Source organism: Lynx canadensis, chromosome C1 (genome assembly GCF_007474595.2).
Source record: "Lynx canadensis isolate LIC74 chromosome C1, mLynCan4.pri.v2, whole genome shotgun sequence".
In the NCBI taxonomy this organism is placed as follows: Eukaryota; Metazoa; Chordata; class Mammalia; order Carnivora; family Felidae; genus Lynx; species Lynx canadensis.
In genome coordinates, this window is record NC_044310.1 from 45753125 (window position 1) to 46329840 (window position 576716).

A 576716-nucleotide genomic window follows, 5' to 3' on the forward strand; every position below is an offset into this window, starting at 1 on the left:
GCCAGTGTCACAACCTCCAAAGTTGTGACAACCATAAATGTCTCTGGACATTGCCAATGTCCTCTGAAGGGTAGAATCACCCCTAGTGGAGGCCACTTTTATAGGGGGGAGGGGAACACAGAAATCAGGGACTTCAGAGACTTTCTAGGATCCAGAATCAGTCTTTGCTTTTGTCAAATGTTAACTTAAGTCTCTGAAAAAAAAAAAAAAAATAGAGGCAGTAACAACTGGGCACCTTACTAATATCTCCACATTTAATTCAGATACATATTTCTTAAGCATACAATTTGTTCATTAAAACTTTTCATAACTGTATTTGAGATTAATAATAATTTGAGATTAATAATTCTCTCCTGCTAATGAGAGAATCTAAGTGTTCCCAAAGATATTAAGACAGCTGTACAGGGGCACCTGGGTGGCTCAGTCGGTTGAGCGTCCGACTTTAGCTCAGGTCACCATCTCGCAGTTGGTGAGTTTGAGCCCCACGGCGGGCTCTGTGCTGACAGCTCAGAGCCTGGAGCCTGCTTCGGATTCTGCGTCTCCCTCTCTCTCTGCCCACCCTCCCCCCCCCCCGCCCCCCGCCATTCATGCTCTGTCTCTGTCGGTCTCTCTCTCAAGAATAAATAAACATTAAAAAATAATAAAAAAAAGACAGCTGTACATCCTTGGCAAGTTACTTAACCTCTCTGAACCTCCATTTGAACTGCAAAATGAAATTAATCATTTCTACCTTGTTGACTTGTGAGGATTCAGTAAAATAAGACATATGAAATGCCTGCCACATGTTCAGTTATTTTCTGTCTCTCCATTTCTACTTTTTTAATTAATTTATGAATATGTCTGGAAGAGTAAGAGGATGTATATAGGTATGATATCAGTGCAGATGTGTGGCTGTTACTATAATTCTAGAGAATGCTTCTGGAGATGTCTATTGAAGACATCTGGTCCCCTCAAGACACAAATATGCCGGATCTTAATGATATCTAATGTCTAGATGAAAAGCGGAAGGTCCATTCAATTACCACAGCTCTCAGGCTCCAGATGTTTGGCAACACGTTGTAGAATCTTTATGTAACTATCAGCATCTCCTATGTTTTGGTGGCTGTTTACGAACAAGTTCATACAGCAGTATTATCCTTGTATAAGTCTTGCAAAACAAATTGATCTGACTTCAAAAGTTCCAAGAGCCACTCAAAAAGACCCATGAATTCTGCAACTGTATCTTGATTTGGCTTTGCCTCATTCCGAAAAGAAGACTTCCTTGCTAAACTGGTATTGGCCAAAAATCCTCCTTTCCTCAACCATATGGATATTACTTTTCAAAAGGTTTGAAAAACAGTGACCTTTGGTGTCCTGGATTTTAGGGTGTTTGGCTAATCAATACCCTAGTCACTAATTAACCACATCTCAATGAGAATTGAGTGAATTCTGTTAGTTCTGAACATTCGATGGCTCTTACAGGTCCCGGCGCAAAGACATCTTTCACTCCAACCCTCTGACTAGTTTTATTCCTTCTAAGTGATACAGGGTGGTTGAGATGCTTGCTGCTGCTGTTTTCATCCTGTCTTTGACGACTTGTCAGCCTGGGGCAACTATCCAGGAGAAGGTGAACCGGTGAGTTGGCCCTAAATCTGCAAAATTTGCACAGAGGGATCACCTGGTGGGGAGTGAAGGCACTTCCATGTTTGCCACAAGTTATTCTAGGATAGAATGTGACTTCTTTTCATGTTATCACGGATCCGGCGAAGGAGTGCAGGACAGTGAAAAGAACATGCCCTTGGAGTCAGATGGATCGGTCTACAGACCACCGATCTAATACTCAAGAGTTGGGTAATCTGGAGTGATCATTTAATCTCTTAGAACTTCAATTCCCCTATCTGGAAATGAGGGTAATACTGCCTTGTCTATAAGAGTCAATGAATATGAAATAAGGTCCTAGATATAAAATATACTCAGCTTGACAAATAATAATCCTCTTGAGTAATGTTGGACAATGAACCTCTACTTATCCATTTGTGAGTCTTACAAATTCCCTCTCATAGTGTTTCAGGAAGGATACAATCAGATAATGTTAATAACCTCATCCTGGGAAAGCCAAAACTGTAGAGATGCTGGGTCATTTCATTCTTACAATGAGTTTACCTTTTGCTGTAGGGAAATGGATGGAACTGATATTTTCATATGTACATTGCAATTTTGCCCATTTCATTTCCTTGAATCGTCCAACCCGGCTTCAGGTTATTATATCTTAACATCAAGTATTTTGTGGTGCTCAAAGGGCCCCTTATTTCAGCTTTGGGATAGCATGAAAGCAGTCTTTGTCTCCCAAACACTGAAGATTTTAAGTTGAGCTATTTTAGTCAAATTCTTATTGAGTGATTTAATTTTGAATCATTGCTTTTAAATGCTAGAGCAAGAGCGATTGCCTTTACATAACAGTTCAGAAGGGGGAAAGGCATTTTTATAAGCACTTAATTTGCAATTTGTATTTAAAGCAAAAACACCTTTGAAAAATCAGAAAATTTACCTCTAAGAATTAGGAGATAAAGGCAAGAGAACGGTAGTGAAGGAAATCTCTGCTGAGATACTCTTAATTATAAAAGCTTCTCATTGTAATCCTTTTTGAAAATGAACAAAGAGTCCTGATGTTTGATGAACTTATCAAACAAGACAGACCAGTGAAGAGGCAAATTTGAAGTCAAGGCAAAAGAGAACCAATTAAATACTTTACAAAGTGCTGAAGTAGGAAATCATGAGGTCTTTGTATCTAATGCCAGTATATCTGACCCTCGCTTTGAAAATGGAAAAACTACATGGTGAAATAATTCTGTTGGGTTCAAATTGATCTCAGGCAAGTTATGCAAGTGTTCTGAGTGGTAAAATGGGAGGAAATTAAGAGAAAAAAAATGGATGAAGGTACTTAGGACAACGCCTAGTCCTGAGGAGGCACTCAGTTCAATGCTGGCTATCGCGAGCAGTTTTGTGTGATTGTTATGGTCACATTTTTTTTTGTCCATTCTCTCTGTTGGTTGACGAAAGTCAGACAGAACAAAGGTATAATGTGCCAATTGGCATGGATCTTCAAGACTGGTCAGTGATTTCAAAACATTTAAAAAATTTAACAGTGGCATGCTTTTTGCCCCCAATAAAATCTTATGTGAACCCTCACAGCGAAAACAGATACTATACATTTGTATTTCAATGGCACACTTTAATTAATTTTTTCAGTAAAATTTATTTCATTTTTAAAATACATTTTATACTTTGAAATAAATTATACTTCTTAAATTTTATATTTTTAAATACAGTTTTATACTTTTATTTTTATAAGGTCTTCTTTACCATTTGCTTATTATAAACTCAAACAATTTTTTTAAAATGTTGATTTTTTGGGGGTGAGAGAGACAGAGTGTGAGCAGGGGAGGGGCAGAGAGAAACAGACAGAATCCAAAGCAATCTCTAGGCTCTGAGCCGTGAGTACAAGCCCAACACAGGGGCTCATGAACTCATGAGCCATGAGATGGTGACCTGAGCTGAAGTCAGATGCTCAACCAAGTGAGCCACCATAGTGCCCCTATTATTAACTCTTAATAGAAAAATTGAGATACCACCTCACACCAGTCAGAGTGGCTAAAATTAACAACTCAGGAAAGAACAGATGTTGGTGAGGATATGGAGAAAGGGGAACCCTCTTGTGTTAATGGTGGGAATGCAAACTGGTACAGCCACCCTGGAAAACAGGGTGGCTCAAAAAATTAAAGATTGAATTATCCTATGAGCTAGCAATAGTTAGGAATTTATCCAAAGGATACAGGAGTGCTGATTCAAAGGGACACATGCACCCCAACGTTGATTGCATTCAACAATAGCTAAATTATGGAAAGTGCCCAAATGTCCTTCAACTGATGAATGGATAAAGAAGATGTGGTATACACACACACACACACACACACACACACACACACACACTGGAATACTACTTGGCAATGAAAAAGAATGAAACCTTGCCATTTGCAATAACGTGGATGGAACTGGAGGGTATTACACTAAGTGAAATGAATCGGTCAGAGAAAGACAGATATCACATGTTTTCACTCATGTGGAAATTGAGAAACTTAACAGAACACCATGGGGGAAGGGAAAGAAAAAAAATACATAGTTACAAACAGACAGGAAGGCAAACTGTAAGAGACTTTTATATACAGAGAACAAACTAATGGTGGAAGGAAGTGGGGTAGGGAGGTGGGGAAAATGGGTGATAGGCATCGAGGAGGGCACTTGTTGGATGAGCACTGGGTGTTTCATGTAAGTGATGAATCATGGGAATCTACTCCTGAAGCCAAGAGCACGTCGTATGTATGTTAGCTAACTTGACAATAAATTATATATAAAAACAAACAAACAAATAAAAGAATAACAACAAAAAATGGGGTTGAGAAAAAACATTTTAAAACAATGGTGATGAAAATAAGTTGTAATATCCAACCTCAAATATTTTATATAAATAATACATTTAGCATGTGTGTTGCTTTAAAAAGTTTAAACAATTTTCAATCCTTCTAATTTATTGAGATTTGTTTTATGATAAAAAATAGGATTTCTTAGTGAATATATAATGTGTGCTCAAAAGTGTATATTTCTTTGTTGTCGGGTGTAGTGCTAAGTCATGAAATCAAGTTGGTTGTTAATGTTGCTCAACTTTTCATCTCCTTGTTCTATTAATTACTGAGGAAGTGATATTGCAATCTCCAGCTATATTTGTGGATTTGTCTACTTCTCCTTTCAGTTCCTTCAATTTTTGCTTCATGTATTTTCAAGCTCTGTTATCTACATCTATCTATCTATCTATCTATCTATATTTAGAATTAGTATGACTTCTTGGTGATTTTCCCCCTTATCATTATGAAAGACTTTCATTATCCGTAGCAATTGTTTCTGGTCTGCAGTCTATTATTAATATCATATTCTTACTTTCTTATGATTATTGTTTGTGTGGTGAGTTTTTCCCCAAATTTTATTTTAAATTATCTGACTCTTCATACTTTATTTATTTATTTTTAAAGTTTATTTATTTTGAGAGAGGGAGAGCAGGGGAGGGGCAGAGAGGGAGGGAGAGAGAGAGAATCCTAAGCAGGCTTTGAACTGTCAGCACAGAGCCTGACTCGGGCTCAAACCCAAGAACTGTGAAATCATGACCTGAGCCGAAATCAAGGGCTGACACTTAACTGACTGAACCACCCGATTGTAGTTAAGTTTTGAAATCGGAAAGTATGAATCCTCCAACTTTGTTCTTTATTTTTAACGGCTATTCTGGGTTGCAATTTCATATGAGTATCAGGATCAGTTTGCCAATTTTGCAACAACAAAAACCCCTGGGATTTTGAAATTGCATTGCATTGAATTTACAGATCAGATCAGTGTGGGGAGTGTTTTCACCTTAATACCAAGTCTTCCATTCCATGAATATTGGATTTCTTTTTACGTAATTAGGTCTTCTTTAATTTTTTTCTATGATATTTTATACTTTTCAGTGTATGTCCGATACTTCCTTTGTTAAATTTATTCCTAAATATTTTTGAGCCCATTGTAAATGAGATTGACTCCTGGATATCGTTGTCAGATTGTTTATTGCTAGTATATAGAAATACAATTGTTTCTGTACATTGCTTTTATATCCTGCAGCTTGCTGAAATAATTTATTAGTTATAATATTGTTTGTGGATTTCTTACAATTATCTATGTACAAGATTATGGCATCTGCAAATAGAGATACTTTTACTTCTCCCTTTCCAATCTGGATTACTTTTACTCCTTTTTCTTGCCTAATTGTCCTGGGCAGAACCTTCCGTTCTATGCTGATAGAAGTGGCAAGACTGGACATCTTTGTCTTACTCCTAATTTTTTTTTAAATTTTTTTTAACGTTTATTTATTTTTGAGACAGACAGAGACAGAGCATGAACGGGGGAGGGTCAGAGAGAGAGGGAGACACAGAATCAGAAGCAGGCTCCAGTCTCTGAGCCGTCAGCCCAGAGCCCGACGCGGGGCTCGAACTCACGGACCGCGAGATCGTGACCCGAGCCGAAGTCGGACGCTTAACCGACTGAGCCACCCAGGCGCCCTTTGTCTTACTCCTAATTTTAAGAGGAAAACTTTTGGCTTTGACTGTTAAGGATGATTTTAACTATAGTTATTTTGTAGATGCTCTTTGTTAGGTTGAAAAAGTTTCTTTCTATTTCTAATTTTTTAGTGTGTGTGTTTGTGTTTTATATAGTGCAATAATGATTTCAGGAGTAGAATCCAGCGATTCATCCCCTACATATAACACCCAGTGCTCATCCCAACAAGTGTCCTCCCTAATGCCCCTTGCCCATTTAGCCTTCCCCTGACCCACAGCCCCTCCAGCAACCCTCAGTTTGTTCTCTATATTTTAAAGTCTCTTCTGGTTTGTCTCCCTCCCTGTGTTTTTATATTGTTTTTGCTTCCCTTCCCTTATGTTCATCTGTTTTTTATCTTAAATTCCACATATGAGTGAAAACATGTGGTATTTGTCTTTCTCTGATTGACTTATTTTGCTTAGCATAATACCTTCCAGTTCCATCCACGTTGTTGCAAATGGCAAGATTTCATTCTTTTTGACTGTCGAGTAATACTCCATTGTATATATATACCCACATCTTCTTTATCCACTCATCTGTCGATGGACATTTGGGCTCTTTCCATACTTTGGCTATTGTCAATAGCGCTGCTATAAACATTGGGGTGCATGTGTCCCTTCAAAACACCTGTACCTTTTGGATAAATACCTAGTAGTGCAATTGCTGGGTGGTAGGGTAACAATCTATATTTTAATCATAGTGTTTACATATACCATTTGTATAAAATGTTATTACCGATATGTTTGGATTTATCATCTTTTTATTTGTTTTCTACTAGTCTCATTTGTTTTTTGTTTCTGCTTTTTTATCTTTTAGATTGAATGTTTTTTTTTCTAATTCCAAATAATTTAGTAGCTATTCTACTGTTTTTTTTGCTGTTGTTATAAGATTTATAACATACATCATTAATTTATCACAGCCTACCTTCAGGTAATATCATACCACTTCTGATATCATTTTTATTCTGCCTGAATAACTTCCTTTGACATTTCTTTCAGTGCAGAATGACTTTTGGTGATGAATTCTCCATTTTTAGTGATCTGGAAAAGTCTTTATTTTGCCTTTATTTTGAAGGATATCTTTGTTCAAAATTAAGTTCGAAGGGAGTAGTTTTCTTTTCCTGCTACATTGCTTTAAAGATGTTGTTCTATTATCTTTGGCTCGCATAGTCTCTGAGGAAAAATCTGCTTTCTTCCTCTTTGTATAATATGTCATTTAAAAAAATTGACTGCTTTTATGATTTTCTCTTTATTATTGATTTTCAGCAGTTTATGATGTACCTTGGTATGGTTCTGTGGGTTTATAGTTCTCACAAAATTTGGCAAAAAAAGTGTTGCCATTATTAATTCAGATATGTGCTCTGCCCCATAATCTTTCTCTTCACCTTCTGACAGTCCAATTTCAGATAGGTTGGACAGCTTGATATTATTCCACAGGTCACTGAGACTCTGTCCTTTATTTAATTGTTGTTGGCAGTCTTTTGTCTCTTTGTTCCATTTTGGATAGTTTCTATCACTGTATCTTCCACTTTGCCAATCTTTTCTTCTGCAGTATTTAATCTGTTGTTAAACCATTCAATGAATTTTCATTTCTGTTGTAATGATTTTCAGCTTTAAAAGTTTCATTTGGTATTCTTTTACATCTTCCACTTATCATCATGTTCATGATTCTCCTTACATATCTGGATATATTTGCAGTAACTCTTCTAAAGTTCTTGTTGGCTGCTTCCTTCATTTCTATATCGCAGGTCTTTAGAATTAGGACTGACTCAGACATCTGGTTTAATCCACTTGTGTTGCAGGTAATGAATCTGAGCCCCAGAAAGAGAAGGGGCATGTTACAGAACAACCAGACTTCTCAGCCAGGCATTTTAAGAATACTGACCGATTAATCCTCATTATGTCCCTTTAAGATTGTTATAATTATTATTCCCTGATTGAGAGCCAGAAAGGAAACAAAGCAGTTTGACATGCTCTACATGATTCAGCCACCCAGTGGAATTGTCAGGACTTCTAACGGCCAGATCAGTGTTATTACCACCATTGCTGCTACACCTGCCCCCCAGAAAAAAAAAAGTGGTTTTTTTTTTTCCAAAACTAAACACATATTTTGATAAGCAATGCAAATATAACATTTTCAACCAAAAATATCTATTGATGGAGAATGGAAAATTCCTTAGGGTGACTGATGAAACACGAGTGAGGATTCCAAACATGGAATGACCACAAGGGTTTGTTCCTTTCCTTGGTTAAATAGGTCATACAGGCAGTGGACCCTAAGAAGTTTAAATCACGATTCTCCTCTTTATTTTGCCTATTTCATGGGCATCTCAGTGTGTTTACCCGACTATCCTGGGCCAGGCCATGTGAATATTTTCAAAGGTTGTCCAGATAACTGGAAATCAGTATGTATTAGAGCTACGTGAATTTTTAACTCATATGAATAACTGGAGTAGTGGATTCGACTCAGAAGCGAGTCTTGTGAATGTGGACGCTTTTGTCCAGGGTAACTAACTATTAGCTATACTTCAAATGGCATTGGGTATGGGCTATGGAGTGAGATCAACCTGGGTTTAAGTCCTGGCTTCACCACCTAGTGGCTATAGAACCTGGACAATAAACTCTCTAAGGCTCAACTTAGTCATCTATGAAACAGAGATATGTATTTCATTGAGCACTTTACAGGAGGTAAGAGAGTTCATATAAAGTACTTAGCACAGAACTTGGCACATGGTAAGCTTTTAGAATATTGTTTTTATTACTCTCTTTCCCTTTTGTCAGAAACCCTTCATAGTATATCTTGGAATGCTAAAACAATGCATATGTTTTAGTGTTAAACAGCCTTCGTCGGAATCCTTGCTTTGCCATTTTACTGTCTATATAAACTTAAGCAGGTTTATTTCATCTCCCCATGAATCTGTTTTACTTGCCTATAAAATGGGTGTAATAGTTCCCACCCCACAGTGTTCTTATAAAACTTAAATGAGATAATACAAGATTAAATGAGATAATATACTTATACTCAACATTGGTACTGAGCTCCTACTAGATGCAACCTACTAGATGCAAAGTACTATACTGAGCACTAGGCTATAATGGTGAACAATGTAGTCATGATGCCTGCCTTGCAGAATGTGCCATGTAGGAATGGAGATAAAGTATGAGAAGCTCTATGTAGGTGGCAAGATGTTCACATAGGGCAGGCAGGTCAAGGAAAGCTAACTGGAAGAATAATAAGCCTTAGCTGAACTGGGAAGTTTTGGCCAGATGAATGAGGTGCGATTATTCTGTGTGGAGAAAACAGTATTATGCACATTCTGTAGGAAAGCCTGGAACATTCCTAGAGCTAGAAGTTCTGTGTGGAATTCTGTGTGTTGCCAGCACACAGGAAATACTTTCCTTCCTTCCTTCCTTCCTTCCTTCCTTCCTTCCTTCCTTCCTTCCTTCCTCTCCATACTCCAGGTATGCTAGGTACTAGGTGGTGAACTAAACAGATAAATGTTCCTGCCCTCACGGACTTGACAGTGTAGCGATAGAGTGAGTAGATTAACATGTAAACAAAACATTTCAGTAAAAAACAGTGATAAGTACTATGAAGGAAACAAATAGATCCTTTTGACAGAGGATATTAGAGCAATTGAAAGACAGCCTGGTGGGTGGGGTTTCTCTGGAGGTGGTATTTAACCTGAGAGATGTAGGATGGTCAGGAGAAGCCATGCAAAGAAAAGGGAGAATGGAGAGATCAGCATGTCCTCAGACCCTCCAGTGGGAAATGGCCCATCAAGCTCATGGCACTGAAGGATGGCAACAGCGTGAGAGCAGGGAATTGTGCCCTGACAGGATGTCAAAAAAGTGGGCAGACACCAGATCACAGAGGACTTTGACATCATGATGAGGATTTTGAACTTCAGTCTATGGGTACTAAAACCCAACCAACCAACCAACCAACCAACCAAAAAACACCGGAGGGTCTTAAAAAATGGGAGTGCAGGGGAGGAAAAATCATCCCGGTGGCTGTGCAGAGAAGGGATTGGAGGAAGCTCAGGTGGAATGTCTTGGCCCACAGGAGGCCACAGCAGTGATCTCATGATAGATAATGGTGCCTTAAATTAGGGTGCTGGTAGCAGAAGTACGCAGAAGGGAAGATATTTGAGACATATCTTGAAAGTAAAATGGACAGACATTTCCAAAGCACTGGATACGGGGGCGAGCGGAAGGAAGGAATTAAAGACCATTGCTAAGTATTTAGCTTGAGCAACTGCGTGTTATGATGGCTCTACTTTTGGATGTGGGTGAACCAGAGAAGCTGGTTAGTAGAAAAGGAAGAGTTGAGGTTTGGAGCCATTAAGTTTGCCATGCCCCAGGGGCACTGACCTAGTGGAGATCTAAAGTGGGGCAGCTGGATAAAGAAAAGAGGATTTCAGAGGAGTAGTCTAGGCTGAAGATTTACATTTGGGAGGTATTAGCATAGAGGCAAGGGAAGCCAAGGAAATGGATCTCACTGTCCTAAGAGTGAGGGAAACAGGAAGAGAAAAGAAATGCAACATTGGGGCCTGAAACATTCCAGTTTTTGGAGAAGTCAAAGAGAACGGGCCAACAGAGGGAGGGAGGAAACAGGGAAGTGTGATGCTGAAGAAATCCCGGAACGGATGATTTCAAGAAGGAAACAATGGCTAACAGAGGGGGGAAGTTAAGACCAAGCCAGACAACTTTCTACGGGATTTAGCAACATGGAGGTCGCTGGAGACTCAGCAAACTCTCAACGGCCATTTAAAGTACCTCAGTTTCATGATGTGATTTCCCTGTAAGAACTGAATGGATCTGCGTCAAGATTATACAATCAGTGACAATCAGCCTTAAATATAAGCTGAGCCAATTTATTAGGATGATCCTCTGGCAATAATCGGGGTTAGGCCTTCTAATTTTCTAGCCTAAAATGGGTAGCTGATTAATCATTTTTTGATTTCAGATGCTGGGGTGGCCACATTCTGGGGTTAGGCATTTGACTCGCAGATTCCACGTTTAACTCTAGGTTTCAGGCCCTGTGCCCAATGTGCCATTCTATTTAAAAAAGCAGATGGGTAGCATCTCACTAACCCACAGCCCTATGCAGAGTAGACATTCAATACCTTTTTGATGAAGGTGGACAGTTTTGATGAGCATGTACAGGGTTGAGAAGATTAGAGAGTAGAAACTGACATGTACATCAGGCTTGTGCTTGGGGCTTTGCATACATGATTTTACTCCATATTCAAAACATAGGTTATTATACGATTTTTCAGTTATAATAAAATGAAAGTTCAGTAAGGGGCAGAAACTGGGTTGCAGTGCATGTTTGGTAGACTCAAAATCACTTGGTGTTCTATCAGTGTTTCCTCAATTGTGTCACACAATCTTACAGACGTTACCTGAAAAAAAGAAATGATGTGTTCAAAAAATCGGGGAAATGCTGGATTGGGTAGATTAGAATGCAGGACTTCTCAGGGCCTTTAATATGTTGCAGTTTAAATTTCTGAGAGTAGCATGTTGTATGCAATTTATCTGAACGTATTTGACCATGTCATTTTTCTTCTCTTCCTTCTCAACCCTAGGTTGAGCACTCCACAGAGCACACTTGGAGAAATCCTGCAATAGTACTATATTGACCGGGGGTGATTCTATAGATTAAAAAATCTAAAAGCCAGAGAGTTAAAGAAACTTGCTCATAGTAGATAGAAAAGTAGATATAAACTAAAAACGAGAATCAAAGACTCCTGACTCCCAGTGCCCTGTATGAAATGTGTTATTGCTTGAGTAGATTCTCAGCAGCTAGGAGATGCTTCTTTTATTTTTTTGGAGACGGGTTAAAACTATTTGCCAAGATTTACTAGACCACAGATTTATTCATGGTTCCCTAAGTGATTGAAAAATGATACAATTATTTTGCAAAGCCATTTGGCCGTAAGTGTCATAAGCCTTAAAATCACCTGTATCCTTCAACCTAGCCATTCCACTCCACAGGATAGATCTTCAGGAAATAAGAGGATATGGAAACATTGGGTGCCCAATAATCTAATTGCTTGATGTTAGAGGAATGGAACCATGTGTAGTCATCATAAGTAGTTTACATTTCTGCTATGATATTAAGTGGAAAATCAGGATGTAAAATGTAATACTCAGTATGACCTCAATTATATTATGAAAATAAAGCGAAAGGAAATAGAACAAAATATTAATGGTGGCAGGGTTGGGGGCATTTTTTTCTTTTATAATCTCTTCTATGTTCTCTTTAAAGAGAATGTATTACTTTTGTAATAAGCAAAAAAATAAACTACATTTAAAGATTCGCTGGGCTGATAAGAGAAAATGCTGGACATATTGATATTGGCTAAAAGGTTGGAGCCTTGTAATGACTTAATGAATGGTTCTGTGTACCTTCTGTACTCTTGCTTCAGTGATAGCATTACTGTATGTGCTTCTGTCTAGACATCATGTCACAAAGCTTTTAAAACGACAGCAACACAGCATTGCTTTGTCTAGGCTTTTGCTCCCATCCATTAATACTGTTTCCTTCCATTTTGACATCATAATGCAGTCTCAGTGGGCTTGCACTGACATTACCTTGACAATTCCATAGTGAGAAGCAAACTATTGCTGGAGTCATTTTCTGTTCCCAAACCTTTACTCTGTACCTTCTCTCCCACCTTTTGATGATTAGAACCCTGTCTTTCTCCATGTTCCTATACCTCAAGCTTTTATTATTAGGAAATCTATCAGAAAAATGACAGATGGGCAGAACCTTGAGCCATTTGAACGTCTAGTTACCAGAATTATTTAGTTAGCTTCTAACTGGAAATCGAGTTCAAACAAGTCTCTACACAATGTCATTCTATTTCCCATAAATTGGTTTCCTTCTTTCCCTTCTTTTCTTTCCTTCCGTCTCCTCTCCCTTCCCTCTCCCCTTCCTTCTTCTCTTCCTTTTTTCTTCCTCATCGTCCCTGCTTTCCTCCCACCTTCTCTCCCTTCTTTCTTCCCCTCCCCCCTTTCCTAAATATTCACCGAATACTTTCCTTGTATCTGGCACCATAATAGGTGCTGGAACATCAGCAGCAAATATACAGGCAATATCTGCCTTCATAGAACTTATAATCTGGTGAAGACAGAAACTGTACAAATATTACAAGTGTGATAATTAAGTTTTGAGAAAATGGGCAGAGATTGACCACATCATATGAAGGCAGGTATATAACTTATCTGGGTATTGAAAAATATTGCCTTAGGAACTGATATTTATTATGAGATTGAGTTAACCAGGTAATGAGGTCGATAGTTCATTCAGGGTTGGGTTTTACAGGTGGGTGTGACCAAGGGAACAGTGGAGTCCAGGAATTTAGGGCACAGTTATGATTTCAAAATGACAGACCATGGAATCAAAACTCGTTATAAAGAGAAATGAAAATAGGAAAGGATCTTACTGAGAGAACGCTTAGGTGTCAAGAGACTAAAAGCGCCAAAGAGGTCCAAATAAAAGTGCACTGGGAATCCTCGAGCATAAAATATAGAGGGAGAAGAGGCTGTGGAGCCCCCAGATAACTATTCACAGATGACTGACGAATTAGTGATTTGGAGGAAGAGCTGTTTCAGAGAGTGAGAAGGACCAGGATGTGACCATAGAAGATAGCGGAGTGAGGAAAAGGTCACTGGAGATGAGGACAAGGAGTGACTGAGGGGCAGAGTGTTGGATAGCTCATTTATGGGGATGATGAGGTCTCCCACGGTGATGGAAGGAACTGCGGTAGAGGGAAAGATTGTGAGCTGAGCACTGAAATTTTCTTTGGAGGGATAGTAGCACTGGTTTTACACACTAGTGTCATTTGATAGACCAGAGTTTCTCAAAGTGTGGTCTATAGGCCCCAGGGAGTCCCCAGGATCTTTTCAGAGGGAGTCTGTGAGTTCAAAACAATATCACAATAATACCAAGTCAGTTGGCCTTTTCACCGCGCTCATACTTTCACTGATGGTGCAAAAGTTATGGTGCATAAAACTACTTTGGTCGTGGTACAAATCAAGGCAGTGGCAGCAAACTCACAGGAAAGAAATGAAGTTTTCCTTAAGAAAGTCCCCCCTGAAACAGTAAAAGTTATTAATTTTATTAAACCTCAATCTTTGAATACATGTTATTTAGCTGTTCTACGTGACAAAATGGGAAGAATGCATTAAGAACTACTACTGCACTGAAGTATGATGACTGTCTTGAGAAAAAGCAATTGCTGGAATAGTTCCATCAGAGTAGCCACTTGTTTCCTGGAACATTGTTTTTACCTGACAAGATAGCTGCGAGGCTGTGGTTATTCAGGCTTAGCTATTTGGTAGACATTGAACAGGGAGCCCATCACTTCATGGAAACCAAATAACCAAATAACAACATGTGAGCTTTCCAGCAAAAATTAAAAACTTGGAGGGACGCCTGGGTGGCTCAGTTGGTTAGGCGTCTGGCTTCAGCTCAGGTCATGATCTCGCAGTTCATGAGTTCAAGACCCACGTCAGGTTCTGTGCTGACAGCTCAGAGCCTGGAGCCGGCTTCATATTCTGTTTCTCCCTCTCCCTCTGCCCCTCTCCTACTCACACTCTGTCTCTCTCTTTCTCTCTCTCTCTCAAAAATAAATAAACATTAAAAAAAATAAAAAAAAAAACCTTGGAAACCATAGCCACTACTATGAGCTTGATGAGATCACTGGTGATATTAATAAATTTGACGTTTTTATACTGTAGAGTGAAATGTGTTACTATTTTTAAGATATGCATAGTGAACCATCAGTTTCCAAGTTTCCAATGCCTGATGTTAAAAATCATGTGTGAGTGGCAGGTCCATTCAAGGTACACACAGACCAGTGGACTTTAATGCAACGGGGTGCAAAAAAAAAAATTCATTGACATGCTTTCAGATTCCACATTGCAACTAACATTTAAGAAATTACCACTTGTCAGGGTATCTGGGTGGCTCAGTCAGTTAAGCATCTGACTTCAGCTCAGGTCATGATCTCGCGGTTCATGAGTTTGAGCCCCGCGTTGGGCTCTGTGCTGACAGCTCAGAGCCTGGAGCCTGCTTCAGATTCTGTGTTTCAGTCTCTCTCTGCTCCTTCCCTGCTCACACTCTGTCTCTCTCTCTCTCTCTCTCTCTCTCTCAAAAAATAAACATTAAAAAAACAAAATAGAAAAAGAAATTGTCAACTTGTCAAGTTGTAGTGTAGTATGAAAGAACACCCACAATTACCTAAAAAGGAGTATGAAAATTTCCTCACCCATCTAGAATTTTCAGCTCCATAAATATATAAATATATGAGGCTGATTTTTCTTCCTAAACCTCAACAAAAGCAACGTAAAGCGACAGAGTGAAGAAGCAGAAAGGAGAATCTAAGTGTCTCCTACTAACCTAGACATTAAAGACATTTGCAAACGTGTAAAACAATGACACGCGTTTCACCAATTATTTTTCTTGGAAGTGTGTTTTCAGATAAAATTATGGCATATATTGTAATACGTAATGGGTTTGTTATGATAAATTTAAATAAGGACATATTGTTATATTTTCTGTTTCGATTTTGAATTCTGAATCAGTAGATAGCCCACTTAAACAAAGGCTCTTCGGAGTCCTCAGTAATACGTTAGAGTGTAGAAGCGTCCTGGGATCTAAGTTTGGAAACCATTGTTAAAGATGAACATCACTTTCCTGACTATCCCCTGGATGCTTGTCTAGGGTTTCAGACTGGACGCCATCATTCATTCTGACTAGTAGCTCATGGAATGATTAGCGTCAGATTTGGAGCACCTTTTTTTTTTTTTTTTTTCTATACTAGGGTGATAATTGTGCCCTTTGTCACCGTAGAGGCTGCCTGACTCTCAGAAGTTATGATAATATTGGTGGTAACAGACAATCTTCCTACTTTGCTCAGTGGGCTGACCAGGCTGTGACACTGTGGTAGGAGCAATGACGCTTTGGGAAGAAGCTCAGGCTTGGAGCCAGGCATGCTTGTGGCTTGTCCACCTTACCCTGTGTGACCTGGGTAAGCTCTTTAACCTCTGAGGAGGCAGCAGAGGGTAACAGAAAGAACATGGCCTTGTAGATAGGCCAGTGTCTACCTTTTACCTCTGTTACTCCAGGCAAGGCTCTGACTGTCTCAGTTTTGTTGGCTGATTTATAAAATGAGGAAGCAGCCGCATTATGGGGAAATGAACATGGTCTTTGCCATCAAACTGGGTCAAATTCTGCCTTTGTCACCCTTGGGCTATGATTTCTGGGGCTACTTAGCTCTTAGAAATCTCAACTTTCTTCTATACAAGTAGGGCTAATAATATATACAGCCTAAGGTCGTTATAGATATTAAATGAGATAATCCATGGGACATCTTAGCATGTAATAACAAAAGCCAACCTTTAACAAATACTTCATAAGCATTTTAACATGTTTTCAATAACACCGTTGGGCAATGTTATTTTTAACCAAGTTTTACAGATGGGAAAACTGTAGCTCAGAGATGTTAAGTAACTTGCTCAAATTTTCAAAGTCAGCAGGTGGCAAGATTCAAAGTCAGTCCTCTTACTCTGAACCCCATGTTCTTAACCACTGGGCTTTCTGCTACTCTGACTCTTCAGAAAAAGTTAGTTCTCCTGGTTCTTTGAAAATATAAATAAAATTGGTAAACTTTTAGCGAAACTCATCAAGAAAAAAAGAGAGAGTAGTATTCCATTGTATATATAGACCACGTCTTCTTTATCCATTTGTCAGTTGATGGACATTTAGGCTCTTTCCATAATTTGGCTATTGTTGAAAGTGCTGCTATATACATTGGGGGTACATGTGCCCCTATGCATCAGCACTCCTGTATCCCTTGGGTAAATTCCTAGCAGTGCTATTGCTGGGTCATAGGGTAGTTCTATTTTTAATTTTTTGAGGAACCTCCACACATTTCCCAGAGCGGCTGCACCAGTTTGCATTCCCACCAGCAGTGCAAGAGGGTTCCCCTTCCTCCACATCCTTGTCAGCATCTATAGTCTCCTGATTTGTTCATTTTAGCCACTCTGACTGGCGTGAGGTGGTATCTCAGTGTGGTTTTGATTTGTATTTCCCTGATAAGGAGTGACACTGACTATGTTTTCATGTGTCTGTTGGCCATCTGGATGTCTTCTTTGGAAAAGTGTCTATTCATGTATTCTGTCCATGTCACTGGCTTATTTGTTTTTCAGGTGTGGAGTTTGGTGAGTTCTTTATAGATTTTAGATATTAGCCCTTTATATGACATGTCATATACAGCAACGATGATGGAACTAGAGGGTATTTTGCTAAGTTAAGTAAGTGAGGCAGAGAAAGACAGATACCATAGGTTTTCACTCATAAGTGGATCTTGAGAAACTTAACAGAAGACCATGGAGGAGGGGAAGGGAGGTGGAAGGTACAGAGAGGGAGGGAGGCAAACCATAAGAGACTCTTGAGGACAGAGAACAGACTGAGGATTGATGGGGGGGTGGGGGAGAGGGGAAAGTGGGTGATGGGCATGGAGGAGGGCACTTGTTGGGATGAGCACTGGGTGTTGTATGGAAACCAATTTGACAAATAATATTTAAAAAGAAAAGAAAAGAAAAAAAGAGTACCAAAATTGATAAAATCAGAAGTGAAAGAAGAGAAGTAACAACTGACACCACAGAAATACAAAGGGTTATAAAAGGCTACTACAAAAATAACATGCCAACACATTGAACAGCCTAACAGAAATGGAGAGATGCCTAGAAATCGGCACTCTTCCAAAACTGAATCAGGAAGAAATAGAAAATCTGAACAGACCAATAATTAGTAACAAAATTGAATCAGTAGTCAGAAAACTCCCAACAAGCAAAAGTCCAGGACCAGATGGATTCATAGGTGAATTCTATGAAACATTTAAAGAAGAGTTAATACTCATTTTCCCTAAACTATTTCAAAACTAGAAGAGGAAAGAAAGCTTCCAAATACATTCTACAAGGCCAGCATTACCCTCATACCCAAACCAGACAAAGACACTATCAAAGAAGAAAAGTACAAGCCACCTCTGCTGAACATGGATGCAAAAATCTTCAACAAAATATGAATAAAACCACATTCAACGACACAATAAAAGAATCATTCACCATGATCTACTGGGATTTATTCCAGGGATGTAAAAATTGTTCAATATCCATAAATCAATCAACATGATACACCACATTAACAAAATGAAAAATAAAAATCATATGATTATTTCAAAAGATGCAGAAAAAAGCATTTGACAAAATCCAACATCCATGCATGATAAAACCTCTCAACAAAGTGGGTTTAGAGGGAACGTATCTCAACATAATAAAGTTCATATATGACAAACCCACAGCTAACATCATACTCAACAGTAAAAACGGAGACCTTTTTCTCTAACATCAGGAATAAGACAAGGATGTCCACTCTTACCACTTTTACTCAACATGATCATAGAAGTCCTAATCACAGCAATCTGACACTAGAAAGAAATAAAACACATCCAAATTGGCAAGAAAGAAGTAAAACTGTCACTATTTGCAGATGACATGACACTATACATGGAAAACCCTAAGGACTCCACCAAAAAACTATTAAAAGTAATAAATAAATTCGGTAAGGTTGTAGGATGCAACATTAATGCACAAAATTGCAAGCTCTCCTCTGTACTTGTCTCTCTAAAATTAGAATAACTTGATCCACATAGGACTGATACAGATTTAAAAGAGTTAATTTATATAAACCCTCCGGCATCACACCTGCATACAGTAGGAACACAATAAATTTTCATTCTTCATTTCTCAGAACTGTGATTGGCTGGAAGGAAAACTTGTACAGCCTTTTCCTTTGCTTAAATTTTGCATCTCAAAATTAATGCAGGGAGATGAAAAGAGTTTTGGAGACGGACAGTGGTGATGGTTGCACAAAAATATGAACGTACTGAATGTCACTGAACTGCACATGTAAAAATGAGTAGGATACTCACACTTACATAATGTGTATTTTACTTCAATAAAAAAATAGAAAAACAGAGAAAGGGCACAAGGCCACATATCTTTCATTTTAAAACCAGGACACTTGTTGGGATGAGCACGGGGTGTTGTATTAGGGGATGAATCACCGGATTCTACTCCTGAAATTATGATTGCTCTATATGCTAACTAACTTGGATATAAATTAAAAAAATAGTACCTGCAATTCTTTTTTTTTTTTTTAATGTTTATTTATTTTTGAGACAGAGAGAGACAGCGCATGAACAGGGGAGGGTCAGAGAGAGAGGGAGACACAGAATCTGAAACAGGCTCCAGGCTCTGAGCCATCAGCACAGAGCCTGACGCGGGGCTTGAACTCACGAACCACGAGATCATGACCTGAGCCGAAGTCGGATGCTTAACCGACTGAGCCACCCAGGCGCCCCGGTACATGCAATTCTTAAGAAGGAAGATACGATCATGCAAATGTTGGAAGCGCCCTTACTGCCAAGCCTTCCAAGTAAGAATCCCTGTGTTTGTTGACACACCCTTCCTGCTCTATCCCCACTCCCACCAGGTAACCTGAGGGGTAAGGGAATATAGGGTGGCACTGTTGTACATTCTGCAGGTACCTAGATGCCCAAATCAATGGGCAAACATTACAAATTAAAGAATTCAGCATCTGATACAAACTGGTAAGGAAGAAGTAAAAGTCTCACTCTTTGCGGATGGCGTGATAGTTTGTATGGAAATTCTGAACAATTCCCCCCCAAAACTACTAGCACTGGTAAATGAATTTAGGAAAGTTGTAGGATACAAAATTAACATACAGAAATCTGTTGCACGTCTATACACTAATAATGAAGTGGCACAAAGAGAAATTAAGGAAACAGCCCCACTTACAATTGCACCAAAAATAATAAAGTACCTAGAAATAAACTCAACCAAGGAGGTAAAAGACCTGTACTCCAAAGACTGTAAAACATTGATGAAAGGAATTGAAGGTGACGCAAACAAATGGAAAGATATTCCGTGCTCGTGGACTAAGAGAATCAGTGTTGTTAAAATGTCCATTATCCAGAGCAGCCTACAGATTTAGTTCAATCCCTATTAAAATACCAACAGCATTTTTCACAGAACTAGAACAAATAATCCTAAAATTTGTATGGAACCATAAAAGACCCTGAATAGCTGAATCAAGCTTGAAAAAGAACAACAAAACTGGAGATATCATAATCCCAGATTTCAAGATATACTACAAAACTATCATAATGAAAACAGTATGGTACTGGCACAAAAATAGACACATAGATCAATGGAACAGGATAGAGAGCCCAGAAATAAACCCATGCTTTTATGATCAGTTAATCCATGACAAAGGAGGCAAGAATATGCAATGGAGGAAAGACAGTCTCTTCAACAAATGATGTTGGGAAAACTAGACAGCCACATGCAAAAGAATGAAACTGGACCATTTCCTTACACCATACACAAAAATAAACTTAAAATGGATTAAATATCTAAATGCCATACCTGAAACCATAAAATTGCTAGAAGAAAGCATAAGCTGTAATTTCTTTGACATCACCTGTAGACACATTTTTATAGATATATCTCTTTTGGCGAGAGAAACAAAAGCAAAATTAAGCTATTGGGACTACACCAAAATAAAAAGATTTTGTGCACCGAAGGAAATCATCAAGAAAACAAAACACAGTCTACTGAACGGGAGAAGATATTTGCCAATGATATACCTGATAAAGGGTTAATATCCAACACCAACTCAACATCAAAATACCAAATAATCCTATTAAAGGTGGGCAGAGGACATGAACACACATTTTCCCAAAGAAGACATATAGACTACATGAAAAGATGCTCCATATCACTAAAAGGAGGCAAATGCAAATCAAAACCGCAATGAGATACCACCTCACACCTTTCAGAATGGCTGAAATAAGAACCACCAGAACTAACAAGTGTTGCCAAGGATGTAGAGAAAAAAGGAACCCCAAGCACTGTTAGTGGGAACACATGCTGGTGCAGCCACTGTGGAGAACAGACTGGAGTTTCTTCAAAAAACTGAAAATAGAATTACCGTAGGATCCAGGAATCCCACCACTAGGTATTTACCAAAAGAAAAGGAAAACACTAATTCAGAAAGATATGTGCACTCCTATGTTTATTGCAACATTGTTTACAATAACCAAGATATGGAAGTAACTCAGGTGTCTGCTGATAGATGAATAGATAAATATGTGGCATATATATATATATATATATATATATATATATATATAACGGAATATTACTCAGCCATAAAAAAAGAATGAAATTTTGCCATTTGCACCAATGTGGATGGAACTAGACAGTACGATGCCAAGTGAAATAAGCCAGACAAAGACAAACACCATACGATTTCACTGACATACGAAATTTAATAAACAAAACAAATGAACAAAGGAAAAATGAGAAAAAGGGAAAAAACAGACTCTTAAATACAGAGAACAAACTGGTGGTTTCCAGAGGGGAGGTGGGTAGGGGGATGAGTAAAATAGGTAAAGAGGATTAAGATTACACTTATTCTGATGAGCACTGAGTAATGCATAGAATTGTTGAATTATTATACTTATACACCTGAAACTAATATAACACTGTATGTTAATTATACTTGAATTTTAAAATGATTAAAAAAAGATAAAAAAATTTAACATCTGTTTAGCCCTAAAGAAGATGGAAATCCTGTCATTTGCAACAACATGGAATGAACCTGGAGGACGTTATGCTAAGTGAAATAAGCCAGACAGAGAAAGATAATATTGCATGATTTCTCTTCTATGTGGAATCTACACAAGTGTAACTCAAAGAACTAGAGAGTACAATGGTGGTTACAAAGGACTGGGGACATGGGGAGGAGTTGGTCAAAGTGTACAAATTTATAAGATGAATAAGTTCAGGGGATCTAATGTACAACATGTTGACTACAGTTAATAGTACTGTATTGTGTACTTGACATTAGCTAAGAGAGTAGATCTTAAGTGTTCTCTCACACACACACACACACACACACACATAACTATGTGAGGGAATAGATGTATTAATTAGCTTGATTGTGGTGATCGCTTCACAATGTACATCAAACCATCACATTGTGCCTTTAAAATATATACAATTTTTTAAATTTATATCTCAGTACAGGTGAGGAAGAATTAATCTGTTTTCATATTATTAAGATATCTTCCTATGAAAAGACCTTTTTGAGTTTACAACAAAAATAAAAATTACCGTAATATAAATCTTAAAAATTGAAGTAAGGGTCTTTCCTCTTTACAGGAGAGTAAGTCGGGCTGTTCAGAGTTCCACCTTGACAGCACTTAACTGCCAGCTGAGCACCTGGTCAGAGTGGACAGAATGCTTTCCATGTCAGGACAAAAAGGTAAGACATTTTTAACCAGGTTGGGGGCATTCGATATTTGAATGGTGAACTAGGCATTTAAATGGAGATAAATAGGTCTATAAATCTGAGGTCTGGGTCGAAATCAGGTCTAGAAATAGGTATTTGGAAGCCATGGGCACATAGATGGTGGAACTTTTTCTGCTTTTGTTTGTAGGTCATTATGGGGTGAGGCTACATAAGATGCATATGTTAATGGCTGATGTGCAGAGAGGGGGCCATTCAGACAGAGGCACACTGATCCCCGTGCCTCTCTGGATCCTGGTCAACCTGTTGCTCTCCGATGAAGGTCATTTAGAGGGGCTAATAACCTGTGGGGAGCTGAGATAAACCAGAGAATGTTCCTGAAGATTCTACTTTCATGGCTTAAAAAGGCTGACACACCCAATCAACAGACAAGAGTCTATCTTGCCCACCTAAGTGGTTTTGAACGGTCCAAAATGGTCACTAAACCCAGTGTCATCTCAAAGAAAGGGGGACTTTGGGAGCACCTGCTCTGCTAGGGCGGAGTATTAAAATTCTGACCTTGTTCATAATTACTGGCTCATGGTAATAATAAAAGGCAGAATAACTTCTGTTTTATTACTATTTTAAAATCTCTACAGACAACACGTGCCTTTACTGGATGTACCCAGGGTAGGATGTCTCCAGGCTCCCACCTCTCCCAGTTGGAACACCATTGCCTGAACATTGTCTATTGGTACATTACTGTCAAGTCTAAGTGGTTAAGCTCTGATTCTACCACTCGGATTCTGACTCTGCATCTTCTTTGTTATGTTACTTTGGGCATATATTTTATCCTCTCCATGCCTCTGATTCCTTATCTATAAATGGAAGTAGGAATTGTACTTACAGCATAGGCTTATGAGTATTAAATGAGTAAGGTATGCACAGTGCTTTCCATGGCACCTAACATATAGTAAGTGTTCAGTAAATGTTAGCTGTTTGTATGATTACTACACATGCCTCCCTCTCCAACCAGCTGCCACTGCCTGAATCAAGACTTGTTCTTCTCTCCCCTGAGCTTCTGAAGAGTGGGCCTCCAGACCCAGTCTTCGGTGACACGCAGGGCTACCTTGCGAATGAGTTGTTCAAAATCACATGGAATTCAAAATCATTACGGATGGGAACACAATTGGGACCTCATTTATTCAGCTTCAAAGCCTGAAATTATTTATTTTGCCTCTCCTGTCTCTGAGATATGCCAAGGAATCCCAGACTGCCCCGTTCAAAGATATCTGGCTCCCAGAATCTCATTTTGCTTTGATATCCTGTGTCACTTTTCTGAGTCTGCTGTAACAAACTGGGTGGCTTAAAAACGACGGAAATGTATTCTCTCACAGTTCTGGAGGCCAGAAGTTTGACAGGGCCATGCTGCCTCTGGAGGCTCTAGGGGAGAATCTGTTCTTTGCCTCTTCTGGCTTCTGGTGGCCACTGGCAATCCTTGACTTGGGGCCAATCTCTGGGCTCCGCTCTCTACCCCTGTGGCCACATTACCTCTTCTTCTTCTGTGTGTCTCCTTTGTGTGTCTGTGTTAAATCTTCCTCTGCCTTCCCCTTATAAGAACACCAGGATGACCGTTAGGGCCTACCTGGATAATCCAGTGTAATCTCCTCATTTCAAAAACCTTAATAATATCTATAAAGACCCCTTTGCCAAATAAGGTAACATTTACAACTTTTTTTTTTTTTTAATTTTTTTTTTCAACGTTTATTTATTTTTGGGACAGAGAGAGACAGAGCATGAACGGGGGAGGGGCAGAGAGAGAGGGAGACACAGAATCGGAAACAGGCTCCAGGCTCTGAGCCATCAGCCCAGAGCCCGATGCGGGGCTCGAACTCACGGACCGCGAGATCGTGACCTGGCTGAAGTCGGACGCTTAACCGACTGCGCCACCCAGGCGCCCCCATTTACAACTTTTAAGAACGAGGACTTGCTTTCTTTGCCTGGCCAGTATTTAGCTTATTACATATCCCAAACTGCGTTGTCCCCTCATGTGTTGCTGTGTAGACAGCAGAGAGCACAGGTGAATGACTTGCTATTCAAATTAGAATTGAACTTCTCAAAGTAATGACTCAAAAAGACATATGTGTCTTTAAAGAAATCCTTAAAACAAATTCTGTTAATTATGTAAGGGAAAGACCATCCTAGTTTCTTCTTATTCATATGGTTTTTATTCCTCTCAAAATCACCCAAACAAAGATGTGCATTTCTGGAAAGAAATATTATCGACTAGCTAGAAAAGAAAATGATATCTTAATGATACCAACACAGGCACTACCATGGAGAAATCCCTAAGGGACTTTCTGCACCAACCTTTCGGCAACACAATGTCTTCATTATTTGATAACGACCTAGAAAATGGGGAGTCAGTGGGAATGAACCTCATGACTGCACCATCATTCCAATACAGGAACCAGGGGAAGGTGATAATGTCATTTACAGTTACCGTTTATTAAATCATTTCTATATACCAGGCACTGTGCCGATGCTTTAATAAATTCTTAGCTGACTTTCATAGCCAACCGTAAGTGACGGATAGATACCACGGTCTTTGGTTAGGTCACCCATAAAGAAAGAGGCACAGCCTAGATTTGACAGTTGGTCAGTCTGATTCCAAAATGCCCATGTGCCTGATCCCTTCACTCTCCTGCTTCCCCCTCCACTCTGTGGAGAGTCATAAGCGATATTAGTGGCCATCTAATCCAATTCCCATTCAGTCATAAATCCTTCTGGAGTAGCCCAACAGCAGGCTAACAAAATGATATTGATGTGGTAACTCTTATTACTGAGTATATTCAAGACAGCAGGCAAAGTGCTGACTTCTTTACATGTATTATTGCTAATGTTCACAAGACCCCCATATCTCTTATTCTATAGATGAGAAAACTGAGGGTCAGAGATGTTAAGTGATTTACCCAGTGACACATACACAGTAAGTAGCAGAACTGGAATTCTAACCCAGCTTAAAATGGGATTCAGAATAGTATTTGACCTCCTAAAGTTGTGGGGATTAAATGAGATAAAGAATATGAAGTGTCCAGCCAACAAACACTCAATAAATGGTAGTTACCATCATCATCGTTGTGTTGGTAACTGCAGGTCTTAAAACTCTGACGGACTTTTTAAAGAGTGAGAAGGAGATTTGGCTGTACGTTGGTACGCTAAGCACTTCTTTATGTACTGATTTGTGGGGCAAGAGGTTGGAAGAGAATGAAAATGTCCTCATATTTCCAAACCAATTGTTAATCACACTCTCTTCCCATTGAGTTTATAAATCCCTTATCACTGTTATTAACTGGGAGGTAGGAAAGGCAAATGGACAGATTTACTCTTCACCTTTTTTGCTACCTCTGTCTCTTTGCCAATGAGCAGTTGTGGAGGCAGAAGTAGACAAGAGGAGGGAGGGGAAGCTGCAGCTCCACATGTACCCACTGGAACCTTCTGGAAAAACTCTATTGATAATGATGTGGAACCACTTCTGTTTAATGGGCACCAATGATATGTCAGACACAGAGCCAGGTGATTTCCTCACACATTCTCTCAGTTCTCACAACACCCTTTCAAAGTGAGGGGTCATCATACTTTACATATTAGGAAATAGAAACTCAAAGGTAAATGAACACAGGTGAAAGAATCATTAGTAGCTATACTTAGTGAGGTCATCTAGGTCAACCACCTCATTTTACAGATTTGGAAACTGAGGCACAAAGTACCAGGCACTGATACTTTACATAGCAAGTAAGAAAGAGATTCAGGAATAAAAAACAAACACCAGAACCAGATCTATAAATATAGAGAACAAACTGATGGCTGCCAGAGGGGAGGTGGTGGAGGGATGGGCAAAATGGGCAAGGGGAGTGGGAGGTACAGGCTTCCAGTTATGGAATGAGTAGGTCATGGGGATGAAAGGTGCAGCACAGAGAATGTAGTCAGTGTTATTGTAATGGCATCGCATGGTGACAGATGGGAGCTACACCTGTAGTGAGAAGAGTGTAACATAGAGAAGTTGAATCACTCTGTTGTACAACTGAAACTAATGTAATATTGTGTATTAGCTATAGTAAGGAAGGAAGGAGAAAGAAAGGGAAGGAAAGAAAGGGAGGGAGGAAGGGAGAAAGAAAGAAAGAGGACGAAAGAAAGAAAGAAAAAAAGAAAGAGAGAGAGAGAACAAAAGAAAGAAAAAGGAAGAAAGAAAAGAAAGAAGGAAAAAGAAAGACAGAAAGAGAGAAGGAATGAAAGAAAGATGGAAAGAAAGAAAGAAAACAAGAAAGAACGAAAAAAGAAAAAGACGAAGGAAAGAAGGAAGGCAGGAAGGAAGGAATTAGGCCAGGAACTCACTTTTCTTGTTGCTGAAACCAGTGCTTTCCTACTTAGTTATGAACCTTCTTGAAGGAGGGGCCTGTGGGCTGAGCCAAGGCAAGAGGCAGCAGAAAATATGGCACTGCACATTCTCTTATTGGACACTTTGCATGGACCTCTCCATACAGCATGTTTTCTATTGTTATCTATTTTGTCTCCTCAACTAGACTCTAAGCTTCTTGAAGGTCGGAATGGAACCTCATATTTCTCTGAATATCCTAGTGTTCAGCTTCCTCTTTCTACACTAGTGCCCAAAGCTATGCACCATATAGAAAGCAGTATCATGAAATCATAAAGCTCCAAGATTGGTGTGAATTTTATTCCTTCAACAAGGATTTATTCATATGCAGTCAAAGCTGAACCCAGGGACTGAGATGATGTCTTCATTTCTTGGATGGTCTCTTTTAACATAAGTAGGCTAGATGACCACTTGATGCCCACAGTTCCCAGCAACTTGGGCAAAAAGAAATGGTCTTTTCTAATAGTTCTAAAAGAAAATCTTCAGAGAGACTAATGATTGCCCTAAGGTTGAGCCATGAACCAATCTCTAAACCAATCACTGTAATTTGGCATATGGTGCCCTGGTTGACCTGGCCTGGTTCATACCCACACACTCCTGTGACTTGGGGGGTGAGATCATCCCCACCTGAGCCATATGCGATATGTTCCAAGGAAAGAGAGGATGCCATGACTGGAAGAAATGGTACAGAGGGAAAGCAACAAACATCTCATAAAAGTGCCTCCTGTGTACCTGATCCTAGATCAAGTGCCAAGTGTATGAAGTCAAATAAGACGTGGTCCTTCCTTCACCACTCCTCCTCACCATGCAAAAGATTCTTAAACTAGTAAGAAAGGTAAATGAATAAGCAGACAAGGGATCACGACCTTATATGACAAATGGGAAGAGAGAAGGAGGTGCAGGGAACTATGGAATATGTTACTTAGGGAAGGCTTTCAGAGGAGGTACACTGTGAATCATGAAAGATGAATAGGTACTAAGTGGTTGAAGAAAAGGGAGGGGAGAAGGTCCTTCCTTTCAAGTAAAAAGACCCCAGAAATATTTTGTTTGAGTCTTTCATTGGATGCTTGAAGGCCCATCAATATCCCTGCTGATGGTTGAGGCACCTCTGGCTGAATACCACCAGTTATGAACATCCCCTCCAAAGACAGCTTTTTAGGCACCTCTCAATCACGAGACAGTTATTCCTTATGTTGAGCTGACACCCGCCTGCACAAATCTTGTTTGATTGATAGACAATGAATGTGTCTGGTTCAAAATCTGATTTAGTACCGATTCCGGAGCCTCCTGCAGCCAAACAAGTTTGGGGGAACCATCTGCAGTGGTGATGTCTGGGATCAAGCCAGCTGTCAGAGTCCCACAGCTTGTCTAGAGCAAGCGCAGTGTGGACAGGATTTCCAGTGTAAGGAGACAGGTGAGTAGCGTTCCAGTGAGATAACAGCTGCGCCCGTCAAACTTAATGTGCAAAAACAGTCACTCACGAGCTTGTGAAGATGCAGACTCCTGAGCCCTTCCCCTAGAAGTTGGCATTCTGTAGGTTTGGGATGGGGCTCAGGAATCTGCATTTTAAGCCGACGAGTAACCCAAGTAATTTTGATGTAAGTTTGTAGGAACATCTGTTGATTCATTTAGAAAAGGTACAATTCACTCATTCATCCATTCATTGGATAAATATTGACTGGGCATGTATGTCCCAGGCAGTGTTCTACCTGCTGGGGATACAGAGATGAAAAGATGATGTGCCTGACCTCGAGGTACTCCTAGTCTCTTTGGAACAGAGACCTATAAGGAGTGATGATAATATTGTATGATAGCCAGCGTAATGGGTGTTTGCTCATGGTCCAAGGGGACTCTCTGGCAGGGGATGCTCAAACCTGTGCTGGGAAGTCAGAGCAGGCTTCAAAAGGGCACTTGAGTTGGGACTTAGAAAGGAGCAATGGATTTGCTAAGAGAAAGAATATGCAAAAGCACAGGGATTTAAGGGCTGGCGACAGTGCAGAATGATTGCAGGTCAGGGCTTTGGGAAGAGAGGTAGAGGTTGGGCCAGGTAGGGAACTGGGGGCTAGACCGTGGCATTTGGAAGAATGGGAATATTTAGGAGCCACAGAAGGATACAGAGAAAGGTCACTGGAGCTGCATATGGAGGATGAATTCTAGAGGGGAGCCTGCTGCAGGGCCTGAACAGGGGGTGGGGGCTACGGGTGGGAGACAGCGAGCCTGCTAGGAGGGCAGAGGCAGTGAGGACAGAGACAGGATGGACATGATGAAGGCGGGGGAGGGGCTGTTTCAGAAGTAGGGGGGGCTTGGTGACTCTGGATGCGGGTCATGGGAAGAGGGAGGAGTCTGGGAGGCTCTGGAAGCATCCACAGCCTCTCCTCTCTCAGGTCGCTGCCTGAAACGCCACCTCGTGTGTAACGGAGACAAGGATTGCCTTGATGGCTCTGACGAGGATGACTGTGAAGATGTCAGGGTCATGGAAAGCGACTGCAGCCTGTATGACCCCATTCCAGGGTCAGAGAGTGCGGCCTTGGGGTGAGTCCTGCTTCCTGACTGCTTGGGCCCAGGGAATGGCTTCTCTTCAATCACGAGTATTAGTTTTAGCAACACAAGAGGGTCTTTTAGGAGAATTGCTCTGCCGAGTGTCCTGTGAGGCAACTCTCTCTGTCCCCCTAAGGTGGCATATTGGTCCACTCAGGCTGCAATGGCAAAAGAAACGTATAGCTTATACAAACAAAAATGTATTTCTCACAGCTCTGGAGGCTGGAAGTCCAAGGCCAGGTGATGGCAGAATTGGTTTCCTCTGAGGCCTCCCTCCTTGGCTTGTCGATGGCTGCCATTTCCCTGTGTCTTCACATTGCCCTTCCCTGTGTGTGTGTCGGGGTCCTAACCACCTCTTATAAGGACACCAGTCATACGAGATTAGGGCCCACCCTAATGGCCTCATTTTAACTTAATTACCTATGTAAAGACCCTCTCACCAAAATAGTCAATTTCTGAGGTACGGAGGTCCAGGACTTCAACACATAAATGTCAGGGGGACACAATTCAGCCCCTAATACTCATCAAAGGGGATTCTTATTGATTTTGATCATGACTGTGGGGATAAACAGAGTGGAAGCATGAAATAGTGAGGTGTTAACTTGAAAATGAATCCCTGCTTATTGGCAAAAGATCACAGACCATGACCTTGCTGTCGTGTGATTCAAAGGAGCATTGAAATACACTTCACGAGTGTGCTTTATCTACACAGAACACTGAAACCAGCAGAATGGCCCCCACGCCCACTCCCAACAGCTGGTTTTTTATTCTGTTCAAGATCTCAGAAGCCTATCCTGATACCTATTTTTTTTTAATTTAAGCATTTCCCAGTTTTTAAATTTTTAATTTATTGCTACAGAAAGAAAATATGTTTGAGGTAAAAAAAATGAAAGTCTTCCTTCACCCTCCCCGACCCCCATCCCACCCAATCACCCTCTCTCACTTCCTTCCCTGGAACTGACCCCTGTGTAACAGTTTGGTGTAGGACTTTCAGATCATGGAAAAAATGCACCGAAAATATACATTGTATGGAAGCTGTGCCTATACGTATTGTGCATGATAGACATAAGCATATTTTACATAAATGTGATCATATTATACATATTGTATGTAACTTGCCTTTTTAACTTAATATATTTGGAAGATTTCCCCCCATATTTTCTATTGTCTTTTTCTAAGCAACATAATGTTCCATAACAGGGGTCAGCAAACTATGGCCTGAAGGCCAAATTTGGCCTGTTGTCTGTTTTTGTAAATAAAGTTTTATTGGAACACAGCTTTCACCCTACAGTGATGGAGTTGAGCAGTTGCAACAAGACCTATGGGCCGTAAAGCCGAAAATAGTTCATGTCTGGCCTTCATAAAAAAAGGCTGCTGATTCTTCTCCCATAGTATCACTACATGAAAATTTATTTGACTATTGAAAGATGATTATATTGTTTCCCATTTTTTCCCTATTATAAACAATGCTGTAGTGGACATCCTTGTACATGTATCTTTGTGCATGTGTGTATTTCTGCATAGATTTCCAAAAAGTGGCATTTCTCTATATCTTTTTATTTTCATTGGGGTTTCTGCAACAGCTTGTCTAAATACAAGTAGTCTTAGTAACCTCTTATGCTTAGAGGTTATAGTACGTCTTAAAACTAATTATTCTTTTGACTTTCTGTTTGGCTCACCGGAGAGCCTATATTTATAAGCAAAGGCAGAAACATGTTCAATGGTCGAGAAGATAGAAAAGTAAGCAGAGAAGTAAAGGGAAGGAACGCAGATTTTAGCATCAAAAAATTTTATCTGTGACTATAGGCAAATTGCTTAATTTTTCTGCGCTTCAGTTTCTGCATTTGCAAAATTGTCAGGAGGTTGAAAGTTAACACATGCTACACGTCTGGTAGAATGTGTATTCAATTCACCATAGCTATTATTACATCACTTCCATAATATGAAGGAAGAGATGGAGAGAGGAAGGGAAGAAGGAAGTTAACATACCTTGAATTTCTACTATATGCTAGGTGCTCTATAATTACCCATTTATTTCTTCAAGACAGGTTTTATTCATAGTGAACCCCCTGCTCATCTTCTGCCTTTGTGTCTTTTCATGGAGGGAATGAAAAAATATGACACATGTTATGACAGAGGTAATCACTGACTGCCATGGGAACACAGAGGAAGGAATAGCTGTCTGTCCAGGATAATCAAAGAGGGTCAGATAGAGGGGGCACTGTTTGAGTTGGGTATAAAGGCTGAATAGGAGTTTGAGAGGCAGAGACAAGAAATCATTTTATTACTATATCATAAGAGGTTTCGATTGTTAGGTCCTGGATCTCTTAGCCAAAGTGAAATGTTTTTGTTCCATTAACTTTCTCTTTTTCTAGAAAATTAAAGCTGTATTTCATCTATGTAACGCTGTTTATGCCTATGTAAGGTTCCACCGTTTGTGGCTTAAAATGTAGTGCCCAGGCGATGGATGTGAAATGCCCCAGAGAGAAAAGCAAAGGAAAGTATTTCTGGGAGGGTACTGGGCTAGGGGAGAGGAAGTATCCCTTGTGAGTGCATAGTATGGACTCTCAACGGCCTTCCATTTTACTTTAATGCTCTCATTTAGACACCCCAAAAACCATGAGAAGTGGTTTTATTCTGTCGGTTCTTCAAATGAGGAAAATGAACTTCAGAAAGCCATCTATAATGTATCCAAATTCACAGAGCTGGTAGGTGATCAAACTGGAAATTCAACAGGAGTCTCCATGATTTTCAAATTGTACCCTCTGACATTCCAGGCCGCCCTGAAAACAATGGCCTTTCTGAGGGTCAGATTCTCAACTTAGCAACGTGAGTTACACCCAATATGTCAAGTCTATTTTTTTTTTTTCTACCAGCAAAGCCTTTTTCCCGAAACACTACAAACACAAACCCCACAATGGCAGCATTACTTGCTACTTAATATATGCCAAGTACTTTATGGCTCCTTGTATGTTGCAGCTCATATTTAACACTCTGAGGGCAGTAGTATTGACTGCTCTTTACAAATGATGGAACCGAGGCACAGAGAGGTTAAGTGATTTGTCCAAGATCACACAGCTAGGTGTGGCAGAGCTAGGAAGTGGGCTCAGGCTTCCAGCTCTGTGCCTGGATTTTTGATAACTGTGCATATTACTCTTTAACTCAAACACCCGATTTTTAGGAGTGCCTTCTCTGGGGGCGCCCTATTCTAGGTGTTGATGGAACCTTCAGCTGCTCTGGTGAAAGGGAAACCTGGGGGCCCGGCTCCGCCCACTCTGGTTCCCCGTGTCACGCAAAGTAGCCCTTAAGACACTTTGAGGAACCCTAGGGCTCCAGAGAACACAGTTTGTGAAACCATTGCTCAGACCAGCAACAACGTCTTCCAGGGGATATTTTATGCTCTCTTTGCCTTTTCAGTGTTCTCCTCCAGCAGCTGCCTGCCTTTTCACTCTAGGTACAATATCCTGACCCAGCAGGAAACTCAGAGCGTGTACGATGCCAGGTATTACGGGGGCCAGTGTGAGACAGTATACAACGGGGAGTGGCGAGCGCTTCGCTATGACCCTGCCTGTGAGCGTCTCTACTACGGAGAAAGATGAGAAGTACTTCCGGAAACCCTACAACTTCCTCAAGTACCACTTTGAAGTAAGTCTGAACAGGGTGCTCACAGGCCGCTGTGGGGTAGGGAGGGAGAGGCCTGTTGATGGGGATGGACGCCTTGCCTTAGGAAGACTCTATTTCCTGTAGAGCTCATTGGTGTCCGAAGGCCCCTTCACGTATGCCCCACCCATGTTCTGTGCTGAAGGGCACGGACAGGCAAGGGCAGGGCCAAAAAGAGGCACAACATGAGTGTGACCATCCACTTGCTAGATCTTGGCTCCATTCCCAAACCAATGAAACAGATTCGAGGTCCATTTCTCTGGGCTGCTAGTCAGAAGACTTATTACCAGGTTGTAATCTGTTAGAATGTAAGTATTTGAGACCTTGAACAGCTCACTGCCTCTCCCTGGGCCCAGTTTCCTGCCATGTAAATTGGAGGTCAGGACAGGAGGTGGCTGGGCAGTGTTCTGAGTCCAAGGCCCTGCTTCACCAGGGGCAGCTACTCACTGATCACCTTTTGCTTCCTTCTCCTTCCCTTCCTCTTTCCTCCTGCCTCCTCTTCTCCTCCCTCCCCTTTTTCTTTTCTTTTCTTTCCTTTTTTCCTTTCTCTTTCTTTCTTTTTTTCTTCTTTCCTTTCTTTCTTTTTTTTTCTTTTCTTTTCTTTCTTTTCCTTTTCCTTTCTTTTCTTCTTTTCTTCTTTTCTTTCTTCTTTTTTTTTTTTTTTCTTTTCTTCTTTCTTTTCTTTTCTTTTCTTTTCTTTCCATTCCATTCCATTCCATTCCATTCCAGTATAGTGAACCTACAGTGTTGCATTCATTGCAGGTGTACAATATAGTGATTCAACACTTCCATATATCACCCTGTGCTCACCATGATAAGTGTATTCTTAATCCCCTTCACCAATTTCCCCCCTACCCCCACCTCCCCTCTGGCAACCACCAATTTGTTCTCTGCATTTAAGAATCTTTTTTTTTTTTTGTCTCTTTTTTCCTGTGTTCATTTGTTTTGTTTCTCAAATCCCACATATAAGCTAAATCATATGGTATTTATCCTTTTTCTGATAGTTTTCCTGTCTTGATTTTCTGTAGGTGATTTTGTGTACAGAGAGGGTTCTGCTGTTGAAAAGTGCTTGCTTGCAAAATGCTGACGATCCCTAAATTCTCTCTACCTCCAAAACTGTGTGGTTCCCCAGTCCCTTGGAGCACCACATGGCTCATGACCAGCCCCAGCGCCTACTCCCAGGTCATTCATTTCTGTACCCTTCACCCTCTGGGTGAGATGTCTGCACCCACTGGATGCTTGCCATGCATCAGATCTTAGGCTTGCACACAATTTCTCTCACCTAAGCCTCACAACACCACAAAGGGGTAGATAGTATCATCGCCCATTAGATATGACAAAGACTCAAAGACTTAGAGGGATAAAGCGTCAGGCCCAAAGCTGTAGGTGGCAGAGACGAGTTTCAAACCCAGATCTATCTGAACTAAGCCCGGCTATTATGTCATTTAGAAGGCAAGACAGATCACACACATTCTATCTATATAGTCCTATGCATTCTGTCTTTACAGAGGGATGTAGGATCCAGGGATTCTGACCCATTATTGGTCACATCCTCCTCCCCCAACTTCCTCAAGAGAAAAGTATTGATGGCAGGATGAGGCCAGGCTTATGGCGTCCGCTCCCCCTACTTTCACCAATGCCACCAGGCCAATGGGAAGCCGAGCCGGAAGACACAGACAATGCCATTTTCCTAACCTCGAGGATGGTGTGGGGCTTATGTGTCCGGCCAGACAGACTAGGCTATGCTGTGGCAACCAAGGATTCTGAAATCTCTGGGCTTTCGAAAATAATGCCCCATGCCACCCGTCCACCCTAAGTCGTCTGTCACAGACACGCAGGACCCAAACTACAGCGACTCCATCGCGACACATACGTGCTCCTGTGACTGAGGAGTGAACACCCACGTGCTCTTAACCCTTGCTTTCTCGGCTCAGGCAAGGCGCGAGTCATGACTCTGGTCCAGTTGCCAGAGAAACGCCACTGTGCTGTGTGCCTGAAGTGAAGTAACCTGACATTTGTGGACGCAAACCTCTGCCTAGAACTCCTACCACCGGCTGGGCCCCCCTTGCCCCTTTCCTCCCAGATCCAGGCCCAGATGCGGCTTTTTGGTGTGTCCCTGTTGTAGGGAAAAGGCAGCCTCTTCTACAGGGAGGAAAAGTCAGGTGGAAAAAAAAAAATCCACACTCAGAACGATACAGCATGTTATGAGAATCATGAGTGTGGTGGCATACTTAAATAAATATTTTATTTTTATTTATTTATTATTTTGAGGGGTGGGTGGTGGGCAGGGGCAGAGAGAGAAGGAGAGAGAATCTGACAGTGCAGAGCCCCAGGCGGGGTTTGAACTCACAAACCAGGAGATCATGACCGAAGTAGACATCAAGAGTTAGACGCTTAACCAAATGTGCCATGCAGGTGCCCCTTAAAGAAATATTTAGCACAACCACTAAATAATAACTAAACTAACTGCTATGTTTTCCGAATTTTAGTGAGCGGAGGATCAATCTAATGCCTGGAGTAGCCTTTTAAAATAATGATAATAATCTGCAGGGGCACCGGGTGGCCAGTCAGTTAAGTGCCCGACTTTTGATTTGGCTCAGGTCATTGTCTCATGGTTCATGGGTTAAAGCCCCCACATCCTCTCTGCACTGACAGTGTGGGCCTGCTTGGGATTCTCTCTCTTCCTCTCTCTCTGCCCCTCCCCCCACTCTTGCGCGTGCCCGCACGCTCCATCTCTCAAAATAAACAAACTTAACAAAATTCTGCAACTTGAAATATTTCACGGAGCAAAGACTTCAATATTAAGTACAGATCGAGATACAACTCTGGCGCACGAAGCTAACATCTGTTTGTTTCTTTTCAGGCCCTGGCAGATACTAGACTCTCCTCAGAGTTATACAATGATGCAAATGAACTTCTTTCTAAAGTAAAGAATGACAGGTCTGTGTCGGCAGGAGTGGGTGGTGTGGGCCCCGCGGGCAGCCCTGAAACAACAGTGGATGTGGGTTTATCCGGGTCACGAGACTCTTCGTTCGTGAATAAGTTAAACAAGTATAATAACAAGGTATTAAAGCATAATGCCTGTGCCAACAGTATTCCATAATCTACACTGAACATGTATTACCTTAATTGCATTAAAAAAGTACAGTAGTAATTGAATCTTCATTTGCTTGTGTAATTGGAAATGTCTGATCAGTGGTAATCATGTTTGTTTTTCTTATTACACTTTTGCACGCAGATCACCACAAAGGGAATAAAATTGAATGATAAGACTCGAACTCTTCTCGCTTCACCCCATTCTTTTTCATGGTTACCTGGAGTAAATGGGAATACTTAGAATAGGAATGCCTTCAAGAGAAACAGCCAGGCCCTCTAAACTAGCTTGGGAAGAATTTGAAAGCCAGCCTTGCTTTTCTGAATAGATCAGAGGACTGGCACACGCAAGCATTCATTTATCCATCAAACATTCACCGCTAGCTTCCTTTGAACTTGAGCGGCCAGGCAATGCTTCCTGGAGCAAGGGACATCTACCTAAACGGGCTCTAAAGACTAGAACAGGTTGTCCCGACGAAGGGAGATGGAAGTGAACAAAGGGTGCTCCGGGCCTGGGAAACAGCATTGTGCAAAGGTCTGCAGACGGCAGATTGCCTCCCACAAATTTGGGATTGCCAGAACTTCAGCTGGCACAGGGTGGGAAGGGAAAAAGTAGGGTCTAAGGAGGAGAAACCATCAGGGGCCAGAGAACTCCTCTCTGGCCAAGTATTTGAGTTGGTTAAAAGTTTACCAGAAAGCCTCAATAACCCTGATACCAGAACTGGCGATTTAGTTGGGGCTCAAAAAATTATTCTGGATGATGAAAATACAGTTATAAAAATTCTTCAACAAATACAAGGTACATTCCAGAGCGTTGCCTTAAGTCAGCTATTGCTCTGAAGGGAAAGTGTTGCTCTGAGATCTGGCGATCACATGGTCATGTGGACTTTTCTCAAAGCAGGTGGCCTTTTCAAAATTTCACTATTGCTTCAGAGCAAGTGAAGTAATGCCCACACATGATCCTCTCCCTCTTAAACCAATCCAGTATGACCCCTGTTATCTCAGGAGCCTGCCTTACCTCATTACTTAACAGTACAAGATTACCGCTAGAATGTAAGCTTCATGATGGCAGGGGCTGGTCTCATCCAAGATTGTGTCCTCTGCTCCAAGCATAATGCCAGTGACTACAGACTCTTACAGATATGTGTTCAATAAGTTACATAAATAACTCATCTTAGAATTTCATGTCATCAAAACTACTCCCAAGCACAATTAAAAAACATTAAAAAATTTTTTTAATGTTTATTAATTTTGGGGAGAGAGAGAGAGAAACAGAGAGTGAGTGGGGCAGGAGCAGAGGGAGAGGGAGACACAGAATCTGAAGCAGGATCTAGGCTCTGAGCTGTCAGCACAGAGCCCAACGCGGGGCTTGAACTCACAGACAGTGAGATCATGACCTGAGCCGAAGTACGCTCAACCGACTGAGCCACCCAAGTGCACCCCCCCAAACATAATTTTTAATGGATACCTAATACTTGTGTAAGAGGCTTACATCATGCAGTGCTATAATTGGGGCAGGGAGATGGGCGAGGTGACAATGGAATGGGGGCAGAACACAGTCACCAGTACTAGGAAGCACATTGCAGTAACCAACCCAGTTGAGAGTTGAGGCAAATAGGACCTGAACAGGGTCAGTGGGAACAGAGATGCAGGCATGAGAGAGGCGGTCAGGCACACACGGGTGTTTTATATATGCCTGTAAAATAGAATAACACTCCATTGTGGGTATTGATGCTCACGTTTATAAATACACGTATCTCCCACAGCTACTAAATGCTGATGTTTCGCGTTATGTCATATGGTAAAATGTGTATTCTCTTTCTTCTCTCTTACTCGACGGCGGTGATTGTTGGCAGAAATATAACTTCATGAGAATTTCCACAAAGGTGCAGACTGCTCATTTTAAGATGAGAAGGGACAATATTGTGCTGGATGAAAGCATGCTGCAGTCATTAATGGAGCTTCCGGAGCAGTACAATTACGGCATGTATTCCAAGTTCATCAACGACTATGGCACTCATTACATAACGTCTGGATCAATGGGTGGCGTTTATGAATACATCCTGGTGCTTGACAAAGAAAAAATGGAATCGCTTGGTAAGTAGAACAGAAGCTTTATGCGCACAGTGGTCAATGCACACACGAGGATGGTCTTTGCGTTTTTCTGAGCACTGACTATGAGCCATGTACGATCTTGTTTGTGACAACCATAAGGTAACATACCTAATACTCAGGGAGGAGGCTGCATCATGCAGGGCTGTAATTAGAGCAGGGAGACGTGTGGAGGTGACAATGGACTGGGGGCAGAATAAGGTGAAGTGCATTGTAGTCACCAACCCATTTGAGAGTATTATTATTTACGGGGAACTGAGGTCCAGAAGGGTGAAATCACTTGCTGAGAAGCATCACAAACAGGATTTGAACTCGGACTTGTCTGGCTCCCCAAAACTATGTGTTTTCTATTACATTCCAGTTACTCTTTGATAATAAATAATACTTGGGATTTTGTTACTTAAATTTTTTAAATGTTTGTTTATTTTTGAGACAGGGACAGAGCATGAGCGGGGGGAGGGGCAGAGAGAGAGGGAGACACAGAATCTGAGGCAGTCTCCAGGCTCCGAGCCATCAGCACAGAGCCCAACACGGGGCTCAAACTCGTCAACCGTGACATCATGACCTGAGCCGAAGTCAGACGCTCAACCGACCGAGCCACCCAGGTGCCCCTGGGATTTTGTTATTTAAAATGTTAAAACTTATTACAAATATAGATTCTTGGTTAATGGAACTGCCGTATAATCAGTCAGTGATGCTAGAAACCTGGAGTCATCCCAGATTCTTCCTCCTCCTTTACCCCTGGAGATCTCAAAGAACTTTCAGTTCTGACTCCTGACCAGCCCTCATCCTGCCACTCTCCTCCATCTGCACTGCTACAGTGGTGGGCTGGGTTTCCATCTTGCACTTATCATTGCATTGGCTCCTAAAGGGTCTCTAGGGGAAGGCTCACCCCTCCAATCCATGCTCAACAATTGCTACCAGAATAATCCCTCTACTTTACAGAAACACTGATATACCTTCTTTGCCTAAAATCCTGAATAGCTAAACTCCCTAGCATGGGGTCAACAACCTTCATGGTCTCACTCCAAAAGCTGCTAGAACAGTGGGTTCTCCACGTGTGGATTCCAACTGGTATCATCAGCATCACCTGGAAACCTGTTAGAATTATAACTTCTCAGGCTTCCATGCCAAACCTACCAAATCAGAAACTGGTAAAGGAACCAGAAGTCTGTAGTTTGACAAGCCCTCCAGGTGATTCTGATGATCACTGCAGTTTGAGAACCACCAACCTACTCAATGAGTGAGCGAGTAGAGGGTTGAGAGATCTATCCATATTCCAAACTAAGTTCAAATTCACCCAGTTTTAAGACGTTTCCTGACTGCGCCAGCCCAGGCTGGCCATCTCTTCAGCACATTCATATAAATTCCACACTTATTTAGTCTTCAAAATATAATTTTCCAAATGCAAATATTTTCCTCCTAGATAGCATGATCTTTGAAAGCAGGTATCATGTCTGACATGTTATCTCTTTGGCACTCAAAACAACGCTCAGTATGTAGTGAGAGTGTAAAACGAGACAGAGTTTTAAAGAGGGCATTAATTTAGATTCCTGGTGAGGGCCATTCATTAATTCATCCATTTATCCATGTATCCATTCTTCTATAATTTCAAATATCTATTGAGTATTTTGTGTGTTTATGCTAGGGGTACAATGGTGAGTAAATAAATCTAAATATGGTCCCTACCCTCTTGCAGCAGAGGACTTCATAAACTACAAGTTGCAACCCCATAGTATGGATCACAAACAACATTTGAACAACAACAACAAAGGAGAGAATAGAAAATATCATAGAGGATTATAGGTAGTGAAAATAGGTTATTGCTTCGATAAATTTTTTTTCAGTTAAACAAAGATATGCATACACATATGGAGTCATGATACAAAACAAATAGTTTAAGATAGGTCAATACAAAAAGGAGTTTGAAAAGCTTATTCAAGCAGGTATTTTTAGATCATTCAATAATGTAAGGATAGGAACATAGTTAATATTTGTTGACAACCTACTGGGTTCGGGGTCCTGTTGTGTACAACATCATTTAATTTTCTTGCCAATTTGGAGGTTGGTATCATCCCAGTTTTAGCCCAGAACTGCTGAGGCTCCTCAGGAGGTTAATTACTTTGCCTAGGGCTACAGGAAGCTGGCGTCAGAGCCCTGGACCTATGGTCTTTCCACCATGTGGTCCTGGGTAAAGCCTTCATTTGGGCTCTGTCTTTGGTGTTGGATTACTAATTAATTGTCTGGGGTGTCTCATGGCCCCTCCTCTTTAAAATCTGTGAGGCAGAAATGGGCTTCCAATGTGGTTAATATTCAAAAGGAGCCCACCAACAAATTGTCCCAGGGATAATTACCTCAGCTCTGTTTATAGAAAACCATATGTCGATAATAGCACAATTTGCTATTTGTGAAGAGCTGATTTTCTATAAATCCGGAAAGTTAGTGTTGCTTTTCTATAAATATGGAAATGTTGCTAATCATCACCTCATCTGCTGGAGACCGCTAATAAATCAGAATTCCATTTACATATTAACCTACAAAGAACAAAATATCTACCTTCTTTCCCTTTGACAAATAGAATCATGCACACCCTTCTCTCCACGTTTGATGTTTGTCTAGTTTCTTCTTTGTCATCGTCTCCTCTCTCCCTTTCTCTTTGGATGCCTTTCTTTCTCTCTCTTTCCTCTTTGTTACTGTCTTTTTCTATGTATCTTTGATCCACTATAACTTTAATAATATTTATATTCTACAAAGTGCTTATTTCTAAGAAACATCCCGTGTTGTATATGTTCATATCCTCAAAGAGCTGACCTTGGTATGGAATGATTTAAATGAACGCACTGGCTGGTTTGCTCTGGAGGAATTTTTTGTCCTTGGGTTTGCCTCAGATCCTCTCTGGGTTCACCTCAGAGGATGCCCAAGGCTGTTTTCTTCTAACGTGTCCTTTAGATAAAATGCTTCTCCCTAAAAGACAGCATGAAACCATGCATTGACAATAAAAGGATGTCTTATAATTTTCAGTGTACAGACCTTACAAAAGTCTCTGAATTATAAAACACTGATGAAAGAAATTGAAGAAGATACAAATAAATGGAAAGATATTTTGTGCTCATGAATTGAAAGAATATTGTTAAAATGTCCATCCTACCTGAAACAATCTGTAGATACAATGCAATCTCTATCAAAATTCCAATGACATTTTTCAGAGAACTAGAACAAATAATTCTAAAAATTTTGCAGAATCACAAAAGGTCTCGAATAGTCCAAAACATTTTTAAGAAAGAAGAACACGGCTGGAGGCATCAGACTCCCTAGTTTCAAACTATACTACAAAGCTATTGTAATCAAAATAGTATGGTATTGGCATAAAAACAGGTACACTAATTGATGGAAAAGAATAGAGAGCCCAGAAATAAACCCACAAATGTATGGACAATTGATATATGACAAAGGAGGCAAGAATATCCAATGGGTAAAGGAAAGTCTCTTCAATAAACGATGTTGGGAAAACTGGACCATTAAATGCAAAAGAATGAAACTGGGTCACTATTTATACTATATACAAAAATCTATTCAAATGGATTAAAGACTTGAAAGTAAGACTTGAAACCATTAGGCTCCTAGAGGAAAGCATAGGCAGTAAGCAGTTTGTCTTGGCAATTTTTTTGGATTTAACTCCAAAGGCAAGGGAAATGAAATGAAAATAAACAATTTGGACTACACCAAACTAAAAACTTTCTGTTCAGTGAAAGAAACAATTAACCAAATGAAAGGCAACCTACTGAATGGGGAAGATATTTGCAAATGATACATTTGATAAGGGGTTAATACCCAAAGTATATGAAGAGCTCATATAATTTAAGAACAAGAAAATAAACAATCCAGTCAAAAAATGGGCAGAGAATCTGAAGACATTTTTCCATAGAAGACATACGGATGACCAATAAGCACATGAAAGATGTAAACATCACAAATTATTGGTGAAATGCAAATCAAAACCAAAATGATGTATCACCTAAGCCTGTCAGAATGGCTACTAGCAAAAGACAAGAGATTAGCAAATGTTGGCAATTGTAAATAATGCTGCAATAAACATAAGGGTGCATATATCTTTTTGAATTAGTATTTTCATTTTTTTTTGTATAGATACTCAGCTGTGGAATTGTTCTATATTTATTTTTTTGAGGAACCTACACCACTGTCTTTGCATATTTACCTTTTTTTTTTGTGAGAACATTTAAGTTCTATTCTCTCCGCAAATTTCAATTGTAATATAGTGTTATCAACTACAGTCACCATGTTGTACATTAGGTCATCAGAACTTATTCATCGTATACGTGAAAGTTTGTACCATTTCAACAACGTCTCCCTATTTCTTCCTCCCCCAGCCCCTGGTAACCATTTTTCTATTCTCGGTTCCTATGAAGTTGATTTTTATGGGGGAAGAGGTTCTGCCATGCAGTATTTGTCTATGTCTGGCTTGATTTACTTATCATAATGCCTTCCAGGTTCATCCATTTTGTCACAAATGACAGAATCTGCTTCTTTTTAAAGGTGAATAATATCCCATTGTATATCTATACCATACTTTGTTTATTCTGTCCATTTTTTGACTTACTTTGTTTCCATACTCTGGCTAATGTGAATAATGCTGCTATGAATATGGGAATACAGATATCTTTTCAAGAGAGTGATTTCATTTCCTTTGGATATATTCACAGAAGTCAGATTGCTGGATAATGTGGTAGTGCTATTTTTAATGTCTTGAGGAGCCTCCATTCTGTCTTCCAGAGTGGCTGTACGAGTTTACATTCCCGCCAACAGCACACAGGGTTCTCTTTATTCTATATCGTCACCACCATTTGTGATCACATTATCTTTTTGATAATAGACATCCCAACAGGGGTGAGGTGGTATCTCACTGTGGTTTTGATTTGCATTTCCCTGATGATTAGCGATGCTGAGCACCTTTACATGTCTGTTGGCCATTTGTGAAACTTATTACTTAATCTTCCAAAGATCTGTGCAAGAGGAATGTTTCCTTACTTCTACAGATGAAAGAACGGAGGCTGAAAAGCCCTATCACTAGTAAGTGAAAAATAGACAATACATTCTGAGTTACAGTCCAGGCTTCTTCCCCTTTTATCCCAGCTGCCTTTGTCAGGACTCACATCCTGGGAATAATTCTGACTTATTCTCCCTCTCCCCACACATCTCATTAGTCTGTACCTACAATCTGTGCTTTTCTGTCCATTCCCATGACTATTGCTCACCAGGCTGTGCCGTGTTCTCACTGATGGTTCCCTCCAGCCACACTGACATGTAAAATGAGAAAAGTATCAGAGGCTAGTGGATATTCCATAAATATCTTAGGACAAAGATGGTTCTGGCCTGTTCCGGATGCCTGGTTTTGGGCTAATGTAGACGAATCCTGACACATCTGTTTCAGCTTCTGGGCCCTCTGTCTCTTACAATGCAACATAAAATAGAGTTTCCTATCAGAATCTAAGAATCCAAGTAACTCTGACTGGATACCTTTATCAGGGATGCTGGAATGGAAACCATGCATGGAATAGAAAGTAAACAAATGGTCCTGAAGACCCCAAAGGTTCATGATTCTATGGGTTTTGGCCCTATTGAAAGAAGTCTGTGAAGACCTTACAGAAAATAATTGCTATTGATGTTTCGCTTGTGAAGGAAGCACTGTGTGGTCGCATAAAAACCAGCAGGCAGTGGGGGGGGGGGCGGTAAAAATATTTTTTTTCTGAGATATCTTTGCTCTTCGTGAAGATGCTTCCATCTAAAACTAGCACTTTATGTCTCTGAGTCTCAGTTTTCCCATCCCTAACATATGGATAATAAACTACTTCAAAGGCTGTTAGAAGAATTAACCAAGATATTTTTTTTAAAGTGCTGTGATAGGTAAAACACTGTCAAAACAGCAGTTACTATTATGGATTACAGTTTTAGGTGGGGTCAGTAGGTTGTAAATCATTGAAACAAGGACTATAGAATGAAGATATATGCTAGTGATGTGGTAAAAAGGAATCCAAACTTGGGAGTCAGACCCAAAAGGTACTCATCTTGGTTCTACCATCTAGTAGTTACAGGGCCTTGATCAGGGTACTAAATTTCTCTAATGCTCAGCTTCCTCAAGACCCAAGTAGGAACAATAACCGAGTTTTGTTTGGGAATAATTCACCCGCATCTTGTGTGGTAAATGTTTAGATATTTTTTCCCCTTGAATGCAAGCTATTAGTAATGTAGCACAGCCGTTGAAAACAAGGATTGTGTCACTTACTACCTGTGTGATAACGGGCAGGTTATTTAATCTTTTCAAGTCTCAATTTCCTAACCTGGTGAAGCTGGAAGTATTCACGGCGTTCATCACACAGAGTGGTTATAAGGAATAAGCGGACATATCCACAGAAAATATTTAGCACCCAACAAATATCACTTCCTGAGAAAGGTTCTGAATCAGATTGCCTGGATTCTAATCTCGTCTCCACCATTTATTAGCGAGTGACCTTCAGGCAAATTAGTCATCCTCTTCATGCCTCAGTTTTCTGTTCTTCTAAATGAGACAACGAGAGTCCATACTTCATAGGAGTCTTATGAACACGAAATGAAACTATTTATGTGAGCGTGTAGCCCAGTACCTGGCGTGTATTAAGAGTTAAAACATGTTACCTGCCGTTGCTGCACTATGCTTGTGTTATTATCACCACATGTCTTATTCTTAGCTTTTCTGTTATTAACTCTATAATGTTAACTGCCCTCTCATCTGTAAAGTGAGGATAACCAGACAACCTATTTCACAGGGCTCTGCAATTGGTCAGCTCTGAAACAATGTTCACATGGAAAGGAAATCATTACCATTGTGCCCGGCCTGCAGTGGCCAATGTTTTTGCTGTAGACTTGGAGCCTCAGCAATCATGCCTTCTCCCCCACCTGCCATTTTATTGATCAAGGTCATTCATTTCTGTCCCTGGAGCTTCATCCAGTTTTGGAGGGACTGCTTCTCCCATTTATCAAGGTCACTGTGAATTCTCATCACTATCTTTCAAAGTGTTAACAACTCTGCCCAAATCAGTGCCTGTGTTCCATCATTCCTCCCCCTGATGGATGCCAGATAAAAGTGACCCTGGGAAAGACCCTTCCAGCGAGAGCATGGTACGTTCTGCCTGTCATCGATCATCACCTTCCAGCTAGGGTCCTTGGACCAGCTAGGCTACCACCTAACACACAGGGTAGAAAAAGCCACAGGAACACAGTTAAAACCTCAGAGAAGTTGATGTCAAGTATAGTTTTACATTCTCTTCCTTCCCCTTTCTTCCCTTCCTTTACTCATTCATTCCTTCAGCTTTTCATTCAACAAATAGAAACACGGTCAGCACCGTCTAGGTAACAGTGTGGTTCCTCTCACTGAGGGGGAGTGGAAAGTAACAGGGGTTCTCTTTGCCATAATCATCTGGTAATAGTCAGGAATGATTTACTATGTGGAAAACCAAGTCTGTTACCACCTAAAATGAATTAATTTTTAAAATTCACTGTACTTAAAGATAACGGAAATACTTGGTTTTAATAAAATATATTTGCCTATAGTAACTCCTAATATTGCTCTGTACAATGCATTCACCTCTAATATTCCAGATAATCTTTGTAATACCTTATGAGGAGTTGTATTAGTATATCCCCAATTTTATATAGAGAAAACTAAGGTCCAAAGAGCCTAAGTAAATTGCTCAACACGATTCCATTAGTACTGAATCAATATCTTCTGTTGCGGAGTTTGTGTATTGTCCAAGTATTTATCCCCCCAACATTTCCCCACATTCCGTCATTCGTTCTGATATTATATATGCAGGCGTAGTCTAGCAGAGATGGCAAGACAAGCCAACATTACTGAGCATTTACTATGTGGCAGATACTGGGTTAAACATTTTAAATATACTATCTCCTTTAATCCCCCAGAAGACCTGTGAAGAGGGGCACTTGGGCGGCCCAGTCGGTTAAGAGTCTGACTTCGGCTCAGGTCATAACTCACGGTTCGTGGGTTAGAGCCCTGAGTCAGGCTCTGTGCTGACAGCTCCTGGAACCTGCTTCAGATCATGTGTCGCTCTCTCTCTCTCTCTCTCTACATCTTCCCACTTGTGCTCTGTCTCTCTCTCTCTCTCAAAAATAAACATTAAAAATTTAAAAAAAAAAGACCTGGGAAGAAGACACTATACTCCCCAATTTACAAATTAAGAACTGAAGCTCAGTGATGTTAAATAACTTACTCAAGATCACGCTGCTATTAACTGGTGGAGCCAGGGGTCAAACTCAAGAACACGTGATCTTGCCCCACGTGCTACAATGTCTTAGAGATGTGTTTCTTAGGATTTTCCAAACTACAGGGCATGGCCCATTAGTAGATTGTAAAGAAAGTTAGTGGGTCATGACCAGCATTTAACAAAATGAAATAGAATAAAACAAGATGGAAAATACCAGAGTGCATCAAACAGAGTATGATGAAGTATGGAAACTGATTTTATCTGGATGTGTGTGGGCTGCATCATGGAGTAAAGTTTATTGCTTAGCTTGGGGGGGTAGTAAAAAAGTATTAAAAATACCATCTAGTGTGTTCCACTGAATATAGATATGTATTTCATCACTTTAAATAAAGGAAAAATCATCAGCTGCCATAAGGAAAATATTTGCCATAAGGAGGTATATTAGTTGGTATTCTAACTAACTGGTTTCAGAGAACCAATAGGATATAGAGATTTATTATAAGGAATTGGCTCACACAATTATGGAGTCTGGCGAGTCCCGAGATCTGCAGTTGGCAAGCTGGAGCCCCAGGAGAGCCGATGGTTTAGTTCCAGTCCAAAGGTCGGCAGGCTTGAGACCCAGCAAGAGCTGATAGTTCAGTATGAGTCAAAGATAGGAAAAAAGCTCAAGTCCCAGCTTGGAGGCAGCCAGACAGCAAGAATCCTTTCTTACTCAGAAGAAGGTCAGCCTATTTGTTCTATTTGGGATGTCTACTGATTGGATGAGACCTACCCGCATTAGGGAGAACAATAGACTTTACTGAAGTCTACTGGTTTAAATGTTGAGCTCGTCCAGAAATACCTTCACAGAAACACCGAGAACAGTGTTTGATCAACTATCTGGACACGACTATGGCCCAGTCAAATCGCCACATAAAATTAACCATCACAGCAGGGCAGACAAGGTAGAAAGCTAGAGAGAAATGTAATTGATAACTGCCAAGACTGGCCTGGAAAGTCTCATCTAATGAAACTGTTTATCCAAATGGAAATGAAAGATGGAGTGTTCACTGCGTTCTACCTGAGCTCTGTGGCAGGCAGCTTGCTGAGTGCTTACGTGCGTATCACGGTACTCAGGCCTCTCAGCGCTGCCGTGAACCATCTATGGCTGTCCCGGTTTACAAACAAGGAAAACCAGGCACTGACAGGTAAATGGTGTGTCAAGGTGAAGGCATTGGCTAGAAGCAGGGTGAGGTTTGACACAAGGATTTCTAACTCCCAGCTCAGTGCTTCTTGGGGTATATCTGGATATATATATATTTTAAGTTTATTTATTTATTTTGAGAGAGCACTAGAGAGAGTGGGAGAGGGACAAAGAGGGAAAGAGAGAATTCCAAGCAGGCTCCACACTGTCAGCACAGAGCCCAATGCAGCGCTCGGACGCACAAACCAAGAGATCGTGACCAGAGCCAAAATCAAGAGTCTGACGCTTAACCGACTGAGCCACCCAGGCACCCCACATCTGGCTATTTTATTTCACTTATCTTTTATTTATTTTTATTTTTTAGAACTTATGATCTTAAAAAAAAAATTAAACCGCTGGTGATAGCTTTGAAGGTGGCTAAGTCAGGTTTCAAAAATAACTAAGCGAGAATTATACTCAATATTCTTTTCTAAATGAAGTCTGGGATCAGTTCAACCCACTGATTGGGCACTGTAATTGGGAGAATTGTTAATGGTCAAATTGCCCAGCTTGTGGTGTCTGTTCTGAAACTTAGGTGCAGTCACAGAGCCAGGAGCCAGCATGATGAGCTGGCACCCATGGCACTCAAAGAGGTGAACCTCAGAAGCTTGAAGGTCAGAAAAAGTGTCTAAGCCAGTGATGGCAAGTGGTTTCTATAGCAAATGCTACCCAGATTATGACACGAGACAGGGGCTCAGCCCGACAGTGCTGTGATCAATTAGTAATGTCTGTCAGAGGCAGCAGAATAGAGGAATGAGGGCCCCTGGGCTGTGCATTTTTTATTCCTTTACAAGAATGAGACAGAGGCAGCCCAGATGATTAAACTGTGCATGGAGAGTAATTGGGGTGGGATGAATGTGTAATTTAAGTCCCTCAAATTCTCATACTTTCCATCACATTTATATATTATTGCCGTTGGTTGCTTATAATTCCCTTTAGGAAGGTACTGAGTAGAAAACAACATTTTTCCTTGTTACCCAAAGTAGGAGGCAGGAAACACTTAATCTCTGAGGAAAACACTTCTCATAATCTAATCTGCATCCATTCATCCATCCACCCATCCATCCTTTCATCCTTCCAACCACTCATCCAGTCAATACTCACTGAGAACCCATGATTTCCAGGGACACAGAGATGAAACACACAAATCCATGCCCTGGAAAAACGTGCAGTCAGTTGGGGGCTGAGAATAGTACAACGTGAAAATGCTCAAATAGAAATAAATATAGTAGGAGCGCAAAGGAGGGAGCAGCCACCCTTTCTGACCCTCCCCTTTTCTAGACTCTGAACTTCTAAAAATCAGGCATAGGAGCTTGCCTGATGGAGAAGGGAGCTAGGGCTTTCTGGGTGGAGGGCCTCTTATGACAGTGGCTGAAGCAGCAAACGGGTGAGGGTGAGTGGTAGGAGATGAGTGTCTAGGTTCACCCAAAGGCCAGACTCTGATGTGGAGGGCTGGCCCCTGAGGCCAGTGCATTAATGAGAGCAATCCTGTGGCTGAGCTATGGCAGGAAGAGTGATAACAACGCTAACCTGGAAATGGAGTCAGTATTGGCCTCCAGGGAGCCACAGAGAGGATGACAAGTAGCAGAATGGCAAGCTGCTGGAGCCATGCAAAGGTGACCATTGAGAATGGGAGGGTTCCTGCCACTGGATAAGATGGCTGGCCTTCAAGGGAGCATGCTGTGTGGCCCTGCTCAGCCCATTACCACTGGGCTGTGCCGTACTATTTGCTGGTCTCTCGACTTAACCATACCCCCTTTCTCCTTGGGGCTTTACAAGAAGTAACGTGCTGTTTCCTCTACCTGGATTTCTGCTCCCCTCCCCATACCCTTTCTTCTTTGCCTGGCTCTTGCTTATCCATTCTTGGTCTCTGCTTAGATAGGACCCTTCCAGGCAGGCAGTCTTTCTGTCTCCACAGTTTTGGGTTGGGCATCTTCTTCTTCTTTTTTTTATTTTTTATTTTTTTTTTAACGTTTATTTATTTTTGAGACAGAGAGAGAGACAGAGCATGAACGGGGGAGGGTCAGAGAGAGAGGGAGACACAGAATCTGAAACAGGCTCCAGGCTCTGAGCTGTCAGCACAGAGCCCAACGCGGGGCTCGAACTCACGGACCGCGAGATCATGACCTGAGCCAAAGTCGGCCACTTAACCGACTGAGCCACCCAGGCGCCCCTGGGTTGGGCGTCTTGTTAGATGCTGAACCCCAGTGCACCTAGGATTTACTAGTTACATCACACCATTGCAGCTGCCTGTTTCCATTATGCATCTTGTTAGTGATGCGTTCCCGGAGTCTTGTCCATAGGCTGAAGCTGGTGCACAGTAGAGGCTCAGTGTCTTTCCAACAGGAGAGGTTCAGAATCCAAGCCCATATATGCTGGGCCTCCTCTGGAGCTTTCCTTTACTCTGGAGCGTTGGGGTAGATTCCTAAAGAGTCTGGGCTGGACTGGACAGTGCAGAGGGTGAGGTGGGCAGGAATCTGATGGTGAAGTGTCTTATATTTTATGGCTAAATAGTCTGGGCTGGTCCAGAGGGTCTTTTGCTGTGCCTGCTAACCAACCAGTCACCCTGAACAGACAGGCACGAGATTCTAACAGGCTCCAGGCTTTATCCCCAGTTACCATGACAACCAGACTGCACAGTGATGGATGGTATTGATTGACTGACAGACTCCTGGTGTCTTGGCTTTGTCCCCATCCCCCCAAGTCATTTGCATACACATGGACCTAAGAGACCCTCAGCACCATTCTCCTGATCTTGTCCTGATTTTGAATTTCTAGCTCTATCTTTGAAAGAGCCCCAGCTTTAAAGGGGAAAAAGGTGTGATGATGTCAAAATTACTCCCCAGTGCCACCCTTAGCTCTCTCTCCTCCCATAGGTGACATAATGTGGCATGGAGGACATGGGCTTTGGACATAGACTTTGGTTCAACCCCAGTTCTACTATTTACTTACTGTAGAATTTTGGGCAAGTGACTTAAACTATCTAAGCCTCTGTTTACTTATCTTAAAAATGGGAATAATTCCGACTTCAGCTCAGGTCACGATCTTGTGGTTCATGAGTTCAAGCCCCGTGTCGGGCTCTGGGCTGATGGCTCAGAGCCTGGAGCCTGTTTCCGATTCTGTGTCTCCCTCTCTCTCTGCCCCTCCCCCGTTCAGGCTCTGTCTCTCTCTGTCTCAAAAATAAATAAAACGTTAAAAAAAAATGGGAATAATTGTACCTGTCGTGGAGAGATGTGTGGTTATGAAATAAGATAACACATGGGAAAGCTTTACCTAGCACATAACAGGTACTTAGCAAATGTGGGCGTTCTCTCGGTCTTCACTCATTCAGAACAGTTTATACTGCAGAAAGCTTGATTAAGAAAATTTGTCTTGACAAACGCCTCGGCCTCCATCATTCTCTGATTTTCCAAGCTTAGCATCAGGGACCACGAGCCCAGTCTGGGTATGCTGTAGCATTTGTTGCAATACTAATCACAGGAACACTTGACCATGATGGCTGGTTCTGAGCCAGGCACAATCCCAAGAATTGTACTTGGTGCAGCTTTGCTCACTTAACCATCACAAACAACCCTATGAGGCAGACTCTACAAAAGCCCCCACCTTCCAGATGGGAAACCATGGCACACAGAGGTTCGACAATTTGCTCAGATAGTTGGTGTGCAGAGGTGAATTTTAGCTCAGGTGGTCTCCATTCCAGAGAGACGGAACATCTCTGCTATACTCACTCTCGTCATGGCCACCTCAGCCCCCTCCGCCATACTGCCTCTTGTGTATGGCCAAAATGATCTAGAAGGGCCAGAGTCCCTGAAGATAGCTGTTACCAGTCAGGAGAGAGACCTGAGGTTGTAGTCCCACAACACCCATGGGGAGCACAGATTGCCGCTTTGTAGAATGAGGTGTTCAGGGAATGAAGGGCTCGGTAAGGCCACTGCTACTCACACCACATGAGGAACATTTCTCTGCACAGTTAACACTAATGTGATGAAAGGAAACATCCAAATGCAACCGCATTTGGAGGTAACACACGTTACATCACACCCTGATTCCTGGGCCTGTTTATTTTGGAATTTGGGGCAAGTAACCTAATGATAGTAGCTAAGATCTGTTGAACACTTAATTGTGTCAGACACTGTTTTTAGGGACTCATGTGCGGAAACTATCACCCCCGTTTTTACAAACGGGGAGAATAAAGCCCAAAGAGGTTCAAGTAACATATCTGAACAGAGTTCACATTCTTCACCACAATTACTGCTTTTTCCAACCAGCGAGCCTGCAAAATGGATAAATGCTCCCAGCTCCCTAAGACTGTTGTGAGCCTCCAATGGGATAACACAGAGTGAAAGTGCTTTATAAAATATCATCTCTTAATCAGGTGTGAGATGTTACAAAGATGTCGTGTGTATCATCAACCAAAAGGAAGATCTGTGACTACCGAAACGTTTTAGAGGTATTGTCTAGATTGGCTGGAATCAGCCCATCCCTGAGCAATCCTGGGGGCTTGTCACATGCCAGGGTCTGTGCCAAGACCTGTAAAACCCAGAAGACAATTTTACAAGTTTGCGGTATAATTGGAAGAACAGACCAAGAAACTGACAATTGCTAGGATTCGCTAAATACTATGCTGGAGGGAAAAACTGGGCTGGCGTGAGGGACACACAAGGAGACAGTGGAGACACAGATTTGGATCCCTGGGAGAGAAGGAAGGCTTTCTAGAGTCGAGTGGGAGAGGGAACAGCATGTGAAAGGCACAGAGGGACTTACACTATTATTCTTAGGTGGTTGGGAGAAGCTTGAGTTTCAGTGGATAAACAGCACAGAGGGGGCAGGTAAGTTAGCCTATCCTTCCCAGCTAAACAATCATCTCTTCCAATATTATCACATGAACTGGACCCTATGAGGCTCCCCTTTCCTTCCGAGGCTGTCTTTGGGGATAACCGATGTAGCAAAGCAACACAGCAGACAGACGACCGCAACCTGAATGGCATTTGTTTGTTGCAAAGGGATAAATAATGTCTTACACCTGCTGTTTTCCACCTGATGGTTTCCATCTGAAGAGTGACAGACTTGCTGTGTTCTGCCACCTCAGAAGTCAAGCTGCCTGGTCCTGCCTTTGAGCCACAGTGCTACAGCCTCTCCGTGGAGGTGTGAGAGCAGCTCCCACGCCTGGGCCACAGTCAAGACCAGGCTGGGAAGACGCACTAGACGTGGCGGCCAGGGACATGTCCCCTGGGCTCCTGGCCTGCAGGAGGTCACCACAACAGCTCTTCTTGAGGCCAGATCAGAGCGGGAAGCAACCCAGGGGCTCCCAGTACTTCCTACACTGACCTTACCTCTCTCTCTTTTCTACTCTGGACTTTAGGTCAGGGTGGCTTTTCTGAGCGGAATCTTGCTACTGGGGATGCAAGGTCTGCACACGGTCTCCCTCTACTCTCAACGCGTCCCCACTTTGGCTAATCCCTACTCATCTTTTCGGACTGGCCTCCGATATCCTTCCTCTGACCTCCAAGCAAGACTTAGTCCTGACTCTGTTGCCTTCTTCTGCGGCCCTCATCCCACAGGGCAATAACTGTTTCCTTCCATTTCTTCACCCTTGCCTGTGAGCTCACTGAGAGTAGACACTCTTGAGTCCTCCTTATTTCCAGATGCCTGGCACACAGCAAGGAGTCATTAAGTACTTACCAAACTTGTTTCGGATGTTCCCTAGGTGTTCTGGTATGTTCCTAAAGTTTCAGAATCATGGCTTTGGAAGAGACCTTAAAAGACCACCGGTCAACTCTTCAAGCCCTTCCACAGTGCTCCTTACAGACAAATAGTCAGCCTGTGCTTGGTACCTTCTTGGTATGGGGTGCTCACTGCCTTAAGAAACAACTCCTATCTCCTTGATCTGTGATGATGATTTACCTGACGCTGAGCTTAAACCTGTCCTCCTGTAACTTCTGTTCTTTTGGCCCTCGTTCCAGCCACACAAATAAGCTTACTTCCTCTTCCTCAAGATAACCCTCCAGTGAGCTGAATCTTGTTCTACTTATCTTAGACCTTTCCTCTCTTGTTCAGGTAAACATCCCCAATCCCCTCAAACATTCCCAAAGGATGTTCCCTATTTCATTTTTCCTCCTTTTTCGTTTTATTATGGTAGGAACACTTAGCATGAGATCTACTCTTTTAACAAAGTAACACAATTTCAAGTGGACAATACAGTCTTCTTAACTATAGAGACAATTCTATCTCTAGAATTTACATAACTGAGACATTATGTCCATTAATTAGAAATGCCTTGGGGTGCCTGGGTGGCTCAGTCGGTTAAGCATCCGACTTCAGCTCAGGTCATGATCTCGAGAGTTCAAGCCCCGCAGCGGGCTCCGCGGCGGGCTCTGTGCTGACAGCTCAGAGCCTGGAGCCTGCTTCAGATTCTGTGTCTCCCTCTCTCTCTCTCTGCCTCCCCCCACTCACTCTCTGTCTCTTAAAAATAAATAAACATAAAAAAAAGAAAAAGAAATGCCTCATTTCCCCCTCCCAACTCCTGCCAACCACAATTCGACACTCTGGTTCTATCAGTTTGACTATCTTATATGCCTCATATAAGTGGAATCATGCATATCGGTCCTTCTGTGATTATTTAATTTAGCATAATGTCCTCAAGGTTAACCCATGTTCTTGCATATGGCAGGATTTCCTTTTTTTTTTTTTTTAAGGCTGAATTATCTTCAGTGAATGTCATATTTTCTTATTTCCTTTAAAATGTGGACCCCAGACTTTTGTGCCAGGTTCTGGGTTTCTCTAAGCTGCACAGAGAGAGATGCTCCCCTCCTTTACCTAATTGATTATAATTTTCACCTGGCATTTCACCTGGCTTCATCGTCCTCCTGAGCTGGAAGTTATCCAAAACTCTACAGCCTTTTTCTGCTTTCCTAAGCTGTTCCCATTCCCTGTTGTGCTCGTGCATGGTATTTTCTCCCCAGCTTTCTCAACTGAGTCTCATTTCACTACGCTTGGTCCATCTATCCTTCCAAACCTTCCGAGGGCTTTTTGAATCCTAATTCTTTATCTGAATGATCCTTGGCTTTTCATAGTTACTTCTTCTGGGTACATATGATGAGCCTGGCTGCCAAGTCCACATCCACGGCATTGACAAAGGCATTGACTGAGACAGGGCACAGGCCAGCGCTCTGTGACAGGCCACCAGAGTTCTCTGTAAAACCGTGTTCCCAGATGCACTGAATAGGAATCATCTGGGTTATTTTTTCAAAGACAGAATGCTAATTACTCAGAAATACAGAATTAGAATTGATACAGGTGGGACGCAGGAATCTGTATTTTATTTTTTATTTATTTATTTAAAAAAATTTTTTTTAACGTTTATTTATTTTTGAGACAGAGAGAGACAGAGCATGAACAGGGGAGGGGCAGAGAGAGAGGGAGACACAGAATCGGAAGCAGGCTCCAGGCTCTGAGCCATCAGCCCAGAACCCAACGCGGGGCTCGAACTCACAGACTGCGAGACCGTGACCTGAGCTGAAGTCGGACACTCAACCGACTGAGCCACCCAGGCGCCCCAGGAATCTGTATTTTAAATAAGCACTCCAAACCATGTCACTATGTAGTCCAGTTTGGGAAACATCAACTCCAGGGGTCCCTGAAGTTCAAAAACCGTAACAAATGCCAGTACGGTCCAAAGTGGGTATCTAGGGAGTCCAGCCTGATGGGATGGGGTGAAGCCATGGCACATCATTGTTTGGTTCCATAAATACTGTTGGCCATTGAACAACATGGATTTGAACTGTGTGGGTCCACTTCTAGGTGGATTTTTTTTCAGTAAATAGAGTCCAGGACTGTAAATGTATTTTCTCTTCCTTATGATTTTCTTCACGACAGTTTCTTTTTTCTAGCTTACTTTATTGTAAGAATGTACTCTATAATATGGACAACACACAAAATATGTGTTTATTGGCTATTTATGTTAACGCTAAGGCCTCCCGTCCACAGTAAGCTATCAGTAGTTAAGTTTTGGGGGAGTCAAAGTTACCCTTGGCTTTTCAACTGTGTGAGGGGTCAGCACCCCCAAGCCCCATGTTGTTCAAGAGCCAGCTGCGTCGTCAGGCCACCCGTGCCCACACCCATCTGGGCAAGTGCCGCACGATTCCAGGCCTTTTTCTGCTCTTTCTCCCCTCTCCCTCCTCTGTTCTTTGCTTGACGGAAGCAAGACACCTCTGGCCCTGTGTCTCAGTTCCCAATATGGCTTTCGAGTGGTTTCAAGTCCTGGATTTTGGCCCTGCATTTGACCTCCTCTGCCCCCCACCTCCCAGCTTACTGGGCGTGGTTTCCCATGGGTGTTCTGTAGATAGCTCTGATTGAGCAGCTCCTACAGTTGCCGATGAGGCACTCCATTCCCAGCCCTCGTGTTCTGGAACACGCAACTCTCAGGAGACACCTTCGCTTTTGTTTGGTATATTGTCCCAAACCTGCTAGCTTCTCAAGGACAAAGGCTTACTTATTCAGATTTGTATCATACTCCTATTACTTTAGCTCACAGTGCCTACACTGCCCAACACACGATGTGCCGGGGATGGTACGCAGTTGGTGTTTACTAAATTTTTCTCTCTAACAGCAGAATTCTTTAGTCTGATGTGATAATTGGAATTAGTGAAAATACCACCGGCTTCTAAGCGAGCCAGACTTGAGTTTGAATCTCAGCTCCACCATTTCTTTTTTTTTAATGTTTATTTATTTTTGAGACAGAGAGAGACAGAGCATGAACGGGGGAGGGTCAAAGAGAGATAGGGAGACACAGAATCCGAAACAGGCTCCAGGCTCTGAGCTGTCAGCACAGAGCCCGCCCGACGCGGGGCTCGAACTCACCGACCTCGAGATCACGACCTGAGCCGAAGTCGGACGCTCAACCGACTGAGCCACCCAGGCGCCCCTCAGCTCCACCATTTCTTAGCTGTATGACCTCAGGCAAGATAATTAACCTGTATGAACCAAGGGCGTCTCAACCAGAACAGAGAATGTGGCTAGGTGTCCAAGGATGCTTTCAGCTCTCACGTCGTATGATCCTTAAGTCACAGACCTTCCCTTGCTGGCTGGTACCCTACATCGGTGTCCCCGGAAGGCAAATCTTTGCAGTGAGGCGGTGCCGCTTAAATCGAACTGGATTTCTCTTTCCCCTGTTGCGCATGGCAGGCTGTGGCAGACCGTGCATGAGCAGAAGGGCCCTGCAGACAGCCTCCGGCCTCCCCCACTCCGCCCCATCAGCCTGCCCTGGCACTGTAAGCCCACGGCCCTCCACCATCCCCCACTTGTAATCACTCTGGCTTCTGCCTGTGAATTCCTTTCCCCCGCTTTTGTTGCTCACTGGGGAAGCATTTTTTAATCAAAACAATTAAATATGCTAAATCTTCCTCAATTAGTAATGCATCAACAATTAAAAGTGCTTGAATAGAAGTGGCCGAGGAAGCCCTGTGCTTGGTGCTGCGTGCTGGTGCTCACAGTGTCCAGCCTCCCAGGCACCAGGAGCTCAGCCGTGATTCAGAAACACGTGCCCACAGGCAGGGGGCTGCGGCTCAGGTGGGCCCGGAGATGGGCAAATCCAGCCGCTTTCTCTGCAAACGGGAAAGTGAGGCCCAGTGCCATCACCAGCCTTTTCTCAATGCACACAGGGTGCCTATGACTGGGATTGGTTTCATTTTACTTAAAAAAAAAAATGTACGTATTTAAGGCATACAACATGACGATTTGATATATGGAGTGAAATTATTACTACAGTGAAACTGATGTTTTTATTTATTTTTGAGACAGAGAGACACAGAGCATGAGCAGGGGAGGGGCAGAGAGAGAGACACATACAGAATCTGAAGCAGGCTGCAGGCTCTGAGCTGTCAGCACAGAGCCTGACGCGAGGCTCGAACTCACGGAGTGTGAGATCATGACCTGAGCTGAAGTCGGACGCTTAACTGAGCCACCCAGGCGCCCCATACACTGAAGCTAATTAACATATCTTCTCCTCACAGAGTTACCTTTTCCTGTGTGTATGGGATGAGAGCACCTGAAATCCACACTTTCCAATTTTTCAGTATTTCATATGTATAATTAACTATAGTCATCAGGCTGCAATTAGATCTCTATACTTACTCATCCTACAGGACTGCAACTTTGTTCTCTTTGACCAGCGTCCCCCCCCCCCCCACCCCCAACCCCACCTCTGCACCTCCAGCAACTACCTTTCTACCTCTGCTTCTGTATATATTTATTTGGTTGTTTTAGGGTCCACATATAAGCGACATCATGCAGTTTTTCTCCTTTTGTGCGTGGCCTACTTCATGTACCATAATGTTCTCCAGCCTCATCCATGTTGTTGCAAATGACGAGATCTCTTTTTTTTTTTTTAGGGCTGAATATCATATATATCACATATGATAATCAGATGTATGTAATAGTCATACACGCATATTTATACATACGCCATAATTTCCTTATCCACTCATCTAAGTGACTGAGATTTAAATTCAGGATTCCTGGGGCGCCTGGGTGGCGCAGTCGGTTAAGCGTCCGACTTCAGCCAGGTCACGATCTCGCGGTCCGTGAGTTCGAGCCCCGCGTCCGGCTCTGGGCTGACGGCTCAGAGCCTGGAGCCTGTTTCCGATTCTGTGTCTCCCTCTCTCTCTGCCCCTCCCCCGTTCATGCTCTCTCTCTCTCTCTGTCCCAAAAATAAATAAACGTTGAAAAAAAAAATAAATTCAGGATTCCTGACTTTTGAGATTCTTTCCGTCAGAAGCCCATACCAAAGGACTCATGGCATATATTTATTTATTTACTCACCTTTTTCACCTATCAACTACTTATTCTGAAAGTAGTTACTGAGCGCCTCGTCCACAACAGACACTGTGCCACTATGCCGACAAGAGAGTGGTGAATAAGGCACAAATCCTTGACCTCTAGCCACAGATAAAGCTGGACTCTGTAGCGAGGGCCGGTATCTTGCTCTAGTTGACCTTTCTAGCCTTACCTTGCCAGCCCGACCAAGGATTGGAAACTCAGCTCTATTCATTTACAGATCGAGGGCTTGGGACAAAATGACCTTCGTGCTTTGAGAATTATATGCCTCATCTAGAAGACTCAGATTCCTCCGTGGGTCCTCAGATGTAAACAAATATGGAGACAGCTAATGTGGGACTCACAGTTCTCGTGGGGTCAGAAGGCAGGCCCGACTTCCCGTGGAGATCTATCCATCTTCTAAAGGCAGTCTGGCCTCTCCAGGGTAGGAGGAAGACCTGGGCAAAAAGAATTGTGCAAATATGATCATTCCTGCCCAAACACACACACTGGTAGTTCTGAAGAAGGAGGGAAGTATTCTGATCCAAATATGCTTCATGGAGTACATGACATTTGAACTGGAGCTTGAGTAGACTTTGGAAAGATGGTGAAAGAGAGAGGAAGGAGCAACGAGTTTAAAATGGCAGCACGAAAATGGTGCCGATCACGGGCCAGGTACTGTGTGAGGCACAGGCATTTATGGAGATGGATGAGACAGAATCCCTGCCTTGAGGAGGCTCAGTGGAAAATGTGCAAAGGAAAGGGAACTAGCACTTTTGAGCAGCTAGTATGTGCAATACATATTCCTTCTCATTACCAGAATTATCTGGGTTTGAACCACACACAAGGGAACACTGAGATTGGGTTAGAGGATTGGGATTTCACCTTAGCTCTCTGAGGCTCCAAAACCAAAGCTAGCTTTTCCTGCTGTGAGCTGGTTGTTACGTATTCACAGTCTTTAAGCATCTCAGCATTTTGTATCTCTCTGTCTCCCTGTGACAGGCATTACCAGCACAGATATCAAGAAATGCTTCGGAGGCTTTGTGGGCATTGACTATGATTACACAGACAGCATAAAAACTGAAGGACGTTTATCAGCAGAACGTTGTGAAAAAACCGGAGGTGGCAATACTAGTAAGTATTTAGTAATGGGTCCCTAAAAGAGAAGCTAGACTTTTCCTTGGACACACACTCAGGGCACAGACACTCTTTTCCCCTTCAACTGGTTCCATTTCAGTCAATGGTCATGCTGTATAGCTGCTAAATACCCAAACCAATAACCGGTTGTGGCTCTATTTTGAATTAACCATGTACTGACATCACCTTAGAAATATGTGACTTCTAGATTTCGAGCACTAGACAAAGATCTAAGTAAGAACTGGGATGAAGGGAATGTACAGACAGAACCTGGACAGTTGACTGTTGAGATAAAAGCCCACTGGGTCATAGTCTGCCGAGAGAGGACAATATAGTTACCAAGCTCAAAGAACAATTATTAGAGAAACTTGTATACGGATATTTTTGGCATTTCCTGAATAAGGCAGTGAGTGTTCATTCATTCATTCATTCACTCATCAAATGTATTGGGGTTCAGGTTACTCCCACTGTGTTGGCTACTCATGCCTCGGGGCCTTAAGTCAAATACTTTCTTCTCCGCGATGCCCTTCCCTCCTCTCTCCATTTACCTGGTCATTCACTTTTCTAGACAACTCACCTTTTGTCCTGACAATCCTCCCTCCCCACTGTAGATCTAACTGCCTTTTTCTCTATGCCCCTTCTATGCCCCATAGAGACATTTGTCACAGCACCTATGATACTTAATTGAACCTACTTGGCAGGTAGCAGGCACTGAGTACACATGTGGCATATGAACGAATAAATGCGTGCACGAATGAATCCTCATCCGTTTCTCCATCCTGTCCCTCCGCCATGCGGGTCTGGTCTGGGCTGTCCTCCCAGTGTCTGCTCTAATTCAGAGGATGGGTCTAGTTCTAGGTCTTGGTCCTTCCCTTCCGGTTGTCCTGCTAGTTCACTGAGCAAGGTGGAAGAACGGGAGACAGCTGTAAGGGGAGCACATAAACTGTCCCGAATCTCATCAGTGGAGCTTGCCAACCAGTCCTTTGGCTTCTTGGAAACTGAACTAACGCACTTATCTTCTTGCTGGCAGACAAAGACAGGCTGGCCATGGCTGTGGAAGACATCATTTCTCGAGTGCGAGGTGGCAATTCTGGCTGGGGCGGTGGCTTGACTCAAAACGGGAGCACCATTACGTATCGTTCCTGGGGGAGGTCATTAAAGTATAATCCTGTTGTTATTGATTTTGAGGTAAGTCTTTTCGCACTTGAAGAAACTCTACGTCCATGAGGAATGAAAGTGAAGCAGACCAGATCATTTCATATTTCTTATTATGAGCCCATCAAAGAACAAGATTAAATGTAACGGCACACTGATCTGGTGGCCTTCCCGCCGCCTGACTACAGGGAGCCTGTGACTTTAAACCCAGGCCACACGACCTCCGGGAGCAGAAGCTTAACATCTGGGCAGAGCCTAGTTTTACACTCGTAGTCCCAGAATTTCTTCAGAATTAGGCCACATTAAAAATAAGAACTTTCATTTATACAGGAAAGACTTTAAAGTCACATTCGTTCAGTCGAGGGTTGGCAAATTTTTTCTGGGAAGGAGCTGATAGTAAATGTTTTAGGCTGTGTGGGCCACAGACAAACTCTCATACAAATTCTTCTCCTTCTTTTTTACAAACTTTTACATATGTAATAACCATTCTCAGCTCAAAGGCCATACAAGAACAAGCTGTGGTACCAAGATGTATTTGCTGCCCTTGCTCCAAGTGATCTCATCCCCTTATCACAATGAACCTCTGGTCCAGAAGTGAGTCTCACTATTTAAAAGATTAGGAAACTGAGGCTCCGAGGAACTAGTGATCCATTTATAGTCACAAAGCTCATATGTAGCAATACTTGATCTCAGACCTTTGGACTTCATGACCAGTTTCTCACATCCCTCTACCCTAGCACCTTCCTTAAAGCCATGGTTCTCAGCCATGGGGGGCGACTTTGCTCCCCAAGGGAAATTTGGCAGTGTCTGGAGACAGTTTCAGTGGTCACAGCTAGAAGGTGCCACTGGCATCTCGTGCGTAGGGACCATGGATGCTGCTAAACACCTCACTATGCACAGACAGCCCCCATAAGAAAGAAATATCTGACTTCAAACATCAACGGCGCTGAAGTTGAGAAACCCTGCCTTAAATCATTAACTTCGGAAAGGCAGTAAAATTGTATTCAAATTGCAAAGGAAATGGATTGGTCTACCAGTTGTCAAACTATTTCTATTCATACGCAAGGATAGTCCATTAAGAAAAGAGTTGTATTTTGGGTTTTTATGATTACTTTCTCACCCATTTTCTCTTGACTCTTGTCCATTTTCTACATATATTTAAAATCCCGGGTATGGATACATTTCTCTTCTTAAAATATATACCAACAGTTGAACCTAAAAGTCTATTATAACACCCTGCTCTCTATGAAGAAAGAGGTCAGATGGATTAACCCTGATCTCATTTCTTCTCCAATAAGTAAGGGACCATTTTCACGCACCTGTAATTCACATAGGGTCTGAAAATTGCTATCATCAAGCTATTAGTCATTTGGTCAAAAAGTGTAAAATTGATATCAGGAGCAATATATAAACTTTCACGGACAAGAGGTGAACTTTGTGTTTGCCTTGAACAAAGCTCCCAAGGGGAAGTCTGATGTTAATGATTTGGAGAAGACCGAATACCAACTTGGGGGAAAGAGAGCCTAGGTTTGGGATGAGAAAGATATAAGTTGGATCATGGCTCAGCCACCTTTTCAGTGTATAGCCTTAGACAAGTTACTTCATTTTCTGAGCCCTAGTTTCCTGGTCTATAACATGGAGGTAGTAACATATTACATCACAAGGTTAGGGAGAGAGTAGTGAGTATTTAGTGAATGACAGTTGAAGAAACAAGCTGATGGAAGCTAAGTAAGCTGGCCAAATCTCATAGCTGGTAAATGGCAGAGACCAACTTGAGCTCTGTCCCACAGACTCTAACATTCACAATCTCTTCACAACACATTTTGGCCCTGAGAAGTTTGGATTTGATGCATTAAGGAGCTGGTAGGTTGTGGAGCAGGGAGGTGACAGCGCTAAAGCTATATTTTATATATTTTACTTATATTTTTATTGTGTGTTTATTTTTGAAAGAAAGAGAGAGAGCATGAGTGGGGGAGCGGCAGAGAGAGAGGGAGACACAGAATCCAAAGCAGGCTCCAGGCTCTGAGCTGTTAGCACAGAGCCTGATGTGGGGCCTGATCTCAAGAACCACAAGATCATGGCTTGAGCGGAAGTTGGATGCTTAACTGACTAAGCCACCCCGGTGCCCTGAGCTGTATGTTAAAAAGAGGATGCTTACAGATACATGAAGGATGAACTGAAGGGCTGGGAAGAGAGAGAGACAGACTACAGATAAGGAGGTTAGCCAGGGGATTATTTGGAACCTGATGCTCAGAGAGAAGACAGTGTCTTATTTGCATGTCCCCATGGTAGCTTAGCGGTGATTATTTATGGCAGGTACTGAGATTGAGTGAATATGGGAATTATGTTATGTTATGATGCTATGTTACATATTATTATGTGTTATGTTACATCATGTTGCTAATATCACACCACTTGCCTTCTCGGAATCTGTTTTACCTTTAAAATGGGAAGAAGATCATGGCCAATATCTTTCCAAGCTCAAAGATTCTTTTTATCCACCCTTCTTCCCTTCTTTCAGTCCCCACCTGCCCTTCCCAAGGAGTCCCTTTCCTCTCCCTGAAGCGTCTGGGATTGAGAAGTGAGAGATGGGGGGCTGAGTGCTGAGTCCCGCTGGAAGGTCACAGGGAAGTGGCCCAATGGTCTTAACCTTCCCTGAAATTAAGAGTCATCTTTAACTAGGGCCACAGGGCGGCCCATTCTGCATGCACTTCCTAACAATGGGGCCAAACTTTCTGAACTTCCAGTAAGTGGTCGCCTGCCCTTGGCTGGCCGCCCAGCCAGTCCTGACATGACCAGCCTGGTGACCTCAGCTGCGGCCTGTGACAACAAGCCAAGGTCTGTTTGTCACTGATCTTTCTGTACACATTTCCAGGAACCCACTCGAGGCCACTGTGAGTGCCCTCCATTGACTTTTGATTCTGGAGGAGGGAGATTGCCCCAGTGTGGCTCAGTCCCTACCTCTGAATTTTCCCGCGACCTTGGCAAATCGCTCCTCTCTCAGGGCCTCAGGTTACTGTCCTATAAAATGAGAGATCTGTAAAGAAGCTCTCACTTTTTGATTGTGTGTTAAAATATATAGCCTTAAAAGCATGCTGACGACCACCATAGGTACATGCAATTTGAAAAATTTCAGCTTTTATCCCCCTACCATCCCATCTAACTAATAAAAACGGTGCTTTACTTTATATTGTTCTTCCCTTTCATGCTGGCATCTCTCATTCATTATTTCTTTAGATCTTCATAAGAATTCTAGGAAGAAGGTTATTATTCCCATTTCATAGATAATGGGGCTCAGGCTTAGAGATGGACAGAAAAGAGTTCTAGGCCGCATAACGAGGGTGTGAGCAGCATTTATTGAACTTGTACTCCGCGACAGGCTTCTCCAGTCTACCAGCTTTCATCGTCACAGTAAACCTGGAAGGCAAGAGTACTGTTCTCATTGTAGAGGCAAAGAAGGCAGGCTCCCCGTGTCACCTGACAGATCACATAGCCTGGAACCAGTGGAGCCAAGATCCGAAGACAGATTTTCTGTCTCCAGATTCAGGGCTCTCACCTCCATCCACTACTTCCCAGCCAGGGGTCGATTTTGCCCCCCAGGGGATATTTGGTGATGTCAGCAGACAGTTTTGATTTTCACAACCTAAAGTTATGACCGGCATCTAATAGGTAGAGGCCAGAGACACTTCGGAACATCCTACAACCCACAGGACAGCCCTCCTCTGCCAACAAAGAATTAGCCAGCTGGAAATGCAGTAGTGCTGAGGTTGAGAAACCCTGGCCTGTAGTCATTCCTGGAATAGGTGGCCCCAGAGACCAAGGACCCCTACCCCCCACTCCCCACATACAACCATCACACTCACACCAGTGTGAGAAGTATTCTGCACCGCCAACTACCTATCAAGGACTTTAATAATTCCTGCTTTGGAGGCGACGGATTAAAAACCAAAACCAAAACCAAAACCAAAACCAAAACCAAAACCAAACCAAACCAAACCAAACCAAACACACGCTAAACACACATAATACTTTACACTCTTCCTGCTTCCTTTAAAAGTGCCGGAGGGGGGCCGATGAGTTGGCGCAGATAGCTGCTGAGTTCTCTTCTTCTTCTGGGACTGGGGGGGGGAGGGTGGGGCACAGGTTTCAGAGTTAAGGAGGCCCATGTTCAGAATGGCTCTTGCACTTAATTGGGTGATCCTGAGCTAGTCCCTCGAACACTCAGGGTCTCTGGAGTTTAGTACCTGCTTTGCAGAGTGGCTGTGAGGGTCCAATGCAGTGAGATAGAGTTCTAGGTCTGTGCCTCGCATGGAGCAGGCCTGGGAAGGCCTGATGGCCAGTTTGTGGGCTCTGGGAAGCTGGAAGCCCAGGGAAGGGCTCTCTATTTTTTTTGAACCCATAGATGCAGCCCATCCACGAGGTGCTGCGGCATACAAACCTGGGGCCCCTGGAGGCCAAGCGCCAGAACCTGCGCCGGGCCTTGGACCAGTACCTGATGGAATTCAATGCCTGCCGCTGTGGACCCTGCTTCAACAATGGGGAGCCCATCCTCAAGGGCACCAGCTGTGAGTGCCAGTGCCCACTGGGTCGCCGGGGCCTTGCCTGTGAGCAAATGGAGCAGAAGGGTAAGACCCACGTACCCTCACTCAGATTCAAACCTGACCCAGCTCAGAGGCGCCAGTGCAGAAAGGACTGTTGGGGTTCCCAGCACCCCCCTTTGTGTGTCCTCTTGCCCACTACTCTGGCTACAGCACTCTGAGCTTTATGGGCGACTCGTCCTTCCCCCTTCAATGCTTCTTACGCTTTCTCCCAGCTATCAAGACCCTCTCTCAGATGAGAACTATTTTCGTTTGTTTATTTTGTTTTGTTTTGCCAAGGTGTACATGGACAGGACAATTCATTTCAGGAGGGATATATCAGTTTCATGGGGTTGCCACAACATATTACCACAAGCTGGGGGGCTTAAAGCAACAGAAACTTGTTGTCCCACACTTCTGGAAGTTAGAAGTCCAGAATTCAGGTGTATTGGCCAGGTTGGTTTCTTCTGGAGGCTCTGAAGGTGATCTGTTCTATGCCTTTCTCCTAGCCTCTGACGGTTGCTGGTAATCCCTGGCATTCCTTGGCTTGTGGATGTGTCATTCCAATCTCTGCGTGTCTTCACGTGGTGTTCTCTACTCTACATCCGTTTTCTTTTCTTCTAAGAAAACTAGTCATTGGATTAGGACCCACCCTAATCCATTGGGATCTCATTTTAACTTGACTTAATCTGCCAAGACCCTACTTGCAAATAAGTTAGTGCTTACAAGGTAATGGGTGTTTGGACTTGAGCACATCTTTGGGGGTCAACTACAAGAGTTTACTCACTGTCATTACAGTGCAAGGAGCTATGACTACAAACAAAAGGGTTGTGGCAGGTAAGATTTAAGTGTATAGTCGCACAGCATGAACTCACTGGTACCAGGGAAGAAGGCTCTGAGACAAGGATGAGAAATCCATATCCCTTAAAGATAAGAAGTCTGAGGACCTGGATATGAGCCCCAACTACTTCACTAACTTACTGTGAGACACTGGTTAGCCATTTCTTTTTTCTGGGGTTCATCTTTCTTGCTTGAGTTTCCTTTGAGCTTCAAGAATCTCTATACATGCTCAAATCCCCAAGCTTCCAATTTTCTGCACATACAAAACTACTTATATTACACATGGAATGATGTCCAAAACACATGGGCTACCAAATCAATGTATAAATCAACCTCAGTTGGCAACTGCAGTGAAGATGATGCGAAGAAAAGGAGAAAAAAAGAAAGTCTGGATGGGTACATCTACGGTAGCACTACTCTTAACCCAAACCGTTGATGCCCATGGTAGGTGGGGTAGGAGCCTGGTTGTGAAAATGAGCTGATGGTGGGTTATAATCACCTCATTGGTGGAGTAGTTCTCAAGGGGAAGCAGGACAGCAGAGCTCTGGTGGCAGAGAGGCCTTTGAAGGCCAATGTTGCCAATTTTCATGTGAGAATTCCCCATAAAACGAGGGATAAGAGCAGTACCTTCATCACAGGTTGTGTTGATGTTAAACTAGCTAACATGAGGCAGGCTCTATGATTATAAATAAGAGGAGGAGATCACTCCACTGGCAGAGGATCTATCTTGGTTTGGTGTCTTCTCTAAATCCCTCTTCTACTGCTGAAGGGAGCACAAATTAAATCTTGGCAAGCTTCTTTGTATCCTGCAGGAGGAATTGTGACAGGGGTGAGCCAATATGGTGAGTGAATTCCAGGGTCTTTATGAAGGAGGATGCAGGGAATAGAAAACAAGTAGACTGGTTACCAGGGCAAAGACAGGCACAGTTTCCTTCTGTAAACTGAAAAAAGGCACTGCCCGATAGGTGGGTAAATTGGGAGAAAGAGAGAAACTTCTTAGGGCTGATACGGACAAGCTTCAGGGCCCAAGGAATTCTTGACTTTTCAAGCAGAGTGTGGACTGGGTTTCAACCCTCATTTGCCCCATTGGCTAAGCAGCTTTTCCAGGGGGACCAAAGGTCAGTGAACAGGAAGAGTAACTAACCCTTATTCTTTGCCAGACACTATCTCAACACGTCATGGGCATGAATTCATCTCTTCCCCCCAAAGAATGTTAGAAGTACCATTATTAGCCCCAATTTACAGGTGAGGAATTGGGGTAGGAGGAAGGTAACATACTTTGCTCAAAGTCACCCAGCTGGGGAGTGTCAGAACCAGGATTTGGATCTAGGGGTTTGGACCCACCCTAGGACACAAGCTCTTAACTGTTACATTCTACTGATGTATATACTAAGAGTCAAGAAGTTTCAGAAATGAGGGCAGAGAGTCTGAGATGATTATATTGACTATTATCTTGGAGAGCGGGGAGGGAAGATGTGTTCATGGTTATCAGCCTGACCTGGCTTAAAGGGCCAAACGTGAGTCCTGCCTGGGTAATCACAATTACAGCATGGGCCCCCAAACGAATGACTCATTTGGATCCCTTGCATCCCTGTCCAATATTACAGAGGTAGAGAGACAGGGAGTGTGGATTACCTAGATGTGCCTCTTCAATGGTCCAATGCCAGGCTCAGTTGTGGCCATGCTGAGTCATATGTACAGACAATGGGCACCGGAGAAAGGGGGCGTGATGCCAATGATCTGGGGGGGGGGGGTGGCAGGACCCAGAGGATGGACCCTCCTCCCCAGAGCCCATTTAACCTACAATATTACATTCAGTCAATTGCAGGCAGTTCACAGGTACCCCACTGACCTTGTCACAAGCACAGTGTGGACATCAGGTAGCCTTGGGGACATCAGACTGAACGTTCAGCCTGACAAAGACTAATTTGGTAAGGAAATCTAAGAGTGGGAAGTCAGCCCCCATGGGAACCCACTGACGTTGGTCCCTAAGTATTTTCCCAGCAAACCTTTGCCTGTGGAGACCAAGTCACAGAGGTGGGAAAAATAGAGACAGAGAAGCCTGCTGTGGCTGTCCCACCGGGGAGTATAATTACAGAGCTGGAAGGGGCCTGAAGATAATCTAAGCCAATGATATTCACACTGGGATCTGAGGAAACTTGGAGTCTTAGGGGCTGCCCCGGGGGAGCAGGGCAAGCCCAGATAGACACCCCAGCTTCAAATAAAACAATTCTACTTTCATCTGGTGGCCATATTGGGGCTCACATAAGATTTCATTTAAGGGAAAAAAAAAAAAACCACAGGAATGAAAAAAATGATGGAAAAACTCCAGTGGATTAGTCCATCGTTTTCATTTACAGAGGTGAAAACTCAGGCTGAGAGAGGGTCTGCCCAAAGACCCGGAGCCAGTAGGAGGCAGCAGCCCCAGGCCAGGGGATTTTGCATGAGCTGGACTTCCAGAGGCAACCCTTGATCAGTGCCTGTGTTCTGATGCTCTGTGCAGACCCTGTCACCCACCGTGGCCCCAGCATCAGAGTCTGAGGGGCTCTGATTTGCAGACCCTCAGTCAGAAGCCCTCGAGCCCCTCCAGAGGGCTGTCAGGCTGGCCCTTGTCTGTGAATCCTTGGCTGGGCTGTGCTCCCTGCTCTTCACACCCTCCAGTGGCTCCGTGTCATTCTTCCGGAGGAACGTGTCTTCCTGCTTCACTCTGCTATCTATCTTCCATGCAACTGTGGATTCCAATTTCATGAGATGGGCTCTCAGAAGAGGCTCTCGCTCCATCCAGAGTTTCAAATTAAGTGCAAGGCGGTGAGCACAGAGGTCTTGGTTGGCTACGCCAGGCATTTCCCCAAGGAGAGATTGCAGACCACTCTTGGGCAACGGGATGGGCCTCCCTCCTTATAATCCGAGCTGCTTCTTGTATGCTAACCTCCTCCTCCCCTGGGAAATTATCTGTGCAGGAGCCAAGGCGGATGGTCGCTGGAGCTGCTGGAGCTCCTGGTCTGCTTGCAGAGCGGGCACCCAGGAAAGGAGGAGAGAGTGCAATAACCCTGCACCCCAGAATGGAGGCAACTCCTGTCCAGGGTGGAAAGTGCAGACCCAGGCTTGCTGAGGGCCTCTGGGCACAGATGCAGCGGATGGCACCCCCTGCATTGACCACTGGAAAAAGACTTCTTTCAGCTGAGGGGAAATGCAAATCAACGTGGACTTTTTCTTTGTCCCGCCAACTTCCAGGAGTAGGACCAGCCTGTGCCGTCTACAACTAACTGTCCTATTACCCACAAGATGCAATCATTCAACAACTGGGCACTGAATGTCAACTAGGGCCTCAGTCCTGCTCACAGCACTTCAGATCATCTGAGAGAGAGAGAGAGAGAGAGAGAGAGAGCGCGGAGGCGGGGGGGGGGGGAGGGACAGAGAGATTTCAATCCATGCCTTAGAGGGACTTACAGGATGTTAGAAGTAGGAGGCAAGCAGATCAATGGCCAATAAAACAAAGTATGATGAGAATGGTCTCAGTTCTTTGATCACAATATTTGTTCATTCACAGAACCATTACTAGTTGGTAGAAGCAGCAGATACACTGAAATAATGAGAAAAAAAAATGAAGACTGACTTGAGTTCTGTCAATTTTCCTTGATCTGGGTTCAACATTATTTTCTTTCATTCCCTCAATTAATCTCTTCTGTTCAGGTTCTTCCCACAAATAACACGTTTCCCCCAGTTATCTTCTCAGGGCACTCTATCCTTTTCCTTCATGGTGTTTTTCACAATTAATAACTGTATACTGGCTGCCATATCTCCTGTGACTATGATCTGTCTCCCCTGAGATGCTAATTGTGAGGGCAGGGATTAGGTTTGTTTGGATCAGCAATGTATCCCCAGAGGCCAATGCTGTTCCTTAAATTGGGGGAGACCTAACAAGGATGAGGGGAGGGACTGAACTCAAGAGTCAGTTCAAAAATGTGGTTCCTATGGGTGAGCTCCCCAGACTGGATAATGGAGCCAACAAATGCTGATCAGTACACCTTCCCTGACCACCTGCAGGAGAGCCAATCACACCAGCCTGCCTCAGTATCCCCATCATACTCTAGTCATGTCTCAAATACAGAATGTGTTGTGTTGCACGGACTTTTCTGTTTACCTCTAAGTTTCTCCTAGAGGTGGGTTTAGCTCTTTGGCAGTGGAATCTGCATTTCCAGTAGGGACAAAAAACATCTGTTGATTGATATATCCTAGTGCTCTCTATCTTTTCAGAATCCTCGATCTTTTTAGGGTAATAATAAGACATATATACATGAAACAATTAGAAGGGATTTTAGGGATACAGAGAATTAATTGTTGAGTTAATGTCAAAGGAAGGGCCAAAGGAGGCCAGGTGGGACAGAGGTTTATATTCCCTGGTGTGTATTTTACATATGGGATGGGGCTTGACCCAGACCTTGAAGGATTTCTGAACGAGGCAAAGAAGGAAGAGGCCTTTAAGATAGAAGCTCAGCATGTAATACAGTTCGAAGGTGAGAAAGAACCTTGGGGGTGTGTGCACATGAGTTGGGAATGGAGAATGGGGGAGAAAGTGAAGATAAATATGTCATATGAAACAGCACAGTGCCGGGGTGGCGCTGTCAGTTAAACGTCCAGCTTCGGCTCAGGTCACGATCTCATGGTTCGTGAGTTCAAGCCCCGCGTTGGGCTCCATGCTGACAGCTCGGAGCCTGGACCCTGTTTCAGATTCTGTATCTCCTTCCCTCTCTGCCCCTCCCCTGCTCATGCTCTCTCTCTCTCTCAAAAATAAATAAACATTAAAAAAATGTTAAAAACCCCAGCCCAGTGCCTGTCATATATGGAATTATTAGCAACGCCCTTATTATTACTACTGTTACCAGTGTTCATTAAAATTTATAGTTTAGCAGTTTCATTTCTAAAGTCATCAGATCTTCCATCTAAAAGAAGACAACTCCTTTACTGCTCCTCATCCTGTCATGAATTTGTTTTTTCTTTCAAAGTTGATTTACATTAGTAATTAGTTTCTATTCATTACTTACCGGGCAGCGGTGCTTACCCGCTAGCATCTGACGGAGGGCGAGGGGTCAATTTACAAGAGGACATTCAAAGTTGGTCTGAAAGCTGTAGTTTTCAGTTGGGGAGTTTCAAAAACCTTGCTGTCCAGAGGTTGCGCCCCCAGACCCATTAAATCCAAATGTCTGGAGGCATGAGCCAGACATCAGTAGTTTTTAAGCTGTTATCAAGTGCACTTCAATTAAAAAAAGAAAGAAGAAAGTAGTCAAGGCTGAGAATCCTTGAGCATCAAGGATTCATCACATGTTCATGGGAACAGGCATATAATAAAAGGACAGCCAATATACGGTTTATCTCTGTTATCTCATTCAGCCTTATCCAGGACCTCTTCAGATATGTTTTAGGAGTCCCATTTCACTGCTAAGGAAACTGAGTCTTGGCAAGGCTGAGCCTCATGGTCAGCCAAGGTTTGAATGTGCTACATCAAGCCCACGCCCCCCACCTTTGCTCTATGCTGTCTACCAGGGACTGCTAAGACAAGGCAAGGACTTGTAGGATGGTGCCGGGGGCATGGGGAGAGGCAAAGAAGCTCCTTAGGGAGCAAATGTAGGCATCTAGGCGGGAGATGACAACACAGGGATTGAGCACCTGCCTGGATCACATGTGAGCCCAAACCACCAGCTGAGCAATGCTGTCTTCGGTCACCAGAGCCAGAGAACCACGGCCAGCCTCTGCCTTGCTCCTCGGAGGATGCCGCATCCCCAGCAGTTTCAGAAATCACAATACAAAGGCAGGGGCGGTTTCAGAAGCAGCGACCCTCCCCCAGATCAGTGCCTTTCCCTCTTCAAGAATGCCTGACTCTTGCCAAGCAAAGGGCATAAAGCTTATCAAATGTATTCTACCTCAGGTCCTTTCAGGAGACCCATAATCTAAGGCTTTATAGGTAGTGGATGTAAAAACACGGCTTAAAGATATAATCTTCAGCCTGACAAGGTGTCTTTGGAAAGTAAATTAATGACAGAATGAAAAGCAATAAGGAGGGGCTTTTTTTCTTCTTTGAGATAGAGGAAGATCTAAAGAGTTGACTCAATGAATCTCTTCTGAACTGTATGCCTTTAGGGTGAAGATAATGGACAGAGAGAAAGGGTAGGCTTCAAAAACCACGCTGCAGAAATGAGAGATGGCAGAAGGAAGCTGTCGGGAGCCATGGTAAAAAGGGGACGTGATGTGCATTAGCGGAAGGATGCCTCTCTTCCATAAAGACATTCAGGGCTGCTACCCCTGCACTTGGGAAATGGGCAAAGCACCATGGTGAGCTCTTGTGCCAGGCCCTGAGCCAGGTGCTGGAGACACGGAAATGAGTCAGATGTGGTCCCAGCCCTGCAAGAATGCTGGCCGGGTGCAGGAGGCCGGCAATGGCAATAGGTCCGATGCCAGCAGGATATCCAGAGGGCTGTGGGGGCTAGCCCAGCTGGGGGGCTGCAGAGAGGACAGCCCAGAGGAGGAGAGGATGGCCAGCGGAACCTAGGAAGTGAGTGTGGATTAGACAAGGAAAGAAAGGTCAAGAAGGGGCAGAATAGCACAGAGGAAATAGCATGCAACAAAGCTACGGGGATGGGAACCCACGAGGTGGGTTGGTGGGGGTGGTGATTACTGCTCAGCTCCTTGGTTTGAGTGCTGGTCCTTCTTAGGCTGGGGATGGCTGAGATCAGACCTTGGGTTTGCTCACTGAGCCTTTCCTGAAGGCAGCTGGGGCTTGGTCCTGGGGAAATGTCTACAGATGGCCACTTTTCAGCTCATTTCCAGTGTTCTTGGTGGTTCAACACCCACAGCCATTGTTGTATAGCTCAAGCGTTTTAACTGGATTCACAAGGTTCTCTATTATCTGATGCCAACGTACCACTCCATCTTCGACTCCTTTTTCAGATTCTATGAGGCACTTGTACTAAAAATCTATTGCCCCAGGGCACCTGGGTGGCTCATTTGGTTAACTGGATTGAACTTGGGCTCAGGTCATGATCTAGCAGTTTGTGGGTTTGAGCCCTGCATCAGGCTCTGTGCCGACAGCTGGGAGCCTGGAGCCTGCTTCGGATTCTTTGTCTCCCTCTGTCTCTGCCCTTACCCTACTTGCTCTCCCTCTTTCTCTCTCTCAAAAATAAACATTCAATAAAATCTATTGCCCCTAACAGGATGTACAAAGCCCTATATGTCTAACTGTTGGCTCTCTGACTTCATTTCCTTCTAGTCACTCCTTCCCTCAATCACGTTGCTCTAGCCATGAAAGCCTGTATGTGGTTCCTCACACATGTCAAGCTCTCTCATGCCCCAGGATGAGCATGCCCAAAATGCTCATCCCCTAAATCAGCTCATCCAAGACTCATGCCCTTGTTTCACTGAAGTCTCTGCTGAAGTATTACCTCCCCAAGGGCCATTTGCCCTCATTTATTATTCTTATTTTATGGCACTTAGTACTACTACTAAATGGACTCATTTAGTCTTCTATTTTTCTTGGTATGCCTCCTTCCATTACGATGCAAACCTTTTTATGGCTAGACCCCCAGTGCCTAGAACAGTATTTGGCCTTAATAGGGGGTCAACAAATATTTGTTGAATGAATGATGCCCAGTTTAGTTCCTCAAACAGACCAGGCTCTTTGTCATCTCCAGGCCTTTGCACACGCTGCCCAGAAGCCCCCTGCCCACCAGCTCCCTCTTCTCCTGGCTCTTTGCCAGTACTCTCAGGGTGGAGGTTAGGTTCAACCCTGACCTCTTCCACTAGCCCACACTTCATTGGGTGCTACTCCTTCATATGGCTCTATATTCCAGCATTTTCTGCAGGCTATAACTGTAGCTTACTCGTCTGTCTCCCCACACTAGTGACTTGTTGCAGGGCAGGTGGAAACTCATGTTTACCTTGGGAGCCCTTGTACCTGGCTAGCTTAGTGCTGGACACATAGGAGCTTCCTAGTAAAAGCTTGTTGGATGCTGTTCTCTCTCTGGTCCCTCTGTGCTGTCGTGTCAGGAATTTGTGAGAGAGAACCCTGTAGAAGACATTTTCACAGGACTTCCGGATCCTGCAAGCTTCCTGGAGCATCAAGGGAGAGCCCACACCATCCCACGAGGCTGGGTAAACTTCAGAAAGAGAGACCACCTTTTCCACTTTAGTGAAGGAAAGCCCATCAAATGGAGTTAAAAATTCTGCATTAGTGGCCTTGGGGTTTCTCCCTCCCCTGGGAGAGATAAAGGAAAACATGTTTCCCTTCTATATTAGCAGCTTAAAGTGTGAGATAAATCCTCTCGCCTAACCAGTTTTTAACAAATGGACTTTGCTGTCCAGTGGCATGATACACGCCTGATGGATCTATTTATCCATTCTATTTCTTTAGAGATAGCAGCTAAGAAGTTTATCTATTATTTGTCTCCCTCCCCCATTCCCATTTTCCTAACCAAGCATAGAGAGCAAGCGGTTGATGGATGGATGGTGTTTGGGATAAAAGGGACCAGAATCAGATAGTTTTCAGGATACGAACACACCGGCTTATTAACAAGGAGGTCCATCAGGCAGGAGGTGGCGGGGGGAAGGGGGAGTGGGTACCAGACAATGGCCAGTGATGGATGAAGGAACACTTGGGGTTGCAAGGTGGAGACGTGAGATAACGGGTGGGTGCAGCCAGTGATAATGGCAGTGCCTGGGCTCTGGAGTGGGCTCCTGCCCGGAGGTGAATGTCAGACCAGCCACTCGACTCCCTCTGACAATCCTCCAAGAATTTCCCCCTGCAAACGCAATCCCTATTCCTTCTCCTTTTCCTTTCTGTAAAATGCGGTCGATATGCCCCCAAAGAGACAGAAGAGACAGATACTAGGCGGGGGGGGGGGGGGGGGGAGCGGCAGATGGAAGGCAGTGCTGGTTCATTCTGCACCCAAGATTGGAAAGGCAGTTGAGTAGCCAGCATGTGCCAGGCACTTGGGACAGCGGCAACCCCTCTGCATATGTCATGCCGTTCAATCCTCACACTGTGCCGTCAAGATGACTGGCCCAAGACTCTGATGAGGACACTGAGGCACAGAGAGGTAAGTGACTTGATCGGGGTCACTCAGCTGGGAAGTGATGGCATTGGGTCCTACATCTCTGTCTGCCTGCCTGCAAGCCCTTTGCTTTCTTTTGAAATTTGTTTTGCGTTTGTTTACTGTTTGAAAGAGAGACAGAGAGAGAAAGCAGGGGAGGGGCAGGGAGAGAGAGGGAGAGGGAGATTCTCAAGCAGGCTCCACACTGTCAGCGCAGACGACGTGGGGCTTGAAGTCATGAACTGTGAGATCGTGACCCGAGCCGAAAGCAAGAGTCAGAGGCTTCGCCGAGGGAGCCACCAAGGTGTCCCACCCAGAAGCCCTTTGGAAGGCAGGGCTGCTTCTCCACTGCAAGGATGCCAGACCATGGGCCTTTCTCTGCCTCTTCTATGCAAGCGGACAGGCAGGCAGGCACCTGCTATGTGATGCCACTGCCGTTGCTTCCGCTGCAGCGGGAGACGCGGACACAGCCCTGGGACTGGGGCGGTTTGGCCACTTTCGAGCTGTGTGGTCTTAGGCAAATTGCTCAGTCTCTCCGAGGCTCCTTCTCACCACCTGTCAGGCAGATAATACTCCTCCTCTTGCAGCCATTGAGAGGATTAAACTGGATTAGGTATGTGAAAGTTCTTTGTAGCTGGTAATGCCCTCTGCAAATATTAGTTATTATGCTGTTACATTTCCCCTTAATAACCCAGAGCTTGGGCTATAAAAGCCTTCCATGTCCTTTATGAAGACATCTCCTAGGAGCTAAGCTATTTTATGTCTTTCTTGTTCTCATGCTTATGGTAGGTTTAGCACTAAAATATTTTTTTTAAATTTTTTTTAACGTTTGATTTTTTTTTTTTTTGAAACGGAAAGTGACAGAGCATGAGCAGGAGAGGGGCAGAGAGGGAGGGAGACACAGAATCCGAAGCAGGCTCCAGGCTCCGAGCTGTCAGCACAGAGCCCGACGCGGGGCTCGAACCCACAAACCGCGAGATCGTGACCTGAGCCGAAGTTGGAGGCTTAACCGCCTGAGCCACCCAGGCGCCCCAGCACTAAAATATTTTTAAAACAGTCTTAAATTACTTTTAAAAATCAAACAAACCAACCACTGTTCTTGTTGATGTTTTGAGAATCCCCAGAAATAACAATGTCACCGATACAGCTAACTATGGAGTGCTGACTTTGTCCGGAGCGTTTCACATATGCTCCCCAAACTCCAGAAGGTTTGCTACTGTGACCATCCCCCATCTTACAGATGAGGAAATGAAGGCACTGCACAAAGCCTTGCACAAAGCCACACAGCTAATAAGCCACAGAGCCAGACAATGTCACAAATGCAGGCAGTGTGGCACCAAGAGTGCACACTTCTAACAGCTACACTACTCGGCTTCTCTTCATCTGTGTTTCCATCTCCGCCTACGAGGTTGGGACTTTCCCTGGGTATCTCAGTGAACCCTGAATTTTCAAACACCTCAATATGGAAAGAGGACTCAAAGAGGAAAACACCAGACAGAAAAATCTGACTTCACGACAGCATTCGCTAAACAGGGAATCTCAAAGACGTATGGTATGCTAGGCCAATGTGTTACTGTTTTTCTTTTAAGTTTATTATTCTTAAGAGAGAGAGAAAGAGAGAAAGGGAGAGAGAGAGAGAAGAGAGAGATAAAGAGAGAGAGAGAGAAAGAGAGAGAGAGAGAGAGAGAGAGGAGGGCAGAGAGAATGAGAGAGAATCCCAAGCAGGCTCTGTGCTTTCAGCACAGAGTACCGGACATGGGACTCAGTCCCACAAACCATGAGATCATGACCTGAGCCTAGATCAAGAGAAGACGCTTACCCTACTGAACCACCCGGGCGCCCCCAGTGTGTTGCTGGCTTTAGGTGGGCATTCTAGGTTTCAAACGAACCCAGGATGAAAAAAAAATGAGGTAGAGGCAGATGCTAGGCAGAATGTAGAAGATAATGTATTTTCTTTTAGTTACTCTTTGTTCATGTCTGCCTCTGCCACATACGGGGCGCGGGCCTTTAACCCTTTGGAGCCTTGGCTTGGACAGCCACCGGAAATGTGCTTCTCAGGTTTGCCCCCACCAAGGGTTACAGACTTTCCCACTCCCTTCCTCTGTAAAGGTTTCCCGGAGGTCTCTGGTGGTCGCGAGTGGGTGTCACCAATACCCCTACCTGAGTCCCAGCAGCCCCCATCTGACATTGACTATTTCTCTGCCTCTTTCATTTCCATCTTTTTTGCAGCGCTGCCCACAAAGCTGGCTGAACGCGCCTCCCCCAGCCACTCCCATGTGGGTTATCCCAGGGATGTACCAACTTTCATGAGGCTACCATTACGTGTCACTAATTCATGAAAGTTTCTCACTGGCCAAGGAAGGTTCTGGCCCACTCCCATTCCTTTTCGTTGGTTAATGAATTCATGCGATAATTATTTATTTTTGCCTGCTGTGCCAGGCACTGCACTGGGTTCTTGAGATATAAAAGAAAAGTAGGCACCATCCCTCCTTCATGGACATTATATTTGAGGAGGAACAGGAGACGGTAAATGAGTAAATTATAACACAATGTCCTTAAAGCCTAGACATGCTGGCAAGTAGACGTGGTGTCATTAAGGACATCTTCAGTCCTTTAAGCAAATCTTTCCCCCTCAAGATGCTAATCAGAAGTCCCCAGGAGTCCTGGCTGGTGTCCCAAGGGCTTTCTCCTGCAGGCTCACTCTTTCCTGAGAGCTTTTCTTTCGAATAAGTGCCTGGGAACAGCCAAAGTTCTCTTTTTAAAACAAAGATGGCATTTCTCCTCTGGATTCTGTGCCAGGAGAGCTCTTTCTCCCAGCCTCAGCCACCCACCTTGACTTCCACAGGAATCCCCATTCTTGGTAAGGATCCTGTTTCCCTCTGAAGCTTTCTCTACCTGTCACTGATGATTTATATTAATATCTACCCCATCAAACCCAGATAAGATTACCTGAGATAATGTAGGTTAAAAGACTTCATAAATGAGCAGCTCTCTATAATTGGCAGCTATTATTATTATCACTATGTTAAGATAATTAGCATATTATTATTCCCACAGAAGTATGTTATTAGCCCACAGGTCACACAGAGAGGAAGCAGAGCCCGAGAGCCACCCCTCCCCCGCCCCCACCAGCCCCAACATCTAGCGCTCGGCGAAGCTCCCAGCGTTTCAGAGATTCACGTTCTTGGATGCAAAACTCTCCCACACCCAGGTATACTGTGCTGTGTTCCAGCTTCCAGGACCACTGCCAAACTACCCTGCCCGGACTGGGCCCACGGATCTCGTGCCTCCTTCACAGGTATGTCCGTGTTGGCTATGGCAGCCAAGGTTTGCCAAAAGCACAGTTTGCATTTATTTTGTTTAATTCTTACATTATGTTTCAGCCTCCTCCGAAATGCATTTGTTTGCAAGAAGAGTCATGAGGGGAAGTTCAGCCCACGAATAAGAATATAATTATTACACAGTTTAGCGGTACCTAGGCGTCACCTGGGTATTCACCGGTGCTCCGAAATTCAATTGTTTCTCCTTCAAGACCATATTTAATAGGATAAACAATTTCTGCTAAATGCAATAAACGTGAACCTGGGCTGTCATCTCCATAATCAACTTAAATTTCCCATTAGAAGCGGTGGCTTGTGATTGAGATTCAGAATTTAATTTGGCGGTGCTGGCTTCAATGTGCTAGTGTGGGCTTCCTGGGAGTTTCCCATCAACCAAAGACAGAACCACTCTTTCCCGTCTCTGGGGAATCTTAAAAGAAGATAGATTATAACTCAAGAAAATTATACAGCTTGGGTATAATGAAAGAGATAAAACATTATTGGATTAGCCTGTTGAAATAACAGCAGCCGGTAAGGCAATAATATCAAGCCAAACAAGGGCCCAGAGCCGTCAGCTCAATTGCAGGGACACAGGGATGCGAGAGGGCAAGGCAGGATCACCACGCTTGCTACAACAACCCCCTTCCGAGAATCGGCTCCTTCCGGTGTTGTTCCATTGACTCAGTTCCAGATAGCTGGTCAGGCCCGACTGGTGCCTGGTGGACTGGTGTCCATGCTTTGGTGTCATGAATGTGTAAAGGTCTTAGGCCCCAACGCCTAGCCCAGAGGCAAACTCAAAGCAGATGACGTGGCCGGAAACAAACTGATTGAAAATGAGTCGGATTAACCAATTCACCTTCAAACCATTTCCGGCCCCTCCGCCCCCCCCCCCCCCCCCCCCCGCCCCAATGTGATCTCAAGGAATTCACAGGAAGTTCTGCAAAGACAGGGAGCATCAAGAGTAAACAAAATACAAAGGGATGTTTTAATGTGATGGAATGAATGAGAGCGATAGAGCCTAAATGATCACTTGACTCAATCTAAACAATACAAATATTCTGGTTTTTAGTAACCTAAAGACCAGTTGACTGCCCTCAGCACTTCCCCCCCACGCTCCAGATGGGATTTGCACAAAATCATGAGTGAGCAAAGTGAAACCATACAGAGGTCGGGGAAGGTTCACACTGCACACTGCCCCAGAGCCATTAACTTGAACTTCTTGATGTGTCTCCGTGTTCTCTCTCCTAGCCACTATAATATCTCTCCCCTTCCTCCCTTCCTCCCACCCTCCCTTCCTTCCTTCCCTCCCTCCCCCCCCCTCCCCCACCTCCTACCTGCATTCCTCTGTCTGTCTCTCATTCAGTTATCAATTTCCCTTGCTCTTTTCTCCAGCTCAGGGCCTTCTCTAGGCACCTGCTCATGTCACAGCAATTCAGCTCCGCCCCGGAACTCTGCTTCTGACATGCACAGCCTTGCCTCTCCTTTGCTCAGCATCAAAGGGAGCTGAGGAACCCGGATCCACTCTCCGCGGGATGCAGGGGGTAGAGACTCAATAACACAGGCACGCACATGTGCACACACACACACACACACATCCCACTTTCTCCTACATTTAATTTCGGAAAAAAAATTCATCGTCAAGAAATGCCCATGTACGGAGAGGAAGGGAGCATCACAGTTAAGAGTCTAAACCTCTGGAGCCCAAGTGCCCAGGTTCGTAGCCCAGCTTTGCACTTCCTAACTGTGCAACCCTGGACAAGCCACTTAACTGTTCTAAGCTTCAGTTCTGCAGCTGCTGAATAGGGCTAACACGGCATCCACCTCGTAGGGCTGTCATGAGGATGGAATGAATTAACACACTGAGCACCGAGGCTGGCACAGGTAATCATTCGATACATATTCACTGCTATTGTCACTGAATAAGACCATGCAGTCCTCAAGGGAGGAAAAACTGAATAGCTAGTCACTGATTCATCATTGGGTACCTACTATGTGCCCCTCACACAGTGGGACTTCAGTGTGAACAACTGCTAACACAGTTTCTGGCTGATAATACGCGTGAATGGGATAAAATTATACAGATGAGCAAAGGGAGGATTACCGAGATTCTTAAGCCCTTAAGCAACGTGTAGTTGACGTTGAGCTGTTTGTTCAAATCAACGTGCATTTGCAAATAACATCTTTATTTCAAACGCTCTGAGTGGCACGGCCCTCTACCCTTGGGATGGCCCCAGCTGGGAGCTGGTATGAGGTAACCTGGCCTGAGTTCCTAAGGGCTCAGAGCTCTCGCAGTGTGCAGCCCACAGTAGTAGGTGCTAGAAGCTTTTCCTTCCTTAACAGTTAAGTGTTTCTGAAGCAGGGCCCACGCAGGGGCTGCCTCCATTCTGAGGAGGTGGATGGTTACACTGCCTTTGTCTTGTTTCTGTCCTCCAGAACACGGAGACCAGTCTGACCAGCAATTCCATTCCCATCAATGGGGACATCTGTAAGGAAGAAGGTCATCAAACGTTAATCAACCCTTGTTACACCCTGGTGCCCTCTGGGGTTGGGGGTGGGGTGTATAAGCCAAAAGGCTTGGTGAGTCTGTGCAGATCTCCTCTCTCCAGTCAGCTGTCCTTTTTGCAAACCGTGGTACTCGCTATATTCCCTTCTACCACAGAGCTTTTGTAGATGCTGTTTCCCTCGCCCAGTATACTCTTCCCTCCTCTGTTTATCTGGTTAATCCTATTCCCCATCGGATCTCAGTTGAAGGATTATCTCTGTGGGGAAGCCTTTCCTGACCTCTAACTCCCCACCAATCCATCATATTTTAAGCTCTTGGAGCATTTATAGCAGTGACAATTACAGCTTTAAATATATTTCTGGGACAATTCAAATGACGTCGGTCTTTCTCTCTAAAGAGTAATCTCCACGATGACAGGATCTGTATATGATTTGCTCGCCACTGAACCCTAGCACCTAAGCTGGCACCCAGGGGGTCTTTAGTAAACATTCTTTGGATGAATGCACGAGTGCTTCCCAGCTGGGTCACCTCCCAGGTATAGGATGCTGGCTAGTTTACTTGTTGTCAAAGTACGAAGCAGGAACTCTGTTATATACCGTAAGCACTGCGTGTTCTATGAAAAATAACAAATAATGCACTCTCCCCTCCCTGACATTTGCCTTTCCCATGAGGATTCTGTGGTTGTTGATGAGACTGACAAGTAACCGATTCCATCCACCCTGATACATCAGGTGTCTGGCCGAGCCTCCGATGGGCAGTATAGTTCTGCATACATCACCTAGTATCTCTGGGCCTGCCCCACTGGTGAAACGAGAAGGCTACAGCAGGAGATGTCCAGTGTCTCCTCCAACCAGGAGAATCCTGTGGTTGTGCGATTACACACTCACTGGGCACAGGACCGTGTGAGCTTGTGCTGGTGGTGGGAGGTGAGCATTTCACTGGGGAGGAGAATGGATAGTGCAAGATCCACTGAGCCCGAACCTGGGCTCCTACACTTACTGTGTGACCTCTGGTCAAGTTAGTGACTCACTGACCTTAGTTTCTTCATCAAATAAAATGAGGATAATTGATGGTACCTACTCTGTCATGTTGTTGTGAGGATAAAAAGATTTAGTGTTATGTAAAATGCACTTTATTTTGCTCTAAAACAAACTAACCAACACTTATTTTGCTCTTACATGTGTTAGGCATTATTCCAAGCGCTTTGAGGTTTCATGAGAAACTCAAGACAGCTCTAGGAGGTAGTTAATACCACCAGCTCCATTTTACGGATGAGGAGACTGAGGCACAAAGAGGTCAAGTAAATTGCTCAAGGTCACAGTTACTGATGAAACTCAAGCATCAAGCTGATCCAAGCACTCATCAAGGTGCCTGATACGTAGTACAGTGTCTCGTTGTTTTTCTGTTTGTTTTTATTTTTATTCTTTGGGGTGGGGGAGGGAGGGGAGGGACAGAGAGAGAGAGAGGGAGACGCAGAAACTGAAGCAGGCTCCAGGCTCTGAGCTGTCAGCACAGAGCCTGACGTGGGGCCTCAAACCCACAAAACTGTGAGATCATGACCTGAGCCGAAGTCGGATTGCTAACCGACTGAGCCACCCCAGGTGCCCCATGCCATTTCCTTTTTTAATGATATCATCCAAAAGCCACAGAGAGGAAAGGAAAGGGAAGGAGGAGTGAGGGGTGGGGGCATATTCAGAGCTCTTAGGTAATAAACTGGCCAAAGAATTTGAGAGCTGGAAAGGATCCCAATGATAGTCTAGTCTTTCCTTTGTTAATTCAGGCCAGAGCACTGAGCACCAACTAGGCTGGGCCATGGGGACTCAGAAACAAATGGCACATGATCTCTGCTTACACACGTTGGGGGAGAAAGACACACACAACCCAAAACATAATGTGCTAAGAGCTATAATAGGTATATGTTCAAAGTGCTACAGGAACACATAGGAAGAGTTAACTAAATTTACTCAGGGTGGAGGCTTAGAACTTTTACAGAAGAAGGGGCATCCCTGCTGGATTTGAGGACTGAATAAAAGTTCAGTTAAAAAAAAAAAAAAAGAAAGAAGAAGGTAAGCATTCCAGAAGGATTCAAAGAAATGACTTGCAAATGCCGTGCATTAACAGTCCTGTAACATGAAGCATTCTCAGGTGTGAAAATAATGAAAGATAAAGTCAGGAGCCAGGATGGATCTCAAATTTCATAGCACCCCGGCCCCCAACCCAGCATCCCCCTGTGGTCTTGCCCTTTTCAATTATTCTCTAGAACTGCCCAGATTTCCCTTTCCAACCGACTCAAGATTCCTTACTTTTCTCATTGGTGACCTCGCAGGCTGGGCCCTGGAATCCAACAGGACAGATGCACTCACAGCGGGATTCTGAAAAGACAATGCAGACAGAGTGTGAAACACAATTCCTGGAGTTCAGCCCTCCACATCACTTTGCCATTAGGTTAAAATAGGGGAAACATTTAGTTGAAGGGTTTAAGATAAGAAGGTCCCATGCTAAGAATACCTACTCCTTCCCTGAGGGTCTTGTGCTCCTGAAGGGTGGATACTGCCTGTCACGGGGAACCATACGGAGTTGCTGAGGGGAATTACTCGTGAGCTCATGTTTGACCCACCGATGTGAGTTTCCAGTGTTGGAAGCTACATTAGTGGTCGCGGAAGCCAAGGGTCACTGGTGCTCAATTTCACCCCGAGCCATCTAATTTTCCAGCCTCTGCTCGAACACTCCAGTGATTGGGAACTCACTGTCGTCAGATGTCTCGTCCCACCTTTGGCCAATTCTGGCCCTTTGGAAGTTATTCCTTAAGTTGATCTGTAACATGTCCACCTTGGAGTGACATCTGGATCACACAGAGTCCCTTCACAGGATTATCCTTTAGAAGTCAGGCCCATGAAACAACCCTGTCTCTGGCTTCGCATTCTCTCTCACACTAGTGCACATCCTTAGGTGGGTTCCAGTTTCTAGGTCCAAATTTCACATGAAGGCAAGGGGAATTCAGCAACCCTGGATCACGACGTTGAGCTGATGGCTGATCCCATTTCTTGCTGACTTCCTCCCCCACTTCGATGTCTCTGTCCTGACAGCAGAACTTTCCAGCCTTAGGCTTTCACTTATGTCTCCGTTGCTTCCCATTCACCTTGGCCAAGAAGCTAGACACATACTCCCCAACCTCAGTTGGGAACAGGTCTTCTCCTGTCTCTGCCCGGTTGAGCTGGCTCTGTCCACAGAGGCTCTGCCCTAACTCCAGCTGGCTCCCTCCCTGGGTGCAGATCTGCTGGACCCAACTGCACCTGACACCCTCTTTTGGCTTCACGCTGGACTGGACTCTTCCTTGGCCATCATGACAGGAACACAAGATCCCAGGCCTCAGCCAACCCCAAATTTGCCCTGCTGATTGCAGTGGCCCCAGATATGGCCCTTGAAGTTAGGAATCAAGTTCAAGGGGCCCATCCTTGCTGCTGCTCCCCCATCCCCCCATCTTCTCACCATGCGTTGGTCAGGACGTGCACAGCCTAGGCCTGCTACTTCAGTTGCGTGATGTTGCCACCTGCCATGTCCATTGTGGCTGGAACCAAGGCATTCCGGCGGCCAGGGTAGATGACCTAGTTGCCTGCACTCTGACTTCTTGGGAAACAGGCTAACCCTTGTCCTACTGGTCAGTACACTTCAGCGGGAAAGTCCAGCTTTCCCACTGGTTTGTAAGCTGGTAGAATCATGGATCCTGTCTGCCAGCGGATTAAGCTGTAGATCAGCTTCGCAGCCCTGATGCCATAGTGCAAACATCTGTAGGCCTTTTTCAAAGGCCGATCCCCAGTGATTCACTTTAACGAGTTCGGGCTGAGACCCAGGGCTTTGTGTTTGTGCAAAGCACCCTGGGTGATTCTCACATGCAGCTCGGGCTGAGATCTGCCTTAGAGGAACATCGTGCTATTTGCCCATGAGCTGCACCTGAGTTCGGGCGGGGGGGGGGGGGGGGGGGGGGGTGGGGGGGCGGGGCGGGGGGGGCTCTGTCCAATCCCACCTCATTGTGCTCCAAGGAGGCGGAGACTTCAGCAGTTGTGAGCCACACCCTGGCTGCAGATTAGAACTACCTGGAGAGGGTTTACCCTTCCTGATGAGGAGCTTTCTCCAGATTCTCACACAAGGATCCAGGTGGGGGCCCGAGCATCAGTAGCTCTGGGTCTCTTGAATGCCTGTTCAACATGGAGAAGCTCAGTTTACGAGGCTCCAAATGGCCAGGGGGCTCTTTTTGTCCCCTGAGAAAGCAAAGAGGACTTCATGACAGACCCTGGGGCCTCAGGAAGAGGACCAGGGATTGATCTAGAACTCTTCTTGAGATACTCTGGAGGGCATATGGATTGATGATGTGTTCTGGCCACAGCACCAGCCCCTCCAGATAACGTCTTTCACAGGGACACCAGCTGCCTGGAAACGGTACCTTTCAGGACAGGAACTCCATTCCCTTGGCAAGGAGCACAGTGGCAAGAGCTGACTTCCTTCTGAAACTCCTCCAGGGCCCGCTTCATGTTTTGCCTTACTGTGCTGGAGTAGGCGAAGTCTGTGGCCGTCACCAGTTCATACAGAGGCCTCTGCCTGGGGAGAGGAAAGGATGTATTTCAACAGAAAATATTCACCAAATAGAAGGATAATGCAAGGGTCCGCAGGAATGAGCAAGGGGTCGGTGCCACGGAGACGGGTGGATTCATCTGGAACCGGATGGATGCCTCATCCTCTGTTTGAACCATCCTATCCAATATCCACAGATAAACTCATCTGAGATCAGGTCAACTCTTACTGAATACCTCCTAAGTGCCAGGCATGAGCATGAGTAATGAGTAACATAAAAGCCACACTCTCAAGAAACTCGGAGTCCAGAGATAGAGACACGGTAACAGATTCTTACAGCACAGCAGGTCCGGAAACGGTGGAAACGTGGAATGCGGGCAGAGGAGCAGCTGGTTAACCTGCCTGTGGTTGGGGAGAGGAGGTGACTTTCAAGCAGCTCTTTGAAACTGTTCTAGAAGTTTCGTCCCAACATGGCTCCCCCATCCCAACTTGGCAAGAACCATTCACGTCATGCAAGAACCACCATCATGAAGCCTTTCTCCCAGCTCCCAAGTTCACAGAATATCTTCCCACTATGAAGTGCTCAGAATACTGTCCAGTGCTCATCTGATACAAAGTCTCTTTACCCAATACAAATTCCATCTCTTTGCTCCTTTGTGGTCATTCATTATTATGATTATTATTTTATGTGTTGAAATCTCTTTTCCTTCTTGAATTAAGAAGGTAATTGCTGGAGATCAGGACTATATACTGCTCAGCTCTGGGGTCTAGGGTCTAATCTAGGGTCTAGCCCAAGCTTCGTGAGAACAGCTAATAAAAGTGGATGGTCAACGAAAGGGGGTGGGAGGCTTCATCAGGGCAAAGGCAGCTGGCTGGGAGGGAGAGGGGCGGAAAACAGAAACCTAGCCACAGAGAGCGAGCCGCTGGTCACCAGCGAACCTGGCAGTGTGCGACCAGAGGAAGCCACAGATGGCTGTGGGCTAGGAAAAGCCTGGGAAGAAGTGCAAAGAGGTAGTTAAAAATGTTTGGAGCCTCTGGTCCTACTTTCAGCTCCAGGGCCAGGTTCCTCTCCAGATTTGTCTCTGTTCCTGCCCTAATCCAGCTCTGGAGAGTTTAGGGTCTAAATGCAGGCAATCATACCTAATAGAAGCCTCCAGTGGGAAGAAAATTGCTTCCATTTCTTAATGCGTCTGATGCTGACCTTCGCTCCAGTGGGCAAAGCAAGGCCCCTCGGTGGTCCCATTGTCTCACCGTTTTGTGGTCAATGAATTGATCCAGAGGCGGTTTGCAGAAGCGTCCAGCCTGCTGGCCGCACGTGGGGGAGGGAAGGGGGGTTGGCGGTATACCAGTATGAGCTCCTCCAACAATCCGTATTCCCTGTCAGAGCACCTTGTAAGGCTGCCTTTAACCCCCCAGGCCTTCTCCTACCAGCGCGGAGATGCGCTCCAGGACAGAGAACAAGTCAGTGGCAGAACCCAAATAAACCTCCTCCATGTGTTGTGTTCTAGAAGCTTTGCTGACGGTTCACAAACGTGAGCCCACTCCGTCCTCACAAGGTAGCAATTATCAGCCCCGTTTTCAGATGAGGTTAAGTGACCTGAACAAAGTCAAAGAGCTCATTAAATAGTATTTCCAGGATTCTAACCCAAAGCTTTTGTTTTTCTTACGAGCTCGTGATAATTATTGATAAAATGGCTTCATTATTCCCATTTTCCAATTCCTATACCGGCGTTCCCAAATTTTGCAGACTGGGGTTTGCCTTGGAACTGAGCAGCAACTCCTAGGACTCTATAGCTCCCTTTAATTCTAAGTTATATGGCATGATTGTCCCTTCTTTCGTTCCCTGGCCGTTCTTCTTTCGTTCGTTTCTCTCTTTTCTCCTCTTCTTCCTTTCTCCCCCGTCTGTCTTCCTTATTTCTCCCCCCAAAACACAGTCCTAACTACTCATATTGACCACTGGGTCCTACGCACACTTGCCCTTGTGAACTTGCCCTTTTATTTATCATATTGCTGCAAAGAGATGGTCCTCGCTATTTATTAACCTCCATGCCCTTCCTTGTGACGGACCCTCGTGATCACCATTCTTAATGATAACGAATATTACTGGAATGGTAGCAGTAATCCGGTGCTGAACTAAATACATACATTATCTAATTTAATCTTTACAACAATCCTATTGAGACAGGCAGTCTTCTGTATCCCCATTTTACAGATAGATGAAAAAGCTGTGGCACAGAAAAGTTAAAAAGATGGACCAGAGTCACACAGTCAGTAAGTGGCAGAAAAGGAATCGAACGGTTAGCATTGTGGTTTGTGTCCTTTCAGTGAATATTTTTGGATAGTTAAGTGGACAGGTATTTACACCAAAGCAGTGGCATGAGAAAAGTGCAGTTTTATTTTCCACTTGCCTCACTTAATAGCATATTATAGGCATTTCCCCATGCTGTTCATATTCTTTGATACAAATTTTTTCCTAGGTATAGATGTTATATAAAGTGTTGTTTCAATTTATATTCTCATCTCATTTTATGAAAGTGCCCATCTCATTTCTCTCAATGATATCGAGTATTACAATTTTTTTTTTTTGAGAGAGAGAGAGAGAAAGAGAGAGAGAGAGGGAGAGAACCTCAAACAGACCTCCACTCTCAGCACAGAGCCCTACACATGGCTTGATCGCATGACCCGGGGATCATGACCTGAGTTTGGATGCTCAACCGACTGAGCCACCCAGGCGCCCTGTTGAATATTATAGATTTTAATCATTGTCAATTTGATAGGTAAAAAAATATCATGTTGTTACTTTTTCATTTCTTATTCCTAGGAAAGTTAAACATTTTGCATATTTATTCGTCATCTTAGTGCTAAGAGTTGTCTATTTCCTTTGAAATGTGTCTTTCTTAGAAATTGTATCATTCTTATACATTTAGGATTTTGTTTGTGGCAAAATTATCTTGTGGGGGTGTTACCCTGTCATTTAATTACATTCATGGTTTCCCTTATTTGACATCCAGAATTTATTTTGGGGGTGAGCTCCAATGGCTTGAGTCTGACATTATCTTACCAGGCAATGTTACCACAACATCTGTATTTTAACCCTTCTCTTGGTCAGAGTAATTTGCCATTAGAGAATCTTTGAGTACAGCGATTTAGAAAGGGTACGGTGGTCACACCTTCAGAAAGGTGTGATTATCACTGCTTACCAAGTGATCAGCTGCTTTTCTTTCTGGATACATAGCAGGGCTGCAATTCCCTGACGTTCTAAAGGGCAGGTTTTGCAACATGACTTGTTTGAGCAGTGGAAAGAGAGCAGAGGGGGCGTCCTTTCCAGGGTGAAGCCTTCAGGACAGAGTGAAGGGACATATCCCCTTGCCTTACCAATGCAGCGGTGATCTTCGGAGCATATGACCACATCAAGCCTCCGTGGCCCGGATCCCTGAGTGGCAATGTGAAAAGCCCCCTCCCCAATATACTTTGGGCATGTTGTGTGATTGAGAAATAAACTTGTGTTGTACTCAGTCCCTAAGATTTGGGAAGTTTTTTCACTGCAGCATAACCAATGCCTTCCTGACCTCTGTGGGAACACCATTCACAACTATATCTTTTCCTTCTACTCCGGGCAATGCCTGAGCTCTATACAGTAGCTTCTCCATCAGCTTGGACCTCAGACGACAACCTAGCCACCCTGGCTACTTATAGAAATGCTCACGAGTGGTTGAGTTTTGTGACTAGGTTTGCCAGTCCAATACAGAATCTCCCCAGTTACAGCTGAATTTCAGATAAACAACAAATAATTTGGTCATATCAGTATGTCCCATGCAATATTTGGGGTATGCTTGCTTATATTAGGAAATTATCCATTATTCGTCTGAAATCCAAATTTAACTAGACATGCTATATTTTCCATTTGCCAAACCTGGCAATTTTTATGTGACTCCTTTAATAATGCAAAGTGTCGTGGGATTTTTTAATCCATTAACGACCGTTTCTCTGGGCCCCGAGCTTCTCCTTCATGACATTGTCACTACACTGCCTTCAGGCACTTCATGTTGCAAAGAATTCTAAGACCAGAACCACCTTTATTTTTTTTAGAATAGGTTTGTTTCTAAAAGTTAAAAAAAAAAAATCACATCATAGGATGTGTTTCTGTATCGTTTTGCTCTCAGTACTTTTGCCCACTTTTCAACGAGTTCTGCATTTTGTGTCATCAGCTCAGGGACATTTCCCTTATTATGTCCATGATGAATGCCATCTTCAAATTTAATCTTGTCTCTTTCTCAGGAAGAAGTCCTTGAGTTTCAGATTTCTCCTTCTGTACTCTCTCCATCATATTCTTTTACGTCATTGTTTAAATCTCTTTGTCTTTCGCTGCTACATTATGAGAACGTTTTTATGGCGCCTTCCACATCACTGACTCAATTTTCTGCAGTGTCAATTCTGTTCTTTACAGTTTCCAACGTAGGCTTTCCTCTGCTATTGTGCCTTTGGTTCCGTGTAGTCAGCCACTTCCTTTTTCATCTGATGAGTGTCTAATATCTCAGCATCTCTTTTTTCTTTCCTGAATTCGTCATTTGCTTAAAGCTTACGATAAAAAGGCAAATGCATTCCAAAATTCACTTCTATTTTCCACTTTTAGATGTAGGCTTGTCTTCTGAATCTTGAGGTAATTTCAATCTTTCGCGTTTGGAGTTCTCTTCTGTGTCCACGCTATTTGTTAACTCTGGGCAAAGAGCCGTTCTCTGGGTCGAAAGTCTATCAGTGAACGGTGCGAGGGGGCTCTTCGGTGTTCTTCTTCCCCACCCACCTGGCTCCTACGCCAATCGTGTTTCAGGTCTTGATCCTCAAGAATGTTTTATGCATGCGACCCCTGGCCAACACTCTGTCCTAGGAATCACCTGTCTAGTGGCTTCTGCCGTCCTGGAAAACAATCGCCGCTCTAACTACCTGGCGGGCTGTCTCTGCAGAGAAGAATTATTGTGAGATAATGTGGAGGCATCTGCAGTTTTCTCTAGCTGGAAAGAGTGCATGGAAGAGTGGGATGTCCAGAACATACGTTTCCAACTCACGGCAGGGACTTACAAAGGAAGGGCTTAAAAGTCTTCAGTAACCTCACCTCCCCAACTGCCGAAAACATCTCTGCTTCCTTCACCTTTTCCCCTTTCAGCCCACACACCCGACAGTGTGATACTTTCTACTACATCACACACATGCTGGGCCTCTGTGCCTTTGGTAAAGTGCTGCATGCCTAAGACCGTGTTCAGGCCTGAGATGCTTAGCATGCTGGCCTGCCCTACCTGTCTTCCTCTCTTCCTTCCTCTCTCTGTCTTTTACACACACACACACACACACACACACACACACACACACACCAGATCACATCACATGCCTGACACTTGACATTCCCAATGCCCGGTCTGGCACATCCAACCCATTCAGGTAGGTGACCAGGGAAAACTCCATTAATTCTCGGTTTGGGGGAAAAAAAAAAAAAAAATTCAGGTAAGGTGTAAGTGACAAGTAAAGACCGGGGATCTATTTTCCCCTGAGCTCTGTTCACTCCCATGCCCATCCGTGATTCCAAGCAATGTCACCACACCATCAGCCAACCCCAGAGTTCTCTGGAGCTGCCTACAACCTACAGCTGACTTTATTCTCCTTGATGCGTGTCAGCAGCTGTACCCTAAGTGTCACTACTGAAAACGGCAGAGGACAGGATTTGAATGGCAGCCTTCTGTTCTGCAGAAACTATGCATTTGGCATACAAATTAAGACACTGGGCAACTGCCAGGATTGGGAGCTGCAGAGCATCACGTGAAGAGCTCCGGTCCCTCGTCACCCTCCTTGGCGGCAAGACGAAGTCCCGGGGTGGGGTGGAGTGGATGCCAAACAACCAGTGAGTGTACAGACAACAGCAAGGAGAGGATGGCCCGAGATGGAGCACGGACCCCGTGCAGAAGTCCCCACAGGCAAGGACCTACTACTGCTGATGTGTATGACAGTCCTGTTCTAGCAAACGTCCTCCTAGTTTAAGGTTGCAAAACTGCTCTTGTGTGGGTGACAGTTGGTTGGGATCATTAGTTTTTATTCACCAAACCCACAGGAAAGTCTGGAGGGGAGGGAAGAGGTCAAAGTCTCGGCCCAGACCTAACAGAGACTCTTGAGCAGCCACAGATGAATGCTCCCTCTGTGACCTCGATTTTCATCAGCCACAAAACGGAGGTAAGCACACGCAATTTGAGGATTAGATGCAATAACATGCCCAAAGACCCTGGCAGAGTGTCAAGAATATAGTAGGTGCTCAAAAACGTCACTGATCACCGTGAAGTATTACCCTGTCCTGTACGACGGTCATGGCTGCCCGGTCTTACCGGTTAGCACAGAGTGTATGTTTCACACTTGCATCTCTCTGCCTCTTCCTCCAGCGGCTTAGTTCCTCTCACTCTGCAGGAACTTAGCAACTATTTGTTGGTTGAATGAATGTTAAAATACGCAAATAATGCCTGGAGAGAGTCTCTGACCAAATGGAAACAGTATCAATTTAAGAAGGCTGGAACTAGAAGCTGATGGTTGATTTCCTTTAGCAACTTGGGGGCCTGAGTGGGAGGGAGTCAGGGGTCTCTAGCTGGTGCCCAACAGTTATTTTGTAATCGGTCCACTCCATATACATTATCTACTATAATGTGTGTGCCTTGAGATTAGGGTGTGGGTCTTCTTGAGCTCTGTATCCCCCAGCCTGGCTCCTAGTAGCCCCCATAAGCTGTTTAATGAATAGAGGAAAGGGTGGAGAGAGCAGCTCCCCAGATATACCTTAATTTGATGATGTCTGGGGTTGTACTGCCCGGCGTCTCCCCACTCCTGCATCAGGTCCGCGGTCGGCAGCTCCTTATAGCGCCAGGCGGTGATGTGCTCACTTGCCCTCCACGCACAAGGACCACCAAGTCATCCACCATGGTGTCCTCTCTTGTTCTGTCTGGAATCGACACAGAGACCTGGCATGTCAGGGATCCACTTCGGCACCCTGGAATTGTGCTTGCAACCCAACCTAGTTACCATGATATTCACTAAGCTCATCCTGGAGGTGCCAGTAGACAAGATGCGATCCCGCCAGCAAAGAAGTCACGACGCAAAGGGCAAAAGGCAACTCACCCAATCAAATAGGACACAAGTTGGGGCAGGATAAGGAGGGGACATCTATAAATGCCAGTCACTGAGTCTAATGGAAGATAGATACCTGATGGATACTCATATATATGGAGAGATTGATAGGTCATAGATACGTAAATAGGTTGATAGGGAGATAGGTTATGGATCATTAATGTGTCCAGCCAGTAATCTAAGTGTTTGTATTAACTCACTTAATCTTCACATGAAATAGGAACTCTATAATCCTCATTTGCAGATAAGAAATCTCAGGCACTAGGGTGAAAAGGTTGATCCAGGTAGCCTTGCTGAAGCTCTAAGCTACATCTCTTCTTTGTATGGGATAACAGAGGCAGGAAAATTTGGTAAAAAGCTGGCTTTGTGTGTGGATAGATACCCACTAAAGAGCGTCTACTATAATATGATTATTGTTTTGATCTATGTAGAGTTTCCCAGAAGGCCCTCAATCATATCAGTGAGTCCTTCCCATTCTAATTTGTCCATTCACCCCATGCCAAAAGAACTGTGTCAGGTGACCACTTAGCTTTGAGCCCGCAACCCTGTGCACCATAGAAAGGAGTCTTGTATACTGCTGGTAGGGGGACAGCGGTACAACCGTTTTAGAAACAGCTTTGCATTCACTAGTCCAGAAAAAGTACAACGGTCTACAACCCAACAATTCTACTCCCGGGTGCATTCCTTGCAAAATACTTGCATGCGTGTGCCAGACAAGCACAGAAGAATGCTCTAGCAGCAGCGACTGCACTTGCGTGAAACGGGAAATAACTCAAATTCCACAGTGGAATGGACAAGTATATATTCATACATTAAATACTAGGCAGCAATGGCAACTAGCTGTAGTTATACACACATGATAGTGAACGAAAACACCACCACCACCCAGAACTGAAAAGAGTATATTCCATCCACATAAAGTTCAAAAACAAGCAACGCTGAGCCGTATTGGTTAGTGATACACATGGTGGTAAAACTATTAAGAAAGAAAGGATGTGTTTAAACACAGAAGCAAGGATGGTGTTATCTCCAAAAGGGAGGGAGGAGTTGGCAAGTGATGAGGGTCCTGCCCAATATTCCATCTAGTGACCTGTGCAGGGATCACTTTACAAATCTTTTTATTTTTTAAGTTTATTTATTTTGTGTGTGTGTGAGAGAGAGAGAGCGAGAGTGAGAGAATGTGCACATGGGAGAGGAGCAGAGAGAGAGGGAGAGAGAGAGTCCCATGCAGGTTCTGTGCTGTCAATGCAGAGCCCAATGTGGGGCTTGATCCCACAAACCACGAGATCGTGACCTGAGTCCAAATCAAGAGTCGGACGTTAACCAACTGAGCCACAAGGTGCTCCCTATGAGTCTTCTTTAAAGAGTACCTAGGGGCACTGGGGTGGTTCAGTCGGTTAAGCGTCCGACTTCAGCTCAGGTCATGATATCACGGTTGGTGAGTTCGAGCCCCGCGTCAGGCTCTGTGCTGACAGCTCAAAGCCTGGAGCCATGCTTCAGATTCTGTGTCTGCCCCTCTCTCTGCCTCTCCCCTGCTCATGCTCTGTCTCTGTCTCTCAATAATAAACTTAAAAAAAAAATTACAGAGCACCTGTGTTCTGTGCATGTCTCCCTTATGGGACCTATCTTCCAACCCAGCCCCACCAAAATGAGCAAATAAACACATATCATCACACATCAGTCAGAGTGCAAGGGATGGTTCTAGACCACCAGTTCATTTTTGTCGTTGTTTTATTTGTTTCTGTCAGGTGTTGGAACTCTTTCTCCACGTACGATCCCCGTGCAAGCTTAGTAAAGTGGAGTCGGTGGGGACTGCTCTTTGAGGTACAGCAGAAGCCGGGGCCTGGGGCCCTGCTGATTGGTCCCTCTTTCCTACTCTACTTGCTGTGTTGATTCCAGCTCCCTGGAATGACCTCCAGGTTTCCTGCTCCCGGACACTTGGCTTTGATACCTGCCCCCTCCAGTCTGGTCTCCCCTGCCGTGCGGACTCCGCTACATGATTTATGGCTTGCCTGCTTCTCCAGACTCTACCCCACCCATTGTCTCGGAAGGACCAGCCTCCTCCCCTGCCTCCCCCGCCTTCTCCACCGGCCTCCAGCCAGGCCAGCTCCTGGCCCCCAGAGTAAATTTCCATTGCCATTTTTTTCCTGCCTTAAAAACAACCTTGCCGCTTTACTCCTGAGTGACATTCCAACGTGCCCTCCTTTAGGAAGCCGGTCCTGATTCTCCAAACTGGGTTTGGTGCCATTGCTTCTTTAATTGTTTGCCCACTTCCATGTGAGCACCACGAGGGTGGGAACACAATTTCATTCACTTTTGTATGCCCAGCACATAGTAGGAGCTAGGTAAGTTTTTATTGAGTGAATTATGATTTTAATTGAAATTCCTTAGGATATCCAGTCTTTAGCTTGAAGAAAGATTCGGTTTGGGGGGATGCTAAGAAGGGAAAGATAATGAGCACAGATTTCACATGCCCCTGCCACTTACCTTTTATTTCCCTCAGAATACCCTGGCATGTGCCCACGGACACACCCAGACTGACGTAGACCTCCTCGATGGCAGCACCGATTTTGAAATCATTCTTGGCACAGGCTTGGACATCCTTAAGGGAGTAATCTGAAGGAAGCAAGAAAAGAGCCCATGAACTAAAGGTCATTCACCCTGTCACCTTTTCCTGTCATCGATTCCAGAAGCCTTGCCCTTCCTGGATGTCATGTCGCGTGACTCAGGTTCAAATCAACGGGTGGCCAGCCTGATGACCAACAACGCAGGCAGCCATGACATCAGGGTGGAGGCCTCATGAGAGGGCGACAGAACCTTCCCCTTTCAGGGTCCTCAAAGGCTCTGAGGGTCTTTGCTGCCCTCCCGAGAGTGGAAGTGCTCAGAGTTGTTTTCTGAGCCTCTAGGGGTCGATCCAGTAAGTACAGTTTGCTGTAGTGTGTCCGCCTTCCCCTGACCCACTCTTCTTTAATCTTTGCTGGAGTAGAGAGGGCAAGTTCATTAATTAATTGAGGTGATATATTTAAAGTGTCTGGTCTAGGACCTGGCAGAGAGAAGGGGCCGATTTCTCTTATTTCTTCTTCACTTTTGCCTCATTCCCCACTTGTTTCTCCCTAATTCTCCCCAAGGCAAGCTCTCCTCCTGGGCTTGCTCAAACTTGGATGTGACTTGGTCAGCACCTTCCGCGGTACATTGAGGCCAGGCAAGGAGAGGAGAGCAGTCCTGACTACGGAGTTCTCCAGTGGTGTTAAGCGTATATCTGTTTTCCCTCCAAGCATGTTCCTGGAAATATGAATTTCATGATAACATCTCTTGTAATTTTTGCAATAGTAAGTATTATAAGAAAATGTGCTTCCGTGGTCAAGTAAGTGTGACCAGCGTTGTATCAGAGGAGGTGGACAGGTCATTTTATGGCAGTAGCCTCGTGGGATGCTAAAAGTGGGATCCGCTATATGTTTCCCCAGTTTGCTTGATAACAGAATCCTTTTGCAGGAAGCAGTTTGAGGAAATAAGAAAAGTGCTCTGGAAACCAGTGGTATGGAGGAAGGTATCCTTGGCCTTAGTGAGAATGAAGCCACACCGGCATAAATTTACATACGTTACAGACCGTGTGTCCTCTTGCAAGTGCAATGGCCTTATAACCAAGCCCTGGGTCCTCCACTGTGAACGGTGTGACCCAGGGCAGGTCACCTAACGTGGCAAGTGCCAGAACCCTGGACTGGGAAGCAGGAATCACACCTTAGGCCTGCAGATGGTTACAAGTGGTAAGTCCCGTAATTACATCCACAGGGAAGAGATTGCCAAGGGGCATCAGGAGCTGGATGTTGGTTAGGCGGCTGTGGTAACACTCTGCGATCCTGCTACTTAAAATGGGGTTCACGGATCAGCAGCGATGACGTCATGTCAAAGCTTGTGCAGAATCTTGGGTTTCGCCTCAAAGTTACTGAGGGGACTTGCTAATCAACGAGAAGGAAAAAAATACAGTCAAGGTTGACTCCTAGGTTCTTGGCTTGAGCCACCGGTTGGATGGTGAAACCATCCTGAGATGTGGATGACTGTGGAGGACACAAATTTGGCAAAGGAAAGCAAAAGCTGACTTTCGGGACACGGTAAGGTCGTGACGTTTGTTGGGCATCCAAACGGTGATATCAAGGGGACATTCTGATGAGAGCTCTTGGGTGCTGGGAAGAGATCCGGGGGGAAACATACACTGGGAGTTCTCCACAAACCGAAGACATTTAAAGCCATGAGACATGGATGCTGTTGTCTAGAGGAAATAGTTGAAGAAAAGAGGACTGCCCAGACAGTTGTAGAAAAGAGGACTGCCCAGACAGAGGGCTGGGCGGAGGAGGACCCACTAACAGGTTATAAAAAGGAGACATCTGCAAATGACACTACAGCCAGGGAGGGGAAGGGAACTAGGAGCAAAGCCCGTAACTCTCCTCCCACCACCTCACAGAGCTCGTGTGTGCCCCGGCAGGAGAGCCATAGTCCCCTGGGCAACGTACCTGCTCTCTCCATGGCCTCTTTGTTCATAATGAGTGTGTATTCGTAAATGCCCCCCAGCACGGCCTCTGTGATGTAGTGGGTCCCGAAATCACGGAAGAGATCTCTGTACTCCCCGTAACTGTACTCCAGGGGCAGCAGCTTGACTCTCTGAAGGAGTTCGTAATGGAGCATGAGGCTTCTGGGCTTCAGCTTGTAACGTGCTACTTCAAGGTCAGAGCGCGCGTGCAGAAATGTGCTTTTCTAAATGAAATACCAACATGGGAAAAGCAGACCTTTAAAGTTAGGAATCTGGAACGAGAGGATGAACTTTACAAATACCATCCGATGTTCCTGGCCTGGGGTCGTCACTCTTATGATTCCTTTAGGATACTTGGGGGAAGACGGTCTCTTTGACAAGCTTTCATTTCTCATAAATATTCCGACGTCCTTTCAGCTTGGGAGAGTTTGCTCTTAACTCACCTCCTTATGGCGGCAAAGAAGGAACGAGAAGGGTAGGTGGCCAGAAGCAGAGATGGCAGGGAGCAGCAGGAGCACTTTGGGGCCACTCTGGTGGGATACAGGGTCTGCCTGCCTGCAAAGGCAGCCTCTTTGTTTGGGCTTTTTAAGTTCCAAAGAAAGGCCGCTCAAGAAAGAGTGAAAGTGGTGCCTTAGGAAGGCTAGGCATTACAGCGCATGGCAAGAGTCAGCTAGCTACAAGCCTGCACGCCACAACAGGTGCCTGGTGTTATAAATAGAGCTTTTTTTAGGAGGCAGCCACGCCCTGTCGTTCGTGCGCTGTCCATAGCTGCTGTCACCCTACCACGGCAAAGGTGAGCACCTGTGACAGAGACCCTATGGTCCTACAAGGCCTAAAGTACTTACTATCTTGCCATTTACAGAAAAAGTTTGGTGACCCCTGGTGTGGGGGATAGGCTGAGAGATGGCGATGGGAGGTGATGTGCAAACATCCTGATGTGCAAGAATAATCTGAGGTGAGAGTTTCCTATCCTGGGGTGTATGTGGAGAAAAAGGTAAAAGGGTGGGAAGTGTTCATGAGGCATATTCTGTCCCCAATCTTAAAACTCAGAGCCAGTCTGACCTATGAGCCCTAGAATGTCATGCCAGCTCCCACTGTGCCAAACGTCTGGGCGCCTGATTGCTCCCTGCCTTACTCTCACCTCATTCTAGTTCTGCCCCAGAGACTCATGACTCTCCCTTCTTCCTTACCCTTCCAAGCTAAGCAGTGCTCTGTTCACGATTTTTCTAAATAGTGTAGGTTTCTTTTCCTGCTCGGGTTTGGATAAAAGCTTCCCGCTCATCTCCCTCCGTTCTCTGGCCTGCCGTCAATGTTCCAATCAGAGCTGACGTCTTAAAACCCTGATGGTATTACAGACATGCCTTGTTTTATGGCACTTCATGGACACCGTGATTTTTAGAAATTGAAGGTTTGTGGCAACCCTACGTTGAGCAAGTCGACTGGCACCGTTTTCCAATAGCATTGGCTCACTTTGTGTGCCTGTGCCCCATTCTGGTAATTCTTGCATACTTCAACTTTTGCATTGCTATTATATTTGTTATGGTGATCAGTGATTATACCCTGCCGAAATCTCACATGATGGTCAGCATTTTTAGTAACAAAGTATTTTTAATTAAGGTATGTACATTGTTATTTTAGACATAATGCTACTGCACGCTTAATAGACTATAGCGTAAATATAACTTTTGTATGCACAGGGAAACCAAAAATTCATAGGACTCACTTTATTGTGAATTCACTTTATCGTAGTGTTCTTGAGCTAAACCTGCGATAGCTCTGAGGGATGCCTCTATCATAATGCCCCTCTGGGCTTAAAACAAAACCGTGCATTGGCTCTCTATTGTCTCCTGAATAAAATCCATTCCCTTACGGTGAATATAAGAACTCACACCCTGTCCCCTGGTAGTGAAGCGTTCCTCCCCATACCTTACCACTTTCTGCCCCCCCACACCACACTTCAGCCCTAATCCAACTTCTCACTGTTTGCCAAATCTATTCTTTTCATAATACAATTCTGCACATGCTGTTCCTTTTGCCTGAAATGCTCTTCTCTCCCTTTTCGGCTCGACACGCGTCTACTAATATTTTCAATACTCCTTAGCTGTTGCTGCCTATGTGACACCATCCTGTATTTCCCAGACACACACACCATTTTCCAGGACTGCATTGCACTTTGCTCATATTTCCTTTATAGCACAAACCAGGCTGCATTACAACTGATATAAAAAATTAAGAATTAGTTGACTGCATACACGTTTGCCTCTCCCCCTAGACTGTGAGCTCGAAGGCAAGAATCAGGTTGTATTTGTCTCTGGACCCCAAGCCTACTATAGTGCCCAGAACACTGTAAGCACGCTATCACTGGATATTTGAGTCAGGGAGGCAGGGAGGGAGGGGCTAAGCAGGAGAAAGGGAAGGAGTAAACAGATGGCATTTTCTCTTTTCTTCATTTTCTCCCCAACAAAGTATGATCCTTTTCATTAATACCACCCTCCATCACTGTATTTCAGTCTTAACCACCTACTAGGTGCCATTCTAAGTCTAAAGATGGAAGAACAGCCTCTGCCTCCAAGTTGCTCAGAGCCTAGAAGGAAAAACAAAGACAGTAACAGACCCATTAGCATTTACTACTCATTTTCTCCTGGTTGGTATTTCAGCAGCAGAGCCCTTTCTGAGCCCCTCACCACTTTCTCCTCCTATGAATCATTAGAGACGACCTGGTCTCCAGGTTCCACTCAGATTAATTTTCTAACACATTTCACCCAAGTTGAAAACGCTTAGTGGCTAGAGAATAAAATGCACCTTCCTTGCTCGGGAACTCAAGGTTCCTCAAGGCTGCCTGTCACCTGCTTCTCCAACATCATATCCCAATACTTCCCAGTCCAATTACTCCTCTTCTACCAACTCACGGGCTTTGACCTTCATCTTACGGGCCAGGGGGAACAGGCGACATGATTAGATTAGTATCAGGGCAACGTCTTTCTGGCAGCACATAAATCTCAGGGGCAAGTTGGGAGACAGGAGACCCCTAAGGCGGGGGCCATGCAGGAGGTGCAAGGGTCCGGGCTACTTAAGATGTAATCAGAGTTAGATTAAGAAATATTGGAATGTGACACTGAAGGATCTGGTGGCCAAAAAATGTGGAGATGAGAAGAGAGCGAAACAGGATTCTGAAATGCTTAGGTTGGAAAACCAGAAGGAAACAAATGCTATTTAGCACAGAAAATGTAGGAGGAAGAGCCTGCTTGGAGTGTCAGCGAGGCATCCAGGTAATGATGCCCATAAGAGTGTGCTGTGCAGGACAAAGTGTAACAGAAAGGTCAGAAGCAATAATGAAGGTGTGTGGCTTGCCCTGGTGGTGGGGTAGGGTGGGGGGTGGTGGGGGGGTGGGGAGGGAGAATGAACAGAGGTCAACTGGGGTAGCTGGAGGGTAAGAAGAGAAGATGGCCACAAATTAAATAAAGAACAGGTGGGGAGATTAGACCCCAGAAAGGAAAGTGATGAGGAGCAGAAAGCAAGTGGGAGGAACAGGTGCATGATGGTGTGGCCGACTCCAGCGGAGGCCCCAAGCCATCCAACAAGAAGGGTCTTGGGTGACATCCTGGAGGGGGAACTTCAGCTGAATGTTTAGGACAGAAGTTAGATCGCTAGAGGCTGAAACGTCTCCAGAGTGGATATGGTCTGGGAAAGCTACCTGCTCAAGTTTAGTGAAAACCACAAGATAAAGCTCATTGGAAAATGAGAGAATATAAACATAAAAGAAGAAAATAATGATATGCCACACGGCCCGGCCTTTCTAAGAAGTCAGTTCAAGGAAGACCACCCTGTTTCCTGGTGAACAGATTTTCAGGACCACGGAAATACAGGCTGGTTGCTAGGCCTAGCAGTAGTGGGGAATACAGACACAGCAGGGCATGAAAATCGAAATGGATGCATGGGAACTGAAGGCCAGCAAAGGGTACTTACGGTGTGAGAGAATCGTTTGATTCTGCGAATAAAATGTTTGCCGTTAGCACTTGCGCTGCTAATGCCAATTTCAAATATTCCGGTTTTTAAACCAAAGCCGGAACTAGACATGCTTTTTCCTCTCTCCGTGATGCTACGTTCAAATCTGAGTACGACTCATATTCAGTCAGCACAAAATTCGTATTTGCCTTGGGTCTAAGGGAAGAAAAAAGAAAAGCTTTCTTACCTGCTTTGACTCACCTCCATTCCGTACAAATCAACAGGTAACCACTGAACTCTTAACATGTGCTGGGCTCTCAACTGGAACCTCTGCATACAGGAACCTCAGAGCCAACTGTGTGCCCAGCCCCAGGGCTCCTAATCCAGTAGGAGAGTCAGACTGTGGGTGATACTCAGAGGTGAGTGCGTGATTTGGGTTTCAACTGGCAGAAATGCAGGAGGGCATTCTGGACTGGGGACTCAGCTTAGGCAAGGGCACACGGGTGGAAAAGAACGGATGTACTCTACGAAGTAAAGGGATTCTAGGGTAGTTGACCACGAAGACGCAACAGTGAGGGGAAGGGACAGGGGTCCGCGAGGGAATGTGCTGTCATCAAACACTGAGGTTTCTGTATTACTTGGGCCGAAATTTGGACTCAATCCAAGATGAGCCAACACAGATGTAGCTGAGCCTCCAGAAGATCATTTTGGGACAGCACGGTGGTTGGACTGGAAGGGCTGAATCTGAGTCAGAGACACAGGCTGGTGAGAAGGCTGGTAAGGGAGAGCAGCTGACAGCTGATGAGGTGTGGTCAAAGGCGGCGCAGTGGGGACAAAGTGACAGGGGCAGGGAAGTGCCTCCCGGAGAACTCAGAAGAACTGTTTGCTCAAAAATCCGTTCTCGTTGTTCTGTGCCCAAGGTACTGCCTCGATGTCCTTGGAGGGACCAGTCCCAATGGTCTCTGCCCCCACATATTGGCTTCTGGTTGCCTGCAGTTCCCACAACACTAAGCTGCTGAGGAAGGGAGCTGAGGTGAGTCCAACTGTGGCCTTGGGGTAAGGTTGCCTGAGGTGGAACGCGTCCCTAGCCATTTCTAGTTGAGCAACCTTCGACAACAGGCTGAACCTCTGTATGCTCAATGTCTTTTTTTTATTTAAAAAAAATTTTTTTTTTAACATTTATTTAGTTTTGAGACAGAGAGCGACAGAGCATGAACGGGGGAGGGGCAGAGAGAGAGGGAGACACAGAATCGGAAACAGGCTCCAGGCTCTGAGCCATCAGCCCAGAGCCCGACGCGGGGCTCGAACTCATGGACCGCGAGATCGTGACCTGAGTCGAAGTTGGATGCTTAACCTACTGAGCCACCCTGGTGCCCCTCTTTTTTTTTTTTGTTTAAGTTCATTTTATTTATTTTGAGAGAGAGAGAGAGAGAAGCGAGCGAGCAGGGGAGGGGCAGGGAAAGAGGGAGACAAACAGAATCCCAAGCAGGCTCTGTGCCGTCAGCCCAGCACCCGATGCAGGGCTTGAACCCACGAACTGTGAAATTATGATCTGAGCTGAGATCAAGGGTCGACGCTTAATGGACTGAGCCGCCCAGGCCCCCTGCCTCAGTTTCTTCATGTGTCAATGGAGACGATGTTTGTCCCTCCCATTGGACTTGTTCTGAGGATTGAGTCTGTATGGATACACACCACACAGGCACTCCAAAAGCACGGGCTATGCAGGGAGACTTACGATGTATGTCCTGCCAGGTCAGGGGCTATTTTAACTGGGATGGTAACTCAGCTGCTCTGAGATCCTCCCTCGAAGGTAGAGGCCCCAGGGGTGCCAGTGGGCACCGCGGGGGAGGTTGTGTTTGTCCACGGCTCATTTATTTTTATTTTTCTTTTTTAGCCAATATGTACACGTGGAGAGAAGAAGGGGAGGAGGAGGAGGAGGAGGAGGAGGAGGAGGAGGAGGAGAAGGTCGTAACCTAGCCCTTGGAACTACATAATTAATGACAGAGCACAAACTATGGGTTGACACAGGGAGGTGGGTGGGGGGGATGGGCTAGATGGGTGATGGGTATTAAGGAGTGCATTTGTTGGGATGAGCACTGGGTGTCGCATGTAAGTGATGAATCAATGAATTCTACAATATTGCAGTGTATATTAACTAACTAAAATTTGGATTAAAAATAATAAAAAAATGTGGGGTGTCTGGGTGGCTCAGCCGGGTAAGCATCTGACTCCGGCTCAGGTCATGATCTCATGGTTCATGGGTTCGAGCCCCACATCGGGCTCTGTGCTGACAGCTCAGAGCCTGGAGCCTGCTTCGGATTCTGTGTCTCCTTCTCTCTCTGCCCCTCCCCTGCCTGCTCATGCTCTGTCTCTCTCTCTTAAAAATAAATAAACATTAAAAAAATTAAAAAAAAAAAAGAACTGAGGCTTGAAGAGAAAACAGCAATACATCCAAGCTGCTTCAGCGGCTCACAGGGTTGGGCCTCGACTCCGTGCTGGCTGGCTCCTTAGTGTGCGTTCCCCCCGTTGCCCTGCAGTGGCTTCCTGCCTGCCACATACCTGTGGGGTGTAGCTTTCCACATTGTATGGCTTCCTAAATCTCGTGTTCAGTATGTAATGGGGGGAGCATCCACCGGCGTAATACCTGTGATCGAGGACGGGGCCCTCGAAGCTGTTTGTGAACAGATTGATCCTGCAGGGAAGGCAGGGACAGGGGGAAGAGGTTAGGGTGATCAGTTTACGTAAGCCCAGCTGGCAGACCCTAAGGAGTGGAACCGAAGCTCCTGGGTACAGTGTCCAAGAACCTGAGTACCTGGTCCAAACCAGCTTTTCAGCTTCCTGTGTGGCCCTTCCGGACCACAATCATATACCTAGTCCCAGCCACTGGGAGATGCTTGTTCCTCTTCCAATCCACTCTGCTCCTTCTCTGTTGTGTCAGTGCTGTTCCCTGTGCCCAGAATGCCATTCCAGCCACTCACTGTTGTATCTCTTTTTTCCTTATCTTCTTTGTGGGAAGCCTTCACTAGCATTTGCCATGCTAAGCTAGAGGCCCTCCGAAGACCCCTTGCTTGCCCCTCAAGTAGCTATTGTTCTCTATTTTCACAGTTACCTTATGAGAATGGTTAGCAAAATAGATAAGAAAATAGACTCTGGAGTCAGATGCCTGGGGTCAAATCCCTGCTCTGCCATTTACTAGTAATGCGATCTCAGGCAAGCCAGCTCGCCTCTCTGTACCTTGGTCTCTGCATCTGTAAAATGGGGACAAGGAAATTTATTCTTAATTTCCGTATGATCTCCATCACGAGACACCAAATAATTGTCATTTGCTGAGACGGACTATGTCTAGACTATGTCTAGAAACAGAGCAGGGTGTGACTCCACATACGGATCACCTTCTACAGCATCCCCCCGCCCCCCAATCCCTGGGCAGTAGATATCACTGTGTGTAGTTAGAAGGGATGAAAATCAGTGTGTAGCCTTATTTCTCACTGCCTCCTAAGGCAGGCTTCCGTTCCTGACCGGCTCTGACGACTACTGAAAGCTCTTTTCTTGTTGAAAGGACCTCTGTGTTCTCTCAGCCTCTGTCACTGGCCTCGGTTCTGTTCCTAACAGAATTGTCATAGGCTCTCTGTCCTGTGACAGAGGTCCACGCATCATAAGAACGCCTAAGTGTTTATTTTCTTTAACCAACGCAATGTGGTGCTCACTTTTCGGAGGCGACTCTTCTTATCGATTTACACGTATTGGCTCATGTAATCCTTAAAAAGATTAATCCTTGAGATAGCTATCATGGTGATGATGTCCACTTTACGGAGCAGGGAAGCAAGGCACGGAGGGTAACTGACCTGCCCAAGGTCTCACTGCCAGCCTGCGTCCTTCCCCCACACAAGCTGCCGCCTACTGGCTTGTCCTCAATAATCATATTAGCTTATTTGATCCTCACAGAACTCGAGAGAAAGTTATTATTCACTGCCTGCTACAGATGACAAAACTGAAGCCCCACATAGATACGTGCCTCACCGGAGGTCCCACGACCAGTGAGCTGTCATTCTGTCCCCTCCTACAGGGTCCAGTCTGGCCCTACTGCTGGCTTGCAATGCCTACTCGGTCCACCCTCTTAGCCCTGTGACCCTTAGGAACTCTCTTAACTTTTGCAGACCTCAGTTTCCTTATTGAGGAGGCGGGGACTATAAATAACCAGCTTATAAAGTGGTGCTGAGAGCAAGTCTTCCTGGCGTGAGAAGTCTCTCTCCTTAATGACAACCTTTGGGGAGCGAGATTTGATTTTTTTTTTTGTTTTTTTTTTTTTAATTTTTTTTTTAACATTTATTTATTCTTGAGACAGAGAGAGACAGAGCATGAACAGGGGAGGGGCAGAGAGAGAGGGAGACACAGAATCTGAAACAGGCTCCAGGCTCCGAGCTGTCAGCACAGAGCCCGCCCGACGCGGGGCTCGAACTCACAGACCGTGAGATCATGACCTGGCTGAAGTCGGACGCATAACCGACCGAGCCACCCAGGCGCCCTCAGAAACCCACTTTTTCACTAACTACTTAGGAGCCTACCCTCTGGGCAGGCCCTATGCTGGGGCCTAGAGCTAGAGAAGAAGCTAAACCTCCCCCACAAGTTGTCAGTAGGATTCAGAGGTAATGCCGAGAAAGCACGGAGCACAGTCACACGGCAGGTGCTGAGTAAACATGCACCCCAGCCCTGGTGTCAGGCCCGTGTGGTCTCCGAGCACAGCTCCGTCTCTAGTGTTCCTGAGCCCCTCCGCACGGCCCGTGTCTAGCCACAGGACATGTCCCTGGAAGCTCCCCGGAGCTGTGTTCAGAGAGTAGCTACAAGCATCCATTACACTACGTCTTTTTTTTTTCGGAAAAGAAGAAAGGAGCCACTCTGTGAATATCAGCTCCCTTCCTCTCCTCCAGAAATTCACTGAATTCTGTGCCGTCCCATCTACACAACAGAAGGACAGTAACTCACCCACTGGCCAGACGGCCAATTGCCCAGTACTGGTCCATTTCATGCTGACATTTTTATAAATCCTCCTACAGTTGGCTTCATCTGAACTGGTCTCCACAGTCGTTGTCCCCGTTGCAGAGAAGCCTGCGGTTTACACACCTCCCTGGAAGGAGAAAGGCTGTTACCGTTAGTCACGTGCTGCCGAGAGGGAAACAATGGGGATGAGCACCTACTATGTGCAAGATATTTGGGCTGGGCCTTTAATCTGCGTAAACACTTTATTCCCCCAAAGAGGCCAGTGTTGTATTTCTGAACCCACTTTGAGGGGAGGTTAGTTAAGGGTGGGGAAAAGGAAAGTGTCTACAATGGCCGTGGTCGAAGTGGCCAGACCGGAGGCAAATCTAGACTTCTCTCCCTGGTGAGGCTGGCGAGGAGAGGTGGGTTTGGTGGGTCCTGTGAGTAGCACTAGCTGTGTGACCTTCCACGGGCTACCTAACCTGCCTCGATCTTCTTGTCTCGAAACAGGAAGTCATCTCCCCTTCCCTTCCAGGGCTGTTGGCACTTTTGCTTCCTATGAATGCTTTCCCCTCTGACTTGACTCCCTTTCTTGTTTGTATATTCTTAGGGGTTAAGCCTATAAGACAGGTGACCCTGTTTCCTTAGAGATGTCTGATCATTCTTAAACCAATATCAAAAGCAGAAGAATTCAATTTGGTCTTCAAATGTTTCTTACAAGGCACTTAAACTAAAGCCTGCCTGAATGGACCATTATGGCTCTGGTCGGAATCATGGAACACTGGCCATAATGAGTCCATGGACACACTATAAAAGTCTTTCAGATTTATTAGACAGAATTCTTGCATTTGCAATAAGCCCTGGAAATCGCTCTGAAATCTCTAACCCTTTCTTGAAAAATCCTGAAGCACACCCGGTCCATATGGGTACAGGGAACGTAGAGAGGCTGCAATTCCATCTAGATCATCTTGGGTCAAAATACTCTTACGTTTGCTGGGAAGTGGCAAAATAGAGAGACATGTGCTTGCTTGAATGAACTAGATGTGAGTTGAAAAGACAAGTGTTTACTTAGTTCTGCAGTAGATGAGTATTGTATGCTCCTCCCTTCATTCCTTTAATCAAAACTTTTACTGACTCTCATGCATTAGGGGTTCCGCTATACTTGGTTATGCAGAAATGCAAACGTCAAGAGCTACTTCTGCAAACATTTTTCAGAGGTAAGTGGTCTAAACACCCGATGGAACGGCTGTAGGCTTTCCATGTTGTCCTCAGCCCCAGGCCTCTGAGAGAGCCAGCAGGGCTCAGAGTCTGCAAAGAGCTTTCATTCCACTGTGTCACCTGATGCTTCTAGTATGCTTGTAAGGTATTAACGTCACTTCTGATTTTCTGTTAAGAGAACCGACATGCAGAAAGGCTAAGTGACTTCTCCTAGGTCACAAAGTCAAAATAAGACTTGGCTCCAGGTTTCTGATCCCAAGTTCTGATCCCTCTGATCTTGGGCAAGTAACGTCCCCAAGTCTTAATTTGTTAATTTGTAAAATGGGATAATATTGATGCCTATTTTATAGGGCTGTTTTTGTGAATAATACACGGGAAGAAGGACAAGGAGGGCTCCCGGCCTGACCCATGACCCTGACCTTGAGCAGCAGGCAATGGCCAGTGCCCCCATCACCCCATTTGCTAGATATCCCCTCCCACTCCTGCATCCCTTTATACCTGTCTGTGCACACACAAAGCCTTCACATTGCACTTGACTTCTGCATGGTCTGCTGGTAACACAGTCTTCAACTTCCTTGTCAGAGAAGTTACATGGTTCCCCATTGAACTGAGAGGGCCGGAGCAAGTAGGCATGTCTGTACTGTGGCAGAGAGGAGGAAGGTGAACCAAGGGTGGAGCCTCAGGGACCTCGGGAACTGAGGGATATTCACTGAAGGGTCCGTGTTGCAAGTGCCTGTTTGCTCGACTATTTCAACTAGACTCTGAGCTCTCTGAGGGCAGAGACCTGGCCTTTGATCTCTGCAACTGCAGTGATCAATAAAGATTTGCTGAATGTGGGAAAAGCTCGGGCTTCAGAGTCAAAAGGTATTAAGTAGACTGATGTGGCCAGTTCAGTAACACAACACCACAATCTCTCAGCTTGATTACTCCAATGGGTTGATTCAATTATTCTCATTTACTCACTATCTTATAAATCAAAAAGCAAGCACATTGGAGACACATCTGACTCTGATACTTTCTAGTTATGTGATGTTGGCAAGTTACTTAACCTCTGTGATCTCAATTTGGGTAACCAATGAAATAGGGGTAATGAATTAACCTAAATGTACGGTTATGGAGTTTCAACTATATAGAGGATCTAAATATGAAATCTCATGTTGTCCGGTACCTAGTAGGCACACAATTTCTTGTACTTATTTTTCTTTATTGTTATCACTTTTAAATTCCCATTGGTTGACATATAGTGGTATTTTTCTTTATTTTTAATCTTTACCAGGCAATATTCCTCTATCTCTAACTTCCTATTCGTTTATTCCAGAAATATTGGATTTCCAAAACACTGAGCCACCCGATGTTGAACAAGGTCGGTACTGATGCTTGCTTGGTTCTTTTTAATCGAAGTACAGGTGACACAGTGTTACATTAGTTTAGGGTGCACAACACGGGTGATTCCACAGCTCTGTACGTTATGCTGTGCTCACCGCAAGTGCACCATACTACAAGATGGACAATACCATTGACTATATTCCCAGGCTGTACCTCCATCCCCATGACTTATTCACTCCATAAGGGCTTGCTTGTGTGTTTCTAATCATAATCGTGCCCTCTGCCTGCCCTCAAGGAGGTCGCTGCAGATGGTGGGGGTGGTGATGGTGAGCGCCAGGCAGGGACAACGCAGTGTGATGGCCGCCATATTGAGGAAGGACACAGTGCTCTGTGAATTGATAGAGGCCTCCCTGATACAAACTTGGAGCCAGTAGTGACAAGCGAGCTGAGGTTCCAAGGTGAAACGAAATGTCAGGCAAACAGGAAGAGGCGGCGTGAGGAGGGCAGAGAAGAGTTATCTGTGGGGAGAAAGTTGCTCTACCAAACCTGAGAGACTAGCGAGAGCGTGCCTTGTTCCAGAAAACCAAAAGCCGTTCATCTTGGCCACAGAGAAGAATACAGGAGGGCGGTGGCCAGAGCTGGAGGGAGACATAGCCAGGGGCAAGTAAGGGAGGGCCCCCAGGTCTCAGGTTAGATTTAGTATTTTACTATGAGGCAATGAGAAACAATCATAGGGGGAAAAGTGATCCCGTCTGGGTGGCTTCCAAATACTAGTTGTAGGCAAGAGTTTGGTGCGACGAAATCATACAAGCCAGGGTAGCAGCCCCTTTGCAGAATGACATGTTAACCAACCATAGTTATTATTTGTATGGCATCTGGACACCCCTCCCCACCTCTCCCTGCCAAAAAAAAAAAAAAAAAAAAAAATACAGACAACCATTCACCCACGCTCCTTTGCATGGGACCCCAGAGGGTCTTTTGTCCTGGAAGGCAGAGACTGGCAGGACAGGGATGAGGTCTGCAAAGAAGATTGTTAGAAGACCAGCCCCAGGCACCAAAGACAAAATGGGGATTGAGGGGTGTGGAAATGATGGGAGAGAGGCATCTCAAAATTCCGGTGAAAGGTTTTGATAACCCTGCAGCCAGTGACCCTGCAGAGAGTGATGATGTCCACTGAGGGCCAGTGCGTAACTAACTCTGAGTGAAGAGTGCTGGCTGGCTGGCTGGCTCATGCTGAGTCTTCCTGGTGTATGCTGCAGATGAAACAATTGTACAGATATTGGATCAATGCTGATAATTTCAGCAATAAAGCTCACTTTGGGAACTGAATGATCCTGCTTGGCTCTCCACAAAGATCCAGTTAACTGTGTAAATGTCCTGGGTCCACTTTTACAGCCTCGTTAGGGTCTTAGCCCGTGGCTGCTTTGATATCCTGAGGAGCTGGGGAAATGGCAACCCTCTTCTTTTCTCTTTTCTCTCACATACCTGCTGTTCTCAGAGCTGGGATCCCGCGTCAGCCCTCGTATGACAGGGGAACCTGAAGCACAAGTATGGCAGGGACTATGGTGGTTTTTGTTTGTTTATTTGTTCGTTCGTTTGTTTGTTTGTGGGACAACACTAGACAAGAAGCCAGCGGCCCAAATTCAAGGCCTTTATCTGCTGCTAGGTGACCCTGACAAACTGCCCGCTCTGAGTCTCTGTTTACCTATTTGCCTAACAGAAAGTGCCACTGCTGTCTCCCTTCCTTATGGAGGTGCCAGAAATATCACACGATCAAACAATACCTATTTATGGCGCTCTTGTTATGTTCCAGAAGTTGGCCTACATTGTAGATACAGAACTGAATAAACCTTCAACAGCTTACCACTTAATGGAAAGGTAAGTAATTAAGGAAAAGTAAGTGACAGGAAGAACAGGGAGCTATTACAGGTGTTGGAAGGTTGGCTACCTAATAGCACATAGGGCTGAGAAGTCAACGAAGGGCTCCAAAGAGGTAGCCTGTAGGCAGAGTTTCAAATAATGAGTAGGTGTTCGCCAGCAATGCAAGTGGGAAAGGTCACTCCAGCCTCAGAAAGCGGCATGAATAAAGGCAGAGAGAGAGTGTGAAATGGTCAGAGAGAGACAGGTGTTCTGTGGGCCAGAGTGGGGGATGCTTTATGGAGATGTCGGCCAGGTCAACGTCATGGGGGCCTTGAAGACCGTGAGTCTGGATCTGATCTCAAGAGCCATGTGTAGACTTTGAACGGGTTTCAAGCTGGGAAAAGACAGGCCACGCTTGCATTTTCAATAGCTCCCCTGGTTGTACCATGAAGATGGACTGAAAGAGCAAGTTTGGAGGCAGGAAGTCTGATTAGGAAGCTATAACCTGAGCAAGGATAAGTATGCTAGGCAAGTAGCTGGAAGGTTGAAGAAAGGATCTACTACTTGGAGACACTGAGGAACAGACTTCATCAAGTGAGCCAACGTTCAATGAGATCCTACTATGAGCCAGGCACTGTCAGCAGTGCCTTCACCACTCTTGCTGAGAGTTAGGGCTTCTGGAAGCTTAGAGCTCCCCCAAGGCCAGAGTACTTACCCTTTTCTTCTGACAGGGATCACACGTGGTCCAGGAGGACCAGCTGGAAAGTTCACAATCAATAGGCATCAGTGAGACATCCACATTCCGTGTGTGTCTGCTCTTGGCGACGCTCTCATTGACTGCATTTGACTCAAGAGACTGTGGCCTTTCACCTCTAAATGGCCATCATGAGAGAACAGAATCAAGTGTCAAAAAAGAATTAAGTATGCATACAACCACCTACCCATCCGTTCAATATATATATATATATATATATATATATATATATATATTTGCTCATTTGCGTGAGGCTGTTAGTTTATCATTCAAGTATAGGTTAATTCATCCAGCAAACAGTTATCGAACACCCATAAGTGCCTTCCATTTTGGCCAGCTATCGTCGAAAGAGTACCGAACTCAAGAGCAGAAGACAGTCCATCGGCACCTGGGGGATCTGACTTGCCTTTTCGACCTGTGTGATTTCCACTTTTCTCATCCATGTAATGGGAGAATCATGCCTCCCTCCCAAGGCTATTCCTGGGATTCACTGAGAAAGTACACGTGTGAGTACTTGATAAATGCTAAACTGCTACAGATAAGCAGGGAATACAGCCACAGCTAGATGTACGACTTGAAGCAATTCCTTCCTCACTGGGGGCCTCTGTGTTATGCCCAGGGAAGGAGAGGTTTGGACTAGATGGTCTTTAAGGCACTCTCCCATGTTAAGAGTGCATGAAACATTTGCTGAGAACGAACAACATTGAGGGTACTGTGCTACAGGGGATACAGGGAAATAAAAAACATAGGTTCTGCCTTCTGGAGCTCACGTCTATCTTAGAACAGGAGAAGAGAAACATGTCTCATATCTTAGCTCTTTGGGACTCATCCAGTAGGCAAGGTTTGTAAGCACGCAGGCTCCAGGGCCAGAGTTTGCCTTAGGACGTCACTGTAGTGTGGAGGCTGGGCCAGGGTGAGGAGAGCCTGGAGGTGGGACAAGCAGGCAGGAGGCTCATGCAGTAGCATCAGTGAGTGATGTGAACTTGAACCATGGCAATGTCTAGGGGAGAGCACATGGCGGGGAGTGAGGGGGCAGGTATACAAGATGTTGCTCCAGTGGAACGGATAGAAAATGAGAGGAAGAGGTTAGACAGGAAGGGGTTCAGGTTGATGCTTAGTTCTAGTTTGCGTGTGTGCGTGAGTGAGGGACACAGGAGCAAAAGAGCTTGTTGGAGAGGATGTGGGCGGGCATGCTGAGTCCCAGACGCTCACGGAACACCTATGTAGAGTATTCAGCAACTAGTTCCTAAGTGGGTTTGGTACTCCGAAGAGAGATTTTCGCTAGAGATACGGAGCTGATCCTGAGAAGCTATGGGAGAGCATAAGACTGTTATTGAGAGGAGGAGCAGGCCAGAGAGAAGTCCTTGAGGGACAGCAACACCACCAGCAGTCCAAGAGACAATGGTGCCCTGCCAGTCCAGAGCAGACAGAGCATATAAGGGGATGTAGGTGAGGGCAGGGTGGGTGGGTGGAAGGGGCAGACAGTGTCGCATCCATAGAGCTGTCAAACAACGTGAACTATGTCTAGAAAGTAAGGTGACGCTTTTTGTGGAGTTCCTGGCATTCGGTGGGATATTCGGTAAAAGAGTGGATAAACAAATGTGGTATTGAATCTGTCTAGGCCTCCAGTTAACTCTGTGTGTAACATGATGGGTGAGGGGGGTGGGAGGGAGGGGAGAGTAGGTGATGGGTATTGAAGAGGGCCTCTTTTGGGATGAGCCCTGGGTGTTGTATGGAAACCATTTCGACAATAAATTTCATATATTAAAAAAAATAGTATATAAATTAAAAAAACAAAAAACAAAACAAAACAAAACAAACAAACAAACAAAAAAAACCATGACGGTGCATTTAGATTTTACCCTTCCTCCACAGGCAAGAACATAATCTTGCAACCTGTGTTCCTTTTCAAGGCAAAGGAGATGAGAAAGAAAAACAAAGATTTTCTGAGCACCCAGGACATGTCAAGCTCTGTGTGAGGTGTTTTACCTGGGCCATCTCCTTGAATCCTCACGACAATGCGAGAGGACATTGCCACTTGGGCAGATGAGGGAAATGACTGAAAGTCACGTAGCTGGTATGCAGTGGTCCTGGGGGTCTGAGCTGAGGTCTGTTGGACTCTAATGCCTCTTTATCCATTTCCCCCATGTGCCTGGAAGGGTGCCAGGAATGGCATCCACTCTACCAGTGCCCTCTGTCTCTATGCAAGGTCTCTTTCATCTCTGTGTCCAAGATTGAGTCATTAGGGAGAGCATCACACAGTTTCCACTGTCTCAAATACATAGTACATCACGCCAGACAAGGGCATTAGCAATACATTCTCACTTGGCAAAAGTCCTAAAAAGAGGATAATATTAACTACAGTGAAATCCATCTCCAAAACCGCCCCAGAGACCAGCAAAAATCAATTGCCTGGTAAAGTTGGATCTTTAAGGAAAGGTCAAAGACTCTCCTGGAAACCACAGGTGGATACTTTTAAAATGGTTACTTGAGGCACAGAATGTGTTCTTACATCTACTAATTTGCTGGGGTTTGACAAAACAATATTGTCTGTGATTCGGCTTCTCCTAAGTATATATTTGACAGCTCGGCAGGGTACCCTCTTCCTGTTTCAACTAAGAAACGGTTACATTGTGTTTTTAGCAACTATCAAGGCAATTCTGGGCACAGTTGAGACTGAGTGGATGGGTAATGTACACGCACTGTATTAAGAGTCACAATTATTTTCTTCTCTGAGATTTGAAAGCCTGTTAATAGGCGAGATGATCGTTTACAGAAGGAACTTGGTAAAAAGTAGTTAGAGCCACCAGGTCTCTCATTTTTGCACCCCATTTTCATTATGGAGGTGGCAGTATAATGAAGTAATCAGCTGAATAAATAGTATGTTTGTAAATTACATCAGTTAGGATGTGTGTGGTTTATTAGTACTACAAAATGCAAATTGGAAAGAAAGGCTGGCATTAAATTGCATCTTTAAATCCTGGCCTCTGTGTAGGGATACAGCACATTCATTTCATGCCCACGGATTTTTACGGAAACAGACCAGATGGACCTTTTGACCAACTGAAATGACTCTGTCATTCAAAATTCTCTCTATGTTTTAAACATGCCCGGAGAAGTACAGAAAGTAAAATAATAAACACTCATGTAGTCATAACCCATGATTGGCAATTATTAACATTTTGGTATATTTCCTTCAATTTTTTTTTTAATAGAAAATAACCCTATACATTACATATCTGCATTGGATACCAGCCCCAGATACATTTCCCTCTCCTCCTTCTCAGAGGGAACTATTGTTGGGGATTTACATGTATCCCTTGAGCCCTTTAAATATTTTTACATATTATATACGCACAACATACAACATTGTTTTTGTGTGCTTTACTCACACTATGCATATTATTGTGCAACTTGCTTTTGTCAATCAACTCTCTACTTCTGAGCCCTCTCCATGTTGATTCATAGAGAGATCTAGTTCATTTCTTTACCTCTGATGTCCCATCAGAGGACATAAGTTGCATTCAATGTATTCTTTTTCTTTTTGAAAGACATTTATATTTTCCCAATGTTTTGCAATTGCAAATAACGCTACAATAAATACCCTTCTACAAGTCCTTGTAACATATCCCTCTACATAAGGAATGGCAAGGATGTGCCTTTCCTTGAGGTGTACAGAATGCAACTGCCAACATCAGGATATATTTCACTGGGTCCCTGTCTCCTACTCTCTTTCTGACAGGAGTTTCTGATCAAAATAAAGATGGATCCATCGAGGAAGGCAGGATTAGGTCAGCAGTAAACTGCAAGCCATCAACTTACAGAGATGGGGTGTGTCAATATATTTTGGCTTTCTGTAGAAATGCCCTGACACAACAACTCTCTGTCACACACAATTTGTTAGGCAGCTAACATTCCCTTTGCAAATAGCATCCTTCCTCTTCGCTGGAAGAGGCAGCTTCTGGGTGGCAGAGTTTCAATTTCTCCTCTCTCTGTCATTTGCTGTTGTAGACATGAAATTTAAAGCAACATCTCAAGGCAACAAATGTGTGGCCCAGAGATAGAGAAATGACATGGGGGCCCAGCACGTCAGATACACAATGCAGCTGGAGAGGGGATAATGCATTTGAGAGGCAGGATAGTACAGGGATACAAAGGAGCTCTGGAACCAGAAAAAACAAAACAAAACAAAACAAAACAAAAAAAAACAATTGGATTGGAATCCATATTCTGTTACATATTAAGTGAGTAGCTTTGTGACATTTACCTTATCTACCAATCTTAGTTTCCCTCTCTGCAACACTGTAAGCAATAAAACTTACCTCCAATAGCTGTGAGGGCTTAGAGCTAATGCATCCAAGTGGCTGGCACAGAGCAGCGATAAATAAACAATAGGTCTTAGGACGATGTGATTATTTCATCTGACATGATTATAAGAACTAAACAAAAACCTTTCTTGGGAGCTAACATGAGGGAGGTCTCAGTTTCTCCTGTGCCAGAACTGAAGGCTGTTCATCCACTTCAAGTATGGAACTCAAATACCTGCTGTGTTTGGGACCGCCCCGTGGAACTCACGGGCAGAGGCCAGAACACCAAACCTGGTGGGGGTTTGAGACTGACAACGTGAGTGAACCTCTTCTCCTCTCTGAGGACCTTTTGCTTTTCTACATAGTGTGAATAAGAGAGAATATCCATCTCATGGCATGGCTGGAGGATTAAACAAGACACTCTACTTATCCACCACGCCTACCTCCACTTTCCATGTCAGAGTGAACTTCCGAATATATAAATATGATCGTGCAGCTCCTTGGCTTAGAACCCTGCAATGGCTCCCCATTGCTAGAGGGTAAGGTTCAAGGTCCTTAGCTCCCACCCTAGTGCTCCTCCACTCCACCCACTCTGATCATGCTGACTCCCACTTGATCTCGTCTTTGCTAGTGCCTCGCCTTGGCCCGTGCTCGAGGCCTCCTGAAATAGACTTGAAGCTTCAGGAACAAGCCAGGCTTCTCGTATTTCCATGCCTTTGTCTGTGATGCTTCCTTTGCCTTGAACACCCTCCACCCCCTGGGCCATTTGGCGAACATCTATTCTTATATAAAGATTCAGCTCAAATACCGTCCTTTTCTAGAAGACTTTCCAGAATTACTGAATGCCCAGTAGAGCTGGTCACTCCCTCTCTTGCTTCTCACCTGTCCCTGTATCATCTCTTGCAAATGTACCTAGAGTGTGTGCCCACATGGTGGCTTTTTCCATGAGAACACAAGCTCTCTGTGTCTTACTCATCTCTGTATCCTTAGAGCCTGACAAGGGGTCTTGCAAAGGGGTCACTCCTATTTGCAGGGGGTTGGGTTGCTATGAGCCCCTTCAACCTCCATTCCAGACACATATCCCTGGATCTTTAACCCTCCTCTGTGTATACATAATACACGCATATAAGGCAGGCCTTGGCAGCTTGGTTCTTCGTGGGGCCAAGTTGAGATTCTTGATAATCCATAATAGCTATTATTTGTTGAGTGCCCAATGGGTAGTGAACCTCTCTGTTCTGGTCTTAGGGGTGGTGCCCAGTGGCAGCTGAGTGCTGGGAAGAGGTGAGACCGGGGGGTGTGTCCAATGGGCACTGGTGCTCCTCACATGAAGTGGGAGGTTGTGCTCAGACAGCATTTATGGAATCAACAAAAGGAATGGCACGAACAGCCCTTCTTCCCACAGGGAAGGTCTGCTCACAAGGAGGCCTGGGATACCTGAGCATTTCAGCGTCATGGAAGGGCTTCTCATGTACCAGGAGGATCTCCTAATTGCCAAGTCACTGGCGCATCTTTCACCGGAGCCCACGTTTGAGCTTTCACTAAGATATTTTCTTTAGCCTGTCTTGTACCCTATTAACAATACCAAAAATAATGAAAAAAATCAGTTAGAACTTAACTGCTGGGAACATACAGGAGTGTGTGTGTGTGTGTGTGTGTGTGTGTGTGTGAGAGAGAGAGAGAGAGAGAGAACCTGAGAACCCACAGAATTTGGGTTGATGAGCAGGTAGAGTGGGTCCCACTCAGACATTAAAGTCACTGATGTGAATTGGCTCCTTTTTCCATACATGACAGGCCTTCTTTTGCGCAAAGAAGCTTTGTTCAGAACACAGAACAAATATCCTATTCTCAGCGTGACAAAATACATTTAAACATGTCAGTTTCTCAGGGGAAATTGTGTTGAAGTCAGACGCTTGGTTCCATAATAATCTGAAGACAGTTGTTGATATTATTTTATCAAATGTATGCAAATTGCTCGAGGAGATGCTCCTTATTCAATAGATGCACGACAAAGAGGCGGTCAGCATTTTGTGGCTTCGTACTCCCTGTCACATTATTGACTGGCGAATCACTTGTCACCATCACTTACCTGGAGCAGGGCAAACTGAGGCAGCCCAGGGCAGCAGAGAGAAGAATCAGTTCTGATGGTGTCCTCCGAGCCCACGGCACCGATATCTTCATTGTCTCTACGTGATGGAGCTTCAGCTGAGGCTCCGAGGTCCATGAAAAGTCTGCACAGGGAGTTTCTGTCCCCACAGAGCAAACAATTCAGCAAAGTAAACAGAAAGACAGTGGTGCCTGGAAACCCCTTAGACTTTGCACGGACAGTGCCTGTGACCTCAGACACCAATGAGAACGGGGGAAAACTGTGCAGCACACGACACAGACTATCCGGGGAAGCAGCCGAGAGGACAGGCTGTCAGTGGGGCCTGTGGGCTCTAGGTCCAGACTGCCTGGGTTCAAATCCTTTCTCTGCTTTGTCACCTTTGGCAAGTCACTTTACCTCTAGGCCTCGGTTTCCTCGCTTGCAAGGTGGTGAGGTTTACAGAAAGTAACCTAAGTAAGGCGACGAGGACAGGCCCATGGGAAACACTCGCACGTGGGAGCTATTACTACGAAGTGGAAGGCAGCGTGGGAAGTCAAACCAAGCTTTGCGTTTTGCCTCTTTCTAGCCGTGTGACTTTGAGCAAGTCAATGAGGAGCTGCTGAGCTCTAGAACCTGTCTACCCGAGTTAGAATTCTCTTGGTATGTTTCACTAGTTGTGTGACCCGTGGCAAATCATTAACCTCTGGGAGCCTCTTTCCTCATCTATAAAACGAGAATAATAGTGCCCAACTCACAAGGCTGATGTGAAGACCAAATCAACTGAAATATTTAAAACACTTTGAAGGGTGCCTGGCACGTTCTACGTGCCCTCTCTGTAAGTGACCTGCCATTTTTTTTTTACTTTCTCTGATTCTGTTCCCTCGTCCACGAAATTTGGAGAGTTAGTCTTACCCGTCACTCAGGGTTGGGAGAGTCACTGGGCTACTAACTGTGAAAGTGCTTCATAAAAAGGCATCATAAAAGCAGTAACTGTAGGGGCACCTGAGTGGCTCCGTTGGTTAAGCATCCCACTCTTGATTTCGGCTCAGGTCATGATCTCACAGTTTGTGGGACTGAGACCCACGTCGGGTTCCGTGCTGACAGTGAGGAGCCTGCTTGGGATTCTCTCTCTCCCTCTCTCTCTGCCCCTCTCCTGCCTGCGTGCTCTCTTTCTCTCTCAAAACAAGCAAATACACTTAAAAAAAAATAACTGTGAAAGAGTAATTATCCAAATCTGGGTTGTTTGTTATTATATAACTTACATGGAACTTCACCACGGTTTGGGGAAAAGCAGAGAGCTTTCCTGACCTTGCCGGAAAGCGTACTAGGTGATTGGTAGCGGTAGATTGAACATGTATCTCCCATATTTGCTAGTGACTCTACAACACCCCACGTGGTAGCAACCTGAAAAGAGTTCAGTCAACACCATTGCCTTCCACCTACCATGTCTCCCACATTGCAGGTCAGAGGGACTCTCTTTCCTCTGGGGGTGAACCCAGCAAAGGCAGGTGCCACTCATGTATGGTGAATAAACTTGAGCCTGGAAGAGGGATTTTCCTTCGACTTTTCATTATTCTGAGTAGCACGCCGATTGCCCTGCCATTTCGATGTGGCGTCCCCCTTAAACGGGATTAAAGGAAAATGTCACATGAGACTCTCTTACAGGGGTGTAATCCAAGCAAATGTTCACCTCAATATGTCTAGAAATGATTCCCAGAGGACCTGTGACTGGGTGTCGGATGGACGTGTTCACATTTTCAGTTCTGGCTGACACAGCATCAGCCCCACTTCTCAGCTGGAGACGGCACCTGCCGTCCCTGTGGTGGGGGGCACTGGCGTGGGGTTGGAGGAAGCATAGCACAGACTCAAAGGCAATGTGCAAGTGGCCAAGGATCCCAAACACACCTCTCTGCAAACCACCACTGGCTCCTCAGAATCAACAAATTAAAGTCCAAACTGCACTAACCTTGCATTTATGAAACCAACCTGCAGGGCATTAAGGGCTGTACAAACATGGCGGAAGACGGTCCTGTTGCTGTTGATGCTGCAGGTGTTGATGAGGGGACCCGGGGTGGGGGGAGGCAGCAGGCAGCTTGGCGACGCGCTGGGAGGAAGACTGCATAGCATTTCCTTAAACAAGCGACCTCATTTCTCTGTTTTCTATTCTGAAAAATGGAGATAACAACTCATCAAGGTTATTCTGGGGAGTGGATACAGAACACATTAAGCCCTTAACCTAGCTCCCCTCACAGGGTGGAGTACTCTTGAGTGCCAGCCGGCACCCCATCCTGCCACATGTGCCAGAGGGGCCGGGCTAGGGCTGGGAAGGCAGATAAGCAAGAGCGGCAAAGGGATGGATGGCAGGCCATGGAGGGAGGCCACCCCTTCGCGTTAATTGGGCCCAGAACACAGAACACAAACTCTGCTGTCAGACCATCCTGTGTGCATCCCAGTTATCATTACCCCAAGCACAAGGCACTATCTCGCTGTTGTCCCAAAGGATGCAGCGACCTGAACTTTGCCACAATTGATTGTGGTAGTTAATCATTTGTAAACAAGCAGAAAATTGCATTTCAAGAAAGATCCATGTTCTCTCGCGCGCCGGCGTGCGTTTAAGAGAAGCCACATCTTTGCAAGCCAAGGCTCCCCTTCCACCTCCTCTACCCGATGGACTCATGGAGGACCCTGCAATTTTTAGCGGCCAGTTACATGAATGACTCAGGTGCTCTCTCGCCAGATTTTTTGTGCATGCTGTTCTCTCTACCCAGAATATGTGCCACTTGGTTAAACAGAATTCGTTGTTTGTGTTTCATACTAACGTTACCTTCCCAAATGACTCTCCTGGGGTCCTTTGCCCCCTGGTGGCTTACAGTGCTGCTCACCTGAGGTTATGCCAGGAGGATGGCGGCCTCAGGCAGCAGTGATAAAACAGATTTTTCGTGGGGAGTTCTTAGCAATTTAACAGGCTTTCCCATATGTCATCTTGTTTGATCTTGATGATAAGCTAATAACTGTCATTTTCCATGCCTCTGACATGGGGTTCCATAACTGAGTCCACGAGGAAACCTATGATCAGGTATGGACTTTATGTTGTTATTTTTTTTGTTTTTTCCTGACTCCCAAAGTCTTCTGTTTGTAATTCCAAGGCTTTACGCTCCTTTTAGAAGTTCCAGGGTGGATTCAGGTATAGCACAATTATCACACCTCACCACTCTCTGGCCATAGCTCTCTTCTCTAAGAGTAGGTTTTAGAAAATGATCATATGTCTCCAGGCCTTTAAATTGTACAAAGAAACTCATAACTGTATGCTTATGGATCCACCAAGAGTTCATTGTTTCTTTCAGTCTTTGATAATTAATTTTCTATCCTCCATTTCCATAATTAATCCCACACATTTTAGGTTTTGTTATGGCAATACTCTCCCCCTGGTACCTATTTTTGTATCAGTTAGCTTTTGCTGCATAACAAAAATTCCTAAACTTAGTAGTCATTTACTAACTCAAAATTCTTTGGGTTATCAAATAGGTCTGGGCTAAGCTGGGTCATTCTGCTGGTCTTGCTGGGTTCACTCATGCAACCTCAACCAGCTGGTGGGTTGGGAGGGGGCTGGCTGATACAGTATTGCCTTGTCTACTTGAGGATTCATTCTGTCTGTCTATCAGTGCTGACTGTTGACTGAAGCGATGGGGTCAGTGGGCCACAGTTCTCCAAACAGACTCAGTCTTCTTCACGGTGATTTCATGGTTCCAAAGAACAGCAAGAAAGGACAGGCTCCAAGGCAGAAGTGCCTTTTAAGCCTCTGCTTGAATCATGTTTCTTAATGTCCCACTGGCCAAAGCAATGGCCAAACCCACACTCAAGAGACAGAGACACAAATCATACCTACTGATAGAAGGAACAGCAGAGTCACTTTGCAAACGGGTGTGCGTGCAAGGTTGCAAGGAATTTGTGGATATTTTGGAATTTACCACAGATATGCGCCACTTTCACAAAAGCAGTTAAAACTCAGTGTGCCTCCTTCATTTCTCTCTTCTCCTGTCCTTGTGATTTCATAGTGTGTGTTGAGATAACAGTGGCTTATGGTCGATAGAGCCTATGGCTCTGACTTGCTGGATGGAGCCTGCTGGGGCTCCTGGGTGGCTCAGTCTGTTAAGTGTCTGACTCTTGATTTTGGCTCACGTCATGATCTCATGGTTCATGAGACTGCATCCCATATTGGGCTCTGTGCTGACAGCATGGAGCCCGCTTGGGATTCTCTCTCTCCCTCTCTCTCTCTGCCCTTCCCCTGCTCATACTCTCTCTCTCTCTCTCTCTCTCTCTCTCTCTCTCTCTCAAAATAAATTTAAAAATTCTTTAAAAAAAAAGAGCCCCTGTGGACTCACAGAGAACTTTATATGACTAAGAATTAAACTTTTGTTATGTCATTGAGATTTTGTGGTTTATATGTTACTGCAGCAATAGCTACTCTATTCTGACTAATTATGTTCTAATGTTTCACACAAAATTTGTTGTGTATGTACATGTTTCTGGGGAAAAAGCCCATATTTCCCCTCAGATTAAAAAATATCTGCGATTCAAAAGAAGTAAAAACAAAAGGAAATGGAAAAAAATTCCCTCAGGAGATGTAACTTTTTCAGCTCACAGAATTCTGGGTTTTTCGCTTTGAAGGTGGTGTGGAGTAGTTGGAAGTGTCTGAGGCATCAGACAGACCTAGATTAGCATTTCATTTCTCCCATTTATTAGTTTATATCCTGGACAAATCCCTTAAGCCCTCCGAGCAGTTGTTTCCTGGGTTTAAAATGCAGGCTTGTTGAAATAATGCTTCAATAATCATTTATTGCAAGCCTACTACATGTCAGGCACAATGCTAGGTGCCGGGGTTTAAAGATGAATGTGTAATAAACCTTCCAAATAAGAGCGGACAATCTGGTGAGATAAACAGACACTATAATACATCATGGCAGTACAGTGTGGTGAGTGCAGTGATGGAGCCTTCAGAGCACAATCTGGGCACAGCCAAATGTGTGTGTGCATGTAAGTGTTCACATGTGTGCATGCACATGTCAGAGTGTGCACAAGTATGTGTGTGTACAGTGTGTGCACAAGTGTGTGTATGTGTGTGTGCACACGCGTGTGCACGCAAGCACAAGAGGGTGCACACTGTTGTGTTGCACACACGTGTGTGCACAAGTGTATGCGTGAGTGTGCATACACATGAGTATTGTGTGTGTGCGTGTAGGTGCACAGTTGTGTGCAGCTGCAAGTGTGCACACATGTGTGTGTGCATAGTGTGTGCACAAGTGTATGCATGAGTGTGCACGCACATGAGTATTGTGTGTGTGCGTGTAGGTGCACAGTTGTGTGCAGCTGCGAGTGTGCACACATGCATGTATGTGCATAGTGTGTGCACAAGTGTATGCGTGAGTGTGCACACACGACTATTGTGTGTGTGCGTGAATGTGCACAGTTGTGTGCAGCTGCGAGTGTGCACACATGCGTGTGTGTGCATAGTGTGTGCACAAGTGTGCATGTGAGTGCATTCGCACAAGCATGTGCATGCAAGCACAAGAGAGTGTGGGTGTGAGCATTCTGTGTTGCACATGCGTGAGTGTGCACAAGTGTGTATGTGTGAATGTGCATGCATATGAGTACTGCATGTGCGTGTGTGTGTGCACAAGTGTGTTCAAAGTGTGAGTTTGTGCACACGTGTGTGTATGTGCACATGCGTGTGAGTGTGCACACAGGTGTGTGTGTGCACGTGTGTGTGTGATCATTGGGAAAGGTTTCTCAGAAGTGATGCTCGAGCTGGCCCCTCAGGGGTGAGGAGGAGTCAAGAAACCAAAGGACCAAAGAGAGAGCACGTGCTATCACTGGGAGAGGGCAGCAAATTCAAGATACAAGGGTGGGACCCCGCACAGAAGTTGGGGAACTGAAAGCCATTGGGTGTTTCAGGGGCACAGAGTTCAGCATGAGTAGTAGGAAGAAATGGCACTGGAGGCAGGCAGGAGTCATATCATGAAGGGCCTGGTGGGCAGTGCTAATGATCGGGACTTGTGTCCTAAGTGCAAGGGGACCTACTGAAGGCTTTGGAGGGGAAGGGAGAGGACAGCTTTCTTTGTGGGAGAGATTACTCTCGCTGCAGTGTAGAGGATGGACCGGTGGGAGGGAAATTGGAGCAGAGAATCTGGCCGGGGGTGTGTTCCAACAGTCCACTGAGAGAGACGGACGCCCGAAGCAGGGCGGTGGTAACAGTCAGAGAGGAGGCATGGACACAGTGTGTGCGTTCTGTTGTGGAGAGAAGTAAATAGCACATTATTTACTTTTAAGTTTTAAGTTGATTTATTTTGAGAGAGAGAGAGAGAGCACAGGTGGGGGGGGGTAGGAACAGAGAGAGAGGGACAGAGAAAGAATCCCAAGCAGGCTCTGTGCTGTCATCGCAGAGCCCAATGCAGGGCTCGAACTCACGGACTGTGAGATCATGACCTGAGCTGAAATCAAGAGTCGGACACTTAGCCACATGAGCCACCCGGGCGCCCAATAACACACTATTTGTAAAGGGCTTTGTAAACCATGCTGCTGGGCACAAGGTGGGGTCATTATGACGGAGATTATGGTTCTGTGTGAAGGAAGGTATGTTAAGTCCCCTGGGCTGAGCTTGTCAGCTGCCCAGAGCGCCCTGGCTCCACTCGGCATCCATTTCCTTCTTTATCACTCATGGTCCTGTGGATTCAAGGGTGCACGCTTGGCTACCGTCAGGTGAGTTCCTTGTCTTCCAGGCTCACCTTCCCTGGACCCTGGGGATGGGGGAAGGAAGACTTTATCTTGTCCTACTGTCCCAGAGTCCTAATCAGTGTCCGATGTCCGGGGTTTTCCCTGAGGCCCTGGAGGCCTGATTTAAAAGACCCTTGGCAGACATCTGTGGGAACTGCACCCCTGGAGGAGGTTACGCTCCCTGGAGCTCCTTCCCCACGGCAGGGTAGGAGCCCCACCAAGGTTCAAAGGTGGACCAGAAAGAAGTGCAGCTGGGCTGAGTGGGCAGTGAGGTCTCTGGAGGACTGCCTGGGGACAAACCACCCGAAGGAGAAACGGAGATGGCTCTATTTCCAACTAGAAGAATAAGGAAGGGGAAAAAAGCAAGCTAGCAAAATGAAGAGTCTCATCGTTTTGTGGCAAAGAGACCAGCTGTTCACGGACCCCTGTGCCCTCCACGGAGCACCCAGCTACGCTGCACTTCCCAGCACCTTTGTGACCCTGCTTGGCTCTGTGACTAAAGGCACATGGAATACAGGCGTGCCATTACACCGTCCCATGTGCAACCTGACCCGCTCTCCTGCCCTGCATCTGCCCGCTGAATATGACATTGGAAGCCACTGTTGAAGAGGGCTGCACAGCGGGCAGCCTGGGCTCCCGTGTGGCCACATGGAGCAGAATCTTCCACACGCCCTGCTGATTACACTAAGCCTCAGTGAGAAGGAAACTTCTCTTGGGTTCCAGCTGCTGAGATTCCAGTGTCTTCCTGTTACTGTACATAGGAAGTATAACAAGAACATCTGGGCAACACTGATGATGAAGGCCAGTGCTACAAAGAGCAGGTAGGCAGATGTGGCCCACGGCGTGCTCCAAGGTGATGGTCGGCCAGTGTGCCGAGAGGAGAAGTGACTTTGCGGGTTTTGCCTCCATTATTTGGGACGCAATCGCCAAATACAACCAGGAGACCGGGGGGGAGAGCCCTTTAGGAACAACTTGATTTGGTTCTAGCGATTTAGGGCCGAGAGTGGGCATGTTGCTCGGCTCCTGGTCATTGACCAGAGTGCTAATCAGAGAGGACCCGGCAGTGTGTGTGAGAAGAGGCAAAGAAGAAACGCTAGAAGACGGGTGGGCTATGGCAGTGAGGAAAATTATGCCTTTAGGGGAGTCCCCAGTTTGGGAACACTTTCAGACAGGGACCATGAAGCAACAGCGTGTTGAGGACTCACATGTGGACAAGGAAGACGACTTCTAGGCCAGTCAGTGATTCCCAGGGTCTGTGCATAATTACCTGTTTAATAATGGAGCATAGTACATCATATTTTTTCTTTCTTTATTTTTACTTTTTTTTTTGAGGGGGCGGGGCAAGGGGGGAGAGAGAGAGAGAGAGAGAGAGAGAGAGAGAGAGAGAGAATGTTAACGCCATGCTCAGCGCAGAGCCTGAGGTGGAGCTCGATCCCACGACCCTGGCATCGTGACCCGAGTTCAAATCAAGAGTCGGATGTTTAACCAACTGAGCCACCCAGGTGCCCCCATTGTATTTTCTCTTAGACTCTTTTGAGTTCCCACAGTCTTAGGATATTTTACTGACCTCACGATGCTCATTATCATCACTGGCACAGGCAAGGAAACATCTGGAGTTCAACTCAGAGTGGCTCATTTTTATAAATGTTTTTACATTAAAGTACAGGCAATTCCTCAGAAATAAAAATGTTGAGTATTCCTTTTCTATGTCAGATATTTCCAGGAACACTAGAAATGCATGAGGAGGGGAAATGGGATTCCACCTGGCAATGTGCCAGGAAATGAATTACCTGGGGGACTTTTAACAACTTGATGGATTATGTAGTTCCATTGATATTGTGGATTAACTGTGGCAAACAGGAAATCTAAGCCACCCTGCTCATCTGTTCATTCACTCGCAGTGGATCACATGTAGACTCCTCACCCTGCTACATAAGTGATTTCTAAATCTGTCTGCTTCAGCTACTCTGAACTTCACAGCAATTCATTTATTCAAATATATATATATATATATATATTTTTTTTTTTTTTTTCAATGCCTAGTGTGCTAACGTGGGAGACACAGCAAGCAGTAAATACAACTCTTGGCTCCCTGTCCATGTGGAGCTTCCGGTTTCCCAGAGGAAATAAACACAAGGAATCAATTACACTTCTGTCTACCATGATGATTTGAGTACCTTTAAGTAGTAAAAGCATATACTATTCTGAGGTCATTGGGTGTTGGCTGGGGGCGGGGAAATTCCCCTGCGCTTGAAAGCCCCAAACCAGGGGCGCCTGGGTGGCTCAGCCAGTTAAGCATCTGACTCTTGATTTCGGCTCAGGTCATGATCTCACGGTTTGTGAGTTCGAGCCCCACAACGGGCTCTGGGGGTGGTGGACAGGGTGGAGCCTGCTTGGGATTCTTTCTCTCCCTCTCTTTCTGCTCCTTTCCTGCTTGTATGCATGTGCTCGCTCTCTCTCTCTCTCTCTCTCTCTCTCTCTCAAGGATAAATAAATAAAACTTAAAAAGAAGTAAAAAAAAAATAAATAAAAAGAAAAGAACGTCCCAAATCAAAGGGTGAAGCGACTAACTGTCAGACGTTTGAGTTGCTAATGCGATACCGATGCCATGCAGTATCACGCAGCATTTCTGCTATCTGGTGTTGCCACAAAGAACCACCCCAACACTAGTGGCTTAAAACATCAATTATGTTACCATTACTCACAAGAATTCGAAGGGACGCAATAAGAATGGCCGAGATGACCACTCAGATGTTCGTTGACTCAGCTGAAGAGCTGGACAACTCGGGGGGTGGCTGGGACCCTGTGACTGCCACCTTGGTGCTCCGCAGGGCCTCTTCCTTTCCAGGTGGTCACTCCACAAGGCCTCTCCACAGGGTGGCTGCACTTCTTACATGGCAGCTCAGGGCTCTCAAGAGCACAAAAGCAGAAGCTTCCAGAACTTCTTCAGGCTCTAGCCTGGAGCTGGTGGGAGTGTGCTGCTTCTACCACATTCTACCGGTTGAAGTGAGCCACAGGGCCAGCCCAGATTCAGTGTTGGGGGAGCTCTACGTGGGTATGAATATTGGGAGGTGTGTTTCATTGGGAACCATCTTTGGAGATCAGCTACGATATTCAGCAAGTGGTACTGTTTAATGAGATTTTTTTTGTAAACAAAAGTCTTATTCAGGAAGAACCTCTTTCCCCACAAAGGAGTCTGGAAGTACCTTTCTTTAACCACTGCTGCTAAAAAAAAATACAGCTAAAAAAAATACAGAGATAGGCAGAACTTTGATTAGAGATTTAAGTATATCACCGTAGTACTACCCACAGGGAAGCACCGTCTCCAGCCTCATTTGGGATCAAGCCTCAAGACTTACAATGGACTTCGAGAAGTGGCAGGTGCAAAGGCCAAGATATTCCTTCAAAGGGTTTAAAGACCCCGATACGTGGAAATGATGCAATTTTGAGACAGGGCATGAGAGAGAAGAACAGGGACATTCACAAGTGGATCCACAGATTGCAAACAAAACAAGGCAGGAGACCTGGTCCTACCTGGACAGAGACTATCCCCTTGGCCGAGGAAGATGTCAACTCTGACATCAGAACCCCAGCCTAGCATTCCCATAGTTTGCTCTACATATTTCGGCTTAACTGTGTGGTAGGCAAAAAAAATATGACACTAGGCTCAGCTTCTATACATGTTAAGAGAGCAGGCTCTACAGTCAGAATGTCTGATTATGATGTCTGTCCCTTCTACGTGCTAGAAAAGTGGACTTACTTTGTGTCAAGTTACTTAACTTTTCTGTTCAGGATTGCCAAGGTACTTAGCACAGCACTGCATATGCACGAGGATTTTGAAAACGTCAACTATTAATATCGTTAATGCTCTTGCTCGTATTGTTAATTTCATAATTTCCCATTTATACATCTTTCCAGCTCGATGTTTGGCTTGGGTACGGGCTACCGTATCTGCCTACTGATGTGAGCATTTTGGCAGCCAGAGGGGCAAAAAGAGAATAATAGCCCTCTTTCCAGGAGGGACCGTTAATATCTGTCAATGTGCATCCAGTATACAACCTTGTGGCCTTTGCTGGAGAGGAAAACCCTGGCCTCCTGAGCTTGGCTTGCTGCACAGGGTTGATAAACAGCAGCGTCGATGTCAAGGCTGAATCACCTGGGTATCTAAGTCATACTGACTGATCAACCCACGAAGAAACATCTTTTATGTTGTTTGATGTCCAAACTGGGTATTTTAGGAGTCCTACGTGAACGCAGATAGACAGTTTTGATTTTTATTCAAGATATTACTTTGCAAGTTTCTAGGTATCCTGAGTGCATTAGTCTCTGAGTTCTGGAGCCATGTTTGAATAAGTTTATCTGCTGAGGTGTGCAATTGCTCCAGGATCTCTTTATCCCGGTCAATGATGTCACAATCTCTGCATGTGAGCCAGGTCTGGGGGCATTTCTTGTCTCCTGCAAGGGACGTCAGTGGGGCAGGGGGATGGGAGACCCTGCAGTACCTCTGCCTGGCGCAAAAGGAAGGGGCAGGTCTCTGCCTGGTGCAAAAGGAAGGGGGGGGGGCCTAGTCTGTTCGGGCTGCTCTACGCTGATACTACAGCCTGAGGTCAAGTGGTAGCAGATTCAGGGGCTGATGAGGGCCCCCTTCCTGGATCCCAGACTGCCATATTCCAGCTTCACGGTCCCCGCGTGGTGGAAAGACAAGGAAACCCTCTGGGGTCTCTTTTACAAGGGCACTAATCTCATTCCTGAAGGCTCCACCCTCGTGACCTAACCCCCCTCTGCCCCCCCAGAGGCTCCAGCTCCAAATACCATCGCACTGAGGATTAGCTTTCGGCATACGACTTTTTGGGGGTGGGGGGCACAAACATTCTGCCTGTGGCAGTGGGCTCCTGAGCTTACAAGCTATGCCCCTCACCTTCAGTTTTCCTGTCTGGAATATGGGGCTAATTGCATTTACCTCATAGGGCTTTTATGAGGGTTAATGAGTTAAGATTGCAGAAAATATTTGGAACAATTCATGGCACATTTGGAACAATTCATCGACGCGGGGCTCGAACTCACGGACCGCGAGATCACGACCTGAGCCGAAGTCGGACGCTTAACCGACTGAGCTACCCAGGCGGCCCCCTTGCTTCTGTTTTGAGGATCTGTCCTTTTGAGAGGCAATGCCAAAGAGTGGGCAGAGGGTGGGCCTCGGAGGAACAGCGGTCTGAGCTTGAACCTCACTTCTATCCCTCACTAACTGTGGGCAGGCTTCTTTGCGTCTCTGACCCTCTCCATTATAGCTTTTAGAGACATTAGTCACTATTATCAATCAGTTTCTTTACCAAGTATGGGGGTTTATTCCAGGCCTCACACCTCCCCCTTTCTAGACCCTGACTCCGACTCCAAGGACTTCCCTGGAGAAGTGTGAAAGGGACAGAGTGGTGGCCTTTTTCAGGATGTAGAGTTCCACTTGATCCCTAGAGGCTGGCTGCAGTTTTGAGACTCTTCTATGAGGCAGAATGGAGTAGGAGGGAAAGTCCTGGGATTCCCACTAGAGGATGGGGCTCAGGACTCATTCCTGCTACATGCATGCCACTTGTGTGTGTCCTTTCTGAGTCTCAGGTCTTCACCTGCAGAATACGTACAACATGTCCCATGCACAGGGCACCTGGGCTTTTCAGATCCAGGCAGACTCGCTGAGGTGGGGCAAGCCGAGGTATCCAGGCATTCAAGTCAGAGTCCCCTGGATTCCCTTAGAAACCTGAAGGTAGGTGATGCCTGGAGCCCAGCTACTAGAAACAGGGCACAAACTCTTAAAGAGGCTGGCCCCAGTTGTCTTGGGTTCAGATGCTTGCAGAGTGAGTGGCTGGAGTATCTTATACCACAGCCTATGTTCTCAGAGGCTGGGAGGGCTGCCTTTGATGGGCTCTGAGGGACACTAACCCGCCCCCTGAGTCTTCCCTGTCCTTCCCACGCAGACCTTGCCGGTAGAGTTTCTTTCCAAGCCCACGAGAACCTTCCCAGGTCTCTCCAGCGTCCTCTGATCCTCTGCTCTTTTTGGTATCTGCTCCTGATACTTCCATGCTGTCCCTTTGATAGGAGGGTAGTTCTGCCCGATGTTTGAAGCCCCATCACAGCCCTTGCTTCTGTTTTGTTTTTTTTTTTTAATTTTTTTAAACGTTTATTTATTTTTGAGACAGAGAGAGACAGAGCATGAATGGAGGAGGGTCAGAGAGAGGGAGACACAGAATCTGAAACAGGCTCCAGGTTCTGAGCTGTCAGCACAGAGCCCGACGCGGGGCTCGAACTCACATACCGCGAGATCATGACCTGAGCCGAAAGTCGGACGCTTAACCGACTGAGCCACCCAGGCGGCCCCCTTGCTTCTGTTTTGAGGATCTGTCCTTTTGAGAGGCAATGCCAAAGAGTGGGCAGAGGGTGGGCCTCGGAGGAACAGCGGTCTGAGCTTGAACCTCACTTCTATCCCTCACTGACTGTGGGCAGGCTTCTTTGCGTCTCTGACCCTCTCCATTATAAAGCAGCGAGGACAAGTACAGCGGTTGCCAGGATTAGAGGCAATACGCGTCAACTTCCTGCACAGTGCTCTGCACGCAGCAGACATTTGGTGCCCTCGAACTATTACTGTTTCACCCTCCACAATGCCTGTAGCTTGTCCATGGCCGGGCCGTGGGAGGGCACCCACACAGATGTGGAATCATCAAACCATGCAAGTTAATCAATAGGTCATTCGATCTTAGGGTACCCTGGGGCCAGGCTTCAATCTGCCCTGAGTCAAATCTCAAACTTTTGTCCGGAAGCCTGACCAGAACACTCACCAGAACCGTGTCTTCTCCTGACATCTCGAGGCATCCCTTTCCAGCTGGGCAGGAAGAAGAAACCCTCTGAGGAGAACCCACTCACTGCTTTGAGTCTCCAGCCATGGCTCCCAATCCCACAGGTGTCCGGGAAGAGAGTCGGCATCCTATAAATGCTGAAGAAGAATGACAGTGATCGTGACCAACAAAGCGTAAGGATAATCACAGCAGGTTTCAAAAACTAGGCTTCGTGTTGACTACAAAAAGGTATAATCGCACGGGGTACCCACAGTGCTTCTGAGGCTATCATTGTTTTTCAAGCAGCTCTGACCCAGTTGCAGAAACATTGGTGCTGCAGAAACATTGGTGCTGCAGAACTTTGGCAGAAGGAAAAGCACCCCTCTCCCGAACCCCCTCTCTGCTCCCCCCAAGTCCCCTCACTGCTCCACCTTCTCGAATTCCAGTCTCCGGTTGCCAGGAGGGCGCTAGAGTGAGGGAGGCAGCGGCTGAGTCCCGGCCAAGGCTGCCTTGCCAGGTTTCTTGTCAATACCTGTTGACATTTCTCTGAGTAATCGGTCCAGGCGCCTCAGGTATATTTCTTCCTATCACTGGATGGATTACGGGGGCTCTATTGATTTTGTGGTTTCATGTGTGAAAGATCTAATCTTAATCCTCCGTTGTTCATTTTCCTTAACCTTTTAATAACATGATAGGGAGGCAACCCATCAGAATGGAAATTGTTTCTTAGGCATGTTGTCATAAATACATGCCAGGGACTGTTTTATTGTATAGGAGAAGCCATATTTTTTGGAAATAATAATAATGATAAAATTTGTATGGTGTATTGCAGTTTACAAAGCACTTTCCCATATCAACTCATTTAATTCCAACAGCAACCCTGATAGGCAGGAGTTATTTTATTTACTTTGATTTATTTATTCTGTGAGTCTTTCCACAACATGAATTTTTATTATTACCCACTGTGTCACAGATGAGGAACCTGTATCACTCAAGGTCACACAACTCTTAAAAATAAGGTGTGGAGTCGGGGTGAGCTGTACTTAAATCCTGAAGTGGTCAAGTTGCCGCTGTGTAACCTTGGCTGAGGGGTGTATGCACCCCACGGTCCTTTTCTTTACAAACAAAACAGATGATGCAACCTTCCTGAGATTTTGTAAGGATTAAAGATGAGGTGGGTAAAGCCCCTGAACTGTGCCTGGCACCAAGGAAAGGTTTAACAAATGTTAGCTATTATAATTAACAATAATCTTAGTTATATGATAAAGGGAAGATTTACGCCAAGGGCTTTGTGTCAAGCCTAGTTCTCCTCTGCTGGTGGGAAAATTAGAGTCTGCCTTTTCTTTCCCTCTCTCTCGTTTCTTTCTCTAAAGTTTAAAATCCCAGGGAATGACACATAAACCAAGGCTGTTCAGGTGAACACTGGGAAGTCTCTTTTAAGGCTGAGAGTAAAGAGTGGGAGCCTCATGATAGCAGCACTCTTGAGTCTTTCTAGAGCAGGATTCCACACCACTGGCACACGGTGGTACAGTTCCAGACCCTGGAGGCATCCTGCCCATACCTGTGTCCTGCTGATGAAAGGCCGATGGGTGGGCATGCAGAGATGTTCTCACTGTAGCTTGGAAAAGTTACCTGGGTACTTGCCTTGAGACCAGAAAGCGGAGGGACTGAGACTTTATTTCCAGCCATGCCACTCACTTGCTCTGAGGCCTTGAGAGAGTAATCTCCTTTACCCGGGCCTCAGCTTTCTCATTTTTAAAATGAGAGCATTCAGGGAAGTCCAGGTGGCTCAGATGGTTAAGCACTGGACTCGATTTCGGCTCAGGTCATGGTCTCACAGTTTGTGAGTTCGAGCCCCACATCAGGCTCTGTGCTAACAGTGCAGAGCCTGCTTGGGATTCTCTGTCTCTCCCTCTCTCTTTGCCCATCCCCCCCCCCTGCACTCTCTCTAAATACATACATACGTACATAAACAAACTTAAAATTTAACAGACATAAAATGAGAATATTCACCTATAATTTGTGTTTCCCAGCCCAAATTTAGCTAGAAACTAAAAAAAAAAAACAAAAAAACAAAAACAAAAACAAAGACAAAAAAAAAAAAACAATTTAAATTCCATACCCCGTTTCCAATCTCAGAAACGAGAGTGGGGAAGAAGAAAGCAGCAGGAGGACGCATAGAAGAAATGCTCATGTTAGGAAATCTTAGTTTGGATGATTCTAAAGTTTCTTCTGGAACTCCCATTCTATAGCTGTAGCACTCCAGAGCTGAAACCCACTGCCATGCTGTCTCACAGCTTTTTGTATCCGCTCTGAAGCTTACTCAACAACGGGGGTCAGAAACAGATGTATCCCCAGCCTCAAAGTACGTTTCCTTTCCCCTGCCCTCCTCCCATCTCCCCTTCTCTCCTCTCCCCTCCCTTCCTTTCCTTTCCTTTCTTTCTATGAGAAAGGCATTATCTTCTGGGTCAAATCCTGGGTCTCCGGTGATAAATCCTACGTTTCCTGACTTGTAGTACTGGGTACATGTCATTCCTGGACTTTCTGCTCAGTTCTTCATTCTCTGTCTGGAGAACTTACATTCATTTCTGCATGATCCACCTCAAATGTCACCTCCTTTGCAAAGCCTTCCCTGACTATCCCAAGAAAAGAAACCACTTCCTGTTCTGGACCCACAGCACTATCTCTACGGCAGAACTTGTGACACCGAATTATAATTCCTTGGCTACCTGTTCCCTCATCTTCCTCCACCTGTGCACACTTCCTTTTTTTTTTTTTTAATGTTTATTTTTGAGACAGAGAGAGACAGAGCACGAATGGGGGAGGGCCAGAGAGAGAGGGAGACACAGAATCTGAAGCAGGCTCCAGGCTCTGAGCCATCAGCCCAGAGCCTGACGCGGGGCTCGAACTCACGGACCGCGAGATCGTGACCTGGCTGAAGTCGGGTGCTTAACCGACTGTGCCACCCAGGCGCCCCAGTGTGCACCCTTTCAAGGGGAGGGCTGTGTTACTCATTCGATATCCTGAACACCTGTAGAGAAGTCCTATTTGGATACCGCCTTATTGGTAAGAATGGTAGTAATCCTGTTAAAACAGCCTTTATTAGTCACTGATTTACTTATTCATAGACTCGTATTATTTTATAGTATAGGAAAGACATTACGTTTATCATCCAGCCTCTTCACTTAAGTTAGAAACTGGAGCTCAGAGAGGTAAAGTAATGTACCCAAGGCTACCCAGCAATGCAGACCCACTCAACTCCAGGACTCCTACCTCGGTCCTGTGCTTTTCTCTCAGTCCTAGTTGTTCAGTAAGGCCTTGCTCCTCACCGACTATGTGCTGGGCACTGTGCTTTATGCAGGGAAATGGGATTAGCATGCCATGGTTCCCGCTCTACAGGGGTTTACAGTCTGAGTAGGAAAGCAAAGACATTTATCCATATCATCTAAACCACCCATGAGAACATAAGCCCCACCGATTCACTAGTTTACCGACCATCTCCTGAGAACGGGTCACAGATGGCCAACTAATGTTCCTTCAGGAACACTGCTCTGTTCTCACTTGCGTTGAGCTGCCTTATGCCCCTGATTCTGAAACCTACGCCTTGTACTCTGGCTTTGACAGCTGTTTCTGTCCACATTCTGCCCTCTGCTCACCCCTGTTTTGGAGTCTGTCTGACTCTTCCTCCTGGCACTTTGTGCCCAGGCTTTCTGCTTTTTTTTTCTTTTTTAATGTTTATTTATTTATTTGAGAGAGAGAGAGAGAGAGAGAGAGAGAGAGAGAGAGAGAGAGATGGAGACACAGAATCCCAGGAAGCCTCTGCACTGACGCAAGTTCAAACTCACGAACTGGGAGATCACGATGTGAGCTGAAATCCAGAGTTGGATGCTTAACTGCCCGAAACGCCAAGGCACCCCTGTCCTCAGGCTTTCCTGTGTGATCTTGAGGCTCTTCTCAATCTGTCTCTTGCTTTCTTGATAGAGACTCCCTACTCTAGTTTCCCAGCCCACAAATCCCCGCTGCCACACTCCTCACTATTCGTTGGGTTAGTGCTAGCATCCATAATGAAATTAACTTGAATCTGGCCCAATTACAGAGATATTTCTATTGGCCCCTTTCTTGGGGCCTCTGGCAATGCTAGCTTTCTTTTAGTGGAGAACAAATCTGCTAAAGCACATTTTTCTTGAGATGATGGTTTCCAGTGCAGCACTTGGTTTGCAAATTATTGCACCGTTTGCAAAATGCAATCCTTGCTCTACCGAAAATGTCATCAGTATAGAGCATGGATGGCTTTGTAGAATATTATTTTTGGGGTAAGCTTACGTGGAGCTTGATAAAAACCTGTTCCTCGTGATCCATAAGCCAGATGTTCCCATTGAGATAACATGGCATTGTTAGTGGTGAGTCTCACACACTAATGTAACAGATAATTATCTTTCCATCTTCTGTTCAAGTAAATAGGGAAAGAACCAGAGAAAGGTATCATAGCCAACTATGGCCTAGGAGCCTCCTGAAAGTCAGGTGGGTCCCAAGTGGAAAGTGGAGGACAGTCACCCCACTTTCACTTTCTCCAGGAAGCAGAGAGTGGAGAAAGAGCACGATTTGGAGTCTGTGGGTCAGTGTTCCAATTCTGGCTGCCCTATTTACCTGGAGAGTGTGTTTCCTGCCCCTGAATTTCAGTTTCTTCTTCATAAAATGCTAGTGAAAATACTTATCTCACAGGGCTGTGTGACAACAAAGCAAACATGCGGATAGGCTACCCCCCACCGCAAACACCAGCATCTATGAAAAGGACCTGGTCATAGGAGAAGTGGAGAAGGGGGGCCTGGGGAAAAGGGAGGAGCTCGAAGGACCTGGTGGCCAAGGTCAAATAACCATGTCTAGGGGGAGTGGGCAACTGGGTGTGCCCAGTAATGAGTAATGAGTAATGAGCTCAGTAATGAGTCAGAGGGAGATTTCTGGGAGACTGAGGAGAGACTTGAAGCAGGCCTCCATCCTGATAGGATGGAATCCAGAATCTCCGGGGGGAATCAGAGGCCTGGCTCAGGTAAGCATGTCAGAACCCCAAGCAGGCCTGCTGGCACTGTGGCAGGACCCCAGTCTCCTTGCAGCACTGGGATAGCCACCAAATACTGGAACTAAAACCCGAATACTGGGATTGGGTGCTCCCTGCCGGGATCTAACCAGAAAGGGGCTGAGGAGATCCATTCTGACTGGGACAGCAAAGCCAGCTCGGAACCCCGCTTGCGGGTGGGGACGTGACTGCTAATGAACTGCCTCTGTGGTCACACCTGGCTCAGGGCCGAACAGGGTGGTGCTGACTTTGAGGAGGCTTCTGGGACCTCTGGAGGAGACTCAGCAACCACTCAGGGTGTAGCTTCATGATGAAATTCTAGAAACCTTGCCACTCATTGTAAGTTTAAGCCTTCCTTGTCTGTTTGAAAGCCCCGGGGGGGAAATATTCGAGTCATCCAGACTTAATTCTACAGGTAACATGGAACCATGGAAGCTCTTAGAGGAATGGAGTAAGTGCAGAGTTGCGTTGGATATTTATCAGACATTGTTTAAAAGGAAAGTCAAGGTGACCGCTTAGAAGGCTTAACCTGCAGTAGCAGTGGAATGGAGAAGAAGGGACATATATGCTCAAGGTGGAACTGTCAAAATTGTCTTGTAAAGGCTGGGGAGGGGGGGTTGGACGATGGATCGTGTGGCACTTCTTCCCTTGCCCCTCGAGTCAGGTACTCGACGGCAGAAAGTACCTGCCTTACTCTTCCCTGCAATGGAGAAGCCCACTGGGGTTGAAAGAAAGGGTGAGACACTCTAGCCATATGGGGTGGCTCAGGCAGAGCCTTGGAAGGGAGGGAAGGAGAAGTCCCACCAGCTCATTCCAGAGCTGAATTTTAAGCCACTTGTCTGTCGGGTCTCTGCTTCCCATTGGAAGGGTGGGCTGGGTGACCACTCCTGCTTCCAAAAGAGGATTTTAATGGAGCATAAAGAGCACCAGCAGCCACGAAGTCCTGCCAGAGAAAATCTGCCTCGGCTCCTCGCTGGCCGTGGACCTCCAACACGTCATTAATACTTAACAGACACGAATGCAGAGTTTACATATGCTAGGCACTTTATGAATGCTGGCTCATTTATTCCTCATTACAAAGATATTCTCATCTGTGTTTTACAGGTGAGCCTATGGTAGCTCAGAGAAGTTAACTCACCCAATGTCATAGAGCCAGGAGGTGACAGAACTGAGCAGCTGGGATTTGAATTGCACACTGAAGACTTGTGCACTTTACTGTAGGGACACTGTGCCTCCGCTTTAGAGACACGCACGTACGTACACATTTATCTATATCGATCTATGTGTACATGAAGGGTGATATTCCAAATCCATGGTTCAGTGAAGACAAACAACTTACATGCCCAGCATACTATTTATGTATTAAAAAAGCAAACACCAAGAGATAAAACTATGTATTCTTGTAGTAAACCTTTGTGAGTGTCAATACCTAGAAGACTCTAGGAGAGTAGCCCGGATGCCTCATTGGTTTTCTCTAGGAAAGGAACAAGGACGGAAGGGCATGGTCAAGAGTTAGTTTTCTCTGTAATATTAAAGTTGTCATATTAACACTGTATTTATAATTGCTATGGTATTGCTATTTATAAGTGCTATGCTATAGCTTAGCTATACAAGCTGTGCTTATAAATAGCAAATATAAATATAGCAAATGTATTTATAATCGCCGTAGCATAGCAAGATGATCCAAAAACGAATGGCAAAACGGGGTAGCAGAGATATCAGAGTTAGAAGCAAGCTTAGGAAAGCTTTATATTTATATATTCTACCTTTTATATTTTATCCCCCCCCGTGTTTTTAATTTTTATATTTGCTAACATAAGAAGTATATGCTAAATAAAGAAAGTGTCGTTAGAAATTGTGAATCATGAATTATGGGTTTCATTGACTGACTTAGACGGTTTCCCTTGATCATGGCTTTTTCAGGCAAGGGGAGGCGGGTGGTGATGGTATTGCCGCAGCCGTGAGAAGAAAGGCAGATTGTGGCTGCTTGGGAACAGGAACCCGTGGGCCCTCTTTCCACTCCCCAGATGCTGCCATCTCTAAAACGTCTTTGGTGTTCCCCAGAGGAACCTCGTGCCCGCTGAGCCTGCACGCACTGGCTGTGCAAGATGCACCGTGGCCCAGGCCTCCCCACGCTGTTCCCACCTTTTCCAAGAATGCATGTGGGGCAGGGTGCCGGGTCTTTCCTAAGGCCTCTGTGAACCTATTTGGAGGATGATAGCGACTCATTCAAAACGGGTCCAAAGACTGGCTTCCTCTGAGAAGGGGATCAAGAGATCTCTAGCGACTGCTTCACCAGGGTCGTCTGAAGCATAGAGGGAAACACTACTTACGTGTTTGAGCCCGTTGTGTTCATCGCAAACCCTCTTCTCTCTCTCCGTCATCCAACATCACCAAATCACCTCTGGAAGGTTCAGTGGGCACTGTACTGATGCTCAATGCGGAGTCAACCTGGTGTAAGTAAGAACCCAGGTTCTGGAGTCAGACCGTGGTGTCAATCTCGGCCCTTCCAGCAGCTGCTTCTGTGACCTGGGTGCTTTCAAAACCCAGTGTCATAGTTTGCAAAATGGGAACAGTAACAGTTGGAGCCTCACAGAGCTGTAGTGAGGATGATGAATTGCAATGATTTAAGTAAAGCATTTCACACAGTATCTGGCCACAAATTAAAAACTCAACAAATATTATCTATTATGATGCTATCTGCATTGGACATATGTGTCTAATAGCTCCTTGTTTCCTAAAATAAAGTTTATTTCTTTATGCTTAAAAAGGTAATAGATATTAGGGCGCTTGGGTGGTTCAGTTGGTTAAGCATCCAACTTCGGCTTGGGTCATGACTCACACAGTTCGTGGGTTTGAGCCCTATGTTGGGTTCTGTGCTGACAGCTCAGAGCTTGGAGCCTGCTTTGGATTTTGTGACTCCCACTCTCTCTGCCCCTCCCCTGCTTGTGCTCTCTCTCTCTTTTTCAAAAATAAATAAATATGAAATAGCCAATAGATATTCATCATAGGGAAAATTTAAAACAAAATAACATTCAGCACAAAGAATAAAATGGAAGTCATATGTAATCCTATTCCCTGGGTTTTGGTAGGTTTTTTGTATGAATGTATGTGAATGCATATGTTTATATAACCAAATTAGAATCATAATGTATAGATGACTTTACATTCTGCTATATTGAATTGTTAATAAAAATGTGGCACGGAGATAGGGCGCCCGGGCAGCTCAGTCAGTTAAGCGTCCAACTCTTGATTTCTGCTCAGGTCATGATCTCACAGTTCACGAGTTTAAGCCCTGTGTAGGGCTCCATGCTGACAGTGAGGATCCTGCTTGGGATTCTCTCTGTCTCTCTCTCTCTTTCTCTCTCCCTTACCTGCTCATGCATGCTCTCTTTCTGTAAATAAATAAATAACTTGAAAAAAAAAAAGTGGCATAGGAAACCCTGGGATAAAATACAGGTTCTACAACATTATTTAAAAAAAATTTTCTTTTTAATGTTTATTTATTTTTGAGAGACAGAGAGAGACAGAGTGTGGGCAGGGGAGGGGCAGAGAGAGAGAAAGAAAGACACAGAATCTGAAGAGGCTCCAGGCTCTGAGCCGTCAGCACAGAGCCCGACGCGGGGCTCGAACTCATAAGCCGTGAGATCATGACCTGAGCCGAAGTCGGACGCTCAACCGACTGAGCCACCCAGGCACCCCTACAACATTATTTTAATGATTGCATAGTTCACATTCATAAATCTTACTTATTGCTGGTCAAGATAAATATGAGAAATATGGCCCTGTCTTCAAGGAGCTTATCATTGGGCATTTGGGAACAGCATCCCATTCTACAGATATAACATTTAGACATTCTCATAGCAGTGGTAATTTAGACTTCCAGTATTTCTGTATTATACATTATATAAGTGAAGGGCATATTAATATCTATTTGTTCACTACTATGGGAATTTTCATCTTATGAATTCCAGTTTTAGGCATGGAATTACCATGTTGAACATTATGCACCTTTTAAGAGATTTTGATTTAAAAATATCTTTGAATCAAATACTCCAAGTATTTGAGGGTGCCCGCATCCTCATATCCTTACCAGCCTGGGGATAAATACATTTTTGTCACTGCTAATTTGAGAGACAAAAATTATCTTGTTTTCATGTGAATTTATTACAAAAATGTATGCATTTAAAAAATAGGTTTGGCCACTAGCAATATTGCAAATATAAAGTGTGCAGCAACATTTCAAAAAGTGCAATTAGGTTTAGATGAGAAGTTTGTTTTCTCACCCCATTCCCTCCCCCTCCCCCTGCCCCGGGTTAGCATGTGCCTAACACCGATGGATGGGGACAAAGACTTTGCTTCCCCAGCATATAGAACAATGCCTGGCACATAGCAGGTACTCAGTATTTATTAAATGAATGGGAAGTTTCCTGAATTCCATAATAAACATTTTCTATGGATACATAAGCACCTAGATGCATACTTTTTATATTATTAATAGAAATGGGAACTTACTTGGGGTGCCTGGGTGGCTCAGTCGGTTGAGCATCTGACTTCAGCTCAGGTCATGATCTCGCCGGTCCCAATTTCAACTCCCACGTCGGGCTCTGTGCTGACAGCTCAGAGCCTGGGGCCTGTTTCAGATTCTGTGTCTTCCTCTCTCTTTTTCACTGCCCCTCCCCTGCGCACACTCTCTCTCTGTCTCTCTGTCTCTCTGTCTCTCAAAAGAGAGAGGTGCCCATTAAAGGGGCACCTGGGTGGCTCAGTCGGTTAACCAGTTGACTTCAGCTCAGGTCATGATCTTACGGTTTGTGAGTTTGAGCCCCACATCGGGCTCTGTGCTGACAGCTTGGAGCCTGGAGCCTATTTCAGATTCTGTGTCTCCCTCTCTCTCTGTTCCTTCCCCACTCGCACTCTGTCTCTCTCTCAAAAATAAATAAAGATGAAAAAAATTAAAAAAAAAACATTAAAAAAAACCCCAGGAACTTACCAAAACCAGTCTTTTTATGTACCTTTGATATTTTTTAATTTAAATTATTTAGACTTGTTCCATTTTTTTTTTTTAAATGCCACATAATACCATCATTTAGTTAACGGACTCCCTATTGATGAAATATTGTTACTTTCTGTATGGAGCTATTATTTATGGAGCACTTTGTATTTCTCTTTTAGGAATTGTTCATATTGTTTACTAATGTTTCTATAAACTTTGTCTATAAGCTTTTAGGAGCTCTCTGTATATTCAGGATAGTAAAGCTCTGTTTATAAGGTATGCTATACATATTTTCCTAATTTTCTAAGGCCTTTTAATGTTCTTTGTAGCATTTTTTATGTAAATATAGCTTTTCATGAAATTAAATCTATCCAAATTTTTAGAAATATGTATTTTCTGTGTATTTATGGGGGGGCTTTTTACACCTACATAAACATTCATTAATATTTTCCCCTTAAATACACTTTCATGTCTATTTGATATTTCATTTATGTGGAATTTAATTGACAATATGGTGTGAGGTAGGAATCTTTTTCTAGCAGTTTTTATTACCCCTGTTCATTTATTTGAAAAGTCTTTAGCTCCACTGATCCAAATACTTTCAATTACACATTAATTAATTATACTTTAATTTCTTGGGCTTCTGTGTCTTACATTCCATTTCATTGATCATTCTATTTTTTTGGCCCTTTAACAATAATTTAAAATTATTTTGTCTTTATATTTTGAGATCTTTTTGATAGTATGAGTTTCTTTCCATTAAATTAATTTTTTTTTGGAATATTCTCACTAGCTTTTCTCTTTCAGAGACACATTAGAATATGACTGAACATGAATATGTGATTGGAGATATAGAATTGAGATTATGTTTGGAATTGCAGTGTTGTAAATTACAGATCTTCCCTCATTTATACGTACCACTAAACCCATTTTTTAAAAAAGTATTTTTTTAAAAATGTTTATTTATTTTTGACAGAGAGAGAGAGACAGAGCATGAGCAGGGGAGGGGCAGAGAGAGAGGGAGACACAGAATCGGAAGCAGGCTCCAGGCTCTGAGCTGTCAGCACAGAGCCTGACGTGGGGCTCGAACTCACGGACCATAAGATCATGATCTGAGCTGAAGTTGGACGCTCAACCAACTGAGCCACCCAGGCGCCCCCCCCCAATAAACACATTTTAAGTTGAAAATATCATAAGTGAAAGATGCATGTAATACATATAATCTGCGGAACATCATAGCTTAGTCTAGCGTAACTTAAATGTGCTCAAACACTCACAGCAGCTGGCAACTGGAGAAATCATCTACCATAAAGCCTATTCTATAATAAAATGTTCAAAATCTCATGTAATTTATTACATAACATGCTGGACACAAAAAACAGGATGGTTGTACGTGTATTGGTTGTCGACCCTGGTGACTGTATGGCTGAGCTGCCCAACATCACGAGAGAGCATCTTACGACCTATCGCCAGCCCAGGAAAAGATCAAACCTCCAACTACAGTTTCTAACGAATGCATACTGCTTTCTTGCCATGGTAAGCTTGAACAACCATAGGTCGACCCATCAGAAATCAGGCACCATCTGCAATCAGGGAGAAGTGACATTTTTATAATGTTGAACCTTCTTTCCTCAGTTTGTTTAGTTACTTTGTGCCCGCTGACAACATTTTGTAGTTTTTAAAAACCCAGACCTTATATCTTCAGTATTAAACTTATTCTTGGGTAATGGAATCTATTCATACCATGAAGTGTTCTAAAAGGCCATTTCTAGCAATATAGAAAATATTGATTTTTATGTGCTTATTTTTAAACTAACCCTCTTAATTCTATTAGTTTCTTATCGTTTCTGATATTTCTCACTAGAAAGTATAATCTGCAAACACTGATAATTTCCTCATTTTTAATACTTGATTTCCTTTTCTTATATTAACGCATGCACTGATTGAGGTGATAGAAGCTGACAGTTTGACCTCCCTTTGATTTTAATGGGAATGACTATAGGTTTCGCCGTTACATTTCATGTTGGTTGTTGGTTTGATGTAGATGTTCTTTATCATGTGAAGGGAATTCTTTAATTCTAGTTCCCAATGGCAGAGGATAATGAATTTTATCAGATGCCTTTTTGGCATCCACTAAGATGAGACAGGCTCTTTTGACCTATTAATTGCATTCCAAGAATCAACTTTATTTAGTCATGGTTTACAGCTGGGTTTAACTTGCTAATATTTAATTTAGGAATTTCTGATTATTCATTAGTAAGATTAGGCTATAATTTACCCTACTTTTTGATGTTTTATTATTCGAGCTTTGAAATATGAATTGAGAAGCTGCTTTTTTCCCCGTGTTATTCAACAGCTTAAATAGTGAGTCATTTTCTCCCTCACTTGCAGCCACTCCAGGCACCCCATGCTCATTGGCCCTGCCAGTTCTTTTTGTTTGTTTGTTTGTTTATTCTGAAAGAGTGAGAGCAAGAGCGAGAGCAAGAGAGAGGGAGAGAGGGAGAGAGAATGTGAGAGGGGGATGGGCAGAGGGAGAAGAGATGGAGAGAATCCCAAGCAGGCTTCACCCTCTGAGCACAGAGCCCTATGGGGGGCTCAACCCCACGAACTGTAAGGTCATGACCTGAGCTGAAATCAAGAGTTGGATGCTTAACTGACTGACCCACCCAGGCGCCCAGCCCTGCCAGTTCTTCTAAAACTTTCCATCTGCTGCCAATGCCTCTTGATGGACTCCTACTCATTTCCTAGGACACAACACCGCCATCGACACTTTTATACAGACTTGCCCCACCACTCCCTTAATGTTACCGAGTGCCTTTATTCCAGCACTAACCCTACTATAATTTACTCATCTATTAACCTACTTTTCCCATCAGATTTTGAGCTTCTGGAAGCAGGGACAGCCATGTATGCATTTAAAAAAGAAATTTCTGAATCTCCAGGGCTTATCCCAGGACCTGGCACACAGCATGTGCTTAATAACTCCTTGTTACATGAATACACCCATGATACATTTTGCTTCAAATGTTGCCAGTGAAAAAATTTCAAAGAGGTATGTGTATGCTCCTTTGCTTTTCTCTGACAATAAAATAGAGATAATAATCACTCACTGCCATTCTGACACTTAGCAGAGCGCTGTGCTGGGAGAATGGATGTGAAAGAATAAAGGATAAAGTCAAAGAATTAAGTACAAAAATACACAAGAGCTTTCAGACCGTCTTTGATAATAAAAGGTAACGTACACTGAGCATTTACTATGTTCCAGGTACGGGATTATCAAATTTATTTCTCATAACAGCCCAATGAGGTAGATGTTATTGTCTCAATTTTACATGGGAGCGAACCGAATTTTAGAGCGCTTACATGATTTGTCTGAGGTCAAACAACGGGCACGCCTGCAGCCAGAACCTTAATTCAGACTTTCCGAATTCAGGGTCCACTCTGCGGAAGATGCTCTATCTGGACTCATCAGTAAAGACAACGTGCTCCACTTACGTGAGAAAGACAAATGATAAGCAAAGGGCGAAGATTTCGTCAAATTCTCTACTTCCTCAGCTTACCTTTGTTTAGTGCACAACAGAGAAAAACAAAAAAAAACAGATTATTGAGAGTATCTACCCGATTGCCTTTGCTATCATTTGCCTCTCTTCTGATGAAAGGGGGCTAGCCATCGAGTAAGGTTCCCTTTACTTTTCAGTTTATGCTACAATGCTGCTTTCTCCCCAAAGGACATCTGCTGGACCGTGGGATCATGGACCACCTTTCTTTTTCCCTCTATGAAGGGGACAAGGCAGGTAAGAGGAGACAACTTTCCTTAATTATTTAAATAATTAAGTTCCTGGATTCTTTTTTTTTTTTTTCAACGTTTATTTATTTTTGGGACAGAGAGAGACAGAGCATGAATGGGGGAGGGGCAGAGAGAGAGGGAGACACAGAATCGGAAACAGGCTCCAGGCTCCGAGCCATCAGCCCAGAGCCCGACGCGGGGCTCGAACTCACGGACCGCGAGATTGTGACCTGGCTGAAGTCGGACACTTAACCGACTGCACCACCCAGGCGCCCCAAGTTCCTGGATTCTTAAGCTCATGGCCTTGAGCTATGGGTGAGTGACTGTGATTTATAATCTGAAATGAGACAGATTTCAGGGTTCTCCCCACCCCCAAAGCGGAGGCACCACAGAAGGGCTAAAAGCAGAACAAGAAGCAGAGGACTTTAGCGCTTTACTGTGGACATCTCCAACCACGCCTGCTTGCTCCCCACTCCAGGCTGCGACCCCAGCGTGAGTGACAGGAGTGGGGAGAGGTGTTCAGAAGATTAAAGGCCCAAGTCACCAGAGGATGCCGTCTCGCAAGAATATTTAGACATTTTCCACTTGGCAGTCATTAATATTCTCCAGCAAACGATAAGCAGAAAACCTGTTCAAAAAGGCTCCCTCTTCAGATCTTGGTACCCTGGAAGATAAAGTGAATGCTAGGGTTTTGTTTTGAAATTAAATATTCATTGGCTTGGGTTACAGCCATTACAGTTCTTGAGAATAAAACTGAATTTTTCCTTTGTTTGAAAACAACGACAGTCATTTCACTTTTAAGAATCAATTTCCGTACTGCGTCAGTCAGGGTAACGCATGGTGTGATTCTTGTAATAGAACAGTCACTACTTAGAATTGAATACAGAATGGCTCCAAGGATTTCATCGCTGGTGCCTGGGCATTTCGACATCACAGAAATCCTGAAGCCAGAAGCAGCCATGGACTAGAGGAGAGACTTGGGAATTGGGTCCTGGGCACCCTTGCAGCCTCTGGGTGAGCTCTTGGCTCTATTAGTCCATAGCCACTCCATAACATTGAGGACTTTCAGTTTCCTAGACTGTAAAGTGGACCGCGTTCCTTCTTCATGCGGGTTGCATAAAGATTTAGAGATAGGAGTTGGAAAATGGGTGACACAGAGTAGGAACACAAGAATGGCAGCCATCATTCATATTTTAACATAAATACTGAGAACAAGTCACTAAATGGCTTAAAAGCCATTGAGATCTTTTTTTTTTTTTTTTAATCCGTCAGGCACTGTTGCTCGCATTTGCCTTGAATTGAAACACCTTTTAAAAGCTTTCAAGGCTTTGAAGGTTGATTTCAATGAAATCAGTTTTTATTCGAGGCGTTTCTCCTACTGTCATTCTCAGTAAAACAAAAAAACACTTACTGTCAAAACAACAAGGGCTTGCTCTCAAGCACAAAATGAAAGCAGATATATCTGCCTGATTTATTTTGGCATCCGCCTAGCAGTTAAATAGGACACCTTTTAATTTGCCACTTCTTTAAGATTCATTTAGATTGGAAAGGTAAAGCACCAGTGCTTGGGTTCAGGTAAACTTGAACTAGTTGGACTAAAAGGTGTATTCTTTACCTCTCAGATACGTACCCTTTTAAAAGGGCCAATTAGAGAAAAAACTATGTATTTAGCCACATACTTAAGATGATAACATCTAATGGGTTTTTCTTTTTACTTTAAACTGGAGGAACTTAGAAATCTACCTTATTACCAAAGATCAACTAGAGGTCTGGGAAAGAAAGTCAAAGCTGTCAATGAGTTTATGCAGAACTATTAAAAAAAGTGAATTTTTTTTTTTTTTTTAACAGTTAAAAACAACTATGAGTAAAGAGACTCAGAAGTCAAGTCTCAAATCTACCATTTGCTGGCTGGAAGTTATTCAATCTGTGTCTTTTTTAATCTATAAGTTGGGGAATATATCTACCCATTTGTTAAGGAAATTAACTGGGGCAATGGACAAAAAGCTTATAGCACCTGCTGGGCACATAATTGTGAGCCACAGCTATTATTCACAAGAGCCTGTATAATATTTTCTAGCAATTTGATACAGGAGTGAGCATTTCTTACTGTATGAAAGTTGTGTCTTCTATATGCCCCAAATTTATTTTGCTGGAATTTCAGCCCATTCCTTCATTGTCTCAGTGTGGCAATAACATCTGTTTAATACTTTCTGTATAATGAGGTCATACGAGGGGACGTGGGTCTGCAATTATTAACAGAACCATTCCTACACGGAGGTGTTACTTTTTGTCATGTCAATGATCTAACTGCAATCTGTGATCTGGCTGATCAACTAATTTAGTTGTAAAATGAAATGAGAATCTCACACATATATACACATACATACATACACATGCATAAACATCGATATGCACACATAAACATTTTCTGTTCTTTAATACACATACAAGTCAAGGCCCAGCTCCAAACCTGAGTTTTGTCTTATGTTGTCTCATGTTTGTTGATGTGGACTGTATGGGGGAATGTGAAGAAAGATAAATGCTTCCTCTTTGGATCTCTTAAAGCAGATGACCTTACACTGAACTACGCAAACTCTTTGAAGGTGTCGATGAACCTTGGTTTTCAAACCGAGAGTCTATCAGGCTTTTTTTTTTTTTTTTTTTTTTAAGGGGGAGACACAACTCACAGACCTAGTCGTGGGGTCTTTCCCAATTTTTTGACTACACACTCCTCTCTCTTCGCTGCGACTGCTTCTCCAAGCATACAAGTGCCTGAAGTAAATGATCTAACTCCTCAATGAAGCTTTCTTCCTCTTTCCACCAGGAAAACAGAGGCCTTTGCCTGGTCAGGTGGATGCTTAGATAGAAGCAGTTTTGTCTTCCAATCCTTTGTCTGAGTATCCAGTAGAAACTTGCAGAATAAAACCAGGCTAAGCTGTTGTTCTCAAACATGTTTATTTGTTAACAGTTATACATGGCGTGTTACAGAAATTAATGGAAAATTTCTAAAAATTTCACTGTTGCTGAATGTATGTACATAAAGTTAAAAATAATGTGTCCATATATGTTAACAAACTGTCATCTGAGGTAAAGTTAAAGTAGGTCTAGAAATGTACTGAAACAGTCACTTTCTCTTTCTCATCTTTATTAAAAAAATATGTGTCAGAACGCAGAAATTGAAATAAACCAAACCCACAGAGTAAACATTTTTTTTTTTTTAAAAGAAGGTGCCCGGTACATGACAGGATGGGGTTTCAGGAGACACTGGGATGAGGACGAATTATAAAAAAAGTCTTGCGGCATGGAAAGATTGTAGAGCTACGGGGCATGGGGACAGAAGGACAGGTGGCGTTTCCCTGGTTTCAAAATTTAAAGTGACAAATTTAGTGCTAGTGAAGGATGAGGAATTAACAGTTGTACACACGGATTTTCTATCGGTCTAACCGGAACTGGGCAGACTCTCCAGGGCCTTTTGGTTTTGGTCCTCGGCTCTTATTTGGAAATTCCACTGTACTCTTGGGATAGGATATGGTGGTTCTGAGCTCACCAACCAGTGCTTGTTAAAAGACAGAATTCTGCCAATGACAACGTGGATGGCAGTTTAAAATCTTGACCTTATTTCCCTCACTGCAATGCATCACATGGGCCTCTTTGTTAAGTTCAGAGCCAGTTACACTTTGGGTCATATTCAGTGAACGATGACAGGTCCACTGGGCTGTCACTCCCTGCTATGGAATGAACTCCAGAAGGTGTAACTGAAACAGCAACACTGGCCAGGCTAGCGTTCACTTTGAACGTGTCACAGGCAGCCCAAAGCATCAGTGTAATGGCGTCGTGCTTCAAGACAAAGTCAAGACAGCCATATTGAGGGAGAAGATATAGCACCACTTGTTAGAATCAGAATCATGGACAACGGAGCAATTTGAGCCATTTCCCCCATGGGAACTGCCTAGTGTATCAAATCCCCAGAAAACAGGATTGAACCGGTTTTAAGACGACTCTCATGGTTATCAGACCTTTCCCATTTTCCCCTTTGTGTGAAAGGATTATTTAATTATAAAATGGACGTGCATTCCTGGAGAAATCATGTGGACCGATAGGTGACAGCTATGGGGGGAGGGGGGTAAACGGCCCTTTTCGCTTTTCTGGTTCTTTGGACCTCCCACATTAGGATGGCGTTGACATATATTCTGCACGGACATTTGGTCAGTTTACCTAAGTGGGAAAAAATTACGTTCCAGCCATCTATCAGTGTAAAATTTGGGCCTTGAGCAGTGACAATTACCTTGATTTTCGATTTTCTCTTTGTGAGCCACGTATTACCTTCTTTCAAATCACTTTTGTTTCTGTTCATATGAAGAACCAAGATACACAGGTACTGAAGTCAATCATATCAATGCCAATTCTACTTTCCAAGGTTTAAAAGCAAGTAATGATAGTTAACCCCAAATCCAGTTAACCGCATGGTCCTCTAAAGTTTTCTCCTTAGTGTTAAACCACTAAATTCAACATACTGGAACTGCATAGGAACATCGGGAAAACACACTTGACCTGTAGCACAATTCTCTGTAGGGCAAAAATAGAGAGATTCTTTATGAAAATCATGTGCTAAATGTATGAACTGAACACTGTACTTTTTGTCTCATCAATGTAAAAAAAGGAAGCTTAAACTCTTCTGTTTCACATACAAACAGTTCAATGATCTCTATGGGGGTCGATGGGCGTGAAGAGATGGGAGGGAGTTTCAGAATCTAAAGGACAGGCTTTCAAAATGTGAGCATTTTCTTGTGTTCTCCACCGAGGGCGGGTGTTCTTGTGGAAGGGCTGGAGTAGACGGTGGGGTCACGTGCTCCCTTCTTGCTCACTAGCTATGGATTGGCCAACTGCTCTGCCAGCTGTCCCTGAACTCCAGCCTTCCCCCATCTGCTCCACATAACATCTGGAGAGGGAGCCCCATCCATCAAGTTTGTCACATCCTGCACTCAATCTGCTACCTTCTCTACAGTGTAATGGCATTATTAAAAAGCATTTTCATTAACATTTATATTTACAAAAAAAAAAAACTGGCATTTTTTTTTTTCATTAGAACTCCTTAAAGCCATTTCCCTTAAATATTTAAAGAGTTTAATGGTAAGGTTTTTTTTTTTTCAAGTTATAAAATAAAAATCCCATTTGAATTTTCTGATGTACAAAAAGAGATAGCGATGAACAGTTGTGATCCTGGAATCAGTTTGTTATTCCGAATATTCGTGTCACCATTGTTCCATTAGAAAGTCGGTTTTAAGATCCAAAACCGCATAACCAGGATTGTACCAGAATTATTTGGCAAATGACTTTTCTTTGAAAATGGCACGTGGAGAAGACACTTGTCTGCATAGCATCACAGCAGCAAGATATCGGAAAAATAAAAAATATCATTTTATTGTACTTAAGAGTTTAGAGCTTCTTAGAAAACCAGATGCATTTTTTCGTCTTTCTCATCAATGGGATTCCGATGTCCTTTCCTACTCGCAGAATGAAGATTCGAACCGAAAGCTGTCTGTCTTCACCAGAGTGCAGAAGAGCTAAAGGGGTGTTTTGGCAACATTCTTGATCATAATCAACCACTTATCTGTCTTGTGATTTTCAAGTGAATTCCTTTCATATGAGGCTTTTCTTTTCCAGTTAGATTTCCTCACCCATATCTAAAAAAAGTCAAAAGCGATACAAAAATCTTTACACCCATTAATTTTTAAACATGACAAAGGAAAGGGGACAGAATGGCAGACCAGGCCCTGTGGAGTGATGAAAATACATCATCATACGTTAAAAGGCAAAGGGATGACGATACTGTTGTCACGAGGACATCTTGCTCATGTCTAAAAGAAGTCAGTGCCAACGCTGCTGTCACTCTCTGAGGCCTGTAACTCCACATTTGATGTCTTTACAGTGGCCAACAGGTTGAGAAATAAAAAGAGAATTATGATTTTGCGTACTGGGTCATCTTAAACCCATGCTGAGAGAGCTCAGAATATTTGTCAGGTAAGCATTGGCTTGACTTGTGATTTAATGTTGGGTATGATTTTTTATACTTTTGTGTCTTTTTTTCTCTTGTGCTGCCATAGTTATCTGCCATTGTTGCCATGAATTCCTAGTTCCCTCTTCCAAATGAGTTCTGTTGGGCAGTCATGAATTTCTTCATGGGATGAGGTGAGGTGAAAGAATACAAGAGAGCCTGTCACGATGCCGATTTCCATGCCAGTCTTGAAGCACCTGCCATGAGCCCACATCGATGCTATTTCTTAGGTCTGTTGATCTGCGCATAGAGAGGCTCCAGCTCCTATGGACAGAAGGACAAAGTGAGACCTGCTCTTTTCCAGTTAGGATTTCCTGACACAGCTTGGGAAAGAGGGTTTGGGATGAGAACAGAAAGATGACAGTTTATGATGGATGACCTTAGGTACGTTTTGGATTATTCGATCATGACGCATGTCATTTTGGCAACTTTGTTTAATCACTAAGAATAACTACTCACCCAGGTCTGTCCTTGGTTTTCAAGCTGAGACTGGTTGCCCATTAGGGGAAAAGGATGGTATAGCGGAGAGAGCTGGACGACCTGTGTGAGGTGGGCAAGATACTTATCCTTGCTGAGCCTCACTTTTCCCAACCATTAAATAGGAATAATACTGTTTATCCTACAGGGTTCTTGAGAGAATTCGAGATAATCTATATGTAAAGCGTCCAAGCACAGTGCTTGGCAGTAAGAGGTCTTCAGAAAATAACAATCATCAAGAGTCGAGTCGAAAATTTTCCAACATAGTTTTATGAATGTCTACTTGAAACCACTGAAATTCTATTTCAAACTGTCTTTGGTTTCTGCAGGCAGTGAGGACTGAGTACACTTTTGAGCAGGAAAAACAGCGATTATGCCTTTAGCTCTTAGTGAAGAGCTTCTGGGACTCGTTTCCACTAAATCTCCTGCTTCAGGGTTGACCAGTCATCCGCCTGCACCCTGGAACTGGCTGTCCTGAGACGCACACAGGGACTTTGACCTGTATGTGACAAAGCAAACCTTCAGTCCAAAGGTATATGGGAAATGGTGTTTAGCCTTGTTGACACTAGAGACTTCATGTTGAGATGGCCCGGGGTGCACTGGCCAAGCAGATCAGATCAAGACACTGGTCTTAGGCATATACAGGCCCTTCCTTTACACTTGACCTTTTGCTGTCCACTCTTGGATATTTGCACCAGAGTTAAAAGGAAACGGTGACATCTTAATTCTGTCATATTTCTCTATTAGCCTGCCTGTTGCCATGTGGGTATAGATCCTTTCTATTTGCTTATTTTCTTCAACCATCAGATTGAACTGATATTCTGTGAGCCCTGGCTATGCGTCTGGCACCATGCTAGGTATCTTTAAGGACGGTGTCTTTTTAGCTTATCACAACAGACTTGTAAAGCAGATGTTTTATCTGTTTTGCAAATGGGAAATCACGTACAAAGCAGTGAAGCAATTTTCCTTGCTCCTACAGCTAGTGAAGTTTGGAACGTGAGACCTGAAAGTAGGGTCCAGTGCTTTTTCTAGGCTACTACAACAATTGCCATGAAAAAAAAAAAAGAGAGAGAGACAGAAAAGACCAGTCCTTCAATCTGTAGTGTTGTAGAGTGCTTCGGGGTTTACAAAGCACCCTCCTGTCTTATTTTATCTGCTTAACCATCCTGGGAGTGGCTTTTATTCTTTCCATCTCATTTTGCAGATAAAATCTGAAGGTCATAGAAGTGGCGTGATCTCAAGGTCATCGAGCTGCACCTCATGCATTTAATAGATCACAATTGCTTGCTTTTATTGTACGGTGGGAATGGACTAGGAGATAATTTTGTCCAGATCCATCATTTTATAGGTGAAGAATGTGAATCCTAGAGAAGGGAGCTTTTGTTTCCCCAGAATCACAAAGTTACTTAGAAACCACATCCTGAACAGAATCCAGGACTCCTGCTGTCAAATCTAAGATGTCTTCTTCTAGACCTCACTACGTCTGTATTCTTCCAGGAAAAAGCATCCGTCTATCCTTTGAGACCCCCTATTCTGTAACAGGAGAGAATACCAATTGGTCCCTCCATGCTTCCCACCCATGGGACTTCATACTGCCCTTAGAAACATACAGAGTAAGTGTAATCTTTCTCCCAAATGTCTCATGACAGAAAACAGGGAAGCCCATTATTCCGTATCCTACCTCTGGGTTACTGCTTGCTAAGTTCTTCTGCTATTTTACACGTGCGGACCCAGCACAGTAGGTGCTCAATGAATGAATTTGTTGGATTAATGAATGACTATGATACAGCTTCTACTCTCTCCTCTGTGCTGATCACTTTGTCCTAAATACAGTCCAGTTTGGCTTAATTCTCTCAAACTCTAACCCAGCAAAATCTATAGCAAGAGGATTTGTTACGCACCTCATCTCTTCCCTACCGATGCCTTGAAATGTTTCAAATACCTATTGCAAGGCTAACCATGCAACCTTACCGTGTTTGTGTTTTGGGGGTGGGCGGGGTGGAGCAAAGGGAGAAGTAGTGAAGTCAAGTACAAGTTCTGGGGAAAAAACATGTCCTGTCTATGCTGGGCTATAGGATGTATCTTCATCATTCCTGGGTAGAACTGCTCTGCCCACTCTTCTTTTTGGATATCCTAAGAACTCAGGCCGCCTTGATCTCACCCTACAATTTGCTCTATTCTAATTTTGGAAACTAATTTATTCAACAGAGAATGACACCTAAAAACAGAAGAAGACAGCAGGCCCAGACAGGGTAATTAATGCCACACTGCATTAACTTTCCGCAGCTGAGATAAATATTCACACATCTCCTGCTTGCCGGAATTTAGTTTCAAATACCCATCACAACAGTGGTAAGGACTGCAGTCAACTCTCAATTATCCCCACTAATGAAGGGGAGCAGTGGTGTGGAAAACCCCAAGCAGCAGATAATCCCAAAGTCTGACACTGTGATGCATTATACGTTTTGGCAATAGCTTTAACTTCCTTGTTACAGAATCTTAGACTGTCAGAGCTGGAGGGGAGTAAGAAATCATTTGATCCAGAAATTTCTGACCTGGCTTCTGGCAAGGTCATGGTGGGGTCTTCAGGCTATTTTCAATATTCCAAAAGCCTAAATGGAATCATACATTAACATAGCACACCATTGATATTTTTTGTTTTCTTTTGGCAGATCTGACCACATCTCTGCCCTCCTTCAAAGGCTCCCCAGTCACCCACAGGGTAGGGTCAAAGCTCCTTAGCTGGGCACACGAGACCCATTTGTCTCTTAGTCCATTAGAGCTAATAAATGCCCCTTTCAGACCGTGAATCAAAACCCAACCTTCAGGTCACGTAAATCATGGTTTTGTTTTTTTGTTTTTTTGTTTTTTAAATGTCTTTATGCCTCTGCCAGAATGATCTTTCTGCAATGGATTTGGTCATGCCATTCTCCTGCTCAAAACAATCCTCCTGACTCCTTATTACCCCAAAGAAAATGCAAACCCCTCAGGATGGCACCCTTCCAATATGGCTCCACCTTCTTATCCAGCCTCATCTATTTCCATGCTCTCTCTTATGCCCCACCTTCTGCTCTTCTGGTCACCCTGGTCACATGACAGGATTTTCCCATCTCTGAGACTCTGCTCGGGCAGTTTCTTCTGCCGTTGGGGCCTCTGTTTGTCCTACAATGGGAGTTTCTACTTTCAGACCCAGCTCCAGTAGAAAGACTTTCTGGACTCTGCAGGTGACATGGGCCACTCTGCTCCCACTCAGAATTTGGGCACAGTGGAGCTCACTGTGTAGAACATACTAGAAGATAACATGATGCAGTGCAGACAGAGGTCTATACAGGTCACGGCAGGGGACTAGGAATGGAGGACTCTGTGCGGGTTACTTTACCCCTCTGATTTCCAGTTTCTTCATTAGTAAAATGAGCCTAGAAGTCCTCTCTGTGAGAGGTGCGGTGAGGATCGAAGGAGGAAATATACGTTGATTACCTAGCAGAAAGCCTGACACGTAAGAGATACTCCAAAAAGGTTAGGTCCCTCTTGCCTGGGGATGTGGTTTTATCCCTCCTTTGTAGAAGGTAGTTTTAGGCCTCACAATCACCTGTAGGTGGCTTCTCCTTCAGAGCACATAGGAGCCACTGTAACGGGGCTCTGTTAGGAAATGTAATAATGGCACTGGACTAGTCCAAGGAAATTGTGTGGAAAGAATGTGGGGTTAAATCTATAGAATCTGGGTGCAGGGTCCCGTGGAGAAGACACTTCCACATGTTTGCAGACGATGCCCCATACGAATTATGTGTTCATGTACAGTAGCCATGGAGAATCACAGAATTAGGGCGGTAAGAGCTTATGTTTACAGAAACATATACAGTCTGCAAGGACTTCCTTAGCTCACAGACACCATCTCACTTGGGCTTCATAGTGAGGCTGTCCCCTGGATATTCCTATCTCTACTTATAGCGAAGAAGCAAGTTTCTCAGACCTTGGGAACCCACCCAAGGTCATTCAGGCAGCACAGGGCAGAGCTGGGATAGAACCAGGTTTATTTGCTTGCTTGTTTTTTAGCTTTTTTTTTTTTTTTAAATTGCAATTAAATATGCATAGCAAAGCATTTGCCATTGGAATCATTTTTAAGTGTGCAACTCAGTGGCATTAATCATGCCTGCAGCGTTGTACAACTCTGTCATCACCCCAAACAGACTGCACCTACTAAGCAGTCTCCCATAGCCCCAACCCCTGGTAACCTCTGATCTGCTCTCCATTTCTGTGAGTTCACCTATTCTCATCTTAAAATCAACTTCACTGAGGTGTAGTTTGTAGACAATGAAATGTTCCTATTTTAAGTGTACAGTCAGAGGAGTCCCGAAAAACATATCCACCCGTGTGGCCCTCGTCACCCCGATCAAGCTACAGAACTTCCACAACCTTCCCTGTGTCCTTCTCAGTCAACCCCTCTCTCCAGTGCCAGCCACCAGCACTGATCTGCTTTTGACCACTATCAGCAGATTTGTCTTTTTCTGGAGTTTCATGGAAACGGACTCAGGTATCCTTATGCCCACTGTCCTCTCCACTACCATGTGCTCCCTCTTGTGGAAGGTCAAAGTAAGAACGGCTTGAGGCCTGACACCTCTCGCCTACAGGGAGAAGCTGAGGCCTCAGGCTTGAGGGTTGTTTTTCCTGAAGTTTCGGAAACAGAGGAGAGCAGCCCAGGGTGTGGTCTCTCATTTCTGTGTCTGCTTCCTCGCTTCCCCCAGCTGGCCGCACCATTTTGGCTTGAAGTTTCCTATCCCGCCTTACGATGAGCCCCTTTCTGAAGCCACCTAAATTATGCTTAGTCCTTTGCACCCATTTAATTTTTATTAAGTTTATTTTCGGAAACCTTTTTTAGCTGCATCTACCAAAGGATACGTCCCTTGAAAAAATTATGGGTGGAGAGAAGACAGGGCATGCTGAGAAAGGTGATCTCAGAGGAGAGGTCAATGTGCACCATGCAATCAGCTTGCTGAGCAAGCCCGTCTATGTCTGGGGTCAACACTTAGCCAAGCCAGGGGTGAGACCGGAGCCAGACAGGAGCTAAAGCTTGAGCCCCTCAGCACCACCCTGCTGAAGCAATAACCAGCCCCAACACCGGGGCCCAGCTAAGTGGGGTTTTTACATTTCCTGGCTTTGCAAATGAAAAAGGTGGTGGTAGCCAGGGAGTGGAAATGAGGCTGAAATGAATCAAGTCCTATCTGAAGACATGAATAGAATCATTAAAAATGCATGGGTTTTAGAGCCAGAAAGACCCTAGCAATCCTAACTTCCTGTACGAACTCAGGCAAGCATTTTACCCGGGCCTCAGTTTCTTCATCTGTAAAATGGGGCTTGTAATATCTACCCCAAGGGATTGTAACAAGTAACAAATGAGCTCAGATAACATAAAATGTTTTAACAAATGCTGGGAGTCTTTGAACAAAAAGGAAAAAGAAAACCCCACAAAGTTTTCTGATCACTTTCAGGCTGCATGTTTGCCTTTCAGGGTAGAAAAGTCTTTAAAATACAGGATGGATTTAAGACAAATACCTCAGAGATGGACACTGCTGCCCAAATGCACTTAAAAACTTGCTCCCTGGGATCTTGGGATGTTGAAATACACTTGGTGAATCCAGAGATGCAAAATCTGAGTGGGGGGGGGGGGTTGTCCACAAACATTTTGATCAGTTCTACATTTCTCCAACAATGATGGACACAAATTAATCTGCTTTGCACATGTACATCATCTTTCTTGCTGTTGTCACAAAGTAGATGAAGTCGCTGAGGTTGTTGACACCAATTCTCTGCCATGAGCAGAGGGTCCTGTCCAGAGTAAAGTCCTGGTCATCAGGAGAGGGTACTGGATCTCACGCCAATAGTCTCTGGAACCCTAATAAAGTCAGCATATTTAAGGGGCTTCAGTCCTGTCCTTTGTTAGAATAAGGCAGCCTGGGGGAGGGGTGCTGATAAAGATCTTGTGTGAGGAGTGGGTCTTCCATACCCTGACTGGGTGAGCCGGACAAGTTAGAAGGTTCTAGAATGTCAGCTGGAAGGATATGGGAATTGTTTTACAGAAGAGAAGACCAAAGGTCAGAAATGAAGCCATCTAGCTCCAGTCACACAGCTGTTAAGTCAAAAAGAAGCTGCTAAAACCCATGTGGTCCTGGTGGGGTTGAGAGCTCTCGAGCTATATAATGTGGATGTAGGTTCAAATCCTAGCCCCATTATGTGTAAATCTTGTGATTTTAGCAAGCCATTAACCTGTCTACTTGTCTTACTTGTCGTATCTGTGAAATGGGAATAATAAAAATACTTAAGAGGGTGACCCTGAGGATTGAATTAGGTGATGTTTCTGGAAGGGTTATAAACATGCTAGTAATTTTGAAATATATTTTATTAGTAGTAATAAATGAAAGGCATGGTGATTACCTTCTGCAGAATGATTCTAGAGACAGTGAGTGGGATCTAAATCAGAGGTCGGCAAACCATAGCCTGTTGGCCAATTTTGGTGGCTGTCTGTTTTTAATAATTAATTTGATAAAGTATTTTAAATAAAGTATTATTGGCACTCAGCCACATTCATTCCTTTATGCATTATCTCTTGTTGTTTTCTTTCTCTAACAGTAGAGTGGACTTGTTGTGACAGAGACCTGGCCCACAAAGCATAAATGTTTAATTTTTTTTTTTTAATGTCTGTTTATTTCTGAGACAGAGACAGAGCATGAGTGGAGGAGGGGCAGAGAGAGACAGAGACACAGAATCCGAAGCAGGCTCCAGGCTCTGAGCTGTCAGCACAGAGCCCAAGGTGGGGCTCGAACTCACAAATCGTGAGATCATGACCTGAGCCGAAATAGGATGCCTAACCGACTGAGCCACCCAGGCGCCCCAAAGCATAAACATTTATAGAGTTTGCTGACCTCTGGTCTAAACGATCAACATATTCTACTTGTGCCCATCCCTTCAGTGGCTTGGACCCATTTCGAAATCTTGCTGTTTAGTCTGGTTTTCTCTTTTGATCTCCAGATTCTTGAATCCAGCAGCCTCCTGCATCTCTACTTGGCTGTCTCATGGGCATCTCAAGTTCAACTCAAGTTCCAAAGTAAACCCACCCTCTCTCTGCTCAAGCATGCTGTCCTGTCTAGTTCCCCAAATTAGGAATGCGGGGGTTGTCCTTGGTTATGTCCTTGTCCTCACCTCCCACTTCCCTTCACTCTTAACGGTCTCCTGATTTCGTCTTTTAAATATTTCTGGGCACCCAGCCCACCTCTCCACCGTGGCCGACATGGTCCTCAGAGGGGCCCTTCCCATCTCCTAACTGCATGACTCCAACGCCTTGGGGTTGGACTTGCCTCTGACTGTTATGTCCAAGAGACAGACAGATTATTTTCTGTTTTATATGGTTCTTTGGTTCAAGGCTCTGTTGTTTCATTGTATTTAAAAATAGAATAATAACAATAATTCCAAATACATGTATTTTACTTCCAAAGCTGACAAAGCTCTTTCATGGTCATGATTATTGATGCTGGGGCAGCCTGGGGAAGGAGCTGTTATAACTAATTACCCATATTTATCCACGTGAGGGACCAGGATACAAAGGGGTTACGTGCTTGCCTAAGGTCACCAGCTTTGAAACCATAATCCAGACCTAAGTCCCTGACTCTACGCACTTCTTTCTTTCTTCTTACAAAGATTGTGTTTTTATTTTTTTAATTTCTTTTTTAAAGATTCTTCCACCTAAAGCATCTGAAGTTCAGCTTTCTTTTCCCTTGAACACTAGAAATCCATCAGGTAATATTTTACATGTCTTGGATTCCCACTATGAAGATCGGTATTAAAAACATGACAACGACTTATTACTTATGGCAATATCTATTGTTACTAAGGGAGACAGACCAAACAATTCCCCATTGTTACAGATGCAACTTCGATTTGACAGCTGGGAAAGTCTGATAGGCAGTTTATTTACTTAGCCATTTAACCAAATAAATGTTTTCATTTTCCTTTCATCTCCTCAAAAGCTAACATCTCGCCCTTAAAACTGCTCCAGCAACACATCAGTGAAGTATAAATTACCTGCCATTCCCACACCAGCCATTACAATATTATTTTGGTTCTTTTTCTTTTTTCCCCCCCTGTTGACCCAGTCTTTCCAAGACACGGGATTGTCCCAGATGGGAGGGTAAGGGGAAAAATGAAACAACTGAAGATATTTCCCTTTACTGCTAAAACAGAACTGGTGTTTGAGATTGGTACTGAAGCTTCCACCTGCGAGGACTGAGTCCATTTGTTCTCTCTTACTATGTTGTGACAGTGTGATATGGCTTTCACTTATTAACAGATGTTACCCCACCTACTAAGAACCGTGTGGGTATTTCTAATCAGAAGCAGCTGGAGATAAAATGCAAGGGTGATAAGAAGGACAAGACTCCTCCTTTCCAACTGTACAAAAATAGAGGGTTAAATAGAGCCATGGATGTAACTTTCTCTTCACAGTGTCCCTTCTCCAAATGTCTGGAAAGGCCCTAAGCTGGTGCAGTTAAGTAGATTTCTAATTGCGCAGATGAGCGGATGTGACAGGGGCAGAAAGATCACATACAGCTTGTATTGCTGTTGATGGAGGGGCCCAGAAAGGCTCATGTGGACTTCAACTGTGGGTGTCTTAGGGGATATGTCTGCAAGGCTGGCATCAGCCTCTTGGCTTGGGATTCTCAACAGGCAATTGTGATCATGCCAAGTGAAGTGTTCAAAGGGAGAAAACTGTTTCATTGAAGATTACAGGCCAGCCCTTTTGGGGCTGGGAGCTATTTATTATAATTTATATGTGAATGTAAGCCTGCTTACTTTTTGGAAGTAAGAGGTGGCCTGTGAGCCCCCAGCTGGCATCATTCTGATTATGGGACTGGGGAAGCCAGAGAACTAAGAAATCACATTTTCCCATGGCATGGGGTTCTGGATGGAGCATCAAACACGGAACAGACTGAAGCCCCAAGACCCGGTTCAGCTTGTTGGACTGTCTCAAGCTGAGCGGGCTCATAAAGATGAGGGTTTGATACATTGATCTGCAAATGGTGTAAGTCATCTTTGTTTTCTAGAAGAACTTCAATTTTAGGATGATGTTAGCTGTTATACTGACGAATGGCTCTTGTCACCTCTGGTTCATGCATCAAATTTTTCAAAAAGGTTGAGCACGTGAAATAAAATATACACAAGGGGGTAGGAAACCTCTTGGGGAATCTTTCCAAGCCATCCACCCATAATCCTCAGCTCTCCTCTTTCCTGGAACATTGACTTTGCCTTAAATTCACCAGCTTCCCAAAGAGCTTTGCAAGGCTGAATTTTTAGACGGGTATTTTGCATGGCATATGTGTTATTATATGCTACTGTACTGGTACAAAATGTAGCAAAATATACAGCATGTTGAGCTCTTTCATCATAAAATCTATTAACAAAATGCACTTCCCAAACACTGTTTTGGCTTTCAATAACTGTCAAAATAACTTACATGCGAACTGAGGATTTTGAGCCTCAGCACCGAGTTATGAATGGTGAAAACTATTTACCATTTTAATGGTGCTGACCACGCGTTCAGGACTAAGGAAAGGAACTCTGTGGGTACAGCCTTGCAGCCCTACACATTTGTGGAAAACTAGGCAGGTATCTGAAAATCGAACACATTCGTCAAGGAGCGACCTGAGAAACCACGTCTGGGCAACGAGGTGTACTTCTGTCTCCTGAGAAGGTTTGCTTCATCAGCTCCTCTTTCTTGGGACCAAATCAGATGTATTGAGATTCAAGTGCCAGAAGCCACTTCTAGTGAATGTAAGGACACTTCTCTCAAAGTAGCTGCTGATGGAATCTGAAGTGGTTCAGTAGCAAACCACATGCTGTAGCACAGGTGCAAACAGCAGTGCCTCAAGCGAATGCTACGTGTCTCTGAGCTTCGCATTTTGCCTTTACGTTAGGAAGGGCGAGGGGGTCCCTTGTGGCAACACTAAATGGGCTGCTGTGAGCTTACGTCTATCAGTCTCATTCCAAGGCTTGTTCTTGCTTCTTCGCCTGGCTTCACCGGATGTTTGGTTGGTGACCTCTTTAGGTCTGTGGAGTGTAGGCAGATGCAGGGACACTTTGCTTCAAAGGTTAAAGCATTTGGATCCCACTAGAGTGAGAAATTATCAGGGTGGGCAGGATGCGTCCATCTCAGAATGCTGAGGCTTTCAGAAACTGAATCCGTGTTAATATTGACCATGCCTCATTCTATCACCGCCATCCACTCAGAACATATCATTACTAAAAGAATGGGACCGATCCCCACTCCTCACCCTAACCCCTACCTAGCAGTATACGTCAAAGGTCATGCATCCGTGAGGAAGAACAAGATGGCAAATAGACACGATGCAGGGAGAAAGGGTGCAAACATCAGGAATACGCTCAGGCAGGGAGAAAGGGTGCAAACATCAGGAATATGCTCAGGCAGGGAGAAAGGGTGCAAACATCAGAGACGTGACTTCAGCAATGGAGAACAAGCAAAACAGAAAGCAGACAGCTGAAGGGTGAAGGAGATAAAAAGAACAGATACCTACCCAGACCTGTGCTATCTAGCTACTGGCCTGTGGACTTATATTATCACCACTGGGCTCCCCACTGGGCTCCCCAAATGGATCACTGTTGGATGAGGCCTGTGATCCATCAGGCTAGAACACAAGAAGATAACACTTTTTTTTTTTTCTTTTCAACAACGGAAAGCATTAGACAGCTGGGCACATTTTCATGCACACATATAATCAGTTATGTTCAAGGAGGCAGCACCTGCGGTTAGCGGGTGCCACACCCACAAATGCAGGACTCGAGGGAAGGACTTCATGAAAGGAACATGGCTTTCAGCTGCTCATTTGAACGTGAAAGAAAGCCCCTCTCGCACCCCGCCTAGAACTTGAGAGTCTATGCAGGGCTCCTTGCCCACTGTCCATTTCAGATACAGAGGTCTTAATCTTAAGGAACAACAAAACCAGAAAGAACAAGGTGGTCACTTACAGCTTCTTGCTCTTCGCTTTTGCTGGGACTCTCAAAGCCCTCCTCGAAGATGTCGTCTGTGGTAGGATCGCTGGCGTGGGATGCAGATGATTTGGACGGAGAGCTCTGTCTAGGGGCTGGGGTTGGAGCTACACAGAGACCATGCACAGAGAGGGAACATCATTAAGTGTCTGGCTGCAACCATTTACATCCCACAGGGGCCTCAGGGATCGGCTTATATTCGAGTCAAATCCAGCACTCTGCTTTCTATCCTAAGTCAGGCCGGTTGAACAAGCGAACATCTCCTCTGGATGTATTTATCCTGGCCCTCTCACACACCTCATGATCAGGCAGGAGCAGGTGCATATGGGCGGGTCGGGCAGTGGTTCTCAAGGAATGGTCCCTGGCTCAGCAGCAGTAGCGTATCTGGGAACTTGCCAGAAATGCACATTCTTGGACCCCCACCCCAGACCTACTGGTTCAGAAACTCTGCATTTCTACACACTCCAGGTGATAAGCACCTACCAGATTTTTCTTTCTTCTCTCTTCCTTACCGTCATGCATTTATTTCAATAATAAATAGACCGGAGGATGGTGATGCGCATGTATCAAGTTTCCTCTATGTGTCAGATGCGGCCAGAAACTTCACAGACAGGATCTCCAACCCTCCCAAAGCCTCTTTGAGGTAGGAGTTATCCTGATTTTACGGATAAGGGAAGTGAGGGTGCTAAATTGCTCAAGGCCACACAGTTGGTGAATGGTAGAACCTCGCACGCGGCAGGTATTTGATAAACACGTGTTGCACAAAGATAGCCTCAGTGAGGTGGGGGGATGGATGGAGCTGCTGGCAGGTTGACAACTAGCACTTTACTTCTCACTGCGTAAGGCTCTGCGCTTTCTGTCCCGGCCTTCCCACGTTTTCCTCATCTCACTTGTTCCAGAGGTTCTAACAAATATGCCAGTTGAAGCTATTCTTCTTTCAGCGATTTCTAATTTGGCCTGGAAAACACCAGTCACTGGCTCAGCCCCAAATGAGGAAGTGGCTATGGCTTGATTTAGTAGCTAAATTCCAAATGACACGGATAAGGCCTCCCTACCATAACTGCCCAGAATTTACTAAATCTGGCTGTTTGTCACATAGTGAGTGATTCTCAAACTTGGTGAGTGCCTTTTGCCTTGATGGATATGTATTTAGAATAATGATGCTCTTTACTTTGTGCCAGCAAGCTGGGCACCGCATTCACGGCGTTCTCTAATGTGAATGCTGCAAAGTGCTGTTTAGCTATTGTTCTTTTCTGATGGCGACACTGAAGCTCAGAGAGGTGAAGTGACTTTCTCAGAGTTAAGAGCGCCACGAAACAGGAGTGCTGGAGACACGGGTCGGTCTCCACTGTGCGGCCAACTGTGTGCTCCATTTCCCTCTTTTTTAAATGTTTGTTCATTTTTGAGAGAGAGACAGAGCGTGAGTGGGGGGCAGGTCAAAGACAGTGGGACACACAGAATCTGAAGCAGGCTCCAGGCTCTGAGCTGTCAGCACAGAGCCCGACGCGAGGCTCGAACTCACAAACGGCTAGATTATAACCTGAGCTGAAGTCAGACCGTGCGCTCTATCTCAGGTTGCGGTTTACTTTTGGTCCGACTGATCCTCCACTCAAAACATTCTGAAGGTGATGCTTCTGCATCAGAGGATATAAAGACTGGCTTCACTCTTTTCTTTGAAATAAAACACTTTTTTTTTTTAATTTAAAAGGAAATCTGTTTTGTTTTGTGAGACGATTATGGAGCAAACTAGTTGTAGTGGGTTTAAGTGAGATGAGCGATCTGGAAACACCCTGATGTGTGATAGCTGTTTAATACATGTTAGTGTAACTGGATTCTGAATTGTGTTTGGAAGTGGCTCATTGCTGACTAAAGGCTGAGAACCCAGGCTGAGCTGCTGTCTGAGAGGTAGACTGCTCCCACTTACCAGATGAAATTGACTGGAAGCATAATCAGGCATTTATTGACATGTCTCAGGCTGCAGAAGGTTTTCTAGAATACCTCTATAATCTACAAGAGTGGTCCTAAATTTGGGGCAATTTAAATCCTGGGGAACGTCTGGCAATATCTCGGGTCATTTTTGACTGTCACGACTAGGGGCAGAGGATGGGTGCTTCTGGAATCTAATGGGTGGAGGGCAAGGGTGTTGCTAAATGTCCTATGAGCACAGCACAGATCCCACATCAAAGGATGATTTGGCCCAAAATACCAACAGAGTCAAGGTTGCAGAACCTTGCTCTAAAACACAACAGTAACTGAGAGGCCTTTGTTTCCTTCATTTCAATCTCTATGACCTTTCGCAAATGTCTCCCACGGGCGAGATGCTATGCTAGCATTATGAGAAGGGTACGAACGATTAGGACACATTTCCTGTCCTCAAAGAACTGAAACTTTCCTTTTATTTGTGGCTGGCACACAAGCCTGTTGAAAGAGAGCGCTTGTCATCAAGAGAAGCTTATTTATGCATGGCTCTCATTCTTTGACCATTTCATTTTTTATTCATTATTCTTCATTGAAACCCTACGAGTTAGAGTTAATAGTGAGGCCCCTGCTATGTAGATCATATGGCCTGAGTGGAAGCGTGTTGTTTATACACACTGAAGACATTCCTTTTTAGAACAGCCTCCCAAACCTGGCTGAAATGACACTATCTAATTGTGTTAGCATTAGATTTTTTCGACAATTCACGATATTGGCCAAGCAGTGATCCATATCATCTATGACAGTAATGAAAACGCCAAACTCATTGTTCCATGAGACTTTTCTTTTCCCTTATCAATTGTCAAGGCGCAGGCTGAATCACCAGACACGTTTGCGAACGGTGTCGACCAAGCATATCCACGCTCAAGTGTGTCTGGATTCTGATTGGCTACATGGGTATGGTTTTCCGGATGCTTGCAGTAGAAAAGTGAGCTGGGACAGAATCACTGAATTCATGAACTAGGAGGCACATGGCTCATCCAAGCCAACTCGCATATTTTACCCATGATACAGCTGAGGTGAAGAAGAAAAGTCATACGTTTACCCAAAGACACAGCTTGTGGTAGGAGAGCCAAGGTTTGGAACCCTGGTCGGGATTCTGCAGAAAAGCACTCACTATGCAACAATAATGGTGATAAAAAGACTTTAAACTCCGTGATGTATACAAGGCTTCAGTAACTGTACCACTGAATCCTTTTACTATCCCTTAGCCTAAGAGAGATGAGGAAATTGAGGCTCATGGAAATAAAATCACTCGCCCATAGGCACAAAACTACAAAGTGATCAACCTGTTCCTTGGTTCCTAGTCTAGAGGTTTCTGCGACGCTACCGATTTTTCTCTTTGCCTACCCAAAGCCTTAAGCCCAAATCTGGCTTCTACTATAATAGTTGGACGAGACTTACAGCTGCTCTTTCTCTCCCCTAAGTTTTCTCTTGATCTTAATTTTCTGTTCTAATTTTTTTGTCCTTGTCCCCCAAACGTCTGCGGTTCCCATTCACCCTGCATTTCCATTTCAGGAATCTGTGTGTCATAAGCAGGGATCATGAGCGAATGGATGTGAACAAATAAAAACTTGAGCAGCAGAGTGACATGGTAGAAAAGCGACAGGTTTGTATTCGATGCTCCCCTTCTGCCTACCCTCCTGTTTTTGAACTTCACTTTATTGGCCAAAAAGGTCTAACAAAACCTGTAATAAGCACTGTTATGAGTATAAAAGTAATCAAAGCCATTATACGAAGTAGGTATGTATATTATTGTTGGTACCTCGTACCGGGTAGCTATTATTATTGTTAGTAGTGATGTAAACAAGGAAGCCTGCTGCATGGGAACCGAAAGGAGTTCACTGACTCCAGAAGCAAGGCGTCGCTCTCACTGGATTTATGTTTCCAAAGACAGGCACTCACGTGAGTTGGTTGATGGCGTGGTAGAAGTCACGGGGGTCAAATTCAACTGGGAGATGTCAAAGTCGTCACAGTCATCTGTATCCTGTGCCACCCCGACTTTGTTGAAGTAACTGGAGAAGGCCTCTGAGGTACAGGTGAGGGAGGGTTGGTCGGGTTTGCGGGAGGGCACGGGTGGAGGCTGGGCCATCTGGAAATCCTTAAACATCTCTTTCCCCATTTTCTGCCTGGGCTTCTCGGTCTGTGGACTTGACCTGGTGGAGTCACCCGTGGTTGGGACGGTCGCAAGCGGGGTGAGGGGACCTTGGAACATGGCGGCTGGCAAAGGCATAACAGTTTGTGCGGGCATGAAGGCGGCTGGCGGAAACTGCCCGGCCACAGCTGGCCAGGGCTGCTGAGTGGCAGGGAAGAGACCCGGCTGGCCCCATGCGATGGGCTGAGCCCCCGGCATCACCTGAGCGACTGGTGGCTGAGCACCCATGGCGATCTGCTGTTGGACGAGGGGCTGCTGGCCCCAGAAGGATGGGAGGACAGCGCCCATTGCAACATAACCTGGAAGGGGGTAGAAGAATAGTTAGGCACCCCAGGAAAGAACAATCCACGGATTCAAGGGATAAGCAGAAAGATAACTGAACAACCATTAAGTGTCAGGCTGTGTGCAAGGAACTGGAGACACAAAGATGAGTAAGACAGAAGTCCCTACTCTCAGGGAGCGTTCTGTCTAGAGCAATGGTCAGGGGAAACTTCTCTGAGGAGGCGATTCATAAGAGGAAACCAGAATGCAGTGAGAGAGCAAGCCAGGCAGACATCTGGGGGATAATGACAATATTGCTAGAATTGCTAAAGATTTCTGACACCAGAGCCTCGAGAGCCGGTGTGCCCCACAGGAAAAGGCAGACGACTGGAAATCAGGCACATGTGGGTTTCAATCTTGCCTCCCCTTCTTCCTAGGCCTGGGACATTCTCAATCGCGCCAGTTCTCTAAGCTCAAAGTCAGGCTCCTTGTTGGAAAGCCAGGTAGGAAGATCTTCCTTCCAGGCATCGAAGCCGTGTGCCAAGACAAGAAGAACCAGAGTGTCAGTTTGCGAGGCACGGGTTAAAATTCAGACCGCCATTTCTTATCTCTGAAATTTAGGGAGCGCTCACAAGCTCTCTAGGGCTCTGCCTCCTTATCTGAAAAGGGGACGTTAAATACCTTCTGTCACACAGGTCTGGTTTACAGATAAATGGAGATGATGTATGTGAGGTGGAGTACTACACCAGACACAGAATGAGCATTTGGTAAATGTTAGCAGTTAGTAGTATTTGAATCAGATAAAGCCTTTGAAATACTTAATTCCTTGCCTGTATACAGCAGCCATGCAATAAATGGTAGCTACAGATATTATTACACATGATTTCTGTGTTATGATGACGATGTCAATTTTAGGTGACTGTCTACTCGGGGGCACCTCATACAGTGGCATATGTTGGGTACTGTGAAACTCCAGGGCGTCCACTCATGTAGGTTGCCATGAGAATTGTTGGCCGTACTAAGTCCTTTCAGGTGAGATATAACCATTTTAAAAGCAGCACAACTGATACGTTCACATGGACAAAAGTAACATGAATCATTTCCACTTATGAAATGACTATAACATTCTAGGTACAGCATTAGATAGATGCTTTACATCTTCACAAAATCCTCGCAGGGGAGGTGTTCTTATTATCTCTATTTTAGGGATAAGGAAATTGGTGCTCAGAGAGGGAAAGTACTGTGCTTGGGGTCACACAGTCAGCATCAAGTGGGATCAGGATCTGAACTGAGGTCGTCCGTCCCCGAAGCTAATGTTCTTCCCTCTGTACCACAGTGCCCCACGCAGACGGCCAAGACCAATTTCTGATCTTCGCACAGTCAGTACACCTGGTACAGTCACGCAGGGTTTCGGCAAAGTGTGGGCGGGCCCAGAGAAACTCCCACGTGCTTCCGGTGGTCCCTGCCCTTCTCAGGGGGCCCAGGGGCCATATGCATGTGCCGCTGAGCCTTGGAGACAGATGCCCCGGCCAGGCGGAGTAGAGGATGGAGACGCCGACTTGGCCTGACTTCTCAAAACCAGCCTTTTCATGGCTGTCAGAAGGAGTTTGCAGGTGTGCAGCAGTGAAGCCAGGAAAGGAGGAGTGGATGCAGGGTATCCTAGCAACTTCCAAAGGGAAGGCAGGCAGGCGCTGTGGTGCTGGTCGGGTCATGGGTGATGTCAATGACCCCGGGGAGCCCAGAGAGATCGCGTGCAGAGGGCGTCACTCACGCTCCAGCCTCAGATCCCTTCAATGATGGATAAGGAATGGGGGCGGCATTGAAAGTCTAGCCATTTCCTTGCAAGGTGACAGGAGGTGCCAGAGAGTCAGAGACAGGACACATGGGCTTCTTGCTGATTAATCCAGCAGTGTGCAATGCACTTATGGAGCATCAAGAAGCAACACAGACAATATCCTTATGAGATCCCCTGAGCCCTAGCGCACTGAACTAAGAGGGGCGAAGACGCAATGATGTTGACACTCCAAACCTGACAGTCGCTTACGTTGAGTTTCACCTCACCTATCACCTAATAAGGCTGTGACTTAAGCCCACCAACAGACTGAGAATTCTGCAAGTGTGTTTCTTACTTTCGGATTTATTTGGTGGGGCCCAGGGGTTCTCAGTTGGAGGGCTACCATCCCTTAGGAGGTGACCAGGATATCTGGGGGGTGTATTTGGTTGTCAGGGCAATTTGCTAGAGGGAGACACTACCCGCATTTAAGAGACGGCGAGCGTGGATATCCTACAATGTCTGAGACCAATGTGTGCAAGTTATACCACAGTGTATGTTACAACTGAGTATGGATTGGACTTTGAATTACATGGAAAGTCAAAGTTTCATTGCACAGTTTTCTAGGAAGGTCACAACTGTGTACTCTGAGGGCACACTGTATTCTGTTTTGTTTGAAACACTGTTAAGAGCTGCTCCCCATTTGGGAAAGCTGTGGTCCCGACAGAAACACTTCTCCTGGTGTTTGAGCCAACACCACGTTCATGCATCTGTCTGCACCTGCAGTGCCGCTCTTTATAGGTATGCACACCAGGCCGCTTAGTAGGACACCTAGTGTGCTCGGACCTGGGTGTTTTCCGTATTCAGATACGTATCTTTTTATTATAAGTTAGCTTTTGAGAAGTTCCTCCTTATAATGCAGGCATCATATTGACTTTTTAAAAAGCTGTGTAGGTAAGTTATATTATCGATGAATTTCAAGAATTTAAAGGTGACATTACAAATATTTGTCATAAAAAGGGGGCACTGGGTCTGACATGGGGGAGACATGGATCTTTCAACTACCCCAAACTTGCTGCCCATTTATTTTTAAATGTTTATTTATTTTTGAGAGGGAGAGAGAGAAGGTGGACAGAGGATCCCAAGTGGTCTCTGCACTAACAGCAGAGAGCCTAACGCGGGGCTCAAACCAACGAACCATGAGACCATGAGCTGAGCCAAAGTCGGACACTTAATGGACTGAGCCACCAGGGCGCCACTTGATGGCCATTTTGATGAAGGGATGGAAGGTTTCAGCCTCCAGCCAGGCTATTTTTCAGTTTGCTTCCGCTCCGCCCCCCTCGTTGCCCCTGGAGGACTGTTCTAAAATGCAAATACAGTGCTTCATTGTCTTGAGTATAAGGTTCAGATGCCTTAGCTTGGCTCAGGAGCCTTTAGGGGTCAGTCCCCTTTCCCACCTCTCCATCCCATTTTCACTGGTACCTTTCCCCACAGCAGCTGCAAACAAAACTCCACCTGCTCTCTCTCATCTCTGCTGGTGCTTCTGCCCGGAAAGCCACCCCCTCCTTCATGTGGTTACTCCTTACATGCTCTCTGAGAATCAGTTCAGCATCACCTGTGCTGGGTGCTTTCCCTGCTCTGGGGATTCAGCTGGTTCTCCTCCTCTGGGCTTCCGCAGTCCTCAGTGTTCATCTCCGTTATGGCACTTGTCACACTGTGTTGTTATCGCCCAGTTACTCTGTCCTCCCTCATTAGACAAGAAACCACCTGCTGGCAGGAACCCTTTATTTTCTCTCTCCACCTCCTCTGTGTCTACCACAGTTGTGGGCACACATCGATGGCCCCATAAATGCTGGAGACTGGAGAAAATCTCTTTATAAAGGTGAATGAGTTACAGTGGAATAAATGCCTCCACTGTATTTTTCTAAGTGTACAATTAAACTCCAAGATCTGTAAGTACTGTGATCTGTAAAGATTCTACTGTCGGTGGCAGGTTTTTCTTTCACTCTGTCTTTTTTTTTCCCCCACAAGGAACCAACAGATGGGCTGTGCACACTTTTCTGGAGAGAGCTATTAGCATGTCTCCCTGGCTTCATGCCATCTGCTTCAGACCAAAGTACAATATTCAAAAGAAAAAAAAAGCAGCACGGGGTAATTGGGTATCATGTTTGGGAACTTGCAGGTCTGACTAGCTTTTCCTGGAGGGGGGTGGTCTCTGCAGCCTGGGCTCTCCCCAAATCTGTGAGCTAAGGCTCTCAGGCCACATGGCATTGTGCATGCCCGACGGCACACCTCGGTAGCAGGACTGTGGTAGCAGTGGACCTGGGGAGCCACTTGGTGTGTGCCATGGCAGCCACTTAACTGCTTAGTAACATTTAGTCATTAATGTTCGACAGTGGAGGGAGGAGGGGCCACGGAGCATCTGTTTATGCCACGGAGTGCAGATCAATCATAAATCTCCTTACTGTGAAGTGAAAGGAAACACCTGCATTACTGCCTTCCAGTTAGATTTTTAAGAAGTGTTGAAAATTGCAATTTACAACCAGATGCTTGCACCTGGGGATACCTCATTATTTGGATTAAAAAAAAAAACACAGACTAAAATATGGGAAAAATACAGGAAACGAAGGTACGCCCTGAACATTTATGCAGAACTTGTATGGTGATGCTTATTTACATTAGCACAATCGTTCGTTCATTCATTCATTCGTTCATTCATTCATTCATTCATTCAAAAGTAGCCCTATTGGACGCTAAGCACTATTTCAGTCTCTGGAGATGCAGTGAAGAACAAAACAGTTAAAAAAACATCCCTGCCCTCATGGAGCTTACTGATCCTAGCAACAAGCCTCTGGCATAGTTGTTTTCAGTATCTCTTTACCCCGTACACGAGAAACTGCAGCTTGCTGAGGGGAGGGCTGGTGGCAGCTGTCACAGAGCAGGGAGTGGGGGCCAGGGCCAGGGCTCCTAATGGACAGGCTAGCAAACGTGCTGACTGCTTACTCATATCAATGCTGCCAGGCACTGTTTTCAACGTTCTAGTACATGTATTAACTTGTGCAATCGTCAGACCAGCTCTGTAAGGTGGAATTACTGTCCCCATTTTACAGACAGGTTCCCTGAGGCTCAGAAGACATTTAGCTGAGTATTACACAGCTGGCTAGTGGCAGGGTCTGTATTCAGACACGGTACATTCTCTGAGCCCCTAGGCCAGCTCTGCCACACACAGGAGGCCAAAGACCTAAACTTTATTGCAGGGATGTTTTTCTAAATGTTCCAAAAAGGTAAATGAAAAAATATAGGTAGGACAAGACATTTTCTTCTGCTTTAGAAATAAGAGTAATAATAATAATAATAATAATAATAATAGCAGCAAAAACAGCTGCATTTCCATGTGAAGCATTAGGATGCTAATAAGTTTCAAGGCGCTTAACTTTATTTTCTCACTTAATTCTCAAGATACTGTTGCAAGGCAAGTGTTATTTTCAATTCAGGTATATAGATGAAGAAACTCTGGCTCTGACACATTAAGTAATTCGCTTAGGAGTCTAACACATACATAAATAGATGAGCCAAGACTCAAACGCAGCCCATCGGACACAAATTCCTCCAGCAGCCCATCTATTGTCCTGCATACCATAGTTCATGTCCCCGGCTCCCTACCACTGGCTGGACAATGAGGGACAGGCAGATGGAGACCCAATGTGTGCAGAGATTTTTTCTTTTTGGGCGAGTTAAAGGAGGAAAAGGCTGACAGGTGACCATCAACTGAAGTCTATTTTTGTTCCTCAGCATATCTGAAGAAGAAGCAGGCACTTCAAGAAGCAAAAATGTGCTCACTGAAATTAATTTTGCACTTCCATTCTAAAAATTGAAAATTGGAACATAATCTATTAATTTTATATTATTTTATTTTATTTTAGCAGCTGTAGAAACTGAATCTGGATGTGATGTGGCTTGTCCATAGTTTGCAACACGGCTGGTCAATTTGCAAGTTGAAAACCCAGGTCTTCAAAGCCCCAATGTGACACAGGCTCAGGAGAAGGCCCAGAGCAGTCCTGTGCAAGACCTGGGCAGGTCCTTAGGTGCTTTTACTGAAACATTAGGGTTGGAAGACGTGTGATTGCATTTTGTCCCACTCTCACTTACACAGAGGGGAATGGAGACTCCTTGACTAGAATACTCTGCACCCTGACATCTTCTTGGCTTCCTCCCTCACCCCTTCTAGTCTGCTCACATCTCACCTTTGCATGAGCCCCACCTGACCATAACCAACCTCCATTTACCTGCTCTCCACATGCTCCAAAGCTCCCACACTTCACTCAACATTTTCTTCTGCCTGCACCACTTACCGTTTTTGAACATATTACATAAGTTACTTATTTTTATGTTGTTGCCTGTTTCCCCAGTAGAAAGGAAGCTCTCTGGAGGCAGGACCTGTGTCTGGTGCATTCACTGACACACCCCAGGCACCTAGAACAGGGCCCGGCTCATGTCGGCACTCAGTGAATGTTTGTGGAGTGAACATTTCTGCCAGTTTGTTAGTTTGGGGCCTAAAGTTCCCATTCCCTGTTCCAGCACATCTTCACGGATCAAACAATGAGGACAAAGCATGGGGATTCTCGACATAGGAAGGCGATACGTTTCTTACGGAAAACTGTTACTCTTATTTAAGATGACATATTCTATTACACTATTCCCAAGGAAATTTTAATATCTATTTGAGGTAAGGAAAACTAGTCACCACCACAGTCCCATTTTAGAGAGGAGGATAAGAGATTTGATTGGAAGCTGGTCAATTCAATATGTTTCCGGGTTACTTGCATATTCTACATTTTAAGTTAGTACCAATCTCTGTTGCTTCTGAAAATTTCATACAACGACCTCTGGGCTCATGGGGAATAACTGTAACTATTTCATAAGAGACTGTGAATTTTTACTTCACTTTGAGTAGCAGCAAGGTTCACATTCGGTGGCAAGAATTTGCTTCTAACACTATATAATTAAAATTATTTATAGAAAAAAATGCAAGAAGATTTGTATTTGAAAATATTCAGGCTGTATTTGCCATATCTAAGAATGAACTAGAAAGCTGAAGCCACCCAGATGTCAAATATGTAGCTAAAGAAAGAAAAAAAGTCTTTAAGGCTCTCATGTATGTAAAGAGCAGAATATCATCTCTGGCCACATTCAAGTATACTGCCCTGGCTACGTGGAGTACCTGTTGCCATGGAAACAAATTAAGGTGTCTGAGATCCCACCAGTTCATACCATACCTACAATACTGTTCCTATATATATATATCTTACCCTGTTGTAAAAGTAGTATATATATTTGAAAGAATGTTTGGAAAACAGAACAAATACTTTCAAAATCACTAAAAGCTCCATCACCGTCCCAATTCACTGTTGGCAGTTTTCTCTGTCCCCTCAGTGTCCTGTATACATGGAGAACCTCCTGGTTCTTGAGTCTCTACCAAATGAGGCAGACACCTATCAATCAGATCTCAAGAGGTCTGTGGAGAGCTAATATCCCTCACCTGCCACTTTCCTCTTTCTGGCTGAGATGGATAAGAGGAAATGAACTTGTACTGATTTGCACGGCTCTGTGTGCAGAGGGCTCCCTAGCGCTACATACGTGAATCACCTAGAAGCTTGACCTTTCCAGGTGAGTTCATCTACAGCAGACTGCGGATTTGTAAACACTCCCTCAGCCCCCACTGGCAGCCTCTCAATGTCACCTAGAGAGACCGGTGGTTCCACAGGTGTTCTGGCATGATGTGGCAGCTGTTCAAGTCAACCCTCTCTCTTTCTTGTTGAGTGGAGGCCGAAGGAAAGGAAGCAGGTGGAAGACAGCTTACCTGAGGGTACAGCAGCAGTGCCGAAAGGTACAGAACTAAACATGTCTGCACTCGCCGGGAGTGTCTGAGATGAAGACGGGATAAAGGCATCACCTGGAGTTGCAGGAGTCTGTCAGACAGAGAGAGGCAGAAGGTGCATGAGGCTCCCGGGAACCCTGGTGCAGCGGCCATCAAGGATGGGGAGCAGCAGGTGCAGGAAATGAGGGGCAGGGGATGCTGCAGAAGCAAGCCACGGTCCAAGCCACGCATATGGTATGCAGACCACGAGGTGGTTGTACGTAGCAACCACAGAACAGGAAAAATGATACCTACCTATAGAGCAACTGTGATAATTAAGTGGGACCATGCATTTAAGTCACTGAATGCTGAAGCAATAGCAGGTGCTCAGCAAAGAGTGGTCAGTACCATGACCCTTTAGTCATAATATCTGGCTTTCATCCTTTAGGGGTGGTCAATGTAAATTGACACGCGTCCACTCAGAACCTACTATGCGTCTCGTTCGGGGCTTGTCACTTAATACACGATAAATAAACAGCTTGTCTAAACGAACAATCAAGCTTAGCGACTAGAGCAGAGACCCTTGTGTGCTGGTGCCTTTTCAGAATTCTGCCTGAATCTCCACGTGTAAAGAGAAGTAAACATTTTCAAGAAGATGATAAAAAAAAAAAAAGAAACAAAAACAAAAAACCAACAAAAAACCCACGACAACAACAACGCCTAAGGAGGTGCAAATGCTCAAGTGCCCAGCCTATGCTGGCATCCGAGAGAGGTCTGGCGCATGAGCTGCTGGCTAAGGTGAGGTGTGCTGAAATAAATCAAATGAATCAAGTAAATCAAAGGGGTACTGAGGGGTACTGAAAGAAAAGCATCAGCCCTCAGGGTTTTAAAGGTCCATGCCCATTTACCGCAGCCTTTTGCCTACAAAGTATGCCTATTCCATGCCATGACATCCTTATTTTTCTTTTCCCCTTGGAATAGACTGGGGCAAGCAATTAATCCTGAAACCACAGCAATTAGACAAGGCCATTTTTAGAGCAGCAGCCTGGGGGAGGAATGGCATTGTTCTGAGGATTTTTAAATACCCATTTGTAACGCACTTGGGTTCGGGGCCAGAAACATAGCCATGAGCTGCTGCAGTAAGCACTTTTGAACACAATCAACGCCCTGCTGTTTCCCACACGTGACCCTGGGCGAGTCACATGTCCTTTCTGGGACTCAGTTTGCTCATCTGTAAAATGAAGGGAGGTTAGAAGATCTTTTCAGACCTTTCCGGCTCCACAGCTTGAGTCTCTAAGTGCCCAAGATGCAGCTGTTGCCTCTGGGATGGAGGAGAGGAGACTGCCTCCCTGGAGACAGGAGCTGCTGTCCCCACTGTCACGGCTGCTCTGGACATCAGGTATCGGGAGCAAGGCAGCTGTGTCTAGAGTCCCAGGTGGCAGATGTGGGCAGCAGAGTCTCGTGCCATCTGTCCTCAGTCATGAGGGTACATACAGCCTCTTCTCTGAGGCACATCTTGCCAATGAACCATAGCACCATCCCTCCGGCTGTATGACCGAGCAGCACCCAGAGGAGCTGCCCCCTCCCAGCGGCTGCTGCTGGTGCAGCTGCGGCCGACTGCCTTCTGCCCACCTCCCACTTCCGGGGAGCGGGCAGGGGAGGCTCTGGAGGGGCCATCTCAGCTCTATTCTTTGCTATGGCCACAGGGTTGCCTTTGAATGCAACCGGTTCTCAAAGCACTGGGATTCCATTTTGCTTAGGTTTTCATTTTCAAATTAGGGTTCCCAGCAGTCTCTGTCCTGTTGTAAGCAGTGACAAGCAATGGGAGACACACCCTGGCTGAAACTAGAGCTGGGACTCCAAAGCTTCATGAGAAGCTCAAGGAAGCTAGAAGGCAGGTGGGAAGTGGAGGGGCGGGGGATGAAAAGAAGAGGGAAAGCCGATAAAGGAAGAGACAGGAAAAGACAGAAAGGGCCAGGGCAGAAGGGGCTTCTTTTACTGGGCTGACCACCGGGCTGTGTGGGCTCTGGGTTGGCGCTGACGAATGCCTCACTGTGTGTGCAGTCCTGTGGCCTTTCTTGCCTGCATTCCCAACTAGAGCATGTGCCCCGTGCAGGCAGGGACTCATCCCGCTGACGCTGACGTCATTCTCCACTGCCCCGCAGGGCAGCAAGTACGCGCGGGGGGGGGGGGGGGGCCTGTAATCGCTGATGCATGGTTTCACTTATTTCTCAAAATAGACGCATGTATCATAATTCCTTTAAAAAGCAGCAGAGGAAATTGAGGTTCAGAAATGCTGGTTTTCCCAAACCACACAGCCAGAAAGAATCAGAGCTGGAACCCACCTGTGGCCCTCTTTTACCCAAAGCTCATATTCTCCTCACCATGCAGCTGAAGAAGGGAAGGGAAGGGACGTAGGGCTGAGCGGCTGTGCATACTTACAGGGGGAGAGGTTATATCAGGAGGGGTGGACATGTCCCCAAAAAGTTCTAGTTGGGTCACAGCCTGAAAAGATAAAAAGAGAATGATGTCACCACAAGGGAAGCCAATGCTGCCGGGCGCTGCTTTAAAATGGTATGACATTTTCCATCGCGGCTATATCAACAGTAAATCCAGCTGGTCATTACAGTACCTCATGACCCTAAAGACAATGTCTGGGACATAGCCAGAATCAATTCCTGCTTCAGGGTATCCGGCAGTTTATCTGGGGCTAGTTAAGGAGATTCAGGCTTAGCACCTCCCATTACCAGTAAATACCACCTCACGCTGACCTCCCATCAAGTGCAACTCTCTCTCTCTTCTCCAGGAGATAAAGGCAAGAAGGCAGTACCCTCTCTCTCTCTTCTCCAGGAGATAAAGACAAGAAGGCAGTACCCTCAGTGCTTGTCTTTTATGAGTGCACACATGTACAAAGTGCCTTCGATGTGCTAAGGATAGTGAGACATGACTCTGTGACCACTTCTCAGCAAATGTTCCCCCAAACGCTAACCTGAGAGGTACAAATCATCATCCCCATTTTTACTGATGACTCAGCTGAGTCTCACAGAGGTGACCCCGGGGTCAGCCAGGGCCAGGACTTGAATTTTCTGCAGACAGAGCATGCGGTCAAATGACGGTCCCTGAAAGAGTCAGCCTTTAGGATAAAAAATGTAGTTGGGAGAAAAGAAAACATATCATTTAATACCAGGAAGGGCATCGAAAACAGCCCAGTATATACACTATTAATCATTGCTACCAACTCCATCACTGTAGACACTGTATCATCTATATCCTCATCCATCATACAGGAGTGTCTGAGCAAGGCCAGCCACAGCGGCAGAAGAAACCCTTTAAGATATGCTTAGAAATTAATCTGCATACACTTTCAGCTTCAGAGACCGTAGGGAGTCTGTGGCCAGGAACCACACGGCCTGCCTTAAAGTATATAATCATATGCTTTGTGCAAAACCTGCCCACTGAGGAAAGAACTCTTTTGGCTTCTCTCTGGATTTTAAGTGATAGTGACTGAGGGACCTAAAAACATCACTCAACAGAAAGGACAGGAGGAGTCTGCCTGCCCGCACTTGAATTCTTCTGTAACCAGGCATGGCTAGATCTCTACACTTAGTACAAAAAAGGATAGTTCTCTCCTACTGACGAGTGAGTGAGCTCTGGGCATTGGGAAAGGCCCCACGTCTGGAGGTATATTCACTTCCAACCTCTGCAACTCCACAGAGCTGCAGTTCCCTCATCTGGATGGCAGAGATGATAATATCTCCTTTGCGGATTTATTGACAATACTATTGACAAGACTTTGTTTGAAGTCTGTCTAAGCCTGGTTAAAAAGGTACATCGGGGCACCTGGGTGGCTCAGTCGGTTAAGCGTCCGACTTCAGCTCAGGTCATGATCTTGTGACTCATGGGTTTGAGCCCCACGTCGGGCTCTGTGCTGACAGTTCAGAGCCTGGAGCCTGCTTCCGATTCTGTGTCTCCCTCTCTCTTTCTGTTCCTCCCCCACTCGCACTCTGTCTCTTCCTCTCTCTCTCAAAAATAAAGATTAAAAAAAAAAAAAAGGTACAAAAGGCTCTTTTTGCTGAAAGCAGCTTAGATCGGTTAATGTACTTCCAATTCTTCCCTTTAAGCTTTCAGACAGAATAATGGTGCTGGGCACATAGTAGGGCCCTACACACACACTCATCTCCTTCCCAACGACACAGTGCTTTGTCCATACATGCTAAACACCTGTTGGGCGCTGGGAGCTGTGAACAGAATGATGAGAAATGCCAAGTCCCAGACTGCAGGGAGTTTGCAGTCTGGTGGGATGTTCCAAGGAAGTAGATAATTTCAAGGTAATGTGTCAGGGACAGTGACAGGGGTCTCTGTGGGAGAGCAGAGAAAGGGAATCAGCTAGCTTTTGGCAAAGAAGCTTAAGGAGGGTTTTCTAAAGGGAACAGACCCCATCTGAATGAGAAAGGATAATCCAGGCAGGTGAAAGTATATGAGCAGAAAAGGAGAGGGGCCTGGGAGGTGTGAGCAGGTGGGCAGCAAAGCAATTCGTACGGAGTGTGAGAACGGAGAGCAGCAGGGAAGAGGCCAGTGAAGTGGACAGGACAGGGGTAACGTTGTGGTGGGACCAGACCCGGCCAGACCCTAGACACTTGCTTGTCTCTGGGAAAGAGGCTTTAGCATGTTTACGATATTTTCTGTTATTTGGCGAAACTATGCCAATCCTTATGTTCCCTCCCAGATTCATAAAAGAAATACTTGTGTTTAATCAATTCAAATGAAGCTTCTGGGCTTCCTCACAATTGGGGCTCAATGCTTTTAAAATGGCCTACAACTATTTTCAGTGGTAGGAAAATAATAAAATGAAGTTAATAATTAAGTCACACAATTTACATTTCAAATGCGTTTGAACTCGTGGCACACTTTTACTAACATCATAAATATAATTTATTGGCTAATTTTCTCCTTAAGCACAACTTTTAAAATAACCTTCAGTCTTGAGATATAGACTTTCCTCTTGCCAGATGATTTTCACTCAAGGATTAAACGAGAAAAACATGCAGGGGCATAAAACATAGATTGTTATTTCATTCCATTGGATTTGCTGTTTAAATAGAAACTTGAGTTAATTAAATTTTATAGAAAAGGGGGATTCTTATGGCCATAAAATTAAAAATAATTCTAATAACCATATGTGATTGAGATCTAGAATAATATCTATTTTCACCGCCCCCCCCGCCATGTTAGCCCCAGTCCTTTTCATTTGTAACCTAACAAACCATGTTCCATCTGATAATATTGTTGTAATTAATCATTTTAATGACCTCAAGAGAATTAAAACTAACCATTCACATTTGTAAAACATTTTATAGTTTATAATACATTTTCCAATACATGACCATCATGTTTGACGCTCAGTGAGCCCCGTGGTGTTGCACTTTGCACGTAAGCTGAGACCAGGAGGTGACAGGACTCGTCTGTGATGTGGGAGTTAAAAGAAGCTAGGCTTGACCCACAGGCCACGCGATGCCTCGTTTGTCTGTCACTTGACAAGCCCTAGTTAGGTGGCATCCTAGATAATGGGAGTGTGGCCACAATGTTCTCTAACCAGAAGCTGCGGTTCCTAAAAGGTCTGCCATGATGGACATCCGCCCGAAGGGCTCTCAACTGGAAGGCCAGCTCAATATGCCCATTCCCCTTTCCATTACCAGCACTTTAGACATCTTCAGGTAGAGATGTGGCTGTCGACGGCAGATTCTGTGGTCTTCAGGTCCCGGGTATTTTCCAGGGTAAGCAGATTGATACTGGAAGCTGCCAAGCCCAGTGAAGGGGACAGGGATAACTCGGTTGTTGAGGAGGAAGCCCCTCGATATCTCCCGTGGGCCAGCTACTCCACAGCCATTCTTTGATATGAACAAGCAATGGTTTCCGAATAGTATCTAGAGTGCTGTGCCACTGCTGTTTCAAGAGGAGTCCCCTGGTCCCTCGTTCAACTAGACGGCTGCAAGCAGACTCCTAGGCCCCTCCTGCAGACAGATTCTGAAAGCGCCATTGATGAAGGCGGAGATGTCCTTGGCTGACCCCCAAAACACATTCTCACAGACACACTCCTTATGTTTTGGCATCAGGAGCTCCTTCATGCAGGAAAAGTTTGGAGCCCCTACTGTTCATCAGCTGCTGTACTGAGAGCAGGGGATATGGGCCTGCTCCCATCCCTACTCTCAGGGGCTGGTGGTTGTATGGAAAGACAAACCTATGGACAAAATCAGGGGCGGTGTGATGGAGAGGACAGATACAGGGTCACAAAAGGAGGGGCCATCTCAGGCTCTTTGCACATGCTCTTCCTTTTACCGAGAACATTCAATTCCTTCCCCAATTGCCTTTCCCACCCATCCTTCCGGACACAAATTAGGGGATTCTTCTTTTTCTGGGCAGTGCTTCCTAACTCAGTTTGCACCCCGTCCCACCATCCAGAATGGCTTATGTGACACTCTTAGGTCAGGCAGGGATTCTCAACCTTGGATGTACTTGGGGGAAAATACTGATGCCTGGTTCCTACCTCTAGAGATTCTGAATTAGGTGAAGTACAGCCTTGTAACTGGGACTTTAAACTCTCTCCTGGTGATTCTAAGTGACAGCCACGGTTGAGGACCCCCTGTCCTACAGGCTTCCCAAACACCCTATTCTCAGGGGTGATAATATGCACTGGCCTATGTATCAACCGATCTGAACAAACATCGGCAGCAGACCAGTGCCCCTAGTCCAGGGTGTATCAACTGAACAGCAGCCTCGCCTGGTTTTTATTCAAGTGGGTGCACTTTGCACATCCTGTTTATGTGCCTGACCCCCTGCTATACTACATTGTACCACACTACACCAAGCTAACCTGCCCCGTCTTTCCTATGCTGTGTGGTGTGAGCTCCTTGAGGACAGAGTCTGTGCCCTCCTGCTCTACCGAACCTCTAGCATCTATCAGAGTTCCTGGGACATTCTGGGAGCTTGAAACATATTTGTTGGATGAAAACAAGAGCGTGTCAGTTCCTCTGCAACACAAGCTCAGCACGCACACACGTATCAACATACACATGCCATGTGACCTCATCACAGAGCTCACCTGTGAACATTGGACTAGACACCCCCGGAGCACAGCCGGCACCTGCCATTCACGCAGGCTGGATGAGAATATGGAAGGCATGAGAATGGCCAGAACGACCCTCATTTAACAGGAGCCCGGAGGCCTTACCTTTGTTGCCTCTAAAATCTCATCAAAGTCGGTCGGCAGGTTTCTGTTCTGTAACCACAAGGCATGACTTATGAGCATGAAATGAACAATGGGATGATGACGTGGAATGGTTAACCGGGCAGGGCCCTCTCCTTCTTACCGGGGTGGCCGCAGCAAACCGTTCTTCAAAATCCTCGAATGGATGGCCGTTCTGAAAGGGTAAGGGATGATGAATGAGGACGAAGAGCATGACACACAAATGGCGTGGATTTATGAGTGAGGATGATGGCATCTGCAGTTACACCAGGCAGGAGCTGTGGCCAGTGTACTAGGAAAGCCCTGGACGTGTTCCCAGCAGAAGCGGGTGATACAACACGGGCCTGATTAGGAAACACAGCAAGGGTAAGTGTGTAGGTTTCAAGCCTATCTTCCTGCGATTACAGACATTACCCAGCCAGCCTCCATGGTTGGGTGGCGGGGGGCAGCGGATAGGAGCACGGTGTTTACGCTCGACATTTTGGTTTTACAAATTAAAAACACTACCATGTGTTTTAGTCAAACTCTTTGGAGCAGCCTGTGACCAGCTGGTTTTGCAAGTGCCCTGCTGCATGTTGCCCCCTATGCTTGAAATGCTCTTCTTCTCACCTCTGCAAGCTCAAAGCCCAGCTGGAAGGCCACCTCTTCCATGAAGCTTTCCTTGATCCTCTGAGCTGAAAATCATCAGAGGGATGGGACATCCATTGCGCTTCCTAGAGCAGGGACCAAGCTGTATTTATTCCTGAATCCTGGCTGCTCACAGAGGAAGTGGCACATAGCCATGCTCAAGAATACAGGAATGAATGCACATTGTAGAAGTAGCTGGCAGGTGACCAAATCTAATCGTTTTGTTAATTTTCTCATTTTACTGTTTACGATTATTGAGAATTTGGCTAAACCACCTGATACTGCTGCAATGGCATTCATTTATGTGGCTCAGCTGCAGGGGCCTTGAAGGGACACGAGCCTCTCCCATGAGGCTATGAGGCAGGCTCTAGATAAACACCCTGCAGAGTCACAAGCAATTCTAAGCTCCTGGAATGCCTCCCCGAGTAGCCTTGTGGTTGGCAGTCTCTCTGGCTTCCCAGGGCCTTAAGGTCCCTGTAGAGCTTACCAAAACCTTGCTCTTTTTGGTGCAAATGGACCACTCTGGCCTCAGTCCAGGGAACCCAAAGCACTTCACTGTGGGTCCTAATAAAGGCACGTGTCTTCGGTCCTGCCCTGCTTTCTCTACCTGCCCACTGCCTTGACCTTTCCCAAGTGATCTCCCGAGGTGCGCTATGTACCTCCTCCAGGACCTATAGTAATAAACTTCTCTAGTACAATTTCCTTTCAGTCTTTTGTTGTTCTCTCACCATCTGATACCTTGGTGGTCTGCTAAACAAATATTAATTACCAAAGTCGCAGTGATAATATATATTATAGATAATATACATAACATCTATTATATATATGTTTTTAATCATCATATTTTGGTCACTATGTACAAGCTAATTACGTTTTGGATGATATCCAAGTAGTGCAGCATTAATATAAATCTGACAATATTAACACTGAAATGGAGTTATTATGCATGAACAGAAAGAACTGAATCATTTCCCACTTTGGAGGAGAGCTTCCTGTTGGCAATGAAGGAGTGGAGAAACCATCCCCCATAATCATCTCCACCCTGTCTGCAGAAAAGGTGACTGTTAGGTCAGTCAGCCCCATTTACAGAGAAGCAGGGCCAAAGACCCAACGTGGCCGTGCCTCCCACAGCCACCACCAGTTCTGTCCTCAACCACCTGCTTCCATCAGGCCCTGGCTTGCCAGAGGTCAACTGTGGCAAAGAGGAGAGGAAGGGCAACCACATCAGATAACCACATAAATTATTGTGATGATGATTCTATTTGGCCAGAGGTGGAGAGAGGTAGTGAGACAGTATTAGCCTAAGTGATCCTGTAATCTATGGTGTGGCCTAAAAGGTTAAGGTTATGTCGCTACATCCTTTATAAATTCACACACTTCTAGGGATTTATGGCACAGCCCCTACCATCTAGCTCTGGGTCATAACTTTTAATAAAAACATTTTTTAGTGTCCAAAATCTCATTACATCTGTCCAATATAAAAAAGCAAATGGCTTCAGAGCATGATGGATGAATTAAATAAATTTGAAAAACAGCCTGTTGTAGACTCTCATAAAACCCCCACCATATAATGAAAATGTGTGAGGATAACCAGCACTGGTGTGAGTCCGTCACTTTCCTGGTGACAGAAGAGGTGGCCTTTGGTGAGGTGTGGGGCTGCGGTGTGAGGAGGCCATTTCTATCCATTCAGACGAAGCTCGGTCTGGGCGTGTGAGGTGAGCAAAGGCATCTGTCAGGAGTCACGCAGATGTGGGCTGAACCCTGGCCATGCCACACGTGGGCTGTGTGATCCTGGACAAACTGGTCAGCCTCAGTTTTCTCGTCTTTAAAGTGCAGATGATAATGCTAACATTGCCTCAGGTTTATCGAGAGGATTACTTGAGATGTGTGTGTGAGGTCTCGTTTGGTGCTTGGCACATGGTAGATGTTCAATAAACAGTAGCCGTTCCTAGTATCGTCTCAGCCTGTGTCATTTGGCCCGCTTTTGGCATGCAGAGGCACACATTTTTTAATGTTAGGAAACGACTATTATATGACATTTGGAAAATGAAAGAGGAAGAAGAAGAAAAATCTTAAGGGAGGCCCCTCTTTAGAAAGTACCCCTGCCTGAGAGCCCAGACCAGATCCCATGTAGAAGGATGCCCCACACGTCCTGGCCCTCGTCCTGATCCCCTCAGTCCATTCTTGACCCTGCCTTCTTCCTTGAATCTCCTTTCTGGCCACAGTCTTGCCTGATCATCCTCCTGTCCTGTCACCACAAGCACCTTCCTGTTGTGATCCTGGCTCAGTCATTCCTTGGACCCCTTTCCTCCCGTCTGGGGCAAGCCTCAGGGATAGCCAGAGCATTGCATCCGGCCAGTGGGGAGATCGTGCCATCCATGCACTTCCTCCCCATTGAGTCTCACAGCCAGGACCTGGAGTCCATTCCCAAGTCCTCCCAACTCACAGCTTGCTTTACCCACAATTACTATTAGAGTTTTCATTCATTCATCTTCAAGTCTTTTCCCCACCTTATAGATAGATTTCTCACACTTATTATGGTGGCAGGCATGCAGCTTTGTATTCTACTTTTCAAGACACAATACCAGCTCACATTTACTCAAACCATCCACTTCCAGTGAGGATTTAACAGAAGAGGCTCTCTTGTGTTGTTTCAAGACAGTTCTAGCCTGAATCTTCATGAAGACATGGAAGTAAAGCCTCCACCAGGAGTCTATCTTCCCAGAGTCTCTGTTGGGAGCAGTGGGGACACTGTTGTCCCATAACTGAGTAAAGTAACTATTAAGACCAGACTCATGTTATTAATCTTACAGCCAACGTGACAGTGGATGAGATGGGACGTGAACACGTGAAAAAGGATGCAAATATATTTACGGCTGCCAAATCAGAACCTTGTGTGGCTCTCACCCCTGGCTGCACAAGGTAATCCTTTAGGGGAGCTTTCTCCAAACTACTGATGATGCCTGAGCCCCGCCATCAAAGATTTGGTTGTAATGGTCTGGGGTGGGACCCCGGCATCAGTCGGTTCTAAGAGATCCCCAGGTGACTCTAACGTGAAGCCAGACTTGGGAATCACTGTGCTGGGGAATGAACTCTCTGTAGGAATAATTAGTGAAAGTCCTACTGGGAAAACTGAACACATCTTGATTGATTATATAATTGATTAATTAATTTCTTTAACAAACACTCACCGGGTACTTTTCACATGCCAAACTCTGGCTAGGCACTGGAGATACAGAGACGAATAATACACGGTCCTTGTTCTTCTGAAGCTCCAAGCAGAGCAAGAATATATAATCATTCTAGTTTGGGAGTGGGGTAGGAGTGGGACTGGGAGGGTGCAAGGTATCTAGATCTAAACTCAGAACTCAGGCCAAAGCTACAAAAGAATGAATTCAATTACCCACTTAGAAAGCTCAAGAGAAATGGATTAACCTAAGTGAGTTGTAACTGCACCAAAGTGGCTACTATGAAGGAAGGGAGGGAGGGGGACCGAGGGAGGGAGCAGGGCGGAAGGAAGGAAGGAAGGAGGGAAGCAAGCAAGCAAGCAAGGGAGGATAGCCATGCGATATTTGTTTGGTAGGTGAGGGTAGACAGGTTCCAGGCCATGGCATAGGTTTGGTAATACTGATCCTGGGAAGGGGCAAAGTCACCTCGAGGAGCTGAAGGTGCGACATGGCCTTCCTAGAACAGACAAAGCCCCAGCGGGCTCCTCCTCCGGCACCTTTCCCCCAGTGTTAACACTGGGGAGGCTGGACCATTCCGGGGGTCAGCCCCATCATTCATCCCTCCTACCGCATGCCCTTCTCCTCTCTCCTTCTCCATCTCTATTTCAGGATTGAGTTGGCAACACTACAGTTTCAAGCCCAGATATTCTAAAACATAGCCATTATTTTCTTGAGAAAATGCATAAGGATGGGGCTGGTGGCATGAGTTGTAGGCTGAGGGTGGCTTTTACAATAAGATACTCAGAGCTAAGTAAGTTTGATCTCAGTAACAGTGATGATGGGTAGGAGACATGGATTGTGATTCCTACAAAATGGCGGGTGCAGTGTCTGGGGTGCAGTGGTGATGCCAGTGGTGTTTGTCATAGACTCTGATAGGAAGTCACTAAGTCACTCCACATCTATTTGTTGAGCAGCTAAGATAAGTCACAGTCCTTGACCTTATATCATCTGAGGGAGATGGAAAAGAAAACAGACAATTATCAAATGATTGGTGTTATGGGGTAACGTGCAACATGCAAAGCCTTCAGTATATAGCGCTTGGTTCACAGTAACGAACTGATTCGTGCCAGTAACCGCTACCACTGTTGTCTTTATTAGGAAACACATGGCATCCGACCCAATCTTCGGGGGTCGGGGAAACTGGAGGCAGCCGACATTTTGAGATGGAGGCAGTGGTGGTATTGGGGATTTGACAGTATTAGTGATCATAAAGAGAGAGATGATGGTACAGGAATGTGTCTGGTGATAGCCAAAATGGGGCCAGAGATGGGCATTAGGGAGAAATGCTGAAAACACCACCCTGGCCATTAAGTTTCTGTAAGAGCACTGCGATGACTTCATGAATTTACACTTGTGGAAGCTTCCTGGGCCTGACCCAGGACCTCATCCCAAAGCTCTAATAGTTGACAAGGAGAATTTTAGAATGTGGAGTCCCCTTTCTTGTTTTAGCTCCTTTGTTAGGCTGCAAGATGGCTAGTACTTGAGCGGCTGTCAGAGTGCAAACACAACTGCGTAGGTAGAGAGGTACAGAGAAAACCGAAAACCGAAGGGGAACAATTTCCCAAAGCTGGTAATTACTTGTTTTTAATGATCTCTTCCTTTATGGCATCTCCTTTTAAGAATCTATTATTCTAGGTCTACATTAGCAAAAACTCAAGGATTTTTCAAAACTCCTAACAAGATTTGGCATCAAAAAGGGAGTGAATTAGAATCACAGTCATGCGAAATTGGCTCCTGTCAGCAGGATGACAGGATCTCAACACGAGAGTGGGGAGGAGGGCAGGGGATCTTCTCCGAGAGTCAGTCATCTCTCTCTTTGCTGGTGTGTGTCTCTTGGAGAGGCTACTCCCAGGATCCAGATGGCACCCAAACCGTAACAAGAAATACTGGATGCAGTTGAAATCAAGCGAGAGTAGCGGAGGCTCAGGCTGAGTGCAGAGGAAATCACAAATGGAGAGATGTCACAGCAGAGGAAAAAATAGTCAGGAGGGCTTTGCCTGCTGCTCTGACAGCCGTTCCGTGCAACATGCTTTTCCTTTTCTTCTCTGGAAGAATGCAGATTTTACGTGCTTAGGCATTCATTTCCTTATTCACGTCTTCATCCCTGGATTCGATCCTCAAGGAATTCATTTAATAATTAATAAACTTCCTGACTGCTCACTATGAGCAAGGCCCAGTGCCAACATTGCAAGGACTGAGATGCTGTCCCTTCTCTGAGCTGTAACAGCCAAGCTACGGAAACTGGAGGCTTCCAATTCAGGCTGGAGCATGAGGAGTGTCACAACAGGGGTACCCCACAATGAACAATCTCACAGAGGGTGTACCATTTTCACTGCTGCGATGCCATTCACAGGACTGAAGACATGGCAAACAACCAAAACCCGACGTCTATTTTTGGGCGAATGGAATTGGACCTCTTTACTCATCTCTTGAGTTTTCTTCGTTGTAAGATTTGGGAAATATCCATCTCACAAGACTAGGGGAAGATTAGCCGGGGCAAGGTTTCAGGTAATAGCGTCATTAGCATGGCACCTGACCTCCAAATATGTGTAAGACCTCCAAATATGTGTCTGCTTCTTTGGGTCAAATAGGAAGTCAACAATTCGGTGGAGTATTCTTTAGGAATATGATGATTCGTAGCACCTTTTGGATGGCAGTTTGAATAGATTCAGGAGTTGAAGAACTGCAGAGTAGTTGAATTAGAAGACATTGAAGGGATCTCTGAGTCAACTTAACCCTGTATTTTTTTTTTCAGATGAAGAAACTGAGGCCTCCAACTTTTTCAAAATCATGACGTGAATGGCAGAGCTGAGATGAAACCCCAAGTTCTGACTCCTAACCTAGTTCCTTACTACCATAGCACAATTCCACTCCTAGGTGTGCACACTAAGAGAAAACAGTAAATCAGAGTGGAGAAACCTGGCGCACATTTTACAACAAGAAAACTAAGGCCTCAAGGAAAGCCCGGCTTGCTCATATGTAAAACAGCGAGGAAAATGGCTACTTCATAGATCTCCAAAGATCAGGTGAGGCAGTGTTCACCTATAGAATAGACATGGAAGGCAGCCCAAAGGTTTGGAGTCAGGAAATCTCGAAGAGCATTATCCTCGACTATCCGATTGATTGTCCAACATACAAACAGTTTGCAACTTTGTGTCATAATTTCACATGCCCTCCTAACAGGTCTCTCAGTATATTTCTCACCCTCAGCCTCTGGTACAAGCTACTCTCTGCGACTGGCTACCCTTCCCATCTTTGTTCATCAGGAGAACTGTAACACATCCCTAGAGACTTGGGTCTAGTTACCTCTTCCAAACCTTCCTCCAAAGTCCTAAGGATGGTGATTAGATGATCCTCCCCTGGGCATCATACGTGTCAAGCTTCACTGGTTCTCTCTTCGCCACTATAGACTAAGACTTTGTAGAAACTAAGTTCCTTTTATGGGAAACTGTATCTTATTCATTTTTGTATTCCTAAGATCTAGATAGCCCAGTGACTAGCACACAACAGGAAATTATACTGAATTGACAAACTACAAAAAAAACAGAATGAGGGAATGGATGAACTTGTTTATATAAGAGAATAGGAAACTGAACAGAAAGAAACTTGGTTATAGCATGACTTACTAAGCAGAGGGTATGGTAGTCCATATGGTGTTTCCAAATGCTCGGCATGTATGTGTGTGCACATGTATGCACACACACATACACACACTTGCTCGCTCACAAAGACTTGGCATTTACTATTATAAACTCTAGAAAGGATCTCATATTCACTCTGTCACTTGACCCAGTGAGGCTTTGCAGTCAGGGTAAATGGCCTTTGTTCTGATTTCAAAGAAATAGTAAGGAGATGTTCCAGAAAAAGTTATAAAAAAAGAGATAGGCTATCCTTCTAGCCCTTCTAGAATCTGGATGGCATTTTTATCTGAATTCTTCAAGTCCTCTCCATTAGTGAGATCCATTGGTTCTCACCACTAATCGACATTGACTAATAATGTCAATCTGTGACATTCCTCACTACTTGAAGTTGAGCCAATATCTGATCTTATCACCCTCCCCCTTAGTTGCTAGAAATTGTATCCCATACTATTTGGCCTCTCAAGCTTAATACGTCCAAAGAACTTTGGATCTTTTCCAACACATTCTTTCCTTGTCTTTCGATGTCTGTAAAGGCCACCAACTCATGCTTAGATGCTTAAGCCCTCAGATGTACAAGGTACACTTGACACCTCCTCTCCCACACCCGGACACCCAACCATTCACTAAGAAATGCTGTCTCCAGGCTCTGACTGCCTCTCTTCGTCTTTTCTGCTGCCTTCTCTTTTGCCTAGACTTCTGTTTTTACTCTTGCTCCTTAAGTTAATCTCTAATACATCAGTCACGATGGTATTAAAAAACCAGATCAGGCTTACTTCCCTGCCTAAAACGCTCCACTGTCTTCCATTATACTTGGAATAAAACCCAAACTTTGCACCACTGCCTGTAGGACTGTCCACACCTAGTTGCCACCTGTGTTTGAGCTCACCCTCCACTCTCCCCTTTCCCACTGTGCTCTGGCCAACACTGGTCTTCCCTCTGTTCTTCATGGACTGCTGGGACATGCCTTTGCCTGTGCTTTCTCCTGTTCCTGTTTCACTGGTTTCTTCTCATAATACAGATCTCCGCTCAGCTGTCACGTCACTAGGGAGACCTCCTCTGACCATTTCTCCCCAAGTAAAAGAGCAGCCCCACCTCTCACCACATTATCCTGTTTGGTTTTATGGCTCGCACTCATGCTCTACTAGTATTTTAACTTGTTTGTTGGCAGCCTTCCCCTGTGGGGTGTGAGCTGGGCAAGGGTTGGGACATGGTCTGACTTGTACAGCACCTGTGCCTAGCACAGCGCTCAACACGCGGTGACACGAGACAACTATCAGTGAAATGGGTGAGGAGTGGATGCCTGGACACAGCAATGCACAAGTGACCAGAGATTGGTTCTAGCAGGTGCCGTCCAGTATTGCAGAAACGATGCGCCGAAAGCATCAGGGACACTCTGTGCCTACTACTACAGCAAAAAAACCAAAATAACAACAAAAAAACTTCCTGTTTGTTTTCCGGTGCTGGACACCCTATCTCTGAAGACTAGGGAGCTAGGGTAAATGTGGCATATGTGAGGAGATCCTACAGTGACCTCACAGGCAGAGACCCTCTTTACCTGCATGTTGGCTACGTTCCAGGAAAGACCTTTTTAATTTAAACTAGTCAAGATACTCTGGATTAGGTCACAACTGGTTGAGATCATTCTTTCTGGTTTGGGTAGATCCATAAAGCCCCCAAATGTACAAGTGACTCTTGACTCCTCTCTCTCCCACACCCTGACATACAATCATTCATTAAGAAATGATAATTCTATCTCTGGAACGTATCCCAAGCAGTCCATTCTGGTCTGAAGAGGAAGGAAAGGTTTTAATATTAGTATTAAGACCTCATCCCTCCTTGGCCAGGCAGGGGTCATGCAGGACAATAATAACAACAGTTAATGTTCAGATGGAGCTTCTTCTGTATGTACAGACACTATTCTAAAGTGCTTTTACTTATTAACTCATTTAATTATTGCAACAGATACAGGTGCTATTGCTATCCTCATTTTCAGAGGAGGAAACTGAGGGACGGAAGGATTAATTAACTTACCCAAGGTCATCCAGCTAGTAAATGGTAGAGCTATAATGTTCACCAAAGTGGGCTAGCTTTGGAGTGTGTGCTCTCAACTACTCCACTATGGTGAGGAGAACAAAGGGTGTCAGACGATCTGTGTTTTAAGACTAGGGAAAGAGGTAAGGGCTCTGGAAGGAGCAACCACAGTTTAGGAGCCCGCCCCGCCACAGTGCACCCCAATCTTTTCTGGAGGACCCTGGTCAGATCACACTGCAGGTGTTATCCCTGTAATTCTGACTGGGGTCATAGGGGTAGAACCTTCTAGGTGACTATGGGACGAACAACAGAAAAATAGCCAGAAAGACAAGGCTAGGAGATTGGAAACTATAGGAAAGTGGGAACGAACCAAGAGTATTGGGCTGGCAGCATACAATGGTGGGAAAGAGGAGTAACAGAGACAAGGACAGCTGCCAACATCCTGGGGAGAAGCACGGTGAGGTGCTGACAGAGCCCCATGAGAGGTGGGAACGAGGGCTGGAGCAGGGAGAACGTGTACCAAGTGAGTCAATGTCATCTTAATAGGAGCCATTCTTCGCATACAAGTCAGAAGCAAGGGATGCTTCCTTCAGAGCCAGACTTTATTTCCCTCTCCCCGTAGCGTCTCCACCTCAGTCTTCTGGTCCATCAAGTGGGGCAAATCATAGATGCTTTGTTCATTAAACCAGATAAACTTAGTGGAGTTTATTTAAACTTAGTGGATTTATAAATCTCCCTTTACATACATACACATGCACACGTGAGCCATACAAAAGCAGATCTAGGGGGTGGGGCCGAGGAAGCTGCCTTTTTAAAAGCATCACAAATGACTGCTGGGCAATGCAATGTTGGGATTCACTGAACCACATACAGCTGGCCAAACAACGCGTGTACTCCCCAGCCCCCGGTAAGTGCTCAGCTAATGTTCATTTCTTGCCTCCTTTCTAAGTCATTGCAAAATCAGGTTTTGCCATGGCTGGGTACTGTCACCAACATATATTTTTGTATTCTCCATGATCATTCATCTCTTTCTTCTTTTTTGCAACCAGAGTTTGCTCATTATTCTTGTGTAACCACTAATAATGGCAGTTAGGGAGAAAGAAAGAGCCTCTGCATGATGATTTATCCAGAAAAGCTGAATTACTGTACCAAGAGAGAATGAGTGTCAGCATCAATGGATATTTATGGGGAAACTGTATATTATAGCTGTGCTCATTAGAGATGCTGTAGTTAAGGTTCTGTGAATGTTAATGGTCTGTATTAGAGGAATAATGATAGACTCACAGCAGCGGCAGTGAACAGATACCCTGGACTACAGTTTTTCACCACATAACAGATCTCCAAGTAATCTGATTTATTATGCCCGCTGAAGGAGCGAGCATGTACCAGGGCACCTCTGTCTCGTGGGCAGTACTGGGCTTGTTTCCACACGGGGACAAAACTGGTACGGAGTGCCAAGAACAAGATGGACAGATGCTTCCTGCCTTCTGTTTGAAATCTCCTGTGTTGTGGTCTTTGAGACAGGGTAGCCCAGTTGGGAAGGACATTCACTGGCTTTGGGTAAGGTGGCCCTACATCCTGGTCCGCTTAAGACAGCTCCTGTTCATGTCTATTGTCCTGATGTCATTGTTAATAGCACACCCCTTTTTTGCATTCAAAAGTGACCCACTTTGGATGATAAACTAGGTCACCCTCATTTTAAGTTCAGAGAGAACTAGCTTACATTCTTAGGGATGCCTCTTCTAGCTGTGCTAAGTGATTTAACTTCTCTGATCTTTAATAACCTTTACCGTAGAGAAGAGACCTACTTCTTATGGTTGCTTGGGAGAGTCCTGAAATAGTGCATTAAGTGCCTATCTCGTTAAGTGCCTTGCTTTCTTTGGTAGTTACAAATGTTGGTTATCCCTGCCCTATAGCCATGAAACTCTCTTGTAGGTTCAGCCCTACCCCAGACTCTCAGGTTACACTTGATCTTGTTGACATTGCTTAGCCATGGAGAATTAAAGGCACTCTAGCCCCTCACTCTAGATACTGAAGTCACTCCCACCCATAGACCACAAGCACCGTCGGGGCTAGGCCACATCTTATTCCTTCTCCTATCTCTTGAAGCACTTGGTATAGTCCTATGCCCATATAACAGCTCACGATAATAATTACGGCTAACATTTATTGAGCACTTACTATGTGCCAGGTGCTACTCATATAGAGTTATACATGTATCACCCACCTTATTTAGTCCTCAGGAGAATTCTATGAGGTAGGCACCACAGTCATTACTCACGTTTTATGAGTGAACACGCTATCCGAGGTCACGCAGCTGGTAATTGAGGGAAAAAAATTTAAGGCCTACGTAGTCAGGCTGAAAGGGTCACACTTCTGTTTTTTGTCTGTTTGTTTTTAAATTTTAGGATGAGAGAGAGCAAGGACGTGTGAGCAGGGGAGAGGGGGAGAGGGAGAAAGAATCCCAAGCAGGCTCCACGAGAACCCAACGTGGCGCTCAATCCCATGACTGTGAGATCACGTCCCGAGCCGAAATCAAGAGTCAGATGCTCAACCAACGGAGTCCCCCAGGTGTTCCAAAAGGCTCAGACTTCTAACTGTGATTCCATGTTGGTGCCAAGTAATCTTCCCCAGATGCTAACTGGTCATTCAGAAGAATCCAAAACATAAAGCACTTTGCCGAGTCATACAGCTAAGAAGTATAAAGCTCTGATTAACTTCAACTTTTTAAAAAATGTTTTTAAAATATATTTCTGAGAGACAGAGAGCAAATGGGATGGGCAGAGAGAGAGGGAGACACAGAATCTGAAGCAGGCTCTAGGCTCTGAGCTGTCAGCACAGAGCCCGACGTCAGGCTCAAACTCACGAACTGTGAGATCATGACCTGAGCCAAATTTGGATGCTTAATTGAATGAGCCACCCAGGTGCCCCAAACTTCAAATTTTGTGATGTTTCACTCCCTCCCAAAGAGCAGGCTCCCAGTCTGTGTTTGCAAATTCAATTATAGAAGAACAAAGCTTCTAATGGAAATAATGTGAAGAATCTCTTCATCTAAACACCCACTGCTCCAACCCATGGAATTAGCCAGTGGATTCTTTTGACAGTGGTTTTCACACTATCTTCTCTGGATCTCTTCCTTTCCAGAATCTTCTGTGCTTCAGAAAAGGATTCCAGGTGGGTAGGCCTTGAGGCTTCAACCCAGCTTCAACCACAACTCCTATTCCCATCTGTTTATATAAAAGGCTACTGGGCACAGTTCATTGCAATAATGGTGCCAGGATTTTATAAAAAGTTTGGAGACCATTCCTGCAGGAGACCGGTGGCAGGAATTTGAGCACAGCGATGGACTGATCATTGTTTTATCGAGATGTGATTTTTGCCAACACACAACTGAGCAAACAGGACACCAGGCAACTGCTTATGCAAGCACTTATCCCCTTCCACATTTGCATTTGTAGAAAACAAGTTTCGGGAATGATTTAACAGCGAGCTGTCTACAACTCTGCTTGATTCCTTCCATTCATGACAGAAACGGGGAAGAAAGAGCCAGATATCATTCAAAGTGATAATGTGACACTGCCCAAATGTGAGGCATGGACTGAGAACAGAGAGGAGGATGAAAGGGATTACTACTGTCTTTGGCAAGGACCTGAAGAGAGTGGATGGAAAGGCTGATCTACAAACACCCTTAGAACCTGGACACGTAAAACAGCACGTATGTAAATGGCAGAGCTATAGGAGAGGAGACAGAGCACTCAGTCCCTATTGCCTGCTTACCTGACCTGCCAAGGCTTGCCACTTCAGAAGGAGCTTAGACCTTGTGTTTCTCTTACCCCCTCCCCCCACATCAGCAAGATCTTTCTAGACCTACTACTTTCTAGACCTACTTTCTAGATCTGAATGTCATTCATTCAAATTTACACATTTCCCTCCCTCCGTTCCTCTCCCTGTCTGCAGGGTGTCACCCGCAGCCCAGACCCAAAGTAATCCTTACTTGCCTACCCTTTGACCACTTTGCCCCTCAGACCCATTCTTGCCCTCCCTCTGCTCTGTGTAGTAGGACAGGGGGGTGATCTTGTAAATTACATTGCCTGAGCTCCCTTGTCAACCCACTTTCACTTTGGTTTGGCCAACAAAAGGGGTAGTTGGATGCTGGATGGTGGAAAGAGGGGAGAAGCACTGAATTTCTCCCTGGCTCTCTTTATGCAGTATTCTGGCAGTAAACCTGGCCGTGAGTCTCCCTCATGGCTCTACTTTCCACCAGACAGCCAGCCCCTCTTGCCAAGGTCCCTGCGCCCTCTGCGGTCACAGTGCCCACTGGCAGCCCTGGTCCCTTTCTTTGTCCTTCCAGTCCTGGGGATGGTAGCAACTTCTGAATGTTACTAATTTGGGTTGCTCCACTGCCCTCTGTTTGGCTTGTCAGCTCTCCTAACACCTTTGTAACTAGTTCTCCACATTAAATTCCCTCTATGAAATTACCTCGTGTGGGCACTGTTTTCCTGACTTCATCCTGATAGATACACATGGATAATCCCATTAGCTTCTTAACGGTCTCTCCAATAGCCAAGCCACCTGTCGCAGGCCACCAAAGTGATGCTGAGAATCACAACTCTAATAGTGCCACTCAACACCCGACAGCACCAGTGGCTTCCCAGCCAATCTGAGTTTCTGAGCATCGCATTCCAGGTCCTTCACTCCGTGGGGATGGCTTCCCTTCATGCCCTGTCACCTGCTCACATGAAGGCATCCTGCAGTCCCACCACCCCAGACTCTTCATCAGCCCCCGGGATATGGTATGCTTTTCCATAGTTCAGTGCCTTTACACATTCAGTTCCCTCTTCCTGAATCCCGTTCCACTCTTTCTCTGTGCCAAGTTCCTATCATCTCTTAAGACCCTACTTCCTGGGTGAAGACCTCACTGAACTCCCTTGGGCAAGGTTTTCTGCCTCCCCACTATGCTCCCAGAGTATATTATAGACAGCTCTTATGGCCTAGAGGATTACACGGATTGCAACCATTTTTACACATCTACCTTCTTGTGATCATTAAAATTCTCAAGCAGCCATCCTTATTCATCTTTATATCCCTAGTGAGTAGGCCACTTTATGGCAGATAGGAGGTCCTTAGTAAATGTTTGTCAAATGGATGGATGGATGAATGAATGAATGAATGAATAGAAGCTGTAAGGGAACTTGAAAACAAGGAGGGCTCTCCGGCAAATGGAGCTGTGGGATCACAAAAGTCATGAAGGTCTGTCACTGCAGGCATGTGGGCCAAAGCCAGAGTCAGACACGTTCATCTGTGCTCATCACAAATGTTCCGGAGGGATCCCTGCGTTGGTGAGAAGGCTGACCCAGCAGCTTTTAATGTCCTCACAAATTCTGAGATTCCAGGGATTTAGGATTCTATCTGAGGACAGTTTTGTTAAGCACTGCAAACCGAAAGCCTGTCTAAGAAAAGCAAGACAGGGCAAGCTTCTATTTCCTTTGTGGAATATGCCGATGCAGATTCCTTTCCCTTAGTTCAGGAAGACCTCCTCTTGTGTGACATCTATGTTAACGGCATTCCGATAATTATAATTTCTCTACAATGTGGTGCTTAATGAGGAAGTGAAACTGACAAATGTTCAGACTAGATTTAATTCAATTATGAAACATCTTGATCCAGATTTCAGACTAAAGGAAAAACCAACTGCTGAATTGTGAATGAAAATTTATTTGCCATGAAAGATGGGGGCTGGTGGGGGTGGTTAGGAACAGTTGTCCAGAGAATTTCTGTAATTCTTCACTTTAATGGATTGACTCTTCCTACATTTGCAGCAGGGAAACTGAATTAAATCTAAGGCAAGGAAAATCAACTGAATACTGATTGTTGGGAGACAGGGGTCTTGCACAGAAACATAGATGTTTGGAGGGTGGGAGGCAGGGGAGGCCAAATGAGCAGCTCTCTGATTTTTGATTCCTTGAGATTTGTTCTTTGGGACTCACAGATATTTTTTTCAATGTCAGGATACAGAGTGCAGTGCATAGGCGGAGTGAGGGGTCAGGAACGAGTCAGACATGGGTGTGCCTCATGGGACTCCGACTGAAGGGGGAGAGAGGTGTTCATAGCCACCCCCAGGGGCTAGCCTCAGCGTTGTTAATAAGGACTCAGAAGCAACAAGTAATGGGAGACAGAAACTGGCGTGAGTACTGACTCCAACCATGGTGAGGAAGAGGAGATGGGGGCTTGGCATTTTCTTGAATCCTAAAGGCAGTGTGTTTTAGTGGAAACTGTGTGAGTCAGAACAGCTGAAGGTTCAATTTTGGGCTCTGTCACTTACCAGCTTTGTGACTGTACAGGACCTCTGGAATGCCTCAGCTTCCTCATATATAAATGACATCTACCTTCCAGGTGTGACTACTGAATGAGATAGGCTGAGACCACAGTCTAGGCTGTCCATGGCACACAGTATCTACTCAATAAAGTTTACCTGCTTTTTCCCCAGCTAAGTTAGCTCAGACTCTCAGTGTGCAGAGCTGGTGGCCTAGCACTATAAGGCAAAGAAAGGAAGTGAAGGGAGCCTTGGACTTCACATGTGATCACTGGGGTTTTTACCCGATTCTCCCAGTGTGGCTCTTTTCCAGGATGCACCAGAGAGACGCAGAGCACTGTCGTCCAGCTCTCCAGGAGGAAACTAAGGAGAGACCGATTTTCTAAGGACCTACTCTGTGCCCAGGGCTTGCTCAGTGTGGTGCCTTGATTACAGCGCATGGTAAACATGTTTCCATACAGAGCACCGACCTCACGGGGCAATGCCATAACTTATTGCTGCACGCTTCACCGTGGGCAACTCTAAAGCCAGGGAGAGGATGGTGGAGACAGTAACGGGGCCTCTGGGGTGCCTGGCTTCGCAGCTGAGACACCAGGAACAAGATGGTGAGGTCAACACTAGATGTTATAAACACGGGGGAAAGTGGATGAGAGAGTGGGTAGATGGCTCCAACGACCGCTAGTGTGGTCACCTTCTCCACATAAGAACCCCTGCAGAACCATTCACCTGCTGCTTGAATACTCCAGGAGCCAGAGACCTCACTACTCTTTGAGAGCTGTCCTTCCCTCTGAAAATCAGCTCAGATGGTTTCAGATTTCTTCCTGACAGTGAGCCCAGATGTGCCCTCTCTTGTCAGAAAACTTGAGCCTTTCTCGTAATCTTAAGAGAGTCTATAAAATAGCTGGAGGAATAAGTGCACACCATCCCTTGGTCTTTATGTCCCCAGAGACCATGAAAGCAACCCCTCGTCTTCACCGACAATGCTCTCACGTTGCTTCATGAGTCTCACAAAAGCCCTGAGATGTTGGCACAGGATGCTCATCATTTCCACTCGAAGAGGAGTCTCAGAAACTTGAAGAGATTGGCAAAGATCACACCCAAAGGGAGAAAAGAATCTCAGGGGAGTCTGATTATTCCTTTCAATATCTGAATCCATGTCTTGTCCCCCAGAACTGAATGTGGAGTCCAGCTGGTCAATTCCACAACCTGCGTCCTTTCTATTTGCCGCTAAGCCAAACCTTTAAGACTCTCTTTCAAAGGCTGAAGAAAGTTCTGCTAGAATCCACTGACGGGTTAGTACTGATAATTATGTCTAGTACATCCACATAAAAGGATTTAAAACCAGGCAGTTATCGGGTGAAGGGTAAAAGATCTTTTTCAGCCATAAGAATATATTTTTTTAATGTTTATTTATTTATTTTGAGAGAGAGCGAGTGTGACAGAGCTGTCAGCGCTGAGCCTGACCCGAGACTTGATCCCATGAACGGCGAGGTCATGACCTGAGCCAAAATCAAGAGTTGGACACTTAACCAACTGAGCCACCCAGGTGCCCCTCAGCCATAAGTCTATTACATCAGGTGGGAAGGAGGGGAGGGGAGAAGACAAGTGCTGGTATTTCTCATGTGACAATGACATAAGACATGCTGAGCTTTAGGTCTGTTGACCTATGAAGGTTAAGCCTCAACCAAGTTGAGCGTTGTGGGGCGTGACAGGGTCCAAAACAGGCACTTGAGCAAACTGTGAATGTGTGATTCCACTGGGTCCCCCTGTAGAACCAGAATCATGTTCAAAGGCTAACGGAGTGCAAAAAGCACTAAATAATGGATGCGGTAATGGGCTACTTAGCTGACGTTTTCCTCTCCACTCAGGGATGTGCCTTCCCGACAGCCCCAAAGAGGCCAGGATATTTGTCTAAAGAACACCAGAAGCATTATCATCTGGCAGAAAGAAAGGCTACCCGTTTCTGAGAAGGAAACTGATGATAAATTCATCAGTTCTGAGTACCACCTAGTAGAGGAAATAAACACTCAGGAGTCAGAAGGACCTTAATGATATGCCCAGAAGGGGCTGTGCCCGTCCAAGTCCTGCTCATCCTTCAAGGCTTTGCCCAAGTTATACGCTCTTTCCTCCCTGCCTCTCTAGTCAGCTAATATTCCCTATCAGCAAGCATCAATTCTATTGGAGTTTGGAGACCCTGGCATAAAAATAAAGCCTGTGTACAAATCTTCTAGCTGCCTTGACTAGGAAGAGAGGAAATGTATATTTCTCGGAGCGAATGGGATTAATCCTTATCTTGTCTCAGAGTCCTAGGTAAGAGTGGAGGGGAGTGTAGTATGACCCTAAGAACAAATCTGTTACAGGAAGGTAACATTATAGGTCCGGATTAGGACAAACAAAGCATCCTAACACATTATTTGTGCAAAAGGGAACAAGAAAGGGGCTGGTAGAGCTTGGCTCCCCAAGGTTATGGTGCCTGGTGGTGTAAACCAGGGCGTGGATGCATGATGTCAGAGAGGAGACTGAAGACAGAGAACCGGCTCTCTGTCTGGACCAACAGCCCAAGTGACGGAGACAAAACTGTGTCCCATCAGGTGATGCACTGGGGTGGGCAAGACCCAGAAGAAATGCCATGACTTCTCAAACTCTAGAACCCAATGCACCAAACGTGACACCTTGATGAGGACACCTCTGGCCATGTAGGGTGACAGTGAGCCACCCTAGTCCAGGGGACTGAGACTCCAGGACAGAGGTTTTAGAGCTACAATCAAGGATCCCACTGGCTTCAAGGCCTATAAAAATTTACTTGGGCACATGAGATTCCCGCCACCCACGGGGAAAGAGTATACCATCAAAAGCTCAAAGGGAGCAGAAATCCTCAGAGGAGTTACTGTAGAAAGAGTGATGATTAAAAGCGATTCCTGACCTCAAGGAGCTCACAGAGCTGAACAGTAACAGCTCACAGCTGTTGAATCCCTACTCTGCACCAAGCACTGTGTTGATTCATATTCTTCAGCTCACTTAGTCCTTAACACAAAAAACTCTAAGGCAGGTACCATTAACCCCGAAGCCAAGGCCTTTAAGAAACTCAAAGTCCAATGGCTCACATGGATTCATTAAGAAAAGGTAACAGTGCATTGTGATCATTGCACAGAGAAGCACAGAGGTCTCCCGGGGGAGCTGTTTACTCTGGGGTAAAAAAAAAAGGCTTCCTAGAGGAGGTGTGCAATCACCTAGCATACTTGCAATCCCTGCCTCAGTGTGAACTGTTGGCTGGTGGATTGCTCGTGCCGACAACCGACGGTAATGTTCTCGTTTAATCTAATCCATATCCCCTGTTAAGGTTTTACATAAATGTCTCCTTTAGTCCTCCAAACAAAGCTACAAGGCTGGCATCCCTTTCTCTTTGCAGGTTACGACACTGGGGTTTAGAGATGGAAAAAGATGCTCAAGGACCCTTAGTGGGTGGCCAGGATGAGAGCATACCCAAGTCTGATGCGGAAGATCAGGCCATTTCTTCTGGGGCTGATGTGTGATCTTCCCCAGTGACGGCCCCAAGCTGAGTCTCTTACTGGGCTCTGGGCAGACTGGGCTCTGGACCCGAAGAAGAAGAAACCGGTGGTTCCTAGAGTAACAGGCCACTGGGCAGTTTCCCTTCTTGTGGGAAACTTGTGGAAGCTGTCAAACTGGCTTGAAGCTGCTTAATATGCACTGACTTGGCTGTCTTTGGTTTATTTGTCTTTCTGGTTAAGGAGCAGGTGGTGAGGGAGCAAACAGCAAGATCACAGCAGAGATTTTCAGGGCACAGAGGTATCCCAGGGAATATGCACTCATCAGGGAGGCAGGTCTACAGGGGCCAGCCTGGAGAACAGGAAGGTCCCAGAACAGTGAGGGATGTGGGCTGTGGGATATTTAAAGTACCTCTGGGAAGTTTAGGCAAGTGGGATCAAGTTTCCAATACACATGCTGTTTTCTCCTCAAAATCATTCAGTAAGTTGGGTTTAGTAACTCCTTTGATAGATGAGAGCAGGGAGGTGTAGAGAAACAAGGGAACTTATCAGAAGTCCTACAGGTAGTAAGAACAGGAGTTGAGATACCAAACGCAAGCATCTGCCCCTCCACTAGAGTTGATACTTTTGACTGCTACCTCTCTCTGGCTTTTAGAAATGTTGAAATTGTTCACGGAAAAGCCCAGATGCTTCTAGGACTCTATGCGAACAGAGGGTTGGAAGCTACTGCTGGCCGTTCAGGCAGCCCAGATATTTCCCAAGCAAAACCTGAGCATGTTTACTTAATGCCTATTTCAGAGTCAGATAACCAGGAAACTCCCTTTAAAAGAAAGTGTAAGGATTTTCAATTCTTTCTACAGGCAGAGTCATGTGTATATTTATGAAACACCCCTTGAGCGGCTGTGTCATCCCTGCCTTTCACATGCCAGACCCCGGGCTTGCTTCTGGTAATCCAAGGACCTCAGGAAGTTCCTGGAAGTAAGGAGCCAGGAGAAGAGTTGGGATGCTATGTGCTAAGAGCTGTTAACAGAGGAATGATACGGAGCGGGCACAGAGGTAGGGGTGATCTGCTCACACTTAGCAGAAGACCACAAAGTCTCCCTGAGTCCCCATAGCCTGAAGCTAAGCTGGGCTATTAGGGGAGGATGTGGCTCCTTCAGAAGCTTGCAGAGTTCAGTAGAGCTGGACCAGGGGGAGGTAGACCAGAGATCCGGGCTGAGGCTGGCATCTGAGTGCCGTGTATGTCAGGCTAAGGAGCTTGGGCTTTTTTTGTTTGGTTGGGTTTTTTTTTTTCCCAGCTATTAAGCATGGAGATGGTGTGGCTAGACTGGTTAATAAACTCACGAAAACCAAGGCAGCAAATGGAGCATGTTTCCTCACGTATCTAAACCTGTTAGGGGCAAGCGAAGCAATTTAGGCACAAATTGAATTGTAGGGAGCTGTGTGATGGGAGCTGAACCAAACGGAAACACGAACGGACCAGTGTCTCCGTGACAAGAAGGCCTGACAAATGCAAAGGCCTCAAGGAGAAAAACGGCTTTTTCTCTGAGCGACACTCCACTTCACGTTCTCAACTACCTCGTAGACTCAAGTTTTTGAGGACCCCATTCAAATATGCTGTCTCATGAAACCTAACATGCGTTGGCTTTCGGGAGCAGGATTTAGGTGGGGTCTGGTGGATGCAGGATATTGGGAAGAGGAATGGACGCTGATAGGAAAAGGAAGAAATTTCACCAGGTGAAAAGACAACAGGGGCAGAGGAGGGTAAGAATGAGCCAGAAAGACTCTCAACTCAGGACAGAAGGTCAGGTTTGAAAGGGACAACAGGAGCTCCTCTTTCCCCTCTGCCCATTCCACATTTGAATCCTCCTATAGTTTTTCTGACAGGGGGCCTTTTAGGCTCTGCTTGCACCAGCTCCAGTGATGGGGAGCTCACTCCCCTAGGTGCCAGCTGTTCTAACTCTTAACAGCTCTGACCACTGCTCAGGAAGGTCACCATCACTTTGGGCTGGCCAATACAGAACACTGTAAGCCCTCTTCCAACCGGTAGCCCTGGGGACTCCCATCTCCACATTTATGGTTCCTTTTCTCCAGGCCAAGCATTTCTAGGTCCTTCAGTTGCTGCCCTGGGAATGGGGTTTCAAACTGCCCTATCAATCTGACCTTGAAAAATGCGGGGGTGTCTTTGTGTCTCTCACAGGGTGGGGTCCAGGACCAATAACGACAGCCCAGAGAGTCATCCAGCCTCACAACAGTCCTGTTAGGGTCAGGGCTGGAGATCCTGGGGGTCTGTTTTCAAAGCCTGTGCTCTTTGTACCCATCACTGAGCTGAATGAGATCAGCGGTGACTAAACATCCTAGTTCTGTTTACACAGGCCGCGATGAAGTCTGATGTCCCCTTGGGCAAGAGTTCCCCAGTGCTCCTGAATCACGTACAGAGGCTGCCTTCCGCACGCCGACTGGATGGGGGGCCGAAATCTGGGCCTGGCCTAGCACTGGCTTGTGGCAGTGTCACACAGCTTGATATTTTCCATTTCCAGGAGTCCCACTGGCCGATGGGGTCCAGATGTAATGGACCTGCCGGGTTCTTTGCAAGCCCACTACACGTGGCCTTTTTCTTGGTGGTCTTGTCCACTGGCTGGACCCTTATACACTCTGAAGTGTATAAAGAGCCCTGGCCGGCTCTTCTATGATCCCTCTGAGACCTGTCAACCACTTTTAAATCGGATGGGCAACTCTTCCCAGGATCGAGACACTGCCCCCTATTTGATCAGGTATAATTAAGTCTTTGGCCGGAGACTTTTGTCATGGAACAACTCAGACCTTGAGACCCCTGGACACAGTGGTTTGTGCAGTTCAACTCACTGCCACGCGGGGGGCCAGACCTCGGTCCAGGTTGGCAACCCTTCCTCAGCCTCACCACTTCTGCCTTATGCCCCCTTCCCTCTGACTCACTGAGGAGTCCGTGCCATGTAGGCCCTGGCAAAGCTCTCCAAGTTATAACGCCTATCCAGAAGAGGGGTTCCCTTCCTCAAGCTGTAGAACACAGCCTCGTAGGAGCGCAGGTCACGGGAGCCTGGCAGAAGAGAGAAGATTTACTTACACTTACAGGTTGACTTTTTGGCACATCATAAACACCTTCCTTCTTTTGGCTGGTGGGAACCTATGGAAAAATCAAATTCGACACAGTCAAAACACTTTGATACTCCACTTTCAGAGAACAAAGCCATCACGCTTCAACTTCAAGCTGGCTTAAGTGTGTGTGAGAATGGCCTCTGAGGACCGAGGGTCCCAAATCAAAGGGGCTTCCGCAAGTGTAGAAGCAGGAGGCCAGGCTCCTTCCCTGAGGAAAGCTGGATGAGGGAGGAGTGTGCGAGTCACTTAAATGAGTGCAGGGTGTCTCTGCCATCGGGCTCCTCACGGAATCACAGGACAGGAGGCTGCAGGGACCTCAGAGGTCATGTGGTGGAAAAAATAATCCTCATTTCGCCAAAGACAGAAATGAGCCTCAGAGAGGTGCTCTGACTTGTCCCAAGTGATTAAAATTAGTTTGCAGCTGAGTTTAAGCTGAGAGTCAGGTTATTTACAATATAGCAAACATCAAGGTCTCAGCATAAAGAACGGCTTCTGCTGGGATCATGGACAAGCCGTCTGATATTTACCCAAAGTGTCTTCCAAGAAAAGGGACCGTTAATGGCAGGGAAAGCGCAAGACAAGAGTCGAGAAAATTCCAATTGTTTTTTAATATGTATCTGTATTTTCTTTCCTCCCTCTCTCCTCGTACTCCTCCATCTGGTCTTATCGGGCCACTTGGTAACTGTCACACCCTGAACAGGCCACAGCCCCTTGGAGCGTCACGATCCTAAAATGGGTGTTACTGGCTCTGCTTCTGATTTGGGTTACTGTGGGAATCCAACGACAAAGTAGACAGTAAATACAGACGATTAGGAGCTGTGATACTGTGAAGTGTTAGAATGAGAGCTTCTTTTATTGCTGACACATCGTATAAATAAGGATCAGCATGTATTTTATAATATTAACAACAGTAGATAGGTTGAACACTTTTCTAATGGGCCAGTCAGGGTGTTACCCTGAAACATTCCGGATTGAGAGCAATCATGTGTGCTTCCCAGGAACTAGCACAGTGTAGCTCCTACCCCCATCTGAGGCATTAGCCTGCAGTAGTCTTCTGTCTGCTAATCTGTGCTTCTTTTCACCAGACTGGGAGCTCTTTAAGAGCAGGCACAGTGCCCAACGCTCAGTAGGCATCTGGTAGATGTCTGCTGCGTAAATGTTTCATAAGAAATGTGGGGAACAGTGAAGGAAAAGAAAAAGTGTCTTTTAGGCTTGGACCAGCTAACTATACCATTAACAAGAAGGAAGAATTTGGGCTCATTCCTCGAGACCCTGTGCTATTTCCACACTCATCAACTTAGATTAAAATCCTTCTAATAATCCTAAGAGCTCGGTATTAGAATCTTCACTTTTAGGTGGTGAAAAACTGAGGCTCAGAGATGTCAGGGAAACTTTTCCAAAGCTTTAAAGCTAGTTAAGCGGTGAGATTCAAACCCAGCTCTTTCTGGCTACCGGACAAAACATTTATTACTAACAGCCCGAACTGACATTGACAGGGCACTTCCTAGGTGCCAGCCACTGTTCTGAGTGTTTACATGTATTTGCATGCAGTCCTCAAGACAAGTCAGTCGGGCAAGGATGACAACTGTCACAATGTTGCAGAGGAGGAAAATGAAGCCCAGAGAGCATACTGCAGGTAAGCGGGGTGGCTAGAGCTGGAGTTCTGGCAGTTCGTGTTTTAACTACTACGCGGTATAGACAGTTGCACCCCACCCCTGGTCCCACCATTCCCTAGCTGTTTTTGATTGCACCCTTTTCTCTGACATCACATTCTACATTTGCAGAAGGTTGTGCACGTTCCTGCAGAAAACGGAAGGTCCATGGAGGAGCACGGACCATGCAGAAAGATGTGCTTCCTGAGCTGCTCTCGCAAACCCTAGTTTGCAGGTAGCCAATGACGAATGTAATTTCTTTGCTCCCGATAACTCAGCTCCCTCTAAAAGGAATCCTCTAAGAATGCCTACGGAGTCCTTGTTAACAAGGGCCAATAAATTACCAGCCCGCACTTGTATTTTTACTGGCTCACCCTTTCCTGAGCAACACGAACAGCATTTCTGTTCCTCGTAATTCACTGCTCACTATGGGCACTTAGCAAGTTGAACCGCAGCTGACTCTCAATTATCCCTGCAAATGGAGGAGAAGCGGCAGGATGGATAAACCCAAACTGTGCATAATTGAAAAAGCTTTGCTACTTGGTTCTCCCATGGGTGACATATCAATCTGCCTGTTTGTCCTTAAAGATTTATGTCGGGCAGGATACATTCTTGGGAGCCTTGCCTGGCTCTCTACCTGGTTGGAGCCTTCCTCTAGACTCTTGTAAGCTCTGGTACATTCTTCCACTAAAAAATAAAAGTGGCCAAGAACCTACTATGTATCAGGCTTTGTGGTTTGCCGGGGACAGTGATGGCAAACAAGCTGGATAAGGCCCTGAGTGAATGGAGCTCCTTGTTTTACTGGGAGGAGTTGAGAAAGTAATTGGGTTACTCACACGAGTGTCAAAAGTGCTTTATCTTATATAGGAGCTATCAACCCACACTGCAGCTGCCCATGAGCCTGTGCAGCGCAGGGCAGGCATTTTGCTAACCTGTTCCTCATCCCGTAAATACTGGTTACACAGGAAATGTTTAAGCACTGAACATTTACCATGTATGTGCTAAGGGCAGAAGTGTTTAAGGGACAAAGACCAGAACGTGCCTCGTGTGCTGGTTCTCACCCCTGCCTGGCTGGTCCACTCTGCCCGCAGACCATTTCAATAATAGGACGGTGTAGAGTGATGACAGTTCTCAACCAAAAGGAAGCGGGAGATCTGTTTAAATTTATTTTTTAACGTTTATTTATTTTTGAGACAGAGCATGAACAGGGGAGGAGCAGATAGAGAGGGAGACACAGAATCTGAAACAGGCTCCAGGCTCTGAGCTGTCAGCACAGAGCCCGACACGGGGCTCGAACTCACGGACCGTGAGATCATGACCTGAGCCGAAGTCGGACGCTTAACCGACCGAGCCACCCAAGCGCCCCAGGAAGCGGGAGATCTGGTTCCTAATCCTGGCTCCGCCACAGGCTGTGAGTCCTCAGAGGGCCCCTCTGTCCTCTGAGCCTCCGTTTTCTCATGTAGCTGTGGTGGGCAGGCCAGGGGGTGCCTAGACACGCGTTGAGGGTGGGGACCACGCTGTGGTCTATCACATCCCCGTGTGCCTGGCACACACTAGGTGCTCCATACACAATTGCTTCTTGAACAAAGGAGTTAATAGATGTCAAACTACTGTAAAAGCTATACATTAAGCACTATATGTACAGAAGACATTTTAGCTCAGTGACATACTAATAGTGTTAGAGAGGCAGTTTCAGGGTTGAGTGACATTGGAGCAGAGAGTTATCATTTTAAAATAACAATACTTGACACCTCACGGGCGATTAAAAATGATTTTCAAACCAAAGGACTCAGAGAATGTCTGTGTGGAAAGCCGCAATCTTGCCCGTGTGTTAACGTTAACGTACTAAAGAATTACCAGGTTTACAGCTGAGGCTCTGGCCTTGGGCGCAGCACTCAAACTGGAGGACTTGATTTTCTTCCATTTAAAACGATAGCCATCGTAGCTGTGCTTATCTTACTGAGTTACTGCAAGGGTCAAAATCAGGTGAGGTGTAAAAAACCCTTGTACTGCAAGGTTCTGTGTTGCTTTAGAAAGATGACTGATAACTTTTTCTGATGCGCGCAAAAAGAAAGACAATTACTATTATTAATCCGGTTTGGAAAATGAGACTACTGATCCTCAAAGAGAGGTTCCACTTACTCAAGAGTCTCTCCCTCCCTCATGCTGGAGTTATAAATAGCAAAGTCAAGTGAGGCTGCAACTTTCCGCTAGGCTCTCTGACAAGATGAGGCGACCAAGTCATGTTCTGCTTCACTTAAGATAACATCATAAGACCTCGTGAACAGCATCTGATACTGACAAAGTTCTCAGGAAGTAGAGGAACTAACATTTACACAGAACCTACTACGTACCAAGAGCTTTACACCTTCACATCACTTCTAGAGGCAGATAATGCAGCATTCCTAATTTTATAGCCTGGGAGATCGGGATACAGAAGTTATGCACTTGATCCAAGGCCACAAAACGGCTAAAGGATTAGGCCCCAGGTCTGTCTGCCTCATTCTTCATTCTGGAAAGCAGGGGATGGGATTAAAATCTGAGACTACCCTGGGCCAAGCCGAAGACTTGGAGATACTGTAGTCTCCTCAGGATGAATAGCTGTGGAATAATCAGAGGCCCTCAAAACACAAAGAAGAGTGCGGCTCCCTAATCACAGCTCCTTAAAAGCTCAGCTTTATCTTTGGGCCCAAGAGCTTATCTTGTGTTGAGCAAATTGAGGCCCAGCTGACTGGCAAAGCAAGAGAGGAGAAGAGAGGGTGATAAAATATTCATTTCCTTAAACGGTACCTTCCTGCTAATGATGGACAGCCGGAAAGATCCGGAGGTCACAACTGTTAAAACAAGTGTGATTTTTAGATAGTGACTTGGAGCCTACGCAGAATCTAATCGTGAAACTCTGCATCAGGATATTCCGGCTGAGAAGAGCCCGGGGATTCATGCATTTACCGGGGTCAGAGAGACTTGGCTGGGAGTGGGAGTTCTGCCTCTTGGAGCTCTGTGACCTTGGGCAAGACATCTTATCTGTGTGAGCCTCAGGGTTCCATCTGTAAGGTGGGAATGAGGGTTCAAGCCACACAATCTTGTTGTGAGAGATAAGATATTGCATGTAAACCCCATTCATGGAGCCCTCAATAAATGTTACCCCTCTCCCCTCCCCGCCCCCCCCCCACAATTTCTAAGAGTCTTGTTGCCCTGTAAAGCAAGCGAACATGTTTCTCTAAAGAATCGCTGTCCTCTGATAGGCACTAGCTGCAAAAGGCAGCAAAGGACCTCGCCTAAGAGACTCTTCAGTCTTAGTCGGTCAGTTTACAGGTGAGTAAACTGAGGCTCAGAGAAGGAAAAGAACTTGAGTTGGTACTTGGACTAGGATTCCGAATCCACACACTGTGTGACTCAGGATGAAGCCTCTTCTCTACATCCTTCACACGAACTTGCTTCATTCTCATGCCAACGTGTGAGTTACAGGGAAACTAGTCCCCTATCTTACCACTGGGGAAACTGAGGCTCATAGAGGGCAAGTGTCTTGCACACTACCACTCAGCCAAAGATAGTTGGTGACACAGCCAGAACTGGAACCCAGTTCTCTGCTCACCTCAACCAGTTCTTCCCACACACAGGATGTCCCACACCCCCAGCCGTCCCCCATGGGGGCCTGCAGGTGCCACTAACTACTGCTTGGCTGGGATTCAGAAACTTTGCACTGAAAAGCCCCATTTTGTCTTACAAGGTGCTTTTTCTTCAGGGGATGACTGGTTAATGGTTTCTTTTGGCCTCATATTCAGACACCACAAGGTTGTAATAATTTAAAATCTGAGGGGGGCCAGGGTGGCTCAGTTGGTTGGGCATCCAACTTCGGCTCAGGTCATGATCTCATGGTCCGTGAGTTCGAGCCCCGCGTTGGGCGCTGTGCTGACGGCTCAGAGCCTGGAGCCTGTTTCAGATTCTGTGTCTCCCTCTCTCTCTGCCCCTGCCTGCTCACACTCTCTCTGTCTCTCAAGAAGTGAATAAACATTAAAAATCAATCAATCAATCAAAATAAAATCTGAGAACAAAAATGTAAGTTTTCCATTTAAAGACAGAAACCGTGTGAGCGGACTTTAAACAAGACCTCAGAGCACAACCTTACACTTGCATCCAATCTAGACCGATCCAGGGGAGAGAAACACGATGATCACTCCATGGGCCTGGTTTACACTGAGCTACTGGTAGAGCTGATGTTATACTTTGGTCATTTACAATTCTGTGCATTTGACGGAAACTGAAAATCTGTTTTACTTTCATTACATAAGTAATGCGTGCCCAAGGCAGAATAGCAGACCACATAACTGAGTGAGTTAAGGAAATTAAAATCACTTATTAAATACATTAAATTTTTTCCCCTTCTTCCATGATGTTTATATTTCAAATTAAGGCTGAATTTCTAATTAGTGACAAATTGGATGCTGTCATATTTATCTGATGTGTGGCTATGGTGCAGTTTCTCTAACTCTGATGGGCAAGCAAGGGGGAGGTCCGGTGAGTTGTGCCTTCACTCACGTGGGGTCTGATCGCTGCTCTAAATGGCTGTACAGCCCCCGGGAAGTTACTCAGCTTCTCTGGGCCTCAGTTCCCCCTCATAAAAGTGGGATTAGATACCTACTTTATAGCATGTGCGCGAGAATGGAGTGAGTCAAAATGTGTGTGTGGGGTTTTTCACAGAAGCAGACACTGAAGAATATTAATTTACCTTCCCTTCAGGAGGGGTGAAACTTGGAGCTGTACTTTCTTTTATTCAGTTAATATTTCCAGTGCTGTGTTCCGAAGGTGTTTGCTTTGGAGTTTGTCCTTCATTTTCAGTAGTGCTTTTAAAAGAAATGTGATGAACACATTCTTTTGAGAAGCGAAGGACCCTTCTGTATCATGGACAACAACCCTCCAATGGGTTACTTTACTAAAATGGAATGTCTGATTCTTGAGTCAATTGAACATAGTTAAGATCCATTAACAATTAAAACAACGCACTCAACTGGCCATTAAACATTTCCACAGCAAGGTGTGAAAACTTCTGGTCAGTTGGTAAACGCCAACCACATAAAGTTGTCTTCCATGAGCCTGAATGACAGAAAGAGCTATGTGACCATGAGAAGGGAGCACCCTCGGTTCTGCAGACCCTTCAGAGCATTTACTGGTATCGGTGCAATGGTAAGAGAGAGAAGCGATTTTATACCTGATAAATGTTTTCTTCCGTTTCGGGATCACGGATTGGCTCGTGTCCAGCCTCAAACACAATGTACTATTACGGAGCGGCCAGAGAGGAAAGGTCAGAGGGGAAGGAGAGAGAGGAAAAAAAAGGCATTTGGAATTCAGGATACAAATCTCAGTGAGCATTAAAGAAACAGTCACAACAGAAAATACCCTCAAGAGACAAGTGGATTACAGAAACACTACGGGTGCCTTGCACACCTCTGCCTTTTCTTACAAAAACGGCAAGGGTCTGATGGTCAGTGGTACAGGAGTGATTGCACGGGCCCCTGCACATCTTTGGGGAGATGTAACTTCTTCATTCAATGGCATTTTATCTCAGTAAGGTCTGCAAGTGCTTCATTGCTGAGTGGGAATGACATCTCTTGGGAACATCTGGGATCCCAACTTCATAATCTGGGTGACATCTGCTGCCCCCCTTTGCTTCCCTAAAGCTCCTAACTCAGCTTTGAAGTGCTCAGAAACCCCAAACCTCCACATCCCATAAATAGCACCTTATTTTACATTCTTAAATACTGAAACTCAATTTCTTTTCCCCTGTGCACGTTTCAGACTTTAAAGGACTGAGCCATTTCAAATAGGGCAATATTCTTCATTCCCTGTGAGCCAGTTGGCCAGGGCAGAGCTCACATTCTAGACAAATCCTCGCCCTCAGCATTCTATAGCCAGGGCATGCCGTTAGGCGTATCTTTGGCTTTTTTTGCTCACATATGCTAGAAACCTCTACTTTGTGTTACTCATATTATATTACTCATTTTATCCATACGGTTTTATTTTTGTCATAGCTGTACCAGCTTTTTGTGTGGAAACAGATATGTGTGACACACACACATAACTCGTAAGTTTCAGGTTTTCTTTTATGTCCTGCAAGTTCATTTTCTCACTCTTTTCTCTCCTTGGGAGTAAGTATGAGTGGGCTGGGGTTGGTGGTGGGAGGCATCCTCTTCCCTTTTCTCTGCATCTGTTTGTACACAGCACACACTTGGATCCAAGAGAAGCCATCTCTCTAGCCACACCTGGGCTGCGAGCTTGAGAGTCCAGGGATAGTTACTACCTGGGACATCTCTAGGATCTCCCTTACTCTCCTCCCAACAGCCCCTATGGCACGATCCAGACAATCAGAGGGGCCAGAGAGATCTCTCCCCACAGGCTTCCCAAAGCTTACAGACTGCCCTTTGGGCTTGCACTCAAATGTCACCCAAACTCACTCCCCATCCCCGGATCCTAACTCAGAGAAGCCTCCACACGAACTTGGAATATACAAGAGACTCCTGAAAACATCCAGTTCTGAGAATCAAACTTTTACAGATAGTGGAGGGGGCTGGGGCAGGGGCAGGAAGGAGGAAACCTATCTCAAGATCCCATGTTATGGATGCCAGCCAAACTTCTGTTCATTTTTTTATGGAAATTCACTCCTGGAGAGGCTGGCAGCCTGCACCCTTGGAAATAATCTCTGTCCCTTCTCCAGGCTCTGCCGTCAGGGGATTCTTCAGGGCTCTGACAAAGTGTCTGTAGCACAGGCCTCGCCATTCCTGACCCTAAAACCCCGATGGGTTTCAAAAATTACCTGGTATACAGGATCTTCAACATCCTCTTCCAAAATTGTCTACAGCAGAGCGAGTGAAGGGAGGTTGAAAAGCAGAAGATATAAAGGAAGAGGTGTGAGATTGTGTTCAGAAATCACAGGACAGTACAGAAACCAGCTCTGGGTAGGACAGGCTGCTGGGTCATTTTAGGGAGAAAACACACAGGGAAAAAAAAAAAAAAAAGGAAAAGAAAACTCTTGCAGCCACCCCCACCCCCACACCCACTATCAACAACAGCAAAAACAATTGCATTTCTTCTGTTCTCCTGCCCAGAAATCTTCCTCGGGATTCAAGATTTCACTTTCTCTCACATGTTCAGGATTTCAGAGAATAAAAGATCATCTCTAATGGCTTGCGCTCGGTGCCTGAAATTTACACGGGAACCTTTCATCTTTGTTTATTTCTACTTGGCAGCGGGAGGACAGGACCTGACTGTCAGTTTTCACATCTGTTTATTTGAAGTCCTAGTCTTCCCTGGTACTCGGGTAAATTCACAGGTATACCTGATACACAGCTTGTTCACACTGCTTATCCTTTTGTGCCTTTTTTTCCAATTCTTCTCGTTGCTTCAATTCGTAAATCAGTTGAAAGAGATCTCTCAAGTCCAGAATAACAGGTTCAGCCTGGAGTAGAAGGTGGGATGAAGCGCATTAGTAAGGGAATGGTATAAAGGCAGAAGCAGCCGGGCCCACTTTTGCCTTTGCCTGGTACAACCCGCAGCCCTTCCTTTTCCTATTAAACTGAGAGCATTCCGTCTTTAATTAATTCTACCTTGTTTATATTGGTTTAGCAAATTGCATCTAGGCTAAAGTTCATTTCTTCGACTAATTATATTTGCAAATTCATAATAATCATAAGCATAAAAGGCACTGCTTTTATTTATTAGTAATTCTAAATACAATAAAATTAGGGTAGGCCTTATGCAAAACAGCTATTTGTTTTCTCTTATTTTCTTTTTAAATGAGGCTATGAACACAAGCAAACTTATTTGTGTAGTGTGCCTCCATCCAGCTTAATCAGAAAGGAAAATAATTAGTCATTACGAAATACCCATTAGGGAGAAACACGACCGGATGGGCTGGAGCAAGCTTCCTTGCTCCGAGGCTATCTGAGCATCAGCATCGCTCCGTCTTACATCAGAGGCGGCCTTCAAACACCAACAGCGTGACTGCACGCGCTGTCCCCTAAAGCTACCAGGAAAGGCGCCCTCCTTGGATGGGGATACTCACCGCCTGGGCTGTTTTTATGGCGACAAATCTGTGATTCCCTTCCTTCCCACAAACGTATCCAAAGGCCCGGTGGTCTGTGATGTCCTTTGCAATGTAGGAAATTTCATGAACAGCATGATGATGCTGAAGGGCCTATCAGAGACAAAAGGAAGAACATATTTCATGGGACTTTCCCTTCGAGCTGTTGATCAATAAGAGATGCGTTTCAGCTACGTGTGAACAGGCCCGAAGGGCTTTGGAAAAGCTGTTGGGTCCAGATGGAAGGAAAAAAGAGCTGCGCCTGCCCTTGAGGGGTGGAGGCTTTCCTCCATGGTCTTAGTGCTGTGACCAGGCACACAAACAGGACTGCTCATATGCTGAATGAGCGTCTGTGGCCGTGGCTTCCATTAAGCTTGCCAGGGCCAGTCAGTCTAGTTCAAGGTGCAGGCTTCTGCCACAGCTCTCTTTGTGACACAGCCCCGTTGAAGTTCCGGCTTGATATTTAATACATTTCCATCCCCAGGGCCTCTGCTTGCCGTGGTGGAAAAGTACAGGGAGTACCGTTCAGTGTCACAGAACTATGCACTTGTATGGTTACAACCCTTATTTGACCGATGGTGACAGAGTGTCTCGGGGAACAAACACCTTCTTCTATCTTGTCCAGAGTCACCATCTGGGCTAGAGGTAGATGCCCTTAGTTCTCAGGCTCTTCCTGGGCTGGTCCTTCTGTTTGCCATGCCCATTCTTCTACCCATTTGTCCAAAAGGACATTTGAGGGGCGCCTGGATGGCTCCGTTGGTTAAGTGTCCAACTCTTGGTTTTGGCTCAGGTCATGAGGTCACGGTTTTGTGGGTTCGAGCCCCTGGTTGGGATCTGTGCTCCCCGCTTGGGATTTCCTCTCTCTCTCTCTCTCTTGCTTTCGCTCACAATCTGCCCCTCCCCCACTCGCACTGTGTCTGTCTCTCTCAAAATAAATAAATAAATGCAAAAAAAAAAAAAAAAAGACATTTGAATAGCACCACTTCTGTCAAATCTTCCCTGAATGAGGCTTGCTTTTCCTCCTCTGCAGAAATAATTCCATAGAACTTCGGTCTCTACTGATACGGCAATTCCTAATGGAGTCCTCACACACAGCTCCCTGGGTTCTTGCTTTCCAGACCTTCCTACTCTGATATATTTACCTGGCTCCTTGTCTGTCTTCACAGGATCCATCTTCCTCAACTCTGTCTTCCTAGAACCTTGTGCTATGTTTGACCCATAGTTCCTGAACTCAAGTAAATCAGGATAGTTGATCAGTAATTTGGTAATCTTTTGAAGCTGATCTTCCCACCTTTATTATCTAAGCTTCAACAAAATAATGCTTGCCATCCTATTGGTGATGGCCATCTGTAGGACCATTTTCCTATATTAAACCTACTCAAAGCAACACTTAGTACTCTGTGTAAAGGCTTGCGCAGGTAGCTGGGCATTATATGATGTGCTTAAAGTCCTTATAAGGGGCCTTTTCATTAAATTACATATTAAGAGCCTTGTATTCTGGCCACTTTGTGAGCACAATGCACTCCCTGCACCTCTCTGGACCTTTGCTTCTTCTTCTATCCAATGAGAAGTTTGTACCAGATCAATGGCTCCTAACTCAAAGCCCTGGGTCTACTTGCTTCATTAAAGGTAATAAAAAGAAGTCCTAAGCAGTTTTCAACATTTCAAAAAGCTAAGCAGAAATTTGTAACTACTCTTAATTAAGACTACACATGTGCATGCAAATGAAAATGCCAAGTTCTTTTCAAAATGTATCAGGTTTATGTTGTACTCCTTAGAATCATCTCTGAGGAGATTCTCTTTGGCATTTACTTATGGGTTTGAATAATTCAAGTAGGAAAGTGAATGATTATAAATACCCTTTTTTTTTGGTTGGACAAAATCTTCCCTGTTACCGAGTCCACGGAAGGAGGGAGACATGTAACACAAAGGGAACTTAATCATGAACATGGTAGGAATCACTGGAGTAGATGTTCTGGAAGGTCTGGTCCTATCACCCAAGATCCTTTAGCCATTAGGACCTTGAACCACACAGCCAGTCTCTTAGGTCAGTGGACATCTAGTCTCATGATGGTCATCACCTTAGTTCCGGACTACTGGCCCTGGCCTTCCAAAACACCCGATTCCCACACTGCTGCGACCTTTCTAGGTTTCTGACCTCATGAATCATTTCTGCAGTAGAATTTGCTGTTGCACCTTGATCTTCTAGACTCTGATCACTCACTAACCTCTCTGACTGCTCTTGTGACTCTCCCTTCAGGTCGTGCCTTGCCCAGGTTGTCCACTGACCGCTGCACATCATGCTTGGTGGGTGGTGTCACTGTCTAGTCACCTAACTGGCCACAAGACAACTGTGTAACTCTACTGAATTCTGACCAAAATAAAGTTGGCGGGGAAGGAAATGTTTGTTAGTGGAAGACCGAGAATCCATTTATTCTTGTTTTATTAAGTGGACATGCTTAGCTAGTGGAGGAAAATTGCTCAAAGAGTGGTAGCTTTTTCATAGTGTTAATGATGTAAAATTGATGAGATTTATATTCACACCACATGGGTGTATTGATTTATAGGCTTTTGTGAACTAGAATGGTATGCAGCAGGGGAAAGTGGAAGACAAAGACATTCTCTTTCTCCCCCTTTCCTCAAAGTATTTCTCTCTCTGCATAACGTGGAGAATGTTATCCACGTTTCCTATTAAATCAAAGTTTGACGACAGTACCTTATTGATTGCCAAGTGGAATATTGCTCTAAAATTAAACTGTGATTAGAAGTCTTCCTGGTGGAATTAGATTTGGAGATGACTGTGCAAGGGTAAAATATCACCTACTATGCAAGACAGCAGATGGAGTTGCTTTAATTTATCTGGGAATCCTCATTAAGTGTTTTAAAATCAAAACATTTTTAACGCCTGATGATACCTAATATTGCCTTGCGAAATATAGCTCTGTGCGTGCCTGAAGTGCCTAAAGATGTCTGTAACATGATCTTTTCCTACAGTTAATTTTATGTTATGTTAAATAGGATCGCTGTGAAAGTGGCTCATTTATTTGGAAACCAAGCATCATTGAGGGGATATGTCTCCACTTTCTCCAACCTCAACTGTGCAGATATAGCACAGATAACTTGGGAGATACAAACACATCAGAATCCTGATAATCCCTCTGGTCATATTACTGCATTCATCGTGGCAACTGCAAGAATCTTGCAAATACTTGTTCACTGAGGCTCAAAACTGCTCCATGTCTTCTAGGAGATTTTATGAACACAGTCAAAGCCAAAGGAACCTTGAACATCCTATTGTTTGGCTGCATTTATGAAAGGACTCAGGGTCACAGAGAGTTCTGGAGGGACCAGTCCTGAATGCAGCCCTCATTCTCCCTATGAAGGATAATGGAGCATTGATAAGAGGAAGCAAGATCATGTAGAATCGAGGTCTCCACTCCTTAGACTCCTGCCTCCCCAGTCCAACAACAAAGCCATGATCCCTGAAAAGTCTGGATGAGGAAGGGGAGAGTTGGCCAAGGAGGGAAAGTTGGCCAAGGAGGCAGAGTTGAAGCTGTTCCAGATTCTTGCAGGTATCTGAGGTCAGAGAGGGTCATAAATCAGAAGGTTTGGAAGAGAGGCTGGTTTGCTATAAGGATCTCAAAGAAAAAGGTCAAGACAGCATGTTCTGGAAGCAAGCTTTCATGAGCTTGTGACTATCTGTGATGTTCACTGAGCAGTCAGGCTGGAAAGATGTGGTGAGACCCTTGGCCATGGGAAATAAAGATCATTTCATCCCAGGAGGGTTTCTGTGGGGAGGTCCTGGGCATCACAAGTTGTTCTGGAGGGCATAGGGAATACTGGGCCAGAGGACGAGGGAGCAGGGAGGAAAGGGAGAGTCTGGTCTTCCTTCTTCCACATTTCCTTAGGGAAACAGTTTGCCTTAGGAAAACTTAGTCTAGATATTGAGGTACTGCCCCAAATCTAAGCAGGTATTTGCTTTTAAAAGTAGTCTTCAACGACACCCTGTTTCTCTGCTACCACTTTATTCTTCTCCCATTCGGAACCCTCCCTGTTGTATTACGGATGAAAGTTGTTACTGAAGAATTCTAAAGATAGACCAGAGACTAGACTCCTCAGTCTGGTCTGATCTTCCTCCCATCACTGAACTTCAGGGGAGCCAGGCTACAGACAGTCTGAAGAGCCCATCCCTGCCGCCTTCGGTTCTGTACTTCTGGGCCTGTATGCCACTGTTCACATTTTCCCTGTCGATCACCCTCTTCATCCCCATCACCAATCCTTCAGTGACTCCATGTACCTAAATCATACATATGCTCCCAGGCTAGTTCCAACAGCGTGCTCGTCCAGGGAACCTTCCCTGACCCCTCCATTTCCCTCCATTTCCCAGTGATAATTCCTGTCCCTAGACCTCAGTGCCTTGTATTTGTTCTTCTATCTAGGATGCTTCATTTTGTTTCATGTTTACCCATTCATCCACTTCTTCATACCATGTGTATTTACCGAGTACCTGTTATGTTCCAGGTCTCATGCTTAGTCCTACATCCATCTAGATTCTTAAAACACAGTCCCTTCCCTGAGGACCTTGCAATCTCATAAAAACACGCAGGATAAGAAACCAACGACCACAATATAATAAGATGAGCTTATATTAAAGGTGTGCATAGGGTGTTACATTGGCTCAGAGCAGGGATGGGGAAGGGCGTCAGGAAGACTTGACAAAGCAGCTGGCCTTGAACTGAATCTCAAAGGCTAAGGGCAAGTCCCCAGAAAATCATGGGAAAGGGCAGTCTAGGCAGAAAGAACCGAACATTCACAGGAAAAAATACTCACCAGGACTCAGGGGAGTCAACAAAAAAAGCAAAACAAAACAAAACCTCTGTGCACCTGTTTTCTCTCTACTTTGGCGTTGTTAGCTTGTTGAGAGAAAGATCCATGTCTAATTCTTCTCAGTCTCCTCCCAGCTCCTAATACTGTTCCTTTTGAACAGTAAGTGCTAAATAACATTTGATGAACTACAGAAGGAAGGAAGGAAGAGCCACGCCATCTGAAGACACGCACTGCATGAGGTAGTTGCTCAATAAATGCTCGATGAATGACTGAATCAGTTTAATTCATGATATTTCACACAAGACTCGTTCTGTGAACAGAAGGTTTCTTATCTGATCATCATTAAATCTTTTTTTTTTTTTTCCTTAGCATTTCTATGAGCCATTTACCAATGTTTAAATGAAGTATCAAATTGTTTGGAGGGTTACCATCTGACAGAATAAATTACAGAGGAGACTTAATTTGTAGTACGGTTCAATACAACCAATTAAATACAGTATGGATTGGAAAGTCATCTACTCAGACTTTACCACTAGCTTTTTTTTTTAAAGAATAAATTTTACCCTATTTAGCCTTCATATTATTTGTGTGTATGTGTGTGTGTACAGGAGTGTGTGCTTTCTCGAGGCAATATCAGTCACAGGGAAAATACACACCAGGCTTCAAGTGAGTTAACAAAAACAAAACAGAAAAGCAGATACACAGATAGACACAGAATAAAAATAGATACATGAAAAATACACTGCTTCACACCACAGACAATTACAGTAGTTAAAACCTCACAAGACAAAGGCAGGCCCAGGCTCATTATAAAGGCCTTTCTCTTTTCTAACATATTTTTGGATGCGTGTGCTGCATCACAGTGCCAACGAGGCTGGGAAGCAACCTCTGTACCACCCCCAGGCGCCCCATCATGAAATGCTCAGCGGAGCTGGTCAGAGTAAAGTCTTCCTTGAGGTCCCACCCTGAAATCTTCTGGAAGGTGTAATTCAAGGACAAAACCCAATTTCCAAACATTTAGTCTCTCGCTGCAAGGGCACTGTGATAGCAGAGGGAAGAATATGGACTCTGGAGCCAAAGAGAACACAATTCAAATCTAAGCATTATCATTTACCAGACGGGTAGCTTCAGGCACCTCTTTCTAACTTTCTGAGCCTTATTTTGTCTTTTTGTATGACATGCAGAATGATAAAGAACCTGAAAGTTTGTTGGAAATATTAAACTAATTCATATAAAACAGACCAGATAAAAATGAAATGTCATTTTTCCCCCCCCAGAATGGAAAAAAAAAAAAAAAAGAAAGAAAGAAAAGAAAATACCTAGCGTTGACAGAAGTGTGGGGAAATATACTTTCTTTGGCTACTAGTTTCTATGTCTGGGGATAATAATAATAACTCTCTCATGGTCCTGTTAGGAGGATAGATGACTTACGGATAGGTAAAGGGCTTGGAACAGTGTGAAACACGTAGCAAGGGCTGTGTAGATTTTGGCCATTATGGTTACTTTTATTGTTTGTGGGAGTTTGATTTGGTGCAACTTTTCTGGAGGGTAGACTGGCTGTATATTTCAAAGCCTTAAAGACATGTATAAACTTTGACCCATGATTCTTCTTGCAGGGATTCAATTATCTGTAAATAATGTAAGATGTGTGTGGGCAAAGGCTCGGACACAAGCTATTCCCCACCGTGCTATAAGAAATAGTGACAAATTAGGAATGTTTGAAAGGTTGAGCACTAACTGGTTGTAGAAATTGCATTGTGATATACGATGAAAGAATACGCGGTATCTGGAAATCATCTAGAGAAATGTTAGGAATTTTCGGCACAGAAACATAGTCACGATATTCTGTTGAATTAGAGAAAACATCTTGCAAAATAGTATGTTCAATATGATTCTGTTTTTGGAAAAAGAGCATGCATACCCATATATATGTATAAAGCGTCTAGAAGTATGCCCAACAAAATCTTAATGAGAGCTCTCTCTTGAGTGGTGGAATTACCAGTGATTTTCAGAATCTGACTTTTTGCTTATTTATACTAAGTAAAAAATTACACTTCAGTTAATTACATAAATACTAAGGGTTAAATAAGTATTAGAATATTAATAAGTATACAAGGGCGCCTGGGTGGCTCAGTCGGTTGAGCATTTGACTCCTGATTTTGGGTCAGGTCATGATCTCACTGTTTGTGGGATTGAGCCCCATGTCAGGCTCTGCACTGTCAGCATGGAGCCTGCTCAGAATTTTCTCTCTCCTTCTCTCTCTGCTCCTCTCCCGCTCTCTCTCAAAATGAATACATAAGCTTAAAAAAATATTGATAAGTATTAAAGAAAGAACATAAGATGCTTCTTTCTTATTTGGATTCAGTGAATAATGTGTGCACTGCCATCTATAGGTTTCTACATTCGTCCTGGAGTCCACTCAGCCTCCATCACTCTCCGCCTCCACAACTACATCTTGTCAAGTGCACCCCCCAATGTCTTTCACTCTCTCCATTTCTCTCCATCTCCACTACCAGACCCAGGTCACAGCTACTATTTCCAGCCTGGATAAAAGCGGCAACCTCAGTCCCCACCCATCCACTTCTGAGAACCTCTGCTACGATCATCCCACCACAGATGAAGGGATTGAGAGAAAATCTTGGCAACTCTGATCAAGGCTATCTCATAGGTAAAATACATCAAAGACTGCCCAAAGGCTCTTCAGGTAAAGACCAAAATCTTTGCGAGGGCCTCTGTCTACCTCCCCGGGGTGTCTCGCCATGGCTCCCTTGCTTCCTACAACCCTGGCGGCCATTATTCAGACTCTCGGAAGTGCTGCCCTCCCATCTCAGGGTTTTGCACAAGCTACTCTGTCCACCTAGGACACTCAACTCCTCCTTCTTCAGATCTCAGCAGAGATGCCTGTTCCCCTCTCAAGTCTTCCCTGACTTTCCAGTAGGGACCTGGTTCCCATGCCACACGTCTTCTTAGCTTGCTGGACTTTTCCACGTGGGGCAGCTGTTGAGTTTGCCACTATGGATATGGACTCATACACATAATAGCTCCAGGATGGCACCAACGATACCATTTTTTCCTTATCTCATCCTGAGCATCAAATACAGTGCCTGACATAGAGCAAGCAAGCAGTACATATATATTTTTTGTTGTTAAAGTTTACCATTTTAACCATTTTTAAATGTACAGTTTTGTGGCATGAAGCGCATTCCCACTGGTCTGCAGCCATCACCAGCACCTATCTCTAGACTTTGCCATCTTCTCAAGTTGACAGTCTGTACCATTAAATACTAACCCACTCCTCTCTTCCCCCAGCCCCTGGCAACTACCTTCTCCTTCCCATCTCTATGAGTTTGTCAGTACATATTCTTAATGAATAACTTGAATGAATCTGTCAGCAGGACTCTGAATCCAAGTCTCTCCTTGAACCCCCCACTCTAACCCACTGCCTCTAGGGATGTCTTCCTCACTAAGACTTTACTTCCTTAGCTGTTAAAATGAGGAGGCTGTATGCAGTAAGTAGTCAGGTCCTGTTTTGCTCCAGACGCTTTTTAAAATTTTGTTATTTTTTAATGTTTATTCATCAAAAAAATTTTTTTTAACATTTTATTTACTTTTGAGAGAGACAGAGACAGAGTGAGAGCGGGTGAGGGGCAGAAAGAGAGGGAGACAAAGAATCCGAAGCAGGCTCCAGGCTCCCAGCTGCCAGCACCAGAGCCTAATGTGGGGCTCGAACCCACAAACCACAAGATCATGACCTGAGCCAAAGTCAGACGCTTAACCGATGGAGCCACCCAGGTGCCCCAATGTTTATTCATTTTTGAGAGAAAGAGAAAGCATGAGTGAAGGAGGGGCAGAAGAGAGGAAGACACAGAATCTGAAGCAGGCTTCAGGCTCTGAGCTTTCAGCACAGAGCCCGACGTGGGGCTCAAACTCGTGAACTTCAAGATCATGACCTGAGCTGAAGTTGGACGCTTAACAAACTGAGCCACCTAGGTGTCCCTGCTCCAGACACTTCTTCAATTCCTCTTTAAATTTTATAACAACACAGCATCTATAAAAGGCAGCTTCTTCTTAGGCCTCAAAACATGTTATAGACACACAGCTCTGCAGTATCTACAATAGGCAAATTATGGAAGCAGCCCAAGTGTCCACTGACTGACTGATGAGTGCATAAAGATGATGTGATATACGTATGTGTGTGTGTATATATGTGTGTGTGTGTGTATATATATATATATATATGGATATATTATATATATTATTTTTATTTTATTATTTTATATATTATATGATATTATATATCTATAATGGAATATTACTCAGCCATAAAAAAGATGAAATCTTGCCATTTGCACTGACATGAATGGAGCTAAAGAGTATTATGCTAAGCAAAATAAGTCAGAGAAAAACAAATTCTACATGATTTCACTCATATATGGAAGTTAAGAAGGAAAACAAATGAGGAAAGGGGGGAAAAGAGAGGGAGAGAGACAGGCATACCAAGAAAGAGACTCTTAACTATAGAGAACAAACTGATGGTTACCAGATGGGCGATGGGTGGGGGTGGGGATGGGTGAAATAGGTGATAGAGATTGAGGAGAGCACTTGCTGTGATGAGCACCGGGTTTTGTATGGAAGTGTTGAATCACTATATTATACACCTGACAATAATACAACATGGTATGCTAACTAACTGGGCTTTAAATAAAAATTAAAAAAAGAACACGCTACGCACAAAAGAATTAACACCCAGTAAATACACAGCTCTAGAAAGATGTGAATGAAGTCCTTGCCTAAAAATGGGGAGATGAACTAGTTAACTGAGAGCATTCTAGACCTATGATTTGGACCTAAATTTGTCTAAGAGGCAAAGTGGAGCCAGGTGTGCCTAATCAATTAGCAATCACAAAAGTGACAACGAAGCAGGTTTCTGTTCCAAAGACATGAAAACCACCTTAAACAGGAAACTGGCTTCCATGTGAAACACTAGTTTCCTAACACTGGGGTTCCATCAAAATTCCACATCCCGTAACTAAGGACAGTCAGGGTTGGCAGCGGATTAGACTACTGTCCTCTTTCAATTCACATCCGTCCCCCACAGCCCTTCGGTACCAGGCACTCTGGGATGACCAAGGGACACTCTGCGCTCTCAAAAGTCAACAATAAGTGCATGTGTGTGGAAGGGAGGGGCTCCTTTTCTGCTAAGCACTCAGAGTAGTTTGCGTATTGCGCTGTCCTATTCTCATTTCCAAAAGGCATGTAGTGTGGTGGAAGGATCTGAATCTCAGCTTTGTGGCCATGGGCAAGTCACCTTATGTCACCAAACCTCAGTTTTCTTCACCTGTAAAATGGGAATGATGGCTTCCTCATAGGGAGGAAATGAGGAAGATCACATCAAATGCCTAACAGTATATCTAGTAGATGATGGACTTTTAATTCTTCAGCTATTTTCCCCCGTCAACTGAGTTTAAGATTCTCAATCTACTGGACTACACAGTGTCCAATCACCAAGCATGCTTCCCTCAGGTAAGGACTTCCTTAGAGCTGACAGGATAATAGTCTTTGAGTATACAAAGGCTGGTGAGAACCAGAGTCTACTGGGAAATCAAGTTACCAGAAGAGCAAGAGAAGCTGAGAGTTAGGGAAGAGTCAGTCTCTCTCTCCCTCCCTCCCTCCCTCTCTCTCTCTCTTTCTCTCTCCCTCCCTCCATTCCCTCCTTCCTTCCTTTCCTTCATTCCTTCCCTCCCTCCTGCCTTGTTTCCTTCCTTCCTTCCTTCCTTCCTTCCTTCCTTCCTTCCTTCCTTCCTGTGAGTGGGGCATGGGGCAGTGCAAGAGGGAGAACCTTAGGCAGGCTCCATGCGCAGCGCAGAGGCTGATGCAGGCTTGATCCCACGACCCTGGGATCTTGACCTGAGCCGAAATCAAGAGTCGAACACTTAACCAAGTGAGCCACCCAGGCGCCCCAGGGAGAGTTTCAAACGTTATGTCGAAGAACCCAGATGGTGCCATCCTGGAAAATTTAACTCTGTAGTTTTCAGTTATATAAATCAGTGGATTCCTTTTGTGGTTCAAGACAGTTGGAGGTGGATTTTGTATTACTTGCAAGTAAGATTTCTGAACAATATAGTGATCATCATTTCCCTGTCTCAGGAGGAAGCAAGCTCAGAAAGAAGTGATGTGCCCAAGGAACGGCAGCTGACATGAGCTTTTATCAAGTCTCATTGACACTCAAGTCTATGCCTGGTTTATGGTTAGTAGTATTTAATCCTGGAACTGCAATTTTGAATTTGCTTTGGGTATATATTAGGATAAAACAAATACATAAGTATAGTGTTATTAGAAAGCAAGATTTTCAGTGCAAGAAAAACGAGATACAAATACGAAAGAAATAAACAGACAATTTTAAGTTTGAATTGGAAATATCACTATGAACTCATGACTTTAAAAGTAGACTCCTACCACCGCTCATGTAAAGGGCCCAGAAGCAATGAAACCCCAGCAGCAATGAACACGCCTAATGTGGCTACTTATTATCTTGCGATCTAGTTATCTATTGATCTCTAACCTAGCTAAAGAGAAAGAGTCAGAGAAAGCAAATATGGCAAAAGGGGGAATGTTCTGTTTGTTGGAACGCTTCCTAACATGCCAGAACCTCCCACTCTCCCTCCCTCTCAGAACAGGAGAAACCAAGGCCCTGGACATTTCAAGAGCTTAATTGAAAGTAGGCTGCAGACAAAAGGCCTTTACCAAGTCAACCTCAGGTGGGTCCAAAACATAAGGGGGCCATTTAGCTCTCTTAGAAGTGCTCACAGCCAGAGCTCCCAGTCCCTTTGTTCCTTGTTGCCTTCCTACGGGCCCGCATAAATGAACATCAGCCGGTACCTCTCTATTTTTAACAACATTTTCAAAAGTTCAGGTTGAATACATATGGGAACAACTTATACTTCTGAAACTCTGCGGAAAAAAATCCCAAACTTAGAAGATCCTCTAAATATGCATAGGAATTCAGATTTTATTTTCATTGTATTAAAAAGAAAAGGTACTACTGTGAGGGCCTCTTCTGTGCTCTGCACCTTGCCAGGCACTCGACACACGAAATCCGCACTGACTCCACTCAACAACTTTCCCTATTGTTTCTTCTCCTTTTACTGCTGAGGCAACTGAGACACAGAGAGGTTGGATAACTCGCCCCAGGTCACATGGCTAGGGTAGACTGACCCTGGGTTACGGCTTGTATGCCCCTGCAGCCTCTGTGCACTAAATACAACTTTGGATGTACTTTAACTGCTTATGTTCTCATTCTCCTAAAATTCTTATTTTTATTTCTGTTTCTTTCTGCATGAAGAGGCCTAATAACCATGGTAGGTGTTTAGTAATATAACCAATGATTTCGACATTTTAGCTTATGGTGTAAAATTATTGTAGCAAGTAGGTAAATGAGTGTGGATGAATGGAAATGAAACAGCATGTTTTGCTACAAGTCACTGCAGAAATGAGGTCATTATATTTAATGGAAAATTACTTTTTGTGTTGTAACCAGTCTGAAATTAACCTCTGCTTTGGTCACAATGAAATCTTGCACGCCAGACAGAAACTTACAAAAAAGGGCGCGTTGACTAAATAAAATGCAGCCAATGGAAAGAACACCAGATCAGGAGGCACTGAGATGGCTGTATTTCAGGTCCTGGTGTCTTCATTTATAAACCGAGATGGGTAACTGGTGGTGGTGGTGGGTAATATGGTTTCTAAGGTCTATTTTGCTAAGACACCTGGGTGCTAGGGCAACACATGACTTTGAAAAGCCACAGGTTGGCCTCTGAAATCTAGATCCATTATAGACTATTTGTGTCAACTTGGGCAAATCACCTCACTTCTCTGAACCTGGCACTCTCATCTATAACTCCATCAGATTGGGTGAGAGAACTAAAATAGATCATTCTGTTAAAATTCCTAGTATCCTGCCTGGTACCTAGTGATGCTTAAGAAATGGTACTTCCCCTCCAGCTCCAAGATTCTGTCATGTGACTTGTTTGTCATTGTCACATGTTGAATTGTGCCCTCCCAGAGTTCATGTTGAAGTCCTAAACTTTGGGGCTTCAGACTGTGAATTTATTTGGAAATAGTGTTGTTGGAAGTGTAATCACTTAAAATTAGGTCATATTAGAATAGGGTGTGCCTCCTATCAAACATGACTGGTGTTGTTATGAAAAGGGGAGATTTGAACACAGACACACATATGGGGGGGAAGACCATGAAAACATGAAGGCAGAGATGAGGGTGATGTGTCTAAAAGCTAGGGAGCACCAAAGATTGCTAGCAAACCACCAGAAACTGGAAGACGGGCTTGGGACAGACCCTCTGTCACAGTCCTCAGGAGGAAGCCTCCTTGCCAACATCTTGATCTAAGACTTGTAGCCTCTAGAACTATGGGACAATAGATTTCTGGTGCTTAAGCCTCTCAGCTGTAGTAGTTTGTTACGGGAGGGGCGGGGGAGTGGCTAGGAAAGTAATACAGCCATTCCTTTAATTTCATGACCACACCCACACTCCTTTGTTTGAGGAGTTCCCCCAAGAGGATACAGTGGTCACACAAAAGAACCTTAGGCATCCAGTCCTAACTGCTCCCTCAATAAGCCTTAATTTTCCCATCTGTAAAATGAGGGGGCAGGCCTGGCTCCTGCTAGCTTTGCTCTGCTTTTCAATCGTGGAGAGCCAACCCTTCAGTTTTCCTATTGCCGCCAGACCTTGCTGCTTAAATCAGAAGCTGAGAGGAGTGCAGTGCTGTGCAATTTACAGCTGCATCTGTCCAATTATTTCCCATTTAGCACTGTGCGGCATTTCCCCAAATACACCGCCAAACCACTGAGGTGGTGGGGCTGAGCTCTATGAGTACCAGGATCAATTGGTTCTCTCACACTAATTGGCCCCATGATTTGTTAGGCTATTGCCTTGGAAAATGAACTGTCAGTAGAAGAAATTAGTATGGAATTGTCCCCTTCGTTGGAAAGGCACCAAAGGCCACCCTGTAGCTATCTTCTTCAACTCACCTTAAAATTTTAGAGGGAATATTGACATGAACTAACAAATTTCTAACCCTCGGTTCTGTCATTTGCCTGTTGAGATGAGAAAAGCAAGGCTCAGAGGGATGAAAGAACTTGCCCAATCAATGTTCAATCAATGGTGAAGTTCAGAGCTGGTGCGAGAAGTCAGTGCGATGGCAACATTCATGCCCATTTTACTACATCAGGTTGTCTCCTTAAGAGCTGTGATCATCAGGTTCTGCCCAGCTCTCTGCTCACTTATCCCTCCCCCCACCCCCACCTTCCAGCATGTGTCTGTGTGCCAGACTTGGAGACAGCTGTATGCAAATGAAGACAGGTGTAGGGAGGACCAGCTCAGTCACTCAGTGCTTCCTGCATCAAAACCCACGAGCTGCTGGCCCCTCTCTGACTCATCCCCATGACTCGATTCCAGAACGGGCATTTTGTTTGACCCATAAATTCTGTGTCAGGTGCTGTGCTGGGTGCTGGGGACACAATGATAGACCTGGCAAGATCCTTGCCCTTGAGGGGCTCACAGTCTCTGGGGAGACGGGGAGTCAGGTGCTTCTGTTTAGTGTTTTCAAAGAAAACCATTCCCTTTCTTCCTAATGCATATTAGCACAGTCTGTCATAACCCTGTCACTTGCATGATCACCTGGTTAATGTGTATCTTCTCCATTAGGTTGTGAAGACAATGAAATTAGCTTCTGTATCAGTTCCTGGCTCACACGTGCATCCCCAGCACCCAGCGAAGTGTACGATCCATACTGGGGAATCAGTGATGATCTGCTGAACGAATAAGCCAACACTGTGTCCATACCATTATGAAGGCAAGAACAGGGTAGGAATTAGCCTGAGTTGACTGGTAGGAGCTGACGAGGTAAAAGCTAGTGACTGTGGGGGCAGTTGGGATTGAGATATTCCATCCTGATGGATAACAGAGAGACAGGAAGCTATAAAATATAAGCTATATAAGCTTTGAGTTGATAATCCCAAATGCAATCAGTTTGGGATTATTAGGCCATAAAGTGCTAGGGAAAGAGTGACAGCATGAGAAGGTAGGCAGGGGTCAGGGGATTAAGGACTTTGAAGGCCACTTTAAAAAAACCGGGGTGCCTAGAATTGTCAGCTCCTTTGTCCTCGACTCTGCTGTTGACGACAGTGACAGCTGGCTGACCCTTCCAGCTGGTTGTAGATGGAGTCCTCCTTCAGGCTAGAGAAGGACGATGAGATGAGCAGCCTTGCCTATCTGGCTGCCGTGGGACGGGGGCCACTTCCAGGGCCCTGGCCAGCCGGCAGCTGGGACTGTATGAGCAGAGCAGCAGACTTTCTGCACCGGTCACAGTCGAGCCAAATGTTTGTGAGCCACAGATGGAACCCACCCTCCTCCACCCCCAACCCCTGCTCCCTGGCCCCCAATCCATGACCCACGGAAGTTCACTCAAAATTCCCTGGCACCAGAGGACAGGGATTCTGTCTTCCGAAAAACCGAACGGCCGTGCTGGTGGTAGCAGTGGTGATGGCGATGTGCCTTTATTTACTTAGCTGAGCTGGGAGTTCGGGGGAACAACGGGATGTTTCCTATGTGGTGGCAAATGGCTTTATGTCACCTATGATGAAGTCTAGGAGTCAGCGCGGTGTGTGTGCCAGTGTCAGACGGGTCTGGATCGTTCCTTGGCTCTGCTTCTGTCTCCTCCTGTATGAATTAAGGAGGTCCTAGTCCTGCATCAGACCTTGGGGGCTCTGTTTGTGAGATGTTCGAGGTGGCCTCAAGACATTTTGAGGGGCTCTGGAGTTGGGTGTTCAGAGGGTGTGGGTGTGAGGTCATCTGTATCTCCCTTCTGTGCACATTTTCTACAGCAATTTCCCAGTGCGATGCAAACGAGAGATAGGCCAAGACCAAAATGCAGAGGCCTGTCATGGCCTTTTCAGGATTCAACTGAGATTGCAGGGATGTGCCACTGAGGACCCGGCCCCTGGGACTCCTGACAAGGTTTCCTTTCCCAGCTAGATTAGCTACCCATCCCCCTTCTGTCTCCTGAGCCTCTTGTTTGCTGTCCTGTGTGCAGAACACTTGCTATTTTAATTTGCAGTGATCCGTTATCTACACCCCTATCTCTAACTTGTCTGGGTGTCCCTTCGTGGGCCTGCATCAGAATGTCAGCGGCTTGCCCACCCAGCAGAGCTGGTGCAGGCATCACGGAGACCAGTGGTAGAACGTGAAATGCCCCACTGACACAGTCCACCTCACCAAACTCCAGCCAGCTTCCCCTGACAAAGCCTCTTCTGGACCAAGCTTCAACCTTAGCCTGTAAAGACTTGAACAAACACTAACATACAGGCGTATCTAGCGGACACTGGCGGGTTCGGTTCCAGACTACTGCCACAAGGCGATTATCACAATAAAGCAAGTCAGATGAATCTCCGATTTCCCAGCGCATAGAAAAGTTATGCTGACACTATCCTGCAGTCTATTAAAGGGTGCAATACCATCATGTCTAACAAGACAATGCACATATCTTAGTTTAAAAAACGCTTTACTGCTAGAAAAATGCTAACCATCATCGGAGCTTTCAGTGATTCGTGATCTTTTGGCTGGTGGAGGGTCCTCACTCGATGTCAGTGGCTGCCGACGGTGAGGGTGGTGGCTGTGGCGGCTTCTAAAAATAAGACAACAACCAAGACCGCTGCATCGATGGACTCTTGCTCTCATGAACAACTTCTCTTTAGCATGTGCGCTGTTTGATAGCTTTTTACCAGCGGTAGAGCTTTCGAAACTGGAGTCCGTCCTCTCCAACCCTGCCGCTGCTTTATCAATTAAGTTTATGTGATCATCTGAATCCTTTGTTGTCGTTTCAACAATCTGCACAGCGTCTCCACCAGGAGTAGATTCCACCTCAAGAAACCACCTTCTTTGTTCATCCGTAAGAAGCAATCCCTCTCGTGCTCAAATTTTATCATGGGATCGCCGCCACTGAGTCCCACCTTCAGGCTCCACTTGTAATTCTAGTTCTCTTGCTGCTTGCACCACATCTGTCATTATTTCCTCCACTGAAGTCTTGAATCCCTCAAAGTCATCCATGAGGGTTGGAATCAACTTCTTCTCAACTTCTATTAACGTTGCTATCTTGACCTCTTCCCGTGAATCACAAATGTTCTCAATGGCATCTAGAATGGTGAATCCTCTCTAGAAGGTTTTCAATTTACTTTTTCCCAGATCCATCAGAAAAATCACTATGGCAGTGATAGCCTTAGGAAATGTGTTTCTTAAATATAAGAAAGTTGAAATGGCTCCTTGGTCCACAGGCTGCAGAATGGATACTGTGTTAGTCAGCAGGCACGAAAACAACATTCATCTTGTACATCTCCATCAGAGCTCTTGGGTGACCAGGAGCAATGTCAATGAGCAGTGATATTTTGAAAGAAATCTTTTTTATTGAGCAGTAGGCCTCAACAACAGGCTTAACATATTCAGTAAACCATCTTGTAAATAAATGTGCTGTCATCCAGGCTTTGTCGTTCCATTTATAGAGCACAGAAAGTGTAGATTAGGCATCATTCCCAACGGCCCTAAGATTTTCAGGGGTGAAGGAGCACTGGCTTCGACTTAGAGTCACCAGCTGCATTAGCCCCTAACAAGAGTCAGCTTGTGCTTTGGAGCTTTGAAGCCAGGCACTGACTACTCCTCTCTAGCCAGGAAAGTCCTAGATGGCGTCTTCTTCCAATAGAAGGTCTTCCATCTGTACCGAAATCTGTCGCGTAGTACAGCCACCTTCATGAATTCTCTGAGCCAGATCTCCTGGAGAACCTGCGGCAGCTTCCACAGCAGCACCTGCTGCTTCCCCTTGTAATCTCGCGTCATGGAGACGGCTTCCTTCCTTAAACCTCGTGAATCCACCTCTACTAGCTTCAGACTTTCCTTCTGCAGCTTCTTCACCTCTCTCAGCCTTCCCAAGAAGTGAGGAGAGTTAGAGCCTTGCTCCGGATCAGGCTCTGGCTTAAGAGGATGCTGCGGCTCGTCTGACCTTCCATCCCGGCCACTCACACTTTCTCCGTATCAGCAATGCGGCCGTTTCCCTTTCTTATCCTTTGGGAGCTCACTGGAGTAGCACTTTCAATTTCCTTCAAGAACTTTCCCTTGCACTCAAAAGTTGGCCCAGCGTTCGGTGCAAGAGGCCTAGCTTTCGGCCTTCCTCACTAAGCTTCGTCCTTTCTGGCTCTTGACCGAAAGGGAGACACGTGCAGCTCTTCCTCTCACCTGAACGCCCAGGGGCCACAGCAGGGTTATTAAAATGGTGGCCTGATTCCAGTATTGCTGTTGTCTCAGGGAATAGGGAGGCCCGAGGAGGGGGGAAGAGAGAAGGGGAAGAGCTGGTTGTGGAGCAGTCGGAACGCACACAACATTTGCTAAGTTTACCGTCTTCTATGGGCACAGTTCGTGGTGCCCCAAGTAATTACAGTAACATCACAGGTCAGGGACCACAGATCGCCATGATAAATGTAATAGTAAAAAGTCTGAAATGTTGTGAGAATTACCAAAACGTGACACCGAGACACAGAGTCAGCAGATGCTGTTGGAAAAAAATGGTGCCGCTAGCCTTCCTTGATGCTGGGTTGCCAAAGACCTTCAATTTCTAAAAAACCAAAACCAAAACCAAAACCAAAAAACAAACCCAAGACATGGTACCTGCAAAGTGCAATAAAATGATTCACGATAAAATGAGATATGCCTGTAGCTTGTGACAGCTCAGGGCTGCATCCCAAGGATGACCCCGCTTAAAGTCCCTACCTCAGAAAACTCGAGGCTGCCAAAAGCATTTCCTGTTTGTTCCAGCCAGCACCTCAAGATCGGGCCCCTGTCTCCCACTAGGCACAAGAGCGTCAGAGCCCAAACTTGGGTAAAGCACCAGCCTGCAAACCTAGATTTGCTTTGCATGCACTAACTGCCCCTCTTTCCACGTTTTGCAATTTTCCCAAATTACTCTGAGCTGACTCTGGGAGACCCCGACTCGTCCCCCTCCCTCATTCTCCCTTTAAAATGCCCAGTCACTGCTGTGTCAGTTGGAATGGAGCTCCTGCTCTACTGTCCATGGTCACTGAATAAAATCTGTTTTCACTACCTGATTGTCCAGGGCTGTTTATCTTTGATACCATATAGGTGATCACAATCTCCACCTATAGTATGAAGCCCTAGGCCCTGGGCTGAGCGGATGATGCACACTATCTCATTTATTATGATGCTGGAATTGGAGGCAATCTGGGCAGAGATTGGGGAGCCCCTGTACAGCACAGTGGTTAGGAGCATAGACTCTGGAGTCAGTGGTCAAAGCCTGGCCTCTTCATGCACAACCTATGATGCCTGGGTTAGGCACTTAAAATTTTGTGACGTCGCTTTCTTGCCTGTATATGGGGAATGACTGTCTCCACCTCCCAGAGCTGTTAGAACTCCCTGAATTAACATACATGGCATGCTTAGCTTGGTGCCCAGAGCACAGCAAGTGCTTCATAAATGTGACACTGTTACTTCAAAGTCATTCAAAGGGTATCCCGTGAGCTGGTATCTTCTCTGTTTTTTGCAGAATGTATGCCCTTGCCTAGCACACATCCTGGTGCACAGACACCATTCATCAAGGTTTGTTGAGTAAACAACTGAATGCTGGGAATGTGTATCCTTGCCGTTACACACTCTCCTGCACGCTCTTCAGTCTGGTCCCAGAAATGCACGGGGGCTGCTGGTCTGTGTCTGCATGACAGCATTTGTGCTGCTCTTGAGCGCATGCACACACATAGATACCCGCACGGTCTATGCTACGGGGCAGACGAGCACGTGCGTGAGAACTCGTGATACACAGCGGACATGCCGGGCAGGTCCATGAGCCGACGGGGCCGGCAGACATCCTTGCTGCTCTGGACTCAACTGAGCAGAAGCAAAACTTGGCTGGAGACTCCTACATTTCATTCTCTCTTTGTGTATCAGAATGGAACAAAGTGATAGGAGTTGTCAAGTTTTGAAATGAATAATAAGATGTCTTTGGAGTGAGGCATATGAAAGAGACGAGCTAAAAATACAGCCGCTCCAAGAGCATCTGGGAAGCAGAAGGATTAGCAAGGCGTCTTTAATTGCAGAACAAAGGCCCCTGCTGAAGGGGATGTTTCCCTCCAGGGTTGCACCTGCAAGCAGGTAAGCAACAGGATGAAAATGCAGAGTGTTTATTATGAATTCCCTCTCCCTACTTTAGGAAATTAATTCCCTAAAGCAGGCATCTCGCAATTTTATATCATGTGGATACAATGGGAAACATCAAGGGACTCAGCCAGAGCAGGGAGGGGCGCTGACGCTTTGGATCGTCTCCTGCGAGCCTGATGCTTTTCCTACAGGATCGACTTTAATTCTCATTACAAGCCAATAAGGAAGGCTTTATTCTCATTTATTTGACAAAGGAGGACACTGAGGCACGGAGAGATAAAGTTGCAGGCCTCAGCTCAAAGAGCTAGAAAGAGGAAGTTCTGAGACTGGACCCCCTACTCCCACCCCAAATGTCTAATTCCCAAATCCAGGAGGGTGATAATATACTGCTTCTTATACATTTCTTTCGTGAGCGGTCTTTTATTTGAAGCATGTCTTCTAAAATACTGATTAACTCCCCTTCTTTCCTTCGTTCCTTCCATCCATGTATTCATCTATCCATCCCTTCCTTCCTGCTACCCTGTTTTGATAAAAATCTCCCAATGCTTTCACAGGCCCAAAGCCTATAAAGCAAGCACCTCATTTTATCACTCAAGGCTCTTTGGCATCTAACAGTTAATAGCCACTTCATACTTCGATGTGCAAAGAGCTTTATAGCTTTTAAAGCTCTGTCTAATTTATTATCTCATTCATTCTCTTGTTTTATTATCCTCATGATAAAATGAGGATGTTACATAACCCAGAGAGGCTAAGTCATCTGCCCAAAGTCACATCCAGTAAGCAGCAGACCTGAAATCGGCACTCTCAAGGACCTTCCAAACTCTAAATGCAGGCTCTTCCTGTATCATATTGATAGAAGGAGTTAACTGCGAGAGGTTAAGAATACGGACGCTGGAACCAGACTGCCCGGGTTCAAATCTTGGCTCTCCCGCTTACTAGCTATGTGACATTGGGTGAATATGTATCCTCTCTGTGCCTCAGTTTCTTCATCTGTAAAATGAGCACCACCATAGTGCCTACATCTCATGGGAGCTGTGATGATTAAGTAGATTATAATATTCAGGACCCCTAAAATAGTGTCTGGCACCTAGTCAACATTGTATAAGTATCGGGTTTTTGTTTATTTGGGTTTTGTTTCCTTTTGAACATATACCTTCTCTTACTGTCGAACGTCCTTCTGTGGTTGAGAGGACCTTGTAACTGGCCCAACACTACCTAGTTAGGAGGTGGAAGGGTTAGGATTTGAAGCCAGGCCTGACTCTTTCAGCTGTGTCAAGAAGGCTTCAATTTACATCCCTTTCCCTCTGTAACATGGGCTAGATGCAGAAAAGGACCCAGGCTGATTCTCTCTATCCTGGCCCGGAATAAGGAAGTGTGCCTGGGAGAACCACGTCGTTATGAGGACATACCCTCAGGGGGATAATGTTAGTATTGCCATTGTATACATGTATTCGTTCACGCCACAAAGTTACTCATTGAATGATTCCTGTATGTCAAGCGTTGTACTGCATCGTAGGAGCACAATGCTGACATAGACATGGCCCCCACTCCTCCTGAGCTCAAGGTGTAGTGGGGAGCCCTGCGTGGCAAACATCAGTGTGGTGTGCTAGGCGCCCTGAGAGGTAAAGTGCAGGCTGACAGGGGAACCCATGGGAGATGCCTCTGACGGGCACAGGAGTGGGGCTGCATCCTAGGCGCCTACATTCTGACAATGAAGAGAAGCAATTAGAAACGACACAATTTAGTTCCCCAGCTTTAAAAAAAAAAAAATAAAAATAAGTAACTAAATCCTTCCTGGGCCTTTCTTTCCCAGACACAGAACGGAGAAGTTCATTCCTTGTTCAGGAAGGGAGTGACTGGGACGGGGGGTGGAGGGACCTTTACTCATGTCATTCGCAGAAGGGAAGCGCAGGTGAAAGTCCTCACGAGCTGATGCAAAGAGCCAGGCAGACAAGGCAACCCTGCCAGGTCTTAGCTGTGGGCTTGCCAGGCCGGCCCAGAGTCGGGCCTGGGCTCCAGGTCCAGCTTGTTCCTTCTCTGGCGTGTTCCTGAAGCTGCTGGTAAACAGCACAGAAGGCACAAGTGAGCTAGAGGTTCAGGCTGAGGTGGGGGCTTGCCATGGACTCCCTCTTTGTGTCAGGGGTGAACCTGAGATCAAGAGCCCGGGCACCTTGTGCAGTGGAGGGTAATGTTCTCCCGGTCAACAGCCATGGTCCCTAACTGGCTCTGAGCCTTCTCAGCACCAGAAACAACATATATTACCCCACAAGGCAAAATTTCTAATACTCATGGGGTGCCTAGGTGGCTCAATGTGTTGAGCGTCCAACTCTTTATTTTGGCTCAGGTCATGATCCCAGGGTCGTGGGATCAAGCCCTGTGTCAGGCCCCTCGCTGAGCCTGGAGCCTGCTTCAGATTCTCTCTCTCTCTTCCTCTGCCCCTGCTTATGTGTGTGCTCTCTTTCTCTTTAATAATTAATAAATTAATAAAAAAAATCTAATGCCCAGAGAACCCAGTTCAGACTAATGCCTGGGATCCAAGTCCTGCCTTGAAATCATTTTGTGCCAGCACTGGAGCAATCTCTACTCACCTGACATGCAGCGTGAGACCGAGCCTTAGTTTCCTCATCTACAAGAGGGGGTTAATGTAACACTTTCCTTGCCGGGTGACTTTGAGGATATTGCATATAAAATGGATCTCGCATACAAAACACAATATCAGCCTCATAATAAGCTTCCAATAAATAGTGGTGGCGAGTGAATCCCAGTCTTCAAATAATCAGTATGGTCCTGGGCAGTGAGTGACTGCACTTTGAATTTCCTCAGTGTCCTGGTCTGTGAAATGTGGATAATAAATTGCACATCACAAAGTTGTGAGTCGAATATGATGATTTCTTTAGGTACCTAGAAGAGGGCCCAGAATGTCAGGTGGGCTCAAATGCCAAAAACCTTGAAGTTGATACCTTTACAAGTTTTATTTTTCCTTTTATTTCCCCTCTTTTTGAGTGTAGCTTCTCTCCTTCACCTGTTCCTGACCTTTTCCTCCCTTCAGCCGTACTTCCTGAGGCCCTGCTGTCACGCGGGCACACAGCAAGACAGCTCTGGCTGTGTCCGTTCTTCCACAGCTACTTTTAAGGGAAGGGACAGAGCCCAGCCTCGGCTTGTGAGCCTTTACAACATTTTCCCATCCACATGAGTCTGAGCAGTTCCAACAGCAGAATCCAAACTTCTTTGTTCTCGCACATGCACGCTGGAGATTTGGTTCTCAGATATACCTCCTGGTTGCCTAACATAACCATCAGAGGGCCTGAGGTCAGAGTGGTTACAGGCAGAAGTGGAGGAACTTGGAATTGGCCAGCCCCACCCCCAGGTCACCACTATAAATTCACTGCCGTACGGTAAGCAGGATTTTAGTTTGAGCACTTGCTTATGTCTCCTCAAATGTTTTTGAAGCTGGTCTCAGAGAGCATCTCCTGAAGGGCCTTTCCACTGCCTGTGCTCAGTGCAGGCTTTTGTCCCCAGACCATACCACGATCACTGGATGCTAATTCCCAGGAGGCCAGGCGGGTTGCAGGTCAGGAGATGGGGCTTTACGGATTTGATTTCTGGGAGAGTAGCTGCCCTGCTTCTGTGTCACGGAGAAGTCCCTGCCAACCACCCTGGAAGGCGTTGTTCACAGCCTTAGACCTCAATTGCTGGCCCTGAATGATCTGTGCTCTGTTTCCTCCCTCATCCTAGTTTTCTTCACTTGGGACCAATTGACAGTTTCCTATTAAAAGCCCTTCTTTGCGCAGATTTCCAAGACTGAACTATGAATTCCTCCATCTACTAAAATTCACACTCTCCTCAGGCTGGGTTGACTCACTTGGCTCTGAGAAAACCCTTGTGCCCATGGATTGAGTTTACCCTGCATGTTTTAGCAAGGCAAGGACACGGGGCAGGATACTGTTCGGAGCGGAGAAAATTCAACGGTAACCTCCAATAGCTCTTCAGAGTGGGTGCGACTCACGGAGACAAGATTCTTTGTCTCTTTAGAGTGCTTTGCTGATTTGTCCCTCTGCCCTTGGTTTATCTGTCCTTGGTTCTATCTACCTACTTATGACAACATGGACTGAAGCCCATGAGGCTGTGGATGCTTTACTGTGGATCAGAAAGACGCAGGGAGTTTTTCAGTCCAGTCCTGCAGGGTTGAGTGGGTTGGCATACTTAACACCCATCCTCCTCCTCTACTTTCTACTTGCCTGGATTTGGCAGGAAACTCACCTCCTCTAGTCTCAGCTGCTGTTTTAGAGGTGAGGATTAATGAGCTTGCATATGGAGGGTCCCACCCTAATGGCTGGCACAGGATAGAAGAACTACATATTTCACTACATTCAAGAAAGAGGACATTCTATGTTGTGTGGAAACCTGACTGAGTAAAAGCGTGGAGGTAATATGCGGAGAGAACTCTGGGGAGTGAGAGGGGAGAGCATGGCTAATAATAGTGGGAGGTGAGGCAGAACTACCTTGGTTAAAAACAAATGGAAAAGGGCCTCAATTGCCAGGAGGAGAATTTGGGACTTGGTATACCAGTGACCATGGTCTCATGTAATTTGTCAAATGAAAGCAAAGCTCTCATAAAAATCATTGCAAATACAGGGAGGAATAATGCCTCCTACAAAAATAAATACAGTGATGATGATGACAATAAAAACACAGATGAAGATGATAGTAATCGGACCAGTGACAGCTGATACTGTTGATTGAATGTTGACTCAGTGTTCCTTGTGCCACTCTCCCTGCTGAGAACTTTGATGTATGATGGCATTTCAGTCTCATAACCGGCCTATCAAATGGGTGCTATTATCATCTCCAGTTAATTCGTGAGGAAACTGAAGTGGAGAGAGGTTGTCCTTTGCCCAAGATCAGGAAGCTGAGAAAGTAGCGGAGCTGGGGTTCATACCCGGAACTTTCTAACCTCAGGTCCTGTGTGTTTCCCAAGTCCACAGAGTCGAACAATATCCTGTTTCAACTTCTTTGCTTCAAAAGCTTACTGTGCATTACTCCTCAGAGTATTGCTTTCTGAAACGCCTAAAATAAAAATACGGAAGTCCAATAATATATACCTCTACCACAAGGGATATATTTAAGCTCCCCATTTTAAGCAAAGGAACTTAAAGAATTAAATCTAGCAATAGAAAAATTGAGTGTCCCAGCAATACTGACATAAAATTAAACCTGTATGTCCCTATTCCACATCCCCATCCACTCTGAGAGCTTCATTTTTCCACCATGTCTCCTCAGGGCTTTAAACCCTCCAGTTTAAACCCTGGCACTTAAACCCATTTAAACCCTGACAAACTCAGTTTGTGGGTCACCTCCTCACAGAAGCCTTCCCCAACAAACCCAAGCTAAAGTTCCTCCTTTCTTTTTCTTTTTAAACAATGTTTAATGTTTATTCATTTTCGAGAGAGAGAGCGAGAGAGAGCAAGAGAGAGAGAGAGAGAGAGAGAGACCGAGCATGAGTGGGGGAGGGGCAGAGAGAGAGGGAGACACAGGACTCGAAGCAGGCTCCAGGCTCTGAGCTGTCAGCACAGAATTTTCCTGTCTGTTTCTCCAGCTAGATCCTGGCCCCATAAGGGTAGGGGTGTCAGGGCCTTTTAGTTTTATAACCTTAAACCCAGTCTAGTATCTGGCAATTAATAGGTGTTAAAAAATGTTTGTTGAATATATGGGCTGATGTGTGTATGGGTGGATAAATTAATATTAAGAAGAGTAAACGGACAATGATTTATTTTTTCAGCTGTGGAAATTAAAATTTATAAACACTGCCTGATATATTGTACCCTCTAAAACCTATGGCCTAATATATTAAAATGGGTTACATTAAACCTTGAAAGCTCAGTGGCTTATTACCACACGGGCTCATCTTTGATTCAAGCTGCATGTCCCACCTGGGCTGGCAGGGGCTCACTTCCACATCCCAACCCATAGCCTTATAGTTGTCAAGGCAGAAGAAAGAATGGAGGGCTGCATCTGGTGCTTGTGAGCTTGGCCTAGAAGTGACGTCACTTCAGTTCACAGCCAGATACGGTCACGTGGTTCCTCACTGCCGGGGCTGGACATATGGAGGAACCATGGCTACGAGGTGGGTAGCACATGTCTCTTCCATGCCTGGGGGTCACAGAACAACTAAAGGTCATGAGAACCACCAAGGCTTCCACGTGCTCCAGGTTTTAAGAAACGTCACCAAATGACTTTAAGTTCATCACTGTCTAATTTTTATTTATTTGTCCAAGACATGGTTAACTACCAACTGGAGCTTTTCGTGAATATGTTGTCGAATATGACTTCAAGGAGTTGATGTAACTCCAACCTATAAAAAAAAATTCCATTGGGTTATTCTTTACAACTTTTCTAAAGGTAAATATAGTTTCTTTCAGGCTTTGGGAAATAATGGCTCGCATCTAATTACAGTCTACTTCGTGCCAGTGTGGTTGGTCCTTTATATAATATCTAATCCTTACAGCAACCATGCAGGGTAATACTACAATTCCAGTTTTTAAAATGAAGAAACTGAGACTCAAGAGGATTAAAATTCTTGACCAAGGTCACATGAATCATAAGGATTCAACTGGAATTGGAACTCAGGTCTCTTGGAAAACAACTCACAGAACCCATTATCATCTAACTGGAGCCCAGTGTGTCTGGAGGACAAGGAAGTGATTTGCTGGGAAAGATTCCTTTACTGTCCCTTTGACCTCTAACATCCTATAAAAACATTTTATAAGCCATAGTGGAAAAAAAAATTCAAACGGCATCTTATAAAAAGACCTCTGATTTATCACGCATAAATTATGGCTTGTTCCTTGTTTAAAGATGTGGGAAGAAAAATGGAGGATTACAAATTAGGGACGGATGTTCTATCACACATTGAGCAATCATGGGGCCCATTCAGAAAACCAAAATAATAATCAACAACAATTGGGGCAATTCTTAGGCTTATATACTAAATATATCTAGTGTTGCCTGCCCTGAGGCTCATATTATTTGAGAAAGAAAGAAAAAAGGACACACTCTAACTCTACCTTATAGATAACTCACATGGTAAAATTAACTTTGGGCTAAACGTTCTTTAACAAGGACAGTAGGATAGATGTGGGTGTTTTCTCCCCTCTGCTATTTCTCAGATGCATGGAGTAGGACAATTATTTTATTTCTCATAGTCTAAGTATCCTCCTTTCTAAAATTAGGTTGAAATTCGGGGTAGCATAATGGTTACAACTGATAACTCTGGGGCCAGACTGCCATTTAAAAAAATGGAGTCATTGGTTCATCCATTTACTCAATTGATAAATATTCATTGAGGACCTTATAAGGGCCAGAAACTGTTGGGTGGATACAAAGATGAATAAAGACAAATGCAGTCCTTGTGCTCACGGTGTCTGTAAGACATATTATTTAATATCTCCAAGCCTTGGTTTTATCATCTGTAAATCGAAGATAATAGGACTGTTGTAGGGATGGAAAGAAATGATGCACAGGTCACTTCTTAGCATGATGTCTCAGTAAAACTGAGTGCTCAGTAAGTGTCAGCTGCTATTATTAGTAATAATAGCAGCAGTAGGGGTAATAGCAATTAGCTCAGTTCTCTAGAACACTATGAGTACCCAATAAATGTTTGCTGAATGATACGTGAATGTTAATATAATGGGTTGTGTACTACAGAGGTAGTTTTTCATAAGAAATCCATCTATCTTTAACTATCTACCTATCAACATCTATTTATTCGTCCTTACTAGTTCAGGGGTCTAGAGTAGGTAGAATTTTGGTGGACCCTAAAGATATTTAAGACTTGGCCCTCAAGGTGCCTGGGTGGCTCAGTCAGTTAAGCATCCAACTTCGGCTCAGGTCATGATCTCACGGTTCATGAGTTCGAGCCCCGTGTTGGGCTCTGTGCTGACAGTTCAGAGCCTGGAGCCTGCTTCCGATTCTGTGTCTCCCTCTCTTTCTGCCCCTCCCCCATGTATGCTCTGTTTGTCTGTCTGTCTCTCTCTCTCAAAAATAAACCTCAAAAAAAAAAAAAGACTTGCGCCCTCTTCCAAGCAGGTGGTAGCCTATGGTGAAAAGGGGTTAACACAGGCCAAGACAACATAAACTCTGACACAAGTGCATTAGACATGCATAAATTGGCCCATAAATGCTTTCAAAACCTGCTACAGACACTGAGTGAGAAGGAAAGGGGCTTTCCTATAGGGTGGAATGGGTTCCAAAGACATCATGGGGGTTTGGAATGGGATGGGCTTTGAATCCAGTTCTGTATTTCAATCGACAGTAAATCGAAGGCAGATGCAGTTCAAGGTAGAAGAATCATATGAGCAAAATACATAGACCTGGCACCTGTCTTGGATTACACAGATTGTTCCAGCCGATAGTGAATGACAGAGTGGGAAAGCCTTTGGGTGCTGGTGAGAGTTTTAAACCAGTCCTTCATAAGCCATAAGAGGTCACCAGTCAAGAGGCAGATTTAGGCTGTGGAGCCAGACCACCTGGGTTCAAATCCCAGCTCGGTCACCATTAGCTATAGGATCTTGGGCATGCTGCTTAACCTTTTTGAACCTAAGTTTCCTCATGAGTGAAATGAAGATGAAAACAGAAGCAACCTCATCAGAGTATCATGAAGGGGAAGTAATCTATGTACTTTGATGATGCCTGCTGCAAAGAAAGTGCTATATTATTGCTGTTATTGTTGTTATTTTTCAGATGTTAGCACATATCCAAAGACATCCTGCTACTCGACAAAATCAGACACCTAGCGACAATGTTCATTTCTTCTTCTATTTGTTTAGCAGCACTGACTGAGTGCTTTGTCTAGGCGCTGGGGAACACAAATATAATACACCATGGTCTCCATCCTTAGGTTACTGAGACACGCAGACAATGATACCAGCCATGGAACAAAGCATAATGGAGGTGCTGTACCGCATGGAATCAAGATGCTGCAGACTACAAGCCAGTCCTCACTGCAGAGGTGTTACAATGGGACAAAAAAACCACTATCTGAAAAATCACCGAAACATGATACATTCAAGGAATACAGTGGCACAGGGGGACGGGTGTGCAATTCTGTCTGGCAGAAGCAGGTGCTTCGTGGAAGAAGACCTGGTTAGATTGGGATCTGCAAGATGGCTAAGAGCTGCCAAGCTGGGCTGGGGAATAGGGTGGGTATGGAGGGTGCCCAGGTATCTGAGGCCCAGGGAAAGCACAAGTAGGCATGGGCTGAGACATAGCATCTATGGGGGCGAGTGTGAGGGTGTGAGGCTGGAGAGAAAAGCATAACAGAGATCATGAACTATAAAATAACATTCAGCCCCTATCACATGCCAGACACGGTTCAAACTTTAATCTTCCTAACAACTCCATGAGGGAGACACCATTAGCTGCACCGTTTCCAGAGGCGGGCACTGTTAACAGGTGCTCAGTGGCAGAGTCACAATTTGAAAACCCTACGCCACGTCTACCCAGGCCAGACTCCATCATCCTCACCCTGGCCAGAGCATAGGGTTTGACTTCACTCAGGGACCTGTGTGCTGCTACCTCATCAGACTCCACACAGTCTGTATCCGAGCAGGATTTGAAAACCAACAGTCAATCCTTTTTTGCATCTCTTTTATACACTGACTTGCTAGCAACTGTCCCCCCTCCTTTAGTGATGTAATTACTTTGGTATTTGAAAACCAGTAACAAATTAAGGGAGCTACATAATCAACTGTTACATTAATTAGTCACCCTTTGTTGAAAGGCAAACATCCTGTTAAATGTGTGAGTTAATAATGACTTCTGCATCAATTCTCAGTTTTGCACATTCGCAAAGCCTCAACTTTAGTCCCTGACGTGCAAACCTCTTTGTCTCGCCCGATAGCTATCTGAACCAAGTCCAATCATCTCCGGGCAGCCTCAAGTTCCAACAAAGAAGAGGCCTGGATTCTGGCAGAGCCATTGAAATACACAGAATGCTACAGATTCAGATAAGCAATGCATGCTGTGGATCACAGCCACGCTGTTTATTCACCCATCCAGCCACTCATTCTTCCACCTCTTGCACGTGGACTGGTCACCTACTCTACACCATCACCGAACAGGGTACTAGGGGTACAGACGTGAGAATGAGAGGGAACATTCAATGAGCATTTTCTATGTGCCAGACATCTTTCTACGGTTCCGCTTATTTAATTCCCGTAACAACTCTCAGAGACAGGCAAAGTGAGGCACAGAGAGCTTACTAACTGCTTATGCAAAGCCACCGAGCTAGTATGAGATTTGAACCCAGGCCGTCTGGCTCCAGAGCCAGTTCTTTTCATCGCTATGCCGCACCTGCCTACTATTGCAGAGATAAATAAAGAAGGGCCCCTGCTCTCAGTGAGCTCAGCATCCAGCGAGGCAACAGACATGTGATCGATCACATGCCAAAGCAGTGTGTTCTTTGCAGTGACAGAAGCATGCCTACAGAAAACCGTGGCCAGAGGATCTTCCCATCAGGGATGATTCTCTCTCTGTCTCTCTCTCTCTCTCTCTCTCTCTCTCGCCTCCCCCTCCCCCTTTTCTCTTTCCCACTCTCTGCCATTACAGTTGCTACACGCATGGCTAAGAGCAGAACCCAAGCCACATTATGTCAGTAACAAAGCTCAAAGTGTGTTAAGATGGCTTGAGCTAAGCTTCAACTCTTGAGAAGGGCTACAGACACCATCCTGTGCTGATGTTTTAAGAATATTACTCTGAAATAAGCTCCAGTACTGTCTTCATTATATTAATGCACTGTAATGATTCCATTCTGTAAATAGTGTTTGGAATTGACTGACATGATACCAAATTTGCACTTGCATGCATAATGCTAGTATTTTATTATTAAACTGAGCTCACGGATTGAGTGCCAGGATTTAAAACAAACAAAAATCTATAATTACAGCATATGAATTTTTCCAATTGCCACTGCCTGTTCCACTGTGTTCATCGAGAAGGCTTTTATTCTCCTCTTTTCAGAGCCTTCTTGTTTCCAGGGGATGCTGATGACACAAAGTACAGGATATCATGAAGTTGCAAAGTTCAGGGGATTCTTTCTCCTAAGTGTGTGTGGGGGGGAACAGGTTTCATCTCCTGACTAGTTCATTTATTCATGTAAATGGATTTTTAACTACATATTCACGTGTGCTTAAGAGGCTAGAGTATGCCGAGGGCCTGGTGGAAACTGGGTGTCAGCTCAGTACCTTTCTGTCTAGTGCTCAAGGAAGCTCCTAGGAAGCGGCAGAAAAGGACTACGGCCCGGATGGGTGCAAGGCAGCTTTCTCCTCAAAATGGCAGGACCCAAGCAGGGGAGGTGGGGGTCACCACGATTACGACTGGGTCTCAGAAGCCCACGGACCCAAGCCTTTGTGGAGAAAATGGACAAAATAGGGCTATTTTTAGTTCTTCAGGCTCTGCCTAATACTGAATCCCTGGGTGCTAACAGCTGGATGCTAACATTATCTAGTAAATGAGATGAGACGCTAAAAGGGAAGAAGGAGCGTCAGCTGGAGGGGGTGGCGGCCATAAGAAGCAAAAAGGAGGGAGGCACAGGAGGGAAGTCCTCACTGTGGTGAGGAGGCTATACGGAAAGACTGTGTGGTTCCCTAAATCTCCATGTGGAAAGACCTCTCGGGCCCCTGGACCGCACAGGCTGGGTGAGGACCTCACTAATTAGCTGCTCCTCCCATCCCAGGCAAGCTGTTTAACCTCTCTGAGCTCCAGCTTTCTCATTTTAAAAAAAGCGTTAATCACATCTTTGGGACTCGAGGATTCAAGGAGGTCACCCTTTGCAAATTTCCCAGAACAGAACCCCGGGGCAGAGTAGCTTTGTGTCCTGGGGTTGTGGAGAGAACAGCTGAATCCTGAGACAGAGCAGGGCCAAAGGCCCTGGGGGGGCTTTGTGGGGGGAGGCAGAGGGCTTATGGGCAACTGAAGGAAGGCCAGGCATGCTGGGGAGGACAGGGTGAGCAGAAGAGCAAGAGAAGCCACCAAAAGGCTTCAAGCAGAAGAGAAACTGGCTCTCTGTCTTTATATAGATATGAAAGAGGTTGCTGTGGCTTGATTTTGCAGAATGGATTGAAATGGGTCCAGAGAGGCCAGGTGGGAGGCACCTACACTAGTCCAGGCGAGATGGAGGGCTGAGATGACAGTGATGGATGGGGGGGGAGGGAAAGTGAGAGACCGACGGGGGCAGACCCGACCACAGGTGTCACCGGTAAATGTGGGGTCAAGCGGTGGTGCCAGAGGCACCGCCGTGAGGAGAAGTGAATAATGTCCTGAACACACGTTTTAGGGTCTGCAGGCTGGAAATGGTCTGGAAACTAGTACTGATCTGTGATAAGCACGAAAATGGTAGTTTAGAGGCTTCCATGGCAATGCTGATGCAACATCCAAAGTGTGTCCAGTGGACCTGTCTTACTGAGCAGGGCAGGGACGAGCTGAGTCCCTGCGGAGCTGACCTGGTGAGTCACGTGTGGCAAAGAGCAGGCACTGCATCGAAGAACCACATCTCGGTCCTCGAAGGACTGGAAAAGGAAATGGCTAATCCTTTACTACAAACAGTTAAAGAGGAACACCACTGTCCTCTATACCTGACAGTTTAAAATTTTTCAAAGAACTTTTTGCTAATTTTAACACTAAAGGGGGTCGACATTAAAACAAGTTGTGCTGGGAACTAGGGCAGGGAAGGCCGTTCTTTGAATGCACGCCCTACGGTTGAGGAAAGCTGCGTGTTTCAGGGGAAATGTATGTTTCAGGCATCAGATTTATGGGGAAAGATGGAGTAGGAACAGAGCTGATGAGTTGCCTGTAGCCAGTGCATCTGCAGGATGGGGTTGGTGACCACTGCACCCAGACACCCAGACTTCATGGCATTGGGTTGAGACACAAGTTAGGAAAGGGGAGGGGAAGAAGGTTGAGATTCTGAGGTCATGAGCATGTGTTACAGAAAAAGCTGGGAGAGGGCTAGGGGTGTGGGCTGTTGACGATGGTCCGAACTGTAGTGTGAGTCCTCCCCAGAGGGGTGAGCCAGGATTTGGGAGGCCAGGTCAAAGAGAAAGCTGGTGGTCCACACACCAGTCCTAGGTCACGTCACTGCCTGCCCTCACAAACATCTTTCCTTGATACCTGAGCCCATCTCCCGGGGCTGCCTCTAGGTCAAGAACCCTTGCAATAAGCTTCCCCATGGGCACACTTGAAAATGATCACAGCCACGCAGGAACTGATGGGAAACCTCAGGGGACAGCGAGATGTCCATTCAACTCACCAGTTTGGTTCAGGCTACCAACCGATTTGGGGTCTTTGTAGGCAAATCTGGATATTTTGCAAATTCTTTTCCTTTGGCCAGTATACAACCCCCTAATTGATACAAAATACCTTTACGGCTAGAACATCCTGGGAATGGGGGTGGGGTGGTATGGATTAATTGGACCCTGGAGCGAATGTGGAAAAAAAATGCAGTTTTCAAAAAGCAAACCTCAAAGAGCCTGGAAAAGAACAAAGCCCTTTCAAGTGCTTCTCGGTGTGTATTTTTTTTTTTCCATCCCCTTGTTGTGTGCTGCTCCAGGGAGAGGTGGGAGCGGCCGCCTTCCCCCTCAGTAGGTGCCTGTCACACTGTGTTATTACAATTCTATATTTCAATTAAAGCAATGTAGCCAATTTAAAACTTCTACCGAGCACCACTTACAATGCAGAGATCTGAGGATTCAACTCACACATTTTAATACCCCATTTTTTCCCCCTTCTTCTCGTTTTCATGTAAATCAGGTTGAACACTGTCTTTTTTCTTCTTCCTTTAATCTAACTCTCAAAATACAACCCCAATTAAACAGTCTGTGCAGGGACGGCCTCCCAAACCCAGCGTGATCTCACTGTGTCACTTTGATTTTCCTTAAAGTTCTCTTTTTCTTTCTTTCTTTCTTTCTTTCTTTCTTTCTTTCTTTCTTTCTTTCTTTCTTTCTTTCTTTCTTTCCTTTTCTTTCCCCTTTTCTATTTTCATATCCTAATTTTTAGCAGTGATCTGATTTCCTTCCAGGGCACTCGTGGGACTTGAAGCCCAGCAGGGCTCAGGTCCTACTCGTCATGCTCCTGTTTGACTGGCTTGGGGCAGAAGAGCCTGGGTGTGGAGCTGGGACCCTGAAGTGAATCCAGGCTGAGACGCTTCCTAACGTGGGTGAAACTCAGGCAGATCTCTTAACTGCTTTAGCCTCTGTGTCCCGCTCTGCCAAATCCAGGCTGGAAGCTGCGTGCTGGTCTGTCATGTCCTCCGCGGCCCCTAGTAGGCGCTCACTTCCCACTATAACTCCCCTCCCCTTCTCTCAGGCAACAGTCCTTGCATTTGGGTTAACCTTTTCTAAAAGAGAAACAAGATCTTAAATGACACCGAGAGCGACTGCTATTTTATTTGATGTTTGGAAATCTCTCTCCCCGTTCACTTATTTTCCCCCAGTATTCTCTCTTTGTAATGAACGTATGGGGGGAATTTTTAGTTCCTTTAATGTCGACAAGACACAGGCTCATTAAGTCCATCTCTACATGGGGGTTGGGAGGAGCGAGTGTTCTGTTTGCCCAATTTAAACGCTTCATCACAAATTTTAGGTCATTTCCCGCGTTCCACAGGGTGTACGGCTCTTTTATAAGCAACAAGCATAAACCACCTTTGATGTATGTGGGTCTGGATCAGTCCCAAAGCCATCCAGTTGGTGGGGTGGAGCTTCCTCTCTGTTGCTTGTCTAGGGAGGGCCACGAAGGATTAGAGATCACAAAAATTTGAATTTTCGCTTATACTGTAGGAGGCCTTCAAAGATATAAAACTGCTTGAGACATACAGAGAAGCTTCCTTTCGACTGGATGGTCAAAAAAGGGGGATACATTTAAAGGCGTAACGTTAATACAGGAATAAAGAAGTGTGTTCGCTCATCCTTCATTTGCTGAGGACCTTCTCTGTGTTAAACTCGGTGGAAACCAAGATGGGTAAGATGCTGTTCTCCTTCTCAAGATGCACAGGTGACAGAGGGACAGAACCAGGCAAATGTGGGCATTCATTATAAAGCAGTAAATAAAAACAGAAAGCAGGAGAGAGAACAGTCAGAATGATCAGTGCGATGAGAGTCTCAGGGGAGCAGGGTTCTACCTACATAGAGGTGGTCAGGCTGTCATGAGGCTGGAAAGGATGTTAGGCATCAACCTCTCTGCGGTCCCTGATTCACAGACAGGGTGATTTTATAGGAAGGGGAGTTGAAAAAATAAGGAAGAGAAGCAGTTTTGCAATGTGAAAATTCAATGTATACTGTAGCCACTGCTTTTCCTCACCATTGTGGTCACTGTCATACCTTAAGGAATACATATGTTTTATAAATGCTAGCTAATATTTTGAGGGATTAAAATGTGCTGGACACCCCCCACCCTCCCCCAAATATGCTGGGCACTGTGTCTGCTGCTCCGCATGTGCTGACTCACTCAACCCTCCTTGCAACGAGCCTAAGAGGAAGACACTTCTTTTTCACATACTCCTAACGGGGAGGGGCAAAAGGACCTGGCACACAGTAGGTGTTCCTCAGGATTTGTTGAATATGAATAAATACGAACAGGAATCCTAGCCCATTAAATGATTTCTAAATACAATCTGCTATGCTTCTGAAATCAATAGCCCCAGGTGTCATTTAAATGCTCACAAGCTTTCAAATCATGGATGGATCAATGGATATTACCTCCCAGGGAGGTGGAAATTTACTGCTTCCCTCATCAGACGGGCCACGTGGATAGGGCGAGGCCTGGGATTATAAAAGTTACTCTGTGACACATGGAGCATAATTCCAAATTCTGTGTTTAGGCTGACCCCACGGTTAGTTTGCACACGAACATTTTTACACTAATGAGCTCTCAGTAAGGTGGCCACAGGTGTCCATTCAGTTATCACCTGTTTATAGAGCATCTGTTCTGTCCAAGGGTCTGTGCTCTGCTAGGGATGACAAAAAAAAATGAGATCAGTTCCTGCCACCATTTCCAAATAAAAACTAGGCTAACCTCTTCAAGAGAAGCGAGTGTTCTAACGGGACAAACTCTTCTAAACTGGGGCTCATCTCGGAGAACTGGAGCTCTGTTACCCTCAGAGCTATCAATAACCTACTTCTCGTAGTGTATACGGCTGTTCTGAAAGGAACCAGATGCCATTCTCAGATCTATCACCAATGAGTTCTGTAACTCTGGGCTTAACTCTTTAGCCCCCGTCAGCCTCTGTTTCCTTTTGTTTTAACTAAGGGAGTTGAATGCATTCACTAACAGCTAAGGTTCCTTCCGGTTCTGAAGTTCTACACCACTGTAATGGTTATATCTCTAGAGAAAAAGATTTCATTCGTTCACTCCAAATGTGTTCCAGGAAGTGGGCAAGGCCATGAGATATGCGGCTTTATGACCTACAGTTCCTGCCCTCCCATCCGAGCCTAATAAAGCAGTGTGAACAACTGGCCGTGAAGCATGCAATAACAATGGTGACAACGATAATTTGTGTCTATTGAGTGCTTACTATGAACTAAGGACTTTATGGATACTATTTCCTTGTCACCTCTGAATAACCCTATGCTATAAGCACTGAAGCTACGCCCACTTAGGGGTGAGGAGGTCTAGGCAGATCGAGCATTCACCTCAAATCACACCTTAGAAAGCTGGGACCCCAGGCCTGCCCTGGTCTTGATTATGATGCCATCCACCCCCCGATCCCCAACTCCCTACGGTCTTGATGAAAGAGCGGAAATGTGGGCAACACAGAGAAGATGCGTGGAGTAAGAGAAAAGAAAGGGCCGATACAGGGCATGGGAGAAGGAAGCCTAATCGCTGGGGCTGCAACCCCGGCAGGTTTCAGAGACAAGAGCTGTCTGGCCCAAACCTGAGATGGGTGGGCTTTGGCTGGGGGAGATGGAAAGAAATGGAATTGCGACCAAGAGGGAGGAAAAGCTGACCAATCTGGACCCTGAGTCTCACTGGAGCTGATGACACAGTGTGTCACCTCTATCAGTTTCCACCCATTAGTGCAAGTAGCTGCCAACTCTCATCCATCCTCAAGGCTCTTCCCTCCCGTGTCCCGTGTTCCCTCCATGCCTTTTTCTACAGTTAAGTCTTGGCTGAAGTGTCCCCTCCTCAAAGACCTGTCCTGACCCCTCCTATCTAATTCTGCGATCCCTGCCAGTCATTCCCTATCACATTGTTCTGAATTAAAAAAAAAAAAAAATCACAGTACTTATCACTATCTGAAATTATTTATTTACTGACTTTATTGCCTGACTTTTCCAATAAAATAGAAGGTAATAAGGGTCATGGCCTCATCTGTCTGGTTCACTCAGGGCTGAATCCTCAGTGCTTGTTGTAGGGGATCGATAAATTGTTGTTGAATACAGATATGACAAAAATCATCTCCACCCTGAATTTAGGATGCATTTGTGGTGAGGCTGGGTTAGATGATCAGGGGTCAAAAAACTTAAATTCTGCTCCAGGCTCTGGAATGCTCCACATGTACAACCTCTACCTCTGAAACTTCAGTTTCAGTGTCTGCCAAGTAAGGGTAATAATACTCCTGTTAAACACTTAGGGATAAACTCAAACCTTCCAATACATAAAAGTCTGTGACGTCATTACAACATTCTTGCTGTCATGCTTTCTGTCGCCCTAGGGGCTCAAGTGGAAAGTAAAGTTATCTGTGTAAGTTCAGCATTCCTTCCCACCTGTCTGGAAGTCTGCTTCCAGTCTAGGAGACAAAGCAGACTAGCCTCAGGGAACTGTGTCAGACAGAGGGCCAGAGACATGCTTCTGAGTGAGGGCCATGGTCACCCCCACTGTGAATCTCCAGGCCAGACCTCCTGAGACAGTTCACATCCACAAAGCTGATTACCAAGGTCTCTGTCATGCTCCATGAAGGTCTTCTGTTAACATCTAGTGGGTGAATCATTGCCAAGATGGGGTGGTCCAATGGTGGGCTGAGCCAGGTACTAATGTCATCTGCTGCTTGAGAAATACTGTGGGGCTTTCAAAGGGCAATTATGGGGGCGCCTGGGTGGCTCAGTTGGTTGAGCGTTGGGTTTTGGCTCAGGTCATGATCTCAAGGTTCCTGAGTTCGAGCCCCATATCAGGCTCTCTAGCCCACTTCAGATCCTCAGTCTCCCCCTCTCTCTCTCTCTCTCTCTCTGTCCCTCCCCTGCTCACGCTCTCTCTCTTGCAAAAACAAATAAACATTAAAAAAAGGAAAGAGCAATTTTGAATGAAACTAGTTGAGGTAGAGGCAAGGCTGAAAACGTCTTTTTCAACAAGGTAGCTCATATTTTTTCTCCAATTTCTTATCAGCTCAAGGGCCAGTCAGGCATAGGCTCCTCCTGAATTCCTTTGCACATGGGAGCTCTCGTGCCAGCTGTATGCCAAATGTTTTACAATACACGCCACCCAAAGAAGCCACACGGGATTAGTGTATAAAAGCACACAAACGGTATCAAAAAATTCATTGTTTTGCTCACTCATTCATTCATTCATTCAATTAGCAGACATGAACTCAGCACCAACAAGGGTCCAGGTACCGTGCTAGACAACAGGGTTACAAGGATGAAGAAATACGGTTTCAAAGCTTAAGAAAACCACATTCCAGAAAGGACAACAAATACACAGTTGGTAAATTATAATACATTTGTAAATGAGTGCTTGAGACACAGGTGTGAAGCACTAGGGACGTTACAAGATAGAATGACAGCAGTGGCAGATATAGGCATGAAGACTGTGCCACTGCGGGAGCAGGGACGAGGAGGATGGGAATGGAAAGAGACTCATGGTCCGTCAGGCATGGAATTTGGATGACAGAGTAATTTAGACTGATGGGCTGTCGAGATGACCTGTTTCACAGCCCAGCTCTGTCACTTACTGCCTGGGTGGGGAAGGCAAGTCACTTCACCATTTTTTGGTCTCAGTTTCCACATGTGTCAATTAAGTGCTAAATAAAAATTGGCCATTATTGCCATGGAGAGCCTACCCCAATAATCCTTTCTAAAAACTCCTGTAAGGTAGGCATTATTATCTCCATTTTAAGGTCAGGCAATTGAGAATCAAAGAGTTCAAGTAAGTTGACCAAAATCACCTAATGGCACTTATTGTGTGTCTACTATGTGGGCAAATTGTGCTCCATGGTCTCCATGACTTACACCAAATCTGTCCAACCACCTTATTATGTGGCTACAATCACTGACCCTGCTTTTCAAAAATGGGGAAACTGAAGTACCAAGAAGTAACCTTACATTTTAGATCAGGGGTCTCGAATCTAGAATAGGGGTCGGAAAACTTTTCCTCTAGGGGGCCAGACAGTTCATATTTTCAGTTTTGTGGGCCACACTGTCTCTGCTCCAACTACGCAGGTCTGTCCTTGCAGTGTGAACACAGCCTGAGACCACAGGTAAACCAATCAATGGGGTTGCGTGGCAATGAACTTTTCTCTATGGAGAATGAAATGCAAATTTCATGTATATTTTTACACATCATGAAATGTTATTTCTTTTATTTTTCCACCATTAAAAAAGTGTAAAAGCTTTTCTTAGCTAGTATTATGCAAAAACAGGCAATGGGTGGGATTCAGCCCACAGGCCACCGTAGTTCGTGGACTCTGGCTCTAGATCTGGGATGTCAGTCTCTTTGGTTTGATTTTAGAGCCTCACCGGTAGGGATATAACACAGACTCAAATCCAAACGTCTTGCATTCCAAGGCACATGCTCGTTCTCATAAATGCTACCACTCGTGACGAGTGTTTGAGGAGGAAGGCCAAAGAATTCAGAATGCAAACTCTTGAGAGTGGATTTCAACTAGAGGCTGGAACACTTCCCTGCTGCTTTGGGTGATGCCTTGGAGTCACGGTAAGGAGTAGTTTCTATGGAAACTGACCGGGTCTCCCTGCCTTGGTGATCCTTGCTTAAATTCCCTTCCCTGACCAAAATACAGATGCAGAGCTGAGGGCCGCTCACTCTGTTCTCAGGTAGCCCCCCAGCCCTTCAGGATTTGGGATTTCAGACACACGGACTTTATAGACAGAATTTGTTAGCAGACCACTACAGATCTACAAGAAGATTGAATACTGTTTATGAAGGTACATCTCTTTTATTAGGCTCAGATTCTTAATGAATGAAAATGGAATGCAGATAATGCTATTTTCTCCTTTGCTGCATCTTCTAGTTCAGTTACTGTAATTAAATAGATTCTTAAGAGGGGGTTGGCAAAGAAACCTCTTTGGGAATGTATTGGAATCAACTGGAAAAGCTTTTGCTCTCTCCTGAAGAAAAGCTCCATTTGTGTTAAAAACAAACAAAAAAAAAAAAACCAAAAAAAAAAAAAAAAAGGAGGAGGAGGGGGAGGGGGAGGAGGAAGAGGAGGAAAAGAAAAAAAAAAGCAAACCGGGATTGCAGGTCTGTAATCAGTTTTCAAATTACAGAAGATGTTGTCCTTTGTTGTGAAATGGGGCTCTGACAAGAAGTCAATCAGGTGTATTTGCTGCATCGATTAGCACTTCAGTACTGGAGGGAGAGGGCGAGGCTTTACTCAGGGCCAACTCTCCCGGGACTAGATAAGCTCCTACACTCACAGGCATCCACTCCACTCAGATATTTTACTCTGTTTACTCTCCCAAAGCAATCAGAAGGTTCACTGAGGTCCTCCATGTTTGAGAAGAGGCTGAGAGCCCTTCTGTTGGGAGTGAGACTTAATCACAATGAGGTAAGCCAAAGCGGCAAGACTGGGTAGACACAACAGGGGTTCCTCAGTCCAGATCACCTGGGTTCCATTTCAGGCTCTGCCACTTAACTGACCACCATGTTGCTTAACTTTTTTTTTCCCATCTATAAAGTGGATATAATAAAAGAAGTATGTGGTAGGGTGATTAACATAATTACTTGCGATAAATGCACGGAAAGTACCTAACAAACGATGCACCTGAGTGGCTTGGTTGAGCGTTCAACCTCTCAACTCAGGTCATGATCTCATGGTTTGTGAGTTCAAGCCTCACATCGGGCTGTCTGCTGTTAGCGTGTCAGTGCAGCGCCCGCTTTGGATCTTCTATCCTTCTCTGTCTTCCCCTCCCCCACTTGCACTCTCCCCCAAATCAGTAAATATTAAAAATAATAATAATAATAAAAGAACGTACCTAACAGAGAAACATATGCAAAACGGACAGACAACATCGTCTTCAGCACACGCAGCGGCAGTTATCAGCCTGGCCCCATTCTGTAGCTCACCCCAACCTTGCCGGTTCACAGAGGATACTAAGCAGAAACTAACACAGGAGAGAACGCAACTATTGCAACATAGCAATTATCAACAGTAAGCAGAGAAAGGTGGTTGGAGAGTAGGTTGCAGAGCAGACAGATGCAGGGTCCAGTCCTAGCTTAGCTACTTACCAGCTATGCATCCTTGGGCAGTTTAACACCACTAAGCCTCAGGTTTCTCATGTGTTAAATCATGGGGGATTGGGGATCATAAAGTTCTTAGCATGGAGTTGGCACAGAGTAGGTACTCGGTATGAGGTGGGCATATTCATCCCAGCTCTGTCTGGCAGAACTTTCTACGATCAAGGAAATGTTCTAGATGTTCACTATCTAATATGGTCATATACAAGAAACCTCCTCCTGTAGGTCTCCTTTACTCCCACACTACAAGCCTCACACGCTTCCGACACCAGATGTGTTATTGCGTTACCCACACCAAATGATTCTCTGCGACACCAGCCAGGTGTCTTGGAACTGAACTCAATTCTGACGATATTTACCCGCAGATGGCTCAGTCCCATGAGACTGCCCCCTGACTTCAGATGCCAATAGCAAGTCTAGGTTGTTACCCATGCTTTTGACAACTGGCTAGAATCAGGGTCTCCGTGACACCCTCCTCAGGCTTGATTCATTTGCTAGAGTAGCATACAGAACTCAGGAAAACAGTTTCCTTACTATTTCACTGGTTTATTATAAAAAGTATGTAACTCAGACACACCCGGATGGAAGAGATGCCCAGGGTTAGGAGTGTGGGAAGGGGTGTAGATTCTCATGCCCTCTCTGAGCAAGCCACTCTCTCTAAACCTCCACATGCTCGCCAACCTGGAAGTTCTCCACACCCTGTACCTTTTATGGGGGCTTCCTCACATAGGCGTGAGTCATCATTAACTTCATCTCTAGCTCATCTCCCACTGGCAGGAGGGGAATGGGACTGAAAAGTTCCAAGCTCCTAATCATGGTGTGGCCTTTCCAGGGACCAGCCCCCATCCTGAAGCTATTCAGGAGCCCACCAAAAATTGCCTCAATAGCACAAAAGACTCCCCATCATCCAGGAAATGCCAAGGGATTTGGAGCTCTAAGTCAGGAACCAGAGTCAAAGTCAAATATTAGGACAAAAGATGCTCCTAGTGTTCTTAATGCTTAGGAAATTACAAGGGTTTGGGAAGTTTGGTGCCAGGATATGAATATATATATATATGGATATCCATATATATATATATATATATATATATCCATATGGATATATATATATACACATATATATCCCCCTCTTATTTCCCAGGTAGCCACTAGCCACATGTGATTTTTGAGCACCTGAAAGGTATCTGGTGTGACTGAAGAACTCACTTAAATTTTATTAATTTTATTAACAATTTTATTAAATTTTAACTGGTGCTAGAGGCTACGCTATTGGACAGCACAGTCCTAGAAGGAGGATCTGAAGCTTCTGGGTCTCCAGGAAGGAAAGATAGGACTTTCAGTCGGGCTGGGCATGAAAGGCCACATCAGCTAAGAGTCTTCTCTGAGTGGCCTCTTAAAAGTGAATGGAGTCTGACAGTTGAAAGCCTGGCCTTGCTTTGGGTGATAAGGGTGCGGGCATTTCCCAAAGGGTTAAGGCGTCTGTAAGGTAGGGATCTGAATTTGGGTTGGGTGGGAGCTTCTCCTTAAAGAGCTTGATGACCGAGTCAATGAGGGGTCCTCAATGGGCCATGGGTAGTGTTAGCAGGAAAAAGGGGACACAAAAACAGTAGTTCCTGCCTCTAGAGCTCAGCTGTTATATGGGGATTCTAGCCGTTCTCCCCCTCACTCGTCCATGATCTCATGTATCATGAACATGTCAAGGACATGGAAACTACTGTTTCTATCACTCAGCAGGCTATGTGCAAAACCTGTTTAGGGACATGTTCTCATCTTGGAGGGCTGGGCACTTGTACACAGACAGCTCAGATGACAGACCGGGACCCTCGCAGGGTCCTTCAGTCACACTGCATACATCAATGACATTATTCCAATAACTGCCCTCATTTTACAAGTGGCCGAATGGATGCCTGCAGAAGTAAAGGTGACATCCCAGTGTCTTGCTCATTCAACAAGGATAAAGAGAGCCCAAGGATGAAAACGGTTCCTGAGGCCAATATTCTCACTCATAGACTGAAGTGCTGGTTACAAAGGGGGTGGGGGGAGGGTAAAAAAAAAGGAGAGATTATGGCCCAGTGCCTTTAATACAAGACTTGCCTTGAATCTACTAAGATACCTGTAATCTTTGAAATATACAGCAAGAAGAAGTAATTAGGTAGCTTTTTACAGCTCTCTATAACTGCTATGAATTAAAAGGAACACCATGGAGAGAATTCTTTTTATGTCTTGGCATATATCTTTTGCTACAAAGCAGAACAAGCATTTATCCTGAATAGAGATCTTAGTTACTTCATCCCCAGAACTGTGCAAACATCGTCCAGCAGACAGCAAAATGAGAGGCAAAGACAGCCACGGTTCTTGTAATTCGTACCTATGAGGAAAAAGCCCACTGATTCTTGGCTTGGCTTCTGTTTCCTCTCTATTCTCTCTCTCCAATTAAGGAAAGGAACAGGGGGGATCTGTTTGGTTGAGAAAGCTGGAAATTGTGCAGTGAAAAGTAAGGGTTTCTCCATGGGAAAATGAACTCCAGTGTTACAAAGATGCTCTTTGGACTTGCAGGGACAAAGATGAGACCCCACTGGTTGGCCATCCTGTCATAACATCCTATGTCATAAACATGGTGGCTAACATCTGCAGAGTGCTTTAGAGTTCAACTTTTTTTAAGTTTGTTTATTTTGAGAGACAGAGACAGAGACAGTGCACATGAGTGGGGAAGGGGCAGAGAGAGAGGGAGGGAGAAATCTCAAGCAGGCTGCGAACTGCCAGTATGGCTCCAACTCAGGAACCATGAGATCATGACCTGAGCTGAAATCAAGAGCGAGAAGCTTAACCAACTGAGCCACCCAGGCTCTCCTAGAGTTCAATTTTGAAGCCAACACTTCTATTGACGTCATATTGGAACCTGAGAACCACTCTGTGAAACAGGTGTAGAGTCGTAAGATTATTTTGCCAATTTTACACATGGAAAACATGAGGCTCAGAAAGGGTCAGTGCCCAGGATCAGACAGCTGGTCAGTTGTAGAGCTGCACCGTGAATTTCTACCTCTGAATCCTAAATGCCGCTTTCTTTCCACCTGTGCAGCAATTAACATTTTTCCAGGGCATTCTGCAGTTTTCAAAGCATTCTGACATGCACAGTCTAATTAAGTCCTTTGTGCAGCACAGTATACATTAGTCCTTACAATTTAAGAACAGTGAGTTCCGGACCCTTTGTATAATCTGCCAAGGTAATACAGCTCACAAGTGGGCCGGGGATTGAACTTGTATTTCCTCCCACTGACTCTTTATTGGTCCTGAACACTAGTTCTGTTTCTACGTTGTTTTATTTGTGTCTTCACACTGAAAATGTGTCTAAAATGTTGTAGTCTGCTCCCTTTCTGGCACAAGTGATAAAAGCCTCATGAAGATGTCAGGATTTTCAAGATGGCTTAGGGGAAGAGGGATGACAGGCCAGTCCTGCCATGTTCTCGGTGCATCTCTCTGTGACCCGCGGCTCTGCTGGCTTGGTGGACCAGAAATCTCGGCTGAGGATGCAGCCTGGCACGACGGGGAAACTGCGGTCCAGTGACTTTCAAGGATACTCAGCCAGTCAGAGAAAGAGCTGGCATTCCTCTTGATACAAGGCATATAAGTAAAGGTGTAGAGGCACAGAGGTAAAGGACTATATCCTGGATCTGACTCCTTCTCTAGCACTTTTTCCAGCTAATGAGATCACCCTAATTGCAAAACAGCTGTAGAAGAAAGACAGATGGTTGTGGTTGAGGTAGGCGGTGGTTAGTCATCAAACAGAGTCTCTGTTAAGAGTGTGGAGCTGCTATAACAACACCAACAGATAGGCAAGAGTGAGAAGGGTAGAGCTCATACTTCAAAAAAGATTGGAAGTCCGAAGAGGCCACATTAATTCACATTTGGGCAAGACACAACATGTACTCAGGTACTAACAGCTCCCAGTTGAAGGTGAAAGATTTTACCCAGGAAGGTTGCTCCATTATCTCCCTCAGCTTTGGACAGGCTGCGAGACTAGTAAGGTTGTAGAAAAGACAAAGCTCCCTCCTTCCAGGCTCCAAGGACAGAACAAGGACCGATGTGTGATGTTAACATGGAGAACATGCAGTAGACAAGCAGCAAGTGTAGAATGAATTGACTTTGGAATTAAAAAGACCCGGGTCCAAATCTTCCATCAGTCACCTCGGGCAAGTTTCTTTCCTTTTTTCTTTTTTTTTTAATGTTTATTTATTTTTGAGGGAGAGAGAGGGAGTGTGTGCGTGAGTGGGTGAGAGGCAGAGAGAGAGAGAGACACAATCGGAAGCAGGTTCCTGGCTCTGAGATGTCAGCACAGATCACGATGCGGGGCTCAAACCCATGAACCCCGAGATCATGACCTGAGCTGAAGTTGGAGACTTAACCGAATGAGCCATCCAGGCGCCCCTTGGGCAAGTTTCTTAATCTCACTGTGCCTGGTTTCCTCGCCTGTGAGATGAAAATGCTAAGGTCAGCTCACGCTCTTGAGCACTTACTGTGTGCCCGGCATCGTTCTAGGTACCTTATGTGTATTACATCATGTAAATCCTCTCACAGGCCCCGTGATGTCTGTGAGGGTTGTGAATGTTGTTATAATTATTTCCATTTCCAAATGAATAATCTAGAACAACTTGTAGACAAGTTAAAGAGCACGGACTGGATAACACAGCTGGATGTACCTCCCATGTAGTATTGTTTTGAAGGGAGAAGTTAGCACACGTAGGCAGCTGGCGCAAATAGAAGCCCAGTGGCAGACAGCTTCAGCTACTACTGTCACTGATACTATCCTAATGGCCAGCTACAATGCATCTAACGAGGAGGAAGTACTGAGCTTCTCACCTCTTTGAATAAATACGCTGGACGGCTGCTGGTAGAGCATCTGTCATAACCGCATCGACATCTTTCCCAGCCTCTTAGTTTTCTAAAACTATTTACACACAGGGGCGGCCAGCCTCCTCCTAGACTTCTTCCAGCGCCAGCACGTGGGCCGACACGTGCTTAATCCAAACAATGCAAGATTTATGGCATTCCTTTATTTGAGTTGATTCCAATGTGTCAGCAGATATGAAATGCAACATAAAATAATTACACTTGAAAGTGAAATGCAGGCCTAAGGATTCTGGTTGGCTATTATTATTATTATTTTTTGAATGCCAGCAGTTTCTGAAAGACTGGATTTATTGAGTGCCATTCCCCGCTCCTCTTGAACACTTAAGAGACCTCGGCATCTAGGAATGCCATTCTGACTACCTTTATTATAGACTACTTTATCAATTACCCTGACAGTTATTCATACTATACATGAACGTACTTTATAGTTGTTACATGTGCTCCATAGACAAGGTAATAAAACGCACAATGCATCTTTCTTATCAGTAAATCCTAATGGGTGGTATAAGCCAGGGACTCCTGAAGGGGAGCCTCTCAGAAGTGTGACAGAACCGAAGTAGCTTGAATTTATATATAAACAAATTAATGGAGTCTTTAATGCAGCAGGAGAAGGGGGTTCCCATAAGGAAGATTAGCAATTAGGGCAGGAAGAGGCCCATTAAATCATCTTGTCCATCCCCAATCGTGTGGGCTGTTCCCTCTAGCAAAACCCCCTTCCAGGTTAAATTACCTAAGAGACTGGGATCCCAGTACAGGCCTTGGGAAACGACTGATTGCTCAATCAATCTCCCCACTCCAATTCTTTTGGTTATATGGCAAGAGACTGGAAAAAGTAAAAAGCAAATGAAAAGTGACTGTATGCCAGGGAAGTCTTCTATCAGCCTCTTTTTCTCCTCTTCCTTTTCTACTCTTTTCAGTCCTTCTAAAATCATTTTTGATCTAAGACCTGGCATTTCAGGTTCATTTATCTGCATCTACCCTCTCTGGCTCTATCAGCTGTCTGTAGACACTGGTGGCAAATAGAGGCTGGCATGAAGGAAGGAATGTTTTTGGACGGGGTTGGTGGCATCTCGGTCTCTGTCCTGACGTGGACATTGACTAGCTGTGTGGTCCTAGGAAGGTTACTGCTCCTCTCAGAGTTTTCTTATCTATGAAATCAGGGCGTTAGGGGCGCTTGGGTGGCTCAGTCAGTTGAGCATCTGGTTCTTGATTTTAGCTCAGGTTGTGGTCTCGCAGTTTGTCAGATAGAGCCCTACATCGGGCTCTGCGCCGGCATCAAAGAGCCTGCCTGGGATTCTCTCTATCTGCCTCTCCCTCTCCTTCTCTCTCAAAGTAAGTAAATAAACATTTTAAAACTAAATGAAATAAAATCAAATCAGGGTGTTATTAGTTAGATATGGTAAGCGTAGACAACTTCTACATTATTTATTCGTTCAACTTTTGTGTGTGTGTGTGTGAGTACCTACCATCTACTAGGCGTGTGCTTAGTCCTGAGAACACAATGATGAAAACCCATGGTCCCTGTTCTCAAGGGAGCATAAGGTATTGGAAAGTATACTGTAATGACACACCCACTTCTAACATATTTTTTTATTGGGCTAAAATATACAAAATTAACCATTTTTACGTCGACAGTTCAGTGGCATTAAGAGCATTTATACCATTGTAAAACCATCACCACCAACCATCTCCACAACTTTTCCATCGTACCCAGCTAGAAACTCTGTACTTACTGACATGTGCTCCCCATTCTCCCCTACCCTGGCCCCTGGCAACCACCATGTTACTTTCTGTCTCTATGAATTTGACTACTCTAGGAAGCTCATGTAAGATAATCACACAGTATTTGCCACCAGCGTATTTCATTTAGCTTAATATCATCAAGGTTCATCCATGTGGGAGCATGCGTCAGAATTTCCTACCCTTTTAAAGACTGAATAAACATTCCATTTTATGGATATATTTTCCATTTTTTGTTTATCCATTAACTCACTGAACACATCTTAATAATGATTATAATTTTCGGGCTAATGCCTGAAAGCGCAGACAAGAAATATCTAATCTAGGTTGGCAGGTTATGGAAGAATCCTTGAGGAAAAGGCACCTGAGCATAGTGGTCTACAGGATAAACTACAGTCAGCCAAATAAAGGAAGGGGCAAACGGTGAGTGGGCTGTGGGGAGGCAGAAGAAGAAAGTTCTAGGCAGAAAAATATAATAAACCCAAAACATGCTACACGCAAAGGCCGAGAAAGACAGGCACATTTGACCTGACGGTGGCTCCCTTTTGGTTGTGGGAGTTGGTGGGACACCAGGCTGAAAGGAGTTTACTCCCCTGCAATGGCCGCTTCTATAAGGCTGTTCTCTGCACAGTATCTCTGTATTGTATCTCTATTTCACCAACATCGCCAGTATGGATCGGTTAAATATCATCTGTTTGTTTAAGTAGAATGATTCTGTTTGCTTTCCTTTTCAGGGCATTAATACAGAAGCACACATGTATCAGCTTGAAGTGAGGCGACCATACCATGACCTTGCTTATCACGCTGTCATATAATGGGTTGTTTCCCGGCTGCTAAATCATGAGTCCTGTGGAGGAAGGGGGTTTCTCTGATTCATCTTGGTATCCCAGTACCTGGGACACAGTGTGTGTGTGTGGTAAATACTTGATATAAGAATTTAATTTTTACAGATGAGAGTATCGGGAAAAGGAAAACAAATGACTTCTCCAAGGTGCTGATGGAAACTCTGGTTTTTAAGAATGCAATTTTATACTCTATGGAATAGTTAACTTGAACTCTCCCAATGATATTCACATAGTTCCATAAAAAGAGATAAAATCAAAGACAGATTTGTGCAGAAAGTACTCCGAGGCTAGATAAATGGCCCCAAGAGGTATAAGGCACATTCACTTCTCTAGAAGACCTTATCTTAGTGGCAGGAATATAAGCACTGTGGGCAGAAAACCAAACTGATGAGCACCATGGGGGTACTAGAACCATCCTGAAGGAAGCCAAAAGAAAATCTCATTATTTCAGATCCCACTAATTCTGAGTTTGGACAGACCTAGGCTGCATTCCTTAGCTCCAGAAACCTGTTCTCCATAAATTATACAAAGTTATTGGAATGAAGAACATCAAAGGAGAAGTTCATTCACTCATAAACATTTGTTGAATGCCAACTTCATTCTTCCCTTGTAACAAAAATAACGCATATAATCAAGGAACACTCATCTGTAAAGAACTTTAACATGCATTCTCTTTCCCTGAATTATTGCAACAGGCCTCCGAAGAAGGCCAAAGTCATCCCATGTCCATCTCATAACTGAGGACACTTAGGCACAGAGTGGTGAAAGAACTTGTCCAAGGCTGTAGAGCTTCATGTGTAGGGGTGAATATATACATAGATTGTATTCTGCTTGAAAGTCAAAGATGAAAAATCATAAATTCTAATTATCAAGACTGTCAAGTTTTCTCTTCTTGGTGACATTTATGCATATATAGGGAATCAATAATATTGCCCTACTCATAGGCCAGAGAAAGTGGAGGACCAAGGGCATAAATGGAGTCCAGACAGTTAGGAGCTTGAGAATTGATAAGCTGAGTCCTATAGGAAATCCAGTTTGAGCCAACTCTCAAGGCCCTATGTTATCATTCAGATCTGTAGGTACAGCCAAAGGAACATTAGTCTCATTATCATAAAATATGGTCTCTATAATTATACTCTGGCCCTATTATGACTATTCTGAGTGGATAATAAACCTAAGACAGAAGTGTGATATCTACAGCTCAGTATCAAAAAGGTCGGGGCATCTGGGTGGCTCAGTCAGTTGAGCATCCGACTCTTGATTTTGGCTCAGATCATGATCCCAGTTCATGGGATCAAGCCCTGTATCAGGCTCTGTGCTGAATGTAGAGCCTGCTTAACATTCTCTTTCTCCTTCTGCCCCTCACTTGTCTGTGGTGTGCTCTCTCTCAAATAAAAAAAAATCTTATTTCCAAAAAAAGTATCAAAAAGATTAATATACATTGTTAAAATGTCTATACTACCCAAAGCAATCTACACATTTAATGCAGTTCCTATCAAAACACCACCAGCATTTTTCACAGAGCTAGAACAAATAATTGTAAAATTTGTATGGAACCACAAAATCACAATTCTGGATGTCAAGCTATATTATAAAGCTTTAGTCATCAAAACAATATGGTACTGACACAAAAACAGACACAGAGATCAGTGACACAGAATAGAAAATCTAGAAATGGGCCCACAACTATATGGTCAACTCATCTTCGACAAAGCAGTAAAGAATTTCCAATGGAAAAAAGACAGTCTTTCAACAAATGGTTTTGGGAAAACTGGACAGAAGAATGAAATAGGACCACTTTCTTATACCCTATACAAAAATAAATCCAAAATGGATGAAGGACCTAATTGTGAGATAGGAAACTATCAAAATCCTAGAGAAGAACATAGGCAGCAACCTCTCTGACCTTGGCTGTAGCAAGTTCTTACTAGACATGTTGCCAGAGGCAAGGGAAACAAAAGCAAACATGGACTATTGGAACCTCATCAAAATAAAAGCTTCTGCACAGCAAAGGAAAATATCAGCAAAATGAAAAGGCAGCCTATGGAATGGGAAAAGATATTTGCAAATGACATATCAGATAAAGGGTTAGTATCCAAAATCTATAAAGAACTTACCAAACTCAACATCCGAAAAACAAATAATCCAGTCAAGAAGTGGGCAGAAGACATGAATAGACACTTTTGCAAAGAAGACATCCGGATAAGTAACAGACACATGAGAAGATGCTCAACATCACTTATCAGCAGGGAAATACAAATCAAAACCACAATGAGATACTATACCATACCTGTCAGAATGGCTAAAATTAACAACTCAGGAAACAACAGATGTTGGCAACAATGCAGAGAGAGGGGAACTCTCTTGCACTGTTGGTGGGAAAGCAAACTGGCGTAGCCACTCTAGAGAACAGCATGGAGATTCCTGAAATAATTAAAAATAGAACTACTCTATGACCCAGCAACTGCACTGCTAGGTATTTACCCAAAGAAATATGAAATACAGATTCCAAGGGGAATATGCACCCTGATTATGTTTAGAGCACCACTATCAATAATAGCCAAGTTATGGAGAGAGACCAAATGTCCATTGATTGATGAATGAATAAAGAAGATATGTATGTATGTGTGTGTGTATGTGTATATATATATATATACACATATATATACATATATACATATATACATATACATATATATACATATACATACATATATATACATATACATATATATACACATATACACATATACATATATATACATATATACATACACACACACACATACATACACACACACAATGCAGTATTACTCAGCCATCAAAAAGAATGAAATCTTGCCATTTGCAATGACATGGGTGGAGCTAGAGTGTATTATGCTAAGTGAAATAAGTCAGTCAGAGAAAGACAAATATCATATGATTTCACTTGTATGTGGAATTTCAGAAACAAAACAGATGAACATGGGGGTAGGGGTAGAAAGAGGGAAACAAACCATGAGAAATTCTTAAAGACAGAGAAGAAAACTGAAGGTTGATGGAGGGAGGAGAGTGGGGGAGGGGCTAGATGGGTGATGAATATTAAGGAGGGCACTTGTTATCATGAGCACTTGGTGTTATATTTAAGTTGTGAATCACTGAACTCTGCCCCCGAAACTAATATTACAGTGTATGTTCACCAACTAAAATATAAATAAATAAAAATTTGGAAGAAAACAAACAAACAAACAAATAAATAAAATTTTAGGGGTGCTTGGTGGCTCAGTCAGTTAAGCGTCTGACTTCAGCTCAGGTCATGATCTCACAGCTCGTGAGTTCAAGCCCTGTGTCGGGCTCTGTGCTGATGCTCAGAGCCTGGAGCCTGCTTCTGATTCTGTGTCTTCCTCTCTCTCTGCATGCCCCACCCCCACCTGCCCCATTCGTACTCTGCCTCTTTCTCTCTCTCTCAAAAACAAGTAAGCATTAAAAAAAAAAATAAAAAATAAATAAAGTTTTAAAAAAGCTTAAAAAAAAATAAAAAATAAATAAAGTTTTAAAAAAGCTTAAAAATTTCTATTTTAAAATGAATAGCGGTGGGGCGCCTGGGTGGCGCAGTCGGTTAAGCGTCCGACTTCAGCCAGGTCACGATCTCGCGGTCCGGGAGTTCGAGCCCCGCGTCAGGCTCTGGGCTGATGGCTCAGAGCCTGGAGCCTGTTTCTGATTCTGTGTCTCCCTCTCTCTCTGCCCCTCCCCCATTCATGCTCTGTTTCTCTCTGTCTTAAAAATAAAATAAACGTTGGAAGAAAAAAAAAATTTAAAATGAATAGCGGAATGTCTGGGTGGCTCGGTTGGTTAAGTGTTTGATTCTTGGTTTCGGCTCAGGTCATGATCTCACAGTTTCATGAGTCTGAGTCCTGCATCACGCTCTGTGCTGAGAGCACAGAGCCTGTTTGGGATTCTCTCTCTCCCTCTCTCTGCCCCTCCCCCACTCATGCTGTCTTTGTCTCTCTCAAAATAAATAAACTTTAAAAAATAAAATAAATAGTACCATGCTGACAAACATAGAGTGAAACAGTATCTGTAGATCTTGCGGTACAACTTTCTAAAACATAACTTGACAAAAAAAAAATCAAACCTTTAAAAATATACATACCTGTTGAACCAGTAATTCTGGAATTTAACTAAAGGAAATACTCACAGATGTATATAAAGGACATGCCCCAAAAATGCAGGTACTAACAATATGTTGCTTATTAAATTATGTTACACACATATGCTAGAAAGCTTTACAGAGATTGAAGATGTTAGAAAAAATATTTAATGAAAGAAAAGATATAGATAAACACAATAGGAGGTTACAAAGCAACATGTACAAGGTGATTCTGGATGTGTAAAACGTTCTGTTTGCATCAAGAGGATTGGTAGCATAGACACCAAAACATTGAGTTTGTTTCTTTTATTTTTTAATTTTTTTAAATGTCTGTTTATTTTTGAGAGAGAGAGACACACACAGAATGTGAGCAGAGGAGGGGCAGAGACAGAGGGAGGCACAGAATCCGAAGCAGCCTCCAGGTTCTAAGATGTCAGCTGTCAGAGCCCGACGGGGCTCAAATCCACTAACTCTGAGATCGTGACCTGAGCCGAAATCAGACACTTAACCAACTGAGCCACCCAGGCGCCCCCTAACTGGGTTTGTTTCTAGATGGTGGCATTGCAGATAATTTTTATTTTCTACTTTATGGCTTTTCTATATTTTGGAAATTTTCTACAATAAATATATGCTGTTCTTGCAAATAGAAAAGGCATTAAATATAAATAAGGATCAGGCTCTTCAATGCTCACGGTGTGATTTTGTGCACCTGTGCAGGTGGGTGAATGTATCAGAGTGCACGGTCACGGGACAGTGCATCTGCGTACCTCAGAGTCTCAGACGCCCGCCTCAGACCCACTTACAGGGAAGATGAAGTATCTTCCCTCCCAGAGTGGAGGTTATGACTGTCTTGAGTTTAGACAATTGCTGGTACAATCTTTAGCTTCAAAATTGTGAAATCTATAGTTTCAAAATAGTCTGTGCATCTCTTAGACATCATGAAAAATTCAGATCTCAGTCTCCGGAGGTGCAGGCATTTTGTATTTGAATATTGAGGCCATGCTTCCCTGGTAATTTCTTGCAGATTTGAAAACTCCTGATTTTCTAAATAGTTGAGGAAGTCAAATCCATTCTGGCAGGCAAATCCCTGTGCTACGTGACTGAGGCAGCTGCAGGAGAGTGAGTGCTGGTGTGAGCCCAATAGAATACTGGGCGGAAGCCGTGGTATGGCTGCATGCGGTGTCTGATGTTGGGTCAGCAGACCGTGAGGCCCCGGGCTCAAGTCAGAACTGTGAAGTCACTGGCCTCTGTCCTCAGGGCACAGAGCACCTCTATCCTTCTCCGCCTCCAAGGTTCACGGCTCTATCCAGCAGAATAGCGTTAGAAACACCTACAGCTCACAGTGTGAATGTGAGGACTGAAGGAGGCCGTGTGTGTAATTCACTCAGCAAGGCACACACAGCACTCCCTCACCACCTCACAGCTCTGCTAACCTTCTCTCTCATCCTTTGGAGCAAAATGCACTTGTCCATGTGCCAAGACCCTGGGTGCCCTGCATCAAAATTCCCGTGTCTTTGAAGGGGCTCCCTCCCTTTGGGAAAACTCTGCTCTGGCAGAGCAGAGGATGGGTAGAAGAAGGCAACGGTTTCTGTCTCCCAGGAACTTGTAATATTAGTATAGGGGTAAACACACAATAGGTGTTCGATAAATGTTTGTTCCTTTCCTTCCCCCTAATTAGATCTTACCTTCCCCTCAATTTGTATATTTTACTTCTTTTATAGCAGGTTATACTTTATATCTTATATATAGTGGGGTACTTGATAATGTCCTTGGAAATGTCTGTGGCAGTAGAAAAAAGGTGACGTATTTTCATACATATGAGCACTGGAGAACAGGGATGAGCAAGATAAAGGTATATTAGGTGCAGGTAAAGATAAAGAAAAATGGGGGGAAACAAAGTACCTAGGCATTAAGGTCATTAATAACACTAGAAGGTGAGATTTAATACCTTGCATGCAACTTTTAACACATTTTATGTGACCTCCTATGCATCTAGAAGTTCAAGAAGCCACAAGAAGGACAGATGTGGCTTGAGTAAAATGGGTTATTTCACTGAAGCCCACCACCAGAGCAGATGGAGATCCCATTTTCAGTCTCGGCCAGATTAACTGCTGACAGAATTTAGATGCCACCCACAATGGCCAAAGGTCTGAGATGGACACAGATAGACAAGGAGGTGAATCAGAGGCTGTTGGACTTAACAATGAGGAATTCAGCGCAATTCTCCAACTATCTACTGGGAGCAACTATCTACTATGTGCTACAGGTGGGAGATATAAGAACAGCTAAATCACGAGCCCTGACTTCAAATTACTCACAGTCTTACGTTTTCGTTTGTTTCTTTATTTAATTACCCCCCACTTTTCATATTGGCAAGCAACCAGGGAATGCCAATGCCTAGCATGGTTGTTCCTAATATATAGAAAAGTGGGGAAAGGTACAAGAAAAGAATGACTATAAGATATAAAAATGTGAAGACATTAGATCCATCTTATTAATGCTACACACACACACACACACACACACACACACACACACACACAATCAGTAACTATAGCACAAATGATGAAAAATATACCAGAATATTATTGAATACTGAAGGGTTTTGTTCCAGGTAACAACTGACCATCAATGGAAGGCTGTACCACTCACACACCCGCCTTCTTATTTTGGGCAACAACCCCGGGGTGGTATTACATATTGTGCTGCACAGGGCACCCTTTACTGACTGAGACATCTTGGCAATTTACTGCACCTTTCCAAAACTCTGTGTCATCTTTTACAAACAAGACATAATACCTCTATTCTGCAGGCTTGTTATCCAGATTGGCTAGTTAATTACTACTTTCATACTCCAGAGGAGAACACTGAGCGGGGAAGAGATTCACCGATTTATCAAAGTATGAAAGGAGATGTATATAAAAGCACTTACAATGACATCCCAAACGACAGTGTTACCATTCTTAGTATCACTATTGTAGTTGCTGTTGTTGTTATCATTACAGTTCAACCTGCACTTCTGTAGCCGGGTGACAATTCTGATTCAGGCCTTCTCACAGCAAACCCAGAGTTCTTTCATGCTGCTGGTCATGTAGCCCACAGGATCTCCTGTGTATGTTTCCCCCCAGACAGAACTCTCTCCCCTGCAAGGGAGGTTGTGTGGGGCTCCCACCCTGACCTAGTCTCTCACTTCCTAGGACACACATTCCTTTACTGTTCCCAGAACTATGAATGCTGCCCTGCGTGACGCCACCACTGAGAAGTACTCCAGAGAAGCACAAAGAACCATCACATCAGTGCTGAGCCTAATTACAGTATCACCCTTTGAATACAAACGGCTCTGGTAAGGAGTGTCTTTGTAAAAACAGAAGTAACTATTAAATAACCATGGCATAGTCACGGAAATGTGTTTTAAATTAAAATTTAAAAGCAATGCTTGTGAGAGAAAAACAATAAACAGGAGACCCCACAGAAAGCAATCAGCCATCTAAATAAAAGTAGAAACACCGAAAAGGACAGCTCTGATTTTTCAAATGTAACGGCCTCTGGAATTTGCATGAGAATTTTCAGAAGTGTCTTTCTCCATTACTCAGCTGACCCTTAAAACTACAGGAAGCTCCCAGAGCACGTTAATATTGGTGATTTACAATGCATGTATGTCACAGGCCCCTTTGCGAGGACAAAGAAAGTGCAGTAGGGAAATGCCCTGACCTTGCTCTATTTTTTCCTTTTCCATAGCACCGACTGCCTTCCAACAGAATATATGATTCACATATATCTATTGCTTTCTCTCCATCTCCCCACATTAGAACATAAGTTCTACAAGGTAGGGACCTTCCTTTTATTCACCCATATATGCACATCCCTCAGAATACTGCTTGGCACACAGTAGGTACTCAATGAATATTTGTTGGATGAATAAATTGACAAAAACGTAAGAGTAGTCCTGGTTAAGTGACCTAACCTCCCTCAATTCCAGTCACTTCATCTGTAAAATGATAATAAAATAGAACAGATGGAATGTAAGAATTCAATGAGAAAAATATATGGAAGCACTTACCACAGTGTCTGGCAATTAGTGCTCAACAAATGGTAGCAATAAGTAATACGATTCCGCAGAGCTGAATATTTATCTTCAAAGTTTGTAACAAACACTTCTGCATCCCAACCCAAAAGTCAGCCATGACAGAGCAGTGAGGAAGAGCCAGAGACTATCTGCTGGGCTCAACCTGCTCTCCCACAGGGCTCATCATGGCGTCAGAGAGAGTTACAAGACTCCTTAGTAATCATCCGGAACACAGTCAGCAAAGTATGGCTCATGAACTAGAAACTTATTTTGACAAAGTTTTATTGGAACTCAGCCAACCTCATTTGTTTACATATTGTGTGAGGTGGCTTTCACAGTAGGATGGCAAAATTAAATCGTTGGGAGAGCCCATATGGCCCATATGTTACTATCTGGACCCTTAATTAAAAGTCTGTGGAATGACCATCGGGTAAGGAAAGGGAGTCCCAGAGAGCAAGGAGATGAGCCATACCCAAGGTCACAGTGCATATTTAGGCTCTGCAACTTTGAGACCAGGGGCTCAAATATCCCTTCAGGAGCCCAAATTAGGGCTGATGACCCTTCAGTCACAGGGCCGGTTTGCATGATGACAACCTTCAACACAGTCTGACTTCCCCCACTAGAGAGCAAAGAGAGATCACTTACTTACCAGAGGCCCTAACTACACCCGTGAAGGGGAGAAATACCAACACCAGGAACTGGAAAGAACATGGGCCTTACCACTGTGCCATGCTGGGGTCAGTTCCCAGCTCTGCAATTGGTTTGATATTTGGCCTTGTGCAAGTCCCTGAACTTCTCTGTGCCTCAGTTTTCTCATCCCGGTTAATGAGAACAACGATACTCTTTTAGGTGAGTTCTTAGGGGACTGAAAGAAAGGAGACCGATCATGCACATGCAGGTGGCACAGAAAATGTCACCTCTTCACCTCCTTAAAGACTAAAATTGATAAAAGGATCCATTAAGGGAAAGATATTACATTTCTGAGTTTACCAAATCTGCTCAAAAACATTGATGGTCTCACTTTCCAGGGTAACAGGGACATCCTTTCTTCCCTGTCATGAATTATGCCCTGTCGGAATTATCTTACAGAGACAGCTTCCTCACAGTACCAGTTTCTAAAAATATGTTGGTTTTGAACTATAAATTGATTCTTTATTGTGATAAAGTCCAATATTATCCAACAAGACACTAAACATACAGAGAGCCAATTTTTCCCCTTAGATGTTCAGTCTCTTTGATATTAAAATGGATCTGGGGCTGCTATCAGGCACGTGGGAGCCTGAACACTGAAGCGAAGGAGCAGAGAACATGGAGACGGTATACACGGGACAGACTGTGAGAGAAAAGAAAGGCAAAGTAAGGAGGCAGAGGGAAGAAAGAGGACATTTCCTACTTCCTGTTTTGTGAGTGTCAGAGAGTGACCCCGGTGAGCCCTGAGGGATGCTCGATCCCAGGTGCCCTGCCTACGATTTGCTGGAAGGTGCCAGGCATCACTTCTCTTTGCATTCTAGGTTTCTTCACTTGTAAATGAGTCAGTTAGTCAATGTACAAGGGACCTTCCACCCATGACATCCTAGGATTGGGTTAACTCTGAACCATGTACATTGGTCTTTCTGTACTCACTGTCTGCATGGTAAAAGGAGCATCTTTAGTATGTAGCATCTTTGTCTCCACAATCTGGCCCAGGTGATCAGCATTTCATTGTAAGTTCACTTATCAATTATCACCTTGTTCCTTCCTTCCCTTTTGTTCTACTCCTCCCTGATTGCCTTCCCTCCTTCCTTCAGTGTCCGACTAGCATTTCTGTCACATGCCAGGGCTTATTGGAGACCCTGCAGTTATAACAACGGATGAGACAAGGTACCTCGTGTCGTGGGTAGTCTGATGGGAGCATGATGGTGTGCTATGACAAGGGTGAGCAGCGGATGCTGTAGGAGCATTACAAAAGGATTTCTTAATTCTGCTAAGAGGATATAAGGAGGTCCGTACCAAAGAAGGGGCAATGCGGGTAATAATATAATATTATTTAATATCTAGAGCTTTGTATGGTACCAGGCACTGTCCTAAGTCTTAAGAGATTAAATTAAATCCTCATTTAATCTTGCACCAACCCTAAGATATAGGTACTTTTATCATTCCCATCTTACAGATGAGTGAAAGAGGCACAAGGTCATTAAGAAAAATTGCTTCACAATCACACAACTGGTCAGGAGTAAATCCAAGATAGTCTGGATCTTGAATCCATGTTCTTTCCACTCTGTCCACTCTCTCTGGTGCCTACACCACACTCGCAAGGAGAGTGGGCTGTGGATTCAGACAGACCCGCTATGAATCCTGCTCAGAGGATGAAATGCATAAAGCACTTAGTTTAAGGAAGGATTTGGCCCAGAGAAAGGTCTTGATCATTCTAGGTGTTGTGCTGTGCTGCTGTTCGTATCACTGTTGACATTATCGGACCCTGAAAAACTTACTATGTGAAGAAGGGCAAAGGACATTACGAGTGGAGGGGTTGCCTTGAGAAAGTCACGAAAGCTGGGCAGCACGTGGCGTGTGCGGGAAACGGCAAGACGGTACCCCCAGCATTCTGCTCATCCATGGATGACACTCCCAGATCTGCCACATACAGCTGGGCAGCTTCCGGGGGAACAAGGCACAGTACAGTCATCAAAAATGAATATACTTATTATAGCAACAGTTTCCCGGCAACTGGCAATGAGTCTTAAATAAAGCAGGCACCTTTTCCTGAATTACACAACGGCATGTTCAGAACTAAGGGTGGCCCGACAGTCACTGTACCTACTTCTCTGTATATCTAGAGCAGCTCCAGGGACACAGAGTACAATGAATAATAACTGAGGCTATAATGGGCATGATTCAACCAAAACCCTTTGGTCAGACCTTCCAGGCCTCCCAGTCTAGCCCTTGCTTACCTCGTCCATTTTCTCTCTCGTTGACAGCAATTACACATTCGCAGATCTAGAAAAACTGACATCTCACTCTTCCCCAGGCCTACCCTCTTTCATGACTTTCCTGACACCCAGGCTTAGGAACCACTGCCTATAATTCCCTCAGCCTGGACACTAGCCCTCTAATATCCCCAACTTCAAATCGTGTCCCATTTTTCAAGGGTCAGCTCTTTCTTTCTAAATCATTCCATATATATTTTTCAGAGGGAAGAAATCATTTTTTCCCTTTAAACTCTCATGGTAATTTTCATCTTTCTCTTATTATATTCATTACTCTTGCTTTGAGCTTTTAGTTATTTATATATGTCTTACCTCCAGGGCCAGAAGTTCCTCAAAGGAAAGGTTTCAGGCTGGTTCATCTCTATCCACCAAGAAAAATTCCCCTTTCACCCAATAAGCACTTGTGGAATGAATGAATGAATGAATGAGTATATGAACCAATGAAAATGGTGGCATGGTCTAGATAGGGGTTCTTAATCTTGTCTGACTAAACACCTTCTTTTTATAATAAATATTTTGTAATTCTTCCTTTATTACCTGCAAACGATTATATAATCTGTCTACACAAAGTTTAAGCACATCAAAATGTCCTAAATTATAACAAAAAATGAAAGATGATTTCTAAGAAAAAAAATGTGAATGTCTACATACAAACGCTCAGTTATAACTATAGTAGAAGATGGGGCGCCTGGGTGGCGCAGTCGGTTAAGCATCCGACTTCAGCCAGGTCACGATCTCGCGGTCCGGGAGTTCGAGCCCCGCGTCGGGCTCTGGGCTGATGGCTCAGAGCCTGGAGCCTGTTTCCGATTCTGTGTCTCCCTCTCTCTCTGGCCCTCCCCTGTTCATGCTCTGTCTCTCTCTGTCCCAAAAATAAATAAACGTTGGAAAAAAAATTAAAAAAAAAATAACTATAGTAGAAGAATATAATAACACTGCTGTATGTTTACATTTTCTTATAATGAATAAATGTGGGCTTAAGAAGTGTTCAATTCAGTATTGTTGACATTCTTTTTTTGAAATCTGACATTTTTAAGGAAGGGCCAAATAAGTTGAGCTGTAGTGAACATGACAGGTACACCTGAAACTGGGTTATCAGTGCCATGTCGGTAATTCAGACATGAAGAACATTAAATGGTATGGTTTTCCAAAACGATGAACAACTCTTGATGGGGTTCCAACGAAACAAAGTACATCTCTCTTGCTGTTTAGTTACATTTCTGGAAAATTCAGTATTTATGGATATGATACAAAAATGCTTTTGCTTTTTTGTAGAGTTAGGTTTTAGATTCATTTAATTATAAATAGGCTTGTTATCTACAGGAATGTATCGTAAGACATTTGCAAGTTGTATAGCATAGGAACACTTTTGTTGTGTGTGACTGGCCTGTCCTCTGTAGAATGTCTAATGTCCTTGGCTTCTAAAAAATTCCTGCATTACTACCTTCTCCCCCAAAAGTCGAAACCGCATAATGCCTACATAAAGTGCCAAAACACTCAGTACAGGGAAAGAACCAGTGAAGTGGAGAATCCCTGGAGTAAAAGAAAGAAAACAAGCTCAGGCATTACAAAATGTGAATTTGAATTCAGTTCTAGCTACACATAATGGCCTTGGGCAAGCCACTATCCTACCTGTACCTTAGTAGTCTTATCTGTAAAAGGGGGCAATAAAACCTTCTGGAACTTATGGGTGTCAAATGAGACAGGACACACAAAAGCATGCTGTAAGCCATACGGTCCTGCTTACAGGCTAGTTTGTAAGTAGTCTTGTGAGAATTCTGTGTACTGTTCCAGGGGCTCCCAGGGTGACAGGGATGCTCCCACAGACTCCCAGGTCACAGCATCCTATTCTACAGCCCCTTTATCTTCTTCCCGGTCTACCTCCCCAGGATGACTTTCCCCTCCTCTCCCTCAGGGGCTCCCCCCAAACCCTGGCAAAACATCCACTTCAAACTGAAGGAGGATTAGTCCTGATTTTGATGAGATACAAATAAAGTGGCATCTGGTTTTCACTGAAGAAAAAATTATTAAATCAGCCCTAAATTTTAAGTACAACCACTGCATTTAAAACGCCATTTCCCCTATATTATGAGGGACAATATTCAATCCTGGGTCAACTCCACCTCTCCCTTGCTATGCCCTAGTTATCCTTTGTAGATTTGCTGATTCTTAATCACTAAGTCACTTTATTTTTTGTGCATGTATTACTGAGTACTACTCAGTAATTACTCAGTATTACTGAGCCCCTACTATGTGGGAGTCATGCTAACTAGGTAGACCACAGTGATGAACAAAAAGATTGCCTTGTTCATCTGTGGGTTTATATAAGTGCTCAATACTTACTTTCTACAGGGAAGACTGAACACATGTGTCTTTCTCTTTAAGACCTTTGTGCATGTATAAATACTGTTTGGGTCTTTTCGGTCCTAACTTACTCCTCTGCTACCAAGCCAGTGTGTCCTTTCCTGTGAAAAATTCCTAAATATACTAGGCAAAGCTTGTTCTTAATCTCCCGAGTACCGACTAGTGCATTCCCTGATGCATCTTCGCAATTGTCAGCTCACTTTGTGAGCCTGGCCAAACCAGACTGTGAACACCTCAGGGGCAAGGACCACGTCTCTTTCATCTTTGAATCCCCAGGAAACACAGCATCACGTGCCACAGCATCCGCTCGTGCCTAACCACAGGCCGGTCACACTGCCAACATTCCATCCATAAGACTCTTCCAGCGGTAACTGCACTCCCTGGACCTTCCCTCAGGAAAGGTCATCAGAATGAAAATGAATAATGGTGACAATAAAGCAGAGAGAATACTGGATCGGCTCTAATGTATATAAAAGAATGTCATTTATAAAATTTGATATTGCTACAGTCTGAATGTTCGTGTCCCCTCCCCCAAACTCATGTGTTGAAATTCTAACCCTCAATGTGATGGTGTTAGGAGGTAGGACCTTTGGGAGGTGATTAGGCCATGGGAGTGGAGCCTTCATGAACGATATGAGTGTCCTGATAATAGAGGCTCTAGAAAGCATCCTGACCTCTTCCACCATGTAAGGACATGCAGCGAAAAGGCCCCATCTCTGAGGAAATGGGCTCTCCCCAGACGCTGAATTTGTTGGGGCCGTCATATTGGGCTCCCAGCCTCCAGAACCATGCAAAATAAATGTTTGCTATTTACAAGCCACCTCCTTTATGGTATTTTTGTTCTAGCAGCCCAGACAAAGGCAGGTATGCTATCATTCGTGCTATCTTACCGGCATCAAGGATTCTGGACCAGACCACCTGGGTTTGAATATCAGCTCTGCTACTTACTTATTGTGTGGCTGGATTTGGATCTCAGTTTTCTCAACTGGAAAATGGCGAAAATAAGGGCACCAACTTCACAGAATTACCGTAATGTACCTCAAATGGCACATGTAACAGTGCCGAGTGTTGGCTAAATCACATGAACAAGCAAAATTCGCACGTGGTTATGGCAACACGATGTTACATCATCTTGAAAAGCTGATGCAGATGACCACCCTCTCTTTTGAGAAACAGATGTATTGTCGGGGTCCTGCAATATTTATGATTTTTTTATGGCATAAAATTATAATAATTCTATGGAATAAAACTATGGGATCTCTATGGAATCAGGAGAGAGAGTCCATGAGTTTCTCTGGAAAGAAAGATCTGAGGTGGGAAGGTTTGTTCGGAGTCCACAGCCAAGTCAGAGACACTCCCCAAATCTGTTTCGTTATCTGTGAAATGGAGGTGACATCGCTCCTGCCTTCGTATTCACTGGTCTGATTTGAGAACCTAGTAATGCTGACATGAAACCACTTCTACTCCTGATTTGCTACCGTTTCTACTGTTACCAATAACAATGAGTTTATATACAGTGTTTCCTGCGTTCTCACTGATCCTCTGACACATTATCAATACCTAGAGATCTGAAAATATGAACAGCTTTTCAATATTGATTTATTCCCTGCAACGTGCTAATAATAAAACAGAACATACTCATATACGGATTGGGATCAAGAACCCTTTGAAATTCAAGACAAGGTGTAAATTGCTGAAAGGGTCTCTTTAATTGGGATCAAAACATTTTTGACAGCTTTTGGATTTTAAAATTCTAGCTATTGTCACGTTCTGCAAATGTTTCTTTTTTTGGTTTGAAAAAAAAATGCCGTCAGCTTGAGCAGGAATACTTTAGATATGATAAACAACGAAAATTTGTCATTCCAAATGACAAAAACCCAGTTTTCCATTTCGTTGATATGTAGGACAAAATACTTCATTTAAACTCTTATCCTGCACAATTCAGTTGGTCCCATGCTGGGCAGCAACAGAGGTTTAGTAAACTGTTCCTGCTCATATCTCCAATGGACTTTGAAAAACCTCCATTTATCTGAAGATAAATTACATCAACAGGGATGACTTTAAGGAAGAAACAGAATTTTTTTTCCTTTTTTCTTTTTTTTCTGAGAGAAGAGAAAGAACAAGTGCCAGCGGGGAGAGGAGCAGAGGGAGGGGGGAGGGGAGTGGGGGAGAGAATGAGAATGAGAATCTTTACTTTTTTTTTTAAATTTTTTTTTTAACGTTTATTTATTTTTGAGACAGAGAGAGACAGAGCATAAACGGGGGAAGGGCAGGGAAAGAGGGAGACACATTATCGGAAGCAGGCTCCAGGCTCTGAGCCATCAGCCCAGAGCCTGATGCAGGGCTCGAACTCACGGACCGTGAGATCGTGACCCGGGTGAAGTTGGACGCTTAACTGACTGAGCCACCCAGGTGCCCCGAGAATGAGAATCTTAATCAGGCTCCACACTGAACATGGGCTACGGGCCCAAGGGCTTGATCTCAGGACCCTGGGATCATGACCTGAGCTGAAATCAAGAGTCAGAAGCTCAACTGACTGAGCCACCCAGGTGCCCCAAGAAACAGAATTTTGAAACTAGTCTCAGGATTCAACTTAGATGTGACTCTGTTCAATGGTTCATCCTCTGCTTGACAATTTCTCCATCTTATGGTTGTTGCTTGAATACCCCCTAAGTGATGGTGAACTCACCATCTGGACCACCAGCACAGAAGGTGGTCCATCTAACTGACTGGTAGAAAACTCTTCTTTCTCAGAAATCAAAATTGCTTCATTGAAACTTCTATAGATCTTGGTTCTATTTATTGGGTCACACAAAACAAGTCAGCTCCTTCTTCTATTACACAGCTCTTTAGAGAGATGAGCACTATTAATACGGGGTGTCCTGATCCCTACTGTCTGTGCTTCAGGCTTTAACATGTTCAGTCCTTTCTACTCGTTTTCCCTAGACTTGTGTGGAGGTTTATTAACAAGTTTGCAGAAGCCAGAGGCTATAGGAGCCTAATGTGAATCAAACAGGACTGGAGTGAAGTAAGCCAGACAGAAAACATTTAGCTCTGCTTTCCCCCTGATTTTCCAATAGGGATCTGACATTTTTTCCACAAAGTCAAATGGCTTTGAGCTGAAATAATGATTTCACTGAACATACTCATAAAAGGATTGGGATCCAGCTGAAGAATCAAAAATAGCATTACAGAGTTTGGTGATCTCTTTCTTTGGGGCCAGTTTAGCCACCCTTGACTGAGGATTTAGATCTAGGTCAAGAATACAAACTACCTCTCCTCACTAGTTAAAATTTGGTGATTGGGATGTTAATGATCTGGGCACAGCTTATGTGATGGTGGGTGACATGATGGAACAGCAATGCCCTAAAATATGGCCCCTGGACGAGATGAATTATCTGATACTCTGCCTCACTCCTGCCCTTTTGGTTATACCAGCTGTCATGGTAGCAGGCAGATGGGATATTGGGAAAAGACTAGAGATGATGACGTACTATTAGGACATATAAATCTCTCGGTCACGCTTGACTCACATGACTTGTCTCCCTCCAATAAAGATGCTAAGGGATCAATGACATCTTACAAGTTTCTACAAGCCTGTAGCTCTCTGACTCTTGTGTGTCACCCGGGATCCCGTGAGGCTACACCTGTGTTGAGAAGTCTTCGCTCAACATATTTTCTAGTCCTCCAATTGTCTTAGCTGCCCTCTGTCCGGCTTACTTCACTCCACACTTGCCTGCACTCCTTGATTTGCCTATGTCCTTTTTCAAGTGTGAAGTTCAAACCTGAGCACAGGTCTCCAAACTATAGTCTACCCAGGAGAAGGAAAAGCTTCCCTGGTTACAGAAGTCATACTCTTATTAAGGCAGGAGAGGCTTTCATTAGGTTCTTAATCTTGCTGCATTCAAGCTCCTTTACTACCTGTGCTTGTGCCCTCATTCTAAACTCCCTTCTCCCAAGGCACCCCCCAGGTAAGCCCACCTTTCTCTTTAATACAGAGGTCAACTGCCCTGATATTGACTGGGGCCAACAGGAGGCTAAATCCCACTTCTGCCTCCTATAGGCTGGGTAACTTGGGAAAGTCACTTACTCTGAGAGATAACAGGTATAGAGGCTAAGTGAAAAGACTCGTGCACCAGACTAATTGAGGTCTATCTAATCTTGTCTCCTCCAACACTTACTGTCAATAAATTACTCAACACTTTTCTCTCCTCTATATATTCAAGTACGAAACAGAGAACAATGGGGACTTCACGAGGATTAAATGAGTTGTTACTTACCAAGGGCTTACAACAATGCCTGGCACATATTATGTGCTTGGTGAAGTAGCTATTATTATTTTCCCATAATACTGCTGTGAGGGCAAAACTGAATAATGTATGTCAAGTGACTCATATGAGCTTAGTATACAGTAGGCAACCCAAAGAGGGGACTTAGTATCACTAGTGATTTTTTATACTAAAGATTTGCCATGATAAGCACTTCTCGGGGTACAGTTCAGTGGCATAAAGTACATTCGCACTGTTGTGCGGCCACCCCAGCCATCCGTCACAAGCACCATTTTCTTCTTCCCAAACTGTAACTCTGTACTTGCCAAACACTGACTCTTCATCGCGTACCGCCCTCCTTGTAGGCCCTAACAACCACCAATCTCCTTTCTGTCTCTATGAATTTCATTTCTCTAGATATGTCGATATAAGTGGTATCCTTGAGAAAATGCCTACTTTCTGCCTCGATGTTTGGCTTAGAATTCAAGACCCCAAGATAAACGCAACATGACTCTGCTATTAATAAGGCTTACTTCCCTTTGTATTATGTCTTCAAATTTCATTCATATACTGGCAGGTGTGAGAACCTGCTTGCTTCTTCCCGCAGGATAGCATTCCATTGGATGCATGCACCACATTCTATGTCCGTTCATCCGCTCATGGACACTGGGGAGGCTTCTTCCTTTTGGCTGCTGTGAATGATGCTGCTATGAACATGGGTGTACAAATATCTGTCCTACTGCGAATTATTCAGAAGTAACTTGTCTTCAAAACCCATTTTTACTGTTGAATTATCCTCCTCCCACCCTATGGCATCCTAATAGGAGTCAGGACGAAGGGGAGGAAAGGATAACGCAAAATGACTCAGGCAAAGTAACGTGGCTGGTCGAGTTTGGTTTATACAACACTTGAAAATGAACGAGTGAAATGCAAAGGAGGTGATCTATGTAAAGGCGTTTCATAAGCTGTAGAGTGCTGAATGAATAAAAGGAAAAAACCACGTCACTTAGACTCTTGCCCTCTGGACAAAACAGATCCTAGAACATTTTTGTTTTTCTCTTACCGCCAATGAACAAGGACCACCAACGTCAGGGAAGCCCTGGGGATGAATGTGGGAGCTGACTGCTGCTGGGGGCTGACGGAAACACACACGGCCTCTTTGGTAGGTTCAACAGACCTATCAGCCCTTACATTTCCTGGTCACGCAGTGACAGATTTGTCTAAGACTGAGAACTCGTTCATTCTTTTTGATTACAGCAATTGCAGGGTGGCACAGGTTACACTAGGGAGAGTCTGGATGCTCACGGGTCTCCCTCTAGGATGCATGTCATTAACGTTGCCAACATACACAGAAATTTAACGTAAACTGTCACATTACCCACCACTCTTCAAAGCCCATCAATCTCCCATTAGATTACCAGGACTGTGTGACACTTTTATCGCAATCACACCGTAAGAAACATTGTGCAGTCACACTGAGGCCAAGTCAGGGAAGAGCCTCCCTTTGATGGACGATCACAGTTGATCAAGTTTGTCAGTCGCTTTATGTGTTTTTATGCTTGTTTGATATTCTTGCCCACCGAGTAGAGGCTTTTAAGGGCACATCTGTCAATGGATTCAATTTTGCAATGCCACGTGATTCTTTTACTTACCCCTGTCTTCTCATCAAAGATTTTGATACCTCCAAAGGAGATGGTTAAAAAGATTTTCTGTTTGTGTTCTCCTTTGGAACGTGCGCCAGCAACAACGCCCTGGTGAAAGGAAGGACATGGTTTTTACTTGAGTGTTTTCATTTGAAGATTCCCTCTGGTCCCAAAGGCATGTCAGATACCATCAACTGATGCCACCAATCATGCACGCTCCTCTCCCTTCGCCCCTTCCATGCTTCCCTGCCCAGTGTGCTTACCCTTTCTTGATGTTTTATGGTAATACTTACCCTAACATGATATCTAACATTGGACAAACACATACCTGAACACTGCTTCACTTCACTACCCACGATTTACAGGATGCCTGCTTTATGCCTGGATATTTGGCTCAGAATTCAAAACCCCAAGATAAACACAATATGATCCCGCTATTAATACTACTTTGCTGGGCTTCATGTTGGATATGGTTTTAATCTTTTAATTTATTTTTCTTAATGTTTATTTATTTATTTTTGAGAGAGACAGAACACAAGCTGGGGAGGGGCAGAGAGAGCAGGAGACACAGAATCCATAGCAGGCTTCAGGCTCTGAGCTATCAGCAGAGAGCCCGAAGCGGTGCTTGAATTCACCAACCTCGAGATCATGACCTGAGCTGAAGTCGGACGTTTAACCGACTGAGCCACCCAGGTGCCCCTGGTTTTAATCTTTTAAATAAAGATGAGTCACAGAATATATTCTTAAATGTGATTTTATTTTTTTTTACTTCTGGGAAAAGTTTTCATAGGAAACAATTTTAGAGATTAGAAAGAAAATACAAGAAAATAAAATCCATTGCCAGACTGCACGTCTCATTTTTGTTTAGAAAAATACGATCATCATAGTTATGTGCTTATGGTTTGCCATTTTAACAACACACATTTTCTTTTTCCTCTACCCTTTTTGGTAGGAAAGAACTGCCAAATGCATTCCATTTATCAATACACCTGTTTTCCCACTTTCCCAAACTTTTGTATGTATATGAGTCAACGAGAAGGTAAATACCACAAAAGGCAGGAGGTTACTCTGCTCACTGCACTATCCCTGATGCCCAGGATAGTCCCTGGAGGGAAAAGGCATGCCATAAATTACTGTGAGATGAATGTGCTATCCAGAGTTCTCCCAAAGTGGGTAAGACGCAAGTTAAGAGTGAAGACACTTGCTTTTTAAACTAGCTTCTGTGGTGGCCAGTGACAGGTAAGCGGGGGCTTCATATTAGGGTACAGCTCAGAGGGTAAGTACATTTCAAGGGATTTACACTTGGGGTGGGGGAGTTCCTAGCCCTGCATTAGGTGTTTTGAAGCTTCGAGCCCCTTCATCACTATTAGCTTGCACTGATTGTAAGTTTAAGGCCAACTATCAGCAGTTCTAGTTCTGGGTTTTTAGGAGTAGAAAAGTCTAAATAATAATGATTTCATGTTTCCAGGAGGTAAAAGTTGTTTGTGCTGCAGTCAGAACAGCACATCCGGAACCTCAGTGAGGGAACCTGTGGCGTTAGTAACAAGGGTGACCACGAGGCACGGCGACCAGGGGTCCCCTTGAGACTGCTCAGTTATCCTCAGTGTGGGCACCGGAAATATTCTGTGCCATCTGAATATCGGGGTTATGCTTCTGGCTTTCTGCGATCTTGGACAAAGTACTTAATTCTCACTTCTACTTCCTCAAGTGTAAACGTTATCCTCGCATGGTTGAGAGAATTGAAAATTCGTGACAAGTATGTAGCACGGTGCTTGGAATAATGCAGGGAGGTCATGGAAATTTACTTCTTTTTGTAAATGGATGACTGTCCCTCACACTCTGTGGTCCAGTTCCTGTTTGGGGACCTACTAGTAGGAAATTCACCCCCCCCCCCCCGCCCCGAGTCACCTACTTGTTCTCGAGCACCACGTACACACTTGCAGACGTATAGAATGTAAGAGCTGGAGAAAATCTTAATGTTTCCAGCTGAAAGATGAGGAAAATGATGGCTGGGAGGCAGGGATGGGCAGTGCTGGGGTGGTATAGTGGGCGGGCAGAGAGCTGGGACTACAACTCAGCTCTCCAGACTAGACTCCTGGTACAGGGAGCACTTGTTCCTCTATGTGGTGTCTTCTTTCTAGCAAGCCATAATCTCTCGCTGTAACCCACCCCAGCGTTGCTCCTTCAGCCCCTCCGGGCTGCAGCACATTGACCCAAGATCCCTCCGTCAATGCCTGCCCTTGAAATAGTTAAAGGGAGGGACTCACCCCCAAAGCCAAGTCCTCTGTCTCTAAAACTGCCCTGCCTAGTTAGAGGTTTCTAGAGTGCTCAGTGTGCAGCTTGCTTTCCTGTGAATTCACTGAGGGATGATTTTAAGGAACATGGGGGATTAGCCAAAGTACATTTTTTAAAAGTTTACTTATTTATTTTGAGACAGAAAGAGAGAGGGAGAGAGAATGAGCAGAGGAGGGGCAGGGAGAGAAGGAGGGAGAGAATCCCAAGCAAGCTCCATGCTGTCAGCACAGAGCCCGATGCAGGGATTGAATGCACAAACCGTGATGAGATCATGACCTGAGCTGACATCAGGACTCAGACACTTAACTGACTGATCCACCCAGGCACCCCCAAAGTATGTTTTTGTAGCCCCAGTGGTAATTCTTATTTCTAATGCCACCCTATCAGAGACACCGTCTCTGAGCTCTGCCCCCTTTGCCAAACTGCATCTAACTCTTTCTCCTTGCTTTGCTCTTCCTCATTGGCCCTTACCGCCATTGACATATTTTTTCATTTGTACCTTTGCCTGATGGAACAAAAGCTCATTTGTGCATGGAACTCTGTTTTATTCATCCTTTGTGCCTTGTATGGAGAATGGAGCCCGGCATCAAGCAGGCACTCAAAAGGAGAAGTGACCCTCACTCGGGAAGTGGGCGAGCCAAATTTGGAACCTAGGAAAACTTCACTTTGAATGCTGTGTTCGTGCCTGGCTTTGGAATAAACTAACTTACGCTGCCACCCCTCTGCAGCTGAACCTCCAACCTCAGATATCCGGACACACACAAAAGAAACGATAAATCGTAAATGGAAGGACTGGAAGGACACCATCAGAGGGGAGCGGAGAGCCCTTCCTTCTTGGTTAACTCCTCTTAGGTGAGAACATCACAGCCCATGGTGGAGAGAGGGTAGCACCTTTGATCAAGAGGAATAGCTTCAATGTTTCCATCTCCAAAATAGTCCTATTTAATAGTCCTTAGCTCTCAGAACTACTGTGACATCCGATAGCAATAATTCCTGGCACACAGTAGTGCTGACTATATCATGCCCCCCGCCCTTTGCTTCCTGGTTCCTCACAGCCATCAAAGAACTCCCTAGTAGAACAGAGCTGTAGACTAAAAAAAAAAAAAAAAAAAAAAAAAGGATGGAAAGAGCAAACACACATGTTCCAGAAGCATTTATGCTTGGGGCTGCTGGTGGTAGCTTTACATGACAAATGAAGGAGGGAAGGACTATCCAGGCAGTGCTGTCTATGGGGAAATAAAGCTACGATTTTATCAAGCATGTTTTTCCTGTGAGACAGGACCCTGAGTCAAGCTCTGAAAAACCGCACTAAGTCCAAGCAAGTTTGCCAGCAGAGAGCACGCCTCAGGGTCTCATCTCCCGACAAGATTATTCATTGATGGTATGCAGAACCAGCAGAGATCAGGGAGACAGCTCGGACTGGGGGGTCAGAAGATGTGGATGCAGGTGCCGTCTGGGGCACTGTGCCTCCCATTAGCCACCGGACTTAATAAGTTGCTGTTGGAAATCTGGAAAATATAGTCAAGCATTTTCTTGGGTACCTACCGTATGTGCTACAAGTTCTCTTACACATCCTCTCATTTAGCATATACCATAATCCTGGGAAGTAAAAATTACCTCTCTTATTTTACGTATAAGGAAACATAAGGCCAGGGGGGCTCAAGTGATTGCCTTAAACCTCAAGGAACTAGTAAGACAGAGAAAATTCAAACAGTGATCTGTCAGATTCCAGTGTTGGGGTTCCTTCTGTTAATAATCTTTCAAAGAGCTTTTTTGGAAAACACAGACACACACAAAAAGACTACACAACAAAGCACAGATAGGTCAAAAGTGTTCTGCAAGCAACCAGGTGCAGCCAACAGCTCCCAGACTCAATAGTGAAGGGGAACTTCACGTGAAAATAATCACATTTCTTAACTCATGAGGGTGTTAAGATATTGAAAAATAATTTTGCACATACAGCACTTAGCACGGTGTGCTGCATGTAGGGAGAGCTCAGTAAATAATTATTACTGGCACGACTCTTGCTATTATGAAGCAATAGCATGTGCTAAGGCACCGTGTGACGTGACGACACTGGCATCCCTAAGGGAGTCACGCACAGGTAGCATCTCCATGAAGGAATTCACACACAAAGCGTCAGGCATGCCAGGCAGGATTAACTGCCCTGTCCAGCTCCAGGGTTGCTGTGGGGATAAGATAAGGTGAAGCACAGGAAGGGGCTCTGAGAAACCTCACCCAGCGTGGCGCCTGCACGTAATGGGATGGCTGTGATCTCAACGCATCCTGGAAAGCAGGCAGGAAAATGCAACGGACCTCAGGCACGAATGGCTGAAAACCTGGGATGCTATTTCAGAAAATTCCGTGACTTAAAAAAGCTGGTCTCCAATCTCGGCCTTCCCGGTTATCAGTTATACAAGCCTTGGAAACAATCACCTTAAGTCTCATTTTTCCCAGTGAAGGGGGAGGGGGTGGCGGGTAGAATTTAAGTATCCTCCTCTGTTCTGCTCTGTGCCCAGAGCCTGGCTCCTATGGACTACATTCCCTGGTCCTCTGGGCTTCCTGAAACTCTGGCTTCCAGCTGGGTTCCACCAATGCAAGATGGGCAGGAGATCAGAGTCTGGATGGAGACAGATGCCAGGGTATTCCATCCCGCATCCTTTCCTTCCTTGTGCTACATCTCTGGCAGTGACTATACTTTTGCTTGGTGGAGGAAGGGATTTCCCCCTCCATCCGGCTCTCCCTGGGCTTCAGCAGATATATTTCTTCCTAGTATGGAAACAGCTTTGTGCGGTGGCAGGTTTCTGGGAGCTTCACCATCGCTTGTTACCTTACTTAACCTTACCTACCCTTTGTAAGTACCTCTTGCATTAAGTGTCCTCATCTGACCTAGCCAGGGTGGGCTCTGCTTCTTATTAGGACCCCAAGTGACATGTTTAGAGCTCTGTAATTAGCCCTGTAGACAGTGCTTCTGGGAGACTGCATTCCCTTCTGGAGTTTCAACCACCACCGTCTTGCCTGACGTCTCTGAAAGTTGACTACTTTGTAAACCAATGATGTGTGGGTAGTTACTTACTGGTACGGGCTTAAAGTCTCATTGGGGAACCAAGGTAAATTAACTGCAGATACAAAACAGAGTATAATTAAGCACTAAACGATGTCTTATAAAATACGGGGAATCCAGAGATCTAGGTTGAATTCTGGCCTTAACACAGATTAAATGAAGGTTCTGGGGCAAATCCCGTCATATCTATGAACCTCAGATTTCTTGTGTGTAAAACAAAGAGACTAATATCTACCTCACAAGATCAAAAGAGAGAATATACGGGGAAATGCTTTTGTTGACTCTAAATTAAAACAGGATGATGGTGGTGTTTTGCTGGAGAACCAGTGATGGCCTACTCAGAGTCGAAATTTGAATTCCCCCTAAAATCTTTATAAGAGAAAACTCCCTAAAGCAAGAAAACGGCACCAGCCTCAAACAGTCTAGCAAAGGAAAAAAGACTCCCCCATATTGCCTAATGAGAACAAGTGGGTCCTTTTGCAAGGCTCACAGGCATTTTGTACTTCTCTGCCTCTTTTTTCCTGGGCAGTTGGCCAAATGGAGAATCGATCATTTATGTTTCTGTTTCTTAAAGAAAAACCACTGGGAGCTGAAACGTCAGCATTCTTCGTGGCAACTTGCAAACAATGAAACACAATTGTCTAGGAACCAAGAACTCCTCAATAAGTTCAGCGCATCTGACAGGAGCCTGTTATGGCAGGACAAATTCTCAGGGCTTTGGGGACCTCGCAGTTATCAGGGGTGACAGATGGGGCGCTTCCATGCAGGAAACACATGCACATGCACCAGGTCAGCAGCCATCTCCAGGCCTGGTCCAGCTAGCTTGGCCCAACATTAATCCACACAGAGAACCTTCAGGGAGCACAGGCAGACTCCTGCTCAAAGCCACTTAGACCTCAGTGCTTCCATGAAGGTAGCTGGCCAGCGAGGCTCTCTGTGACCGATGCCCGGTGAACGGCTATCTACCAGGATGCTGGGAGAAGCAGCATCGGCTCCTCAGCAGACTTACTTGTGGCTCTGGGTGAGAACCAGGTCACTGGAGATTTTCGTCCTGTCCTTTAACTACCATTTGTCAGAAGCAGATCTCCATTTGTCAGTAAGGGGGGACTTAGCAAAAATGAAGATCCTGGCCTTCAGCCCTACCACTGACTAGGGTCTCCCTGGTAAGGGAGGGCTCTATCGGGCATGAGTCTGGAGAGAAGCTGAGGACTCCGGGCTCAGTCGTTTCTGTGCTCTCTCTGTAATCTGCCTGCCGGTAGAGGGGCAGCACTCTAGTGTGACTGCACGTATGAGTCTCAAGTCCTGCTCTAGTGCAGCATGGGGGTTGGTGGGAATAGGAAGGACTACAGTTATCCAAATGCTCCACAAACTAAGCAGAACAGTTCACCTCTTTCAAGGAAGTCCACTGTAGCCACGAATCCACGCCACATCTGCCATTCGAGGCATTTATCACTCATAAGGCTGCAATTTAGAATTCCTCCTGTCAGACTGCCTGTTTTTTTTTTTTTAATTTTTTTTTTAACTTTTTTTATTTATTTTTGAGACAGAGAGAGACAGAGCATGAACGGGGGAGGGGCAGAGAGAGAGGGAGACACAGAATCGGAAGCAGGCTCCAGGCTCTGAGCCATCACCCCAGAGCCTGACGCAGGGCTCGAACTCACGGACTGCGAGATCGTGACCTGAGCCAAAGTCGGACGCTCAACCGACTGCGCCACCCAGGCGCCCCTGTTTTTTTTTTTTTTTAATATTTATTTATTTAAAGGTGGGGTGGTGGTAGAGAGAGGGGTTGAGAAAGAATCCCAAGCAGGCTCCACACTGACAGCCTGGACCCGGATGTGGAGCTCCATCCCATGAACCCGGAGATCATGACCTGGGCAGCAAACAAGAGTCAGATGCTCAACCCACTGAGTCACCCAGGTGCTCCCTCCTGTCAGACTTCTTTGTCTACTTATCAACCAGATTTAAGCTAAGCAAAAGAAGAGAGCTCATTATTGGACTGCCCTAACAATCTCATAATGTTGCTTAATTATGAAGAAAAAAAGAAAGAAAAAAGAAAACATAAACATTAACCTTTCCCAAGGTGAGCATCTATGAAATCATGATTCGAGTATCTTTTTCTAGGATACCTTATAATAGATATGTAACTATTAAAATAAAGCTTGCTTATGTAACAGCTAGAGAAGAAACTGGTACATATTTTAGAAAATTAAGATTTTTAAAAAGGATGATTCCTACAGCCATACTACAGGGGCACTTAGCATCTGTTATACATCTTAAACTGCAGAGAGAAATTGTATAACATAAATAAAAATAATAGCTCTGATTTGTTAAGCAAATAGGAAAGAAAAGGCAATGGAGAGGGTGTTTTACAGATACTGCCCTAGTTTGTACTTTGAGGCACTTGGCCAATCTTGTATATTATTTTTCTTTTCTTCCTTCTTTCTTACACTTAAAAAAAAATGTATATATATATATGTGTGTGTGTGTGTGTGTGTGTGTGTGTATAAAGTTATGTCCTGAGGAACTATTTGAAGATATTTAAAAAATTATCATAATATAATATTAGATGAGAAAAAAAATGTAAGACTATATAAATAGTAATTCCAATTGTATTACGTGTTTATAATTCATATAACATACATGAAAGTACAAAGACAGATTGTAAGTTACACACTGATTTTCTTTGTGTGGTGGAATTATAGATGTTTTCAATTTTTCTCTTTATACTTGTCTGTATTTTCAAAATATTTTACAATAAACATTTGTGAATTCTACAATCAGGAAAATACTTAAATTACGTGTACAAGATGCATCAAGTATCTTGCAGACTTCCTGCTAAATCATTTGTTTTTCAAATATTGTAAATCACTTTTTAAAAGAATGAAACATAGACTGTATGAAGACCAGAACATGGGAACAAAAAATGCTTTTTCATATGTTTTAAAGGTCATTTAATCACATAATTTTCTTATTTTGTGTATTTTTCCCCAATTTCTTTCTTAGATTTCACAATAAAAAAGCCTTCTTTAAAGCATTTATAATCAGAAACCTCTCTATGATATCTCGAAATCTCCAAGTCTTATTACATATTACTTTAAAAAATATGTTTCTTTTATGGGGTGTTTGGCAACATTAACAGAAATTATAAGAATGAGTAAAATTAGTTTTTATCTTAACAGAACATCTTTTACCTATTTATCATACAGTAAAATATTTAAAATGTATTCAAAAATAACAAAGGGTTTAAGATTCATAAAAATCTGAGGGACTATAAAATTTGACAATTTAACTTTTATTTTTGCAGGCATTGCACGATGAAGATAAAATTGAATAAAAGGTGATATGCTCAGAAATTACAAAACTGGGCACAGCAAAGAATTGCCAGCAGTCGCTCCATAATGATTAAAATCTCTTCCCAATGAATACATGCAGTAATTCATCAGTGAAACAAGTAGTTTACTAATAAATGAATAAGTAAATCGTTTTACCATAATGATCATAATCACCCCTTCCCTCAGTCCTGTTAAACCCGTAATATTGGAAGTAAACTGTGTGGTACCTTGAGTTTCATCATGGAATCTTGACATAACTTGTCTCCCCGAGCTGCAGAAACCTCATCAATCCCGATCAGTTTGGCCTTGTACCGGACCCCTTCACCTTTAAACCTCTTTATCAAAGTGGCTTCACTGCGATCCTGACCTGAGAACAGAGAAAAGCATGATTCAGGCATGTAAGTATTCAGGTCCCACTGTCTTTAAATATCCACAGGGCCAAGATTCGGTCTCTGGTTTCACTTCTGTTCTGAGAAAGTCAAATCACTGGACCAAGTAGAAAAGAATGGTAGTTCTCCTGGATGCAAAGTCTGGCTCTATCATTTTAAATCCAGAGGCAAATTACTTCTCTCTGAGCCTCTGTTTTCTCAGGCAAGAGGGGAAAAAAAAAAAAAAAAAAGAGTTACAAATAACCAACCCCAGTGGGGCATTAAGATAATTAAATCAGACCACATGTGTAAAGCACCCAATACAGAGTTTGATACACGCTAGGTATTCAACAAGTAATAATCACCCACTGAGTTCATGTCTGACATTCTTGTTACAATAGTATTAGCACTGAGCCTCTTTGGCATTTCCAGCATTTAATATGACTTTGGCCAGGGTCCAAGACCCTCTTACACCCAATTCCATGGGCTGTTTTATAGTGAGACTCCAGAGTAATTGCTTTGTATCAAGTAATGACCCAGGGACAATTATCAAAAAAATGGTTTTACAATATCTCTTCTGCTAACTCATGTGTGTGTAGAAATTGGCTACTTGGTATGGTGCGCCCATATCCTGCAATAGCCCTTCTCAATAATTACTAACATAATATTTTGCTAAGACGTGTCAACCAGAAGTTCAAATACATCCATATAAAATAAGGACAGTAAAGTTACTGCTAACTGAGTGCTTCACGGGAGATGTTTTATAAACTTTATCCCCACTCTTCATAAAAACTCAACCATATCCATTTTGTAGACAATGAAGATGAAGGTCATAAAATTCAAGGAGCTTGTGCAAGTTCACATGGTCAGAAAAAGAGATGAATATACCGTAATTAAAATTTCTAATATCACCAAACTTTCATATAACTCATCAGAGTATGGGGCATTGCACATATGGTTCTTAAAACCTGGAGCACCCTAGTCTCCTGATATTCATCTCCTGGAACATCATTAACTTGAACTTCCAATACCTCCTCCAACAAGCCTTCCATCATTGGTCAGAAACTCAGAGCTGAGCACATTAGAGCTAACTCAGCCTACTTCTCTCTATCTATATGATGTGCAAACTAAGGCCTTTCCATAATGTGGGGCTGAGAATTATTTCAGCTGAAAATAGAGGGGGGAAGAAAACAACAGCAATGATTAACCACTGCATAATGCTTTCCTACTGAAAGAAACACAACTTGCATTTCATTCATCAATTCAATCATCCCTTACTGAGCATCTCCTCCGTGCCAGACGCTATAAGTCACTGCAACAAATGTATGAGACTAAGTCTGCGCCCCTATAAGCTCAAGAGTTTGGTGACCGAAAATAAAAAATGCGTAAATGTGCATTGCGCTGGTTGTGTAAGAAGGTACGGCTTTATTTGGCCATCCTCATTTCAAAGTATGGCTTTCTCACTTGAAAGCCAACTAACCTGTCCGCTGAGCTTCAGTTTCCTCATCTGACGGATGTTGGATAAAATATCCACCGTCAGATTCATTGCGAATAGTAACTTAGAGGAGACAGTATGTGCAAAGCATGGATTCACACGGTGAGTGCTCAGAAAATGGCAGCTGTCACCACTATTACCAGCCCAGTGAATGAAGAAGAGAAGACAGAATGCTGAAGGAAGGAAGGCACAAAGGAATGTCTGCAGAACCAGACCCCTAATTTCCAGCTGGTGCTTTTTCCCCCTGTACCCTTGCTGACTCCTCGTATAGTAAAGCCTTTGAATTATAGTCCACAAAGCAGATATAACATATGCATAATTAGTCATGATCTGTAATTGACATAAAAATTAAGGCCCAGGGTTCTGTGAGGGCAGATTGTCAGAGATTAAAGCTAAGAACAAAGAGGACATTTTCCAGGATAAACCCTGTGCAGACACCTACCCAAACAACAGGGCCATGTACGACAAGTTACCTCTCCTTGCATTATCATGGGGTGTCGGGTAGGAGTGGCCTATGGCTTACTCTGTTCCTTGGGAAGGTTTTCTTACTCTACCACGAATACCATCTCAGCCTTTTCAACCCATGATATTATTTCAGTCACTAATCAAATCCCTTTTACTATGAGGGACTTCTCCAAGCTTTACTTATAATAACCATTCCAGGTAGTATTTATCATGTTCTGTACAAAGCACGTTGTATACACCAACTTGTTTAACCTTAGAAGTAACCCTAGAGGTATGTGCTTTTTACCCAGGTTTAGTAAATGAGAATCTAAATGAAACATCTAAGAGGCCAAGTAACTTGTCCAAACTTACTCAGTGGGACCTGAATCCAGATATGTCTGATGCCAAAGCCCAGGCTCATGGTTTGCTTGTGTTCTGTGTTTTTGAAGCCTGTTCTCTTAACCACCATGATTAATTGCTTCTCACTCTACCTTACTTCCCCATCTTTATGTTATACACAAACTCACCTGGTCCAAATCTGTTGACACCCAATACACTGGCATCATTAAAATTCCACTGGAGACACAGCTTCAAAATGGAACAGGGGCGCCTGGGTGGCTCAGTCGGTTAAGCGTCCGACTTCAGCTCAGGTCACGATCTCGCGGTCCGTGAGATCGAGCCCCGCGTCGGGCTCTGAGCTGATGGCTTGGAGCCTGGAGCCTGCTTCTGATTCTGTGTCTCCCTCTCTCTCTGCCCCTCCCCCGTTCATGCTCTGTCTCTCTCTGTCTCAAAAATAAATACACGTTAAAAAAAAAAAAATGGAACAAATAGCTTCCGGCCTCTACATCATGTCCCGCAAATTGTCCATGAGTCAGATACAAAGACAGCCTTAAGAAACATTTATCAAAGCACAGAGCTCTACCAAGGAGGGCGCTTCATAAGGAGACAGAGCCAGATCAGGTGAACAAGGGCAGAGATTAATAAGAAAATATTAGGCCATTTAGAGGAAAGTAGGGAGCCCAATTTAGATTAGGACCCAGGGCCAAGCTAATTTGTATGAAGGGCACTTATGCAGTAGATAATCCAGTTTCTCATTAAATGCTCCACCATTAAAAGGGTAATTTTTCATGAGCACATCTTGAGCAAGGTCTCAGTTATATTAGTTAAGAAATAAATAACAGATATCAGAGCCATAAGGCTATTCCATCAGAGGCACATACGATTTGAGAGTGCTAGGGAAAGGGTCAGTCTTCACACATCACAAGTCATCGTGCATCCCCAGACTGTTTCGCTGAAAGCACCACTGACCATAGACGTCAGGATGGACAAAAGAAAGGACCTATGTTTAAGCGACATCATCATCGTCACTATCAATTATTGACCATTTACCACACCAGTCGCTGTGCCAAGATTTTACATGCAAACTCTCATTTAACCCTCACACCTGCTCTTTAACTTACAGTCTGTCACCTGCCCTATTTTACAGAAGATAACGTCAATGACCAACACCAACAGCAGAGCCTGAATTTTTTAAATAACAGCTTTATTGAGATATAATTCCCATACCATTCAATTCAATCTCTACAAGAAGGCAACCTTGGCAACCACTCAACTAGTTTCAGCCTATATGGACTTGCCTATTTTGGAAGCAAACTGCATTTCATATAGATGGTAGCATACAATGTGTGGCCCTTTGTAACTAGCTTCTTTCTCTCATCATCACATTTTTAAGGTTCTTCCACGTTACAGCATGTGCCTGTACTTCACGTCTTTTTTGGGGGAGGGGGGGCTGAATAATATTCCATTGCATCAAGATACCACATCAGCTGATGGACATTTAGGCTGTTTCCATTTGGGGGCTATTATGAACAACGCTGCTATGACACTGGTGTATCAGTTACTGTGTGGGCATAGTTTTCAATTCTTAGTATTATACCATTTCTCTCCTAGGTATAATACTGGGTCATACGGTAACTCTATGTTTAAAGTTTTAAGAAACTATCAAAGTGTTTTCCCAAAGTGGCTGTACCAGTTTACAATCCCACCTGCAAAGTACGAGGGTTTCAGTTTCTCTACCAGATAGTCTTGCCAATATTTGTGTCTTTTGTGCTTTAGCTGTCCTCGTGGGTGTTCAGTGATATCACAGTTTTCTTTTGCATTCTCCTCAGGACTAATGACATCGAGCATCTTTTCTTGTGCTCAGTGTCCTTTTGCAAATCTTATCTGGAGAAATGTCTATTCAAATCTGACACGGTCAAATCCGATAGCCTGAATTTCAACCTGGGTGTTATGAAAAATCTCATGCTTTTAACCATTAGGCAATTTGGCCTCAGTTGACCTTACACCATACTCTGTTTTAGCCCTTTGACTTTTTACTTTGTGTCACAGCTATTTGTGTAGATGCCTTATGGAGCCTACAGTAAATTGGCAGCTGTCTTACTAAGTACATCCTAAACACACACACCATGCCTGATCTTCTCAGACCTTATCCCTGTTAATCTAGGGCTACTGGAAATACGCATAGTCATCATTCTATAAGTGAAGAAACCAAGACCAGAGAGGTAACTAAAATTGCTGCAAGCTGAGCTGGGAATAGAATCTCATCCTGTCCCATTCCAAGACCTGAGATCTTCACTCGGAGGCAATAGGGTTTAATGGCCCAGAACCAGAGCTCTGTATTCAAAGGACTTGCATTCTGGTCCCCGCTCTCCCATCCACTCCCCTAATTGTGATGCGTTGGGCAAGTTCCCTTCCATGTCTGCCACAGTGTCTTTGTCTGTGTAGTGTAAATAATAACCATTGCTCCCATACTGGGTCATTGGGTAGGTCAAAGAAACGACACATAGACAGCAATGTAGGACAGTGACTGACAGAGCTCAATCAAAACTGACCACTGTTACCTGGGTGATCATACTTCCAGTTTGTCTGGGGCAGTCCTGTATACACCTTTTGTCCTGATGCTATTATTCCTATCGTCCTATTACTCTCAAAATTATCCCAGTTTGGATAACAAATTGTGTGGTCATCCTAATTGTATCATCTTCATTTGTATATGACACTGCCCCGGGGCATTCTTTGTGCTAGGCAATGTGCTACCTAGGTATGCAGAAAGAGTCTCCTCTCCCATTTGGGGGATGCCACATTTTAGAAAGGGACACATATGGCTTTACAAAATATGACTGTGAATGTCATAGGGAGCTGAGGGGAAGAGAGATCACTTGTTTGGCGGGGAGGGAATTAGGAACAGCGGCAGAGGTAAAATGTCATTTGAGGAAGGCTTGGTGAGAAAGCAGGGTTCATCAAGCAGGTAAGTGAGGGAGAAACTTCCAGAAGAGCAAAAAGCATGATGATATTTGGGGGAAAGTGAGTCACTGGGTTAGTCTAGTCTGAGTGTTTCTCAGCCCTGGCTATGTTTTAGAATCACCTTGGGAACTTTTTTCAGATTCTGGTTAGAATGGTTTTGGGCGAGCCTGGGCCCATTAATGTGCTCGAGAAGCACTGTACTAGAGCACAGGCCTCGTGTGATGCAGGCCAAGGCTGTGGGGGCCTATTCCTGGAAGGCCTGAAGCTTTGGACTCTGTTCTCTAGGCCACAGGAGCGCTTCATGACCCTGTCTGTTCTGAGGATTAGATGTAAATAACACTGGGGCAACATTGGGGGAAGTATAAGGTTCTCACTGATTGATCGATTGACCATGCATTCTTTAATTCACTCAGTCAATATATATTAACTACCTACTATGTGTTCTTTTTTTTTTTTAAGCTTTTTTATTTATTTTGAGAGAGTGGGGAGGGGCAAAGAGAGAGGGGGGACAGAGGCTCCAAAGCAGGCTCTGTGGTGACAGCAGAGAGCCCAATGAGGGGCTCAAACCCTCGAACCGTGAGACCATGACCTGGGCAAAAGTCAGACGCTCATCCGACTAAGCCATCCAGGCGCCACCCCCCTACCCCCACTATGTGTTCTAAGGTGCTAGAGACACAGCAGTGAACAAAACATAAATACCCCTGCACTCATGGACATACCGCAGACATTTTTAATTCTAATCTAATGGAGAATCACCTGTAAAATAACAACAACGACTCCCCCCCCCAATCCCACATCGTAGATTCCTAAATAGTATCTACCGAGACTCTGAGTCTAGTGGGAAGGACCCAGTAGTCTTTGAGGAAGACCTGTCTCCTTATCTGGATCAACTCTGTCTGCTGGATCCCTTCTTAGAAACAGAAATTCAGAGTGGTCATACTGCCTAAACTGATACATCTAGGTCAGAGCCAGAGCCAGGATTTAAGAAAAGGTCTGCCTCAGTTCACAGAACCAGGATTTCCAGGGTTACGATTTTTATTTTTAACCACATGTCTCTCTTAGTAAAATATTTTTGAGCCTATAAATAAATTAAAAAAAGAGGTGTATTTCTGTATAATTTACCTACATGTAGTATAAACATGTACCACTTATAAACTACATATTAATATTATTAGAGCTCATCAGTCTTAAAATGTTTTAGTTTAGAACCAAATATAAATAGATGTCTCATAATTTCCCACATCCCCAGCAGATTATCTTGCATACCCCGGGGGTGTCTGCATCTCATAATGTTTTCTTCCTTGCGTATTTCTCTGAGAAGTAACAATTTGAAAAGTCCTCAGGGAGTCACGGCAAGCCTACAATCATAATAAAACATTTGGGTTTCCAAGAATGGTCCATTTCTAATTTTACAATGGACAACTGGTAACCCTAGGGGGTGATATCCTTCATGGACAGTGGGGGTAGGCAGGGTGCACATCCATTACTCTTAAGCATCTGGAGGCACCCGGGAGACGCCGGAGAGATGCCTCCAGGGTCACCCTCTAATCCCTGCCCCATGCTGCCTCCAAAGAGATCCAGCCCCAATGCCACCTCATCACCACACTACCACCCTTGAAATGTCATTGCCTTCAACCTGCCCACAACAGGTGGCCTCCTCTCCTCCCATCTCATTTCTGCTTAATCTCCAGTCCTACGGGCCAGGCTTCGCCATGGCCCTTGCCCATGCTATTTCCTCTTCTCTGACTTGCCTTGTCTACTTGATAAATGTTGCAAGTATACCTTCCAATCAAATACATCGTCTGCTCTGAGGGCTGGCACTTTTTTTTTTTTTTTTGAAGAACTCCTCCTTTCCTAACCCCCATACCCCACTGACTAAAATGAACATCTTTAACGTATCTTATAAGGCACCTCTTGAACCCATCAACCTCACTTTGGACCCCTTTCTGCCATTTCTCTCACATTCTGGCCTTTATCCAGATCCTCCAACAGACTTGCTCTGTGCAACCTCATGCTATGCTCTGTGGTTTTGCACCTGCTGTTCTCTGGGCCTGGAAGGCATTTCCCAGCCCTGTCTTTCTTCACCCCCTGCCCCTCCTCTTCCACACCTGAGGTCTCAGCACAGCACCATGTGCCCAGGGGTCCTCTGATCCCAGGGGTCTATCTGCGAGATCCCCCCTGAGAGGCATCTGCAGTATTCTCCTGATAATCCCCTTGCATTCTTGCAACTAATGATTTCATTTGTAATAACCTGTTTAAATCCAGCCTTCTCCTTAGTCTGTAAACTCCAGAAAGTCAGAGACTGAACACAGTGTTCGACTTGTTGACCAAGGTACCAGAGCTCAGCATTTTCCTAACACATAGACACAAATTGTACAATATTCCCTCACAGCATCTGTCACGGCATCCATAGCACCTCATTGACTTTATCTTCATGCCTCCTTCTCTGCACTTGAACTCCACCAGAGCGGGGGCTGGGGCGGATTCATCTGTGGTTTCTGAACCTAGCATGGTACCTGACACAGAGTGGACCCACAGTGCCCAGATCTCCTGAATAATTGAATAAATGAATGAATTTATTTCTTTATCCAAAAGAGGCAAGTAGACTCCTGGAGCCAGAATCACTATGGGGAAGTGTAAGGGGTCACTAAACACCCCTTCCACACAGACCCTATTTCAAAGCTATTCTGTGAGTGTGATGCACTTAGTCTCCAAGGAATAAAATCCCTAATGGGATAACGTAAATGTCACACCCATAGTTATTTTAACTGTTGCCTTTGCTTTGAGCCATTAAGGAAGAGCGTTTCTCAACCTCATCACAACCTGATCCCCTCATAACCCAGGAAATTCCTCTCCTCAGAATTTAAATCGAGGCAGTCCCCAGGGCACTGAGTAAATTCTGCGGTTTGAACAGCCCTCCAGGATGCCGTCAGGAAGAACACTGAGACCCTGTCTTGGAACAGAAGGCACTGCCAACGTGGAGGTCCCACACTGGGAATGACCTGGCAGAAGCTTCAACTATGAGGCACCTTTGTCAGAAGTCAGGATCCAGAGGAAGCAGGCAATTAGCATTTTTTAGGACAATGAGCCCGACAGCCCACAGAATCCACTAGAGTAATAAACGGTCTGTGTCTCCTGCTCCAGGCTGTTCACTAAAGACTGCTAATGGTCAAATAAAAGATATTTCGCAGCCAAGATTATTTTCTCTTTACCTCCCTCCCACCCTCATCACAGATTATAATGAGCACAGCCACAGACACTCACACAAGAGCCAAGATCAGTGGGTTTTTTTTTTCCCTAATGTGGTCAGCCTGGTTGCGAATTCCTTTAGCTTTTGACGGTTACGGTATTTCCCCGTCTAGCAGAGGTCAACTTCAACAAATTTCTTATACTGAGCTGAGTGTTCACTTCTATGTTTAGATACTTATACATCTAAGGAAGTGTCTCAGTCAGCTCTGTAACAAAAATACCACAGATGGGGTGGCTTAAACAACAGTTCTGGGGACTGAAAGTCCAAGATCAAGGTGGTCAGAGTGAGTGTGCTATCTCTCTTCCTTTTCCAAGGGCACTAATTCCATTACAGGGGTGACCTTGTGACTTAATCTAAACCTAAGTACCTCCCCAAAGCCCCACCTCCAATACCACCACATGGGGCATTAGGGCTTCAATGTATGAATTTCCTTGGGTGGATGGCTAGGGGGGAGGGTAAGACACCAACATGCAGTCTATAATGAGGGGGCCAGAATTAAGACACCAACATGCAGTCTGTAATGAGGGGGCCAGAATTAAGACACCAACATGCAGTCTATAATGAGGGGGCCAGAATTTGGAAGGAGGAGTAAAAAGCTGGATGATGCCTGAAGACAAGCCTGTCCAATTTTCATAAACTGTCTTCGTGAATAATCGTAACACCTTGGAGACAAACACTGCAACCCACTGGATGGGAGGAGGCTGGGGCACAGGAAGCGAAGTCACTGGCATAACGCCACACTGCCCGTGAGGGGCATGATGTCTAACTCTTGGGAGTCCAGTGGTGTTTTAGTAGCTCTGTAACTTTGTGTATATCTAATACTGGGAAAGTTATTTAACTTTTCCGAGTGTTAGCTTCTCCATCTCTAAAACACTGTAGTTATCTGCACTCCTCTCTAGGACAGTTAGAAGGGTTATATGAAATAATACACATTTTCCTCTTTGCACACTCCCTGGCACATCAGTCATTCAGTAAACATTTATTGCCTTCCTCCTACCCAAAGAATATATTTCACATTAAGCACCAGTGGCCCAAAGCTAACCCTAGCAAAGTCTATGGCAGTAGGAGTGATGCTCCCAGCTGTTTGGGAAATTTTTTTGGTTGCCTGGGAATAAGTGTGCAGTCAGGAACAGGACGTTCCTTCCTGAAGGCAACCGCAAAGATCAACTTATGAATTATTAACAAAATACCCAAACTGAGACATCCTCCCTCCTTCTGCATATCTATCTGAATCACCAGGCCATCCATCTTGATGATAAGAAAATTTCAAAGAGGTTCCCCCTCCACCCCACCCCATCTAACATGATTCTATCCACTGCTGAAAGAGCTCTGTTGTCTGTTATGTTGTCCAATTTAAGAACAGATTGTGGGGGGAATTTCTGAGCCCAGCAGCAGAGATAACTTATTTTACTTAGAATTCTATCTTGCAATTATCCAGGTGTTGATTTGCAATGGATAAATAATTATGTATCCTGGCTGCGTAGGAGAGAATGCTGATTTTGTGTAATTAACTAGCTGGGTAGTGAGCAGAATAAGGAGAACAACACATTTAGGGGGCTGTTAAAATGTGCTTTTATGAACATGGTTGCTGTCATTATTGCTAAAAGGTAAACTAATTAAGGAGCTAAAATAATATCCAAGCTATTATTCATGCACACATTCCCTTAAAAAGATGTTCTTCATTGGTACTTCTGAAAAGAGCTCTCTATAAAGGGCATCTAGAATCCACCGGCATCTTTCTGTGTAAAGCCAAGTACTAAGATTCCAAAGATTCTAATTCGAAAGGCTGGGAATCTGCATTTTCAAAGACTGGCCCTCTGACTCTGAGGCTGTGTCAGATTAGAGACAACTGCAGTATAAAGCAGGGTCCGTCCGTGACTCCGTATAGATGACCTGATCCTTATGCTCTGATAGTGGGTTCTTCTTTCCTTTCATTTGAGGTCTACTAGTACTCATTTCTCTCTCTTTCTTCTTCCTTCCTTCCTTCCTTCCTTCCTTCCTTCCTTCCTTCCTTCCTTCCTTCCTTCCCATCCCTCCCTCCCTTCTTTCTCTTTCTTTTCTCTCTCTCCCTCCCTCTCTTTCCCTCCCTTCCTTCTTTCTTCTCTTTCTTTTTCTCTCTTCCTTTTCTTTCTTCCTTCCTTCCATCCCTCTCTCCCTGCCTTCCTTCCTTGCTTTCCTGTTGGAAAAAAGGGAGAAATTTCCTGTTTTTAAGATTGTAAAGATAATCTGTAATCTTCTGTGGTTGAGTCCTTTTGAACCCCTCCATGAAGACCAAGAAACTTTGTATATCCTGCTAATTTGGGCCTGTCTGGGACTAACCAGTCTGGCTTCTAATCTGCAGCTTTATTTTTACATGCCTGCTTACTGACAGCCTGAAGATGGCCCGTACCACTGGCCTTTCAGGTGACTTACGGCTAGGCTTCTGTCTTTTTCTTGGTGGCCAAGGGGCAAACTAGTGTGTGTTGCCACTAATATCAGACCAAAGCAGAGAACAGGCTTTAGAGGACTTGTTACGTCCTTCTTTATCACACCTTTATTCCTTACAGCGACTGAGAATGGTACAAGTTATTTGTCCCTTCTTACAGGGGACAATACTGAGGCTGCAAGAGGGTAAAGACGTGCCTAAGACAACAGGGCGAGGAAAAGGGAGAGCCAGGAGTGCCAAAAAATAAATCTAGTTAATCAGAAGAAGTTTTAAGGAAGAGATTCTGAAGATTTGGGCTGGCAAAAAGTAGGATCACAGAGGGCAGGGAAGGACACAAGTCTGAGTCCACAGCCACAGTTTTTATTTTTGTTTCTGTCACTTGCAACTGAAAGGGTCCTATCCTGGGTGTGGTGTGGCTTGGATGAAGGCAGAAGCTGAAGTAAAAAATACAACAGGCATGGGGGCAGGGCAGGGAAATGAAAGAGGGGAAGAACAGTGTCCAGGAGAGACCCGGGTTCTCAGCTGGCTTTGACTTTCAGAAGCCTCTCAGCTGACAGCAAGTTATTTCACCTCTCTGCAAATGAGGATGTTAACACTCATCTTGTAGGATTATTGTAAGAACTAAATGCCATCACATATTTGAAGCATCCAACATGGGTGGGTCGGGCAGCTCCTGGCCAGCATCACGTGATGACAACATTTTCACCCCTTTCCTGTGGACTGCAGTCTACAGGTAGTACGTCTCCCAGACCCAGTTTTAGGTGGTGACATACTGGCTCAGGAAGGCTCTTGGGTGAGTTGCTCTCAGGGACTTTCCTTCCGCCCAAGAGAGTCACCTCACCCACAGCTGTATCCCCCTCACCTCACTCCCTGGCGTGTTTTGCTTCGTAATGCTCACAAACTTCTGTGACTCTACAGAAGTACGACTTTTAAAAAGCCTGAAAGTTCTTTAGAAGCATTTAAATACAGATTTCAGTATTTCTTTGAGCACCTGAATGGCCTAAAGTTCTGATTTTTATTACTTGATGGTGTCAGAAACGATGCTTTCATTTCATCAGGGTGTTGGGGGAGGAAAAAAAAATAGTAATTTTCTCTACCTTTATAGGTTCTTGGCTGAGACCTTCCTGGAATAAAAGAGAGATTAGCAGCAGAAAAACAAACACAAGTTTAATAACACGTACACCTCGTGTAGTCGTGGGAGAGACCCAAAAAACTGAGTAACTCTCACCTCACTCCCCACTGCCCCTGTAGCTCACGTCCAGTCAAGGACAGAGTGATTAGATGGGTGGGGGTAAAAGTCCAAGGCCCAAGCCTTGACTTGCCGACTTGCCTCAAGGCCGAAGGACAAAGTAGAGCTGTATGCCCTTGGCTGCAGCTGTACCACAGCCTAGCCCCAGGCTCTGCTGAGTCCTGTACCTGCACTCCCCATCAGGGCTGATTCTGGGGGCATTCCCCAATAAGCTTTCTAGAGCAAATCTCGGTCTCTGCCATTGGTTTCCTCGGAACTTCATCAAAGCCCACACAAAATCAATGCATTTGAGAAAGAGCGTTCTGAAAGACGGGGGGTCGGGAGGGTCTTGGCGTGGAGAGGCAAACCGGCAAGTGCCTGCAATAGCCCGACAGAGAGAGTAGGAGGGCTCAGGAACAGCACCCAGGGCTCACGTTACTAGAAACAGATACTGATGTTCCATGAGACTCAGCCTAATCAAGAAGGTGAATCTAGGGCTAATATCCTCTCACCAGATGCTCTCAAAGGCCCTCGGCAAAAGCGTTGAGTGTTTGCCAGCCGCTGTTGCACCTGAGTCTGCAGAGGCGAGTGGAGTGGCCGGCCACCCAAGGGTATCCTCACCACCACCGGCACTGGGAGGTACTGAGGGGTTTGCTCTTCTGAAATCCACAACTTGCCCTCCGCCCTTTTGGCAAATGCACCTCATAGCACATACCAGGGAGGCATTTACAAAACAGGCGTTTACAAAACGCTGGAAGCTGATGACAAGTGAAGACGACTTTGTTGTCAAGTGAAAAATAACAGATGTATTTTTAAACCTTTTCTATTTTCATTCTTTAAAACAACTGTTTTTTTTTCCCTTTCTAATTACAAAGTGACACATGCTCAAACCTTAAAATCTGGAAAATGCAGGAGAGAAAATAAAGGGGAAAGTCACCCATGATGCATTCCAGGGATATCTACGGTTTCACTGGAGTACATACTCTTCAAAACTTTCCTAAGTGTACACGCACACACGAACACATACATTTCTCAAAAAAAAAAAAAAATGTATTCATGCTGTAAATCTGTAGCTTGCTTCTTTCATTTGGCAGTGCATTATATATTTTCTCCCATATTGATATTTTTTGTAACACGATTCTTAGTGGCTGCATATCTCATCATATGGATGCATCCGTGATTCATCGACTCAATCTCCTATCATCAGACGGTTATGTTTCCAGTTAAAAACAGTGCAAACAAATACGATATTGAGAATTCCTCATAAAGACAGTAGAAAGATGGATTTTCCCTGTGAGAATGCCTCCATGGAGTCTTTCTACACATATCAGACTGGATGCTTCTTTATGTCCCCCTCCCCTTGTTCCATTCCAGAGAAGTGTGGGCTCGCAATAGACAAATGTGTGGAAACACCTGCAAAATTGACCTCTCCCACTGTCTTTCTTTGGGAGCAACATAGGAGGGCGAAGGAAGGTTGTCTGTATGCTTTGGATTACAAAAGAATCCTTGTAAGCTCTGGACATGGTGCCCACGGAAAGCCGAGCCGCCGCGAGCAAAGAAGTGAGAAGCAGGAGAATCGGATTTATTCCGAGGTCACAGGGCAGCACGCAGCAGCCGGACCCCGGGGCTGGAGTTCTCACCCAATGTGCGTGAGCACTCGTAATGCGAAAGCCTGCTCTTGGACCTAGACAGAGGTTAATTAAACCACAGCTGGACAAGGGTTTCTATTTTCACATGCAGCCTGCAATTGGCCAGGAACTTCCTTCTGCAGCAGCTACAACTTTTGTGGGGTCATCTCCATTAGAAAAACACAAGAGGATTTAATTGGGTGCCTCTGCTGCCAACTTGTTTGCAGACTATTTTTTAAGGGAGATTATTTTGGTCCTGGTATATTCTGGTATGAGCAAGGCTCATGCTTTATCTTCCACCTGCCTTCTGAACAAGAGGGCTGTGTATACTATCGACTGATTAAATTATTTCTTTAGAGCACAAAGAAGTATTTGTGATGAAGACAACAGAGAGGGCAAATCAATTATTTACTGAGAAGGCTGCAGTATAAATTACATTTGATTAAACTCAGAGATAGATCTCGGTGATGGAGGTTTTAAGTGGAATGTGCAGGAACAGACAGTGACTAAGTGCCCCCCGACATCACTAGTAATGAATGCAAGGGCAGGGGCCCAGCCCTGACACCCTTGTGTTTCTAACAGAGTCAGCCTAATATTTGTCCATGCCACAAACACGTGTTGAATGCCTACGATGTAGGACTGGCCCCAGAGCCAGAGTACAGTCAGGAACAAGAGAGAGAAAACAAAGTCCCTGTTCTCCTAGAGCTTCTGATCGAAAAGGGGAAGGAAGATAATAAGCCAGTAAATAAATTATGAACAAGATGGGTGCAGATAGTGAAAAGTGTTATGAAGATGATAAAACAGTCTGATGAAATGAAGAGTGACGGGAAGGATTCGTGGGCTGGCCCAGGAAGGCATTTCTGTAAGAAATGACATTTGGAAGGAACCGTGAACAGCAAGAAAAGGGCAGTCATGCCAGGAGGGAATGTGTTTGGCCTGTTTACAAAACAGAGAGAAGCCAGTGTGATGGGAGCAGAGCAGTCTAGCGGGAGGAGGTGGGAAGTGGCTGCAAAGAAGAGGGAGTGAGGGCTCCTTCCTGTGCTGCCTTAGAAGGCAGGGCAAGCACTGGGGATCTGGTTCCAGTGCCATCAGAGGCAACTGGGGGCCATCAGGCAGGCTTGTGACTCACCTGTTGTAAAAATTTCTCTGAACGCCCTGCAGCAAAAGGGGGCAGAGTCGAAGCCAGAGTTTCTGTGTGGTCCAGGAGAGAGACGGGATGAGAATGATGGCAGTAGACAGGGAGGAAGGGTGCTGAATCAAGATACACCACGGAGGACTGGCGGATAGGGCTTACTCGTAGACTGTCCATGTAAGAAGCAGGAAAAGGGAGGAAGTAAGCGCAACAGCTGAGTTGTGGCATCAGGACCTGAGCGGGAGGCAGTCACCTCCTGATACCAAGTCCTCCTAATCAGTGATGGCCACAAAGCCAGTGGAACCTGGTAACTTAACGTTCAAGGCCTTTCAAATCCCAGCTGTGTGCAGGGCGTGTGGGATTTAGGAAATGCGACCTCCCAGTGCCTGCTCCACCACGAGGGCTCCGGTCCCAACTAAGTCACTGTAAATTCCTTATTTACAACACGAAATAGACAAGACCTACCCTGAAGTCTGCAAATGAAATAAGGAAGTGGGAAAGCGAGAGGGGCCCTCTCTGGTAAACAGGTGCCCTACCCAGAGAACTGGTGCTCTCGTAAGTTCCTTTCCCTCCAGTTTAAATTTGGCACCAGAGTTCAGACCGAACTGCTTGAAAAGCCATGGTTTCTTCTCAAGTATGATTTTTCTCATACAAAAGGGGCACTTTTTTTTTTTTTACTTTTTCATTGGTTCTGTATTGTTTCTATCTCACTGAGAGCCAAGACCTTGTCTGATTCATCAAGAGTACACCCCTTCTGAAATGTTTGTCCAGTCTCAGTGATTAAGCCCCAGCTGAATGCCCTTCCCCACATAGCATGTCCTCACAGTGGCTGCATTTACACATTATAACCCCACCCTCAAGGCCTCTTATGGTTAAACTGGATGGGACACTTGGTCCAAGCCAGGTTGGTCAGAGCCTCATTCTTGGGAACTGAAAACTGAAGCACGGGTAGGAGTCAGTTTGTCCTTCTGGCCAGAATCATATCATGGGACATCAGAATTCTGGGTAGCCATCTTTCCCTGCCTGAATAAGAAAAAGGCAATCTTATATATACATAAAAAAAAAAAAAAGAAGCAAAGGGAAAAGATATTCTGGAAGAAGTGACCACAGAGAGAAAGTACTCTTGGGGTCCTTACTGATTCCAAATCCCTGGGTCATCTTTCCAGAGACCCATCCTCTTCCTTAAATTCCATGAGACACCTCTGAGTCCTTATTGATATGTCCCTCTGTTATGTTTAAGTCCATTCAAGTTGACTTCTGTTACTTATAACTAGAAGACTTTCATTAATAATGGGTGTGAATTTCTGTCTATCTGGCTCTTTGCCCACTGCTGGTGGCAGGGACACAGTCACCAAATGGTTGCTGAGGAGAAAAGATGTGAATGGCTGCACCCAGCTTGCTGCCCCAGAAATTCTTGCTTTATGCTCAGTTTTCTCTCCCCAGCTTCCTATCTGCTAATAATGCCACAAAAAAAGAAAGAATTTGGGTTTAGATGATTTCCCTCCCACTTTTATCACTAAGATCTCAGACCTCAACAGTCCAATTTTTGTAGTTTGTCTACTTGAATGGCTTAGCTTTCAATGAATTTAACATATACGAGTGAATTATTTCCTAAACAACTTCTTTTGGTCCCTTTTCTGCCAAAAAAAACATAGGTCTTTTTTGCTCAGATAACAAAAGCATGAATACCTACACAGCCTTGCTGATTTCAACAAAGCACCTCCCTTCCAAAGATCTCAATGCAGTGGCAAGTGTGATCTTAATGCTTCTTAAGGCACTGTGGTAAATGTCCAGGAAAAATATGTGACAAATTTGGACATTCAGAAACAGTAGGATACAACAGATCAATGGAAAACAGAAATAAGTATTAAATCTGTTTCAGTTTAATTCAGTCAACATTTTATGAACATCTTTTATGTAACTGACATTGTGCCAGGACTCCGGGGCCACCATTTATTAAACACCTACTATGTTCAGGTGCAGTGATAGACATTTTCACATATATTACTTTTCATTGGGCCCATACACCAGCCCTGCATGGCATTTATGACCTCACTTTGTGCAGATGAAGTGAAGAAACCTGCCCAGAGTTCACACGGCCGATAAGAAGATGTGATTCATCCAGGACTCACTGCAGCTATGTTTGTTTCCACCTCTCTATGTGTCTTCTGCTTATGTGTCTTCTGCTCTACCTAAGTTGCTCCCCTGATGAGATGAGGAAGATGGAATTTTTCCTTTTAAGAGGTCCCCAGGCCAGTGGAAGAAACACAGTTTCATAAAAGGGAATTTCTCATAAACAAAGGTGTCATCAATGTCCAAAAGACACCTCCAGGAAAGAGTTGCACATTCTGATGGATGGGACAGGGGCTGGATGCATGGATGAGGTGGCATTTCGACGGGAGACTAAGTGATGTAAAGGATCCTAGAGCAAATTTTTTACAGGAATCCTGACAAAATGGAAATATCCATTACTGTACACCTATTCAGTAAGGGCAGAGAAAATGGTGAAAGGCATCATAATTAAGGACCAATTATGCAATGTGTATGCCATTAATGACCCTAAGAGGGAGCTATTATTATTTTTTCAGTTTTAGAGACAAGGAAAGTAATGTTCACAGTGGAAAGGTAACCTCTTCCATGTCACACAATCTTCATTTGCCTGTTGAATATTTCAAATCCAGGATGCTCAGTAATGCATTTTCCCTACTAAACCATGTCTTCTGAAGAAGTAAAAAACAAAAAGAAGAAAAGAAGAAAGAGCTACAAATTATGGGTGCAATAAATTATAAGGTCATTCTCTACCTGCAAAGAATTTACAATCAAGTCAGGGAAGTAATACATAAACCTCTGAAAACTGAAACAAGAAATCAAGGTAGAAAAACAAGTCAAGAACAATAGAAGTCATGGCCCAGGTCAGCTCAGGAATAACTGGCGTATATATTATACTGAGCAGTGTCCTAGGGGTTTGGAGGAGAGAAACAGGATTTTCAAGCAAGGTTCTTGGAAGGAGTTTTCAGGGAGAGGCGGAGCGGAAGCCTATGTCCATTCCCATGTACAATTAACATGAAGTGGGGGGCACAGAGGACCATCCTCAGCCAGAATTAAAGGCAAAATCAAGGTCATTAAAGTTGTTGGAAATGGGCCTTTACTGAATTTTGTATAGTAGTAACTGCTCCCCATTACTAGGCATCCCTCATGAGCAGGAGTGGTACTCGGCACGTTGTAGATGATGCCCGCGTACAGAAAAGAACCTGAGATTCAGAGAAGGGCACGAGTTGTCCAAGTCAGATGGCCGGCAAGGCTGGGGGTGGGGGGTCAGCAGACAGATGTGCCCGTCTGACTCCAAAGGTCACGTTCTTTCCACTCTACTCCACTATCTGTGTGTTCTGGGCTCAGATTTTGAAGGGTGCTGAAAGCAAACCTAGGTTTTCTCTCTGGGCGTTAAGGATGTCTCTGTTCAGGGACATTATTATAACATGATCAGAGCCAAGTTATAGAGAAGATGTGCAAGCCTGGTTGAAATAAGGGGATTGGGGTGGGGAACACCATTATTTTACTCCCTGTTTTCAGGAAAGAAATCAGTGAGGAGTGAAGAATGTCAAAGGCAGCCAGTACATGGACAGTCCCCAGATTGAATAATCTGGTTCCAAATTCACTAAAAAGGAGACAGCCACAGCAAAGGTCACTGAGGAGAGTTAATGACATGATATGCGTTCACGAAGGTGAAGTCGGTAAGAACTTACTGACTCCAATGGGCCTTCTTCCATGCCCCCTTTCCGTGGCCCCTCCATATAACCGCACATCTCAGTGCCGCCTCCTTCCCAAAGAAGCTCTCCCTCTTATGCTTCCGTGACTCTCTTGGTCTCCTTCTTTCCTGACATGGTAGGAAATCCTCAATGGGGGTATCCTCTAATGTTCTGTCTAAATCCTTTTCTAAATCCTCAATGGGGGTATCCTCTAATGTTCTGTCCATGGTATTGTTTTCCCCCTTGTCAATCTCACCCTCTCTCATATGACACTCTAATCAACATAGTTAGCTCTCACACCTCTCCCGAGCTCCATGCCCACATTCCCGTCTGCCTTCTATATGCTGGCACCTAAATTTCTTACAGTGATCAAACTTTAGCAAGTATGGAAAGGAGATGATCCATTTCTCCTTTACTCAAACTGCCCTTCTGTCTTCGTGCCGGTTCCACTGCCACCCCTGATGCCATCACGACCCCATGAAGTCTCACCAGGCCAAGCGAAAGTGTAGCAGCAATAGCCTACCCGTGCATTATAGCCACATCAGCAGCACCACCCAGCACACTGCACAGTTCTATGCAGGTCTGATGCACCAGGTGGGATTCTTGGCCATTGTCAAATCTTGTGTCTAGGAGAGTCCCCAGCACAATGCAGGTAACCTTTGTCAAACAGGTGCACGCCATGGGCCGTCTACCCTTCACCCAGGGGAGAAGCTTTGGAGAGAAGCTTTTGGTTTCTCCTCTTTTCGTTACCATGCCTTTTGCACAGATTCTAAGAATTGTAAATAATGTTTCTACAATGTCCTCACTGCCACCACATTTCTGATCCTCATACCTTATCTAGATAATTCCATGGTCTACCGATCTACCTGGTGACAATATCTCCCTACTCCAATTCATTTGTTAGACAATGACAAGATTTCTCTTCAGACAGTACGTTCTTATGGTGTCATTCCATTATTCAAAGTCTTTGGTGGTTCCACTTTCCTCCAAATCAAACCAAACAGTAATTTCTCATCTGTTTATTCAATATTTCATCAAATATATATGGCACACTGACTTGCTAGGCACTGGGGAGTTAGGGGTGAACCTGAAAGACAAATCCCCTGCCCTTGGGAAGATCACAGTCTTTTCAATTGGAAAGAACACCAATTTCTTCTTCCTCACTTCCATTTGCCCTGACACAAGCTCTCTGCATCAGCCAAATGAAACCCAGTGAAACCCAGGTCCCAGGATACATCCTACATGCCTGCACATGTGTGTCTTTTCCCACACTGTTTTCTCTGTTGGGAGTCAGAGCCTGTCTGACCTCATCTGCCAGGCCAACTCTGGACCTGTCACCTTTCTGTTCCCACTTTCTGCCTGCCAGTCCAAAATTTGGGGTCTCACCTCCCAGTTCTCTCTTAAGTGATTAACTTAGGTCCTTCCAAAATGATGTTTTCCCCTCCATCCCTCTCCCCTAGTCTATTAATTCCATTCCTGGACAGTACCGAACGTCTCTTTAGCTCACACTGAAACGTTTCTTAAGAAATAAAGATTTTAAAACGTGAAACAGGTACACACACCTTAAACCACGGATATCAACTCATTTACAAACCACAATTTTTTAACACAGCTGAAATCTAGTCACGGAGTCATGTGCCAACCTCACAGGTGTGTGTACCCTGTTAGAAGTTGCAGAGAAACTCTTCAACAAGTTCGTTTTATTATGTTTGCTAATATTTGTGGAGCCCTTAATTATGTGCCCGACTTCGTGTAAATATTTTGCAAGCATCGTCTCACTGATTTCTCACAAAAACCCTCTAACATAGACATGGTCATCCCCAGTTTATAGATGAGGAAACCAAAGCTTACAGAGGTAGAGGGGCTTGACCGAAGTTACACAGATAGCCGGACTTTATGTGAACTCAAGTAATGTGATTTTTAACCACTAGCAATATACTGCCCCCCTTAGGGAGCTTACATACATTAGTATGTAACTAGTGGATATAATATACTTAGCTAAGTGCTGGGCACAGAGTAATCATTCAATAAATGTGACAGATAAGAACTGGAGAGAGGGAAAACAGGCCGACAGATAAACGCACAAGTACAAGGCATATTCACATACACTACTGCACAAACTCCTGGCAAAAAAGAGCTATCGCAGGTACTTATTATTACCCTATTTTACAAATAAAGAAACTGAGATTCTGGCAGGTGCAGGGGCTTTGATACATTTTCGCACCTAGTAACTCGGCAGGTGCAGGATTGGAATGTACGTGTTTGAGTCCAGCTCCAGTGCCCTCTGATATGACTCCATTGTCTCCTTCCTCTCCCAAACTTACACACACCTCATCTTCTTTGTATTCTGGCAATGTCTAGGAAAACAAAAGGGATCACTCTATTCCTCAAAAGGCTGGTATAGATGTGAGTTTTAGAGAGGTCATGGGTTGGCTACTTTTGCTCTCAGCCTCTGCATGGAAATCACCCACAGGTGTGAGGCTTTTGATACTTCAAAAATCCCCTCTCTGCTGGAATTTTGCAGCCTGTGGGCGGCTCGCTCTGCGGGGTCCTGGCTCCCTCATTGCTATCTGGAACACTTGAAGGAGCTGAGATCCTAGGTTCTCAGATCAAGGCAAAGGGTTCAATATGGATCGGTAGAAATGAAAGGACGATGTTTTGCAATGTGGCTGGAAAACTCTCCTCTGAGTCACTGGACGCAGTGCAGCTGGTTTCCCAAGCCTGAATTTCTTTACACTAAAACCACTAAGAGTAGCGATACTGAAGCTATTGTCTGGCCAGGCAGAGATTTCTCCATAGGACATCGAACAGCAGCGCTGAACCCAATAAGGCCGATGTGAAGGAAATGCCAGTGAAGCGCTGAGACACAACCTTGATCGCGAACCTAGAAGGAGATCCATTTTGAATTTTAAAACGTTTCAATTTCTATGAGTGACTAAGTGAGGTGGTTTGTGCTCACTTAATACAATGCAAATCACTCAGGATGTTTCCCGGGAAGGCCTCCCTCTCTACCTCCTGGTGTCTCCGTGACACCTGCGTGTGTCTTTTCCGGCTACAGGAGAAACAGCAGGCCTAGAAGGAGAGAATCCCTCTCTTCCCAACTCTCTGAGATGCCTTAAAAGATGTTGTTTCAAAATGACAAGAGCGGCAACATGTTTATATCTGCGGTTCCTTTTCAGGTCGGCCTCATGAGGCAGTTCTGATTGTCAAATCTTCCGCAGTGGGATGCGTGTGCAGAAGATTACTGCAGGCACTACCCGGAGGATTGAAACCTACACACTGCGTATCACAGAGGATAAGTCTTGTATGTGCTCTCTGGGACATCAGAAATGGACGTGCTGCATACCTAGGCGTATGCCACCCCTCCCCCCAGAGGGCCCAGCACCACACTTATTTGGTTATATTTAAAGGAGGCCACGGGAGGAGGAAGGACAAGGGAGAAGAAAAGTAAAGTAGTAAAATGGACTGACAGGTGTGCATTGGTTTCCTGGGGCTGTTGGAACAAATACCACACACTGAGTGGCTTTAAATAACAGAAAATTAATAGTCTTTAAAAAAATTTTTTTTAATGTTTATTTATTTTTGAGAGACAGAGACAGAATGTGAGCAGGGGAGGGGTAGAGAGAGAGGAAGACACAGAATCCGAAGCAGGTTCCAGGCTCTGAGCTGTCTGCACAGAGCCCCACATGGGGCTTAAACTCATGAACCTCAAGATCATGAGCTGAGCCGAAGTCGGACGCTTAACTGACTGAGCCACCCAGGGGCCCCAGAAAATTGATAGTCTTAAGAGTTCTGGAAGTTCAAGATCAAGGTGACAGCAGTGTTGGCTCTTTCTGAGGGCTGTGAGAGGGAGTCTGTTCCAGGCCTTCCGCCTGGCTTTTGCTGGCAATCTGTAGTGTTCCTGGGCTTACAGATGTAACATGCAGATCTCTGCCGTCAGCCTCAAGTGGCATCCTCCCTGCATGTCTATCTCCGCACTAATTTCCCCTTTTTCTGAGTATCAGTCATGTGGGATCAGGGCCCACCCCAATGATCTCAACATAACTAATTACATCTGCAAGGGTGCTATTTGCGCAGAAGGTCACATTCTGAGGTACCAGGAATTAGGACTTCAATACATCCATTTTCTTCTAGGGGAAGGAGGTGGGAACACAACTGTATCCATAACACAGGTGCTTTATCCGTGTTGCCTCGTTTAGGCTTCACAACAATTCCATGGAGAAAAGCCACACATGATGCTTCTCTCTCCACTGATGGGGAAGTGGGGGCTCACTAAGGTAAAGTGATCTGGCCAACTTGCACAGTGAGGAGGGAGTTAACATTTGACCTTGAACCCGATGGCCCATTCTGTGCTCTCCGCACTATGTGACCTTCAACTGTGGTAAAACACTCAGTTACCAGAGCTGCCTGCAGATGCTGATGACCGGTCCCAAGTTTCAGTCCTTCATAATGAGACCCTTGTCAGACAGCACAAGGGCATGTCACAGGTACAGTGATCAGAGGCTCACGGCCCTTGCTATCAGCCACTTACCCTTGAAACAGTGTGAACAGGAAGCCATGGGGTTATTAAAGCCAGAACCGGCCCGGAAGTGGAGAGAGAGCCTAATTGCCAGAGACAGAAGCAGATGAGAGAGGACAGCACATTCTGTGGCTCACTCTACGCAGCTTTCTCAAATTAAAAACGGTCTTCCTCTCAACATTTCATAAAGGCCATTTCATTTCTTTGTTACTTGGCCTGGGGCCCCAACAACATTTTACTTTAGATGAGGTCTGGCAAAAGAATTTGATTCTTATTAACAGAGTTGCCAACAATGGGAACAGCATTTTTGTATTCACCAGAAAGGAAAAACTGCAGTAATTTCGGTCTATGCAGGAGACTGTGAGGCTCTTTGCATTTGCAAGTCTAGAATTTCATGGAATTAGACCTAAAAATGAGCACTGCCCTTAAGAAGTTCCTAGAATTGGGGGGATGGGTAAAGTAGGCAATGGGGATTAAGAAGTGCACCTGTTGTGATGAGCACTGGGCGATGCATGCAAGTGTTGAATCACTATATGGTACACCTGAAACTAATGTAAGATGGTTTGTTAACTATACTGGAATTTAAAATTAAAAAAAGAAAAGAAAAAGAAGTTCCCAGGAGGAAACTCATGTTTGGTTCCTTTTGCAAGCATCTTCTTGTTTGGTAGCAAATCTCTGCCTAAGAAGTTTGATAAATTGAAGGGGCGCCTGGGTGGCTCAGTAGGTTGGGCGGCTGACTACAGCTCAGGTCATGATCTCACGGTCAGTGAGTTCGAGCCCCGCATCGGACTCTGTGCTGACAGCTCAGAGCCTGGAGCCTGCTTCCGATTCTGTGTCTCCCTCTCTCTCTGTCTCTTCCCTGCTTGCTGTCTTTCTCTCTCTCAAAAATAATAAACATTAAAAAAAATTTAAAAAAAAGTTTGATAAATTGTTTCAGATGGCAGAATGGACTGCCCACCCGTGCTCCCCCCTCCCCCAAAATAAGAAGACTCCGGAGAACTGCCTGAGAAGATCCGTCTGACTTAGACTTTTGGCCCCACAATCCCCATCAGGATGCAGTCACTGGTCTATTAGACTTGGTGCCTTTCCATGCACCATCCCTTAGTATCTGTTCTTGGTATCCTGATCCAGACACAGGTGTCCTGCCCTCCCCTAAGAGGTAGCCCATCCCTGTCCGACTGCAGTGAATTAAAACACGTTTCCCAAGGCCTACTGGATGCCAAGAAATATACCGGAGACAAAACAGTGTGATTAGGACATGCTCTTTATCTCCAGGGCTCATATTCTAGTAAAAAAAACTAAAGATTTAAACCACTGACAACAATCCAATAAAAATGTATTGGTTGAACTGCTGGGAGTGAGAAAAGATAAAATATTTAAGAAACTATTAAGAAAAATTTAGGCTACAAATTTCTGAGGTCCTACTATGCAGTCGTCACTTTTTTTTTTTAAGCTAGTCACTTTATTTACATGTCTTACTTTATTCACATCTTCAGAACAACTCTGCAGGACCGTATAGGAGAGAATCTGTCAAGCTAGTCAATGTGCTGCCTTGACCCTTCTCACTATCTGATGCTGGCTGCATTCTGAACATTCATGCCAGGTAGGCTATTTGATTTTTTTCTGTTCCGTGCAGTTAAGTTAGAGGATCTCGCACATTTGTTCCCAAACCTGTTTATGAGAGTTGTACTTATGACTGAACTTCACAATTATTAAATGTTGCATATATCAGTGAAACAGGAGTACAAAAAGAAAGGGAGTCGCTATGTTTATGAAAATCAAGTTCGATATCTGGAAATAGTCAAAAGGTCAAGTTGTTAATAGAAAGTGCTACAAAACAAATGAAGTAAAAAAAGCACATGAACCCAGAAAGGATTCTACATTCTAGTGGCTTTACAACGGTTTTTAAATCCTCATGCCATTTTTACAGACACCAAGTCTGAAAATGACAAAAGACACATTTCACAGGTATGAATTTAGTTAGAAGAGTACACAGCATTTGAATGAGCAAAAGTGTACTCCAAGGCTAAGAAGAAGTCCCTATACTGAGATCAAAAGATCAACGGATGTACATTTACTATATATTTTCAGCTGAAATAAAAATTAAAAGAGGGCATGAATAATTTCTTTTTTTTTTTTAATGATTCCAGGTTTGAAATGATTACTTTTTTTTTTTTTTTAATTTTTTTTTCAACGTTTATTTATTTTTGGGACAGAGAGAGACAGAGCATGAACGGGGGAGGGGCAGAGAGAGAGGGAGACACAGAATAGGAAGCAGGCTCCAGGCTCTGAGCCATCAGCCCAGAGCCCGATGCGGGGCTCGAACTCACAGACCGCGAGATCGTGACCTGGCTGAAGTCGGACGCTTTAACCGACTGCGCCACCCAGGCGCCCCATGAAATGATTACTTTTGAATTACCTGACAAACTATAGGTTCCAATCTTCTCTGCTAAGTGCTGTTAGCGGAAGATGTCTCTACTGGGTTAACATACTATTAGCCAAGGAACTCTTGGGGAGTCTTCCTACAAAGTAGGTCAAGTCCTTGCTATATAATTCTGATTATGTCAAGGCACTTATTTATGAGTTTTCTAATTCAACCCACTTCAAATAGATTCATATTTATATCACCACAAAAAATTACATCCAATTTACAATGATAGCCTTTGCATTTAGCTTTTTGGTGAACACTAGAAAAATATTAACCATTTAGACAGCATATCTGCACTGAAATAACAGGTCCCCGGATACTGTAATGAGGGCCCAACCTGGAGAAATTCTAGAACTGCAGTCTTCTGTACAAATTCCAAGCAATGTGAATGCGTGCTCTTTGCTCTTAGAATTCTTTTAAAGTTTTTTTTTAAAAATATTTTTTAATGTTTATTTTTGAGAGACAGAGAGAAACAGAGTGCTAGTGGGGGAGGGGCAGAGAGAGAGGGAGACACAGAATCGGAAGCAGGCTCCAGGCCCCAAGCTGTCAGCACAGAGCCTGATGTGAGGCTCGAACTCACAAACTGCAAAATCATGACCTGGGCCGAAGTCAGATGCTTAACCGAATGAGCCACCCAGGCGCCCCAGAATTCTTTTAAATGCTAGTGCACAAGGGAGCATGCCGAATACTGGACACAGAGTTTAGAACCCAGAAGAATGACAAGGCCAGTAAAGCTTCATTTTCTGGAAAGCCAGATTCCGGGTTGGTATTATGCATTGGTTGGATTCTCCTGCTTGAATTTTTCTCTCTGACCGGAAGCATTACACCACGGCAGCTAACACCAACCAACCCAGGCAGACCTGGATTCAGATGCAGACGTTGTCACAGTCTAGCTGTATGATTTGGGGCAAGTTACTTAACCTTTCTAAAGCCAAGTTCCCCCATCTGTAATGTAGTTACGGTCGTAGGTACTTCATGAGATTGTTGTGAGAGTCAAACAAGAGGGTGTGTGTTACGCTCCTGCTGGAGGTCTGACACTTTAGTATCAGCATTAACCAACGTTGCAGAGTGTCCTGTGTTAAACAAAAATCCCTCCACAATAATCTGAATCTTGTTGTAGAATGTCATACCCTTTTCTGGCAGGTGATACGTAAAATATGTATTTATTGTGACTGTTTGTTCTACTTCATTAACATAGGGAGGGACTGAGTACAAAGAGATCTAGTCAAATCTGGATCCTTCTGGTTATGGGCAAAGATTTGCAAGAGAGCCCACCGTGCCAGGTAGAGACCTCTGACCTTGAAGATAAGAGACCTCCGGGGAAAACATGCACAAGTAACAAGGTTGTAAGGACAGGATGAAGAAAGTCGGTTTATCTTTCACACATGAACTTTGTCTATAATATTCATTTAGGACTGGGCAGTAGACATCCAGGCCCTGGAGTAATAATAAAAGCTCCCAAAACTCTGCACACCAAAGTAGACTTTGCTTTTCTGTGACCACTCAAGAACTCAAGCACAAAATTACGGCAAAGTGCACTGGTAACAATTTATGGAAACTGCTCAGTATCTGTTTCAGAATGAACATTCCACAAAAGGCAGTCGAGGTATTATCGTCATTATCTTTATTTTGTTGTAGTTGTGTTTTTTTACTGTTTACTTTCTTATCCCGACCAAACCAAGAATTTTTTCCCCCAAAGCTGTTCACCTCCAAAGCAATAAAATACAAGATATATCAGATGTTAGGGTGTCACCGATTATATGTAAACTCATAACGTAGTTATAAAATAATGTAGTTATCTGGCCTTCCCTGACCAGTTATAGACTCAGTCCTTTTTATACTTCCTTTGCGTTTTATGTATTTTATGCCTTTATTTTTTTAAATCGAGACTATAGCTTCCTCCTTTATAAAATAGGGCTCTATTTGCCTTAGGAAAGTATTATAGGAATAAACATGGTCATGGGTGAAAACATTGAAAGTCTGAACTACCACGTGTTGATAAAAGCATGGACCAATATGAACTCATCGTCATGGGGACTAGAAATGGAAACAATCACTTTGGGAAAATGTGGCAGTACAGAAGAAAGCTGAAAATAGACATACCCTATTTAAACCTAAACATACACACACTCCCTGACCCCATAGTCCCATCCCGCCTAAATGCACACTTACGTGTATCAGAATATGTGTTTTAAAAAAGCTGGTGATGGAAGCACTGTCCTAAGAGATCCAAACCCAGATGCCATAGAATGGATTGTAAAAACTATGGCATTCTTACTAACGAATACGATACTTCAGTCAAAATAAACCATCTAAAATTATTTTATTATATGCAACAATGTGGATCAATCATAGACTCATTCATTGTGCGCAAGGAGATAAGCACAACAGAATACACACTGCGTTAGCTCCCAGCCCCCTGCCCACCTCCCGGAGATAAGGGATAGCTGAGAACAAGGCATGAAGTAGAACATTTTAAAAGACTTTCTTTAACCAAAAGCAATGAACTCACTTAGGTTGCTTTTAATGGAGGAGAAATGATTTTTTTTTTTTTTAATTTGTGGAGGAGAGAGAGGATTTCTTTCAACCTCATTTAGAAATCCTGAAATTCCATATTCAGACACCACACAGCAAACAGGCACCTGGGGTTTGGGGGGATTAGAGGCAAGCCCTAGACACCCTGTTTAACGACGTCCGGCTGCTCTTCTGGGCTGTGGCACTCAAAGAGGCCCCGGCTGCTTTCGTTTAAAGGAGATTCTCGCAGAGCCAAGGTGGCTGGTGGATCAAGGCCTAAAGCAGCAATCTGCTAAACATCTCGGTGACTGTGGAAAGCCCAAAGGGCTACATCCCAGCCTTTGTACCTGCGGCCATTAATGACTTCTAGAGGAGCAGAACACAGGAAGGGACAAGAGTAGGTGAGAAGTCAATTTCATTTCCATTCCCTGCCTGCTGCATTCTTAACACGACCCTGGGAGAATTTATGTCAGATGCAAATTGTGTATTTCTCCCTGATTCAAATGGCAGATCTAGTCTCCATTTCAGATTCATTCTTGGGCCCTTAGCTGCGTTTAATGAAAAGTGGCTGTATTCACTATGAACCAATTTTCCCCTTGAGTTTTTATTACTGACATCATCAAAATAAATCACCTTGAATCCTCAATCCTATCTGCTTTAAAGGCTGGGGGGAGTGGGGGCTGAAAAACAATGAAATCTCTTTTTAAAAAAAAATGCATACTTGAAACATTTTTGTGTTCTTGAGACAATGATTAGCTATTACATTGAAATGTGTGTGTGTGTGTGTGTGTGTGTGTGTGTGTGTGTGTGTGTGTTTGGTGCGGGGCTGGGTGAGCAGTAGGAGGTTTTGGTTTCTTGTAAGTTTATAGTAATTTGCAGTGGCTTGTTTTTACATGTAGTGAGGAAAAGTACTATTTAAACAAGAAAAGCGTTGGGACAGATGGTGAACACTGACCCTTAGGATATTAATCTGTCAGCCAGAGGATTACAACAGCATGCCAGTCTTCACAAACCAGTTCTGGTGTTTTGGAATTAATCTTTCTTTTTCTGTGTTCATTTCATCCTCGTTGAGAGGGGAAGAAAGGAGAGAAAAAAGGAAACCGTGACCCTGCAAGAACCCCCTCTTGAGCACATGCTAGTCACACCCTGCCTCACGTGTGAATCCCTGTACCAACCTATCCGTCCTCCACTCCTGCTCTGCTACAGACTGGGAGAACAATTTTGTTTGCAAACTTGGCCTGGAAATGGTCAGGCCAGCCTCAGATGCCAGAGCACAGCCGAGGACACCAGGGGACCGGTGCCTCGTCCTCCTGCCCCTAGCTTCCGCCTTTCCCTTCTCCCAAACCAGCCCTTCTCACTCCCTTTTCAGGCCTAGTTTTAACCCAGACCTGACTTTGGCTAGTAACAATTCTCACACCATCCGCCTGCCAGTTCTGATCTCTCCCTAGGTACATACACCCTAAGGGTTAAAACAGCTGTGCTGCTAATGTTACTGGTTCATGTTTTAGTGTGTCAGCAATCCAGGACTTTTTTTGTTTTTCAGCTATAATAAGCAGAGGCTTAAAACCAAAGGGCAGGACTCCGAGATTTCAAGGTTTGTGGAAAGTGGGCAAAGAGTTTCTGAAGCAGTTTAGGGGAGGCCCTGAAATCATGCCACATATGACAAGGTATTTTATACTAATTTTGGTCCTGGGAACAATGACAAAGGATGTCGCCAAGGTCCCTACATACACTTACAGTGAAATGAGAGTCAGAGGGGCCTCTCTCCGCATCTTTGTCTCTCTCCCGAGAGCCTTTAACCTTCCAGGCATGATCAGGTGTATTCCCACAGAAGAAAAACAAGCTAATGGTGGTTGATCTTTCCATCTGAGGTTCAAAGGCCAGCTCTTGCTCACACCTTCTCTCCCCCACCCCCTCTTCTGCAGCAGAACTAGCCTTTATTTCACTCCTTTGTGAATACCGGGCTGCCCGTATTAGTCATGTGGAGGAGACCTTGGTTTTTAGAAGCATATCATTTTCTGGGCCATCTTTTAGGGACTCAGGCCCAGCAAACCTTGGGTCCTTGTTAAAAAGCTTCTTGGGTAATCCTGTGATGGAGACTAGTGTGGGGACCGCCCATACCACTTACCCCACGGGACCTCGTATTGTAGCCATCTGTACAAAAAAAGGAGGGGCAGTACAACACTGTGGTTCCACGAGCAAAGACTGAAGCTGGACAGCCTGGGTTCAGGTCCTAGCTCTCACACTTACTGGCTGTGTGATTTGGGCAAGTCATGTAATCTCTGTGTCTCTGCTTCCTCAACTATAAAATGGGCATCTCAGTACCTATAACGTGTGGGTTGTGATGAGGAGTAAATGAAATACTGAGGCTCTTCTTACCTGTGGCAAATGCTACCTATCTTAAAGGTCAGCTAATATCCTGTGTGTGGGCATCTCATTTCTCTCCTCTATTCAGAGGTCAAATGTCTAGCCCTATCTCAGGGACGGTTGTCATTTCAGAGCAGGAAACCCAGTGTCCTGCATAGAGTAGACCCTCAATAAATGTGGCCAGAAAGGGAGGGGACATTCACAAAACACAAAGATGCTGTAGGGAAAGGGACCTAACGGTGTCACTAAAAATGTCTGGGACCCATCTACATTTGGGCCTTCTTAAAAGCAAGGCTCACCGTACAGATGAGGAAAGTGAGGCCCGGATCAGATGGACCTATGAGCTGCCTTCAAAAACCAAACTTTGAGTTTTCCAAGGATCAGATGCCAGCAGCCTTTCTGCTTTACACAGACCTGATAATCAATGAGACTTCCGAGACTAGCTGATCAATGCACTTCACAACACTAGCATTGAACACTGCTCTTGAAAATGCCCATGACAATCTATTACACAACCTAATTGAGAGAATGGATTAAATGCTTCCTTATCTCTTTACCTAAAAACTGCAAACAGGGAATGGAAATACTGTACAAGGAACGCAAAGCGTGGCCTCCCAAATCAACTGGTTCAGGAAATTTCTGCTGGCTGCGTTACAATGATTTCTCTTAGCGATTTGCTTTAATTGAATATGTGCAATGCTACCTGGAATTAATACAAATACATGTGAGTGCAGCAGTGGGGAAGTCTAGCATGGGCTTTGCATCCAGGCAAATTGGGGTGGAATCGCAGCTAAGCCACTTCCTAGCTGTGGAGTATCAACTACCAACTGAATAGTAATAACAGCCTTATTAGGGTTATCGTACAAAGTTAGTGCTGCCTTGCTAATCAACACCCCGGTTAATGCTCAAGTACCAGAGGGATTGTAGTGGTAAAGGCTCAAACATCTGTAGCACATTTCATAATAGCTATTGATACCTGATGTGTATTATCAGTTCTCATAACCACTTGAACCATGAAGGAATTAAGATGCCACATCTACAGGTGAAAAAACCACGGCTCAGCTGGGTGGACTTGGCCAAAGCTGCAGAGCTGATGAGAAGCAGAGGTGGCGGCTGGAAAGCAGAACTCTCTATCCTTGCCTTCTGTATCCCAACGCCTCCGTGTGTAGGGCGGTCAGAAGGTACTGTGCTATGCTCTTGGGACACCAGGAGGAGAGATTTAGCCCTGCTCTGGAGGACCCTGCTGCCTAATAGGGAGAAGGGAAATAAAAATGCACAGGCAAGAGATGGTAAAATATAAAGGTAAAGTGTATCATGAGTCCCATGGTGGAGGTGAGTACCAGGCTGAAGCAGCACCAAATTCAGCCTCAAGGTCAGGAAAGGCTTTGGGGGTGGGGAGTAGCTGAGCTGATTCTACAGGACCAGGATCAGTAGAAGTTTTTGGTTTTTTTTTTTGTTTGTTTGTTTGTTTGTTTGTTTTCTGAAAAGAATGCAGGGATGAGCACTTAGGAAAGAGAGAAAAACCTGAGCCAAAGTCCAGAGATACAAGCAAGCACAGCATATTAGGAGTCTAGCACTATGCTGTGCAATATGGTAGATGCCAGTATGTAGGGACTTTTAATTAAAATTAAGTACACTTAAAAAAAAAAACGTGGGTCTTCAGTCAACCACACTTCAAGGGCTCAACAAGCGTATGTGGCTACTCGCTACCGTACTGAACAGCACAGATACAGAACATTTCCGTCACCCTGCAAAGTTCTGTGGGCTAGCACGGGTGGTATTTTATCTTGGATGATAAAATGCAAACCACTAGAGTAATGGGCTGTTAGAGTAACTAGCACTTACTCCCTGGAGACACAAGGGCCTGGTTCTGAGGAGTCCCAAAGCGACGGGGAGCTGGCCAGGGTTCCAGGTAGATGTGAACCGTCAAGGCTTCAGGAAGGCTGCAGGGTGGGCGTCACATGCCAAGGCAATGGAAGGTTTAGAAACTGTGACACATGCACAGTTAAACCAGGGCACAAACTTGTACGGGTGGAGAGGTGTGAAAAGTGAACACATAGGAGCTGGAGCAAGAGAACTTCTACTGTGCACGAGAGGCAAAATCAACTCCCAGGTTATGGGCGGAGAAAATGCTACCATCACCTGGGACTTGAAATGGAGAAAGGAGGAGGTCTAGGCCCCTTTACCTCTCGCCTGTGGCACATTCCAAAGGAGACGCCTGCCAGGCAACTGGATGCAGGAATCCCAAGACCATAACTAGTTTCCAAAAACTGAGCTACGGACCAGCTCTCCTGGAGCCATGAAACATTCTGTGCACCAATCACTCTATTGTGTAGGGAAAAAAAAAGAATAGAAAACTGAGTACCTGATCCCTCTCTTCAGAGATTCTTAATTTCCAGGGGAAAGAGGCGGTGCTCTCATAGCAATGTCAAGATTAGGAACACAGAAGTCAACAAGGGCTAAGGAATGTAGTGAGCATGAGGAAAGGAGAAATAGGGGAGGTTTCATGGAGGAGACATGGCTGGCGTGGTTCTAAAAGGACAGGGGCAGGGATTTATCTAAGGATGGAACAATTTTCCCTGCTTATCTCCACTTTTTCTCACCAGTATTTAAAAAATCAAGACAACTTTTCCAAAAGGAGCTAGGAGTCCACATAAACAGAAGTAAAGACAGTGCCAGTAACCCTGCTTCCCTACATCTAGGGCATCCCCTTTGGTTAACAGGGGTGCTTGGTGCTAGGGAAGACTGTCCCCTCCGATCCAAGACAGGAGAATGTGGGTGAGAGCCCTCTGCGAACCACAGGAAAAAATTATGCTTGTCTGATTCAGGCAGAAGCTTACAACATGTTTTGGAGAAAAGAGATTCCTTTAATCAGATGAGAAACTAGCTTAGGGGTTACAAGGTATCCATTGACCTCCTCTCATTCATTCTCCCCTCTGCAGCTAGACACATCATCCTGAAACACCCATCTGATCGTGCCACCCCCACCCCCACCCCCACCCCATCCCTGCTCTCTGCTTTAAGTCCATCTATGGTTTCCTAGAGGATAAAGCTGCAAATCCTTAGCCTAGCAAACCTTAGGAATTACGGGTTTCATAGTAAAAAATGCAAAGTTACCAAAAATAAGCTAGGCCAGGCTAGTTGATTCCACATGGGGAGGACAATTCCATTTTCCCTCATCGCCACCAGAAGTTCAGTCTTTTTGAAGTCCTCCTGCCCCATAGGACTGCACTTGGGTCCTGTGCTCTATTAGGCTGGTGCTCATCGATGCATATGGGTTTGTGATGTGCTCCCGGTGGCTGGCACCACACGCCAACACACAAACGCACCTGTGCACGTACACACACACACACACACACACACACACACACACACACCTGTGCTCGTTAAAATCCCAGCTTCATGGCCTGTTTGAAAACTACCCACTCAAGGACAGCTCCTCCCCATTTCATCTACTTACACTCTCCCCCACTAAGCCTTGAAAATGCGATAATCTACCAACATAGCTGAGCACAAGTAATGTACCAGGCACCAATGGCACAGAGATAGATAAGCAGGCATCAAAACATTTGCAAGCTTACTGGCTCTCCTTCAGAAACTGTCCCAGCATTTGGTCACTTCTGCGGATCCTGACATTGTGATCCTCTTGAGGCCACCAAGCTCTTGCCCACCCCTGGGTCTTTCTTTAATTATACTGTTTCGTTGCCCCAAACACTCTTCCCTCTCTCTATGCCAGGCTAACTCCAGTGAAACCTCTAGAACCTGGTTGAGATGGCATTTATTTGAGGAAGTCTTTAGAGATTCAAGGCCCCCATCCCCAGCGGAGCTAGGAACCACCTTTGTGGTTCTGGACATTCCCTCTCCTGGCATTATCATGCCATTCTGTAACTTCATCTTGGGGCTACAGCACTGGCTACAAAAGGAGAACGCGGAGAACAGAAAACCTAGAGTCCCAAAGGCCAGTTATGAATTGGCAATGTGCAAAGGACAACAGAGTGTGGAGACTATTAAGATTGACATGCCCCTGCACGGATACCTGGGCAGAGAGAAGGGAGCTAGTGCACTGCTTCTCAGCGAAAATCTTTGAGAGTTATATCAGAAGAGCACAGACAGGGGCACCTGGGTGGCTCAGTCGGTTAAGTGCCCAACGTCGGCTCAGGTTATGATCTCGTGGTTCATGGGTTCAAGCCCCGCATCGGGCTCTGTGCTGACAGCTCAGAGCCTGGAGCCTGCTTAGGATTCTGTGTCTCCCTCTCTCTCTGACCCTCCCCCCCCAAAAAACAAATAAACATTAAAAAAAAGAACACAGACAAAGATAAACAAAGGAATCCTAGAGGAGGCAAAGGATGAGAACGAAACAAACCTTTATAAACAACCTCTCACATGAAGGGCCTTTCGTAACATAATCTTGTTTAAATCTTCACAACAGCCTAAGGAAGTAAAAATTATCCTCCCCTTCTTAGCAATGAGTCTCCCTACACTCACCAATATTAACACAGCTAGAAAGTGGTATTCAAGCACTGAACTTAACGATGTTGTCGCCCACATAAGCAATTCCAAAGTCATGATAAAGCAAGGCTTCTGAGTTTTCTCCAGAGTGAGGTAGATTTCTCAGGGCCTCCCAGCTAGGAAATTATCAAGACACAAGCCTGTATTTCCAGAACCCCAAGGTGAGCCCTTTTACTTGTGCTGTAAATCCCTAAGCAGACTCCCCAAACAGTAGATTCCAGAAGAAGACACCATGGAGGCTGGAAGATTTTTATCCCGAGAGATCTAGTGTGGAGCTGGGAGCCACAGCTCACAGCCACTAAACAGAGTAACTGGCCCACGGAGGGCACAACTCAGTGACTCTCCATCTTGGCCGCCTGGCTGGCTCCACCAGGACCAGACCAGGTGAACCCAGGTCTCTGCAGGTGGCGTCCAAGCAATGGCACTTGGGTGTTCTGCCAAAGTTTAGGGAATCACTAGACTAAATCAAGCGGTAGGAATCACTCAACTAAAACCTCCTCCCTAAGCAATCACATTAGAATACAAACTCTCTCTCCTACATATAAGTGTTTCTCTAAAAAGAGCCCCAGCTCTCGGGTACAGGATTAATACGGGAGAATCAAACTCATGAAAACCCACCCAGTGTCCAGCTGGCCAGCACTCTTATGGAAGCAGCGCCCCGTCCTCCAGTGTGAAGTATGCTTATTTATTCTTATTTCTCTGACAGGTAAGTATTATAGGGATATAAAAGAGTGTATCGTAAAAAACATTATTTATTAGTAGGCCAATAGATTTCCATGTGAAGCAGATTTTACACATTCCATTTTCCACTGAAACAATGGAATGTTACATGGCTAATAATAAGGCACGGGCCTTGATTAAACACCCAATCCATAATTCAATAAAGAGGTTGTGCTGACATAATCAGCAAAGAGGGACCCTTATGAATATCCAAATAAGCCAAAACCTGAAATGCACGAGTCAGCACTCACCCCACAGAGGCAAATTATTTGTAAACTGTGCAAAACATTTTTCTTCCAGGATCCAACTTCAAGAATTTTATAATTAGCAAAGTTTCTTTAGTGGAGTAAAGACATACTGTAGTCCAAGCAAAGGCCAGAAGTCTTAGGATGATGTGGTGGGAAATTACTCTGTTTCAGTTACAGAAGGAATAATATATGCTCTTTAATGGAATAACAGACCGTCGACTGAAGGAGTCTTGAAAAGTTCCAGAAGCTTAGCTCAAGGCTGCTTGATTTTCATTTTGTACAGGAGTGCCAGATTTTGATAGCTACTGTCACCTCCCAAAAAGGTGTCATCTGAGAGATCCCAGGATGTAAATTTTTCATTTTTTAAGTTAGAGCAGCATAAAAAACTTCATCCTGTACATACAATTTTAAAACATGCACATTAAATGCAGCACATACTTTTCTGGGACTCCCCAGACCAATGTGTTTGTTTTCCAGAGACATTGCGAATCTTAAAATTGGTTGCTTCTCTTTTTCCTTTGACCACCAAGAAGCTCAGAATCGACTATCACACCAAACAAATGGGACCTTGTTGCATGATTTTATCTGTCATTTATTTCCTTGTTTTCATCTTAGTTATCTAAATAACATTCCTTGTAATGTAGACATCTCTATAAACCCCCTCACATCATCTTTGTAACAAGGCAGCATCTAAAAACATAGCATTTAACTTATAAAGCATCAGATTTTGTGCGGCAAGTTGCACATGATTCTGCAAAGTATGTGCACCAAAAACATAAATGTATTCATGGGCTCCTGGCACAATATACTGAAAACTGGGACCTTTTTAGGAAATCTGGGCCACATGGCCAGTGCTTAGAGAGTAAACTTCCCTAGGGGGCCACACTACCCTTGGTAATTTCTGATTAAAGTTTCAGTGGGGGGTTGGAGGATTGCTAGAAGTACAAAACCATTATTTGGAAAGGAAAAAAAAGTCCTCTTTGATTAACTCAGGTGCGTCAGTGGCTACTTCCAGAAACCAAAACCAAAACCAAAACCACTCACCACACTTACAAAATTGGCTATGTTTATCTCCAAAGAAAAGGAGTCTTCTGATCTCTAAGTCAGAGAGCACCTTGCCTCCTTAGGTTGAGCAAGCATTCCTATACCATGCGTGCATACATCAATTTGGTCCATGCAATCAATACAGAAGTGGTAAAGAATATTGGCAGGAAAATCAATGGTGATAAGTCTAGGAGCAAACCCTGAGAGAGAAATCAGAGAAATCAGAAGAGGGAGTATGGGGTCCAAAGACCACAGGCTGTGGAGTCATGCCAGCTTACATCCAGATGCCAATTCCTTGACCTACAGCTGTGATTCTGGAGACATGATGCCTCCTTGCTGAGCCCCACTCTGCCCGTTCAGCTGTATGAGCCCTGACCTACATACCGCCAGTGAGGTCACAGACATGACAAGGCTCTGGAAACAACAAGGTGGTCAGCAAATTTAAGGAACTGCTATGAGTAAAGTTTTGTAGAGAAGGAATCCTTCCATGGGCACTTCTTGAGATTGTAGAGGACTTAATAGCCATGTGTTAGAGGCAGGGTAAAACAATTTCTCAAGGATAAGCTATTCAACTCAACCAGATTTTACTGAGCACCTACTACATTCTGGACATTCAAAAAGAAGCCGGGGATACAGTGATATACAACATAGACATCCAACAGTGATAACAATATCAACAGTTTTAAGCGAATATGCAAAACCCCATGAAAGGGAAAGTCTTGGGTGTCATGGGAACACAGAGGTGACACATCCTACCCTAGCTTGGGAGGTCAGAAAAGACTTTGCAAATGTGTGTGTGTGTGTGTGAGAGAGAGAGAGACAGAGAGACAGAGAGAGAGAGAGAGAGAGATCGATCTCCAGGGAAATGATCAAAGCTCCAGGGCTTTTATATCACATCAACATTGCTTCTCCTTGCTACTTTCTGGTCTTCGGATTTTCTTCAATTTTGTTTCTCTCATTACCAAAAACTGTTCCATCAACTTGAAGAAGAATCCTGGGGCAGAGGCCTAGACTTTACTCTTTGCACACTCCCCCCCTCATTACTGCTACTTCAATAAAAATAATCAGAGCTAACATTTGTTGAGTCTTTCCTATGTACCATGTACTTTGCTAACCTAGAGCTTACAATTTTTTCTCAGTTAATCTTCATAGTGACGGCATAGATGTAGTTACTTATTTTCCTTTGGTTTAGGGATCGAGAAATGGGGAGTCTCACAAAAGTGAAGTAACTTGTTACTTGTTACACCTCCAAGGAGGGGGGAAGGATGGGAAAAACAGAAATTCCAATTGGGGCTGTAAGACTCCACTAGACCCCCATGTCCACTCCACCGCCCTCGCTCTCGCTCGTCTGGAAGGCCACAGTCATCTCCTACTCACCCCTCTTCCTATCTCCCTTCCTACCCTCTGCAACCTACTTTTCTCCCACAAGAAATTTGGAGCTGATGCCACAGGAGCTTCATCCTCCAAGTGGTTCAACCACAACACATAATAGTTGACATTTGGGAAATCATATAACTGCAGTCCTCTAACAACATTTATCAGAGGAAAACAAGAAGACGGTTTCCTTTCAATCAAAGTGATGAAACCTTGGGAGCACAGATCCTTCTCTTCCCCGGGGAATGTAGCAACCTAGTTATCTACTCAAATTATTCTGACCTTCCAAGGCCAAGTCCTGTTAGTCCTTCCTAATCCAAAAATAATTAGTGGATAACAGACCCTGGCTTGTTGAGACAGAGTTATTTGTAAGCAATCTTGTCTGGAGCAAATGATTTTGCAGGAATCACTAACCCTAAGAGATTCTCCCAAGCTGTTGCCACCTGCTTTCCTGAGCCCCCTGTCACCTCTGACAGTGAAAGGGCAGGCAGGTCACAGTGTCAGGCCTGGGGACACAAAGTCACCACCACATTGTCACTGGTGAGGAGAATTAGGCTCACCCACCAACCGTCTGGAGAGAAGACTGGATAGACGGGCAGAAGCATTCCAAGGAGGTAAACGGCAGAGCGATTAAAAAGACAAGGGCACTTATTCAAAACAGGGATACTTGGCTGGCTCTCAGAAGTGTTTCAACATTTGTTGGCAGAGAATAGCAAAGGGAAAAAAACAAAACAAAACAAATCACCAAAATGGCCTTTGATAGCCTCAAGGATCCTGGAGGATCCTCAGCATTCTACAGCAGCTGATGCTAGAACTGAACTGAATTTAGTGTCCGAAGAGGGAAAGGAGCCCAAAGCATAATTTTCAAATAAATGTCCATCCCTGTTCAATATCTGGAAGCAGGAGCAGACCCCAAAAGGGAGGCCACCTTAGAGCAGTGGTTCTCAAACTTGAGTGGACATGAACGGCACCTGGAAGGCTTGTTAAGAAACGGATCCAGCGAACTCCTTCCCCAGAGTTCCTGGTTCGGCAGATCTGGCGTAGCGGCCTGAGAATTTGAGTTTCTAACCAATATCCAGATGGGGCTGATCTTCTGGTCCAGGGGCTACATTCTGAGACCCATGACTTCACAGAAGAGAAGGAAAGGCAATGAGGGAAGAAGCCAGCATCGGCTATAACCAATATGTGCCAAGTGCGCATATTGCATAAGCATGCCCTCACTCATTTTTTTTTGAACAGTTAAGTAATACATTTTATGTTTTAACTGAAGTATAGTTGACCCCCAGTATTACATTACTTTCAGGTGTCCAACATGGTCATTCCACAACTGTATGCATTAGACTCTGCTCGTCCCAAGTGTAGCCATCATCTGCCACCACGCAATACTGTTACAAAAGCAGTGACCATACCCCTTATGCTGAACCTTTCATCCCCATGACTTACTCATTCCATAACTGGAAGCCTATATCCCCCATTCTCCTTTACCCATTTTTCTCATCTCCCCCTTGCCCGTCCCCTTTGGCAACCATCAGTTTGTTCTCTGTATCTGTAGGTCTGTTTCTGCCTTTGTTTATTTTGTTTTCTAAAGTCTGTATATAAGTGGAATCATATGGTATCTGTCTTTCTCTGATCGACTTATTTCACTCAGACTAATATCCTCTAGGTCCATCCATGTTGTTGCAAATGGCAAGATCTCCTTCTTTTTTGTGGTTGAGTAATATTTCATCACATATATTTTTTTTTCATGTTTTGGGGTATATACTCAGTAGAGGACTTACTGGATCATATGGTATTTCCGTTGGTTTTTTTGTTGTTTTGCTGTTTTGTTTTTTTTTTTTTTTTGAGAAACCTCCATACCATTTTTCACAGTGGATGCATCAGTGTACATTCCTATCAACAGTACAAAAAGGTCATTCAATTTTAATAAGTATAAAGCAAGTTTTATAAACCCCATAATAGAGATGAGGAAACTGATGGACACAGGGGCAAAGTGACCTGCTCAAGGTCACCCAGCTAGAAAGGAGCAAAATGCAGATCAGAATCTGGGTCTTCCAGGGGTACCCAGGTGACCCAGTCCATTACGCGTCTGACTTCAGCTCAGGTCATGATCTCGCAGTCTGTGAGTTCGAGCCCCGCATCGGACTCTGTGCTGACAGCTCAGAGCCTGTAGCCTGCTTCGGATTCTGTGTCTCCCTCTCCCTCTGCCCCTCCCCTACTCACACACATGCTCGTGTTCTCTCTCTCAAAAATAAATAAACATTAAAAAAAAAAAAAAAACTAAAAAAACCCAAAAATCTGGGTCTTCCAGACCTTAAAATGGCCCTGTTTGTTCTTAAAACAAAACAGTTCCAGCTCCAAGTGGATCTCAAGAAGACCCATAGTTCCTAAAACTACTGTGCCTTCTGTAAAATGCTACTCAGACCTTTCTCCCTACGGTCAACAATTCAACCCACCCCACAAGTCCTAATTGCCCTAATCCAAAAGACCTGAGATGAAATGCACCAAGAAATGGAGACCCACCACCCAGAGATCACCCCAAAAAGAGGACAGAGAAGCTGAAGCACACATTGAGGGTCTCCAGGGTGGTGTGCTATGTTGCCTACTGAGGGACTCTAATGACTTAATTGTCTATGTGCAGATATGGGAATCCTTCAGAACGGCAAGTTGTTCTGGTACAAAGGACTGTGCATCTGACCTAAGGTCTGCGGGCAAGTCCCAGAACTTCTCTGAATTTTGGAACTATTCATGTCACCTGAAACTGGAACTGAAAAAATGGAACTATTCGTGTCAGCTATAGGACCTCACCTGACTCACGAGAGCCTCAAGTGAAATAATGCAAGTACGTATATGTTTGGTGAGTTGTTAGCTGCCTTAACACAAAGTGACAGGAATCACAAGTGATGGGTAACTGTAGGCTAGTGCCAAAGGGGTTGAAGGTGGGTGTTCCTCCTTGACAACCTGACTCTGGCTTCTCCACTTTGGGATTTTACATTTTGTCAAGCGATTAGCTTCCTGGCCATAGTTTCCTCATGTGAGATATGGAGATGCCCACACCTGTGAGACTTCACAGTATGGTGCAGTGTTCTATCTTGTTCTACCTGTGGCACACTTTCAGATCTTAGAATTTGTAGGGAATGACTGAATGTATTTAATAATTCGAAATAGAAAAATCAGCAATAATTATGGCCCAATCACTGTATAGTCTATGTTGGGGTCTCATTTGCTAGCCCTTCCTTCACTACTGTCTCATTTCCCGAGGACCGTGCCCCCTTAGCTATTCTTGAACCACAGCTCTAAGGCCCATGTCCTCCCTCCTTGTCGATGCCTTGACCTCAGACCCCTTTCTTCCCCCTTGCTCATAGAAAGTAAAATGGTGTTTTACAATCACCATTCAATGGGCTCCACTCAAAGTTCTGTGCCACAGACACCTCCATAACAAGGGTTGAAAAATGAATTTTCCATTTTGATCAAAATGTTGGCACACGACTTTGAAAGGTTTAGAGTACACCATCGTGCCTGGACCACTGGTAGAGAATAGGTCGAACATGAAACCTGGTCCTCACGGGGTAGAGATGCTTAGGTCACTGAGCCCTGGTTTCCTAGTTGGTAATACATGGACGGTAATGCCGAACCCTGCTGATCTCCAGGGTTGTCGTGAGAATCAGAAGATGTGGAATCGAACAGAGGACCATACTGTGATAATGGCAAACCACTGCAAGACCTAAAACTGTAAATATAATAACTACTCTTGGAATCGCACAAGCAGCGGAGCACGGTAGCTAAGAGGGCATCGATTAAAATATGGGCACTGGACCCACACTCGTAAGTGGAAGATCTGGGATCTGAAGCCACTAGATGTGGGCCTTTGGGCAAGTGATTTAACCTCTTGGGCCTCAGGTGACTCATCTGTGAAGCAGGATATAGGTTGAGTTAAAACAGGGAAAGCATTGGCAACAGTGCCGGACACGGTGAGGGCAAGCTGCTATTGCCATTACCATCCACATCATCCTTACTTCTCTTCCTCACTATAGCACTGTCCTCCTGGGCTCCGTGTCCTCCCCCTGCGGTCTGGCAGTGCCCACACGGGGTGCCTTCCCATCCGTTCTCCTCGGAGGGACACAGCGACAGAGATGATGGGTGGGTGGGGTAGGGTAGACTTCCCTGGATAAAAACTTCACAGTCCCATGATCATGTGCATTTTTAAAAGCACTAACCAGCCAACCAGTCAACCTTTTCTATATGGACTTTAGGAAGATTTTGGAATTTCCTCTTTGAGTATTTATCAATTTTCACAAATAAAGTCATGTAAACAAAAAATACCACAGTGTAAAGTAAAATAATTGTACCTTGAGCCAGACCCAGGTTCAAATCCTGCATCCAACAGTTATTACTGATACGATAGGATATGGTCAAGTGACTTAAGCTCTCGGTGCCTCTGTTTCCTCATCTGCAAATGGGTACAATAGTCATTCTTAGTTCACAGGGCTGTTATGAGGGTCAAATTAGGGCTCATGTAAAGTGCTTAGACCAGCCCCTGGCGCACACAAGGATTGCTGGATATTTTACTCTGTAATGTTTTCCCTGATGCTTCAAAGACAGTGACAAAAGGAAAGGCTTTGATGAATGATGCAAGAAGCACGAGCAATCCCACTCTGTGATGGCCAGGACGTGCTGTGTCCCTTTAGAAAAAAACCCTTTCTCTCCTTGGGTCTTTGTTAAAAAAAAATCCACTACCAGTTTAGGTGTGCCCAATTCTTTCCTGACGGAGCCAGCCCCATGAGCACATCTCTAAGTCTCAGTGCCAGATTCAAATTTTCTTACCATCTGAAACCCAGTGGCCTGTGAGCCAGCGGTAGTTGTGAGCCTGCAGGGAACGCAATTCCACGGGCAATGTGGTGGATGCACATCTCCCAGCCAGTCATCAAGAAACCATGGAACACAGCCACCTCCACTGCCGGCCTTGTAATTGGCATTTAAGATGCGACCAACATAGCACCCTAAGCCTTTGACTGCAGACAGACGGCAGGACAAGAGGCTTGCTGTCATCCAGGTGTCCATTGGTACATAAATTAGTAACAGTGGGAAGTGTAATAACTTGTAGGGTCTTAGGTCTTAGTATAATGGGTATAATGGACAGAAAATGACTAATGAATAGACAATGCCTTCCCAAGTCGCACCTTCAATTGGATGTGGGGAGATAATTGACTGTCGCCTGATTTCGGCTTCCCTGTCTCTCTGAATCATGGTGGTGCTACTGTTGACAAACATGGTCATTCTTTAGTCCACTCAACACTGATTCACCAAACATTCACCGAATCTAGTAGAAGCCAGACTATAATCTGTTGGGTCAAAACAGCAACGTAAGGTTCACCATGACCGTCTATCCTCTTTTTCTTGCTCTTACCATTTAGAACACTCCTCAGCTTAGGGTGTCCACTGATACTAAGAGATTGTATGTTTACTCCCAACGGGACTTTTTCTGCTTTTGTTCCATGTCCACTATTGAACAGCAACACATTAACAATAATAAAGACATCTAGTGTTCATTGAGAATTTCCTGTGTGCAAGGCTGAGCCCTGAAATGCACCCTCTTGTTCATGTTTCCCAAGAGTGGGAATGGCTTTCTACCACCACATTCCCATTTTGCAGTGAGGAAACTAAGGTGGAAAGCAGTTAAGTAGCTTGTACAAAGTCTCACTGCTGGAGGCACTGCAGTCCGAGACTGAACGCGTTGCTCCCTAAAATCAGAGTCAGACTTTTCACCAGAGCCTGAGCTGCTTCAGCCACCAGCAAAGTGGAAGGAAGTAGACTTTAAGTCAGGATATCTCCTAAATGGGCATGTAGCCTCAGCTTCAGTTTAAATGCCCATGACATGGTAATAAAGGGGTGTTGTTAGGATTTAAAGAGACGTATATTTGGAATCCCCAAGAGCCACATGCACGTTTGAGGACTGGTGGTTGTTACCAGAAACAATCCAAGTACACAACTTTGTAGGCAGTCAGTGTGGCTTCAAATTTCTATTAATAGATAATTATGCCAAGTCAAACAAGCCAGACAAAAAAGAGTACGAGTTGTAAGAATTCATCGATAAGAAAAAATGAAAGGTAATCTATAGAGACAGAAGGCAGATAGGTTGTTATCTGAAGACAGGGAGGAAGGCACAGGAGGGAGGGATGACAAAGGAACAAGGAAACTTAGGGAAGTGATGGGTACTGACTTACCTTGGCTGTATTTCAAAATGGATCACACCATATGCTTCAAATATGTACAATTTATTGGATATCAATTGTATCTCCACAATGCTGTTCTTTAAAAGCGTTTCAGGCACATGAGTGTCAACTCTCTATTTAAAAAAGGGCCCATTTTATCTGCACTAGCTTAGTGCTCCTATTCTCACAGGGTACCAACCCTGAGCGGAGCTGAGGGTGCAGAGCTCCCATCTCAGCAAAGCTCTCTTTTGTCTCTCAGTCTGTCATGTGGAAGGAGGAGATGACCATGCGGTGACAATGGGAACAGGTGAGTACTTGGCAAGTCGGGGAGCTTAGCAAACATTTTTTGATCATTTGATGGAGTATCACGCAACATAATGAGGAGAAGCTTTTGTTAACTAAAGGGTTTTTAAGAATTCTCAGTCTAGCCCAACACTGATCTAGACAATTTTGTTTAATTAAGGTAGTTTTTGAACTGTGAGTCAATGGGCATTTTTCAAAGGGGTCAACCAAGCCAACTGGCAACGGAGACTCCAGAATATACACTTATCGCAACAAAGGCAATTGTTCAGGTAGATGGGGAATTGAAAATATTTCTGACTTGCAGACACATCATAGCAAGTGAGGAATCAAAAATATCTGATAAATTCCTTTTTGCTTGGGGAAAACACGGCCTTTATGTAGTCTGAAAACTCACTTTTATTTGGTGCTTGAAAGCAAGGAGAAAACATACATGACAATAATTGACATAAGTAATAAGTTACCATTTACTGAGGATTTATCATATGCCAGGCACTTCCTAAGCACTTCATGAATACTGGCTAATTTGATCCATACAACAAACCTATTATGTAGACTGCTATCATTATCCACATTTTAGAGATGAGGATACAGAGGCACAAAAAGCTCAGTAGCTTAATTGAAGCCACATGACAAAAAGTAGCATGTTTAAAAAATGCTTATTTATTAATTTTGAGAGAGGGAGAAAGAAAGAGGGTGAGCAGGGGAGGGACAGAGAGAGAAGGAGAGAGAGAGAACCCCAAGCAGGCTCCACACTGTCAGTATGGTGCCGAATGCAGGGCTCAAACCCACGAACCATGAGATCATGACCTGAGCTGAACAAGAGTCAGATGCTTAACCAAGTGAACCACCCAGACACCCCCAAAAGTAGCATTTTAGCTACTACTAATAACAGCTACTATTTCTTTAGCACTTACTATGTGTTAGACCTTTACCAAGCAGTGTATGTGATTTCTTTAAAAAAAAAAAAAAATGTTAAAACCACACCATGAATGAGGTACAGCTATCCCCATCTTATAAATGCAGAAACTGACGTTTTAAAATATTTATTCATCCAAGATCTTACCCAATTAGTTACTAATAGAGCCAGATTTATCTAATTTCAAATTCACAGACTACTCTTTAAAGCACATGGTTTTACATCCCCTTTGGATATCTTCCTCCTCTCAAGTTAGAAAGTTCCATTATTCAGTTATGGGAGAAAGACACACAGACTCCAAAAGGCTGAAGGGAACAAAACACCTGTTTAACTATACTTGTATATCTTAGAGTCAGTTATTTCTAAAACCCAGGGAAGGAATGCACACTTACTCATGGGAAATGCTTTGGAAAGCAATAAAGTAGATTAAATTAAACTATGGTTTGAAGGTGATGATTTAGCAAACTGCAGTGGGTGTTAGTAAAAATGAAATAGAAGATCTCTTTGCATATTATCTCCCCAAAGAGTATCGCGTAAGGAACGTTCTTTGCACATAAAATAATGAGAATATAGTACATATAATAAACATAAAGTACAATAAATGAAAACTTGCTTTTCCCATAAACTCTGTCTGCCAAACCTACACCAATAGGTGGAAAGATATTAAAATATGATTTGGAAGAAATGAGAAGGGATGTAAGCAACTTCTAGCAGGCTTGGGTTCATTAACATATCCCTCCTCCCTTGTATTCCTTCTAGTAAACACTAAACATTCACTAACACCCACCATGTTCCAGCGCAAGGGATGTGGAGCTGAAGGAGAGGTCCTCGCCTCAAGGAATTCATGGTCTAGCAGGGTGAACAGATAAGAGTCCTAAGGCAAGATAACTCAAGAGAGTATAATGAAATCTCTCAAGACCTTCCTACTGTGTTAGAATAAAATCCAAAAATGCTGTGCATGGCCCCTAAGGCTGTCAGTTTAGAGCTGCATCTCCTACTAGCAACACATTAGGGATATTAGCCTTCTGTCCTTCCAGTACCCTATACCCTTTCCCCTTGGCACTCTATGTTTCCTCTACCTGGAATGCCCTGCCCATCCATACTCAGGCTCAACACACATACACTTTAAGCATCCCTTTTCCTGGAAGAATGAAGGAAGGGTTCCCAGAGGAAGTGATGTGCCCGCTGAAATCTGAATGAGGAGATGAGGTATTTCAAAGTCAAGAGAGGAGAGGCAAAGGCAAGACAGAAGATCCAGCGGCAGACATGCTGACCTGTGGCAAAGCAGGTGTACTGGAGGAAAACAGTGAAGCACGGGGTGCTGGCGTGTGTGGGGTGTGGGGAAAAGACAAGAGCCCCTGATGGGCCAAGGTCAGTCCCCTGATGGGTTGTGTGTGCTACAGGAGTCCCCAGAAGGGGGCTAAGTAGGGCATTGGTCTAACAGACATTTGTTCTGAAAGAAAAAGTCTCAGGCTGTGTTTGGAGGGGAGACTATAACTGCCTAGATGAGGACACTGAGACTGGGGAAAGGGAAAGACTTTCTAGGATTACAATTAGTGAGACTGCCCCTGTCCAGAAACCACCACTGTACCGGAGTCCCCATCCACTCCTGGGGGAGGCTTTGGTTAGTGTCCTTGTTACCTTGTTAACAAGTCTCTTCCAAAGCAAAATCGAAAGAAAAGTGGGGCTCTTCCACCTTTTAACAATTTCTTCTCTTGGCAAAGTGAAAATTCTGACTTCCGATGTGTTTTAAGAGGGGGATTAACAAATGGGTACCTTTTAGAAAATTCGTATATAGGGTATCCCAGCAAGGAACAGGGCAGCAAGAACTGCCTGGTGCTTGACGCAAGCCACCCAGGGGCTGCTAAGGAGGGGTGCTTTGTCACCTCTTAAAGGCTGGGAAGAAGCTGTCTCCTGATGGCCCAGCAGCCACCATTAATGGAAACAGCAGGGAAACATAACTCCAGACATGCCTGTGGTGAGTAAGGGAGAGAATGACGCGAGCTATGCACGGGCCATTTCTTCACTTCCTGGTGCAATAACAACCCTGATTATGGTGAAATCATGGGTTACTGAAAGAGCAACTATGGATATTTGCAGAATAAACTGGTTGCTACCAAAGACTCAGAAGTGAGAAAAACAGACATAGGGATTTGGAGACAGAAGTCGAGGCCCAGCTGCAGTTCCGTGACCAGCTACGTGACCAGCTCCGTGACCTTGAGTCAAACATCTCACGTCTCTCAGCCCAAGTTTCCATGCCTGTCAAATGAGGAGAATGGGCAGTCTTTCGCAGGAGGTTTTAAAGAACAAGTGACATAAATGTACTTGAAAAATGTCTAGTGCAGGACCAAGCAGTGCTAAGGGGTCCAAATTTGCCCAGGCTGCTATCTAGGGCTCCCCAAGGCTGCTTATGGGGAGTGCAGGGTCTGAAGGGAGGTCTGGCCGAGTAGAGCATCAGGGCTCAAGAATGGAAAACACACAAAAGATTCAGGGGAAGTCCATAATCTGAAGTCCCCAAGAGAAGGAAAAGAGAAATGAGGCAAACCCAATTGTGACTTGCCCTCTAGCAGACTAATTTGTTATTTATTTGTTTGAACAAACATGTATTATGTACCTAGTGTGTGCCATATACTAAAGTCAACTCTGAATTCACAGAAGATTCCAGACTGAGCCTTCTCTCAAAAGGTTCGCCACAGCTATTATCCCAAGGCAAGCACCATATGGAATGAGAGGAAACAGAAAAGGCTATTAGCCTAAAAAGCTTGGGAGGGGAACTTTAAGATAGCTTCCTCGAGAAACTGATGTCTGTGCTGAGTTTTATAATCCACACAGGAGTCGAGGAGGGCTGGAGAGGTCAGAGGGACAGTAGTGGGCACACTGAGGTCAGTGGAAGTGCTTCCAATAGGACCTGGGAGGCAATGAGTCTGAAGCATCTTCCTGCACGTGAATGTGGACATCTTCCTGTAGACATGAGCAGCCAGTGAAAGGGTTTAAAGCAGGGGAGTAACACGACTGCTTCAACTTACCAGGGTGGTGAGTAACGAGCGGGCATCAGAATGAGAGGCCCAACGTTACATCTTGCTCTCCTCTCAATCCCCATATTAACTGCCTAACTGACCTCCAAATCAGATCAAAGTCTAAAAACTGGGAAAACACGTGGGCACAAACTAAGATTGCAATTCTTCTTAAATTTTTTAGAAGTTTATTTCTTTATTTTGAGAGAGAGAGAGAGAGAGAGAGAGAGAGAGAGAGAGAGAGTGTAAGAGAGCGAGTGAGCACGAGCAGGGGAGGATGTGAGCAGGGAAGGAGAATGTGAGAGAATGTGAGAGAATCCCAAGCAGGCTCTGCACTGTCAGCGCAGAGCCCAACGTGGGGCTTGAACTCATGAACTGTGAGATCATGACCTGAGCTGAAACCAAGAGTCGGACCCTTAACCGAATGGGTCAGCCACCCAGGCACCCCTAAAACTGCAGTTCTAAAACTGGTGGGCATAATAAACTATCACGTCATTTCCTGAGCCAAAATCTTGGGTTCTTGTCCTGTCCCTGCCATTAGCAAGCCATGTGACTGGGGCAGGTCACCCAAACCTGAGAGCACACCTACAGGTGATTGCCACTGTCATGGCTATTAATTCTAACAGGATCATGTAAATCAAACTGATACTTTATTTAATTGAGGCATTTTTTCATACTAGATCACCAGAATGTCTTTAGGTAAAGAACTCTACCTCTTTCTGAATGTTGTCCCCTAGGGGATCGGACATTACTGATGACTATGCCTCCCCGCTCTCTCCTTTACTACTTTTAGGTATTTCAGAGCTGTTATTCTGCCACCCTCCGTCCTGAGGTCAATCTAGTTGCATCAAATAGTGTTGAAGCTGCTGGAAAGCATTTACTCAGCATGTATTTAGTGACCTACTACTATGTATGTACCAGGCATGGCTCTAGGCACAGGGGGTAAAAGTCAACATGGTCTCAGCCCGCAGGTAACAGATAATTTAGTTTGTGATGGGGAGGAGAGGAAGTAAACAATGATCAATCGCAAACAGAAATAAAAAATCTAGTCTTGGTGCTATGTGTTATGTAGGGTCTGGAGTCAGGATGCCTGGGTTCAAATCTGAGTCTGCTGCTTTCCTGGTCTAATTTGGGGGAAATGCTTTCTGGACCTCAGTTTTCACACAGGGGTAAGGACTAAATGAGTGTATATATGCAAAGCTTAGGACAGTGCCTGGACCTTAACAAGAACTAAACCAAATGCTCGCTAAATTTTTTATAATTGCATTTGATTAGACCCACAAGTGATTTCACTTATAATTTGGTAAACTAACGCTTGAAGGTGATGATCAATGAATAGGCAAGATAACAGAATAAAAACAACTCATGTTTATACATCACTTTCCAATTTCCAAAACATCTTCATATATATTCTCATTTGATAATCAAAACAATCTACCTGAATGGGTGGGCAAGGAAAGAAATTTTTCTTAATGTCTTAATTGATCACTGTGTCCTTAGTACTTAGCCTAGGGCCAGGTACACAGCAGGCATGAAATAAACGTTTGCTGAACTAACAAACATGGAGGAGAGAAATGAGGCAGGATTTACTATGAGACAGCCATTGTGCTAGATGCATGACACACATTTAATTCAGAGAGCTTAGGTGGTTCCCTCAAGGCCACACAACTAAGCAAGAACAAGGGCTGGGGTCTTAACCCAGAAGCCACTGCTTCTTCTACAAAGCCACTGAAAAACTGCAGGGAGACCCCCTTGCTGTCACGTTTCTGTAGCTTTGTCAATGAAACCCCCTTCCCGCCTGGCACACCGTGGGCATTTATGGTAGGCATGAATAAGCATTCATTCATTCATTCATTCATTGTCAGTCAAAACACACTCCATATGTGCCACCGTGCTTTCCTGGAGCCTAGGGGTGGGAGTGTGTCTACTGAATAATGGTTATTTATCAACTTCCAAATCCGTCTAGGAGCCACTCCATTAAGACCCAGTGCACATCATGGCACCACTAAGCAGTTTCTTAGATTCTATAAGCAGGACTATCCCAGATCAGAACCTTTCAGCACTTGTGCATGTCAGCTGGTTGTCACCTTCAACATCCCACATGATCTGGCTCCTGTCTACACCTGCAGACTGGACTTGACTCTAGCCTTCACTCAGTGCCTCAAGGGCGCACAGCTGTCTTCCTGTGGGGTCTTCTCACAAACTCTTTCCTCTTCCAGAACACTCTCCATGCCCCGTGTCCTTCCTTAACCACCTGACTTGAAATCACCCCTCAGGTCTCTACAGGTCATTTTCCTGGACTTTTATACCTGCATTAGGACTCTTTCATACACGCTCTGAGAGTGCACACTATATTTCAAAATTCAAGAAAGACGCATGCCAGGACTATTGTGGGAAAGGAAATTCAGCATGAACAAAACAGACCAAACTCCCTGCCCTCATGGCAACTTCCCTGGCAGAGAAACCAGCATTTTCTCCTAAAACTATGGTGACTGTAACAAATTATTTGACCATTAGGGGGCTGTCTTTCACGCTCTGTTGCAAGATGCAGGAGAACACGGGCTACCTTTGGGTTCAATGCTGAATCTGCAGAGTCTAGCACAGAGCCTGAGACCTGGCAGATACTCAGCGAGTTAGTTCTATGACAGTTCGGTTGAGAGGCGCTTGGATGGCCCAGTTGGTTAAGCATCCCACTCTTGGTTTCGGCTCCGGTCATGATCTCGTGGCTTTGCGGGTTCGAGCCCCGTTTTGGGCTCTTTGCTGGCAGCAAGGAGCCTGCTTGGGATTCTCTCTCTCTCCCTCCTTCTCTTTCTCTCTCTCTGCCCCTCCCCCACTCGCGGGCACTGTCTCTTTCTCTGAAATAAATAAAAAACGTAAAAAAGGGGCGCCTGGGTGGCGCAGTCGGTTAAGCGTCCGACTTCAGCCAGGTCACGATCTTGCAGTCCGTGAGTTCGAGCCCCGCGTCGGGCTCTGGGCTGATGGCTCAGAGCCTGGAGCCTGTTTCCGATTCTGTGTCTCCCTCTCTCTCTGCCCCTCCCCCGTTCACGCTCTGTCTCTCTCTGCCCCAAAAAAAAAAAAACGACAAAAAAAAAAAAAAAATTAAAAAAAAAAAAAAAACGTAAAAAATAAAACTTAAAAAGTTCAGATGAAAGAGAAATGCCTGCATGGATGAATAAATGAATGCAGTTGAAATTTCCAAAGTGTCTTCAACAGACTGATTTCAAAACTAGGTTAAGGAAAAGGAAGGCATTCAAGCCGCCACTGTCACAAATTCAAGGAATCCGCCATGCTTAAGGAGCCCCTTCAATATCTGATGTGCAGTGAACATATATCTGCCAAGCAGAGGTATTTCAGAACAAGCCGCAAGGTAGTAATTATCTCCCCCAATATTCTTATAAATAGTTTTAGGCAGCCCTCTACCCATCCTGGTTTCATTACTGGGTTTCTGGGCTGAATGTGAAAGGCAGATTTTTTTTTTAAGCCTTGGCAATTTGGAGGCTATAGTTGGCTTGTAGGGACTATGCCTGCAGGTGCGGAAAAAATACATTTTGCAAACACAAAAAAATACAAGGGGGTCAGGCGGAATCCTTTGAGAATGTGGCCTTACATCTTTTTATTTTATTTTCCTGAATTTTTGATGAGGACAGATTTTTGTTGGTATGCTGCCCATTTTAATAGCGCATTGGAATTTGGCAGCTCTATGTGGGAACCCATTGAAATGCAAAGAGAGGCCAGGACTGTAAGTAGGATCCCTTTACCTGCAATCACTCTGGAAGAAGAGCAAATGTAAAGTGGAATTAACTAATGAATTCCCAGCTGAATCAAGATTAGAAATTGAAGGGAGGTAGTTTCATTCAATGAAACACGAATTCTGAACAGCAGGCTTCAAAAAGAAAAGGTACAGTAGCTACACCCTTCATTTGGGTAAGCACTTTACAGTTTGGAAAATCTCTCTCTCTTTTTTTTTTTTTTTAAATATTCATCCATTATTTCATTTCATCCTCACTGAAGCCCTGTGATTAAGTTATCACACGGGTTGGCAGCAATTATCTTTTTTCTGTACAAATCAGATCATGTAATACCACCACCACATTACTAAGTTCAGAGACACCCTGTTGCTTTCAGGATGAAGTCCAAAGTCCAGGCTCACCATATCTCAAATAATCCACTTTCATGGCTATGTCTTCTGTCATTCATTCACTCCCTGGTACGGAGCATGAAGCACAGCCCTTGCTTGCTAAGATCTCCCAATACAACAAGGGAGGACAGATAGACCATCAATTCAATTGCATCCATATTACGATGCACGATGGTAGGGGGCCCTGAAGGAAAGGGGGTTTAAGCTGGTATCTGTGTGTTAGGCGGGTGAAATGTGGAGGAGCAGTTTGGGGTGGTAACGCAGGGCTAGATTCAGGCACAGGAAACAGCGGCTACAAAGGAGCACAAGAAAAAGCATCATCCCTCCCCAGGGACAGCCGCACAGAATGACCCCCCCACAACTGCTCGCGCTTCCAAGATTTGGACAATCGATCGGAAAGATCTCCACCTTCTTTCTCCATGAGATGAGCTGTTATTAACACTTGAAGTCCCCTCTCACTTATTTCCCTCTCTGCTTTCTCTGCTTCCCCATCAAGCTTTGCATGTGCATCTATCTCTTCTCATTTGACCCAAGTTCCCTGAAGGCAGGAGAGGTGAAATGCGGAAGCTGAAGCACAAGTGCGCGGGGGGCTGAGGCTGAGCAGGGACCCACTGCCTGAGACAATGAGCAAGGAGGCCTTGGTGAGGTGGGAATCAGTCACCCATGAAACTGGCTGTCGCCATGCCGCCACGTTAGTGCTCTCAGTGGCACGTGTGACAGTGACGATGGCAGCAGACCAACACCCGGGCCAGCCTTCAAGCTACGCTGACCAACAACAAAATGACCAATGGGGATCTTCGTACCACCTCCATTTGACAGCTAAGAAAGGCCCCTCGGGTGATTCATCAGTGGCACAGCTCACCCTATTTGGTGGGCTTTGCAACTGGATACACTGTCTCTGTTGCAACCCAAACCCGTATCTGTGTGTTTTTCATCTCTGAGTCTCAACGCCTGCTTGTTTGAAGGGCATTATATAACCTGTTCTGGTCTGGTCAACTGATATAGACAAAGAGGCATGCCTTGCTAGATTTGGCTTGACTTCATCTTAGAGCAGTGCTTTTAAAAAGATACCAGCAAAATGCTTTTTTTTTTTTTTTTTTCCCAAATGGAACAGCACTTGGAAAGACAAAAATTTTAAGAATAATAAAAAAAAAAAGAAAGATAAAACACAGTTCTTTTGAAAGAGACGTAGGGGGCACTGGGCACCATTTACCCAAGCTCCTTCTAGACCTCCTGACTCCTGAGGTACCTCCACAGACCTAAGGTTCCATAGAACAAGAAATGAAAACACCAGCCTAAAGAAGCATCTAGCGTTGGGATCAGCTGGTCTACAAGGTTAGCATTTGATACAGATCTGGAACATTAAGGGGAAAGACCTAGATTTGGAGTCACCAGAGTTTTGATTCCTGACTTGGGCACTTCTTGGATGGCATGATCACAGGGAAGCCTCTCAGCTTCCTAAACCCTCAGCTTCCTTCTGTGGGTGGGAGGGATCAATAAAGGCTTTGCCGGGATTGTCCTGTGGCTCAGGTAACAGGTGGGTAAAGTATTTCATGCGATACACAGGCAGCAAATAAAAGCTGAATCAGCATTTGTGATTAAGGTTGACCGTGCCACTTATTATTTCCATGTGCTTTTTTACCAAAGTAGATTTTCGTTCATTGTGATCAGATATACGCCTAGAAGGCTCTGAAAAGATGGCATTCTTCAATCCCCACCCCAATGAAAATACAAAGGGCAACACTAATTTTTTTTTTTTTTTTTTTTTAATTTTTTTTTCAATGTCCATTTACTTTTGGGACAGAGAGAGACAGAGCATGAACGGGGGAGGGGCAGAGTGAGAGGGAGACACAGAATCGGAAACAGGCTCCAGGCTCCGAGCCATCAGCCCGGAGCCTGACGCGGGGCCCGAACTCACGGACCGCGAGATCGTGACCTGGCTGAAGTCGGACGCTTAACCGACTGCGCCACCCAGGCGCCCCACAAAGGGCAACACTAATTTTAAAGAGCTTTTGATGCAGTGAAAAAAAAAAAATGATTGAAACAATTCCTTAGATGAGCTTCTCACCTTTCCAAAACAGGGCTGCTTTGTGGGGAATTAAAGCCTACCCATTTGAGGGTGTTAATGGAGTGCCTGAGAAAAGAGGCACCTCTCTGAAGGCATCAGGACCCTTCGGGGGTTCTCTTATTAGTGCAGCGGACCTCAGTTACTGTAAAGCATGGGGAGAAAATCCCCGGCACCCAACACAAAAGAGAATTTGTGACACTGTCTAATGAGAAGCAAAGTCCCTCTGAGCCCTAGGGAGCAAAATCTTCCAGAAAATTGGGTTTTCTGGCAGTCTACCTCAATAGCAATTGGCTGGTTCAGCCTGATGTCACTCACTGTACTTTCCAACAATTATTTTTCATGCACCTTCAATGTGGTGGGCATTGAGCACACAGAAATGGACAAGAGCGGCATGGTCTTAGTCAAGGGGCAAGCAGGGGGTGGGTGGGGTACGAAGATTCTCCCTACTGGAGCCCCAAAGCCAGAGTCTTCTAACAGACATCAGCTGCTTTTCTTAGTTGGACACAGAGCTAAGAACAACTGATCAACCCCCCAACCCCCTCCCACCCCCCCCCCCAGGAGCCAGGTGTGACCTCCCTGGCCTTACAGATGTGAACACTGAGCCTGGAAAGAGGCAATGTCCCTCACTCAAGGTCACACAGCTACAAAGTAGGTGGCCCGAGACCGCCTGACCTCAAAGCCAATGTGTTTTCACCAGGCTCGCGTCTCCAGCACACTGGTTTAACAAACCTAATTTCGTTAATATGCACAATGTCTCCAAGCACATCCAAACAGTACTGAGCAAATGACTGTTGCAAAGAGAAATTAGTGGCTCTACATTTCGAAACCACATGTCTTTATTGGCACTTCTCTTTCTCTCTCTTAATGCTCTCTCCAATAGCAATTCACTTTATCCTTTCCAATGAGCATTTATCCAATTTAAAGTCAATGAAAAATAATGTACATTTTTCAACAAGTTTACATTAAGCACTACAAAAGTGCTTATGTGCTATTTAGTGCTGATGGCGCTGGAGCATGGAACGCATTTGAATAGGTCTTTAATTGAAGTCCAAAGGGGTTAGCAGGAAGCTGGTTTTGTTCTGTAATTTAGGTAACTAAGAGCTTGTTAGAAAGGCTTTGGGGGAGCGCAGGGAGAGGCAGGAAGAGGAAGGGAGAAGCAGGGAGAGGGGAGGAGGGAGAGGGAAGGGAAGAGATGCTTAGCTAAGGGAACCAGAGGTGAAGCTATAGAAGATGCAGTCTGTTATCACCACCCTTTCTCCTGCCTGGAGGATGATTTAAATGGTGCCTCAGTGTAGCACAGAGCACCAGCAGTCAAAGGCTTCGCGGTCAAAGTCTGGGTCCTATTTCCAGCTCCGTGAGCTCCTGACTCAGAGTGCCTCGCCGGTAAGATCTGGGACACGGGAACAGTCTGAGATTCTGTGCAAAATGGCAGAGACCCCAACACAACCACGCTTACTTTCACCTCTCCTTTGTATTTTAAGGTTAAAATTTCAGCACCCAGGGCCATCTCTTCCCATTTGCTCCTCCTCTCACAAAACGAATTGCTGCCACTGTGTGCCAGGCTAAGTGGTGCCCAGTTTGTTCTTTTCCACCAAAAAACCGTGTTGAAGCTCAGGTCTGAGTCTCGCACTGTTGGTCATGCTTCTGAAGCCCAGGCCCTCATGGTTCGTCTGCAGGGCTGTGTCCACACACAGCTCAGAACGGAGTCTCAAGCAAGGAGCTCTATCAAGAGGCAGGGAGGAGAAACAGGGAAGGGGTGCCTGGGTGGCTCAGATGGGCGAGCGTCCAGCTTCGGCTCAGGTTATGATCTCACCGTTCGTGAGTTTGAGCCCCGCATCAGGCTCTCTGCTGTCGGCACAGAACCCGCTTCAGATCCTCTGTCCACACCGCACCCCCCCTACGCCCCGTCCCTCTCAACTCTCACTCTCTCTCTCAAAAGTGAATAAAACGTTTAAAAAAAAGAAAGAAGGAAATGTGCAGGTGTTTTTAAGTCAGAAAGACTCTCCTTTGACCCCTCTGAGTTTCTGTGTCAGACACAGGCATTGTAACAAGTAAGTGACATGCTGTGAGATGTCTGACACATAGTGGGAAAGCTAATGAGAGCCACACTCACTTTTATTAACAAATGCTGTTTGCCGCAGATATCTTGGAAATATGGACGATAAAAGTTTGGGCGCTTCAGTTTATGAGTTTCCCCCAAAGGAAAAACAGGAAAAACGTTTATGTCCATTTATAAACATAATTTAATGCATTATTTTACAGCCTCTCTCTTTCCAATTGAAGCTTAACATGCATTTGTTAAGCATGTTATTTCCTTGGGCAAGGCTTCAAGTCTTGAGATGGACAACATATTTATGTCTTAAAGGGCCTGAATCTTCAAAAGTTTAATATAACTGGGGTTCAAAACAAGTTGATGACTGACTGTCCCGTCAGGTGAAAAGTGTCCACAAAGGTCAAAAACCTTGAAACTGACATAAGACGTTCTTGGAAACGGAGCTAGGAAAATACTTTGTGTCTTACTTTGAGTTGCCCTAAAGGGGGCCCTGAAATAAGAATTCCAGTGCAAGTAAGTGACCAGGGAGATGCAAGAAACACTGTGAGGGGAGTGAGGAGGTGATATAAGAAAGGGGTTAAGCCAAATACCCAAAGTAGAAAATGGTATAAACACAGAATGACCTCAGAATGATCTGACCCAAAGGGTGAAGGAGCTGGGGTATGTATACACTAACTCCCAGAATCACTGGTCAGCGGCTGCTCCCAAGAGATGTCAACAATCCTGACCAGGAGAATGGCCTTCCTCAGTTATATGCAAGTCCCCACAGAAATGCAGCTATGGGCAGCTGGCACAGGAATGGCAGAGAGCAACGGATATGGCAGGGCCCTGGCAGTCTGTGCCCCTTCCTAAGGAGGCTTCCTGTCTAGATGCCATGGGCCACACCGTTCCCTTAGCCAGGAACAACAATCGTCTTGACGTTCTCACCAGCTTACCCCTTCTTATCCTGTGGCAGCCACCTCCTTAGGCACACATTTTCTAACATCGCTCATTTATGGCATTATACTAACACCAATTGCATCTCCATCACCTCCGTGGCTGAAGCATCTGGAACAGAACCTGGCCCGTGATAAAATAACAAGTCCTCTTACCTGAGTGCTTCCAGATGGCATATACTGTGACAAGTGCTCTCACTGCATTTTCTTTTTCTAGTTTTCATGATATCCCTTTTTATTAATTTTCATCCTCATTTTACAGACAAGGAAACTGAGGCCCAGCGGAATCAAGAGCAAAAGACTGAGAGCTCGAATGTGGCAAGAGAGAGATTCAGATCTAGGACTGTTTGATTCTAAAGCCATGCCTTAACCTAGGTGGGACTGTGACACAGACAGCTGGAGGGGTATAGAGGGTGCGTCCAGCAAGAATACAAGGAATTCTGAGTCCACTGTAGGCTCTGGAGACAAATGCAGAGTGTCGCAGGAGCCCTACGGGAAATACAGTTCAACTGCTAGTTCCCCCTTTGCGAAAGTGAGTTCCACGTGGCAGAGCCCTGTGAGACTCCCTCTCCTATGCCTAGCGCATCACACAGCGCCTGGCACACAGTGAGGGTCTCACGGGGGCTAGAGCACGCTGAGGACATGACTAGGAGGTAAATGGCAGAATGAACCGAGGGGATGCCCAGGACGGGAGCTCTGAGAGATGGTGATTCAACATGTAAGTGGCATTACTGCACTCAGCGTCTCTGGATTGGGTTTGTATTCTCTGGACCAGCATTTACTGAACATCATTTTTTTTTAAACAATATTCAGAAAGCTCAACCCAAACCATATGCTGCAAACACACAAACTTTTTTCTTTTTCCTCCTGTTTAAACACGTGCTCTCCCTCTGCTGTAAAAACCATCTAATGAACTGGGGGAAGTTTGTACCTTGCATTAAAACTGGGTATTAGCAGCAGCAGAAGCGTCCCTGACAAGTGTCCCTCCACTGCGGGGTGCGCCTGTTGCTGTCAATAATGCCCTTTGCCTACTCACGAGGGAAGATGGATGCCTGGCGGTCAGCTTTAATTCCACTTCACACCTTTGTTTTGCGAGCTAAGAGGACCACCCTGTAATATAACTCCTATCTCCTGTCACTGAGCTGAACACACCTGACAGCTAACATTTTGCTGCTTTATTTGACCTTAATCTGCTCTTGAACTCTGACTACTGTTATTGGATAACCAGCAACTGCAAAGTAGGAAAAACCAACGTGCGTAATGCTTAGTTCACAACACTGTGGGAGGAACCAATGTGTGCAATGCCTAGATCATGACACTATTGCCCTCTTACTGTTGCTTAATTCAGTGGCTCTCAGTTGTTGCTGTCCTCTGGTTCCCTTTCTCCCCCTACACCCACATCCTCTACCTTCCCCTCACATGTACCAGGTACTCTCTCAGTTTACCTGGTCTAGTGGAATGTAAACCTAACACAATTTCATAGGAAAAGGTATTTATAGGATTACAGAAAAGCCTCATCGCTTGGACTAAAGAGACCTAAACTGAAATCTCAAGTTAGCTTCTTACAAATGGCATGACCTTAGCCAAATGACTTAACCTCTGAAAGCCTTGGTGTCCTCATTAAGAGAACTGAGATAATAATGTCTAACTTCCAGGATTACTGTAAAGATTAAGTGGAAAGTTAGGAAAAAATATCTGAACCAGTGCTTAACAATTTGACCTATGGTAGCTGCTCTCATTAGCACTAGTATTAATATTAATAAGCATTGTGTTGTAGAATCATTATTGTGTAATTTAAAGACATAACGCTTCCATTAATATTTTACAGAACAATGCCTATTGCTACAATGTTACAAGATAACCAAAACCGTACTTGAAAAGGACAAAAGGATAGGACAGTCAGTTAACATTTTTCCTGCCATAAACCTCTTGAAAATAAACTATTCTACTGGGTAATGATAAAACTCTAAATGATAAGTAAAACATTCCAGCCTATGTACTGTAGATAAAGTGTGCGGAGCTTGCTTATCCCACTTGTTGAGGGGGGTGGCAAGGAGAATGAGGGATAGTGGATTCGTAGTAACTAGTTATAAAAGCCTCATGCCTCCTAGACAGGTCTCACCGGTGACACACCAAAGGCTTCATTTGTCAACTTGCTGTCTCAAAAAACAGTCTGCGTTTTGAGGAACACTATAAGAAAATATACCCAAACACAGGCACACACTCACACACACACACACACACTCACATACACACGCGTATAAAAGTTCATCTCAAACCAAACACGCATCACTAAATTTGATGAAAACACCATGAGGTTGCAATCAAATTCATTGGTGTTCAAAAGGAGGGCAAAGCAGAGCGTGAAACTGAATAAAGGAAACCTCATTTTAAAGGCAGCCAAGAGGCCAGAAGGGGGCGCTCTCGTGCACTACCACTCCGAGACCCAAATAGGAAATCAGGAACTCGAGCTCCCAAAGGGAAGAAACCTACTTTAACACCCCAGCAAGAGGAAGATTTTCTCCTTGCCCAGCAACAGTCCAGCCAATGAGATCGTCACAATTCAGCCAATGAAAAGCCACTATACTTTGGACTTCCAGTTTAGACCAATGGACTTTGTTCATAACAGGCTCTACGAACTCCCCCCTTCCCTCTATAAAAGATCCTCTCCTTTGTTCTCCAGACTTGCCTATGGTCTTACACTAGCTTCTGTGTCTGAAGTTGCAGTTCTCCGCTCTTCCCACATAAGCCCATTTAGCTGATAAAATAACTGGCTAGTTTATTTTTAAGGCTAACGACAGTGTTTACATTTCAACAAGTACCAAGTCTAATTACCAACAAAAAATATTTAAAATATAAAAAAAATGGGGCCAAATGAAATCGTTTTCACTGTCTGTGCATGTATATGAATACATGAATATACAAACGACACATTTTACTACCAGCCCATTAAAGTTAAAACATCAATCTTCATCATATCAATTTCATAATATTAGACGCTGCCATTCTAATCTGGTATTGATAAGAATGAACAAGGCCTGGAATTTTACACCTGGGTGCATTTCATTTTGTTTCTCTTCAGTGACAGAATTCAATATGACACAGCTCAGCGTGACAGCATCAGGCTGGGACTGTCACCTTAGGGGCTTATACATCTTTAAAATTCTCACAAAAGTGAAATTGACTGACAGTGAAGCAAAATGATGCTTTTAACTTGAGTTGGGAGATCAGAAAAGTCAATGAAAACATTCGAGTTCGTTTAGGCTCTTCAGTAAGGGATCTTTTGGAGAAAATGCAGCTGGCTTCCAAGTGCTATACTGCTGCCAACTGGTGGGACCCTGTGGACAGTCTTGAGGGAGACCCCCGGACAGAGGCCATGGCATTAAGAGAGGTGGAAGTGACAAGGCAGCTATTGAAAAAGGAAGCTTTTTTCCCTTCTCATTGTATCAGCTAGAACATGAAGTATAGGGAAGAGGGAGAGATGGCATTCAAATCCCTGCCCCCACCTTACAGACGGGTGATACCACTTAACCACTGGGTGTCTCCACTTAGTTATCTGCAAACTAGGGTTACAGAAGCACTTGCTTCAAAGGGTTCTGGAAACGTCAAATCAAGAATGTTGTATGTGGCCCCCTGACCTCTCCCCTCCCACCCTCCCCGGGCTCTGTTGGTCAGGATGCTCTCCTCCCTGCACCAGCCACTGGCCTGAGGCCCTAAGCAAGCCTGCTTCCAGGTCATGAGGGTCCATCTAGATGCAGGAGTGGACCCTGTTGAGGCGAACCTAGATGAGGTGCATCAGTGGCTCCTACGGGATGTAATCCAGCACTTTGAAAGGTGGAGCTTCAAGTTGGTGAGAATGAAGGTGCTGCAGGCACCAGAGAGCGTCCATGGTCTGGCCCACGCCTCACGGGCCATGATACAATACAATGGATGAGGCTACTCTCAGCACCCCCTGGGGAGACCACAATGTCCATATCAGTAGGAAATGTCATCCATACCAGTGACTCCAAGGAGGGGCCCAGAAAGATATGCAGTAGTGGCTCCAGAGCAATGAATTGGTACACTGGGTAGACGAGGGCCACCACAGCAGCACCTCCCCAGCCTGAGCCCCAGGGCCACCCAGACCAGGTACCTCCGTGGATAAGAGCTTGAGCCCGTGCTCTACCCATCCATTCCAAATCACCTCCCACCCCGCCTTCTGCCCTATCCTAGCCCAGAGGGGTTTGAGCCAGCAACTTTACCAGCCTTTCAGTATCCTAAGCCAGCAAGAAATTGGACCAAATCCTTTCTGTAGCCAAGTGCCAGACAACCTTTGGGGATGTCTCCCAAAGTATGTAGTGCGGTCTCTCCCAAAGTGGGGGCAGGGACATTTAAATTCACTCTGCTGTGCATGGAGGTGGAGTGCTCACAATGTCTTCGGCCATCTCTGAAGCAGGAATGACTCTTAGGTGAAGCAGCAAGCAGTTCGACAGTAAAAATGAAGCTTACTATCTCAAAAAAAAAAGTTGTATGAGAAAAGTAAATTCTAAAGGCTATATAAAATTAAGATTTTATCACACAATTATCTATGCAGTTTTTTCTTACTGTGATCAAGACCATTAGTACAATGAGTCCTCTACCCAGGCTGCCTCAGAGAACAGACACATGAAATAATTTGAAGAGCAAGTAAGATTTGGTGGTTTGCTCCCGAAACTGATGTTCTCTATGTGACAGCACCTTGCCTCTCACCATAAGACCACAGAGCTGGAAAGATGTCTGGTCCAACCTCTTGTTTTACAAATGATCAGATGCTCAGTGAAAGGAACTAAAGTGGTCCAAGTTGTAGACAGGGGTTGAATAATGACAATAGATGATTATGATCTAAAAACTAAGCCATAATTACTGGTAATATTAACATGGACAGACCATGTTGTTACTTATGAGGCACATTCATATGGACTCTATTAGATTTTTATCTTCTGTGAGAGAGAGTATTATTATCACATCCATTGTAAAGAAGGGGAGGAGCACTGACCTTCCCAAGGTCAAGTAGCTGATCGGTGGCAGAGTTGAGACTCAAGGCTCGATCTAACCTCAATCTCAGATCACCTTCTGCCAGCGTGCACTGAGCTACAAGGCACAGAAAAGGTAACACTGAGGGCCTGAGAGTCTGGCCAGTGAAGTGTGGCAGGAAGAGGGCTGGGCAGGGGGTTGCCACAACCCGGAGAATGAGAGGGCAGTAGAGGCAAGCGGGTGGGAGATAGGTCAAAGCTCTGAGCTGCCAGGGGCCTTGGACAAACGACTTAGAGCAGCACTGTCCGAAAGAAAGAGAAAGTGGGCTACAGACAGAATTTAAAATTTTCTCATAGCCACATTTAAAAAGGTTAAAAGAAACAGGTGGAGTTTTACTAGTACATTTAATTTAGCCTAATGTATCCAAAATATCACCATTTCAACATGTGATCAATTACAAAAATTATCAGTGAGATATCCCCCATTTTTATTGCTGCTGTTCTAAGGTGTCGGTGTGTATTTTACATTGATAGCACATCCCCATTTTGACTAGCCACACACTGGCCGCATACAGAGGCTGGAAGGGGGTCAGGAAGCATAGGGTCTTGACTTCTGGGCTCTAGGTAGATCCAAAACGAGGAGGAATAAGAAAACACTTTTGCTACAATTTACTTGGGTCTATAATTGTATGAAATGCAGGCTCCACCCAGAACTCAAAAGGAAGCCTGTTGCCTTCCCCCTCCTTCCCTCCTCCGGTACAGAATAAAAGAGTAAGCAGGAAGCACTCAACCCGTAGAACAAAGCTTAGGTGGCGTTACTCTCCAGGCAGGTATGCTCTTTCAGACCCTGTTGCTTCGCTTAATAAAATGAGGTGGTTTGACAAACCCAAAGACCCTTCTGGTATTTTACCATTTTTTTTTCTTTCTTTTGCTTATTGTGATGGTCATTTTATGTGTCACCTTGACTGGGCCACGGGGCGCCCAGATATCTGGTTAAGCATTATTTCTAGATGTGTCTATTAGGATGTTTCTGGAAGGGATTAGCACTGCAGTCAGCAGTGTGAATAAAGCAGAGAGCCCTTCGGAATGCAGGTGAACCTCATCCAGTCTGCTGACAGCCTGAATACAACAAAAGTGTGGACAAAGGAATGCCCTCTCTTTCTCGGACTGTTTGAGCTGGGCACTGGTCTTCTCCAGCCCGTGAACTCAGACTGGTGCTAAGGCACCAGCTTTCCTGGGGCTCCAGCTTGCAAACGGCAGATCATGGGACACCTCAGGCTCTATAATCAGATGAACTGGTTCCTTATAAATCGCCCTCTCCCTCCCTCCCTCCCTCCCTCCCTCCCTCCCTCCCTCACACACACACACACACACAATCTTATTTATGCATATCTCTGATCCACCTTTTCCAAAAACATCCACCGTTCACTGAGCGTGTACTATTGGCAAGCCCTGTGCTAGGCACTGGGGGCTTAGAGACCAGTGACACAGTCCCTGCCCTCAGTAGCTACAATGTAGTGGGGGAAACAGATGTGCAAAAAGGTCACCGTAAAGCAGAGGGCTACAAAGGATAATGTGATCAGGGAGGAGAGAGTGAGAACATTCGACCACCCTTCATTTAGAGGAGGATCAGACAGGGCTTCACAGAGGAGAGATGTTGGTTGTCACGTTGCACTTACTAAGTCCTAATTTCTTTTCCCAGTTTTCTTCACCAGTGTAAGCGAGAGCCACCCAGTGTGGCCAGGGTGAGTTGATACATTCCACTCCAAAGCAAGGGAAGTGTACGAAGGAGAGAGCTTGATTTCGGTTTCAGCTTGGAAAAACCAAACGAAACAAAGCCCCGTGAAAATGTGAAAATCGCTTTGAGGATTCACGACATTTGCACATCACAGGAAATGCAGGATTTCAGACTGGGAGATGATGAACTAAATAATCACTTGAGTGTCCCTGATGTCTCAGGACCCCATAACAGCCTCCTCCACACACAGATTTGCCCTGCGAGGGTCCATTTACCCCACAGAGACTGTTACATTTGGGTTCTGATCCTGAGCTGCGATCTCACGGCTTCCCACACTGTGATGGAGGCATGATGTTAACTTGATGTGAAAAATGCAGGGAAAAAGCAATGTTTTCCAAATCAGATGGAAAGGAAAGGCAATCAGGGAAGAATCTGCAAGTAGAGGCTTAATAAAAACAAAGAACCATTTGTTCCCCACGAGGACTTGCTAGAACAAACCAACTGTTTCCATATTTGACACTGTACTCAGGGTGTGGGGGGAAAAGGAAACAAAAGCACCCCCAGGAACGGCAGCCTGGGCCTTCGTAGCTTTACCTGAGTACTCTGCACCCTGAATTATGTCCACTGTCAGCTTCCTAAAGCCAGAAACTTTCTGAGGCCACAGTCTTTGAAGTTTGGAAAAATGTCTTTGTGTCGGCCCATGAATTTTGTGTTCAAGCACTCTTTATAGAAATCTATCAAATCCCCATTAATCCAGTGTCTAGTCAGCTCTGACGGTCTCTAATGAGGGTTCTATCACCTTTCTGAGAAGGTCATCCTGCTCCTGATGAAACACAATGATCACTGAAAGTAAAACACTGCCTCTTTCCTTCTACAGTATTCATCCCCAACCAGACCTAGCAGACACTTGGTTTCTTCTCCACTCTCTTTGTTCTGCTCAAATTCAGACTGGTACTGGGAAATGTCCATGTATTCCAGAAAGTCCCTTTTTGGACAAGGCCAAGCCCAGAATGGCAGCTGTCTGCGAAAGGACAGGTGGGTGGAAGAGTCTGATTTGCAGTCAGCACGTCCACAAGAGGCTCCCAGATCCCTCTGGGGTCTAAAGTGCAGGGCCAAAATGATTAAAAAAACCAGATTAAGTCAGACCAGAGCCGGGTGATGGAAAGGAACTAATCATAATTAATTCCACAAAGAGATGTCCTTGGCACGTTCTCAGCATTTTCCACATTCCCACTGTGGTCTGTTTGCATGGGGAGCTGGGACCCTTGGAGAGGCTAGGGAGGAACGATGACCTTTAAAGACTAATACATGGGCTTAGGTTTTTGTTTTTTTTTTAATTTTTTTTAATGTTTATTTATTTTTGAGACAGAGAGAGACAGAGCATGAACAGGGGAGGGGCAGAGAGAGAGGGAGACACAGATTCGGAAGCAGGCTCCAGGCTCCGAGCCATCAGCCCAGAGCCTGACGCGGGGCTCGAACTCCCGGACCGCGAGATCGTGACCTGAGCTGAAGTCGGACGCTTAACCGACTGAGCCACCCAGGCGCCCCTTAGGTTTTATTCTTCCATTTACTAGCTGTGTGACCTGGGGAAGGTTACTTACCCTCTCTGATCCTTTCACATTCTTCACCTATAAAATAGAGTGAATGTTCCTTCTCTGTGGGATTGCTGTGTGGATTACATAAATGTTAAGGTCCTCAGCATGGTATCTAGAGCATACCAGGTAGTCAATAAATGTGACACCTTTATACAATTATATAATACTCTAATTCCATTCATATTTATTTACATTACAGCACCATGCCAGCCCCCATAAGGGACACAGAGAGCTACGGGAATGTCCGGATCTCCTAGGACGGCATTATTTTCAAATATTCCCTTTAAAGTAAAACATGTTCTTATTAGAGGGCACACTGCCAATTTGGGCTCTGGATGAGATTGTCACCATGGGTTCAGGCAAGCAAACAAAGTCCCTAGCCTTCAGGAATTTTCAATCTAGTTTGGGGGAAAAGGCATACTCAGAAATACCTGTAATAAAGTTCAAGATAATAAGAAACGGTATATTTATAATCACCCCTTTGATTTATATACCACTTCATAGATGACATTTCCCTGCACGATAACCTTGTGAAACATTTTATTGTCCTCGTTTTTGCATAAGAGTACCCTAGGCAAAGTGATCTTTTCCTTCCTGTTTGCTTCCATAGCCCACACGTTAGCACATTCCACAGTCTGTGCTGTGTTCACAATGACTTACAAACAAAGTAAATGGGAGTTGTGAAGAGAGGTGTGAATTACTACGTGGCAAAAGAGGAAGCTTCCTTCACAACGTGGCTCTGGCAGCGATGAAGGGTGCCTGGGCCTCTGCCCCGACTGACTCCCCTCTCAGGGTGACAGTGGCAGAGCATGAGGGCCTTATGGAACCAGTAAGAGAGTCCTGCTCTGGCCTGGAACTCAACAAGGGGGAAAGTAAAGCTTTGCGTGCTGCGGACAGGAAAATTCCTGGCCAGTAAATAAGCGAAGTGAATCATACTCAACTTTCTTTCTTCTATCACACTGACATACGAGGGGGGGCCCTAGGGTGGATAGTGATTGGAAGCTGATACATCAAATAATTTCAGATTTTGGACATTAAAGGATCAGTGAAATTCTGAGAGATAAATAACTCAACTCTCAAGGACCATCACTGGGTTGCCATTTTTATACTTTACCAATCAACAATATTTTAATTATTTAATTTAATGTTTATTTCTTTTTGAGAGAGAGAGAAAGAGACAGAGAGAGACACAGAGTGAACAGGGGAGGGGCAGAGAGAGAGAGGGAGACACAGAATCTGAAGCAGGCTCTAGGCCCTGACTGTCAGCACAGAGGCCAACATGGGGCTCGAGCTCATGAACCACGAGATCATGACCTGAGCCGAAGTCAGACACTTCACCAACTGAGCCACCCAGACGCCCACAATCAAAAATATTTTTAAGAATGTATCTACTATGATTGTCATTTCATAAAATAAAGGTGCTTCAATACAAAAATATAGAAGGATCATCTGAAAATAAAAGATAGAGCCTTTATATTTAATCGATATGGTTTTATAAACCCCACATTGTTTTTCTGAGTTTTCTCATTTCAGGTTAGATCAGTTCAGATTAGGCAAACAGGTGCTTTAAAACTTTATTTTGGGGGGCGCCTGGGTGTCTCAGTCACTTAAGCGTCTGACTCTTGATATTGGCTCAGGTCATGATCTCACAGACATTGAGTCTGAGCCCCACCTCAGGCTCTGTGCTGACAGTGCAGAGTCCGCTTGGGATCCTCTCTCTCTCCCCCCGCCCCACCCCTGCACCCCTCTGGTGCTCTCCCTCTCTCTCTCTCTGCCTCTCCAGCACACTCTGTCAAAAATAAATAAACTTAAAAAACAATTCTTTATTTGGAGTAACATGTATGTGTCTCCAATACCATATGTGGCTGACCCACCCTAAGGTGACCCCCAGTGAGTCATGCCCTTGTCGAATTTCCTCCTTTTGAGTGCTAGCACATCCTGTGATTTGCTTCTAGTCAACAGACTATGGCTGAGGTGAGGGGTTGGCCACCCACGCCCGTGATTATGTAACGTCTCTGATTCCATCTTAGCACGGTGAAGACACAATCTCCTGCTGGACCCGAGGAAGGAAGCTGCCACGTAGTGAGAGGGCTGCATGGCAGGGGACAGCAGGGACTCCATGTGTTGAGGGCAGCCTGGATGACAGTTGGCAAGACAAGGGGAACCTCAGTCCTCCAACCACAGGAACTACGTTCTGCCACAGTGAGCACCTAAGCTTGGAAGAGGAACTCAAGCTCCAGAAAGGAGCAGAGCTCAGCCACCACCCTGTAGCCTTGTGAGACCCCGAGAAGAGGACTCTGCTCCACTGGCCCAGACTTCTGACCCATGGAAACTGAGAGATAAGCAACGTAGCGCTTCAAGGCGCTCCGTTTGTGGTGACCTGTGATGCAGCAATGGCTAAGTAACGCACGACACAACGAGATCCCTGACAGAAGATCTCAGACGGCCTAGAATGGCTGTCTGCACATACACGCTAGGAAATAAACAGTCCCGATTGAGCTAGACTGGCCGTGTCCTGATTTAAAGCAGTCAAGAACAGCTCTCTGTTCTTCAGGCCCCCCAAACACTGGAAAGCATGCAGCTGGAGCTCCAACACGGTCACTTTCGTGGATCCAAAGGTTCTCTGAGGGGTTCCTTCAGGCTGTGGTCACACTGCGGACCCTTCGGAAAAGCCAGGAGGAGCTTTCAAGGACACTAGTGTTCAGCGTCCATAGATGGTGTACTCTGAGCTATAAACCAGACATTCAGTTGCACTGGCCTCCTCCTGAAACCGAAGACAAAAGTTCCCAGCAGAGCGGGGTGGGGTGAGGCCTGAAGTGGGGAGGGGTGATAGCTGTCCCCACCAGGACCGACAACTGCACAACATACAGATTTCACAAAACCTTCCCACCTGTCGTTGCACTGGATGCTTTTAGCGATCCCCTCATGCCGGGCATCAGTAGCAGTAATGCATCCACCAGGGAGACTGAAGTTCCGGAAGCTGCGAGACTCGCCTAAGGTCACCTGCTCAGTAACCGTAGAGACATTTCTTTTACCCAAAGTGAGTGATGTTATCAGAAAATCCTGATGTTCTGGAAGCAGACTATCTAGCACACACAGGGCTGGATTCTACCATTTACGGAGATCCTAACCTCTGTGTCCTGCCCTCCTGAGCTAATAAGGTAAGAACTTTGAGGATGACAGCACAAGGACAGTGATCTGCGTCTTCTGTAGAATCACACCCTCCTTACTTTGGCCTTGAGAAATAGAGACATCATCTGTGGTCGATTTTCCCAGAGAAGGATAAACAAAACGTACGCATCTTTCTCTTTCCGGTCTCAAAATGCCCCAGACATCATCTCCTAACCGCAACATTACCCTCGGCTTCATATTTAAAGGACAGAAGTGGTCTCCCCTAAAATGGGCGGTAGTTAAACTTCGATTTTTATTTGTTTCACAGATTATTTTTCCTAGCTCCTTCCACATGAATTCCTCTTTATTTTTCTTTGCCCGGAGTGACCGTTTGGGAGAAACAGGCCAGGAACTAGCATTTATTTATTGCCTTCCAAGGGCTAAGCACTGTTAGGCCCTTTACAAATGTTTTCTCATTAATCCTGAAAACAATTCGGTAAGAAAAGTATTATTACTGTTGTTGTTGTTGTTGTTGTTGTTTTCTTTTCTAGCTGAAGAAGGAAACGGTGAAGGGGTGAGGGGTGAAGGAAGTTGACTGAGATGACTCAGCTGTGAATGAGACCCAAGTATACAGGACTCCTGAGCCTGTCTGTGCTTCGCCCTACTTTTTTTCTTTCCTTCCTCCTCCATTCCTCTCCTCAAATACATGAACAAATCTCTGCTACTAGGCATAGAAAATTCTGGTCCTGTCCTAAGGAACATCAACGTGGTGAACAATATCAAACTCCCCAGAGTTGTGACAGAGAGAAAGAGGGGCAGCGGAAGCACAGAGAAGGTCACTCATACCGAGCTGTCAAGGCCCACCCGACTGAGCTTAGTCCTCCAAGCAAGTGGGGGACAGTGCACAGTGAGCTTCAGGTGACACAGTCCAGAAGTAAGTGAGTCGAGTAGGATGAGGTACGGCCAGCTCAGTGGTCGGCATGCTGGGGGGGGCAGAATGTGAATAAAGGACTGTCAGAGATTCATCTAGAGAGGATGCTACGGAGTCTGGACTTCATCAGCCACAGCACAGGCTCAGTCTGTTCATGTATAGACTTCCAGAGTGAAGACGTTCCCATAGGCAACCCATTCTCATAGGTGTAAATATAATTCAGCTCACTGCCCTGCACACTTGTTGTAACTCTATTCCCTGTTTTCCACCCTTAAGAAGTGCAAGAATCAAATATCATGGCAGTTAAGGAGAGGAATAACCCTATCTCCAGTCTGATTTTTCTTTCAAGGAGCAAGGAATTTACAATGGATCATATTTTACTATTAATAACAATGGCCTGTAACACACTTCACACCTGAGTCTGGGCAGAACTCCCCCAAACCAGATACTTTCTGGGGCTTTAAGGCACCTGCCTGGCTTCCCTGTGGAGCCTTGCAGACTTACTTCCTTCTGAGGCTAAGACCTCAATAATGCTCGTTCAGGAGAAGATTCTCAACAGCCGCCACATGTACAACTCTTCACCTAAGTCCCCTCTGCCACAGAAATCTCTCTCCTGCTTCTGCTGGCAAGAAACTAAAGGCAGGTGCTATTCAGAGTATGATCAGTGCAGCCACTTGTTAGGGAAGCATAAGGGAGAAAGCACCGAGAAGCCAAGGGGAATAAACACCATCCAGGACAGTGGAGGTTTCCAGAAGCACATTCAATGACCACCTCATGAATTAATTTTATGATGAAAAGAGAAAGAAAATAGCTAAGAGAAGAGGTTTCAAAACAGTAAGCGTAACAGAAGAGGGAGTTTTGTGTGGTAACTCAAGGTTTCTGCCCACAATGACAGGATCTGCCAGGACCACGTGGCCCAGGTCCTTCCCCAGAAGGTGGAAACTTGCCTTGCTGGCTTAGAAACTGACAGCAGTTCACTGTGGCTCCATGTCTGTAAGCTCCTCTTTGACCTACGAGGGGCCAGACTAGAGTCCTGTCTCTGGTCTGTATGCTCCGCAGAGCTAGGCATTAAGTAGATGGAGGAGACGGCCCATCACGGCATGCACCTCCTCATTGGCAGCGTGGACGGAGGCCAAGCCCATCCCTGGCTGTGCTGCCTCAGCAGGCACTGGGCAGAGGCGGGCAGATGCCGTGGGAACACTTGCGCCGTGGTGGAGCTGTAGTAGCCACGTAGAAAGGTCTTCGGTGGATTCTGCAGGGGCGACCCCGCTTAGCAGTCACCATAAGACTCTGCGGGATGCACTCGCAGCTTCACTCAGTCACTGTGCCCAGTCACACCCCACCAGCCCAGAGGGCAGGGCTGGATTAATCTAGCACCACAGCGCCTGGGGTGGGCGAGCCGTGATCCACAGGCTTCCTCCTTCCCACCACCATGCTCTTTCAGGTTAGGCAGTGCAATACTGTGGAAAGAACTGGCTTTGGAGTCAGAAAAACGTGGGTTCAATCCCTGGCTCCACCCATTGTTAGTATGCGGCTTTGGTAAGTTACTTCTCTCCGATTCTTGTGATACTACCTTATTCTATGTACTTCCAAAGCTCCCTGCTTTCTGCTTAGAACATTTTACTGTTCTAGCCAGTTTGTAATTATCCCAGCTAGACTGAAAGTGCCTTAAAAGGCAGGCACCCGCCTCAGGCTTACGCACAGTCTTATTCCCCACTACCTACTCCAGTGCCTGGTACTAATTGCAATTCAACAAAGTGTATGGAGACCAACACTGAATCACTACCTCCAAGGATTGCTGTGGAGTGTGGAAAGAACCTGGCCATGGTCTGAGCCCTTAATAAAACCTGCTTCTCTTCCTCTGGCCCGCCCTCGACCCTGATGACCACCTGAGCCCTGCTGGAATTATGGCCATCCTTGATTGCAGCCCACCACATGCAACTGATCAACCCCTCTGTTTGAAGAACAGGGCCAGTCTATTTCCCACCTTGGGCACTGGTGGAAGGCTTGCTTCAAAAGGGTAAGCTACTCTGAGTGAAGACACTGCCAACTAAGCAGTCAGTCCTGCTCCTGTGTCCCACCGAACTCCACCCAGCAGCCAGGGCTGCCCTGGGCATCTGTGCCACCCTGAGTCACATCAGGGTCCACATTTCTCTGGATAGCATCTCCCCTCAGAGCAAGTCTGGAGCTCAATCTTTTCCCTGGGGCCTGTTTAACATAATCACTGTGGTGGAAAGAAAGACAGGAAGGAAGGAAGGAAGGAAGGAAGGAAGGAAGGAAGGAAGGAAGGAAGGAAGGAAGGAAGGAGAGAGAGAGAGAGAGAGAGAGAGAAAGGAAGGAAGGAAGGAAGGAAGGAAGGAAGGAAGGAAGGAAGGAAGGAAGAAAGAAAGAAAGAAAGAAAGAAAGAAAGAAAGAAAGAAAGAAAAGATTTATTTATTTGTTTGTTTGTTTGTTTGTTTGATTTTTATCCCCAGTTCCTGGCCCAGAATTCAAAATCCCTTGGAATTCCCTGAGTGACAAGATTGTCCCATTATGCTGACAAGGTGACTCTTGTGGGGCCTCGAGTTAGCTTAAGATGGGGCTCGTCACCGCAAAGGCAAATCACATGATTAGACGGTTGGAGCTGTCAGCTGCTCCCCTGCCCTCTGGGGAGATAGGGCTCAATATGTAGCCATCGATGTTTTCAATCATGCTTGTATAATGAAACATCAATGACAAACTGAGAAGAATGAGGTTCTGCGAGACTCCTGGTTGATGAACATAGGGACGTACAGGAGGGTGTCCCAACTCCACAGGGAAAGAAGCTCCTGCACCCGCCCCTCGGCCATCTTGCTGCCCAATGTCTCTTCATCTGGCTGTTCATTTGGATGCTTCATAATAAGAAGATAATCACAAGTGTACTGCTTACCTGAGTTCTGTGATGTGTTCTAGCAAAGTATGGAACCTGAGGGGTCATGGGAACTCCTCAGTCTGTAGTCAGCCAGGCAGGCATCAGTGAGGACTGCTTGGGGATACCTGGGGTCTAAAGTGGCACAGTCTTGTGGGACCGAGCCCTTTCTTTGTGGTGTCTTTGCTAACTGGATAGTTTGTGTCAGAAGTGAATTGACCCAGTTGGTGTTGGAAACTTGGTATTGAAGTATAAACACCAATTCCACCCTTGCCCACCCATCCATACCACCAAAGACACAGCACGCCTCACAACTGGCCCATTCAGTTCTATCCAACAAAGCCTTCTTGGACACCCAGCTGCACCAGAAGTCGGAGGCATGAGGCAATAGCTTTACCAGCCACAGTTTTTGCCCTCGAGGAGCTCATGACCTAGGTTAGAACAGACAACAGACAATTTAAATATAAACAAAGTCACAGGGTTGGGGCAGAAGAGTGTGGAACTGATGGCAAAGACAGGGCTATAGAGCTGCATTCCCAAAGAGCACAGACACAAAAATGCGCCAAAGACCTTGGTGGACACCTCACTGAAGAAGATATACAGATGGCAAATACGCACCTGAAAAGATGTTCCATGTATGTCGTCAGGGAAATGCAAGTTGAACAGCGAGATACTACGACACAACCACTAGACTGCCCCAGACCTGGAACCCTGACAATGCCAAATGCTGGCAAAGACAGGGAACAACAGGCACCCTCATCCACTGCTGGTGGGGATGCCAAATGGCACAGCCACTTTGGAAGACAGTTTGAAGGTTTCTCACAAAACAAAACATACTCTTACCATCTGATCATCCAGCCACCTCCTAAAGGATTTGAAACTGTATGTCCACACAAAAACCTACACATGGCTGTCTATATCACTTTACTAAAAATTTTCAGAACTGGGAACCAATCAAGATGTCCCTCAGTAGGTGAATAGATGAATAAACTGTGGTACATCCAAGCAATGGAATATTACTCAGTTAAAAGGAAATGAACCTTAAATGCCTATTACAAAGTGGAGGGAGCCAGTCTGAAAGGCCATACTGTCTGATTCCAATCATACAACACTCTGGAAAAGGCAAAGCTATGCAGATAATAAAAAGATCAGTGGTTGCCCAGGGTATGTGTGCTGGGGCAGGGGAGAGATGAATAGACAGAAGAAAAGATTCTTAGGGAAGTGAAAATACCCTGTGTGATATTATAAAAATGGCTACAGAGACATCTGGGTGGCTCAGGTGGACAAGCATACAACTTGATTTCGGCTCGGGTCACGATCCCACGGTTTGTGAGACTGAGCCCTGTGTCAGGCTCTGTGCCGTCAGCACAGAGACTGCTTCGGATTCTCTCTCCCTCTCTCTGCTCCTCTCCCCCTGCTCTCAAAATAAATATTAAAAACATGGATATATGTCATACATTTGCCCAAACCCACAGAGTGTACAATACCAAGAGTAAACCTTAAGGTAAGCTATGGACATTCAGTGATTATGATGTATAAATATAGGTTTATCTTTGGTAAAAAGGTACCATTTGGATGAGTGACAGTGATAACAGAGGAGGTTATGCATGTGTGGATAAAAGGGGGTACACAGAAAATCTCTGTACCTTTCTCTCAATTTTGTTATGAACCTAAAAGTGCTCCAAAAAAATACAGTCTTTTAAATAAAACCCACAGGTAAGTGGTAGCAAATTCCAGAGTGTCCAGATGCAAATCAATCCCTCTGAAAAGCATGATTCGTTAACACGTTTAAAAGATCAATGTGGAGGAAATGATGGGTGTTTTTGTTTTAGTTTTTCTTTTTTACGAGAGGAATTTTCAGAAGATTCCTAGGTTAAGCTCTACCATACCTTTTCATAAATATAATGTACAAGACTATTTACATGGAATCTAATACTGGTCAATTCTTAGTCCTCATCTGACCCTCATATGCCAGAAGCAATGGGCACTTTTGGTCACTCCCCCCCCCCACCCCCCCCCGGAAACACCTCTTCTCTTGGCCTCTCACTCTTCTGGATTCTCCACGCTCAGTGGCCACTGCCACCCAGTCTACTTCAGATCTCCCCAACCTCTAAATGTTGAGACACTCCACAGCTCAGGCCTCAAAACTCTCCTCTTCTCCAACCAAACTCCTTACGTAGGTCCTGTCCTCTAGGCTAACAGCTTCTCATGGCATCTCTTTGACAAAGTCTCTCAAATCCCCATCTCCAGCAGATACCTCTCTCCTGGACTCCACATGCTTTTATTTACCTGCCAATCCTCAACTATGCTTGGTATCCACTCTTCATCTCAAACTTAATGTCCACCCTAGGATCCCTCCCAGCTTTGCTTCCTTCAAGGAATGCAAACTGGCACAGCCGCTCTGGAAAACAGTGTGGAGGTTCCTCAAAAAATTAAAAATAGAACTACCCTTCGACCCAACAAGAGCACTGCTAGGAATTTATCCAAAGGATACAGGAGTGCTGGTGCATAGGGGCACTTGCACCTCAATGTTTATAGCAGCACTTTCAACAATAGTCACACCATGGGAAGAGCCCACATGTCCATCAATGGAAGAATGGATAAAGAAGATGTGGTTTATACATACAATGGAACACTACTTGGCAATGAGTTTATATATACAATGGAACAGTACCTAGCAATGAGAAAGAATGAAATCCTGCCATTTGCAACAACATGGATGGAACTGGAGGATATTCCATCATCCGTCTCTTTAAATGGTAACTCCATCCCCCCAGCTCTCAGCCCCAAACACATGCTCAATTGCTCTTTCTCTCACAGACCAAAGCCAAACTCCTAAGAAACTCTGTAGGCTCTATCTTTAAAATCCATGTAGAATTTGTTTCTCAACCTCTCCACTGCTCCAGCTCTGATCTAGGCTGTATTCATCTCCCACACTGTCTCCTTGTTTCCATGTGTGCTTCCTCATCTCGAATGATTCTCAACTGAGCCACCAGGACAAGCCTGTGAAAAGGCAAACCGATCTTGTTACTCAAGAGTGGTAAAATTATGTCAATGTTTACAAGTGAGCAAACAGGCTTCGAAAGGTTAGGTAAATAGTTGCACCACCAGTAAGTATAGGTGGTAGAACAAGAATGATTTAAACCCAACTGCTGTTAAATCCAAAGCCCATACTTTTAATCATGACCCATACTGCCAAGAAACCATTCCGTGCTTTAAATGCAAAATACACTGATATCCTAAGCCTTAGTGGAATTGAAATATACCACTTCACACAGACAAGATTTCAAAGTATAATATGAACTCAATCATTTATTCACTCAACAAATACTGTTAGAATGTATTATATGCCTGGCACTAGTCTAGACCCAGTGGGTGGTTCTGCAAAAAATACGAATGAGATGGGGCACCTGGGTGGTTCCGTGAGTTGAACGCCAACTTCAGCTCAGGTCATGATCTCTCGGTTCATGAGTTCGAGCCCTGTGTCGGCCTTTGTGCTGACATCTCAAAGCCTGGAGCCTACTTCAGATTCTGTGTGTCTCCCTCTGTCTCTACTCCTACCCCACTCATGCCCTGTCTCTCTCTGGCTCTCAAAAATAAACAAACATTAAAAAAAATTTTTTTAAAAACACAAATGAGAATCATCACAGAGCCTGTAGTCCAATGACAGTGACACACAATGAAACAAAACAGATAATGGCCAGTGGTAATAAGCTATAAATAGTAATAAAGTTGAGTAAAGAGATAGGGAGCAAGAGAAAACAACTACTACCAAGAAGCAGAGATATGGATGTTCTTAATACACTGAAGCATCTACAAGGGGCTAGCTACGCTGAATAATGGAGGGTGAGCGGCAGGAGTAAACATTACATCAAACAGGGAACGGTTAGAAGCATTACTTATTGCCTGCCATGCAACCCAAAACAGATGCGGCAGAAGTTCTTCTTGTTCCTGAAGCATTGAAGGGAATGCTTCTCACATTTCATCCTACTAACAAAGCATCTGTAATAATGCCTGGCTCATACTGTGTGCTCCTATCTCAGTATCTGGGAGTATAATATCTGCCCTCTGTTCTTCAAAACAGTCTTCACTGTTCTGGGCCATCTGCATTCTGATACACATTTTAGAATCTGTCAAACTACACACAGATGCACCCACACATGCTAGGATTTTGATCTGGATTGCACTGAACGCATTGTATCACCTGCAAAAACAGCGGTAGTAATATTTATGAAGATACTAAGAAAAGATTTGTATATAAAATACACAAAGAACTACATATCAGTAAGAGAAAGGAAAACCGCTAGAAATAAAAATAGGACAAAGGAGAAGAGCATGTGACCTGGAAGAGAAAACCTGAATAGCCAATAGCCATATGAGAGCAGCCTAACCTGGAATGTATTCAGGCCAATGCAAATTAAAATAAAGATGAGGAACCATCCTATACCCACTAGATTGGCAAAAACTAAAAGTCTACCAGGACTAAATGACTTAATTATTGCTTTTTATATGGAACATAGAGAACGCTCATACCCTGCTGGCGGGTATATAAATTGGAAAACCCCACTTTAAAGTATAATTTGGCAGTATTTACTAAAACTGAAGATGCATATTCAGTAAGATCCAACAATCTGGTCCTGGATATTCTACCTTGCAACAGCCTCTCACATGAGGCCAAAGGGACAGATAAAGGAATGGTTATATAAGCTTTTGCGGTTATGGCCCCATATTGTAAACTACCTAAATGCTCATCATCAGAAGCCTCAGTAAATAAATATTGTTACATTCATTTAAGTACTAAGTATCCATTAAAATGAATACATTAGAGCTACTTATATCAACATGGAAAAATCTCCAAAAAGTTGAGCCAAAAAAGTAGAGAGAGATGTTCATATTCAATGTGAATGCATTTTTGTAAAGTTCCAAAACACCGAGCACCTGAAGAATGTTTTGTTTCAGGTGTAGAATATACAGCAAGAGTTTAAAGGCCCTCTAAGAAATGTTTAGCAACAAACTCAAAATACCAATTTCCACTTAATGAAGGATGACATGGGTTTAAGCAGGATTGCCACAGAGGGCGCTGCTGTGGTCTGTAATATTTTAATTCTTTTCTTACAATGTTTGTTTATTTACTTATTGAGAGAGGAGAGAGACAGAGTGTGAGTGGGGGAGGGACAGAGAGAGAGGGAGACACAGAATCCGAAGCTGGCTCCAGGCTCTGAGCTGTCAGCACAGAGCCCAATGCGAGGCTCGAACCCACGAACTGTGAGATCATGACATGAGCCGAAGTCGGATGCCTAACCGAGAGAGCCACCCAGGCACCCCCTGTACTATTTTAATTCTTAAAGAAATAAATATGAAGTTAATAATGCAAACATTTTAAGCTTTGCTGAAACTGAGTAGTGGGTATACTGATGTCTTCTACATTATTCTTTATATTCATCTATATGCCTAAAATACTCATAATTTAAAAAGCAACAACTAAATAAAACATCAGGATGGTTTTGCTGGGCTGTAAAAGTGAGATGTTTTCAATATTTTGGTGGTCATGTGCAGAACTATATGAATCTTCCTGAAGTTAGGCTTCTGCTTCCTTGCATGAGTAAACCACACTGCATTAGGTGAATTTGCCTTTTTTCCACATGGGGTCACTTTAAGTTAAATAGAAATCTTTGTTTTGGCCTCTGTCTGAAATGAGAGATGACTGGGTGCCCCAAACCCATTTCCCTAATCATCAGAAGGGAAATTTAGAAGAGACCGACAACGGTTCGAGCTGTGCATAGCTCCCACCTTCCTTATTTGGTCTTTGTAGTCAAGACTTGTCTACTGAAGCACGTATTTCCCCTTCCTAACACAGGAAAAATGTAGGACTATTACGTAGACTTCTGTATTTTGGTTCTGAACTCAATGAACACCCAAGTAATCTTTCTCATGATTATGGATGATTTCTCCGGCAACCTAAAATTGGGCTCTTTGACTCTCATTCTGACACTATGTATACTATCTTTTTTTATGCAAGCTAACCACTATTCTGAAAATATGCACGCTATGACTCAGAGTCTGCTTTAACCATTTGTTTTGTTTTCAATATTGGAGACTGGAGGGGGGTGGGAATGTTTTCCTAAAGATGAAAACTATCAACCCTTCTGAAAAAATAAAACAGCTGCTCCAGATGCTAAATGAATTGAATGGCATCAGAGATATCAAGCATACTTATCTAATCTTCAAAGAGAATGTCATCCTGATAAGGAAATGAGATCATTAAAATTAAATAATTATATGGAAGTGAACAAGCATCGTTTCCAATATTCTAATTTGGATTTGCAACCAACACACTCAACCATGCTATTTCTCTTTTCTAGATAAGGAGATTTCTGGAGGCAACATAATATTCTTATATAGGGCATGAGCTGTGAAGCCAGATAGACCAGGTTCAAGTCCAACTTTGCAAATTATTAACTGGTGACCTTGTGGAAGTTACTCAACGTCTCTAAATTCCAGTTTCCTCCTTTGTCAAATAGGGATAATAAAAGTGTTATAGGATAATAAATGTATGTTACGGGAACCTTTGGAGAATTAACTGAGATGATGAATGGAAGTACTTAGAAAAATGCCTGTCACATAATAAACATGAATTAATAATTATCAGTATTATTCTTAGTTGCCATAAATATTAGCTAGCATTATCATCATCACTTGACACACAAAATTGACACGTGTGAGACCTGGATGGTATTTTCAATAGATCCTCAAATCAAAAGCCCGTGATTCCTAGAACTGAAATACAGAATTAAAACTTCCAAAACGAAAGCCCAAATAACAACATACAAAATATTAAAGAATATTTTTCTTCCCCAAATTGGGTTAGCCTAGGCGTCTTCAAAATGTTTGAGCAGAAGTAGAATGGATGCCTTCCCTGACTCTCTAAGACAGAGTTGGGCATTTCCTCCTCTGGACACCAATGGTCCATGCTTCTAATACAGATTTAGCCATACCATATTGTCCTGCATGTTACTGTTCCTTCCATTCAGCTGTGAGCTCCACAGGAGAGGAGACCATCCTTCAGGTCTGTATCCCTACACCAAGCACAGTGCCTACCAAACTGGGTGGTCCATGAATATGTAATGATTGACTAGGAATGAGGATGGACACAAAACAAGTCCTTACTGACTACCTGCTGTGTCCTAGACACAGAGCTAGGCACTCTACTGCGTCACTTAATTCAGTCCTCATAATAACACTGTGAAGTAGGCACTATTATTCACCACGTATTAAAGACGGAGAAACAAAGATTCAGAAAGAAGTCACTCAAGGGTATGAACTAGTAAATAAATGGTGGTGTTAGCTTTCAAATTCATTTTGTTCTAACTTTAAAACCCTTATCCTTTCTACTAATCTTCATCACTCACCTTACAGAATGAATCCTGTTTGGGGAAAATGGAAGCAAAGTGGCACTTTTAGGATGATGTATGGGACCCTAGAAGGGAAACATCTGTTTCTGACCCATCCAGCCCCCTCCCTGATATTAGATATCAGGCCCCCTACATCTTTGCTGCTTTTCCTGAGTTTCTCACCCATTGGCTCTGTGCATCATCTACCGAGGCCAGCAGAGTTGCTGCTCTATTTCACTTAAAATGACCTCTCCCGATTTCAACCCTTTAGCAGCCTGAACCCGAGGCATGATGGAAGTCTCTGGACTCTGAGGTCTCAGCACCCTTAGAGGCCACTGCCAACCATACCCCATCAGGGCATGTAATTCACAGACCGCCTATACCCCAGGTTTTCATACAACACGCAAGATTGATAATGAGATTAATTGTCTAGGGGTGTGATACACCCATAAGCAACAAATCCATTATCACTCCCACACCGCCACAGCTGATACACTTTCCAAAGGCAGTGTATCAGCTGCCTTTTTTTCCCCTGTATAAACTCCACCGAAACGGGCATCAAAGACAATAATAAACATGGTGAGGATCTCTTCATTAGCTTCATCAACATTAGTTTATTCATTCAGCCAGTCAGTCATTTATTCAACAAATATTTATTATACCACTGCTACCTGCAGAGCTCTGTGCGAGGCAATGGGATACAACAATGATTAAGACAGATGGTTTCCCCACCCCATGAAGCTTATGTTCTTAATACACTGTTTGAGCTCTAAGAGATAAAATGCACCTTAGAGATTACCTAAACACACTCTCCCAGTTTTCGGGAGGAAAGTGAGACCCAGAAGTCAAACAGCCAGCAAATGGCTGTTTCTCTGCCATTCCCAATCAAAATCTCTTTCCAATACACCAGATGGCGCCCATCTGATGAGCAACATGTGAGCTGACATTTATTAGGCGCCATGAAAGCAGGGACATTTCAAATGGCTTGGCATTCAAAAAATGGAGATTTTTTTTTTTAGTCCTCAATTCCATTGTCAGCAGCTCCACCAGAAGCAGTGGAAAGTAATTTGACAGTGTAGTACAATTGCTTTGGAAAGACAGCAGGAGCCATATAAATTTTTTAGAATGGGACTGTCATTAGCATGACCATGTCCAGTAAAATGTTCAGCAGGCAGCCGACGCTTCTGAGGAATTTCAGTTGCCTTCCTTTGTCTCCTTGAAGGTTTTCATTGCATGATACATCACTAGTGGAATTGTGTGGGCCGACTTGAGAAAGGGGAGCATTTTTAAAAATAAAGCTGAGTAGGAAAAACAGAAACACACTGGCACCCACCCCTGAGACTAAAAAGGAAAACCGTGTGTCAACGCTCAAAGTTGGGATCCTACTTGAGTTATCATGCTCCTTCTCCATGCTGCCTTTTATCCGCTTTTCTCCAGCAGCTCTGCCTACTCAGGAAGGCTCACCCAACTCGGTAACCTGGCTTTGAGTTTCTGCTCCTACTCCTAACAAACTTATTTTAAACCTGCTGCTGTCAGGTGAGTGGCAATGCCTCCTCCGCAGACTAGGAAAAGAAAGAGAAACTGTATACGTGGATGTGAGTGGGGAGGTAGGGCACTGGGGAGCTGATTCATAGCTTTGAGAGCTGTCAGAACAAATGCAGGGTTCACTGCCAGCCGCGAAAATGGGCTGATTTAGGAGAAGGGTGGGATGCCTGTTCACCACCAATGACTCCAAGGTCAATGGCACTGCAGCAGAAACAGTAAAGGCTCAACAATCCACTAGAAGGATGTGTGTGTGTGTGTGTGTATATATATATATATATATATATATATATATATGCCTTGTCGTAGGTACAAGCCTCATTAAAGAACACCCCTGACTCACAAAGCTCACAGTCTAGTGCAGTAACTCTACAGGTGTGTACGTTAAAAGCGCCCATTAAAAAAAACTTTTAGGGGCGCCTGGGTGGCGCAGTCGGTTGGGCGTCTGACTTCAGCCAGGTCACGATCTCACGGTCCGTGAGTTCGAGCCCCGCGTCGGGCTCTGGGCTGATGGCTCAGAGCCTGGAGCCTGTTTCCGATTCTGTGTCTCCCTCTCTCTCTGCCCCTCCCCCGTTCATGCTCTGTCTCTCTCTGTCCCAAAAATAAATAAAAAACGTTGGAAAAAAAAATTAAAAAAAAAAAAACTTTTAAATATATAGTCACTCAAGGTCACCCAAAACCTTGAATCATGATCACTTTGATCAGGACACAAGAATCCCTATTTTAGCAAGTTCTGCAGACAGTTCCAGTGTGCATTCTTGCCTAAGAACCATGGTCTATAGTTGAAGAGGGGCAGCCCTTTGTGCCTACCCTCATTCTGATTCTCACCAGTTCCAGGGCCTTGGGCCTGTTTTTTAACCTTTGGAGCCTTAGCTTCCCTGCTTGTAAAATGAACATAATGAGACAAATAAGACAGAACATTTTTTGAGTGCCCCCTAAATGTCAAGAATTGACATTGTGTAAAGCGCTATAGTTATTTCTTTACTTAGTCCAGAAAATAACCTTATCCAGTGGGTGCTATTAACTAAAATAAACTAATATAAAGCATTTGTTATTAGTTTTCAATTGCTGTGCAACAAGGAAGCACAAATTTGGCAGCTTAACACAATGCCTGTTGATTATCTCACGGTTCGGTGGTTACAAGTCCGGGCAGACTTGATGGGGTTCTCTGCTCAGGGTCTCTTCAGGTCGAAATCAAGGTGCTGGCCAGCTACGCAATCATCCCGGGGCTCTGGAGAGAAGTCCACTTCTCAGTGCAATTGGCTTGTTGGCATAATTCAGTTTTGTGATTGCAGCTGCTCACATCCCTTCCACGGGGACTCCCTCTTTAAGACACAACAGCACCAGGAACCTCCTGTGTGCTTTGAACCTGACTTCCTCTTCCGCCATCAGTCAAGCAAATCTCTCTGCTTTTTTTTTTTTTTAATTTTTTTTTCAACGTTTTTATTTATTTTTGGGACAGAGAGAGACAGAGCATGAACGGGGGAGGGGCAGAGAGAGAGGGAGACACAGAATCGGAAACAGGCTCCAGGCTCCGAGCCATCAGCCCAGAGCCCGACGCGGGGCTGGAACTCGCGGACCGCGAGATCGTGACCTGGCTGAAGTCGGACGCTTAACCGACTGCGCCACCCAGGCGCCCCAAATCTCTCTGCTTTTAAGGGCTGACGTAATCCAATTAAGCCCACCCAGGTGATCTCCCTTCTTAATGTAAACCGGGAGCATAAAATAATGTAATCACCAAAGTGGCATCTCGTCATATTCACAGATTTCAGGGATTAGGGCACAACATCTTTGGGGGGCCACTTTGGAAATTCTGCCTGACATAGAGCTATAGTGAACCAAATGAGTAAAAAGAGTGTCAGGGTCTTAGTTGTAATACTGGGTGACACTCCCACTCTGCCATTTATTACCTGTTTGTACCTAGGCAAGTTACTTAACCTCTCTGGGCCTCGCTATCTCATCATAAGTCTAATGGAGGACATTATTATCTTGTTTACCAGGCAGGAGGATTTACGGAAGTCACACCTGTAAAACTGACCAGGACGATGTGTGACATGTAGTCAGGGCTCAGAAATGGATAGTAGGGTCTGAAAACAAGAGATGCCATTTTGTGGCATCACAAGTGATGCCATCTGCATACATATCGGTCACTTCTACACACTGAGGAGGTATTGGGGATTAAATATGAAAAAGAACTTAACGGGCCTTGCAGAGATCCTGGCCCAGGATGTACATTAGTTCTGCTCTTCTCCGGGTTTATGGGTTAAATGGTGGGGTGTCATCTCATGTAAACATCACCACGTCCAGGTCAGGTAGATGAGTTATTATTACCCGTGTGTATTACAGGTAAGAAAGTTTCAAGTAATTAATGCAGTGCCCCTAATTAAATGAGAGCTATACTGTCTTAGTCACTAGTTGGGTGATCTCCATCCAAAACTTTGCAGAAACAACTGCCCTGTGCATGGCTGAGTCACGTCTGCTGCATTCACCACCGTAAGCACAATTTAATAGCTTGCATTTTAATCCCCTTAACACTAATCTCACAGAATAGTGTAGACTCATCACAATGCCAGTGTCCCACCTTGCTGCAGTGTGCACAGCCCAGAATTTATAGCCCACTTCATTAGGAGTATACACAGAGCCTGTTAGCAACATCTGTCTAAGTGGAAGCCAGCATGTCTCCTCATCCCCTGACTTGCATTATTCTTAAGATGATTAACTCACACGTGGGTGCTATGCCCTAGTATCGAGGTTAACATCTTGAGTTCAAAGGTATTTCACTCTGGACGCTGAGAAATCACTCAGAATTTTACAGTAAAGAAGAAAGCAGAATTAAACTGGGGATACAAAGGCTTTAACTAAGCTCTTTAATTCTCACTTGGTCTGCAAGGGGGGGTGGTGTTGTCTAGTTTGTCATTCATTCATTCATTCATTCATTCACCTGTTTGCATAGCAATTTATTCACTCATGAGGGCATCCATTCTTTCGATGTATCTTTTTCAGTTTGTTCTTTTATCAAAGCAGGGCATTCAGGGGCGCCTGGGTGGCTCAGGTGGTTGAACGTCTGACTTCAGCTCAGGTGATGATCTCACACATCATGAATTACAGCCCCACGCTGGGCTCGCTGCTGTCAGCTTGGAGATTGCCTTGGATCCTCTGTCCCCCTCTCTCTGTGTCCCTCCCCGATTTCATGCTTTCTCTCTGTCTCTCTGTCTCTTGAAAATAAATAAAACTAAAAAAAGAGAGAGAAGCAGGGCATTCAAAGGTAACCAAGTGAATTTCTTGTGCTCAAGGAGCTCACAGTCGAGTAGGAGGAGACATGTCAACAGATCAGGAAAGTGCTACAGGAGAGTCCCAGGAGCCTGGGGAAGGAAGGGCCAGCCAGCAGTCACTCAACCAGCACCTTGAAGGATAAGCACACAGAATGTGGACAAGCAGGACTGGCTGAGAAGCAAGCAAAGGGCTAGAGGAATAAAACTACAAGGTGTGACTGAAAAATGGTGAATTCAATCCAGATCTTTTTGTCTTACAGTGGGGTCACATTCTGACAACTCACGGGAAGACAAAAATTTCATAAGGTGAAAAGGCATTTAATACACCTAACCTGCCCAACATCATAGCTTACCACCTACCTTAAATATGCTCAGAACACTTACCGCAGCCTACACTTGGGTAAAATCATCTACTGCAAAGCCTACTTCATAATAAAAAGTTGAACATCTCATGTAATGTATAGAATAATATACTCAAAGTGAAAAAAAAGAGCACTTGCACGGGTACAAAATGGTTGTAAGTGTATCAGTTGTTTACCTTGTTGATTATGTTGCACGGACTGGGGGCCCCCTGTCCCTGCCCAGTGTCGCAAGAGAGAATCATACCACGTATCTCTAGTCTAGGAAAACAGACACAATTCAAAACCCAAAGTAGAGTAGTTTCTACTGAATGTGTGTTACTTTTACACTATTGTACAATCAAAATATCACAAGTCAAACCTCTGTAAGTTGGGGCCGTCCGTGTACCAAGAACATACCTGGAACGCGGGACAGGGACATCCCAGGGAAGAACCAATCACCAGTGTGCTCTTTTCAGGTCATTCCAGAGTGTACCTTTGCCTCTTACAGGCACCGGAAGTCGAAGACAGATTTTCGTCTAGAATGGGAAATCTTGGTATCTGAGTAAAAGATACCTCTGTGATCCCAGGGTAGAGGGAGTCAAACTGAAGGGGCCAAGGGCCGGTAGGAGAAAGATGTCATCGGCTCTGCCAGGCCTGCAGGTCTGCCTGGCGAGAGCACAGGAGCCAGATCCCCAGGGCTGCCCCACAGGGCTCTCTATCTTGGTGAACTATCCTGTGCTAACAGGGTAGCCACTAGCCACATGCAGCTTGGGAGCACTTGGGATGTGGCTGGTACAAGTGAGGAGCTGGATTTTAAATTTAAGCAAATTTAAGTGGCCCACATGTGGCACGTGACAAGAGTTACTGGGAGCACAGAGTTAGAATTTGTTCGGATGATCCCATCTCCATGTTGCCTTTCAGGTGCTCTAGGCTCTGAAACCTTTGGGATGAGAGAGACTGTCTCTTGGGGGGCATTTTTGGGCACTTTATTTACTAACTGTCACTTACTGGATCTGAGTTCTCTGAGGGCACAGACTGTGTCTTTTCTGTGTGAGTACAGCCAATGTGCCGAGCACGGGATTTGACCCAGAGAATGTTTGAGTTGAAGCAGACACTGTCCACATAGTGAAAGGCAACCTTTCCACACGGGGAAACAATTCATCTTCTCTTGCAGCAGCTTTACGATTAAACACAAGCCACTGCGGAGACTTTTTTAATAGCCCAGAGGCAAGCCGGATAGAAAAATAAATTATCCTTGCTACCTTTACCATTCATCCAAATTTCTTTACTTCTTCTCACTATCAGGGGTCTATGGAAAGTAGCAGGTTTTCTCCTGCTCTAGAAATGCCTCTCTCATTTTCTACCACTAACTAGCTAAGCAAAGGCACTAATTATAAATGTTCTGACATCAAAAAAATTTTTTTTCTAATATCCCAGACTATAATAAAGACTCTAAGAAAAAAGTTAATAGCTCAAAAACTAGTGTTTGATAGCACTTCCTGGTTCATGAAACATTTGCTCATACACAATGGGCTTGATCCCAACAATAGCCTTATAAGTTTCAAATCATGATTACCATTTTACAGAAGAGGAAGTAAAGACTCAAAGAGATTGTCCAAATTGTTCAAAGACACAAAGGTTCTAAGAGGTGGAATGAGATTTGAAAACCAGATTTATTCTAAGAAGCCACCTACCATGTGTAAGGAAAATACTTTAGGCCAATGTAAACCTGAATTATATGTAGATCTTGAAGAACAGATTCGATTCTGACATAAAAAATTTTAAAAAGAACAAAGCATTTCAGGAAAAGGACACGTTCCACCTGTTCCATTTTTGCGAGGACTATACCTCTTTTTCTTCTTCTTCTTCCTTTTTTTCTATTTATTTACCCAAAAGATTCTTTCATTCTGAAAGAGCCCAGATCAATTAATTAGGTTCCTCTTCAGACAAAAATGCAAACATGCCACTTCACTAATAAATTCTCTGCCTTCTGATTCTCAAAGACTTTTATTGTCTGTCAGGTCATTTGTCACTTAACTAATTAATTCATCCATCCATCCAACCAACAAACTTTTAAGGAGCCCCTGTTGTGAGCCAGCCCCTCCACCAGTAACTCATAGATGAGAAAGGAAACAGCCTTTATCCCTGAGAAGCTTACTCGTCTCTTGACCCTGATTATTTTGAATTGAACCGTTACTCATTTTTAGATTTCATTTGTCTTTGGCAAACTGCGCCCACCCCCCAACCCACAGAAGAAACGTCTTTATACACAGTGATGACAAACATTTATTAATTGGTGCTAGAGAAGAAAGGAAAAAAAATATATTACTATTTGCTGAGCATTTCTTAAATCCCTGTATTGTGATAAGACCTGAGACAGGGAAAATGAAAAGGACAAAACAAATAAAAGGAAAAGGCACAATAAGGGGTTGAGAATCTGATCAGGGAGAGAAGACATTATAGAAATAAATTTTAATAAAACAAACAATAATACAGTTGAAAATGCGAACTGGAATCCCACACAACACAAACATTAAATCACAGTTTTATTGCACACATTTACTGATCATCTACGATGTGCCAGGTATTAAGTCAAGTCTTCAGCAGTTTCCATACGTCATCTGACTGTACACACCGATCCTAAAATGCCAGCCTATTTATCCCTACATGATACATGAGGCAAACCAAGCCTCAGAAAACGTGCAGTTGACACAAGTCACAGAATAATGAGACACACAAAAACTCACACTCACACACTTCTGACCTCATGCCCTCTGTTGATTCCACTGGACAGCATTGCCTCCATTGTGAGGGTTTAACTAATGAAAAGCAAGAATGATGAACATGGGCTAGAATGAGGTGAGGAGGATGGGCTTGGAAAATGAAGGATGGATATGATACTACAAAGGAAATTAAAATTTTAGTCATTAAATTGAGCTTACTATTGCAGATTCAACTTGTGTGATTAAACCACAAGGACCGCTCTTACTATTAATGCTTGGTTAATTATATCAACCTTCCCACTGGGATTTTCTCTTGTTCTAGGAAGGGTCCTATTTAAGATAAATGCAGACCTCTCCCCTTCTTGCATTCCCTGGTAGGATTTTCCCAGCTGTGCACATCTGGGTATATGAAATAATGGACAGCGGTTACATATGCGGGTATCTGCACTGTATATGCTAAGCAAGGAAACTGGGGGTGGAATGCAGAAATGTGGTAGAGATACGTTATTGATCATGGTATCCAAAGCACTTAGCAAGGTTCCTGGCACAGATTAGGTGCTCAATAATGTGTACTGCATTATTGAACGTAGCTGCTTTTATCCGTCTTGTCAACGATCAATCAACACAATCTCTGCCACACAGCAGCCAAAAAGGGATACACAAATATTCAGGGTAATTGGGGGAAAGAAGAAGAACAGCAATAAAGAACTGAGAAATACACTGTTATATACTGTTATGGCCTTGGTCAGTCTGCCCCTTCCTTCTCCAGTCACTCTCTAATTGAGACATACGACCTCTGTATGAAACACCTAGGTTCCAGTGTCTTGAGTCCCAAGTCTATCAACCAGAGCAGAAAATTGATCTTCAGACTCAATAGCAAGTGGGGGTTGGAACCGGTCATGTTTCCACAGACCTAATATCTGTTGGGCTTAGAGTAGGATCTGGACAGAAACTGAGTTACTAGTCTTCCGTGGGCATGGCCAGTGCCCAGGACTATACAGCCAAGTTGGTTAGCAGCTGTACAGTCTTCCCCATCTGGAATGGAAATGCCACCCATTTATACAGAGAATTCTTCTGAGTCTAGTCCTTGACAGATCCTGTCATGGGAATTAAAACCATACTTCCCTTACTGTGAGCTCTTGACTGAGTTTTGCCACGGAAAAGATGCCATGGGGCTTGTTCCTCTAACCTGTGGAACATCCCACACAAATGGCTTATACCTTCTGCTGCTAGGCCCCATCTATCATATTAATCCCTTTGCATTTTGATACCTGCTGAAGGAAAGCCCAGTCTTCCAAGAATTGTATGGATACCACCTGTTAATGTCTTCAGTCACAGTCAAATGATTTCCCCTAATTCTTGTATTTCTTAATCTTAAAGTCCTGGAACATCTCATAGAAGAGCCTGCTTGAGTTATGACAACCATATAGTCTTAGGTTTGAAGGAGCTGGTTTATCTTTTCTAGGTACTAATCATGAAGGATATCACAAGTAAATGGTTACAGATTATGGACAAAATTGTTAAAGGCAGGAGTCTGGCATATTTTGTAAGCCCAACTCCAAGGTCTTAGAGATAGCAACCTTCAACTTGCCCAGAACTTTTCTAAAAGTTAAAAGCATCTTTACAGGTTTTTCCCCCCTTTGAGGATTCAGACCATCTTGGTGACAAAGCCATTTTCAGGTGCTTCTCTTCTGCCTTTAATCTTCTAACTCTGGGCCAAAGGGTCATAAAGGATTTTCCTTGGGCACAGACATAAAGAGACAAAGAGACTCTCCTGGAGTGGGAACTACCATGCCCCTTTCGGTGGGGGTGGAGGGGATATATCTCAGAGGGCTACTGGAGGTGTCTGCCTTTCTAAAGGAGGTGTTCATAACATGCACTATCTTGGAACCTATTGGCCCTTGTAATTTCCTTATTCTTCTCAAGGAAAACAAAAACAGGAAGAAAATAAAAAACTGAACGCATACATAATGACAACAGCAAAACACATAACTCCTTGGGTCTACACGTAACCTTTTGCTGGTTGTTTTGTAATTTTTAGATATTTCTCTATATAATTTAGTTTTTTCCCCAGCACATTTAACATTTTTTGAAGTCACTTATTATTAAAAATTCTAATACTTACCAAATACTAAAGGTCATAATCTACTGACACTCTTAAAGCAACTTTTAATCTGATTTTTATTTATAAAAGAGCCAAAACACCCTCTAAGCATTTCAAAACACGTTTAAACAGTACTATGTTTTTAGACAATCTCATTTGTTCTTCCCCAGAACCACGGTTCTAAGCATAATAAACCAACTGGAAAAATTCCAGGAAGGGCATTTCAGATGGGTATCCTTGGATCATTATTATTCTGGCAGCAGGATTCGTGTACTTAGTAGACACTCAATAAACACCCGTGGAATTGACTTGAAATGGACTGTTATCAGCTGCTACAGTCCTAATGTGGGTGCTGTGAGGATCCCTTTGATGGAGTTACTGTAGTTTTAAGCGTGAGCCATCACGCCTGCTAATGGCACTAATTATCTGCCAGCTAAATGGAAAAGATAGGATTGACCAGCCATGACAGATCAATACTTACACGTTTATTATTATTTTTATTTTAATCATTCTTAAGGGCTGCCTTACTTGGTATAATTATGAGTGGTCCCTGAAATCACTGTGAATGAACAGAGCAGCTGAGATATAGTTGGAAAAAATCCACAGAGGATTAGTGGTTAATGGTGCATCTCTCCCATGAACTTTCATGTGCACAGTAGCTTTGCCCAACACATTTTGCCCCCAACTCTGTGGCTTTTTTCTTATGACTAAGCTAACCAAATTCTAAACATCCACCAGGCTCCCAAGAACTAGAATCTCAATCTCTCTGTCTTTCTCTGTGTGTGTATAGGGATGTGTATGTTTTGAGGGAAGGGAAGAAGAATGTGGGGAATGGGGAGGAGATAGTCAACCACGTTCAAACCCAAAGCCCTGGCTCCCCCAATCGTTGTCCTTGCTCTACTGCTCATAGTGTCTTCTGTTCCTGCATCTATCCATCTCTGATCATCAGCACTGCCATTTTGCATGTCTGGTTTGAGGGCTGAACCAGGCAGTTTCTGATCCTCTGCAAGGTTTTTTTGTGTTTTTTTTTTTAGGTATTTATTTTTGAGAAAGAGAGAGAATATGAATGAGTGGGGGAGGGGCACAGAGAAAGGGAGGAAAGGGAGAGAAAGAGTCCAAGGAGGCTCTGCACTGAGAACAGAGAGCCTGGTTTCGGGCGCAAACTCATGAACCTTGAGATCCTGACCTGAGCCAAAGTGGGATGCTTAACCCACTGAGCCACCCAGGCCCCTCGATGCTCTGCAAGTTTACTCCTTGTTCAGTTTCTGTCATTATTTGGGCCTGTGGAGAGGCCCACTGGAAGAAGATCGATCCTGGCTCTGACTACCAAACAACATAAACTGTGTCGATGGAGGCTGCCCCCATACCATCAAGAAATCCTGAGAACTGGACAGTAGCATGATTTATCAGGGAGGCAAACAAAAAAGACATCAGCTTTGAGAGTGTGCCTTTCTTAAGACACTGAGATCCAGCCCATCCACGTTTCCTGCTATTCTTCACAGTCACCTTGCATGTGGCTTGTTTTTTTTTAACCAGTCTTTTTTAAAAAAAAAATTTTTTTAACGTTTATTTATTTTTGAGACAGAGAGAGACACAGCATGAACGGGGGAGGGTCAGAGAGAGGGAGACACAGAATCTGAAACAGGCTCCAGGCTCTGAGCTGTCAGCACAGAGCCCGACGCGGGGCTTGAACTCACGGACCGAGAGATCATGACCTGAGCTGAAGTCGGCACGCTTAACCGACTGAGCCACCCAGGCGCCCCCAACCAGTCTTAAACATACTCCATCTTCAGATTCCTTCAGATTCCTCTTTTCCTTTATCTGTGCTGTTTCCTTTACCTGGAATGTTCAGCCTAAGGCTTCTCCAACCTGGGAAAACTTTCCAGTCGCCCAAATCTATTTATTTCCTTTTTGTGAGTCTTCTCTTGGACTGTTCTCCAGCAGTTGGCTCTTCCGTGTCTTAGTCCAACTGCATTTTCTGTCCATGGCCTTTAAAACCCTACATTTTAATTACCCATTTTCATGTCTGATTCCCTGACTAGACAACGAGCTTACCAAAGGAAAGGCACCATAATTTTTGTCTTTGCGTTCCAAACACCTACCACAATGCTGGGCATATTCAATAGGCACAGTAAATATTATACATCTTTGATTTAAAAAAATGGACCAGTGAAAGAAAGATGGATAGATGGGCAAATAAATGACTGAACAATCAGTCTTTGTTCCATGCTTCATAGTTGAGTATTACCACCTAAACTTCTACTGGAAGTCATGCATCACCAAAACTGTGGTAGAGAGAAGGCTAGAGCGAGGATGACAATCTCCAGCTGAAAACTCTGTCTGGAGAAGTATTTGCTGCATGGTTAACTTTTGACCAGTAAAAACACTATTAATTTCCCTGCAAATTAGGGACACAGTGACTGCGAACCTTCTGTTTACTTTCCACCTATGGCTTCAAATAAACACCATCAAACGTTACCTATAATAGTCCAAGTCTCCATTTCTTCTTTTGTAAAATGAGGATGATACGTAACCCTTGAAATTTTGTCTGGAGAACAAAATGCTGTACTTCATGGGGAAGTATAAAGCCAGGGGCTGATCACTAGTAGTCAATAAATCTGCCTGGTCCTCTTTCTCTTGTATTACCCTTGAGTCTTGAACCTGACCCATTTTCTGTAGCATACTGCTATGGCAGAGACTGCAGGGCACCCCCAAATCCCTAGGTACACAGCCAGACCACACTTTCCAGCCTCTCTTACAGGTAGGTGTGTTCTACTCAAGTGGAAGTGATGACTGTCACTTTCAAACCTGGCCTATGAAGACCCCTGTGGTGCTCTTCTCTTCCCTTTGTCTTTTCTAACTGTCTAGAAGGGAGACTAGCCCTAGGACGGTCCCCTTAGACCTACTTGCAATAAATGGCAGAGCCTTTCTTAACCTGTGTTCCCAAATGACTGCACAGAAAAGAGATGCTCACGAAGCAGTTCATCTGCCCTGTACTATTACAGGAGCAAGATGTTAACTCCAATTTTTCTTGAGTGATTACATATTTTGCATGAGAGTGGCTGGAATTCCTCTAATACACCCTCCTTTAGGGCAGGATCCACAGCACTGAACACACCACACAGTAAGAAAAGTACCTGGCAAATAGCATATATTCATTAAATACTTCTAAAAGAAAAGAGTGTGTGTGGGGGGGGGGGGGCAGGAAGCATGACTATCAGCTAACAAGTGCCAGTGCTGAAGATGTGTCCTTGAATTTGAATTCACGGACTTGCTCAAAAGTGACTATAAAAACAGTGTTCAAAGTATTATAGTTCCTGGCTTTCCTGCCGTGTAACTCTTAGCACATATTGATTTTGAAGCTCAAATCTTTGCAATTCCCTGATAATGCTATTCCTCAGAATAATGAAGCAGGAAGGTCCCCTACACCCACAGTTGTGCTGCTTGTGTAGAAGCTGTGATTTTCTCTAACCACAGGTATCTGCGCCTGCTCAGGTCCTCATTATAGTGTATGGATGTTATTTAATCTCCGATGAATCTTTCCCTAACACTCTCAACTGGGTTTCCTCCTTTTTAGGAAACCCAGTTGAGTTTCTTACAGATGCTGTATTGGCTTCACTATCATATTTCCCAGGATAATTCTCAGAATTAACCTACCTGATTTCTGCTGCCCCTCAAACAAGAGAGGTATGGTAAGTTCATGATCCCTAGATGTGGGCACTGCTAAGTCAGACCATCTACAAAGGTTTCAAGTGGGGTTGCAGGCTTAAATCAGTTATTCAATTGTCAAGTGTCTACTGAACATCTTCAAAGAGCTTTTTGCTGGTGAGGAGTTCATGGTCTGGCTGGGAAAATAAGACAAATAATCAAGGGACCATAATAACTGAATTTTGATGTGGACTTCGGATGTATAGAGAAAAGTGTCCAATCTTCTGCATTATGCCAATTTATTTACTCCATTACTTATTTGTTTATTGAGTGCCATGTCCCAGGTCTTATTCAAGGACATGAGAATATCTCCGTGAAATAAAACAACGTTCCCCACTCTCATGAAGCTCTTAACCAAACAGTTCTACTTATAATTTGATTCAAACACACCATGCCTTTTCCTGACTTTGCACACACATTACCCTTCTACCCAGAATGCCCTAGTGCTCCTTCCACTACTCCCTTCCACCAACTCAACTTTCTGCATCTGACAACTTCTAGTTCCATTCAGAATTCTGCCCAGGCATTTCCTCTTCTATTTGTGCTGCTCTGATAGTCTATGTTTTAGATTAAAACATGCCCTGCATTAATTTTCTCTTTTGTATTTGTCATGTTATAATTAGGAATGTATAGATATTCAACTTTATTTACCTTTGGGTCTCAGTGCCTGCAATCAGGACTGACAAACAATAATTTAGGAAATTTTTGCTGTCCTGAACTCAACTGGAAAGAAGAAGTCAAAGCTCGATAAAATAAAGGTGCTTACCCAAGACTACAAAACTAGATCCATGTCCTTGTTCAGATGAATCAAATTCATTGCCATTGGACCATGTGGTTTGCAAGAGTTTTTCATGGAAACAAATGTCAGTTCCTCCCTTCAACTGGCAGAATACAGAATACCAATCTATGTTTGGTAGGATAATCATTTACGTCAATAAACTTTCTTTTTTAAAAAAAATTTTAAGTTCATTTATTTTTGAGAAACAGAGAGAGTCAGAGCACAAGTGGGGGAGGGGGCAGAGAGACAGGGAGAGACAGAATCTGAAGCAGGCTCCAGGCTCTGAGCTATCAGCACAGAGCCTGACATGGGGCTCGAACCCATGAACCATGAGATCATGACCTGAGCTAAGTCAGGACATATAACCAGTTGAGCCACCCAAGTGCCCCAATAAACTTTCAGTATCTTTGTATCCAGGCTACAATTATTAAGGAATAAAAATACGGTAAAACAAAGGAAGTATCTATGTAAGGACATAATGACCTAGGGGGAGACCAGTAAATGCAGCAAAAACTATAATATTTATCTTCTTCCTTTTACCATATAATAAATCCTTTAAGGGAAAATTTAAGAGAGTTCTTTTTGAGACTTTCCTGTTGCATAGCACAAAGGCTGGGTTCAATACAGTTCATTTAAAACAGACTCATTCCAGCAAGTCTTTCCAAGATTTTCCATTCCTCATATTCTAGAAAGAATCTACAGCTTTTCACAACTTGTATTTGCTCATCATTATAGAATATTGGGCCCATAGCTGAGATACATTCACCAGCCAAGAGCTTTTCACTAATTCATTATTTGGTAAATACACTTACTTAATTTTTTTTGTCCCAATGAATTTGCTAAGTGGTTTATACTCATAATTTCATATAATCCCTTTAAGGAGAATACTTCTATTCCTCATTTTACAGATGAGAAATCTGAGACCCTGGAGGTGAAGTAACTTGACTAAAGTCATCCAGACAGCATTTTTAAGGTCCAGTATTTAAACTTGGGTCTTTGTGGTTTCAAGTTCACATTCTTTTTACCGTATCAGAGTCCAGAAGTGGTGTGTGTGGTGGTGGTGTATATTTGCGGGGAGCAGGGGTGAGGGATTACATTAGTTGGCTGGAAAAACAAAATGTGGTATCACTGAATTTACAGAAAAGCCATATATTATTTTAAATGAAGACCATGAGATGTGTAGTTGACCATATGTCACTCTGGGCCACCAAAAAAGCACCCATATCTTACCATATCTTACCAATATCTTACCAATCTTACCAATGTGAATGACTGTCCCTAGAATATGCAGGCTTAAGTAGTCAACTGTCTGTGTAAGCATGAAATATCTTCTGGAAGTGAAAGGTCTTGCTGCAAGAAGAAAAGAATGGCTTTGGGGTTGCTAGCTTACATGGCCATTCCTGAAAAGCCAGTCACTACAGTGCCTGATTTCACTGTTGATCAAAAGTGTCCTTAGAAGCTACTGAAATGGTAAGATCTATGGAATATTTTGTGAGGATGTACACAGCTACATCTTCTATCCAGATGGCTCCTTTACACCAAACTTTTAAACTATCTAGCCTGCCAGAGCTGAATAATTTTGTAAATCAAGTATCTAAAGGTTAGTGTTTTATATAGCCACTGACTGACCTCAAGAACACTGAAATGGCCACTAAAAAGTGTAAGCACACTCTTGAGAGACAAAAAAGAGACATCGTTAGACAAATGCTTATAACTGCTGCCTCCTTGGTTTTCTCATTAAGGACTTTCAGCTCAGTTTCAAACGGAAAGCAAAGAAAAAAAAATCTTCCCTTTTAACTTGCTTATTGAAATAAATAAAAAAGATCTGTTTTTCCTCTGGCCTCTGAAACCCTTTTCTTCCAAACAAAACCTGCTGAGAGAAGTTTTCTTTCTTTCTTTGGAGACAATGATTTCAGAAATGAAAATGCTGGAATTCTACATGATCAGAGGATTTGGGAGGGAAGGCTGAGGTAGAGGCTCTAAACGGGAATGACCTTTGTCCTTGGAGCCCTGCAGCCTACAGGCTCCATGGAAACCTCCTGGACCACAGGCCCGAGAAGGGATGAACAGTCATTGGGTGAGATGAAAGTGAGGCACACCGGAGCAGACTTGCTTTCCCTTTAAGTCCTTAGGGATAATCACAGCCATTGTTCCCCAGTATCGAGAGTCCAAGACTTCAAAGAAGGGTTCTCTATAACTTAAAAGCATAGATTTAATAATAGGGGGAAATTCCATTTATACCCAATGTAAAGATACATTCATTTATCCTTCCCTTATACTTAAAAAAACTTTCCTCCACCGCTGACTAATTATCGGTGGCAACCTGGCCCATGGCCCACATTCCCCTACTTGATTCTGTGGCAAGGTGGATAAAATTTCGGCCTGAGTAAAACCAGCCCTGCAGTCTAAGTATTGGGTTAAGAACACATGTAGCTCACCATGAAGGACCCTATATGAGGTGAGGGTTCTTATTCTACTTGATTATTATTACTGATAATAACAACAAACCCCATGATGATTTTAAAGATATCTTTAAAACGGTGAAAAAACTGCATTAAGAAACTTTTATTTCCATGAAAAATAAGAAGGCAAAACAAATCTAAAAATCATGATGACGATCTTCTTTCAGATGGACTCAGTGAAAGGCTTATGGCTCTATTTTTTCCAAATGTTCATTCATTTATGTACCCGACAAAGAATTAGTGAGTACCTACTAAGTGGCAAATACCGGGTCTCACCTAGTGGAAATACATTGTGATGAACAATGCACCTGTTTTGGTCACTGAAAAGAAGGGCACCCTAACCAGAATGGGGGCTGATATCCGAGGCAAAGGATCAGGGCTGAGAGGCTCTGTGTAAGGCCCCATCAACAAATAGCTGGCTATGAGTGGGGGTAGAGTCAAGAAAGAGGTGGAGCAGGGGGTAAGCACAATCACTAAGGAGTTTAAAACCATGCTAACCTGAAAGACTGGAAAGCAGGAGAGTGGCAGGACCAGTTTTGGGGTTTTAGGCAGATGAAATCAGACAGCCAAGGGCCAGGCAGATGGATGGATGGATGGATCAAGTGTGAAGGGAGGAAAGAGGCCTGCGGCCCATATGATGGGGACCCAGGTCTCTTTCAAACAATGGGAAGGTGAGAAGCTCTTTCTTCCCTCCCTACTGCTGCTTCTCTTATGAAGAGCAGTGAGTTATTAGATCCTTGAGACTGTGAACAGCTGTGAGGGACTGGAGCTCAGCCCATTTGGGGTTCTTCTGCTTCTGGATCTGCAACAGGAGAGTGAGCAGACTTGTCCAGGGCAAGTGCTGTCCTTGCACGTGCTAGGAGAGGCAGCACAGAGGGGACATGGAGGGAGGGCTCTGTTCTCATCCCTGTGACTGGCTGGGTGACTTCAGCTCTGCAGACCTCATTTGACCCAAGTAGGACTCAGTTGTAGACTTAGAGGACAGGTAGGAGGCAGCCTGAGCCACACATTCCAGCCCAGCTGGGCCAGCAACATGAGGATATTTTATCTTTATCTGGTTCCTGTGTGTGGTTTGCAGTTGGCTCAAAATGCAAAGGGAGAGGGCCATGGATAACCAACCTTCCCAGAGATTCCCCAGTATGAGCCCAAATCAAACAAATGGCCTTGGGGATAAGAAGGAGGAGGGAGAGATTACCAGACATACTCAAGTTTGGATTTAAAATGTGGCATCACCAGTGAGTAAGGGCAAGCAATCTTTCCCAACAAAACAACTGAAACACTTTCAAACTGAAAGAGGAAACCCTGTAAGTCAGCACTCTTATTTCTGTATTTCTTGATATTGTTAGTATATGTATTTTCATATAAATAATTATTCCGTTTCTCTGATGAAAAATAACCGCTTAAAGGGGGGCACCATGTTTGGACACCCTTAATCAGTGCATTACCTGATAGGACATTTATTAAGGATAAAACATTTCTTTATCCCAATAGCTGCCTCAGCAGTTGTTAAGATGAGAAGGGGGAGGGGAAAGAAAGCCTTTATCATTTCCTGATCTCTCTAGCAAATTGCCAATTTATGCACAGAATATTACAAATACTACTGAATATTTGAGCCTGGAATTAATTTAGAGAATCTTCTCCTTCTTGAGTGCCCAGGGATTTGGCTTATCTTTATTTGCTGAAGGAACCATGCCACTGAAAGCAGTCCCAGGATTATTTCAAGTGAATGAATAATGAAATCGCCCAGCTTTCTAATGGTTTCCAAATTCCATGACTAGCTCAGGATGCTCTTGTGGGTGAGTTCATCAGCCAGGTCCTTCACTGTGGGTGATGCACACCCAGACTCAGAACAGGAGCTTCTGTGTGGAGTAATTAAAGTCAGTGAGCAAAACCCAGTGTCACTGGGGGTTACTGAGGCTGCTTTGGAAAATGGAGAGAAGATATTTCATCCTTCAGACAGTATCATTATGGGTAACATAACAAAATAATCAATTACCAAAAGCGGCTATTTTTAAAATAACTCTTCACTAGTGTGAAATCCCTTAATCATGGCAGAAATCATTGCTCTTGCTAGGGCTAAGACTGTGCCAAACAAGGGGAAAGTCTTCTTGGCTTTAAAAGAAGGACAAATTCAGGACGATTAACAAAGAAATCAAATAAATTACTGTTTTACACACAGTTTTCTAGGTAACTAGTCTAGGTTAGCTAACCTTCTAAAAACCCTCGACTCACCCATGCTGGTCAGTTGTGGAGCCAGTAACCACATTGGTTACGTGCTTCCTTTTCCTTTCTTGCTAAGCCATGAATACCTATTGTGGAAAACTTAATGTAAATACAGAAATGAAAACAAAATGTATGCTTAATCTGCAAAGGCAGAGACATACACGTTAAATATTTGGAGTATTTTGCTCCATCATTAATTCTTCAACTCTTATCAAATACATACACACATATAAAACTGAAAACAAAGCTTTCATTCTGCTTTTTCACTAGATTTAGCGTCAAGTCCTTAACTATTTAAAAAAAAACTTATGGCACACAATGTCTATTTCCATAAAATTGGATGCAAAAGACTACTTTGTTTTAGTTTATTTATTTAATATTTTGAGAGAGAGAGAGACATAGAGAGAGAGAGAGAGAGAGGGAGGGAGGGAGGGAGGGAGAAGGAGGAGAAGGAGGGCAGACAGAGAGGGAGACAGAGAACCCCAAGCACACTCTGCACTGTCAGTGCAGAGCCTGAAGAAGGACTCGATCTCACAATCATGATCTGAGCTGAGATCAAGAATCTGATGCTTAACTGACTGAGCCACCCACTCACCCTGAGACTACTTTACAAAATTTTTTTTAACTTTTTAAATTTATTTTGAGGGACAGCAAGAGACAGATCATGAATGGGGGAGGGGCAGAGAGAGAGGGAGACAGAGAATCCGAAGCAGGCACTAGGCTCTGAGCTGTCAGCACAGAGCCCGACACGGGGCTCGAACTCATGAACCGTGAGATCATGACCTGAAACGAAGTCAGAAACCCAAACGAGTGAGTCACCAAGATGCCCCCTGAGACTATCTTTTTAAAACTATTGACTCCCAACACTCAAAACAGTGTCTGGCAGATAGTAGGTGCTCAGTAAACAAGTAATACATGGATAAATTAAATATAATGAATGAATGAGCAAATGAATAAATGATGAGTGCATGCATGACGAATGAATGAGCAAATGAACAATGCATGAGTATATGCATGAATGAGTGCATGAGTGCATGGTTCTTCCCTGAGAAGGTGAATGTTCACCCAGACAATCACTCTGCTTTTCTAAGAAACCAGTATGTCAGCAGCAGGCTCTATTATAATAATTCCTGAGTTAATAAAGTCTGAGTCAAGCTTGGTTATGAACTGTCTTAACTCATCTTATTATATACTTTATATACATATTCTGTGAAACCCAAACAACACATCTCTTCTAACAAGACAAATAATACCCAGCTCTTCTGGAAAAAAAAAAAAAAAAGTACCAAGTCTTTTTTTTTTAATACATTTACTTATTTTTGATAGACAGAGAGAGCAGAGCACAACTGGGGTAGGGGCCGAGAGAGAAGGACACACAGAATCCGAAGCAGGCTCCAGGCTCCGAACTGTCAGCACAGAGCCCGACACGGGGCCTCAACTCACAAACCGCGAGATCATGACCTCAGCTGAAGTCGGACGCTCAACCGACTGAGCCACCCAGTTGCCCCGACCCTTTTTTTTTTAATAAATTAAAAAAAGTACCAAGTCTTAAGAGCATTCTGGTCTCTTTTTTCAGTTTACCACCTAAATCAGAATATTACCCCCTGCATACTCATAAGCCCCTCTCAGAATCTTCCCAATAATTCTGTTGAACTGGCATTTCAAGGCATTAAATATACAGATGTAAATATCTACTGATTAAGCATTAAACCTAAGATATCATAAAACTGCAGTGTTTCAAGGGGCTGCCATTTTCTGGCTATTCAGCTCTTTGGGTGCAATTTTAATACATTTGCCTTAATGTGCGATTTGTGAAATGTATATCTTAAATCAGCAGTGAAATGAAACCAACATCATTAATTCTACAAAAATCAGGGAACTGCCACATGTATTATCCTGCCTTAGCAATGTTACCAGCATGTTACCTCCCATGCTGGATATTACCATCATTCGATATTATCCCTTATTACTTTAAAGGCAATTTTACATTTCACATCCAAATTAATGGCTAATCTCAAGAGACTTATTACGTTTAATTACTTTTTATTCTTGAATCCTCCCTTTCTCCCTGCACATTCTTTCCTTAAATGATGGTCAAAACTTGCGGTCTAATCAGAGAGCACAAGAGTTGTAAAAATGTGGAAGCTGATTAAACAGGAGGCAAGATCTCAAACAAATCTCTCTAATTTCAAGAGTAAACTAAAACCTACGAAAAAGTCATATTTGATCAGTTTAAAAACCTGGCAAGGGACAAAGGTTCTAGATCCAGTTCTGTCCTTAACAGGTCATGTCTGTAAGCAAGTTACTCAATCTCTCTGGTCCTCATTTTCCATATTTATCCATCACAGCTTCCCTGTGCCATAGCCAGCACCACACTCCTACACACAAAGGGTCCATCAGGCCCAGACTCTGTCTCTAGTCTTAGCTGGATCTACTTACTTGTACCTATCTAGCACTCAAGTTTCTAGATGTCATTGGTCTTTTCAGATTCTGAAAGACACTTTAGTAGTACCCAGATTCAACTCGGACTTCCTTGACCAGGTGGCCTAATTTCTAAAGCAGCCATTAGTAATCTCTCCCATGCCAGCAGCCACTGTTCCTAGACTGGACCTACTCTGATGGAGGCCAGAGTTTATACCACTGAATTCAGAATCTTAGGGCTTGGCATTGAGATGTCCTTAGGGGGGGTGCGTTGGTGGCTCAGTCAGTTGAGTGTCTGACTTTTGATTTTGGCTCAGGTCATGATCTCACGGTTCATGAGTTTCAAGCCCCGCATCGGGCTCTGTGCTGGCATCTCAGGGCCTGGAGCCTGCTTCAAATTCTGTGTCTCCCTCTCTCCGCCCCTCCCCTACTCACACTTTGTCTCTCTCAAATAAATAAATAAATAAATGTTAAAAAAAAAAAAAAAAAAAAAAAAAAAGATGTCCTCAGAAACCTAGGATCTGGGCCCTGAAATCTTACCTGAGTTTCCTTCAGTGGCAATCAGACCTGGGATCAAGCATTCCCAGGATGACTTCCTTGCCCCCAAATCCTATTTTCCTAACCTGAGATATCCCCCTCTCCGGGTCACGGTGCTAGCTCTTAGATTCTGCTGGATTGCCTTTCCTAGAACCTCAAACTTCTCTAGGGCAGGAGCAAGACTTGAGCCCCTTTTTGGTGGCCATGGTCCTGCCTCCTCCAGACAAATTGCCCAGGCATCATCAACACTCCCAGCTGCCTCCATAATACTGAGTGTTACCTCCATTCTCTGAAATTGTTCCCTCTCAGGTTCTCTGGACTTCTGAGTGCTGAGTAAATACTGCTTGATTCAGAACTTAAAACTATGCCCAGCTTTTTTTTTTTTTAATGTACCTATGGTAAATAGGGTACATGCATTCTCTCTTCTCAATAACCTTCTCAATAACCCATATAAGGATGTACTATTATTATTCTACTTTAAAGGTGAAGAAACAGAGGTCAGATGGAATGACCCCAGGTCCCATGGAAGTGAGATTCAGAAACTGGACCTCATCCAAATCTCTTCTGTGCTGGTCAAATTCTCTTTCTAGTTTTACTAGTTTCCTGTGGTTGCTGTAAAAAACTACATCAAACTTGGTGTCTTAATACAACAGAAATTTAGTGTCTTAGACTCGTGGAAGCTGAAGACTGACTTCAGTTTCACTGGGCCAAAATCAAAGTTATCAGCAAGCTCTGCTCTCTCCAGAGGCTCTGGAGGGATTCCTGTTCTTGCCTCTTCCAGCTTCTGGTGGCTGCTTGGCTGGTGGCCATATCACTCCCATTTCCTTCTTCTACTATGTCAAATAGCCCTCAGCATTCTTCTTAAAAGGATACTTGTAATGCATTTAGGCCTCACCTGGATAATCCGGGATATCTCTGTATCTCAAGATGCTTAATTTAATCACACCTGCCAAGTCTCATTGAAAACAACATTCACGGGGCGCCTGGGTGGCGCAGTCGGTTAAGCGTCCGACTTCAGCCAGGTCACGATCTCGCGGTCCGTGAGTTCGAGCCCCGCGTCAGGCTCTGGGCTGATGGCTCGGAGCCTGGAAGCTGTTTCCGATTCTGTGTCTCCCTCTCTCTCTGCCCCTCCCCCATTCATGCTCTGTGTCTCTCTGTCCCAAAAATAAATAAACGTTGAAAACAACATCACAGGCTCTAAGGATTAGGGTAAGGGATTGGGTGGGGAGGTCATCATTTAGCCTATGACATTAGTAAACAACCCTATTCCAGAAAAATATTGACTTTGGGAGGGGCATTATGAACATAAAACTCGTACTCCTAAGAGTGAATTTCCTGGGTTTCCAATAAGTTGCATGCATTTCTCACATCTATGAACTCATAAATTCTTCAATGCAGCAAGAAAGCAGGCATCAGTCTGCTCATGTTACAGTAAGGGAAAACTGAGGCTCAGGGGGAAACAGATTCTCACCAAGGGGTCACAGGTAAGATGGAAGCAGGAGAAACGTGAACCCATAAAGTGACTATGACAGCTTTTCTGCCTGCCCAGTCACCATCCTCTCCAGATCCTTCTCTGCCCACCAACCATTTCCTTTCTCACTTCTAGGAGACAGACATGTCCCTCTCCCTGCATCCAACCACCCAAGGAGTCACGAGAGTATACTCTGTACTCCACCTCTGTTACCCAGACCTGTGCTGTTTGTCCTTTTAAACACACTGAGGTAATGATTTCGATGAGCTTTTCTCCCAAATCACTTTCCTCATCCATAAGCTGCATTGCTTTCTTCCCCTTGTAATTATTCTACATTTTTGTACTTTGAACTACATTGCCATCTGCTAGCCAATTACGCAAATGACCAAATCCTTTTGAATTGGTTTAATTGTTTCAACTGGATTTGCTCACCTCTCACTTCTAAATCATCTGTGAACCTGATGTGACACAGCGAGTCATACATAGATGGGAGTGGGAAAAGTGGGAGGTGGGGTGAGGGTGGGGGAGACATGCAGAATGGTGTCTGGGAGAGAAAGGAGGGGCAGGCATGGTGAGGAGGGTGAATTCTGTAAGACTCCCCCAGGAGCCAGAGAGCTAACTGTATCAACCTTGAAATGTGCAGGTTCAGCACCTTTGATGTCTCATTTTCTCATGCTACAAAAAATGAATTCTACTTTCCCACTTCCTTGGAAGATGTTTGTGAGGATTAATGAGAGGGTTTTGATTTAAGCACCTTGGAGAGCTACACAACACAGATAATTGACATCTGGATGATGGTACACAGTTAGCTGTTGTGTAATAGAAACTGAAGTCAAAACTCTCTGTGCCACCATTCTACCCTTTGGTCTCTGCCTTCCCATGGAGGGTGCTCTTTGCATCCGGGCCCCCCGTTTGACTTCTTTCAGTTTATGAATCACTCAGCCTACAAAATATATTGAGCACCGACTGGGGAGATAATGAACACAGACTCAGCCCTTGTTTATCAGGCGATTCACCAGTTAGACAAGAGGCAGACCAGTAAAGAGGTGATTAAAACATAGTGAAATGAGGACTGCAGGGACGGAACCAGAACACTCTAGAAGAAGAAAGAAGAAAGTTACTAATTTAAACTGGGGCTTGTCCGTCAGGGCATCTGACTCCAGAATGAGTAGCTGGACTAAGTTGGCCTTGAAGGGACAGTACTCTGGGCTGAGCAAATGGCATGTGCACACACCTAAAGGGTGAGAGGGCAGCGTAAAGTTCCGAGAGGTTTGAGGTCCTGCTGGTTTGGGGTGAGCAGATGGCAGAGATGGGCAACAGCAAGAACAGCAAAAGGCAAGAGTAAATGGCACACGTGCAAAGGAGCTGTAATTTGTAATTTACTTGGGTCACCATGAAACTAGTGTGCAAAAAGTAATAAGCAGATTATCAGTCAGTTTTAAGAGAAACCTTTCTCTGTGCTAATGCTGTCAACCATCTCCAGCTCCCGTGATTCTGCTGTAGGAAACAAAAGGTTAAACTACACCAGGACATCCAGCACCATCTTACAGGGCCTTACACATTTCAAGATCATCAGGTTTGGGTTTAGGGTGTTTTGGTTGGGGGTTGGGCTGGGCTTTTTCTTTTTTAAATCTGTCTTCCAGTCTTTTTATTTACTAATATACTGGGGAACAAAGGCAGTGATTTAAAAAATGCCAGATGTTTGCAAACCTCCAGTTTGTTGCTGAGTGTCAGGTCAAGACTGAACGCAACCTTAGAAGACTTTCAGAACTCCCCGACACAGACAACAGTGAATCCCAGGGACACAGAGAGCGCCGCCAAGCAGCAGCCTTGCCAGCCTGCTAGGCTGGGGCAGAGACCTCTGGGATGCAGAACAAACACCGCTCCTTCCCCCACAGACGCTCACTGAGGCCTACTCCCTTCACTGGGAGCCAGACAGTACAGTAAGCAGACCTCACACAGCAACTTCATTTATTCCTCCTAATAGCCCTGTGGCAGGGCTTTCTGGCACACTCATCTAACCGAGTATGAGACTGAAGCCCACGTTGTTCAATTTAAGCTATTACCTAAGCCGAGCCTTCTCCCCTCCCCCTAGCAAATGGAGAGCCACAATTCAAACTTAAGCCTGTCTGTATTCAAAGCCTCTAAGCCGGGGCGCTTAAGCATTGAGAACTAGACTGACTTAAGAATCAGTGAAATGGCACACCCCTCAAAGTCCCTGAGACGACACAGCACAGAAAAGGGCCTGTAGATGATCCTCTAACCCATCCCCTCCATGGTTTCCGATAAGGCAACCAAAGACACAGGGAAGTACCATCAAAAAAGTGCAACTCAAGCTGTCCGGCACTCTTGGTTTTTCTCACATTTGCAGTGATCTCACTGTACGTCTTGCCGCGATCACTCTGTGGTCTGCTCAGTAGATCCTGGCAGTTTTCAGGCCACACCGTGCCAGCTCTTTGGTTACAGGGGGCTGGTTTCTACTCTGGAGGGCTGGTAGCATGGTTAAAGGAGCCAGGTCTGGTAACCACCACTCCGGATTCACACGCTGCTCTGCCATCTTCTACCTTGTGACCTTGGGCAAGTTATTTACCTCTCGGAGCCACAGTTTTCCTCTCCATGAAATGGGGGCCATAATAAAGCAATCAAAAGCAATTATTATGAGGATTAGTGAGTTCTATGTACAAAGGATCTGGGTCAGTGCCCGATATGTAGTAAGCACTTAATAACTGTAGCTACATTTATGATTACTACCCCTAACCCTCTAATCTCTTCATACACACTAGCAAACTCTGGCCCTCCGGAAGCTTGCTGCAGCCTCCATCTGCCACGCGGGCCTTTGCAAGAAACACAGTCAGCCTAGATTTAATTTCTTCATCTTGAAACCCTTGGGGATCTGGCATATATTTTCTCAAAGTGTGGATAGAGGCACACTCAATGACTAAATGATATTCGCTTTCTAATAAGAGGTGCTAGAGGCTAAAGAGTTCTTTCAAATGTCCCGGGAGCCCCTTCCTTTCTTCCCCCATATCAGGTATCACCTTCTAAAATTCTCAATAATTACTTATTTAACAAATGTGCTATTTATTTCTGCTCTCTGCTTCCAGCGACTGAGTGTAAGCTCCATGAAGGTAGTGGTCCCATCTATCATGGTGGATCCCAAGTAGCTGGAACTCACTGAAATGTTAGTCACAGCAAGAATCTGGCTTCCTGGGGAAGCCATAAAGAAGGAAATAATCCAGGTGATGCCTGGATCAGTGGGGCACTAGAAGCACCTGATTGAACACTTGCTGACTAGTGAGTGAGGTGTGAGACATGCCATGTGCCAGCAGGGTGACCTTAGACAAGCCCCTCCCACCTCTGTAAACTCTTTTACCTGGAAATGGTAGTATTACCAAGATGGTAATGCAGAACATTAAAAATACTCCTCCAAACTGAAATGTTATTCATTTATGTATGGAATGATTGGGACACCCAACATTCATCATTCATTCATTCATTCACTCATTCGTTCGTCGTCACTCATCCATCTAGTTCCTGCACCGAGCAAATGGAAATCAAAGAGGCACAGCCACGATCATGATGGGGTTTACTGGTTGGGGGAGGAAGAGTGCAGGATTTGGGGAAAGGGGGTGGTTTTCAGCCAGTAAACAGAAGAGTAACTGTTAAAACAGATGGGATCCAGGAATGACGCCAGAGAGGCAAGAAAAGGATGCAGCTGGAAGGGGTGAGAAGCTGTTCAACATGTCTATCAGGCAGCTTGTATCTGTTAATACTCATAGCCACCCTTGCACTGAACATTATTATTCCCATTGCATCAATAACGAACTGAGGCTGAGACAGCTTAAATGACTTACCCAAGGTCACACAGCTTTATGTGGCAGAACCACATTTGAAGCAAGCGGTTACACTGGTATCACATCAGATACAATCATCAGCAAAGCAATCCAAGAGAAGTTTTGTTTCTCTTACTGAACTCTTAGCAACCTTGGTGCCACGTGATTTAGCACCTCCGGGCCCAGGCCTGTGTTCCTGCCCCAAATGCTTCTCCCCAGGGCTGGCCACAAGGATAAAAGTTGAACACCCAGCTCAAGGGTTTGCCCACAACTGCAGGCAGGCCACCAAGTAGGGCCGCTGGCATTGCTAATTAGCTGGCAAGTCTCCAGAGGAATTTTCTCTCTTTTTTTCAACAGTCAGTGCTTTAGTCACACATCCTTTCAGCTCTAACCCAGAGCTCTTTGTAGGAAAGTCATTTGCATCTCTAAGAGTTTCATTTGCATCCAGTCTGACCACAGGGGCTATGCTTTCCCCTTTGTAAGGTACTGAACCCATAATGTAAAATGTGATCAAGAGGATCCCAGAGCCTATTCCCGGGGCTGCAGTGGCCAGGAGCACACCATCCTCACACCAGAGTGCTGCTCCCAACCAGAGTGGATGAGGGGTGGTCCCTTAGAAGTGCTCTCTGATCCTAGAAATATGGGTACCACCTTCAGGGGTCTCAGAACATGAAAGATTTGAACATGGTGCCCTCACCCAGGCAGCAAGAATCTCACAGAGCTCACACCTGTTGCCAGGCCTGGGCGTGTGCTGGGGCGAGGGCTTCTTTCCTTCAAGGACCATCACGGCCTAGGAGCACCTCTCACTGGCATCCATCTATCAAGAGCACTGTGACCTGGGAATTAGTGGACCCGTGAGTCTAAGTTTCATCATCTGTAGAATACGAAGATAACACTTTTTTCCCCTCTCAACTGTTGCAAAGATTAAACGAAATGATTAACATAAATGCTTTGTGCCATACCTAGACTAGTCTGGGTCTCATTAACAAGAGGTGCCCAGAGCAGGGACAGCAGGTGGTAATACTAGCAGTGGGGTGGGGGAGGGGTCACAGTGGAAGGGGAAGTCTCAGGAGCAAGAGCAGCAGTAGTGGCAGTGTTCTGGTACAAGTGGGACGGTCACAACAGTAGAAGGAATAAGATGCCAGACTTCATCGATGCCGTGAGGGATGGATGAGAAAAATTGTATCTCAGAGGCAAAATACACGGAAAAAACGGCTTTCCTTCGGTTTTGGAGAGAAAAGCGACAGCAGGGGAGATGGACTGGGTGCCTTCAGGGAGAGACAGCTTTTGTGGGGAGTTTTTATTACAGTTGTTACCTAACAGTGGTCTTCACAATGTTTTTCAAAAGAAGAAATGGGGGACTCACAGTGATTAGGTCACTTACTCAAGATTCACAGCTGCTTGATGGTGGTTGGTGGGGGGGGTGCATTTAAGCTCAGTTGTGCCTCATTCTATTGTCAAGGTCATTGCCCTACAAGGGCAAACTGTGGCTTATCAGGAACACTGGTTCCCTGACAGCACCTAAACCCCAACTGATCCTGGCCTGGGAGAAACCCTCTTCTATACAGTACAAAAGAGCTGGGAGCATAGCTTCTGTAGGTATCATGCAGCACTTAGCATTTTGCATTAGACCCAGCCATTCAAATGTCTCCCCTCTCAACCCCCAATCAAACTATGAACTCTTTGAAGGAAACAGTCTGTCCTCTGCTATACCACAGCACCTGTTTCCATAATACCTAAATAAAACAGACTTAATTCACTAAATATCTATTGTCCACCTACTAAGTGCTTGGAGCTCATGTAGGTGCTTGGGACATTTCAGTGAACAAAACACACAAAAAATTCTGGCCTTGGTGGAACATTCCATCAGTGGAAGACAAATAATAAACAGGAAACATAATACATAAGTACATTAAACAGGTTTACTGATAAGGTAAATGGATGACTGAGTGAATAACGAAGAGAGGATGGGTACCCGACCTGCCTCTGACCCTTTCAAATGTGAACATGATTATATTTTCAGTCATGAACTCCACACCGGCATCATAATTTCCATACGCTTCTCTGTGATTTTACCCGATTTCACATTAGTCCTGTGGGAGAAGGTAATTATAGAAATCATGTGCCCTATTTTGTGGAGAGGGAGATTGAGGGTCAGAGATGCCAAGTGCCTTGAACAAGGTTGGGTCTCTAGAAAGTGAGGACCCAAAGCATGGAGCTTAGGTATTGAGAATAGGTCTTGTGATTCATCTACAACCCCCCCCAAACCCTGTCCCCACCACCTCCCAGGTGCTCACCTGACTGAATTTCCCTGCTATAGAAGGTAAGGCAACGTTCAGCTTTACTCTTGGGCACGTCTCTGATAACCTGATGTTGCAGTCTTAACGTGCTTTCTGATCACCTACCCTGTTTCTTCCTAGTGTATGTATAAATATCTCAGTGGGCAGTATCAACAACAGAAATTCAGTAACACCAAATCAATGGGCTCATGTATGGATGGTCTCATCCGTTTTCCCCCAACCTCATCTGATCCTCCTGATAACCCATGGAGGTAGGAACAGCTGAGACTGTTGTGACTGATTTCATTTTGCTGATGGGGAAACAGACCACGCTCTGGGAGTTGCGGAGACCGGTCAGAGTTCATGGGGTGCTGCATGGAAGGGCCATGATAGGATACCATGCCCCTCTCCTACCTTGGTGGGCTCCCCTCCTCCCACAAGCCCCATGCCCAGCCCCCAGACACAGTGGATTTGCTCCAAACATCTCATTCACCTCCCAGTCGCCACTCCCTTCCCGTGAGTCAGCGGCTGCCATCCACGCTCCTCATCTTTATGCGGCTGAGATGTGCAGGGATGTGCGTTCTTGTGGTGGAAGCCTGTAAATCTATTTATGGACCTAATTGTCAGTTTTCATGAGTGACAGACATACAGTGCTTTGACTACCCAGCCTAAAGGCGTCTGTATCTGACATTTAAATAGAACCCTCCTTCCCCCTCCTGTTCTTTTAGGAAGTAATTTGAGATAGCAGGTATTTTTAAATTCATATATCTTTACTTATATCTACACAACTGTCAGAGATTAATGATTTCCTCAATCTGGCTCTCCTTAAAGGAGAATTTGGAACTACGCAACACTGAAAAGAGCTCCGACGGATACGCCGTCAGTAGCAAAGACATTCGCAGGCAAGGCTTTTGGCTTGAGTCAAGTTCGAGTTCTCACTGTAGATTAATTTTGTGCGACGTTTCTATGAATTATGAAAAAGCAGCACTCATGTGGACGGCAAAATGTAAAGAGATGTAACCATGTAAACCAATAAAAAAGCATGTGGCAGACGGAGAGCGGGCTCTGTGTGGAAATACTCCCCTGCCCCCAGAGAAATAAGTAACAATAGGTTTCTGGTGGTATCCGTGTCTTTGACTCCAAAAGAAAATCTCGCCCTCCTGTGTAAGCAAACTCAATCTAGAAGCTGGAGGTCAGGAGGACTTCAGAAAGAATTTTATCCAGCTCTCTTGCTTGATGCCAAATGTCTACTGTGATAAAACTCAGTGAGCAAAAGATCTGCTCAATGTCTTTTGGGTGCCAGGCATCAGGCAGGCCAGGGGCAGTGGTGGGCACAGGCATGCCCCCTAGAATCAAAGGGCTCCTAATTGTAGAAGAAATGAAAAAACAAGCCGGAGAAGCACCTGCAGACAGTGGAAGAAGAGAACTGAGGGACAAGTGCCTACTGCTATCCGAAAGGGGTTGCAGAACACTGGGCACAAGTCTGCCTTCTAACTTGTGTGATGCTGGGCAGCTTAATTCTCTTTCTTTCCCAGTTATAATGGGATTAATAATATTCTCCCTTTGTGGGCAGTAAATGAAATCTGGCTCTTGTTTCCTATGGCCGTCTAATTTCCAGTGCTCCATGAACCCTGTGCTCCAGATCCCGAATTTCTCACCATTCCTCCAAAACACTATGACTTCTTATGCTTCAGTACATGCAACCTCTCAGGTGGCACATGCATGCCTTCCTTTTGTTTAATAAACTCCTATTCAACTTGTATGACCTAGCTTGAATGCCACCTCTCCCACGAAGCCACCTCTAATCTCCTGAGTACATTTATCACTCCTCTAACCCCTGGCAAATACATCCGTTGAGGTGCTTATCACACTGGACTAGAGTTTCACTGTTTATCCTCCTATCTAGTTTGTGTCTCAAGAAATATATATATTTTATATCCTCAGGGCCTGGCTAGTGATGGGTCCATAACAGACAGGTGCTCAATGAACTTGTTTACATCAACAGTGAATGAAGTGATAAATGTTCAAATAAATGATGAGTAATTGAGTAATATGTGTAAATACTTGGTAAGTGTTAATAAAAGAAGCTCCTTTTTAATGAATGCTAACTATGTCCCAGACACACAGTTACGTGCATATAATTTCAATCACCCACAATATCTCCACAAGGTAGACTTGTTCTAGTAAATTTGTGGCCTGGGTTCCAACCAATGAGAACTGTCAGTGACAACACCATCAGCTCTTGAGACACTCTCATGGGCTAAATGGCAGCCCCCAAAAGACACTGTCATGTCCTGGGTTCCTGGGTGGCTCAGTCGGTGAAGCATCTGACTCTGGATTTCAGCTCATGCCATGAACTCACAGTTCATGAGATCAAGCCCTGCATTGGACTCCACGCTGTCCATTCAGGATTCTCTCTCCTCTCTCCTCCTCTCTCTGCCCCTACCCCACTTGGGTGTGCAGAAATGCACGTGCACATTTCTCTCAAAATAAATAAATAAACATTTTAAAAAAGTTTTAAGATATTGTCATGTCTTAATCTGTGGATCCTGTGAATATGACCTTATTTGGGGGGAAAAATTGTCGATATAACTAAGTTAAGGATCTTGAGATAAGGAGATCATCCTGGATCATGTAGATGGGTAACTTAATGACAAGTGTCCTTAGAAGAGACACATAGAAGAGAAGGCTATGTGAAGACAGCAGAAAGAGGTGTGGTCACAAACCAAGAATCACCAACAGGCAGCCAGCAGAAGCTGAAAGAGGCAAGAAACAGATTCTCCTCTAGAGTTTCCACAGGGAGAGCCACCCTGCTGACACCTTAGTTTTGGACTTTTCTCCTCCAGAACTGTGATAGAGTGAATTTCTGGGGGGGGGGGGGTTTCTGTGTTTTTGTTTTGTTTTGGCCACCATGTTTGTGGTAATTTTTTATAGCAGCCTCAGAAAACTAACTCAGAGAGGTACTTTAATGTCTATTATAAAAATGAGGACAGCGAAGTTGAGAGAGGGAGGGTTTTCTCCAAGGCACAGAGCTACTCATCACCAGAGATGAGATTCAGATCTGAACCTGTCTTATTCCAACGTCTTTGTCACGAATCTCCCATGGGTGGCATCAGAGACGTCTCCCATGGTTCTTTAGCTTGAGCTTCTGACACGTGCAGACGCCAGGTCCTCCTCGTGGCGATCCCCACTCACTGGATCACTGGGAGAGCAATGGCACCTGCGTTTTCTGACAAGCCCCCCAAAGTGGTTGTGCTACACGGTACGACTGAGAAATACCAGCACTGAAGGGTGGGGCTTTCACCCTCGCAGTCCCGTAGGAATGCCTACTTGGAAACACACATGATGCAACACAGAAGGGAAAATGGGAAGAATGAGCCAAACCCCAACATGAAAGCTGAGCTCTCGTTCTTTTGCACGGGCACCCCAAGCTCTCCATGCTGCTGCGCCATAAGGGAGTGGATGGGGCTTGGGGAAACAATTAAATAGATGGGTTGGTTCTGAACCAAAGCCATTCCGACTCCCCATAGGTTTTACTAAATCATTTATAATTCCAAGAAGCTGAAGTAAATATTTAATATTTGATTCCTAATCCATAAATATTTACATGTGGAGATTTCCCCATGTTTGACAATCCCACCAGAGGTTTTACACTTTTAGCAAGTGTGACTAATGAAACCTTTCAATTCCCCTCCCCACAGCAAGCAGCATCTGGCCACTCCTTCAAGAGTTCTGAGGCAGGCAACTGTCTGTGTGCACCCGAGGTGCAGCCAGGAGCACTGAGAGCTATTAAGGGATTCAGCTTTCAACTCCTTTGGGGATAGAGAAGAAATAGGCACCAAAAAAGGGAGGGGTGACCTGAGGGGGGCAGGGGGCAGACTGTTGCTGCTTCCACTAAGTACCTTGCAAAGATTCCTGTGGTGTCCTCCATTTGTTAACTTTATGGCCGTTAACATGTCAAATGGACTTCCACTGGGAAAATATTGATAGAATTACTCTAGAAAATCCAAGAAACTCTCTTTGAATCTTTTCTTAGAAATTCTAGAATTATTAGAATGACAAAGGTAGTCTCTCATTCATCTAACCCATTCACTTGAAATACATGTAATATACTGAAATATATTTATATTTATATATTTATATAATATATAATGAAATATGTTTATTAAGTTTCCTCACTCTATTAAGTGTACGTGGCATCCTGCTAGGAGTTGACAAATACAAAGACCAGCTTCCTTCCTTGAGAGGTTCTTACTCTGTTCCTAAGTGATTTGTAGTAAAAAAGGTTGCCACTCATTAATACCTACTATGTGCCCAGCCCTCTGTTACATTCTAAACACACATAACCTCTAACTCCTAAAGTCTTTCCATTATAGGTGAATAAAGAGGCTCTGCAGGTTAAGAAGCTTGTCCAAAGTTATATTTCTCATATATTAGTGGAGCCAGTTTTCAAACAAAAGCTCAGTCAAGGACCAATCAGACAAACTGAGGAAGGAATTGAATGTGGGGAATTGAATTCAAAGAAGGAATTGAATGTGGGGAACCCTTACAACGGTGTTGGAAGGGTTGAAAAGCCAGGCAAAAAGGAAGTGATCCAAGGATTAGTGAGCACCGGAAGCTGCCACCAGCCCTGGGAATAGACCAACAAGAGGAGAAGGTGCTGTGCCCAGAGCCCAGGAGGCAGGGGCTGTGTAGAGGTGGCTGGAACTATGGCAAGGTTGCCCTGGAGGGCTGCAGACAGGAAGACAGGAGCCATCCTGCAGGACCTGGATCCACAGGATACGTGGAGACGGGCAGAGCCACAACCAGCAGCTAAGGGAGGGAGAGAAGGGTCCCAAACTTCCCCCTTTGCCGCACCTTCCCATCTCCCACCAGTACCCCCCCCCCCCCGGCCACATTGGTTGGGCCAAGCCTGAAGTCCGATACGAGGGGAACTTACGTAAGATTATGACTGCAAGGAGCAGCTCCATGGGATACGGAAGCACCCTGCCATGCACATGTGGAGAATGAATCTGACAGCAACAGGCACATGACCAGACCTGCCTTTCTTCTTAGCCCTTGATCTTGCTGACAGAAAAGCTCTCTACTACTGGAAGAGGCTAGGATCCAGTCTTAGAAGATGCCATCGCTCCCCAAGTGACCACAGGCCAGCCACACAACCCATGTCTCCACTGCGTAAGAACATCCTAGAGTTGCTATGCCAGGCCCCACCCCCTCAGAGACCTCACTCAAGGGTCCTGCCAGATGGCACCTATAGTGGTGCTTTGTTGACTGCCAGGCCCTGGCGTGCTTCTGCTTACCCTGAACCACCGGGTTGGTTTTCTTTCACTTGACAATCTAGTATATCCACACTTACTCCCATCCTCCCTTTGGAATATTCCTTTCAACCTCTTCCCCTGAGATGCTTGGTGCCCCTGCCCCAGCTGCCTTGCTTAGCTCTTTTCTTTCCAAGGATACTTCCCAGGGGCGGGGGTGGGGGGGGGTGGGGGGGAGGAGGGGACGCCTTGGAGGATTTCACATGAGGAAGTGCCTGCTGGTGGGGGAGGGGAAGGTTAGGGACGGATTGAGGTTGCTCAGTAATCCTCTCTAAATCATGTATGGCAAGATGTAGCAGACAATCATTTCTTGTGACTGAGACAAGATCAAAGGATTAAGGGGGTTTTGGTAAAGAAGGGTTGGCATTTGGTCATCAGAATTATGAAAGTCAGTCTGCTGAAAAGAACAGCGTGCTAGGTAAAAGTCTGATAATATAGCCTAGGATCCCTTTGAAAAGCCTGAGTTCTTTCAAGGTGAAAGGCAAAAGAAGGCCAGAGCACTGTGTCTGTCCACGCAAGCACCTGTCACATGCCGGGGCTACAGACAAGCCCCTCTCCGAGCCTGCCCCCTTCTCCCTGCACACTACCCCAAGAGATGGGTGGCCACCTTCTGAGCCCTTCAAGCTTTCACCTGATGGGAAGAGCATCACCCACATTTATCACCATTTATGGGGCACTGAGCCCAGGTCAGGCACGTTGCTTTGTTCACCATATCATATTATTCCTCATACGGGAATACAGCATATGAACCATACAGCAGGCAGAAACATTTTCATTTTATAAATGAAGGCACTAAGATGTGGGCATCAAGCACTTTATTTAATTTTTTTTTAACGTTTTATTTATTTTTGAGACAGAGAGAGACAGAGCATGAACGGGGAAGGGGCAGAGAGAGAGGGAGACACAGAATCGGAAGCAGGCTCCAGGCTCTGAGCCGTCAGCCCAGAGCCCGACGCGGGGCTCGAACTCACGGACCGCGAGATCATGACCTGAGCTGAAGTCGGACGCTTAACCGACTGAGCCACCCAGGCGCCTGTCAAGCACTTTATTTAAAGTTACCCCAGGGTCACCTGGGTGGCTCAGTCGGTTAAGCGTCCAGCTCTTGATTTCGGCTCAGGTCATAATCTCACAGCTTTGTGGGTTTGAGCCCCGCATCGGGCTCTGCACTAGCAGTGTGGAGCCTGACTGGGATTCTCTCTCTCTCTCCCTCTCTCTCTGACCCTCCCCCACTCACACTGCCTCTCTCTCAAAATAAACTTAAAAAAAAATAAAGTTACTCCATTAATAATAAAATTATTAATAAATAATAATTTATTAAATTAAATTATTAATAATTAATAAAATTGAGTTTGTTGAGTACTTACTGTGTGCCAGACACTGTGCTAAGTAAGTGCTTTACATTTAAGGCCCAAAGTGTGGCAAGCACTGGTCTCCTCGATCAAGGATTGAACCCAAGAGTGAGAGAGATGGACACAAACTGCCTATGCTCACAATGTGCAGTAGTGGGAGAAGCGGGATTCACACCCAGGTCTCTCTCCCGCTGGAGCTCTTAATTACTATTCATCATTTGCTCAGCTGCTCATGCAACAAGTATATCCCGGGTACCTACCACGTGTCAGGCACCGGTGGAGGTGCGGTCACACTGCCACAGGCACCGTGGGTCCTCATGGAGCAGACGCCCTGATCTGGGACACTGCAGGGTGCCGGTAGACAGTTCCTCCTCCAACACTCATTGGGTAACTTTGAGCCACGCACTGCGCTTGGCCCTGTCACACCTGGGCTGTCTTCCCAACTTGCACTGCCTTAGTCTCTGCCCCTCAGCTCTACGGGGCAGGGTCTGGGGTGGTGGGGTGCGGGTATGGCCTCAAACAATGCTTCTGAAGCCTGTCACTCCAAAATCTTTAGGTCAGTCACCCAAAGTGAAGTCAAAGTTGAAGACAACCAAAAGCAAAAATGCCTTTGTAAGCCTTTCCCCAGAAAGGTTAAAAGTGACACCATCCAGTTGGTTTAAGCAGCTGAAGAGACGTAGGCCGGAGGGCTGAGTGAACAGGTGCCAACTCAGCTCATTAAGTCCCCAAAGTTTTCATCTTTCCCAGGCTAATTGGCATTAATGCGTGGGGTGCCGGATGGCTATTAAGTGGGTAGCTGCAGCAGGCTCTTTAAGACTCAATACCTAAAGGAGTTTGGGATCAAAGACACAGAGCATGACTGTACATGAAAGGCAGCCGTCTGAGCTCTGCTTCTGTCCCCGTGGATGTTTACCGCACCTTGGGGAGCGGGGGTGAGGGTGGGGCAGGGAGGACGGCTGTTTTTTTTGGCAAAGCAACTGCTTCGTGGTGTTATTGGGAAGTAATTCTCATTCTGTGGTACAATTATTTGTCGGTTTCCTGACGATCCTCAGTTCTATAAACCATTTACTGAGTACTTGCTGGGTGGCAGGTACTGAGATACTAGTGGGGTCTGCAAAGACAAACTGGATCCCATCCCTACCTTTGGGAGGCACACTCTGGTGTGATGACAGACTCGGGTTGCGGTAAGTATAGCACATCCTGAGAGCTGCTATAATAGAGGCCAGTGCCCAGAATCAGAAGAGCCCAGGGGAGGGCCTAACTATCCTTGTTCAGCTGGGTCCAGGAAAGCTTCCTGCAGGAAGGGACATCTAAGCTCAGTCATTTTGACAGTTGTACCCGTTCAGTCCATGTCTCACTACTTTGCATACTGATCCCCTCCCATCACCCACAGCACTTACTGTCCATTATATGCCCCTAACTCCTGAACAGCCCAGGGGCGACCAATGTCACAGGTGAACTGAGCCTCACAGATTTCACTCTGCCCTGGATCTGGAATGAGGACCCTGTGACTCAGTTTTCCTTGAGATTTTGAATGGAGAAGCCAGTAAAGCTGGGTATGAGCAAAGTGACCAAGGCAAGCCCTGAATGCAGAGAGAGAGAGAACCAAGAAGTGGATCTGGGAAAAAGCAAAGTAACTCTGGAGAGATGATGGGAGATACATGACTGCTTGACTTTTCAGTGCTGGGCTGCAGACCCTCAGGATGCCCAGCCTTCCAGACAGCTTCTTTTATGAGCACGTTCTGTTCCAAACAACAAATGATTTTGGAGGAAGACCAACGTGAAAGCTGAGCACGAAGCCATAAAGTAGCATGGTGTGCTTGCGAACCAACAAATAACATTGAGCACTAAGTTGTAACCTCCTAGAAGGCAGGAAAGGGGCAGGTGGTGTCTCCCCCTTCCCCCCACCTGCAGCACAGAGCTAGGCAGGGATGGACGTATACACGCAGGCTTGCTCAGCCCAACTCCCACAAACCTTACAATTGCAAGAACCGGCCATGACACATGGGATGTTGGTTTTCCCATAGTTAGAAGAGCAGCAAGCTAGCACATATATGTGGAACACTTTGCTGAAGCCCTTACACGGATGATTGCATGTGGTTTGAATTCTCTCCCTAAGAGACAGGTTCCAGGGCACCTGGGTGGCTCAGTCGGTTAAGTGACTTTTAATTTCGACTCAGGTTCTGACCTCACACTTTGTGGGATAGAGCCCCACGCTGGGCTCATGCCCACCCCTCCCTTCCTCTCTCCCTCAAAAGAAATAAATAAACATTAAAAAGAGAGAGAGAGAGAGAGAGAGGTCCCATCACTCCCATTTCACATGTAAGAAAATGAAGGCTTACAGGACTTAGAAACTGTCCAAGATAACTGCCATTAATAAATGGCAGAGCTGTGAAGGATCAATGTGGAATTCTGAAGGCAGGGACGCAATCACTAGGCTATGATGTGAGGAACACTGGCCTCACCAGTTGTTGTGAGGGTTCGTGGAATCTACTTAAATAAGCCCCCAGGCAGGCTGGCCATCACAAATATGTTCCAGAAATGGGACTCTGTGGCCTTCCTGGCACTGGTGGTGGAGCAGGGGCATGATAGGATGAGCATTCTGCTTTTGCCTGTGACACAAAAAGAGGTGTGGGGAGATCCCTTGGTGCAAAGAGGGCCTCTTCCTTCTCAGGCTACCAATCCCACAGCTGCTTTCAATCCCCTTTTTGCAGGCCTTGCAGGCTGCAAAAGGACAAAATGTTCTGGGGACTGCTAGACTAACTGGCCAGAGAATCCAAGGTCCCAACATCAGTCAGCACCTCCTTTTAACCAGCATGTGTTCACCCTTGCCTGAGGGGCATATGGTGACACAGAGGGAAGAATCTGAATTACTCCTTGCACCGCACGGCAGAAGACTGAAGAAGTTAGGAGGGTTGAATTATTTAGGTACCTTGGCTTTCAGTTTGGTGCAATGGGGGGCCATGAGGATGCATCTTGCCGACTTGCAGGAAAACAATCCCAACCGCTGCACTCAGAACTCCATTCCACGTCTCCACCAAGACCATGCTTCCCACAGGCTGCTCCCAGCTAATGACTGAGCAAGCATGGATACTCAGGGGCCCCGTCCCAGGAGGCAGGGCCTCCTCTGATGAGTGGCTTTGGCTCAAGGACTCCACAATGACCATGACCTTGCTGAAATTTGAGATGCTTCCACCTTTCCTTCCTTCCTCCCTTCTCTCCCTCCTTCTCTCCTCCTTCCTTCATACCTTCCTTCCTTCCCTCCCTCCCTCCTTCCTTCCCTCTCTCCTTCCTACCTTCAATCTCTCCCTCCTTCTTCTCTCCTTCCTTCCTCCCTTCCCTTCTTCCTTCTTTTCTCCTTCCTTCCTTCCCTCCTTCCCCTCTCCTTCCTTCCTTCAATCTCTCCCTCCTTCCTTCCTCCCTTCCATTCCTCCTTCCTTCCCTCCCTCCTTCCCCTCTCCTTCCTTCCCTCTCTCCTTCCTATCTTCAAGCTCTCCCTCCTTCCTCTCTCCCTCTTCCACTGAGGCTCAAACCTTCATTGTGGTCTGACGGCTCCCCTGGCCTCCTCTAGCTCCCTTTCCATGTCTTCTCACAGGCACGATGAAGTCCTTCCATCTCTCCCTGTCCCTACCTCCTACATCAGATTGGAACCCCACCAGCCCTGGCTCCCCCAGCTGCTGCTGACAGTGGAGCCTGGTGAGCAGAGGCTGAAAGGCAGAACTCCAGGCTCTGTTGTAAAAGGAAACATAGGACACAATGTGGATGCAGCGGAACCACGTACTAAACAGGGGCCCTCGAGATGCAAATTTCACGCTGTTCATTTTCATCATCAAAGTTACTGGGTACAACAGGCATTTTCTGAAACGTACCAACCTCTATAGCCGGCTTCAGAAGGATTTTAAAGATGATTTCACCCATCGAGATGGATAATCCTTCAGCTTTGAAATGGAAGATCATAATGCTTTGCCATCTACTCTGATCCCAGAGAAAATGGACCGATAAAAGAAGATGATTTCAAGGTTTAAAGCCCCCCCTTCTAACCCAATCTGCTAAAAATTAAAACTCAGCAAGGCATAGTTAGACAACTTTTCCACCTGTCATTCTTATGAAATAGAGATACTAAGTAGGCCCCAAGTTTTCTTACTGAAAATAAAAATAGACGCTAGTGTGGTAGACAGAGTTCTAAGTCTAAGCAGGAGCTCCATCCCTCACATTTGGGCCCTGGGCAAGTCGACTCCTATGAACTTCAGCTTCCTCTTCTAGGAATCAACATATTATTATCTTAAATGAGTTATGGCAAATAAAACACACAGAACAGTGCCTACTGTATGGTAAGTGCTCAATAAATATTAGCTATCACACCATTCTTAATAATAGTGTCATTATCATTGGTCTATTGTGCAAATTAATTGAGGTAACAATATCTAGCATTTTTCAGGCCTTTGCAGAATGTTAATTTTATTTGAATCTAAACCAGGTGCTTCGATACCTTTTTAAAAATGTGACTAATGCAAGTTTCCTATTTAAGAGGAGAGGGTAGGGGGAAGGGGGAGGAAGAGAACGAATATGCAAGTAAGGTCTGGGATAGGGTGTTTGTCTTCATTTCCTTTCAAGATCTTTAGTGCAGTTTTTGTTTGATTGCAAGCATTTCTGATCCTTCTGATGGATATGTGTGCTGTGCTCTCAAGAAGATAAAAAGAGAGAGAAAGAGAGTGAGCATAAAGCTATATACACGCAAGCAATGATGGATGCCAAGGACAGAAAATTTCCAGCAGACCTGGTCTATAAATTGTCATTTAAATTTGCAATTTAAAAACACTGTCTGACTTTTTGATTTAGCTGACTGTATATGAGAGACAAATAATGGAATCCTAATAAGCAATGTTTAAATGACATCTCCAGTCTCCCAGACAGAGAGGGCGGCAGGAGAATTCTAAGAAGAGAAAATAAATCTACCAAGAATGGGAAAGACGACCAGAACTAAATAGTTGCACTAATCACTTGATGACAGATACCAGGAAAATGTATTTTTGGCTGCTTAAAATTCGAATCCTTACAGACGAAGGATAGGCCATCAGCTGAAAACCCCTAAAGTCATTGTAAGAGGACCAGGCTGAGCTTGGTTTTTACATTTCATCACATTAAAACAGATGAACCAAAAAATCAAGGCACTAGGACAACATATTAAAGTTGATAAAGCTGAGGTTAAAAGATTTGAGCTGCAAACATCGCTCAAGCAAAGAGGCATCCATCAGCAAATCTTAACTCCAGGGCTTTACTGGCGTGGTGTCCCCCACTGGTGACACACCCACAAAGAGGGGCCCACCAGAAGGTCTACTTCTCTTTCCACGGCAGGGAAGAAGTTAGCACCATCCCCCAGCCACGAAATGCAGATGATAAACATTTGCATCAGTTCAGGGATGAAAACAGAAATGAATCATCAACTACTGAAAGCAGTTCTGTGTGCCACAGCTTAAGTGAGATTTGGCAAATTTAGGAAGGAGCCATTGAAAAATGCAACCATGACAGAAGGTTTTGGAAGGAGGTCTTGCGAATAAAAGCTAAGGAAAAGGAGATTGCCCAGCTTTTTAAAACAGATAATTCCAAAATTTAGAGTGACATGGGAATGGCTTAAATTGTAAGATTTTACTGAAAAGTAATGCAGAATCAAACACCCAGGAGGATCACACAAATATGCACGTGTTTGCATGTTTGTATGCACACACGCGTGTGCAGAAAAAAAAAAAAGACTGAAAGAAAATAAGTCTGAATGTTAACTCTTCTCACTCAGAGCCAGGAGTTCAGAATCCTCTATACAGTGCTTGAAGCAGCCATTGAAATCGACCCACATTGGCAAATTACACAAAAATCTATTTGCAATCTATAACTTAGCAGGAGGAGAAGCCACAGTAATCATTACTTTAAAACATCAAAGGAAAACTAATGGAATATAAATTACTGATTCTAGGAAAATGTAGGCCAAAGGCCAAAGAATTACCTGTCTCATCTAGGCTACTCTATTCTTCAGCAAATGCTTAATGAACACATACTATGTGCCTGGTCCTACAGGTAATAGGAAAGAATAAAATGTGCATACAGTGCTTTTACTCTAGAAGTAAGGAGGAGCAAGATTTCTGATCTGCTGGTCTTCCTTTCACTGGAGGACAAGGTAGGATTTATTTTTGACAACTAGGGATTTAAATCTAATGGGTAGACAATGTCTGTAATAACATAAGATCTTTCACAAAGCACCCATTGAACTAAAAAAAAGTAATGAATCGGCACTCCAAGAATCTTTATTTAAGTGCACCACCTCTGGGAAGTCCTTGGATAGCTGGTTATCTCTGCTCTGGGATTTCAACTTACTGCAATGAACTATAATTATTTCTCAGTTGTCTGTCTTTCGTACAGATCTTAAGTTCCCTAAGCTCAGACTTGTTTACAATCTTCTGTGGCCAACACCCTGCTTGGTTTTAGCAAACACCCAGAAAAGGAAAGAAGCAATGAAGGAAGGAAAGAGGGAAGGAGGAAAGAAAGGAAGGAACTCAACAATCATTACACAACCTCTAATAAAATTAATTTGTGTTGACAATTCTTGATTTGATTAGCATTTCTTGAACATCCACTGTGTGCTAAAGGCTGCAGTAAGGACCTTCACATATGCATTCACTCGTTTCTATTTCTACCATTTTGAACTCCAACCAGGAGGTTATTTACTAAAAGCCACTTTGGTCTACAAAGCACATAGACTTTGAAATCAAACCGTTCAGCTTTATATCCACACTCTGCTAGTTTCTAGCTTTGGACAGGCTAGTGAATCTCTAGGACTGTAGGTTTTCACATATGCATGTGAAAATACGGTGAGATTAAATATTTAAAATGCCTGTCTTTTCCTCCTTATGGAAATGGTTTTATTTCCTACAAACGTATATTGCCAAACTCCTACTGTTTAATCATAGCGTTTAGCCTGACCAAAAGCCACTGGGTACTTGGCTAAGATAGCAAGAACAAGTCTTGCAAAGCCTCATGAAGCAAGGGCTAAAAGCGACCTCAGTGAGTTGCACATTTCCCACCTGCTATCAAGCATCAAGCCACCTTTTATAAGCCCGACCGGATTTAGCACTTATGGCTATCCATCACGGCTTCAGTCCAACGTCCAATGTCTTTAGCACATGCTTCCATATCGCTGTTAATAAGGGATACGGGGATGATCATTTTCCCAATGATAGGGGTCCTGATCCTTTTTAGGATCACATAATAAGAACATTTTTCATTGTGGGAGATAATTCCCCTTCCCGTGCACATTTGTCAAAGGCAGTTTCCAACAGTCCCGTACATCATCCTGAAATACATGATAAGATTCAGGTCTGCTATTCATCATCTGCTGGGCTTCTTCCATTGCGAGTTCCTGCATGGCTTTTCTTGCCTGTGGTTTAACAATCGGAATGCAAGTTCTCCCTAGAGCAGCACCGCCAGGCAGGGGAATTGAAAAACTCAAGCGATGACAGCCCCCAATCTGAGGGAAGAGAATCTACAATGATGATATATAAATTCTTTATAAAAGTAAATTGCAAATATTGCTGCCACTTTACAACAGGACAGAGACCCCCAGGAATTGAGCTTTCACTGAAGTTTTATTTGATGGCCACTGCTGGAAAACAGCATAGTACAGCAGAAAGATCCCATGCTTTGGATCCTTTAGAAGCTAAGTTTAAAAATTCCTGTTCTTCCATGCACAAGACAGGTGACCTTGAACATATTTTGAGCTTCCATGAGTATGTTTCCTCATCTGCAAAATGCGGGTATTACCAACCTCACAGATTCTCATATGCTCATTGTGTTCTCTGCCTGCATTTAGTAGTCGTGCAATTAATGTCGTTTCCCATTTTTGGCACTGACAACTCTTCAATAAATTTTCCCTGTCCCAGCTTTGAGAGGATATAATGATCCCCAAGACACAGTCCCGGCCATCAAGTCTCTGCTTAAAATACAACCTAGTGAGGAAGAGAGGTGTGTAAGTACAATCCTACTTGATGCAAGAAAGACATAAAAGCTTTATCTGGATTAAAATTAAAAAAAAAAAAAAAAAAAACAACATGTTGAGAATCATGGGGAAAGGAAGGCTTAATTCCATGGGAAGAAGAAAATGCTAAGAAAGAGCCTCATAGAAGCACCATCTGAGCTGGATCTTAGGATCAAGTAGGCCTTGGCAGCCAGCTAAGAGATTAGGGCGATTTTTTTCCAGGTGGAGAGAAGAGAAAGAGCCGGAGAAAACCCATGCATGTTCAGGGAGAGCCAAGCAGGTCAACGCGCTCAGAAGGCGCCAGGTACATAGAAGGTGCATGTGATACTTGCTAAATGGATGAGTTAGGCAGAACTGCAGGGCTGTTGAGAGCATAGGGTCTAGAGTGGTGGCATTGACTTTGTTTTAGTTCTTTAATTTCTACTTCCTCATCAGTAAACACGGGATTAAAAAAAAAAAAAAAAAAAAAAAGAGCTTCCTCAAAGGGTTGTCCAAGAGAAAACACACGTAAAGGTTTAAATACACTACCTGACATTTTATAATTGCTGATAAACAGTAGCTACCCTCCTCACCAGCATTCTCATGATGATTTCTGATATGGGAATGCCCACTGGGAGGTGAAGTGGGCCAATGGTGATACTCATCGCTTCAGGGCATTTGCAAAACTGGACTGCTTGTTCCAAACTATGATCTAGAAATGCATTTTGATGTATTCACAGTTCAAAATCCTCATCTTTACCTTTTTATATCTGGAAAACATAGAATAACTGGCACCCTCTTTAGAAGGGAAATGTTTCCCCATCAATCATGTGGAACCCTTGTATATGGCAACCTCCCCCCTGCCAGAGAAGAGGTGTGAACACCCAGAGTTTCCTCTGCCTTTCCAACTCCCTTTCTATCTCTACCATCTGCCATGATTCCTTCCTCCTGCTGTGGCCATTTCAACCTAACAGTGCTTCTGCTGGAATCTGTAGGAAGATGTCTTTCAGTGTGAGCATTACTTGGTATTTGGTAAGAAGACACACAATTCAGTAGGGAGCTTCTTAGTCCAGTGGTAAGCACACAGGCAGGCTCTGAGATCAGAGAGATCTAGATATAAATGGATTCCTTTATTTCCAAGTTTCATGGACTTCAGGCAAGCTATTCGTCTGAGCCTTAGTCGACTCTCCTATAAAATGGGAACTTGTCTAAAGGTGGTTTTCGAGCTTAAATGAGCCAACATTTCACCTCCACCACACCCTCTCTTTTGCCTTTTTTCTACGTGTGCTCTTTTGATGGACTATAGGGACACTGCTCATTCAGCAAATCATAGTGGATAATAAAACCTCATGCTCTGGGGCATTTGCTGATTATCTGCAAAGATAAAGACTTCCAACCCTACAAAGGTGTGTACCCTTACCTGACTCACAGGACTTGGAGGAATAAGAGCTTTGTTCTTCTAAACATCAAAATTCAAGCCCAGCCACTGCCACAGGCAGCACACTGAGCTTAATGAAGCAGTGGCATGAACTAATATGGCAAATCTTATAGCTTTACTACCAATATGGCCCACATCACGCTAAATTACGGCACCAGACGTGATTGGACACACATCACAAAAGAAGAAGCAGTTCACAGAATGGTAGGAATTTTCAAAGCCACATAATAAGAATCTCAAGAGCCAGCATTTAGGGGAGATGTTTGTGTTTTGTAATTTTCTTTCTCCTTGTGCAAATCATTCTCTCCCACACTTTATGATAATCAATTCAACAAACACTTATTGAGTACTTATCATGTTTTGAGTGCTGTGCTAGGAATTCGTGGCTCATGGCAGAGACAGAAAAATAAGCCAAAAATTATAAAGGAAACATGGCAAGTGTCATGTTTCGAATGAGGATAGGGTACTATGGAACCCCCTCACAAATCCAGCTAAATGAGGCTTTCTTAGTCATGAATTCATTCATTCACTCACTTATTCATTCAACCAACATTGTGGCATACCTACATCTTTCAACATTGTACTTAGTGGTAGAAATGAAGTAGGTAACAAGACAGACATGTTGCCATCACAGGACTCCCAGCCTAATGAGTGATACAGAAGACAAAGACAACTAAACATATACTATGGTGAACAAAATGAGACATTCGAGAGCACACAAAATAGTCATGACCCACAACTGGGGGGCTGTGTGTATGTGTTACAACAGGTCACCAAGGCATTTCTGCAGACAAGAATATCTAATTTGAAACTAAAGGATAAGTGGAGTTCGCTCTGAAAAGAATAAAGGAAAACACATTATTTGGAGATGAAACAACATTTGCCAAATTCCAAATGTAAAAAAAAAAAAAAAATCACATGGTATGATCAGGGAACTGAAATTAATTCAGTCACACCACCGAATGGACTACCATTATGGAAGAGCACTGAGAGATGTGACCAGAAAGATAAGGAAGTGTCAGACCAGGCAAGGCCTCTTTTATGCTACAAGGAGCGGGGGGAGTAGGGGCTCTACCCTGAGGGCACTCAGAGCTGCTCACTGAGGCGTCTGAAGCAGAGGTGAGACCTGATCGCATCTTCACGTTAGTGAGTGGTGTCCATAACAGCAGAGGTGGAAAATACTGAAAACCTGAATACCACTTAGGAGGGTGTGAGAACAATCTAGATGGCGGAGAGAGGTAGCCTGCACTGCACTTGGGAGAGGGGCAGCGAGGAGAGACAGAATGAAAGGCTTTGGGAGGCATTCAGGAGGTTACAGGGGCTGATGGCAGTGACTAATTCAGAACGCTGTTTTGAAGCTCAAAACGTCAAGGATGATGGCTCAATGACGGTTGCTGGGTTTTGAAGGATGACTAGGAGCTGGCCAAGTGAAGAGACAGGGTGAGAAGGATGACCCAGGTAGAAGGAGCAGGAGACACAGACGTCACAGAAGAGAGTCCTGGGATCTAAGGCTCAGTGTGGCTCAGGGTGGGAGGAGGCAGAGTGACACAGCAGGAGACAGGGAGCAAACAGCAGTGGGCTTGCGTGGCGTGCTGTCCCCTGTGGTACTGGGGTACTCTGTGCTGCTGGGGTTACACAATACATTCAAGGAGGAAGGAGGTACAAAGAAGGGTTTGAAAAAAGCCTGACTTCTTAGAAGGGAACCAGTTAAAATGAGTCCCTGAACTAAGTCACCAATGAAACCTGAAACGAGTTTGTCTTCAGGGAATGACCACAATGAGTGATGTGTCCCATAATAAATCCAAGGCCATGTGCTCAAAGAGACTACAGAAGTCTTTCCCCACCACACATCATACAACCTGACAGCCAGTCTTACATAAAGAACTGGACTTCTTGACCCAAAACGGTACTCCCTCCCTCCCTCCTTCCCTCCCTCCCTCCCAACACCTCAGCCCAAGAGCTTTACGGATCAGCCTCAGAGAAATTGACATCATCTTTTAATTAAATCCTTGATTTTGAATTTCCAAAGCCCGCAAATCACAGGGTCAGTAGAGAACAATTAGCTCACCAAGATCCAAAACATTCTGCCAAGACAGAATGGTGCCATAAAGTTACATGATGTGGCTAATCTGTTTCCATACCTTCCACAACCAAAAAAAGAGTGTAGCCCCTGTCATTTTTTCAGATTCCTCAGCCCTCAGAAATGCTTTGGTGACCCGTTGCAACCCATACACACAGGGCACAGGGCACAGGGCAAACCCAAAGCACGTTTTCAGGGAAGACCTCACAGATATTAATATCCAGCAGCCCTAGTACTTTCTAGCTTATGCAGACAAACCACCTGACTTAGGGCAAGTCTCCTGGCCTCCCTGAACATTATTTTCTCACGTGTTCCACGGGGTGATGTAAGATTTGGGTTCATTAGGGGCAATTTATCTACAATGGCTAGCACGCAGGAAGCACACAATAAATGATATCTACTAATAAATGTTTGTGGCTTAACAACATGCTCCATTCTCCTTTGTATTTCCTGTTGACTTCTCTGTTATTATTGAAGCCAGCATTCATTTGAAGATGGTCCAATTCCTTTTTCTCAGGGATTCCCCCACGTGCCTCTGGAGAAGAGGGTACCTTCTACTTTTCTTTATGTTCTAGAGCACTAGGAGAAGTGCTGCCTCTTGGGGCTGGCAGCAGAACTGGGGGCTGGAAGGAAAGGGAAAGTTTCCTTTTCCTCAGTCTATGCACAGAGAATTATGGCAGGTAGGGGCTATAAATCATTCACTTGTGTAATCCTCATTGCAACACTTCAAGATAGGCATCATTATCCCCATTTTATAGAAGAAGTTGAGGCTCAGAAAGATAAAGTAGCTAGAAGCACCTGGGTGGCTCAGTCAATTAAGCATCCGACTTCAGCTCAGGTCATGATCTCCTGGCCCACGGGTTCAAGCCCGGCATCAGGCTCTGTGCTAACAGTGTGGAGCCTGGAGCCTGCTTCAGATTCTAGGTCTTTCTCTCTGCCTCTCCCCTGCTAGCTCTTTCTCTCTCTCAAAAACAAATGAACATTAAAAAAAAAGAAAGAAAGGTAAAGTAGCTAGCCTGAGATACACAAGTCGAAACTGTGTGAAATCTTAAAATCAAACTTACTATCATCTAATTCTAAAGCATGACCTCTTCCAGGAGTCTTCAGTGTAAAGAAGAGGGAGCAAACATACCAAGAAGTTAGTCCTAAGAAGGTAAGTTGTCTGCAATCTGAGGAGCTGGAGGGAACACCAGCCTGGGGACCCGTTCCTGGGTTCCAGCCCTGACTCTGCTCCTAAGTAACCAAGTGAAAGTCAGCAACTCCTTCTGATGAGAGCTCATCTGTGAGCAAGAGGTTCCGACTAGCCCCCAAATGCTAACTCCTAAAAACCTTTCATGTTCTTCGATTTCTAGAGAACTTTCTCATGTTTCAGTGTATAGAGACTTCTAGAATATTGTGGCCTTTGTGTTTATTAAGATGAAAATTCACTTGCTTTTGGTAAGGAAAGGCATGAAAAGAGTTTAGTAAGAATTTTCTTAATTATGATGAACACACAATATTTTACTTTTTTCTAATTTTTTTTAACGTTTATTCATTTTTGAGAGACAGACTATGAGCAGGGAAGGGGCAGAGAGAGAGGGAGACACAGAATCTGAAGCACGCTCCAGGCTCTGAGCTGTCAGCACAGAGCCCAACGCGGGGCTCGAACTCACAAACTGTGAGATCATGACCTGAGCCGAAGCTCAACCGACTGAGCCACCCAAGTGCCCCGAGCACACAATATTTTAAATAACAAATAGAAATTCGGGGTAAAAACAGAACATACATTTTATGAATAGTTGTAGGCTGAGAATGAACACAAGTAGCCAAGTAGGGAAAAATATATCTTTTTAAGGAAGGATGAGACCTCTAAAAACCAGAAGGACCTTCTTGAGGTAGAAGTTCTTTGACTACAGGAACCAGCTGCAGTCAGTCTACTTTCCAGACAGTTCTCTCTCCTCACAGAACACAGCACAGGCAGGGTTCACAGCTGGAGCTGGATAAATACTTGTGGACAAAAAACCTAATTAATTAATTACTGCTTCATCTAGGTTTCAGACTTGGTCGAGCAAATATAATTTCACATCCGTTTGGTGCCTGAAGAAACAGAAGCTGGAAAAGTGGAAGTGCCCTGAGGCAGTGGAAGGACCTAGAGCGGCAGGCCTGAGGTGCAAGCCCAGGCCCAGTGTCCTGACAGACTACAGGCAGCTTTGCCACAGCACAAGAGCACCGGGCAGAGGCGATGAAACAGCAGCTCTGCACCACAGGCTTGATCAAGAGAATTTTTAAAAAAATTAAGTCCTCGGGGCGCCTGGGTGGCTCAGTTGGTTGAGCGTCTGACTTCGGCTCAGGTCACAATCTCGCGGTCTGTGAGTTCGAGCCCCGCGTCAGGCTCTGTGCTGACAGCTCAGAGCCTGGAACCTGCTTCAGATTCTGTGTCTCTGTCTCTCTCTGCCCCTCCCCCACTCATACCCTGTGTTTCTCTCTCTCTCAAAAATAAATAAAACATTACAAAAAAAATTAAGTCCTAAGGATCCAATCAGATGATGGATATGATAGCACTTTATAAGCTCCTAATTGGTAAGCCAGGGTTAACAGGATATTTTCTGGAGGTAACTGCGTAGTTGAGGGATTAGACCCTGAGTATGGCATCACTGAAACCATTCCTTAACCAGAATTTTCTAAGAAACCTCCTGAGAGTTCACACTTAGGCACACAGCCATGGTTCAAACTCAGCTTGATGTGGCTCCAAAGCTAAGGTATCTGCCATAGGACAACCAACTTCTCCTAGACTCCTCAGGGCTTTGATTGCTGTGGCCAAATCTTTCAAGGAGGAAATAAGGTAGCATTTTGTTGTTGTTGTTTTGTTAACTAATGGTCCTTGGATTTAACTCTCATATAAATATAAGGAAAGTGAATAAGTTTATTTCCACATGTTTCTAGAGGATCAGAAGACAGTGCTGAACTGTGATCTCAGAAGGAAGAGGGCAGAAAAGCTAACACTGACCAGGCAGCTGCTATGTTGCAGATCCCTAGCTGGACCTTAACCCATGATATCTCCCTCCCCCTTCAGATGACATGTATTACACACACACACACACACACACACACACACACACACACACTCTTAAAAACAGGATTCAAAGAGGCTAAATAACAGATCTCTGGTTACACAGTAGAGAAGGAAAAGAGTCAGAATTTAAAACCAGGTCAGACTCCAAAGTTAGTGCTCTTCCTACCACACTAAGCTACCAGACAGCGCCTACTGAAAAACCCTAGGCAATGCCCCCAGAAACGTCTTCATGTGCTCATCCTGGGACATATACCTTTACCACAGTCTTCTCCTGGGTGGCCTAATGCTGGGTTTACCCGTAACAAGAAGTGTGTCAACCGTTCTCCCCTTTGATGGCAGGTAACGAACCTGAAAATATACATTCTCGTCCTTCATCAAATTCCACTCCTGGAATAGGCACCGTTTGACAAGCTGTATGTGTAGTGACACAATCCAATAAAAATGAAATGAAGAAAACAACTTCATTTCTTACTACTTTCAAGCTTTCCCTTATTTGAATTGTGAATACTCCAGTTACATCTCATACATGGCCTGTGCAGAAATGCATTTTATGGTGAAATATGCCCCTTTGTGACTTGTATTGGAAACTATCTGACTTCATTTCAACAGCCTGGGTTAAAGAACCAGGGTGGTAGGTTTGTGAGAAATTGTAAAGGGCCTCAACTTTCTTTATGCCACTCTCCCTCATGATAGATAACCCACATGGTCAGGTATTCTTTTTTAGGAAATAAAATATCTGCCCCAGGAACCATCTAAATCTTGCCAAAGGGGGAAAACTCTTCTAGCCTGTAATATCATGTAATAATCTGAGTAATGTCAAATAACACACAAAAAAATAATGTGAAATAAGAAAGCAGGATACGAAACTGTATGAACAGTATGATCTCAAACACATATCCTGAAAAGGCAGTCCAGAAGGAATTAATTTAGAATGAGAACAGCAGTTATTTTTGATTAATGGTAATATTCATGCTTACTTTGTTTCTTTTAATTTTCAGTAATAAGCATATGCAGCTTTTAAAAAGTCAAATGAAATTACTAAAAAAAAAAAAAAAAAGAAAAACATACATTTTTCCAGAAAGAGGCTTAAATATTACTCAGTTTCCTTAGCAACAAAACTCATTGTATGAAATTATAAACTTTAAAATACCAGGCACAAAGATTGTTCAAGAAAAGAAAGTTATATGCCAATCATGCTGATGAATAGAGATATCAAAGTCCTAAGTTAAATATCAACAAATCAAATCCATATACAGAAAATAATACATCATGAACGAATAGTATTTACCTCAAAAATGAAGATTAGAAAAATGCAACAGTAAAATCTACCACAATATAAATTATGAGGAAAAATATGTAAATCATTTAAATAAATTTAGAAAAAGCATATGATAAAATTCAACCTGCCAATTCAGGATTTATAAAAAAATACTTCCTAGACAACGATACATGAATGAAAATAAAAAAATCTCTAGTAAGAATTTAAATATCACACTTACATGAAACTTTAAAGCATTTATATTAATTGAAGATCAAGTTAAGGATACCTACGATCACTAAATACTGTATTGACGGACCCAGCCAATGCAATAAGACAAGAAAAAGAATAATTACTTAAGGGTTAGAGAGGAAGATAGAAACCTACTTAAAAGGCTGTATGTTGCTTCCATGGAAAATCAAAGAGGAGTTGGAAGAATTAGTTAAAAAGTTTAGTAAACAGTATTATAATCAAGATTCAAGATCAATAAATAAACTGTTAATATTTCCTTTTCAAGTTCTACTTATTTTGATCCAGTCAGCAACATTTGCTTAATGGAATACTTAGTGTTCGACAGTGGAAACTGAAGAAGACAAAATAAATTAATCCTGTTACAGACACATTCTCTCTCTTTTTTAAATGTATGTACGTGCTTTCATGGTGCCTTGACTCAAATAAGTATATCAAGAATGCATATTGTTCACCACTGTTACATAACTACAAACAATTGTAAAATCTTACTTCAGGACATATCAGCTATGTACTTTTTAAGATCCCCTTGTTCTAGAATGGGATAGGAGACAACAATATAATACAGATAATGAAGAGGATGAATATGAAGAAGAGGAAAATGAGGGGGAGAGAGTAGAAATGGGAGATGAGAAATAGAGAAAAGGGAAATGGAGAAAGATGACAGGGAAGAAAGGGGGTAAGAAGAAGTAAGGAGAGAAGGATAAAGGGGAAAGGGAATGAACAAGAGAAAAGGAAGAGGAAAAAAAAGTAAAGGTGATTTTTTGATCCTGTAATACACCAAGTACTATACTAAGTATTTAATTCACCTTATTTCAACCATTCTTCATAGTAAGCCTGTGAAGTCTGTAATATTCTATCTTTATTATAGGAAAGAAAACGGAGGCTCAAAGAGGTTAAGTAACATTCTAAGGTCATACAGTTAGAAAGCGGCACAGCTAGAATTTGAATCCAAGTCAGCCTGCCCAGACTCCACGGTATTGGCCACTCACTAGCAGATACTCCTTGCATATGTATCATGCTGATTTTAGAACCATGTAAGACATTAAGATGAGGAGGTTCTAAAAAGGTCACCTTCATGCTCCCATTCCAAATCTTCAACTGAGCCAATGTTCTGGAAACCTGAATCCTTTCCTTAGGATGCCCCTCGTTTTGCATGTTAAGATTAAGAATGAAAAGATATGCAGTAAGATACAATTCTTAATATATTAAGCATTCAAGAGCACAAGTTTCGTGGAAAGGTTAAATCTGAAGCAAAAATATAAGTATCAGTTTTCACTGAAAAAGCATTTGAATTCTAGTACGTATCATGGTCTGCAATATTCCCCCCACCCCCTTCCTGTGTAGCAGTTCTCCCAAGACCTGTTTTCTCACCCACTTGCTTTCCTCCTATTATTCTCAGCCCATGATGCATAAAGGTTTACATTAAGTTTTAGAAAATAAAATAGACTACTTCCAAAATATCTGTGTTTCAAGTAAACATCCAAAGCAAAATTTACAACCCTTCCTGAGGTTTTGGCTGTCCAGGAGCTGCACATGTATTACATTTATGTCCTGTGCTTCCTACAGAGTGTCAGACACGTGTCATCCCAAAACATGACCGGGCCGGCACAGCAGTGTCTCAAAACAAATCACTGCCTATACAAAGCAACTAAGTGCATCCCGGTTGGCAAGTTCGTATTGACAGATTTCAACACCTGAAAGAGAACTCTATTAATCCTCTTCCATGCAGCTCAGAAAATGGGGGAGAGAAAGAGCTGAAACCACAGGGAACAGGCATGCACACATGTGTACACACACACACACACACACACACACACACACACAGCATGAAGTTGCTTACACCTAATTTAAACCAGGAGACAAACACACTGAAAGGCATGGTCATAAAGCCATAGGGCCAAATTCCCCGGAAAACCTGAAAAGTGATAGAATTACTTTATGATCAACCTGTGCGTGCCAGTCCTCATTAAAAGATATGTATGTGACTCCTCTGGGTCAAGCACTTTCTAAGTGTTGGAATTAAAGGGTGAATGAGAGGTCCAGTTCTGAAGGAATATATAGTACAACTGAAAAAAACACAGGGCATTTTTAATAAAGTGAGATACTAACAAAGTGCTATTGCAGCAAAAACAAAATAAACCAACCCCATGTGGGGAGTAAGGTAAGTAGTAACCTGAAGAATAAAAGGGAACCAGTCTAGGAAAAATTGGGCAGCAATGTAAGTATTTCAGGCTGGATTAATCATCCAGTGGTTCTCCACGTCTGGTCTCTAAAGCAACAGCATCAATTGCTGTTGGGGAACTTGTTATAAATAAAGGCTTGGGCCCTACCTTAAACCTATTGAACCAAAAGCTCTGGGGATGAGACCGAGCAATCTGTGTTTTAACGAGCCTCCCAGGTGATTCTGGTGCTGCTAGAATTTGAGAACTTTGCAACAGTGAACTACAGTAGACACAATGCTTGGAGGGTAAACACGGTTGGATAGGGGGCAGGGCGCTAGGCAGAGATGTTGCTGGAAGGATGGGAGAGAAGGGATATCAAAAAGGTCTTTATATGTTATGAACATAATTTTGGGACTTTACCCAAGCAACAGGGGAAAGCCATTAAATATTATACTACAAGTACAGAAAACAGCAAATTAAGTTGGCAACCATTAAAAACCATATGCCATCATGAAGACAGTACTGTACATCATTCCAGAGACAAGGCACTGCACAGATCAACAGCCAGTTAGGAAGGAACAAATCAACCTTACCTTTCTTTCTGGAGTCTTTCTTGGCGCTGGTTTTCACAGCTACTTGAAGTTCTGTCTCAGTTGACATCCTACTAAATCCTTAGTCCACTTCACACAGATCCCGGGCCTCGGCCAGGCTCATGGAGGATTCCTCTCCAAGAGAACGACTCCTCCCTTCAGAAACAATGCCCCGAGCCGCACATTTCATTCACTCCTTCCGCGTGCTACAAATCAAGGAAGAGGACGTTCAGAATCATCACCCTTTTGAGGTTAAACAAAAATTAGTGGGAAGAGGGGAAATGAACAGTCAGATATACAAAAACAGGAAAATCGTGGTCTCCCTGTGCAAACTGCGCACACAATTTCATCAAGTCGTTGGCGGGGTATGCAGCGAAGGGAATGAGAGGTCTATCTGAAAATCTCTCAAACTAGATACCTAACTCAAAATAGATCTTTTAAAACTGGATTTTCAAGAAGGACAAAACCCAACTTCTTGTTTTCCATGTTTCTTGCTTTCAAGCACTAGATGCCACCCAGAAAATACAGCAAAGGCACATTTCCTGAGCAACCCCGGGGAGACATTTCCAACAACAGGGCACCCATCCATCAGCCAAGCTTGATCAGAGCCTTGGCAGCTAAAGCAGATCATAGGGAAGTGACCTGTGGTCTGTCCCTCACTGCCAGGCATCAGAGGGGACATGGAGTTGACATACAATTGGGCTCCAAGGGTAAGGTGACAAATGGGGCCGAGAAACTTTCCAGCAAGCCAATTTTTATGTCAGCTTTTTCCTGGGCTATAAGAGCAGACAAGCATTTAATGCGAGGAGAAAAAGAAAAGAATCAGGCAGCCACACAGTCCCTCCATTCTTTCTTTAATAAATATGCATTGCACACTACTAGGTACTATTAAGTCCCGACACTGTGCTGGGAAGAGATAATAATGATAATAATGATAATACAACCACTTCAATTACAGCTAGTATTTACTATGCACTTACTATACACTATGCCCCTAGCTACTGCTTCACATACATTATCTCATTTGATTTCATTTAAATTGAATGAATGTATTTCCTGTGTCAAGTCAACAGTCTTTCCCGGTGACTATCTATCGGATAGTTATATGTGAGAGTTCAGTTGAAAATAAACATTTCACTAGTTATCCATTTTTAAAGAAAATTAAGATAAAGCTACTAGAAATGGATCTTTAAACCGTGCAGCCAATCCTTAGCTCATCCCACTTAGCTTGAATGCTTGAATCCAGAAAGGCTGACCCTGAATGCCAGTTTCCGTTCAAAAAGAGTAGTAAAATGAACCTCTTAGCCATGACAACTAAAGATGGCTTAACTAGAAGATCTAATATAAAAGTCACATAAAATATGGTACGGTTTATGTCCTCTAGATTCATCCATGTTGTTACAAATTGCAAGAAATGATTATGCTATGTGAAGTAAGTCACAGAAATACAAATACCATACGATTTCACTGATATCTGGAATTCAACAAAATAAACGAAGGAGAGACAAACAAATACACTTTTATATACAGAGAATAAACTGGGGGTTGCCAGAGGGGAGGGGGATGGGGATGGGTAAAATCATTAAAGAGGATTAAGAACACACTTCTCGTGATGAGCACTGAGTAATGCATAGAGATTGAATCATTATATTGTGCACCTGAAGCTAATAGAACACTGTGTGTTAATTATACCTGGATGAAAAAAAAAAAAAAAAACAATGAAATAAGTAAAATTAGAGCAAGGCTCGATAATGGGGAAATTCCCATCTTATCCAAAGATACTTGGTTTGTTTATTTGTTAACAACCTATCTACTTAAAAAAAACAAAAAAAAACACTGGCCCTGACTGAAAGGAGTCTGAGGTCAGGATACAAAGCCACAACCAAGGAAAATGGAAAACTGTCTTCCTAGAATGGGGTCCATAAAATCATACACAGAAAATGAGAACTTTTCCTGCTACCTTTGTGCCATCTATGTGGACCACACCACCAGCCCTCACGCCCTTTCTTACCTCTCTCCCGACAAAAGACAATGCTCCAAGGGAGCTGACAGAGCCACAAACCTTCATCACTCATGGACATAATTCATTTTATTAATAATACTTATCATTTCACTGCAATAAATATCTACTAAGAACGTACCATGGGCCAAGTGCAAATGCTGGCTCATTTGCATCACAAGACATCAACTGTGCAACCACACTGGCTAAGAGTACAGATTATTTCTGTCCTAAAGATACTCAGAGGAGCAGAGATGTTAGTCACGTAAGGGACTGTAATACACACAACCAGAACTAAAACAAATACCAGGTGTACTGGAGAACAAAGGAGCAAGCATTCACCTTTTCTTGGAAGAGTCAATGAGACCTCTCAGAGGAGGAGCCCTATACTGTGCTGTCTTGAAGAATAATTCTTATATCAAGTGGATAATAAGAGGAAGGACCAAGGGGCACTCAATAAATACATGTATAAAAAATAAATGAACGGTAGTTTCAGGCAAAAGGACCAGCTGTACGAAGTCAAGGAGACTTGAAATCAACAGCCTAACTGACAAAAGGAGACATAAGTCTAGTAGGGAGGTGACGTACTTTCACATCTTCCCAATTTTTCCTTGTGCTGTTACTTTTCTAGGGACTCTTTCTTCTCGAGTCTGCCTTGACATTCTATTGACCACTCAAGGTTCAGTTCAAAGAAGTATCTTAGGCAGAAAGGTTTTCCAATCTCTCGATTACAAAGAATCTCTCCCTACTTATATTATATTATGATCTGCTTTTTGGCAAGCTGCATAGTTTCAGCCACTTACAATCAAGGTCATATTGAGGAAGTTACCAACCCTTCTTGGCTTCAGTTTCTATATGTGTACAATGGGGGTAACAGTATCAACTTCATGGAGTGGCTGCGGAAATTAAGTGTGAACACACACATCACATGTTTGGAAGAGGGTCTGCCACATCTCCTGGAAAACATGTAGTAAATGTGAGGCGCTAATAATTTCCTATGTTAACTGCTCAAGGTCATATGGGGGTATGTGACTGTAAGTCCATACTATTATCCTCCCTTGATAGAATAGGAAACTAAGGCAGGTAAGTCTGCTCTGTAAAGACACTGCAGGAAGAGATAGAATCTATCTCTTGTCCGTCGTGCTTGTTTTGCACACGGTAGGCATCGAACACATAAATAATAAAAGGGGCTGAAATATATAGATTTTACACAATTCCAAGAGATATGTCCATCGTGCTTGTTTTGCACCCAGTAGGTATCTAACACATAAATAATAAAAGGAGCTGAAATATATAGATTTTACACAATTCCAAGCACTCTTAAAAGTCTGTATATAAAACTGGTTAGGAACTGGGCCATTCTTTCCCCTTCAACTTTGTATAAAAAGCACAATATAGCACCTCTCCCTATTCTGTGGGTACTTCCAGCACTGCTTGTTCGACAAAACTGTGACTGTGTTCAAGTGTTATAAAGCATTACTTGTGGATTTCTGAAGTACATCCCGTTATCAATAATGAAAGGAAACCAACATCATTTCAGATAAAAACTTAAATACGGAAGCTGCAGCATGGAGAGCCCATACCATGGCCCAGACTCTGGCATCCCCTTTAATTTTCCAAAAGCCAGAGGTTTGGAATATGCTGTGAAGTAACTCCAAATTATTTAGGAAATTCATTTCTTTGTAATTAAGGAGATTAAAGTCCCCCAGGGCCAGAAACCACGTGACAACTCAAATCATTTTCCCCCAGTAAAAGCTGAGGGACCCTATCAGTTAAATTCAGGCTCGCCTAGAATTTTGAAATGCTTCAATAATGTTTCTTTGCTCCACACAATCTGCAGTAATTTAATATTCCTGAAGTGTGTCAGGTTTTTTATAATGAGCTCTTCAAATCTAAATGTGAATTATGTAACATTCCACTACAGACGTTCTGTCTAGTGAACTGCTTCTAAATGTAAAATTCCGTGTTCAGTGATCGGTGGGGGGGGGTGGGGGGGGGTTTGCAGTTTGGGGAGGCACGAAAACACCAAACCACAAGGCAGAGAAAACAGAAAGGCCTTTAAAAAACAAAAAAACACAAAACACACACAATCAAGCACAAAGGTTTGAGCAGCTACAACAGAGCAACACAGTAAAACACCTCCTATAACACAAACTCGCGCTTTCTCTCCCCCCACCTACCCAGCTCATATGATCCTACAGCAGAATAGCTAACGTTTATGAGGGCCCACTATTTGCCGGTACTATGCTATGAACTTCCTTTCCTGAATCTTTCAACCACTTGAAGAGTTAGATATTATTTTTTGAAGTTTTTAACGTTTTATTTATTTTTTAGAGAGAGAGAGAGTAGGGGAAGGACAAAGAGAGAGAGAGACAGACAGACAGACAGACAGACACAGAATCTGAAGCAGCCTCCAGGCTCTGAGCTGTCAGCACAGAGCCTGATGCAGGGCTCGAACTCACAAACCGTGAGATCGTGCCCTGAGCCGAAGTCGACACTTACCTGAGCTACCCAGGTGCCCCAAGAGTTAGATATTATTATTAATTTTCATTTAACAAATAAAGAAAATCAGAAGCCAGTTTAGTAGCTTGTCCATGGTCACATGGCTATTAAGGGGCACAGCACAGGGCAGGGTATAAACTACTCTTTTTCTCCCTTCATTCAGAATACTCCTAGATGCCCAACAGCTGGTGAGAGGATGTAACAAAATGTGGAATATCCATGCAAAGGAGTACTAGTTCAGCCATTTAAAGGAATGAGGTACTGGGGCACCTGGGTGGCACAGTCGGTTAAGCGTCCGACTTCAGCCAGGTCACGATCTCACAGTCCGTGAGTTCGAGCCCCGCGTCAGGCTCTGGGCTGATGGCTCAGAGCCTGGAGCCTGTTTCCGATTCTGTGTCTCCCTCTCTCTCTGCCCCTCCCCTGTTCATGCTCTGTCTCTCTCTGTCCCAAAAATAAATAAACGTTGAAAAAAATAAATAAATAAATAAAAAATAAAGGAATGAGGTACTGATACATACTACAACACAGATGAACCTTGAAAATATCATGCCAAGTAAAAGAAAACACAAAAGTTCACACTGTTTGATTCCATTTATATGAACTATGCAAAATAGATACATCCAGAGATGGAAAGCGGATCTGTGCTTGCCAAGCACTGAGGGAAGCAGGGAAAGAGAAGCACATGCTTCGTGGGTACAGGGTCTCCCTTGGGGGTGATAAGAAGGTTTTGGAACAAGATAGAGGTGGTGGCTGCACAACACCATAAATGTAATAAATACCACTGAATTGTACACGTTAAAATGTTTAATTTTATTTTATGTGAATTTCCCCCAAATCAAACAAGACCAAAACAAAATAACCTTCAAGCCAGGTCCCACAACCAGATGGAAGCCTTTGTGATATGCTAAGAACACTGCAAATTTCAGTCTATAAGGATAACCCAGGGGCGCCTGGGTGGCTCAGTCAGTTAGGCGTCTGACTTTTGATCTCAGCTCAGGTCACGATCTCACAGTGTGTGAGATCGAGCCCCGAGTCGGGCTCTACGCTGACACTGTGGAGACTGCTTGGGATTCTCGCTCTCTGCCCATTCCCTGCTTGCACCCTCTCTCTCAAAATAAATAAATAAACATTAAAAATAAAGATTAAAAAAAAAAAGGATATCCCGTAATTAAAACATAGATGAAGAGAGTCTTCCCAGAAGGCAGGTCTCTAGGTTCATGTGGCAGCAATCGCGGGGATTAAAAGCTGCCTGCCACTACCCGCACAGTGATTTTGTGACCTGGGCATTTTAATCAGCTTTATCCAAACTATAAAGCACCCAAAACAGGCCATTTATTAACAAGGTGCAAAAGTTTCCATTGGGACAGATGAGGAGCCTGTTTCCTCATCAGTAAAACGGAAAGACCATCACCAAGCATGTAACATGTGGAAGATCAATGAGCAGTCAGGGCAGCAGGTGGGAAGATCTGGGCAGTCAGGAAAAGAGACATAAATCTGCTTGTCTTCACATAAAGAAACACAGGACCAACAAGGCAGAGCACAGAGATACTGTTTTGTTAGGTGGGGAAATCAGGGTGGTGACAAGGTGACTGGGTAGAAAGTTATGGCAGAGGGTGATACCTCTCAGAGTACAGCTTTCTGCATAATCTCCCCATTTGGAAGCTATCGTTCTACATACCTGAAAAAATAAATGAACAGGCGTGAGAAGTAGGGGGAAGGCTACGACTGGAAGTGGATTGAGACAAATTAATCCAACTGTATCTCACATGAACATCACAAACACAGTCGCTGAAGGGGTGAGAGGAAGAACTAATCCAAATAATTTATGAACACAGAATCTGACGGTTTACATTCAGTCTTGGGCAGGAGTGTAGCAGGAGGAGCTTCAAAAAAAAACCCCGAAGTAGCCTTTTTGTTGTTGTTGTTAGTGTTCTGGGCCAAGCAATTGCAAAACTATTTTAGATGTATTACAGGATTGGACAAAGGGAGAAAGGCTTAGATGTTCTTGGGAGCCAAGTTCTCGCTATAAAAGAGAAGACATTAAATTATGGAAAGGGGGAAGCCAGGAAAGAATACTGTAGGGATAGACTGGAAATTGGTGATTTCCAGCAAACTCATGATTTATAAAATATACATGCATCTGTATATGTACGTACGCATACATGCATTTATATAAATATATCTCCTAGCTCTGTCCACTGAACGGGCCTAGAAGCAAAGAGACCCAAGTGACAATGTGGTACGTAATACCTAGATGTTGGTTTTTTACTACCATTCTCCAGTAAAAAGACCCAGGGATTCTTAGAGAAATGGGTGATGGCAGAGCTAGGGCAGGACAGGTGTAAGATGAGCCTGAAATATCTTGTTATTCTATCAAGTAAGGAAGGGCTCAAGAAAAACACAAACAATGGGTTTATGTCACGAGGATACAGAAGCCATCTTGGAGGTGCGATCATCGGCCTAATCTGGAATAATTTTAACACCAATGTAATTTAAGGATGGTAATAAATAATACACCACTGGAAAAAAAAGAAAACACTCCATGAATCCATAGTGATAACAGATAAAAGGAAGAAGGAAAGGCTGTCTTGCTTACAGAAGAACAGGTACTGCCTGGGATATACAGAGGGAGTGTGGAGCATAAAATCAACATTTTGCAACCATCAGAATAAATCTTAGTTAGGCAAGAATCATCCATAAATGTTAAATCCAGGGAAACTTTTGATGAGAAAACATTTGCACGTCTTCAAGCATCTTCCCACCTACTGCTTACACTTGTGTGACTGATGATACAATGAGAAATTGAACAACACCTCAATTAGGTTATTAACATTAACATTAACATTAACAAACAGGGGCAGATGGAGATCATGTAATGCCCTCACTAGAATACATCACTACCATGTAGTATTCTGGCCAGGAATCCAATCAGATCATGTATTTAAAAATGAAGGGGGGAGGAGACTGTATCCTTCAAAAATATAGTAATAAAAGAAAAAGAGAAGCTGGGGAAATATTTTACTTTATTTTTTTACATTCATTTATTTTGAGAGACAGAGAAACAGAGCACATGTGGGGAGGGACAGAGAGAAGGGCGACAGAACCCAAAGGAGGCTCCAGGCTCTGAGCTGTCAACAGAAAGCCCGATGCGGGGCTCAAACTCACAAACCGTGATATCATGACCTGAGCCAAAAGTCGGACGCTTAACCAACTGAGCCACCCAGGCGCCCCGGGAAATATTTTAAAAGAAACTAAACAGATACAACAACTAAATGTAACACCTGTATAGGATCCTGTACTAGAACGACAAGAAATATTACAAAAGGGATTACTAGATCAACAGACACGTTTGAATATAAATGACATATTAAGTAAAAATAGTATATCAATGTTATATTTATTCAATTTGATAATTTTCCTATGGTTATGTAAGGGAGTATCTGAATTCTTAGGAAAAAGGGCTAAGATATGTGTACCTTGCCTTCAAATGATTCAGGAAAAAAATCACATACATGTATGCATGTACATATGAGCATACGTGTGTGTATGTGTGTATCCATACACATAGAGAATACACAAATAATAAAACCAATGGGATAAAATATTAGCAGTAAGCGAATCTAAGTAAAGGGTATAGGATACTTTTTATGTATTTTTTATACCTTTTCCTGTCATTTTGAGATTATTCCTAATTTAAAAAAATTCTAAAAAACCAGCTCAGACCCTGGCCCATAAAGGTGTGCAACAAAGCCAGTGCTGGCCTCTCTTTTAAGTTCAAACGCACTCGAGCTCCCTAGATGGCATGCTTTCCAATTCCCAAGGCTAACTGAGGTTAAAATTAGTTTATGGCTGTCAGTTCTTATTACAGATTCCAACTCTACCCCGTATCTGCCTGACTTGGCGGAAGCCTCTGGAATGCAGTTGTTTTGAGCGGCTCTTTTTCTTCCTGAGCTCTGGGCATCCTCTCTATACTATGCCTCTATGCCATATGTGGCCACCAAGACTTTTCATCTACCTGCCCCCCAGGTCACTGCAAACTCCTTCATTATGCAGCCGAAGCTAGCCCTTCCCGAATCCTCTCCCTCTCCATCCGTGAGGCTATAGACTTAGCCTGTCAAACCTTTTTCTATTTTTCAAACATGTCAAGGGCTCCCTGATCTGATCTAGCCCATTTGGAAAATGCCTAAAGTCTGCTCATTCTGCACATTTGTTCTTTTCAGAGCCAATAAAATAGGAAAGAGTGAAGTTTTGCTGGAAGCCAAAGGCAGTATTTATTTGAAGCTGCTGGAGGCATCAGAAGTACAAGTGCTCTAGGAGATTCAACAGAAGCCTACTCAAGGAGACCACCTCTGTCACTACTGGAAAAGACCCCCATCCCCACAGCACACACAGCTACCACCTCTTCTGACCACAGAGTTCAAGAAAAATAATACTCTGGCTTGAAACTCTGAAGGCCACAAAGTTCATGGATCGACAGCCCGACTGTTCACCCACCAGAGGTTGTATTGCCCTAACGGTGTGTGTTAAGAGAGGGGAGAAAAATCAGAGGTGGGGGACATCTCTTTATGTCTTCATTATGTTGTCTGGTGATTATGTTTACTCCACATTGTGAAAAAATAGAAAAGGAAAAGAACCTCAACTTGCAGAAAGCATTATAGGAAGTCATTCTAACAGAATACAAGTGAATAAATGAGGAAAACTGGAGTGACAGGAAACAAATAATTGGAAACAAAGGCAAAGGTGAAAACAAGGATAGGGCACCAAAAAAAAAAAAAAAAAGCCGTATAGTTGTAGGAGAGAGGCTATAATGGTGCCTACAAGATTCCTAGAGGCCAAAGCAAAGAAGGAAATGTGATCAGTTATACGTTTCACAAGGTTGATGCTCAAATAAAGCCTGCCCCCCTCCCCCACTCTGAACCAGAACTAGAGAATGAAAAAGACCCATAAGCTTTCATAAAAGCAACACTGCGTGGTGTCACGGACATTAGCATCAGCATGGTCTCTACAAAAACTCTAACAGGGAATTTTCAATGTAAACTTTTAATTTACACTGAGAACACAAACTAAAGCATAATGTAGTAGTAACAGTTTTAAAGAGGGTGAAACAATGTGACCCAAGTCATGTTAAATTCTCTATGAATAAAGCATGCTTTCTTTTTCTTTCTTTTCTTTTTTTTTTAACTGAAGAGAAAAATAAGTGGGATTTTGCTATACAGCTATCTGGTGGTTTGACTGTCTAAGGTAAAACCTGGAATTAAAAAGGAGCCTGGGTCACTCAGTCGGTTAAGCACCCAACTTCAGCTCAGGTCATGATCTCACAGTTCGTGGGTTTGAGCCCCACATCAGGCTCTGTACTAACAGTGTAGAGCCTGGAGCCTGCTTCAGATTCTGTGTCTCCCTCTCTCTCTGCTCCTCCCCCACTCATGCTCATTCGCTCACACTCTCTCTCAAAAATAAGCATTAAAAGAAAATCTGCAATTAAAGAAAAACAATATAAACGGTTTATCAGTTTACTCATCTGTAAAATGGGATGATGCTGGATATCACTTAAAGAATTAGGTGAATGGGAATACATGAAAGCTAAGCAAAAGCTCTTTTGGGAAAATAAAGTGCTATGTTCCAGAAGGCAAACACTGTTATTCAGGTATTGGTCAACCTTCAGCAGGGGGATAACAGGAGGCACAAAATGTGTTTCTTTAATCAAATTCAAAGCTAACAAATGTCAGAACCAGGTTTCATCAATATTAAAGGAATTTATGTGACAGCAACAAAGCATACTTACAAACATTTCATTTAACTAATGGATCACACAGTTTCATTAAGTATTTATTGCAGCATGAAAATTCATTACAATAAACTCTTAAGAGTATCAGGAAAAAACCAAATGTACAAACCTAAAATGATTCCATTAGTGTTTTTAATACTTGGGGCCCCATGTCTACCCAACCTTCTAAAACTCCCACCTCTGATTCTACACAAAGGTTATCAGTAGGTAAAAAGAACCTAAAGCAGTCAGCTGTCCCAGAGGCTGGGCTAGAATCCCGCCTGACTCTACCACTAACTGTCTATATAACCCTAGGCACTTAAGCGACTTGACTATTCTGAGCCTCAATTTCTTCATCTGTAAAATGGGTATCCGGTAGACCCCATAGTGTTCAAACCAGGGAATATGCAGCCCAGAGAGTGCTCCAGAAAATCCACAGGAGTGAAAAAAGAAAACTGTGCAATGTCTACTCATAACTATTTCTATCTAAAATGGGGAAACAGTCTATTACTTAAATATGCAGATTGTATGTACTTGAGTGTAAACCGATACGTAAGAATTTATACACTGGTACAGGGTGCAGGCTTCAAAAATTATTCACCGATGGGTGGTAATGACTGGCAGGTGACAGGGGGCCCCCAGGGGTTTAGCTGGGGTGGGGGTGGTGACTGACACAGTTCAGGTGTTTTCAAGATGATGCTAGCCCAGGAATCATGCCAGGAGTGGAGGCCAGTGACCCTGGAGGCAGGAAATCAAGCTGGGAAAGCCTGCATCAATGGAGCTGGTACGTTTAAAAGCTTATGCCCTTCACGTTTCCTTCACAAATATGTTGTAGGCAAATGAATCTTCAGAAAAAGAAGTAAAGAAGCAAACACCTTCAGCACACAGACATTAAATCAGTTTCTATAAATCAATTCAACACACACTTCCTAAGCACCTACTCTGTGCACTGCAGCCCCAGTGCTAAATGGGGGGCAGGGGGAGCAGAGAAACACACCCTTCCGAGGGCAGGGCGCCTTCATCATGGGCGTTTCAGCCAGGATGCTGTTCCTTACTTTAGCCCCACCTGCCAAATGGGGAGGGGGACCACACTGTTTCTTCGCTCTTCACAAACTGAATGCTCTCCACTATCATCCCCGTCCCCTCCACTGTGTGTGTGTTTGAGTAACATGGAACTGTTGCTATTCCCTGGGGTCCTGCAGGAAGAAAAGACAAGTTTTTAATGAGGCCCTCCCAGCTGAGGGGATCTTAAATAAACAAATGCCGCATTTGGCAGCTTCACCTGCTGATTTACCTGAAATATACACTGCCATTGTTTACTCTCCTTTACACAAGCTGCATTTCATTACCTTCAAAGTTGACAGTGGGAAAGACAGCGACACTGGCCAACATCTGTAAGTGGCAAGCCGAACGAGCATGCACCAGGTCCCCAAACTGCCTGGCCTGGAGGGTGGTCCTGGGCAGGGCTCACCCAGAAGCTGTGCGCCGTCTGCCAACAGTCAGGATCAAAATGGCTGTTGGTCGGCTCCTCCTGGGACAGCCCTTCCCGTTGGCTGCCAACAGGTGCCCCCTCCTCCCCACCCAGAGAGCTGAGAGATGGGTGGCACGCTTTCTCCCTTCCCCCACATCTGATTTTAATTCTCCTCTCTCTCTCTAACACCTCATTTTTACCACCCTTCTTTTGAATAAAGGGCCCATCATCTTCCTTTGCTTCACTAATGATTTGCTAGTTCAATCTCAATTACCGTAAAATGGGATACACGGATGGCTCAAATTTTCTCCACAAAAGGATCTGCACTTGACTGGAAGCAACCCAATTTCCACAATTATCTCCCTCACAAAAAGCACACACAACAGTGATAACCGTGGGGCTCTGTTTTCCTGAAGCCATAAATAGGAATGGATGTTCTGACAAAGGAGCTCTTTTTTGTTTGTTTCTTGATTTGTGAATGTATTTATTTGAACCTTCTCACAGAAACATAAAAATTCAATCACACTTGGCAAATACTGAGCAAATCACCGACATGGAAAGCTGTTTCCTCTCTGTGCAATTTCCTCCTTACTGTTAAACCCAGTCAGCTCCTTGAATCTCAGTTCAAACTCCCTTCCAACAGGTAAGGCTTCCCTGACCACGTGCACCCTTCCCCGTGCACACCAACCTGTAGTGATGACAGAGGCTATAGAGCAGAGGCTCCCAAACTTGGCCGCAAAATGGGATCACCTGAACAGCTGCAAAGACTATGGATGCTTGTCTCCCATCCTGGGATTCTCACGCAATTGGCCTGAGGTGCAACCCGCTCACCGGGAGGCTTAAAATCTCCCCAGATGGCCTGAATATGCAGCAAATTCTGGGAAGCACAAGCGTCTTCAGGGCCAAGAAGGATCCACTCCCTAGTCTCTGCATTTGGGCCCAGTACTGAACCCCCGAGTTTGAATGCATTCACTGCAAAATGAGACGACTCTGAGAATACATGCCTGACACAGTGAGGATACTACATGACATAATCCACATAAAATGCTTATCACATGATGCTAAGTGTTCTTGGTAGGTGGGGAAAATGCCCCGCCCAAATATGCACATGCCCTAATCATGAGAATATGAGTTAGGTGATTTAGACAGGAAGAACTTAGGCTTTTGAACAGATGAGGTTTTGATGAGATTTGAGGTTTTGAACTGAGAAGACCCTGGAGACACCCTGTGCATAGTCTGCATTTGGACTGGATGCGAACCTTTGGGGACCAGAGGGTGGACAGTGATAGACAGAATCACGGGCCCCACAGATGTTCACTCTCTAACCCAAATCCTAGCCGAATGCACCAGGAGTTGATTCCTCACCCAAGGACAATTCACTGGCTGACTGAGCAGGCACACTTGGTCTGGCACAAACAGATCCAGACCAGGCACGTGAGAAGACATACATACTCCCTCTCTCTCTCTCAACAATCTGAACTCATTAGTACAGATTCTGTCCAGTGTTAATGGGAGTAGGAAAGAAAAGACACATGGGGGCAAGCCAAGAGACAGAAAGAGACTGACTGAGCCAAATCATGAGTGAACAGAAGTACAGATTAAGAGAAGCCACCGAGTAGAAAACACATATATAATTAAGAGAGGGAAAGGGATCATTTTCAGTAGTAGCAGTAACTGAGGGTACCCAAAGGCAGGGAGTGAACCAAGCCCTATGCAATGGAAACAAGCTAACCTGGTCCTGAGAGATATCCAGGCTCGTTCCTGTTATGAAATCATATTCCAGTCTCTGGGAGGCCAGGCAGTGTGTCGATTTTGAGGCTGCAAAGAGATTTCTCCCTGCCTCACTGCAGAGCATGGCCGCACAGCGCCACAGCTCTCCTCACTAGGAGAGGCTGAAGTGTGCTCACCTACACCTCTCATCTGAACCCTGGAATACATCACTATTCAGACTGGGGAGCTGGCCAAGACAGAGAAACATGGGCATCATGCTCTCACAGACTGGCCTTGGGCTTTCAATCATGGCTCCACGAAGTCCCAGATGTGTGAGCCTTGGCAAATCCCTTGAAGTTTCTGAGCCCCAAATGCTATCTCTGTAAAGCTGAGAAATTGGTACCTTACCCCTAACAGTTGCTGAGGAGAAGAAATAAGCTAATGTAAGCAAATTGACTGATACTACAGGAGGTATTCATTACATATTGTTCACCATCCCCTCCCTCATTTTCATTTGCATTTAATTCTTTGGAAGGAGAAGGGAAAATTTTCTGATATTTCCTATCGTCTACACCTATTAGTTTTCCAATACATGCCTGTCAAAATGAATCAGGAAACAATTACCTAAAACTATTTCTGCCAGGATATGAAATCCGGCATGTTAACTTAACCTGACCTGCAGTCTCCAGTCCAGCACCCCTCCCCAGACTCACAGCTTGGTTCCTCTTCCTCACGTGAACCAAGGGCTACAGCCACACCAGGTGGGTCAGCCCCAGGGCACACCTCGGTCATCCAATGTCACACCTCACCGACTCTAACTCAGTCCATACTTTGAGGTCCCATCAGGCTCAAAACGGGACTATTCCAGAAGAGTTAGCGAAGGGATTATTTACACAAAGGAAGCTGTGTTCAAGGGAAGCCCCCAGAGGACAGTGCAGTAGCACAGGGACAGAAGAGCAGAACTGTTCCCTCTCCTGGGCATGAAGGGGTGAAAGACGGGAGAGGTGACCGGAACCAGAAGGGAAGGTAGAAAAAGTCTTGAAAGGATCAGTGACCTTCAATCTAGAATACAGCAGGCCCGAGGCAACTCAGCCAGAAGAATGCCAAAAAGTGGATCAAAACATAAAGACTTCCCACCCCTCAGCCTACTGCTGGAACTCAGCACTGGCTACTCTGAGAAGAGGCCAGGGAGCCAGGAAGCCCGTGGATGCAGTCCACACAGTTAGCCTTCCGGAGAGGGGGGCGGGGGGAAGGCACAGAACAGCAGAGAGGGCCCCTGGAAGGGGAAGCAGAAGACAGCCAGCTCAAGGTCTAAGGGGAGTCCCTCCTCCATGAAAGATGTTCTGCCATAGCCCATATTCTCCAAAATTCCTTCTTGTCTCCTTGTGACGACATAAAATGGAAGGGAGAAACGGGAAAGGAGAACAGAACTGCATTCGTGAGAACCGATGACAGCCGTGGTCTGTGCTAAGTGTCGTACCTTCCTCATCTCATTAATCTGTTCTAGGGTAGATTTGGATCTAGAACCCAAATGCACCAGCCTCCAAACAACACAACGTTTCCATAAAACCATACTGCCTTGCGTAAATCATCATTTTATCTAGCTGTGTCTTGTCCCTTTATGAGCATGAAGGCTACCAAAGGGCATAGTCTTCTATTTCTCTTGCATATTTCCTCTTGCCCTGGGTATACTGATGAGATGCAAAAAAGTCCCACAAAAATAAATCACAGAATAAATAAAATCACAGAATCTTTAAAATCCCCACAAAATTCTCCTCAGTTTAAAAATAACCTGTTTTGCCATATATTCAGAAGCTTCTTTTCCCTCTTTAAACAGACCCTTTTTTTTTTTTTTAACACACATCTCATATTGGGATTCACAACTCATCACTCCCACAAGAAATACCCCCAGGCTCCTTGTCTATTCAGGCAAGCACTTGGTAAATTTGGAAAACAGTTTAGATTAATTTCTGCCTGCCAAGTATGAGGATTCTGGGTAGCTTTCTCTTATGCAAAGTTTTAAAAGCAACATTATGCTTAATGAAAACAATAAAATGATTAATAATATAACTGTGGCAGCTCTGTATATCTGACATCATATGTGTGTAATATTACCTGATGAGTATTTCTAAAAGCCCCCAAGTGCCTTCCTGACGTTTTATCACTAACTTCTTTTGCCTTCTCTTCAGGGTAGCAAAGGTGAGCCAGTGTGAGCTCCATGCGGAGGTGGAGGCCTGAGGCCCAAACAACTGGCTTCGTCCACTCCACACTCACTTCCCATTTTCATTTAACAGGAAGACAAGATGCCTTATCAGAACACAGCAGCGGTGAAAGGAAAGGGTCTCCAGCTTTTCTTAGGAGGGTGCCCTCGGGTCTCCACTTGATACATTCATTTGACACTTCCTTTCCCATGAGTGTCACAGTTGGACAAGTACTTTCCTTTGCACAAACGCATCTCATCTTCATGACAACTCAGGAAGGTACGTCTTGCTGTCCCTATTTTACTATGGCTGGACAAGGAGAGGAGATGGACCATAGGCTTCCCAGAGAGGAAGTGTTGAAAATCGGATGGAATCCATGTCTTCTGAATTCTAAGATCTTTTTTTGTATCTTGCAAATACCTGACTCCTGGGTGTATATTATGCTTCCTTATAGATGATCAGCTCTAGGGTTAAAATTAATACCATGGGGAGGGGAGTGGAGGTGAGGGTGGGGTGATAGTGAGAGGGCAGGATCTGTTGCTAGTATGTTAGCTAGTCCCAACTCTCCCCTCCGGGTCCCAGCTGGCAAGACCACACCTCTTACACTATTTGCTGATTCTAGGCCATACCTCCATCCCCAACTGCTGAATCTCCATACCTTTGCATCGCCACCTGGACCACGGACTGTGGGGCCACTGACCCCAATGTGAGGTCTTTTCCCAATAACGATGAGCTTCGGCCTTTGGTCATTCATATTTAGAGTCTAAATTAGGAGTATTCTTTAGGGATAAAAAGACCAAGACAATGATAACAGAATTAACACTCAATGGCTTCCAACAGCCAAACTGGTAAACGAAATACTCCTGATTTTTCATTGGGTTTAACTATAAAAAGTGAGCCAGTCATGATTAGGTTCTCATTAACTACTGGTTTCCAGAAGGCAGCCAGCTAGTCCTGTAAATAGTCATTCACTCAACACTTGTGATTCTCTAGGTATTACCAGCTAATATCCAACCAAAAAGGAAGGGATATATGATCAGAAGAAGCATGAAAATATCTCTTCCCTCAGGAATTCCAGGAGGAAACACCCACAAAAAAGCACGGAGTTAAAAAAAAAAATGGGGATATCAAATACTCCTTTGAAAAGTATCATGAAAGCTACAAATCCCTTCCCCAAGCTCAAGTCAAGAACTTAAGATGTAAGGTAGGGATTTAAAAAAAAATTCAAAGGTGAAATGTAAAACCAATATATTTTAAAAGCACAATTTAAAAGCCGTCAGTATGATGTGCAATGACTTTTCATCTTTTAACTTTTATCCCACCATTTTGTTGGCACATTGCCATGAAATCACAATAAAGTAAGTTGCTTCTAATAGGATTTTACAGCTAAAAAGTACTTTCACATCTGTGTGTCCAAGTAAAATTCTCTTAATAACCTTGGAAAGTCACAGAATAGGAATCTTGACCGTCATTTTAAAGACTGAGAAACTATGACTCTGCACAGGCAGGTATGTTCCGGAGAGCTCCAGTACTTGTAAGCGGCTGTGTCCAAGTTAAGTTTGAGGTCTTTAGGCATCCAGCCTCCAGTTTTAAAGCTGGACAAGATCTTGGATATGCCTCAACCCATGGCCTGGAGTCTGCATTTTGGTGATGAAGAAACAGGTCTTAGAGAGATTGAAAGGTTTGCCCAAAGTCACCCGGTTAGCAAATCACATGGAACGATTAGCCAGGTCACCAGATTCCTAGTCTATTTCTGCCACTATAAGCCAATGCATACACCATTCATAACATCATGGAAATTGCTTCCATATGATTTCCTATTACTAGACAATTTCTAACATCATTCACTTTCGCAGGATTCCTGCTCCAAGAACAAGTTATTTTTGAAATTTCAAAAAGCACATAAGAAACCTTTAAAAGAATTAAAGAGCAGTGAGACTTCTGCACACACTGTAGAAGGAGCCCTCTGTTCAAAACATAATTTACCAAAGCTCAGCTTCACAGAGTGACATTCCAGAAAGCATTTTCCTAGAACCTGAGGCACAGGCGAGAAAGAGCTCGGAGAACCATCTCCTACCCAGGGGAAATAACCTCAGCATGCTAAAAGCAAACAAAACCTAACAACCTGAGCAAATTAATTTCTAATAAAGAGCTCTACTCAGAGATGAAAAAAAAATTAAATTAAACGTTACATTACCCATGTGGTCATGTTACAAAGCTCAGCTCCTGGAGACAGCTGTCCTGGCTCTTGTAGAAGCTCAGAGCCACCCCACAAAGAAGAAAGGACAAAGTACGCGGCTGGGATCACAATTACAGAGTCGGCAACTGCCAGAGAAGAGGCTGGGCAAGGCATAATCACATGGGGAGAAGCAGTTACATGTTCAGCCATCAACATCACCAGGGCAAAGGGCATTCAAACACAGGCCCCTTCTCCTCCGAATGCCTTTTTTTACTCATTCAATCAACACATCGTTTAATTTCCCGACTATAGGCTGTTTGCTACGCACTGTTCAGTTCTGGGGTTGCGGTGTTTGTCTTAGTGGAGGACGGCAGCCGGTAACAAAGGAAGAAGTCAAGTACACAGTATATCAGATGTCGGGAAATGCTATGAAGAGAAATACGGAAGGGGAGGGGAATGAGAAGTGCTGCAAGGAGGTACATTTTTTTAAATGAGTAGTCAAAGGAGTCCTCACTGAGATGATACTGCATCATAACTTAAGAAGGCAAAGGTGCATGCCATACAGATCGCTATCTGAGGGAAGAACATTTCAGGCAGGAACACTAAGCCCCAAATCGCTGAGGCAGAAAGAAGTATTTCTGAAGGTCAGTGAGGTGGCTAGTAAGGAAGAGAGGGAAGACAGAAGTTAAGGGTGAGGGCAAGAGCTGGAGGCCAGAGCCACAGCCTGGAAATACAACCACAGGGTCTTTGCTCTCAAGGAGACTACAATCTATAAGTAGTTCTGACCATAAGGTTTGGTTTTTCAGAACTGGCTTCCTCAGTTACTAGTCATGTGATCCTGGGAAAATAAAACTTCGGTGAGACTCCATTTACTCATTTACAGAACCAGAACAATAATAATCTCATCTCCTCCATCCCACTAATCCTACTTCTGAATCATCCCTTCAGATGTTTTCAAAATGCCAGACTCCCGTGTGTCGTCTCTCTTCCTCCACAGAACCACCACACGGGTTTAATATTTTCATTATTTTCACGTTACAGACAAAAAAAAAAAAAAAAAAAAACAGACACGGAGAGTGAAGGTCTTGCTCGAGAAAACACAGGCAGTGTTACAATCAGGATTTGAATGCAGGCCTTTGTGATTTTAAAAGCCACAACCCTGAATTGCTTGTATTGTGGGTCCAAGAAATGTATGGCTAGAAGTGAAGTGTGGTAATGGGAAGGGCCACACGGCCATGTCATGGCTGTGGCTCCCTAGAGACAGTGTGTTTCGTGGCACAGTGGAACCAAGTGTTCTCTCCCATCATGAGAGCTGGGCAGTCCATGTGGGGAGGCTCCCCAACCCAAGGGTACCAAGATTAAACCTGTCTGACTTCTCTCGGTGAGTCTGGGTTCCAGAAGCATGATCATGCTGGGAAACTGAGGCAGCCATCTAGGTCATTGAATCTCTGAGACTTAGAGAGTCAAACTTCAAGGAGAAAAAAAAAGAGAAAGAGAGACAGAAAGACATCAAACTCTCTTGTAGCGATCTCAGAATGACGGGTTATTCCTTCTCAAAAGGAAGACTTCCTGCCTTCAGCCCACCTGAAGGAGAGGAAAGTACATCAGTTACGCTGTTCAGCACATGTTTATGGCACTGGACCTTGTTCCCAATAAATTAAGATTCAGTTCAACTCATCACAAGGTCACATTTTCTGGTTGCTTTTCTCCCTGGAATGTCTCACATCATTTATTTCCAACAGGATCTATTATATCCAGGTCAAGATCACCAGCGGACACCTCAACTCAAGCCGATTTAACTCGATACTGTGTCAGTATGCTGTATTTATGCATCTTTCCCTTTCTTCTCAGTTGACTTGAAACAATGGCAACAATAGCATGATGGTGATGACGAAGATAAAAATCACAGACCATGAGGTAAAGTTGGTCTCAAGCTTAATTACTGGCTCTAAACGTACTGCTTCTTAACTTGTCTGAGCCTACTTTCTCATCTCCAAATTTGCCTTGTTGTATTATCATACAGAAAAAAAAGTATATAAAGGTACATGATAGTTTCTTAGTAACTGAGAGCTATTATTCTCCATTAACATGAAAGCCAGTAAGATTTACATGGCAGTTTTCCATCCATGATTTCATTTGATCCCCACAACAAACCCCCAGCCCTTAACTTGGGGTCTTCCACTTGGTAGGTTGCTCAAAAGCTAGAATCTCAAACTAGGGTAAGATTAATTAATTAATTAATTAATTTTTTAATATGAAATTTATTGTCAAATTGGTTTCCATAAAACACCCAGTGCTCATCCCAACAGGTGCCCTCCTCAATGCCCATCACCCACTTTCCCCTCCCTCCCACCCCCCATCAACCCTCAGTTTATTCTCAGGTTTTAAGAGTCTCTCACGGTTTGGCTCCTTCCTTCTCTAACTTTTTTTTCACTTTGCAGGCACCTGCTGTTTCTGTGGAAAGAACGCTTAGCCTAAACGTCAGAGTGGGGTAGAGCCAGTTGAGGAGAAGCCTTTAGGGTGTAAGAACACAGGTTTAGTACTGGTCTGTGCCCATCTCCCCTGCACGGCTCTGAGCAAGCTGCAACTTCTTGAGCCTTCCCAGAGTCCCCACCTTGTGACGGTCAGAGGCCCCCAAGCACTTTGTCCTCCATGGCCCTTTCCACCATAAAGAAATGTTAAAAATTATATTCTGGGACTAAAAGGTCATTTCTTTTTCTGATTTGAAGAGAAATCAAAACATTTTTGTGGGCTCCTGAAAGTACTGTGAGGCCTGAGGCACGGTGCTGCTGTGCTAACAGCTAGGTTGACCACGGTTCCTTCGCCAAAAAATACAAACTGTTGGCACCTACTTCCCAACACGTTCTGAGCATTACTGGTTTAACCTGTAATGCGCCTCGCACCACGCATGGTATCCAGCAGCCACTCAGTGGCTCTTAATATTGTACCATTGTTATTACTCAGAAAATGTAACTTAGCCATTCTTCAAAGAAAACAGGATTATGAGCCATTTGGAAGAAGAGGTGTGAGTTTGTTCACTCTGTGACTTACTCTTTATCAACGCCTCGAAATCTCCCAATAGCTGTGCAACATGGGCATCTCTCAATAGATGCACATACTGAATAATGACAGTGAGCTTAAAAGGAAACATCTTCCCACCGAAGAGATACTTTATGGAAACTGTCTTTATTTGCTATGAATTTTTTGAAAATATAAAAATATCAGAACACTTTCAAAAAAAAGTCAATGCCCCTGGTTGTATGGGCTGACACTGTAGCTGGGGCACAGAGCTCTGGGAAGTCCGCTGCACTTGGGAAAGCCAGGCGTGGCCCTGCAGATCTGACTCACTCCCAACAGAGACCTGGCAAGTCCTTCACACTATAAGCCCCAGCCTCCTTTTACTACAGCAGGGACCTATGAGAGGGATGATGTGAGGCTCAAAGATTCCCTAAGCAATTTCCCAAGGTTTCCCACAGAACTCTATTCCTTAAGAATGCTTTTTAAAAATAAGTAAGGGCGGGGCACCTGGGAGTCTCAGTCAGTTAAGTGCCAGACTCTTGATTACAGCTCAGGTCATGATCCCATGGTTCATGAGTTTGAGCCCTGCATCAGGCTCCACACTGACAGTGCAGAGCCTGCTTGGGATTCTCTCTCTCTCTCTTCCTCTCTCTCTGCTCCACCCCTCTCTCAAAAATAAATAAATAAATAAATAAATAAATAAATAACCTAAAATAAAAAAATAGGTAAGGGATGGACAGATGGAATGAAGGACAGATGGAAGGAAGGTTGGGAAAATCCACAGTTAAATTGTTCTGAAAGTACTTCATAAGACAGTGGTCCTCAATCCCTTGAAAAATCATACCAAAGATTAGTATATTAAGATCTTGGAAAGATCTTTTGAAAGGAAACCTGTTTTGCTTTTATGACCAGAAGTTCCATATTGTGTTTAAACCAAAATTTTTCCCTGGCATAACTATAAATATCCCACCTGATCTAGGAAATGCCCACCTTGGCCATCTTTCTATTCTTTCTCCTTCTGGGTCTTTTCACATTATTCCTTCTCTTGGTTCCTTCTTATCTTACAGGTATCCTCTGAAATGGCACTTCTTTCAAGTGCCCTTCCCAGATCACCCACCCTACTGCAGCCTCCCCAGGTCCCTCCTGCCAGTCACTCCCTCTCATTTCCACCTCTATTTTACAGTAGTTATTTCATCTCAAATATATCAATAATGTGTGTTGTTCACTGTCTGTTGAAGCCCTCAAGGGCAGGACATTTTCCTGACTTGTTCATCCTTATGGCCACTCTGATGAGAATAGTATAGTCAAAGAGAACACCTCAATAAACACTGGCTGGATGGCTGGCTGGGCTTGATTGGTGGGTGTGGGGGGGGGGGGGTCAGGAATGACTGGATGAATGAGTGGAACACTTAACTATGATCTCTGGCTTCCCCATCTGTGTTGGAGGACTTAGCATTTCAAGTTCCTCCCATGGTGTTATTTGAAGTACAGAAGCTCTAAAGACACTCTGTATTAAGTATTTACCAAATGGCAAGGAAATTTTCCTGGTGTTGGCTGCACTTAATCTTTAAGACTGCTTCACGAGAGAAGTGCTACCCTCCCAGTGTAAAGATGAGACAACTCTGGACAAAAGCTGGGATCCCCTCCTGGCAAATGGTGAGGCCTGTTGCCAGACTCAGCCAGGGCTGTTTCTACTGCCTTATGAGCCCATAAGCCAGAAGGAAACAATGGCTCTCACTACTGCCAAAGAAATAGGACTGCAAAAGAAGCAGGGGTGAGGCAACAGGTTGAGGTAGTCTGCACATAATTCAATTCCCTGTGTATTAGCGTATGCCTGGAAAACAAGAAGCCTTTCCTGAGTTGGTCACTTGCTTAAAAGAGCCTAACTTTAGATCTATACAATGGCCGCCTTCTTTTTCATCATACCTCTTGCATTTTCTTTGCAGCACTTGTTCTAAATCATCTCTATACTAGACAATCAGGCACCATCCGCTTTCCCCCTCACGTGAAGAGCTTATTTTCTCTTGGAGAGCAATTACCAGACAAATGCCAGTCTACAGAAGGTGTTTCTCCAGCAGCAGCATCTGTCTCCTTGGCAGGCTCCTCAGGCAATTTTACTGGTAGCATTAAAATGGCCAGGGGGTCAGTCAGAGCTCAGCTGCCCACAAGCTCTCAGGTGGCCTACCAGCCTCTGCCCAGATGTCTTGGAAAGCAGAAACTGGTTTGGACACACCTCAGAAGTTGCAGATCAGCCAAAGCCAACTCTAGCTTAGTCAGAACCATTTGGGCCAATCCTGGTTTCTACTGGGAGCCAAGAAACTCCCATGATCCTCTTTGCTAAACAAACTGGCAATAACCACCACCCGTATAAGAGCACAAGCCACCAGGTTCTGAGGTAATAGGCAAAGGCATGCTGTGGTAGGCAGCCTCTACAATGGCCTCCAGCAATGCCAGCCTCATGGGATCCATGCCTTTGATAATCTCCTCCCCGAGCGGGACTGAACCCAGTGGCTCATTTCTAATAATCAGAATACGGCACAAGCGAGATCACTTCATAAACTAGGTTACGGAAAGACGCTGGCTGCCCTCTGGCTGGCCATCTCTTGCCCTCTTGTTTGCTTGCTCTGACGGAAGCCAGCTGCCATGTTTGTGAGCCGCCCTATGGAAAGACCTGTGTGGCCAAGAACTGAGGGAGTCTGTAAAGAACTGGGGCCTGCCAACAGCTACTGGAGTGAACTTGGAAACAGATCTGAGCCTGGAAATGGATGCGGCAGCCCTGAGCAACACCCTGCCTGCAGCCTTACGACGGAGTCTGAGCAAGAGCACCCAGCTAAGGCCACCCACTGAAACTGGAACCACAAACGTTTGCTGCTTTAAGATGCAAAGTTTGGGGGCAATCTGTTATGTGGCAATAGTTAGTAGATGCTTTTAAAACAGAAAATAGCCCATTTCTTTAAATCATGTCAATACAACTACCTTTTTCAAGTTTGCTTAACGGTCACCTCTACGGGCCTGCTGAAATTTACAACTCACTTCTACCTGCTTCCCATACAACTACACTGCACCAGCTTTTCCGATTTTCTCCAATCTTAAACGTTCTCTATGAACACTTTGTTACTCAAAGCGTGGTCACTGAACCAGCAGCATTAATATCATATGGGAGTTTGTTAGAATGCAAATCTTTGGGGTCACTCCAGACATACTTGGTCAAAATCTGCACGACAGGAAGATTTCCAGCAGATTTATAGGTCTATCAACATTTGAGAAACATTCCATCATTCTGGTCTTTCTTTCAGATTTTCTTATTTACTCAATTGTATTGCTTCTTTTCTTTTTCTGTCTCCTACCCTCCCTCCTACCCCAGTGAAAAGTGGGATATGGAAGTCATTGTTGATCCTGATTGCCACCATTTGGAAGTATCCAGTCTGCCTGCAAACACAGAAATGAGAGACTCGGGGCCCATGCTTATGCAAATTTTTACAACCCATGCCTCTGATCTATGCTTGCTTGAACTGGGTTTCTGTCTCTTACAGTCAGGAGTATTTCGAAATGGCAGGCTCAGAGCCATCAACAAGTCCCTTGCCTTACCTCTCAGTTTATCACTAGTGATGAGCTGACTGGAAGAAAGCTCTAGCCCAGCTGCAACTTTAAAAAATCCCAGAGACGATACTCCCAGACCAGCTGACTAGAGCTGAATGCTAGATTGATTCCAACCATGCAACTGTGCAGTGTCGAACCATCTCTAGGAGAAGAAAATGGGATTTTTTTTTTTTCTGAAGAAGAAGGGGAGAGAAGTGCTAAGTAAACATAGTATTAGATGCTCATCTGCATTTTACAAATTTATGCCCTTTAGATGATTTTCCTCCGTCTGAAATACCCTACATAAAAGCCCTGATTGGGGCACCTGGATTGGTTAAGCGTCTGACTTTGGTTCAAGTGATGATCTCACAGCTCATGAGTTTGAGCCCCGCATCGGGCTCTGTGCTGACAGCTCAGAGCCTGAAGCCTGCTTCAGATTTTGTGTCTCTGGCTCTCTCTGCCCCTCCCATGCTTGTGCTCATTCTCTCTCTCTCTCTCTCTCTCAAAATAAACAAACAAACATTACAAAGTCCTGATATCTCTGAGACCTCTGCCTACCTCCATAAGCCTGGCAAGTTCCTACTCAGCCTTCCAGAATCAGTTCCAGTTGCCTCTGTGAGGCTCTAACTCCCAGGGGAGATCTTACCTTACCCTAATCCCTGATCTTACCCTATTCTTCCACTCCCTATTGAGGAAAGTAATTATTATAGTAATTTAGAGCATTTTGACTCAATATGATAAATGCGTTATTAAACTTCCAACTTTTTATTTACCAATGAATATGAAAACAAACGAATGATCTTCCAGTTGTTGAGCCTCTGGATTAAAGACTGAGGAGATGGGGCACAGTTTGCATTTTGCACAGCATCTTCACATTTTGCATATTCATTCAGACAGGACTGTATGGTCGCACTTTTGTTTTTAATTTGTATTTATTTTTTTAATTTACATCCAAGTTAGTTAGCGTATAGTGCAACAATGATTTCAGGAGTAGATTCCTTAATGCCCCTTCCCCATTTAGCCCATCCCCACCCATCCCCCCTCCAGTAACCCTCTGTTTGTTCTCCATATTTAAGAGTCTCTTACGTTTTTGTCCCCCTCCCGGTTTTTATATTATTTTTGCTTCCCTTCCCTTGTGTTCATCTGTTTTGTGTCTTAAAGTCCTGTTATGAGTGAAGTCATATATTTGTCTTTCTCTAACTTCGCTTAGCATAATACCCTCCAGCTCCATCCACGTAGTTCCAATGGAAAGATATCATTCTCACTGCCACACTTCTGTTGGGCTCTCTGCCTACCCTTCAGGGCAGCGCAATTTGCCGACAGCATGTATAAAAACAGCTCTCCCATCAAGAGCAAACACGCAGACTCAATGCCCACCTGTTTTGCTTTTGTCCCACATCTCCCAGCCCACACTCTGAAAAGACTGCAGGGTAAAGGGCTCCATGTCATTAGCAATGGAGAGCCCCACCGGTCCCTCTGTCTGGGGAAACTCTCAGGGGGTAGTGACAGAACTTATTGAATCACCTTGTCTTTTTAGAAGTGTTGCAAGGCCCTAGGGCAGCCGCTAATTACTAGGCCTGTTACTACGGAGCATGCTCTCCCCTGTCTCCAGGAACAGCTTGTTTGGAGAGTAGTGGGAGAGCTATGGACATGGGCATCTTCAGCCTGGCAGAGCTCACGCTCCAGCTCCCCAGAGCTAGGATCAGCAGCTGAGGACTGGGGGAGGGCAGATCTGGGTCAGAATCAGCAGCTGCAAACAAGAGCAGTTGGATGACTCTTCTGTGGCAATTTTTCCACTCACATATTTAGAATCCAGGCACTTCCTCCACATTACTCACTGATGAATGACGCCTGCTTATAGGATAAGGCAAACTAAAGGCATTCAAAGCCCTCCCTAATTCCCCAGTTCCTTTCTCTGGGTGTTGTCCATTTCTTACCAAATAACTCTCTCTCCCCCACAATCAAATTCAAATACTTTGTGTGACCTTTCTGTGGCACATGAACACTCACGTTTTCATTGGTGCACTGAGGTTAGAAAACTTCTTAACCCACACTGCCTTTTCTCCTTGTCCACCTCCCTTGGAGATGCCGAAAAGGCAGATAATCTCTTAGCCTCCCTTCTGGCTGGAAATGGCAATGTGATCCAGTTCAGACAAATCAAGAGTCACGGGGGATGGCAGTATCTCGCTTTGTGGGAGTTATTTTTGGGAAGTTGTTTTTTGTTTTGTTTTTACCTCTGATAAAAGAAAGGAGACAAATAATGAAAGCTCCATTGTACCATCCTGGCTGCCCTGGTTTCTTCCTGTTTTCAGTGAAGTTATAGAAGGATGTGATACTTGCTCCTACGGCAGCCATCCTGGGACCATGAAGCAATCAATCTAAGGATGGCACAGAGCAAAAAGAAAGAACTTGAACCCTGATAACATCTTGGAACTACTGTACCGATCTTGGGACCACGCACGTCTGACTCTTTCTTATAGGAGCTAACAAAATGACTTTATTCCTGAAGCCAGTGTTGACCATGTTCTCAGTTTTCTGTTACTAACAGTCTCACGTTCCATTCAGGGTACTTATGCTAACACCTCTTAAACTTTATAAGGTCACACAGTGACTAATGAAAGCGTATTGATTTTCTCCATATAGACAGGCATAGCTCTTAGTCTTGCCTACAATTTCAGGAGCCATCACCCATGGTCATCCCCCAAACTATAAGTCTCTGCTCACAGAGAAACCTGTCCACAGATTATGCATGCAAACTACAAGGATTCTATCATTAACACTGATACATACAGTGAGAACCCCAGGGCATTTTGAGTTCCTGTGTTTTACGAGATACGTGTATCATCATCATCATTTATTGAATGCTTACTATGTGGAAGATCCCGGGGCACTGTTCCAAGCACTCGACACATGTAATCTCATTTGACTGATAAACTGTAATGAGGGAGGTATTACTACCACCTCCATTTTATAAGAAAGAAACTGAGGCTTCGAGTGACTAGCGAATTGCCCCAGGTCACAGTGCTAGTAAATGATGAAGGCAGAATTTAAACCCAGGCAGTGTGACTGCAAAGTCCTTCTTCTGGCCTCTCCTTTAGGCTGCCTCAGTTCTGTACAGTAGACACACTCTGTATTCTAATGGGAAAGTAGATTCATACAGTCTAGAAGCTGCAACAAAATGGACTGAAATATCAAGCTACAATGCTTGATCAACTAAAGGTATCGGCTGTGCATTTTAATTCAAAAAAAAAAAAAAAATGTAAGCTGAATTCCTAGACAACTGAGTGTCCTAAGGAAACCATTCCATTTGTGGTACTTAGGGTTTACTTAGATTTAATAACTAATCTGAATATAAACACCAAGCGCTTACCACGTGTCAGCCACTGTTCAAATACTTTATGTACATTATTTTACTTAAGCTTCATGATAAACCTATGGGGGGGGGGGAGACAATGTTATCCCCATCTTACAGATGATGAAATTGAGGCATAGGAAGGTAATGTGTAGAAGAACACATAGCTGGGGAGAAGTAGTGTCCAGATATCAACCCAGAGGCTATACGTTGAGTCACTATATCATACTGACTCCGATTTCAGCCCTTGACTTGGATTGTTTCCATCCAGAATCTGAAAATTTACAGAAGCATTCACATTTTACTGAGCTTAAAATTCAGTCTTCCCTCTCTCTCTCAAAACTAAACATACATTAAAAAAATCTTTTAAGATGGTGGGGGAGGTGCCTGGGTGGCTCAGTTGATCAAGCGTCTGACTTCGGCTCAGGTCATGATCTTGCGGTTCCTGGCTTCAAGCCCCATGGCGGGCCCTGTGCGAAAAGCTCAGAGCCTGGAGCCTGCTTTGGATTCTGTGTCTCCATCTCTCTCTGCCTCTCTCTCTCTTTCAAAAATAAACAAACATTAAAAATAATTTTAAAAAACCAGGCTTCCAACATGCGGTGATAATCCAGTTGTTCCTACTTGGAAAGCAGGTCTCATTCCCTTGGGTTTGACTTTCTAACAGCACATGTGAAGGAGTCAGCCCATTCTGACTCCTCCTCTCTGTAGTCATTACCTTGGGAATCTTAATCAAACAGCATTGACCCTCACCTCTTGGTAGACCATACTCAATCTCCATCTACCATCCTGACTACTCCCTCAACTCCCAAGCCTTCATGTCCAGCTCTCCACAGGAACGTTTCCACATAGACATACAAAGGTCACTTCAAATCTGATATTTAAATACACTGGGAATGACAGGATTTTAGCAATGGAGGAGCTATCAAAGGTAGGTGGTATATTGAAAAGGTTATGTGTTTTGAAGTCAGAAAGCACAGGGTTCAAACCCTAGCTCTGAACCCATTTCTTCTGTAAAGTGGAAGAGGTAACTGTCACTTTCCCTTAGGCATAGAAGGATTAAAGAGAATAATGGATACAAACTTGCCTAAGCACAGTACCTGGCACTTAACCGGCACTCAGTAGATAGTAGTCACATTTACTACTATTATCATCATCAACACAATTTTGTGCATCCACTGAATACATGAATATTTCCACAATACCCATGACAGATGGCCATCCAGGCTCTGCTAGAACATTTCCAAAGATAGAGAGCTCGCTCACACCATCTCCCTAGGCAGCCGGTTCTATTATTGGACAGCTCTTACTGGCACAAGTCTTTCCTAGGTTGAGCCAAATTCTGCCTCCATGACTTCCGCTGGCCCCAGCTACGTCCTGTAGAGCAGCACAGCATGGTTCTGCTCTCTTCCACACAAGAGGCAGCTCTGAAAAAAGCAATCATGTCCTCCCTACTTCCTCTCCTCTCCAGGCATTCATTCCCACGCACCCCCTCCCATGATGTGATTTCCATATCATCAACAATGCTCACTACTTCCTCAAAGTGTGGTGCCTAGAGGTACAGCAGTCCAATCCCCGGTACAAGTCAACACGGCAACTTCTAGCAATGCATTTGAAAAGTCATACTGTGATTTTCTTAGTGGACGGTTAAATGTCACGGTCACATCATCCAGGGCTTAGAGTCAATTAAACTTGTAAGTCTCCTCTCTTCCTGTTAAAAAAAGATCACCCACCCCTTCTGACAACTTGACATACCCTGTACAACTTTGGCCAGAAGGGGAACACTCTGAATCTTTTTTTTTTTTCTTTGCCTATTATATTAATAGCATGCTTCAATTCTTTTTTTTTTTTAATTTTTATTGTTCATTTATTTTTGAGAGACAGAGACAGAGTATAAATGGGGGAGGGTCAGAGAGAATCCTAAACAGGCTCCAGGCTCCGAGCTGTCAGCACAGAGCCCGATGCAGGGCTCGAACGCATGAGCTGTGAGATCGTGACCTGAGCTGAAGTAGGATGCTCAGCCGACTGAGCCACCCAGGCGCCCCTTCAATTCTTCATCCAAGCTATTGCTAGTCTTTTCCCTAAGTCTGCTCCGATGTTTTCCTCAAATTCAACACTAAAGGCTTCACTCAGATTTGTTTCCATTCATTTTAAGAAATAATTATTCAGTGAGAGAGACTGTATTAGAGTCTTGGGATATATAAAGGAGTCTCTGCCCTTAAGAGGGAGGGAAGACAGGCACATAAATGAAAAAGACAATACAGCGTGATAATGGCAGTGATAGCAACTGGGAAACACTAGCCCAGAGGTGGCTCACACAGGTGGCTGCAGATTAGCATCACCTGGAGAGATTTTAATTGGCCACACCCCCAGTCAATTAAATCAGAACGTCTGTGGTGGGACCCAAGCCTCCTTACTTACAAGACCCCCATGTGATTCCAATGTGTAGCCAAGTTTGAGAAGAAGTAGCCTAAGCCAGTGCAGTTCTTCTCAAGCTTTAACATGCATACGAATCAACTGGGCTCTGCTAAAATTCAGATGATGTAGGTCTGAGGTGGAGCATGAGATTTTTGCAATTTTAATTCGCTGCCAGGAGATGCTAATGCCGCTGGTCCACATACCACTGTTGAGAAGCAGTGGCCTGGGATACATCATCTAATTCTCCCTAAATTCCCTCTTCAGTCTTGCCTTCTTACATGCTGGAAGTTGAAGTTGAACCTTTCATCCCAGCTGATTGAAAGAGACAAGTAAATGGTAAGATAAATACAGCGATGGTTTGACAGGAGCTATGAGGGCCCAGAAGAGGGCACTTAATCAGACAAGGGGTAGGGGTGGCCGAGGAAGGCTCTCCCAGAACAGGCTATGATTTCATTGTGTTATACAGAAGAAAGATACCAGACCCAGCAAAGAACGGGGCCTAGCCTCAGCATCGTGGAAGGAAAAACAAAACACAAGGCACATTTAAGGAACGAACGTGTTTCTTAGTCCCCACAGATTCCACCACTCATTTAGCAATGTTATCTGGCTGGGGGCCTCCTTTCCCCTCAATGGTGATTTGAACTATTAACTGACTTTTCCTACATTTAAACCATACCACCAGAACCAGACCGTGACCTCCCCAAGGCCAGAACCAGGTTCGACTACGTTGGGTCCAGCAGGATATGCTGCCCACGTGAGATCTCAGAGTATGTGTGTAAAACAAAAATTACGTTTTTTTATTAAATCGGTTTTTCATTTCCAATACTTTCTTTGAAGCACAGATTGATGTAAGGAGTTAAAGTTTACTTACCGAGATTTGACATACCAAGAAAATGATGTAAGCCAGTGAGACTGGAGTGGAGAAATACAAGAGTCATTAGAAAAGACGAACGCTTCACAGAGAGGTGCCCAGTAGTGTGGTCAGTGAGGATGGTCGGTATTTGTATTTGCAGGAGGTTGGTGGCTCTCTGAGAGCTACACAGCCCACCCTGTTCAGATGACTGGCACGGAATGGGGAAATGTTACTCGTGTTTGGGGCAAATGAAACCGCAAGGAGCCAAGAAAGAGAAAAGTCAGCCTAATTCAATCAGACATTACAGTCAGCCCTGGTTAATGTGAAACAATTAATACAATCCATTTTTATGCAGATTAAAACATTTCAAATTAACAGGTCAATAGCACTCATATGTTCTGAATTTGGGCTCCACCAGAGCCAGGTGAACCGTTACGTGAACCAATCTAGACTTCATTACGGAGGAGGACTCCGGTTCTCAGAAATTCACACTGAACTCAATTTGGAGTTAATCGCTCACATTTTTCTCTCATCTACCAGATATCCTAATTTAAAGACAGATCTGCTAGGCTTTCTTTTCTGACAAAAAGACAAAGAGAACATGAATTATTCATCTGTGGTAAAGGTATCATTTTATCTGTTTATTTTCCAATTAGGTAAAGTCAGATAAAGAAGCAGTCAATAAAACCAAGAGATTTTCGCCCATTGTATGGCATTAAAAGTAGACCGTGTTAATGTGGGTCTTGTAGTCCATAAAAAAACATTCCATTAGCTATGTGCATTGGAGGGGAGGGCTAAGAAACAGGGATCGCTCGCAGTCTAAATGGCTTCGTGTGGCAGGGCTCTGAAGGTCCTGTCCTCCCTCCTGTGTCTTCCTCTGTGCTGCAGCCACCCTCCCTCTCAGCCTCTGCTCAAGACTCGCCCCGGTTTGGCTCTCTTCTCCCCCATTCCCAGCAACCCTCCAGTTATTCTTTAGGACAATGTTCCACACTCTGTATCCCGTGAAAAACTTTCACAGTTGCATCCCCTGTCCACTACCTTCAACACCTGCCCAGCATGGCACTGGCTCCCCTTCTCCATGCTCTAGTCGCTGTGTGTAGTAGCTCTGTTCGGGTTTCAGGTGATTCCCTGAGAACCCGCTGGCACCCTGCCCTCAGACTTGTAGACTCCCAAACTGTGAGAAACAAATTCCTGTTGTCTACAAGCCACTCAGCCCGCAGCACTTTACTTATTATTATCCTTCATACAGCAGCCTGAACTAAGACAGCCAGCCACTATAAGTAGGTAACAATAGTCGTTGAAGTGAATTACTAAAAGTAAACTGGAATAATGGGCAAGCCCATCCCCATATGAGGTCCCAACCCAGAGAACACACTCCTCCCCTAGAGAAAGAATCAAGAACTAATTGGACCTCACTGTTCTTTTCCAAACCTGCAACACGAGGGCCACATCACCGGCCCAGGATGTCTTCAAACATTTTTCTGGTTCTTTATTTCCTTGTTTCTAAAATGAATTTGGGCTAAATAATTGCTTGGCTTCTTTCCAGTATTAAAGGTGTATGAATCTGTCATCACCTGCAAATGATTTCATTTACTCAACAGGCACTTATGAGAGATTTCTTCGGGCTCCATGCTTCCGCTGGGCATGGACATAATGAATAGGACACGCTCCTTTCCCTCAGGGAGCTCAGTCCAGCAGTGAAATGTTTGGGGATAATTAACCCTGCACCATAAGGTGACCACTCTGGTCCTTTCCATAATTTCCCTTAATATTCAAAATGTCGGGCTGTGTATACTCAGTCTACCTTACTCTGGTCAGCCCATGAACTGGCCAGTTCTTCCGTGGGCAGGAACTTTAAGACATCTAGGCTCAAGATCAAACAAAAAGGATAGTGCTCACATTCTGCCTGATGCAGACATAAACTCTGAAGGTAACAGGAGGCAAAGGAGGGCAAACTATGACCTCATCCAACCTTCCCCAAAATGACTTCTCCAGAAAACCAGCCCATGGAAGTGCTTTGAAAATGCGCTCTCTGGACAGGTGAGTAGAAGAAGCATGGGGTTAAGGTCTCTCTCCAATCCTGGACTTGTCAGAGCCTTTGATGTGACCATGCCCGCTGTGATTGTTGGAAAAGTCAGTCTTGTGCATGTATGTAGTACTTAAACCCCGGGTCAGCCATATAGGAATGTGTTGGGCCTGGAATACGGGCTGACAAAGAGAGAGTCCACACCGTCTGTGCCGGACTTACCCCCTTGTATGGGAAAGATCTCCCTGCTGCAGCCTCCGTGTGCTCTCCTTTGTTCTGTTTAAGGGTGTGCACCCAGCTTTCAGTATTTCAGACTGCACAGGGGATGGGTCATGGTTCTTCTACTGAGACAGAGACGGGTGTGTGTAGGCCAAGGGCTCTGCTTTCACCACCAGGGGACCCACTGGTCTTGGGAGACTGATGCCCGGTATCGGAGCTGACCCTGCTCTGTCTCTTCTCTCTGTGAACGCACTACTGCTCCATCTGGTGCCTGACGGTGCTGTTTTCCGTGGTGACTGTGATACGAAGACACAGTGGGCAGAAGTGTTTGGACTTCTCGTCCCTGGTGGCTGCCAGTGTGATGATCTCTGCTATCCTCCACAAGCAGGAGTCCTCTCCTGGCACTGGTGCCTGGTGTTCTGCTCAACACTCTCTACCAAGACAGAGCAGGCAGTGTCTTAGTCTGCTGGGGCTGCCGCAACATAGCAGACAGTGAGCGGCTTACCCAGCACACAGCTATTTCTCACAGTTATGAAGTCTAGGAAGTCCAAGATCAAGGTACCGGCAGATTCCGTTTCTGGTGGAGGCTGCTGCTCCTGCCTTGCAGAGAGCATTTTCTTGCCGCGTCCTTACACAGTGGAGAGAAAGCAAGCTCTCTGGTGCCTCCTCTTACAAGGGCACTAATCCCATCGTGAAGGCACCAGCCTTATGGCCTCATCTACACTTAACTGCCTCCTAAAATTCCTATCTCCACATACCATCACCTTAGGGGTTGACTTTAACATAGGAATATCAGAACGGGGACATTGAGTCCATGACCGGCAGTGCTGCGCAGTCTTTTTCCACAAGAGGCCATCTTTACAAGAAAAACTAGGTGGGGCTATGTGCCCAGGATCACATTTGGGAGGCGTGCTGAGCAATCTAGAGTATGGGCCCTCAGAGAAGGCAGAGATGCGCATCAGTCTCCTCCAGGCTTACGCCACGACTGCCCTCCTGCAATCCAGCCTCCTGTCAGGGAGGCGTGTGTTGCTAACTTCTCTGACTGTGGGACTGCATCTGTCCCTGACCCACAAGGAAACTATCTTCCAGTCCTCTGGAGCTATAGACAGGGTCTCTTCAGGCCTGCAGTCAAGCCTGCTCATCAAGCCCCAGAAATGATTAGCTCCGCCGTGGGAGAAGTAAGGAGCAAAAAGAAGGCTAAGCGATCACTAAAAGGATACCGTGTGTCAGAACACATCTCCTGTGCCTTGGCAAGGAAAGGGAAATGTAAACGCTAAGAGAAATGGCGATAAGCTTGCCAGAAAACGGAACCAAAACGGGAAGAAAAGGATTCCCATCCTGTGGACAGGGCAGCTTCTTAGTGGCCCCCTGAGATGTACGTGGCCAAATTACTTTGCCAAAGTTCATTTTCCTCAAAGTCAAAGAGACTAAAAAGTGAAAAACGTGAATGTTGGGGACTGATGGGCCTGAAGTTCAGGTCTCAGTTACCTTTAGGATGTTTAAAAACAATCTTCAGTGACATATTTTAAGTAGGGTCTCTAAGGACCCCAGCAGGTCCTATTTGGGGGAAGGTATCTAATCATTGCAAACCACATACTATTGAGCCTCCTGGGTCTAAAAATATACATATCTTGGCCTTACCAGGTTGTCTGCTACCCATGATGGCTGGTGCATCCTGCAGGGTGATATTTCACATAGCTGCCACCTAATCAGCCACAGGGAGCACATCTTTCTAGCTTCTGAGAGGTGGCTGGGTTCATGAATTTTCTGGGTAGATCACTTGATTTCAAAAACAGAGAAATGCCTACCTCTGAAGAGAAGGAAGGAGGGTGAGGGTAGGTCTGGGCCCAAAATCTAGGCCAGGTCTAGGATGGCATGTGAGTTTTCATCCGGCTTGCCAAATCTGATCAACTGGCAAGTGGCAACCTGGAGGGCTGTGCCACAAGAAATTTTGAGGCTACACATTGGCTCATGGAAAAGAACGCCATAATAGATTACAGGTGTCCACTGTGGAGGTGGGCCATGTGGCCTCCAAGAAGGCAGGTGGTTGGCATTATCCCAAGGCTAGAAGAATCCTACACACAAGCACTATATTCCCCAGTAATAAGGACTTTCACATGCCTCAATGAACTATATGCCTCTATCATTTTCTTGGTCAGGTTTATTTCAATGTTTTAATATTATGGACGCGAAGGCTTTCATGGAGTTTAGATGATTTGCCTAAGGTCATCAAAGTAACAACTGGATGTGCTCACTTGGGCAGCACATATACAAAGTAACAACAGAAGTGCCAGGATTCAACACTATCTCTTCTGACCTCCCAGTTCTCTCTGCCTTCCACCAGTTTCTATACCTGAAGACCAAGATAGGATTCTTGTTTTCCTTACTGACTTAAAACTACTGGGGAGAAAACTTGGGGAGGTCGGACACCTGTTTGAAATCACAAATACCCATGCAAGGTATGAGAGAGGAAAGAATCTATCTAAGGATTACTTTGCAAATTAGAAATCTCTAGATTAATTCTGGCTATTCTAAAAAAATTAATAGGAGTATCAACTTAACGGTGAGTGATAATAGGCTGACATGAAAGGAGGGCCTTAGGAAAAATTATTAATGTTAACAACACTTTTGGAAACAAATTCCAAATTCCATCTTCCTGCATGAGAAAATTTCTGGCATTCCAGTATCCCACCTTTCTGTAATTCTATAATTCATATGCTTCTGCATTCCATAACTTCTCCCAGCCCAGCACAAAGTCCCACAAAGCAGCCAGAGCCCATTGTAAAGAGAGCTAGATTCTAGTCAAGAAAGAGATGTGGCTTTGCAGGCCAATCAATCCCAGAGTCAGGGAACTAATTAGTGTCCCAAGAGAAATGGATCCCAGGCAGCCTGCCTTCCAGACTCCTCCTCCTTCCTTCCTGTCAGCCCATGAGGAGCCCCTGAGAACACACAAACTGTGTCCCAAAATACAAGCTAAAGGAACACAATTTCATATTGCTTTCTAGTTCTTGGTTACAAACTCAGGGACACATGTGCTTTTACGGGCCATTGCTTGTATTTGATACTGGTGCTAGTTTTGATGCACATTCTATCTTTCCAGGATGGCCTTTCTGCTTTTTGCATATTTTAACAGTAACTCTGTGCAGGCTTGATTATCTGCCCCTTTGAAACCCTATCTCCGGTGTCATCAGCAGTTCAACTTGTTGTTATGTGTAGATTTACATGGTTATGTATGCATCATGTTCACTAATTCCAGGATGACCTGCAATTTGTCTCTTCCAAAAAAAAATATAATAAGAATGTGTGCCCACCCCTCTATATTCAGAGGACACCCCTTAATAGCGAAAGAGGGTGCCTGAGTGCTCAGCATTAAATCTTCTAAATAGTGAAAAATCTACTATTAAATAATCTGGAAGAGGTCAATCAATAAAAATAACTAAATAATTGATGGTGTTATATTAGGTTAAAGGATAACATATGATATTCATTAACCCGTCAAGAAATATCGCTCGAGTTAAACCACATCTCTCAAATGAGCATTTCTGGTGTTAATTCAAAAGGCAATAGCAGTCACCCAGGAGATGTTTTTAATGTTTTATGCTTTCATTGCAGTGGTGTTTATAGAGGGGTGAGCAGGGCAATAAGGATCATATTTAGGAAGGCAGCTCAATGACAGCTAAGGCGCTGAAGTACAATCAAGCCATCCTCCTTTGCGTAAGCAACCTGGATGGCTCCAGTCTGGCTAATCAGCTTGGTTGGGAAGGAATTGACAAGCTTCTGGAAATTTACTGTAGTAGTAAAGAAAGTACTTTACTTTTTTCTTAAAAATACAATAAATTGGGGCGCCTGGGTGGCGCAGTCGGTTAAGCGTCCGACTTCAGCCAGGTCACGATCTCGCGGTCCGTGAGTTCGAGCCCCGCGTCGGGCTCTGGGCTGATGGCTCAGAGCCTGGAGCCTGTTTCTGATTCTGTGTCTCCCTCTCTCTCTGCCCCTCCCCCGTTCATGCTCTGTCTCTCTCTGTCCCAAAAATAAATAAACGTTGAAAAAAAAAATTAAAAAAAAAAATACAATAAATTAAAAAAATAAAATAAAATAAAATAAAATAAAATAAAATAAAATAAAATAAAATAATCCCAGCTCTTGATGTTTATATTGCCTCTGGCTCTAAGGTGCTCTCAGATACTGCTGCATCACCAGGTGTGTGTGTGTGTGTGTACTACCCAGGGTTCTGGAAGCAGTACAGCAAGCAGAGCACACAGGTTCCGGAGTCAGAAATCTGAACTGAATCCCTGCTGTAGTACTTATTAGCTGGGTGATCCTGGACAGCTTGTGGACTCTTCTACTCACCTGTCGGATGGAGAGAGTAATAATGACCTCAAAGCTTAATGAGACAACATCCACAAAACATCTACCCTTGAATCTGTCACAGAGCAGATGGTTAACACAATTTAGGCTTCTTTCATTTTTTTCCCGCATTTGGCAAATGAGAAAACCGAGTGTCGATGTGATGTGCTTCTGGAGAGCAGGGGCTTCACCTCACTGTTCATTGTGTCCCTGGGGCATAGGGAGGTGCTCAGCATAAAGTTGGTACTCAGGAAATCTTGCTCATGACTGCCTGGCTGCCCTTGACCCTCACACCACTTTGCAGCATGTTAGAAATACATGCAGTTTCTTAACAGGCCGTGCAGAGTGACCCTTGTGTGACTTGGCACCTGCTAAGCATATGCTGTTCCCTCCGTCAGGAACAGCCCTCCCTCTCCTCTTCCTAGTGAACGCAGCCTCATCTCTGCAGCCATCTAAAGAGCCTTTCTGTAAACACCCATCCTTTTCATCTCCGACTCTCTCACCCCTGCCCATCATTCATAAACGCTGGCACAGAAACTGCTAACAATAACAGTAACAATGTAACAGTAAGAACAAATATATGTAGTACAGTAAGTACATACATTTGCTGTGTGCTTAACTATATGCCAGACGCCATGGCAATTGCTTTCTGAGGACTATCTTAATTTTATCCGCCCGCAAAAACCCCACTATTCAAAAACTCTTATTATTCCTATTTTACAAGTGAAAATTAATGGCATAGAGAGGTTAAATAGCAGGTCCAAGATTCCTAAGTCTCTCCCCAGTAGGGAGCTTTCACCATGTACTGGCAGGGTGACTGGGGCCTGGCTCACTAACTCAATTTCTAATACCCTTCTCTGTAACCTGTGCCATCCAACTATAAAGTGAAATTCCAGAATCCTGCTTCCTTTTCAGCTAGGTTTGGTTGTACACCCCAGTCAGAGGCAAAGAAGATGTAGATGAACACTGCCCTTTCCCGAAAGCCTCAAAAGCCGAAAAAGTTTATCCCTGCCACCACTGCTCATCTCCTTCAGCTCTCCTCCTCCCCTCTGATTTGAGATACATATGAGAAAACTGGAGCTGCAGCAGCTACTCTGCATTTATGAGGAACAAAAACTACACATTAAGGATGACGGAGCAAACAGGCAGAGGACCTTGGGTTCTTGATGACTTTCTTGAGTGGATTTACCAGCACCAGCTTACTCTCTGTGTGGCATTTTTATAATTAAAAGAAACATATTGCTTGTTCAGGCCAGGTGCTGTTGAATTTTTAGTTATTCACAACCAAGCCCGAGGATGCAAAGACTTAACCTCACTGTGCCTCAGTCCCTCAACTGACAAATGAAGGAAGTCATAATATGTGTGTCTTCTACGGTATCGTGAGGACTAACTGATAATGCCTTTAAAGAGCTTCGCTCGAGTCTGGCACATAGCAAGAGCTTATTGGGTATATATTATTATCATCACACTATTACCACTATGACTACCAGTCCTAGCTAAGCAGAGACTCATCCCTCAGGAATTCCAACGCTCAGCTTGCCTTCTTTATACAGTCAGACTTCCAAGAACTCCTCTCTTTCACACATATAAATGTGGTCGGATAAGTCACTCATTCCTCTCTGCGACTTCTGTAGAATGCCTGTAAGATTTCCTTGTGTCATCTGATGTTCAAACCATCCCTGAGATGGACAGAGGGCAGGGATTATTACACACGGCGAACAGATTAAAAACTGCAGACTCAGATGGCTCAGGGTCATGGGGCTAATTTTATTCTAAATTTTATGGAAGTGAGAAAATTATCTAGACTTCTTACTCTGTGAGGCCCTGCTTGATCTGACCTCTGCCTGCCTCACACCAGGCATGCTGCCCTTTTTCTGTTCCTCAAATATCCTGTACTTTTCTCTGCTTCAGAGCTCTGTCCTTGCTGGTGTATCTGCCTGGGATTCTCTGCCTTGTTCTTTGCACAGCTGTCTCCTTCACCTCCACTGGACCTCAGAGATATCCTCTCTGTGGACCCTAATTAAGGGCCTGCTTCCTAGATCAGGGGCTCTCTCAGTCACCCCACTGATCTCCCTCATAGCTGTAATGGTCTGCTTGTATGTTTATCTGTTTGCTTACTGACCAATTCCCTGTCTAGCAGGTAAGCCTCTTTAAGGCAGGCACCTTGGCTGTTTCGCCACCATCGTCCTAAAACTAGAGGGAGGGACAGAGGGAAGAACTTAAACCGAAGCAACAGTCCGAACTTCACAGCTGGGAGACCTGGGTTCAAATCCCAGCTTTGCCACATAACTGCATATGGCAAAGCAAATCACTCAGCAGCTCAGGTTCCCCACACCCTCATATCTAACACGAGGAGGATGATACTTACCTGACAGGGTTGTTGTCAATGTCACATGTTAACATGGGTAAAAGATGTAGCCCTCGACCTGGCACGTGCATGCCCCATAAACCCTGGATTCTTCCCCTTTTCATGTTCCCTCTCTCGTATCACCTGCAGGGGTGTGGTGCGGGGAGAGTTGTGCCCTGCACCCCCAGCTGACACAGACGAGAACAAGGGGCAATGGAACATATTGAGAGCAGCCAGTCCTGCCCTCGCCACGCTGCCCCGGCTCCCTACAGACTACGGTCCAGTGACTTATCTGGAGATCGCAGATAGTATTAGTACCGGCTGCCTAGTGTTGCTGTGGGAAGGAGATAAATTAATATGTATTAAGTGCTTAGAACAGATCTGGCACACAGCAAACTCTCAAAAAACGTTTGCTATGATTATAATCTTTTGTCTATGTGGACCAACGTAAACAAATTTGGTATTTTCAATTATCACCGAATGTCTACTCCGAAACAAACAAGAATACTGATACCGCATCCTGGGCACTGCGCATCGGGCTGGGAACAATAGGACAAAGACGGGGCTCCAGGAGGTAGCGAAGAGCGACATAGCTGGGCCAGGTCTTTGCAGAGGAAAAGAAAATAGTAACAGATCCACGGGCCTTGGGTTCCTGTTGCCGAGAAGTAGTGACAAGCAGGCCAAGGGGCAACTGTCCTGGTGGGTGTGAGTGAGGTAGTGAGGCCCGGCCAAGGTCACTGTGGTGAATGTGCAGGGAAGATGAAACTGTGTGGCCCTGTACGAGGTAGGGCCTGGAATGAAGCTCAGAGGACACCTGTCTGGAGTGGACTCCAAGCTGGGGACTGAGGAAGCCCAGATGTGAGAGGGCAGCCGCCTTGTTCTCAGGTCCCGCCTGGGGCTCCCTCCCTCCCCAGGGAGGGGCTTAGCTGCCCCGCCTTTGTCCTCATCTGCAAAGTGAAGTTAGGATGCCCTGTCCCTCACGGGTTGCTACAAAAATCCCTGACTTAATGCCTTTCATACTGTGAGCACTTAATAAATGATAGATAACCAATAATAAAAATAATGGCAAATAGTTATAAAACCATGTGTTACAGGGTTTCTTGTACTTTACAAATGTGAATTGATTTCATCCACACAATAAACCTGTGAAGAAACACTATTAATACGAAGAATGATGACGATAATATCATAAATAGCACTTCCCACAGGCCAGGCATTATCTTAAGCTTTCTATACATTAACTCGTACAACAGCCCTGTGAAGCAGGTGCTATTACTGTCCCCACCATACTGATGAGGATGGTGAAGGAGGGACCGGTAAACCTGCCTGAGGCCATCGAGCTAGGAAGAGTGGAGCCAGGCTCCTCGCCCTGCTTAGCTAAGCTACCTCTCAAAGGCTAAAACCTCATGAAAATCCTAAAGAAAGTGAGGGGAGACTGTTGTCCTTCCTGTTCGTAACTGAAGCTCTGAGAGGTGAGGTACCACATAGCTGAAAACTGACCGTGTCTTTCTGGTAACGATAATCAAGCCACCACCCTGGGATGTGTGGTCCAGGACTGTGTCCGTTTCTCCACAGTCTTTTCAACGATCCAATAAGTTACTCAGTACAAATCTTTTCTCACTATTCTTCTAGGCTGGGCTGACATCTGTAAATGTGTAAACTTAAGAACTTAGGGCTTCCTGGCTTTCTTCTGGAGACAAGCTATGTGGGGCATGGACAATTAAGAAAAAAAAAAAAAAAAAGCAAAGTGTTCCAAAGCAACATTATGTGCTCTGATAATTAAAAAGAACAAAATACATCTGACCCAAAGTGGGATGTAGTCTGAACAAAACTGGGTCTTCAATCATTTGGAAATGCTAACACGCCGACTGCCTGATTAAACACAATTTGTATTGTCAATAAAAAATGCAAATGACTATTTTACTGGCAAATACAGCATTAGACTTTGCTTGATATGAGGATTAAATTGCACTTCAAGAACAATTCAGGAGGGCAACTTATAAATGAACATCCCCTCCCTTTGTCCTTAGGTTCTGGAGGCCAGGATGGGAAATACAATAACAAAAATAATTGCCTGCCACTGTGTGCCATTTCATTTAAAATAAAATCCATGCCAGGTTTGTGTAGTGGAGAATAATATTTAAGCCCCCAAATGGGTACTGTAATTTAGTGCATAATTCCTTGAAATTTACATGGCACACTCCCACTCATCTGAATCAACTGATAAACTCTCTTTTATTTGTATTAAAGGAAATGGGGATTAAAAGGTCGGGAATCCACATAGTGTAGATCGTGAGAGCATGGGCACTGTTTTAAAACCTTTTAGTCAGTCTGGCCCAGAGCTAAATCAAGTATACAGGAATTATGTTTGACTGCAAATATTCCCCAGCTACAGAGAGGAGTAAGATGCACAATCTGAATTCCACAGAAAAATATGGAATCACAGATGTTGCTTTTGAGCATCTTTATTTCTGAAATTACAAATAATCATTGTTGGCATCTGCGAGTGGAAAAACTAAAAAAAGCAAAGAAATACCTCATCACTGCATTACGATGTGATAAAACCTCAGGACGGCAGGCAGCCGGCAAGGCATTAACGCAGTTGTGCATTTACATTCAGAGATGCACATGTCATTTTGGTTAAACATCATTGCCTAATTTTCGAAATTTCCCCTTGTTATTTTTCCCCCCACATTTTTCACATTAACTTCAAGTAAGACAAGTTTATGCAGCCTCTAATACCTTGTTATAGCTATTGTCGTTTTCTTTCTGAAGGCTGGGATCTATTTTTGGAGCTGTTGGTAAACATGACTAATCCAAGAAGAAATTAAAGAGGGATTGTGGCTGTACAGGATGAGTAAACAGAGAACCAAATACATGGATTCGGTTTCACTGAAACTGGCCATTTACACAAAATTTGGATTCTGAAAACATAGAAATAAAGAATGTCCCGGGATAATGCTGCTCAAATATGCTAATGATCTAAAGATATTCTGAACAACTTCCTTGGAACTCACCACAACGCTAGGGACTCGTTTTAATTACCACATGTCAGGCATTGTTCTACATGCTTACATATTAACCCAGTTAATCCATACACCAGTCTTAATAAGTAGGTTCACCTTTTCCATTTTACAAATGAGGCATGGAGGGGTTAAGTAATTTGCCCATGATTACATAGTTATAATGGTTGGGAGAGGTCGGCTTCTGAGTCTGAGCTCTTCATCATAACATCAAGTCTCTAGACGTTACCTCTCTATGTATACCCAATTCAGTAAGAGAATTTCCCCAAGCAATGTGTATTTGTTATTTATACATGCAGTTAAGTACACAAGTAAATAGATATCATCCTCCCATTTTACAGATAAGGAAACAGACTCAGAGGCTAAATGACTGCTCCTCAAGGTCCCCCTCCCAGCATGTGGTGGGGCAGGACTGGAGCCCTGAAGGCCTGTCTCCTTCTCCAACACAGCACTGCCTCTCCTCCAGGGTACCAGTCTCTCGAAGGAGCGTTCTCAAACGGAGTGCACGTTAATTCACTCCTAAAGGATGTGGATTCTCCAACTATTCAGTGCCCTGTGTCTCAGGGCCTGGCACACAAGCACAAACTCAAAAAGCACTTGAACCAGTCTATCTAGAATCCAAACTTCTCACCAAATGCACAGCTAACACTCTGCTGCAAACCACCATCAGCTTTCTCGTTCGTTACCACAATGACTCCTCACTGCATTCTCTGTCTCTGTTCAGGCTCCCCTACAATTCATCTTCAAAAGCATTGGATTCTATTAGGATATTATAAAGCTCTCTATGAATTTCCTGCCTGACTCCCTTAATTTCTCTGACCTCCTTGGCTACTGTTTTCTTTCTCCCTTACCCTGTTCCAGGCACTCTTGCGTCTTGCCACTCTTCAAATGCACAGGACATGCTCCTGCCCTTTGAACATACTGCTCCCTCAGTCTCAGACATCGTAACAGTAGGCACCCATACCTTCCTTGGAGTACTTGCTCAAATGCCACTTTCTGAGGGAAGGAAGCCTTTTATGATTTCCCTATTTAAAAGTATAAACCCCACCCCTGTGCTCCGGATCTGCCTCCCCTATTTTCCCCCCATAAACCTTTTTAATATACCATGTAACTTGCATGTTAATTTTGTTTATTGTGCAAATCTCCCAACTACACTGTAAACCCCATGCGATGACAGAGACTGTTTGATGTACTGTTGGACCTTCAGCACCTAGAACAGCGCCTGTGGCAGGAGCGGGTGCTAATGAATTTGTGAGTGAGTGGAGAAAGAAAAAAGTGCTTCTTCACATGCTTGGGCTGCCATGAGTACCCTCCACAGATCAGGAGCACCCAGATTCCCTCTGCCCCAGGAACTTCCAGGATTCCAAGGTCTTTCGTTCATGCTTTTTCCCTCCTCTTTTCCCTCTCTATCCATCCCCTTCTCTACTTGCATTCCTTACGTCCCAATTTATAAAAAAGACAGTTTTACCTGAAAAACCTAACTCCTGTAATATAATCAGGAACAAAGACCCCTTGTTCACTGTAGATGGCGGCTGTAGGTATATAAAAAAAACAACAGGTATGCGTCCTTCTTTACCATTTCAATCCTGTCCTTCCAGGGGCCTTCTCAGTATCTATCTGGTAGCCTGAACCTGAGCATCTGGATATAAAGCTCAGTTACTTTTTACAATTTCTTTTCAAGAATTAGAAATGGATTGATACTTAACATAGCCTTATGAGGCAAATGGAGCCAGTTAAGCACATGAATGGGATCTGGCTCTGCTTAAGCATTGTATAGGAAGCTAGAATCCCATATAAGCCTGTAAGTCTTCACAGAGCTATCATTCAGGGCACGATAATGTGATATTGCTCAAACGCAGTCTTGGGGGTCCACAGTCCTGTGTGCTTGTCATCGTCTTGCTTCTGACAGGTGCAGGGGCCTTGGACAAATCTTCTTGGCTTTATAATCTCAACTATAAAGCCACCAAGAAAGCCCACATAAGTCTACTGAATGGTACAAATGAGATATGTCTTTGCAAGTAGTTAATAAACTCTAAGTGTTTAGAAGCTATATTATTTTGGCCCAATGACTAACATGTTTTAAGCCTCAGTTTCCCCATCTGTCAAACAGGGATAATGAATAGTTTATTGCTGAGTGAAGGTCAAATGAGAGAAGCCTGACACACTGTCCCTACTCATCACATGTCCATCCCCATAATTTTCCTGCCCATTTCCTTCCTACGGACTTAGGAAAAAAATAAGACTTCTTTCTTTAATAAACCGTTTTCAAAGCCTTTAACAGAGTACTCTGTTACATTCTTATTACTAGATTGCTATTTCTAAGGGTACACTTAAGAACGTAAAGTGGGAATAAGAAGTGATTACAGACCAATGATTTCAGGCTGACACGTTAATTGAGCTGGTATATTTAAGGTATTAATAGTCTCATTTTTAAAAAGTCACCTTTTAATCAAAGGCCAACCAGTATTTGCTGAACATACATGATGCTATATTAGATGCTATAGGAGTTTTCAAAAATTATGATTAGAAGTATATGTTGAATGCAAAAATTAACACATGATCCCTTATCACAGTCCTTATAACCTAGTTATGACAAAATGACACAGAGTGCCAGAAAGTCAAGTGTCAACAAAAGGTGTTAATGTTTAAGCAATAAGATATGTTATTCTGAAGCAGCACTTAATTAATTTTCAAGCGAACACCAGGGAGGCAGAGCTCCGGAGCTTTGCGGGGATAGTGGAGACTGAGCAGAGCCTAAGTTGCTTGGGATTCATTCACTGGATTTGTCCCGTGATGGAAATTTCAACGCCGGTCACTCAGGCATGTTTGGAAGAGGCCAGAGAGCAGAAGCAAAATCCTTGTATCCTTCAAGTTACCCCCAGTGGAAAGGGATTTGCATAGCAGGCACTATTGCACATTTACCCTGGTTTGATTCATTTGAAAATGGGAAAAAGAGCTAAGACACCACTTATATGACTAAGCCCTTCTCCAGAAAGAGGAGACCCCAGACAAAAACACGAATCATAAAACTCTGGAAATCCTGACATTGGACTAAGGCAAATTAATGCTGGTACACAAGCTCATTCTTCTTGATTACATTTAAAAGCATGTGCCTGTTGTCAATTTGCATGCATTCTGTGTTGGAAAATAAGCACCCTGGATCTAATGAGGAGCAAACAGTGAAAATCCATCGAGCCGCCGCGGCTCGGGAAGACCTCCGCATCTGTGTGTCACGGCCCGTAAAGTCTGTCTATCAGATACACTGTACTTGAATTGATTGGGCAGCCAGCCATCTGTATTGATTCCTGCGGCCACCGAGGAAACGCAGCCACTGTAACCGTCTGCTAGGCCACGTGGAGACACAATCTACATTTACTTCCATTCCTTCAGAGGCTGCGTGTGCAGGCTACATCTGGCCAGCCAGGCTCAGTATGTAACAATAGTTAACATTTACTGAGCGTCAGTCCGTCAATCTCTCACCCGGCCTCAAGCTGCACCAGGGAGCCCTCAAAACCACCCTAAGTGGGTACCGAGGCAGCAGAAGCATAGACGGGAGATGGGGAAGGCTTCACAGCTAGGAAACCAGCACCTGAACTCTGCACTAGGAGGTCCCCCCAGGCGGAGTCACGTCCCGAGCACCCACTCGCTTTACTTCTTTTCATCCCCTCAGCAGTTCTGGATGTCGGGCATGAAGATCACGGGAAATGGAGGCTGGGAGAGGCTGAAGGAGCTGCCCAGGAAGTGCCACGGCTGCCGACATGCAGCCCTTCCCACGCCCAGGTAAAAGCATCCGAGCTTCACACTGTAACCCTCAGCAGCTCTATGAGGTGACTGCTGCCCTCCACCCACATTTTAGAAACGAGGAAATGGGGCTCCTGGAAATCAGGAACTTGCCCCAGGGTACACAGCTGGTAAGTGCAGAGCAGAGATGCTGCCGTGGGTGGTTTGATCGGCGTGCATTTGCTTATTAACTCCCGTGCTGTATCTCTGATGCATCCCTGTGTCCAAACCCCCCTACCTGCCCCTTCCATTTCAGTTCCTCCCTCTGTTCACACGGACAGAGCCAGCCTGGTTCATGCACTACTGTGCATCTCAGAGGAAGCTGGGAGATCATCTGCCACCAAGCCTTGGTTTCAGTACTAAGCAGACAAGCCATAGGGCTTACTTCTGTGCACTGTGGATATTTCAACTGTCCACTCCACGCCTGCAAATACCTGTACCAAAAAAACTATTAGCTTGGCATGAATACCAGAAACCAATTAAAATAAACAAAGGGAAACCCCCTTCTAATCCTTTAGGTTCTAACCCTGTGAGTCAAAAAAATGTGATTTTTTAACTTAAATGTTAAGCAAAGGCATATACAGGAGACAACAGGTCCCTAACCAGAACTCTTAATTTTCCATTTATTCGTTCGTTCGTTCATTCATTCATTCATTCATTCATTATTTATGGTGGGGAGGGGTGCTATTAGACTCTGAACTAGGTTAATTTCTTTTAGAACAAGAAAACAGATCTCATCTGATGAATCTAATCACAGCATTTCCCAAACCTTAGAGTACAGAACTCCTGAGAAAGATTATTAGCAAGAATAAAGGGGCATTTGGGTGGCTCAGTCAGTTAAGCATCTGACTTTGGCTCAGGTCATGATCTCACAGGTCATGAGTTTGAGCTGACAGCACAGAGCCTGCTTCGGATTCTGTGACTCCCTCTTCTCTCTACCCCTCTCCTGCTCGTGTTCTCTCTTTCTTTCTCTTTCTCTTCCTCTTTCTTTCTCTCTGTCTCTCTCTCTCAGAAATAAATATTAAAAAAAAACAAAAAAGAAATGTTCACCCATCCAATGGTCAAAAAGGCTTGGGGGAAATGCTGTGTGTAAGAAACCCTTTTCAATGATACAGAAAACCCACTACATTGTAAAAGCCCTTAGGAACTCTGAGGTAATGACATCTGTGGAACACTGTTCAAAACTACTCAGTGTTGAGAACATTCTCTGGGTACTTTGTGCCAGGCATTATTCCAAGTGTTTTCCTTGATATGCCTCATTTTATCCTGGCAACAGCCTTATAAGGCAGGTACCATCAGTATGCCCACCAACAGGTGTGGAAACTGAGGGAGGATTAAATTAACTTGCTCATACACAATTTGTTCCAACCGTTTGGAACCATCTAGAACTTCTCACAGTCAACCTTGCTTTTCTCACCTCTTTGCTTTGTGGTGGGTTATTTCCTCTACCTGGAACTCACTTCCAACCATCTTACCTGGCTGGTTCCTACATATATTTTCAAACTCTGCTTTTTTCCCCAACATTTTCTATTACCTCTCCCTCCAAGGTGGGTCAGAAGCTCCTTCTTTGTGCCATCATCACAATTACCGTGCTGTATTGTAAGGATGTTTTTATGTGTCTGCCACTGTAGGAAGAGTTCCTCATGGTAGGACTGTGTTTTGATATCTCTTCATCTCCAGCACCAGGCATGGCACATGGCACATAGCAATTGCTCAATAAACATTACCTAAAGAAATAAACTCCCTAAGACAGTGAAAAAGTTTTGCAAGGAAAACAAAGTTCAAGGAGGACACTAATAACAATAGCTCTGATTGAGATCCCTCTGATACGTCAGCCACTATGTTGAGCCGTGACACAGAGTGTATCATTTCACCCTTACCAGAAGCTTTCTAGACATTTGGAAACATTATCCCCATTTTACAATGAGGCAAACTGAGGCTAAAGAAGGGCAATTCAGACTCCCAGTGCGCAAGAACATCATACTGCAAGATCGACAGAACCATGATGCAGACCCAAGACCATCCAATTGCAAAGCTCCCACTATCCACACCCGGGGTTCCATGCTGACAGTACGTAATTTGTATATCTGATTCGTTTTGTAACCAGATTCCTGAGATCTCTTCTAGAATGTCATTCTCCTAAGAACACTGCCTCTGCCCAGCCTCTTCTCTGTTAAAGGAAATGAGCTAAGATAGCCTTCAGCTATGCCATCGTGGTGATGGTTGGAAAAATTAATCCTGTGCCGTTCTGCATTTGCTGCTTGTGAATCAAACTGTGAAAGCTAATTTAAAAACTTTCACACTTGGTTTGAAGGAGGACTGTCAGCGCTTTGAGAATGCTAAATTGTACACAATTAGCTCAAGTGGTGTGGGTTTAGGCATCCCCAGTAGCCTCTCAGATGAAAAGGCACCCATGGTCACCCCGATGAACCCAGGGGAGAGTGAGAGAAAGTTCCAAATGAAAGAAGTATAGAGACATGTAACTGGTTCATGACAAGATTGTGCACTGACCTATCTGTCCCAGCTTGTAATCCCATGAAGATGGAATGCCCTCCCAGGAACACCTATGCTTCACCCAGATCAGGCTTCGGGACATGCAGACCTGGGGTGAATTTCTAGGTGTGCCACCTACAGGCTGCATGGCTTGGGGTGAATTACGTAAGATATTGAAGCCTTTGTTTTGTCATCTGTAAACCAGGGTTAACGCTACAGTCGTCATAAAGCTTTGCTAGGATTTTACAGTGTGTATGACACAACCCCTTGCACGAAGCCTCACGGGGAAGAAACCAGTTGGTGTTTGTTGTTGTTATCACGCACTACCCCAATAGGACAGCGACCACAGATGGTCTTATCCACCTTGCTGTTCCTGGCATGTCTGTATTATTTTAAGGCCCCATCTTCTTCAGGAAGACTATTTTCATTATCACTAATAATAATATTAGTGATAATATAGTTTGAACTCTGGATGGGTCACATGCCCGATGCCGTGGCAGAATATAACGAAAGTAGCACTGGGCTGGACCTGGGGACCTGTGTTCCCATGGCGGATCTACCTCTCCGACTAGGCAGGAGCACCTGTGTAGACCGTGTGCTCTCCAGGCACAACACTTAGCATATAGCTCAGGATGTAGCAAATAGAACATCACTGGTAATTGGTTATGGGTAAATGAAGAACATATTCGAACCTCCATTTAGTCCCATCTGAAAAATGAAAATACTAATAACTGCCTCTCAGAAAAAGAACACCAAGGTTCAAGAGTGAGCATGAACCAGCAGAGGTGACAGAGAAGCCACTGCCTCCTCTCCAGGCTCCAGCACTCCCAGCAAGTCCATGGTCAGCAACATCACCTCTCCAGAGCTAATCTTGCATCCCAACCCTAAGACCTTACATCTAAGTGCCATCCAGGGTCCGGCCACCTGACTCGGATATTCTACAACCTTCCATAACTACCAAATGGGAAAAAAAGATTCAGTGAAAGAATTTTCATAACAGCAGTTCAGTTTTAAGGCACAAACAACTGTAATTAGCAGGCGCCTTCCTAACAAGGAAAATATGATTAAGACATACCATTGTTCATGAGCGGGGATGAGACGGTTATCATGTACCAGGCCCTGCAATTACTGGGGGCCCCTGTGTGGGATAAAACTCTTGCATCATTTTCCCACTTGCATTGTACCCTACTCCCCACAGAGGAAGAGCCATTCTAGGGCATAACTGATAAAAAATAAAAAAAATAAAAAAAGAGAGGGGGAGAGTAGCATTTGCTGAGCTACTGTTGTAGGTCAAGAACTGGCAGGCACTTGAGAAACATGGCTGGTGTGGGCATTATCATCATTGTTTAAAAATTAAAACCCTGAAGTTGGGAGAGGTAACTGGCCCACAGTAACTGCACAGCTAGAAAACGCAAGTGGTAGGTGAGGCTGGAACTTAAGGCCACTGGTGCCCAGACTGCGTTCTTTCCCCCACAAAAGAGCTTAACTGGGCTGAGTAATGCTTAAATCATGGCGTCACCATAATCAGCTCCATGTGGCTGCTCTTACTGATTTCAGAGAAGGGAGGGGATCGAGGTGGAGTCTAGGTAATATTTCAGCTCCAACCTGATTTCACAGGGAGGAGTTTGAAAGCCTTCTATACATTTTACTTGAAGAAGGAAAAGTAATTTAACTCACAGATACAATTAATATTTTTTATTTTTTTTAATTTTATTTTAACATTTATTCATTTTTTTGAGACAGAGACACACACAGAGCATTATTGGGGGAGGGACAGAGAGGGAGGGAAACACAGAATCCAAAGCAGGCTCCAGGCTCTGAGCTGTCAGCACACAGCCCGACGTGGGGCTCCAACTCACATACCACAAGATCATGACCTGAGCCAAAGTCAGATGCTCAAATGACTGAGGCACCCAGGTGCCCCCAGAAACAATTAGTATTTTAAAACATTCATCCTTCCAACAAACCATTAATGGTTAAATATCCATCCAGTCATCAAATATTGAAATGTCAGTTCTCAGAAAGACCTTCTTGGCCACCTCACATAAAACAAAACCCCCATACTTCTTACTCTGCTTTACTTTTCTACTTACACTTTCATTATTATAATATACATACAGATGCCAATTTATAAAGTCATTTATAAATTTAATTTATTTATGATGATCTTAATGTCCCAGAACAGGAAGCTCTCCCTGGATAAGAATTTTTAATCTGTTTTGTCACTGCAGTTCCCCAACAACCTGGAACAATGTGTGGAGCACTGGACACCCTCTGAAATATTTGCTCAAAGGGTGAATGAATTAAAAGCTGAAGGAAGGTACAGAAAAGTGAAGAGGTCATTTTTCTCACCCATATGTCAAGTCCTCAAAATATCGTGAGTTGTCTTTTGTTTTTTTGTTTCTTTAGTCTCTACTTCAGACTGTCTATATATGCCATCTACCTCCTTCAATTATTCATTCAATTATTTAACAAGTATTTAGTGAGTGGCTGTGCGGTGCCAGGTGCTTGGATCCTAGCTGTGAACAAAACAGAGGTCCAAGAAGCTTACGTTGTGATGAAGAAAACCCACAAGTAAAATATACCTTCCAGAACATCAGGTAGTGGTGGAGGGACAGTATCAAACAGGGTAAGGAGAGAGAGTGACGGGGCAGGCAGGAAGGTGGGGACTAGTTCAGCTACAGGTAGATAAGGCCTCTCTGAGCAGGTCAAGCTGTTAACAAAGACAAGCTATGCAAACCAGGAGGGGACCTGGGGTCAGCAGGACAGGGACAAAATCCACTCCACTGCATCAACACAGCCCAAACATTACTCATCTTAAAAAAAAAATTTTTGGGGGGGCGCCTGGGTGGCGCAGTCGGTTAAGCGTCCGACTTCAGCCAGGTCACGATCTCGCGGTCCGTGAGTTCGAGCCCCGCGTCGGGCTCTGGGCTGATGGCTCAGAGCCTGGAGCCTGTTTCCGATTCTGTGTCTCCCTCTCTCTCTGCCCCTCCCCCGTTCATGCTCTGTCTCTCTCTGTCCCAAAAATAAATAAACGTTGGAAAAAAAAAAAATTTTTTAAAAATAAAAAAAAAATTTTTTTTTAATGTTTATTTATTTTTGAGAGAGAGAGAGACAGAGTGTGAGCAGGGGAGGGGCAGAGAGAGAGGGAGACACAGAATCGGAAACAGGCTCCAGGCTCCCAGCCGTCAGCACAGAGCCCTACGACATGGGGCTCGAACTCAGGAACAGTGAGGTCATGATCTAGGCTGAAGTTGGATGCTTAACCCACTGAGCCATCCAGGCGCCCCCAAACTTTAATCACTGACTTCCCCCCCAACCCCGGTACTGCAGGAATAATGGGCAAAATGGAGGAAGATAGTCACAAGTTACAAACTTACTGTTATTCTTTTTTAATGTTTATTCTTGAGAGAGAGACAGAGAGAGGGAGGGAGGAGGGGCAGAGAGAGAGGGAGACACAATCTGAAGCAGGCTCCAGGCTCTGAGCTGTTAGCACAGAACCCGATGTGGGGCTTGAACCTGCAAACTGTGAGATCATGAGCTGACCCAAAGTTGGGCCCTTAACTGACTGAGCCACCCAGGTGCTCCCAAACTTACTGTTATAACTAAGTCCTAGGGATGTAAGATACAGCACGGAAACTCTAGACAAGAACAATGTATCATACATTCGCAAGTTGCTAAGCGAGTCCGCCTTTAAAGTTCTCACCACAAGCAAACACTTCTGAGTGGTGGTGGATGTTACTAAACTAGTTGTGGTGATCATTTCACAATGTTTCCGTACATCAAATCGTTAGGTTGTACTCCTGAAACTAATACAATGCGGTGTGTCAATTATACAGCTCAGTTAAAACAAGATTCCTGGCTGCTTTTCATGCTTCAGTTTTCAGTACTTAGATGGAAAATATAAATGGCCAGGTTCAAACTGATGTGTAAGAGATGTGTGTCGTGAAATACAAGACCACCCTAGGAAAGCTGTTCTGAAGTAACAGTAGCTGCACTTTTCCAGACATCTGAAGTAGTTTTAAACCCACAACAACAAATCGGTTCCCTCTCTCATGAGATGAATAGGTTGCATTACATGATTTCTATGATCTCTTCCTGTTCCAATTTGCTAAGATTCTATTGCTATGAAACAGCCTCATAAACCCTAATTTGCTACACAAGTGAATGAGATAATGGTCATCACCATGATTTTTATCATTATTTCAACGATCCACTTTGGCTCTGGAGTTCAGAGCCCCCAGCATCAACACATTCTTCAGACTCATTTTATTTCAGTTGATTTCAAGATCTCACTGAAAATGTAAGCTGAATGGTAATTTCATTCCTAGAGATGTTTTGTTGTCTACACCATAATTTAAAGGCCCATTCTTAATTCTGCTAATTATCAGCACTAATGAAAGACAAAAATAGCATAGCTAACCAAAAAGGCCTATCCTCACTTGGTTTTAAGCTGTATTTTTTTTAAGTATCAGATCAGATCTGCTTTCCCAGTCCTACTGCCGCTAAGTTCCCATAAAAACAAGCTTCAGGGGGCACCTGGGTGGCTTGGTCGGTTAAGCGTCCAACTTTGACTCAGGTCATGATCTCACCGTCCGTGAGTTCAAGCCCCGCGTCGGGCTCTGTGCTGACCGCTCAGAGCCTGCAGCCTGTTTCAGATTCTGTGTCTCCCTCTCTGCCCCTCCCCTGTTCATGCTCTCTCTCTGTCTCAAAAATAAATAAACGTTAAAAAAAAAAAAAAAAAAAAAACAAGCTTCAGGTAAACAAGGGATGCAGGGTAAAGTGAGGGGGTTACCACACTGCTGTCCACGGATGGGCTTCGGGGCTCCCTGACTCCTCAGATACCACAGCAAAACTTCCTGGCTTCCAATCTAACCCCAAGGAAATGAACTGAACTTGTAAGTTTCCCAGATTCCCTCTTAGATGGAGCATCTGGCCCTTTGATCCCCATTACCTGTAGCAAGCTGCAAGGGTATTCAGGGGGAGCACAGGAAAATAAATTCACCTCAAATGACAAATCAAAAGAGCCTAAGGGAGACAAGCGGACATTTTCAACATTTACCGAGTGTTGCCTCCGTGCTGGGCAAGTTGCTAGAGATGGGTACAGACTTTTCCCTGCCCCCCACCCCCTCGAAGGTCACTGTCTGCTGTAGGAAACAGGCCACCAATACATTAAGAAGTCTACCCAACTGCTACAGGGCTAAAATAGCTGTGGAGGGGCTAGAGAGAGAGCTGACGATGGGGCAGTTGTGTCCGGGTTTAGAAGGTGAAAGGAGGCTCTACCTGTAGGAGGAGACCCCTGATCCAAGGCTTCCAAGAGAAGCCGGCACCCGGGTGGCTCAGCGGGTTCAGCGTAGACTCCAGCTCAGGTCACGACCTCACTGTTTGTGAGTTTGAGCCCCGCATCAGGCTCTGTGATGACAGCCCGGAGGCTGGAGCCTACTTCAGTTGTCTCTTCCAGTCTCTCTCTCTCTCTCTCTCTCTCTCTCTCTCTCTCTGCCCTTCGCCCACTTACGTGCTTGTTTGCTCACTCACTCTCAAAAATAAATAAATAAACTTAGAAAAAAGAAAGAAAGAAAGAAAGTGGTGGCAAAATGCTTGAAGGGTAGCTGTGAAGTAGGAACTAATATTTAATGTGTCAGGCCCAGGACTGTGTATCTTGTAACTATTGCCTCATGTAAACTCTTTTTTTTTTTAATGTTTTTATTTTTATTTTTGAGAGAGTACAAGCGGGGGAGGGGCAGAGAGGGAGACAGAGGGTCTGAAGTGGGTTCTGCGCTCACAGCACTGAGTCTGGTGTGGGGCTCGAACTCACCAACTGCGAGATCATGACCTGAGCCAAAGTTGGATGCTCAACTGACTGAGCCACCCAGGTGTCCCTACCTCAGGTAGCTCAAAAGTACACGGAGCATAGGCTTCATCAGCTTCCTGAGTGGGTGAAGGAGTTGAGGCCCAGGGAGGTAACATACCTTTCCCCTCATCACTCCCCTGGCCAGAGCCAAGAACGAAAACCAGCAAATTCCCAAGGAAACCAACTTGAATACCTTTCTCCCCCTATGCAAATATGCCTTCTCCACGGTGTCTTCTCATATCTGATTTGCAGACAACTCTCTCCTTCCTCCCCGACTTAAACCAGTTCTGCAAACCTGACCCATGTCACTTGGCTCTTTTCCTCTGGAAATGCATCTTTTAGTTACCAGTGGTTTGGGTTCTTTTCTCTCTCCGGTAACATTCTAAAGTTCTCCAGAGAAGAAACCACAGCTGCTGCCCTTGGCCAAGCCCCTGCGTTCTTCCACAACACTGTTCCCCAGGCCCCAGGGGCAGAGGTCAGTCCAGCCAGCTGTAAGAAAGCCCACGAGAGCCAACATAAAACTCAGACCCGTTTCCTTCCCACCTGGAAAAGAAAACCTTCAGCCCCTCCAGTTCTGGGTAAGCGATCCGGACCCTCCCCATCATTCGAAAGACCGGGATGCCTCCCTTCAAGCCTCTTTATCCATGACCCTGGGTCCTCTGAAACTTTCCTTTGTTTTCACTTCTCTTTCATGCTCTGAGATATCTATCTTCCATCCCAAACCATCACACGTCGGCACTGATCCCTCCCTGACCTTGCTTTTGTAAAATAACCACCACATTTTGGGTGAAACCTGTTTTTGTCTCATGTGCCAGGATTCTGTGCATGAGGCTACAGCAGCACCCACACCGCCTGAGCATCACACATTCTGCCTTTAATTTTCTGACATTAAGCTTCCTCTGCTCAACTTAAAGCCCTATTTCTAAATCATGGAAAGCTGTGGCACCTTTTCTCTAAATGGGTAAGAGGGGGAAAAAAAAAGGAAATTCCTTGAAGAGGGTCCTCAGGGCTTTGAAATGTTTGAAAATAATCTCTTTTCCATTAATGCACAGAGTAACATATTTCCCCCGCTGCTAAATGACACCTTTCAGGACTGATGATTAACATATAGTTGTACCACTTAGGCCCTTCCAGGAAAAAGCAACATGCATTACTTCAGTCAGTGCACAGGAGCTTTGCATCAGCTACTTTCAGAGGACAGGGAGGATTTTCCCTCCTAAGGGGAAACAAAAATAAAAGGTACGAACAAAAATGAATTACATCTATCTGTATTTTGTCCAAGGGTCACCACATAGAGATACACTTTTATGACTAAAATACTGACTGAAGCCTCTTTTCCTCGACAATTATGTCTGTGGAATCTCACCATCACGTAGCTATCCTTAGACAGACGCAGTTATTCATGGGCAAGAAATGACAGGCAGAGAATACTTCGTCTCTACGCTAGAACACCAGTGGAACTAGCCTGGATATTTACAAATGGACCTAACTCCTTAAACAGCCACATCGCCAAGAGCCCAGTTCTCTTTCTCTTAGCCCATGCTGGCACATCATCCTGAACCACTGCCCTGGCTGGCTATCCTCGATGGAGAATTTACCACACAGAGTCTTGTGATCTGCGAAGCATCTATCAAGTCATGTAACCATGTTCATGAGTCTGACGTTCTTTTCATTGGTGGGGACAGTGAGGCACAGAGAGGTTAAGGATGGACGTTAGGTCCCACCAGCTTCCAAGGGGCACAGCTGGGATGTGAACACAGATCTGTTTGATTCCATCACTCAGTACGACTTCCCTGATGGCCATTATCACCCATCGAAAGAGCTGATGTCTCCCGTAGGTTCAAGGCTGTGTAATAACCAGCCACATGCTAATGCTTGTTTGACTGTGTTAAGTGTTCGGTGAAATGTACACAGGAAAAGCACAATGCGGAGACCTGAGGGAATAAGTTTTCTTTGTACTCAGATCACCTCTGTTGGATGCTTCTCTGGGAAAGAGGCAGTAGCTCTAAGTTCCTGCCTGGCTGAGCCAATCAAAAGCATGCCTCTACCTCTGACTGGCACTAAAAAGGGACAATGGCCTTGGGAATGAAAGAGAAGTAAATCCCAAATTCCAGGTGACTCCACACAAAGTCAAAACATCTGGCATCAGGTGCCTTCAAAGGAAAATATCTGCTGCAGTCACACGCACTAACACTGAGGTAAAATGAAAGGCTTCTCCGTGGATGATTCTGGTAAACTTTGCAAACCACAGCCTGTGGGTTTCTAAACTGATTCTATGGATTCAACTCACTTAGCCTTTCCTAGAGATTTCCTGAGCATGCCAGGAGCCAGAGATACAGAAAAACACAGGCCAAGGCCCCTGACCTCACAGAGCCAGAATGAGGCAGAACAGACAGCGTACTGAGGTGATCACGCCAGCACCCCACTTCCTGTACACCCACCATGGTCTGGGTGCCGTGCTAGCTGCTTCATGTTTATCTTCTTAATGTTATGAAGAGACAGATGCACTATGATCTGCAGTCTACAAATGACAAAACTGGGCTTCACAAAGATGTTATCACTTGTTCAACTTTCAAAAATTAGTAGACAGCAGATCTGAGACCCAAACTGCAATTTTTCAGACTCCAAATACTTCTCCCTTAACCATTACATTTTCCAGGCTCCATGCTCAGAAATAATTATATTGTAGCATTGTAAGGACAACAACAGAGGTATTAGTAAGTCCAAGGGGAGTCACCAAAGAGAAAGGAATTCATTTGGAGGCACAAAGGAAAGGCAGGGCATCATTCACAGGGCCTGATACCTAAATCGGGTTTTGAAGCATAAGTAGGAGTTCATCAGGCAGATAAAGGAGGGATGTGAACGTTCAAGAAAAGAAGAGCTCAGGCCTCCAGAGGCATAAAAGACAAGAGCCCACTAAGGTATTGCCAGGAATCCTGCACACCAATTATATAAAGTGATAACAAGGATAAAGGTAACAGTTAGCTGTTAACGTAGGCAGGAAACAGGCTAAAGGGTCATGCATATGCACATATGAACAAACATTATATAAACACACACACACACACACACACACACACACACACACACACACACACCTTCTTATGTGATTTTCCCAGAGCAGGGACTAACTTGAGTTTTACTAGACCCCTGGTGTGAGTAAAAACAAGCAGAACTCAGCTAAGGCCATCATTGACTTTCATGGGGCCATTCAGCTGCAAAGAGCCCAGTCTGCTGACACTGAGCTTGTATAAAAACCTACACGTGCCTATTTGTCATTTCTCCCTACTCAGAAATAACTACTTGGCCACCTAGCACATAAAACGTGGCATGTTTTGCACCTGTCATTTTCTAGGGGGTCTAGCAGCAATCAAAAAGGAAATGAAGCAAAGTAGAGAAAGAATCAAAGCTAAGTGTAAAATGTGAGTACCTGCGGTGCCTATGCATGAAATGGAAACTATCAAATTTGAACTCCTAAAATGACGTATTGCCAAATGCAAGGAGGAAGCAACCCTAGGCCCGGTTGACTCTGTCCGATCCAACAACACAGACATGGTGAGGTGGAAAACGAACTAGGAAAATTCTGATGGAGACCCATTCCACTCCTCTGTGTATGACATGGAGTAAATCATTTAACCCCTCTAAGCCTCCATGTGTCATCTAGAAAGAGGCACAATAATATACCTAATGTCATGCTCCTGATCAAGATTACATCAGAAAATGCACGTAAAGGACTTCAGCACAGCGGATGACCATCAATACTTACATGGCAACATAAAACATGTTGATGCTAATCTAAAAATACTTCTGCCTAAAATAACGTTTTTTAAAAACATGAAGGGTCTAGGCTTGATTAGGGTTTACTAACAACAGCAGCTCTGGGATATGGAGCACTCATAATACCTTGCAATGTTGCATTTAAGTGTCACAACCACTCTGTGGAGCAGGCACGAGTATTACCTCCATTTTAGAGGCAAAGAAACCAAGGCATGGAATTACATAATTTGCCCAAAGATAACACAAATAGAAACTGAAGGAGGAAGATTTAAACTCAGACATTCTAGTAACTTAGAGCTTTTTTGATACATCTGTTTAAAATTAATTACTTCCAGGGTATGATGGTTAATTTTATATGTCAACTTGGAGGGTGTTTTTGGATGAGATTAACATTTAAATTGGTGAACTTTGAGTAAGCAGATTGTCCTCCATAATGTGGGTGGGCCTCACCCAATAAGTCGAAGGCCTAGTTACAGCAAAAAGACCAGATTCCCCAAGCAAGAGAGGATTCTCCAGCAGATGGCCTTCCGACTTCGTCTGCACCATTGGCTCTCCTGGATATCCAGCATGCTGGCCAACACTGCAAATTTTGGACTTGCTAGACTATAACTGCATGAGCCAATTCCTTATAATAAATCTCTTTCTATATATACACACATCCTTTTGGTTCTGCTTCTCTGGAGAACCCTAAGAAAGGAACTACACAGGAAGAACTAATACACAGGGTTTTGGTTTTCTGTTGTGGTTATTTTTACCTTCCAATTCCTTGTATTTTCTACCCCATTTATTCAGTAGGTATTTTCTAAGTGCTTCACATGAACCAGGCACTCCACTAGATTACAAGGTGAGGAAGAAAGATACTCTGTCTTCTAGCCTATTCTGCCTATGGTTTTCCATCCCTATATACCCATGTATCTCCTCTCTGAATTATAAGATCCTTGAGATTCATGACTAGCCTTTGTATAAACAACAAGTACAGAGTTTCAAATAGACTATACAGTAAATACCCATCAGTGTTGGCAAAATGAATACACTGTATGTTTGCCATTGTTTTTTGTTGTTGTTTGTTGTTGTTGTTGTTTTTTACCCTTTACTGAGTATGTGCTATGCTGGATGCTCAGCATTCATTTCTATCTCATTTTGTCACAATTTAAGGAACAAAAAGGGAGACACCAGGAAGTGAGGTGACCTGCTTGAGGTCACGTCGAGTTATTCACACCCAGGTCTGAGTCCAAAGCCAGTGGACCTCTCACTACGGATGCTCCTTTTTGCAAACGATAAATAACAGATGAAGCCCGGGATGAATGAGCACCCCCGGAGCTCCAGGGCCCTTCAGCCAAACTTCACAAACACACAACTTCATAGCTTGCATGAGGCAAAGTATAAAAATGAAGGCAATCGGGTGTTATCTATAAACACCTCAAAGCTTTTCCTTTCATTTAAAAATTCTCTAGTAATTGTTTTTACCACAGTTAATCATAAAAACGAATCACCTCAAATTTTTAAAAGAAATTCTCCTTCAAGATGTGTCAACTTTGTGCCATGAATTCATTTATTATGAGACCACATGATGCCTCCAAGTACTGCATTTTATTGAAACGTGACTTTTTTTTTTCCACTCTGTTTTGATTCCACATCTGAAAATCGCTTCTATCAATCTTTCACTGGAGCCAAACATAACTGTTTTGCTCACTGAAACATTAAATACAGACTCAGGGCCCAAGAATCAAATTAAAAATAAAATAAACTAGTATCTGGCTGACATTCATAGCTTCATATCCAGGGAGACCACAGATTTGAGAACAGTTGTGAACCCGCTTCCATGATAAAAATCAATCAATCCTAATCCCTTTGCATCTTATGTCATTTAAAAATCCAAAGACTTCATGTGGGCTGATTTTTCTTTTTGAGAATCAATTTTAGAAATTGTTGACTACACTGATTTTCAAAGGGGCGGGGCATCTTCAATGAAACCGCCAGACTCAGTTTGGTCATTGATTGGGATCGATGGTTTTCTGCATCAGTTGCTGCTGGGTTGGGGGTGGGGGTGGGATGCACGCCATATACTTACATTCCCCATAATGCGTCATTCTCTTTCTAAACAGTGGCAGCAAACAGGCACATCCAATATTGTATTACTCTCTTCTTTCATTCATGACGATGTCTCACATGGGCCCTGAGAGTCTGAAAAAAGAAGCATTTCCCAGGTTCTAAGGATGAAGGGAACCCTAGCCAATCCATCATGCTTTGTCTGCTAATGATAGACTCATGCATAAGAGCTACCATAACTAGAGAGGGGCAGCAGGCATGAAAAGGAGTGAATCAACTGTCAACGGCTGGGGTCTGAAGGACAGCAAAGCTGTGATTAGAATTTTCAATCAGACTTCCATGATTCATCACAGTATGGGGCGGGGGGGTGAGAGAAGTTTGTAGAGGCATATTCCTCCTTCAACCCTGCCTTCCCTTCTTCTATTAGCAGAGTTAAGTCATAGGGGCCATGGAAAACTCCGTCTTACTGACCCAAAGAATAAAACTTTAAAAGATCTGCTAACATGGGGCAGATGAGTGCCGAGATCAAACATCTCTCTCCCCACAATGCCCAGATTAATGTCTCTAAAATACAATTCTGATCTTGTCATGCCTGATCCAAGAACTCTCATGTCTTCCTTCTCCCTCCCCCTTCCTGCTCCTCCTTTTTCCTTCCTCCCTTTCTTCGCAACTCCCTCCCTCATTTCCTAGCTTCCTTCTGGATTATCTTCCTATCCTTTCCTCCTCCTTTCTACTTATCTATGTACTTTCCTTCCTTCCACATCTATTAAGCACTTACAAAGTAAAATCATTTCCTAATGGAAGAAATCACAGCCTACTTAAGGGGGACACCCACACGCAGACAACCTCAGCATAGTGTGAAATAAAATAACGGTGCTGTGAAACAGTGGGATACTGGGGAGTGAGCTTCTACAAGCTTCCCAGATGAAGCGGCCATGTGCTGCCAGCATAGGCAACAGCACACACACACGGCGGCATGAAGACGAAAGGATGTGGCGTTCTCCAGGAAGTGTAGGTGGATCAATGATGCTGAAGCATCGTTTATGGGAAAGTGATATGGAATGAGTCTGGAGAGGTAGGCAAGCCCCTGTTATGAGAAGCTCCGTACCTAGGAATTTTATGAAGGCAATGAAGATAAACAATAGGCATTAAGCAGAAGTGGTGGTGGTGACTAGATTTTTAATTAAACCTCCATAAACGTGCATGTGGATCCTGCCTGAGCACACTATTTGAAACTGCAACCCCACTCCTAGTCGCCGCCCTTGCTACTTTTTCTCCATTGTACTTGTCACCATGCAGTACTGGATTCACTAAATTTTAGTTATTGTCTATCTGCCTCCAATAAAATGTAAGGTTCATTTTGAGAGCCGGGAGCTTAGTCTCTCCACTGTTGTATCCTTTGGACACAGAAAACTATTTAGCATGTAGTAAATATCCCATGAATACTGTGGAACAATATGGTCTTTTTAAAGACAGCAAAACTCAATCATCTCAACATTTTATCTGGAGGAAAGACTTTGTCTTTAAAGAGGATACCTCACTTAAAACATGCCCAGTCTCAACTCCCTGCAGAATGCCGGTGAAATGCCTACTTTAAATGTAGTTACAATAAAAAGTTGTGGAAAGCACTTAGAACAGTAACTGACATATAAGAAGTCCTCAATAAATTTCAACTATTGCTTTCTGGCTTTGTTGATGTCATATCAATTCCCCCTGCCTGGGAAGCCCATAAGAACAAAGACTTTTCTATCCATTACACAGTAGGGGCTCAAAGAATGACTTGTGATTCATCAGAAATCTAGACCATCAAAACCACACTCAGGTATCACCTCACGCCAGTCAGAGTGGCCAAAATGAACAAATCAGGAGACTATAGATGCTGGAGAGGATGTGGAGAAACGGGAACCCTCTTGCACTGTTGGTGGGAATGCAAATTGGTGCAGCCGCTCTGGAAAGCAGTGTGGAGGTTCCTCAGAAAATTAAAAATAGACCTACCCTATGACCCAGCAATAGCACTGCTAGGAATTTATCCAAGGGATACAGGAGTACTGATGCATAGGGGCACTTGTACCCCAATGTTCATAGCAGCACTCTCAACAATAGCCAAATTATGGAAAGAGCCTAAATGTCCATCAACTGATGAATGGATAAAGAAATTGTGGTTTATATACACAATGGAATACTACGTGGCAATGAGAAAAAATGAAATATGGCCTTTTGTAGCAATGTGGATGGAACTGGAGAGTGTGATGCTAAGTGAAATAAGCCATACAGAGAAAGACAGATACCATATGGTTTCACTCTTATGTGGATCCTGAGAAACTTAACAGGAACCCATGGGGGAGGGGAAGGAAAAAAAAAAAAAAAAAAAAAAAAGGACGTTAGAGTGGGAGAGAGCCAAAGCATAAGAGACTGTTAAAAACTGAGAACAAACTGAGGGTTGATGGGGGGTGGGAGGGAGGGGAGGGTGGGTGATGGGTATTGAGGAGGGCACCTTTTGGGATGAGCACTGGGTGTTGTATGGAAACCAATTTGTCAATAAATTTCATATATATAAAAAAAAAAAAATCTAGACCATCAACCCAAGGAATTCTCTCTTTAAGTCAGAAAGTGAGCAATTTCCCTAGCATATTCTAAGCACCACAAGAAGCTCCTTTCAGAGACAAAGAAGTCCTGGGAATGTCATGTGCTTTGCAATCATTGCAGTTTAGAGAACCGAAGCTTAGCGGTGACCAGTGAGGCTCCTCGAGCCATGTATCCATGCTTCTTGGGAGGACTGGAGATCATCTTCCATGACACCATCATACAGCTACCATAGCAAATTAGAATGTTGCTCTGACATTTTGACTGCCTACCACAGTAGACCATATGCATCTTAACAGAAGGATCCCATAGCTGGGGAAGAAGTAAGGTGGAGAGTTAAGAGCCTGGCATCCAGGGCCCAACTTCCAGGTGTGAATCCCACCTCTGACATGTTAATCTCTCTCTGCCTCAATTGCACTTTGAGAACAATAATGCCCCTACTACCTCAAAGGGTCGCTACAAAGATTCACTAAGCCAGTGCTCAGTGAACTGTTCCCGGCACACAGTACATTGTTAAAAAATGTTCTATATTCTCATTGGCACATCTTAGAACATAAGAGGTACCCAAACAATGCTTGCTGAATTAACAATATACACATATCTGAATTTCCTTTTAGTTGTCCACAGAAAATGATTAAGAAAGGGGCTCAGGCACAACTCAACCCATATCCCTGCTCAGAGATGTTAACAACTATACTAGTAACTCAAAAGGCACTCTGGCTGGTTTGATTTGAGGCATAGACTTTAAGTGCAAAGGCTCAATTCTTCTCCTGTGAAACTCAGCTATCTCCCGGGGTTGTCTTGTAGCATGTTCAGGTAACATTTGGTGTTTTACAAACACTAGAGCACTATAAAATACTAAATTGATATTACAAACAGAGACGCTCCAGGCACTCAGCAAAAGAGAGGGTTAAAAAAATGGGATTCAAACTACTTTGTCTTCTTACATTTGTGCAAAATTAAAATGACTCTTTGCAGAATCCAATTTGGATAAGCCCATGTCAATACTACTGATACAAGCCATCACTAATGACAAGATTGATAGCTCAGGAGGGCCAGTCATTTCATGTTCACTGTGCATCATGCTTAATTCGCCAAAAGGAGTTTGTGTGTATAATTAATATGCTTTTCTTCCCGGCTTCATCTGGAAACATGTAAAGGGTCTCTAGGGAATTCTGTAAGTTAGAAACAATTAATAAAATAAAACCACTTAATTAAAGAGAATAATTGGAGCCTATTTTATACCTGAAAACGGAGGGATAAAAATCACTTTGGAAACACATTGTCGAAAAATTGCTGAGTTTTTAAAGAAAGAATAACGTGTAAATGGAAGACACGTGAGTCATGATAGGGGACTGATTTCCCAGGCCCTTTGTTCTGGAGTGATTTAAATCCAGCTGACCTGATGTGCACACGAAATGCAAGATTACTGACCGTACAATGGCAAGTGCCATTCTTGTGTACAAAAACTTCATTTCTTATTATCATTACTATCCCGATGCACAGTTAGAACACCTTTCCTGTACCCATTGTAGGGATCCCTCAGTAAAAAGCAGCCGCTCTCCCCATCTCCCAGAAACGCCTAGTCTAGTCAGGAGAAGAGAAAAGTCCCCACACAACTAAAATGAAGAGGGACCAGCACTACATGGCAGCAGAGGACATCATGGAATAGTGACAGAGAGCTCCCAAAGCAGCCTCGAAGAAACAATGCTTTCCGAGGTCGGTCATGAGTTCTCAGAAAGAAATGAGCATTTACAAGCATAGGAAGAAAAAATGCAACTACACATATAACATCATGTACTAAGTCACAGACACGTGAACGTACCACTGTTCTGGTAAATTACATAAAGCTCAGCAGGTCCCAAGAACCAAGTATATGTTTCAGAGCAGAAAGACATGATGTTAGAAACCAGGTGGGGAAAGAGCATATACATGAAATAGAAAGACGAGTTCAAATCACATAATCATGTTATCGTGCATGTACGCAGCATCTCTAGGCTTTAGTTTTCTCTTGAATAAAAACAGAGCTCTAGGAACACTTGAAGGTGGTACACAGAACTATGGTTCCCAACTACCTGTATCCCTCCCAATGAGATATGTATTCAGCCACACCTTTTGCACCTCAAGAGAGATGAAGAATATTCCCTGCCCCATTATCGAGTTTGGCCATGTGACTAGGTCTGGCCAACAGAATAGGAGTGGACATAAGGTGCAGAGACTTTAAATGCACTTATGCAACTTTAAATGCACTTATGTTGTTGTGAACTGAACAGACTTCACATTTCAGACCTCTGCCATGAGGATCATATGGCTCACAGGAGGCTGCTCCCAGAGCCTGGGTTCCTAAAATTAAAAGACTCTTGGAAAAGAGCTAAGCAGAGCTGCAGACAGCCTGGATAACTACTGAAATGTCGGGGTGGCTTGTTACCAAAGCAAAAAATCACCAAAGAGGAAGTAATGCAGGTAATGGTACAATAATCAGAGAAGAGCCATGATAAATATATGCATGGGATAGTATTGAAGAACCAATAACATATGTAAAGACACTTGTCCCATATTAGGCAGTTAATCAATGTTTGATTCCTTCACCTTGGACCTTGCAGAAAGCAGCAACAGTCTCAGAGTTAAGCAATTATAATGAAGGTCATGCCAAAGCATGAATACATTAATTTGCTCCATATTAGACACCTGCCATCAGAATTAATTGGACATATTCTGGCCTGGCTCTACCTCTATACTCTCATCTGTAAAATGGACAGAGTAGCTCTGTATCTACTTTAAACAGCAGCTCTCATCAGTATAGTAATCTATGTGGAGTCCTTAAATGAAAGTCTAACATCATATGTGCTCAATAAATGTGTGAGCCAGTCATCATTTATTACTGTTAACATTCAACAACTAATATAATACCTGCTGCAGTTTACCAAGGGGGGCGGGGGGTAATACCTATACTTCCTCAAAGACGTCAACTACAACACACCAAATTTTATTTATGTTTAACTGAACTGATGACCCACCCAAAATGTATGTATGCACATGCGCACAAACACATAAACACACACATGCCACACACGTGCAATCCTTTATCTTTTCCTGTTATGGTGTCTATCGCCATCTCTGAATAAGTAATATGAGAAGCTGTTTCCAAGTCCTTCGAAAGCTTTCAGTGAAAAGGCACAGTGGTGAAATATTTGGACTGAGCACAGTGTAACTCACCAGACGGGTTACTATTTTTTTGTTTCTTTGGTAAATATCTTTACAATGAATTTCCAATGTGGTTTCACAACTTCAAAATATTTGGTTAGGTCATTAAAAAGCAATCACCATGAGCTTTTGAAAGTTTATTCATTCATAAGCAAAGCAGATCTATTTTCTTGTCTTGAAATGGTGGGTTGTCATCGGTTTGTTGTGCTAGTGACTTTAACATCCAAGTCAGTGGTTCTTAAACTTTTGGAGGTGACATATCCACTTGAAACTGATGAAAACCTTGGGCACACTCTCCAGAGAAATGCACATCCAGAATCCAGAATCCCAGCCACATTCTCCCCTGAAGCTAACAGAGGATGCGATGGCCAGGGTCGGTGATGGAAAAGGTGTGTGGAAAGGGGGAGCACCTATAATATACAGCAGTTCCCGATTCAAAGTAGGAGGGATGGAGGCCCCAAGAGGTTTCTCCCAGAACAAGTTTCCAAATGCCCTGTTCAATGGGGATCGGTGGGCCAACTGTGCCTCAATTTTTACTGTTCAGTTTCCTCATAAAATTGGGGGTATAATAGCTCCCCCACCAGCATGGTGTTGTGCAAACCAACAAGATGATCCATGGACAGTGCTTGGCACATTATAAGCTCTTCCTAAGTATCAGCTACTGCTTCTGTGTTAGGATGCAGGACACTGAGGCCCAAAAGAGGAACAAGTTGCCCAAGGCTGCACAGCTCATCAGTGGTACAGTGGGATGAGATGCTGAGGGACTTCGGGAAGAGAGCTTCCAAGTGAGCCAAACGCTAGAGTTAACAAACCAGGGCATCTAGAAATAAGAAGTGCTCAAATCAGCTGATATTTGTTTGTGGCTCAGCTGTTCTACTGCACCAGCTGCTCCAAACTTTCAGACGTGTCTTAGCACAGCACAGAATCACCCCACCCTATATTCATCCCATCAGCCTCAAATCTAATTTCAGTCCTTGAGAGGTTGTTTTTTTTTTTTTTTTAAAGGGGGCCTAAAATTGAATATCCATTCCTATTTATAGTAAAAGGACATTTCCTAAGAAAGTGCCTTGTAAGGATTCAGATCCTATTTCCTCAGCAGTTTTCCCACTGGCCATTTTGGGTCTATTTTGATTCCTTTCCTGATTTAAATATGTCTCAGAGGCACCAATTGCTGAAGGGAGGAGAAACTTCTCAGTGGGTCCATAGCCACGGGGTGTGTGCCCAGGGCCAGCATTAAGGGAAAGGGCCCGAGAGAAACCAACACTGCCCCAACTTTGGAGATGGGGAGAAAATCATCTCAATGGCGAATGCCAAGTATATTTCTAGGAGAGTACTGAAGAGCTAGCCCAAATCTAGACTCCAAAATTATAACATCAGTAGCATGGGAGATTATTTAAAATCAAAAGACGAACCATCAAACATGTGGCCTAGAGCCAAATTGGGACAAGAGACCTTGGTTACTGGCCCTACACTGACATTTTCTAGCTGGGAAACCTTGGGAATCCCCTCTGCCCTCCTGGGCCTCAGCTGTCTTATATAACAGGAAAACAGCTAGACAGAGACAAGTTATCATATTAAATGGCCTATAAAGACTTTTTCAGCTTAAGAATCAAAGCAATAGAAGAATATTTATAGTAACATATTTCATGACAGGACAAAAGTGGAAACCAGCCAATGCCTCCCATTACCAGAGGAGATAAAGGAATACTCTTAGAACAAAATACTACAAAGCAGTGAAAATAAACTATAGTATGTGTATCAATATCAAGCAATCTTAACCACTAAAAATAGGGGGTGCTTGGGTGGCTCAGTCAGTTAAGCATCCAACTCTTGATTTCCGCTCAGGCCATGACCTCATGGTTCATGGGTTCAAGCCCCACATCAGGCTCTGTGCTGACAGTGCAGAGCCTGCTTGGGATTCTCTCTCTCCCTCTTTCTCCCTCAAAATAAATAAATAAGCTTTAAAAGTACATATAGTGAGAACCAAAGGCACAAGAATATTGTACAATATGATTCTATTTATATAAAGTTCAAAAGCAGACAAAATGAAATCATTTGGGGATACCTATACAAAGGTATTAAGAAAATGATTAACATGAAATTCAGGCTAACAGCTACCTGGGGAGGGGTGGGGAGGGGAACACTGTCAAGGAGGAGACCTTAGGAAGATTCCAGAGACAAATGAAATTCTATTTTATGGTCTAAGAAGTAGATACCTGGGTTTTTATTTTATGTTTATTTTATTCTTATTCATTAATTGTCCCCATAAGGGTCACAAACTCTTTTGAACATATTCTACGTATCACAATAAAAAACAAGTCTTTTTTTTTTATTTAAAAAAAATTTTTTTTTTCAACATTTATTTATTTTTTGGGACAGAGAGAGACAGAGCATGAATGGGGGAGGGGCAGAGAGAGAGAGAGACACAGAATCGGAAACAGGCTCCAGGCTCTGAGCCATCAGCCCAGAGCCTGACGCGGGGCTCGAACTCACGGACTGTGAGATCGTGACCTGTCTGAAGTCGGACGCTTAACCGACTGCGCCACCCAGGCGCCCCAAAAAACAAGTCTTAAAAGGACCTGACATTGTAATAAAAAAGGAGTACTGCATTCCAACCAAATACATGACACACTATTAAACCCCATAATGGCTTGACAACACAGGTCATATTGTCTTCATTTTGCAGACAAGGATACTGTGGTTTTGAGCAGTTCAGGAAAGAGGAGGGGCCAAAAGCCAGAGGAGGTGTCTTTGACTGCAAAGTCCACGTACTTCCTGCCGCACCAGGCTTTGGGTACACAGGGGAAGGAAAATTACTTTCCCCAGGTTGTCCAGGAATTTATAACTAAAAGGGGAGGAGTCTAGAATCTGGCCCTGAAGTTCAGGTTCCTTCTAGCATGACTGGCTAAATTCTATAAAATGTAAGCAAGGAGAAACCAGTATTTACATGCTAGTTCCAAAAAATATATACTAAGCGTCTTCAGTTTATCTATCCCCTTTTGATCTGGTTTGCATGAGGTACGGAAATTTATCTCATATGTGTAGCAGTGGAAAGGTGTACAAAAAGATAGGACTATGCTAATATGGTTGTCTGCATATAATTTTCATATCCAAATGTGCCCTGCTCTTTGCAAGATCAATTTTCCCCCAAGGATGCTTTCCTTCTCCCAGCCCCAAATAGCAAAATCGTGGTACTCCATTTTCTGATATCCACGGATTTTCTAATTTAAACAGTGTTATTGTCTCTGCTGTTTATGAGTTTGTTTCCCATTCTCAAGAAACTTCAATCCACACATAAGCTACAAATGTGTTTCCTTCCATTTTTTTCCATTACTCGTAATTAGGTAGTAAAATACAATCCACCTACGTGAACAAGATGGGTAAAAGAAAGTAATAGCTAAATGCATTTTTCATTTCACACATAACGATTTGTAAGCAGACAGTCAGAAAGTCCCCTGAAGCTAACCACACAGTGCTTCCCCCAATGATGGAGGGTTTCGTTGTTTACATCCATCACTGAGCGTCAGAGCTGAAAGAGACACCACCCCATTATCTGGCACACTGTGTGGCACATGGCAGCAGCTCATCAAATGTTTGCAAAGTAAAGAATAATGGCTCATAATTATAGTGGCTAATACAGACAAAGAAAGCTTATCATATGTCAGATACTGTTTTAAGCATTATACCTACATAAATGAACTCCTATTTAATTCTTTATAGTAATCTCCAAAGGTTGGTATTGTTATTATCCTCACCTCAAAGACAGGAAACTGAGGCTGAAAATTATTATGGAACTTGCCCAACATTACACAGCTGGGGAGCAAGACAGCCGGGACCAGGCTGTTGGCTCTGGCGTCTGTGTTCTTAACCCAATGCTACTCTGAAGATCTCTGGGAAGAGATGGGAAGAATGTAGCCCAGGAATGTAAAATGATGATGTAAAGGTCACACAGAGCGGTACTATGGAAAATACCAAGAGCCTAAGAGTCTCAAAGACAGTTTCCAATGAGACCTAGGTGCCTTCCTCATTAGGGGACACAAGAAACACATCTGTCCAGGGACTTGCTGGGGTTGGGCGCCTGTGATTTGGAGACTATAGGACTGGTGTCAGTCTTGTGTTTGCATGTTTCCAACCCCTGCTCTGGAAAATGAAGCCAGTAACATCCACCGCAGCAGACTGCAGTGAGAATCACATCAGTGAAACAGCAAATGCTCCCCAAGTGGCACCTACCTAAAGAAACCATGGAAGTTTAGGTCTAAGTATCACGCCACGCATTTGCCTGCCCACTGAACATGGGCAAACTTACACAAGGGGTATATCTGCTTCTCACAGATCTAGCAAAAGGTTTATACTGGAAACACACAAAGAGAAAGGTTCCACGTCGGGGCGGGGGTGGAGGGTGGTGGTGGTGGGGGATAGGTAAGTAGGGAGTAAAAGGATGTCACTTAGGACCTATCTACAAAAGTAAATATTTGCTCCACTGTGCCAGAATATGCCCAAAAGAATTAACTAAAATTGAGGCAGTATTGCTTAATGGTTAAAGCTTTGCTGATGGAGCTCCACGGACCTGGTGTCGCACCCTGCCTCCTTCCCTTGCTAGTTGGGCAATGTCTATAAGGTCTTGACTTTCCCCATCCCTGCTACAATTGCTATGAAGATTTATCACAATGGCTGGCACAGAGACAGGGCTTAATCAATGGGAGTAAAAACCCAACAAACCATGGGATGAAGGATGGACAAGAAGGAGATCCAACCCTCCCTCTGGGGTTGGTACCCAACAGTATTGAGATGATACAAATTATTTCAGAAAAACAAAAAAACCCTGAAAAGTCAGGAAAAGACATTTTTCCTCTACATGCCCAAGTACTTAATATTCTTAATAAACATTTTCCTTCCTCATAGTTTACCCATTCACCATGAACACAAAACTTGTGGATGAGAGATATGAGTGATACACATGAACGTCCCCATGAGTGGGCCTGCAAAGTGAACACAGAGGAAATCTTCTTTGTAGAACTACCATTTATACAGCGTGTAATTCCCTGCTTTGATTGTTAACAGCTCACTGAATTCTCAGAACAGTCCTGTGCTCCCAGAGGCAGTACAGGGTCCAAGCCTGGGCTCTGGACTTAGGCTTGGGATGAAATTAAGGCTCTGCTCTGAACCTTCCAAGAAGACCATCCAGCTAAGGAATCCTGGAGCCAAGTCTTGAATCCTGGAGCCTGTTATTCCATGTTTTAGCACTATTCTCAGCCCTCTTTCCAGGCATTCTCCCTGGCTCAGCATTTGATCTCAGCCCCTGTGATGAACAACATTCCGTCTGCAGTGACCAATGACTATCATATTCCCTGATGTCACCTCACTGACAGGACAGGCTTCACTGACAGCCCCCAGTTACAGACCCATAACACCATCTTCTTGCCTCTAACACTACGCTCAGCAAACACTGCCTGCTTGTTTCTCGGTTTCCTCACCAAAACGTGAGCTCCAGAGGGCAGAGATCGTGTCCTGCCAACTGCTGCGTCCTGTTACCAAACATGCGTCAGCTGCTTAGGAAATGTCAGCTGATAAATGAAGGAATGGGTACCATCAGGAGAGGGCGTGATCGAATCACAAGAAAGCTGCATGCAAAAGGACAGCTGAACACAAAGAACACCTGCATTCAAGTTGCAGATTTGCCGAACATTGGCTTTTAAAAATTTTTCTACAGCACAATAACCCTTCTCTGGATTTCTGTTTACTCATAAAGTAAAAGAATATAGTTGCACTTGACTATTTCTAAGTTACCATAGCCAGGTCCAGAGTTTTGTGGTTTAGGAAAACCATTGTTTATCTGTGCTTGTAAATCCAGGTCTAATTTTATTGGGAGGGGGTGGAAAATGAATATGAGAGAGAGAGAGAGAGAGAGAGAGAGAGAGAGAGAGAGAGAGAGAGAGAGAGACATTTAAAAGACAAGAAAAAAATCTCTGACCTTGGACAAGTCATTTAATCTCCCAATGATTTCCAGTTTCCTCATCTGTAAATCGAGAAGGTTGAAGCAGGTCATTTCTACCATCTTTCCTGACTTTAACTGAAGCGCCTTTTAATTCCACTTTCCTCTGCAAGCTTTGAATCCTGACCTAGAAATCCACTGTACCTTGTAAATGTTTTTTATGGTCCTTTTAAAATTCACACTATTGTGGTGGTCAAAAGCCTAGAGAATGAATTTAAATCTCAAGTTTTTAAAAGTGACTTCAAACACCTTCCAATAACACTAAACTTTTGTGCTGTTTCAGCATAAATCTTGGGAAGGGCTTCTATCCTCTGACTTTTTTATAACTCTGAATGCAGGCGTACAGAATAGAGCCATCCTGGTTAAGACTGGTCATAGCTCTGGCAGGGCAGCCATGGGAGTTTGGGGAATAAGAAGCAGCTACATGTACAATTATGATGATAGGGGATATATAAAATACCATCATTCATCCCCCACGGACCCGGAACATTGTCCCTCCTGCCAGTGTGGATTCAAAGAGACCAATGTGCCTCCTTAGACCTGGACACCTAGTATAACAAACGTGACCTTCAAAGGAGGCAATGTAAACAGGGCTCAGGGATGCCCGTTTGTGGAATATCCCATATCCAACAGCAGACAGTTATAATCACCACAAAAAGATACCTTTCATGGCATACGACCATGGATGTCCTGTTAATGCATCATTTTAATATACTTTTTACACCCAGATAGCCATCCATCTACATCTACTGAAATGTCTGCTATGTGCCTATTATTCAGACGCTGGGGTAGAAAGGAATAACAAAGACTCTCAGTCTTTCTTATGGAAATACATACTTAATATTTATGAACATACATATATAAATACCTAAAAGCATACACTTATGGAAGCTGTATATACATTTCATGACAGCTAATTGGTTTCTCTCATTCATCCAACAAATACTAACTAACTGGGGACCCATGACTTGGCTCGCAGTCCCAGGCTACAGGGATGCAAAAAAACAGCCCTGCCCTCCCCTGACATCCTAGAGGGGAAGTCATTGTGTGGACAAGCATTTGCCACAGTGAGGCTGGCCTTTGCCTCGTGTTTTACACACTCACGAGATTCACTTCATTCTGTCCTTAGAGTGCTGAAGGGCCTTGACTGAACACACTTTAAGGCAGCGATTCTCGGTCGGGGTCTCTCTCACTCCCCAGGGGACAACATCTGAAGACATCTGGGGTTTGTTACAACTGGTGGAAGGAGGGGCTATTGGCATCTACCCTGTAGAGGCCAGGCACACCACTAACCATCCTACAAGGCACAAAATGTCAATGGTACTGAAACTGAGACATCCTGACTAAGGTGTGTTTGACCATTCTAAAAATAATATGGTTAAACTTTAAAAATCAGGGATATTTATAGAATTGGAAACATTTAGAAGCCTCTGGTTAAGTTTTAAAAAACCTACAGAATGGAAGAAAAACTATTCAATTGAATTTGCATGAAAATAATAAACATGTGCAGGAATCCATTAATGTTTGCTTTACCCAGGAGGAAATTCAGGGACATTTACAAATTATGAGAATTTCTTTATATATGTCATAAAATGGTGTGTTTAATATGTCCCGATTCACCTGGGGGAGAATGGTGCTTGAGTCTGCCTTTGGTTTTCCACCTTGTGGGGCCCTCTGTTTAAGACCTCACATCTCCCACTTACAAGAAGAACTTATCTCCAGAAAGACACATGGGCCCTGAGGCCTAATTCAAGGTTTGAGGAAGGCTGTAACTCAGGCATCAGACAATCAATATTCCAATTTGGAATTTAGCACTTTGGAGACAGAATGTTCAGAAACACACATAAAGGATCTGCTTATGATTGAGGCCCAAGTCATATTTATAATATAATCACCTAGTAAAAACAGTAATGACCTCCGGCTGACTTTACACAGCATGCTTTGGCACACAAGCTCCATAAAAGGATTTTCACAGACCTTGCCTTCAAGAAAATACATTTAAGTTCCTGTTCTTTTTTTCTATCAAGACTAAAGAGCCCAGACAAAAATACCATTTTGCTTTCAGAGTGCCAAATACACAGTATGTATAGGAGATTATCTTGTAATAATACAATAATGTCCTCAAGAACTCTTTCTGCTTATACATGTGACCTTTAAGGTGAATATATAATACACTTTTGGGTTCATCCTCTCTACAAGCAAAAAATGATCTCTCTCACCTTCCATGGCTGCCTTAAAAACATAAATCAAAACACCCGCTGACTGACATACTCAGCTGCTAGTATGTTTGCTCACCCCTCTGTGTCCTCCGACCAGCTTCCACAACCCCTTAATGATGCTCAACAGTGATAAAATTTTAACAACACGTAACTGGGCTGATAAGCCAAGTGAGCAGTTAAGGGCATATACAAGTCCCTGGAAGGGAGAAAAGAAAGTATGTGTGCATGACTATACATGTGCACACGTGCACCCATGCACACGTAACAGAAGCAGTCCTGGTACAACCCCCAACCCCTCAGTGAAAAGTATTTGTATTTCATGGGAAATGAAAGAGCACAGCAGCTACAAGCACAAAGCAGGGTGAAGCAGTGTGAAGAGACTACAACTTTGTAAATTTCTGTACCTCCCAACTGCCTATGCTCTACTTCCTTTACCTATGATCTATTGTTTCTACATCTGAAAATTACTTCTGGAAACTACTAGCAAAAGTGGATGAAAAGAAACAAGGAACTGCAAATTCTGGTCCAAGCAGAATAAATCGGGGAGGGGGGCTCCCCCCGACCACTGATATAAGCATGAACATATTTCAAGAATATAATCTCTAGGTTCTTATAAAATTCAGGTTCATTTTTTTTTCCCCACTGCAAATTACGTATCTTTGGCACCATTCTGAAATGTGGATCAGAAGATACTTAAAGGATTATTAAAGAACAATTGGATATAATTTTCTAACCTTATTTCAGACCCTTCCAGGAAGCATATCCCAAAGGGATAAAAGAAGGGTGTGCTTTTTTTAAAAGCCAGTAAAATTCTTGATGGCAAAGCCTTTCTATGGTACACCCAGGGAGACAGGTCCCTTTGTTGGAATCTGAATTTGCCGATACAGGCATGCTAAGTGTGCTCATGACAAATTAAAACATACAAGCCAGCCAACCAACCAACGAACCAACAAAAACTTTGTTTTAACAGTAAACATTTGTTGAATAAATGAACAAATGGATTATTTTATGATCGATGATAAAGCTAAATGTTTTAGCAGGAAAGTAAACAAGAAAAGAATAAACAAAAAAGTCCTAGGAAAGGATAAGCATTTTTGTCAGAAGCTATTATAATATAGATCGCCTAAGAGGACACAGTTTCATAATTTCAATGCCTTCACTGACAAATCAAGAACATGTAAACCTGTATTAATCTAGTAGGCTTCTATATTAAGAAAGGTATTATTTCTTGCCTGGAAAGTAAGTTTTGGTAGAAGTGAATGATCTTACAATTACCATGCTACTAATATTTGACATACAAGAAATTTATCCCAGAGTAAATCAGCTTTCCAATTATGCTCAATAAATTCAGAGTTGCCTTATCTGGAAATTAAAAATTAAATGTTTAAGTTGCAAAGAGCTTAGAGACCCAGTCCCTAGGGACCCAGTTGATTCCTTCCTCATGCCCAGCCTACTCCAATACTCTGCCTCTCCTCTCAGATGGGACAGCTTGGCCCCACCCCAAGGATCTATCTGGGTAGCTCTCAAACCCTGGCTTCATAGTACAGTCATCTATGGATCTTTTATAAAATACTTGGGTGACACTCCCCCAGACAACGATGTAATGGCTTTGGAACTGGCCCGTGCACAGGTATTTTTTAAAGAAGATTTAATGTGTAACCAAGGGCTTGGAGGGGCTCTGCCTCATCCCAGGAACGTAGCTGGAGCCCACCCTTTAGAATTGGCAAGCTGAGGGGTGCCTGGGTGGCTCAGTTGGTTAAGCGTCCGACTCTTGATTTCCACTCAGGTCATGACCTCATGATTCGTGAGATGGAGCCCAGTGTCAGGCTCTGTGCTGAAGCCACGGAGCCTGTTTGAGAATCTCTCTCTCCCTCTCTCTCTCTGCCCCTCCCCAGCTCACTCTCGCTCTCAAAATAAATAAATCAACTTAAAAAAAAAAAAAGAATTGATGGAGCGCCTGGGTGGCTCAGTCGGTTAAGCGGCCAACTTCGGCTCAGGTCACGATCTCATGGTCCGTGAGTTCGAGCCCCGTGTCAGGCTCTGGGCTGACAGCTCAGAGCCTGGAGCCTGTTTCAGATTCTGTGTCTCCCTCTGTCTGACCCTCCCCCATACATGCTCTGTCTCTCTCTGTCTCAAAAATAAATAAACGTTAAAAAAAAAAAAAGAAAAAAAAAGAATTAGAAAGTTATAAGCCCCTACTTAAATTCTCAGAGGGCTCAGCACCACATCCTGTCTCAGCACACAGGCTTCTTCCTGGTTTCAGAAACACTAATCCTAATGATAGTGCCTTCATTTAGTGTTTGTTCCACCACCCTGATTTACAGGTCTGGACCCTTCTGGATCCCCCTGGCTGCCACAGAATGGCACACATAGCAGCTAATGAGGACAAAGGAACCCTCAGGGCGTCAGTCTTGAGCTTGCCCTAAAAAGGAGCCTTCCACATAAGAAGGTGGCTCTCCCTCCACCACAGGTACACACGCTTGGTGACAAGGAGTCCTTAGTGCTGCATTGAGTGCTTCATCTACAGGATCTCACTGAACACTCACAGCTGCCCTCTATGTCAGGTGACATTATTAGCATCACATAAGGAACTGAGGTGATATCCTTGCCTCAGGTCACAGAGCCAGGAAGTAAAAGAGGTGGGGCAGGAATCCAACTCTGATGACAAAGGCCACTGTCTTAGTCTGTTTGGGCTGCTGGAACAAAATATCACAGACTGGGTAGCCTATAAACAACAGAATTTTATTTCTAATAGCGCTAGAGACCAGAAAGTCTGAGATCAAGGTCAAGGTGTTGGTAGATTCCAGTGTCCAGTGGGGCCCACTTTTTAGTTCACGGACAGCCTTCTTTTCTCTGTGTCTTCACAAGATGGAAGCGGGGAGGGGTTTAGAGCTCTATCATAATGGCTCTAACACCATTCATAAGAACTCCACCCTCGTGACCTCAGCACCTCCCAAAAGCCCCACCTCTAAACACCATCACATGGGGGGGGGGTCAGGTTTCAACAAACAAACTTGGGGAGGGCTACAGCAGCTGTGCTCCAACCCCCCTTTGTTTGTTAACCACACAGCAGCCAACAGTTACATGGTGCTTGCCCTGTTCCAGGCCCTGCTCTAAGCTCACGGCATGGACTAACAGAGTTAATCCTACCAGACCCCTAGGAGGTCCTTCAGACAAGGAGACTAAGGCAAAGACGTGCCCCAGGTCACAGAGCTAGTGAATGTTAAAGGCAGGATTCTAACCCAGGCAAGCTGGCTCTAGAACCCAAACTCCGAACTACTCAGTCCCATTCTCTTCAACCACCACACCTAGCAGCTGCAGTGACCCTCTGCCAAGACTCTCAGCACACAGCAGCACTGTGTGGACAAGGGCTGCTTCCTCCACAGGCCAAAGCTACCTGAATGTAAGAGCAAGTTGTAACCATTCCCATATCCTCTGAGTCTTACACAGTACCTGGTATACAGTAGGTATTTAATAAAGAGTTGTTCAACCCCTACATTCATTCTTTCGTTCCATAAACACTTTGTGTGCTACCCACCGTGAGGTTTCAAGGATAGAAAGACCAAGTGATCACAGCTCCCATCTTCAGGGTTTATGTTGTAACTGCAAAGCCACAAGCACAGCTAAATGCAGTATTCCACAATGAGCATGCTAACAGAGGCATGAACTCAGTGCTGGGGATGTGCTGTGAGCAATTCAGGAGTCACACAGGAAGCTCAAAGTCCCCTTACATTATGGCTCCACTGTCTTGTCTTCCACATACACCCAACCAGTCTGCTGCTTTTCTTAAATATTTTCCCCAAACCAACTGCTATGCCAGAACGGACTCCAAAACACTGCAGTTTTGAGATATGCAGCTCATGGTTGAGCCCTTTCCACTCCCAGCCCTGCGATTTGTTATTACATCTTCAGATATTTACAACGACTGTCTCCACGGCCAGGGAATCGAGCACATTCAATGAAACCTAGTCTTCTTGCACACTGCTGGGAACTGTCACCGTGATGTGGGTGTTGCCTGATGGAGTAGTTCCTACAATGCCCCAGCATATAAATATCCATCAGCCTCTCACAGGTATGTATAAAAACTCTGTCCTTTGTTTCTCACCATACTGTTTAGTACGAGAGAATTAATGCAAGAATTTAAGCTCCAGGAATGTAAGGATATTTGACTATTTCATTCACTACTATATCCCCAGTGCCTAGAACAATGCCTGGAAAATGTTGAGTGCTCAATGAATATTTGTTGAATGAATAAACACCTATTTCTTTACATGTTTGTTTCAAGTTCCTTGTGAGCTGCTTAGGGACAGGAATGGCTTCATATTCCCAGGACCTAGTAAAGTGCCTGTTACGCAGTAGATGCCTAATAAATGTTTCATGAGTGAGTGGATGAATGGATGGGTGGATGGAGAGATAGAAAACCATTCTAAGATAAAGAGACTCATCAAAACACAAAGCCTACTGAGAAATTACCATCATTGGCCAGTTTTATCAAGGGAAAAGAGCACTGTCTTGCCTAATGGTTCGTTTCAACAAAATTTTGGTTAAACACATGCAAGAACCTCAATGAACTGGAAGATATGAATTTCATCATGGAGTCTGACACAGATGCAGTTTGTTGGCATAAGGAAGTGTTTCTCAAAGGTGGTCCAGGGTCTACCGACATCAAATTCATCTGATGACCTTATTAAAAATGAAGATACCTGAGCCCCACTCCTGGTCTATAGAATCAGAATATTTGAGGATAGGTGCCCAGAAACTGGCAATTGTGACAAGCTACCCAGGCGATTTTATATACATATATAAATATATACATATACATACAAATATATAAAATCTTCAGTTCCAGCTCCTGACAAGGGTATATTTGAACGTCAGAAAAAGGGACTTACCTACTAGGCAATGCAGAGGCCTTTTTCCAGTAAGTCCTCACTCGAACTACCTAGAAGACTCCCAATGAAAGACAGTATAGTTGACAATATGTTACCTAAGCCACTTCTATCAGTCAGGGCCCCAGAAAGACCTAGGCAACATCTTCAAACTTCATAGCTTTAGGAGAGCTCGATAAAGGAACCATTTGCAAAGGTGCAGGTAGGGTTACAGGGTAGCCATAGGGGACAGTGCAGTACTTCACGGCTACGAAACAGTAGGAGCTGCTACTGGAGAGGCCTGAAAGAAGGGAGAAGGAGAGGTTAGCAGAACCCGAAGACAGAGAGGCTGGGTGGAGAGGCCCATTCTACAGGACTGTGACCACCAGTGGAGAGAAGCAGCCAGTCTGTAGTGATCCTGAAGCCAGGGGGATGGAGAACAAACCTCCCAACTTTACTTGTTCTCCCGCCAATGTTCCCACTGGCCAAAGGAATCAGGAGCTTCTAGATGCTAATAGCATTATACCAGTCAGCCTCCCAGGCACACAGCAAGGTACAGGCAGGATCTGGAGGGGCCAAAAGAAGATGCCCAGCACAATGCCCCCCCCCCCCGCAATCTCTCAAGAGATTTTAATACTGGCACTCCACATATGTGACGACTCAGCCTGGGGGGAAGGTGCCTCCAAATAACTAACAAGGAGAATAGTTGCTCTATTATCACTCACAGTCCCAAGGTTAGTTTGACAATAACAACGAAGACTGATAATATTCCACTTCTGCCTAAAAATGACAGGGAAGCAGTCAGCAAAGAAATCAGAGGAGTAATGGAGTTGAAGACCTAGTTTAAAACCTGGGGAACAGGAGCCTCAAATGTGAATTTCTTTCTCAACTATGAAATGGGTATAAATAAAGCCACCCGCTCTGACTGCGCTAGTATGTCTCCCATAATCATCGCATGAGATATTGGGTATTAAGTGCCTTCATGAAATTGCCAAGCCCTATAAAATGTAAGTTATAACTGTCCCACTAAATACCCTACAGATGTGCAGATCTGTGCATCAGGAGGAGGGAGCAACCAATTTTGTTTTCACACTTGGATGATCTGTGCCCAAATCAAAGGCAAACCACAACATATGCTTTTGCGCGAGTTTTCTTATTTTTAGAAATGCATTAGGGAGAAGAAGGAGTCACTGGAATGTACGGAATTTGGCAATGCAGCACAGAATGCCTCAGCAACTTGGAGGTGGGTTAAGAACATATGTTTAACAGCCTTTTTCATAAACCCAAAAGGAGAATAGGGAAGATGTCACTGCTTACTAAAATTGTTGCTACTTCAAGTACTCCCTACCTTTGATTAGCTTCCCTTTTAAAGTTAATTAATGGTAGTGGAATGAAAACAAAGCACCGGAAGCAATGTCAAAAGACCTGGCTTCGAGATGCTGTCCCCATAACCAGCTGGGACCCACACCTTGGGGTTTGCAGCTGACCTGGAGCTTCCAGACTGTGGTGTGGGTGGCTCTAGGGTGACTTTATACAGTTGTTTCAGGGCCTCACAGGAGGTCCCTGCTGCTGAGGACGGAAGAGGTGATAAGGAGGGTCTGCCAGCCAAGAACCTCCTCCCAAGTCTCTACCAATCCCATACAGTGAAGTTACCTGTGAAATCTCCTTTTTGAACAAGTTCCCACTGCTTAAAACACAAAACCAACAAAAGCAACTTTGAAGTAGATGATCTCTAAGATTCCTTAAAATGTTGCGTAAGACAGTTTTATGAACTCAATTGCATCCCACCGCAGCTGGAGCTGTGAAGCCAGGAGGGAGTATTTACCCACATAGTTACCACGTATTTACCTTCCAGCTCTAAAGCATGAAGTAATGTACTTAATGAAGCTACAAAGTAAGAATCGTCTACTCAGAGTGAAATTAATCCTACGGCTCATAGGCAGGTTTGTCAAATTTTTTAGAATACAGGTAGATTGGGTCTTCTCCTCTGAGGCATGGTTTAGCTGCTATCACAATACTTCCATCATGACATGTTAGCAACTGCCTATGGTTGGAAACAGGCAAACCAGCTTCCATCATTCAACCAAGCGGCTGCCCCAGGGTAACACAGACAATGCTGTTTGCTTGTTCACCAGCTGGAACAACTTCCTCCCAAATTATGCAAACGAGGACAGATTCCGCATCACTTGTTAGATAAGGGCTGACCTCCAAGTCACATAGAGAGTATGATTTCCCACTCCCAGCATTTTGCCGACAGGGAAACTGAAGACATAGTAGAAAGAAATAGAAAGAAATTAAGGCTATTGAAGAGGGCATCTTTTGGGATGGGCACTGGGTGTTGTATGGAAACCAATTTGACAATAAATTTCATATATTAAAAAACATAAAAAAATTAAAAAAAAGAAATTAGGGCTTTGCATTACAGGTCAAGAACTCATTTTCAACCTCCACCACTCACTAATGCTGTGACTTCGGTAAAATACGTCACCCTTCAAATCCCAGTTTTTTCATTTGTCAAGTGGAAATGATGACATTAGTTCATATGTAAATCCATGCGAAGCTCTTAAAAAAAGGTGCTTGCCGCATAGTAAAGAATACTAGCTATGATTATTTTATTCATCAATAAGTTACTATGTGCCAACCACTTTGCAAGGCTTTATCATACCATGCAACAAATATTTACTGAGTACCTACTAAGTGCCAGACACATTCACCATTTTATTTATAGCCCCACAACAATGCTATGAAGTGGCATGATAATTTCCATTGTCTGGATAGGAAACTGAGACTTAGGGAAATTATTAATAAAGCTTTGGCTGCCCCAAAGCTATGAGGCTCTACCTTTTCTTGAGGCCACTATAAAGCTGATATGGTTACATAAGCAAAGCATCTAGCCCAGGGTAGGTCCCAGTAAATAGTGCCTACTATCATTAATATAATCATTTATGTTAAAATACTGCTTGGTACCTATCCTGTTCCCCAAATATCAACCAAGCACTACCTTTGTATTTTTTACTGTATCTAACTAACACTTGTGTCTTTACTTACTAAATAATTTTTTTAAAGTTATCAGCATGTTTTAAATTTAAATTTTAGTTGGTTAACATATAGCGTAATATTGGTTTCAAGAGTAGAATTCAGTGATTCATCACTTACGTACAACACCCAATGTTCATCACAAGTGCCCTTCTGAATACCCATCACCCTTCTAGCCCATCCCCCACCTCCCTCCCTCTCTCTAGCAACCCTCAGTTTGTTCTCTATCTTTAAGAGTCTCTCATGGTTTGTTTCCCTCTCTTCTCTTTCCTCCCCCACCTTCCCATATGTTCATCTGTTTGGTTTCTTAAATTCCACATATGAGTGAAATCATACAGTATTTGTCTTTCTCTGATCAACTCATTTTGCTTTGCATAACACATTCTCGCTCCATCACATCACTGCAAATGGCAAGATTTCACTCTTTTTCATGGCTGAGTAATATTCCATTGTATATATACCACAAATTCTTTATCCATTCATTAGTGGGTGGACATTTGGGCTCCATCCATAGTTTGGCTATTGTAAATAATGCTGCTTGAAACATCAGGGTGCATGTACCCCTTCGAATCCGTATTTTTGTATCCTTTGGGTAAATACCTAATGGTGCAAGTGCTGAATTGTAGGGTAGTTCCATTTTTAGTTTTTTGAGGAACCTCCATTTTGGTCCCCAAAGTGAGTGCAACAGTTTGTATTCCCACCAAGAGGGCAAGAGGGTTCCCCCTTCTCCACATCCTAATACCTGTTGTTTCTTATGTTGTTAATTTTAGCCATTCTGACAGGTGTGAGTGATCAGTATTTCAGGTAACGCACATAAACTGCTTAGAACATAGTGATGCCGGTAACGATGTTTACTACTGTTACTATCATGTGCCAACACTAGGGATACAGAGGGAAAATAGCATAGGCCTCTCTGCTCATACAGGGCTAAGTCTAGTGGGCAGACATGCAGACCAGAGTCAAGCCCACTAATGAATGTGTTACAGGAGTTAAGACCGGCATCTGTCGAAAAAAAAAAAAAAAAATCAAGAAAGGCTTCAGAGAAGAGACAGCCTTTGCTTTACAAGGTGCAGGATAAAGAGAAGTTTGTCAAACACAGTACTAAAGGGCATTCCCGAAAGAGAGGCGGTGTCAAAGTCCTCCTCAAACCCTCAGCCCTCGCACATGCATAATAGCTTACTGACTCCATCTGAAATGTAAAGAATGATGATTATGACCCCTATATTTCATCCAAACTTATTTTTCAACCCTAAGATATCTTCATTCCAGAGATGTGGGGCGGGGGTGGGGGGGGGGGGGAGGAGAAGAGAAATTCTCTTGAGTAATCTGCTTATTGTAAAGAAATACAACCTCATGTTCCTTTGTCATTCCCGAAGGGATGCTTCTACACGACAGGCTAATCACCTGCAAAATTACCGCAAGGAGCTGGTTCTTAGTTATGTACAAGCAGAACAGCATTCAAAGCATCTTCACATGGTTGGTTTTATAACTCAAGAAAGACTGCTCTGATTTAGCTTATTTTTCCAATTCAAACTCAGAAGATAATGGAATAAATGGATACTGGTACCTGTCAAATGAGAGGGAAACAGAAATGCAGGAAACAAGCCTTGGGTAATCAATCCAGGCTTCTTACAACTAGTCATGAAGATAGTGTAATCATTTTGGAGTCCAGAGCATAAAAGCATAAGGCTCTTGAGTATCTTCATATAGAAGATGTTACTCTTAAAATACTGATGATGTGTCAATGTCTGTAGATTAAATGCTGCCTTGTATCACAGAGTTGTATACATCACTCATGCAAATTGCTTACTGTGTTCTCTCTCCTTTCATATGGATGATCTCTATTTCGTTCAAGTCTAGGAAGCACCCCCAGCACATTCTAGCAAAGCTTTCACTGAAAATTTTTGTGAGGAAACCAGTCTCCCCACTATTTTCTCCTACATGCGCCATCTGCCTTGGCTAGCCTACCATGCACAGAGGCTCCAAAACCCACTGAAATAAATCTGTGGTGTCTGTACAACCAATTCTCAAAAAAACATGACTTTGTAGCTCCTCTGCCCATACCGATCCCTTAATATTAACAATTGGACATTGGTTTCAAGATTCACCTCCGGACTGATGGTATGAAATCCAACTTTTAGCTCACTGCTTCTCCTGATCTAATGATAGCCCCTGGTCCTGGGGTGACCTAACCCAAATCAGATGCTGAAGGCGGATGTGGCTGCTTCTTGTAGGTCACAACAAAGAAGCTGCGGGGTGGCGCTTTCACTTATTTATACACAGAGCAGAGCATATGCTCTGAGACTGAGGTTTTTTATTATGTCTCTAAAGTATATGGGGTGTAATAACACTTTCATTCTCCTCCCTCCTCCAGTCCAGAGACACACCCACAATGCTGCACACCTAATCTGAGGATGAACCAATATGGTAGCTTGCTGTGTGTGGTTGAAAAGGTCAATACCAAACCAACATCCTCCCACACAACAGCAGGAGAGGAAACACAGGGAACTGACTGGGGGTCAGAGACCCCACTCTGCTAGTCACTACTGTAAGCCACTGGTCAACTTGCTTCATCTTGCTGAGTCTGTTCCCTCTTAATGAGGATGAGTCCTTACTCCTGACACTGATATGGGGCTCCTTCATTCATTCTTTCAACAAATATTTATAGAGTGCTCTATTAGTTTTCTATTTGCTTCCCCAACAAATTACCACAAATTTAGTGCCTTAAAACAACCCAACTGTATTATTTTCAATGCTATAGAGAGGCCCCACAAAGTTCTCAATGGGCTAAAATCAACTGTCAAGAGGGCTGTTTTCCTTTCGGGAGCCACTAGAGAATAATCTATTTTCGTGCCTTTTCCATCTTCTAGACACCATGGATTTCTTGGCTGTGGCCCCTTCTGATGTCTGCAAAGCCAGCAGCATGCAGGCTGGGTCCTTCTCATGGTGCCACCTCTCTGGCTCTCCACAGCCTAGAAAAGGTCTCAGCTTTTAAGGACTTGTAAGATTAGACTGAGCCCACCTTGATAATCTAGGATAATTCCTCATCTCAACATCCTCATCCTCAGTCCTATCTACAGAGTCTCTTTTGCCATATAAGGTAACATATTCACAGATTCTGAGAATTAAGGCACAGGGACCTCTGGGGGAGGTCATTATTCTGCCTACCACAAACACACACTGTATCCATCAGTGAACAAAAGGAAAATCCCTGCTTCAGAGAGTACATATTCGAGAGGGCAAGGGCAAACAAGAAACATAAAAAAGAAGCCAAGTATTCAATCTGTTAGAGGATATGAGTTTATGAGTGTCATGGAAAAAAAGCATAAGTAGAGGAAGTTGAAAGGGAACAGGAGTGCCAGAGTTGAGAGGCAGACTGTAGTATTAAAGACATTCTACAGTAGTAAAAACTGCAGTATTAAATAACATATATTAGAGATCGTGAGCTGCTGGCCAGAGGGAGGAATGCATGATATTAAGGTTATGACAGACTTGCAGTTATTGAAGGATTATAAAGTCTTTAATTATCAAAAATGTATTTAGAGATACTAGCACATACTAGTTCTTTTTTCCCTTCCAACAGCGAGGATTCTTCTATGAAGAAAACCTCTTCAAGTTTGTTCCTCTAATTCTTACAGTGGAGTATCCTGGCCCAGGACACAACAGGCTTTGTAGCAGAGTGAAGAGTGCAGAGGCCCAGCTCTACAAATTGGTGGCTGGGAGACCTGGAGATGGTATTTTTCCATCTTTGCACCTCAAAGTGTTCATGGGTTCACTGGCTCTTGCCCCTGGAACCTCATTTTATTTAGACAATATAGATCAGTAAGTATAATCCAAACAGGCATAAAGATAAACCAACAGACCAAATATATACAACAGAAAGTCCAAAAACAAACTCTTGCATAGATGGCCAAATCATTTTCAACGAGAGTGCCAAGACCATTCAATGGGGAAAAGACAGTTTCTTTGACGAATGGTGTTAGGAAAACTGGATATTCACACACAAAAGAATGGAGTTGGACCGTTACCTTATATCACATAAAATATTACCACAAAATAGATCAAAGACACCTAACCATAAAACCTAAAACTATAAAACCCTCAAAAGAAAACACAGAGGAAAAGCTTCATGACATTGGATTTGGCAATGGTTTCTTAGACATGACACCAAAAGCTCATGAAAATTTAAAACTTCTGTGAATCAAACGACACCATCACTGAGTAAAACAGCATGGGAGAAAATAAAATTTGCAAATCATCTATCTGATAAGGGATAATAATATCCAGAATATATAAGGAACTCTTATAACTCAACAACAATAAAAAAAAGTACCCAATTAAATACGGTCAAAGCATTTGAAAACACATTTCTCCAAAGAAGACATACAAGTAGACAGCAAACCATATGAATGAAAAGATGTTCAATATTAGTAAGTGTTAAGAAAACAAAAATCAAAACCACAATGAGATATCATCTCACATCCACAAGAATGTTTACTTTCAAAAAAAAACAAAAACAAGTGTTGGAATGGATGTGGAGAAATTGGAACCCCTGTGCAATTCTGGTGGAAATGTTAAATGGTTTATTTACTATGGAAAACAATATGGTGTTCCTCAAAAAACTAAAAATAAAATTATATTAGCCAGCAATTTCAATTCTGGCTATATATCCCAAAGAATTGAAACCAGAATCTTAAAGAGATATTTGTACACCCCTGTTCAGAGCAGCAGGATTCACAATAGGCAAGAGGTAGAAGCAACCCAAATGTCCATCAACAGATGAATGGATAAGCAAAATGTGATGCATTTGGATATAGTGGAATATCATTCAGCCTTAAAAAGGAATAAATTATGACATCCGTTACACCATGGATGAAACATCAGAACACAGACTAAGTGAAACAAGCCAGTCACAAAAAAAAAAAAATAGCATATGATTCAACTTATGTGAGGAGCTTCCAGAGTAGTCAGATTCATCAAAACAAAAAGTTGAATGGTGGTGGCCAATGGCTTTGGGAGCGACAAATGCGCAAGTATTAAATGGGTATAAAGCTTCAGTTTCGTAAGAGAAAAAGCTCTAGAAATTGGTTGCACAACAATATGAATATACTCAACGCTTAAAAATAGTTAAGATAGTAACTTTTATGGTATGTGTATTTTACCCTAACTAAATTTTTTAATTAAAAAAAATAATAATCAAAGATCAGTGAGGAGATACGTATGTGTAGGTTTATAAAGCATGTTAGAGATGTATTGAGTATCATGTTGTCTGTGAAAGTGAAAATTTGACTTCTTTGCCAATTTTGATAACTTCTATTTCATTTTGTTGCCTGATGGCTGATGCATAGGGGCACATGTACCCAAATGTTTAAAAAAATTTTTTTATGTTTATTTATTTTTGAGAGAGAGAGACAGAGCACAAGCACGGGAGGGAAAGAGAGAGAAGGAGACACAGAATCGAAGCAGGATCCAGGCTCTGAGCTGTCAGCACAGAGCCTGATGCGGGGCTCGAACCCATGAACTGCGAGATCATGACTTGAGCTGAAGTTGGACACTTAACCGACTGAGCCACCAAGGTGCCCCTACACGTACCCCAATGTTTATAGCAGTGCTCTCAACAATAGCCAAATTATGGAAAGAGTCTAATGTCCATCAACTGACGAATGGATAAAGAAGATGTGGTTTATATATACATATATATATGTATACATACATTATATATATACATATATATATGTATGGAATACTACTTGGCAATGAGAAGGAATGAAATCATGCCATTTGTACCAACGTGGATGGAACTTGAAGGTATTATGCTGAGTGAAACTAGTCAGAAAAGGAGAGATATCATATGTTTCCACTCATATGTGGATCTTGAGAAACTTAACAGAAGACCATGGGGGAAGGGCAGGGGGAAAAACAGTAGTTACAAACAGAGAGGGAGAGAGACAAACCACAAGAGACTCTTAAACACAGAGAACAAACTGAGGGTGGATGGGGGGTGGGGGAGAGGGGAAAATGGGCAATGGGCACTGAGGAGAGCACTTGTTGGGATGAGCACTGGGTGCTGTATGTAAGCCAATTTGACAACAAATTATATTTTTAAAAAATCACCTTTTGGTTTATCTCTAACACATTCACTCAGCAAATATTTACTTGGCAACTACCATATGCTAGCCCTTGGCCAGGTCTTCGTGGCATGGAGGTAAATCAGATGTCGCCTTTGCCTTCAAGGAGACTCAGTCAAGTTCAAGAGTCAGAGACCAAGATCTGGAATTATATGTCTAGATATGCAGAATCCAGAAGCAAGAGACAGAATGACACTCAGAGGAAAGAATAAATAGCTCGGTGAGGGTGGAATTCAGGCTTTCAGGCATGGGGCTAGAAAGAGAAGGGGCTAAAAAGTTACCGGGTTAGAACAAAGTGCAACTTAACTCTAGCCATATGGTAGTGTTTCCCATTCATGTTGTCCCCAAAATGGCAAGGTGCCATGGAGACACCAAATGGCGCTTCAATTCACCGCTGATTTCACTTTGCCTGCAAAGAACGGGTGGTTCACTGATCACTTCCCTTGGGAAGATTTCAGTGTGTGCTTAGCCACCTCACATTCCAGTGAGTTTGGAGCATGGGTTACAGAGTTCACAAGAGCCACAGTTTTGACCCAAAGTGTCTGTCACCCCTTAGCTATGAGACCTTGGGTGAGTGACTGACCTGACCGGTGTCTGTAAATATAGTATAATAAGGGGGCTCCTATCTCACTGGGTTGTTGTGTGGTTTCAATGAGGTAATGGACGTCAAGTGCTTCCTTAGCACACAGAAAGCATTTCATATGAATGGTATTCATCCATTTATTCATTCTTTCACCAGGTATTTAATAGGCACTGTTCGAGACATTGGAGATCTAAAGAGATTTAAAGATAAATAAGGCACAGTTCTCTCCCCTCCAAACGCTCCCAAGCTAGTGGGTCAGATAGTCATAATTACACAACAGGACAACAAGGTCAACTGGTTTACTCTCCACCACTTAGGGCCTTGAAAAACGGGGCCTGTCTAGTTTATCTCCATAAGAAGGATGGGACAGAATTCATATGGCTTTAATAGAGTCTACAAGAACCTAATGACAGTCCTGGAAAACTAGTGACAAAGAGCCAGAGACTGAATGGAACCTGACACAAGTGCCATATTCATTACCCTGCCATAGAGCCTGTGAGAAATGGAAAGAGACCTGGAGATCAGTGAATGGACAACTTCACCCCACATGTGACCAAACCATGGCTTTAAAAGACAAAACAAGTGGCCAGAGGTCACTGCATTAGGTTGGGTCCTTGTTCCTGCAATAACGCTCCTGCCCCACACCGTGTAGCCCCATTCCTCCTCACCTTCTCTCTTTACATATGTGTGTGTGTTTTGTTCACATGGTCTTCACATCAGTTTTCAAATGAAGAGGAGAAACCAAAAACTGTCTGTTAGTGCCATCCCTTTTTAACTCTTAGAAGCTGAAGCCTAGGCAGAAGCCAGCTGCAGAACAATCCTCTTTCCTCTTCCTTCAGGAACACGTTCAGGGACTGCCTTCTGATGGCACTTGGCTATATGGCTCCAAGAGGCCAAGTGAAATTTCCCATCGGGCTGGCCCGGGAGTGGGGAGGACCATGAAGCCAAGTCTCAGGGATCCTGGCAGTGGAATCAGCAGGATCAGTGTAACCCTATTCCCTAAAGATATTATCTGGATCTCCACTTTTTCCCCATGTCAGGCTGAGAGGAGGGCTTTAGGTTTGCCAAAAGTTTGACTCTGGCTCTTCCCCTCAGTAGGAAAGAGACTCAGGCAAGTCACTAAACCTCTCTAAGTAATATCACCCACCTCTGTGAATCATCATGAGGACAAGATGCCATGTGGAAAGCAGCAGCATGGGGCTGGGGAAAGGGCACCTCTTCTATGACGGCAGCTAGGCAGACAGGCAGGGGGTGGCTAGTGTTAGTGTTAACAGTGCTGTCAGAATCACATCTCATCTCAAATGTATAAGGAAATTCTCACGGGCCCATCTTTGACTTCTGAACTTCATAACTTCTGCATTTAGTGATAAAATGTACTATTGCCAAATCACATCGTCTACTGCCAACACACACACAACTCATCCCTCTTCTAATCACCATAGTAACACAATAAACCTATGAGGAAACTAAGGATCAGGGGTCAAATTCCTGGCACCAGGTCATTCCACGAGACACTCAAACAACAGATTTGAAATTGGGTGTCTGCAACTAAGCCCAGGATCTATGGGTTATACTCACCCTGTGCTTCTCAAATCATATAGCAGATTCTAAACCAATGCTGCAGAGATCTCTTTCCTCTCCACTGCCAGCATATTAACGAGCTGCTGGAACCCCTTCCCCATTCCCACCCTTCTCCCTCACACAGTTAAGGCCTCATAGCCCTGCAGACATTCTCCCTTACACATTTCCTCGCGGGGCATGTGCATTCATAAATGTGATTATTTCCCCTCCCGAATAAAACTTGAGATCACAGATCTTTCAACAAAGATTTCCTTTCACACGTCCACCCGATGTTTGCTAAACAAGAATCCCATCCTTAGGATTCTGCTGCTGTTGGCCAAACCTGCAGCCCGTATTCACCCCGAACATTTCCATCATCCTAGACAGTCTGGTTTCTTATGCTAAAATTATAACCGGTTTCCCCTCTGCCAAAGCCCCACAGGCCATTGGCATTTCATGCTATTTGTGCTTCCCAGTCCTTGTGTGGGCTGTTCTGTCCCATATTGATGTGTTCTCATTGAACTCCTCAAGGCTCCTTTGTCCCCGCTCTTCTCTCTCTGGCTGCCTTTGACTGTGCGCCAGCTTTATGCCCAGCTCAATGCTCCCTCCCCTCTCCTGTGTCTCTCCACCTTCTGCAACTGGTGTCCCACCTACAGTTGGCCCGTTATCTCCATTTACTTTTGTTCCTGCCTCCACCTTTTTCTCAGAAAGCCCTCTTCCCCCCCCTTCCTTCCCTTTCTGTGCACTTCAGACAAAGGCAGCCCTTTCAGAGGGGAGCTCAGCTTCCTATTCTCACAGCTCATTTCCCCTTCTGGATTTCTTTGTATGGTTTTCTTTTCCTTCTCCTTTATCCCTCATTACTTTCTTCACTTGCCTTCTCCATGACCACAAATCTCTCATCGTCACTGAATCCTGCTCCCTCTCACAAACTTCTCCTCCTCTCACCCACTCTGAAGCCTCAACAACATTATTTCAAAATGTGCCACCAGAACTGTATTGCTTCTTCTTTTATTCAGGGCCCTTGAAGCTGTTCCAGCTGTGCGTGCCTCCTTTTAATGTCATTCTTTTAGAAAAACGTTCAAAGATGTTCGCTTTTACACCACCAGGGTAACTATCAATTCACGCGTCAACTCTTCGTCCTATTTTACGGAGAAGACAGGGCTGGTGCCTTTTTTATGTACCCCAAAACACACATCCTCTTTTCACGTTCCTGTTGTTGTGGTCTGGGCTCCAGTCCTAATTATTTTTCTCCTATTCCCCTAACCCACATCCCTGACTTACTTCTTGTCACAACTTCCATCTGCCCGTCACACCCTCTACTCTTGACTGATCCCAAAAAGCAAATTGATCAATTAACTCCCCAGTTTACAGGGCTCCAATGGCTCCCCATGACTTTCAACATAAAGTCAAAAACTCTTCAGCATGGAACACGAGGCACTTCCTAATCTGGTCCCTGCCTACCACCACAAGGTCAAATCCCTCTCCTCACTGCCACCCACTCCCTCTCCTCACCACTACCCAAGCTCACTAGGGGACAATACTATGGGACCACTTTGCACCTGTGTGGGTGCAGCTATGGGAAACACACCATGGCAGGTCATGCTGCCAAGCCTCTAGAAGGATATCCTTCTGTGGGGAATGCCTTTCCTACCTCATTACATATGTGATAAACTCTTATTATCCTTCATCTTTCATCCTATTATCCTTCTAGCCTCAACTCAACAAAAGGAAGGAAGGACAGAGGGTGGGAGAAAGGGATACAAGGAAGGACGGAAGGAGCAACGGCAGAGGACACTCTTGACCAAAACCTATTATCCGTGTATCAATTATAATTAAATTGTTCCCCAAATGAAATGTATGTAAGAAGCCCTACACTCCCCTGACACAGTCATCTGGAGGCCCTAATGCCTCAATATAAACCAGCATCATAACAACAATAGAAATAGTAGGGGGCGCCTGGGTGGCTCAGTCGGTTAAGCGTCCGACTTCGGCTCAGGTCATGATCTCACGGTTTGCGAGTTCGAGCTCCACGTCGGGCTCTGTGCTGACAGCTCAGAGCCTGGAGCCTGCTTCACATTTTGTGTCTTCCTCTCTCTCTGCCCCTTCCCTGCTCATGCTCTGTCTCTCTCTGTCTCAAAAATAAATAAACATTTAAAAAAAATTTTTTTAAAAACAATAGAAATAGTACCTAATACACCATATTCCAGAAGACACATACAAGTTCTTCACGTATATTAACTCATTTATGCCTCAGTAAATGATGAGGAAACAAACATGGTAATTAATTTACTCAAAGGTATAGAGCTTTTAGTAGAGGGCCAGGGTGGAAACCCCAAAACCAATGTGTCAGCTTCGACAGCAATACCACATCTGTGGTCTCCTATTTTCAATGGTACTATTCACACATATCAAATTTTCTTTAACAAGTCAGTATCTCACATGCTCACTGTCTTATTACAGACAATGAAGGCTTTGGCCCTGAGTGGCCCTCTTAAGTAGACCATAACATTCCTCCCGAAGCCCATCGTGGTGAAAAGGATATGGAGTTTGAATCAGAAGACCTGATGGGATTCAGCTTCTATCTACGTTGCTCATTAGCTGTGTGGCCTTAGGCAAATCATTTAACTCGGGCCTCAATTTCTGCCTATAACGGAGATATTAACACCTACCCTCATAGGGATACTCTGAAGTATAAATGAGACGATGCCTCTAAAAATATTTTGCAAGAGGTACTCATTTCAATTCTATCAGCTCTAGTCAGACACCAAAATAACCACGATTAGTCTCCCGATAGGAAGATCACCTGGAGCTCCTTAATTCACGAGACTAAAATACTGCAGGCAGGTGCCCTGAATTCATCCCAGGGCTGTGAATAATCAGAGCCCTGGCATTCAACCTTTTTCTTATCCTGTATAAAGTTACTCCTCCTTTCAAATCTTCCCTTTGGAAGGGACCTGCAGAGACAATTTTCAGCTTTCTCCAAGAATGAGACAAGGAGAAATCAAGGAGAAACAGAAAGAAATCCAGCTTTAGTCCTTTTCAGTTCATTTGGTCAGCCTATCATGAATGCATACTTTTTATCTTATTTTTTGCTCTTTCTCTCTTCTCCCAACTTTCATTTACAAACCTGAACCTTACTTATGGTCCCAGCTGATGCCATGGAGGAAATCTGCTTTCAGGACATCCAAATTCCCAGGTTTCCTCCTCCAGCAGTGGCTACGTTTCCTTCTATGTCTGCATGCTCTGTGGCTCCCACGACCATCCCCTTGGCATCCTTCCAACCTCTAAGGATCCAAATGATCATTTCTTGTAAATAGTTTAAGTCTTGCAGCTCTGTTCCCAGTGACCATGCTTTTTCTTCAGCTGTCCAGAAGCTCGACTGATCCCTACCATAGCCAGCCAGGGGACAGAGCTGGCATTTGAACCCAAGTCCCCCACCCACAACTAACACTCGTTCCAGAATAATATACTGGCAATATGTTTTTGGTTCCGGGAATGTTCATTCATTCACAACTATTTAATAGCCCAACACTATGCTTGGCACTGGGGATACTCCAAGAGGCAAGAGGGATACAAAATACACTCAGAGGTATGGACAAAAAAGAGGCTGCAACAGAGGTATCTGTTACTTCTTCACGATACAGTTTTCTGGAAGGATGTGACACTAATGAGTATGCTAACTCACAAGTGTTTATTATAGAATCTATCATATGAGCTGCCAAGTCATGTTGCTAGCTGCTGCATCTTCCAGATCTAGCTCCCTGCTTGGCACATGGAAGGAAAACTAAATATATCAATTAATTAATGCTTCCATAGACTTAGTTATACTCAAATCTCTAAGAGCATGAGTCCTAGAAGTTTCATAGTTCATTTGTTTACCTAACAACCAACATTTACTAAACATATACTATGTGCAAAGATATGTTGTGGGAAACAAAGAGGATGTAAGATGTTCTTGATGAAACAGATGTGTCTTGACACTATCAGATAAAAATAACTTTTTTTTTTCAACGTTTATTTATTTTTGGGACAGAGAGAGACAGAGCATGAACGGGGGAGGGGCAGAGAGAGAGGGAGACACAGAATCGGAAACAGGCTCCAGGCTCTGAGCCATCAGCCGAGAGCCCGACGCGGGGCTCGAACTCACGGACCGCGAGATCGTGACCTGGCTGAAGTCGGATGCTTAACCGACTGCACCACCCAGGCGCCCCCAGATAAAAATAACTTTATGTAAGATGTCTGAAGCATTCATCTATCCATGCATTCAACAGTGTTTTTAAAGGTAGATGAGCGTACACACACACACACACACACACACACACACACACACACACACACACTTGGTGTATGGAAAGCTGCATTTTTAAAGTGAAATACAATGTTCATAGCAAGAGTAACTCTGATCACAAGTCTTATCATTCATTTGCTTCTCCTAGATAACTTTAGTTCAGGCTCCACTTATTTCCTTAATGATTTTTAATAAAGAAGAACAAGCTCTTTTAAGTGCATTTTAAGGCCACTTTCACCCAACAGAAGTCAGCTCAAACCCTCTACATTTAAAATATGTAATGAATACTCCTACCTATTGGGCTTATTGTAAGTGTATTCACTCACTTATTCCCGAATTCAATATATATTGGTTCAACATCCACTAGGTTACCCAAGCGCTATGATAGCTGCCAGGTAAGACCATGCTCCTTGCCACCTAGCTCACAATATCCTACAGGAAAAACATCAATACATCATTACATTTTAGCAAATCCACTGGAACAAAGGGAGGAACTCACACTACCCAGAGGACTTTGGACAAACAGAGAAAGAGATAGTTTTGGAAAGTTTTGAAAAACAAGTAAAAGTGGTGAAGAAGGTAGGGAAAATGTAGTCCAATTATATGGAATAGCATTTCCAAACCCTGATTTGTGAAAGGGCCTAGCATGTTCAGGAAACAGACAAAAGATCAATGAGGCTCAAGAAAAATTGTGCATGGGACAGGGAGATTGAAAGACACAGAATATGAAGTCACAAGCCCCGTGCTAGGGAGTACTGTGCTATCCATTAAACCAGGGAGATTTGTTTTTACTGAAATTTCCTTGAGGGAGAGTTTGGTGCTTGGGAGTATACAGTCCTGGAGCCAGAATGCCTGGGATGCCCGTTCAGGATCCTGAGCTGTGTGACTTCGAACAGCCTAACTTCTCAGCTTTAGTTTCTTCTGCAAAATGTGGATGGATAAAAATAGCACCTACCTCAGGGGCACCTGGGTGGCTCAGTCCGTTGAACATCCCACTTCTTCGGCTCAGGTCATGATCTTACAGCTCGAGAGTTCAAGTCCCACATTTGGCTCACTGCTGTCAGCACAGAGCCCACTTCATTTCCTCTGCACCCCCCTCTGCCCCTCCCTCCCTCTCTCTCTTTCTTTCTCTCTCAAAAATAAACATTAAAAAAATAGCACCTAATGCATAGCTCATAGTGTTACTGTGACAGCTAAATGAGCATTTAGAATAATGCCTGATCAGTAAATATTTGCAAGATTAATCCATCTACAGCAAAGTCATTACTGCCAGTGATTCATTAAAAGAATTTTTGGTTTTCTCAAAGTTCTACTTCAGCCTAAGGATCTGTTTCATGATCCAGGCAAGCATTTCAGAAACTGCCCACACCTGGTGCTTATACTAATTACCAAGGACATAGATCGGAGGTGAGAAAACTCTGGCCTGTGGACCAAATCTGGCCCAACGTCTGTTTTAATAAGTTTTGTACTGGAACACGTCCATTTGTGTATTGTCTATGGCTGCTTTGGAGCTACAACACCAGAGCTGAGTCACTGCAATAGCCTGCCAGGATATTTATCATCTACAGTGTTCTTTGCCGACACCTGAGACAGATAACTGAAAGAGAAAGAGAGAGAGAGAGAGAGAGAGAGAGAGAGAGAGAGAGAGAGAGAGAGAGAGGACATACGTACAGATATATACATGTATCTATAATCCAGAAACTTGCTTCAGGAATTTGCTCCTTATCCTTTCCTGCTCTGGCCATTAGTTTAGACTAGTTAAGTTCTCAATGTTCCACCATCTTGAGGTCTGTATGTATGAGTGGGTGTAACCATCAGGCTTTATCTTGTGGTGCAATGAGAGAACAAGGTTGAGACCATTATCTCAGACCTTGCCACATTATTAGAGCCAACAAAGGTAGAGCTTTATTCAAAGCAATCATTTAATTAACACGGGTTGAATTACATCTCCCTTTTCCTACAAGACTGAGGTCAGACCCAATGGGCACTGCTCTGCAAAGAGAATACTGGGGAATACAGAGGGCTTCAAAAACTTCAGGCCACCATCCAATGGAAACACGGCTATATTAGTCTCCAGTCTCAAACTATAGAAACAGCCTTTGAGCTTGGCTCAAATATGAGAGATCTTAATTGCTGTTTACTGAACCTTAAACCTTGATGAAGTAGGTTTCTTTCAGGTCCTGAACTAGCTTCAGATTTATCCTTTCCTTAAGGAACTACAAGAGAGACTGAGATGTATGTGCCACAGCTATGTTATGTTAGAATTAGGGGTTAGTGCAGAAGGAAATGCTTTTCAATGGGCCTTCCCCACAGATGCCTCTGCAAAACAGTGGTTGACCTTGCCTTTAGAGCAGTATGCTGTAAAATGGTTTCTGTAAACACTATTTTAATAAGTGTTCTATAAGAACAGGGAGGAGTGCCACATCCATAAAAGCTCAAAATGCTGAGTTAAAAATGTTAAATATATGGGGAGCCTGGGTGGCTCAGTTGGTTAAGTGTCCGACTCGGGCTCAGGTCATGATCTTGCAGTTCATGAGTTCGAGCCCCACATCGGGCTCTGTAATGACAGCTTGGAGCCTAGACTCTGCTTCAGATTCTGTGTCTCCCTCTCTCTCTGCCCCTCCCCCCACTCATGTTTGGTCTCTGTCTCAAATATAAACATTAAAAAAAATGTTAAATATATTTCTTTCCAGCAGGACTTCTCAGAGCCTTTATTTTTTTTTTTTTTTTTAGTGCAATAATGATTTTATTTATTTTTTTTTTTTTTTTATATGAAGTTTATTGACAAATTGGTTTCCATACAACACCCAGTGCTCATCCCAAAAGGTGCCCTCCTCAATACCCATCACCCACCCGCCCCTCCCTCCCACCCCCCATCAACCCTCAGTTTGTTCTCAGTTTTTAACAGTCTCTTATGCTTTGGCTCTCTCCCACTCTAACGTCCTTTTTTTTTTTTTTTTTTTTTTCCTTCCCCTCCCCCATGGGTTCCTGTTAAGTTTCTCAGGATCCACATAAGAGTGAAACCATATGGTTCTCAGAGCCTTTAATTGGTACATTATGAATCTCCAAGAGGAAATTCAAAGGAAATAGGAAGCGTGGGGTTTCCCAAATTTAACGGGATGAAAGAAAGCCACTATTGGTCTGATTTTCCTTGGAAAGTGGCTTGGGAAAAGTGGTCTTTAGATTACAGAAAAGTTTCCTGACAGATGTGACCCACTTTACATACTCTCCTAGAGAGCATTTATTCATTAAAAATTGGTTAGTTTTGCCATTCAACTCATCCAAGGAGCAAACAATAACCAATAATGGGTGTTGAATCCTACATTATGACTCAGTACCAAGGAGGACAAATTTCTGGGGAAGCAGGCTTTGCAAACCTCAGCCTTACAAACTGCCTCCAAACTGGTATGGATGTCACATGCAATGAATAACTTCCAGAAATGGATGTCCCTTGAGCCAGTTCTACAAACCAAGAGCTGCTTTATAAGGCATTGCATTCAATCTTCAGAACAACTCTGTGAGGTAATTATCGATTATTTCCATTTTGCAGATGAGGATTTTGGAGGTCAGAAAGTACATTTCCCAACTACAAAAGAACCAGCACTGAACCCATGTCTGTCTGGGTCAGTTTCCACTCAGGTCTCAGAACCACAAGTACCTGAACCATGAGTGCCAAGAGAACTTTCTGTGAGGACTGAAATGCTCTTTACCTGTGCTATCCAATAGCTCTACTAGCCACTAGCCACATGAGACCACTGAGCACCTGAAATGTGACTAGTATGACTGAGGAACTGGATGTTTTATTTTAACTAGCTTAAATGTAAATGGCCAGGGGTGTCCTGTGGCTACCATGTTGGGTAGATCTAGAGCATTCCTTCCTTAAGCACGAAGGCTATTTAACTCAGTTTACAGAAACACCAAGCTATCAGTTTTCCACTATCCATCTCCAGTTTCATATTACATTACTAACCAAGGAGCCAACAGATCCCAAGGACAGTAGGTTAGAGGAAAAATGGGTGTGGGGGAGTAGACTGGCAAATACAGTAGAGAAAGGAAGAGAAAGCAAGAAATGTAGAAAGACAGAACACAAGCTAAAGGAACATAGCAAGCAAGGGGCATTTCTTGTAGGGCCCCAGCACCGGAAGCATTTTAATAAGCTACAGGGTGGCTAGGCAAAGGCACAGCAAGAGTACAAGCACCCAGAAGACTGGGGTTATTCGGAAAATACAGCGCACTGGCTCCGAGCCACCAGGTCACGTTTCCCTTCTTCTATTTGCTGTTACTGAAGCACAGAAAGTTTGGATGCTCAAAACATTAGATGCAGGATTTAGAAAAATCCATTTAACCTAGCGTCTCCACATTGAACCAACCACGTGAGTGATGTATAACTGTGTCATGAACCACTTTCAAGGGTAAGGAGCCAGATTTTCTCGGGCCCTTTGGGAAGGTGTGGGTATTTTTCAACTTTTCGGGCTAACCTTTGATAAATTCCAGGACACCATGTTTGGGGATAGGGGGAAAACACTTCTAGTTGTTAATTTTGTATTCTGATCATTTGAATGGTTGATGGTAAAGTAAATGGTTGGTTGCTCTTTGACTGTACAATTTTAAAAATTCATCAGATTTAAAAATTCTAGCAGATGCCAGAAATGCATGCTAGCACAGAGGGTAAAAACATGAGCTTCAAAATCACTGTCTGGTTCAAACACTGGTTCCTCTGGTTCAAACACCTACTTCAAAGGTATGTAACCTTGACTTGTGCTGTGTGCCTTGGTTTTCTCATCTATAAAATGGGATTAAGATTCGAATCTACCTCTCAGGGATGTTCTAACTACTTGCAGAGAACGAGACTGTAAGCCCTTCTTATCGAATCAAGGACCCAGCTCCTCTAATGACCGTGAATAAGTCACTTGTCCATAACAAGTCTGTCGGTTTTTTAATCTACGGAATGACAATAACAATGTTTTCCCTATATGTGTGTACCTTATAAGGTTCACGTGAGACAATGTAAATAAACATGCTTTAAGCAATATAGTAAGAATTGTTCATGTTATATAAATATACTAAATCTGTTTTCTGGAGCCAAAAAGGAACTGTGTATTCAACAGAAATCATAAAATGTTAGAATTAGAAGGATCCTTAAAATCATTTTATCCAATGCCCCACTCCGGTGAGGACCGGACCCTTCACCCTCAACATTTTTAGCCTACAAAATGGGAAAAGGATCACATTGTCTCATATAAGCCATTTCACATTTAGACATTCCTTGAACCGAAACCTGCTTTTTTTCTAACCTCCACTTGTTTGATGACAAACAGAAGCATTCTAATTCTCGATCCACATGGCAGTTTTTAAAATCTTTGAAGATGGTGATTACGCGCCACACTCCCCCCCCACACCCATCCCTGCCAACAAACAAGTGTTTCTAAGTATAAATATGTCTCGTTGCTTCTACTACTTTTCTAATTCTTTGAGGGACAATCTTCCTTTTTTCTGGACCACTCAGCATTCTTCCCCCAGACACACTCTCACCTGATCAATCCCCATACTGCTGACCTTTATAGACTCTACTCCACATTACAGACACGGGAGGCAGGTGTGTCCTCACATACTTGAACTTCCGACTGGTCCTCCAAAGAGCAGGGACAAGAACGCAAGATCCACTATTTCTTTAGCTACTAAATTCTTCAGTTAATCCGCCCCAAGACTGAGCAGACATTTTGAGTGACTTACTGGTGATCTGCATTCACATAAATCGAACCCCTCCCCCACCTCCTTCATAAGAATGGGCAAAGAGTCACTACATCCTATTTTGCTATTAATATTAACGGTTTGCGCCTAAGTGCAACACTGTGCATTTAGTCCTTTTAAGTTTTACCATGTTGACTCAATCAATCCTTTTCATGTGTGAAGATCAGGTTTTAGGCCTGCTATTTTGGCTCTCCGGTCTCTGCTTCACCTGCCAGTCAGGCAGGCATACTTTGTCCCCTTTCTCCACCCACAGAGGAAACTGTTCACAGCATAAACAATTTCCATGTGATTGCCCAAGTTCACCAGAGATATGAGATACTTAAGGCTGTTCATTCATTCGTTCAGTCCACATCATTGAGTACCCTCTTTAAGCAAGGCCCACAGGCAGGGGAGGGAATTGCAGAATGTAAGAGACACGGTCTCTGTGCTTGGGGACACTTAGAGTCTTCCACAGGTGAACCACGTGGATATGAATAACTCAAATGTGGGGCCTGATGCTGGTGCTGTGGAGCATGATCAGGACAGCCATCCAGTCTCTCTGATGGAGACTATCTAGGAAGGCCTGAGAGGGGAGGGCAAGGAACCAGAGCCTTGACCTATGAGGAGGAGCTCAGCAGGAAGTGTTGGGGACCAGGGAGATAACAGAAACCTGTAGGGAATGGGTTTGTAAATGATGCAAGTGACAGAACTACTTTTTGCTTGTTTGGGGATATTCCTTTTGTTTTTGTTTGTTTTTTTAGTGTTTTATTTAATTTTGAGAGAGAGAGAGAGAGAGAGAGAGAGAGCGAGCATGAGTGGGGGAGATGCAGAGAGAGAGGGGGACAGAGGATTGGAACCAGGCTCTACAGCAGCAAACCCAATGTAGGGCTCGAACTCATGAACTGTGAGATCATGAGTTGAGCCAATGCCAGACTCTCAACCCACTGAGCCACCGAAGCGCCCCTGGGGATATTCTTCTCCCTTCTGGAAACTGCTGAGCAGTAGCCAGTATGCTACCTGTCCTCTACAATCCTCTCCTCCAACGTAAGAGGCTCATTCCATTTCTGTCTTTTCATTTGGGAGTTTATAATAAAATTTATTTCTTTTCTATCGTAAAATGCAAAGCAAAGACACACCATATTTACAAGTCAGGGAGGCAAACTGCTAGCCTGTTTGCTACTTCAGGCCACTGGAGGTGCTGGCCCAGGCTTGGGGACAGGCCACACAGAGGCTTTTCAGCACTTTCTGGGTTTTGTCCCATTCCTTGCCAGGGTGCCCACTTCTATTTCATTTTCTACGTGGCCTTTTATTTCCTTTGAACACTGATTTAGACGATGGGTTTGAGTTTTGAATGTGTGCTCTTCCAAAATTGAAGTCCTTCAGCAGAAGAAATGCTACCCGACTCTCCTGGCGGGACTTTTGTTTATAAACAGGCTTGTCAGAGCTCTGCCCTCAGATCCAGTCTCTCCTGTAAGCTTGAAATGATTAAAAATGGTTGCAAAAGCCAGAGCTAAGGAACTTTTCTCCCGTTCTTTTCTACTGTAAGTCACCTGCTCACCATCAACATCATTGCCGCCACCCAGAACCAAAAGGCAATGCAATTAAGAGTGACTGGTTTGTACAGCAAGGGTCCTTTTCCTTTGTGGAGGATGAGAGGTTTGTGGAAAGGGACTGTGTTTCATTCCTCTTTGTTTTCTCAGTGCTGTGCATAGCACCAAGCATATAGCAGGTGCTTAATATTAATAAATATTGAATAAGAGAATAACATGATGAATGGATGGATGGCATAGTTTCCTGATCTCAAAATGAGATTGTCCTAATTAAATAAAATTTTAATATTAATTCAAACCTGAGGTTGTAGGCTTATATCATTTTGTAAAATAAATCAGGACATTGACAAGCATATATACTTGAATAATATGCATTAGCTTTAGAAGGCAGGCCAAATCTGAGAATCCCAGTAGCCTTTAGAGTACCTATGACCCAAATGCTTCTGATGAGCTCACTGGCATAGTGAACATGGTGCTAAGTACCAGAACCCTATCTATAGAACCTAGAATGTCAAAGCTAAAAAGCTCTCATGTTATGGATAAGAAAAGTGCAGCTGAGAGAAGTCACAGGACTCATCCAAGGTCATATAGCTGATAAACTTCACTGCTTGGACTGAATTTATTGTTGCTTCCTCATGAAAGTTGAGCATTTATATATAAAGTAGAAAAACAATATGCATCAGCTTGAGCCATAATAGACCTAATGGACTCAATTAACTCCAAGGTTTCTGCCTTGCAATGAAGACCCAGCAAGTCTAAGCCATCAGGAGCCAGAGCTGAATTGAAAAAGATAATTGTGGGGCACTTGGGTGACTCAGTCAGGTGAGCTTCCAACTTTGGCTCAGGTCATGATCTCACGGTTCATGAGTTCGAGAGCCAGTGTAGGGCTCTGTGCTGACAGCTCTGAGCCTGGAGCCTGCTTCAGATTCTGTGTCTTCCTCTCTCTCTGTACCTCCCTCACTCACACCATCTTTCTCTCTCAAAAATAAATAAACATTAAAGACAATTTTTTAAGAAAAAAAAAAGGAAAAAGACAATTGCGCTACAATGGACAGTGCCAGATTACAAGGGCTGCCCTACTTCCCCAACATGTCAGGTATTCACTGACCGAATGTGGGGCTTCCTATGCCCAGCACTCACTGTACTCAAATTACTGGTAGTTTCTGGGGCACCTGGGTGGCTCAGTCAGGTAAGTGTCCAACTTCGGCCCAGGTCATGATGTCACAGTTCGTGGGTTCGAGCCCCATGTCGGGCTCAGGGCTGACAGCTCAGAGCCTGGAACCTGCCTCAGATTCTGTGTCTCCCTCTCTCTCTGCCCCTCCCCTGCTCACTCTCTGTCTCTCTCTCACCTCTCTCTCTCTCTCTCTCTCTCTCTGAAAAACAAATAAACATTTAAAAATATATATGGGTAGTTTCCAATGGATTAAGAGATAAGAGGACCTTTGGAATTATCAGTAAATTTCTTTCAAACTTCAAATAGCAGTAGTGTTGGACAGCTCCAAGGGCTCATCCCTGTGAGGGCTCACCTCCCAGTATGAACTGCTGAAGATGTGAAACACCATGCAAGAAACAAACAGTGCACCAGTACTTGTATGTTTAATTTTCAGGTTAATATTTAACACCAGAGGTGGAGAGAATGAAAAAACGATGGGCTTTCAGTCCATGAAGCTGTTATGTCTAAACACTCCATCCAACCCACCCCTGCCACCCCTCAACCTCTGTACCAACAATGGTGCTGGGCACATAGGAGGCACTTAATTCAAGGGACTAAATGAATAAAAGTCATGAAAGGTCACCTGACCTGCCTATGAATTCCCCCTGGAGGTACCAAGCTAGAGGGCTTTTCTACAACAACACAGCAAACTTACACGTGACACTGTATGAAGCAAGATGATTTAGGTACTTCATGCTGATACGAGGCTTTTTTTTTTTTTTTTTTTAACAAGTCGCCAAGAGTGTTTTCCCCATTGTCTCTAGTTAACAGTAACATCTTACACTGGTCTACTTGGGAGACTTCCCAAGCGCAAGCCCTAAATTACCTCATGTAGCCTGGGCTGTTTATGTGAGACACTTCTCCTTACATGAATCCACGACATTACCATTTAGTGATGCTGAGGAAAGAGACGCAATCACAGCTTGTGCCCATCTAGGCACATTACACAATTCATACACAGTGCAATCACGAAATGGGATTTATTCAGTCCCCGGCACTGACGTTGATGTGGCTCAAACCTAATTTTCTAGAGGACAGCACAATTCTCATTGATTTGGGGAGACGTATTCACATTGTCTTGCTTTGCAGACTAGCTCTCCCAGCGTCCATGCAAAAACAATCTCAAAACATTAAAACACCAGTGAGGACAGGACAAGCTCTCTTTTCTTTTTTAAAAGCACTTGAATGACCTTACCACCAAAAAGGCTACATTCCGACATGATAGGAAATAACACAGCATGGCCCTACCACAAGGCGCTGAATAATCAGAAATGTATAAAAGGATTCCATTATAGGCACAAAATAATTTACCTCTCCACTCAACTGCAAAATTTTGGCATTTCATATACATTAAAATGAAATCTCCCAGAGAAATTACTGAATTTACTTTACATGGTATAAGGACCTAAGGAATTTCACCATAACTATACAGAGGTCCCCTTTCAGATATATTTGTATCTGTGTTTTTGTCTTTCCCTGTACAGTCTCTAAAATGTGATGCAGTTTATCCATACAGTTGCCAAATATTTAATGAGTGTCTCATTGCAAAATAATTTTCTTATAACAAAAGACATGTATGAAAAGGTACCTACCCTCAAGGAGCTGACATCCTTGGGAGAAGATAAGACACACAAAAATGCTCACTCGGGGGGCACCTGGGTGGCTCAGGTAAGCATCTGACACTTGATATGGGTTCAGGTCATGATCTCACAGTTCATAAGATCAAGCACTGCACTGACATTGCGGAGCCTGTTTGAGATCCTCTCCCCTCCTCCCCCCTACCCCGTTCCTCCCTCACTAGCATGTGGCCCACTTTCTCTCTCAAAATAAATAAACATTTTAAAAAATTGTTTTAATGCCCACTCTGATAAACAGTATCATTTGTGAAAAGTATAGTTAGAACAGAGAAGGACAAACCCAGGAAGACTTTTTGGAGAGAGAGGAGAGCATGTGTGTATAACTGCGAACTATATACTGGTCATTAGGTGTTCCTGTAGACGAACAAAATACCACTATGCATAAAATCAGAGGTTACAGTGAGCAGGGATCTTAGGGATCGTTCATCCAAACCTTACTTTCTCAGTTGAGAATATGCAGGTCCAGAGAAGTCAAGTTAGTAGCTCAAGGACACACAGGTCTTCTGACTAATGTGGTATCAGACCCCACCCATGTGTTCTACCATCTCCTAGGATTCCCTGCAACACAGCCCATTGGAGCTTCCTTTCTTTTAGCTCCTTGTTCAGGTAACTCAAGTCAGCACAAGTGACTCAGCAGAGGTGACCACCGGGTTTTGCTAAGACCGCACTCCATGTTTTTGGTTCTTTTGGAGAACTTGTCTATAATTCCATGTGGAATAAAACAGCACTGAAAAGTAAGTTGTGTTCATGGCATTGCCTGCATCATTGTACAGTAACGACTAGTTAAGAGTTGATAATATATTAAGGTGACACAATATCTGAATTGAGTTCACCACCACCACTCCTGCCACAAAGAAAACGAAATAAAAATACATACATGAAAAAAAAGATCCCTAATTTCATGGTACAGTAGATGTTAGGACAAGAAACGAACTTATACCTAGGAGGTCAATCTCATCTTAAAGTCAGGGAATATTAATTTGCTGATATACTTTATGCTGGAGAGCTTAAAGGAAAATTGGCATAAATGGTACTACAAGATTTCAGCCTCTCTCATGAGGCTGAGCAAGAACAGTAAAAAAGAAAGTGTTTCAGCCACCATATTTTATTACACAAAGGGCTGAATCAGAAGATTGAAACATTAATAAAATATTTTCTACATGGATTTTGCTGATGAAATAACTAGCTTCATGCTTTTATGAAGATCTGATAGGTTACGGTCACGTTTAAGGGCAGGGAGTCCCTTTTTGTAATTACTAATAGGGATGGTTTAATTACACCCATAAGTCCCAAGATACTGCTGCAATACACCAGCTGGGGACTGAAGTGCCCACTTTCCACCACATTCCTAGATTATCTGAAGTCTGACATGTAAATCCCATCGGCTTTGATTCAGATACTTGTACGAAGGGCTTAGGCAATATATCTTTTGCCTTATTCATAATGAAAAATAATCACAATAGATGCATCGATTTACTTACCTCATTCACTCTCTGGGGCATAGTTACCTACTTCCCAGAGAGGAGAAATTAGCTTGTGAGCATACTGCCATAAACACAGAGTGAGACCAGACACGACCCAAACACCACAATGCTTTCATAATCGGAAGACAGGGCCCTCCTCTGGGTGAGGGAACAGTCCCAGTAAACGATAGAAGCCTGCTCCGTGAATAGACTAGCAATTCGCAGGACAGAACAATCTACCCCTCCCCGACAAACCGGCTTTCCTAAGAAGACCACTGAGGGAACCAAAAATGCTTCAAAGATACAGTGCAGCAGGTATCAACTGTATAGCACGTGCCTGCCTGCCAAACATGTGCTGGCCACCGTGACTCTCCTCTGGGGAATCATCCTCTTAACTCCGGGGTAGTCCACGTAGTTTGGTGGGGAACTCACCTCAGCGCCAGAAGTGGGCCTGCACCCAGAGCTGACCAATGGGCATGAATTCTACCTCCCCAACTGTGACTGCAGTGACTGAGATTCAGGAATGACAACAAGTCCACTGAGAGCCAGCTCTAGGCCATTCTGTGGATCTTTGGGAGGAGACCCATTTCTATTTCTGCCAGCATTGCTAGGCGAGTAGGATGTAAACATAGACGGTCAGTGGCCATGTTTGCCGCTGCTCTGGGAGAACCCACTGACAAAGCCAACAACATGGAGAACTCAAAGCAGACCTATGTAAACAGGGCTCTAACCGTGCCCGCAGCCAGACTGCACCTAGATTTGGTTATGTAGACCAAGAAATTCCCCTTTAGACTGAAGTCATCCTAAGCGAGACTCTTGCCACTGACGACATCAACAGTCCTTAAATCAGCAAAATTTGAAATTCAGCTTTTTTTTTTTCAGTTTATTTATTTATTTTGGGAGAGACAGAGAGAGAGAGTGAGTGTTGCACATGAGCAAGGGAGATGGAGAGAGAGAATCCCAAGCAGGTTCCACACTATCTGCTATGACCCAATGCAGGGCTCCATCCCATGAACCGTGAGATCATGACCTGAGCCAACATCAAGACCCAGACGTTTAATGGACTGAGCGACTCAGGCGCCCCCTTCTAACTTAACATGGTAGCTGGCATGTGAGATGTCCTCTACAAACCCTCCATCAAAACAAAAAAGAATGTATACATAGAATGTAAAAAGTCAGTATCTTGAGTCTGTACCAGATAAATTAAAAGTCCAAAAGATAAAGCTAAGTGTTTTATAGATATGTCTGTCTAAACAACAAACCCCAGCCTAGGTCCACCCTACTCTGCAATATGGTAGCTATGAGATCATGGGGCTATTCAAACTAAAATTAAATAATGTTACAAATGGGGAAAAAAAGCAGTTTCTCAGACACAGTAGCTGCATTTCAAATGCTCAATAGCCATGCATGGGTAGTGGCTACTATATTGGACAATGTAGATATAAAACATTCCCATCCATCATCGCCAAGAGTTCCAGTGGAGAATTCTGGCAGTAACCCTTCCCATTTCAGATGAGGGAACGCAGTCACTATACTAACCAGAAAATCAAGGTGCCACAAAAGACTGACGAACAGAGATATTCATCAAATAATTATTTATAATAAAAAAGGATGAACAACAACTAAATATACAAGATAAAAGTTTAATGAAGATTCAAGCCTGTAAAAAAATAAAACTGATTAAAAGATGCTTAGAGAGTATTTCTTTTTTTTTATATAAGCTTATTTACTTTGAGAGACAGAGACAGTGCAAGTGGGGTAGGGGTGGGGGGGAGGAGAGGGAGAGGAGAGAGAGAGAGAGAGAGAGAATCCCAGTCTCTGCACAGAGCCCAATGTGGGGCTCAAACCCACGAACCATGAGATCATGACCTGAGCCGCAATCAAGAGTCAGTCGCTTAACCAACTGAGCCACCCAGGCGCCTCTAGAGAGTATTTCTTAAAGAGATATGGGAACAAGGTGAGTTGTCCTTTTTTATTTAACAAAAAATAGTGTATTGACAACATGAACTCCACAAAGCAACATGTGTGTAGCAAAAAGAAGACATAATCCTATTGCTTATTTTTAAATGTTCTCTGTGTGCCAACTAATGAGCTACAGGCTTAATATGCATTCTCTGGTTTGATCATGAAAATATCAGATAAAATAGGCAATATTTTTTATTTCTATTTCACAAGTGAGAAAAATAAGACTCATCAAGATTAAATAAATGAAGAAGCCTAGAAAGACACCCATTTCATCTGACCTCAACCTCTAGCCTGTTTACCTCTGCAACTCAAAACATTAACAGTGACTGCTTCTGGTAGAAATATCGTATGTGACTTTTTTTTGTCTTCCATATTTCTTGTGTGTTTTCCAATTCAATAAATAAGGGATTATTTCTTAAGGAAAAAAAAAAAAAACATCTCTGAAGGAAAAATTCATTAGGGGCACCTGGGTGGCTCAGCCAGTTAAGCATCCAACTTTGGCTCAGGTCATGATCTCACAGCTTGTAAGTTTGAGCCCCGCATCAGGCTCTGTGCTGAGAGCTCGAAGCCTGGAGCCTGCTTCGGATTCTATGCCTCCCTCTCTCTCTGCCCCAACCCACTCGCATTCTGTCTGTGTCTCTCTCAAAAATAAATAAACATTAAAAATTTTTTTTTACATAAATAAATAAATGCAAAAAAATTTTTTTAATTCATTAAATGTGACTATAGCCACTATATGGTTAAAAGGAAACTGCTGTACACAATGGATCCTTGCTGAAAACAGGTTAATTATGAACACTAGAAGCTTTCATATTCTGCTGAAGCTTCTGTTCAAATCTAATTTCTCAAAGTATATTGCTAGACGCTAATGAAAACCCAAAGAGACACACGCATTCAGGAGATGGATAGCCAATGAATTTTCTGTTGTTTTTATAGCGAACAACTTTTTTATATCCTAACATTTTTATGCCAGCTATGAAAAAGATAAATAAATATTTATGACATTCACTCAATTCCACAGTAACTACTAAGTTGCTCATGTTCTCACTCTGGTTTGAAATGTGCATATTTTAGAGGCTGGGAGTCAAGTCTCAACCCTAAACGAGAAAGCCACAGAACGCTGTCATTTACAGACCTTAAAACTACTCATTTGACTCACTACAGGGATTTGCCTTGGTCTCAGGATGTAACAAACTTAACCAAGGCAACTGTAGATTCAAACACACGCAAACCTCCCTGCTGCCCAGCAAACAGATAACACCAGGATTGCCATGGACCCTGGTTTTGCTGAAGTTTCACACGTATCAGAAGTGTTTGATCAAGAACAACAGAAAAGATGACTGAGGAGACCCACAGAAATAAATGAGGACCGATTTCCACCATTCAACTATCTTGCAGAAACTTTCCTTTACCAAAAATGGCCCAATTTACCCGTTGGTATATTGACTGAAGTTCCCACTTGAGAGAGATCTATGTAGTCATAACATAATAATTATAAAGAATAGGCCAGAATCCACGAATGACTGGCTCATGAGTGAAAATGAGCCCACAGGCCAGATATTATTAGACTACAAATGTTTCATTGTTGTTGCTTAACTGATTTAGTGGCACATTTTTAAACTGATGGATTTCACATTTAAAAAACAGATGTCTAGCTTTTCTTGAAAAAGCTAAAGACCTGGTTGCTTTGGTCCAGCATTCTCTTACTGCAACCATCGGCTGGAACTGAACGGTGGCTTACCCAGTGCCCCCCAACCCCTCCCCCTGGACTGTTTCACTCAGTAATGTCAACTACACTGCCTTCATAGGCACCTGAGCTCGTTGGTCTGGTCATAGGAGGCACCTGAAAGACCATTCAAATACACCACAGCTGACACACACCCTCATTTCACCTAAATAAATACAACCACACTTCTCCTTGGACTGCTCCTTCACCCCAGGTAACAGGAGAATGGTGAGAACAGCCAAGAAGGCTACACAAAGGAAAGGCTGTTTTACCACCACCCACCCAGCCACAATCTCAAGGCTACCAGGGACTCCATGAACTGGAGCACCTGCTGACGTTCACAGCCTCAGCTGCCCTGGCTCCCGCCACCCTGCCACTTTGTGATCCATTCACACCGACTTACTTATGGCTCCCCGTACACAGAGGTGCCCATCTCTACCTTTATCTACCCCTGACCTAGAACGTGCCTCCTTCCTGTCTCTGTTGATCTGTGTCTTCCCTGGTAGACTGTACACACCACAAGGACAACTACAGTTTCTGTCACATTCGCCCAACACAGTACCTGAAACATATTTACTATGAGAAAGATCCACTGGCAAAGTCCAACTCAACTTCAAATTACTTAGCTTAGATGCTGACCCTTCCCTACCCTGGCAGACTTCATCCCTCAACTAATATTACTTTTTTTGTTGTACTGAGCCACCACGTTGCCATCTGTGTATTTGTGCTTCACAGACTAATCCTGGATCTTGAGAAGAAAGCCTACGTGTTTTATGGCTATATCCACGGAGCCCGCCATTGTGCCAGCACCCTGCAGGGGCTCAATGAATACTGAGTAAAATGGATGAAGGGATGGAACACGAAGTACTTCCTCATAAACCATCAGTCCGTGTAATGGACACAGAGGTAACCATCATCCTCCTCGTCACCATCCCCTTCGTTGTCGCTATCACCCTTGCCGCCAGCACAGCATCTCCATTTGATAAGACAGCCAAGACCCACGGCACACAGCTTTTCGCAAGGGAGCCAAGGTCCAAATGCATGCCTCTGTGTCTCACACAGCCGAAGTGCGGCCAAGGGGGTGGAAAAGACCAGCACCCCAAGGGCTGTGACTATTCTACGTGCTGCCACCTACTCTTTCACACCCTCCCGATTTCAAACCCAAATGAAACAAGTGCTGGTTTAGATCACGTCCAAGGCATAGCTGCCATCGTATCAGTAACCTGTAATGCACCTAGAAGAGAGCTAGCTGGGTAATGTATGCATAACTCAATTCTGGTAGTGACATGCTTGACGTCTTTACCTACAGCACATATCTCATATCTTCTTTCTCTGGAGTTTTCTGTAAGTTATGGATTAATAAACTTTCCCTAAGAATGCAGCCTTATTAATCTTGCAAAATACTCAGAAAAAGAAAATATTTTATTATGCCCATGTAAAGTGAATTATGATAAACAAAGTCCCATGTGTGCTGACAAGAAATAAAGTTGCTTTCTGCAGCAAATTGTATTTGTGATCCTGGTCGTTTCCTCTCCAGTCAGATGTGGAGTAAACAAAATAACCACCTGTATGTGTCCTGCTCTGTGAGGACAAGAGCGGCCATCAAGGTCACAGACAGATGTGACCCAATTTCTAAGGGGAGAAACAGAAAATTAGCACAGTTGGCCTTATTCAAGCCCCTCCTCTTAAAGCTGAAAAAAAAAAAAAAAGCAGAGGCAGAGAGAGAGGAGGTCTGTCATCATTCAGCTGTTCTCTTCATTACATTGAGGCAGATCTTTCAAAGGCTAAAGCTGTGTGACTTCCCAGAATCTATCTCACTTGTCTGAAGGTAGAGGGGTGAGGGAGAGAGGAGCTAGCATTTGTGGCATGTACATGCGTAGGCACCGGGCACTGCTCTAATTGTGCGGCCACATGTTCCTTAATGTACAAAACAGGCTTCTAAGAATTCAATTTTCAACTGAGGCTCCGAGAGTTAAGGGACTTGTCCATGGCCACAGACCTAGTTATCAGCCAAACCTTGGTTTGACCATCTGTAAAATGGGGATTGTAACACTCATCCTATCTATCTGATAAGATCAAAAGAGAAGAGAAGAAACCTGAATAGTTTGTGTGTGTGTTTACATGAAATGCTACAAAAATGTAACATCACCGCAGCTGGAGTGCAGGTTCACCCGTGGACTTCTTCCTTCATTCCACCTAAATGTTGAGTACTTAAGGGCTTGAAGTAATCAAAGATTCAGACAGAAAGTGACATTCACTGTAAAGGGAAAAGCAGTGGCACCAGCTCCACAATGAACCCCTTGGCGAACCTGCAAGATGGGTGCCAGCTCTCCAACCTAAACAAAGTCTCCACATCTGTAGAACGAGCGTTCTGTTCCACCAGGCTACAAAGGAATCCAGCTCCGGCATTGATTCCAGAAGAGCTGTGATGTTCACTACCTTAGAACTGTGTCTTATTGGGCCACATTTCCACTCCTTCTCCCTTACAGACCTCACAATCCCTCATCCAAATCTCCTGGGTCTGGTCTGTTCAGAATGCAGATCTTATTTTGCATTTTAGAAAGGCAGCATATACTATGTCATACACTTACACTTCTTGTATTGTCTCTGGCTAGGGCTCCCCACCCCACAAATTCATTAATACTTCTCAAGCCATATGTATGACTATTCATACTCAGAGGGACCAATAAAGATTATAAGTGGCTCATGTCAGATCAGATCAGGTTTTGCCACTAAATGAATGATAAAAATATTCTGACTTTTCAGAGCATTCTAGATTTGGGAATTGCAGAAAAGGGACTATATGGCCCTACTGTTACTGTTCTACTCACCAGGGCAGGCACTCATCACTGACAAGGCTCTACCTAGCAAGACAGATATTGAATGCCAGTGGCTACTCTCAACATTCTGCAAGGGAGGTGGGATGGGACGGCGGGGTAGGGAAGCTAGGGGAAGAACGAGGGTTTCACTTCGCTGTTCTTGAGCTCTGCAATACCAATAAATACTTTTGTAAGAGACTGATTTTTCTGGCATACGAACTAGTCCTTTGCCTGTTTTTCTCTGATCCACTCCTGGCCCCTTCCCCTGCTCTGCTGGGTGTGGCAGGAAGCCTGTCCCAAGCACATTTCCCAGGCTCCCTTGACAACTGACTTTCAGTGAGGTTCACTTAATGGGAAAGCCTGGCAGGAGAGAGGAAGTTGGAGGAGAAACTAGGGTATCTGTCTCCCTCTCTCACTCACTTTCTGCTTCAAGGTGGCATACCTGGAAGTGGCCCAGTCTCCTCTATGGTTCCAGCCCATTCTCGTGTGGGACCTATTCCCACCATGCAGCCTCTGCTATGTTTCCAGCAGCCACGGATCCTGGGCTCCAGTAACAATGCACCTTCCCTTTGTGCCTGCAGATCTAGAAGCAGCTTCTAGTCTTTGTGCTTTGCTTCTTTGTCACAGTTTCAGCTCTGCCAACACATTTTTCACTATATGAAATTTTTCCTATTTAGTTTACTGTATTAAATTCTTTCTGCTAAGGTACCTGGCATGTGCCTCCTGACAAAGTGATCACTGACACAGTGCATACTGTCACCATTAATAAGTTCCGCTTGTCCTGGAGATGTGGCTGCTGCAGTTTTGGGTGTGTCCAGGGACAGTCCACAGAGACGCTCTTCACCCCTGACACACACTGGTTGGCAGAGTTTCAATCTTTACGCTATAATTTTACTTGTTTTTTGTTTGGCAAAAATATGTATTAGATTTTATTTATCTTTCGTGTTTTTTTTAATTCAACATACAGTATAATATGTTTCAGGTGCACACTACAGTGATTCAACTGTTCTATACAACACCTGATTCTCATCATAACAAAATGCAATTCTTAATCTCCATCACCTGTTCAACCCACTCCCCTGCCCCCATCCACCTCCCCTCTGGTAACCATCAGTTTGTCCTCTATAGTTAACAGTCTGTTTCTTGGTTTGCCTCTCTCTTTTTCCCTTTGCTCATTTGTTTTGTTTGTTTGTTTGTTTGTTTCTTTTTTAAATGTACATCCAAGTTAGGTAGCATATAGTGCAATAATGATTTCAGGAGGAGAATGCAATGATTCATCCCTTACATATAACACCCAGTGCTCATCCCAGCAAGTGTCTTCCTTAATGCCTCTTGCTCTTTTAGTCCATCCCCCACCCCACAACCCCTCCAGCAACTGTCAGTTTGTTCTCTGTATTTAAGAGTCTCTTATGTTTTGTCCCCCTCCCTGTTTTTATATTACTTTTGCTTCCCTTATGTTCATCTGTTCTGTATCTTAAATTCCACATGAGTGAAGTCATATGATATTTGTCTTTCTCTAATTTCACTTAGCATAATATACTCTAGTTTCATCCACATTGTTGCAAATGACAAGATTTCATTCATTTTGAATGCTGAGTAATACTCAGCAATATATATACCACATCTTCTTTATCCATTCACCAATCTATGGACATTTGGGCTCTTTCCATAGTTTGGCTATTATCGATAGCGCTGCTATAAACATTGGGGTACACGTGCTCCTTTGAAACAGCATACCTATATCCTTTGGATAAATAACCTAGTAGTCCAATTGCTGGGTTGTAATAGGATAGTTCTATTTTTAATTTTTTGATGAACCTCCATACTATTTTCTGGAATCTCTGCACCATGCATTCCCACCAGCAGTTAAGCTGTAATTTTAAATCAGCTGCAGATAACCCATGAAGCGAACAACCACCCACGGTAACCTATGTTATTACCATGGGATCTGATAAGGAACTACAAAGTCCACCTCATGACTGCTCCCCAAATACTTCCTCCTCAACTGAAACAATGTGTGAGAGAGGGAGTAAAGCACTTTCTAGCAACTGTGCAAAATCCCACTGCAAACTTTGAAGCTGAGAGCCCTTTTGTTGTTGTTGATTTCATGCAACTCTCTTGATCTGATGAAACCAGAAGGACAGAAAAAAAAAAAAAAAAAGGAAAGGAAAGAAGGGACAGAGAGAGAGGGCAGTACAGGAAAGGCACAGTTTGCGAGTAAAAGGAGACAACAGAAACATTTGTAATGACAGCAGAAGGCCCTTATTTTGTTCTCAAAGATTCAAAATAGTTCACTAATGGGACAGGACACTTCCCTCTACTGCAAAGGAACTACGGTAGACATTAAAAACTACAAGTAGTAAAAATTTAAGGTGAACTTTCTTGAAAAGCCAAGCATATGAGGCATGAAAGACACGTCAACAGTGTCCTTGAGAAATTCTCAACCTTCAGAGGAACCCAGAGAAACAGACAAGGAGCAGAACAATTGAAGATGTAATGAAGGATGGGGCTCAAGATGCCTGAGAAAGATACACATGCCTAGGGAAGCAGGCAGAGGGAAGCATCAAACGTAGTTGAGTCTATGTTGTAAGATCTGTATTTTTTAGAAGAGGGCAATGTCAGTCCATTCTCCCAACCCCCTTCCTCCCAGCCATGTTGATTTATGACTACTGGAATTAAGACTTCCTTTACCACTGATACGTTTGGAGCAGTCAAATGTATACAGAATGGTATCTGAACTCACTCATAAAGGACCCATGGATATCAAAGGGAAAATATAGTGTTATCAGGGTAACCAAGTGGTCAGCTTCTCCTTCCCTTAATTTTGCTTTTATGACACATCCTCTTTTATATCAACCTATAATTACCAATTACCACAGCACATATTAGCTTCACTCCAGAAAATACAATGCAACATGATGACAGGATGTGAGAGAAAGGAGAAAGAGGTACCACACTCAGCAAGGGAAGAAGAAGAATTTGAAATTTTATCCACATCAACGTCGTAGAGGTAACTTCTGGAGAGAAATGGGTATCTCCACTAGGTCCTAAAACATACATAATATTTGAATGGGAAAAAAATGAGTGGGAGTGGTCTGATCAAAGAATTAATAACCTAAGGAATTCCAGAAAAAGAGACACACAAACAACAACGAAGAGAGGCAGACAGAAAAGGATAGCAATCAGCAGGTAAGCATCAGGGCCATAGGTAGACATCTCTCCTGTTGTCCCCATTTTTGCAGATATAAGTTATAATTTCTATGCAGAATAGTGATTGCTCAAATAAAAAATGCTTGAGTATTTCACTGTATTATCATCATAATATATCTGAGAATCTTAAGTCAAGATGGTGAGGAAGAAAGAACACCGACATGGGTACCAGAAGACCTGGATCTCTATCCCAGCTCACCTTGACGACTGGACACATCTCATTTCCCTGTAGCTGTGGCTGCTCATCTGAAGGTTGCAGTAACATTCACTGACCTGAGATGCACCTAGAAAGTAGAACCAGACTGTAGCTATCGGCCATAATTTGGCACTCAGGCAACCAGAAGACGACGGCCGGCCTGAAATGCCAGACTAGTGTATCAGGAGCCAGACTCTGGCCCCCAGCCCCTAGATCACGTTAGTCATGCTAGACAGAGTGTCTACCCCGGAAAGGACTTTGCCATCCCCTCACACTCCAGGGGGAAAACAGACATCTTTCAAAGATCTCTGCTGTTTGAACAAGGGGACTGGCTGCTACTTGGCTTGATCAAGTCCTAGGAAGCCCCATTCCTCACTTTTACATCTCCACTGGGCCACTGGGACAAAGGACATCCCCTTGCCAGTCAGTCTGTGAAGGAGGGTGGTGACCCTGTCAAGGGCGGTGCTAAGCTCCCCACAGCCCTTTCCTTGAAGCTGTTCTGGGTATCAAACGAAAGCATGTAACTCACCTAGTACTTTGTGAGCACTCTATGAGCACCAGTTTTTCTCCTCCCATCCTAATGCCCCACCATCCAGAGCAAGAAATACAGGTGGAATATGATGAAAACATATAATTAGAAAATGTAATTTTTAGAGACAGCATTTACAATGGCAACTACAAAAATATAAAGCACCCAAAAATAAATCTAACAAGAGGTTAGATACCTTTATGAAGAAAATTACAATCTGTATTGAAAGACATTAAGAACTAAATAAATGGAGAGGGGTAGCATATTTATGGGTAGAAGGGCTCAATACCATAATGATATCATCTCCCTGAATTAATCTATAAATTCATTGTAACTCCAATGAAATCTCAAGAGTATTTTTGTGTAACTTTAAAAACTAAGTATAAAATGTATATGGAAGACAAAAAGCCAAAAAAAAAAAAAGCCAAGACACTAGTGAAGAAGGACATTGTAGGGATCTGTCCTGCCAAATGTCAAGGATTATTATAAAGCTTTAATAATAAGCTATAAAATAATAAAAGAAATGTAATCTAGGCAAAAGAGTAGACAAAATATATGCCTGAGGGCACCTGGCTGGCTTAGTTGGTAGAGCATGCAACTCTTGGTATCAGGGGAGTTGTAAGTTTGAGCCCCACACTGGGTGTAGAGATTACTTAAAAATAAAATCTTAGGGGCGCCTGGGTGGTGCAGTCGGTTAAGCGTCCGACTTCAGCCAGGTCACGATCTCGCGGTCCGTGGGTTCAAGCCCCGTGTCAGGCTCTGGGCTGATGGCTCAGAGCCTGGAGCCTGTTTCCGATTCTGTGTCTCCCTCTCTCTCTGCCCCTCCCCCGTTCATGCTCTGTCTCTCTCTGTCCCCAAAATAAATAAACGTTGAAAAAAAAAATTAAAAAAAAAATAAAAATAAAATATTAAAAAATATATATATATACATACACACACACACACGCACGCATCTAGAAAATGATCTTAAGTGCCAAGATGACTTTTTTCCACATGGAGGAAAATTAGAAATAAAATAAATTCCTACCTCACCACACACACACACACACACACACACACACACACTCCACATGGATTATAGAACTTAAATGTGAAAGACAAAACAATAAAACTTTTAGGAGATAATAAAGGACAGTATCTTTAGGACATCAGAGTAAAAAAAAAGAGTTTCCTAAACATGACATAAGAAGTACTAACCATAAAAGAAAAGATTGATAAATTCAACTACATTAAAATTACTAAGATAGCAGAAGGTTGGCAAGAATCCAACTTCTATGTGGTCTATAAATCTATTCATCTTCCCAAAGGAATAAATTACAGTAACCTTTTTGCATTCACTACGTTCTAACAATACACACCCATAGCTTAGATTCAGCATATGGCTGGCCCATCTTTGACTTCATCCACAATTGGATTACCGGAACTTCTGGTTTAATTTTAATGTTTGAATGGTTGTGTTTTATATTGAGAACTTCTGTGAGCATGCATATGATACTGCTCAGAGTAAGTCCTCCAATCTCAGACAAGCACGATCGTGTGCCATCATCACAGTGCATGGGCACCCGTAGGCACTCACGAGGGAATGGCAGTGCATGGCATCTCTTCCTCACCCTGTGTACACTGTATGCATTGCTGATGATCAGTCATACCCAAGGCTGACTCTCACTGTGCTATCTCCTGGACTTTACTGTTACTCCCCAAACTGCTCGTTGAAACCTGTACTGGCAAAATCAAAGAGAAAATCAAAGGGGTGGACTCTCAGCCATGATCAACATAAACCTCATGGGAAAAGCTAACCTACTATCTCCCACATAACCATGATCTCCCCCAGTGAGCCTACAAGTTTTCCACTTTCTCTTTCCATTCTTTCTACCATGCATCCCTCAGCAATGTAGTAGCATTTACTGTACATGTTGACATGTATATAGTAATACGTGAATACAGGCTAGGATAACATAAGAAGGAAAATGTCTCCCAAATATGACATGTATTTCAGATGGAGCTTTTCCAAGAAGATGTCCCTCACATACACCAAGAGAGATGCTTGCATTGGCATGACTGTGCCTAATTGTCACACCCTGTTATTGACAGTAAATTATTTCTTGGGGCCCTAAGGATAAACCTTCAAAGTATGTAGTGTCTGGGTACCGAGTAATTAATTACATTGTAATTTACAAATATCCTTTTTGATTGAAAACACTTGTAGTTATTTTTCTTCTAATGAAGTGGACAGCTTTACTGAATCAATAGGGCAGATTTGGGTAAGTAGTTATTATTGATTCCAAACGATGTCAAGAAAACACAAAAATGACTTTTAGTCGGGGCACCTGGGTAGCTCGGTTGGTTGAGCACCCAACTCTTGATTTCCTCTCAGGTCATGATCCAGGGTCATGGAATCTAGCCCCACTTCAGGCTTCATGCTGAGCATGGAGCCTGCTTAAGGTTCTCTCTTTCTCTCTCCCCCTCTGTCCATCTCCCCTGCTGGCTCACTCATTCACTCACTCACTCTCTCTCTCTAAAATAAAAATAATCAAAAAATGACTTTCAGTTGATGACAGTTACTATTCAATTACAGATCCAGTTTACAAGACAAAAAACTGTATTGTCAAGATCAGTGAACAAAGGAAATTCAATACTGTCAATACAAAACCATTACTTCACCCCAATCTTTATATGCACATGAACTTAATGTACTGAGAGAATGCACACAATTCAATTCAGCAGAAATTAATTGAACATCTACTATATTCCAGACACTGTTGTTAAAAGGAGAAGCCACATTTCCTTCTTTGAGAAGCTTGTAAATGTCCTTTATTCACGGAAAATTCCTAGACAAATCAGCTCTTTCTTATTATCTCTATAGTGACCAGCTAGAAATCGGGTAACAATTCAATGGAATTCTTTTTCTTCCCAAAAGAACATTCAAAATAATTATATGAAATGATAAACACCAAATTTAGGGCAGTTACCTCTGGCTGGAGGAAAGAGATATGACCAGGAAAAGGTTACTAGGAGGCTTCAACCTCATTTGTGTGGGTTTATGTCTTCAGCTGAGTGGTGAGTACAAGTGCTTTTACTATCCTGTTACTTCTACTTCGTCTTAGGTCTTATATATATACTATACTACATTTCAAATCATACATATTGCTCTCATGATAAAATTAACCCCTCTTCTTAAAACCCATTAAGTGATTACCTACAAACATGTTCCCTGGTCTATCTCATAAGACTGAAAAGGGCTCCTTGAAATCAGAGGTACTATGGTAAGCAAACTGAGACCTTAATAAGTTAAATGACTTTTTTTTTTTTTTTTTTTTTACTGGAGGAAACCTCTGAAGCTTTACTATGTCAGTAAATACCATGTCTTAAGAAGAGTAAGATATATAATTCAGTGATTTTCAAACATCTTGGGGCATGGGACATTTTTCTCTCTGAATGTTCTTTCTTTTGAAATACTCATAACCATTTTGGGGAACACTAATGTTCCCTGGAACACGATCTTGAAAATGCTCTATAAAGTAATCCATTTCAGCCACATATTGTACATTACAGCCACAGTGAACTATGCCCATCTCCAAACCAATGATGAACCTTCATGCCCACCTGTCTTTGCCCACACAGTTCTCCCAGTCTGGATGCCTTCAAGCCCTGAGAAATTCCTGGTCAACCTTCAGCTTCCAGATGAAATGCAATCTTTTCTTTGAAGCCTTCCCCACTCTTTCCTTTCTTCAGATATAATAAATTACTTTTCTGGACGCTTTCAGTGCCACGCAGATATTTTCTGTACCATATCTCACCCTGCGTCAATTATTTATGCATGAGGCAGGATGCCTAGATGACAGAGGCTGTACCCCTGCATCTCGATACTGTTCACAACACTGAGCACAGAGTCAGGGCCAGACATAAAGTAGGCGCTCAGGCAATATGTGTTAAATGGACACAGAAGTGGTGCCTATGTGGGTGACTTGAGTCAATTTCCCAGATACTCTCCAGGCATATTTGTTAACTTTTCAGTCTTTACTAGCAAATGTGACACTAACAAGAGTAGATATATTGGATACAAAGACTGAAAAAGAGACAAACTGAGACAAAAGAGGGGGAAAGGATAGCTTAACTGATGGATGGCGAACCAGCAGATTACCAGGGTCTAGTCAAGAAACAGAGAGACTGGGGTGCCTAGGTGGCTCAGCTGGTTGAGCGTTCGACTTTGGCTCAGGTCATGATCTCATGGTTTGTGGGTTCGAGCCCCGCATGAGGCCCTCTGCTGACAGTTCAGAGCCTGGAGCCTGCTTTGGATTCTGTGTCTCACTCTCTCTCCATCCCTACCCTGCTCTCTCTCCCCTCAAAAAAATAAACATTAAAAAAAAGAAGAAGAAGAAACAGAGACTAACCAACAGAGAGAGTCAGAAATTGCTATGAAGCTCAGAGCTTATACACGGGGCTGGTCATTTTGCAGATGCACTGCAGGTGGTCGACACTGACTTGAAGTCACCCTGAACTGTCACATCTGTCTGTGAGGGCACTCCTCTCATTTTTATCCCCTAAGCTAAACAGCCCATCTTGGCCATCACAAAATTTGTATCATTTAAGCTATGAGTTGTTCTATTCAGCAGAATTGTATTTCTGTTTTCCTTTCTCTTTATGAGCATCCCCCACTGGCACTGCAGATTGGTTATACATCAGGTTCAAATAAAAAAAAAAATAATAAAAGCAAGCCAGCAATTTCTCTCCAATAGAATATGCTGCATATTTCATGAAATAGAAGCCAGAGGAGTTTTATGATTCCTGAACCAAAACCTTTCCATATCTGAAAAGTAAATGGAAGAAAAATACAAAGAGCATCTCACAGAAAAAGAAACCCAATCATTTGCTCTCCAACCTAAGCAAAGTGTTGAAGTCATTAATCGACTTGTGTGTGTGTATGTGTTTCATTATGGACTCATATCCTGCTAATATGCATTTCATAGATTGAGTTCAGTGCTAGTTTCCATGAACATGAATGTACTTACCAGAAAAGGGGTTTTCTTTTCCTACGGACACTTTTTTTTTTTTTTTTTTTTTTTAAGAACAGAACATCTGACTGGCTCCTGCTCTTAGTTTTGCAATATCTCCCCTCCACTCAATTTTTATTTATATTTCAGGTCACTTCTCTATCCTGGTATAGAAGACATTCTGGTCTAAAAAAAAGAGCACTGGATAAGGAGTCTAAGAATTCTGGGTTCCAATGGTGTCTCTCAGCTGTAGAGTTGTATGTTTCCTCCAACCTAATTCATTTTCCAGTCTGTAAACAGGGAGACTTCACTATTCTACTACCAGAATCCAATCAATCAAATAGTCACTTTATTTTCCTCAAAACAATTGCTGAAAAGTACAGTGCCATGGAGGTTTTAGCATGTTATGTGTACCTCACAATTCCCTTCAATTTCTAATAAGCTAAACAAAACAACTTTTGCCTGGAATCCTAAACTGTATCTCTTCCTCCCCATCTCCTGGTTAGGAAAAGGAAAAAAAAACAACAAACAATGGACACTGTTAGAATACTTAAGCCTCAGGACATTGGTAGCAGAGAACTTTTCATTATCAAAGGGGAGAATTTGGATCTCATTTGAAGGATAACGTTAACAGCTACGTAACATTACATGCTAACTACTGTTCCAAGCACTTGGGTGTCAATTTCCATAATCTTCACAACAATCTTAGGTAGCAGGTCTGTTATTTTGTAAAGAAAACTGAAGTATAGAGAGGTTAGAGAAGTCAGTCAAGGCCACCAGCTGGCAGGGCTGGAGGAACTGGGGACTGAACCCCGGTAGTCTTAGCACCCAAGTCCAGATTTCCACCCACCTGTTATACCACCTTTTAATGTTATAAATCTCTGCTTATCACAGCTGGTAACAGACAACAGCAATAATGCTATCTCTGCATACCTACTTACTGAATATTTTAACAGCGCAAATGGATGTCAACATACTGACCAACACTCTCATCAAGTCTCAAGTGTTCAAAACATCCACCATCAGTCCAATGCCCTGTTGACAACAGAGCAACACTCACTTTATGTTCTCAACATCTGACACTCGGAAAAACACGCAGCTTGCTTCTACAGAAAGTCTATTCCATTATTCCCTCTTAAGTTTTACAACCACCGTGAAAGACAGCTGGGACTGCCTCTCCACTCAGAGACAGCATAACACAGTGGTCAGGGCAGACCCTGGGACCAGGATGCTTGGATTTACTTTTTTTTTTTTTAAGTTTATTTACTTATTTAGAGGGAGAAAGAGAGTGCAAGCTGGGGAGCAGCAGACAGAGAGGGAGAGAGAGAATCCCAATGCTGTTGGCGTGTGGCCCAACATGGCAGCTGAAGCCAGGAACCAGGAGATCATGACCTGAGCAGAAGTCAAGAGTCAGAGGCTTAACCAACTGAGCCACCCAGGCATCCCCAGAACTCATGGATTTAAATCTCTAGTTCTGTACCTTATTTGTTGTGTGACCTTGGACCAGTTACCAACTCTCTGTGTGCCCCCCCTCATTTCCTTATCAATCAAATGGGAATGAGAATATAGCTATTCACTTCCTAGGGTTGTTTAAAGATTAAATAAAGGAATGCATGCAAAGTACTTCAAAGGGTACCTGAGTCTTAGTAAGTGCTCCAAAAGAGCAATTATTCTTATTATTTTTATTAATAAGACAGGTGACTTCCCCAACATCACAAAGTCAGAAAGTGCGTGGATTGGACCCTGGCCTTCTAATTCCAAAGATTATCCTATCTTCTTAGCAGGACTGCATGCTAGTTACCGTCCTCTTGAAATCCTGTTACATGCCAAAGCGCCCAAATGGGGCAGTTTTCTCTAAAAAATTGCTCAAAGATCACATAGGTAATCTGCAATATTGTCCTCGTTTTGCAAATGACAAAGCTGAGGCTCTGAGAGGTCATGTGACCTATCCTCGATTCCTTAACTCAACCAGTGCACATTCTTTGCCACAGTAAGCCCTCAACAACGATCGGAAGTTCCTGACAACAGCCTTCCATGTAGGCAATTTTTTAAAGTGCCATCCAAAAGACATAAACTGTGATTTTCTTGCTTTGTTAGCTTTATTAGTTTGAGAGAGGGATTAAATTCCTACAAAAACAAAATGTTTGACTTGAGTGAATTATCGAAATGAAATGCTGCTTCCATTAGATGCTTCATCTGCCTGCAGGGTGGCCCCAGGCACCGGAAATCCACCAAATGCAATTTTTAAGAAGGGTACTATCAGGTACCAAAGCCAGACACCCACCCACTGAAGGGAAATTACTTTGGAAGGCAAAGGGGAGTGAGGCAGCATATTCCTCTGGGGCCTGGGGAGAACGAGAACAATAAGTGATAGCATCTCTTCCCCGCAGCCTCCCACAATGGTGTATCTTACAACCGAAACATACTGTGGAACAGCTTGTGAGAGGAGCTTCATCAACAAAAAGTAATTTTTATTCAGATTTTATTGTTGAATACAATGAACATGATTAAATGTTTCAGATATGCCTATTCAGACCTTAAGCAAACCACCAAGAAAAAAAAAAACTACTAAAAATCATCTTCTAAATCTGCTTTAGGAAGAGATTTTAATTGCCAACTTGATGCTTAGAACTGAATTCCCACTGGAGAGCTGCACTGCTCCCAAGAAGACAGTAACACACGTTTGCACTTCCCACCTCGGCCTCTGCTCTCATCCCTGCTGATGCCCTTAGCGTCGCCAAATAGTTACAATGTCAGTCTTTCAAGTCTCTGCATTTTGAACTTCCGAAACCTTTACGAGGGCCTCTGTGTATGGAAAAGAACAATAGCGCTTCAAAAGCCATGTCTGTGCGTTCTTCAATACTCCATTTGAATGCTGGGGTTTCAATCAAGGACATCAGCAGACAATTTCTGATTGCTTAGAAGTTGACTTTTATACGGCTTTGATTAGGTTGCCCTTCTCAATAGGAAATCAAGAAAATCTTTGATCCCTTTCAAATTCCAGAATTGTCACCAAGCCTTGTCAGGATAGGAAGTGAAAGAGATGGGGGAGGGGGGGTGCTGTGGAGTGTTCGTTCCTACTCCAGCCCAGCTCTCCATCTCTGGCCCCTGAACATCTATCTCCTTGCCCGTGCAATTCAGGGTTCCATCCAGAATCACTCATCATTGAGATAATAAAAACAATGGGTGCTAATTCAGGGGGTGGGGATGGTTTACAATTTTATGGATTTCCTGAAGACCTATAATTGGCACATAAATGTACAAGCGTGAACCGGATAATTAGGGGGTTCTGAACGCAAGCCACCTTTAATTTATATGATTACTTGAAAACATGTTAACTGTTGTGAAGTGTCAGCGGAACCCCCACAAGGCCTTTATTCGAAACTATCAACACTGCGAAAGTGCGTACAACGGGCCAGCAGGAGGGGGGCGGGGGGGAGACGCGAGAGCGGATCCTCGCTCCGGTCCCGGTGACTCGCTGGAGCTTCATATTAGCACCCACCTCGGAGGACTTGCTAGCCGGACCGCCCGCCCAGTTCCCGGGCAGCAAAAGACGCACTCGATTCCGCAAGCCTTCCACTTGCCGATTTTTTGAAGGATCTAAGCCCAGGCGTGCGCAGGCCTCCAAATGCACAGGCAGGCACCGACCCACGCCAGCACGCAGCCAAGCTCGCAGACACTCGCGGGAGCGCACAGATGCCCGCGCCGGGGCGCTCTCCGCTCCGAACGCCGCCAAGCCTCCGGCGACAGCCGGAGCACGGTCGCCGAGCGCCCCCGGCCTCCCAACCCCCACCCCATTCCTTCAGACTCTCCCTGCCCAGGCGGAAGTGCCCAGGCCGACCCCCAACAATGAGGACTTGTGCGATGCAGTTGGGGGGAGGCGGGTAGTTTAGAGTGAAACATACACAATCTGGCGGGTTCGGGAGCGACCAAGGCAGGAGCCAAGTGGCATCAGCCTCTGCAGGCAGCTTTCCCTCGTGCCCACCCACTCTTCCCCCACCCCCCGCCCGGGTCACCAGCACCACCATCAAGGGGGGATAAAAAGGCGCTTTAAAAAGTGCGGAGAAAAGACGCGCCCTCCCACCAGGGGTCACAATAATACTCCGCGGGACGCAACCAGCCGGGGAAGGAGAGTCCAGGCTACAGCAACCACCTCCGTTTTGAAATTTACTTTGTACGCTCATCCCAAGACGCCTTTCCGACGCACGACACAATCTCCCCCCATCTCGGACTCCAGATCCAGGTTCTCTCGGCGGCTGAGCCCTCCTGTTAGGGCTTCTTTGTGAGCCAAACCACGGCGATTTTAAAGTTTCCCCCGTAGGAAAACAAACAAACCCTGAGCTCTGCTTCCAGGCACAGCGTGGAGTCCTGAGCAGAAACCAAGAGCGGCGGGCTGGGGAGAAGAGCTATCAGGGTGGCGGGGAGCCTGGGGAGCGGGACGCAGCGGCGGAGAACGGAGTCGACGGAGGACCCAGGAAGGGCTGGGGTCGGGAAGACGCAGGGCCCAGCTCTGAAGGTGTCTGCGAACGGGGCAGGGGTTAGAGGGAGAGACCCGCTTGTTCGACAGGTCGCGGCAGAGCCACAGCTCAGCCGAGCAGTAGGGGAAGAGGGTCCGGCCCTGGGACGCCGCTAGCGACGCAGAGAGAAGGGACAGGAAGCACCGGGGAGGTTTTGGAGTGGGCGAAGGAGGGCTCGTGGGTGGAAAGAGCCGGGACCGCAGCAGTGAGGAGGCAGCAGGGAGTCTCCGAGAGACACAAGTGTTTGGGCTGAGGCCGTCTGGAGAAAGGCCGCGCGCGGTCACAAGTAGGGAGGCTGGGGTTGGTGAGGGAGAGCCAGAAGGAAGGAGCAGAGGTCGCCCCTTGTCCCCCAGCAAGAGGAGGCAGCCAGCGGAAAACTGCAGTCTCCATCCCCTCCGCACCCCCAGCCAAACTCCCGCGACGGGCGTCCCAGGAGCCCTCCTCCGCGCCCGGGGCGCCAGCGGAGCCGTCCGGGCGCCCTGTCCCTCCCGGCACCTGCCCGCTTTGAACTCGGGGCTGGGCTTGCCCCCCGCCTCGCCTCACCTCGGCTGGCCGAGAGCATCCTCCTCCGTTGCCGCAGCCGCCCAAGAAGCGGCTCCCCAGGCCCGGCGGGCCGCGGCACTCAGGCGCGCTCTCCAGCCCGGGGAAGCCCCGGCGAGCGCCGCGCTGGGTCCATCCTCCCCGGGAGCCACGGGCCCGCGTCAGCGCAGGGGGAGGAGACCGCCCCGCGCGCCGCCCCGCCTCCTCCCGCGGCCCGCGCCCCGCCCGCCCTCGCGCCCGCCCGGCGCCCCGCGGCGCCGCTCACCTGCCGGCTCGCCGGCCGCCCGAGGCGCGCCCCTCGCCAGGGCCTCGCCGCTCCCGCGCCCGTCCCCGCTCCCGTCCGGGCGCTCTCTGCGCCGCCCGAGCGCGCTCGGAGAGCTTAGCAGAGTCGCGGCGGCGACGCGGAGGAGGCAGAGAGAGCGAGCGAGCGGGGGCGCCGCGGTTCGCGGTCGCGCCTCCGGCGCCCCTGCGCTCACCCCGCATCCCCGCGCGGACGGAGGCGAGCCGAGCCGAGGGCTTGGGGCTCCCGCCCCGGCCGCGCCGGCCGGGAGCGGATGCGGGAGAGAGGGGGGTCAGAGCTCCCACAGTCGGCTTTCACAAAGTCGCCAGCGTTTTTCGCCACCATCGCCACCAGCAGCAGCGCCCGCCCGACCTCCCTCATTCCCCTCTAGTGTCTATTCCTTTATCCAAGCCTCCAAACTTACGCACTCCCAAATATAAAGAGTGCCAGCGGGGGGGAAGCGAGAGGCTGGGGCCGCGAGGGCCTGTTGCCCCCTTGCCCCTTCGCGGGAGGGGGCGCTAGTTCCCAGCGGCTACCCCTAGTTCGGCAGCCCTCCGTCTCCGCTGAGGCTTCCCATGCGAAGCTGGGCGGTTTGGGGGGGGGGGGGGCTGGCACCGGTCACGGTCATGTCGTCTTCAGTCCCAGGAAGGAACGCAACGCCCCTGAGAGCTTGTGGGCCGCAGTTTAGCTCCAACTCCGAGTTCCCATCCGCCCTCCCCCCTTGCGTTCTTAGAGTACTCCGGAAAAGACAATCTGCAGACTCGAATACGGGACTGGGACTGGCGCAGGAGAAGACCCCAGCCAGTACACAGTCCGTTGTTCCCTGCTTAGTTGACAAAGATCTGCCAAGCCGCAGAACATACTGTGTCGGTCTGGAAATTCTTCTACCCTGACACTGGGTTCAACTCCAGTCAATGTCTGTTGTGGTGTAACCTATTTCCAGATACCAGAATGCCAGGCGTGGGAGAGAAAAAAGTCAAGTGCTGCCCCCACTGAAGCAGGGAGGGAAAAGGGAAGGAGCAGGCAAGCAACAGTTCCTCACAAAGTTGGTTTTTAGGGGCCACACTCCTGTCCTCCAGCGGGGTAATAATAAAGCTAATGTGGCAGATTTGGGTTTTGTTGTTTGTCAGCACCCCCCCCCCCTTAGCTTCTGTCACTCACCCATGAAAATTTAATGAAGCATTTAGGGTTATTACCCCCAGAGTCAATGCGCTAAAAATATTTAGCCTAATGCACTCCTTGTGGAGCCAATACGTCCATGGCTGGTACATGCAAAGTCATTGAGAGACCCTCCCTTTCTGCACAAAATTCACGACCCATTAAACTTATTCTGTAATAACAGCTTCTGTACAAATGGAAGCCCTAGCAAAAGGAGGCTGTCACGCACCTCCTGAAAAGATAGCAATTTACACAGAGACAAGAAAAATTGGTGAGGTCATTGGCAGGATGCAATCTTGGGAGAACAGTTGATCAGAGGAAACTCCCAGCAAGGTGGGAGGGAGGGGCCACCCTTGGTTCTACTGTTTCTATCCACTTCTGGGTGTGACCAGATCTAATGGCCAGGAACCAGAGAAAGGCTCAAGTCTCTCCAACTTTTCCAAAGTTCTAGAAAGTGGGAAGAGTTGCCACTGAACACTTACAGTTCATTTAGTGGGAAGTTTAGGCTCACCGAGCAATTCTATAAAGATGAATAAAACACTTCAGTTTCCTCATCTATAAAGACAAACCTCAGGGGCACCTTGGTGGCTCAGTCCCTTGAGCATCCAACTCTGCATTCCAGCTCAGGTCATGATCCCAGGGTCATGGGATCAAGCCCCTCATGGAGCTACACACTGAGTTTGGAGTCTGCTTGAGATTCTCCCTCTCTCTCTCTCTCTCTCTCTCTTTCTCTCTCCCTTTCTCTTCCTCTGTCCCTCTCCCCTTCTCACGTGTGTGCTCTCTCTCTCTAAAATAAAAAAAAAATAATTTAAAAATTAAGATTAAAACAAGGTAGACCTCAGTCTGAACTCCATACAAAGAAAACACGAGACATGAACAAATCAGAGAAGTGATGGTTGAAATAGGGGAAGGGAGTATATAAAAATATTATGCGCTTCAGGTGTCTGAGACAAATGTCAGACTTTAGGTAATTGAACACAGGTCTAACTTTTCACTGACTCTACCAAAAACCACTGAAGTTTCTCAAGGCTTTGAGGACAGCCACAGGACATCAAAACCATTTACCTGTATTTTAAGACCCTGCATATCACAGTTATTGCCTTCCCGTCTCCTCCACCTCCTTCTATTTTCCAGTGGGGTTAGGATTACGGACTTTGAAGGGAATGCAAAACACTGAGTTGGCCACGTAATGGAAATGGAAGAGGCTCATGTGAAACTCTACCTCTATTCAATGTTGAGCAAGATCCACCACGGAAACTAGGCAAATTCCCGCTAAATCCAACAGGGGCAACAAAATGCAGCTGTTCTCAACTCCAGGCTGGAAGACAGTGTCACATATAGACTAACCGCATGCAAGCTGCTCACCAAGGACTTCGTGAAGACATTAGTAGTCTTTTCAGTTAAACCAAACCAAGTCTGAAAGCACTGTTTTAAGTTATCATGCTAAACGTATCAAGAAAGAGCTCATCTAAAAGGTGTTTCTTTTTTCTTTTCTTCTCTTTTAATAACAGTGTCATTTGTACTAAGTGTGGCATAAGGAGAAAAATCAATAAACATTCCTTTATCATCCAACAGCAAAGTACTAAGAACAGCAAAGATCTATGCATTGGTTATTATGTTCCAGACATGGCTCTGGGTGCTTTCCATACATTAACTCATTTCATCGTCATGACAGCCCTGTGAGAGAAATATCCCTTTTAGTTTTTTAAATGTTTGTTTATTTTTGAGAGAGAGAGAGAGCACAGGAGAGTGAGCGGGGGAGGGACAGAGAGAGAAGGAGAGAGAGAATCCCCAGTAGGCTCCATGCTGCCAGCATAGAGCCCGACACAGGGCTCCAAGTAATAAACCATGAGATCATGACCTGAGTGGAAATCAAGAGTCGGACGTTCAACCGACTGAGCCCCCGGGGTGCCCTGAAAAATATCCCTTTCAACGGGTACTGAATAGACTATGGACTTTGGAATCTGATGGCCTGAGTTATTTTTTACAAGTTACTCACCTTTCTAAACTTCAAAGGGCTCCATTCTACAGTGGTGATACCTGCTTCTTGAGACACCTGTGTGATGAGATTGCTGCAAGCCTTAAGTGAGATAATGTAGTAGACAAGGCTAGCACTAAATATGTCACCCAGCAAATATCGGTCCTCTTTCTAGAATAATGCCAAAATAGTTCATTTTAAATCAATAAGCATTTATGGTGTTCCTTTTACATATCAGGCACTGTGCTAGGCAATGGGAATGATGATAAATCGGAAACAGACCCTGCCTCTGAGGAGCTGTGAGACAATGGAATGAAAAAACCAAGGGCATGGGCAGGCAGGTGGGCACAAAGGAGTTTCATTGAATTTCACATAATTCATCCTAATGCACATGATTCTCAAGCTACGCAGAGAGGCAGCCTAAGTACTGTTTGAGATTGACCCATGATTGAAAACAAAAACAAATGTCAGTAAAAATAAATTCAATTAGCAATAATTACTCCTCCAACGAAAGGAATGAAAAGTAGCTCATTTTTGTGTATTATGTATTGTTTAAAACTCAGTTTATTCCTATAATTTTTTTTCCAATATACCTCTCTTTGGGTGAAGTATAATAAAGTTGTGCCGTAAGCTCTAAGGGTTTCAAACACGAGTTATTATATAGCCACTGTTTATTAAATAGTTTCTAGTGCTCACATATGCCAGGAATATGCTAATATTTCTATACACATAAAGCTCTCAGATTAATAAAATTTTGAATAATGTTCAGTAGGAACATTCTACCAAGCTTACTAGAGACATCATGTGTTCAAAGTACACTAATGTATAGAATGCACAAAATTTCAAAGGTTAATACCTAAAGTATATAATCCTCTTACAGTCCCTTTCATTCAAGTTCAAACCAAGTTTACACTCAGGTTCCACTTCTTTATTCAAAAAGTGTTTTCTTATTGTTTACTCTATACCAGGCACAACATTAGCCTTTGGCAAGGCAAGAAAACAAAAAGCAAAACAAAACAAAACAAAACAAAAACAAAACTTGCTCTTGAGCAATTCATAGGCACATGAAGGAAATATATCATTACTCCACATTCCAATAAATACTATGGTAGTGTTAAGTACACCATGCTAAGGGAACATCACGTACGGGCATTTAACACAGGGTAGGATGTTAAGAAATCCTCATGAAGGAAATGATGTCACCTGGGAAGGTAACTGAATAACCAAAAAAAGCAGGGACAGGTATTTCGGGCAAAGAAAATAGAATGTACAAATTCTTCCAGGATGCTGGATGGTGGTGGCTATGGCTGACTCTGGGGAGGCAACATAAATTTTAATGGGTCTCGTTTGCCATGTTCAGGACTTTGGACTTTAGTGTGAAAGGGGTCAAATGTTTTAAAAAGCAGGAAAAAAACATTGTTCACACCTTACATTAACCACATTTCAGGTACTTTTCTTACATGCCCTGAACTCAAGTAAGATATCCAATTGTTATTTCTTTTTTGAGGTCAGAAAAGAAAATAAATTTCTGAAAGCCTTCATCAAAACAGAGGTCCCTTCTTTTATGATACTGGCCTGCCTTGATACCAGGGAAAGGTTGTGTGGCAGTATTATTACTGAACTTGACTCTGGTTTACAGTTGCTATAAATAGCACTCCTTTTATTTTTTCCAAGGAGGGGGTGGAGGAGACCAGCAATGCTGCAAGTGTATTTATGCCACCAATCTTTTCAACTAAATGCACAATAGAAACAAAGCAGAGAGCTGAAGTGATCATCAAAAGGCTCTTAAGTTCCAACACAAACCCCCAATTTTTTTTCACTCATAAAGTGGATCCTAAGGTGAGGTTAGTGCTTGAAAATAGGGGAAGACTAGAAGCTATCAGAAAATGACGGGTTTCTCATGCTTGGGGAGCATGAGAGCAGGGAGGAATCAGCATACCTTAAGATACAGTATCAAGCATTTTGTGGCCACTATGTTGAAGGTATGACAGATACTTGTTTTTTGACTCTCTCAGCCATTCCTCTGTCTTTGTTAAACATCACTCCGATTTTGTTGGGGAACCATTCCCCCACTCGATGGTATGTTTTTCCCTACTCAGTTTTGGTAGAGCTGACCCTACCTACCTCCAGCTCCAGGGGTAGACAGGAGCAACACACTTCTTGGCCACAGTTCAGGGATGGTCCAATAGGTGACCTGTGTACTTACGCTAGAGCAACTGGGGAAAATGCTTTCTCTTTACCACTGGCCTGGAAATTGGAAAGATGGTAAGCCTGTAGCTGTAAGAACCCATCCCATAAGAAAAGTCTTCAGAGAATAAAAGAGAGAGAGAAGAAAACAGGTAAGAAAAATAGAGATTTATGAGAACACTGTTGAATGACTTTGGTTTAGCCATGCCTGAAGCCAACTACCATCCCCCCACCCAGATTTTTCAATTATATGAGCCAAAATGTTCCCTCTATTACTGACACCAGGTTGGATTAGTTTTCTTTTCCCACTTTTGACGAACACAATTCTATCATACCAAGTATTGCATTATGAACTTTCTTTATATTAATCCAATTTAATACTTAGAGAATCCCCAAAAAGCTACTTGTATATTGTTATACTTTGCCTTATTCAGAGAAAAACACGAATTCACACTGTATAGGTTAAATCAACTCAGAGAGGTTAAATATCTTACCGAAAGTTACACATACTATTGGAAAAGGAAAAATTTAAATACTATTTATAATAGCACATTACAAAATACTTAGGAGTAGATTGAACAAAAGTCATGCAAAGTTTTTGTGCCAAATCTTACAAAGTGTTGATGAAAACAATTAAAGAAGACCCAAATAAATGAAGAACCATACAATGTTCATGGTGTGGAAAACTCGATGTTGATGTCAATTCTCCCCAAATTGAACTATACATTTAGCAAAATCCAAATAAAATTCCCAGCATACTTTTTAAAAGAAATTTCCAAGTTAATTCTAAAATGTATATGGGAATGCAAAGGGCCTTAGAATAGCCAAAACACTCCTGAGAAAGAAGGGAAAATTTAGAGAGTTTATCCTACTTGATTTCAAGACTTACTAAAAAGCTGCAATAATTAAGACAGTATGGTCTTAGCATGAAGGATAGATAAAGTAATCAGCAGAACATCAGATAAACTCCAGAAACAGACCAACACATATGTGGTCAATTGATTTTTTTTTTTTTACAAAGGTGTCAGTGCAATTCATTGAGGAAAGGAAAGTCTTCAAAATATGGTATTGGAACAATCATATGGAAAAAATTAATCTCAATCCCTTCCTTATACCATGTATAGAACAAAATACATTCACTAAAATAGTAAAGATTCTAAAAGAGAATTATAGAGTCTATCCTAATGATTTAGAGGTATGCACATATTTCTTAGAAGATGAAAAAAATCATTGAACATAAAAGAAAACATGATAAATTAGACTTTATCAAAATGCAATATATGTGATGTTCAAAAGACAGCATTAAGAAAATCAATGGCAAACCCCAACCTAAAGAAAATATTCGAAATACATATCTGACAAAGGGCTTAAGTCTAGAAAATACAAACAACTCCTATTAATTAATAATGAAAAGATAAACAACTTAATTAAAATGGACAAAATACTTGGACACTTTACCAAAAAAAAGAGAAGATATATTGAATAGCCAATAAGCACATGAAAAGGTGGGCAACATCATTGATCACAAAGAATATGGAAATAAACCATAATGAGATATCACTCCACAAACACTAAAAGGGCTAAAATTTGGAAGTCTGACAACATTCAATACTGGTGAGGATACAGAACTCTCACATGTTTCCAATGAAAATGTACAACAATGTCACCGTGTTGGAAAAATGACCTGGCGCTTTCTTATCAAGTTAAGCATACATCTACTCTTTGGGCATTTATAGGTATTCCACTCCTAGGTATTTACTCCTGAGAATAAAACACGTACACACACACTTATACACACATGTACACACAAATAAACATATATACTAGAAACTTTATCGCAACTTTACTTGTAATAGGTCAAACTGGAAACAACACAATGTCTTTCCACAGTAGAAGGGATAAATAAGTTGTAGAATAGTCATACAGTGGAATACTACTACGCAAGAAACAAAATAAATTACCGATAACTACAGCAACATGGACAAATCTTTTTCAAACGTTGAATGAGAGAAACTAGAAGAACACTGTCATGATTTTGTCTATATAAGGATCAAGAACAGGCAAGATAAATCTATGACGAGGTAAATTAGAACACTGGTTGCCTCTGTGGAGGGGGATTGTCTGGAAAGAGGCACAAGGTACTTTCTGGAGTAATGGAATATACTATATCTTTAATGTAATGTTGGTTATATAGGCAAATACATTTGCCAAATACATTTGCCAAAACTGGCAATCAGACCCCACGATCCTTATGGGAACCCCTCCATTATGGCCCAACACAGCTATTTGTGCTAATGTTGCAAGTCCTGAATAAAATGTTGTACTCTTAACCAAAGAGTACTCTCTGTCATATAAGTATGGCACTACCAAAGCAATGAATGCGTGTGTGTGTGTGTGTGTGTGTGTGTCTATTTTAAGTATCCTTTAAAGAACATTAATGCAAGAATGGTTAGGCCAACATAGAGTTCCCCTCACAAAATGAAGGTACTATCTAGCAATGCTGTGGGTATCACCAGAAGGTAAAGAATTTCCTGGCACAAGAGTAAATCAAATATAGGTTGGATGATGGCTTAGCAAGAATGGGATAGAGAAATCCAAGCTTCAGATGATGGAAGTAAACAGGGGAAAGGAAATCTTGAGCAGTAAGACCTTTAAATTCTCCTTCTAAACCCCAACATTTATGATTCCTTGAAGGGTTCTCAAAAAGCTCTGAAACCATAGTGATACTTCAACGTTTATTTATTTTTGGGACAGAGAGAGACAGAGCATGAACGGGGGAGGGGCAGAGAGAGAGGGAGACACAGAATCGGAAACAGGCTCCAGGCTCTGAGCCATCAGCCCAGAGCCTGACGCGGGGCTCGAACTCACGGACCGCGAGATCGTGACCTGGCCGAAGTCGGACGCTTAACCGACTGCGCCACCCAGGCGCCCCCATAGTGATACTTCAAATGGGTCTCTTCTCCAACGTCCCAGAAAGCCAATGAGAGGCTATAACTCGACCCTGGAAGGCCTAGCCTGTGTGGTTGAATCTGGATGAAAACCTCACAAGGAAAAAGTCACCACTCTTTCCTGGAAATGTACTGATGCAAATCACACTTTATAAAATATTTTTTTTTTAAATAAAAAGAATGTAATTGCTCACTGAATTGTAATATGAATGCAAATTAACTTACTGTAATTATACTGTGCAATTTTCTACTTTAAAAACTTAGAAAATGGAAGAGACCTGATAAGTAATTTGAACTGTAATTCTTCATTGCGTTCCTTCATTATGCAATGGTTACCATAAGCAATTTGCTCTGTTTTAATGTAAAATGTTTTTACTTCATACCTTTACCTTGGCAGGACTCAAACGAGACCATTCAGTATATACAAATACCCGTTTTCCCCCCACAAGTACATTGTAGAAATAATCGAGATTAAATTAATACAGCACAAGGGAATTTGTGAGAGATTCTTTAATATATTTTCACTTTGGAACATTTAGCACATTAAGTATCTCTATCCTATATCTGCAATGTGTTTTAAATAATCAGGGGATTCCTCACCAAATAGGAGTCGGATGACCAGCATTCATGCTTTAGTGGCAAGGCTTTGGTATAGAAGTAAGGAAAATGGGTTTAGTCTCAGCCCTGCCAGTAATTAATTGTGTGACCTTCCACATGCTGGCCCTCAGTTTGCGCATATGTAAATCAAAAGGTCTGGCTACGTGATTTACAGCCTCCATTCTAGCCCTTACAATCCAAGACTGCTCTGTTGTCACTCTTTGCTTTGCATTGTTTAAGCAACATGAGTGACAGTAAATGAATTTCTTATTTAGAGTTAATGACTGTCTGAATGAACCACAAGCCCTCTGGTTCAATCATTCATTGCTAAAGAATGTCTAACGCAAAGATCGTCTGTGATGATGCCGATGTAAAAAAATAATAATTACCTCTTTCATGCTAATAATAATTTGCACGTGTAGTTCCCTCGGTGTGGTTCCTGTTAATGGCAAGGAGAACATACAGAGAGCCGGGGATCTCATTAAGCAGCAGCACAGCGTAATGGAAAGAGAGGTAGGTAAAGCTTGGAATCGTGAGACTTTGGTATTTCCTTTGGCTAATAACCATACGAGGCCTCAGTAATTTCATCTTTTAGACTGGGTGCCCTCAGCTACTTTCCTGGATGTTCTTAGGATCAAGCACATAATGAATGGAAGAGACATTTGGTCACTTGTATTTATAAATGTCTCATTTAATGCTCTCAGCAACCCTGTGAAGGAAATTATCCTCTATTATCTCTATTTTCCAGCACACACACACACACACACACACACACTCACACTCACACCTACACAAAAGTAAAAGTAAGAGAAATTAAGTAATTTGTCCAGGGCCACAGCCCATGACACTTGTCTGGCCTTTCTATTCAGAAGGGATAGTAACATCTCTTCACCTTCTGAATTCCCATATCTAGGTAATTCTTTTTTTCTCTCAACATATATGATCTTCTTAGAAAAAGGGAACTCTTTCATCTTTGCACAACCAACAGTACCATGAACCTCTATTCCTCAGCTATAAAAATGCAATAAAAGTGCTCTAAAGGACACTCTTTAGTTCGCTCTTTGGATCTCATCTCACCCATACCCACCCCGTTTGTCTTTTCCTAAAAATCCAATTCCAATTTGGAGAAGTATGTGATTTCTCAGAGGTGCTGTCTGTACCTTAGCTCTTGACTGGAACACATGACCTAAGCTAAACCACTCAGCACCCCCTGAATCACCACTCTGGTAGTGACCACAGTGGTGGTTCAGGGGTTGGCAGAAAACCTATCCAATCAGACTTTGACTGGAAAACAGAAAGCAATTAAAAACAAAAATCCTGTAGACCAAGAAGCAACAGTGTAGGCTCCTAAAGGGAATGGACCTTATGATGAAGCTGGATCCAAAGAGGTCAAAGCAGAGAGACCAAAAGAAATCATCCTGTCATATCATGGAGTCACTGTCTAAAGGCAGCATTACATTAACAATAATATGATCCAATATATCATTTTGATCATATAAGCCAGCATTGTTCGTAGTTTTTGTTACTTCTACCAATACCGTGCCCTCAATGTAATGAAGTCATGAATGAGAAATTGTAAAGGCTACACAATCATAATATTTAATAATGGTGATTAGGACAACAATGACATGATGATGGAGTGAAGGAGATGAATGCCTTTCAACAAACATGGCTCCGGAATTTCATGTAGATCAGAAGTTTCTGTCAGTTGTAAAAAAAATAAAATTAGTTCATTTTACTGTGTTTCATCTAGATTCATTTTATGATCTTCTTCTAGCATACTCTTATTTATTCCTGATCAAACCATAAAGATGATATATCTTTTCTTGACCATGTCTTCTACATGCTTGCTTCCATTCTTTCACTCATGCTATTTCCTCCTCCAGGATTACTTTTCCCCATTCCCATTTACTGAAATCTTTCCCAATGTGTAGGACCCAGTTTAAATGAAGCCCCCCATCTTTCTCCCTTTTGATTCCTTTATATATTGTGCTTACTTATAACCCTGATCCCTGCCGTGTGTTGGAGCCATTTTTCACATGTCTGGATCCCCCATAAAGACTATAATCTCTTAGAGTAGATGCTAAGCTCCTTATAAACAGCAGAGAGAAAGAGATGTATGTGACACCTGTCACTGCACTAATTTCAAGGGTGATTCAACTGATGTGCCTGTAATTCCACCAATGAATAGTCATCAATCAAAAGCATATAAGGAGCACCTTATGAAGAGATGGAAAGTCTTTATAATTAGGAATGCTTAGACTTTGATCTAACTGGGAGTTAAGAAAAAGGGCAGGAGAGTGGATGACAGAGAAGGGAGGGAAGGAAGGGAGAAAGGGAGGGAGGAAGGGAGGGAGGAAGGGAGGAAGGCAAGAAGGGAGGGAGGAAGGAAGGGAGGAAGGGAAGGAGGGAGGGAGGAAGGAAGGAAGGAAAGGAGGAAGGAAGGAAGGAAAGAAGGAAGGAAGGAAGGAAGGAAGGAAGGAAGGAAGGAAGGAAGGAAGGAAAGAAAGAAGGAAGGGGTCATTTCAATCTGGTTCCAGGTGCTATCATTTGTTCTCTCATCTGCACAATTGAATCACATTATGAATCCCTCTGTTATGGGCATTTGTTTAATGCTTGTCCCATCAACAGACTTAAAGCCACCACTGTAGTTTCCTTGTGTCTCTTTTTCCTATAGCCAGCCCTTCCCCATCCATGTCAATTTACGTCCAACATGTAACTCAAATCTGTTCACTTTCATCATCTCTTCTGCCATCACCTTAGACCCAGCTACATGATCTCTGGCCTAGTATTGCCTTTTCCCCTGTTTTCACTCTTGTTTCCCTGTGACCCATGTTCCACATATTAGCTGCAGTACTATTTTAGAAACATCATTCAGATTTTCCCATTTAAAACACATCAATGATTCCTCATTGTATTTCAATTTCCACAAGTCTTCATAAAGGCTTTCAAGTTCCTCCATGATCTGACCTAGCCTCAACTCACTCCACTCTCCCCATGCTTATTATACTCCAGTCATAGTGGCCTTCATTCATTTCTACACAACCTCATGTCAAAGCCTTGGCAAGGAATATTCTATTTGCTTGAAATGGTATCTCCCCAGGGCCCAGCTCCTATATATTCATTGATGCTAGCTTAACTGTTACTTGTTTAGAGGTCTGACCTTACTCCCATCCTTCATGAGGTTCCTTTGTTAAAATCATTCAAAACAATCACCCTGTAATTTTCCTTCAGAGACCTAATTACAATTTAAAACTGTGGGGGATAAGCTTAGGAATCCCCTGAGCTTACACCAATGGGTTAACAAGGCATAAACAAATACAAAGCCATAGGAGGTTCACACCCGAGTTTGGGTAAACAAGAAAAGGCAACCAAGAATAGGGAGGTGCAAAGGTACCCCAGAATAGAGAGAAGGTTTAGAGCCCCCAGAATAGAAAGAGAGGGGCAAAGGCCCAAAAATAAGGGCACAAAGGTGCCCAATCCATACGTATATGACATAAACAAGATTAGATATTCAAGGTGGAAGCACTCTCAATTTAGTACTATAGGAGAAAGCTGCTCTCACAGGAAGAAAGGACCAAGTTAGCTAAACAGGGAAATTGGGCTATAGACCACTGCGCTGCAGGTGTAGCAGCCCAGAGTGGAGATGATTAACAAAAGAAAAGGTGCCTGAGTTTATTTCCCCTACCTGTCTCATCCCTGAGGCTAGCTAAGGTAAACAGAGGTGATGCCTCATGTCCACTATAAACAACCTTCCTCCCAACTGCCCGGCCCCCAGATTTTGTTTTGTATGAACCCAACCCCCTAATCCCAAATATCTTCAAGACCCCCTTTCCCTCACGTCCACAAGTTAATGTTCACAGATTCAGTCTCTTTGTACACGTCCATTGCCATGTTTATAAGCCTTCTGATCCTAATAAAAATGGGGCAAGGACCCTTATTTGGGGTTCTTGTCTTTTCCTGGTCATTAGCCATCTCTCACTTTCAATCTTGCATCCCACTCTTTTGCTAGACAAGAGAGAACTTTAGAGCCAGAGTCTATGACATAAAACTATCTATGTATAACCATATATGAAGTATAATTATATTTTATAAGTATATTTTGGTTTAATGTCTATTTACCCTAGTAGACTATAAGCTCCACAAGGGCAAAACAATGTTTTTGTTTGTTTGTTATTTTTGTGTTTGTTTGGTCACCATAGTGGGTTGAATGGTGGTTCCCCAAAATATATGCCCATGACTTAATCCCCAGAATCTGTGAATGTTACCTTATTTGGGAAGAATCTATGTAGCCTTTGTATCTCAAGTTAGGATGTTAATATGAGAAGATAATCCAGGATTATACAGGTGGGTCCTAAGTAGAATAAAAAGTATCCTTATAAGACACACACAAGGGAGACACAGAGAAGAGCAGGTAGTGTGACCACAGGGGCAGAGATTGGAGTGAAGTTGCCACAAGTCAAGGCACAAGAAACTGGAAAAGGAAAGGAAAGGAGTGGATTCTTCCCTAAAGCCCCTGCAGGGAACACAGCTGTATGGACACCATGATGTTAGACTTCTGGCCTTCAGAAATATGAGAGAAGAAGTATCTTTTGTTTTAAGTCACTATCTTTATAGCAATTTGTTACAGCAGCCCTAATAAACTAATACAGTCACCTATATATTCCTGTATTACTTACATTGCTGAGTGCTGACCAGTGATTATGGGCTGAACGAATACATGAGCATTCATAGAGCAAAGATACACATGTCCATCATTGTATACTGGATCTTTCCATAGTGAACCGAACACAGTAGGCCCTCAAATTATTTATTAAATTTCATTTTATAAAGATATAGGCATATGAAAAATTTAAAGCTTAAATATGCAAAAGAAACTTACAGATGTAACTAGACAGCCTTCTTCTTTTATAAATGGTAACTGTAGAATTGAAAAAGGTTATCTGACTTACCCAAGGTCACTAGCAAGCTCAGGCTGAGGGAAATTGCATTTATTTATGTATTTCCTATATCAACATCTACTAGAGTATCTTCCCTAAGTACAGTTACATTATTCTAATTAAAATCATTTGATATGTTGCTGCTGTCTTTAGTCAGACTCCAGCATTCATTGTCATTAAACTAGTTAGTATGTGTAGTTCTGTACTGATAATGAAAGAAATATTGAACTAAATCCCAAGAATTGCAAGATAAAAATTTTATCCATTCAAGTTCCAAGGAATCCAAGAGGGAATATCAACACTAGATAGACATTTACTATTACATTTTACTTGATTTAATTATGATTTCATTACTGGTATTCAAATATTTAAGCAGCTTATCAGGCATTATCTCTTCATTTAACAATTTACCCCAAAATATATTAAAATGCATAGAATAAACCAACTCACTTCAGTACTAAGGTCTTTCCCACTTAATTTTTGACTTAGGGTTAACTCCACTTGAGGAGTCTCTAATGATTATGGCTTAAATTTAACGTTTTCCCATATATTACCTGTGCATGGCAGAAAAGATTCTATATGCATCTGTCAGTAGCAAAGGAGTATCTTGAATCGATCTTTCTTTCCTTCCTCTTCCTCTGTATGGGAACACAATATAGCTCTGGAAATTAGAATTTCTGTATTTATTTCACCAGATCTGATTGCATGATCTTTGGCAACTAGCATAACCTTTTGTGCACCACTCACCCATTCACATATCCAGCCACTCGGGCACTAATTCCATAAGTATTAATGTGAACCTATATCATCTGATTCCAAGACACATGTGCTTTTTTGTCACTGTGTCCCCAGTCATTCCATCTTCAGTGTAGATGCACCATTAATACCTGTCAATAAAATGAACTGTACAATGACTGCTAGAATCTGGTATGTTATTTCCTTTGGATTTATTACATGTGGCTAAATTTGGAGAATCCCATTGTAGGCAGAGGAATCCCAGAGGTCATTTAGTGAAGTTCCCAGCTGTAGACTGATTTTTAATTACACACACCTATGTAACTTTATCCATTATATCTTTAAATATCCTTGGGACTGGAGCCTTTAAAATCTCCCTTGGAATCTATTTCTCTGAATAACCATGCCCGGTTCCATTTATAGAGTCCATTTTTTAAAAATCATTCACATGTTCATCTATTAAAAAACAAAACAAAACCTGAGTGTTTTCCATGTGAATTAAATCCTGTGGTAGGCGTTGATGATAAAGAAATGAAAGACAGGTGGTGTTCCAAAGTAACAGAGTAATGGGAGAGAAAGATAAGTAAACAGGTAGATTTTTAAAATAGTGCCCTAAGTGCTATAACACAGGTAACTACTGAGTGCTTTAAATGCCTCCCTACCTCCCCAGATAGAGGTGTTTAGAGTGGGAAAGTGATCAGCAGCTTCCAAAGAAAGCTGTGAGTCCATTAGGACAAAGGTCACCCCATGCCTTAGCCACTCAACCCACCAGATTCTTCACCACTCAAAGGTTTTCTCCAACTAATTCCTTTCTAGTGACACAGATCACCCTGTTAAGATTCTCAAAGAAGTTCCAAAGAGAGAAATCCTTATGAGGATTTATCTCTCTCTGGGCAACCATGTGGCTACTGCCCAGATGCGATATAACTATTGTGCCTTTATTTGTGCTCACATTTGCACTCAGTTTGTTACAGCCTCAATGTATTTCATTAGTTTCTAGAGGAGGATTTGCTCCTTCTGCAGGCTTTATTTTCAGGGAGGTTACGAAAAAACCAGCTTCCCAGAGAAAAATACTGTATGATGATTACATATTGTGAAACCCAGGTCTGATTATATGATGCTTCTATTTAAAATCATTTAACTGCTCTCCAGTGCCTACAGGAGAAAATCGAGTGTCTTTAATCTGGCATGGGGAACATCGATGGTGAGCACTTGTACACTCTGTAGCAGTATCCCTTATCAAGAGGACATCACACATCAGAGGCCACCAGGCAGAACCCCTTTAGGTTATGGCCAGATGACTCATTGAAGGGGTCAGTAGAGAAGTGATAAGAGCTGATCTACATTTTTGGAAGCTTATTCTACATTCCCTGAATAAAGTAATTTTGCAGCAAAATTCATGTATAACTCCACTTGCTTCCTCAATAATGAGACAGACCACAAATTAGGAAGCAGAAAACAGGGAACAAAAATAAGTAAAAAACAAAACAAAACAAAACAAAAAAAACATTTGCATAGCACTTCCTTAAAAACACACCTACAAAGGATTCCAGGACGTTTACCATTACTTCCGTTAAAGCTGAAGGTTTGCAGTCAGCTTCCTGAGTTACCCCAGTAACAATCCATTAAGTATTCTCTTGACAAATCCTAAATTGGCCAATAGTTTGTAAAAACAACACTCTGTGTCCCAGCCATTGTGCACAGTTGCACTGGGGTGAATATGTGAATTATTGTAAGTGTATGTATATAGTTATCATCATACTTTTCTGCACCCATTTATGAAGTGTGGCTTGAATTCAGTGATCTCATTTTTTTTGCTTTCTGAAAAAATAAAATACAGAATGCAAAAAGCTCAAGCCAGTTAAGAAATGACACAACTACTCTTCTCCACGAGGCAATAAACTAGTTATACGAGAAACACCTTCCAGTTACTTGAAGAGTTAGATTAAAAATAACCCAATCTGTAACTAATAACATTTCTGTATTGTATGAGTACATTAAAATTATCATTGTATTTGTCTCCTTTGATGAATTAATTAACTCAATAGGTATTTATTGAGCATCTCTTAGACATGACAAAAAGTGCTGCCTAAAGAAAGTAGGTATTACCTTGCCTTCAAGGAGCAGGGTATTTACATTTATTGTGAGGTCTCAGTTGCATAAAATAAAAACCCATACAGGGCACAATTTGATCTGTCTTATTCCCTCATGCTATCAAGCCAGTACACACACACACACACACACACACACACACACACACTCACTACACTACACTGATTAAGAATTGGCCTCACTCTATTATTGACCCCCATTCTAAATCACTAAGCTTCATGTACTTTATGCTCCAAATGTTAGGTCCTTATCATCCCACTTCTGGCCTTAAGGTTCATTTTCCATAGGAACTTTTATTCACACTTTTTTTTTTCTTTTGCTCTACTTCTAAGTACGATTTTGATTCCTCTTGAGCCAACAGCAGCTCCACTTGTCTTGGATAAACATTTTGCCATCTGAGGTGGGGTCCAGAGGACTTGGTGGGTTCAGGAAGGGAGGGACAACTCTTCCCACACCACCAGGTTATAACAAGGCCCCATTTAACAGCCCAATGTAACAATCCTGCATTTCAAAGGAGAAATGCATAAATACAAGAAATTGGATCAACCATGAATCCTAAGTCAGGATTCTACTTGTTCTATGGTAATATAAAAATACTGAAATATCCCATTAAAATCATGACTAAGGACACAATCTAGGTGTGCCATCTTGTGAACATCCCTACTGCCACCATATTGGCTAGAGACCCCACCCCCATTTTAGCTTTACCATTTTAGCTTCCTTTGGACCTGATTGCATAAATGGTTCCCAGGCAGAGGGTGGATTATTTAGGTACCTTCAGAGATTCTTTTTCAATCTGACTGATGGCTGTGAAACTCTTTTCAAATATGTCATTTAGTTTCTTTTTTTTTTTCACTCAGCTTATGAAAATATGATATACTTGACACAACTTGCTGTATCTGTTAGGTTGAATTTATTGATTCTAGAGTTATTTAGTGTTAAATGTATGACAGGTTTTGTAACCAACCACTGGGAATACAATAGCCAACTAGATAGCTATGATCCCTTCCTTTAGGAAGCTTATTATCCTGGAGTAAAAGACATGTTGAATATTAGGTTCATGGATATATTCCAGGTAGTGTTTCACTAGGGCCTTCTAGTAGAGGTCCCTAAACAAAGATTGTGATAGCTCTTTATGCCTCTAAGATTCTTTCAATAGGAGAAACATGCTTGCAAATCACTCAGCAGAAGGATAAGACTGAAATGTAAACAAGTAAGGGAGAGAGACCACGCTGCCTTAAATTCACACTAAAGTATAAATGACCGACATTGGATATCGTTTATGAATAAAGCTCTTGATGGAGAAGAGGTAAAGAGGAAGATACACTGGGTTTTCAATTAGAGGAATCATGGAAGAAAGAAACCTGGTGTTAGGAGGGGAGAAATTGCCTCCTGAATGATCTGGTTTATGCTGAGTCCTTTGTGCGTATCTATATACACACACATATATGTGATGAAAATAAGAGTAAGTTTGGAATCAAAAGTTCTGGGTGCTTGTTTGGGCTCAACCACCTCACTCTGGGCTCTGAGAAAGGTCTCTAATCTCTTTGGGATTTAAATTACTTGTTTTTAAAAAAGGGATAACATATTCTGCCCTAACACCTCACAAATTTATTGGGAAGGTAATATTGATCATACACATGTAAGGTGTTAATAGGGCAAGAACACTGTTCTACTGCAGTGGAGATCTCAGATTATCTCCAAAACATGAATGAAACAAGTGCCAGCTGGGGCACTGATTTAAAGTAATTGGACCAATCTTTGTCGGTCCAGTTACAAAATTCTACCCTCAGACTTTAAAACAATGATTTTTAATTTACCTGAAGCTATGCTTCCAGATTAACTGGTTAATAATAACTGATTAATCACTGATAATTCCTTTATGCCTTTCAAAGGAATTATTGTGTCACAGGGCTTATCTCACACTTTTGAAATAAATGTGTTCCAGTAGGAGTGGCTGGTTTCTGTTATCCAATTGGCGCATGGTTAACATATGTGATATATATTTCACTTAAAATTTTTTTAATGTTTATTTATTTTTGAGAGAGAAAGAGAGAGAGAGAGAGAGAGAGAAGAAGAAGAAGAAGAAGAAGAAGAAGAAGAAGAAGAAGAAGAAGGTGGCAGAGAGACAGAGGGAGACACAGAAGCTGAAGCAGGCTCCAGGCTCTGAGCTGTCAGCACAGAGCCCGATGCGGGGCTTGGACTCAGGAACCGCGAGATCATGACCTGAGCTGAAATCAGATGCTTAACTGACTGAGCCACCCAGGCGCTCCTGTATATTTCATTTAAAATACCATAATGCTTTTTAAACAATTATGCTTTTTAAAGGATGTATTGTTTCATTTTTATATTAGTCACTATTTAATTGTGGGTCATGAAACCCAATGGACTCATTAAGTCCTCAGGCCAGCACTCATGACAAGTCTCTCCTCCTTGCTTTGGATGGATCAACTAATTCTAGACCCAGACTCCACCAGGACCACGCACTTTCCAGACATGCCTCTGCATTCACCCCATTTTGGTAGCCCCCCACTTGCCCTCTTGTCAGCTCCCAGTCCTCGCTGAGAGGTTAATTTACTGAGGAACATAGAAGTTAAGCTTCTGCCCACAGACACATGGAAAAAGGTGAACCTCTAAGATTTGAACTTAGATATCGAAGGCACCAAAGCCCAAATATGTTATTTCTACTGCATCCTGCTGATATGTAGAGTATCTGTTTCTTTATAGCGAGACTCTTTTTAGTGGGAGAGACTTGGGTTATAGTATTCTATTAAAAAAAAAAAAAAAACAAACTATGTTAAAAGATGTTTTGTGATGTGTAGGACAAAGAGGGCTATTTAAATTGAAATCATTTTCCTAGTATCCAAGATCTCTAAATCTCATGCACATTAAGTTTGAATTAACACTAACAAGGGTCTAACAGCTTTGATGCTGTGTTCTTAGATAATTAAATTCTTAGAAAATCATTCCACATTTGAGGGAGAAGCGAAGGACACAGTGAGTTCAGTCTTAATTCAAAGTCACTTACACATTGTTACCTGCTGTTTCCAGGCCTTCACAGAATCAGCAGGGAGGATTTGATATTAAAAATGAGGGTTTCTCTCTTTCTCTTTCCACACCCCCCCTTCTTTTAGGCCAAATTCTCAGGTGGGGGGCATAGTGGAATTGTCAACTTGAATTTTTCCTAAGCGGTCACTTTACTTTGGCATTTATCATACGCTAGAATATCCAGGCTATTTTGCATCCTGAAACTGAGGTTCTAGCAATATCCCTTCCTCAAAACTATGCTCCACGTTGTATGTATGAAATGTTTTATAGTTTATAAAGCCCTTTTTTCATCCATTATTGCGTGTGACCCTCAGACCCACCTGCAGAATTTAAAAGATGACACGTTCGTCTATGTCATCATCGGAAAAGATGGCTGTTGACAGGCCTCATGAGGTGACATCTATATTGGTAGCATTTTACATCCTAAGCTGACATTTGACCTTTGGGACTCAGAGTCATAAACTAAATCTTGTTATATCTGAGCAGGCTCGGGAATACTGACTCACAATAACAAACCTCACAAGAGGCTGAGGAAGACACTGGAATTCCAGCTTAAGATGTTAAGATAAGAGATAAAAACTACCAGTAGGTGATAACTGTTAGGTCAGTATGAGCAGGCGTTTTGTTCCAGGACTGCTAGGTTATCAGAAGGCTGCTTGGTTTCCAAGATGAGAAAGCAGAAACTCAGGGAGGTGAGATAAGTTGCCTGGAGCAATCTAGGCGGTTAAGTGGAGAAAACAACTTGAATGCTCCACCTCCACCCTAGGGACTGAGCCAGCACCAAGATGGAACTGGGGTGGGGAGGGGGTGGCTGGTGGCTCTCTGGCCAAGTCTCTGTCCCTCTCCTGGTAAAGGCTCTTATGGGCACCATGGATCTTATCCTCATATCTCTCCTTAGTGTCTTTCTGTGACCGTTCCCCACACTTGGATTAGTAAGGTGTCACTTCAGCTTTGTTCTGGTTTGGTAGGGAGATTATTTTACTTTAAGGCAACTTTGTATATTTCTACTTTGATCTCATATGTACTGGTTTAGATTTGGACCCTCAGACAGTAGCCTTACTTCCTAGACGAAGGTGGTACCCTACAACCAGCTCTGTATACCAAGTTATAACCCTTTCCAGTAGGTGGGGCAGCAATTATTATCCCCATTTTTCATATGAGGAACCAGAGACTCAGAGAATTTTTATAACTCAGTTGAGGTCATACAACTTGTAAGTGAGTTTCCAGATTTGAAACCACACTTCAGGCTTTAGGGCCTGTGCTCTCTCTACCATGTCATGATGCCTATGGGTGACAATAATCATAATACTCACTGAGCACCATTCTAAATATTTTAAATATGCTAACTCACTGGGTCATGACAGC

At 44.0% G+C, this 576716-nt stretch overlaps 3 protein-coding genes across 6 annotated transcripts; 1 reads left to right on the top strand and 2 right to left on the bottom strand.

Annotated features, from left to right (window-relative positions):
- The first annotated feature begins 1445 nt into the window (after positions 1-1445).
- On the top strand, positions 1446-69915 carry C8A (complement C8 alpha chain). The gene is given in 12 exon segments (XM_030326581.1): positions 1446-1614; positions 22482-22584; positions 28253-28397; positions 29368-29515; positions 32976-33114; positions 33116-33166; positions 36045-36245; positions 38131-38371; positions 59699-59830; positions 60864-61021; positions 65391-65613; positions 69366-69915. Coding segments are annotated over 12 exon segments (1770 nt in total). The 5' UTR covers positions 1446-1537; the 3' UTR covers positions 69518-69915.
- Positions 69916-80181: 10266 nt separating this feature from the next.
- Positions 80182-118210, bottom strand: C8B (complement C8 beta chain). Its single transcript, XM_030327181.1, is given in 18 exon segments — positions 80182-81236; positions 81239-81274; positions 81277-81291; positions 83615-83683; positions 85753-85903; positions 91510-91512; positions 92685-92791; positions 92794-92847; positions 95520-95648; positions 97541-97781; positions 101524-101718; positions 104062-104194; positions 106486-106540; positions 106543-106570; positions 106572-106627; positions 108196-108337; positions 111599-111755; positions 118031-118210. Coding segments are annotated over 18 exon segments (1758 nt in total). The 5' UTR covers positions 118123-118210; the 3' UTR covers positions 80182-81141.
- A 32396-nt stretch (positions 118211-150606) lies between these two features.
- DAB1 (DAB adaptor protein 1) lies at positions 150607-445775 on the bottom strand. 4 transcript variants are annotated; one of them, XM_030325079.1, is made up of 17 exons: positions 445714-445775; positions 427873-428075; positions 291883-292022; positions 282974-283072; positions 214513-214644; positions 213787-213906; positions 213265-213303; positions 211663-211728; positions 204770-204829; positions 182446-182496; positions 182307-182354; positions 177521-177583; positions 175082-175190; positions 166940-167488; positions 163037-163164; positions 162586-162696; positions 150607-151792 (listed from the first exon to the last, which is right to left on the bottom strand). In XM_030325079.1, exons 2-16 carry the CDS (start codon positions 427937-427939, stop codon positions 162601-162603), a joined length of 1767 nt encoding a protein of 588 aa, XP_030180939.1. In that variant the 5' UTR covers positions 427940-428075; positions 445714-445775; the 3' UTR covers positions 150607-151792; positions 162586-162600. The 4 variants fall into 4 exon arrangements, with proteins under 4 accessions (XP_030180939.1, XP_030180944.1, XP_030180946.1 ...); XM_030325084.1 differs by lacking the exon at positions 162586-162696; XM_030325086.1 differs by lacking the exons at positions 211663-211728; positions 213265-213303.
- Between the last annotated feature and the right edge of the window lie 130941 nt (positions 445776-576716).

What these genes read in the sequence shown, in the direction of transcription:
- DAB1 (XM_030325079.1), bottom strand. Translation starts at nt 427,939, where the DNA reads ATGTCAACTGAGACAGAACTTCAAGTAGCTGTGAAAACCAGCGCCAAG. An exon ending in TTGAAGATCCTGTATACCAG is followed by an intron (nt 211,729 to 213,264) that starts GTAATTTTTGAA and finishes GCTCCGTAATAG; the next exon opens with TACATTGTGTTTGAGGCTGG. An exon ending in CACTGCTGCTGTACCCTCAG is followed by an intron (nt 167,489 to 175,081) that starts GTAAGCTGTCTT and finishes ACCCCCTTCCAG; the next exon opens with GTTATGTTGCAATGGGCGCT.